The following is a 575,119-nucleotide window of genomic DNA, read 5'->3' on the forward strand; positions in this document are numbered from 1 at the left end:
CGAAGTCATCCTCATGGTTCGAAAAAATGGACAGATATCGCCCCAGTAATGCTTCTACTTGATACACTTGGGTGGGCGTGAGTTCGGACAGTTCAGCGCACATGTGTTCTAAGACGCAACAACCCTTTTGGATGTATTGAAGTTCGGCCGTCGGAGAGGTAGTGACCTTCACCGACCATGGGTCTTCCAGATTCACCGCCAACTGTATGTCCTGGGACGGTATGACTTCTTCAGGCATGCCCACTACCTGTGTGACTTCACTTCTGCGTGGGACGAGAATCTCCTGGTCTGTCAGATTTACGCAACACACCAGCACCGTCTCTTCTTGTACCATGACCAGAGTTCGGGCCACTAAGAGTCCTGCAGGCAGTTGTTGTACTACCAAAGGTTCCAATTGGACTTCCACCCCCTCCAGCAGGGCATGTGCTCAGATGGGCAGGGTTAGCAATGTCTGCCCTGGTGGTAAGGTGAGTTGCGTGGATGCCGACACAATCACTTTTCCTAGCGTTTCCCCTTGACTGGAGACTTCCTGCACCTAGGCTGTACGAATTAACTGTTGAAACACCTGCTGCTGTGAGGTGTGCGGACTCCACTGGTTTAAAGACAAGTGTGATGGCTCAACGCTCAGTAGTTTCCTGATCTCTTTCAGGATATTCATCCCCAATGTAACAATGTGACCGTGGCCAGCCTCTCCCTGGGTCAGCACAATACCCCTCCGTCCAAGATCCTTCCCACACAGGGAGACCTGCATCCATACCACCCCTGCAACCGGGATGGGCAGGTGATTTGCTGCCGTCAGCTTTACTACCGGGCCCCACTCAGGCCTGAGGGTTTCTGGAAAGTGCCAGCGGAAATACGCTTGCGGCATCGTGGTCACTTGGGACCCGGTATCCACCAGGCAACGCATGGCTCAGCCATCGATCTCGGCCCATACCAGCGGGCATGTGGACACCAGATTCGTTGGACTTTCACTACTCCTTCCTTTCCATTCTGGCTCCGGGCGATGTCCCCCAGGCTCGGAGCCCTCTAGTTTAAAGGTCAGCATGGCTGGGGGCTGGCCCGTCGCAGTCATTCCCTAGCCATATGTCTTATCTCCCCGCAGTTGTAACATGCGAAAGACCTTGGTTGTCGGGCCCTTCTGACCTCGTTACGTACATTCGCTTCACCCTGACTTCCGGCAATGCAATGGCCGGTTTCAACTTTCGCTTTCATTTGAGCCAGTTCCACTTTAATATTCAACAGTTTTCTTTGCATCTCTCCGTAACTTATCACTTGCAGTTCTTGCAAGGGAGAAGCTGGAAAATCTTCCAACGGCATCACAAGTCATGGGCAAAGTCTCTGGCTCTGCTACAGAGATACAAGAAGCACTGTCTCCCGACGGTGCTAATGGATTCTATCCTGCTTGACTTGGGTGTGCCAGTATGTGGAAACAGTCCTTTAGGCTGATTTTTCAGCCTAAAACATGGGCACGCTTACAGTCCGTGGCAACTTGCAGTCATACGGAGTAGTCTCTAGGCAGTTTATCCTCTATCACAGTCACAACAGGGATCTCCAAAAGTATGGGTTCAGACGGTAAATTAATAGCGTCAAAAGAAGTCTTTAGGTCAGCGCACTGAGGTTTCGTGACGTGGAGTTGCCAGGGTGAGCAGCGAAGAGGGAGTCAACTGTCTCTTGTCGCTTTCCCGCCAAGCCTGCCCCATTCCCGCGCTCAGGTCTCCTTATATACCCCGAGCCCCCTGCTGTCCAACAAAAGGTCTCTCCCTCCTAGAAGGAACCTCCCCCGCCAACAGTGGCGATAGTTCCAGCCTTAAAGGGCACTGGACATCTCTAGTAATGACAATCATGCAACACCAAGTGAGCTCTTACTGAGTGGCTTAAAGAGGGCTCCTGAGCTGGCAATTTCCACAATACTTAGCACATAAAATTCAGGACATTTGGACTCAGCACTCAGTAATGCCCCCAAAACATTTTTAGGTATGGTTGATTTTGCTAAGCCCTGCTCCTCTTTGAAATCCAGTTTACAGGACTGCCTCTGCAAAATCAGGGCAGTTGTCAAGTATCTAGTGTCTGATGGTCATTTTATTCTTACCCTATGCATATAGTTTGTTTTATGTAAAACAGTGGTGGCCAGTTGCATCTTCTCCCTCCGGCCTTCTGATCTTATTTACTCTGAAAAACGAATAAAAGACATCTTGATGGAAAAAAGACGCACTGCCATTAACCAACAGTGTCAGGTCAGCGCTGTTATACTGATTAAAATGATACCTTGGTTGATTAAATCCATCTTGTAGGTTTTTTTATTAATCTTTATTTTCAGTTTTGTGTTAATGATATTCCCGTGCTGCTTCATGTCAGTCTTGTCAGGCTGTATGGTCGCATCATGCAACCATGCAGACTGCCATCTAGATGTAGCCAGGGGTGGGATTCAAATTTTTAACAACAGGTTCTGTGTTTGTGTGTAGGAAAACCACACCCATTTGCCAAAATGTACCTAGTGTGCCCTCTGTGCGTCCCAATATGCTGTGCCCTGAAATGTGCCCTGAAATCAATGTCCCAAGTATGCCCTGGGCCTGTGCTGCGTGCCCCAAATTGATTATACAGTATACAGTTGTGAGCTGATATTAATATCATGGGAAGCTCCATGGGTGTTACCCACTTCCCAGACTATAAACATCTGCTCCCAGCCATTCACTTTCTCTCTGCTAGTTAAGAAAATTATGCAGGAGCCCATTCTATTTCTTTTCAGAAAAATAATCTTTTAATAATTAAATACATGTACAGTAAGCTGCACGCGCACTGTACTAATTATATATGTCACTGACATCTATATATCTAGCTATTCTATGTGTATATACTGTATGTAATCCATCCATTCTATCCTGCCGGGTCCTGCTGTGATTTTACTGTACGCGACTGCTGAATTGCCGGCTTTACATATCTACCGTATCTATCTCTATCTAGTCTATATGTGTTTTGAAGGAAAACTATGTGTAAATGACATAGAGAATTGCTGTATGTAAAAGCTCATGTCAAAATCGCATTGCAGTCGGATAGCAATCACACTGCATTTGGATGTAAATTAGATGCTAGGTGTGAAAAATCGGATTGTACTCGCATAAAAAATTAATGACACTTGCATTACACTCGTGCGACTCTCGGCAGAGAGAATCGGACCAATTTAACATACGTTTAGTGTGACTCCAGCCACAGAGTAAAAAAGAGAAGCACAGACACATTAGAGTTTCTGCTTTCTAGTCAAACTTGGTTTCACATCTACGCTGCTCAGTATTGCTGTCTAATGTCCTCCCCTCAGCTGCTGTTACCGAAAGAAAAAAGAGCAGGAATCCTTCAAGTTTCTGTGTTCTCTGTCAAAGCACCCCAAGAATACATATGTCCACACTGAGGGGACATGAGCCACCACATAATCGCCTCCACAAAGGAGTGAAGCCTCAAATAGTCAGGAAAGATTAGGCTGCACAAGTGCTCTTCTGCGCACACTGGTTATTGTATGTGCTTCTAGCCAGAACCAGCTCCACATGTCTGCCACACAACCAACGCTGTCTAACCTACCCCATGGAATAGGGAATGGTAGGACCAAATCCATGAGTACTTCCATACCACTAGTGTGTCGCCACCGTGAGCCAACCTGTGAAGGTTCCTCCATCAGTGTAGCATTACCTGGACTGTGCATAGTATTCCACCCAATAGCAAGTGTAAAGAACTGTGCTCCAGCCACCCTGAGAGGTCCTAAACTTGTTTGTTTCTTAAGAAGAAGACACCTCTATGTCATACACACAATATGCAGTGGACCCTATACTGTGAATTGCCTTTAAGAGAGAAACTGTCCCCTGTTTTCTCCTTCAGTAAAGTGTTACGTTTACAAGTTCACATGTGTGTCGGGCTGCCTGAAATTTCACCAACATCATGGGTGCTCCAACACCTGCACACAGACACCACCTCATAGTAACATCGTAACATAGTTAGTAAGGCCGAAAAAAGACATTAGTCCATCCAGTTCAGCCTATAAAATTCTGTCAGAATAAATCCCCAGATCTACGTCCTTCTAAAGAACCTAACAATAACTGTAAGATACAATATTGTTACGCTTCATTTTCCACCGTGAATACCATGGAGAAGAAGGTGTTTAATATATTAGCATTTTCCTCGTCATCTACAACCATACTTTCCTCACAATTTTTTAATGGGCCTACACTTTCACTTTTGATTCTGTTACTATTGATATAGGTGAAGAACAGCTTGGGATTAGTTTTACTCTCCTTAGCAATGTGTTTCTGTTTCCTTTTTGGCAGCTTTAATTATTTTTTTAGATAAAGAATTTTTCTCCTTATAGTTTTTTAGAGCTTCTGCGGTCCCATCCTGCTTTAGTAGTGTAAATGCTTTCTTTTTACTGTTAATTGCCCCTCTTACTACTTTGTTTAGCCACATTGGGTTTTTCCTATTTCTTGTCCTTTTATTCCCACAAGGTATAAACCGCTTACAGCGCCTATTAAGGATGTTCTCAAACATTTCCCATTTATTTTCTGTATTCTTATTTCTGAGGACATTGTCCCAGTCACCCAGATTAAGGGCATCTCTAAGCTGGTCAAACTTTGCCTTCCTAAAACTCAGTGTTTTTGTGACTCCCTGACATGTCCCCCTAGCGAAAGACAAGTGAAACTGTACAATATTGTGGTCGCTATTTCCTAGATGCCCCACAACCTGCAGATTTGTTATTCTGTCAGGTCTGTTAGATAGTATTAGATCTAAAAGTGCTGCTCCTCTGGTTGGATTCTGCACCAATTGTGAAAGATAATTATTCTTGGCTATTAGCAGAAACCTGTTGCCTTTATGGGTTTCGCAGGCTCTGTTTCCAAGTTAATATCCGGGTAGTTAGAGTCCCCCATAACAAGGACCTCATTATGGGTTGCAGCTTCATCTATCTGCCTTAGTAGTAAACTTTCCATGATTTCTGTTATATTTGGAGGTTTGTAACAGACCCCAAAGAGAATTTTGTTACTATTTTTCCCTCCATGTATTTCGACCCATATGGACTTGACATCCTCATTCCCTTCGCTAATATCTTCCCTTAAAGTGGACTTTAGACAAGACTTTACATAAAGACAAACCCCTTCGCGTCTCCGATTTTTACGATCCTTTCTAAACAGACTGTAACCCTGTAAGGTAACTGCCCGGTCATAGCTTTCATCTCACCATGTCTCGTTATTCCCACTATGTCATAGTTACCTGTAGATATTTCTGCTTCTAGTTCTTCCATCTTGCTTGTCAGGCTTCTGGCATTTGCGAGCATGCATTTTAGAGAATTTTGCTTTGTTCCAATCTCCTCCCTGTTGATTGTTTTAGAAATTTTCTTACCTCCCTTCTGAGTATGTTGTCTTGGATCTTCTTTGCCACACCTCATATCATTCATCAGTATAATATCTGGTTTCATGTTCGTGTCTAACGTTTTTCTTCCCATCCCCTCTTCTTCTAGTTTAACGCTCTCCTGATGAGTGTAGCGAGTCTACTGGAAGGATAGAAGAAAAAACTACCTGTGCATTCAGTTCCTTTACTTTCTTCCCCAACTCTTCAAAGTCCTTGCAGATTGTCGGTAGGTCCTTCCTTGCCGTGTCATTGGTGCCAACATGTATCAGAAGAAATGGGTGGACGTCCTTGGAACTCATGAGCTTTGGTATCCTATCGGTCACATCCTTGATCTTCGCACTTGGGAGGAGGCAGCATACTTCTCTTGCGGTTATATCCGGTCTGCAGATGGCTGCTTCTGTGCCTCTCAGTAGTGAGTCTCCCACCACTACTACTCTTCTTCCCTTCTTGTCTGTACTTTTTATTGTCACTTCTGGGTGTTGCTGTGTGCCCTTTTCTTCTTCGCTTGCTGGTAGTGCCTTATCCTTACGTGTCCCATCATCATCCTCCGCAAGGCCTTGGTATCGGTTTGTCAGTTGTGTGGTCGGTGATGTCTCTATGGTCTTCTTGCTTCTTTTGGTCACATGTTTCCACTCGTCTGCTTTTGGAGGTTCTCTGACACTTTCTTCACCTTCTGTGACCAGTAGAGATGCTTCTGTTCTGTCCAGGAAGTCTTCATTTTCTTTGATGAGATTCAAAGTTGCAATTCTTTTTTCCAGACCACGCACCTTTTCTTCTAAAAGGGCCACTAATCTAAACTTCTGGCAGGTGAAGTTGGATTCTTCTTCTGGGCGATCTGTGAACATGTAGCACATGTTGCAGCTCACCATGTAGGTTGTCACATCTGCCATGTTGCTCCTAGATCCTGCTGACTTGCTCCGTGTCTTCCTTCATGTGTAATCAACTCAATCAGGCAAGCTTTCTTGTAATAATGTTTTAGAGGCAAAAATTTGTGGGCCGTAATATGCAAATTATCTTCCTCAAGCTTCAATCCCTGGTTCGGCGATGCTTTCCAAACAGCTGGTCCCGGCTGTATCCAACAATCCTCTTGCTTAGGGAGACTTTTCGCTTTTCCCAGAAGGCACCTGGAATATGCAAATTATCTTCCTCAAGCTTCAATCCCTGGTTTGGCGATGCTTTCCAAGCAGCTGGTCCCGGCTGTATCCAACGATCCTCTTGCTTAGGGAGACTCTTTATTTTTCCCAGAAGGCACCTGGAATATGCAAATTATCTTCCTCAAGCTTCAATCCCTGGTTCGGCGATGATTTCCAAGCAGCTGGCCCGGCTGTATCCAACGATCCTCTTGCTTAGGGAGATTCTTCGCTTTTCCCAGAAGGCACCTGGAATATGCAAATTATCTTCCTCAAGCTTCTACAGGAGCGACCCCAGGAGGGTCTTATGGAGGGGGTATAAGTGCCACCTCTGTCTATTGACAATTGTTGTGAACACCAGGGAAGTATTTAGCAGTCCAGCGACCCACCTCAACTACCGTGACATTGATATCCACTGCCAGTGGAACTACATTTCCCACTGGCCCCTGAGCAACATCTGGCACCTCCCCCGTGGCTCAACGCAGAAGTCCTTACCTATCCATTGGATAAGCTACCTTGACCGCTGGAACCCACATTGATTGACAGGGGAATTTTTTTACTTTTTGTTACATAATGGAGCAGCCACCTGGAGGCCAGACTGCCTCTCCATCCATCTCTATGGGGCTGCTAGAAAAAGCCGAGCGCAGAGCTTGGCAGCAAAATAAGGAATGAATGGAGCAGAAGATGGGCATACGCACTGCCACTCCAATGGCGATAAAGGTTCCGTGTTCTGACTATCGGTGCGGGTCGTGCCCCTCCAATATAGGATATAGATACCATGTTGGAGGAAATATTATCCAGCAAAACAATTGTTCAGCCTTAATGAAAAATGACATCAACATGAAAATAAATGGTTTGTGGCGGCTGTGCACAATTTTGCAACTTTTCAGTAAGCAATGTGTGAAAAATATATTAGGAGCCCTAATGAAGCCAAATTTGCATTACAGCAGGTAACGTATGTCCCGTTTAGTCTTGTAAGTTGCACACATGCTAAATTCTCTCTGACAGAAACTGCAGAGCCGGCAAATGCCCTCCGGTGCTGACAAGACGATGAAAATGCTGAACTCACAGAGATGAACAATATGTCTCCGTAGCTGGGATACAAACAAGAGGAAAGAAAGTGGAAAGTACATGTAAAACTGAGTCAGAGAGAAGCTGAGAACCACTTACCGCCGTAGCCATAACAACTTCGCAGATTTACGCACTATTCCGCTCTGCTGATAAATTTAGGAACTTTGAGTAGTCGTCAGGGTCTTAATATAGAATTTAAATAATGTTTGTGGAAGGATTTTGAGGACAAATTGTCTAAGAAAAAAAAATGGAGAAATTCTCAACAGCAAAGTTCTTTAACTTTTAATGGCATCAGACTACTATTGTGTCCTCCCCTCTACTTGTTAGGGCACATATTGCACCGTCACGTTTTCCAATGCATAGTGAGTGACCAATGGTCAGTAAAATTCTTGCCCTATATATATATATATGGTTTTGATACATTTTTTTCCCCCTTTATCCCCTCAATTCACAGTTTTGGCCAAAACAATATGGACTGCTAGCTCACTTACAGCTACCTAGAGAAGTATAAGGAGGTGAGAAGGAAGGGGCAGAGTGAAAATGAGAGGCAGAGACCCAAAGACATGTATCAAAATATTAAATTATTTAACCCTTAAGGTAAACACCTAAAACAAAAAATGAAGCGCTAATATTTCTATTATTCGGTCGCAATAAAATATAATTCAATTAAAAGCAATCCAAGCGTCATATGTAGCATCAAAACAAAAAAAACTACAACTTGGCATTCAAAAAATAACCCTCATACAGTTGTCGCAGGTTGCGGGATGCAGTGACAGACAGAAGGCAGAGCAAGGGTTAACAAATTTAACAGTTTTACTTTAACAGGGGGTTAAATCCTCACAGGGAGATAAGTAGTTCAATGAGAAGTTCAATGTCAAGCAACAGGCAAAGTTAATGAGCAATAAACAAGATAATGGCAGTTCTTTAACCCCTTCACCCCCAAGGGTGGTTTGCACGTTCATGACCGGGCCAATTTTTACAATTCTGACCACTGTACCTTTATGAGGTCATAACTCTGGAACGCTTCCATGGATCCCGGTGATTCTGACATTGTTTTCTCGTGACATATTGTACTTCATGTTAGTGGTAAAATTTCATTCAAATAACTTACGTTTATTTGTGAAAAGAACGGAAATTTGGCAAAAATTTTGCAATTTTCCAACTTTGAATTTTTATGCCCTTAAATCACAGAGATACGGCACACAAAAAACTTGATAACTAACATTTCCCACATGTTTACTTTACATCAGCACAATTTTGGAACCAAAATTTTTTTTGTTAGGAAGTTATAAGGGTTAAAAGTTGACCAGCGATTTCTCATTTTAACAACACCATTTTATTTTTAGGACCACACCACATTTGAAGCCACTTTGAGGGGTCTATATGATAGAAAATACCCAAAAGTGACACCATTCTAAAAACTGAACCCCTTAAGGTGCTCAAAACCACATTCAAGAAGTTTATTAACCCATTAGGTGCGCCACAGGAATTTTTTTGAATATTTAAAAAGAAATGAACATCTAACTTTTTTTCACAAAAAAAATACTTCAGGTTCAATTTTTTTTATTTTACCAAGGGTAACAGGAGAAATTGGACTGCAAAAGTTATTGTGCAATTTGTCCTGAGTACGCTGATACCTGATTTGTGGGGGGGAACGACTGTTTCGGCGCATGGCAGAGCTCAGAATGGAAGGAGCTCCGTTTGACTTTTTCAATGCAAAATTGGCTGGAATTCAGATCGGACGCCATGTCACGTTTGGAGAGTCCCTGATGTACCTAAACAGTGAAAACCCCCTAAAAGTGACCCCATTTTGGAAACTAGACCCCCCAAGGAACTTATCTAGATATGTGGTGAGAACTTTGAACCCACAAGGGCTTTACAGAAGTTTATAACGTACAGCGGGACAATTAAAAAATCTTATTTTTTCCACAAAAATGATCTTTTCACCCCAATTTTTATTTTCCCAAGGGTAACAGGACCCTAAAAGTTATTGTGCAATTTGTCCTGAGTATGCTGATACCCCACATGTGGGGGTAAACCACTATTTGGGCGCATGGCAGAGCTCAGAAGGGAAGCAGCGCCATTTGACGTTTTTGGCTGGAATTGAGATCGGACATCATGTCGCGATTGGAAAACCTCTGATGCACCAAAACAGTGGAAACCCCCCACAAATGACACCATTTTGGAAACTAGACCCCCTAAGGAACTTATCTAGATGTGTGGTGAGAACTTTGAACCCCCAAGGGCTTCACAGAAGTTTATAACATAAAGCCGTACAATTAAAAAATCATATTTTTTCCACAAAAATGATCTTTTCACCCTCAATTCTTATTTTTCCAAGGGTAACAGCACCCTAAAAGTTATTGTGTAATTTGTCCTGAGTACGCTGATACCCCACATGTGGGGGTAAACCACTATTTGGGCGCATGGCAGAGCTTGGAAGGGAAGCAGCGCCATTTGACGTTTTTGGCTGGAATTGAGATCGGACACCATGTCGTGATTGGAAAACCCCTGATGTACCTAAACAGTGGAAACCCCCCACACATGACACCATTTTGTAAACTAGACCCCCCAAGGAACTTATCTAGATGTGTGGTGAGCACTTTGAACCCCCCAGTGCTTCACAGAAGTTTATAACGCCCGGGCGTGAAAATAAAAAATTTGTATTTTTTCCACAAACATGATCTTTTATTCACCATTTTTTTTATTTTCCCAAGGGTAACAGGAGAAATTGAACCCCAAAAGTTGTTGTCCAATTTGTCCTGAGTACGCTGACACCCCATATGTGGGAGAAAACTACTGTATGGACACACGACAGGGCTCGGAAGGGAAGTAGTGACGTTTTGGAATGCAGACATTGATGGAATGGTCTGCGGGTGTCATGTTGCCTTTGGAGAGCCCCTAATGTACCTAAACAGTGGAAACCCCCCACAAATGACCCCATTTTGAAAACTAGACCCCCTAAGGAACTTATCTAGATGTGAGGTGAGCACTTTGAACCCCCAAGGGCTTCACAGAAGTTTATAATGCCAGGGCATGAAAATAAAAAAATCGTATTTTTTCCACAAACATGATCAATTAGTCCCCAATTTTTTATTTTCCCAAGGGTAACAGGAGAAATTGAACCCCAAAAGTTGTTGTCCAATTTGTCCTGAGTACGCTGACACCCCATATGTGGGAGAAAACTATTGTATGGACACACGTCAGGGCTCGGAAGGGAAGTAGTGACGTTTTGGAATGCAGACATTGATGGAATGGTCCGCGGGTGTCATGTTGCCTTTGGAGAGCCCCTAATGTACCTAAACAGTGGAAACCCCCCACAAATGACCCCATTTTGAAAACTAGACCCCCTAAGGAACTTATCTAGATGTGAGGTGAGCACTTTGAACCCCCAAGGGCTTCACAGAAGTTTATAATGCCAGGGCATGAAAATAAAAAAATCGTATTCTTTCCACAAACATGATCAATTAGTCCCCAATTTTTTTATTTTCCCAAGGGTAAAAGGAGAAATTGAACCCCAAAAGTTGTTGTCCAATTTGTCCTGAGTACGCTGACACCCCATATGTGGGAGAAAACTATTGTATGGACACACGTCAGGGCTCGGAAGGGAAGTAGTGACGTTTTGGAATGCAGACATTGATGGAATGGTCCGCGGGTGTCATGTTGCCTTTGGAGAGCCCCTAATGTACCTAAACAGTGGAAACCCCCCACAAATGACCCCATTTTGAAAACTAGACCCCCTAAGGAACTTATCTAGATGTGAGGTGAGCACTTTGAACCCCCAAGGGCTTCACAGAAGTTTATAATGTCAGGGCATGAAAATAAAAAAATCGTATTCTTTCCACAAACATGATCAATTAGTCCCCAATTTTTTTATTTTCCCAAGGGTAAAAGGAGAAATTGAACCCCAAAAGTTGTTGTCCAATTTGTCCTGAGTACGCTGACACCCCATATGTGGGAGAAAACTACTGTATGGACACACGTCAGGGCTCGGAAGGGAAGTAGTGACGTTTTGGAATGCAGACTTTGATGGAATGGTCTGCGGGTGTCATGTTGCCTTTGGAAAGCCCCTAATGTACCTAAACAGTGGAAACACCCACAAATGACCCCATTTTGGAAACGAGAACCCCTAAGGAACTTATCTAGATGTGTGGTGAGCACTTTGAACCCCCAAGGGCTTCACAGAAGTTTATAATGCCCGGGCATGAAAATAAAAAAATCGTATTTTTTCCACAAACATGATCAATTAGTCCCCAATTTTTTCATTTTCCCAAGGGTAACAGGAGAAATTGGACCCCAAAAGTTGTTGTCCAATTTGTCATGAGTACGCTGACACCCCATATGTGGGAGAAAACTACTGTATGGACACACGTCGGGGCTCGGAAGGGAAGCAGTGACGTTTTGGAATGCAGACTTTGATGGAATGGTCTGCGGGTGTCATGTGCGTTTGGAGAGCCCCTGATGTACCTAAACTATTGAAACTCCCCACAAGTGACCCCATTTTGGACACTAGACCCCCCCACGGAACTTATCTAGATGTGTGGTGAGCACTTTGAGCCCCCAAGTGCTTCACAGAAGTTTATAACGCTCGGACGTGAAAATAAAAAAAATCATTTTTTTCCACAAAAATGATATTTTTGCCCCCAATTTTTTATTTTCCTAAGGGTAACAGGAGAAATTGGACCCCAAAAATTGTTTTGCAATTTGTCCTGAGTAGGCTGATACCCTACATGTGGGGGTAAAACACTGTTTGGGCGCATGGCAGAGCTTGGAAGGGAAGGAGCACCATATGACTTTTTCAACTCAGAATTGGCTGGAATTGAGATCAGACGCAATGTTGCATTTGGAGAGCCCCTGATGTGCCCAAACAGTGGAAACCCCCAATTCTAACTCCAACCCGAACCCCAACACACCCCTAACCCTAATCTCAGCCCTAACCCTAACCCTAGCCCTAACCCAAGCCCTAACCCTAGCCCTAATGGAAAAATGGAAATAAATACATTTTTTTTTATTTTATTATTTTTCCCTAACTAAGGGGGTGATAACGGGGGGTTTGATTTACTATTTATGGCAGTTTTTATGTTTGGCAGCTGTCGCACGCTAAAGGACGCTTTTTATTGTAAAAATAGTTTTTGCATCACCACATATTGAGAGCTATAATTTTTCCGTATTTTGACCCACCGAGTCATGTTAGGTCTTATTTTTTGCGGGACGAGTTGACGTTTTTATTGGTACCATTTTCGGGCATGTGACATTTTTTGATCGCTTTTTATTCCGATTTTTGGGACGCAGAATGAACAAAAACCAGCGTTTCATGAATTTCTTTTGGGGGGGTGCGTTTACACCGTTCCGCGTGCGGTAAAATTGATAAAGCGGTTTTATTCTTCGGGTCAGTACGGTTACAGCGATACCTCATTTAGGTCGTTTTTTTATATTTTGTCGGTTTTATGCAATGAAAACTATTTTATATAAAAAATAATTATTTTTGCATCGCTTTATTCTGCGAGCTATAACTTTTTTATTTTTTCACTGATGATGCTGTGTGGCAGCTCGTTTTTTGCGGGACAAGATGACGTTTTCAGCGGTACCATGGATATTTATATGCGTCTTTTTGATCGCGCGTTATTACACTTTTTGTTTGGCGGTATGATAATAAATCATTGTTTTTTGCTTCGTTTTTTATTTTTATTTTTTAAGGGGTTCGCTAAAGGGGTTAACTAATGGGACAGTTTTATAGGGCAGGTCGTTACGGACACGGCGATACCTAATATGTGTACTTTTATTGTTTTTTTTTTTATTATTTTCAAAAAATGAATTTATTGGGGAATATTTTTTTTTTTTTTTACTAATTTATTTGGCGATTTTTTTAAATTTATTTTTACATTTTTTAAATTTTTTTTTTACTTTATTACATAGTCCCAGGTGGGACATCACTGTCCTGTGACAGATCGCTGATCTGTCACATCACAGATCACTGTGACAGATCAGCGATCTGTCACAGGCAGTGCCGAAGGCTTCCTCATGCCTGCGCTTTGCAGGCACTGAGGAAGCCAGCTTCCTGCAGGCCCCCGAAAGCCCCCGTCGCCATCTTGGATTTGGGGGCCTGGAGGAAAGGAGCCCCCCGCAGCAGCGCTGCACATTGCGCTGCCGTGGGGGGCTCAGGGAAGCACGGAGGGAGCCCCCTCCCTGCCGAATCTTCCCTTTAACTCCCGGTACACCGCGATCGTGTTTGATCGCGGTGTGCAAGGGGTTAACGTGTCGGGGGCGGTCCGTGACCGCCCCTGACACATTGTGCCGGGTGTCAGCTGTGATAATCAGCTGACACCCGGCCGCGATCAGCGGCGCTCACCACGTGGGCGCCGCTGATCGCGATAGACGTACTATCCCGTCCACGGTCATACGGGCACGGGTACCGTGGACGGGATAGTACGTCGGATGTCAGGAAGGGGTTAAATCACTTGTGTCAGAGGCTTCCCAGTCCACAACTGAAGCTTTGAAGGCAGTGGCGCCAACAATGGCTGACGCGGTGCTGTTCAGAGGGGTCCTGCAAACAACGGTCCATCTTCTGGTGGCAGAGGTCGGTCTCCAGCACCTTTTGCTGAGCCTCTAGTCCATAAGTTGGTGTGGCCAAAGCAAACAGGGTCGCAGCACTGACAGAGTCCAACGTGGACTGGCAAGTGTGAACTGGCAAGGTAGGCCGCAAATGTCTGTCCAGTACTAGGCTTTCTCTATGCGGCTTGTGCGCTGTACTCACAGTCACGGAGCGCATGTGTCTCTCTCTGAGCAGCTGCCGTCACCTGAATGGCTGCTCTGCACGGCTCTGCTTGGTTTGCGCTGCTCTGCGTGTCTACCGATACCAATAAATCTCCCACTTAGTCTCTCACACAGCTGTCCCAGATCTGTGCTCTGCGGCCGGGAGCTTTTCCCAGCCAACTCTTGCTCGGAGTACTCTGACCAACACGGGTGCTGCTGCACGTCTATCAGTCTTGGGGAACACACCTCAGGATCCTGCACCCGCCCCCCGCTCCTCCGCGCAAGCATCACATTCTGCACAGCCAGGCACATTTGTGGCTGCTGGACAGGCTGAATACATGTGAGGAATGCCTGTTTGTTAGAAATTCCACACATGTATTCAGGTTGTCTGGCAGCCACAAAACATGCAGCTGCGTCGACAAACACTAAATCTCCAAGCACGCCAAAATACTCGGAGATCACCCGAGCATGCTCGGGAAAACCTGAGCAACGAGTATACTCGCTCATCACTTGTGAGACCTCATTTAGATGTCAGATTTTCAAGTATGAGTGTTTTGCATTTTACACGGATAGCTCTCCTATCTTTGATAGTCTACAGGGCCATTCACATGTCATGGAGACATGTCTGATTTCGATCCAAGAGTTGGATCAAAATCTGCAATACGAGTCATTGAAAAAAAATCGGACCGTACTTGGATTTCATCTGAGGGCGCTCCGATTTTCACAGACCGCTATAAAGGAATAGGTGGAGTCATTTTATTTTTATTTCTCCAAGTATGAGAAAAACGGATGACAATCGGACCACTCTATGATCAAAGTCTGACCAAAAATAATCAGTGCATTTTTCTCATCCGTGATAAAAACTGATTTCCGAATGAAACCTCCAAATTCTATTCTGCTCTAAAAGAGATAGGCGGGGGTGGGACCATGAATATTCATGAGGATCCAGTTTGGTGAAGAAATGCAGTCAAAGCCACACAACCAAAGAGCTTTTCCGTTTCAAAAATAAAATCCTTATTCTTGCTTTATAAAAAATTTATCTTATGGGAATTTGGTTTAGGAAATGATAACCCACAAACGGCATCATCCTGACTGATGAAAAATGTCTTCCAAAAGGCTTGAATTCATCATCTCTGACCGCTGGTGATATAACCGATCCTCTGGACTCTGTCATGTCTAAAGGAAAGCGTTGACTGACTATACAAATAAAATATGAAAGTCGGAAACATGCGTGCGATGGCTTAACTCTGAAAAACTAAGAGCAGATGAGAAAAGTCTGGTCATCTGTCAGCAACACGGACTGTGTTACACTGTATACAGAGAAGTAATGTTATCCAGTCCACCGCTATACATCACTGGGACATTTCTATGCAATTCACAGTTTATCAAATTTCACCACTGTAGCTATATACATACATGCCCCCTTCCTGTTACTGCATATCTGACACACTGAATGATTATTGGTTCTTAAAGAGAGCCCGTCAGCACATTTTTACATATGGAAGAAGTGATATGGTTGGATAGGTGCATAACCTCCGATAAAAACGATAGCTTTATTGCAGAGATCAGATGTGCCAGTCATAAGAAATCTAATGTATAAGCCATATGCAATTGAGGCTGGTACATTGGGTCAGTGGTGAGCACTGCAGCATTGCAGCGCTGGGGTCCTGGGTTCAAATTCCACCAAGGACAACATCTGCAAGGAGTTTGTATGTTCTCCCCATGTTTGCATGGGTGTCCTCCAGGTTCTCCGGTTTCCTCCTGCATTCCAAAGACCATACTGATATGGAATTTAGAATGTGAGCCCCATTGGAGACAGTGCCAATTATGTCTGTAAAAGCGCTGTGGAATTAATGGCGCTATATAAATTAGAAAATAAATAAGTGCACTGGAGGTGTGTCAGAGCACTTGGAAGAACCAGTTCAAGAGCAGTTCACAATGCAAAAATAGAGCTGCGAAGTGGTCAGCTTGGAGTGCGATAGTAGTTGAGGCATGGGCCAATCATTTTAATCCCAATGCTAGAGCGCTGGAAAATTTGTACCTACCGGCACAGCAAAGTTTCTACAAGGGCAATATGCCACAATCAAGGGAAATTAGAACATATAAGAAAAAATCTATTACGGTACTTTGAAAATATTTTTTAGGGTCTCTGACTTCATTTAAACAAAATTAGGGCCATTATGTACAAAAAATTATACTTAGTCTAATGGTAAATCTTTTCAATTTAATCTTCGAAAATGACTGCAGTAGTGCACCTGTGCCCTCTCAGCATGCTGACATGTATTCAACTTTTGCTAAATCTATTTTTTATCGGCAGATCTATGCTAGAACTCATATCTAGGAACATACTTGCAATATATTAGTCCAATGCACCACTCTGTTGTCCGTGCACAAATTGGTTCAACGCTCCACATGGTCGCAGCAACTTAGAGAAATCCAGGAACCAGGTCATCGGACGTCCTCCTTTTGGTAAATTTATTAGTACAGAAAAATCACCACGTTTCAGTCGTACAGGGCCTTCGTCAAGCCATAAAAAAGCATATCATTCTTTTTATGGCTTAATGAATGCCCTGTACGGTTGAAACGTGGTTGATTTTTCTGTACTAATAAAGTTAGCAAAAGGAGGACGTCCGGTGCCCTGGTTCCGGGATTTTTTCATATTTGAGACCTGCAGTATGGGAAACAGAAACACTAACAGTGAGCCCTGGGCTGTACTGTTATCTATACAGCGATTTTCTTTGCATAAAATCCTCAATAGAATCATTTTTCACAAACATAATATACTGATATATAGAGATTTATTTCTACATTGTAAATGGAAAGCAGAAAATGTACTAAATACTTTTTAAAAAATGTTATTAAACATGACAAAAGCTAAATAACATATATGCAAGCCCTGTAAACTGAATCATCTATACTTAATCATCTATACAGTACAGTAAATATATTATTTATAGTTATCGGGAAATGTCATAAATTAAAAAAAAAAGTTATGATTATAAATGCTGGAAGGCAGAAACAAAAAAATAAAGTACAACACCCTCATTTGCTGGAAATGAAAGGGTTAACGCAACTGCATACGGTTGCCTCCCTCCTCCTTCGGATACATTTTTCCATAGCAGTTTTGAGGGCAAAAAAATCACAAGAAAATATGTTTATGTCATGTAAAATATGTAAAAAAAAATATCATCCGTGTCATTGCGCTTGCATATTTTTGGTTGATGGAGGACTTTACGGAATAAGGGAGCCCCGGAACTGTGACCAAGGGCAGTGAACGTTGAGTAGGACTTCTCGCGGCACAGTCCCCTTCAATGTAGCCAGGAGAAAAATCCGACAACTGTCCACCATATCATCATATGGCTGCCAACATTAGTAATCTTTAAATTACTTTTAAACTACAAAATATATTAAGTTATCGACAACGGTACCTCCATAATTATAAAATTTCACACCCCATTAAAACAAAAATTTTCAAAAGGATTTTTTAAAACACCCCCATTAAAAAACCCAGACGGGGCATTGTGGACATTTTATAATGTCCATAACAAAAAATATAGCCATTACTCAATCGTGGCGAGATATCACCTCCTCCTGAACACATTTCTGTTGTTAATGATGACATCAGGCTGTATGCACAGGCGCAGTGATATCCGGGATGCTGAAGGTGGTGGGGAAAGTATTGACGATTGCCTGACATGCATCAGTAGTGAGTAAATAATGCTGGTGGGAATTGTCTCAGTACCCCCTGATGAAGCAATATGCGAAACACGCATCAAAATCCTTTTTTGGACCTTTGTCTGCACTGAAATTGTTAATGTTGTTAGACATAGATGTGAAAGGTATTGTTCCAGTATTGAATACTAAACAATTAGATTTTTTTTTTGCGCTCCTGACCACGTAGCCTCGTTATACACAGTCTTGTTGGTCGCCACCTGGTACGAGAAGAGTTAATATATTGCCACGCTCTCACCCTTCCTGCCAAAAAAAAACGTCAACCAATATTCTCTAGAAATAGTTTCTATTTTTGATGCTAATCAAGACACAGAGCAAATCTCATGGCCACATCCATTTATTCGTTTCTGGAAAGAAGATGCAGACCCGTTACCATGGAAACTGTTGCTCAGATTTCGATTTTTCTTTCTTTTTTTTTCATTTTTTTGTTCATTAAAGGAAACTACACCCTAAAGAGTAAGACATAGAAAAGGGTGAAAAAAAAAAAGATGTAATGGTTGATATTATGTAAGTATATTTAATAATTGAAAGAGAAGCTTCATCGCCTTGTAATGGAATGCAAAATACGTCTTTTGTATAAGCATCTATGTCGCTAAATTATTCATAGATATATGACCCCGGAGAGCAACTAGTGACAGCTCTGCAGCCATATGTTTGCTATCTGTGGTTTTAATGCAGCAGTTTTTGAGGGATATTAATTCCTCTAAGGCAGGAGAAGACTCATGGCCAGATTAGGTTTGGTGCCATGCACATGAAGAGAGGGGATACATGAAGTCACCATTGCATCGGTCTGTGCCTCCAAATGTACATATGCAAATATTTTTCTTGCAGAGAACCTTGACCATACTTAACAACATTGGAAACGTTGGATGTTTAAAAGAGGTTGTCCAGGCTTAGGGCTCAAATCTGCATTCACATAGTCACTGCAGACCTGTACCCCAAGATCAGACAACCCATTTAAGCTACATCCACAGCCCCACCTTTAGGCAACTCTTTTCCATAAATTCTGACCATTTTAAGCCACAGATATCTTGACATTGTTTCCAAAAATTTGAGTATGTCCTGGCAAATTTTGCACACGCCTCTGCAGTGTGTATGAGCATTTAGATGGGTTTTCCCATTTCAAAGATTATTCCGCCATGAGAGACAGAAAAATCTTATGTAGAAGAGCTGGAAAAAAACAAAACAAAGGCGCTATAGTGTCTTATCCAAGTGACAAGGACGCTAATCCTTTGTTCGCCACTTTTTGATTCGTTGAAATAAAAAGAAAATCTAAAAAACTGAGCTGGAACTCATCTTACCTTGGTCTAGGGCTACTTTTTGCCATCCCTACTCCTCTTTGAAACCGAAAAACCTATTTAAGTTGGTCATACACTAGAAAATTTGGACCATTTTTGTTTTCCATGACATGAATGAGTGAACTAGATGCTGACAGAAGGCATACAGCTTGATAAAAGTTGATCTGCCATGTTGCGTTTTTATAGACATTATCGGGTGATGAGTTGGAAAGTTGTTCACACCAAATCCACATTCATCTAAAGAAGCCCAGATTAGACAACAGATCATGGTAGAAACCAACTTGCGAAGTGTCATTTTAACTTATGTCAATGAGCAACTGTAATGTCAATGAGCAACCGCCACCAAACGTCCTTCAAAAATAACAAATCTGAGATCACCGATATACCGCTGGCTTTAGTCCAACCACCAAGTTAAAGGCTACATTGTTGTCCCTTGTAACTGATTTGTGGTGTCTTACAGACCACCTGGTAACTAAGTTGAGGATTGTGGATGCTCAATTTTCCAATACATGAGATTAAAAAAGGACCATAAGGCCTTAAAGCGGGAGTCACACATAGCAATCTCGCTAGCGATATCGCTGCTGAGTCACAACTTTTGTGACGTAACAGCGATCTCACCAGCGAGATTGCTGTGTGTGACAGCGATCAGCGAGCGGCCCCCCTGCCGGTATTGCTGATCGCTGTAAGAAACCTCTGGACATATTTTTCGTCGCTGGTCTCCCGCTGGCCAGCACGCATCGCTGCGTGTGACAGGCGGGAGACCAGCGATCAGCTGTAAAAAATAGAATTAAAATAAAAAATATTGTTATTCTCACCTACCGACGTCCCGCGCAGCATTACTCTCTCCACGCTCCGGTCCCAGTGATCCTTTGCACGAATGACCACGAGACTTCGCGCTCCCGCGAGACCGTGATGTCTCGTGGTCATTCTCGCAAAGGATTACTGGGACCGGAGCGTGGAGAGAGGCGGGATGGCTGCGCGGGACGTCGGAAGGTAAGAATAACAATATTTTTTATTTTAACTCTATTTTTTACAGGGATGGCAAGCGATGCCGGGCGCTCGGCATCACTGTGCTAATCGCTGGTGAAGCTGTCTGTGTGACAGCTCACCAGCGATCACATAGCGACTTACCAGCGATCCTGACACCTTGATATCGGTGTCGGTATCGCTGGCAAGTCGCTATGTGTGACTCCAGCTTTATTCAGATGTCAGTTTTTCTCACGTACGAGGAAAAACGAACCAATTCTTTTTATCAGAGTTTGGTCCAAGTGTCATCAGTTTTTCTCTTACATGGAAAAAAAAAAATCCTCCACTTCTCCTTTCTGACAATCAATGATAATTGGATGGCATCTGACTGTGGTCCCATTTTTTCAAGGACCCATAGACTTATATTCCCGATTTTCATATAAGCTTCAGTTCAAAATCAGACACGGCTCCTCTATTTACTACAGACCACACGGTCCAGGAAAAAAACAAGGACATGTGAGTTGTCCCATAAACTATCACAGGTAGGAGTGCTATCTGAGTAGTCCTGGCCGAGTGGTTAAGGCGATGGACTAGAAATTCATTGGGGTCTCACCGCGCAAGTCTTGACAGAATTTTATAGGCTGAACTGGATGGACTAATGTCTTTTTTTGGCCTTACTATGTTACTAACACTACAGAAGACACACATATGCAAAATGCTGAATAAGGCCTTACCATTAGTAAGGAGGAACTGTCACATAGTGACAAGAAACTGTGGGCACCTATCCAATCCCTTGAACAAAAGGCACCATAGGCTATCCCTATTCCCTGGATTACCCCAGATGGTGGAGACACCAGGAACTCATAGCATGCTATGCGCCTATCTTAATCCTTATTTATCCCTCCCTCACCAAAGGAGCTTTGAAGCCAAAGTGTATTGGAAAACACTAACCAGACAGCCAGAGGTAAACAGACAGGGATAAAAGAAAAGTACAAACATACAAATACACTCACAAATCAACAGAGTGGAAATCAAGGGAGTTGTAAAAGGGGTAATCCAAACGGGAGAGGATGAAGATAAACACACAATACCAAAACCATGCAGCTATCTCCTGTAAACTACACCAACCACCTGCTACTAATTCAGAACTCTCCTTCACCACCAAACCAGGAAGTTGAAAGTATTACTGGCAAATCCCAAGTGCCAGTGGCGAACATATATACACCAGAGGGGAGTGGCCAACACAGAACAGCTGAGACAATTCAGGATGGAGAGCTGCAAGAGATCGGCTGAACTGAATAACCCTTGAATTTACAGAGCAAGGAAAACCTGCACTGTTTAATAGGATGGGGAAGCAGTTCTAATCAGTGCAGGAGTACGTGTAATCAGACACTGCAATCTTCTGGCCCCTCTCTGTTGCAGTATCCTGTGACAGGAACTTTATGAAGAAGGCAATATTTTTGAGAAGAACAATATATGTGGAGCTTTTGGATCATTGTTACCAACTGGATTGCTTATTGGATGTTCAAAATGGTGACTGTGAGCTGAGATTTAAACCCTGACTGACACCTTCACCTTTTCTATGCATTAATTTTGATAAATATCCACCATTAAAAGCCTGGGAATACAGGCGATATGTCATGTGAGGCTAAGGAAACCTGACTAATAAAGTTGCACCGTCAGCTGCTATACAAATGGCATAGAAGAATTGTTTTAGCTATCAAAGTTTGTAACCTACATCTTTTTACAGCAAAAGTGCCACACTTGTCTACAGGTTGTGTGTGGTAATGCAGCTTAGCCATATTCACTTCGGTAAAGCCGAGGAACAATTCCAGATATGAACCATGACACTATTTCAGGAAGAAAGCAGCAGAGCTCCCACAATGTAGAATAGGATCAGTAAATATCCACCATAATCCACTATGACATAGAAGGTACTAATGGCACAAAGTGAGCCCATCTTTTCTAATGGTGATCCTGTGAGCTGGTGGCCCACGAAGGAGCCTTAGCTGTGGGTCACAAGGTTACGCTAAGTGAAAATGGAGCTCCAAGGAGGGTCAGTGTGTGCTAACCTAACCCTACTTATATTCAAGGCATTCCAGGTGGAATTGTAGTGTCTGTTACAAGAGCCTTCAACAGGGGCACTTGTTTTCTGATTGTTTCAAGCGAATTGTAGATTTAAATGTGGACAGACAAGAAAATGTGCAACTCAAAATCAGACACAAATTGTGTATCTGTAACATCTGTGCCAGTTCCTGTCCCTTTAGGTCATGCTTCTCCGCCTTTCTGTTTTATTCCTGGTACTTTTGGTGCAGCTGGATCAGTGAGCTATGGGGTTGTCTGGCTTTGATTACTCCTTTCTGAGAGCCCTAGGCTAGGCTACCTACTATTTAAACCCCTGGGCCTCTGATTTCCATTGCCAGTTATGGTAAATAGTTCTGCTACCTGGTTTTGCTCTAGTCCTTACTTGTGCGGTTTTCCTGATTCCTCCTGTTTTCTGACGTTGGGGTGTATTTTGAACATACTTTTTTAAAATTCTGTTTCTGACATGACGTCTTGGCTTTGACCATGCATGGCGACCCTTCCTGTCTGTGTATCTCTCCTCCAGACGGCAGCCCTTACCTGTAAGCAATCCAGGGGACCCCATTTTAGGACCAGATCCCTGTATCGGGGTTAAATAGTGAAGATGGGGGTTCCTCTGGAATCTGGCAGACCTAATGGCTTGTGCCAAGTACATCCAAGTCAGCCTTTTTGAGCGAGTGGCCTTTAACAGATGTTGACAATATAAAAATTCATACTGTGACCTTTTGTTCCAAAGTGAAGGTTTTTTTTTTAATACAAAAATGTATATCTAGCAATCAAGTTCATATAAGACAAAAGACAATTGTTTTTCAAGAAATGTGATTTTATGAAAATGTTTCAATTACAATTTAAAAAAAAAAATTGAATTAAATATTAGGTACAATGAAATTTCCATACACATGCCAAAAAAAAAAAGCAATCTGCAGCTGATGATGGTTTATATTACACACGATGAGAAGGAAGATGAATATTTGCTTTTTGCTACATCTTGAGCGACTTTGAACAATAAGCACTAATTACATATTCATGTAATATGTTCACGGATTTCTGCTCAGATTAACGTCTTCTTCAAAAACATTCTTTGGTACAATCTGAGAACAAGAATTTGGCAGATGACAGATCTGATGGAGTCAGCATCAGGCATCGCTTGTCCATCTACACATGTTATTAGGACAGATTCCAGCTGAATTTTACAAGACACTTTGAAAAGGCAGCGAGTTGTAAACAAACAGACGGCGTGAAGCATGTAAGCAATAGGAGATTCAAGCCTTTTGTTCAAGAATATTACCAGCTACAAAACAGCTTTTACAATGTTTTTTTTTAAATTGATTCAGGATGCATGGAGCTACCGCTCATCTTCTTGGACCAGAGACACTAGAAGATAGAGCTAATGGAAGGAGCCGATTAGATGAGTTAATCTCAGAGTCAACAAATGTCTATGACCAAATTAACAGGGTAGTCTGCCATTTTTGACATTTTTAGACAGAAAAGTGGGGTGTTTACACATGGTAGCCTCCTCTATGAACTCCACCATATGGATGTCACAGAGGTGGATGCTAACTTACTCTACGAGCCAAAATTAAGAACTGATATATAAAAAAAAAATGTCCAAAAATATTGGCCCAGACCACTTTTAGAAATACGCTCGACAATAATAAACACACTCACCTACTTGGTAACAAAGGTTATCGGTCGAAGAATGTCACAAAAGCGAATAAATTTTTTTTCTCCCTCTTGTACCTTAGCTTTGGTTCACAAGTCAAGTTGTCATTCGTTTGGAAAGGATCCAGTATAAAGAAAAAAAATAAAAATTGGGGCAAATGGAGTAAAAAAAAAATGAATGCACACTTTGGTGTTTGTTTCATATTCATTTTTGTTCCATTTGCAACCGATCCGTTTTTACTGGAGAAGGCTGGCAAAATTGCTTTGATGAATCACAGCTAATGTTTTATTGATCGAACTAAAAAAAAAAAAAAGGATAGCAGACAGAAAGGAGGCAAACAGAAGACAATTCAGGACATTTCCTTCTCTATTCAAATTGGATAAAATTGGAAAAATGTATAGATAAGAAAAAAACAAGTTAGGTCTAATCATCTGTTACCATCTGAAACACCTTGTAAAGAATGAGAAATTAACCCTCCATTTCTAATGGTTAACAAAAAAAGAAAAGAAAAATAAACTTTGATCTTACTAAATTGCCAGAACAATATAGGTGCCTGAAAGACAGATCTACAAAGACATACCATTGTATTCATTCTCACTGGGCTGTGGCAATGTAAGCAGAGACATAAAGGGTCTTCAGATGCCTTTGTTTCTGCAGTATAAGTTAACCAGAACGTTCATTCCAAAAAATGTTGGAGTAGATGGTTTTTTTTTTTTTGCTTTTTGCTTAAAACCAAAATTCCAAAGGGATAAACTTAGTTTACCTAAAAGGATTGTAACTCACATCATGCGGAGATCCTGAGAGTCTGGATGCTTTTGTACAACATGTTATGAAAACATTTTAAAAAATGTGGTCTCTTTCCATTTTACAATATCTGCCTGTTATTAACACATTTGTTAAATCAGACTTACAATGAGTTTTATGAGCAGAACCTATAATCGGTTAATCAGTTGCTTCACTTCAAGGAAAAAAATGAAGATATAATAGTGATTCTTCAGTACACAAATGTCTGACTCCATTCTCGTTCCTTAGATAAAATATGTTGAGGAATCCTATGGAGGAACTTAAAGGGACAATCCAGTTTAGACAACTTATTTTCAATTTGAAAGAGTGTTTTGGGCTTTGGAGGACCTTCTCCTGCAATGCCTAATTTTCCCTTCGGAGGCACTGTAGGAATACCTACTGTTTACAGCTAATTACTGGGCATCCCAACAGGGAAACACTTCACTTCTAGTCACTAGGGATTGCCTAAGGTGGAGTTGGTTTGTACCTCTACCTAAGCATGTTTCATCACTAAAAATAGGCATGCCCAACATTTTTGGGTCGAATCAAACAACAGTTGTAGGTAGAAGGCGGTAATGTTGACTTTTTCATATCAGTGTAATATGGAAAGCAGGCAGATAGGATAGCAAACCAGGACCAGCCAGCATGACTTCTCCCAAGAATTGCTACACCGCCTTGACTGTATATAGACTTGGGAATACAGCCTCGTTTTACATGATGCTGCATCTGCTCCATAGTAAAAGAACATCATTGGCATGATGCTGTCCTGGATAAAAGATTAGTGGCAATATGGTCACCTAATTCCTGATGACAGATTCCCTTTAATTTTTTTTTTCCGGATGGAGAAACCCTTTAAATCGTACTAAAACAAAAATAATATAGATATTTTTTTTCAAAGCTTGTTTTATATTGTTTCCTGACGCTCACATTAAAAAAATCTTGAACTATAAGTCCACCCAGAATGTAACACAACCATAAAAGTACCATAAAATGCCCAACTTTTCTTCATCAGTCTTAAAGAGCTGCGTAAATATTTTGTGACAAAAAAAAAAACAAAGAAAAAGGTTACCTAAAACAATGAGCCTGAGGAAAATGGTGACACAGTGATGATCAAATATTAACATCATAACACTTTGAGGAAAAAAAAAATCCTTAACGTTTACAGCAGCCGTTTTGAATGCAAGTTGTTCCAGCTCCGTAGAATTTCCTGGTGAGTCAAGGTCAGTGCAGGAGATCACCAGCTGAGGAATCATGTTTGGTCCATGGCAAGTTGCATTAGCAGATTAGTTACAGCAGATTTATGGATGTCCACAGAAATATCCATTAGTAAAGTTTGCAAGAAAACTGTCAATATTTTAGTGCTGTACCAGATAGAGATCTTGTAGTTTCCCTGGCATCACTGTCCCGAAGTGCAATTCACAGAAGTTATGAATTTCTCAATGCATAAAATTAAACATGTTCACGGTAAATGCTCTTGATTGCAATGAGGAAAATAGCAAAATTCACATTTACAGATATAATTCAAGTTCTCCTCTTTCTACAATGGTTGGGGCAAAAACCCATCAAATAATCCACAGTTCTCAAGAACAAGTCCAATCAGCAAAATACGTTCATATCGCTGGAATTGAAACTGGTATAACCTGGACTCATCTGTTGCAAAGCCGGCATTCGAGATTCCAAGGAGTTTTCAGGTTTGGGAGAGGTTACCTGACTCCTCTTTCTTAACATTTGTCCAATGCCCATCATAGGAAATCGACCTCGGCTCCTAACACAATTTGGGCTTCCCAAGTTGCTGGAAATGTTATTGTTACACGATGGGGAATGGGGAGAAGTTGGGGACATGGATTCAGAGCTAGACGGGCTACTTTTGTCTTCGTACGTGAAGGACGAAAGGGTGGAATGAGCTTTCACTGGGGTTGTGTTGTCAAACTGAAAGATGGGTGAAAGAGTTCTTTCACTGGAATGACGAGGGGAGAAAGACACCGGGGAACCTATGACTCGATACTGGTGAGATGGAGACAACTCTATTTGGTCTTCTCTGTTCACAGATTCGAAGGAACGTACAACGTTCAGATGAGGTTCCCTCATGCGGACGCCCATGTTCATGTTCACAGTCTCTTGTGAGTGGGAGTCTTGACGTCTCATGATCTTAGGCGTTCTTGGATCTGGACTTTGCATTTCCAAATATTCCAAAGAACAGGAAGTGACGCAGACTGGCTTGTTTAATCTGACTTCATGAAAGGGACTTAACCCACCAACGGATTCTGCAAAAGGGAAAAAAACATCAATTGTTTCAATCTGCAATGACTAACCGCTAGACATATATTCTCACCAACTACTGTCTCCTACGATGAGTAATGAGGAAATTAAAAAAGATAAAAATATAACTTGCTTGGAAAAGCAACCACATTGTGAATACTGCAGAGTGGTGGCTAGTGATGGGTGAGTAGCATTGCTGCTCAGGTCTCCCAGAGCATGCTCAGGTGATCTCCGAGTATTTTGCTCGGAGATCTAGTTTTCGTGGTCTCAGCTGCATGATTTGCGACTGCTAGACAAGCTGAATACATGTGGGAATTCCCTAACAAACAGGCATTCCACACATGTATTCAGGCTGTCTAGCAGCAGCAAATCATGCAGCTGCGTCGACAGAAACTAAATCTCCGAGCACGCCAAAATACTCCGAGACCACCTGAGCATGCTCGGGGAAACCCGAGCAACGAGTATACTCACTCATCACTAGTGGTGGCCATTTAATAACGCTTCACTCCTAAAGTCATGACCACTAAAGAATTTTCTCCAATCCATATTCTTACTAACAACATCCTTCCCATTAGATACAAATGTATGGTGATGTGTTAATTTCCTACATATGTGACAAGATGTTGTTTATTTATGCGTAGAAAACCAAGCATCAATGTGTCCACACGATGCAAAAAAGACCTTCAGCTCAGCATCACCGTAGGTGTTGCTTAGGAAACATTTGCTTTAAAGGGCCCCTGAGCCATTACTCTATGCTAATAATAACATACGGTATATACTCAACAGACAAGGAATTGCTTAATTATGTGGAGAGGCAAATAGGTTCTAGAAATCCATCCTTGTATCATTTTAATATTTATATCTCTAATTCCATAATAATTAAGAAAGTATTCTGGCTTTATAATGCAAAGTAAAAAATAAAAAAATATTTCTAGTTTTTCATATATTTGTGATTGGTACTCCGTATTTCTGATGCAGAACTCCAAAACAAAGGCATTGACATCTAGCCACATGATGAAAATTTATCTGAAGTCGCCACTAGAGTGCTAGTAGTTTACTTCATACTGTTTATCCACTTAAATCAATAAAAAAATCAGTATGTAGTAAACCGTGGGAAAGAAGAATCCCTTGATGAGGACCTTTCTGTGTCTTTTTTTTATTATTTAAAATGAGTACCTTCCTGCAATTGGCACCGATTTTGGGACAGTTTTTCTTGTTCATTTATGACCCTCCGTTCCAAAGCTATGCTCTCCGGAATAAAGGTGGAAATTTTCCCTTCCATCGATTGAGTACATAGCACAGATCTTTTCCAGGGGCGTGGCTGTGTTCTGATTGGCCAGAATCAGAAAAGAAAATACAAATGTCCACAGAGAAGTTCTAAGGTACATGCCCAGTTAGTTGAAGAGAAAATTTGCCAACGGAGGGGCATAGAGGAAAAAGAAAAACTGTTCCAGAATCAGAGGAGCAGTGGTAATTGGAGGAGGTAGTCAATTTAAATTAAAAAAAATCAGTGAAATATCCCCTTTAAAGCAGTTGATTGCCTTAAAAATTCATTTTTTTTTTGTTTTCAAGGGACCCCCTAATAGATCATTTTCCAGTTAGGGTTCGCAATTTTCAGTTCTCCTGCAGCAATACCACAGGGGGCATGGAGCATTGCACAATTTCTAATAAAATGTATGAGCTGGCAATGTTGTATGTATATGCTGTGTTCCTTAGACAGACATCAATTTAGCGCTTTAAAACTCATAACTTACCCCGTTCAGACTTTGAGGACTTTCTCTCCTTGAGAGGAGGCTTGGAGCCATGGCCCTGAGTCATGACACTTGGAGCCTGCCTGTGGGAAGGGGAGCATTTTTCTATTTTCTTCTGACCACAACGCTGTTCTGATCGCTTTTCTGAATCCTTGGGTTTCCTTTCCTGGAAATAATGGAAAGAACATAAGATTATTGAAAGAGAAGTCTTCATGAAAGAAGAAAAGAAACTCAAAATTTTTCTCGCACTAAAGATCGAGAATGTAAACATTTTGCTATATTTACTAGCATTTTTTTTACTTTATAATTGGAGCTGTGGGGGGGACAACATGACTGCCATTCGAGTTGCACAGCAATTGCACCGTAGATTTTTCTTAAGACCTGAGGGCAAGTGTGGATGTATGACATATTGTATATACTGTACACTCACTGGCCACTTTATTAGGTACACCATGCTAGTAACGGGTTGGACCCCCTTTTGCCTTCAGAACTGCCTCAATTCTTCGTGGCAGAGATTCAACAAGGTGCTGGAAGCATTCCTCAGAGATTTTGGACCATATTGACATGATGGCATCACACAGTTGGCGCAGATTTGTCGGCTGCACATCCCTGATGCGAATCTCCCGTTCCACCACATCCCAAAGATGCTCTATTGGATTGAGATCTGGTGACTGAGGAGGCCATTTGAGTACAGTGAACTCATTGTCATGTTCAAGAAACCAATCTGAGATGATTCGAGCTTTATGACATGGCGCATTATCCTGCTGAAAGTAGCCATCAGATGTTGGGTACATTGTGGTCATAAAGGGATGGACATGGTCAGCAACAATACTCAGGTAGGCTGTGGCGTTGCAACGATGCTCAATTGGTACCAAGGGGCCCAAAGAGTGCCAAGAAAAAATTCCCCACACCATGACACCACCACCACCAGCCTGAACCGTTGATACAAGGATGGATGGATCCATGCTTTCATGTTGTTTACGCCAAATTCTGACCCTACCATCCGAATGTCGCAGCAGAAATCGAGACTCATCAGACCAGGCAACGTTTTTCCAATCTTCTACTGTCCAATTTCGATGAGCTTGTGCAAATTGTAGCCTCAGTTTCCTGTTCTTAGCTGAGAGGAGTGGTACCCAGTGTGGTCTTCTGCTGCTGTAGCCCATCTGCCTCAAAGTTCGACGCACTGTGCGTTCAGAGATGCTCTTCTGCCTACCTTGGTTGTAACGGGTGGCAATTTGAGTCACTGTTGCCTTTCTATCAGCTCGAACCAGTATGCCCATTCTCCTCTGACCTCTGGCATCAACAAGGCATTTCCGGCCACAGAACTGCCGCTCACTGGATTTTTTTTCTTTTTCGGACCATTCTCTGTAAACCCTAGAGATGGTTGTGCGTGAAAATCCCAGTAGATCAGCAGTTTCTGAAATACTCAGACCAGCCCTTCTGGCACCAACAATCATGCCACGTTCAAAGGCACTCAAATCACCTTTCTTCCCCATACTGATGCTCGGTTTGAACTGCAGGAGATTGTCTTGACCATGTCTACATGCCTAAATGCACTGAGTTGCCGCCATGTGATTGGCTGATTAGAAATTAAGTCTTAACACACAGTTGGACAGGTGTACCTAATAAAGTGGCCAGTGAGTGTATGTGTGTGTGTGTGTGTGTGTGTGTGTGTGTGTGTGTGTGTATATATATATATATATATATATATATATATATATATATACAGTGCCTACAAGTAGTATTCAACCCCCTGCAGATTTAGCAGGTTTACACATTCGGAATTAACTTGGCATTGTGACATTTGGACTGTAGATCAGCCTGGAAGTGTGAAATGCACTGCAGCAAAAAAGAATGTTATTTCTTTGTTTAATTTTTTTTTAAATTGTGAAAAGTTTATTCAGAGGGTCATTTATTATTCAACCCCTCAAACCACCAGAATTCTGTTTGGTTCCCCTAAAGTATTAGGGAGTATTTCAGGCACAAACAACAATGAGCTTCACATGTTTGGATTAATTATCTCTTTTTCCAGCCTTTTCTGACTATTTAAGACCCTCCCCAAACTTGTGAACAGCACTCATACATGGTCAACATGGGAAAGACAAAGGAGCATTCCAAGGCCATCAGAGACAAGATCGTGGAGGGTCACAAGGCTGGCAAGGGGTACAAAACCCTTTCCAAGGAGTTGGGCCTACCTGTCTCCACTGTTGGGAGCATCATCCGGAAGTGGAAGGCTTATGGAACTACTGTTAGCCTTCCACGGCCTGGACAGCCTTTGAAAGTTTCCTCCCGTGCCGAGGCCAGGCTTGTCCGAAGAGTCAAGGCTAACCCAAGGACAACAAGGAAGGAGCTCCGGGAAGATCTCATGGCAGTGGGGACATTGGTTTCAGTCAATACCATAAGTAACGTACTCCACCGCAATGGTCTCCGTTCCAGACGAGCCCGTAAGGTCCCTTTACTTTCAAAGCGTCATGTCAAGGCTCGTCTACAGTTTGCTCATGATCACTTGGAGGACTCTAAGACAGACTGGTTCAAGGTTCTCTGGTCTGATGAGACCAAGATCGAGGTCTTTGGTGCCAACCACACACGTGACGTTTGGAGACTGGATGGCACTGCATACGACCCCAAGAATACCATCCCTACAGTCAAGCATGGTGGTGGCAGCATCATGCTGTGGGGCTGTTTCTCAGCCAAGGGGCCTGGCCATCTGGTCCGCATCCATGGGAAGATGGATAGCACGGCCTACCTGGAGATTTTGGCCAAGAACCTCCGCTCCTCCATCAATGATCTTAAGATGGGTCGTCATTTCATCTTTCAACAAGACAACGACCCAAAGCACACAGCCAAGAAAACCAAGGCCTGGTTCAAGAGGCAAAAAATCAAGGTGTTGGAGTGGCCTAGTCAGTCTCCTGACCTTAAACCCAATTGAAAACTTGTGGAAGAAGCTCAAGATTAAAGTCCACATGAGACACCCAAAGAACCTAGATAACTTGGAGAAGATCTGCATGGAGGAGTGGGCCAAGATAACTCCAGAGACCTGTGCCGGCCTGATCAGGTCTTATAAAAGACGATTATTAGCTATAATTGCAAACAAGGGTTATTCCACAAAATATTAAACCTAGGGGTTGAATAATAATTGACCCACACTTGTATGTTTAAAATTTATTAAAATTTAACTGAGCAACATAACTTTTTGGTTTGTAAGATTTATGCATCTGTTAATAAATCCTGCTCTTGTGTGAAGTTTGAAGGCTCTAACTTATTTGCATCTTATCAAACCTGCTAAATCTGCAGGGGGTTGAATACTACTTGTAGGCACTGTATATATATATATATATAGAGAGAGAGAGAGAGAGAGAAAGAGAGAGAGAGTTAGTGAATACAGAAGCTCAGTGTAACTGTTTATTGTTTTTTTATAATGTCTGTGTTATATGTTTTTTAATGAGTTTGGAAGAAAGAATATGCTGCACAATGGTGGCGTCACTCACAGAGGAGATTGTTTACCAAAGTGATCGAAGACGATGACTCGGCGACTCGTAATTACCGGTAATTTTTTCTATTTTCTACAGGGGGCGCACATTCTTTGGGTAAGTCAATCTTGCAAATCCTAACATAGCTAAGAACGTAACACCTCTCTTTTGACAGCTACCTGGAATTTCTCTGTTTCTGAGATCTGACTTTGTAGCACTCAGCAAAAAGCTTTTAATAATATGTAACGTCAAGAATCTTTACGTTTGTGCGTCTTCCTTAGAAATCTGCCTTTTCATGTGTTAGCTGTTTATTCCATTGAACTTAAAGTTCAAAGAACTCTAGACAATGCCCCATTAGAAGAGACTAGTAGAACTGGAAATCACTTCATTTTCATGGTCTGCTGACATTCTTAGTCCTTATACAAACAGGTGTAGCTATAAGGGGTACAGAGGTAGCAGTTTCTGCTGCCTGAGGGACTTCAAGGAAAGTCATGAGAATTGTAAATGACAATGGAGTCTTCTATCAAATGTGCAAACCAAGGGGCAGGAGTCAGCAGAGTGGTGTAGAGATTCAATAGAAATTCAGTATTAGTTTCAGGCAAATTTGCTCTATTCGGGCCAGCAGATGTGATTCAGTCCGATTAACAAAAAAAAAAACATTTAAGCTCTGAGATCTCTCCAGATCACAAAGCACAATAAAAGTAGGGGAGAAAGGAGGTTAAAATAATAAAATATTATACTCATCTGCACTAGGCCTGCTCCTTCCCAATTATGCTTTCACCACTCCCTCCAGTCTTTTGACCTTCCGGTGCTGACTAGGCCCCACATGGCCTCATACGCCAGACTGGTCAGGGAGCTGCGGCGGTAGGACAGGACAGTGCCGGGCCTTGGAGAAGCGAGTATAATATGAATAGGGCCTAAGTCTACATTTTGATGTGCATGCCCTCTAAATTTTAAATAGTAGCAGAATATGTTGGTGCTATATGAATTATATAAAGTTGTGAATCTAGCAATCTGGTAATGTAATTTTTCTGAAATGGGTAAATTGTTCCCCCGAGTGCAGGGTTAATGGTTTGCAGACTGAGGAAGGCCAGGATGTGCAGTTTCCTTGTATCACATGAAGCAGTCACATCCTTCACTTTCATTCCTTTAGAAAGCAGAGCCCTAGGAGGAGTTTCCGATCCCTCTTTCCCTTTTCAGCGAGCAGGAAGTGACTTTTCTGAGACACGCTCCATCTGGCAGGGCCCAGGACACAAAGCAACACTTCCCTATTGTATTACATCCTGAGCCAGCATGGAAACCACTGAACCATGTCTTGTTGGGGTGGGTCTACCCTTTCTAAATAATTATGGCGGTAATACTAGACCTCTACAAAAAGGTGTTTCCTCATCTGTTCCCAATCATGGACCGATACATCCATCATCTTTTGAACTTTCATTTTGTTTTCCTACGAGCATTTCTCTCTAGCAATAATATCCTTTATCATATAGCACCAGCATATTCCGCAGGGCTTCACAAATGTAGGAAGCTGCAAATACTGTACATTTAAACTTTTCTGTTCCCTATTTTGCTGTATATATGATACTAGAATTATTTTATTGTTTTCCCAATATGGAGTAAGAATCCTCACTTTTGAGGCTGGACATATATATTTTCTAAGCCAAACCTTATGAATTTGATAGGACCGGCTGATCATATTGTGTAGTATTCACAGGAACGTGTACGAGGATGGATTGACTCTCCTTCAACTGCAAATGCTTTTGGAGAGATTGGTCAGGCATGTTGGGTTTCAACATGCCTGATCCTTTAGCTTTCTTAGAAGACTGTCCTATCCCCAATAGGATCCGAAAAAAAAAGAATGTGCATGTGTATGGGAATTTGGGAAGAATTAGATGTTGGCTAACCAAGAATTTGTTGGGAAGCCATTTTTGATGTATTGGCACCTACACAGTGGCGTACCGCTAAGAACGTACCTATTTGCTATGGGTCTGCTCTGTGAGTCAGGGGGAGCTTAGTGCCTATTCCGTTTCCTGGACTTATATGGGGGCTATTATGCTGTTTGGAGGGTTATTGTACTGTTTGGTGGGCTGTGTGTGGGCCATTATACAGTGTGGAGGGATGTCCTATTGTGTGGGGGTCTCATTCTGTGTTCTTTTGTGACCCCTCCCCCCAAATAAGTATTTTTTGTTTTTTGGGGGGAGGTAGCAATTAGGACGTCTATGGAGCACCATGATTTCTATGTACCCCCCTGCACCTACAACAAATCTACGAGGCCTAGTAGACAGTAACCCACTATCAGCAGTTTAGTTTTTAATCGGCACAGACCCTGTGTAGCCCTGGAAGCATTGGGTGCCTGATGTGATCGTCTAGACGCTTATCTGCATTCCCTACTTCTAAAGGCCCCGTTACACATAACGATGTCCCAGCGATCCCACCAACGATCCGACATGGATGGGATCGCTGGGACATCATTAGGCTGATCACTGGTGAGCTGTCACATAGACAGCCCCTCCAGTGATAAGGACTAGCAAGCAAGCTGGTATCCAACGTAAACATCGGGTTTCTAAGAGACGCGCAGCTCTTAGAAACCCGACGTTTACCTTGGAAACCAGCTTCACACTTGTATACATCGTAAACAGCGGGTTTCTAAGAGCCGCGCGGCTCTTAGAAACCCGATGTTTACGTTGGATACCAGCATGCAGCGTCACTGATCGCTGGCTTCCGCTGCTACACGAGGCGATGCGCGCTGGCCAGCGGGAGACAAGCGATGAAAAAACGGCCCAGGACGATCCAGCACGATCAGCGATACCCGGCAGGGGGGCCGGTCGCTGCTGAATGTCACACATAGCGATATCGCTGGAGAGATCGCTGATGTGTCACAAAATCAGCGATCTCGCCAGCGATATCGTTGTGTGTAACGGGGCCTTAAGACAACATGCACATTAGGTTTTGCCATAAACTTCAAAATCCTACATTTTCTTCAGAAGTTAAATTGTAAAATAAACAAATGACCAAATTGGGCCAAATGGACAGTTCCCATTTGGGACCCCCTCTATAATCTAACATGGCACCACACAATGGCCATTTCGCTCCCAATCTTTCCCCAGTCATGGGTGTTGGAAGCTTGCCCCATCATGGACCAATGGCCATGCTACTTTCTGATGGGGAATTATCTAGTTTTCACAAGCTTTTTAAAATAGGAAGGTGGGTGTCATAGATGAACCAATCAGAGAGCATGTTTGATTTCTCTGATGCAGTTTCTACAATGAAAGTTGAATGCTAATTGTGGCTGGTACGGGCAGCAAAGTTCTTCCTGCCTGATACTGCATGAGGCCAAGTGATGGCATTCAGTAGGATGGTACAACATTTTGTATGCTGTCTCTTTATAGACATGGCTTATTTATTGTGATTTACTTTGCATTATGGAAAAGAGAAGGCGAGGAGGATTCTGGAACTCACCTCTAAGGAGTTCTTATTTGACTTGTATCTGTCCAGTGGATGCATCTGGTTCTTGTGGCAAACGTTGTCATTAATGTCAGGTTTCTAGCATGAGAAAAAACAGATGTTAATTACAGAGTTCTGCACATTCTGAAGATAACAGGACCATTGTAATAATCACGGCTTGTAAATCATCCACTCTGTAATCCCCAATCTCCTTGAGAGAAACCCCCTGCCCTCCCTTAAAACGCGGAGACAGATAGCAAGTCAAGCTTACCCTCATAGTGATCAAGTAGCGCTCCAATTTCCGGTTTAGCAGGAAGTAAACAGCAAGGGTATGACACGCGCGATTGGAGAGGATGACGTTGATGACATCACTGTGCTTATAACCGAGCTTCTCCGACATGTGACGGATCACGCTCTGACTCAAGTCTTCAAGATGGATCCTGGAGGGTGGAAAGACACTGGTCATTAGTGGATGCCCCTAGGATGAATTTACGAAGCTGGCGGTAGAATCAACAATTTTTGTTGGTAGACGTCAATATTTTCAACCGTTGTGTCTACATGTTAGCCTTGGTTCATGTATTACCCTTACTTATTTTTCTATTCCTTCAATATTTTGGAAATCGGCATCAAAAAAAAAAAAAAAAAAAAGGTTGTTTGGACTTTTGGCCAGTGAAAGCTGCAGGTTAATGATCAGCTCAGTATATATTTACACATGCTGGTTTTTGAAGGGTAAGGCCAGACGAAGCAGCTGGGTCAGGACTGTAGTGGAGCCATGACAAATAGCACCAAAGCAAAACGGAGTTAAGTGACGGTGTTTGGTGAGTATTTAACAAAAATTACCTTATTTTGGAGCGGGAAAAGTCATTTATTCCTCCAAAAATCAAGCAGCAACTACATCTGTAAAAGAAGCAGCTGTCGTGCTACAAATCAGTCACCCAACAGCAGCACTTAAATTTTTGTTGTGGTTTCGCGGCCATGACCTTGTAGATTGTGAGCCTTTACGCGCAGGGTCCTCTCTCCTCCTGTACCAGTCGTGACTTGTATTGCTTAAGGTTATTGTACTTGTTTTTTATTATGTATACCCCTCCTCACATGTAAAGCTCCATGGAATAACTGGTGCTATAATAATAAAATAAATAATGACCTGGTTGATCACTCTAGTCTTACCCTAATGTTTTTGTGGAGGTTTTTAGTATTTATGCTACCAATTTTTCATTAATGCAATTTTACCTTTTATCGCTATAAAACAAAACTACAAAACTGTGATGAATATATTTTGCAGAGTAGAGCTTATGCCAAATGAATATAGAGGGGTCAGGATGCCGGGTTGGTAAACCAGGCACACATTAGCCAAATATTTTTTTTTTTTTTTTTTTTTTTTCCGCTAGGTCAAATTCACATGTTGTAGTTAATATATAGTTGCACATATTTTGCAAAACTGATCTAATCTAGTGGAGAAAACTGGAATATGAAACGACGTCTGAATACTCTCTCTGAGGGTGTATCTACATGGAGTTTTTAATGCTGATTTTCAAGCAGATCCGCTTAAAAATCCACTCCAAAGAGTATTCAAAATTTATTTTGGAATGCTTTTTGATGTGAAGTTTGAAGAGCATTAACTTCAGAATCCACATCGAAACCCCGAGGTGAATATACCCTAGGCTATGTTCACATGTCCAGTTACAACGGATCCAGCAGCAATCAGCTATCAAAAAAGTTGTGCAGACACCATTTTTTGTCTGGCTAAAAAAAAAAAAAAAAAAATTTAAACTGGATCTGATCTTTTAACATTGAGCGTATGAAAAACAGATCCATTAAATAGCCATCAGTTTTCTTCCTTTTGAAACGGATCCAGTAAGCAAAGAATGAATCCTTTTCAAATTGTTGAAATACAGATTGCTATTTAATGGATCTGTTTTCCATAAACTCAGTGTTAAAAATACAAATCCCAGTTGAAATCAGTTTTTTTAGCAGGACTAAAAAAAAAGTCATTTCTGCACAACTTCTTTGCTAACGGGCTGCTGCTAGTTCTGTGCTAACTGATGAATACCGGACATGTGAAATTAGCCTAAGAGGGTTAAGAAGGGGCAGACTGCTCATCACATATTGATTTCAGTGGAACACCCACACAGACTGATTAATTGTATACTCAATTAATTTATTAGTATGTTAGAATATATGAAATGTAATGAAACTAAGAGAACACCCATGTAGATGGTGCCGTAGGCAGGGTTTAACCCAATGACCCAATGCATCCAGCCGGCCAGTCGCTCTCTCCAGATGACACAATTGATAAGATGGGATCCTTGTGAAAACACCCCCCCAGCCATGGGACCACTGAATAATTAAAAGGGACCTTCATGTAGTAGTGGTCATTTTTAACTGGAGACTTGACTGGTAATGATGTCTCCTCGTTAACTGCCTCAGGGGGTTTGTAGGACTTCTCATGACCTACTGCTCCCTCATTAGTCTAATAATCTCCTTAAGTAGCAGATGTTTTCCTAACGGGTACCAGGTGTGTTATTCAACACTTCTCCATACTGGACTTTGCATGGGTTGTCCATGTTAAAGAAAATTTCCAAATTGCTAAATCCCCTGTAAATAATGTCTTATTCTAATAAAATGTGGCTAGATGACCAAAACCCTTTTCTAAATGTCCTAATAGGGAACATGGAGAGGAGATCCCCCTTGCTCAGGACCTCCTGCAATGTTTTAACACTGAATCATCGGTCTTGGCAGCACTTTGTCCTGTGTAAACCGGATGTGTGCTGCCGAGAACAATGACAGCCTATGGGCACCAATTGATCTATCACAGATTGCTCTGTGCACATGGGAAGAGATGACGGCGTTTCTAAACAGACCATTAAATGACCGCCGAATAGCAAACATGTAGCCGATTGCTTAACGCCACTAGTTGGCAAGTGTAAACGCACCCTTAAAGCTTCGATAAATATGGAGCAGGCGATACTATTCACTGCTGGGGTCTTGGTTTTAGGAGCAAATGCTGTTTCAGTACTTTCAGTGAAGCCCAGTTATCACCCCCTCAAAAATAAATTAATGTAACTGTTGCTATTAATTGACTGATAAATGGCACTGGAAAGGCCATAAGTGTTTAATAAGCTTCAATATTATAAAACATTGCTTTCACTGGAAAAAAACATTTTTGAGGAATTAAGGGCTTCTGCTAATCCCATCTGAGCCACAATTAAAGGAGTAGCAGCCTGAAGTCCTGCCAGATTTACTTGTATGAATTTAGAAACTAAAACCGAGCTAGAGCTACTTGCCCATCGTGCCATGTCGGGAAGATAAGTGGATGTCATACACCTCAAATGCCATTTAACAGAGGTTATAAAAATATAGATAGGAAAAAAATACAATGTACTTCAACCTTGATGTTCCTAACAGACAGATTCTTGGAAAGACTCTTATATGTCAGTCATCCATAATATTCCTACCTCTGGATTCATTTTCTTTTTGTAGCAGTCAGAGCTTTTTTTTTATTTTATTGTTTTTCTGATAATTTTGGATCAAAGGCGGACTTAGGAGCTTATAACATACTGGTTTTCTCATGGATATAATCACAAAATCTACCAGCACAGAATTTTAGATCCATTTTTGATTAACAATTTGGTGAATCTACCTGTTTGGGTATGTGTGAACTCCTTTTCCATGATAGTTGTCATTTAGCCATCGATTTGCCAGTGCTTGCTGGATGTTTGGTCTTTTTAATGGATCTGGTTCCAGCAGGGACTGAAGGAAATTAACAGCAGCTGAAAAACAAAAAATTAAAAATATAACACCTACTCCCTATAACTGAATGATCCTACAGATTTTTTTTCTAATCATTGTAGAAACTTTAATAAGACAAAAGGGTACTCTCCACCTTGGTGTTGATTCATCTCAACAATTCCTTTACCCGGTGCCCTATTAGATCAGAGGTGTGGTCCTTAACTCAGGACAAGAAGTAGAACCCTTCCACTGACAAGTTACATCAACTGCTTTTCATTTGAAGCTGACAAGTGATCAGGTCAAAAGTGGACAGTATTTGCTTTTAATTTATTCATGCTGGTCCACTGAGTATTGCCCTTTTTGTTTTTTTGAAAATCCGACATATATTTAGAGAGTTATGGGCATTTATATTTAGTGCTCATTTTTATGGAGGTGCTTATTTGGCAAGTGTCTACAGCAGCCTAAACACACGCCCCCAGAGAATCATGTGAGCCACCCTCCCCCTAGTAAAGATGACAAAAAAATAGCACTAAATATAAAAGCATATATCTATGGAGATGTATGGCAAATTTTTTTAAAAAAGGGGAGGGGGGATTATTTAGGGGATCAGTGTGTAAAATAAGAGCAAAAATTGGCCACTTTTGACCTGATGACATGTCTCCTTTAAATATAGTTACATGTAAAGCTACATTTTTCCTGTAGTGGCTTATGCAGTGAAATTGAACAGTTGACAGATGCCTGTAGCAGTCAGCTAATCACCACCTCATCTCTAATAATAAGAGCTGTCTGGAATGAGACACCCCTTTAACATGCAAAACATGGTTTTAATTTTTGAACTACAGAGGCTTATTCCAAAATGTTGAATAAAATAAGTAAATTAATTCCATTTTTTTAAAAAATATTTTTTGTAATTTTTGGCCATGTGACATAAATTACAAAACCGAATAGCGGAATATTCAGAAACGTTCTATACGTGCATGGAGAGTGTTAATTTGAAAATCTATCCCAAAAGTCTTGGCTCGATATCTAGCAGCTTTACAGAACAGGCACTGCTGGCATTTTTACCAAACATACCCGATTTCATCCAGATTATTTTTTTCCCTTTTTGCAGATATGGAAAAATGTTATAGCAATTGGCCTGAAAAGTCATCTTTAGCCACAGAAAGTGAGAGGCAACTTGTAAGGGCCTCGCGGTGCTATGAATTGCCTTGGAAATTTGGTGACTACTTACCAGAGGAGAGGTGGGAGGGCAATGGATTCATGGCTTTGTCTACCATCTTCTGATACAAAGCCCGCAAGCTAAATGGTTCCACGGTGAATGGCAAGGTGCCCGTCAACATGGCGTACATATTAACTCCACTTGAAAAACAAAAATGGAGCCAGACAGGTGAGTATTGGGTTTGAGAGATAACCTATATACACATAATTTATGAGCCAACTTTGGCACGAATACTAAAGTGTCAGAAACGGTTTGAAATAAATGCTATTGTGTAATTATAACTTTGGCCTCAGTATACAAAAACAATGTATCTCAAGACAGAATTCGTAAGAAAATGGTCATGAATAGGTTAGCATCGGAGCTGTATACTAAAAACTGTATCAATAGTGACAGATGACAAAGTATGTAGTCTGATCCTGCACTCCTACTCAATCTCATCCTTTACCCACTTCTTCATAACATCCATGCAATACGTGATCAAAATGGTAAATGAATAAAAGAAGGAAATGTAACGGTCGGACCAGACTACATAGCATTTGTTTGTAGTCTGTGACTATGTAGACATGTAGGTCTGCACAGGAGCTATAAACTTAAAATGGAAGTTTCTTGGAATAGGATGAATTGTAAACAGAATGTGTGAATGTTACTAAGGTGTATTCATGAAAAGATGTCCAACCTTTATGGTTAAAATTGGCCACACATTTTTAAATGATGGCAAAGTAAAAGGTTGAAGGGGTTGTCCAGGGAAAACAAGTTATTGTCCTTCGGCAGGATGGGTGATAACTTGTTGATCGATGGGTGTCCAACCTATTGGCAGAACAGGAAACTTGGAGTGTCAGCGCACATGCTCCACCTGCGCTCCATTCATTTCCTAATGGGCTGTTGAGCGTTACACTCAGCTCTTTTCAGCAGTCCCATAGAGAATAAATGGGACAGAGGTTGGGTGTCCAACATGCGGCATCATTTTGAAACAAGGATAAAAGTTCCCCGATTTGCTGATTGGTGCCTGTTCCAGAAATTGGACACCCATCGATCAGCAAGTTATCACGCGGAAAGGTGACTTTTTTTTTTCCCACCGGACAGCCCCTTTAAGGACTAGCAATCAAAATGTTGACCCTATAAGAAAAATGACATCTAAAAAGAAGACTGAGAATACCAATCCTAATATATTTAGTTTCTTTAGACAGCTCTTAAAAAATCCTAAAACCAGCATAAATCGCTCAAGAGGAACGTTGGACATTTCCTCTGTTCTACTGTCCTGTAGAACGAGAGGTTTGTATTTTAACCATGTAGAAGGACAATCAAGACATGAGGATGTAATAAGTCTCCCCCTACCATTAATAACATACTGATCTGTCTAATTACCTGGTGGCAACAGTCACAGTACAACCAGTCCCCCATTTGGTGGCCATGTATGCCTCTGTTTTGTATGTTGTCTCCACAAACAGCAAACCACAAAAAACAAAGCAGACATTTTGTGTTATTGCTTGTCATTCGTGGGGAAGCTGGAGCCGGTCGGCTGGTAACTCATTAAGATCATTGAGTTTTGCATGTAGTAATGGAAAGCTAATGTCTGGTGAAGGTCATCCATACCAGACAAAGGTCAACCGCACTGGCAAAAGTCTGCTTATCTACATTCCAATGTATGTGTTAAGAGGGGAGTCAGAAATGGTAATGTTGTATGGCAGGTCTTTTTATCATGTCTCAGGGGCAGCAAAGTACCGTTTAAGGTACGCAAAGGCTTTCTATCAACTATAGTTGCTACATAAATCCAAAACCAATAAACACAAAAAAAACTACATTTCATCAGAAGAGAGAGAGTTGTATTCCAAACTTTGCTTAAATTAGAATCATAATAATAATAAAAAAAAAACATAAAAAAATTAAAAAATAAATACTTACATTGACCAGACATCCACCTTGGGTCCATATTTCTTCCTTGCCAAGAGTTCGGGAGCAGCATAGGCAGGACTTCCACACTGTGTACTGAACGGATCTGTGTAGCCCAGGATCCCAGCACAGTTGCTCAATCCAAAATCTGCAATGAAACATATACAGATAAAAACGGGTAAAGATGGAAGCAAATTTTTAGACTATGTCTATTTTTTCCATCCATTCTCTATAACTATAGAGGCCGACATTACTTGGAGCTCAAATTTCTCCTTGAACTCTTAGTATCTTTGATATCCCAACATTTTTTTGGGTCAAAATTTTTCAAGATGTTCCAAAAATTCTTAATTTTTCATAATTTTTGCCTAGAATAATCAGTTACTTGAATATTACTGTATAGCATGTGCATTTAACAGGACAGCACTCCAAAAGCCAATATTATGGGGGAGGGGGTGTTAGTAGCCAATTAAAAGGAACTTAAAAAAAAAAAAAAATACCGTAACCAAAAAGTTGTATTTTAGGCCACTTTGTTCTTGCAATTTGTTCTACTTTTACAATAGAATTACTTGAAATCAACATCAATATCTTGCTATTGACGGATTACCAGATGCTCAGTGGCGTAACTTGAAGATCATGGGCCCCCAATGCAAAAGCTTCATTGGGGCCCCCAATTATTTTAATAGTATTGTTTTTTTCATGAAGGCCAAAAGGGACTTTTTAGACCCCTGCACCTATTGTAGTTACGTCCCTGCAGATACTCCAGATTATTGACCACTCAGAAAAGTATATGGAACTCATGTCAGGAGTTGGATTGTGGGACATTCTGGATAAGTAGATTCTGGATAAATGGAATTTTACTATAAACTGGATTTCTGAAGCTCTTTTCATTTGGAACAATTCAACAATTTCATGATAAAAAATTATCCCATGTGCTAATTTGTCAGGCGCGACCTTCATTTGACGAATTAATGACGGGGCGCAGCATACTGCAGAGTCAGCAGAGAAGTTTGGCAGGACTGGGAGGAAGAGGAGAACAATAGCAACAGAGACTCCATTGAGACATCCTGCAATCTCTGCTTGGACAGATCAAGAGTAAAGTAAGGAATACAATGTTAATGGGAGACTCATTAAAAAACAATGTACAAACCGATGAGCTTGATGTCGTTGTTCTCGTCTAGTAACAGATTTTCAATCTTCAAGTCTCTGCATGGAAAGACGACAATTAATGAGTGTGAAGAGTCCTGGGAAGCAGCGGTCACGCAGGGGTTAATGTCAGATTACAAGGCATTATTATCAAGGCCGAAATTATTCTCTAGGTCAAGGGACAAATAATTGGCCATCAACGCGGCAGCCAGTCCTGATATCCCACAGACAAAATGCAAGATCACTGGATTGTCTGCTTTGGATCAGTTGATTATCGTGAGCCGTCAACCCAACAGCAAGTGTTCTATTCCTCTGCAGCGCCACCGCAGGAGAAATGAAGCGTTACATGATGCCCATTAAAATCAATAGAGCAATTCATGTAATGATGGAGAGAAAGATTTGCGGATGTCCCAAATTGAGGATCCTTCTTTATTAATTTGAGCATTCCCTTATAGAAATCCTGCCTAATAACAATAATGTAGCAGAGTCTGGATAAGCTGGATGGGAAAGCGGTGAAAAGTTTTTCTAAAAAAAAAAAAAATCACTATAACTAAGAAATGTCCAAATAATATTTTGAAACTTTTTGCCACTTTTAGTTTGCATATTTTTGGTTTCTTTTTTTTTTAATTTTTTTTTTCAAATCTCTGCTTGCAGTCACAGAAAATGTTCTGGTTTACTTCCAGAGGCTGAAATCCAGCTGTCTTGATAAAATGGAGATACAATTGTTTGCAGTCAGTCTAAAGGGGGTTTTACACTAAGCGATATCGCTAGCAATATCGCTAAAACGTCACTGGTTTTGTGACGTTATAGCGATATTGCTAGCGATATCGCTATGTGTGATACTTACCAGCGACCGGCTCCCCCGCTGTCCATCGCTGATCGCGCGAGAATGTCCGGCTCCATTTCTCGTCGGGCGCTTCCTGCTGAGACTTCCTGCTGTGACGTCCAGCGACGCGTGGAGGCGGGCGGGAGGACGCAGGATCGCTGTGTGTGAATGGTAAGTATCGTGCGCTGCGTCGCTGCTGCATCGCTGTGAGATCTTTCTGTATGAAAGCTCACTAGCGATCATTTAGCGATGCACCAGCGATCCTGACCGGGTCGGATCGCTGGTTGGATCGCTGGTGCATCGCTAAATGTAAAAGGGCCTTAAGCAATCCTCTGTTAGGCTATGTTGACATGTTTGGTAGACTAGTGATCACTTTTTCGTCTGTTTTTTTAAATATTTTTTTTAACATTGAAGTCTATAGAAAATGGATCCGTTAATTAGCCATTCATCTGTAACTAATCCGTTTTTGCATTTTTTTTTATTACTGGATGCAATAAGTAAAAAAAAATAGTCCGTTACAAATGAAAGAAAAAATGGTTGGCTGATTAACGGAACCATTTTCCACGGATCAAAAAGCGTTTTCACTGTCTCTCGATTGGAGGTTGCATCTATCAGACATATTTCGGAGAAAAACTATAAATACCTAATTGCAAATTCTTGTACCCAAGAAATGTGAAGATTAAATACAAAAGTAAATCCATAAATACGAGCAAAGGGAGAAAAAAAAAGTGCAAGCTTGATGGTGTATGAATAAAAGATGGTTTTGTAGAGCGAGGAGCCACAGGGGCACGTAAGCCCTGTACACGTGATGATCTGCAGCCCACAGGCAGCATCACATGTAATAGGAAGTGACAAATGCATTCTATTCTGTGCAATTACTGTCTGATTGCAGAAGCTTCCCCTCTGCAGCCAACGAGCGCTGCTCACTTTCAGTGAAATGTATTACACAAGGTGGCTAGCAATACAAGACTTTATTCTCGGGCATGAATGTGAAAGTGCCCCCTTAGATTACTAAATAGCTGCATAGCAAAAATTAAAATAAATAAATAGATTAATTAATGGTTTTGTGTTAAATGCATTTTTGCTGTTTTTTTCCCATATCACGATGGAGAGCTTGCAATTTTCACACGGACCACTGGGGCTTTTTTTAAACTCTAACTTCCTGTTGTATCAGGAAATTCACACGTACATTAGCAACAGTGAACAGTGTCCCACCCTATCTTTTCTACTGAGGCTTCTAATGAGCGTGTGAAAATACCATTGTGAATGGAGGGGGAGCCATCAGTTTTGACATCAGTTTTTGTGATTGGTGGACCTCATGTTATTAGCTGTGTATAGAGGTGTTATCCGTCAATATAACCCTGCCTGTGATAAGGAAAGGGCTGTAAACTGTTTATGAAAGTACAGGAACTATTAGTCTAAAATAGTCTGATGGGCCAGTGTGAAAATTGCAAGGTGACTCATTTTGTTTTTTAATAAGGAAAATAATGCCAAGAATATTTAAAAAAATAAAAAAAAGTGCATGTAATACAAAGATTTGATTGAAACAAGAGCTCATTTTCTGATGACACATTCCTTTTAAAGAGGCACTTTCACCAATGTTTCTATCCTCACAGTGCAGTCATCATATTATATAGCACTGTGTACTTACAATTGCCAATTTTGCCTTTCTACTCAGATAATTCTTCTCTCTTCTCTGCTCTGTGTAGAAACAGGAAGTCTCTTGTCCCTGCATTTACCATCACCTGACCCAGCTGCTCCGCTCCACTCCATGGCATAGACTTTTGCAGTGACTCATGCAGGGAAAATTGACCTCTTGTTTCTACATACAGCTTAGAAGCATTCAGCTCGTCAGTTCTTAATCATTGGAAGAGAGAAGAATTATCTGAGTAGAAAAGCAAAATGAGCAATTGTAAGTACACAGCGCTATATAATGTGATGACTGCAATATATTAAGAGGAAAAAAGTTTTGATGGGAGGAGGAGGCCTTTTTAAACACACGCTTGGATATGATTTTTCACGAAATGACGACTGGCGGAGGTTCATTTACTGCATTTACTAGCGATTCTTATTTTAGAGAGTTACGCTATTTGGTAAAATAGAAAGCGGCTCAGCAAATTGCGGGCCATGATTGTTCCTTTCTACAGCTCCTTTTGAATTCAGAGATGCGTTGAGAACGAGCAGAGAATTTCCTGTCCCCCCATAATATAATGTCACAAAACCCCGTCTGCGTGACCTATTTATAACTTCTATCCTCTACATAAAGGAGCCAGGTAAATCCTTGTCTTGTCGTGACTGCAATCCCATTGTATTTATAGCCCTCCTGTCTTTCATATATTTCTTCCAGCAGAAAAATTTATGAATAATGGAAACTTCACACAAAGTTGTGATCTTTCTGCTAACAATACGGGTGACTCATTCATTCAGAGAATTCTACGCGGTGGAGCCAGCAAACGTTTCCGACAACTAAAATTGTCCTGTACCATGTTTAATAGTGCTGTTGCAAATAAATGGCCTGTTTTCTGGAAGTAATCTCCTTTTATCATGGTAAATAATGGCATAGACAAGAGCAATTATCTTCCTTTGTATCCATCTATAAATAGAGCTGAGTCTTGATGGAGAGTAAACGTCATCACGTAAAGCAGTCATAACGTAAATCTTCTGACCTTCATGTCCTAACTACTCATATTGTTATTAATGGAGAAGCTCTGACCTGTAATGAACAGAATTGCAAAGCTATGGCTACCATGTAATAATGTAATCTAGAGTCAAAGGCACAAAACAGCTTCATATTTAGGTCAAAGACCCCCGTACACATCAGATTTTAGTTGATGACAGTAAATGACTTCAACTTTACGAAAGAACACTGGCAATGTCATCGAATGCATACACAATTAGTCGCTCAACCTGACCAAACATGCTCAATAATACCCGACAACAAATTATCTTTCTGAGAATATTGTGTCAAAGAAAGATCCATCTTCCTGTGAACTAGGGGCGGCACGGAGGCTCAGTGGTTAACACTGCAGCATTGCAGCGCTGGGGTCCTGGGTTCATATTCCACCAAGGACAACATCTGTAAGGAATTTGTATGTTCTCCCCGTGTTTGCGTGGGTTTCCTCCGCGTTCTCCAGTTTCCTCCCACATTCCAAAGACATACTGATAGGGAATTTAGATTGTGAACCCCATTGGGGACAGTGCCAATAATGTCTGTAAAGCGCTGTGGAATTAGACAGTGTACCCTTAGCATGTTGTCTATCTTACTGTACATGACTATCATTTTCTAGACCATAGAAAAAACTGCCCCCAAAAAGCCTTCATTGCACTTTCTAGATACTTTGTTTCTTCAGAGCTTTTTTTTAAGCGTTAATACATTAGATTAGTACAAGACAGATATCATTTTCATTGATGTTCTATGATCCATATAGCCATGTTACTTTCATTAACATTTTTTAAATTAAAACGTTTCATAAAATTATTCTATCAGGTTGCCTTTGAGCAAGCTCATACATAACATAAAATTCTAGGGTTGTGGACTTCACAGCAAAGATCTGAATTGGAACACATTGCCCAATTAGGTTGACAAAGGCCCTTTCGGCTGTCTAACCACTTAGATACATTGGTGGCTGTCTACCATGACATCTAAGGGGTTAAGCTGATACAAATCAGACCTAAAGGCCCCATTACACATAACGATGTCCCAGCGATCCCACCAACGATCCGACATGGATGAGATCGCTGGGACATCGTTAGGCTGATCGCTGGTGAGCTGTCACATAGACAGCCCCTCCAGCGATCAGGACAAGCGAGCAAGCTGGTTTCCAATGTAAACAGCGGTTATCTAAGAGCCGCGTGGCTCTTAGATATCCACTGTTTACATTGGAAACCAGTGTCACTGATCACTGGTCTCTCGCTGCCACACGCAGCGATGCGCGCTGGCCAGCGGGAGACCAACGATAAAAAAACGGCTCAGGACGATGGAGCGCGATCAGCGATACCCGGCAGGGGGGCCGGTCGCTGATCCCCGTCACACACAGCGATATCGCTGGCGAGATTGCTGTGGCATCACAAAATCAGCGATCTCGCTGTGTGTGACGGGGCCTTAACTCCAGTGGGTGTCTGGTGTGAAAAAGGGCTGGCTCTGGCTGGTATTGAGTGGATTCAGCTAACGGTCCTTCCATCTTCTGCCATACAGACACAGTGGATGTCAGTGGGTGCCAGAAAGGAGATAGGGTTGTTCGAAACCATAACCAACCAGTTTTCGAGCACCATAGCAGCTGCATCATCTGCCACCATTGGTGGTACACCACTGCCTTTATGTAATTTAATTAACATGATAAATGAGAGAAGCCATTTTGAATTTATAGACACCTAGGCTGATATGTGCTAAAGGCCTATAATGGTAAAGACAAACAATGGTACACAAACTGGCTAAGCCTACAATTTGGAAACATTAACTGTTTAATCTCCAACCTCAGTTACTTTACTGTTGGGAACAAAAATACAACATGGATGTCATCAAAACTTGTATTCACCTGTGAACAACTCCAGCGCGGTGCAGATGTTCAACAGCTTGAATCAGCTGCCGGATGTATTTTCTTGCTTCATGCTCTTCCAGTCTTTTTTGCTCATAAATTTTATGCATGAGGTTTCCACCACAACAAAGCTCCATAACCAAATAATAACTGTTCTCCGTCTCCAGTATGTCGAGCAGCTGCGTAATGTTGGGGTGTCGAATCATCTGTTGAATCTGACCTTCTCGACGCAAATTCTTGGTAACATAAGTGTCCTTCTTGGCTTTCTTCTTATCAATGACTTTCACGGCCACCTGGTCAATAAAAAAGATTAGTTTATTAATGGTGGCAGTTACACATTTCAAAAATTAAAGAGACCTCTCTAAATCACAAGATCATTTTGGTTCCACAACCCAGACTATTTGTTAGAGTCTACAACCAAAATGATCTTGTGATTTAGAGAGGGTCTCTTTAAATTTTGGTCCTGTTTGGTGCACATTCAGGTAATATAGGAAGACATTATTTTCAAACTGTATGGCTAGGGTGTAGAAGAACTGAAAAGATCAGCTCTCATTCTGGAAGTCCCAACAAGTCCACTGAAAGTAGTGGATGGTCTACTGACTTCATGTGGATGTCCAATGTGGGGAAGCAAGCACTGAGCAGGTTCCCTTTTCATCAATTGATCTTGAGGACTTCCGAGAAGCAAAGAGGTTGTTCAAACAGGCTAGATTATGGACAAATTATAGGCACATTATTTTTAGCTTCTTAAACCAGATCATTAAGAAAACAGTTTATGTCAAAACTACAAAGATATCCAGTTGTTGCTTTAATGGTTTATGCTGAGCTTTTGTTTCATCTGCAGGTATAAAATCCCCAGAGATGTTACACAAGTTTTCTACCAACGTTTTTTTCCTAAGAGGCAATTACAAGGCAACTTACTTCTTTTTGATTCTTTACTGGAGCACTTTAAAAGACTGAAATGCTCAGGGATGCATGCGTGAAGCCTGCGAGTAAAAATATTTAAAACCTATCTATCATCAGTCAAGTAAAATGGGGTAATGACAAGACAAAGAGAGAGAGGGGGGAGGGGGAGAGAAAGAAAGAGTAAGAAAGACAGCGAGAAGAGAAACCTTAGCTTCTCTCGGTTGGTTATGGAATTTTGTAGTCATAACTTTATTCTTAGGAAATAATCTCTTTCTACATTTGCTACATTATATGGTAGGGTTGGCCAAGTACCTACATCACATCCCATGAAGTATTGTGCCACCACGTGTAGGGCAAACTAGTGCTATGATCACAGGGGCTCTCGTAAAATGAATATTCGCTCCATTGAAGAAAGCACTGGATCTTGTGCGGGGTTACTAAAATTTGATACGACAGGAAAAAAACCCTAAAATATAGTTAGGTTGCTCCACTGTTGGTCAGGTCAGGTTTTCTGGTCAAGACACAGTCCATAAAAATAATCCTGAAATAATCCATCACATATAAGATGATGAAAGTATTGGTGCAGTACATTGTCACTATATAGCGGCACACTAATTGAAGTCACTCCATATATACTGTAAGGGCACTGTGTGGCACCATGTAGGTTCCATGCACACAAGTTGGAACATGTGCCATTGGGTTCCTCCAGAGATTACAGCTGATTATTGGAGTTCATCTCCGAGTTCCTCCAGAGATTACAGCTGATTATTGGAGTTCATCTCTGAGTTCCTCCAGAGATTACAGCTGATTGTTGGAGGATATCTCTGGGTTCCCCCAGACATTACAGCTGGTTGCTGGAAGTCATCTCTGGTTTCCCCCAGAGATTACAGCTGGTTGCTGGAAGTCATCTCTGGGTTCCCCCAGACATTACAGCTGGTTGCTGGCCGTCATCTCCGGGGTACTCCGAAAGTCAGAGTAGATTGCTGGAAGTCATGAGATAGAATCAATCCAATCAGTTTATCACTAGTGGATTCTTCTAAGAAAAAGCACACCTCCTGCCTGTTGACCAGCCATGAAGCATCATTCATATGATGTTGAAGTAGGTCAAACACACTGACATGATGAGAAATGGACAACTATCCGATGTGTATGGGGTAGAGTTGAGCAAAAAGATTCTCAGGACCCTAGAGCAGAGTACTTCAAACCTCTTATTAACTGCAGCAGCTCCGGTGCTTTTTCTGATTAGTAGGCCTACGCTATTTTATGCATTCATGGAGCCATGATGTAATGACATCACAAGGTGAACTAATCAGAAGAGGTAGGAAGTTCGTAGGCAGTAGGAAGTTTACAGTTCTCTGATCCGGCATCAATGGACTGTCGATGTGGCCACTGCACCAGGGAGCTGCAGATCTTTTTTTACCCATCTCTGGTATCGGGACATCCTGAGCCTTTCGTTTTCATGGGACATAAAAGTCTCTGCCAGGAGGTGTCTGGCAGTAGCTTTCCCCCTTTTCTCCACTGAAAGCACAAGAACGCCCGGCCAAGAGGCGATAAGCCACTGACAAATGTCGAGTGGCGATTTCTTCCCTCTCCCCAGTAAAAACACTATGTTTGGCCAAATTCTTGTGTATGGCCTATAGGCCACATTTATGTCCAAATTGCTGTAAAAACAATTGAGATTTTCTATTCTGGAGAATTTGTTGCTCAGATGTAAAAATAATGCAGCAGAAAGAGGCCCCTAATTTAATAAAAATCCTTATTGTTTGAAAATATTATTTCACTGCCTTTTGTGTCCTGGAGCATATTGATCTTGTGACCGACCGTGACATTTGACTGACAAAATTATTTACTTTCTGTGTGTCTCATAAAAAAAAGATAATGATGTTCTTAATCTGTGCTCTATGAGCCCAAAGGCATTAGAGACCACCAACGATACATAAAATGCTGATTGTTTTAATTAACAATACGGCAGCAGCAGGTGATAATATTATTTTATCGTGGAAGCAATGATGGCAAATTACACGGGGCTCCAATAAATCAGCAAGTCCTCCATATCCTCCAAGGCGTCATGTGGGTTTTATTAATAATTTAGTGTTTGTGTTAAATGAACTGAGTCGGTCAAAAGATATGAATCCAGCAGAGTTATTACTTCACTGTGAACAGATTTTTAATAATTTATCGGTATTTGCTTTTAGCCTCTCAATGACCCTCAATGCAAATGTTCAGGAAGTGAAAGTGCAAATTCTAGGAAGAAATGTTAAAATCCCGCAAATGAGACATAATTACTAATGGTAGAGTCATCACATACTAACGATGACAACGAGATATAGGATCTTCTGCTGAATAGGTTTTACCCCTGAACCCATAAACAGCGTCCACCCATTTTATAAGTATATTAGAGGGGGAGGAAATAGGGGGGCAGGGAGGTGCACAAACTTTAATTGTGATGACCTGGTCTGCAGATTATTATCACTTTGAAACAGATTTTAATATTTTACAATTTACAGCCTTATAGCCTTATCATAGTCCAGAGCTGCATTCATAATTCTATAGCTGATATTCAAAACAATCAGTAGGCAGATACATCATTAACAGCTCAAATGAGCTTCCGTAATTATATCTAAAATTACCAGTGGGTAGAACTATGGAGCCTGCAGGGATTTTTGGTAGATTTCAGCTCTGATGCTTGGAGAGTAGTGAAGTGAATGCAGCGCTGGAGTATAATGCAGGATGCAGCTAAGGATCAGTGCAAAAACATAATGCAATGTATGTACACAGTGACTGCACCAGCAGAATAGTGAGTGCAGCTCTGGAGTATAATACAGGATGTAACTCAGCATCAGTAATGTATTTACACAGTGACTGCACCAGCAGTATAGTGAGTGCAGCTCTGGAGTATAATACAGGATGTAACTCAGGACCAGTAATGTATTTACACAGTGACTGCACCAGCAGAATAGTGAGTGCAGCTCTGGAGTATAATACAGGATGTAACTCAGGATCAGTAATGTATGTACACAGTGACTGCACCAGCAGAATAGTGAGTGCAGCTCTGGAGTATAATACAGGATGTAACTCAGGACCAGTAATGTATTTACACAGTGACTGCACCAGAAGAATAGTGAGTGCAGCTCTGGGGTATAATACAGGATGTAACTCAGGATCAGTAATGTAATGCATGTACACAGTGACTGCACCAGCAGAATAGTGAGTACAGCTCTGGGGTATAATACAGGATGTAACTCAGGATCAGTAATGTATGTACACAGTGAATGCACCAGCAGAATAGTGAGTGCAGCTCTGACGGATAATACAAGAGGTAACTCAGGATCAGTACAAGATCAGTAATGTAATGGATATACACAGTGAGTGCACAAGCAGAATAGTGAGTGCAGCTCTGGAGTATAATACAGGATGTAACTCAGAATCAGTAAAGTAATGTATGTACACAGTGACTGCACCAGCAGAATAGTGAGTGCAGCTCTGGAGTATAATACAGAATGTAACTCAGGATCAGTAATGTAATGTATGTACACAGTGACTGCACCAGCAGAATAGTGAGTGCAGCTCTGGGGTATAATACAGGATGTAACTTAGGATCAGTAATGTATGCACACAGTGACTGCACCAGCAGAATAGTGAGTGCAGCTCTGGAGTATAATACAGGATGTAACTCAGGATCAGTAATGTAATGTACAGTATGTACACAGTGACTGCACCAGCAGAATAGTGAGTGCAGCTCTGGGGTATAATACAGGATGTAACTCAGGATCAGTACAGGATATGTAATGTATGTACACAGTGACTGCACCAGCAGAATAGTGAGTGCAGCTCTGGGGTATAATACAGGATGTACTTTAGGATCAGTACAGGATAAGCAATCTAATGTATGTACATAGTGACTCCACCAGCAGAATAGTGAATGCAGCTCTTGAGTATAATACAGGATGTAACTCAGTATAAGTAATGTATGTGTGCAGTGATCAGCAGAATAGTGATGCAGCTCTGGGGTATAATATAAGGGGTAACAGGATCAGTAATGTATGTACACAGTGACTGCACCAGCAGAATCGTGAGTGCAGCTCTGGAGTATAATACAGGATGTAACTCAGGATCAGTAATGTAATGTGTGTACACAGTGACTGCATCAGCAGAATCGTGAGTGCAGCTCTGGAGTATAATACAGTAACTCAGGATCAGCACAGGATAAGTTACGGTATTTACACAGTGACTCCACCAGCAGAATAGTGAGTGCAGCTCTGGAGAATAATACAGTAACTCAGGATCAGCACAGGAAAAGTTACGGTATTTGCACAGTGAATGCACCAGCAAAATAATAAGTGCAGCTATGGAGTGCAATTTAGGATTAGGACAAGATACGTTACAAAGTATTTTTTTTCTAATTCCTACAAATTGTTCTTCATAATAGGCTGTGTGCACACGTTGCGGATTCTGCTGCATTTCCGCAGCGGTTTTGGCCCTGCGGAAACGCAGCAGTTCCGCTGACATGGTACAGTACAACGAAAGCCTATGGGTTTTCAAAAACGCTGTGCTCACGCTGCGTTTTTTTCCATGCGGTTTTGCTGCGGTTTACAAACCGCAGCATGTCAATTGTTTGGGCGGTTTCCGCAGCGGTTTCACACCTTTAACATAGTAGAGGTGTGAAACCGCAGGGCAAAACCGCAGGAAAACCTGCGTTTCGGCGCGGAAAAACCCGCAGCGGAATCCGCAACGTGTGCACATAGACTAAATGAAATAAATGTTATTAAACTGTCAAAAAACTCTGTTTAAAAAAGATTTATTAAGATTAATGAAATTTTCAACCTTCCAAGAAAGTCACAATACAAAAGATATCGCATATGTGTTCCTTAAAGGAGAGAACATTCTCAAAATACTGTGTTCTGGCTTTGAACCTGGGCAGGATACATAAGTGGAATAAGTTATCATGTGCACTACACATAATTCACGCTGTTAAACAGGTTTCAAAATAGCTACAGGCCTCATTTTTGGATACCAAGTTCAAACAAGATCAGGGTCCAAATCAAGGTTAAGATTTGCATCACAGAAGTAAGTTTACATGTTTGACAGTGATTGACAAGAACATCAGATTTATAAAATAACACTATGTGCAACATATGAAAATATACAAAAAAGAATAAAAGCCTCAAAACGCTATTCCCGGAGATAAGTGTGCTAAAGAAAAAAACTCTGACCATCACTACAAGCTTTAATTTGTTCATATCTAATATATAAAGCTCAATGTGTGTGTGTATGTATGTATGTGTGTATGTATGTGTGTATGTATGTATGTCCGGGATTGGCATCCGCACCGTCGCAGCTACAGCCACAAAATTTGGCACAGTCACACATCTGGACCCCGAGAGTGTCCTAGGCTATGTTGTGAGGCGAAATTTTAACCCACCGCGTTCCAATTCACCAAACAATTTTGCCCCTATCTACATAATCAGGAAAAAGTGAAAGGAAAAGTGTTGGAGGCAAATTTACAGCAGCCAGATGTAAACAAGGGGGACTAAAAGAATGAGAGCGATGGCGCTAAAGAGTATATACCGTACAGTTGCTAAGGTGGGGCCCTGACATGAGATGGGCCACACACGGGGATATGAACACACACACAAAATGCGCCACACACTACCACCCTCAGCACACATTTCACCACACATACACCAACCTCGCCACATAAAAGTCGAAACACAAAAGTCACCACTCAAAACTCGCCACGCTGTCCCAGAGCTGTTTAAAAGATGAAAAATGAGCTGTGATTGGTCGCTATCAGCAACAGTTTTCTTTGTAGACAGTTGTGGTAACTGAGGCCTATTATTCTTATCTTCTATGGTGTTATCGTCCTTCTGTAAAGCTGGAAATAACACAATTTATTACCGTGCCAACACAGACCACCCTCTGACACAGACTGCAGGGGGAGCCCAGTATCACACAGGATAGGATTAGAAACACAGCTCAGCAGTCAGTATCACACAGGAAAGGATTAAGGGGGCTTTACACATAGCGATATCGCTAGCACCGATTTTGTGACGCAGCAGCGATATTGCTAGCGATATCGCTACATGTGATACTTACCTCCGACCGGCTCCCCCGCTGTCTATCGCTGATCGCGCGAGATCGGCCTGGTCCATTTCTCATCGGCTGCTTCCTGCAGGCGCCGACGAGCGACACATGGACTCGGGTGGAGGACATCCTCATCACCGCGTCTGAAAGGTAAGTAACGACCACTGCTGCGTGACTACGTCGCTGGTGAGATCTGCCTGTTTGGCAGCTCACTAGCGAACATTTAGCGATGCACCAGCGATCCTGACCAGGTCACATCGTGGTCGGGATCGCTGGTGCATCGCTAAATGTAAAGGGGGCTTTAGACACATGGCTCAGCAGTCAGTATCACACAGGATAGGATTAGATACACAGCTCAGCAGTCAGTATTACACAGGATAGGATTAGATACACTGCTCAGCAGACAGTATCACACAGGATAGGATTAGATACACGGCTCAGCAGTCAGTATTACACAGGATAGGATTAGATACACTGCTCAGCAGACAGTATCACACAGGATAGGATTAGACACACAGTTCAGCAGTCAGTATCACACAGAATAGTTTTAGATACACGGCTCAGCAGACAGTATCACACAGAATAGGATTAGATACGCAGCTCAACACAGTATCACACAGAATAGTATTAGATACACGGCTCAGCAGACAGTATCACACAGAATAGGATTAGATACACGGCTCAGCAGACAGTATCACACAGGATAGGATTAGATGCACGGTTTTTATGTGCAATATAATCATTATAATTTGCTATAACTAATCACAGTTGGTTACTATGCCCAGGCAACGCCGGGCTCTTCAGCTAGTATGATCATATAAATGTTTTGCGTTAAGATTTTTTTTGAAGGATGTCGTCTATGTATTGTAAAAGGCATGGCATGTGAAAACACTAGTTATTGTTGTTCATTTCCTCATAAGTGATGTTCTACTAACCTAGGTAAGATATAGAAGAGAATCACAGCTCTTTAGTAAGGGCCGACTTCCAAACTGCTACATTCAATCACTTCCCAGGAACAGGTGAGGAGGTGAGAAGTAGGTTAGCTGTCCAAAACCATTACTTTCTCACGTAGCTGCTAGTTTTCACAAAAAGCTATGTGTTTTCCTAAGGGGAATCTGTCACACGGTTTAACCAATATGAAGCACTGCCACCACCATTAAGCCTTCTTTAACAGTAAACTATATCTGTCCCCAATCCCCTCTGCAAGGCACCAAAAAGGCCTTTGATTACACGCACAGTCCCCACTGTCCTGTCCGATGGGCGCATGGGTCTTGATCCAGTGTCTCATCTCTTCAAATGATCGCTGTCCTCCTTCATGTAGATGACGCGTTCTACATTATCCACACCGTGTCCGCTAAGGAGGCATACGTCTCTATGGCTTGTCGAGGGCAGAACAACGTAGGGCTTTACCTACGGGTCATCGGCACTCTTCGACCTTTTGCCAATGCATGCGTACTACAGTTCTGTGCTCTGTCCACCGCAGGACTAAGAGAAGTGCGACTGTCGGAATGAATTGGCGAATCAAGACCAGAGTGAGTATAATTAAAGGTCGTTTTTATGCATTGCAGAGGGGATTGGGGATATATACATCATACTAGAATGTTGTAAAAGAGGCCTTAACGGTGGTCGCGTTACTTTATATTGGGAAAATATGATGACAGGTTCCCTTTAACAAATGGAATCAAAATGGCATAAAAAGGGTCAATATAAAAATACAAGTAACTGAAGATGTATATGTAATACATATAATGTAGGGATTCACGCTCTCAGGTAGGCATTAGATAGCGTTCAAAAACAGCCGCTACCTTGCATAAAAGGTTTCACGGTAAATAAACAGCTCATTTAGCAGGCACATATGTCAGTGCGGGCTCACCCGAGAGGTTAGTCGTTTCTCCTGCAGAAAACTTTATACAAAGAAGAGGGACAGTCATACCAGTCTTGGTATCCCCTTCAGCCTGAGTTCCAGCATCTTCCAGTGCCAAACATTAAACGCTGGGCACAGTTCACACTGAACCAGCTGCAGCATCCACACGGTTCTCTTCAGCTCCAACACACAGACTGCTCAGCTTTCCTAGCTTACCCATGCAGTCTACATTTAGAGAGAGACCCTGGCATGTCTCTCTCTCAGTCCCAGCTACTGTATAGCTCAGATTTTGGTTGGTCACTCACCAGGAGCACACTCGACTCTGCTCAACATCCAGCACAATGAAACCTAGTGAACACAGGCCTTGGTTTTTAGTCAAGGATAGTCAGATGCATCTAATCAAGAACTGAAGTGCTAGGATTTAATTATTTCCCACCTGGCATTACTACAATATATAAATCTATAGAACAAAAAAACAAAGCGTGGATCTGAACAGCTGTCTGCAATGGAACGTGCATTGTGCTGTCCGTGAGCTGTGACTGAGCTATAATACCAGCCATAGTCCATTAACAAAAGTGGTGCGGTTTGAAAAATATGCATGTTTACCACCTTGGGAGAACATTTAACTCCCAGACACAACAAAATCAACAGTAGGTGAGCCAGAAGGACCGTAGATAATAGATCATTAACTATCAAAAATCGGTAGATTCGTCCAATCTTATGTGTATGCCAACTTATCAAAACTAAAGGCACCTATTCCCATTATTGTATGCTTGTCTATATATAATTTCCATTGATTTATTTTTTTATTCTTTTTCAAAATAGATAAGGTAATCCAAGCCCAATTATATAAAATCGTATAGAAGTAAAACCTGGGAAACCAGCTGGCTGTTAAATGCTGACTTCAATTAAAACTGAACTTTACGATCCCGGAATGCGGAGAAAAACTAGTCACACAGCAAATTCACTGCACGATCTGGAACCAAATAGCAGCTAGCTCAAATGAAACACTGAGCGGATGAGGTGAGGACCACACTTATATATCCAAGCCTGTCACATCACATATGCATCGCCTGGTGTGGTGTGAAACATTATCTTGCTGTAAAGTTCTGAAGCAAAAAAGCTTATTCGCCAGACTCCTACAGTGAGACACTCTGCAGGGAGCAAGCAGCACTGCGTTCCTTCTACCATGCCGGGACATCCAGCAAAATGCGGCGTGCCAACCTAGAACTGAACTGTCATAAGTTGCAAAGTTTGCAAATCTTATAATAATATTTATAGAGAAAGTTGTTTCCCTCAGGGTAAAGAAAGCGAATACCAAGGAAATTACATGGAGACTACTGGATCAGAGAAATATACATCTGGGATGTTTCCAATATTGCAAAGTCCACAGAACGGCAGACTAAGGAGGCCCCATACACATGGTTGTATTATTGCTTCGTATGAACACATAATCCACAACCCATAATTCTTTCAGTATCTTAATATGCCTCCAATTTAAATATTTCTGGAAATTTTGGATATGCCAGGTTCCATTAGATGCCGTATTATATGGAAAAGCTGCCCTAGAAACATTTTCAGATGAAGATACCATATAATTATACAGCTCTACGGTGCATAAACGGGAAGACTTCTTTTCATACATACTCAATGCATGAGAACTGATGGACAACATGGAGGAGTCAGTAATATCACTTATGGGTTGACTATATCATGAAATAGTTTGCAATGAGCGCTTCCATCTAAAACCAAAAACTATCTAGCATTTTCTTTTGACAAATGTTCTATTCAAACGAGCCTCTGTTTTTTTTGGAAACACGGCCAATGTGATTTCTAGCACAAGGGTTCACACTCAGCTTCCAAAGGTTATCAGTATGGCAAACCTGCCTAGAGATGAGAAAGTATCACTTCATATTAAAGTAGATTAAGAAAATACCTAGAAAAATGACACAAAAGGCAAAACTTAAAGAAATTAATGACAAGAGGATCATAGTTTTACATCTGGGACAGTGTACATATGGAAGATTATGACTTCACATGGCACAAACATGCATGATATAACATTCACTGGGTTAGTGAATGACTCAGTTTGAGGATTAAATCCGCTGACCTCTTGCTGCGTAGTTGGTTCCCCTGTCTGCTAAGCTATTGCCTTTTCATCCCTATCCAAATGCTGATGGTTCCAATTGTTTTTGCTCCCCTTCTTGGTCTGCACCTCTCCAGGTGTTTTACATTTTCCAGGTTTTATATGTTCACCCTGCACTGCACTTCCTTGCTGGCTATACCTCTAAGTGGATTTGGGTTTAGGAGTTTCAGTCCTTCATCTAAGGGATACCTTGCATGGTAAACAAAAGCTGAATTCCTACAATAAGTCTGTTCACTTTTGTTCCCAGTTTCTCTTCCTTTCGCCTCTTTAGATTTCTGGGAGGTTATACTTTTTCCGTTTATTTTTGGCTTTCCTTAGCATTCCTTTTCTACCCTATACGAACTTGCTTTTATTTTCTCACGCTCAGTTTTCATATCTTCCTGCACATTTTCCTCTCCTCTTGTTCACAATGTGTTGTAGCCTACTGTCTGGTTCCTCAGAAAGTACAAAAAAAAACCCTTGATGGCCTTTTAGGAAGCCAGATCCAAGGTAGTGTTTTTGAATTGTGTGGCTAGGATCTTTCTAGTCTGTAAAGGGATGAGTTGAGTGTGGGTGCGTTGTCTCCCTGTAGTAGGTCTTCCTTTTTTTCCCTTACCCATGAATAATTATGTGTTACGTTCATAACAGTTAGTGGAAGAAACCAAAAGGAGTAGTAATTGCTTCTGTATTTTGGTGCCTGAAAGGGTCCAAATATCCTCCGTGTGGTTTTAATGAAGGAAGCCCAGACATGGTGTCCTTTATTCTATCAAGTAGATCAGTTGTGCCCCATAGACATTAAGCTACGGTTGTCCAAACCCACCAACATCAGCAGAATCGTCCAAAAGTCTAATGCAGGGGTCCCTAACCTGTGCCTTGTGATTCTTTAATTTGTGGATCGTGGCTGTCTGCCAGCTTGATGCATTAGCACTATGTCTATGAAGAGGGGGACTCTACATGGAGACTGTAGCGCCAAACCATGCAAACATGAAAAATGAATAATGAATTGCATTACTGCATTAGAAGTATGAAAAATTGGGAAAGTTTAGCGCATAAAATGGCCAAGTTATGTGTACCTGGAAGCCAAAGTTAAGGCATTTCTCGTTTTCCAGGTCCCTCTTCTATGCCAATCCTCACTAAGACTGTAGTCTCCATCTGAATGGGAACCTATGAAAAATCCTCTGTTAATACTGAAGTCTATATCTCTGTGGAGGGGAAATGGCCCTGGTTTGATTAAAAACGCCTGCAGCTAACAGGTGGAGTGCTCAGTCAGAAGGTAAATGAATACAAATTTCAAAAACTGACCGTCACATCCAAACATAAGCATAGTGTGAACAGGTGCTTAACCTAGAGTCAACAACTCATATACATTCAAGCAAAAAAGGAAGCACACTGTAGCGCCATAACATGCAAACATGAAAAATGAATAATGAATTGCATTACTGCATTAGAAGTATGAAAAATTGGGAAAGTTTAGCGCATAAAATGGCCAAGTTATCAAACCAGGGCAATTTCCCCTCCAAAGAGATATAGACTTCAGTCCTAACAGAGGATTTTGCATAGGTTCCCATTCAGATGGAGACTACAGTCTTAGTGAGGATTGTCATAGAATAGGACCTGGAAAATGAGAAATGCCTTAACGTTGGCTTCCAGGTACACATAACTTTGCCATTTTATCCGCTAAACTTTCTCAATTTTTCATACTTCTAATGCAGTAATGCAATTCATTATTCATGTTTGCATGGTTTGGCGCTACAGTGTGCTTCCTTTTTTGCTTGAATGTATATGAGTTGGTGACGCTAGGTTAAGTACCTGTTCACACTATGCTTATGTTTGGATGAGACAGTCAGTTTTTGAAATTTGTCTACATGGAGACTGGCATACTGGCTTTGGGGTATTTTTGGAGATAGGATGATACCGCCAGTCGGAGAAGGTGCTTGAAGCTGGATGTGACAGTGTGGTGGGAGCGCTTGATGCATAAATACAGAGACAGGTAACATGACAACCACTGGATGTAAGTACCCTGCCTATAAGGGAGGGTGGCACAAGGTCTTGGTGTGAAGGAGAAACTTTTTCTGATATTATACTGGTTACAGGGGCTTTCTGTGTCGTTACTGTGAAGGGGGGCAGGAGAAGGATGTTATGACGAGGATGAAAAGTCTGGATGTGACTCGCTTCTCTCTCTCAGAGCTGAATATGACTTTCCAGGTAAGAAACGGTTGGGACCACTGGTCTATTGTATGGGGGCTACCTAACAAAACCTGACAGACACCGTTGGAGGAATGAAGGATCCAGACGTGGATTTTTTAAAGATACTTTTGTTCTGCGTATTACACGTATTACATGATTTTCAAAGGGATTATCAAAAATATTAACAACCTTGACCAGCTAGAGAAATTCCACACCATAAATAAGCATGTTCAGCTGATGTACATGAGCATTTTAGGGATGTGAATGAGGAACCATTAGAGAATGGGCCAACTTGAAATCCAAATTAAATCACTTTCTTTTGACGGAAGACTAGGCGGACCATTGAAGGAAACCACCGGGAAAATATTTTGTGATGGTATTTCAATTCTTTTATCAAGGCCACTAATATTCCACTTTCCTTAGCATCAGAAATAAATAATATATATATTTTATACTGCCATTTTGGGTTATGAAAAATTTGAAATAAATACTTTCCGAGTGAAAACTGTATCTCTCCCATCTGTAATATAACATTTAGTTTTTGGGAGATTTTCCATACATTCCCATGCAGTCAGATAGAGTCCCTGAAAAATCTGTCTTTTGTATGGAACGGAAAGCAGCAACCTGATAGCCCCTAATAATGAGAGGGTTTCAGCTACGAGGGAAACTCAATCCGAAAGAAAAACAAACCGCCAAGAGTTTACCGAGTTATTTCCCTCTGTTAGCAATTTGAAATAGTCTGGTTTCCTCACACATTGAAATGCATTTTTCAGATTAAAATAGCAGGGAGGGATTCTAATAGAAAAATTATGTCAACTTTATCGAGGGTGGATTTTTCATATCGGAGCCCAAACAGGAAATCAGTAAAGTTATACACATTTAAGGATCTCAAACATCCTCCCAACCTGATGGCATGATGGCAAGTAACAACACTCTTTCAGTAAATGCAAAAAAATTGCATTTATTTAAGACCTAGAAGAAGAGCCCCCAAATAGGACCATTATCCATCTCTTTATACCAAGTTTTTGGATAAGCCACCATAAAAGGTAGCGGGTGGGCTATAAGACATGTAAAAGCTCTTGGGCACCCAGTGAAAAATAGCTGTGTCTTAAGATCAACTGATATCACTCCCCCCCTATAACTATCGGTGAGATATCAGCACCTTTAGCTTAGATTGCCATGCTCCTCTATCTAAAGGGACAGTGCACAATATATCCTAGGACACAGGTCACAGGGGGGATAGTGGGATTGGCCTGAAAAAAACATTTTTTCACCTATGGGGCAAAGTTGAACCAGGACAACGTTGAACCATCAAGGGTGAGATCCATTTTTCGGTAAATACCTTCTTGCTTTTATCTATCCTCCCTTGACATTCACTTTTAAGGGGCATCATACACTTTCTTTGTCATGCCTTTTCATCATGAATAATGATTTTAAATTCTAAGAATAAAATACAGGCCTGACCTAATGCTAGTCTGTGCGGGATAAAGAGGCAGTCAGCTCTTCATTTAGTTTTCTAATGCCAAGAAATAGAAAAATAAATTGGTCAGTAATGTGGAAACAACTTACGTGGATTTGTGCTCAAATTAAGGCATTTTTTTTGGTCCATGTGCCCAAAACTGTAACCTTTGTGAGAGTGGACATGGGAAATTTTCTTTGGGGCCTGCATAGGAAAAATAATTTGTGGTATACAATACATTTGTTTAGTTTGCGAACCAGATGGATGCATGTGAAGAGCAGTCAGCTCTTAGGGCCCCGTCACACATAGCGACTCACCAGCGATCCCAACAACGATATCACCTTGTCAGGATCGCTGGTGAGCTGTCAGGGAGCTGATGCAGGGAGCTGGTAACTAAGGTACACATCCGGTTTCTAAGGGGCGCGCAGCACTTAGAAACCGGATGTGTACCTTGGTTACCAGCTCCCTGCATCAGCGCGCTGGTAACTAAGATACACATCGGGTTTCTAAGTGGTGCGCGCACCAGCTCCTGCTCGCTGGTCTCCCGCCTGTCACACGCAATGATGCGTTCTGACCAGCGGGAGACCAGCGACCCGAAAAATGTCCAGACATTTCAACAGCGATCAGCGATACACGGCAGGGGGGCCGGTCACTGATAGCTGTTGCGTCACAAAACTAGTGACTCAGCAGCGATCTCGCTAGCGAGATCGCTGTGTGTGACGGGGGCTTTACATACATCGGCTACATGTGTGATCACAAGGAGCCACTCACATCTCTAAGGGCCCCGTTACACTCTTCAATGTCCCAGCGATCCCACCAACGATCCGACGTGGATGGGATCACTGGGACATAGTTAGCTGATCGTTGGCGAGCTGTCACAGAGGCAGACTCACCAGCGATCAGGACCAGCGAGCACGCTGGTATCCAGGGTAAACAGCGGGTAACTAAGCGCCGTGCGGTGCTTAGTTACCCGCTGTTTACCCTGGATACCCGATCAGGACCAGAGATCACGCTGGTATCCAGGGTAAACAGCGGGTATCTAAGCTCCACGCGGCACTTAGTTACCCGATGTTTACCCTGGACACCAGCTCCTAGCGTCTGCTGTATGGCGCTGGGTGCCCGCTGATCGTTGGTCTCTCGCTGTTACATGCAGCGATGTGTGCTGCCCAGCGGGAGACCAATGATAGATTTATGGCCCAGACATTAGGCAACGATTAACGGTCAGCCAACTGATCGTTGATCGTTGCTACGTGTCACACACAACGATGTTGTTTCAACATCGCTGCAACGTCACCAAAGTGGTGAAGTTGCAACAATATCGTTCACAATATCGTTTTGTGGAACGGGGACGTTAGTTGCATATGTGACTGGTCTGATAAGTTCAGGGCTACTCTGATCTTAGGCTAATAGTAAATTCACGTCCATATATTTTGAGTCCGTGTGCACAACAGACCATACACAGACTGACGTTAGTTGCTTATGGAGATAATCAAGTCCACAATTTGAATACGTGACTAGTGCACAGAGCTCAGCCCTTGTATGAACTTTAGCCCAAGTCATAATATATCAAATAATGTGACAGGAGAGGGGAAAATACTAGAAATGAACTCAAAACTTGTCAAGACTTGAAACCTTGTTATGCTTTTCATGTAGATGCAACACGGAGAGCTGACAGATTGAGGAAGACAATATGACAGGCGAAGCACTTCTAAGGGATCCATTCACACTGTCCAAATGAACGACGACCAGCAACATGTTTGCCAGTTGGTGGTCATTTTACAGTCTGCTACAGAAGACACCCCAAGTTCAAATGTGCACTGAACGATCAGAAATAGATGGGTCAGGGTGGCCATTGTCTTCAGCATCACAGGACCTGTTTACACAGGATGGTGTGCTGCCGAGAACGATGATCTTTTGTGCAGCACAAAAGATTATTTTCACCAACAAACTATTGTTTTGTTCACTCGTCAGGTGATCGGCAGACGCTTTAGGCTGCAGGAAACTTCCATTCACAATAATCTTGAAGTGTAAATGGACCTTTGGTGTGCTGTTCTACTGAAAATAAGGCTACGTTTCCATGACAAGTTTTTGATGCTGCACATTTTGGTTTCTCTCTCACCCATGACAGCACCACGGAGAGAGGGGATCCGCCCTTCAGGGACAGGAACCTACAGATAAAAAGGGCGGTACCTCTCCTCCGCCTTCAGTTGGGTTCCTGTCCCTGACGGAGGGACCCACAGGACGGTACCTTTCGTGTGTCCAGAATCCGGGGCCGGCCTGACCGGTAATGGCAGCGGGGAGGCCCCTGCCTCGGGAGGGTGCGGTGCCCGAAGCCGCCACTGCTGGGGCCGATGCAGGCTGCTGGGTGAGCGGGCGGGAGTGACGCCGGAGCCGCCGCTCCGGAGAGGAAGTCGGGGCTCGCGGGAACCCGGTAAACATGCTGGCGGCGCCGGGGTACAGAGGTGTACCAAGATGGCGGCCGCCCCGGAAGTAGAAGCCGGCTTCCGGGTCCCCAGAACCGGCGCATGCGCAGGAGCGCTCTCCCGGGGACCGCGGTGCAGGATGGGAGCGGTGACGCCAGCCGGGAAATTTTAAAATGGTGGCTGCACAAGCGCTCCAGGCTGGTGGCGATCCTGAAGGGGATAGTGACCAGCAACAGGAGCAGCAAGCCAGGCAGCAGCTTTAGCAGCAGCAGCACCACCACAATCATCGTCAAAAGAACGCAGTACAGATGGTCGTTCCAGTAGTCACTCCACGCAGCATAGCACGTCAGCTGCAAGGAGCAAATCGCCACCAGGAGAGCAGCCTATTCAGACCTGACTCCATCTCCCGAATCGATACCTGCAGCCGCATACCTTTGGGTGAGTGATCTTCGTGAATGTTCACCATTGTATTTAAAGTTCCATTTCCCTTACTAGGGAAAGAAGGGGAAAAAGAAAAGGGAGTGCCCCACTTGTGCTAGTCCCCTACCTATTTCTTGAGAGGAAAAAAAAAACAAAAAACGGAGCCATGTACAAAAGAAATCCTCTGTTAGGAAACTCCGGATTTGGCCTCTGACCTAAAAGCTGCAATTAAATTGGAGGTCAGAGTGCCCTTACATCCCTTAAGCATAGGGACAAATCAAAAAAGAAAGACACAATGGTGACTTCCCAGTCGGATTCCTCGACATCGGGAGAAATCACGTCAAAACCCTCAGATTCCAGTTCCTCATCCTCAGACGAGGAAACAGAGGGGCGTCACTGCTTCCCCCTAGACGAGGTAGACAGGCTAGTGAAAGCCGTAACGTCTACCATGGGGGTGCTGGACCCTAGGCCTGATAAAACAGTCCAGGACATAATGTTTGGGGGACTGGGCCAGAAAAGGCGCGGAGAGTGTTCCTGCTAAATGAAAATGTGCGGGGTCTAATCAAAAAGAATGGGATAAACCGGACAGGAAAAACACCACGGTCCCTTCCCTTAAAAGGAAATATCCCTGTGAGGAAGAGGGCCCGAAGCTCGATGTAGCTGTCGCAAAGGCCTCAAAAAAAAAAAAAAAAAGTTTGCCCTCCCCTTTGAGGACATGGGCACCCTCAGGGGTCCCCTAGATAAAAAGGCAGATACCTTTCTTAAAGGTGCATGGGAGTCAGCTGGAGGTAACCTCAGGCCAGCCATAGCGGCAACATGTACTTCAAGAACCCTAATTATTTGGGTGGACCAACTAGGAAAGGCCACCGGCCATTCTAGGCCGAGCGTGACCGCATTCGTCAGGTGGCGGCCACTAAGCAGCTTGAGCCTTGGCCGGAACCCAAATGGGAGACCAGCCCCAAAACTAAGAGAAGGGACGCCAAGGGATAAAATCCTAGACTCTATCCCAGTAATAAGGGGAGCGGCTGCCTTCCTAGCGGACTCATCGGCAGACTCAGTCTGGTTATCGTCCAAAGCAGCAGCACTCTCAAATGCAGCTAAGAGGCCCTTTCGGGACAGAAAGTTTCTTTAGCGGAGACCACCGAGAGAGCAAAAGTGGGCTGACAAGAGAAGAGATAGAGGGTTCCTCCTCGGCAACTTGTCCTGAGACAAAAAGCCCTCTAGGTGACAGTTTTCTCAGGGTGGGGGGAAGGTTAACCCCTTTTTCTCCCAGCCTGGAAAAGAATCTCAAACAACCCATAGATAGTAAACCCCTAATCCAGGAGGGCCTAAGGATAAACTTTCTCTCCCTCCCGCCTCAAAAGTATGTAATGACTCTGCTAAGATCCAGTATGCAAGAGCAGGAAGCCCTAGGAAACGAAGTCCTAAGCCTGGTAGAAAAAGGAGCCCTCCAGGAGGTTCCCCTGCAGGGAAGGGGCAAGGGGTTTTACTCCCCTCTTTTTCCTGGTGACCAAGCCAGGCGGCAGGTTTCGGACAATTATAAATTTAAAAAAAAAAAAAAAAATTTTAAAACTTCAAAATGGAGTCAATCAGGTCCACCACCAAAATCCTGTTCCCGAACTGCTTCATCTCGGTGTTAGATCTCAGCGACGCCTATTATCACGTCCCCATTCACAAAAACTCCAGGAAATATCCCAGGTTAGCTGTCTCGATAAAGGGCGAGATAAGAGAACTCCAGTATAGAGCCTTGCCATTCGGAATATCTGTGGCTCCACGGGTATTTACCAAAATAGTGTCAGAGATGATGGCCCATATAAGGGAGCAAGACATAATAATAATAATAATCCCGTATCTGGGCTATTTTTTAATAGCAACCAGCTCGGCTCAAAAACGCTGGGAACAGAGGGACAGAGTGATGGACACTCTGCAAGGCCTGGGCTGGCTCCTGAATCTAAAAAAATCAAGATCGGCGCCCAGCAGAGTACAGGAATTCTTGGGTCTAACACTGGACTCAAACATTCAAGAGTGCCGCCTCCCAGACCGCAAGAAGGAGAAAATCGCTCAAATTGTAACAAGAGCCATCCAAAATCCCTCCATGACATTAAGAAAAGCGATGTCACGACTAGGTTCTCTCTCCGCCTGCCTGCCAGCAGTCCAATGGGCTCAGTTACACACGAGAGATCTACAGTGGGATGTACTAGCCAACTAGTCTGCAGTAGGGGGACACCTAGAGGGTCGTATTACCCCAAATTCAAAAACTACTCATTCCCTAACATGGTGGAAAAGCCAAGACAACCCTTCCAAAGGGATCCCCTGGGTAAAAAAAATAACACACATAGTTACCACAGATGCCAGTCCCACGGGGCGGGGAGCACACATGAACAACGAAGTGGCCCAGGGTACGTGGGGAGTTCAAGAATTAGAAGCCTCCTCGAACCAGTAAGAACTCTTAACAGTGGGCTACGCATTAAACACACTTCTTACCCCTGCTCCGGGGTCATCATGTCCGCATATTTTCGGACAATCGAGTCACAATAGCATATATAAATCATCAGGGGGGGAACCAGGTCCCGAACCCTAATGGACACATTCTCCAGAGTCCTCAAATTAGCAGAGGCAAACCTGCTATCTCTGTCACCACTACACATCCGGGGCATGGAGAATCAAAGGGCAGACTTTCTGAGTCGCACCCAATTATGACAAGGGGAATGGGTCCTAAAGCGGTCTGTTTTTCGGCAGATTGTAAAAATGTGGGGGGACCCGGGCATAGATCTGTTCGCCGACTTCAGAAACAAAAAGTGGAAACTTTCTGCTCCATAGACCCCAGAGGGAATCCTCTAGCTCTGGACGCCTTCATGCTCCCATGGACATGGGGCCTAACATATGCCTTTCCCCCGATCATGCTGATCCCAGCAGTGCTAAGAAAAGTCAGGGAGGATGGGGCAAGAATGATTTTAATAGCCCCCTTCAGGCCCAAAAGAACCTGGTTCTCCTGGCAAAGAATATTCTCTCTAACCGACCCATGGATCCTCCCAGATCTCCTTGACCTGCTATCGCAGGGGCCAGTGTTACACCCTCAGGCAGGGAGATTCCATTTAACAGCATGGAATTTGAGAGGGCACTGATGAGAGACAGAGGGTTTTCAGAGAACCTGATAACCACATTACAAAAAAAAAAGTAGGGAACAGGTTACGATGAGAGCCTACGGGAGAACGTGGAAAAAAGAAAAATTTCTTATCCACTTCTGGGGTAAAGGTTCAGGATGAGGTTCACATTGACAAAATCCTAGAACTTCTACAAAAGGGCCTAGAACAGGGTCTAGCGGTCAACACATTAAAGGTACAAGTAGCGGCCTTGGGCACCTTTATAACCATAATGTGGTAGGTAATCCTTGGGTGACAGATTATTAAGGCCGTATCCAGATCCAGGCCGATAGCTAATCAAAGATTACCATCATGGGATCTAAATCTTGTACTATCCATGCTAACAGGCCCCCCATTCGAACCTATTCACTCAGCATCCCTAAGAATCCTGTCGTTAAAAACAGTGCTTCCCTTGGCGCTAACATCAGCTCGCAGAGTGAGCGATATGCAAGCTTTATCAGTAGGGCCACCTTTCACAAAGATTCTAGATGATAGGGTCATTTTAAAGCCTGACCTGGCATATCTACCGAAAGTGTCATCACACTTCCATAAGTCCCAAGAGGTAGTCCTTCCTACATTCTGCCCAAATCCTAAAAAGAAGGGAGAAGACAAATTCCACACCTTAGACGTGAGGAGGTGCCTAGTGCAGTATCTAGAGGCCACCAAGAAATATAGGAAGGAAGGCTCTCTCTTTGTGTGTTTTCAGGGACCTCGGAAGGGACTCAAAGCATCTAAGAGTACCCTGGCAAGGTGCATAAGGGATGAGATTGCCCTGGCATATTCATCCAGTGAAAATACCATCCCGGAAGGGTTGAGAGCCCATTCCACAGGAGTGATGGTGACCTCATGGGCTGAAAGATCTGAGGTATCAATAGAACAAATCTGTAAGGCGGCCACCTGGTCATCACCTTCGACCTTTTTCAGGCACTATAGATTACATCTAGCCTCTACGTCTGACCTGACCTTCGGGAGTAGGGTCCTTCAGGCGGTGGTCCCTCCCTAAGCTACCAATCTCTGTAATTCTCTCCGTGGTGCTGTCATGGGTGAGAGAGAATAGCTTAGTTACTCACCGATAACGGTGTTTCTCGGAACCCATGACAGCACCCGCTTATTCCCCTCCCCTTCACGAGTATGGTGGGCACGTTTTACTGTTAGTAGAGTGTTTCCGTTTAGGCATGGTGCTTCTGATAATAAGCAATATTATAATGTTGTGCATATATTTCTGTTGTCTAACTAACCTGGAGACCCTCTGATGCTCTGTAACCAACTGAAGGCGGAGGAGAGGTACCGCCCTTTTTATCTGTAGGTTCCTGTCCCTGAAGGGCGGATCCCCTCTCTCCGTGGTGCTGTCATGGGTTCCGAGAAACACCGTTATCGGTGAGTAACTAAGCTATTTTCTTACGTAGCGTAAACTGACCTGCGGTGCTTCTTGAAAATACACAACATATCAATTTCTCTTGAAGATACACTCAGTTATACGTGCGGATTTTCCTCATAGAATTGCATTAGTTGCAAAAACTTCACAGGTAAAAAAAACAGGATTCATTCTTAACGCGTTTCTGCAGTATCAAAAACACACTGAACGTAGCCTAAAGGGGACCTGTCACCTCCGAAGATGCTATATACCTGCAGATATACGGGTAAATTGGAGGTAAATAACGTGAAAATCCTATTTAGCTGGCTTACTGGAGAAGCAGCTGCAGGGAGAAAATGAAGCTTTATTCTACCTGCAGCCGCTTGCCTCTAGTCATTGGGTCGGTTCACTGAACCACCACCCGCTAGATGGTGAGTACATTGTAGTGACTCCCCAGAAAAATGATTAGCAGTGTGCTCTTCAGTGTATGTGTGCAGATCTTGCTATCAATCCATATGCCGGGGAGTGATTACAGATTGCCCTTATATCTACAGGTAAATAGCGTTTCTGGACATAAATGAGGTGTAATGAATAAGGATATCTGGAGTATTGAAACTGGCTATCAAAGGATTCTCCATTTGGCCCTGACTGACACTGTAATGAGCCCCAAAAAAATCCAGCGGAAGACAACCTCATGAAGAGCAATCACTTTTCACCAGGGTGTACTCTTTATGGGATTATCCACAAACACCATATTACGGTTTCTAGATTAACCATTCTGTATGTACTGTGAATCCTAGTATTTGGGGAATATTGGATCATGAGCATACAATCGCCAGATGGACAGTTGAGAAGTTAAGGATCTACGATAATACACAGGCACATGCGACTCCTGACCTGACTACAACCTCCTTGGCAGCAGGATTTGGTCACTTTCGAGCCTTCGCTAATCCCTAGCGTGTCTGGTACAGAAAGGCTCAGTAATGTCATTTCAGTGTCTGTAAGATTTACGAAACTGCCGCACCACGTCCTTTAATATTTTTCTTTCAGTGCACTGGGAAAATGGGTCCCGAATAAATGAGCTGCGGGTATTCAGAACGTATTCTTAGCCATGTATTAATCTCATTTAATCACTTGATTATTTTTAGAAATCCATTATAAAAAGGTCCAATTCTGCATAATCTGCATTACAAACACTCATTATAAAGTACAGAGGAGCACAGAGAGCAGTGTGAGTGGGTGGCTTGTCTATATGGACTTCTAATTGAACATATAAATGAAGCTCTCTAATAAGAATGAAGAGCGGAGCGTCATGTGTGTATATTTCCTCGGTGCACTATTTATAACGGGACCTTGGTCTGAACAAATAGTTCTTGCTTCTAAACCGTCATGATTTAATAGCTTGGATATAAGTTGATGACCCAATCACATCTCATTTTAAGTCTCAATCTCAAGTATAGTAACACCCCTCTAAGAACTTGTCATTCTGGATTACTCAACCACAAACCAAGTTCGAAACTTGTTTGGCACCAGTCGATCCACTAAAAAAAAAAAAAAAATACACGATTGTGAGGATTTCTGTCTTTGGTTGTCCAATATTAAGGTGCCAGGGAATAAGGAGTTATCCAAAGCCACTTTGCAAACCTCCTTTCCCCCCCATGAGAACAGGAAAAGAACCTCTCAATTTGATTTCGAAAGCAAGGTTCAGAAATCAGTGGACTTCCACCAATCCTCACGTTATCATCCATCTTTTGATAGGGCGATAACTTGTAATGTTGGATATAAAACGTTTAAAGAGCAATCAGCAAAGAAACAGCATCCAGCCTTAGCTAATCTTAAAATATTCAGCTGATCTTCCGAATTTATGCCATAGTATTGCCATTTGAACAGTTTCAGGTTTGCAAGTCCAATGGCCCCATGGTCGTTTTTGGAAGATTCAGTATTTAATATCCAATAATTACTCTTGTTAATAAGTAGCAGGCTATCCATTTCTGAGTTGGCTTTTTATGGTGGCTCAGTGGTTAGCACTGTTGTTTTGCAGCCCTGGGTTCAAATCCCACAAAGGATCCCAGCATCTGCAAGTAGTTTGTATGTTCTCTCCGTGTTTGGTGGGTTTCCTCCTGGTTCTCTGGTTTCCTCCTACACTGATAGGGAATCTAGATTGTGAGCCCAAAATTGGTGCCATAAATCTGCACAAAAAAATTCTGTTGCATGTTAATGTGGTTGCAAAAACCTAATTGTATGAGATTAAACCTGACTGTATGAGAGTAAAAAACATAGTGTTATCATAGTGGTAACTGTTATGATCTATGTGATTATTGTTATGCTGTAATGTCTATCGTCTGTACAAGTCCCCTCTGAAATGTAAAGCGCAGCGGAATATGTCGGCGTAATAGAAATAAAAATTATTATTATTATTGGGTTGCTTTTTTTCCCCCTGAAACGTTGTAACTAGCATTGCATCACTGAATGGGCTGAACCGCAACACCAAACACAGCCCACATACAGAAGAGGCGCTATTTAAAAAAAAAAAAAAAGGAGAGCATCACGTACTTCTCCACTTTTTTAGTGCAGCCTTTAGCTTATTACATCACCAGATCGGTCTGGGAAAGCTATGTATTGTAGATCATGAAGTTGTAAATTACAAGAAACCAAAAGAAAATATGATCCTGGAAGGGCTACCTAAAACATATTAACGACAAAAGACAAAACTCAATTTTTTCACGTTTTAAAGTCTCAAATGCTTGAATCAATGTTTAAGTTTGTGGTCAAAAAGAGCGTTTCTTCAATCTCTTGGGGAGGAAAATAGGAATCTGCCAAGGAATGGCTGGAGATGTGTACATGCCCGGCCAGAGTAAACATGAGCTGTAGCCAGACGGTTGAGGATGCTGGAAATAATCATGTAGAAGATGATGAGGAAGCAATTCATCAAGAGGCTTATGAATAAATCTTTTCCGATGCCGGTTACCTGCCTCACGTTACATAAGCAGACTACAGATCTCCAGGTATACGTACACTCACTGGCCACTTTATTAGGTACACCATGCTAGTAACGGGTTGGACCCCCTTTTGCCTTCAGAACTGCCTCAATTCTTCGTGGCATAGATTCAACAAGGTGCTGGAAGCATTCCTCAGAGATTTTGGACCATATTGACATGATGGCATCACACAGTTGGCGCAGATTTGTCGGCTGCACATCCCTGATGCGAATCTCCCGTTCCACCACATCCCAAAGATGCTCTATTGGATTGAGATCTGGTGACTGAGGAGGCCATTTGAGTACAGTGAACTCATTGTCATGTTCAAGAAACCAATCTGAGATGATTCGAGCTTTATGACATGGCGCATTATCCTGCTGAAAGTAGCCATCAGATGTTGGGTACATTGTGGTCATAAAGGGATGGACATGGTCAGCAACAATACTCTGGTAGGCTGTGGCGTTGCAACGATGCTCAATTGGTACCAAGGGGCCCAAAGAGTTCCAAGAAAAAATTCCCCACACCATGACACCACCACCACCAGCCTGAACCGTTGATACAAGGCAGGATGGATCCATGCTTTCATGTTGTTTACGCCAAATTCTGACCCTACCATCCGAATGTCGCAGCAGAAATCGAGACTCATCAGACCAGGCAACGTTTTTCCAATCTTCTACTGTCCAATTTCGATGAGCTTGTGCAAATTGTAGCCTCAGTTTCCTGTTCTTAGCTGAGAGGAGTGGTACCCAGTGTGGTCTTCTGCTGCTGTAGCCCATCTGCCTCAAAGTTCGACGCACTGTGCGTTCAGAGATGCTCTTCTGCCTACCTTGGTTGTAACGGGTGGCAATTTGAGTCACTGTTGCCTTTCTATCAGCTCGAATCAGTCTGCCCATTCTCCTCTGACCTCTGGCATCAACAAGGCATTTCCGGCCACAGAACTGCCGCTCACTGGATTTTTTTTCTTTTTCGGACCATTCTCTGTAAACCCTAGAGATGGTTGTGCGTGAAAATCCCAGTAGATCAGCAGTTTCTGAAATACTCAGACCAGCCCTTCTGGCACCAACAATCATGCCACGTTCAAAGGCACTCAAATCACCTTTCTTCCCCATACTGATGCTCGGTTTGAACTGCAGGAGATTGTCTTGACCATGTCTACATGCCTAAATGCACTGAGTTGCCGCCATGTGATTGGCTGATTAGAAATTAAGTCTTAACACACAGTTGGACAGGTGTACCTAATAAAGTGGCCAGTGAGTGTATATGCAACGTGTCAGCTACCGGGACCTCATGCCAAGTGCTAGCAGAGTGTTCTCATGATGAGTCGTCGTTACATAACCCTTCCAGTGCATGCATAAAATTCCAACATGGGGTCAATATTTGGGTGTGCCCTAGAAGTAATGAGAGCAGAGGAAGCCAACGCATTTGAAAAACTATAGCGAGGCACGCAAGACCTCATACCGCTTTTACAGTCCGCATTCTCAAAAATAACAACATGTCAAGCCACAAATATCTTTCACAGCGTGTGGAATAAATTACCACCCTTCCAAAGTGGAAATGTATACTAATATATGGATTTTAGCTCTTCAGTGTATACAACCATGAACATATCGCAAGTCATCCTCATGGAATAAATCTTGGCCTTTAGATTTTTTTTATAGAGGTTATCCTCTATAAATTTTGCAATGGAAAATAAGAAAACTAAAGAACATACTGTGCGCTGATCATCAAGGATGGTTTTGCAAACTTTGTGTTTTTTGCAAGACACTGATGAATTGTGTCGTCTATCTTGCTACAGACAAAAAAAAAAGATTAAAAAAACACACAGGTAGACACAACACCGCACGGGCGGACATACTGTTGCAACCTGGGCAGCGGCACAGGGAACCCAAGAGGTACGGGGTTTATTACAACTTTGGGTGTGCAGTCAATACATAATATGGTGAATGGAAATTAAAGAAGAGCTTTAAAAATCGGAAAAGAATGTATGTCGGCACGTAAAAAAAAATAAAAAATGAAACTAACGGGCAGATAATTCAGAGATGTAGCCTGGCTGGTTGCATGGGCCGTGGATGCTGGTTGAAGGACCCTAGCTACAGAAGAGGCAAAGTTTAGTGCTCCTGGACCCCAAGAGCCTGCAAGAGGACAGAAACCATTCTGCCGCAGGTTTTAATAATGGTACATGGGGGGCACTTGCAGATTTTGCACTGGGTCTTCAAGTTATGCCATGGACTGCAACAAAATCACTAGGAGTTCACCAAGGCTCTTAGTTATAGGACAAGGGAAACATACCATATTACATAGAAAAGGGAGAAATCCAGCCGTTTTTCAGATTAAAAAAAATGCAAAAAATTTATTCCAACTGAGATAAAACAGACAAACCCGATGCCACATAATATATGTCATCCTACGCGTTTTGGACAAATTCCTAGTCCATGAGGAAGGACTGATCTAGTCTGAAGCGCATAGACATTACGCACATATTTTTGTAGTACTGGACTTGTCTCATTTTATCTTAATTGAAATAAGATTTTTGCTTATTTTTATCTGAAAAATGTCTCCCTTTTCTATGTTGCCTTTTACCACATCGAGCAGGAGGGTTTTTTTTTATATATACATATATGTGCTGAGGATTGTTACCAAGTACAATCCAGGTGAGCAGGATCATATTTTTTGTTCCAATATACAATATTAATGTGGGTAATGAAAATGCTGCTTACGGTGGCTCAGTGGTTAGCACTGTAGCCTTGCAGTGCTGGGGTCCTGGGTTCAAATCCCACCAAGGACAACATCTGCAAGGAGTTTGTATGTTCTCCTCGTGTTTGCGTGGGTTTCCTCCGGGTACTCCGGTTTCCTCCCACATTCCAAAGACATACTAATAGGGAATTTAGATTGTGAGCTCCATTGAGGACAGTGCCAATAATGTCTGTAAAGTCCTGCGGAATTAATGGCGCTATATAAATTAGTAAAATAAATAAGTAAAATAAATAAATAAAATACTGTATGCCATTTTGCATGAAAGGGAGTAAACTTTCCATTACAGATATACATTGTGCCGTGACTTCATCAGGAACCTAAAGTACAAGAGATAACCAGGATGTCGGTATTCAAGCACCAGCCTAGGAAGCTTGTAATGCCAAGGTCTGGCAGCCATGAAGTACCATCGTAGATGTTGAATCTATTTGCGTATGATATTGCTAGATTTTAATGGCCCAACACCCTACTTGCAAGCTACCAAATATGGCTTCCTAGATCCTTTCAAGATGTGCTTGTAAAGATTAAGATTTGAGATGGGTGCAACTCAACAGGTAGTGGGACTCATCTCCATTCAAGTGAATGTCATTTTACTTGTCAAATGGGTGGGCTTGAAGATCCCCTTTAAGAAGTAAGCAGTACTGAAGCACCTTGCTTGCCTCAGCATCACCGGGAGTAACTCTTGCCAGAAGGAAAAATGTAACGCTCGTAGACAAAAGGCAGAGAACATTTATATTTAGCTACAAATCAAACAGAATATTCTCTCTGTATTATCTGCACATCCAACTCTATATTCTGGGAATTCAGAGGAGATTATAAGAGATGTAGAGGCTTATTGATCGTCATTGCTTCCAGGAGATGATGAGACGCTCTCTGTCTATGATGATGGGTATGAGACAAGTTGTCTAGAACTAACAGTTAATAAGTAATACGGCCCTTTCACAAGAATGTAAAATTCCCCAGGTTGGAGTCTATTATTACTCACCCAATGAAACTCCAGTATCGGCCGACTATTTATAGAAACCATTAAAATAAAAAAGTGCCCAAAAGACGATTCAGCCCAGATTCGTGCAACCTGGGACATAGAAAGAACATTGGCAGGAAAAGAACATATTGGAACGCTGGATCATCACGGTTAAACAAAATCTGTAATGGTAAATCAGGTATGCGCTATACTGCCTAATGGAAAGGATAAAGGTGGACAAATAGAGATTTAGTCCTCCTGACCGATTCACGGAATATAAACAAAAGCTGACAATCACAAAGTCTACGTAATGGCTGCAAGACCCAGATCCAACCCAATGAAGCCTACACATGGGAGAAGGTCTGGAGGTCTTAAACTGCTCATACACCTTTTAGCTGATGGCCGAGCTCAATAAGCAGACAACTAACTCCCGATTGCTTCATATACATGAATGTTCAGATGCATTGAGCATGCATAAGAAGTCAAGTCAGCAGAACTAAAAGATCGCTGTTTCGGGAGGTTCCCAAATACATCAGATGGTTATCTCCGAAGTCGCTTTATATTTTTGGGAGCTTCAAACCTCTGCACTTTAGCCTATATTTATGAGACAGATATTTCATTAATTAAAAAGAGTTGTCCAGGTTTGCCATTAAAGTCTGGGCAGGACTCTCTGGTGCTGACTGAGAGCAGGGGACTTGTGTGACCACAAGCGTGCAAGATTCATATTCCCGGCCACATTCCGACTAGACTTGAGCAACTATGCTCAACTCACTTGAATTGAGAAAGGTTGCGCACATACAGTCATATGTTAAAGTTTGGGCACCCCTATTAATGTTAACCTTTTTTCTTTATAACAATTTTGAGTTTTTGCAACAGCTATTTCAGTTTCATATATCTAATAACTGATGGACTCAGTTATATTTCTGGATTCAAATGAGGTTTATTGTACTAACAGGAAATGTGCAATCTGCATTTAAACAAAATTTGACCGGTGCAAAAGTATGGGCACCCTTATCATTTTCTTGATTTGAACACTCCTAACTACTTTTTACTGACTTCCTGAAGCACTAAATTGGTTTTGTAACCTCATTGAGCTTTGAACTTCATAGCCAGGTGTATCAAATCATGAGAAAAGGTATTTAAGGTGGCCACTTGCAAGTAGTTCTCCTATTTGATTCTCCTATGAAGAGTGGCATCATGGGCTCCTCAAAACAACTCTCAAATGATCTGAAAACAAAGATTATTCAGCATAGCTTTTCATGTGAAGGATACAAAAAGTTGTCTCAGAGATGTAACCTGTCAGTTTCCACTGTGAGGAACATAGAAAGGAAATGGAAGAACACAGGTACAGTTCTTGTTAAGCCCAGAAGTGGCAGGCCAAGAAAAATATCAGAAAGGCAGAGAAGAAAAATGGTGAGAACAGTCAAGGACAATCCACAGACCACCTCCAAAGACCTGCAGCATCATCTTGCTGCAGATGGTGTCACTGTGCATCGGTCAACAATACAGCGCACTTTGCACAAGGAGAAGCTGTATGGGAGAGTGATGGGAAAGAAGCCGTTTCTGCAAGCACGCCACAAACAGAGTCGCCTTAGGTATGCAAAAGCACATTTGGACAAGCCAGTTACATTTTGGAAGAAGGTCCTGTGGACTGCTGAAACAAAGATTGAGATGTTTGGTCATACAAAAAGGCGTTATGCATGGAGGCTAAAAACACAGCATTCCAAGAAAAACACTTGCTACCCACAGTAAAATTTGGTGGAGGTTCCATCATGCTTTGGGGCTGTGTGGCCAATGCCGGCACCGGGAATCTTGTTAGAGTTGAGGGTCGCATGGATTCAACTCAGTATCAGCAGATTCTTGACAATAATGTGCAAGAATCAGTGACGAAGTTGAAGTTACGCAGGGAATGGATATTTCAGCAAGACAATGATCCAAAACACCGCTCCAAATCTACTCAGGCATTCATGCAGAGGAACAATTACAATGTTCTGGAATGGCCATCCCAGTCCCCAGACCTGAATATAATTGAACATCTGTGGGATGATTTGAAGCGGGCTGTCCATGCTCGGCGACCATCAAACTTAACTGAACTGCAATTGTTTTGTCAACAGGAATGGTCACAAATACCTTCATCCAGGACCCAGGAACTCATTAATAGCTATAGGAAGCAACTAGAGGTTGTTATTTTTGCAAAAGGAGGATCTACGAAATATTAATGTCACTTTTATGTTGAGGTGCCCATACTTTTGCACCGGTCAAATTTTGTTTAAATGCAGATTGCACATTTTCTGTTAGTACAATAAACCTCATTTGAATCCAGAAATATAACTGAGTCCATCAGTTATTAGATATATGAAACTGAAATAGCTGTTGCAAAAACCAAAATTGTTATAAATAAAAAAGGTTAACATTAATAGGGGTGCCCAAACTTTAACATATGACTGTATAGTTGGAAAGTGCCAGAAGTATGCATATCACATACTTACATGATCAACCATTATTGCCGTCGGCATCGGAGAATCCTGTCAATGCGCGAAAGGCAACGATTCTGAAGTCAAAAGTCACATGGAATGACTGCAAATTTTTATGACAAACCTAGGCAACCCTTTCAAGTATGTCGCTGAGACAATTTAGATTTTGCCTAAGAGTAGCATTACATATCTAAAGCTGAACGGCAGATGGGTATTACTCTCAAACCCCCCATAAATATGAGCATTTGCCCTTGCCCGAGCGAGCGTCCATGTCTTTTCAAAGAGGAGAACAAAAGATCAGAAGAATTGGGCATTGAAATGCCAACTGCTTGACCCATCTGACATCATCTATCAGGCGAGAGATAAGAGAGCCCTCATATATTCATCAAAATCAGCAGTTTCAGCCAACTTGAATCTAAGGTTCATGGGGGCTTACGGGATTCCTCCACATTATTTTTTGAAGCTTGTAATTATGCACCTTATACAAGCCACAATTGTGTAACATTGTTTTTTCATGTTATTTTTTTTTTTTTTTTAAATAAGCCAATGGCAAAATGCCTGAAATAAAACTCCAAGACCAAATCCTAGATGTGGGGAAAAGAGGCAAAGACCCCACAAAACTTCTACCAAACATTTGAATAAAACACAAAAATAACAAACTGTAATGAATTTACTATTTGTTTCTTGACGTACAACCTTCCTTTGTTTCTTCACAAAGAATTGACAAAAACAAACATATGAAACCACCCTAAAGTCATAGGGTATTTGTAGAGATATCTTAGCTATGGTGGGCACCATTCTTCCATGAAAAATCCAACAATTGCACTATTGTTGGATCCATTACGCCAAATTAAAAGGTCTACCAAAGAAAATAACCAATGGTGGATAGTTGTGTTCTGAAACATATATCGTTTCAAAATCATTTAGTCCAATTACAGTACAAATTTTCATACTGATCATTTATCTATTATGTGTCTATGGACAATATCGAAAGGTAAAAAATGTATAGACGAGAATTGTCAGTAAACTGTTGGCCAAACCCAGTACAGTTCCGGATCGTCACGACTCCGTGTTCCTTTGAAATGTTAAGAAGATGATTACATCTTGCTCTCCATCCTATAGGTTCTTGAACTTGTGACCCATATTAAAGCATTATCCTGGGCTTCTCTAAAAAGGAAATAATGGGCAGACTGGAGTGCGCACCAGATTTAAGTCTTCCCAGGTGCGGGATTACTTGCAAGGTGAGTGCGGCAGCCAGGGGATCTGTAATGCTTCAGCAAATAACAAAGGCTGAAAGGTTTAAAGGCATTTGAGCTTTAAAGCGACATGTTGGAGCCCGGCCATAGGATGCTCACACATTAAAGCTTTACATAAGGGAGCTTGACAAAGGCAAGAACCTTGTAAAATTGATGGATAGAAGGCTTATAAAAGCAGATCTCCGCTGTAATCTTATATAATATATTACACTGGATTCTAGGTATTGTAAAATGTATCAGCAAAACTGGATGATCTCTGCAGCAGAAGGGATGTCAAGGCTGAACGTATATACAACTGGGAGCAACTGAAAACCTTCACGTGATGGCGTGCTCAAGATGGGGGTTAGTTTTAGTGGGATTTTAGCACATTAGGGTCGCAGTTGGATGTTTCATTTGGAAGCATCCTCTATATGGTTAAAGGAAACGTGACAAGAATGCAAGTTATTATATATCCACAGGATAGGTGATAAGTTGGTGAACAATGAGGGTCCAACCGCTGAGTCCCCCACCAAGCCCAATAACAGGACTTTGGAGTACCCCAAGTTTAATAGCGTGACCGTCCACCATTCTTATAGCTGCTCCATTCAATCTTTATGGGACTACAAGATCTCTTTTAGTCCCAAAGGCAATGAATGGAGTATTAGGACCATCGCTCTATTAAACTGGGACACTCCAAAACCCTATTATTGGGATTGGTGGGAGTCTCAGCAGTCAGACTACGAGGAAATGAAGTGGTTGTCCAGGCTTGGGGTTCAAGTCTGCAATCACTTGTGCTTGCACTGTGATCGTTGTCAAGATTCTCCGAATACTTGCGGTCACATGCTCGCCAGCTCCCGGAGGTCAGAGAATACTTACAGCATGCAGTGCAGACAATGTGAGCCCCAACCTGGTAACCTCATGGATATGAGATGTGTGGTTATGGAGAACAAATCTCTTAAATACAATCCTAAATGTAGCCTAAAACTGAACCAGGCAGGCAGAGGATGCGCCATATAAACCACAATGTGAAAGATGGGGCAAACTTGATAGACGACACATTTCTTTTCCTTCTTTATACACCCTATTGGTTGGCTTTAGGCCACCATACACAGACTAAAGTCAGGCAATATCGGCACGATTGGTTCGGCAGTCTATTGTGCATAAGGACCTCCCGAAAGAAGGATCCTCCACGTTGGATTTCAAATGGACGATGCTTTTGTTTTCCGGAAGATATTCTGCTACAGAAGTCTAGCGGCAGCTCTCATAGAGAACAAATGAGCAGAGAAATCCAGGTTAGGTGGGATGTGGGATAGCTGACTGTTGGCCGAATGATCATTTAGTCGACAGCTATCTAATGTGCTTGGGGGCTTTATTAAAGACCAATAATTGGAATCACAACTTAGGTTCAATTTTGGTACTTTTTAAGTCATGCCCACATTTCACAACGCAGAATTGTCTAGTGAGGAGCAAGAAGTGTTGAAAACATCCAGTATCTCTTTAGCAAGTAATATGGACCAGACATTTTTTTTTTTTTTTTTTTACATATATCTTTAGTAAATCTCTGCCAATGTACCCCTGCCTGTGAAAATACATCACATCTGTGGAAGGACTAGAAAAGGCTTTCACAGTCTATGACTGATCTCAACAGAAGGACCTAATTTTTTACTATATTTATATGACTATATTCTAAGTAAGAGCATTTCTCAGACATTTATTCACAATTTAATCTTTCTGGAGATCCCAATTAAAAAGTTTTATTCTGAAAATTTAAAGTCATCACTTATCTGCATGGTAGATAACCATGGGCCACCCAACAATCATGAGAATAGGGTTCTGAAATGCCCCATGGGAATGAATGGTGGAGCACTCATTCTCTATGGGACTACTGAAAAAGCTGACCTCTGTACTGTTTTATCTCAGAGTCCTATAGAGTGAACGGAGTGGTGTTGAGCATTCTCCATTCGAGGCATTGGTGGGGTCCAAGTGGTTGGATCGCCACTGATTTTTAAGTGATATTTTTTCATCTTTTTTTTTTGCTTTCCAACATCTGCTCAGACCCCATAAACATTCCCTGATGTGCCCCATCGGATCATTCAATTCACAGGAAACACAGAAACAAGGGAATGAACTCACAGAAAGATCAAGACCCCAGAACAGCACACAACTCTCATAACCTGAATCTGCAGCCTTTCCGTGATCCCAAAAATTCCCCCGAGGCCAGAAACCTGAGCTGCAATAGCAGGTATTGCTAGCACTCTTTCTTGCGCTTTTAGCAAAAATGATAGCAACAAGGAGGTTTGTATTATCTGGTTTTTTTATGCTTTTTTTTTCTGAGGGGTCATGTTTAAGAAGAATTAGAATTACCGTACTGGTGGGAAAAGCATTGCCCTATTTAATTTCCTTATGCATAAAAACAGTTGGAGGCTTTTTTTGTTTGTTTCCTATTTCAATATTTTTTCACATAGATGTTGTATTAAATATGTATGAGCACAAATAGCTTTCAGAAGTCACAGGCAACACTTATAAAAGTGAGGGCATCTGAAAGAGGTGATTGTTACGGGACAGCGAGGGGCACTGAGCGAAGGTCTCCAATGCCTGGATCTAAGTGTGCAAAAAATGGAAAGAACATTCCAAAACCCAAAATCCACAGGTTTAGATTTTACTAAATATTGAGATTTCCCTGTGCATTCCCACTTGAGGAAAGTCAGATTACCAGTAGGTGTACTCCCTAGTACCATTACCAGAATAGGTTTACCATTTTAGTCAGCTACTCAATGGAAAGGAGAAGGAAGCCATCATAGAACTCTGTTTCCCACACCTGCTATCCCCTATATGTCCTCAGAAAGGGCTCCATTTAAATAATTAATTAAATTAGGGAATTATTAGTAATGACAATTATCAAAAATTCAATGGAAGAGTTCACAAAAGGTGAAGACGTTCTGACTTTAATTCCAGCATCAAATTGGTAATGGATGCAAATGATGGTTGGGACACACCCAATGGAAGATGAAGGGGCGAATAATCATAAAGTTGTTACAGCTTTAAAGGCATTGTCTGCAAATGCTGGATATGGTGGATCCTTGGCTCATTTGGATGTTTTTTTTCCTTTTTAACTAGGCTACGTAATTACGCACTGTTTTACCATCTTTTGCTATACCAGGTGTGCAGTGGAAAAGGTCCCGCAAGAGCTGCTATGACAGCTGGAGGCACTTCCCCTTCCAAGGGGACCACCTATAGCTACCCGTAAAGTAAAACCAGGCGTCAACATCTAGTACTGGCTGAAGGCTAGGAGAGAACTAATAGCAGAATTTGTCCACCGATATGTCTATCTCATCTATTTATTTAGGGGCGGAATGTTGGCTCAGTGGTTAGCAGGCTACCCATTCTGAGATGGCCTTTTACGACGGCTCAGTGGTTAGCACTGGTACTTTGAAGCGCTGGGGTCCTGGGTTCAAATTCCACCAAGGACAACATCTGCAAGGAGTGTGTATGTTCTCCCCCTGTTTGCGTGGGTTTCCTCCCACACTCCAAAGACATACTGATAGGGAATGTAGATTGTGAGCCCCAATGGGGACAGTGATGAGGCCTGTAAAGCTGCAGAATATGATGGTGCTATATAAGCAATGCATGATAATAATAATTATTGAGCCAAAGTTTACCAAGTCTTTAGAAAATGTTTTTTTTACACTTAATTCACCACGAGACAGATGGGAACCCAGTACACATTTTTGGTGGAAGGTTTCCTGTGAATGCACAATCATTCATCGGGGCGACACGGTGGCTCAGTGTTTAGCACTGCAGCCTTGCAGCGCTGGGGTCCTGGGTTCAAATCCCACCAAGGACAACGTCTGCAAGGAGTTTGTAAGTTCTCCCCGTGTTTGCGTGGGTTTCCTCCGGGTACATTCCAAAGACATACTAATAGGGAATATAGATTGTGATCCCCACCGGGGACAGTGTCAGTAATGTCTGAAAAGCGCTGTGGAATTAATGGGCGCTATATAAGTGAGTAAAATAATAAATAAAATAAATTCTCAATAAAAGCCTATGAGCTGCATAGGAACACACAGAGTCATCAGGTGGTTTTGATGGTAAAGCACTGGTAGACCAGGTCACCAAATGCTTGGATGATGGACTCATTTTGATTCATATGCAATGACCCTTGGAGGAACATGCTGGGAAGAAAGCCAATTAGGACAGTGGTCCTTCCTGTACAGGCACATAGAGAATCAATTTGGATGAGAAGTGCAGTCTCCGTACAGTGCTCTGATATATGTTGACACCATAGTATATTGTACACATGGGTCATTTCGCATGTACATTAATTAATGCTGCAAATCAGTCAACCGTTTTCTGGGTGGGATGGGACCTTTAACCCCCTTCCCCCATTATTAACCTGCCTGTTATTTCAACAAGCCAACACCAAACAGAGGTTAAATCCGTTCACACGTTCAGTATTTGGTCAGTGTTTTACATCAGTATTTGTAATCAGAGGAAAAATAGAATAGAAACACTTCACCACTTCTGTATTATCACCCACTCCTGGTTTTGGCTTACAAATACTGATGTAAAATACTGACCAAATACTGACCGTGTGAACGTGACCAGAGGGTAATAAATCCCCCCCCCCCATGCACCTGGTCATCTACACTGTACTTTTCTCAACCTTGAATGACACCAATTTGGAGAACAGTGATTGGTATTTCACACAATTCAGAGTGACAAAGACAGAGACATGTCCGAGTCACAGATCAAACTTTCCAAGGTAAGTCACAGACGACTTTTTGCTAGGAGAAGCTTGAGAAACCTCCATCATTTTTTTTTGTTTGCATATCAGAAAAACTGATGAAACTGTGATGGTAAAAACAAGGAGCAAATGCGTCGGAGTTTGATCAGAGTTTTATTAGTTGTTCTCGGATGAAAGAAAAATGACGGTTTCTCAACCATTGGGTGAATTCAGACAATATAATAATAATAAATTTTACTTCTATAGCGCCGACATATTCCGCAGCACTTTACATTTCGGAGGGGATTTGTACAGACAATAGACATTACAGCATAACAATAATCACATAGATTATAACAAATACCAAGACAACCATTCACAACGGTCCAAGATCGGACCGCTAATGGACGGACTGGCTGTGAGTCTCCTGACCCGAGCGTGACAGCGCCATGTATTTTTAGGAGACTGTCACACTCGGGTCGGGGGAGCCGCGGCCAGGCAGTGTGTTGAGGTTCCATTTAAGACTGATTTACACGGACATGGACATCTGAATGTGCCCTTCTCATATAAAGCAGTCTGTGACAACCGGATTTTTTCATTGATCCGAGATTCGGATCAAAACTGGATACGTCTTTGTGATGACTACTCAGTCTGCAGAAATACACTGACATGAACAGCCCCATAGACTATATTACGTACGATCTTTATAACACATGGACAGAGTTTATATGCGAAGAAGTGACGTCTAAATGAGCCTTTATTTGTATAAAATATCAGATGTGGGAATTTAAAAGTCTAATTTCCAAACAACTTCACTAAAAGATATATAAAATCATATGGAACATGAATAATAGCTACATACAGTGCAAGTAGGACACCCGTACACATATATATTCATATACGGTATATTGGTGTAAGTGCTCTGTATATGGTATATATTATACTATGTATACCATATGCTGAGCACTCACACTGGTATATATATAACTTGTAGAACACAAACTTAAATAAATAATGCATAATAAAAAAATATTCCTGTAGCCTAGAGTACATGAATACATACATGCACAGCATGGGCTACAATAACTTTAGTTTTACAAGTTACTTTACATATACATGCACATATTTGCCTATGCAACGTGGAAACAATACAATTGAACATACACAATAAGCAACTAAAATAGATACAATTCAAAATAATAATAATAGGTAATTAATATAGTAAACAAAAGTCTCCATCCCTATACCCCCAGCCCACTTACCCTTTCTCCAGTGACCACATGTAACCCTTCTCTGACTTTGGCAAAAGACCCCTCTCCGAGTTTCCTCCCGATCAGGTAGTTGCCCACTCTCTTGGTGTGCTGGAAATTGCGTAGGGTGTCCCTGGACACGTTGCTCACACAGGCTGGTAGGAAGGAGTCTTCAAGTTGGACTGGGGGCTTTTCCCCAAGCAAAAACCTTGGAGGAGAGTCACTGATGCCATCTCCAGCTGCAGCTGGCATCCTGGAAGGAAAGAGAAGGGTCCACAGGTCAGATCAGATCCAAATGTAAAGTAAACTCAACAATCCTGCTATAGAGTGGTGGTCAATAGTCTCGAAAGTCCTAGTAGATCCACCATGTGTTCATGTAAGGTCTATTGTGCATTGTAAGGGCTACGGTGCATGGTACAGATGAGTGTGCCCAGGTAGTCTCAGCTGGCACTGCTCTCTGTTTTATCAATGGAGAGTAAAAAAAAATAAATCCACAATCAGAGTGGGTGGTTGCACATGATCCTTGCCTGATAGTCACAGCAGCTCTGGTAATGAATGCACAGCTCTGGAGTAAGGGGAAGGGAGGCAGAGAAGGCAGGACAGAGGTGCACTGACTGAGGGCTCCCTGTCTAAAGAGCCTCATTCACTCAGAATGTGCAGTAATTTAATCCCATCACAGGCGGCAGGAGCAGATGTGATCTAAGCTCAGCAACTCTGAACAAACCCCTTTCAAATCCTATCCCCCTCCTCCTCCAGTGACTGCAGCCAGCCAAAAGCCTCTGTTTCCTTCACACACTCCTTTTAGTCACTTCTTTATTTTTAAGGGGGAGGGTGGTGCAAAGCTTGGACTCCTATAAATAAAACCCAGCGGTCAATCACGGCCTAAGAAGCAAACCAAAAACTGGAAAACCTTGAATACAGATCTGACTTTAAAAGAACCAAAAAGTATCTTTTTTTTTTAATTAGAATTCCATAGAGGGACGAGTAAAAAATGACAATGTTTCCCCTCTTGGAATAAACCTAATGTTCCAAGAGGACGAAAAAAGAAAAAAAAAAAGTCAACTGGGATCGTAATACAAGTGGTAGTCATTTCGGTGGATAAATAAAAATAAAGTGTGCCCGCAAATTCCAACCACTTGTAGGGCTGCGGCTGCTGGGCGATGGTGTGATTTACCAGCTAATTGTACACAGGCTTATTTTTATAGGCCCCTGTCTACAAATATCTACCACCGCCTGTGTGATAGTTTTATGGCTGTGTCCGCAACGTGGGAGCGAGTAAGAGACTTGTGCGGTATTGGGGACTGCATTAAAAGCCATTAGATCCTGAACAGATTTATAAATATCCGTCTATATATACAGAATTACGAGGGATTATAAAAAAAGAATTGACTAAAAAATGCTTTTATTCTTTGGGTCGTTTATTTTTTAAGATCAGCATCCACGTTTCAGATGCAGTTCAGTAAGGAGTCAAATTTAGCACCTTCTAAACGAAAAGTTGACAAGAGGATTTTTCTTTTTATTTAAGAACGTTTCTTTGAGGACACATAAAAATGATATCTATGCCAGTTCTTTGGCCATTACCATAACTCAAGTCTGAATCTGCCAGAATAAAGAATTATTTGTGTAATTACACCTCCAAAATTGAGTGGAGACACCCCGACTCAAGACTTTTTATGGTTCTTAGACGTCAAGAGGAAACTTAAGCTGGCTATAGACATGAGAGAGCTGTCAGGAGAGTGTCCATTTGACATACGACTGTCTCTCACTATTCCCACATACACGAGAGCTCAACTTGCCCAACCGGGAGAGAGAAGAAAGAGGTGTCTGATGGTGGCTGATCTCCACTGAAAACAAAAGCATTGAACATTAAAATTCCAAGAGCCTGATCCTTCTCTTCCGACATCATCTGTCAAGGGACAGTCTGGTGGCCTCCTTACACATCAGATGAACGGCCGGTCATCCAAAGTACATGTGGACCTTAGCACTGTTACAAGATTCATTTCTCTGCTAATTGGTCAACCTAACAATGGACAGGTATAAAAACAATCTAAATTTTAGCTCTTTAATCAGCACTTTTGGACGATATTAAAGTGGTCATCTAATTACGGAAAAACATTCAGATTGGAGCTACTTTTGCATTCACTGGAAGGTGGGCACCTTTGTCAAAGCAAGGACCCTCTTTATTGTATCAATGTATATACCTACAGGACACAAGAACCTGGGTTCTTAAGCGTTAAGCTATCCAAACACATTTAATCGGTTTTCCGATCCTGTCAGTTTTTGGTGGGATCGAATGATGACATCATTTGTGAGAGCCTCTCAAGAGTCCTTCTAATGGTAAAAGTTGGGGTAAAGAAAGTATTGGAAACTTTTTTCTTCATCATGGAATCTTAACATTTTTTTTAAAAAATCTGAAATTCAAGCTCCAAAGTTCTTTAGAAAAACAAGAGTTTGAAAAAATGGAAGGTCCTGTTTTGGTGGCAAGAGGCCTTTGACTGCAACACATTCTAGGTCCATAGCTGTCCATCTTGTATGCTTATACAAGTAGTTATCATAGTCCTACCTCTCAGAAGAGGCGCTGAGATTAATTCGGATCTTCTGACTATTCTGTTCAAATATGTGTAGCCTCTTATATGAGGCTAAATAGTGCTTGTCCAAAAAAGTTGGCTTCCATTTATAGATGATTGTAATACATTATGGTAATTATGAAGATGACTCCTGTTAGTGGTTTGCTAGCATTATCCATTCATTCATTTATACACGTGACGTAGGGGTAGGACATGCAGAGGTGGTAGTCTTATCTGAGCTTTGGTGCTTGAAGGACCCCAAAGGCCAGTCAGCCATATAAGAAGACACCAGTCTTATAAATGGCACATGGTTGGTTGGGATGAGTCACAGATATTTCGGCAGGAACATTCGACTGAACATTGTATATGGGGGAACAAGTCAGGGAACATAGGATTGGAATATAATCACTCAATCCTTTTGTTTGTTAGGGAAAAAAAACATAACCAAATGTTCCTGGCAGTGGCTCACTGATAAGGAACTCAGGAGCACTTGGTCAAACAAAGAGTTTCTGTGTATGGGGGAGTTGGGAGAGATAGCTATCAGTGGAATGACTAGCCACTGGCTAACCACTATCACTAGATATGGCCATACATTAGCGTATAGGTAGCTTAAATCAGCCTACAGTGACCCCATCCTCAGGCAAATTTGCCAAATTGGGTGTGTCAGAGAAAACTGGGTGACAAGTGACAACCAATGATAAAACTCTAATGTTAGCTATGTTGGTTGTCACCTAGCTTTCCGAGAAAAATTTATGACCAATTTACAGCTGGAAAATAAGAATAGACAACAATGAAGGGTGAAGGCTGAAATACCAAAGTGATAGACGGTGTGTGCAAGGAGTCTGCTGCTCCCTACAGTCCAAAATTGTAAGAGCCTCCGTTCTAGCTTTGCCATTTCTTGCATTTCAGTTTCATCCATTTGGTGATTTACATGACTTTGCATTATGCTGATGATATGCCCTAGACAATGGCTGGATGGTGCCATACACAATGGCTGGATGGGGCCCTAGACAATGGTTGGATGGTGCCCTACACAATGACTGAATGGTGCTCTACACAATGGCCGGATAGTGCCCTACACAATGATTGGATGGTGCCCTACACAATGTCTGGATGGTGCCCTACACAATGGCCGGATAGTGCCCTACACAATGGCTCGATGGTGCCCTACACAATGGCTGGATGGCGCCCTACACAAGGGCTGGATAGTTCCCCACACAATGGCTTGATGGGATCCTACACAATGGATCAATGTTGTTGCCTCTGCCTTGGATGATAATAAAGACTGTACATATGTAAATTTAACATTTGATTAACTTAACAAAGCTGCACAGCTACCAGTTTTGTTATGTCACTATTAACTTTGAACCTTTTTTGGACGTAGACTGTATTTTATAGCCAATTTTCAATAGAATCCTCTGTCTGGTGGAACAATCATCTGGGCGCAAAGCTTGGATTTTGACCTTTCCAATCTATAAACAAATATGAGATTACTACAGAGCTGTGGTTATAGCTGTCAGATGAGCAGTCGCTCGGCTGACCACTAGCTCATCGATGGCCAGCTTTAGCCATAAGGGCAAGGTACAAAAACCAAGAACTGGCATGAAGATATAGTCATGTGAAACTAACATGAGATCTGCGCAGATGTCTGGAAATTAAAAGGAACGAGTCAACTCAATTACAGTCGTAGTAGAGGGCGCGTTTTACTTTGTTGGACCTGGCTGGCGTTACATTGACAGCCCATTGATTTCCCTTCCTCCCGGGTGGCAAAGCAGGTTACAGCTGATCAGTCGGGGTCAAGGATGCCCTAATCAGTTTATTGACACTTCAGTCAAAGGTAAGTGCAGATGACCCTATAAAGGGGTTGTCTAATGAGGTAAGCAACACAGCGAATCAGGAGAACTATACTACATTTCTAATTGGAGGTATTTGCTAATATTATTATTACTACATCTACTACATATTGGGAGAGGATCTCGGAGATGGGAATACCCCTTTAAGTAAAAAAAAAAAAAAGCCATAGCCTTTAATGGGAGCAATTCTAGTTAAACCAATATTTTTTTTAATAAATTAATGGGGAATTACTGTTGGAGCAGATCCAAATGTGAAGTGTCACGTTACCTGAACGCTAAGGAGTAACACCACTAGTGAGACATAAATGCCTCATACCTCAGCCATTAAAGAATTCCTTATACACCCTTCGTCCGCATTATGTATCGTGTCAGGTTGTTTGCAGGAGATGACACCGGTATAAGCTGTTCCTTCTTTAAGAACTGAACATTGCAATAACTAATTCAATATCAGATTATATAAAGGGTCCCGTTAAAAGATATACCTCCAGGCTGCCCGATCCGTGAACCGTATCCTCCTCCCGAGCTCATACAGGCATCACTTACAATTAAAGGATATGACGATTACCATTAGAAAAAAACCAAAAGCTGCCTTGTAAAAACAGTAGGACGCGGGGACACGTTGAGTGAATCGCTGGAAGGGAGTGGAGTTTCACGCTGGCATGAAATTCTAAAAAAAACACACCCATCACATCATAAACGGAGAACATATGAGCTAATGTACAGCCCTGTACTGGGACCTTCTAGGTTCCCTGTATGGTTAGTCAGGGATCAGAGATACATCTGGTTTACAAGAAGTGAAAAGCAGCGCACAGGGCTGTAACCACGTAAGGTCGTCAAGGTTTTGATGTATGGTCGCGATGCAGATGTTGGACAACTGAATCCCCACGCTTCAATAACATAAGAAAACATGATGGAAAACAGGGCATCTGGATGCAACATGCAAGTTTCCTGATTTGCATCACTGCTCTTTTAAAGGGACTCGGACCCCATCATTTAGGCCTACTTCCTTTGAACTTGCCTTGTGTGTGTAGTAAGGGAGGGCACTGTACCACGCCCTAATTAAAGGACTGTTCTTAATGTGCTTCTCATTATTAAAGCTTCTATTTTTCATTGTATTACCTCCTACTTGCTTTCTCCTCCTCAGTCTTTTTAAGCAATAAAATATCTGAGTGCGTTTGAGTTCAGTTTTCAAATTCTGCCTCTCTGCAGCCACCACAGGAGCGAGCTCACTACACACTATTCATCCATTGATCTCAATAATAAAACAGTTTACAGTAAACTCTTAAGCTCCCCCTAGTGGACTGTAAAATGTAAAGAGTACTTGTTATCATATCAAAAGTGCCCAGATTTTGCTTACTTCACTCCAGCCACTCCCCTTAGTATGATATACCATATATATTTTTTTAAATCTGCCATATAGGTCCAGGGATATGGGCTTTTTTTTAACAAAGGGGTGTGGCTTACAAGAATATCTGGGGGCATGTTGTTAGGTTGCACTGCATTGCACTCACAAAGCCACGCCCCTTGGCAAAGTTCATGACAATTAGCACTAAATGAAAAAACCCATATCTCTGGAACCGTATGGCGGATTTTTTACAAAACAGTAGAAATAAAAGAGCAAATACAGTTCATTTTTTTACCTAATGACAGGTGAAAAGTGCTCTGTAACAGAAAATGAAGATAGATTATAAAATTCTGAAAGGTGAACATTAAATTCAAGCTGATGGTCGACTACGACTACAATTAAATTTTTGTAAGGTCAACTACACTAGCGGACACAAACAGACGAGGCCCCATGTGCAAACACAATATATGGTATGGGCCATTTGCAGTCCAAGAGCTCCTAGAAATGCAAAATTCCACCTATTATAGAGGTAGAAGTGGCCCCCTTACCTCTTGGGACCCAGGTTGTACCAATGATATTTCATCCCCTGGTGTAATATGTTGCCTATTCTAATGCTCATGCCATACAGAAAGACATAACTGTTATTATCACTACTCGACGATTTACTGACAAAAAAAATAAAGGGCTGATAAACCAGGACAATATGGCCACCACTCCCACCTCCCCAAAATAAAAAAAAATAACATTTCATTGTTAGTTCAGGTGCCATTGAATGCTCTATGTACGATGCAGATAAATGGTATGAGTAACTATTGTCTATAGAAAATGTCATAACAGATGAAGAATTATGTTCCACGTTACAGTAATGGCTCAGCATTCCTCCTCTAGAAGCAATCCCATCAAGGGACTGGTCGTTAATGTGTTACAAGCCTGGGGTTTGGGGCCGGAGGTGGAATCCTTCCAAGAAGGTCAGCCAACCGGTTACTTTATATAATGTATATGGATTTCCTCATCTCAGGTAGGAGCACGCACACGGATGTTATCTTACTGCTATCCAATGATATTAATTGCATTTAATGGCAGCAGAAACATGCAAAGCTATTACATAAATCTTCCAGGGAGTATGACGAGTGTCAAGTTTTCCTTTCCACAGAACTTAAAAGAGCATGAAAATGCATCGAACCCACCTAATTACAACAAAAAAGGAAACGATGCATGTTACATTGACAGCGACTGACATTGCACTACCCTACAGCGGAAGCCTTTATACTGTACATTGAGTCTGACTGTCATCAGAAGAGTCAATCAGAAAAGTCAATCAATGAGCATTATCTGACCTGGGGCCGGGAATAGGCAGTACCTAGTGATGAGCGAAAGTGTTATCGGAGCATGATCGGGTATTATCCGAGCATCTCAGGCATGCTCATATATTATGTTCGAGTCCCTGCGGCTGCATATTTCGCAGCTGTTAGACAGCTGCAACACATGTGGGGATTGTCTAACAAACAGGCAATCCCCGCGTGTGTTGCAGCTGCCTAACAGCCGCGAATGATGCAGCCACGGGGACTCGAACATATTACTTGAGAACACCCGAGATACTCGGATAACACCTGAGCATGCTCAGATAACACAATACACAAGCACGCTCACTGATCACTAGCAGCAGCCTAAGGGTATGAGCACAAGACCACAAATTGTCAGTTTGGAAGCCAACTGGAGAATGGATAGTCACATCTTTTAGCAGCTGCATGGTTAAAAGAAATGACGAGAGACGGAACATGTGCACAACAAGTCATTTCAGTATTTTTGTTGGGTGCTTCTTCAGGTGGTTTCCATGAGGAATCTGCATGAAAAAACGTGGTGTGCACGTACTCTTTGGCCTCATTTATACGTCAGTTTTTCACATACAACTTCCATCCGTGGCTTTCACAGATACATATACATCTATGGTGCTATACACATGTCCATGGTCTTTTGCAGACTTTCTGCAAAATCGTTGCACATTTATAAGATTATCTCAGCACAGGAACATTTTTTTTTAAACACATCCAATTGTGGAAGTTATTATTATTGAAATATCTATTGATTAAAATGTAGATTAAAATTAACTTTGTTCGTGGGGAAAAAACCTTTAAGATTTATTTTGGTTGGGAATATGAACCTTCTGTATGAAACTTTTGAGACAGGTTTCAAGCATTAATATATTTCAAACATTGGAAATAAAAAATAAAATGATAAAATGCCACGTGTGTACGATTACGGCTCAGCCTCGTTACAGACACTTCGCTTGCACCTAGAAGAATGTGATCACAGATACAACAACACAATGGCTGGTGGGTGAGAACTCTGATTATCGTGGAATGTGTTATATACAACATCCCTTTCTAGTTCTTAAAGGTATAATAGATTAACTATGCTCGCTTTGATTTTCTTTCTATGGGAAATATATGCATAGCCATTTTCAAACATATACAGATATCATTATTAAATGGGATGCATGTAAAATCATTACAGTTAAAAGGGTTTCACTGAATAATGCAGGAGCGGACCTATCATTGGTGCAACCTATGCAGCCGCACAGGGGCCCAGGAGGTAAGGGGGCCACATCTACCTCCAAAGCAGGTGGAATTGTGTATTATGAGAAGCTATTGGACTGTACAGGACCCATACATTGTTCATGCACAGGGGCCTCTCCTGTTTGTGTCCGCCGCTGGAATAATGATTATTATTTACTGCTCAATCCTTTACTTTTTGCATCAATTCAAGATCTCTGCTTGCTTACCGAATAGGAAACGTTATATCTTGAATGACTGCAAGCAGAGATTGAAACCCGTCAGGAATTTATTAAAAAAATATATATATAATCCGCAGAACTTTACAATTCAGAGGAAAAAGTAATATCCCCCTTTAAAGAGGATTTGTCACAAAAGTCACATTTGCCCAGTGTTTGCTCTTATTCTTGTTGCCCCCCTGAGTATGCAGATTCGATTTTCTTTTAATAAATCTGCAGTTCGGTTCCAGAGTTATGGGCCTTTTTATTTAGTGCTAAGCTTCATGGTCCTTACCAAGGTAGCATGGCGGCTCACATGATTCCTTGGGGGAGGGGTGTCTTTAGGGTGTTCGGCATTATTACCTTGTGAGCCACACCCCCTTGTATGAAAAAAAACCCCTTAAAAAGCACCAAATAAAGAGGATCATACTTCCTAAACCATTTGGTGGATTTAAAGAAAAAGGAATATTCAGGAGAGCAATGGCAAGAAAATAAGAGCAAAACTAGTCATTTTTTACTTGGTGTAATGTTCTCTTTAAATACAGGGCTGAGGCAATACCCAGGGAGTTTCTCCATACACTTACTTTTTCAGTCATGTGCAACTGGGCAATCAGACAGTGGCCCAACAACTGAAATGACCCCAAGGTCAAGTACACCCCATGTTGAAACTATTATAGCTTGCACATCTATGGGCCCGTACTGTACTATTTGATGTAAAAGAGCATGGTGGACCTTCTGAAACCTATGAGGACACAGATTTTTAGGAGACCACCTCACATGGAAGGTAGGCAGTGGCGTAACTTGAAGCTCATGGGTCCAACTATGATGGGTCATTAATAGTAATGGTCTTACCATATGGGCCAAATGGATCATTTTGGGTCTCTGGGGCTTCAGGGCCACAAGTACAACTTCAACCAGTCCCTTTAGGTAAGGGATCCTGTTACAGATTTAACAGGCCCAGGAGCTTGAAGTTGCACCTCTGCTTGGAGGGGAGTATACAGAGACGAGTGTAGGTACTGTCCAATGGCCACTCTGGTGTGTCCTTACAGTCATGTGGTCCATCTTCTGACACCTATGAAGACACCGGTATTAGAAGAACACCTCACATGGTACGTAGGCAGTGGCTTAACGTGAAGCTCATGTGCCCATCAATGATTGGTCTTTTATAGCATTGGTCTTACAATATGGGCCAAATGGATCATTTTGGGCCTCTTGGCTTCAGGGCCTCAAGTACAACTGCAACCCATGGACCAACTATAGTGACGTCCCTTTAGGTAAGGGATCCTGTTACAGATTTAACTTTGGGGCCCAGGAGCTTGAAGTTGCACCTCTGCTTGGAGGGGAGTATACAGTGACGAGTGTAGGTACTGTGCAATGGCAACTCTGGTGTATCCTTAGAGTTGTGTGTATGTGTGGTCCACCTTCTGACACCTATGAAGACACCGGCATTAGAAGACCACCTCACGTGGTAGATAGGCAGTGGCGTAACCTGAAGCTCATGGGCCCATCTATGACTGGTCTTTTATAGTATTGGTCTTCCCATATGGGCAAAAAGGATCATTTTGGGCTCCAAGGCCTTGAGTACAACTCTTTAGTCATGTATAAGAGGTCATGACTTATTACCCCCTCAATCATTTTTGCGCCGTATGTCATGTGATATCACCATTCCCGGCTCATAAGTCCATGGTCGTGTCCCGTCTGCCCCTCCCTAGGTGATACTTGATAAACCAATTTGTTCCTTATGACACAATAATCCTACATTAAAATGCCAAGACAAATCCCGAAGCGCGAAAGATTACACAACGTTTCTGAAAACTACACCCCCGCATCTCACACAAAAGTAATCTCAAAGTATCAGTATTTGGTATTAAACAAGCCTCTAAACAATAAATCCTCAGACGATATAAACTCTTTAACGTGCTCAATGGGATGACACGGTGACTCAATGGGATTATTACACTGACATCCACCGTGAATATAGGGAGAACTTTCCGAGTGTAGTAAAAGACGTGTCCACCTCGTAAACACAAGATTTATCAAAACTGTCTCTGAGTGGAGTCCGATAATTTCCACAGACTCATTGACCTACATGGCCGACTGTGATCCGAATATCAAATCAGACTCGGGAATGCTTCAATTTTTTACTTGGACCAGCTCTGTCAAAGGAAAAAATTGGACTCGTGCGTAGCCTCACAGACTAAGATTGGTCCCAGTGAGATCCGATATTTTGTTGAATCACACTCGGCCCGAAAATATGGTCGTCTGTACGAGCCCTAAGGGAAGATCATTAACATTGTAGCCCTAGCAAATACCCTTAAAGAGGTTGTCCACTACTTTTACATTGATGAACTATACTTATGATAGGTCATCAATGTCACAATGTCAGATCGGCCAGGGTCCGGCACTTGGCACCCCCGCTGATCAGCTTTTATTGGTGCCAGTGATGGACGGAAGTACTTACTTGGGGAGCCGGCCATCTAATTGTAGTGACTGGGGCTTGTTACCGCACATCCGCCTCATTTTCAACTGAATAGTTAGGCAGATATGTAGTACCCCATGCCGACCCCTACAAGTAAATGGCAAATCTCCACAAGTAAGTACTTCCAGCCGCTGGTACTGATAACAGCTGATTGCCGGGGGTGCCAAGTGCCGGACCCCGGCTGATCAGATCTTGATGCCCTACCCCAAGGATAGGGCATCAATGTAAAAGTAGTGGACAATCTCTTAAAGCCGCGTTCATTTTGGATGCTTTTTTTGTGTCGATTTTCCAGTAAAGTAAAATTTTAGTTTTTAACACATTTTTGGAAAACCATGTCCAAAAAACACATTGGAAATGCAATGTGTAAACACTGTCAACTGTGCCTCTTTTTAGCACCACTTTGTGGGTATATTCTCCTTTAGATTAGTGCAAAATCCACCAAAAAATATACTTCTATAATCCTCGGTATAAAACCGGAGGTACGAGGAGGTACAGTCCGGTCCTACAAAGTTGTATTACAGCTGCATGCAGTCCGCAGCCCGTCTGTATGTATAAGGCCGATGTTCGGCCCATGCTTTCCTACTTTCCCACATTCCTTAATTACCAATCTATGTGAAACAGACTAATGAACGTGAATGAGTTCTTAATTTAGGTTTATTTGTCAGTTTCTAAAAGTGGAAAGCGAAGTGGTCTTAATTACACTTATAAGCTAATTTCAGGAAGCAAACCATAATAACATGCGGTGGACGGCTGTAATCTGATGCAGGATCATTACTGAACTGTTACCAGCTGTTACAACTATGGACGCCGGCAAGACGAGGACACGTTGCCTGTTATAAGAGGAATTGTCATTAGGTCAAAAGTGTTCAGTATTTGCTTTCTTGAATATTCTGGGTTTTGTTTTTTTTTTATTAATCCTCCATATGGTACCAGAGATATGGAACTATTTATTCAGTGCAAATTTTTATGGTCAGTTCCAAGTGGGTGGAGCTCACAGGATAATAAATCAGAATAATGAAAAATTTTGTGATCCATGCCCTCTTGTAAAAGATAAAAAATCCTAGCACTAGATAAAAAGGCGCTCCTGTGTTCTCTACGATAAAGCCACTGCCAGAATCTTTTGGCGGTGGCTACTGATGGGCGAACGTGCTGGGAGCATGCTCGAAAAATATGTTTGAGTCCCCGCAGCTGCATGTCTTACGGCTGCTTGGCAGCCAAAACACATGCAGGGATTATCTGTTTGTTAAGCAATTCTTGCATGTGTTGTGGCTGTCGAACAGCCCCGAGACATGCAGCCGCAGGGACTCAAACATATTCGAGCGCGGTGAAGTCCTTCAGTTGGCACCTAAGCATTATTAGAAAACACCTTATCCGAGCAAATTTGCTCATCACTAGCAGTGGCTTCTCTTGCCAGACCAAAAAGATCGTTTGTCCAAAATCAGACATGCCGGTAGCCTTATCCCCCCCGACATTATCTGTCTCTGACGAACTGTTACTGTGCAAAAATAAAACAACATTCACAATAAGTAAAAAAACATAAACATTCATGTTTTTATTTTAAGTTTATTATTAAGTTTATTATTATTTGGGCACATAGATGCTTTTATACAAAGGGAACTTGTCACATTGTGCATGAAGCCTGATTTCCCAGCAGCACGCTTCAGAGCAGGAGAAGCTGGTCAGATTAATGTATAGTTTTATGTGGAATTATTCAAGGGGTTGTCTGGGACTTTAACACTGATGAACCCCGCTGATCAGCTGTTCACAACGTCATCGGTGGCTGGAACTACTCCATTACGGCACTGCACAGCACAATTCCATCAACGCTCCAGTGGCCGTGGCTGGGTACTGAACATCTGCCCCTATTGATTTTTAATAGGAGGTGGATGTGCAGTACCAGCCGCGGCCACTATACAGTCGATGGAGCTGTGCAGTGCCGTAACGGAGTGGTTTCGGCTGACACCGACACCAGGAGCACTGAATAGCGGGGGCGCGGGGTGTTGCACATTGATGACCTATCCTGAGGATAGGTCATCAACTTCAAAGTCCTGGACAATCCCTTTCAGTATAACTCATGTTTATGGACTTAAATCCTTGCTAGTCTAGACACAAAAGTCTAATGAACGGGTCTACGCAGTGATTACCAGCTATCTCCGAAAGCACTTATTTAGATAAATCTATCAATGGTTGAGACCGCCCACTGGACTCCTAAACCGAGATTGACCAGAGACTTGAATAATATACAAGTTATACTGAATTTTCCCCTAAATATGTTTTTTATTCCTGCTTACATCCTTCTGTTCTATATACCATGGTGTCTACAGATTAGCTGGCTTGTGTAATGTCACAGGTTGCTTTATTGCTATAATGCAAATTTTGCTATATTGATGGGTAATACACAAATTCTTTAAACTGATCATCTGTAAAGAAGATTGTCAGAAAAATGGCATGTTGCAAATGCTGCTGTTCTGTTTTTCTCCTGTTGCTGGGCCTCTCTTTTACCGAGATATCCCCCCTCTTCCCTATTTGCAATTTTTTTTTTTACTAACTGGGTGTGGTTCACAAGAAGACTCCCACATAAAATAATTGATGACCATGCCCATTTGGAAAAAAAAAGACTAGATTCCTGTGCAGGTAATAGGAGGTCATCTCTGCAAGATGGAGATAACATGGCGCCGTGCTACTGGCAGCCCATTGCAGCAGCAGCTACTCTTTTGTTTCTGTATGTTGTCTGTTCTTTTGGACTTTCTACTGGCTTTGGTACCTTTATGGACTACCTGAACTACCCACATTTATTTGTTATGTAATGTTGGTATACTTGTGCAGATTTGTGTCCTAATATTTTATGTACTGCTGTTTGTATTACTGCTGTAATACCGTAATTTCCCCCAGGATCAATAAAGTGTATCGTTATCGTATCATACGTCAGGAGTAGAGAGGACCAGGAATAAAAGAAAAACATCACCGGATTCAGGAGATCAGCAGCATTAAACCCCCCCCCCCAAAAAAAAAACATCATTTCAAGGGCCTGGTCTTCTTTAAAGACCATGCTATCATAATTGCTGACGAGTGGGTTGAAGAAATCACTAGTGTTCTACTGTACATTGTCTTTTTGTGCATTAGATAAGGAACCGTGACAATACGGTGAAAAGTTTTGGAGGCAGGGGTGATTTTCTTGCAGAGGTTGATTATTTTTGATGCCTTTATGCCGCTCTTCAACTACACTGCCATCTAGAGTCGGAAGGAGCACACTACAAGATAACCGGTGAAAAAAATAATATCCTTTGTTCTTCTTGCTTTTTTATGTTCTTACAAACCCAGCCAATCTGTTCTGTTTGTTAATTTCAGTAGGAAACTGCAGGCAAGCCTCTTGTCGCTTCCAATCCTATAGCACTTTAGGAGAAGAATAAAAAACCTGTTAAGTAAAGAACACAGGAGCACGCACAATACAGAAGACACAAAGGGGATCTGTTTATGTTCTGCTACCCAGCGTGCAATGATTTCCTATTTACAGCCGATGAATAATATGCAGCTGTATGCGCACAAAGCGCCGAGATGGAATTTTTTGGAAAGTGCAAGTTCGTGTTCCTGGGCGTACCATGCACAAATTATAGTCACTTTCGTACTGCGCGATGTTAAATTACATGGCTATGGTGGTTATTTTGTCCAACCATTGATGTATTTTCACTCTGAAATAGTAGTGTACTTGTTGAGTCACCCACCGGTGATGAGGAGAGGAGGGAATCCCTGGGAAAGTGGTTGAATTGCTGAAAACAATGGCCCTTTCATGTCTCGAAAAACATTCTGCCGCACGTATTCAGATAGCCCGTGTTCTGGAACGAGCTGTACCAATGTGGATGACTCACTTGAAGAATTAGGAACAGAACTGATCAAATGCCTGCGGATAACCTAGCTAGCTGCCAGTAGTCTATCAAATTTCATCTCTGAGTTATTACATTATTTGGGGGAAAAAAATTTGACCATAGTTTGTCCGAAATTGTGAGTAGTAAATAGCGAGACCTCCAGCTGTAGGCACATGTTGAGTATGGGTGTTCTAGGCCACGTATTTGAGACTTATGATGTAATCACATCTGCACCGTGACATCACTTGTGAGATCATCAGTCAATGATCCATCTGATTCTGAAATGACAAGGGCTGCCTACTAAGCGTCACCCCCTTTGTAGGCTCCGCAGGGTACAGGGCTATCCCTTATTAACCAAATATGTCAAAGGTGCTAGCTGAAAGTTTTGCATTTTGAAAAGGTCTCTTGCTATACATGAACTATCTATATTAGTATCATTGGTAGAATTATATATGTCTGCATGATAAGGGCCCATTCACACGGGCGATTTTTCCACAAGCCTATTATTTTCATCAGACTCTGATCGGTGTTTGAGTGTCATCTGTTTTTCTCGTACGAGGGGAATTAAAAATTGTCTCCACCTTCTCTATTCTGACAGTCCGTGAAAATCAGACTGAAGTCATCCGAGTGTGGGCTGATTTTTTTCATGGACCTATTGACTTGCATTGCTGATTTTCATCCGACCTCTCGGTCCGCAAAAAATCACAGACATGTGAATGGCCGCATAGACTATCACAGGTACGAGTGCTATCCGGAAATCACTTGTACGTGAGTCTCCACCTATAGGGTCTGATTTATCATTTGCAGGTCCCTTTTCTTTATTTTTTTTTTTGTCTTGTTGCAAACGTTGATGTTGTTTGTGCCAAATTTTTCAAAATGGTGCACACGGTTCACAAATTTTGCCCAAAAGTAAAATATCAAAAAGTCACATGTTCTGCTAAAATGTCTCAAGAATAATTTCAAACATACAAAAAATATACTACATACAAAAAAAAAAATCACCCCAAGGAGGGGACTGAGGGTATGTATGTTCAAAAATTTCAGCCAAAAATATCTGGAAAACAGAAAGTACGACTACATTGGCGAACATAAAAAAAAAATGACGCTCAAACACATATAGAAGTAAGAAAAATGAGATTTGATTAAAATATGAAAAACTAGACAAAAAAAGGCAAATTCAATAAGGAATAGGGCCCTTGGTGCATCAGTTCTCTTCTTGAGATATGCCCCCTCTTCCCTATATGTAAATCTAGTCTTTTTTTTTTACCAAGTGGGTGTGGTTCACAAGAAGACTCCCACATAAAATAATTAATGACCACACCCCTTTGGATAAAAAGACTAGATTTCTGTACAGGGAGGAAAAGGCCACGTCTCAGGAATTGAGAGGCACAGGAACAAAAGAAAAACATCACCGGATATGTGCAACCACGATCTGTTATTGGTCATTTTGGACTGGACATTGGGCCCACTGCAATATTCACATGGTGTCAGTATGTGTACTGTAAAGCTATGTCTCTGGTCTCCGTGCTTGGCTGTCACTGGAAAACTAATAAAGGACAAGTGTCATTTCTTCTAGACCTGAAACTTCCTTCCCATTGAAGCTTAGGGCAGATTGGATCCAAGAATTCAGTTCCAAAAAGGAATGATTAAGGTTTTCCAAGGTTTGATGTACCATTATCATGAATGGAGCTGAGCTGCAATAGCATAGACGACCTGTGGACAGGTGTGGCGCTGTTTTCTTCATTGTAGGCATTAACACCAATTTCTATGAAACTTTGAGAACAAGGCATTGTCATCCGTCCTCATACTTCTATGGATAGATTAAGAATTGCTCCTCAATTATAAGGAAAAAGGAGATTTTTGTGTACTCACAGTAAAATCTTTCTCTTAGCCTTTAATTGGGGGACACAGAACCGTGGGTGTTATGCTGCTGTCCACTAGGAGGCGACACTATGCATAATCTGAAAAAGATTAACTTTGGCTCCTCCTCTGCATTATACACCCCTGGACGGCGTCAGCCTTCTCCAGTTTTGTGCCAAAGCATTAGGAGGAACGTAACCAAATAACATAACCATGCCTGTAAGAAGGCTACTATGTACGAGTTCAAAGAACAATATGAGAACTCAACCGTAAAACAACGGCCCATAAGGGCAACAGGGTGGGAGCTGTGTCCCCCAATTAAAGGCTAAGAGAAAGAGATTTTACGGTGAGTACACAAAAATCTCCTTTACTCTGTCGCCTTATTGGGGGACACAGAACCGTGGGACGTCCCAAAGCAGTCCCTGGGTGGGAAGCAATGGACGAATATTGTGCTAGCAGATCCCTAAATTTGGGGCACTGCCGCCTGCAGAACCAGTCTACCAAGGCTCGCATCCGCTGAGGACTGGGTATGAACACTGTAGTGTTTCGTAAACGTGTGTAGGCTGGTCCAAGTGGCCGCCTTACACACTTGTTGTGCCGAAGCCTGATGCCGAATGGCCCAGGAGGCCCCTACTGCCCTTGTAGAGTGTGCCGTGATACCGGCCGGAAGAGGGGAACTGTTAAGTCGGTAGGCCTCATGTATGGTGGACTTGATCCACCTGGCAAGGGTAGCCTTGGAAGCCGGCAGCCCCTTGCGACTACCTTCCGGAAGAATGAAGAGGGAATCAGACTTCCGGAAAGGTGCAGTCCTGGACACGTAAATCCGCAATGCTCTGACGAGGTCAAGCGTATGCAGAGCCTTCTCCACTCTATGAACCGGAACCGGGCAAAGGGATGGCAGTGAAATCTCCTCATTGAGGTGAAAGTTGGACACAACCTTCGGAAGGAAGGATGGTACCGTGCGGAGAACCACCTTGTCCTGGTGAAAAGCTAGGAAAGGCCATCTGCAGGAAAGTGCTGACAATTCCGACACTCTGCGTAACGAGGTGATCGCCACTAGAAAAACCACTTTCTGAGACAGAATGGAAAGTGGAACTCCTCTAAGAGGTTCGAAGGGTGGATCTTGCAATGCTGTCAGGACCAGATTGAGGTCCCACGTATCCAGCGGACGTTTGTAGGGAGGAACCAATCGGGAAACTCCCTGGATGAAAGTCCTGACTTGCGGTTTAATAGCAATGCGCTTTTGAAAAAGGACTGAAAGCGCCGACACCTGACTCTTAAGCGAGCTTAAGGATAGCTTGGCGTCTAGGCCCGATTGAAGAAAACCTAGTACCTTCGGGAGGGAATAAGGGAGTGGGACTTGTCCATGAGATTCGCACCAAGAAAAGAAAGCTCTCCAGGTACGATAATAGAGCTTGGGGGAGGCAGGCTTCCTTGCCCTGATCATAGTTGCAATGACTGCCGGTGAAAAACCTGCCTGGGTTAGAATCCAGGTTTCAAGGGCCATGCCGTCAAATTGAGAGCCCCTGAATTCTGGTGGAAGAACGGACCTTGGGACAGAAGGTCGTGACGGTCGGGTAGACGCCAGGGGACGTCTGCAGTAAGTTGAACGATGTCGGCGTACCATGTACGTCTGGGCCAGTCTGGCGCGATGAGGATGGTTGGAACTCCCTCTTGCTTGATCTTCCTCACGACCCTGGAGATTAGGGGGAGGGGTGGAAAAATGTACAGGAGTCGGAACTGGGACCAGTCCTGGACCAGGGCATCCGCTCCGAGTGACCGCGGGTCGTGTGTCCTGGCCATGAAATTGGGGACCTTGGTATTGAGATGGGATGCCATTAGGTCCACCTCCGGGGTTCCCCAACGTTGACAGATCTGGTAAAAAATCTCGGGATGGAGAGACCACTCCCCCGAGTCCATTCCTTGCCTGCTGAGGAAGTCGGCTTCCCAGTTTTCTACACCCGGAATGTGGACCGCAGAAAGTACCGACCTCGTGTCTTCTGCCCAGCGGAGGATATGCGCCACTTCTCTCATCGCCTGGGCGCTGCGGGTCCCGCCTTGGTGGTTCACGTATGCCACAGCCGTGGCATTGTCCGACTGTATCCGTATGTGCGAGGCTGCAAGCAAGTGATGAAAGGCTCTCAGTGCCAAGAGGATGGCCCTGATTTCCAGAATATTGATGGGCAATGTCACTTCCCTCGGTGACCACTTGCCTTGTGCCCTGTGATGTAGGTGCACCGCCCCCCAGCCTGTCAGGCTTGCATCGGTAGTCAGGATCTTCCATTGTCCTGAGAGAAAGGGCTTCCCTCGTGAAAGCGAGGTTGGTTTGAGCCACCAATGCAGGGACCTCCTGGTTGACGACGTCAACCTGAACTCCCTGTCGAGGGAGAAGGGATTCCTGTCCCAAGATCTGAGTATGGCTAGTTGAAGGACCCTGAGGTGAAACTGGGCAAATGGCACTGCCTCTATTGCTGCTGCCATCCGGCCGAGGACTCTCATGGCAAACCAGAGAGATCGAGGAGGACTGCGAAGGAGTGTACGAACTCCCAGACGGATGGCCAGTGTCTTGTCCTTGGGAAGGAGCACCAGGCCCCTGGAGGTGTCGAATAACATTCCCAGGAATGTTAGAGTCTGACTTGGGATAGTCGACGATTTCTGTAGGTTGACTAGCCATCCCAGGCGACTCAGTGTGTCTATTGTGATTGAGACACTGACCTCGCAGTCTTTGAAAGTGGGAGACTTGATGAGGAGGTCGTCCAGGTACGGGATGACTAGAATGCCTCTTGAGTGCAGAGCCACCATGACTTTGGTGAACGTTCTTGGAGCCGTGGCGAGTCCGAACGGAAGGGCGACAAACTGGTAGTGGTTTTGGTTGATCGCGAACCTGAGAAACCTTTGGTGGGCGGGGGCAATTGGTATGTGCAGATACGCATCCTGTATGTCTATGGAGGCAAGGTATTCTCCCTGCTCCATGGATGCAATGATGGACCGGAGGGACTCCATGCGGAAATGACGGACCCGTACGTAATTGTTGAGCTGTTTTAGGTCCAGTATGGGTCGGACGCTGCCTCCTTTCTTGGGGACTGCGAACAGATTTGAGTAGAACCCTCGGAATCTCTCGTTCGCGGGAACCGGCACCACAACTCCTGCTTGAAGGAGAGAGGAGACCGCTTGGTGGAAAGCACGAGCCTTGTCTGGTAGTGTTGGAGGAATAGAGAGGAAGAACCGGTTCGGTGGAGCGGAAGTGAACTCTATCTTGTATCCGGAAGACACTATTTCCCTGACCCACTTGTCTTCTGTAATAGGCAGCCAGACTTGCTGAAAGAGTAAAAGTCGGCCGCCTACTGGTGGGGTGTCTTCCGGAGTTCGTGAGTCATGATGAAGCGAAGTTCTGAGGTTTTCCTCCCTTGGGTTTCGCTTGGCCTGCTTTCGACTGCCAAGACCTGTCCGGTCGCTGCTGCGTCCGTGGGTTGTCCCTGCGTGGAGAGCGGTTACGGTTTTGCGCTGGGCGCGAAACGGACCAGCCCGTGGAATTCCGAAAGGATCGGAATCGTGTCTGGTTTCTTCATTTAAACGTGCGTTTCGGTTTTAGTTGAGGGAGAGAGGTACTCTTACCCCCAGTGGCATTGGCTATCATTGTGTCCAACTTTTCGCCGAAAAGTCTTCCAGTAAGATACGGAAGTCGCGTGATGGACTTCTTTGAGGCCGCATCCGCTTTCCATTCTCGCAGCCAGAGGATGCGTCGGATCGTGATGGCGTTTGATGCTATTCCAGCTACACCTCTTGCGGAATCCAGGGCTGCATGAATCATGTAGTCTGCTACCACTGCTATCTGGACGGCTTGGTTCGAGAGCTCAGGATTTGAAGCTTGAAGACCCTCCTGTAGTTTTTTTGGCCCAAGCCAGGATGGCCTTGGCCGCCCACACTGAAGCAAACGCAGGGCCCAGAGAGGCGCCTGCCGCTTCGAAAATAGAACGAGCCATGCGTTCTACTTGCCGGTCTGCTGCGTCCCTGAGAGTTGAGCTATCTGGCAGAGAGAGTAAGGTCTGCGCTGCTAGCCTCGAAACCGGGGGGTCCACTTCAGGTGGATCTGTCCATTGTTTGGTGTCTGTCTGTGGGAAGGGGTACTTTGCTTCCAAATATTTGCGATTAGCAAATTTTTTCTCAGGCTGCGCAAACTGTTTGGTAAGTATGTTCTCAAACTCATGGTGATTAGGGAAGACCTTAGGTGGTTTCTGAACACTTTCGAAGCAAATCCTATGTTCCGGGACTTCCGGGGCCGACTCTGGAATTTCTAGCACCCGATGGATGGCAGAGATTATGTCCTCAACTAGCGCTGTATTGCTAGGGGGAGAAGGTACCACGGACCTCTCCGTCTCGTTATCTGAGTCAGAGTCACAGATGCCCTCCGAATCCTGTGCCTCGCTAAGGTGATCCCTGGAGGGCGACCTGGGGCGGGGGTCTTCTGTGATGGGGGATCTCTGTGGTAAATTGCACTGTCTGTCTGTGACAGGAGACTGCCTAGGAGACCTGGAATGACGCTGTCTCTCCCTGGAGGGGGACGACCTTGTGCTATAGGATGACTCAGGTGATCGAGACCTGTGGGTCCGCTTACGTCTGTGAGAGTCGGAAGCAGCATGTTCCTGAGACAAGCTGTCCGTTTGCTGTGTAACGTCCATAGCCGGAGCCCGACTCTGCAGAGCTTGCAGCAATGTGGCAGTTAGGTTGTCTATGGACTGTGTCATAGACTGTGACATCTGAGTTGCCCATTCCGGCGTGGCCTGTGACACTGAAGCGTCAGTAGGGACTCCCTGGGGTTCTGACCCAGAGTTCTGGATGCAGTCCCGGCAGTGCGGATACGTGCTGCCACTAGGGAGCGTGGCTTTGCAGGCTGTGCAGAATGCATAGAAACATTCCTGCCTGGTTCTCTTCCTCGAGCCCGGCATAGTGCACAGAGGCTGGCTATAAGGGATCGTACAGGGGTGGCTACGCAGAGGGAACCCACAGATAGCCTTATAGGAAGTATAGATTCACAGCTGAGTATGAGAACCCAGCTGTGAGCTTACCCCACCGGTGTGCCCCTAGGTCCAGCGCCGACAGATCCCAGTTCTGTGCCCCCCCGGAGACTGCTGTGATGCTCCTCTCCTGGATCTCATCCAAAAAAAATGGCCACCGGGACTCTGAGGAGAGGGAGGAGGGGGCGGAGAGCTGAAAAGGGCGCGCTGGGCTGTGTAAAAACGCGCCCTTTCTGCCTCAATCCGCCCCTTCTATGACACTTCAGTGTGTCATTTTAGTCATCCGGGGGGCGGGCCGGGGGGCGGGGAAAAGGCGGCGGCTTCGGCTAGGCCGAAGCCGCGGTCTAAATTAGAGGCCTGATGCCCAGGAGGGCTCCAGAGCAGCGCGGTAGTCCGGGGGGGGGGCGGATTTGTACCAAACCCCCCCAGAATGGTCGACTGGATAGCGGTGGGGGTAGCGGTTCCTGTATGGGGGGCCCCCGGAGCGCTATGGAGCCGCTGCTGCTGCAGAGACAGGGACGCAGAAAAGCCCTGTCTCTGCTGTGCCATCCAGTCCGCACCCTCCCCCGGCCCCAACAGGATCCCTCAGCTGGTCTGGGGTCCCTGGAAGCTGCGGAATGCTGCCTGTACTCCGACCCTACCTGAGGCGTCTCAACCTAATGCCCCCTGCGGGGGATTAGGGAGGGTGCGTCTGTCACCGTCAGGGGGTCTTCATCCTCTCCTCAACCTCAACCCAGACCCCAAAGGGGTTGGGGAAGGAGGGGGGTCTCGACCTTGAACCAGGACCCGAGGGACTGGGGAGGGAGCGACATGGGGAATAGCCACCTCGACCTCAACCGGGTACCCCTAATGGGGGACCGAGGAGGGAGCCATGCCGGGAGTCTCGCTGGAGACCCGCTTTTCTTCATCTGTAGTCCTTTGGAAAAAAATCCAGGAAAAAGACGGAGTAAAAAAAATTCTTAGGTGTGCCTCCTGCGACACTAAGCAAAAACTGGAGAAGGCTGACGCCGTCCAGGGGTGTATACTGCAGAGGAGGAGCCAAAGTTAATCTTTTTCAGATTATGCATAGTGTCGCCTCCTAGTGGACAGCAGCATAACACCCACGGTTCTGTGTCCCCCAATAAGGCGACAGAGTAACTCAAATATCTCCTTTACATTATCTCAGACAGAGATAGTCACAGAAGTATCATCAGCCCTGATATCTGTTTGAAGGAAAATGTATTATTTTCACGCAGTTCCATTATCAGAATATCTGGATTTAAAAACTGTAACAGATTGATTTCCAAGACACCCTGGCAGAGTGAGGAACAATCTTTCTAATCCTTCTGGTTGCTTCCTTGCCATTGTGTTCTTGTACTTCTTAGAATCCAATGCCCGCACTCTTGGAGCAACCTGCTCTTTTATTTTTTTTATTGTGCCACCTAGTGGTCATTATATATTATGCTGTGTACAATTTTATTCTTTGGGTAATGCAATAGATTACATGGTTCTTACACATGTAATAAAATATATTTATTTATTGATAAAAATGTATTTCCTGCTAGTAATCTAACAACCAAATCTAATGAGATTTTAATGCCACTCGTTCCTAAAAAAAATAACAAAATAATTACTATTATTAAGTATATTGCAGTATGAAGCCCAGATTATAATAGACTGGTAAAAGGAACAAAAGGGCACAAGATGTAGACGAGCTGGCGGCTTACAAAGAATGGTTCATCCATCGTCTGTCTTATTTCTGCCAATTTGTTTGCCCTACAGTGATCTCCTGATGGACATTTTGCCAAGGACGGGTCATGGCCAACAATGCTTCGGTCATGCTTAGTCAGATCTGTAATTATGGGTATAAATACTGGGGTGTTGGATATTGGAACAGTTCTGCAGCAGATCAGGGGGTTCCCTCTCTGCTCAGGGGTGAAGTGCAGGCAGTGAAAATGTAAGAAAAGTAGTAAGGGTCAGAAAGAAGACCTGGGCTCACTACTACTCGGCAAAGGTTCATATTTTGGAGTGTGGCTCCATTCCATGTTTCGTTACGGGGCCACGTGGTTACTTTCTGCAATAAAGAACCCAGGTTGTTTCGAAGTCTAGCACACATTAAAGGGATTGTTCTAATTCACTAAAAGATGGCTGTTTTCTTTAAGTGAAAGCCCTATTGAAGTGAATGGGGCTGAGCTGCAATAGTACATGTAAACTACACTAACTGTAGACAGGCATGGAGCTGCTTTAGGAAGAAAAAAATATTTTTTTTTTAAACCATTTACTATCTATTAAAATAGTCTTTCCAAAATGTAATACCATGACTTAGGGTGCTTTCACACTGCATTTTGGCACAAATTCGTTGGACTTGTTGGGCCTTGTGTTCAAACTCCCCCGCAAAACAGGATTCGGGTGTGTGCTCTTTCAGGGCCATAGACTATGATGGTGCCGACAGAGTCAATGTGTCCTCTGACGCGCATCATTTTCAGACATATACGACTACTGGAGGCCTGGAGGAGGACACTCAGATGTAGTAGACTGTGTCCACCTCTGGTAGGCGTATACGCCTGAAAATATTGCAAGATCATGTTGGCACCATTACAGTCTATGGCCCTGTCGGCTCATATGCCAAAATTTCGTTTTGTGGGGGGTTCAGACGTAAGCCTCAACGGGGCCACTGAACGAAGGCTGTTGAGTTTCAAGTCAAGGGATCTGCAGCCGGTCCAGAAATCGCAGTCATCACTTGAAGGTCATGTTCAAATGTGTTCAGTATTTGGTCAGTATTTCTTATCAGTAGTTGGAAGCCAAAACCAGGAGTGGAACAATCAGGGGAGAAGTATAATAGAAACATGTCACCACTTCTGTATTTTTTACCCACTGCTGATTTTGGCTTACAAATACTGATGTAGAATACTGACCAAATACTGAAAGTGTGAACGTGGCTGAAGCGTGAATGGCGGACGTGTGAAACCAGGCTAAGCTGGTGCACTCTGATTACCGTATGTTACATAATGACTTATTGCTAGAGTCATTAGGTTTATTTCCATACAGCACATAGAGGGAGTACAGAAGCTCGTTGCTTTAGTAACAGCCGCAGGCATTTAGCAAGTGTTGTAGAGACAGCTGTACTGCCATGCACCGCAACGTGTCTGCAACCACGGAAAGTCAGGACAAAATGTGCCCTCACTGCTCTCGCTGTTACTCTTCTATTCATGGTTGGTCGATATGGGATTAGTAATTCTGTGCCTTTTTTCCTCCCCTTAGGAGTGTCCATTTACCACGCTTCACCTACCATAAAAATAACAAAATGCGGACAGAGAGCTCTCACAACTATCTCATACTAAGGGTTCACTTAACCCAAAATCTGAGGCAGAATTCAGACCCTTTGATGTTTAATCAATGGATTTTACATCTGAGATGAATCAGTAATCTGCCTTGTGCTCTTTCTCAATGATCCATGGACTTGGAGCTTCAGAGTCTTTTCTGACTGTTTCCAAAGCAGCACACTTTGTATCCTGAGGTTCTGTGCAGAAAATCGCTGATTTGAATTGTCTTATTGACTTTAGCAATTGGTGGACACAGATAGAAGAGGCCCCTGTGCAAGACAAACATAAGGTCCCTTTATAGCCCAATAGCTAATACAATTACACCTGCTTTAGAGGTAGATGTGGCTCCTTTTACCTTTTGGGCCCCTGTGCGGCTGCACAGGTTGCACCAGCGATATGTCCACTCCTGAGTTTAGCAGACCGGAGTTCGGTCCAACTTTTGTCCCATCAACAGCAATTGCATGTGAAAATTGCACATGTGAATATTGCTCGTCATAATTTTCTTTATGAGCCTGATCCTCCTCTCCTCCAACATTAGCAAGAGCAGGGGGACAAGACAAAGGGAAACAGAGAGAAAGATCCAGTCCTGTTGGATCTATGCTGCCCTGTAAAGGCAGCAAAATGCATCAGCAAGCAGCAGATCCCATCCAACATGGTGAAGGCTGCCGACATATAATGAACATCTATGGAAAGCTGACTCTATAGTAAGAGAACTAACCCCAAAGACCACAGCTTATAAAATGCAGTAGTAATAAAGTAATGATCATAGCGGCCAACAGAAGGAACACCATTACCTATAAACTTTCACTGATCACTCACATGATTGATAATTGATTATTTTGCAATGAGCAATAATGTACATAGTCTTTATAAGAGAAAACTTTAACATTAATTAGTACATTAATTAATATATACTGTATATATATATATATATATATATACGCACATACATATACACACACATACACACACACTAGCTGAAGAGCGCAGCGTTGCCCGAGCATAGTAACTAACTGCCGTCCCGCTCTATCCCTCCGCAGCTCTGCTCTCCACTCGTCATCCCGCTCTCTCCTTCCGCAGCCCCGCTCTCCACTCGCTGTCCCACATTCTCCCTCAGCAGCCCTGCTCTCCATCCACCGTCCCGCTCTCTCCCTCAGCAGCCCCGCTCTCTCCCTCAGCAGCCCCACTGTCTCTTTCCGCAGCCCAGCTCTCCATCCTCTGTCACGCTCTCTCCTTCCACAGCCGCACTCTCCAATCGCCGTCCCGCATTCTCCCTCCACAGCCTCGCTCTCTCCCTTAGCAGCCCCTGTCTCCACTGGCCGTCCTGCTCTCTCCCTGCACAGCCTCGCTTTCCACTCGCCGTCTCGCACTCTCCCTCCCCAGTCCCTGTCTCCACTGGCTGTCCCGTTCTCTCCCTCAGCAGCCCAGGTCTCCACCCGCATCCCGCTCTCTCCCTTAACAGCCCCACTCTCCACTCGCCATCATGCTCTCTCCCATCACAGCCCTGTTCTCCACCCGCCGTCCCGCTCTCTCCCTCTGCAGCCCTGCTCTCCATGCGCCATCCCGTTCTATCCCACCCCGCTCTGCATCCATGTCCCATTCTCCCTTCACAGCCCCGCTCTCTCCCTCCACAGCCCTGCTCTCCACGCGCCGTCCTGCTGAATCCCTCCTCAGTTCCGCTCTCCATCAGTGTCCCGCTCTCTCACTCGCAGCTCCGCTCTCCACCAGCGTCCTACATTTTCCCTCTGCAACCCCGCTCTTCACCTGCCAATGGGTGGGACTATGTGGAGTGGGCGTGGCTTGATACATACACACACACATACACTCAGCATATATATCAATCCATAATAATATAAATAAATAAAAATAGCCCTTTAGGAAAGACTCTGCTTCACTTTTATTTCTGCAATCTATTGTTCTCTGTTATCATCCCTTTCAGGTTGGCAAGTGGTATCGTTAAGGAGAAGTCTGGTGTAATCCCTGCCCCCGTGATCTGTACTTTACCTCATATATCTCCAGTGAAAAGAACCTCCGTGTCCATGCTCATCTTAGAGTTATTCCTCCATTAATGAATGCATTTTTTCATTATGCAAAAGATGCAAATATAAGCATAACATATATATATACATATATATATTGTATACATACAATAGCGCTCTGCCAGCTAACAGAAAAGCCAGCTGAAATGACAGCAATGTCTGCACAGCTCACATTTCTTGCTACTTCCATTATTACTATAATGGTTGATAATTATCACATTTGCAATGGAAGAACAGAAAAAAAATCTAAAAAGCGGCGATAGTACAAGTCAAGTCATAGTGCCTTAAAGGATGAAGCACAATGTCTCATTCAGTACACAGTGGGATCATGCCAAGCTGTCACCATGATAAACATTCCTATCACAAGGCTGGCAACGTGGCACATTGAGGCCATAGTACTATCACAGAGTAGAAAAGCTACAGGCTCAGGCCATTCCCTTTGTCTAGTAAACAGATGTTACTGTTCCCTTTCTTTATGTCATCTGATTGATAAACTGGATATTTAGACGAACGTAAAGTGATAATTTTATTGATGCCAAAAAAAAAAAGATAATGAGAACATTGTATTGCAAATATGTTCTCAAAAGAAGTTAGTGAAAACAGAGAACAATAGTAAGCGACTAAGCCCAGTGATAACAATAATAGTAATTGTTTCCAGTGCAAAACAATAACATAAGGACCGTACAGTATGGGAAATCTGCATCAGTGGGAAACACTGAAATCTTGCAGATGTAAATGTTTTTGCAAACAATGCAACAACTCAACATAGAGTATACAAAACTGTAATGTAGTGTGTTTATAAACACATATGTGTATGTTTTATATATATATATATATATATATATATATATATATATACACACACACACATACACATGATTTCATGTTATATCTATATACAACTTTATATATACAGTATATTTATATATATATATATATATATATATATATATACATACACACACACACGTGATTTCATGTTATATGGTAAATCCATATATAACTTTATATATACAGTATATTTATATATATATATATACACACACACACACACACACACACACAATTTCATGTTATATGGTAAATCTATATATAACTTTATATATACAGTATATATATATATATATATATATACACATACACACACACATACACGATTTCATGTTATATGGTAAATCTATATATAACTTTATATATACAGTATATATATATATATATATACACACACACACACACATGATTTCATGTTATATGGTAAATCCATATATAACTTTATATATACAGTATATATATATATATATATATATATATATATATATACACACACACACGTAGTATGCAATTGTGTAGACAGAGCTGTTTGCAAATATTTGAGAATAGAATGCTTATATACACGTACATATTGCAGGTATAGTTTATGTATGTATATATGTGGCTGTATCATGCATGTATATTTGTGAGTATGCATGTGGAGAGAAATAGAGAAAAATATATAGGATTTCACAGTATAGCGCTGTACTCACTGAGTTGTTTTCAAAAGCATTTACAAGTTATCCTGTTGCATTTGCAAAATATATATATGTAATGCATGTGTGTGTATATTATTAATGCATGCATGTGTGCGTGTATATATATATATATTCGTGCATGTAATACATGTGTGTGTCTATATATATATCATAAGTATGTATATTTATGTAGACGGATACATTTACCATTGCAATGCATAATACATAGCATACAGTATATTTATATAGTAGTATATTTATCTGCATTAATATATAAATCTGTGTATAAATATATATATGTATCAAGGTTGGAATTTGCTAGGTGTAGCGTAGATATAACAAAACTTTACTTGTTGCCATGGTCATCCTCTTCGAAGTTCCATTCCTCGTGTTCTTTCCCATTATTCTCATCGATACAGGGCGATCGCGGGGTAGTTAATACGACCATGGCTTCTCCGATGTGTCTTAGCCGAGCTGCATCAGATAATGCTCATCCCCTGCATCCAGGCTGCTTCAGATATAAGAAAATCAGACGCAGCCAGCGATACACACGACCGCTGATCGGCTTCTGGTTGGTTAAGAACAGTCACATTATCCACATAGATTTGCCTGATTAGCACGGTCCATGTTATAGATCAGGGAAACAGACATCGGTTTCTTGTTGCTTAGCGACAGCTGAATAGGAACATGGGACGCAGACAACAAAATAGTGGCGAGATGATGAACATCGTGATCATGCACAGCCGGGGACAATAAAAGCTCCGAGCCAACACAAAGCCCGTCACGATAAAATATAACGGCTCAACTCTTCATTAAATTGGGGGGGGGGGTAGGATATTGGTCTGGAATCTGGATGTCATGATGGCTCCCAGCAGATAAGGGGTGCTGTGATTTAATACAATAATACATATCAGACAGAAAACCGGCAATTCCAGTATTACATTTTGCACAAAGCATTGGAGATAATATGTAAATAAAAACCCCAGATATCTTGTGTATTGTTTGCCCCAGAGCAGGAACAAAGGGTCTAGGATGGCTGATAGTTTGTGCACTGAAGCAGAGAAGACGCTGATTTTACAGGATAACTGGCAGAAATGGAGCGTGAGGATCTCATCACCCAACACAAATGGATTATCGGGGAACTGCAGCTTCAGGTTCTGATGCACACGATCCATGAACATTGACAAGTGGGATCGCATCACTGTGCAAGAATAAAAATTATTTTTTTCTTTTTTTGCGGGAAGGGGGCTTCATTTATAAAAAGTGTCTAAAAAGAAAAACTGTCTTTGTTGTCCATAGCAAGCAATGAGAGCACAGGTTTCATTTCTTAAACTGCTCTGGGTATAATAAAAGCTGCTCTGTGATTGGTCCTTTGAAGGGTTTGCATCAAGTTTAGAAGTTATCCCCGATCTATAAGTCACTGTTCCACCCATCCATGTGTCTGGGATGCAGTTATTGACAGCTCAGCCATCCAGTCTTGTACAAGGGTGTGCTGAGTTGTCAATGTGTTGATTGACAGCCTGACTATCCAGTCTGACACTGGAAGGCGCTTGCTGTCTCTAAGTGTTCATTATCCCAGGTGATTGCCGTGCTACTTAACTGAGCTGTTTCTCCTAGACCTCTGCCAAACGTACATTCAGCTAAGTGTGGTTTTTCCTCTGTGCCTTGTGTTCTATATATTTGATCTTTCATTGCCTGACCTTGGACCTCATTCTCTCCATCTATCTGTTTAACCCTTTCTGCTCTGATCCGTTATTTTCCTTGTATTCTAACCTTGGAACGTTACCTGACTATGCTTTTGTCTCTTTCTTCTGTTTATAATGTACCCTCCTGGCTTCTGACATTGGACTCACGGCTTGGCCATGAGAAGTGACTGGCATCACACTATACACAGTTTTGATAAATCTGTTCTATTGTGTTTCTACGGGTTAATGTAATTTTGCGGTTATGACATCTAGTGGATTTTCATACCTTGTACAGTGGTGGTCAGTACTTGGTGGCCAGCAGTTCCCAGTGGAGCACAGTTTGTACGGCAGAGTCGTTTTCCATCTCCAGAATCACTGTAGCAAGTTTCTGTCTTCTGCAAAGTGTAAGCTCTTAGGGTCAGCGGGATTCTCTCGCTCTTTATCGCTCATGTAGAATTTAAGTTGTTATGATCATTGGTTTCCTCTCTCTCTCCTGTAGAGTGTAACCTCTTATGGTCAGTGGGGTCCTCTCTCTCTTCTGTAGAGTGTAAGCTCTTATGGTCTGCGGGGTCCTCTCCCTCTTCTGTAGAGTGTAAGCTATTGTGGTCAGTGGGGTCCTCTCTCTCTGCTGTAGAATGTAAGCTCTTATGGTCAGTGAAGTCCTTTCTCTCTTCCCAGTAGAGTGTAAGCTCCTATGAATCTGATCAGTGGGATCCTCTATCCTGTAGAGTGTTAGCTCTTGTAACGAGGTGGCCTGGGGTGGTAGTCCCAGCCGAGTCAACTAAGCCACAGTCAGTGTACACCCCGGCACCTCGCACAGAAATAGATAGGACAGGTGTGATCCTAAGTGATTTACCTCTCCTCAGTCGCTGAAACTCAGGCACACAAGATCCAGGGATGCAGTTAAAGTTCCAACAGGGATAACTTTTTATTGATGAATGAAGGAGGTATTAAAAGGATAGCAAAAATCTGGTTGCAAAAATTTCAATGACCTTCCGGCTCTCTCCCTAACAACTTCCTTGGCTGTATCCACAACAGCCATGGCAGCCAAAAGAGGCAGTAGTCCTTACGTCAGAATCTGGACGCTTGAAGTCCCTTCGGCAGGGTCCTTACAGAGTCCAGGGCCCATGTCGCAATCCTTAAGTCCAGGGCAACAGATTCTATTCCCCTCCTGGGGTCTGGCAATGCCCTTGGCTGTAGCTGCACACCTGCCCAGGGCAAAAGTGCCTGGGCTACTGACAGGGAGCAGGAGCTTCCTGCTCTCTTGAGGCTGCTGACCCAGCCCACAGTTAACTCTTCACTGTCCCTAAGCTCAATACAATACACAAGTTAAAGGGAAACTCACTCACTCAAGAATACCTTACAAGTCAATACACATATGGAAAACATTACAAACACAGCACATTAATATGCTAACATACAGGTGCATAACATTAATACAGACATTATTAAACGGGTACACCGTCTCCGCCACCTCCTTACACCCTTATGATCAATGAGGCCCTCTCCCCAGAAGAGTGTAAGCTCCTATCATTAAAAGTTGCTGTTTATCTCTTTTGCATCTCTGCGCCTTTTTAGAATAACATGTTGCAATGTACTTTAAAAAAGATTTAGGATTTTGCAGGTTAGTCTTCAACTGCTCAAAAAATAAATTACATACAATTTTGTTCTCCATAAGAGTTCTGGGGTACCTTTGTTCAAAAATTTACCAACATTTCAAGAAGTCGCAAATAGAAAATGAAAATAACATCCATATTATTGTAAAAGTCCAAAAACGGAGACGACTAAAAATAAACTAGTATAAAAATTTTGCCAAAGATAAGATGAATTTGGCACAAAAAATGCTTAAAATTCAAACTTTTATCCCCAAAAAAGTACAAAAAGAATGACGAATAGGGGCCTACAATGAGCTTGCTATGTTGGGTGTTATGATTAGGTAACCGAGGAGGATAGCAGGGGAATAGGATAGGCAACCAGATAACCAGAGAGGTTGGAAACTTAGCGGATTGCAGACACCTAAACTGACAACACAACTGGAATTAGTCGTGGGACGTACCTACGATGCGCTAGATGCCTCGGCACAGCCAAAGAATTAACTAAGCCTAAAGAGAGAAACTGCCCCGGAGTAGAACCCCAAAGGAATAGATAGCCCCCGAACATATATTGCCGGTGAGACAAGATGAGGCACAAAACACAGGCAGAAAATAGAGTAAGCAAATAATGGGGCTCAAACTGCCTAGATAGAACAGGACAGTAAGGCTAGGTGCACACGGTGCGGATTCTGCTGTGGAATTTTCCACGCAGATTTTGCTAATCTGCAGGTAAAATGACCTGCGTTTTACCTGCAGTTTTGGTGCGGATTTCCCCTGCAGTTTTCACCTGCAGATTTCTATAATGGAGCAGGTGGAAAACTGCAGCAAAACCGCACAAAAGAAGCGACATGCTGCTTCTTTTATTCCGCACCAAATCTGCGCGGAAAAATCTGCAGCATGTGCACAGCGTTTTTTGTTTTACATGGTACTGTACATCACGTGCAGTTCTGCTGCAGAACTGCACAGAATCTGCACCGTGTGCACAGGGCCGAAAGGATACTGTCTGCAATCACGCAGAACACCCCAAGAAAAAATCCAACACGTTTGATATGCAAAAATACTGAGGCCACACAACCTCTCCCCCACTAAATCAGAACTCTGGTGTGAACTGGACGCAAAACAAAAGATACTGATATAACAGCGGATCAGAAATACTGAAAAGACTGACATGAGCTGTGGCATATGGAACAGAGCTCAGCACAGGTCCCAGCAGGGAACAAGGCTGAACTCACACCAGCAAAGCAGAAATCGGAAAAAAGCAAAAAATGGATCAAACGCAAAAGATTAAAGCCGACAAATAACTTATCTGAAAGATGCAGGACAAAGAAGGAGGCAAGCAGACTTCCAAAATGCTCAGGAAGAAAACCAAATCAACCAAATCACCGGCAACAACTGAGGGAAGGTTGCTCACTTAAATCTCTCCAGTCTGTAACACCTGACCTACAATCATCCTCCTCAGGTGATTGACTTCTGTTAGCCAGACCAGCTCCATTACCAGCAGCAACCACCAGAGGGAGCCTAAACTCAGAAGCCAGGTCAAAAGTGTTCACAACAGTACCCTGTTGTGAGTTCATTTTCCCCTTCACCATTGAGGTCTGATGAACTCCCTCTTCTGGTGAAGGAAGGTAGTGAGGCTGATTACCAAGCACCTGAGCAGGATGATGATGACTGGGTGACGGGAATTGCTGACTGGATATAAGGCAGCCGACGCCCTTCTGCCTTGCTGGTGATTTCTCTGAGGGATTCTAGGAGACCAGTCTGATTCCTGCTCCTCAAAAGCTAAGTTTTCTGCTCTGCTTTTTGCATTTGTGTTATGGTTTTGTTTGCCTTGTTTTTCGGGATTTCTGCCATTCCCTGCTGGGGTGCGCTGAATTCCTTTTTGCTTTGTCTTCAGAAAATACCTTAGTACTGATATAGTCTTTTTGAAGCCTAGCGTCTTCAGGGCTTTTTTCCCTATCAGTCTGTTGGCTCTTGTTTTGATAAGGTTTTCGCGGATTGCAGACAGCAGCTTTTCTTTCCTGTCCTATTTAGTTAGCTTGGGCCCCATCATTTGCTCAGCCTATCTTTCTATCTGTGTTAGTGTTTTTTCATCTTGCTTCACCGTTATTATATGTTGGGGGCTGCCAATTGCTTTGGGGTCTGCTCTAGGGCAGTTTAGATTTCCCTTTCTGTCTTTAGGCTATTTAGTTCTCCGGCTGTAATCGAGGGGTCTAGGGCACCGTAGGAACCCCTCACGGCTACTGCTAGTTGTTGTTGATAGGTTCAGGGGTCTGCAATCCGATAGCTGCCAACTTCTCTGGTTTTCTAGACTTAGCTAGTATTTCTGTTTTTGCCTCCTACGGTGACTCTTTCATAACAGTACCCCCGATCCCTCACCCAAGCCACCAGGCCGATCAGGATGGGCCCGGTGAAAGGCGCGAACCAATCTCTTGGCATGAATGTCAAAAGCAGACACCCAAGAATTATCCTCCTGACCATAACCTTTCCACTTGACCAAGTACTGGAGTCCCCTTCTAGCCAGACGAGAATCCAATACCTTCTCTACTTCATACTCCAGATTACCCTTATCCAATACAGGATCAGGGGGCGCAGCCATGGGAACTACTGGCTCCATAAACCTTTTCAACAAAGATTTATGAAAGACGTTGTGAATCTTAAACGTTCCTGGAAGAGCCAAATGGAAAGAAACGGGATTAAGGATTTCCAAAATCTTATAAGGTCCAATGAACCTTGGCTTAAATTTTGGAGACGCAACTTTCGTAGGAATATTTTTTGAGGACAACCAAACCATGTCACCCACTTTAAACCGGGGACTAATAGTCCTATGCCGGTTGGCAAACCGTTGGGCCTTCTCCTGAGAGTGAGACAACTTATCCACTACTTGATCCCAAATCTGCTGCATTCTCTCTACCACAGAATCAACACTTGGACAGGCCGAAGCCTCCACCTGCCCTGAAGAAAACCAAGGATGAAACCGGAAGTTTCAGAAAAAAGGAGACATCAAAGTGGCAGAACTAGCACTATTAATTAGAGCAAATTCAGCCAAGGGCAAAAAAGAGACCCAGTCATCTTGATCAGCAGACACAAAACATCTCAAAAAGGTTTCCAAAGTCTGGTTTGCTCTCTCAGTCTGCCCATTGGTCTGAGGGTGAAACGCAGAAGAGAAGGACAACTGAATTTCCAGTTTAGAACAAAAAGCTCTCCAAAATCTGGAAACAAGCTGGACTCCTCTGTCAGACACAATGTTCTCCGGAATACCGTGCAAACGAACCACCAGTTGTAAAAACAAGGGCACGAACTCAGAAGAGGATGGCAACTTCGGCAGTGGTACAAGATGAACCATCTTGGAAAATCTATCAAAGATCACCCAGATAACAGTCATTCTCTGAGAGACAGGGAGGTCGGAAATAAAATCCATTGATATATGGGTCCATGGCCTCCTGGGCACCGGCAGTGGTACTAATAATCCACTAGAATGAGAACAAGGTTTGGACTGAGAACAAGTCCCACAGGACTGCACAAAATTCCTGACATCACGAGATAAAGCAGGCCACCAAAAAGACCAACTCACCAAATCTCTGGTACCAAAAATACCAGGATGACCAGCTAACGTGGAGCAATCAATTTCAGACATTACTCTTCTCCTCCACTGGTCGGGCACATACAATTTCCCCATAGGGCATCGTTCAGGTTTGTCCTCCTGAAATTCTTCCAGGGCAAGTCTCAAATCGGGTGAAATAGCAGAAAGAACCACACCCTCATTTAGAATGGTAGTAGGCTCAGTCACATCAAGAGAATCAGCAAAGAAACTCCTAGAGAGGGCATCCACCTTAATATTCTTAGTGCCCGGAAGAAAGGAGACCACAAAATTAAAACGCGTGAAAACAAGACCCACCTACCTGTCTAGGATTCACTCGCTTGGCTGATTCGAGATAGATCAAGTTCTTGTGGTTGGTGAGGACCACAACTTAATGTCTGGCCCCCTCCAAGCAATGTCTCCACTCTTCAAATGCCCACTTCATAGCTAACAATTCCCGATTCCCCACATCATAATTACGTTCCGATGTGGAAAATTTTCGAAGGCACAAGGATTCATCTTAGAGGTTACCGGATCTCTTTGAGACAAAATGGCTCCTGCACCAATCTCAGAAGCATCTATCTCCACCTGAAATGGGAGTGAAACATCAGGTTGCCGTAGAACAGGAGCAGAAGTGAACATCCGCTTAAGCTCCTGAAATGCCAAGACTGCCTCTGGAGACCAATTCACCACATCAGCGCCCTTTTTGGTCAAATCCGTCAGTGGTTTAACAATACCAGAAAAATCACTTATGAATTTATGGTAGAAATTAGCAAAACCCCAAAATTTCTGGAGAGCCTTCAAGCAAGTGGGCTGAACCCAATCATAAATGGCCTGGACCTTGACCGGGTCCATTTCAATAGCGGACGGGGACAAAATGAATCCCAAAAACGAAATTTTTTGTACGCCAAAGAGACATTTCAATCCCTTTACAGAGCATTTTCTCTCAAAATCCAGAACACAATTTGAACGTGTTCCACATGAAGATCCCAATCATTGGAAAAAAATCAAAATATCGTCCAAATAAACGATCAAAAACTTGTCCACAAAATCCCGGAAAATATCGTTCATGAAAGATTGGAAGACGGAAGGAGTATTAGTGAGCCCAAAAGGCATCACTAGGTAGTCAAAATGCCCCTCAGGAGTATTAAATGCTGTCTTCCATTCATCACCCTGCTTGATGTGAATAAGATTATACGCCCCCCTAAGGTCAAGCTTGGCAAACCAACTAGCACCTTTTACTCTGGAGAATAAATTGGAAATCAGGGGTAACGGATACTGATATTTAACAGTGATTTTATTAAGGAGACGATAGTCAATACATGGCCTCAATGAGCCATCTTTCTTGGCCACAAAGAAAAAGCCGGCACCTAAAGGTGAAGAGGACGGTCTGATATGACCCTTCTCCAATGACTCTTTTATATAAGATCGCATAGCATCATGTTCAGGTACAGATAAATTGAAGAGCCGACCCATGAGAAATTTACAACCGGGCACTAACTTGATCGCGCAATCATAACTCCTATGAGGAGGCAAGGACGCAGACTTACTCTTACTAAATACATCAGAGAAATCAGCCAAATAGTCAGGAACATCATGAGACGGGGGAGAGGTAGAGAAAACCGGAGTGTCACTAAGAACACATTGACAACCCCAATTAACCACAGACACAGATTTCCAATCCAGAACAGGATTATGGGTCTGCAATCAAGGAAAACCCAGTACAATAATATCATGTAAATTATGCAACACCAAAAATTTACAGTTCTCTTGGTGGTCCGAGGCTACCCGCATTATCACCTGGGTCCAAAACTGAGGTTTATTCTCCGCCAAAGAGGTAGCATCAATACCCCTTAAAGGAATAGGAGTCCGCAGGGGTACCATGGGAAAACCACAACGTTTGGCAAAGTCAAAATCCATCAGGTTCAGGGCTGCTCCCTGAATCAACAAAAGCCTTAGCAGAAAATGAAGATAAGGAGCAGATCAAGGAAACAGACAAAAGGAATTTAGGCTGTACATTGCCCAAAACAAATGAGTAAAATGTTTTTTCTGCGTAGGGCAGATGGAAAAAGTATGAGACGCGTCCCCACAAAAGAAACAACTTATGACGCCTTCTAAATTCTTGACGTTGAGCCCTAGAAAAAACCCTATCACACTGCATGGGCTCCAAAATTTGTTCGAAAGGCAACACTGCCTCTCGCATAGTTTTATGTTCACGTAAACGTCTGTCAATTCGAATGGCTAATGACATAGAGTCGTTGAGACCAGAGGGGACAGGAAATCCCACATCTTTTACGGTCTCTCTGCCAGACCTTTCCGAAAAAGAACTGCTAGGGCATCATCGTTCCATTTAGTAAGGACCGCCCACTTTCGGAATTTCTGACAATATAACTCTGCCGCTTCCTGACCCTGGTTCAATGCCAATAAAGTTCTCAGCTTGGTCAATAACATTAGGTTCATCATACAACAACCCCAGAGCCTGAAAAAACCACATTAGCCAGAACAGAATCCCCAGGTGTCAGGGAAAAAGACCAGTCCTGAGGGTCGTCGCGCAACAGGGAGATGACAATTTTAACCTGCTGCACCGAGTTCCCCGAGGAATTAGGTTTCAAGGCAAAAAACAATTTACAATTATTCTTAAAGTTCAAAAATTTAGACAGATCCCCAGAAAATAAATCAGGAATAGGGATTTTAGGTTATACAGCAGACAACTGAGCGAGATAAGCAAAAATTCTGCGAACTTCAGCAGCGAGCTGCTCAACACAATCAAACAATTGCTTAGTATCCATTAAAGAAAAAATCCTCCTACTGCCTCCAGAGAAAAAAAGGAAAAAATATATAAAAAATTCTGACACCCTTCTTTTTTTTTTTTGTACTATTCTTTCCTTCTTTAGAGTACCCTAGAATCTACAGTTAGGCCGGTGATTCTGCTATGATTAGGTAACTGAGGAGGATAGCAGGGGAATAGGCTAGGCAACCAGATAACCAGAGAGGTTGATAACTTAGCAGATTGCAGACCCCTAAACTGACAACACAACTAGAATTAGCTGTGGGACGTACCTACGATGCCCTAGACGCCTCGGCACAGCCAAAGAATTAACTAAGCCTAAAGAGAGAAAAGGGAAAACTAAACTGCCCCGGAGTAGAACCCCAAAGGAATAGATAGCCCCCGAACATATATTGCCGGTGAGACAAGATGAGGCACAAAACACAGGCAGAAAATAGAGTAAGCAAATGATGGGGCCCAAACTGTCTAGATAGAATATGACCGGAAAAGATACTGTCTGCAATCACGCAAAAAACCCTAAGAAAAAATCCAACACGTCTGATATGCAAAAATACTGAGGCCACACAACCTCTCCCCCACTAAATCAGAACTCTGGTGTGAACTGGACGCAAAACAAAAGATACTGATATAACAGGGGATTAGAAATACTGAAAACACTGACATGAGCTCTGGCATATGGAACAGAGTCCAGCACAGGTCACAGCAGGGAACAAGGCTGAACTCACACCAGCAAAGCAGAAATCAGAAAAAAGCAAACAATGGATCAAACGCAAAAGATTCAAGCCGACAAATAACTTATCTGAAAGATGCAGGACAAAGCAGGAGGCAAGCAGACTTCCAAAATGCTCAGGAAGAAGACCAAATCACCGGCAACAACTGAGGGAAGGTTGCTCACTTAAATCTCTCCAGTCTGTAACACCTGACCTACAATCATCCTCCTTAGGTGATTGACTTCTGTTAGCCAGACCAGCTCCATTACCAGCAGCAACCGCCAGAGGGAGCCCAAACTCAGAAGCCAGGTCAAAAGTATTCACAACAGTTGGGCCCCTCTCACACCTCAGTGCTTTGCATTAGTATTTGCAAACTAAAACAAGAAAGTAGTGCATTAAATGCTACCCTTTCCTCTCTGTAGGTCCCACTCCTGCTTTTGGCTCACCAATCTTGTTGCAAAATATTGACAGGAGAAGAAGCCATGCTGTGTTATCTTAGTTTTCTATAAATGAGGGTATGCAGTAAGAGCCCAAGCCCAATCCAGCAGTAGTTGCAGACAGCCACAATTTGATGGTCAGTTAAGACCACCTCTGAGACCAGATTTTCAGCCTCGCCAAATATTATTTATGCTTGCCATCTTCTTTGAGCAAACAACCGTTTTTAATTGACCATATTCCAATGCACAGAATGTTGGCCACTTGAGGTCCAATTTTGTCATTAGGGTAAAAGTTTAGCTAAATTATATATTTAGGGCACCAATATTGCTTACAATACCATACGAAATTCAGCTATGTGGCAAAAGTTTTGCTCTGATATACTGCATCCGATCAGCGGTCACTGATTAGCTCCAGTACTCATGTGATACCCCCGCCAGATGATAATCCCCTCGCACTGAGTACAGACCAGCAGTGCTGGTGTGGGAGGTGAGTATCACATTTTTTCACTTTTACGTGTCATTATAAAGATAGTAAACAAACTCTTTAAATAAGTAGTTCAAAATTAGGGCTCAAGTCTGCAGTTAACATAAAATTTCAAAAGCTTGGAATATCCCACTATCTACAGTATATCATCAAAATTTTCAGAGATTCTGGAGAATATACACAAGGGACAATGGTGGCGGTCAATATTCAATGCCTGCGAGCTATGGCAAGCGATAAATGCTACTGCGCATGCGCTGGCACCATATTGCTGAAGTAACTTTTTTTATTCTAAGTCAACAATATTATATGCATTATGTAAAATAGGGGGCAGGTCAGTGACCTGTCATAAGCCCATAAGGATGCATATGTAAGCAGAGCATCACATAAAGCCACAGCCTCATCCACAGGCCGCCCCAGACCACGAGAATCTCATTAACTGAAAATACAGATTAAACTACAACCACAAGACGGATTTCATCAACCAAGGTATCATTTTAATCAGAATAACGGCGCCAACCTGACACGGTCTGTAGGTTACTGAGCACAAACCTGCTGACAGGTTCCCTTTAAACTGTTCTGTGGTCAGATGAATCACAGTATGAATTTTTTTTATGAAAACCACTGACTTTGGGTCCCACACAATAAAAAGGAAACCACCGTGTTTGCTATCAGTAGACCGTTCAAAAGCCTGCATCTCTGATAGTATGAAGTTGCATTAGTGCCTATTGCTCCAGCCTTTAGGCAGATTCCCATGGCCCACAGTGTTTGGGCCAACGGCCCTGTTTTTCTGGCAGCTAACGCTGTGTGAACACACTTGAAGCATTAAGTACTGAAATTTGCTGCACCCACAACGCTGAATTATGGCATGACACTAGCGGCCAGGATCGGGATGTTCTTCGTGGGCGGAGATAGCATGCTCTGCACTCCCGCCACAGTCCTTATGATGTATGCAGCAGTCACAGAGTTTTCTATGTGATGTAGTATACAGTGCTGCCATAAGGGCATTACTGTCCTTACTCCGTATGGGGCCTGGTGAGCAGAAGGAAAAAGGAGAGCCCACCTTGTACTTCACCTCACCGGGGTCCAGGGTATCGTGTGTCGGAGCACCACCACTAGCAGCACATATCTCGGTGCAGGGAGGCTTGGAGCTCTCACGCCGTGCTGCTACAGGACTTCCTCCACCTCCTCTGTGACAAAATTATGAATTTTCAGTGGGAGAGGAGAGGAAATGATGAATTGGCATTGTGGGGGGCAGAGCAAATGATGAATTGGCATGGGGCAGAGCAAATGATGAATTGGCAGTGGAGGGCAGAGCAACTGACGAATTGGAAATAGTGGGCAGAGCAAATTAATTGGGAATAGGGGGCAGAGCAAATGATGAATTGGCAGTGGGATAGGGCAAATGATGAATTAAGGGTGTGGGACGGGGGAGAGCAAATGAATTGAAGGTGGGGGAGAGTAAATGATGATGAATAGAGGGTGGGGGTGGGAGAGCGAGACAACATGACAATGAATTGGGGAGGAGTGGGGCATGTAAATATAATGAATCGGGACAGCGGGAGGTACAGAATGGGGGCGTTGAGGATGATGGCGTGCGACTAGTAATGAATTGGGGGAAAGCACAGCAGTTAATTCATATATTTATTCGGTGGGGAAAGTGGGTATTTTTAGTTAGTGGGGACAAAGTGGTGGATTCCAATTTATATTTATAATGGTTGCATAATAACTAATTATGTTAATTATGGGCAAGGCTGCCACTAGGAATTTCGGGGCCCCATACTGGCAACATTTTCAGGGTCCCCTTGAGATTCTGCCCATGCTCCACCCCTCGAACTGTCCACAGCCCTACCGCTCTCTCTTGGAAAAACTCCACTTCTCACCAATCACACATTAACAGGTCCCATCACCAGATCACATATATAGCCAGCAGCTTTTGTTTTGGCCAAAAGGTTTTTTAAGTTGCCATCACGACAAGGTAGACTCTTTTGGCCGAGCTCTACTCTACTCTATCCTATTAATCATTTGCTAAAATATCCAAAACAATTTAGGTATATTTTTATTTTTCAATTTTTAAAATGACCAATAATATCACATACAAGGGACAAATACCACCGCACCATGACCAGACACCATATTACCACCACATAGAGACCTATAATACCACATACAAGGAACAAATACCGCCACACCATATCTAGACCACATATTACCACCACAGTGACCGAATAATATCACATACAAGGGTCAAATACCACCGCACCATGTTCAGATCACATATTACCACCACATGGTGACCAATAATACCACATACAAGGAACAAATACCACCACACCATGACCAGACCACATATTACCACCACATAGTGACCAAATAATAGCACATACACCAGTGGTCCCCAACCTTTTTTGCACCAGGGACCGGCTTGAACCAAGACCATTCTTCCATGGCCCGGCAGGGCGGGGATGGAGGTGTGACAGGGGCGGGGCTTTGGTCATAAGGGGGAGGGGCTATGGACACGGTTGTAGTTTAGCAGTGCATATTTATCATTTAATTATAACATTTTTAATGTGACTCAACTCACCATAGGTTTTGAATGAGTGGGAGCACCTGGCTTGTTTCTCTGTTTCAGTGGGAGCACTGGGCTACTTCTACTGATGACCGTCACTGCTAATGATGATTGGAACCTACAAGGAAATGGAGCATTGAGCACTTAAGAACAATTGTACTGGAGTACTGTACATGCTGATTATTTTCTAATCATCAGAAAATGTATGTGTGGTCCCCCCCGTCCAGCTCTGTGTGGCTCCCCCTGTTGTATGCATGGCTCCCCTGTCCCATCCTGTATACATGGCTCTGCTCCCACTCTCCCATCCTGTATACATGGCTCCGCTCCCATCCTCCCATCCTGTATGCATGGCTCTGCTCCCACTCTTCTATCCTGTATACATGGCTCCCCTGTCCCATCCTGTATGCATGGCTCCGCTCCCACTCTCCCGGCCTCCCTTGTATATATGGCTCCACTCCCACTCTCCCTCCCTTGTATATATGGCTCTGCTCCCACTCTCCCTCCCTTGTATATATGGCTCCGCTCCCACTCTCCCTCCCTTGTATATATGGCTCGGCTTCCACTCTCCCTCCCTTGTATATATGGCTCCGCTCCCACTCTCCCTCCCTTGTATATATGGCTCGGCTTCCACTCTCCCTCCCTTGTATGTATGGCTCCGCTCCCACTCTCCCTCCCTTATATATATGGCTCCGCTCCCATTCTCCCTCCCCTGTGTATATGGCTCCGCTCCCACTCTCCCTCCCTTGTATATATGGCTCCGTTCCCACTCTCCCTCCCCTGTATATATGGCTCCGCTCCCACTCTCCCTCCCTTGTATATATGGCTCGGCTTCCACTCTCCCTCCCTTGTATATATGGCTCCGCTCCCACTCTCCCTCCCTTATATATATGGCTCCGCTCCCATTCTCCCTCCCCTGTGTATATGGCTCCGCTCCCACTCTCCCTCCCTTGTATATATGGCTCCGTTCCCATTCTCCCTCCCCTGTGTATATGGCTCCGCTCCCACTCTCCCTCCCCTGTATATATGGCTCCGCTCCCACTCTCCCTCCCTAGTATATATGGCTCCGCTCCCATTCTCCCTCCCCTGTGTATATGGCTCCGTTCCCACTCTCCCTCCCCTGTATATATGGCTCCGCTCCCACTCTCCCTCCCTAGTATATATGGCTCCGCTCCCATTCTCCCTCCCCTGTGTATATGGCTCCGCTCCCACTCTCCCTCCCTTGTATATATGGCTCCGTTCCCATTCTCCCTCCCCTGTATATATGGCTCCGCTCCCACTCTCCCTCCCCTGTATATATGGCTCCGCTCCCACTCTCCCTCCCCTGTATACATGGCTCCGCTCCCACTCTCCCTCCCCTGTATATATGGCTCCGCTCCCACTCTCCCTCCCCTGTATATATGGCTCCGCTCCCACTCTCCCTCCCCTGTATATATGGCTCCGCTCCCACTCTCCCTCCCCTGTATATATGGCTCCGCTCCCACTCTCCCTCCCCTGTATATATGGCTCCGCTCCCACTCTCCCTCCCTTGTATATATGGCTCCGCTCCCACTCTCCCTCCCCTGTATATATGGCTCCGCTCCCACTCTCCCTCCCCTGTATATATGGCTCCGCTCCCACTCTCCCTCCCCTGTATATATGACTCTGCTCCCATTCTCCCTCCCCTGTGTATATGGCTCCGCTCCCATTCTCCCTCCCTTATGGCTCCGCTCGGCTCCCCCATCCTCCCCATCATACTTACCCTCACGTCGCTGAACTTCCTTCCCGTCGCTGCACGTCCCTGCATCTCGCGGCGCTTCAGCTTCTTCCTGTGCGGAGCGGTCACGTGATACCGCTCATTAAGGTCCATGAATATGGACGCCACGCCTATGGGAGATGAGTGGCGTCCATATTCATGACCATAAATGAGCGGTAGCACGTGACCGCTCAGCGCTGGATGAAGCCGCCGCTGGATGAAGCTGCCGCGGGATGCAGGGTGAGTATCAGCTGCTGCACCGCCCCCCGGCTCCCCTTGTGTCCGCGGACCGGCAAGGGCACTGCAACGGCCCGGTGCTGGGCCGCGGACCGGCGGTTGGGGACCCCTGACATACACTACTGTTCAAAAATTTAGGGTCACCCAGACAATTTTGTGTTTTCCATGAAAACTCATACTTTTATTACTTAAATAAGTTGCCAAATGAATTTAAAATCTAGTCCAGACATTGACAAGGTCCGAAAAAAATATTTTTATTTGAAATAATTTTCTCCTTCAAACTTTGCTTTCATCAAAGAATGCTCCCTTTGCAGCAAATACAGCATTGCAGACCTTTGGCATTCTAGCAGTTAATTTGCTGAGGTAATCGGGATTAATTTCACCCTATGCTTCCAGAAGCCCCTCCCACAAGTTGGTTTGGCTTGATGGGCACTTTTTGCGTACCATACGGTCAAGCTGCGCCCACAACAGCTCAATGGGGTTGAGATCTGGTGACTGTGCTGGCCATTCCATTACAGATAAAATACCAGCTGCCTGCTTCTTCCCTAAATAGTTCTTGCATAATTTGGAGGTGTGCTTTGCCCATATTAATCTTTTCCTTTTATTAGCCAGTCTCCGATATGGCTTTTTCTTTGCCACTGTGCCCTGAGGGCCAGCATCCCAGGGTCGCCTCTTCACTGTGGACATTGACACTAGAGTTTTGCGTGTACTATTTAATGAAGCTGCCAGTTGAGTACCTGTGAGGCGTCGAGTTCTCAAACTACAGACTCTAGTGTACTTGTCTTGTTGCTCAGTTGTGCAGTGGGGCCTCCCACTTCTCTTTCTACTCTGGTTAGAGCCTGTCTGTGCTCTCCTCTGAAGGGAGTAGTACACACCGTTGAAGGAAATCTTCAGTTTTTTGGCAATTTCTCGCATGGAGCAGCCTTCACTTCTAAGAACAAGAGTAGACTGTCGCGTTTCACATGAAAGTTCTTTTTTTTTGGCCATTTTGAGAGTTTAATGGAACCAACAAATGTAATGCTCCAGATTCTCAGCTAGCTCAAACGAAGTTCAGGTTTATAGCTTCTCTAATCAGCCAAACTGTTTTAAGCTGTGCAAACATACCGTATATACTCGAGTATAAGCCGACCCCCCCTAATTTTGCCACAAAAAACTGGGAAAACTTATTGACTCGTGTATAAGCCGAGGGTGCACAGTGAGTGGCCTCAGTTATCTGCAGTGTGTGGCCCCAGTTATCTGCACAGTGAGTGGCCCCAGTTATCTGCACACTGAGTGGCCCCAGTTATCTGCACACTGAGTGGCCCCAGTTATCTGCACACTGAGTGGCCCCAGTTATCTGCACACTGAGTGGCCCCAGTTATGAAGCACAGTGAGTGGCCCCAGCTTTGCTGCACAGTGAGTGGCCCCAGTTATCTGCACAGTGAGTGGCCCCAGCTTTTCTGCACAGTGAGTGGCCCCAGTTATCTGCACAGGTATTTTACATATTTCCCATAAGGGATGGTGGCAGTGCTCTAGAATCACTGCGTTGAGAAACACGTGATGGTGTCTCCGCAGTGTCGGATGTTGATCTCCATGAGTTCATTCATCCTCCTTTTTATAGTCTTTTTACTAGGCATTGCTCCTACCAGCCAGTTTCCTACTCCACACTGATGAGGGACAATACCCCGAAACAGCTGTATGTGGATGGATACCATGTTTTGGCATAGGTGGTTTCCTTCATTGGAGACTGCCCTTCCCGTGGTTGTTCCTTCCCGGGCAAAGACCTGGCTGGTCATTGCTTGCGTTGAGAAACACGTGATGGTGTCTCCGCGGCTTCTGTTTTGCATGTTTTACATATTTCCCATAAGGGATGGGGGCAGTGCTCTAGAATCACTGCGTTGAGAAACACGTGATGGTGTCTCCGCAGTGTCGGATGTTGATCTCCATGAGTTCATTCATCCTCCTTTTTATTATCTGCACAATGAGTGGCCCCAGCTTTTATGCACAGTGAGTGGCCCCAGCTTTTCTGCACAGTGAGTGGCTCCAGCTTTTCTGCACAGTGAGCGGCCCCAGCTTTTCTGCACAGTGAGCGGCCCCAGCTTTTCTGCACAGTGAGCGGCCCCAGCTTTTCTGCACAGTGAGTGGCCCCAGCTTTTCTGCACAGTGAGTGGCCCCAGCTTTTCTGCACAGTGAGTGGCCCCATCATGTTGCTGCTGCCGCTGCCTCCCTTACAAAAAAAAACCAAAAACCTGTATGCTCACCTCAGTCGCTGCCCCCTGCTCATCAGCGTTGCGCTCTGCAGTGACCGTGCAGGCAGAAAGCGCGATAGCGCCCTCTGACCTGAATGTCACTGCAGAGGACGCAAGACAGCAGAGCGCAGGGACAGGTGAATATGCCCCCCCCCCGTTCATACTCACCGGGTCCTGGCGCTTGTCTCTGCAGCTCCCCTGCTTGTTTGTTCCATGTTGTCGGCGCTGCTCTCTTCCTGGTTCAGCGGTCACGTGGTACCCGCTCATTAAATATTCGCATATTTAATGAGAGGGTAGCATTTGACAGCTGAAGCAGGAAGAGAGCAGCGCCGACAACATGGAACAAGCAGGGGAGCTGCAGAGAAGGGTGAGTATGATCTGACACCCCTGCTCCCCCTCCCCTGCCGATCCCCCCCGGTATATGACTCGTGTATAAGCCGAGAGGGGGACTTTCAGCCCAAAAAAATGGGCTGAAAATCTCGGCTTATACACGAGTATATACGGTATTTGCACAAGGGTTTTCAAGGGTATTCTAACCATCCATTAGCCTTCTTACACAGTTAGCAAACACAAAGTACCATAAGAACACTGGAGTGATGATTGTTGGAAATGGGTCTGTATACACCTATGAAGATATTGCAGATGTTTTCAGCTATAATAGTCATTTACCACATTAACAATGTATAGCGTGCATTTCTGAATCATTTAATGTTAGCTTCATTGCAAAAAAACTGTGCTTTGCTTTAAAAAATAAGGAAATTTCTAAGTGACCCTAAAATTTTGAACGGTAGTGTACAAGGAACAAATAATGCCACACCATGGCCGGACAACATATTACCACCACATAGTGACTGAATATTATTATTAATTTATATAGCGCCATTAATTCCATGGTGCTGTACATGAGAAGGGGGTTACATACAAAGTTATAGATATCGTTAACAGTAAACAAATTTACAATGACAGACTGGTGCAGAGGAGAAAGGACCATGTCATTGCGGACTTATATTCTACGGGGACAACAATACTGATCATTAAGAAAAAAAAACCACAATACTAATATCACCATAAGTGACATTGAAATTAGGCGTTCTTTATATACTTTCTGTTAGGAACGGCAGAACGCACTAAATAAAAATAATAATTAAGAGCGTTCGTCGCTCGGGGTCCACCGTGCAGTAGGTGATATAACCGCTGCTAATTGGTGGCAGGAGCAATATGGTGGTAATGCGCACAGGGTTAAACTTCACCCAGGTGCGCAGAGCAATCTCGGTTAAGTCACAGAGATGCAAAAATAAACACAAATACAAAGACTGAGCCTGTTGAGGACACAGTACTCAGTATAAATACACACACGGTATCCGGTCACAGGAGTAGCCCAAGACGGCGGCACTACGTCCGTCTAGACCTACCGTGTGTGCGGCGTCGCAGCTGCGGATGCTAAGGAGAGCTGCTACTGCAGCGCGGCGTGGACACTGCCGCTGAACGACAAAGCTATGACGCAAGCGCAATGTCGGAGGCTAGCAGCTGTGGATGTTGCAGCAGAGGAGCGCTGGCGCTGATTCTAACTCAATCCCTGACCACATACGTAATATCAGAGGAAAGGGGTTTCATAATGAGTCATTCACCAGAATCATACATCCGTCCTCATACACACAGCAGCAAGTAAGTCTATACTAGCGCATGGAGGAACAGCAATGCGCGCCTTTTATAGCAGCCGGGACCTTCTGCAAGCCTCCAGATCTGAGATGGACCAATGAGATCTGGAGCGGGACCTGAGCACATGACTCGATTTCCAATGGGAGATCGTCCCATGAGCATGCTCAGTAGGAGGACAGAAGGACAGCCTCAGGAGAGATTTGCTGCAAGGCAATGTCCTCTGCAATCTCTTCTGCAGTAGATAAAGAGCAGGAGAATGCAGAATGTGAGGATCTGGATCCCTGCGGAGTAAACGCAGAAATCCGACTCCTAACACCTAACACTTTCAGTGTGCAAGTAATACCGTGATCACCAGTAACATTATACACAGCTCTGTATACAGTAGCAGTGTACAGGTAATACAGTGATCAACAGTGACATAATACACACGAGAGCTGTATATATTGTACAGGTTATACTGTGATCAATGACATTATACACAGGAGCTCTGTATTAAGTGTCAGTGTAAAGTTAATACAATGATCACTGGTGACATTGTACACAGGACCGCTGTATATAGTATACAGTGTATAGTGTCACTGTACAGGCAACACACTGACTCACCAGTGACATCTCTAGGTGAAGTCCTTCATCTTTGCTTTTCATCTTCAACCAGCCAGGGCTCATCTGTGCAGGAATTAACACAGTTATCTAGAGCACCGCTTTCAGAACACAGTACTTAATTTTTTCCCAACTTCTAAACTACACCAGATGAAGAAAAAAAAGCGAAATAGTGTCGCTCTGCACAGTAACAGGACCGCCTCCCCCATTTAACCCCTTTACCCCCAAGGGTGGTTTGCATATTAATGACCAGGCCAATTTTTACAATTCTGACCACTGTCCCTTTATGAGGTAATAACTCTGGAAAGCGCTGATCGCTCCTGCCCGCGGCTGCGGCCTGCTCGCGGACACCAGCGGCCGCTGCTCCCTCACTCCAGCCCGCGGCTGTGGCCTGTCTCCCGCCGCCCGCAGCCGCTCTGCCCTCACCCGTGGTCGCAGCAAGTCCAGTGCCGTCGGTGGCCACCACTGTCCCGCTCCGATCCGCGGCAGGGGCCGAGCCTCTGCTTGCCACGGATTCCCCGTCGCAGCTGCTAGCTGCACAGGTGGCCTGCCACTCGCCACCTTGCACCGCTATCGCTTACCCCAGCCCGGGGGCCGTGGCCCACTCATCACTCCTCTGGGGCCGGAGGTGCCCCAGTGGCACAGGAGCGTCGGAACGCTCGAAGACTACGTCGACTCTTCAGCAGCTGGGCCCAGCGGCTGCTCCGCCGAAGAACCACCGTCCAGGACACCGAGGGACGTCAGGACGGCTAAGTTGACTATATAGTTAAGGAACCGTAGTCGGCCATACCGCGGCCCTATAGTGACCGGCTTTCGCCGGACGTAGTCGTGTTCTACTCTGGTTATGTTTGCTTGTATTGAGCCCCTGCGAGGGCATCCCTTGTTACCCCTTTTGTTGGTCAGGCTGTGACTGAGGATAGTTACCTCTAGGCCTATAAACGTTATTATAAAAAGCACCAAACCGTCTCGCGACTTGTCACTGCATCCTGCGTACCTGCAAGTACATCTACGATACCGGAAATATCAGGACGTGTGAAAGAGGCGTTATAGTGGGGTTTTATGCTTGGCAGCTGTTATATGCTAAAAGATACTTTTTGTTTACAAAATAGTTTTTGCCTCACTACAGAGTCATGCAAGGTCTTGTTTTTTGCGGGACGAGTTGACGTTTTTATTGGTACCATTTTCAGGCACATGACATTTTTTGATCACTTTTTATTACGATTTTTGGGAGGCAGAGTGAACAAAAATCGGCAATTCATGAATTTCTTTGGGGGGGAGGGGTGTTTATACCATTTCGCGTGTGGTAAAATTGATAAAGAGGTTTTATTCTTTGGGTTAGTACTATTACAGCGATACCTCATTTATATCTTTTTTTTATGTTTTGACGCTTGTATACAATAAAAACTATTTTATATAAAAAATAATTACTTTTGCATTGCTTTATTCTGAGAGCTATAACTTTTTCATTTTTCCGGTGATGGAGCTGTATGGCGGCTTGTTTTTTTGGGACAAGATAACGTTTTCATCGGTATCATGCTCATTTATATCCGTCTTTTTGATCGCGTGTTATTCAACTTTTTGTTCAGCGGTAGGATGATAAAGCATTATTTTTTCCCTTTTTTATGGGATTCACTAAATGGGTTAACTAGTGGGACAGTTTTATAGGTCAGGTCATTAAGGACGTGGCGATACCAAATATGTGTACTTTTATTGTTTAGATATTTTTTTCATTCAAATATTTACTTATTGATATAATAAATATTGATTTTTTTATTATTTTTTATTTTAAATATTTTTACAATTATTTTAAAAACATTTTTTTACTTTATTCTTACTTTTACACTTTGTCCAAGTATGGGACAATCATTTTGTGCAGGCTGATTACTTACATGGCATGCAGATGAAGCAGCATCTGCATGCCATATAAGCTGTTAGCGTTGCACTTTCTGCACACTGACCTGAGAGACTTCCTGATCATGAACTGCGCATAACAGGAAGTTTCTCAGCTCTGATAATCCGGTTGTCGTCATGACGACATAGGATTACCATAGCAGCGATCGGGACTAGAGTTGAGCGACTTTGGTCGGATCGGGTTTCGTGAAACCCGAATGAAACAAAATAAGTTTCAGATGAAACTCGTCCGACTAGAGCAAAAAAACTCGGAGTTTCGTCCGACTTTTATTTCCCATTGACTTGCATTGGGGTCGGGTTTCGGACGAAACTCCGACTTTGTTTTGCTCTAGTCGGACGAGTTTCATCTGAAACTTATTTTGTTTCATTCGGGTTTCACGAAACCCGATCCGACCAAAGTCGCTCAACTCTAATCGGGACCCCACGTCATGCCGCGTGGTCTCCGATCTAAAGGCAGAGGGGTTGTCAGCCTTCTGTCGGCACCGGCACGCTGTGATCTTGCTTGATTGCAGTGTTTCGGGGGTTAAAGTGCCGGGAGCGGTCTGTGACCGCTTCAGGCACTTAGTGCCGGGGGTCAGCTGTGAGAATCAGCTGACTCCCGGTTGTGATCGGCCGCACTCCCCCCGTGAGCGCGGCCGATCGCCATGACGTACTATACCATCCATGGTCTAATTGTGCCTGGGCACATGGATGGGATAGTACATCAGCTGGCAAAAAGGGGTTAAAACAGTAGCCTCAAAAAATAAAATTAATGCATCACTGCAGTAATAATATCCCTTAATTAGCCCTTATGGCATTAATATTCCCCATCCTGGCCCCGCGTGTGTCTCATTCCTGGCTCCAGCCATATGTTCTGCTATCCTATCCTCTTGATTATCCATTCTGCCCCCATGTGATAGAATCATAGAATCGAATCATAGAATCGTAGAGTTGGAAGGGACATCCTGGGCCATCTGGTCCAACCCCCTGCTCAAAGCTGGATTCGCTAAATCATCCCAGACAAATGTCTGTCCAGCCTCTGTTTGAAGACTTCTATTGAAGGAGATCTCACCACCTCTCATGGCAGCCTGTTCCACTCATTGATCACTCTGTCAAAAAGTTTTTTCTAATATCTTACCTGTGTCTCCTCCCATTCAGTTTCATCCCATTGCTTCTATTCTTTCCTTGTGCAAATGAGAATAAAGATGATCCTTCTACAATGTGACAGCCCTTGAGATATTTGTAGACAGCTATTAAGTCTCCTCTCGGTCTTCTCTTCTGCAAGCTAAACATTCCCAAATCCTGCAACATTTCCTCATAAGACAGGGTTTGCAGACCGGTCACCATTCTGGTCGCTCTTTTCTGAACTTGCTCCAGCTTGTTGATGCCTTTTTTAACCCCTTCCTGACATCCGACGTACTATCCTGTCCATGGGACCCGGGCCCCTATGCCCATGGACGGGATAGTACGTCTACCGCGATCAGCGGCGCCCACGTGGCGAGCGCCGCTGATCGCGGCCGGGTGTCAGCTGATTATCACGGACCGCCCCCGACACGTTAACCCCTTGCACACCGCGATCAAACATGATCGCGGTGTACCAGGGTTTAAAGGGAAGCATTGGCAGGGAGGGGGCTCCTTTCCTGCAAGCCCCCGAATCCAAGATGGCGACGGGGGCCTGCAGGAAGCTGGCTTCCTCAGTGCCTGCAAAGCGCAGGCATGAGGAAGCCTTGTGCACTGCCTGTGACAGATTGCTGATCTGTCACAGTGATCTGTGATATGACAGATCAGCGATCTGTCACAGAACAGTGATGTCCCACCTGGGACTATTTAATAAAGTAAAAAAAAAATAAAAATAAAGTGTTAAAATAATTTAAAAAAAATCGCCAAATAAATTACAAAAAAAAAAAAAAAAAATATTCCCCCAAATAAATCCATTTTTTGAAAATAAAAAAAAAAACAATAAAAGTACACATATTAGGTATCGCCACGTCCGTAATGACCCGCCGTATAAAACTGTCCCATTAGTTAACCCCTTTAGCGAACCCCTTAAAAAATAAAAAACGAAGCAAAAAATAATGATTTATTATCATACCGCCAAACAAAAAGTGTAATAACGCGCGATCAAAAAGACGCATATAAATATCCATGGTACCGCTGAAAACGTCATCTTGTCCCGCAAAAAACGAGCCGCCACATAGCATCATCAGCGAAAAAATAAAAAAGTTATAGCTCGCAGAATAAAGCGATGCAAAAATAATTATTTTTTATATAAAATAGTTTTCATTGCATAAAACCGACAAAACATAAAAAAAGACCTAAATGAGGTATCGCTGTAACCGTACTGACCCGAAGAATAAAACTGCTTTATCAATTTTACCGCACGCGGAACGGTGTAAACGCACCCCCCCCAAAAGAAATTCATGAAACGCTTGTTTTTGTTCATTCTGCGTCCCAAAAATCGGAATAAAAAGCAATCAAAAAATGTCACGTGCCCGAAAATGGTACCAATAAAAACGTCAACTCGTCCCGCAAAAAATAAGACCTCACATGACTCGGTGGGTCAAAATACGGAAAAATTATAGCTCTCAATATGTGGTGATGCAAAAACTATTTTTACAATAAAAATGCGTCTTTAGTATTTATTTCCATTTTTCCATTAGGGTTAGGGTAGGGTTAGGGTTAGGGCTAGGGTTAGGGCTGAGATTAGGGTTAGGGGTGTGTTGGGGTTCGGGTTGGAGTTAGAATTGGGGGTTTCCACTGTTTGGGCACATCAGGGGCTCTCCAAATGCAACATGGCGTCTGATTTCAATTCCAGCCAATTCTGAGTTGAAAAAGTCAAATGGTGCTCCTTCCCTTCCAAGCTCTGACATGCGCCCAAACAGTGTTTTACCCCCACATGTAAGGTATCAGCCTACTCAGGACAAATTGCAAAACAATTTTTGGGGTCCAATTTCTCCTGTTACCCTTAGGAAAATAAAAAATTGGGGGCAAAAATATCATTTTTGTGGAAAAAAATGATTTTTTTATTTTCACGTCCGAGCGTTATAAAATTCTGTGAAGCACTTGGGGGTTCAAAGTGCTCACCACACATCTAGATAAGTTCCGTGGGGGGTCTAGTGTCCAAAATGGGGTCACTTGTGGGGAGTTTCAATAGTTTAGGTACATCAGGGGCTCTCCAAATGCACATGACACCCGCAGACCATTCCATCAAAGTCTGCATTCCAAAACGTCACTACTTCCCATCCGAGCCCCGACGTGTGTCCATACAGTAGTTTTCTCCCACATATGGGGTGTCAGCGTACTCATGACAAATTGGACAACACTTTTGGGGTCCAATTTCTCCTGTTACCCTTGGGAAAATGAAAAAATTGGGGACTAATTGATCATGTTTGTGGAAAAAATACGATTTTTTTATTTTCATGCCCGGGCATTATAAACTTCTGTGAAGCCCTTGGGGGTTCAAAGTGCTCACCACACATCTAGATAAGTTCCTTAGGGGGTATAGTTTTCAAAATGGGGTCATTTGTGGGGGGTTTCCACTGTTTAGGTACATTAGGGGCTCTCCAAATGCACATGACACCCGCAGACCATTCCATCAAAGTCTGCATTCCAAAACGTCACTACTTCCCTTCCGAGCCCTGACGTGTGCCCATACAGTAGTTTTCTCCCACATATGGGGTATCAGCATACTCAGGACAAATTGGACAACAACTTTTGGGGTCCAATTTCTCCTGGTACCCTTGGGAAAATAAAAAAATGTTGACTAAAAGATCATGTTTGTGGAAAAAAATTCGAATTTTTTATTTTCACGCCCGGGCGTTATAAACTTCTGTGAAGCATTGGGGGGTTCAAAGTTTTCACAACACATCTAGATAAGTTCCTTGGGGGGTCTAGTTTACAAAATGGTGTCATTTGTGGGGGGTTTCCACTGTTTAGGTACATCAGGGGTTTTCCAATCGCGACATGGTGTCCGATCTCAATTCCAGCCAAATACGTCAAATGGCGCTGCTTCCCTTCCGAGCTCTGCCATGCGCCCAAATAGTGGTTTACCCCCACATGTGGGGTATCAGCGTACTCAGGACAAATTGCACAATAACTTTTAGGGTCCTGTTACCCTTGGAAAAATAAGAATTGAGGGTGAAAAGATTATTTTTGTGGAAAAAATATGATTTTTTAATTGTACGGCTTTATGTTATAAACTTCTGTGAAGCCCTTGGGGGTTCAAAGTTCTCACCACACATCTAGATAAGTTCCTTAGGGGGTCTAGTTTCCAAAATGGTGTCATTTGTGGGGGGTTTCCACTGTTTTGGTACATCAGGGGTTTTCCAATCGCGACATGGTGTCCGATCTCAATTCCAGCCAAAAATGTCAAATGGCGCTGCTTCCCTTCCGAGCTCTGCCATGCGCCCAAATAGTGGTTTACCCCCACATGTGGGGTATCAGCGTACTCAGGACAAATTGCACAATAACTTTTAGGGTCCTGTTACCCTTGGAAAAATAAGAATTGAGGGTGAAACGATCATTTTTGTGGAAAAAATATGATTTTTTATGTGTACGGCTTTATGTTATAAACTTCTGTGAAGCCCTTGGGGGTTCAAAGTTCTCACCACACATCTAGATAAGTTCCTTAGGGGTCTTGTTTCCAAAATGGTGTCATTTGTGGGGGGTTTCCACTGTTTTGGTACATCAGGGGTTTTCCAATCGCGACATGATGTCCGATCTCAATTCCAGCCAAAAACGTCAAATGGCGCTGCTTCCCTTCCGAGCTCTGCCATGCGCCCAAATAGTGGTTTACCCCCACATGTGGGGTATCAGCGTACTCAGGACAAATTGCACAATAACTTTTAGGGTCCTGTTACCCTTGGGAAAATAAAAATTGGGGTGAAAAGATCATTTTTGTGGAAAAAATATGATTTTTTAATTGTACTGCTGTACGTTATAAACTCCTGTAAAGCCCTTGTGGGTTCAAAGTTCTCACCACATATCTAGATAAGTTCCTTGGGGAGTCTAGTTTCCAAAATGGTGTCACTTGTAGGGGGTTTCCACTGTTTAGGTACATCAGGGACTCTCCAAACATGACATGGCGTCCGATCTGAATTCCAGACAATTTTGCACTGAAAAAGTCAAACGGCGCTCCTTCCATTCTGAGTTCTGCCATGCGCCGAAACAGTCGTTCCCCCCCACATATCAGGTATCAGCGTACTCAGGACAAATTGCACAATAACTTTTGCAGTCCAATTTCTCCTGTTACCCTTGGTAAAATAAAAAAAATTGAACCTGAAGTATTTTTTTTATGAAAAAAAGTTAGATGTTCATTTTTTTTTAAATACTCAAAAAAATTCCTGTGACGCATCTAAAGGGTTAATAAACTTCTTGAATGTGGTTTTGAGCACCTTAAGGGGTGCAGTTTTTAGAATGGTGTCACTTTTGGGTATTTTCTATCATATAGACCCCTCAAAGTGGCTTCAAATGTGATGTGGTCCGTAAAAATAAAATGGTGTTGCAAAAATGAGAAATCGCTGGTCAACTTTTAACCCTTATAACTTCCTAACAAAAAAAAATTTTGGTTCCAAAATTGTGCTGATGTAAAGTAAACATGTGGGAAATGTTAGTTATCAAGTTTTTTGGGTGCCATATCTCTGTGATTTAAGGGCATAAAAATTCAAATTTGGAAAATTGCAAAATTTTCAAAATTTTCGCCAAATTTCCGTTTTTCTCACAAATAAACGCAAGTTATTTGAATGAAATTTTACCACTAACATGAAGTACAATATGTCACGAGAAAACAATGTCAGAATCACCGGGATCCATGGAAGCGTTCCAGAGTTATGACCTCAAAGGTACAGTGGTCAGAATTGTAAAAATTGGCCCGGTCATGAACGTGCAAACCACCCTTGGGGGTGAAGGGGTTAAAATTTGGTGCCCAAAACTGGACACAGTATTCCAGATGAGGTGTGACCAAAGAGGAGTAGAGGAAAATAATGACTTCACGTGATCTAGATTGTATGCTTCTGTTTATACATCCTAGAATTGCATTTGCCTTTTTTGCAGCTGCATCACACTGTTGACTCATATTCAGTCTGTGATCTATTAGTATACCCAAGTCTTTTTCACATGTGCTGTTGCTCAGCCCTATTCCTCCCATTTTGTATATGCTTTTTTCATTTTTATTGCCAAGATGTAGTACTTTGCATTTTTCCCTGTTAAAAACCATTCTGTTAGTTGCTGCCCACTGCTCCAGTTTATTTATATCTTTTTGAATCCTTTGTCTCTCTTCTTTAGTATTAGCTATCCCTCCTAGCTTTGTGTCATCAGCAAATTTAATCAGTTTACCCTCAATTCCTTCATCTAAATCGTTGATAAAGATGTTGAACAATACAGGGCCCAGGACAGAGCCCTGTGGTACCCCACTTGAGACATTCTTCCAACTGGATGTGCAGCCATTTACGACCACTCTTTGGGTCCGATCACTGATGTCCCATCCTGCCCCATGATCCTGCCCCATCTGTCTTCATTGTATCCATCCTGCCCATGATCCTGCCCCATCTGTCTCCATCCTGCCCCATGTCTCCATTCTGCACCATGTTTCCATCCTGCCGTCGAAACATATTGTGGCTTGCCGTGTTGCGGTCCAGCGCCGACATCCACCCCAGGCATTTCAGTGAGGACTCGCCGACGAATAAAAATGACGTCATACACCGGCGACGTGCACACTGATGTCATCTGCCAACCTCCAATTGGCTGGCGGCTTTTAATTATTGCCGTGCAGTCCCGCACAGCAATAGAGTTTAACTGAACCTGCGCCTTGGACACAGGTTCAGTTGCTGCATCGGCAGAATCCTGCTGCTAAGACCCGCTGAGCAGAGGAGAGGGGGCCCGAAGCAGGTCCCCTCTGTTCATCAGGCCCCATACACCACTCAGGGCAGTAATGCCTGATGGCGGCCCTGATTTTGGGTGCACGTTTACATTCAGCTGTGTAGTGTAGAAGTTTGGAAGAAGTGGGGAATGTGCTCTGGAAATGGTGCTATAGATAACTGTTATTTTATGGAGCGATGAGTCCAGGCTGGAAGATGTGATGGCGTTCTGCACTGGATGAAAAAGAAAAGCAAAGATGAATTACTCGAATAGAGACGTCACTGGTGAGTCAGTGTGTTACCTGTACACTGACACTATATACAGCTCTGGCAAAAATTAAGAGACCACTGCACAGTTTTATAAAAATTAGCTTCTTGACATGTCTGACAGCCATTCCATTCCAGTGTCAGTTGAATTCCAAGCAGAGTACACCTCATTCTACTTAATGTGCTTCTGATTAGCTGATCACCTGAACCAAATCTTATTTATCAAAGGAAAGTATAAAAAACTCTGCTGTGGTGTTCACAATCCTCTTGCAATAGGTCAAAATAAGTGCTAGTAATATCCCAAAAGTAATAGGAATGAAAAAATAACTTTTAACCATACTAAAGGAGTTGAAAAGAAGTCTTGAGTGAGGAAAAGAAAGGCTCAATTCTGGCTTTACTAGCAGAGGGATACAGTGGGCATCATGTTGCCTCCATCCTCAAAATTTCTAAGACGGCAGTCCATTACAACAAGGTCAAGCAGCAAATATTGGGGACAACAAAGCTACACACCAGCAGAGGGCGAAAACGACTCTCCACTGACCAGGATATTCTTGGCGAAGGACGAATGAATCAAGCCGCATATAAGGTTATCCTGGAAAAACAGGGCATTCTTTCTGCTCAATGTTCCCCAACTCTGAGGACTGTTTTTTTCCAGCAGGACAATGCACCATGCCACACAGCTAGGTCAATCAATATGTGGATGAAGGACCACCACATCAAATCCCTGTCACGGCCAGCCCAATCTCCAGACCTGAACCCCATTGAAAACCTATGGAATGTAATCAACAGGAAGATGGATAGTCACCAGCCAGCAAAGAACTGTTTACATTTTTGTACCAGGAGTGGCATAAGGTCACCCAAAAGCAGTGTGAAAGACTGGTGGCAAGCAGGCCAAGACGCATGAAAGCTGTGATTAAAAATCATGGTTATTGCACAAAATATTGATTTCTGAACTCTTCCTCAGTTAAAAGATTAGTATTTTGTTTCTAAATTTTTATGAACTTGTTTTCTTAGCATTATTTGAGGTCTGCAAGCACTGTGTGAGGCTCTGAGCCATGTTCCTGTTCTGTTTGACTTTGCCCTTACTTTTGCCCTTATCAAAGATGGAGTAAGTAGCTTCACAAGGGGCCATCTTGTTCCTGTTTGACTTTGCCCTTACTTTTGCCCTTATCAAAGATGGAGTAAGTAGCTTCACAAGGGGCCATCTTGTTCCTGTTTGACTCTTCCTGTTTCCTGCCTGCTGTGTACAAAAGGGACTCAGCACATTATACCTGTGCTTGTGTATCTGGATCTTCACCTGCTGCCAAGCTTGGAGAACTCGCATTGTGCCTGCGTCTTCTATACCTCGGGATTCCCCGTTTGTTACTTACCTGCCGTCCTGCCTGACCGCCTCTCCTGTCCGGACCTGCTCTGCTTCATTCATCTCTGCGGCCTGCTCTCCGCTTGAAGCCTGGTCCAGGCTCAGGACTTTAGGACTGTGTGCTCCCGGACCTCAGACTCTCGCCAGTTGGTTCGTACAGACTCTACCTGTTGCCAGAACTTTTATCTGCTTACCGTGTAATACTGAAGCCTGCTTCCTGCACTACCCCTGAACTATCTTTGCATAGTACTGTGACCTGTTGCTACAATACAATACTGAACCTTTGAACATATACTGTGTCTGTCTTCTCTGACCCATGCTACCGAGTTCCATAGAACCTATAGTACCAATTTGACAGGATACACAAGCCAATAATATGGAGCTCGCTGGGTCAGATTCTGTGGAAGTACGCCTTAAAAAGATATGCACATTTATCTCAGGACTTCAAGGGGAGCTTCAGGCTACCAAAACAAAATTGTCGGCACTAGAGACTCAAGCTAACCATAATGCTACCATAGCCGATACGTCCATTCAGGCGTTAGCTACTCGTCTCTCAAAACTAGAGACTACAGTTTCAGCCCCAGCCGCAACCCCACCTTCGATTCCAGCTTTCCCTAAACTCCCGCCATTCAGGTTCGGTGGCGAAAGAGAGAAGTTCCGAGGGTTCATAAATCAGTGTCAGCTGTATTTTGCTGCGCATGCGGCTCAGTTTCCAACAGGACGAGACAAGGTGTTAGCTATGATAATGCTGTTAACCAAAAAGGCTCTTGCTTGGGCAAATCCCCTGATTGAAACTAATGATGTCTGTTTGAATTCTTTAAATGACTTTATTTCCGCAATGTGTCAGATGTTCGATGACCCCAACCGAAGTGCCACAGCAGAAACCGCATTGCTGGCCCTCCATCAGGGAAAGCGTCCTGTCGTAGAATACGCGATGGAATTTCGGAGGTGGGTGTTGGATACCACATGGTGCGACTCAGCAAAATACGCAGTGTTTAGGAGGGGGTTATCTGCCGCAATTAAAGACGAATTGGCTAGAGGCGAGTCACCCACTGCCCTGGGAGACTTCATAAACCATTGCATTCGTATTGATATTCGTCTTGCAGAACGCCGGCAAGAGAGATGGGCAGATGCTAACCGCAGTAATTTTTTAACCTTGCCGTCTCCCTCCAGGGAAGCTCAGAACAAGTCTTTCCTCCCGGTTGAGTCAGAACCTATGCAGGTCGATGCAGTCCGGAGAAGTCCTCCTGACCCACGCAAGGAGCACCGTTTTAGAGAAAATTTATGCTTCTATTGTGGAAAATCAGGTCACTATATTTCAAATTGTCCCGGTAAGAATCGCAAGACCACGGCTGCGGTAATAGAATGTGACTTTTCGGATGTATCTTCAGTAGTTTCCCACTCAAACCCTCCTAGGAAGGAAATAGTCGACTGGAATCACGACTTCTCCGACTGTACTTCAGAAATATTCTCACCGGTGAATGCAGCCATCTCATCAGTAAGTTCCACTACTTCGACCTTGGACGGCTCAAGGAAGGACTCGCACTGTTATATCCCCATCAAGATATGGACCCAGTCCCAGTGGATTACTAGTTTCGCTATGGTTGACTCAGGGGCCAGCGGCAATTTTATGGACATTACATTCGCTAAAAAACACAGTATATGTTCACAAAGGATGATTTCTCCGGTATTGATGGAAACTGTGGATGGTTCCCCACTGGTATCTGGGCCCATAGACCTTGAAACAACGTCACTGAAAGTCCGTATGGGGGCGGATCACTCAAAGACTGTCCTTCTTGTTAATTTCTTCCCCTCATTTTCCCATAATCCTAGGATTACCATGGCTACGACTGCAAAACCCTACTATCAATTGGGAGACGAAAGAAATACAGTTTCCAAGAAGACAGATATCATCTAAAGAACCAGCTTTAGTTGGGTCAGCATGCTCAGTTGACCTAAATCTACCAATAGAGTATCAGGATTTCATCGATGTATGTGACAAAAAAAATGCAGACAAATTACCTCCACATCGGCCGTACGATTGCCCCGTGGAACTGCTACCTGGTGCCGCGATTCCGTTCGGTAACATTTACCCTTTGGCTGGGCCAGAACTAAAAGCCCTCAAGGAGTATATCGATGAGAACCTAGCCAAGGGATTTATACGACCATCTTCCTCTCCAGCGGGTGCCCCAATCTTCTTCGTAAAAAAAAAAAAAGGATGGTTCACTCCGCCCATGTATTGATTACCGAGAACTCAACAAAATTACGATCAGGAACTCCTATCCACTTCCATTAATTCCTGAACTACTTGAAAGGGTGCGACACTCTAAAATCTTCACGAAATTAGATCTCCGTGGAGCATACAATCTAGTACAGATCCGCCCCGGTGACGAGTGGAAAACAGCCTTCCGGTCACGCTATGGGCATTTTGAGTACCTCGTCATGTCTTTTGGTCTCCGTAATGCGCCGGCTACATTTCAACACTTGGTGAATGACATTTTCAGAGACATACTCGATATTTTTGTTGTTGTTTATTTGGATGACATTTTGATCTTTTCCAGCAACATCGAGGAGCATCAGCAGCACGTGAGAGTAGTCTTGGATCGTCTACGGCAGAATCACTTGTATATCAAGTTGGAGAAATGCGAATTTCACAAGACGGAAATCCAATTCTTGGGGTATGTTATCTCTCCTCAGGGTCTCAGCATGGATGCCAGTAAAACTCAAGCCATTCAGGAGTGGCCAATTCCCAAGTCTGTGAAAGAAGTACAACGATTTATTGGATTCGCCAATTTTTACAGACGATTCATTAAAAATTTTTCGGAGATCGTCATACCCATCACCCAATTGACCCGGAAGAAGATACCATTTGTCTGGTCACCGCAAGCGCAGACAGCATTTTCCAAGTTAAAAGCTAAATTCACATCAGCACCGATCCTCGTACACCCGGATCCGGATCGAGCTTTCATAATGGAAGTAGACGCTTCCGACTGTGCGATAGGGGCCATACTCTCGCAAAGAACAGGTGAGAAAGATCTTTTACACCCTTGTGCCTTTCTTTCCCAGAAATTGTCGCCCGCAGAGAGAAATTACGATGTCGGGAATAAAGAGCTATTGGCCATTATAACCGCATTCAAGGAATGGAGGCATCTACTACAGGGAGCATCTCACCAGATTGTTGTATTTACAGATCATTGGAACCTCGAATTCATGAGATCGGCAAGGTGTCTAAAACCTAGACAGGCCCGATGGACTTTATTTCTTAATCAGTTTGACTTCATTGTTTCCTACAGGCCAGGCTCTCGTAATGGGAAGGCCGATGCACTATCTAGGATTCACTCAGGAAACGTAACTCCAGCATTACCTCCGAGGACTATACTCTCAGAAAGAAACTTCATAGGAGTGTTACACAATCAAGATCTATTAACAGGTATTAAGGAAGCCTACGCTGGAGACCCACTACTGATCCCCCCCAATCAGGTAAACCTAACCTTGAAAAACAGACTTTGGTTTCAGGGGCAACGCCTGTATATTCCGGAAACGGTCAGACTAAGTGTACTAAAATTAATGCATGACTCAAAGATCGCCGGTCATAGAGGAGTCCAGAAGACTCAGGAATTCTTGTCTCGCTTCTTTTGGTGGCCGACCTACCGGAGAGACGTTCAGCATTACGTCTCGTCATGTGAGGTATGTGCAAGATCAAAGGTTCCCCGCTCCTCACCTACGGGACTGTTACAACCCCTCCCTATTCCATCTCGCCCTTGGGGGTCTGTTTCAATGGATTTCATTGTAGAATTGCCTACTTCTAAGGGGAAAAACACTATCCTAGTAGTGGTCGACCGTTTGACCAAGGCTGCCCATTTCATTCCCTGTATCGGTCTTCCGACAGCCAAACAGACAGCGGACCTCATCGTACAAAATGTTTTTCGGCTACATGGAGTTCCTGACGAAGTGATATCAGATCGAGGGGTCCAATTTACCTCAAAATTTTGGCGAAGCTTCTGCGCCGCCCTGGACATCAAGGTAAATCTAACGGACAAACGGAACGGACTAATCAAACCTTGGAGCAGTATTTACGTTGCTACGTATGCCACTTGCAAGATGATTGGGTAAACTTACTCCCGATGGCCGAATTTACATATAACAACTCGCAGAGTGCCTCCACCAAGCAGTCTCCTTTCTTCGCCAATAAGGGGTATCATCCCAGCATCCTCCCTCGACTCCCGATAGACACGTCTGTACCCGCAGCAGCTGACCGAATTACGTGTTTACAACATAATTTAGAGTCTTTGAAACAAACGCTGGCTACAGCTCAAGAGAGATACAAGAGAGCTGCAGACAGGTTCCGTAAACCAGCACCAACATACAAGATAGGAGACATGGTCTGGCTTTCGACAAGAAATTTGAAATTAAGGATTCCGACATCTAAGTTGGGACAGAAATATGTTGGCCCATACAAAATCGACAACATAGTGAGTCCTGTAGCCTGTCGTCTTAAGTTGCCTACATCTTTGAAAATACACCCTGTTTTTCATGTCTCCTTGCTTAAACCGGTAGTACCGAATCCTTTTCCTGGACGTACACCTGTTCCACCTGGTCCGGTTCTCATTGACGGGCAAGAAGAATTTATCGTGGAAGGGATCATCGACTCTCGGATCCATAGGGGGAAACTTCAATACTTGGTGAAATGGCAGGGTTACCCATCGGAGGAGAATTCCTGGGAACCTCAGGAGAACATTCGAGCTCCCCGTCTGATCCAACGGTTCCACAGCCGATACCCCAATAAACCTGATCTAAGGTCGTCTGGAGGACATCCTTGAAGGAGGGAATAGTGTGAGGCTCTGAACCATGTTCCTGTTCTGTTTGACTTTGCCCTTACTTGTGCCCTTATCAAAGATGGAGTAAGTAGCTTCACAAGGGGCCATCTTGTTCCTGTTTGACTTTGCCCTTACTTTTGCCCTTATCAAAGATGGAGTAAGTAGCTTCACGAGGGGCCATCTTGTTCCTGTTTGACTCTTCCTGTTTCCTGCCTGCTGTGTACAAAAGGGACTCAGCACATTATACCTGTGCTTGTGTATCTGGATCTTCACCTGCTGCCAAGCTTGGAGAACTCGCATTGTGCCTGCGTCTTCTATACCTCGGGATTCCCCGTTTGTTACTTACCTGCCGTCCTGCCTGACCGCCTCTCCTGTCCGGACCTGCTCTGCTTCATTCATCTCTGCGGCCTGCTCTCCGCTTGAAGCCTGGTCCAGGCTCAGGACTTTAGGACTGTGTGCTCCCGGACCTCAGACTCTCGCCAGTTGGTTCGTACAGACTCTACCTGTTGCCAGAACTTATATCTGCTTACCGTGTAATACTGAAGCCTGCTTCCTGCAATACCCCTGAACTATCTTTGCATAGTACTGTGACCTGTTGCTACAATACAATACTGAACCTTTGAACATATACTGTGTCTGTCTTCTCTGACCCATGCTACCGAGTTCCATAGAACCTATAGTACCAATTTGACACACTGCCTTTTTTGCTATTTTGACCATTTCTCATTTTCTAAAAATAAATACAAAATGTAGTGTTTGGAAATTACTAAAAAAAATATACCTATAAAGAGAAAAAATCAGACACTGAAAATTTTGCAGTGGTCTCTTAATTTTTGCCAGAGCTGTATATAGAGCTCCTGTATATAACCTGTGTATTCTATGTAAAGTTTGCATCACATGTATACTTCCTGTAATTGTGTTAGCTGTGTGATCATCTGCCCAATACATACCCATGTCGTTTGTATTCTTTATAGTTTTACCGCATGTTCTATACTCTTCACCAATAAACAAGTTAGACTACAGAGGACAGTCTGCTTATTTTGGAAGATAGAAGGCGGTTTATGCTGTATGCTAGATTACACACCGTGTCAACGTGTATGAAGGCAGAACAAGGGTCATATAGATCTATTCCCTATTTTTTGATCACTGTGTGATTTTGATCAGCAAATTGGTTGCTTGTTTTTTTTTTTGTTTTTTTTGTTATGGTTTTAAATTTAATCAATAAAGCATATATCTTTTAGTAATTAGTTTTTTCTTTTTATGAGCCTTTCCATAACTATTTTTGATCATTCTATAATTAATTGTGTATGTCACTTATGATCACTGTATTACCTGTACACTATACACAGAGCTCCTGTGTATAATGTCACCGATGATCACTGTATTACCTGTACACTGACACTATATACAGAGCTCATGTGTATAATGTCACTGGTAATCATTGTATTACGTAATATAAGTATCGTTTTTTTTTTATTAATGATCAATATTGCAGTATTCAGTCATTATGTGGTGGTAGTATGTGATTTCGTTATGGTGTGGAGGTATTTGTCGCTATGTGGTATTATTCCGTCACTATGTGGTGGTAAAGTGATTTGGTCATGGTGTGGTGGCATTTGATCCTTATATGTGGTATTATTGATCATCTTTAAAAAAAAAAAAAAAAGTATGTTACTCATTCCCTTAAAGAAAAATAAAAGTATACCTAAAAACGAGTATTGGATATTTTAACAAAATGTTTAATAGGCAAGAGAGAGTAGGGCCCCCCCAAAAAAGGTTACCTTGTTATTGCAGCTTAAAAAAATCTTTTGGCCTAAACAAAAGCTGCTGATTATGTATGTGATATAGTGTTTGATGGGAACTGTAAACGTGTGACTGGGGAGGACGTGGTGCAGAAGTGGATCATTTCCAAGAGTGGGTGGTGGGACTGTGGAAGGTTTGCGGGGTGGAGGCGGAGCTGGGGTGGAACCTGGGAGGAGTTTCAAGGGGGCCCAAAAATGTTGCCAGTATGGGGCCCTGAAATTCCTGGTTGTAGCCTTGGATGTATAAACAGCAGTTGCAGTGTCTCCTATTTGATGTTTATACATCAGTCTCAGTGTCTCTTATGTGATGTACATCGAGTAGCCCCAGTGTATCCCATGTGATGTATACAGCAGTGTCAGTGTCTCCTATTCGAAGTACGTACAGCAGTCTTAGTGTCTTCTAAGAAATGTATACAGTATTAAAGTAGCTTATTCAATGTATATACAGCATTCTCAGTGTATCCTGTTATATATACAGTAGTCTCAGTCTATCCTAAGTGATGAATACAGCAGCCTCAGTGTATCCTATGTGATGTATATAGGAACCTCACCAAATCCTACGTGATGTATTCAGCAGCCTCAGTATCTCCTATGTGATGTAAACAGCAGCCTCAGTGTATCCTATGCAATGTATAACCAAACAATCTTAGTGTATTGTATGTGGTGTATATACAGAGGTTGCAGTTTCTCTTATGTGGTGTACAGGACAGTTGGTACAGAAAGTATTCAGACCCCTTTAAATTTTTCACTCTTTATTTCATTGCAGCCATTTGGTAAATACAAAAAAGTTCATTTTTCTCATTAATGTTCACTCTGCACTCTGCACCTGAAAAAAAGAAATGTAGAATTTTTTGCAAATTTATTAAAAAAGAAAAACTGAAAATTGAAAAAGAAAAACTGAAATATCATATGGTCATAAGTATTCAGACCCTTTGCCCAGACACGCATATTTAAGTCACATGCTGTCCATTTGCTTGTGATCCTCCTTGAGATGGTTCTACTCCTTCTTGGAGTCCAGCTGTGTTTAATTAAACTGATAGGACTTGATTTGTAAAGGCACACACCCCTGTCTATATATGACCTCACAGCTCACAGTGCATGTCAGAACAAATGATAATCATGAGGTCAAAGCAACTGGCCAAGGAGCTCAGAGACAGAATTGTGGCAAGCCACACATCTGGCCAAGGTTACAAAAGAATTTCTGCTGCACTCAAGGTTCCTAAGAGCACAGCGGCCTCCATAACCCTTAAATGGAAGGAGTTTGGGACCACCATAAGTCTTCCTAGACCTGGCCATCCAGCCAAACTGAGCAATCGTGGGAGAAGAGTCTTGGTGAGAGAAGTAAAGAAGAATCCCAAGATCACTGTGGCTGAGCTCCACAGATGCAGTAGTGAGATGGGAGAAAGCGCCACAAAGTCAACTATCACTGCAGCCCTCCACCAATCGGGCCTTTATGACAGAGTGGCCTGACAGAACCCTCTCCTGAGTGCAAGACATATGCAAATAAAGTCCGTGGAGCCTCATTTAAGAGTCTCAAACATGGGACTTGCCAGATCTTCCTCCAGGGAATCCTACTCCACACTGATGAGGGGCAACACCCCGAAACAGCTGTCTGTGGATGGATACCTGGCCTTGGTATTTCCCTTGTCATATCTGTAAACTCGTAAAGAGCTGGATATTGACTTAAAGGGCCACTTAATATGGTGGTAATGGTGGTTTCCGAAAGGAGCCACTCCTTGGCTGGGTCCTTCCCTGGAGGAAGATCTGGCTAGTCCCGTGTTTGAGACTCTTAAATGAGGTTCCATGGACCTTATTTGCATATTCGTATTTCCCAGGGAGCAATGCACCTAGGATTTCACTGATTGAGCGCCTTTGACGGCTGCCGCAGTGTTTTCTTTGACTGGTCTCCCTGAGGTCAGTGATTGTTTCGTAATGTCAGTGCAAGACATATGAAAGCCCGCATAGTTTGTTAAAAAACACATGAAGGACTCTCAGACTATGAGAAATAAGATTCTCTGGTCTGATGAAGATAGAACTTTTTGGTGATAATTCTAAGCGACATGTGTGGAGAAAACCAGGCACTGCTCATCACCTGCCAAATACAATCCCAACAGTGAAACGTGGTGATGGCAGCATCATGCTATGGGGGTGTTTTTCAGCTGCAGGGACAGAACGATTGGTTGCAATTGAAGGAAACATGAATGTGGCCAAGTACAGAGATATCCTGGATGAAAACCTCTTCCAGAGTGCTCTGGACCTGAGACTTGGCTGAAGGTTCACCTTCCAACAAGACAATGACCATAAGCCCATAGCTAAAATAACAAAGGAGTGGCTTCAGAACAACTCTGTGACCATTCTTCACTGGCCCAGCCAGAGCCCTGACCTAAACCCAATTGAGCATCTCTGGAGAGACCTGAAAATGGCTGTCCACCAATGTTCACCATCCAATTTGACGGAACTGGAGAGGATCTGCAAGGAAGAATGGCAGAGGATCCCCAAATCCAGGTGTGAAAAATTTGTTGCATCATTCCAAAGAAGACTCATGGCTGTACAAGCTCAAAAGGGTGCTTCTACTCAATACTGGGCAAAGGGTCTGAATACTTATGACCATGTGATATTTCAGTTTTTCTTTTTTAATAAATTTGCAAAAATTTCTACATTTGTTTTTTTCTGCCAACATGAGGCGCAGAGTGTACATTAATGAGAAAAAAATGAACTTTTTTGAATTTACCAAATGGCTGCAATGAAGCAAAAAGTGAAAAAGTTAAAGGGGTTTGAATACTTTCCGTACCCACTGTATATACTGTATGTAAAATATGTATCTGTGTCCAGAAAAACTTACTGCCGCAGACTGAAACAAACCTGAAAAAGCAAAGATTGTGAGTAGCAACATTGACAATAACACCTATTATCACAGCCGCAAAGAAAAGCAGTTCCAGCTATCACATAAAGGGTAAGTTAATTAAAAGGAAAGGAAACTGTCAGTAGGATAAACCCTCCAAAGTCGTCTATATGGACATGCAGACCACAGAATGTTGAATAAGATGATACCTAGATATCTGTGATCTGATGATTTTTTCCCAAGAAATCCACATTTTTATTAATATGTAAATGAGCTGTTAAGATTTATGGGCCGGATATAGATCTCCCTGAAAATCTGCCTCCAAAGCTTATTTTAAATTAAGGTGGTCATTACCAGTTTGAGACTTGTAATGACAGACAGTCCAAAATGTTTTTTTCTGCCCAAACTTCAGTTATTATGATATTAACTTTTTTTTATCCAGGCAACAAGATGTGCTTTCTAGCAGATGGAGTCTTTTCCTATTGTAAAGGAACACAGTCTCTACTTTTTATAAATACTTGTCATCCATCTGGTGAAAGCAAGAAGAATTATCACACTCTGTACAGTAAATCAATAATTACATTTCATTATCCAATGTTGTGTTCCTCTTTTCAGCTCATATTTCTGGTTTTGGGGGCGGGAGTGCTAAAAATTATGCTAGAAATATGACAAATTGCCAGTTCAATGGTTATATTGATTCAGACTATGAAGGCAGGTAATGCCGTATGCAGTATATTTTTTGGATGCCCAAGAAATACCATACTCCCATCATATGATACATTGAAGAGCAGCTGAACATGTACATAGATCGGTTGTACTGGTAACTCCTCAATTATGCTTAAAGGGGGTTTCTCAACTCATTAAATGAGTAAAATTGCAAAATGCTTTTGAGAACACCCGGCTTCAGAGGCGCAATGACGTGGATGAAAAAGCTGCACACATGCGAGATTTGCATTGGGCTGGCGATGACACCTACTCTTGCAAATCATGCTATCACTCCCACAGGGGACAAACAAAAGCCCCATGGACTAGTCAAAAGGCTAATTAGCCTTCAAAAAGCAAAGTTTATAAAGGCTTTTTTTTAACATGTCTTAGGTTTTAAATAGAGATGGCCGAACCTGAAAAGTAAAGTTCGGCGTCCATACCGAACACCTATGTTCGGGCAGGGACACCGAACATGGACTTCACCGGGAAGTCCATGTTATTGTCCGGGATCGGCCCCCCGAACACTGGGTGTTTGTCACGCTGTCATGTGCATGACAGCGCAGTAAACACTTCTGATCGGCGGTAAAATCATCACCGCCGGTAAGGCAGCTGCGGTTCCCACGCTGACAAATGAAAGCGTGAGCCAGCAACTGTGAACAGAGGTGTAAAGTTTACCTCTAGTCACTTGTGTCGGCTGATGGGACTACTGCTCCATCAGCCGACGACTGCTGTCGCTAATAACAGCGAGAGCAGGAGCTGCTGATGGGAGTATTCATCAGCCACTCTAAATACATTAAAAAAACGGCATAGGTTCCTCTGCATTTTTGATAACCAACCAGACAAAACTCACAATTGGGGGCTGCAACCCTCAGCTGTCAGCTTCAGCAAGCCTATTTATCAAGAATACCGGGATCCTCATTCCAATATATTTATTATTTAACCCCTTCCTGACATGAGACGTACTATCCCGTCCACGGTACCCGGGCCCGTATGACCGGGGACGGGATAGTACGTCTACCGCGATCAGCGGCGCCCACGTGGTGAGCGCCGCTGATCGCGGCCGGGTGTCAGCTGATTATCACAGCTGACACCCGGCACTACGTGTCAGGGGCGGTCACGGACCGCCCCCGACACGTTAACCCCTTGCACACCGCGATCAAACATGATCGCGGTGTACCGGGGTTAAAGGGAAGCATCGGCAGGGAGGGGGCTCCCTCCGTGCTTCCCTGAGCCCCCCACGGCAGCGCAATGTGCAGCGCTGCTGCGGGGGGCTCCTTTCCTCCAGGCCCCCGAATCCAAGATGGCGACGGGGGCCTTCGGGGGCCTGGGGAAGCTGGCTTCCTCAGTGCCTGCAAAGCGCAGGCATGAGGAAGCCTTGTGCACTGCCTGTGACAGATTGCTGATCTGTCACAGTGATCTGTGATGTGACAGATCAGCGATCTGTCACAGGACAGTGATGTCCCACCTGGGACTATGTAATAAAGTTAAAAAAAAATTAATAAAAAGTGTAAAAATAAATTTAAAAAAATCGCCAAATAAATTAGTAAAAAAAAAAAAAAAAATATTCCCCAATAAATTCATTTTGAAAATAATAAAAAAACAATAAAAGTACACATATTAGGTATCGCCGCGTCCGTAACGACCTGCCCTATAAAACTGTCCCATTAGTTAACCCCTTTAGCGAACCCCTTAAAAAATAAAAATAAAAAACGAAGCAAAAAATAATGATTTATTATCATACCGCCAAACAAAAAGTGCAATAACGCGCGATCAAAAAGACGCATATAAATATCCATGGTACCGCTGAAAACGTCATCTTGTCCCGCAAAAAACAAGCCGCCACACAGCATCATCAGCGAAAAAATAAAAAAGTTATAACTCGCAGAATAAAGCGATGCAAAAATAATTATTTTTTATATAAAATAGTTTTCATTGCATAAAACCGACAAAAACATAAAAAAACGACCTAAATGAGGTATCGCTGTAACCGTACTGACCCGAAGAATAAAACCGCTTTATCAATTTTACCGCACGCGGAACGGTGTAAACGCACCCCCCCCCAAAAGAAATTCATGAAACGCTGGTTTTTGTTCATTCTGCGTCCCAAAAATCGGAATAAAAAGCGATCAAAAAATTTCACGTGCCCGAAAATGGTACCAATAAAAACGTCAACTCGTCCCGCAAAAAATAAGACCTCACATGACTCGGTGGGTCAAAATAAGGAAAAATTATAGCTCTCAATATGTGGTGATGCAAAAACTATTTTTACAATAAAAAGCGTCTTTTAGCGTGCGACAGCCGCCAAACATAAAAACCGCCATAAATAGTAAATCAAACCCCCCGTTATCACCCCCTTAGTTAGGGAAAAATAATAAAATAAAAAAAATGTATTTATTTCCATTAGGGTTAGGGCTAGGGGTGTGTTGGGGTAGGGTTGGGGTAGGGTTAGGGCTAGGGTTAGGGTTAGGGCTAGGGTTAGGGGCGTGTTGGGGTTCGGGTTGGAGTTAGAATTGGGGGTTTCCACTGTTTGGGCACATCAGGGGCTCTCCAAATGCAACATGGCGTCTGATCTCAATTCCAGCCAATTCTGAGTTGAAAAAGTCAAATGGTGCTCCTTCCCTTCCAAGCTCTGCTATGCGCCCAAACAGTGTTTTACCCCCACATGTAGGGTAGCAGCCTACTCAGGACAAATTGCAAAACAATTTTTGGGGTCCAATTTCTCCTGTTACCCTTAGGAAAATAAAAAATTGGGGGCAAAAATATCATTTTTGTGGAAAAAAATGATTTTTTTATTTTCACATCCGAGTGTTATAAACTTCTGTGAAGCACTTGGGGGTTCAAAGTGCTCACCACACATCTAGATAAGTTCCGTGGGGGGTCTAGTGTCCAAAATGGGGTCACTTGTGGGGAGTTTCAATAGTTTAGGTACATCAGGGGCTCTCCAAACGCACATGACACCCGCAGACCATTCCATCAAAGTCTGCATTCCAAAACGTCACTGATTCCCTTCCGAGCCCCGACGTGTGTCCATACAGTAGTTTTCTCCCACATATGGGGTGTCAGCGTACTCAGGACAAATTGGACAACAACTTTTGGGGTCCAATTTCTCCTGGTACCCTTGGGAAAATAAAAAAATGGTGACTAAAAGATCATGTTTGTGGAAAAAATACGAATTTTTTATTTTCACGCCCGGGCGTTGTAAACTTCTGTGAAGCACTGGGGGGTCAAAGTGCTCACCTCACATATAGATAAGTTCCTTAGGGGGTCTAGTTTACAAAATGGTGTCATTTGTGGGGGGTTTCCACTATTTAGGTACATTAGGGGCTCTCCAAAGGCAACATGACACCCGCAGACCATTCCATCAAAGTCTGCATTCCAAAACGTCACTACTTCCCTTCCGAGCCCCGACGTGTGCCCATACAGTAGTTTTCTCCCACATATGGGGTAGCAGCGTACTCAGGACAAATTGGACAACAACTTTTGGGGTCCAATTTCTCCTGGTACCCTTGGGAAAATAAAAAAATGGTGACTAAAAGATCATGTTTGTGGAAAAAATACGAATTTTTTATTTTCACGCCCGGGCGTTGTAAACTTCTGTGAAGCACTGGGGGGTCAAAGTGCTCACCACACATCTAGATAAGTTCCTTGGGGGGTCTAGTTTACAAAATGGTGTCATTTGTGGGGGGTTTCCACTGTTTAGGTACATTAGGGGCTCTCCAAAGGCAACATGACACCCGCAGACCATTCCATCAAAGTCTGCATTCCAAAACGTCACTACTTCCCTTCCGAGCCCCGACGTGTGCCCATACAGTAGTTTTCTCCCACATATGGGGTAGCAGCGTACTCAGGACAAATTGGACAACAACTTTTGGGGTCCAATTTCTCCTGGTACCCTTGGGAAAATAAAAAAATGGTGACTAAAAGATCATGTTTGTGGAAAAAATACGAATTTTTTATTTTCACGCCCGGGCGTTGTAAACTTCTGTGAAGCACTGGGGGGGTCAAAGTGCTCACCACACATCTAGATAAGTTCCTTGGGGGGTCTAGTTTACAAAATGGTGTCATTTGTGGGGGGTTTCCACTGTTTAGGTACATTAGGGGCTCTCCAAAGGCAACATGACACCCGCAGACCATTCCATCAAAGTCTGCATTCCAAAACGTCACTACTTCCCTTCCGAGCCCCGACGTGTGCCCATACAGTAGTTTTCTCCCACATATGGGGTAGCAGCGTACTCAGGACAAATTGGACAACAACTTTTGGGGTCCAATTTCTCCTGGTACCCTTGGGAAAATAAAAAAATGGTGACTAAAAGATCATGTTTGTGGAAAAAATATGAATTTTTTATTTTCACGCCCGGGCGTTGTAAACTTCTGTGGAGCACTGGGGGGTCAAAGTGCTCACCACACATCTAGATAAGTTCCTTGGGGGGTCTAGTTTACAAAATGGTGTCATTTGTGGGGGGTTTCCACTGTTTAGGTACATTAGGGGCTCTCCAAAGGCAACATGACACCCGCAGACCATTCCATCAAAGTCTGCATTCCAAAACGTCACTACTTCCCTTCCGAGCCCCGACGTGTGCCCATACAGTAGTTTTCTCCCACATATGGGGTATCAGCATACTCAGGACAAATTGGACAACAACTTTTGGGGTCCAATTTCTCCTGGTACCCTTGGGAAAATAAAAAAATGGTGACTAAAAGATCATGTTTGTGGAAAAAATACAAATTTTTTATTTTCACGCCCGGGCGTTGTAAACTTCTGTGAAGCACTGGGGGGGTCAAAGTGCTCACCACACATCTAGATAAGTTCCTTAGGGGGTCTAGTTTCCAAAATGGTGTCATTTGTGGGGGGGTTCCACTGTTTTGGTACATCAGGAGTTTTCCAAACGCGACATGGTGTCCGATCTCAATTCCAGCCAAAAACGTCAAATGGCGCTGCTTCCCTTCCGAGCTCTGCCATGCGCCCAAATAGTGGTTTACCCCCACATGTGGGGTATCAGCGTACTCAGGACAAATTGCACAATAACTTTTAGGGTCCTGTTACCCTTGGAAAAATAAGAATTGAGGGTGAAAAGATCATTTTTGTGGAAAAAATATGATTTTTTAATTGTATGGCTTTATGTTATAAACTTCTGTGAAGCCCATGGGGGTTCAAAGTTCTCACCACACGTCTAGATAAGTTCCTTAGGGGGTCTAGTTTCCAAAATGGTGTCATTTGTGGGGGGTTTCCACTGTTTTGGTACATCAGGGGTTTTCCAAACGCGACATGGTGTCCGATCTCAATTCCAGCCAAAAACGTCAAATGGCGCTGCTTCCCTTCCGAGCTCTGCCATGCGCCCAAATAGTGGTTTACCCCCACATGTGGGGTATCAGCGTACTCAGGACAAATTGCACAATAACTTTTAGGGTCCTGCTACCCTTGGGAAAATAAAAATTGGGGTGAAAAGATCATTTTTGTGGAAAAAATATGATTTTTTAATTGTACCGCTGTACGTTATAAACTTCTGTAAAGCCCTTGTGGGTTCAAAGTTCTCACCACATATCTAGATAAGTTCCTTGGGGGGTCTAGTTTCCAAAATGGGGTCACTTGTAGGGGGTTTCCACTGTTTAGGTACATCAGGGACTCTCCAAACGTGACATGGCGTCCAATCTGAATTCCAGCCAATTTTGCATTGAAAAAGTCAAACGGCGCTCCTTCCATTCTGAGCTCTGCCATGCGCCGAAACAGTCGTTCCCCCCCACATATCAGGTATCTGCGTACTCAGGACAAATTGCACAATAACTTTTGCAGTTCAATTTCTCCTGTTACCCTTGGTAAAATAAAAAAAATTGAACCTGAAGTATTTTTTTTATGAAAAAAAGTTAGATGTTCATTTTTTTTTAAATATTCAAAAAAATTCCTGTGACGCACCTAAAGGGTTAATAAACTTCTTGAATGTGGTTTTGAGCACCTTAAGGGGTGCAGTTTTTAGAATGGTGTCACTTTTGGGTATTTTCTATCATATAGACCCCTCAAAGTGGCTTCAAATGTGATGTGGTCCTAAAAATAAAATGGTGTTGTAAAAATGAGAAATCGCTGGTCAACTTTTAACCCTTATAACTTCCTAACAAAAAAAAATTTTGGTTCCAAAATTGTGCTGATGTAAAGTAAACATGTGGGAAATGTTAGTTATCAAGTTTTTTGTGTGCCGTATCTCTGTGATTTAAGGGCATAAAAATTCAAAGTTGGAAAATTGCGAAATTTTCAAAATTTTCGCCAAATTTCCGTTTTTCTCACAAATAAACGCAAGTTATTTGAACGAAATGTTACCACAAACATGAAGTACAATATGTCACGAGAAAACAATGTCAGAATCACCGGTATCCATGGAAGCGTTCGAGAGTTATGACCTCATAAAGGTACAGTGGTCAGAATTGTAAAAATTGGCCCGGTCATGAACGTGCAAACCACCCTTGGGGGTGAAGGGGTTAAATAAATAATTAAAAAAGACGGCGTCCCTCCATTTTTGACAACCAGCCAAGCTAAAACAGACAGCTGGGACTGGAATTTTCAGGTTGGTAAGGGGCCATGGAAATTGACCCCCCCCAGCCTAAAAATAGCAGCCCCAGCCACCCACAAAAGGCGCATCTATTAGATGCGACAATTCTGGTGCTTTGTCTGGCTCTTCCCACTTGCCCTGTAGTGGTGGCAAGTGGGGTTCATATTTGTGGGGTTGATGTCACCTTTGAATTGTCCAGTGACATCAAGCCCATGGCTTAGTAATTGAGAGGCTTCTATAAGACACCTATCCATTACTAATCCTATAGTTAAAGTCTTTTAATTGAAAGAATGATACAGACTTAATAATTCTAAATAGAACCATACTCACGTCAACGCCCATTCTATTGAATCCCTCGTCTTCTGTTCCTTTCGCCTGTTTTCCAGTACACTATATGATAAAATTAATGGTGTTATTCAAAAGTACAACTCGTCCTGCAAAAAACAAGCCATCATACTGCCATAATGGTGGAAAAATAAAAATAGTTATGGCTCTGGGAAGAAGAGGAGCTAAAAAAAAAAAAAAAGCAAAAACCGAAAATCCTAAAGTGGTGAAGGGGTTAAACGCATTCCTAAAATGTAAACCTATTCTAAGCCAGTGTTGTATGCTCTTAGAAAGGTTTCAAAATGTGGAAACTGAATAAATCTTATTCTTCCCTGTCTTGGATTCTTTCCAGCCATTTCTAAAGAAAGGAGAAGGAATCAAAAGAACACCAGGGGTGTCATAACAAGCAGGTAACAGCAATCATTCTTTCAACTTAAAAATGTTCTGTTTTGTATGATTAAACAGAGAAATGTAGTATTATTCATGGGACAGACGCTTAAGGCAAAATGCAACATTTATTACGCCTTCAACAATTGCAAGTTGTCCTGGCTCAGAGGTAACATGACATAAACCAATACAGATGAAGGTGGATTGCTTCTACCAAAGAAAATGTTCGAAAGTTCCAGTTTTGACTAATCCACCAAGGATGTTACTCTTGCAGCAATGGTTTCTATTTTCTATTTTTCAAAGTATCCATTTTTATTCCAATCCCTTTTGTTGTGAAGATATGAACAATTGATTTAAAAGAGTTTTCCATGGACAAAAGTAAAGTTAATATGTAAAAAAATGGATTTAGAAATATGTTTTTTAATTCTTTAATTGGCAAATCATGTGTCACAATTCCACCCCTCAATGTGTCTGGAATACAGTTACTGATGGCACAGCCATCCATTCTGGTGCCTGGGTGTGCTGAGCTTTCAATATTTTGATTGACAACTCAGCAAACCAATCCGAGACTCGGAGGTGCGGGCTGTCTCCAGGTGTTCAGTGCCCCAGGTGATTGCTCAGCTACTTAGCTGGACTGTTAGTCCCAAATCTCTGCCAGACGTAGCTTGAGCTACTGTGCGGTTTGTCTTTGTGCCTAGTGTTTTGCTTGATGATCTTTTGTTGCCTGACCTTGGACCTCATTCTGACCATCAGTCTATATAATCCCTTTGTTATGATCCGCTTTCTTGCTGGTATTTTGACCTCAGACCTATCTGACTAAACCTTTGTCTCTTCCCTCTGTTTATGATGTACCCTCCTGGCTTTTGACCTTGGACTTCTTAATTATTCCGACTCATGGCTTGTCTGTGAGAAATGACAAAGCGTCACATCACATTTGTTTTGTCTAGGCACATAATATAGTACACTGACAGGAGCCTCTATACGGAGCACAAAGCAGGTTCTCTGACCAATTCAAATCCAAAATTGTATTAATATGCAGTGTAAAAACATTACATGGTCAAATGACTCTAGGATTTCTGTTGAATAGAGACGAGTGGATGTTCTCAAATTTAAATTCACCAAAATTTATATGCGGCAAATAAATTTACATTTAAATCTCAATACTGGAAAATTTGTAATTGCTTGGGAAATACACATGGGTGAGAGGAGAGAGAGGACCTCACTGACCACAAGACCTTATACATTACAGGACAGAGAGAGAAAGGACACTGCTGATCATAAGTGCTTACATTCTACATGAGAGAGAGAGAGACAGAAGATCTCACCGATTATAGAGAGAGAAAAAGAGAGACAGAGGACCCCACTGACCATAATAACTTAAACTCTACAGGAGAAAGAGGACTCCACTGACCAGAAGAGTTTACACTCTACAGGAGAGAGACAGGACATTGATGATCATAAGACCTTAGGGTGCTTTCACATTGCCGTTTGAAATCTCCTGTAAAACAGGGACAAATGGGGCCATAGACTGTAATGGTGACGGGAAAGAGAGACTGTGAGCTCTGCAGTGCACTTTTTCAGGAGTGTACGCCTAAAAGAGGCGGACACTCAGATGCAGTTTACTATGTATAGACTACAATTAGTCTATTGGCCCAGTCGGTGCATGCGTACGGACCCCGTTTAGTGGGGGAGGAAGGGTCGGATGTATGCCACGATGAGGACAGAGAACGCAATGTGAAAACACCTTTAGGATGTGTGCACACGCTGCGGATTCTGCTGCAGATCCGCAGCTGTTTTGGTCCTGCGGTGTATACCATTAAAGTCAATGGAAATTAAAAACAGCAGTGCAGACGGTGCGGATTTTTCAGCGCGGATTTACTGCGGTTTCAAAACTGCAGCATGTCAATTCTTTGTGCGAATTCCGCTGCGGTTTGGCACCTGTTCCATGACAGGTGTCAAACCGCAGGGGAAAACCGCAGACTAAACCGCAGAAAAACTGCAGGATTTACCTGCGGTTTTCATCAAATCCGCACAGAAAATTCCGCAGAGCAATTCGCAGAGTGTGCACACACCCTTACACTCTAGAAGAGAGAAAGAGGACCCCACTGATCATACAGCTTACACTCTATGGGAGAAAGAGATGGAGAGGACCCCACTGATCATAGAGCTTTCACTCTATTGGAGAGAGAACCCTACTGACCGTAAGAGCTTACACTCTACAGAAGAGAGAGAGGACCCCTCTGACCATAAGACCTTACACTCTACAGGAGAGAGGGAGATAGGACCCTGCTGATCATAAGAGCTTACATTCTACAGAAGAGAGAGAGGACCCCACTCACCATAAGAGCTTACAATCTACAGGAGAGAGAAAGGACCCCACTGATCATAAGAGCTTACATTCTACAGGAGAGAGGACCCTGCTGACCATGAGAGTTTATACTCTACAGAAGAGGACCCCGCTGACCACAAGAGCTTACACTCCACAGAAGAGAGATAGAACCCCACTGACCACAAAAGCTTACATTTTACAGGAGAGAGAGGACCTTGCTGACCACAAAAGCTTACTCTCTACAGAAGAGAGAGAAAGAGGACTCTGTTGACCATTTCAAAATGTTCAAATTGCATGAAACCACAAATTTCTGGAAATTCATCTCAAACTCAGTCAGGATTTGGAGCAAGCAACATGAATCAATTAACTCTTTTTGTCAGGTGTCCACAGTTCAGACTGGTGGAGTAATGGTGTAGGGAATGTTTTTTTGTAAACCCTGGCTTCTCTGATACCTTTTGATGGATGTTTGGACAGTAGAGCTTACCTAAACACTATGGCCGACCAAATTCATTCTTTCATGACAACAGTTTACCCTATGGCAGAAGAACAATGCACCCTATCACAAGGGTCATATAGTCATAGATTGCTTGCAAGGACATGGCAGCCAGTTTACCTCACTTCCCAGTGTTCACAGGCTGCAGATGCTATTTCTTTAGAACATCTCTAGGCCGTCAGTATCTCCATCTAATTTGCAGCAACTTTGTCCCTATGGGCCAATATACCTACTGAACAATTTCAACTACTAATGAAGACTATGCCCTGATGAATTGCTGTGTTCCTAAAGGCCAAAGGAGGCCAATTTGCTGCATGATGGGTATCTCTACTAAAGGGCCTATTCAGTGATATCTCATTTGTATAATAATGCTACCACTCTGACAAAAAAGCAGCCTCCAAGGTTGAGGGTATCTTTTCACAGCACAGCATGACTAATTACATAAAAATAATGTGCATAATATCTAAATGAAAGGGAAAAGGAAGGGGGAGACAAAATGGATTTCTCCGGGGACAAGGCAGAAAGTGGAAAAAGATCTAAAGAAACGTTTATTTTCCAATAGCTCTAGTGCGATTACACAGTTAGCGTTAATGCATGTGCTGCACTAATGTCGTTCTTTGCTTAATTATTTCTCTTACATGGTCTAATGTTTGCTAATCAAGCATTATGAAGAAAATGCATCATTCTCAAATCCACATCCTCAGGCAAAGTCAATACGACGTTATTTTACATATCCCTGAATGGCATTAATGTGAATGTACTTAAGCTCTTACTACATTTAACTGGAAAATAGAAAAGAGGAGCATTTGTAAGCAATGTACATTATATCCTGCAAGCTTTTCTATCATTACACTAAATGAGTGTACGGGTGTATTTACACCATCCGACCACGGCCATTAAATAACCATTGATTGGCTACATGTAAAATGGTTGTCAGTCGATTAAATGTGTTTTGTTTTTTAACACAGGCCGACCATACTTCCATACATATACAACGGTCATTAATACAATTATTGTAAGCACATAGAATATTATTGTTCTCGGCAGCTCATCACCTGTTTATACAAAAAAGATGTGCTGCAGAGAATGATTTTTAAGCATGCATTTTGCCCACTTCTCGGCTCCCTTGCATTTTTGCTCTATTTGTTTTTATCTTGGCTTTTGATTATTTTCTAGACAAAAAATTTATCTGGCACAGTTGTAATAGACTATGTTCACCCGCTCTGCAAGACAAAATTATGGCTGTTCACTACAGTAATATACTGACGAGCAAAAGGGTAGCAATGTTTTGAACCTTTGACTTTCAGGCTCCATATCTCACCATCCATTACCGCTTCGACCATGACGCTACTATCATTTTATAGACAATCATATGATTAGTTATCCAGATTCTTGTCATGTCACTGCAATGTTACCATTTTGCTTCTAAAAACCTACCTTTTAATTTTTATTATTTTGTAAATCCACCTTTGGCTTTCACCACTGCCTGAATCCTTCTGGGCTGCTCTCGATCAGATATAAACATGTGTCAACAGAAATCTGATCCCAGGTCTCTTCCACGCGTTCCCAAAGTTGGTGCATACTGGTCAACTCACTTGGGTATCTATACAGCTTTTTCTTCAACTCTACCCATGTGTTCGATTGGGTTGAGGTTTGGGGACGGTGGGGGCCAATCCAGCACCTCTACTTCATTGTCATTGAATAATTTCTTTGCCAATTTCAATGTATGCTTTGGGTCGTTTTCCTGCTGGAACACTATGACGTCCTTTTCAAACCCATTGTGCAAGACTGTACGAAGTAACTCTTCTTGTAGGATACTCACATACAGCTCAGCATTGTGACCACCATCGATTTTGGTCAAGTATATAATGCCTTTGGCCGTGAAACAACCCCAGATCATCAGGTTTTCTTCACCAAACTTGATAGTCCCTTCAATTTCTTGATCCAATAGCCCCTTTTCCCCTTGTTTCTTCCAGACCCATTTGCACCCATCAGATCCTAGTCCATTGACTTTCGTCTCATCGCACCAAATCACTTGATTCCATCCTTCTATTGTCCACTTTTCGTACTTTTTTGCACACTTGAGCCGATGCTTCTAATGATGATATAGAAGTCGAGGCTTCTTCACCTTTTTTTGGGCCACCATTCCAGACTTGTGTAACATATGTCACACTGTGCTTGCATGGATGTCTGTGATCACACTATAATAAAGCATTAGAGCTACTTCCACTGCCGTGTTTGTCGCATGAGAATTGATACCTTGTGATAAGCCGACTTGTTGACTCTGATATGTTGCCTGGACGTCCACCTCTTGGCTCTTGAATGGATGGACGAACTTTATTTTATATTCTTCCAATTGTGACGGCACTTACATGATGTTAAATACTTGCAAGTCAAATTTATGTATGAGATAGCAAAGATGATCGTCTATAAAATGAAGCATTAGTAGATGGTGACATATGGAACCTTAACCCCTTTCTGACATTGGATGTACTATTCCTTCCACATGCCCTGGGACTTACAGTAATGCCTATGGACGGAATAGTACGTCATAGGCTCTCCCCGTGAGTGTGGCTGATCGCGGCCGGGTGTCAGCTGATTCGCATAGAAGCGATAAGCCTGCACAAAATGAGTGTCCCATAGTGGGACAAAGTGTAAAAGTAAGAATGAAATAAAAAAAAAAAAAAATTGTAAAAATATTTTAGAAAAATAAATAAAAAAAGTATTTATTCTCTCATTAAATCAATATTTGAATAAAAAAATCTAAACAATAAAAGTACACATATTTAGCATTGCCGCGTCCGTAACTACCCGACCTATAAAACTGTCCCACTAGTTAACCCATTTAGGGAACACCATTAAAAAAAGGCAAAAAACCAATGCTTTATCATCATACCGCTGAACAAAAAGTGGAATAACACGCGATCAAAATGACAGATATAAATAAACATGGTACCGCTGAAAACAAGCCACCATATAGCTCCATTACCGTAAAAATAAAAAAAGTTATAGCCCTCAGAACAAAGAAATGCAAAAATAATTATTTTTTTCTATAAAAAATTTTATTGTATAAAAGCGTCAAAACATAAAGAAATGATATAAGTGCGGTATCGCTGTCATCGTACTGACCCAAAGAATAAAACTGCTTTATCAATTTTAGCACACACAGAACGGTATAAACGCCCCATGGAATAAAAAGCAATCAAAAAATGTCATGTGCCCAAAAATGGTACCAATTAACATGTTAACTCGTCCTGCGAAAAACAAGACCTCACATGACTGTAGGCCAAAATATGGAAAAATTATAGCTCTCAAAATGTGGTGATGCAAAAACTATTTTTTGTGGAAAGAAAAAGGGGGAGACAGGGCGCTTCTAATGCGTAGGTCTGTATGGAAAGTAGATGAGTGCACAGCAAATGTTAGGCTCACCTGATAGGGTTGTGAGAGTCACAACACCTATAATCACATAAAACAGCTGCAGCAGTCTGCACGAGGTCCAAGGACTTGGTACAAAGAGAAGGCTGGTAGTGCAATAAGAGACTGTGCTGCTGTGGTAGAATTCAAGATATCTTTATTGCCAATGCGTTTCCTGAGCCAGTCCCAACTCACTTCATCAGGGCATCAGTGCTCTGATGAAATGAGCTGGGACTGGTTCAGGAAACGCGTTGGCAATAAAGATATCTTGAATTCTACCACAGTAGCGCAGTCTCTAATTGCACTACCAGCCTTTTCTTTAAAAACTATTTTTTGCAATAAAAAGGGTCTTTTAGTGTGTAACAGCTGACAAACATAAAAACCCGCTATAAATAGTAAATCAAACCCCCCCTTTATTACCTCCTTAGTTATGGAAAAATAACAAAAAAAATGTATTTATTTCCATTATCCCATTAGGGTTAGGGTTGGGGCTAAAGTTAGGGTTGGGGCTAAAGTTAGGACTAGGGTTAGGGTTGGGATTAGGTTTAGGGGTGTGTTAGGGTTAGGTTTGTGGAAAGGGTTATGGTTATGGTTGAGATTAGGGTTAGGGGTGTGCTGGGGTTAGAACTGGGTGGTTTCCACTGTTTAGGCACATCAGGGACTCTCCAAACATGACATGCGTCTGAACTCAATACCAGCCAATTCTGTGTTGAAAAAGCCAAACGGTGCTCCTTCCCTTCCGAGCTCTGCCATGCGCCCAAACAGTGGTTTACCTGCATTTATGGGGCATCAGCGTACTCATGACAAATTGTACAGCAACTTTTGGGGTCCAGTTTCTCCTGTTACCCTTGGCAAAATTAAACAAATTGGATCTGAAGTAAATTTTTTGTGAAAAAAGTTAAATGTTCATTTTTTTTAAACATTCCATAAACTCCTGTGAAGCACCTGAAGGGTTAATAAACTTCTTGAATGTGGTTTTGAGCACCTTGAGGGGTGCAGTTATTAGAATGGTGTCACTTTTGGGTGTTTTCTATCATATAGACCCCTAAAAGTGACTTCAAATGTGATGTGGTCCCTAAAAAATATGGTGTTGTAAAAATGAGAAAGCGCTGGTCAACTTTTAACCCTTATAACTTCCTAACAAAAAACTATTTTGGTTCCAAAATTGTGCTCATATAAAGTAGTCATGTGGGAAATGTTACTTATTAAGTATTTTGTGTGACATATTTCTGTTTTAAGGGCATGAAAATCTAAAGTTGGAAAACTGCGAAATTTTCAAAATTTTTGCCAAATTTCCATTTTTTTCACAAATAAACGCAAGTCATATCAAAGAAATTTTACCACTATCATGAAGTACAATATGTCATGAGAAAACTATGTCAGAATCACCGGGATCCACGGAAGCGTTCCAGAGTTATTACCTCATAAAGGGACAGTTGTCAAAATTGTAAAACTTGGCCTGGTCATTAACATGCAAACCACCCTTGGGGGTAAAGGGGTTAAAGTCAAACGTTAAAAACATTGTTGTTATCCTTTTGCTCGTCAGTGTATGTTGAACTTTTAAATGAATGTCCACTTCTAAACACCAATTCTTATTTTAGGTTTGAAATTATGGGCAGATTCTTTCTATAAGTTTTAAGAGTATGTTCCCATGGGACTGATCCGCTGCCAAAATAACATGCTATCAGGAACTTAGCAAAATTTGGACCTGGGTCTTCACCTTCATGTTGGTCAGATGTACAGGCCCTTGTAGCATTCTAGATCCTATAAAGACACATGTCTTAACCCTCTATATAGCTATCTCCCTTACCCTGGCTCCCTCCTGTAATAATGTCCCATCCTAGTCCCCTTCCTGGGAAATGCCCTCAATCCTAGCCCCCTTCCTGTTAAAATGTCCCCATCCTGGGCCTCTTCTTAGTATAATATCCCCTATTCTGGTATAATGTCACCAATCCTGGTGTAATGTCCTCAATCCTGGTATAATGTCTCCCGTCCTTGGATCTTTCATGGTATAATGCCCCTAATACTGGGACACTTCCAGTAATAATGTCCTCCATCCTGGGCTCATTCTTGGTATAATGTCTCTCATCCTGGGTCCTTTCCATTAATAATGTGCTGCCATCCTGAGCCCCCTCCTGGAATTATGTCCCCTATTCTGGGCCCTTTCCAAGTATAATGTCCTCCATCCTTTCAAGTAGTAATGCCCGACATCCTGGTCCCCTTCATGGTATAATATCCTGGTATAATGTCCCCCATCATTGGCTCCTTCCTGGTATAGTGCCACTTATCTTGGACCCCTTCTTGGTATAATGTCTCTCATTCTGAGCCCTTTCCATTAATAACGTCCCCCATCCTGAGCCCCTTCCTGGTATTATGCACCCTATTGTGGGCCCATTCCAATAATAATGTCCCCCATCCTGGGTCCCCTTCTGGTATGTTTCCTGCTCTTTTCCAACACATTTAAAAGAAGAAGAAAAAAAGATTATTCTTACTTTCCTACACTCACACCTGCGCGGCATCCACTGATATAGCTGCTGCAGAAGCCAGCAACTGACGTCAGCTTGCCTGCCATAGCGCATGATGTCACTGCGATGCGTTGCCCATCAAGGGCACGCCGGCCGGTGTCAGCTGTCAGCCTCTGATTGGTCGGCAGTGTGTATTGCAGTGCAGAGAGCTGGTGAATCCCTGTGCCCAATACAATTTAGCTGAATGTGTATCCTCGGAAACACATCCGTCTACAATGGTCGCTGGTGTCAATGGGCCCCTTCTACCACTGCACTCCGGTGCGGCTGCACCGGCAGTATGTCTGCCCCTAGACTTAATCCATTATTAAAATGTACAAAATAAATTAATGTGCTGTGAATTTTTTATAAAGCGTGTGGATCATTTTTGTAAAATCTCATAAACAATGCTGATAATTTAATTTCTGCCTTCAATCTCTGGGTCATTGGAGTTAAATATTATGTCCGCCTTTACGCCAATAGAAAGAGCATAAGGGCTTATTGAATATGTACTTGAGAAGGAAAGCCTGTAGACTTTCTGCTTGCCAGAAAGCAGTGCCCTTCTGATGATTGACAGTTTGAAACAGTGGAATGCTTATGCCACTGGTCTGAACTGCATGGTGTCTGAAGCTGTAAGCAGAGGCAGTTTTGCCTCTGCAGCATCGGAGAAGCGCAGTGGCACTGAAGTTGGTTGGATCAAGGAAGCGATGACAAGATCTATAGCAAACAGCTCAAAAGCACTACACTTCTCGCCTAAAGCTGGTTTCACATTAGCGTTTTTAGCGCAGGGCATCGTGCACGTCCATGCGCCCCTATGTTTAACACAGCGGGCGCATAGTCTAGAGTTTGCATGCACACGTATGCGTTTTCGAGTGCATGCTTTTGTTGTAGTGTGCGCCTAGGCTCGCCTGACGCAACCTGTTGCATTTTTGGGTCCGTCCAACGACGTTAAAAACCGCATGCGCACGCTAGCGCACGGAATGCGCAAAAATAACACATTGCAGTCTATGGGAACGCAGACGTGTGGATGGGCATGCGCACGCCTGCTTTTGAGTTAACATGGCTACAAACTGGTTAAAACGCATGCGCCTTAGGCCGGTTTCACATTAGCGCTTTTTCAGCGCACGCACGGCCGGGGGTAGCTCCGCCCCCGAGCCGGCTCTCTGCCCGGCGTGCCTGCCCCTTGCTTGTAGCGCCGCCTACTAGCGGACAGCGGCGCCTGCGATCGGCGCACCCTATCTTTAGCATAGGGTGCGCAGATCGTGCGCAGGCCGTGCGCTAGTTGCGCTTTGACCTGCGCTGCGCACTTTTGACGGTGCGCCGTGCGCGCCAAAATCAAACTTTTCGGATTTTGGCGCGCACGGCGCACCGTCAAAAGTGCGCAGCGCAGGTCAAAGCGCAACTAGCGCATGGCCTGCGCACGATCTGCGCACCCTATGCTAAAGATAGGGTGCGCCGATCGCAGGCGCCGCTGTGCGCTAGGAGGCGGCGCTACAAGGAAGGGGCGGGCACGCCGGGCAGAGAGCCGGCTCGGGGGCGGAGCTACCCCCGGCCGTGCGTGCGCTGAAAAAGCGCTAATGTGAAACCGGCCTAAAAAACGCAAACGCATGCAAAACGCATGATGCGTTTTTTGTATGCGTTTCTATTGCGCACGACGTGCTGCACTAAAAAACACTACTGTGAAACTAGCCTAAGAAAAAAGCTACCACTTATAGATTGCAGAGGTCACCAGTAATCTAGGCAATGATCACTAAACTGTAAAACTAAAAATTCCTTTGTCCTTGAGAATGAAGAGGATTTTTAATAATTGGTAGATTTCAAAGCTCATTGTTTTTACAAGCACTTTGCAATTTTAACCATTCAGGAAGACAAGACAACCTTTTCAACTTATGGAAGGAGGTATAGATGTTTTATAGGTTCACCCAGGTCAGAAAAAATAGCAGCACTCAATGCAAAAAAAAGTGCTAACCTTTTATTAAACTATAAAATGCTGAGGCGGGCAGATAAAAAACCAAGTTGACTAAAGCCATTTCGCGTGAACACATACTTTCTCAAGGCCTCAATATTATCAATATTATCATTTCAGATCTCAGTTTGTATCTCCAGTGTGCTTCTAGGAACGTTTGGAGCAGACGCAGTGGCAAAGTTAAGAACTAAAGTAAAGGTGATCTGTTACGCGCATGCCCTTGTCCATTTGATTTTCTTGTGCTCCACGTCAGGCTGTGCAAGTAGCCCGGCGTGCTCCCATGTAATGAAATTCCTAGGCCTTTTCATGGCTCTCAAGACTCACGCCTGTGTCTTGTTTTTGTTCTAGGAGTTTCTCATAACTCATTTAGTTTTCTGTGAAGAGTTACAGTCCACAATCATCAGAACGTCTCCTATTTGTCTGTGGTTTCCAGTCCCTGTTGTGACACTGAGTCACTTCTCACGGACAAGCCGTGAGTCAGGATAGTCAAGGAGTCCCAGGTCAAAAGCCAGGAGGGTACGTCATAAACAGAAGGAAGAGACAAAGGCGTAGTTAGGTAAAGGTCTGAGGTCAAAATACCAGGAAGATAAAAGTTAGAGCAAAGGGGCTTAACAGACGAATAGTTAAAACGAGGTCCAAGGTCAAGCAACGAAAGATCAACTAACAGTACACAACGTACAGAGAGACAAACCACACAAAAGCTGAATGTACATCTGGCAGAGGTCTGGAACTCACAATTCAGTTACAGTGGGTACGGAAAGTATTCAGACCCCTTTAAATTTTTCACTCCTTGTTTCATTGCAGCCATTTGGTAAATTCAAAAAAGTTCAGTTTTTTGTCATTAATGTACACTCTGCACCCCATCTTGACTGAAAAAAACCCAGAAATGTTTTCTCCACACATATCGCTTAGAATTATCACCAAAAAGTTCAATCTTCGTCTCACCAGACCAGACAATCTTATTTCTCATAGTATTGGAGTCCTTAATGTGTTTTTAGCAAACTCTATGCAGGCTTTTATGTCTTGCACTGAGGAGAGGCTTCCATCGGGCCACTCTGCCATAAAAGCCCGACTGCAGTGATAGTTGACTTTGTGAAACTTTCTCCAATATCCCTACTGCATCTGTGGAGCTCAGCCACAGTGATATTGGGGTTCATCTTTACCTCTCTCACCAAGGTTCTTGTCCTACGATTTGTCAGTTTGGCTGGATGGCCAGGTCTAGGAAGACTTATGGTGGTCCCAAACATCTTCCAGTTAAGGATTATGGAGGTCACTGTGCTCTTAGGAACCTTGAGTATTGCAGAAATTCTTTTGTAACCTTGGCCAGATGTGTGCCTTGCCACAATTTTGTCTCTGAGCTCCTTTGGCCAGTTCCTTTGACCTCATGATTCTCATTTGGTCTGACATGCACTGTGAGCTGTGAGGTCTTATATAGACAGGTGTGTGCCTTTAGAAATCAAGTCCTATCAGTTTAATTAAACACAGCTGGACTCCAATGAAGGAGTAGAACCATCTCAAGGAGGATCACAAGGAAATGGACAGCATGTGACTTAAATATGAGTGTCTGAGCAAAGGGTCTCAATACTTATGACCATGTGATATTTCAGCTTTTCTTTTCTAATAAATTTGCAAAAATATCTACATTTGTTTTTTTTTATAGTCAAGATGGGTGCAGAGTATACATTAATGCGAAAAAAGAACTTTTTTGAATTTACCAAATGAATGCAATGAAGCAAAGAGTGAAAAATTTAAAGGGGCCTGAATACTTTCCGTACCCACTGTAAGTCGCCTGGCATTCACCTGGGATAATGAACACCTGGAGAAAGCCAGCACCTCTCAGTCACAGATTGGATGGTCGAGCTGTCAATCAAAACACCGACAGCTCAGCACACCCCTGCACTATACTGCATGACTAAGCTGTCACTGAAAGTACTGAGAGTTTCAGCACGCTCCTGTACCAGACTGGACAGCTGAGCCATCAGTAACTGCATCCCAGATACACTGACGGGTGGAATTGTGACACCTGATTTACTTCTCTCCGGTTTCTAGTAACTTTGCTACCTGTCAGTGGAGGACCTCACCTACTTCTCTTTGGTTTCCAGTAACCTTTCTACCTGTCAGTGGAGGACCTCACCCATTTCTCTGTGGTTTCCAGTAATCTTGATACATGTCAGTGGAGGGCCTCACCTACTTCTCTGTGGCTTCTAAGGTATTGTCACTCCAGAGTTCTGTCTGCTACCTGTTCCAGTTTGCTAGGACCTTTTCTATGTGCCCGTGTTATGGTGTTGAAAGAAAATAAAGGAGCACCTGAAAGAGGACCCTCTGGGTCACGACTCCAGAGCCCCCGAAGGCGAGTGCCCAGGTGAGGACCACCCCCTATACAGGGAGTGTTAGGGACAGACCTCCAGGGGATAGAGCCGCAACTGCCAGAACCAAAGGGACGACTGAGGCAATAGGAAGCAGGCACAGACATGGACGACAGGCAGGGACCCAGTGGGATACAGGACTGGAGAGCCGGAGGAGCACAGGACCGGAGGCTGTAACGGTAGAGAAGCACAAGATGTAGCACTGCAGATAACCGAGACGGAGAGGGGTAACGCAGGAGGCAGGACCGAGGAGGGAAAGCCCTAGGGAGACTGGGAGGGCAGAGTACAGGAGAGACAGACCGAGAACCAGCAGGCAGTGGAACAGGCAGAACCAAGGCGCTAGCAAGCACGGACAGAGGAAGAGAAGGGCCTGAGGGTGCAGAGAGCACTGCAGCAGACAGCGTCACCGCATAAGACAATCAGGCGTCTTACCTGAGCAGTCGCCGGGCATAAGTAGCGGTGGGTGCCGCCATGTTGGGGGTGGGCCAGCGCGTCACCTTAGCCAGGAGGCCGCGCGCTGTGTGCTCGTGCCCGACGCCGAGGGAGCCGGAGGCCGGGCGCAGGGAGGCGCCGAGAAGCAGGAGCGCGCTGGGCAGAGCGCGCAGAGAGGTAAATAGGAGGAGCGGGAGTCGGTGCCATGACAGTACCCCCCTCTTTACGCCCCCTCCTCCTAATGTTGGAAAGGAACCACCTCATGATGCGGGGAGCATCAATATTCTCCTGGGGTTCCCATGATCTTTCCTCGGGACCAAAGCCCTTCCAATCCACCAAAAACAAAGTCTTCCCTTTAACAGTCTTTCTAGCCAAAATATCCCGCACCTCAAATGTGTTATCCGCGCTACATGGTTGGGAGGTTTGAGAAGGTGCAGAATGAAAGTGGTTAAACACGGCTGGTTTAAGGAGAGATACATGGAAGGTGTTGGGAATCTTTAGAGAGGCGGGTAATTTTAACTTGTAGGCCACGTTGTTGATCCGGCTTACGACCTCAAAGGGACCAATGTAACGTGGACCTAACTTGTAAGAGGGAATTTTCAAACTGATATATCGAGAAGCTAACCAAACTTTATCCCCAGGGCGATACGGGGAAACATCTAGCTGTCTCCTGTCGGCATACCGTTTTATTCTGAGGCTGGCACTCTCAAGGGCCTTTTTGGTCTCCCTCCAAATCTGAGAGAAGTCTATGGACAAGGAATCTGCTGCCGGCACATCCGAGGTGGGGGACACGGGAAGAGGAATGCCGGGGTGTTGACCAAAAACCACAAAAAAAGGAGATTTTGAGGAGGCTTCACTTGGATGGTTGTTGTAGGCGAATTCTGCCCAAGGAAGGAGAGAGACCCAGTCGTCGTGATGAGCATTGGAAAAGTGCCGAAGGTAAGATGTTAAGGCTTGGTTGACTTGCTCGACTTGACCATTCGACTGAGGGTGATAGGCTGAGGAGAAATCCAATGTTATCTTCAGTAATCCGCAGAGAGCTCGCCAAAAACGGGAGGTAAATTGGACTCCTTGATCCGAGACAATATGTTGAGGAAAACCATGAAGGCGAAGAATGTGACGCAAAAACATCTTCGCCAATTCGGGAGTGGTAGGTAGACCTGGCAGAGCAATGAAGTGGGCCATTTTGGAAAATCGATCCACGACCACCAAAATCACAGTAAATCGAGACGAAGGAGGCAAGTTAGTGACGAAATCCTTGGCAATATGAGTCCATGGGGTTGCAGGTACTGGTAACGGATGCAGGAGTCCCACGGGAGCATGCCGGGGAACCTTGTTCTGGGCGCAAGAAGGACAGGAGACAATAAAGTCTTGAACATCCTTGCGAAGCGAAGGCCACCAGTAATGGCGGGAGACAAGCAAGAGAGTCTTGTTAATTCCGGCATGTCCAGAGAATCTTGAAGAGTGACTCCAGCGTAAGATTTTTAATCGATCTCCACTCCGAACAAAGGTCTTACCAGATGGTGGGGAGACCAGGCTTACAGGGGCTACAGTAAGGATCTTGGCAGGGTCAATGAGATGGTTTGGACCCTCCTCCTTGTCAACAGACAGGAAGGACCGTGAAAGAGCATCCGCCTTGATGTTCTTCTCCCCGGGTTGGAAGTGGAGCTCAAAGTCAAATCTCTCGAAAAACAATGACCATCTGGCCTGTCGAGGGTTGAGCCTCTGGGCGGACTGAAGATAGGCCAAATTCTTGTGATCCGTAAAAATGATGAATGGGTGGAGAGCACCCTCGAGAAGATGGCGCCATTCCTCAAGAGCCATCTTTATGGCTAAGAGTTCTCTATCTCCAATGGCATAGTTACGTTCGGGAGCGGAGAATCCACAAGTAAGAGTGCGGCCCGAGGAGGATTTCTGCAGGAGAACTGCTCCAGCTCCCACCGAGGATGCGTCCACCTCGAGGATGAATGGCCTGATGGCATCCGGGCGATGACGTACCGGAGACTTAGCGAATTCTTGCTTCAGGGTTGCGAAGGCGACTTCAGCTTCAGAGGGCCAATGATTGGAATCTGCCCCTTTGCGGACAAGAGCTGAGATGGGTTTAGTCAAGGAAGAAAAATGAGGGATAAATTGCCTATAATAATTGGCAAAACCCAAAAACCGCTGAATTGCCTTGACTCCGGAGGGACGCGGCCAATTGAGAACTGCTGAGACTTTCTCAGGGTCCATCTCGAGACCCGAGATCGAAACAATAAAACCAAGAAAAGGCAATGAAGTTTGCTCAAAGAGGCAGTTCTCCAACTTGGCAAATAGATGGTTTTCTCTGAGACGTAGGAGGACTTGGCGGAGGTCTCGGCGATGTGTGGCCAGATCAGGGGAGAAGAGCTAAGCGTTCCCAGCAATGCCTTGCGGCAAGGTCCTGTGATGACGTAGTCTCGCGTGACTCTAGCGGTCTCGCAAGATCGCTATAGTAACGCGAGACCAACGTCATCCCAGGTCTCGCACGGCATTACTGGGAACGCTGAGGCCCGGTATGGCAGAGCGGGACGTCGGAAGGTAAATATACCCCGATTTTTTTTATCATTTTTAACATTTTAGCTTTTACTATTGATACCGCATAGGCAGCCTCAATAGTAAAAAGCTGCTCACACTTGTCAAACACTATGTTTGACGAGTGTGACCAACCTGTCAATCACTTTCCAAGCGATGCTTCAAATCGCTTTGAAAGTGCTTGAGAAAATCGCGAACAGAATCGCGGTGAAATCGCGCGGAAAAAAACACGCGATTTCTGGGAAGGAGTCCGGTTTTCAGTGTGCGTTTTAACACGCAACGTGGGCACATAGCCTAAAGGAGATCTCGAAAGACATCATTAACGAGTTCTTGGAATACTGCCGGTGCATTGCAAAGCCCAAAGAGCATAACCAGATACTCGTAGTGTCCATCGCGCGTGTTAAACGCCATCTTCCACTCGTCCCCGGAGCGTATGCGAACCAGGTTAATGGCCCCTCGAAGATCAAGCTTGGTGAATACACGCGCCCCTTTCAAGCGATCAAAAAGTTCAGAGGTGAGTGGTAGTGGATATTTATTCTTCACCGTGATACGGTTTAAGCTACGATAGTTGATGCACGGGCGCAGAGACCCATCTTTCTTTTTTACGAAAAAGAAGCCTGCTCCTGCAGGGGACGAAGATTTCCGAATGAAGCCCCTGGCCAAGTTGTCCTGGATGTACTCAGACATGGCTTGGGTCTCTGCCGGAGAGAGAGGATAAATCCTACCACGGGGCGGAATGGTACCAGGAACAAGCTCGATGGGGCAGTCGTAGGGACGGTGTGGAGGAAGAGTCTCAGCCTCTTTTTTGTAAAAAACATCCAAAAAACCATGATACACCGATGGCAATCCCTGGGGAACAAGGGAAGGACGGGGGTCACCTACGGGACGCACCGACAGCAGACACCGAGCCCGACAAGACTCCCCCCAGCGCAAGACGTTGCCATTATGCCAATCTAAGGTGGGCTCGTGGAGCCGCAGCCAAGGAAGCCCAAGCAGGATAGGGTGAGAAATGCCTGCTAAGACGTAAAACGTAATCTTTTCCTTGTGCAGCGCCCCTACTCGCAATTCTACTTCGTGAGTAACTAGAGTAACCGTTTCTAGCAGGGGTCGACCATCTACGGAGGCGAGAACTTGCGGTTTTTTGCAAAGCCTTCACGGGAACAAAAAGCTTATTAACCTCGTCTAGCCTAATGAAATTCCCGGCGGCACCCGAGTCCAGATAGGCCACCAGGGAAGCCCGCTTCCCACCAACATGTAAGAGGACAGACAAAGTGAGGGGGAGAGAGGTATCATATACACCTAGTGAGGCCTCTCTTACCTGGCCTAGGCGAAGTTTTCCTGAAGTTGCGGACAGGTTCGGATGAGATGGGAGCCGCTACCGCAGTAGAAACATTGACCGTGGAGGCTCCTCTCCCTGCGACGCTGGTCAGAGAGCTTTAGGCGATCCACCTGCATAGGATCGGGTGCTGGAGGTGCAGGGAGACTCCTAGGTCGACGACTGGGTGGCCTGTGGACAGAAGAAAATGGACGAGAGTCACTTCTCTCCCTAGCACGCTCTTGAAAGCGGAGGTCAATTCGCGTAGCCAGCGAGATCAAATCCTCGAGAGCCGTTGGGGTGTCACGACCAGCGATCTCATCCTTTATATGACTAGAGCGGCCTCGCCAGGAGGCGCCCACCAAGGCCTCATTATTCCAACCTAAATCTGAGGAGAGAGTCCTGAACTGGATAGCATACTGGCCCACCGTTAAAGAACCCTGACATAGGTTAAATAAAGCCTCAGTGGTGGAGGCTAAACGGCCCGGTTCGTTGAAAACTCGACGAAACGTATCCAAAAAAACACAAAGCTGAGTAACTACTGGGTCATCACGTTCCCAGAGCGGATTGACCCAAGCCAAGGCGTCCCCCTCAAGATGAGAGATGATGAAGGCCACTTTGACTCGGTCAGTGGGATACTGCTGGGGCAGCAGTTCAAAATGGAGACGGCACTGATTTAAAAAACCTCGACATAACTTGGCGTCTCCGCTATATCGGGGTGGTTTGGCCAACCGCGGAGGAGGATGGGAACTAGCGGGTGGGGGAGCAGATGCGGACGAGTGCAGAGCGAGCAACCGCCCATCCACCGAGGCCATGTAGCTGAGGATATGCGACTGGGTGTCACGCTGCTGCGCCAATTCCTGTTGCAAGCCAGCCAACTGGGCGGCGTTTCCAGGGTCAGAGGACTGGAGAGCAGACAGGCGTGAGTCCATAGTTTTCATGAAGGACATCATGCGCGTCTGATTCTCCGGAAGGAAAACTAACTCCTTCTGCGCGGCCGAGGCTCCAGCGGGGTCCATGGCCTGATTGTGCTGTTACGGTGTTGAGAGAAAATAAAGGAGCACCTGAAAGTGGACCCTCTGGGTCACGACTCCAGAGACCCCGAAGGCGAGTGCCCAGGTGAGGACCACCCCCTATACAGGGAGTGTTAGGGACAGACCTCCAGGGGATAGAGCCGCAACTGCCGGAACCAAAGGGACGACTGAGGCAATAGGAAGCAGGCACAGACGTGGACGACAGGCAGGCCACCGGGCAAGGCAGGGACCCAGTGGGGTACAGGACCGGAGAGCCGGAGGAGCACAGGACCGGAGGCTGTAACGGTAGAAAGCACAAGATGTAGCACTGCAGATAACCGAGACGGAGAGGGGGAAAGCAGGAGGCAGGACCGAGGAGTGAAAGCCCTAGGGAGACTGGGAGGGCAGAGTACAGGAGTGACAGACCGAGAACCAGCAGGCAGTGGAACAGGCAGAACCAAGGTGGTAGCAAGCACGGACAGAGGAAGAGAAAGGGCCTGAGGGCGCAGAGAGCACTGCAGCAGACAGCGTCACCGCATAAGACAATCAGGCGTCTTACCTGAGCAGGCGCCGGGCATAAGTAGCGGTGGGCGCCGCCATGTTGGGGGCGGGGCCAGCGCGTCACCTTAGCCAGGAGGCCGCGCGCTGTGTGCTCGTACCCGACGCCGAGGGAGCCGGAGGCCGGGCGCGGGGAGGCGCCGAGAAGCAGGAGCGCACCGGGCAGAGCGCACAGAGAGGTAAATAGGAGGAGCGGGAGCCGGTGCCATGACAGCCCGCCTGCGGTTTTATGAACATTTTCCTGGCTATGTGCGTTTTCGATGGTACTAGACTTTCTTGTTACCTCCTGTTTGTCAACATTATTCTGTAACTCTCATATCTGTCTGAGGACTTCATTAACCCCCTTCATGACCCAGCCTATTTTGACCTTAATGACCTAGCCATTTTTTGCAATTCTGACCAGTGTCCCTTTATGAGGTAATAACTCTGGAACGCTTCAACGCATCCTAGCGATTCTAAGACTGTTTTTTGTGACATATTGGGCTTCATGTTAGTGGTAAATTTAGGTCGATAATTTTTGCGTTTATTTGTGAAAAAATCAGAAATTTGGCGAAAATTTTGAAAATTTCGCAATTTTCAAATTTTGAATTTTTATTCTGTTAAACCAGAGAGTTATGTGACACAAAATTACTAAATAGTAGAAAACACTGTGTGCACTACTGTAGTGGTGCCAAGTTAGGTTCCCAAACCATATATGTTAAAATGAAAACCTGGCACTCAACTTAATGCTTGGTGAGGCAGTTTATTGTAGTACCAGAAAACGTTTCGGTCGATATAGACCTTCATCAGTTACGTGCCAGTATGTTTGAAAGTAGCTTGAAGGAGGGCGCTTTTTATGTTATTCACTGATAACGCCAGTAATCAAATAGTCAGAATGCTGCTGTAACGCAGGATAATCTTAATAGTTGAAAATATCAGCGCAGCCTTGTCCTCCTGGACGTGGGTAAACACCACTTGGCCCTCCTGTCCGTCAAGGCCATAGACCCGCCCTTCCTCCACTTAAGCTCAGCTCGCCTCAGTCTCCACTGACAAGTGTTTACCCACAAAATTACTAAATAACATTTCCCACATATCTACTTTACATCAGCACAATTTTGAATACAAATTTTTTTTTGTTAGGAAGTTATAAGGGTTAAAAGTTGACCAGCGATTTCTCATTTTTACAACAAAATTTACAAAACCATTTTTTTTAGGGAGCACCTCACATTTGAAGTCACTTTAAGGGGTCTATATGGCAGAAAATACCCAAAAGTGACACCATTCTAAAAACTGCACCCCTCAAGCTACTCAAAACTACATTCTAGAAGATTATTAACCCTTCAGGTGCTTCACAGGAACCAAAGCAACGTGGAAGGAAAAAATGGACATTTTAATTTTTCAAACAAAAATGTTCTTTTAGCATCATTTTTTTCATTTTCACATGGGCAACAGGATAAAATGGATCCTAAAATTTGTTGGGCAATTTCTCCTGAGTACACCGATTCCTCATATGTGGTCATAAACCACTGTTTGGGCGCACGGCAGGGTTCAGAAGGGAAGGAGAGCCATTTTTTGAATGGAAAATATGCTGGAATATTTAGCGCTTGCCATGTTGCGTTTGGAGAGTCGCTGTGTGCCTAAACACTGGAGCTTCCCCACAAGTGACCCCATTTTGGAAACTAGACCCCCCCAAGGAACTTATCTAGATGCATAGTGATCACTTTGAACCCCCAGGTGCTTCACAAATTGATCCATAAAAAAAAAAGTACTTTTTTTTTTTCACAAAAATTTTATTTTAGCCTCAGTTTTTTCATTTTCACATGGGCAACAGGATAAAATGGATCCTAAAATTTGTTGGGCAATTTCTCCTGAGTGCACCGATACCTCATATGTGGTCATAAATCACTGTTGGGCGCACGGCAGGGCCCGGAAGGGAAGGAGCGCCATTTGACTTTTTGAATGAAAAATTAGCTCCAATCGTTATCGGACACCATGTCGCGTATGGAGAGCCCCTGTGTGTCTAAACAGTGAAAACCCCATACAAGTGACACCATTTTGGAAACTAGACCCCTTAAGGAACTTATCTAGATGTGTAGTGAGCACTTTGAACCCCCAAGTGCTTCACAAAAGTTTATAACGTAGAGCAGTGAAAATAAAAAAATCATTTTTTTTCCTCAAAAATGATTTTTTTAGCACGCTATTTTTTATTTTCACATGGCTAACATGAAATTGGACCACAAAAGTTGTTATCCAGTTTGTCCTGAGTACGCTGGTACCCCATATGTGGGGGGGAACCACTGTTTGGGCGCACGGCAGGGCTCAGAAGGGAAGGAGTGCCATTTGACTTTTTGAAATAAAAATTAGCTCCAATCGTTAGCGGACACCATGTCGTGTTTGGAGAGCCCCTGTGTGCCTAAACTTTGGAGCTCCCCCACAAATGACCCCATTTTGGAAACTAGACCCCCTAAGGAACTTATCTAGATGCATAGTGAGCACTTTGAACCCCCAGGTCCTTCACAGAAGTTTATAACGCAGAGCCGTGAAAATAAAAAATATTTTTTTTTCCTAAAAGAAATATTTTTTAGTCCACAATTTTTTATTTTCACAAGGGTAACAGGATAAATTGGACCCCAAAAGTTGTTGTCCAGTTTGTCCTGAGTACGCTGATACCCCATATGTGGGGGATGACCACTGTATGGGCACGCGTCGGGGCTCGGAAGGGAAGTAGTGACATTTTGAAATGCTGACTTTGATGGAATGGTCTGCGGGGGTCATGTTAAATTTGAAGAGCCCTTGATGTACCTAAACTGTGGAAACCCCCCACAAGTGACCCCATTTTGGAAACTAGACCCCCCAAGGAACTTGCCTAGATGTGTGGTGAGCACCTTAAACCCCCAAGTGCTTCACAGAAGAGTATAACGCAGAGCCGTGAAAATAAAAAATCATTTTTTTCCTCAAAAAATGATTTTTTAGCTCGCAATTTTTTATTTTCACAAGGGTAACAGGAGAAATTGGACCCCAAAAGTTGTTGTCCAGTTTGTCCTGAGTACGCTGATACCCCATATGTGGGGGATGACCACTGTATGGGCACGCGTCGGGGCTCGGAAGGGAAGTAGTGACATTTTGAAATGCTGACTTTGATGGAATGGTCTGCGGGGGTCATGTTAAATTTGAAGAGCCCTTGATGTACCTAAACTGTGGAAACCCCCCACAAGTGACCCCATTTTGGAAACTAGACCCCCCAAGGAACTTGCCTAGATGTGTGGTGAGCACCTTGAACCCCCAAGTGCTTCACAGAAGAGTATAACGCAGAGCCGTGAAAATAAAAAATCATTTTTTTCCTCAAAAAATGATTTTTTAGCTCGCAATTTTTTATTTTCACAAGGGTAACAGGAGAAATTGGACCCCAAAAGTTGTTGTCCAGTTTGTCCTGAGTACGCTGGTACCCCATATGTGGGGGGGAACCATTGTTTGGGCACACGTCAAGGCTCGGAATGGAAGTAGTGACGTTTTGAAATGCAGACTTTGATGGAATGGTCTGCGGTCGTCGTTACGTTTGCAGAGCCCGTGATGTGCCTAAACAGTGGAAACCCCCCACAAGTGACCCCAGTTTGGAAACTAGACCTTCCAAGGAACTTATCTAGATGTCTGGTGAGCACTTTGAACCCTCAATTGCTTAACAGAGGTTTATAACGCAGAGACGTGAAAATGAAAAAAATCATTTTTTTCCATAAAACTAATTTTTTAGCCCCCAATTTTTTATTTTCCCAAGGGTAACAGGAGAAATAAGTCCCCAAACGTTGTTGTGCAATTTTTCCAGAGTACACTGATACCCTATATATTGAGGTAAACCACTGTTAGGGCACATGTCGGGGCTTGGAAGGGAGGGAGCACAGTTTGACTTTTTGAACGCAAAATTGGCTGGAATCAATGTGGCACCATGTCGCGTTTGGAGACCCCCTGATGTGCCTAAACAGTGGAAACCCCTCAATTCTATCTCCAACCCTAACCCCAACACACCCCTAACCACAAACCTAACCCCAACACATCCCTAACCCTAACTATAACCCTAACCCTAATCCCAACCACAAGCCTAACCCTAATCCCAACCCTAACCCTAACACACCCCTAACCCTAATCTTAACCCTCATTCCAACCCTAACCCTAATTCCACCCTAACCCTAATTGCAACTCTAACCCTAATTCTACCCTAACCCTAATTGCAACCCTAACCCTAATGGAAAAATAAAAATATTTTATTTAATTAGTTGTGCCTACATATGGGGGTGATAAACCGGGGGTTTACTTACTTTTTACTTCATTTTGATCACTGTGAGAGTGATCAAAATGAATGAATGGAATCTGCAGCCGCAGATTCGAGCAGGCGCACTGTGCATGCCTCTGCCATTTTTCCAGATGGCGGCGCCCATGATCCGGGACCGCGGGACCCCGGGATCAACAGCGGCACTCGGAAGGTACCGAGAGGGGGTGAGGGGGATATCGGAAGCTGGCGGGGAGCGGAGGGGGAGCAGATGACAGGGGCGGCAGATCGCCGCTGTCATTCAGTGGCGGGGGGGCGATCGCCGGTGGGGGGTCGGATCGGTGTCTCCAGCCATGTCCGATGCTACTGCAGCATCGGCCATGGCTGGATTGTAATATTTCATCAATTTTCATTGATGAAATATTACTATCGCTCTGATTGGCTGTTTCACTTTTAACAGCCAATCAGAGTGATCGTAGCCACGCCCCCTGTGGTGATGTACAAAGCCCCCTGTATCTGCGGGTCGGGTGACCTTTTATTGACCCCGGTCACCCAACCCGCAGGGGGGCTTTGAAGTCATGACACAGCATATGCGTCATGGGTCGGATTGGCACCAACTTTCATGACGCATATGCTGTGTGACAGGTCGGGAAGGGGTTAACTCTGCTATTTTCCTGGGATCTCCTGGATGGCTTCCACCTGCCAATGGTTTTCAGTGTCCCGCCTGCTTACCTGTGGTTTCCAGGACATTATTCACACTTTTCATTTGCCTTCGTGTCTGCCTGCGGCTTTCAGGATGTGTCATGTCCACTTGCGGTGGACTTTATTTAAACTTTTAGTTTGTATTCAACGTATCTGTGTTCCTCATGCTCCATCTGGCTCCTGCAATGAAGCCCATGGCCCACCCGGACCGTGTGAGCCTGCTGTACATAACATGGTAAGACATGCTCTGCAGACTCCATAACTTCAGAGCTCCAAACCTCCCCTGCCCTAAACATCAAAACAAAAACTGCATCTGAAACTTCATGACATGTATTTACAAAGCAGAGCAGCTGCATGCAGCCTTATATCACCAAGCACAAAAGCCAAGTCGAATGGAGTGGTGTGAAGTTGCCACCATTAGACACTTCTGCATCTTGCATCTGATGGATGAGTCTGAGTTTGGCAAATGCCAGGAGAACGTTACCTGCCTGACTGCATTGCGCCAGATGTAAAGTTTGGTGGAGAAGAACCTCAGCCCATTAGTGCCAGTGAAGAGAAATTTTAATGCTTCTGCACAGTGGACATTTTGAACACTTATAGCCTCCAACTTGAGTGGTATGTAAGTATGGACATCTCTACTCAAAATTTCTATTATTGTGAACAGCTAAGCAAGTTGAAGATGAAATGATCTCTAAATGGCCTAAAATTAAACATAACAAATTTCCTGTGTATTTTAGGCAAATACCGTATTTTCCGCTTTGTAAGACGCACTTTTTTTCCCCAAAATTTGGGGGGAAAACAGGGGTGCGTCTTACAAAGCGGACATGCCTTACCTAGGCTGTGATCGGGGGCGTCCGGCGGTTGCTGGCCGCTGCTGCGGGTGTGTCCGGTGCCGCGTTGTGTGCCCGTCGATGCCCGGGGCTCTGCCAACATTGTGCGACAGGCCAGAGCCCCGGCATTTCCTCAGTTCCCTGTGTGCCGGTAAAAAGATGGCCGCCGGCGCGTGCGCAGATGGGATCTCGGGACCCAGTTCTCGAGAGATGAGATTTGAAATCTCATCTCTCGAGAGGTGGGTCCCGAGATCCCATCTGCGCACGCGCCGGCGGCCATTTTCCCTGGGTTCCCTGTGTGCGCGCGGTGGTGCCTGCAAAAAAATGGCCGCCGCGCGTGCGCAGATGGGATCTCGGGACCCAGCTCTCGAGAGATGAGATTTCAGATCTCATCTCTCGAGAACTGGTCCCGAGATCCCATCTGCGCACGCGCCGGCGGCCATTTTTTTTTTACCGGCACTTCAGCGCACATATACCGGGAACCAAGGAAATGCTGGGGCTCTGGTCTGTCAAACAATGTCGGCAGAGCCCCGGGCATCGATGGACACACAACGCCGCACCGGAGCACCTGCAGCACCGGCCTCCAACCGCCGGACAAGTGGAGAAACCTGACACCAGCACAAGACTCTGCAGCAGCAACAGCACACATCGGAGCCCCCCCTCATCCCTGAATGCGGCCTGCAGCATCACTCCACGCCTGCCTCCTCCAGCAGCGAGCCTGGGACCCCTCTACACCGCAGCCACCAACCCCGGTAAGCAATAAGATGCAAGGATTATAAGAGGCACCACCATTTTATTAAAAAATATTTTTTTCTTATTTTTCTCCTCAAAAATTGTGGTGCGTCTTATAATCCGGAGCGTCTTATAAAGCGAAAAATACGGTATATATATATATATGAGAACAAAAAGGAAAATCCAGCAAGAACTCAGCAAACCAGGGTTGGAGTAAAATGATGCTTTTCTTTATTTCTTCAACAAGGTTAAAAAGACGATATACATAGTCACAAAGTTACTGGTAAATTACTGGAGGGGAGATATGTGTCATTGCGCTTAATGGCGTCTGTGATATAAAGCCGGAATATTTTCCTCCAGCCCACTAAAGCGTTGTGAGGCTTACGCTAAAGTTGCATGAATGGGCTACTTTTATGTGGACATTCATAAAGCAATTGGGGAGAATGTCCACCTTACCTCCACCTGCAGAACCGGCAACGCCGTGTACTGACAGGACATGTGTGATTCTACAATATTGTCACATGCGTGAGGAGTCACATGGTCTGGGCTTAAATATCTGGGCTCCAGAGGCAGTCTGGGTGCTGAGTGTCTAGAGAGGAAGGACTCCAGGAAAGTGTTTGTGCACGTGGTGTTTGTTAAAGGATAATGCCAACCCTGAGCCCCACTAATGCAAGCAGGGGCCACCAGTAACATTGACTTTGGTGGGCCCACTTTTCACCTGCAAACAAATATTACACAACCCTTGTTCATAAATGTACCTATATCTTTATATATTAGTAAACTGGGTAGTTTGTGTAATGGATGATGAGATGCTGCTTTTTTTCTATACAGAGTGAATCAAGTGAATTATGGCAAGTACTGCCCATATAGTGGGGCTGGGGGCCCCAGATCTGCACAGAGGCCCACCGGGTGATTCCCCTGTTCCCCTATGGGCCAGTCCGAGCCTTAATGCAAGGATTGGATGTAGTGCCACCATTTTGTTTTGATGTTTTGCCAGTGGGCCGTGTTTATTGTTATGCATAACCCTTGGTTTATGCTGTTCTTAAACTAAACTAAGTGCATTTTTCAAACTACAATGTTCCTGTGTCTGTCTAACGTGTGCAGCTGAATGAGCCGATATACAACAGGTGGTTTTAGAAGTGCGGGCAAAATTCCCAGTGAACACATGTGATGGCCACAAGCCAGCATACATCAGGCAAGATGGAGGACCTGCTCAAACATCTGCTACAAGCACAGCAGCAACACTAACTACAACATCAGCAACAATTACAGCAGCAACAGATGGCGCAACAAGATACAAGTAAGCTGCTTATACAGCAAATGAAGCAGCAGCACCAGAAGCAGAGTGACTTGCTTGCAGAGGCGGTCCGTGGAAGGCCAGCAGCCCCTACCCCAAGTCCAGGTGACGACACGTATGTCTGGAAGGCGGTAAGACGAGCCATGCAAAAAATGACCCCGGGTGATGATGTGGAGGCATTTTTGATTGTGTTCGAGTGGGTGGCGGAGCGTGAGAAGCTACCACCAGAGCAGTGGGCGGAGTTGCTGGCCCCCTATCTGACTGGTGAGCTCCAGAAGGCCTATTATGATTTGGTATTACAGGATGCTCAGGAGTATGCCTAACTAAAAACCAAAATTTTGGCACACGTAGGAGTGACTATGTCTGTCAGAGCACAAAGTGTTCATCCATTGGGTGTACTATGGGTACACACCGCCTCGATCCCAAATGTTTCATCTGCTACACCTGCTGCAAAAGTGGTTGCAGCCGGAATCCTTCACTCCAGCCCAGATGGTCAAGCAGATTGTCATAGACAAGTTTGTGCACTCCCTTCCTAGGCCGGGGCAGACATGGGTTGCCCAAGGAGATCCCCGGAATGTGGACAAACTGGTGGGCCTAGTAGAACAGTCCCAGGTGGTCGAGAGATCCCTAAGGAAGCTATGGGGTAGTGTATCCCCATACTGGGGTACCGAGCGGGAACCTGACCCCAACAAAAGCGGGGTAGTAGAGCCAGAGTCCTAGATGCCAAGAGGTCACTGAGGGGTTGTCAAAGGCCAGGGGTGAAGACTTGCTGTGCTGGAGATATCGCGGTCTGGGTAATACAGTTGCACGTTGTTCTTTGACCTCCGAAAAGATAGACTGCAGCCTAGGAAGATGCTGCTCCTGCTATGCCTATACCGCCTACAGTGTGGACTATCAGCTCGGAGAGGGGCCGCAGGCATGTCCCGTGACAATAAACGGAGTACTGGTGTCAGGACTCTTGGACTCGAGGAGTTTGGTGACCCTGATAAGGGCCACACTTCCCAATCAGTTGATCCCAGGGAAACATGTAGGCGTCCGCTTTATCCACGGGGACACCAAGGACTATCCCTTTGCCAGAGTGATTATGAAAACTAACTGTTGAATTGCATGAGGTTGGGGTGGTTAAAGACTTGCTACACCCGGTGATAATAGGGCGGAACTTTAGCCTGTTCTGGGACTTACGGGGGAAGACGGGGATACCAAGTGTCTCAGACAGAAGCCAGCTCAACCCTGATGAAACCCCATCGCAGTCGGAGGTGGATGAGTTCCCCTTGTGTGTCCTGGCTGGTGACGAGGACGAGACGTTGACCAGTGAGGCCGAGATTCCTGAACTGGGGGTTTCTGGTGGAAATTTTGGGACTGATCAAATGTGGGATCTTGCCCTAAGAGGGGCATTGGAAAATGTGACAGTGCTAAATGGGGTTGGCCAAGAGCCGGGGGCTGACACTAGGTTTCCACATTTTTGCTTTAAATGGAGAGCTGCTATATCAGGTCATTAAGCTGAGAGAGGAAGTGGTAGAGCAGTTGTTAGTACCAGGTCCCTATAGGCATAGAATATTAGACCTGGCCCATTCCCATGTCTTGGGTGGACATCTGGGAGTACACAAACTACAAGAATGGGTCCTTAGGAGGTCTACTGGTCTAGGTGTCACAGAGAGATTGTTAACTACTGCTGGTCCTGTCTCACTTGTCAGCTTACTTCGCCCGTGTCCCATTTCTGAAGTCCACTAGTGCCGTTACCCTTTATAGAGGTTCCATTTGACCGGATTGCCATGGACTTTGTAGGGCCCCTGATTAAGTCCCCCAGAGGGCACCAATACATTAGTGGTGATGGACTATGCAACATTGTACCCGGAGGCGGTACCCCTTAGAAACTCCTCCGCCAGGAGCATAGCCCGAGAAATAACAGTAATTTTGACCAGGGGTGCTCAAACTTTTACATGCTACTGTATGTATGAACATTTTAGGAAAGGCGCTGCTCTTTTCCAGCATAACTGTGTCCCAGTACCCCTGCTCTTATTTTGTATATTTTTATACACAATGGACTAATAGAACACGTCACTATCCCTGAAGCATAGAGCAGAACCCTTTAAACTCTGTATCCATGTTTTGCAACTTTTGCATTCCTTCTGTCCTATGAAACACAATATTTCAGATAAATGTTTTGGTGACTTTAAAACACAAACAAAAACATTTTTGCTACATTCATCATGTAGCTCTCATGTAAAACATTTGTGCTCTCTTTTGTTGTACAGGTAAGAATGGCACTGAATACCTATTTCAAGTGGTAATATTGAGGGAGTTGCCTTTGTCTAGCAAAAATAAATTCTTTAATGACATTGTAGTAGTTGTATTATAACAATTAGTAGTAATCAAAGTCACACAGTACCAAACACCTAAATAAAACAAGCATGTATACACCCATCACAAGTATACAAAAGGAGATTTCAGCTACTGTACAGCCATTTAACAATAAAGACGTGACAATCCTGCCACCTCCTGGCCAGAGAAATCTATTCAAGCTAATTACGCTTGCAAAGTGCTAGTTTTTCCGCGGGAAAATCGCAGGAATTTAAAATGTGGTTTTCCTGCGAAATGGAATTCCCGCGGTAACTTCCGCAGGAATTCCGTAAAGTGTGCACATAGCCTAAGTCTAACAAATACATACTCTCCGGTTCCCGCTCAGAAATAGGTGAATCTCCGAATCGCACAGTGCATGCGCTGGGGGATTCAAAAGTCTGCAGTCAGTCAGCTGATGGGTCACGTGACTATTTAAAGGATGGTTTGAGTGGTTACCAAGCAACATCAGCTGACCAACCTAAAAGCATCTGCCAGCAACATACTGACAATAACTCTTGCTGGACCAAAAAGAAAAAGCAACATTTAAATATTAGCAGAACCAGAGCTGCCACCAATCCCATAATGAATCGTGACAGCACCCCCCTTTCAACGAATGGCCTCTGGACCCTTAAGACTGGACTTGACCAGAAATGATGTATGACAAGGACACATCAACTCACTAGTATATACCCCCGTAGTTACCTGATCCTCAAGGCCATGGCAAACGCAGTCCGGAGGTGCAACAAATCTCAAGAGCGATGACCTGTGGAACACAATATGTACATGCATTACTGAGGGGAAACTAGCTGGAAGGTCCGAAGGATGAGAACGGCTGACACCCTATATGGCCCGATCACCCTAGAACTCCAAGTCCCAGCTGTGTACTTCCACCTGATGTCTTTAGTGGACACCCACACATACTCATTCACACACAGGTCTGGACCCGAAACATTTATTACCACATGTACCTTTCCACAAGATGGACAGACAACAGAGGCGTCCTTCCCAGTGTCACCAAACTTTTACCCTCAGCATACTTAGATGGAACCATCACCCTCCCCTGACCACTCTTCCCGGGAGGACACCAAGACTCAGAGATTACCTGAGTTGAGGGTAGAGTCTTGCCCCTATTCCCTGGTAGCACCTTAGCTGCCTCCACCGGAGAAGAAGGGGTAGATTTAAGAAGGATGATAGAGATCCTAGCTCCCAGGTAAGTTTTAACAAAAATATAACCCCAACTGACTACTTCTCTGGACCACCAATCAATGATAGGATTGTGCTTTTTTTCAGCCAAGGCCTAAAACGATGGTAGTGGGTATACCCTCCAAGACGTAGCACGACAGGAACTCTTCATGAAGAGTCCCCTATATGCAAATTCACATTATGTACAACTTAGGTCAAACTTTTCTGGCTGAGAGAAATTTTGGATGCCGGTTGAGCCTGGGTATGAGCTGAGACCAAGACTCCAGACACAAGCTGATGCATACACAAACTGAAGCTGCTGCATCACCTGAGATCGCAACTCCGTAATCTCATTTGTGAGGGTCTGGATCAGGCGTGCAGAAGCCATAGGATCTCCGAAAAATGGTAGGGTCGGTAATAATGTCACGCTCGGACACGGGTAAGTCCGGTGGATGACATAGCATACAAAAACGACGGGATGGAAAAGGGTGAGGAAGGCCCTGTCAGTAGGGAGTGAGGGATGGGACACCTCCTGACACCAACCTGTGCCTGTCCCTAAGCTCACCTAATGCCCTATATGGGTCATTTTCCCTGCCGCCGTCATGTGCCTAGTCCATGATTGTCACCTCAATATACTCTGCACTGGCAGGCAAGGATGCTAGCCCCACCACTGCAGATTGTCATTTCGCCTGTGTTTTTACTAACACGGGACAAAGATAAAGGACTAAAGCTTCAGGCCCTGCTGCTAAGCTCCAAGTAGCAGACAATATGACACCAAGAATCTGAACTACCACAGAAGTAGCAGCTACACCACTAACACAAAAGAGCTCCTAACTCCAGGCTGGTCTGCAAAGAATAACTATTACCGACAGTCAGCTGATGGGTCATGTGACTATTTAAAGGAGGGTGGGAGTGGTTACCAACCAACATCAGCTGACCAGCCTAAAAGCAGCTGCCAGAAACATACTGACATTAACTCTTGCTTGACCAAAAGGAAAAAGCAACATTTAAATTACAGCAGAACCAGAGCTGCCATGACTCCCATAATAAATCGTGACACCACCTTTCTGACATTGGGTACTACATTGCAACCAAAAATACTTTGGTAATCTTCAGATTTCATAGTGCCTTACCCACAGTCAAGGCATCCAATGACATAAGCAGCAAAACAACTCCAAAACAACTTTGAAACTTCACCATATTTGACTGTAGGTACTGTGTTCTTTCCTTTGTAGGCCTCATTCTGCTTTACAGTAAAATCATTTTCTTGATCAAAAAGCTCTATCTTGGTCTCATCTGTCCATAAGTAGAGATGAGTTTTGGCGTGCACTCTGTCATTCAGTGAGGTGCTGGTGGACTGGGGTGTGTGACCCCAAGACCAAGGCTGAAGAAATTTCAATGCATACTCTTAATGGATAGTGATGAAAAGTTTTAATTCAACAATTGGGGTACAATGAAATACTTGGTGCACGTTATGACAAAATGTAACACAATTCGGAGTATCACCATCTATTAATAATAGAATGATACAGCTTATATAATAAACCAATCATATTTGACTCCGATACGACTTTTTAAGATGGTCGATTCCAATCATCAGAATGCTTGCGTTGTCATGCACCAGATGCAGACTTTGTCCACATGATATGGCAATGTCCCACTGTCCTACAGTACTGGAAAGAGGTGAAGCTATTCTTGTCATCACTGGTGCAAGCTCCTGTCCCTCTTGAGCCACTGGTCTGCTTGTTTGGGGTCACCATGTTGGGATATTTCTACGTGAAACGCTGTTCATGGCACGGAAAGTATTGGCACTACGGTGGATGGACAATTCATGTCCCTCTCTCAGAAACTGGATTCATCTAGTAAATACGATCGTTCCATACGAGCGCACATTGTATCAGAATAGGGGATGCCCGGGTAAATTTGAAAAGATCTGGGAGAAATGGAATTCTTCTCATCTTACATTGTAGGATGGAGACATTGCATGTGAGACACTATGGTGAAGGATAGTAGGCTGCAAATTGGTAAATAGTTGATGTAGTTGTAGTCTAGTTTAGGAATTTATAATCGATCTGCATTATCTAAGCGACATGATAGAGGCCTGTGAGATATAATTGATGTACATGTTTATAATATATAGGCCATTGTTTTTTGTATATGCTTGGGGGATTATGCATGTATTACTCGTATATTAATAAGAGTGTTTATGCTCTGTACAATGTTCATAACCACGAGCAAATATGTATGCTGTACATTACATCCTTTTCTTGTTTTGAGTTCAATAAACGAATTTAAAAAAAAAAAAAAGTAACAATGTTTCAACCCATATGGGTCTTTATCATAGTGTCATTGTCTAGAAGAGCGTAAAGGAAACCCTTTCAATGGGACAAATCATGGGAAATGACACTCCCCATCTTAAATCTTTAGATTTTGTCACGATCCCACCTGGCACCACCATTATGTCACGATCCCACTGCTGACACCAATATGTCACAGACCAGGGGATGTGACCTTTGGCCGCACATGGCTATCACAGGCACAGGGGGGCTTATCTTAGTTATCCCACCGCTGGCACCATGTGATAAACAGCAAGCTAGTCTTGCCCTAACAATTTACCGGAGGGGGATTTATTTTAGTTATCCCACCACTGCCGCAATATGTTACAAGCTGTCGGGATTTATGTATATCCCACTTTCCAGTTCCACTTTGGAACTTGCAGCTCTCCGGCGCCCCCCTTACCCTCAGGTCAGTCAGGGAACTACACCTGGGATAATTGGTCGCCGGACGGGCCGCTCACTGTGGACTGGCTGTTAGGTGCGCTTCAGCGAGGGAATTATAAATGCTCTGGCCGCAGCCACACAAAAGCTTATAAACCCCTTCCGTCGCTGCCAGCTTCACCCACCCAACCGGGCCCACACTTCGCTGCCACCAACTAACGATTCTCTTAATCAATAATTTAATTAATAGGGTCTGTAGCAAACCCCAAATTAGTAGCGTAATTACTTCAGGCACGTGTACATTCGTCACAGAGTAAGGAGGCGGAAATAATGAATATTATAGTTTATTCCCAAAAGATGGGCAGTGTTTACAGACAATAAAAAGGCTTTACAAAATGAGACAATTAAAATATGCACAATACCATTACAAATAAAAGGCATTTAAAAGCAGAGAGATACACTTACATATTGCTTAGATCATTTCAGGCAGAATCATGCTGGGGATGGAGCCAGAAATCGTAGTTCATGGATGAGGTCTTGTGGCACAGAGCTCCCAAGCAGCAACTCTCGGGGGGCTCAGTTGCAGACTTATAAGCAGGGCTGTGGAGTCGGAGTCGTGGAGTCGGAGTCGGTGCTCATTTTGGTGGAGTCGGAGTTGGAGTCGGTATAAAATGGACCGACTCCGAGTCCTAAAATATATAATAAATTGGGTACAGTAATTCAATGCAGGATGTGCTGAATATTTTTTCATAGGAATTTGGGAAAGTTATGAAATGTCCTATAAATGGCTGTTCTATTCCTGATCTAAGGCTACATTCACACACAGCGTTTTTCCTGTGTTTTTTGAGGATACGTTTTTCAGCTGCAAAAGCTGATCATCTATTTAAAAAACCGCATCACCTGAAAGGTTTTAGAGCTCATAGATAATGTTTTCAATAGCAAAAGCAGATTAGAAATCTGCTCTATCCATTTATCCATATCTGTCTATCCATATCGTATCTGTACCAAAAAGAATGAAAACCGGGTAGTACACCAATATATATTCTGTTCTATCTAAATATCTTGATTATGGGATCATAAAAATGATTAAATGTCTGAGGTTCACATTGTACTACAATACATTTTTCACTTAAATATAAGCAATATGTGTGGGAGTCGGAGTCGTGGAGTCGGAGTCGGTGTAAGGGAAATTGAGGAGTCGGAGTCGCAGGTTTGGCTTACCGACTCCACAGCCCTGCTTATAAGTCTGGGCTTGTGACATCACCAAAGGGGCTGGCTGGTGACGGTCCTCCCCTTTCTCAAAGTACAGATTTGGGTTCTGAAAACTTATAACCATCATATCTGGGCTTGAGAACCTAGTAGAATATCGTCAGAACCATCATTCATCTTATATTGAAATTAGTTTTGTAATGACATCAAACACTAGCTGTTTATTCCGCTCTGTTCAGGAGAACTGTTTCTCTGGTTCTGTTGATGTTAGAATTTCGCAAGAACCACTGTAGTGAAGCCCGATCTGCGCACGTCCAAATATGTAAGTTTCATATTTCTGTCACGAACGGGGTCCGAGGTACGGCCTCTTTAATATTTCCCACACATATCTACCCACATGATGAGGACAAAGGAAAATCCTCTCCTGGCTAATTAACATTCCTTGCAGTGAAGAGGTAGGGGGACAGGAAAGAGCTGGTGTAATGTTACAAGCTGTAATTGCAGACAGAGGCAGAGGTTGCAATTTCTGACAAGCTAAGGAAAGGAAGGGGGGGGATCAAACCCCTCACACTGACATAGCATAGTTCAGTGTGAAATACATTAGAAGATTCTGCAATGTGATAAATCCGGGGAATCTTAAGGCCCCTTTACATTTAGCGATGCACCAGCGATCCTGACCACGATACGACCAGGTCAGGATCGCTGGTGCATCGCTAAATGGTCACTAGTGAGCTGCCACACAGGCAGATCTCACCAGCGATGAAGCGATGCTCAGCGGTCGTACTTACCTTTCAGACGAAGCGATGACCGCCGTCTTCCGCCCGCGTCCATAGCTCGCTCGTCGGCACCAGCAGGAAGCTGGCGACGAGAAATGGAAGTGGACGATCTCGCGCGATCAGCGATAGCCAGCGGGGGAGCCGGACGGAGGTAAGTATCACATGTAGCGATATCGCTATTTGTAAAGCCCCCTTTACTTCATAATTTACATTACCATTACAGATTTCACAATGATCCATTTGACATTAAGTTTTCTGATGATATCCAGCGTCGATCTGTATCCTGAAAGATAAAAAGAAACTCACAAGTATGCAACAATAACTATAAAAGTTCTAAGTTCAGATTTTTAGTAAGTGGCCTGAAGTTCACAACAGTTGTATAATCCAAGTCCAATTGGAAACCCGTCTTCGGATTGGGGAAGCCGCAACATACAAACACTTCCACCAATACAACAATGCAATGAAAGTTCTGTGTCCTAACACAGCTGGAGTTGTGATGCCTTCTCTCAAGAAGCACTTGGCAATATAAGTTGAGCGAATACCAGTCTACACGACCGATGACCAGCTCGAGAAATGTCCAAAACGATGGGGCTTCAAGTTCAACTGTGGTATCACAGATGTGCATTGTGTAGGGATAGCTGGCCTGATATATCTGGTTCCACAGGCTCAAATGCACTGCTGCCATCAAGAAAACAGTGATCGTTGAGTAGAGAGCTTGGAGGCTAACTGATTTTTTATTTCTTTTATGAATATAAGAATTACATCAAATTAATTAAATGGGATCATGCTGCAGTGCAGGCCCCACCGCTGGCATCTGCCTGCAGAAGGGTTGTTTTCAAGCTATATTTATAATATTCATTATGTTAACAAGGGGGTAGAGGTCACTGATGGATCAGTGACCTGTCAGAAGCCATACCCATGAATACCTAATAATCAGAGCACCACATGAAGACCCCCCACTGCACAGGCCACTCTGGAGCACAAGCATATCATTAACTAAAAACGGAAAATAAAGATTAAACAACCACAAGTTGGATTCTATCACCCCAGGTATCATTTTAATCAGTATAACAGCACCAACCTGACACTGATTGTAGGTAAAGGACCCCGTCACACTAAGCGATCTCGGTAGCGAGATCGCTGCTGAGTCACAACTTTTGTGACGTAACAGCGATCTCACCAGCGAGATCGCTGTGTGTGACAGCGATCAGCGAGCGGCCCCCCTGCCGGTATCGCTGATCGCTGGAAGAAACCTCTGGACATTTCTTTGGTCGCTGGTCTCCCGCTGGCCAGCACGCATTGCTGTGTGTGACAGGCGGGAGACCAGCGATCAGGTGTAAAAAAAAAATAAAAAAAAATAAATAAAAAAAATATAGTTATTCTCACCTTCCGACGTCCCGTTCAGCCATCCCACCTCTCTCCTCGCTCTGGTCCCAGTGATCCTTTGCATGAATGACCGCGAGACTTTGTTATCCCTCGAGACCGTGACATCTCGCGGTCATTCTCGCAAAGGATCACTGGGACCGGAGCATGGAGAGAGGCGGGATGGCTGAACGGGACGTCGGAAGGTGAGAATAACTATATTTTTTATTTTGATTCTGTTTTTTACAGGGATGGCCAGCGATGCCGGGCGCTCGGCATCGCTGTGCTGATCGCCGGTGAAGCTGTCTGTGTGACAGCTCACCAGCGATCACATAGCGACTTACCAGCGATCCTGACACCTTGATATCGGTGTCGGGATCGATGGTAAGTCGCTTAGTGTGACGGGGTCTTTACTGTGCACTATCTTGCTGATAGGTTACCTTTAATCCCTTTACCCCCAAGGGTGGTTTGCATGTTAATGACCAGGCCAGTTTTTAGAATTCTGACCACTGTCCCTTGATGAGGTAATAATTCTGGAACACTTCCATGGATCCCGGTGATTCTGACATTGTTTTCTTGTGGCATATTGTACTTCATGATAGTGGTAAAATTTCTTTGATATGACTTGCGTGTTTGTGAAAAAAACAAATTTGGCGAAAATTTTGCAATTTTCCAACTTTGAATTTTCATGCCCTTTAAACACAGATATATATCACACAAAATACTTAATAACTAACATTTCCCACATGTCTACTTTACAACAGCACAATTTTAGAACCAATTTTTTTTGTTAGGAAGTTATAACGGTTAAAAGTTGACCAGCGATTTCTCATTTTTACAATACCATTTTTTTTAGGGACATCACATTTGAAGTCACTTTGAGTGGTCTATATGATAAAAAATACCCAAAAGTGAAGCCATTCTAAAAACTGCACCCCTCAGTGTGCTCAAAACCACATTCAACAAGTTTATTTCCCTTCAGTTGCTTCACAGGAATTTTTGGAATGTTTAACCTAATCCCAAGAGAGCCCCCCCCCAAAAAAAAAAATCACGGGGGGGGTCCCCCTATAATAGCCAGAAAGGCTATGCAGACAGCTGCGGGCTGATATTTATAGCCTAAGAAGGGACCACGGATATTGCCCCCCAGCTACAAACACAAGCCCGCAGCTGCCCCAGAAAAGGCGCATCTTTAAGATGCGCCAATTCCGGCACTTAGCCTCCCTGCGGTGGCATATGGGGTAATAAGGGGTGGCATACGGGTAAGCGGTGGCATATGGGGTAATAAGGGGCTTAATGTCACTTTTGTATTGTAAGGTAACATCAAGCCCGGTTCGTAATGGAGAGGTGTCAATAAGAGAGGTGTCAATAAGGTTCTTCTCTGAGGAAGAACCTGGTGTAAGGTTCGAAACGCGTCAGGCGTGGGGGTCTGTTTTCCCCTTTATGGTTTTATCATGAAATTATGTGAATAAAACTTATCGTGGATTTTATCAAGTCTCCAGTGCCGGATCTTCCTTCTCTCACCATGGATATTGGCCCCCCTAGCTACAAATACCAGCACACAGCCGCCCCAAAAATGGCGCATCTCTAATATGCGCCAATTTCGGCGCTTAGCCTCTCTCTTCCTACTGCCCTGTAGCGGTGGCATATAGGGTAATAAGGGGTTAATGTCACCTTTGTATTGTAAGGTGACATCAAGCCTGGTTAGTATTGGAGAGGCGTCAATAAGACGCCTCTCCATTACTATTCCTATCGTAGTGAAAGTTAAATAAAGACAGTTTTTAGAATAAAGTATTTTAATGAAATAAAACACAACACTGTTTTCCACCTTTATTGTACGCCTAATTCCCTGAAGCCATCGATCTACTGCAAAAACAGAAAATAATAAACCAATAGTATACTCACTGGTCCAACGTAGTCCATGTAACGAGTGTCCCACGACAATCTCCCGTGGAGTTCATTCACTCCGGTATTCTCACTTACGGCACTACAGCTGCGTGGTAAAATTGTCATGCAGCTCTAGTGCCGTGACAGCACGGAGCTGCAAAACTCCAGAGAACTCCAGCGGCTCAGTGATACACTGACAGCATAGCTCCTGGTAGTGAATCACCGGCGGACGTGGGAGATCGGCGTGGGACATTCGTTATTATTGGATTACGGCGGACCAGGGAGTATACTATTGGTTTATTATTTTTAAATTTTTTACAGGAGATTGATGGCTTCGGGGAATTAGATGTATATGGTGAGTACGTACTGTATGTTGTAGATACTATATGTTGTATGTACTGTATGTGATTATATGTTCTATATGTGATTATGTGTTTTGTTAACCATTGTACTCAGTCACCGAACGATGGGACTACTTTCCCATTATCATAGCCGGATAGGAGCAGCAGTCCCATCCAACAACTGAGTACAATCCCTGTCACACTGTCGTCGCATGGTGACAGACACAGACGCACACAGACACACAAAATTTACTAGATCAATTAGACGCCCAACATATATCTCCATGCAACGATAGGACTCCATGCTCATTCCAAGATGGTGACTCCTTCTTACGCGACAATAGACACACATAGTCCGCCCACACACTTCCTCATGGATATCACTTCCCTCTGCAGCGTTTTCGACACCCAAATCCGCAGATTTTTACATCTGCGGTTTTGCTGCGGATCTGCCTGACTCAATGGAAGTCAATGGGTGCAAAAACGCTGCAGATCCGCAAAAAGAATTGACATGCTGCGGAAAAAAAACGCGATTCCGCACAGATTTTTCCGCAGCATGTGCACATCAATTCTCAATTTCACATTGAATAACATTGGCTGTGCAATACACTGCGGATTTGATGCAATTCCGCGCGTCCAAAAACGCTGCGGAAACGCATCTAAACCCGCAAAGTGTGCCCATAGCCTAACGGCGCAAACAGACAATGGCTGTAGTTTACTTAGCAAAATCCTGCTGACTGGTTCACTTTAAGTCTCTTGTACTGTTTGCTCTTTGGTGAAATGATGTCTGTGATGACTCCTCAGACTCAAAATGCAGTGAAACCTTGCTTAGGACAAGAATCCATATAACTAGGATCCGATGTGTTTATAAAGTATTGCAGTGTATAAATCTGTGAAGTAATAGATCAAGCCAGAAACCATAGTGATACAGGAACAATATACTGCAGGTTTCTTTGACAACAAGAGATAGATGATTCACCATCTAACAAGTTAAATATAGCAACTCTAGGTTGTCTGTCCTTGCTTCTTTATTCAGGGAAATGTCAGTCACTTAGAACATAAAACTGTTGATAAAACTTCCACAGAGGAGAGAACATTTTTTCCTGTATAATTTTATTTTAATCGTGAAATGTTTAATCATGACAATGTCCTAGCGCTGCGAGAGGAGCAAGGACATGTTTTCTTGCAGAAAAATGACTGATCTCGCATGTATAGGTAGGCTGTCACCCAGGGTTCGGACGAGGGATAGGCAGGGTAGGCACTCGCCCAGGGCGCTACCTCCTGCCTCCCTGAGGGGGCACACTGTATATGAAAAATGACATTACCTAATGTCTGTGGTAGCTCAGCATCTTCCTCCGCCCGGCACTGGCACATAGAGCAGCAATGTCAGTTACGGACCCTGCTCACCCCTGACTGCGCACTGGCCATCACTCTCTCCCGGCACTCAATTGGATTTGTGTCTGTCAGACGCGAATATACCTGTTGTGAGCAGTGCCGTTGGCACAAGAGCTGTAACTCTAGCAGAACGCAGACCATGTCCGGTGTACACCCTGTTGGAGATAGTACATGCAGGGGATGTCAGATGGTGCGATGCAGTGAAGTCATTGCGCCATCCAACAACCACTGCTGTACATCATAGAAGAGGAGACTGAGCTGTGCTAATGCATTCCACGGTCTGACTACTCCAACTGTAAAGAACCCTTTCCTATTTAGCTGCCGGAATCACATTTTATCCACCCTTAATGAGTGCATCTTGTTGCTTAGTATGGTTCTTGGAAGGAATAAGTCATGTGCAAGTCCTCTGTACTGACCACACATATTAAGGCATTTTTTTTGTAAGCTAAACAAGGCCACCTTTTCCAACCTCTCATCATATCAGAGGACTTCATTCCCTTATAATAATCTAGTTGCCGGACTTTGAACTGACTCCAATTTCTGAAAATCCTTTTTAAAATTGATTCCAAAACTGGATCTCATATTCTAGATGTGGCCTCACCAGTGATTTACAAAGAGGTAACAATACGCTGGGATCGCAGGATTTTATCTCTTTTTATACACCCTAAAATCTTGTTTGCTTTTGCGGCTGCTGCTTGACCTTGAGTACTGCTGCTCAGCTTAGGCTACTTTCAGACTTCAGTTTTCTTGCATCAGGCGCGATGCGGCGAAAAGTGTAAAAACCGGATCCGACACCTGTTGCCACCGGGTCCGTTTTTTTCCCCGTAGAGCTTCATTATCGCCGCATTGCGCCGGATGCCTATGCGGCGTATCCGGTTTTTGCTGGATCCAGCAAAAATAGCCTGTCCGGCGTCTGGAAAAATCGTTGCATGTAACGTTTTTGTCTGCGGCTAAAAACCGGATGATGCCGGATCCGGCAACATCCGGTTTTTTGTATAATGGTAGCCTATGGGCGCCGGATCCGGTGGCATCCGTTTTTTGCCCGATTCCGGTGCCGGATCTGGTTTTTGCACTGAGCATGCTCAAAAAAGTATCACATTTTGAGAAAAACACCTGCCAATCTCCACCCCCCCCATAGGAAAGGTATAGGGCATTCATCACACTGCATGCAGAGGAGGAAGAGCTGACTGGATCCACACAGCCACTGGATCTGCCAGATAGCCACCAACCTACTGGATTTGCCAGCCAGACATCCACCACCCACCAACCAAATGGATTTGCCAGCCATCCACTATTGGACATCCATCGAGCAGGAGTTTGAGTGTGAGTTTCCACATTTTCTTGCAAGCATAGGTTTTCGTTTTGTCTGTCTGCATGTCCTTGATTCACACAATCCACTGCACCAATTGAAAACACGTCGACCGCCAAATTGAAATACCCAAGAGATGGCTATTTCAATATGGCACCCACTGCTGGTACCCCACCACTGCCACGGCTCCCCCCTCCTGCTGACTTGTCTCCATGATCCCCACTGGACCCCTCCACTGCAAAACCCCCAACAATGCCGTCACTGCTGGGCACCACGCTGGAGTCCCATGCTGTACCTGCTACTGCATGTGTGTGTATATATATATTTTACACACATATATATATATATATATATACACACACACACACATACACACACACGTACATTAATGTTGTTCTTACATTGTACTAGTGGTTTTACAAAGTTACAGCTGTGGTCATCAGTGTGGGGAGGGATTTTAATTATGAAGGGTGGAGCGATGTAGTTTGCGTGGTTGGGTGTGTGTAGTTATGTGTAAATACTGTAGGGGGAGGTACTGTATATACTTGTGTATACGCCAAGATGTTAAGCCCTTTTTTGGGGCTTAAAGTCCCCCTCTTGGCTTATACAGGGGTCATATACCTGTGGGTCGGAGGGGGAGCGGGGGTGTCACAGATCATACTTACCAGTCCTGCTGCCGTATCTGTAGCCTTGCTCGCTTCTCCACTGTCTCCCTTCCTGTCTTCAGCGGTAACATGGTTCCGCTCATTACCATTCCTGAATCTGTGCAATGTGAGTATAGCGATATCCACCTCTCCTGGGTCCATTGCTGCTCACTGCAGTCTCTGCTGCATCTTCTGTAAGTGGCGTTTAGTCAGCAGGGGGTGCGTTGACGTGATAAGTGCGCGCCGCCCCTCTGCTGGCTGTACAGTCACTGACACAAGAAGTGGCAGACAGCGGCGATGGACCCACAAGAGGTAATTTTTTTTTGGGGGGGGGGGCATCATATGGGGGCATATTCAAGTCGGCTTATACATGAGTATATACAGATTAAGTTGTTAGAAGTTTTTGCGATGGTTGGTTGTCCAAGCTGCATTTTATAGGGTGGTGAGAGTGGAATTCAAAATAATCTTATTTTTTACTATTTTTGTTCTTTTGTTTTATTTTAAAAATCATTGTTGCAAATATTAGCTACATTGTGCTTGTTTCATGCAGGAAGTTGCCCAGGCCACCACTGACAAAACCCTGTGTGAACCCATTGCAACCCATAATGTAAGTATTAAGGCCTGAAAGCTTTAAATATGGTTTGTGCTGTAGGTAACAATTATTTGCACTTACAGATTTTCAGCCAGACATGTCTTCTTCTGGGTGCCCTCCCTCACATCGCCACCGAAATGAGGTAATTTTTTTTTTTTTGCCAGAACATTCTTGGTACACATAACCCTATATATGCATTCTTGTTTAATAGGAAGCTGAACCTGAGGGTCTCTCAGAAAGAGACAGACGTAGCGGAGAAATGCCTGGAGTGGGCTCCCCGAGTATATCTTTGCATGCATTGCACTAAAAGATCTTCATACACATCACTGGACTCAAAAAACAGGTCAACATTACAGCATTTAATTTTCCCTTTCTTGTTTTTTTTTCCATTAAAGGCTTCTGATTCTGTGGCTCGTCAGAGTTCCTCAAAGTGCCTCCCAGAGTCGTCTGCAACCACGTCGGGGCGGTCGCCATAGAGTAAGTACATTTTTTTTGTTCTTTTGTAAGGTTTGTACTTAATGCTGTGATTGTTATGTCTACCTTTTTTTGTCTTTAAAACAGGCTTCAGAGCGTGCTCAGTGCTCACGATTCCAACAGTGAGGATGTGGCTATTGATGATGACCTCCTAATTGATATGGTGAGAGATCGTAAGCCGCTATGGAATATGGCGGACCGCTTCCATGCGGATGCTAGTGTTACTAGAAGACTCTGGGAGGAAGTGTGCCAGGCTGTGGTACTGAACTGGGAGGAACTCCATTCTCGGGCACAGAAAGAACAGCGTAAGTAATCACATTTCAGTAATGTTTCCGGATGTATTGTGCTTGATCCTAACCAGTCTGTGTTTTCACTTTTCAGGGGAAAGAGTTCAGTTGCAGTGGCGGTCAGTGCGGGATCGCTTCAAGAAGGAGTTCAACAAAGAGATGCAGGCTCCCAGCGGATCAGGAGGACGCAGGAGCCGCTATAAATATGTCCAGGCCCCGTCATTCCTCCGGTCAACTATGGTGACAAGAAGGTAAAGATTCCTACCTGAAGTTACTAAATAAAAAAAGTTAAAATGTGTAACTTTTTTTTGCAGCCAGGGGTAATCAATATCATGATATTAATGTCAATTTTATTTCTACTTTTTTCAACAGCACCTTCAGCAGCACGCGGGAGCCTGCATTGAACCCTTCTGGAGCGATCCCCCAGGAGGCCGTCACCGGGGACCACGACATACCCAACACCTCTGCAACCTCCCTGTTTTCCCTTGTGTGTGATCCCTCAGCCCCATCATCCTCTGCTGGAGCATCTGTGCAGGCTTCATTACATGAAGCTGCTGTTGATGAGGTAGGCTTTCCTTTTCCTCACCCCTCTGAAACAGCTGCCCTCAACAGAACACCTTTGAGTTCTGGGCGGCTGCATCACCGGGGTCAGGAAAGGCAGTTAGCTATGGAGTTTTTGCATCTACATGCATCCTTTCAACACGCTATGAAAGTCATGACCCAGCAAATGTCTGCTGGGTTCAATCTTGTTAGTCGAGGGGTGCTAGATTTAAACACGCGTGTTGAAAGGATGCATCTTGATGCAAATAAAGCGCCGCATCATTCATTTTTCAAAGCTGTAATTGAGCGCCTTGACAACCTACCTCCTGAACAGCAGCTGCATGTAATGCAAGCCTGCCAGGTGGCCTTAGCACAGGTGTCATCAGTAGCCCCTACAACCGGCCCAGTAGTTGCTCCAGGCCCGGTCCTTCCTACCCCTCCTGTACCATACCATTTTACCCAGTACCAACCTCCTGCCCCTTTCCAGTCTCCTTCCCCGTACCAGTTCCCTACTGCATCCGTGCCTCCACTCCCTTCCCAACCTACACTTCCTGCCCAATACATCCAGTCTCTTTCCGCATCCCAAATTCAACCGTCCTTAATCAACACCCACAGTTTTGTTTCCCCACAGTCTATTGTTTTCTCCACCCCTTCACCTTCTTTCTCCATTCCTATACCTTGTCCTTTGGTCTCTGACCCCTCACAAACTACATCCTCCCACACTAACGCCGCTGTTGAAGTGGTCCAAACTGACAGCCCCTCCAATACTATTTCCGCTACACATTACACAAATCTTTAATTTTTTTTTTTCTAAAAAAAGTTTGCTACCAAAAATATTCTGAAAAAAAAAAAAAAATTCAGCTAAAGTTGATAAAAAATAAATTTTTTGTTGGAGTCAATAAAATGTATGGTGTCATTAACTGTTGAATATTACATGTCTATGTATAAAACTGAATGTGTGTGTGACTATGTGAGTGTGTGTGAGTGTGCATGAGTATGTGTGTGTGTACAAGCACGTGTATGAGTAAACGTACGTGTGTGGCGGTGGGGGGAGGCCTGCTGGTTGGCAGTACTGTGGAAGGTCCTTGGATCACCAGCGGGTGCCACATTGGCATACCCATCACTGGGGTAGTATAATATGGCGGTCAGCGTAGTGCCGGTCAGGTACTATGTAAAGAATTGTTAAAAAAAGAGAAAATAATTGTTTTCATAAAGGGCCAAAGAGGTCAATAATATAGTAGAAATCACCAACCCCATCCTCCCTCCATAATACCGCTATATAGCCTCTATATTAGTTTCTAGACCCCACACTACATGAATTTGTAGAAAGTTTTAAAATAAATGAATCCTTTTTAGCTTTGAAAGAGCTTTATTGTCAGGAATTTCATAATTTATAATACTTTGAGTAAAAAAAAAAAAAAAAAAAAAAAAGGTACTAAAAGGATTTTGGATACGGTAAAGGTCCAAAACTTTCACAAAATGTAAGATAGCAAGGTACAATAACTTTACCCCAAAAAATTGAAAAGTAAAACAAGGTACAAAATTGGTTTTAAAATCTCATTCCAAAAGAACTCTCCCCCATCCTCCGTGCTCGTGTCAGTCGATAGTTGAACACTCTTTTTGTTGGTGTCAAGTCTCTGCTTGCATACAGCTTGAGCAGGTGTTCTGGCAGTTGAAACGCTTCATCACCTACGCAAACAAATGGCAGTGGTGGCCCAGAAGTTTGAGGTGGGAATTAGAATGTGTTTCTATACAAATTACGGCCCATTGCTGAAACTTTAACCCCTTTCCTACATTGGACGTAATATTCCGTCCATGTGACCTGGGCCCCAAGTCCCATGGATGGAATATTATGCCTAGCGCGATCAGCAGCGCCCACGTGGTGAGCGCCACTGATCGCGGCCGGGTGTCAGCTGATTATCACAGCTGACACCCGGCACAATGTGTCAGGGGCGGTCACGGCCCGCCCCCGACACATTAACCCCTTGCACACCGCGATCAAACACGGTGTACCGGGGGTTAAAGGGAAGCATCGGCAGGGAGGGGGCTCCCTCAGTGCTTCCCTGAGCCCCCCAAAGCAGCGCAATGTACAGCGCTGCTGCGGGGGTCTCTTTCCCTGCAGGTCCCCGGATCCAATATGGCGACGGGGACCTTCGGGGGCCTGCAGGGAGCTGGCTTCCTCAGTGCCTGCAAAGCGCAAGCATGAGGAAGTCTGCGTCTATGCCTGTGACAGATCGCTGATCTGTCACAGGACAGTGATGTCCCCCCTGGGACAATGTAATAACGTTAAAAAAAAAGTGTAAAAATAAATTAAAAAAAAAAAAATATTCCCAAATAAATTCATTTTTTGGTAAAAAAACAAAAAATAAAAGTACACATATTTGGTATCGCCGTGTCCGTAACGACCCACCCTATAAAACTGTCCCATTAGTTAACCCCTTAAGCGAACCCCTTAAAGAATAAAAAACGAAGCAAAAAATGATTTATCATACCGCCGAACAAAAAGTGCAATACCGCGCGATCAAAAAGACGCATATAAATATTCATGGTACCGCTGAAAACGTCATCTTGTCCCGCAAAAAACGAGCCGCCATACAGCATCATCAGCGAAAAAATAAAAAAGTAATAGCTCACAGAATAAAGCGATGCAAAAATAATTTATATAAAATTGTTTTCATTGCATAAAAGAGCCAAAACATAAAAAAAAAAAAAAAAAAAAAAAAAAAAAAAGACATAAATGAGGTATCACTATAACCGTACCGACCCGAAGAATAAAACCGCTTTATCAATTTTACCGCATGCAGAATGGTGTAAACGCACCCCCCAGAAATTCATGAAACGCTGATTTTTGTTCATTCTGCGTCCCAAAAATCGGAATAAAAAGCGATCAAAAGATGTCATGTGCCCAAAAATGGTACCAATAAAAACGTCAACTCGTCCCGCTAAAAATAAAACCTCACATGACTCGGTGGGTCAAAATATGGAAAAAATTATAGCACTCAAAATGCGGTGATGCAAAAACTATTTTTACAATAAAAAGCGTCTTTTAGCGTGTGACAGCTGCCAAATATAAAAACCGCCATAAATAGTAAATCAAACCCCCCCGTTATCACCACCTTAGTTAGGGAAAAAATAATAAAATTAAAAGAAAATGTATTTATTTCCATTTTCCCATTAGGGTTAGGGCTAGAGTTAGGACTGAGATTAGGGTTAGGGGTGTGTTGGGGTTAGGGTTGGAGTTATAATTGGGGGTTTCCACTGTTTGGGCACATCAGGTGCTCTCCAAATGCAACATGGCGTCTGATCTCAATTCCAGCCAATTCTGCGTTGAAAAAGTCAAATGGTGCTCCTTCCCTTCCAAGCTCTGCCATGCGCCCAAACAGTGGTTTACCCCCACATATGGGGTATCAGCCTAATCAGGACAGATTGCAAAACAACTTTTGGGGTCCAGTTTCTCCTGTTACCCTTAGGAAAATAAAAAATTGGGGGCAAAAATAACATTTTTGTGGAAAAAAAGAATTTTTTTATTTTCTCGCCCGGGGCGTTATAAACTTCTGTGAAGCACAGGGGGGTTCAAAGTGCTCACCACACATCTAGATAAGTTCCTTAGGGGGTCTAGTTTCCAAAATGGGGTCACATGTGGGGGGTTTCCACTGTTTTGGTACATAAGGGGTTTTCCAATCGCGACATGGTGTCCGATCTCAATTCCAGCCAAAAAAGTCAAATGGTGCTGCTTCCCTTCTGAGCTCTGCCATGCGCCCAAATAGTCGTTTACACCCACATATCAGCGTACTCAGGACAAATTGTACAATAACTTTTAGGGTCCTGTTACCCTTGGGAAAATAAAAATTGGGGGTGAAAAGATCATTTTTGTGGGAAAAATATGATTTTTTTTAATTGTACCGCTGTACGTTATAAACTTCTGTGAAGCTCTTGTGGGCTCAAAGTTCTCACCACACATCTAGATAGGTTCCTTGGGGGGGGTCTAGTTTCCAAAATGGGGTCACTTATGTGGGGTTTCCACTGTTTAGGTACATCAGAGGCTCTCCAAACGTGACATGGCGTCCGACCTGAATTCCAGCCAATTTTGCATTGAAAAAGTCAAACGGCGCTCCTTCCCTTCTGAGCTCTGCCATGCGCCGAAACAGTGGTTCCCCCCCACATATCAGGTAACCGCGTACTCAGGACAAACTGCACAATAACTTTTGCAGTGCAATTTCTCGTGTTACCCTTGGTAAAAATACAAAAAATTGAACCTGAAGTATTTTTTTTGTGAAAAAAAGTTAAATGTTCATTTTTTTTTAAATATTCAAAAAATTCCTGTGAAGCGCCTGAAGGGTTAATAAACTTCTTGAATGTGGTTTTGGGTTTTGAGCACCTTAAGGGGTGAAGTTTTTAGAATGGTGTCACTTTTGGGTATTTTCTATCATATAGCCCCTCAAAGTGGCTTCAAATGTGATGTGGTCCGTAAAAATAAAATGGTGTTGCAAAAATGAGAAATCGCTGGTCAACTTTTAACCCTTATAACTTCCTAACAAAAAATGTTGGTTCCAAAATTGTGCTGATGTAAAGTAAACATGTGGGAAATGTTACTTATTAAGTTTTTTGCGTGCCGTATCTCTGTGATTTAAGAGCATAAAAATTCAAAGTTGGAAAATTGCAAAATTTTAAAAATTTTCGCCAAATATCCGTTTTTTTTTCACAAATAAACGCAAGTTATTTGAACGAACATTTTATCACTAACATGAAGTACAATATGTCACAAGAAAACAATGTCAGAATCACCAGAATCCATGGAAGCGTTTCAGAGTTATTACCTCATAAAGGGACAGTAGTCAGAACTGTAAAAATTGGCCCGGGAGTTAAAGTGCAAACCACCCTTGGTAGTGAAGGGGTTAAAAACTTGTGAGTCATTGGAGCGTCCATAGGCCCCAATATCCACCGCAATAAATTTGTACTTGGCGTCTGCAATCGCCATCAGGACGATAGAGAAATATTTTTTAGAATTAAAAAAAATCAGATCCCGATCCAACTGGTTTTGTGATCCTGATGTGCTTGCCATCAACTGCACCCAGGCAATTTGGAAACTGACAGATACTGTAAAATTGATCAGCTATTTCGAGCCACCACTCTGTTGTGGGCTGTGGGATAAACTCTTCATGTAGACTGTCCCACAATGCGCGGCATGTGTACTTGATGATACCTGATAATGTTGAAATCCCAATCCTATACTGGTAATGTAGCGAGGAAAGTGATTCGCCTGTTGCAAGGAATCTGTGGGAAAAGTCAAAAACAATAATTAATGCAAAATAACAGCAACAACAGGAGGAGACACATTTTCCAGTATACTGAAGTCTGCTTTGGAGGAGAAACAATAAAAATTGGCTTACCGGAGAGTGACCATCAAACGCTCCGGTGGTGAGATGGAGAAGTGGCAGTAGGTGTCACGTCTCCGGATCAGTTCTCCAACCCTGTCCAGCAAAAAAAAAAATCAAAAGTTTCCACTTTCATCCTCGTATAAAGCAAAAACTTCTCTGGATTTCCTCGCAACGACAGATATAACGTTGCAAAGACTCCCAGTGTCATCCTCTGTGCGGTTATAGGGTGAATCCAGAAACGACGTCGGCGAAGACGCACGATACGCTGCCTTTGTCGCTCCTTTTCCATGACAACTGCTGCCAAAGAATTGGCCTCAAAAGCAAAATCAATGTAAGCCTGTGCGATGTTTCCAATAATAGCTTCCATCTTGCTCAAAAACACCAACCTCTCAACAGGGTGTAAAACCAAAGTATATATAGGTTTTCCTTTCAATACCAGTAGCCAATCGTGGCTTTTGGGTGTTTGATTTTCACAAGGCAGGAGAAAATGGACCACAAAAGTTGTTGTGCAATTTCTCTTGAGTACACCGATATCCCATATGTGGTCAAAAACTATTTTTAAGGCACAGTACAAATCTCAGAAGGGAAGAAGTGCCATATTGGGAGTTCAAGTTTTGCTGGACTGGTTTGAGATTGCCGTGTCACATTGGTTGAGCCACTAAGGAGCCAGAATAGCAAACCCCCTCAAAAGTGACCTCATTTTACAAACTACACCTCTCAATGAATTAATTTAGGGGTGCAGTGCTCATGTTGACATCACAGGTGTGTCACAGAATTTTATACCATTGGGCAGAAAAAAAAAACAAAAAAAAAAAAAAACATTTTTACCACCAAAATGTTGTTGTGGCCCCAGATTTTACATTTTCACATGAGGAAAAGGGTAAAAAATGGCACCAAAATTTGTCCCACAATTTCTGCTGAATGTAGGAAATACCCTAAATGTGGCTCTACTGTACTGCTTAGCCACATGGCGAGACTTGGGAGGGATGGAGCACTATTTGCCTCCTGGAGCGTAGAATGTCTTACAATAGTTTGCGGACTCCATATAGAGTCCCTAAGAGCTAGAAAAGCAGATTCCCCCTCAAGTGACCCCATTTTTGGAAATTGTACAGCTTGCAGAATTAGGCAGAGTTTCTTTTCAGAATGAGGCAGTAGAGTTTCTCTAAGCTCTGTCTAGCCTCTGTTGTCCTCTTCAGAAGCGCACAAAACAGTGGCGGACCGCGCCTCTATGCATGCCAAAAAATACAGACACCGTCGGATCATAGGCCAATCAGAATACAAAGTGCCTTCATCTGCCTTATTATAGGGGGTATCTTCTTTAGGGGGTTCTGTTTAAATTCAGAATTTCAGAGATTTACATGGAAACCCTGGTGTAAGCGCTCAGCACAGAGCAAAGGATAAATGTGAGCCGAGCTTTACTGTGATCTTTGGGAGACAGAGTGAACAAATCAAAAGCATGTTAAGAATTGGTTTTATTTATTTTATAAGTCGTTTCTCGTGCAATATAAGCGATTAGATGACTTTATTCTTTGAGTCAGTGCGATTACAGCGATACCAAATTTATATCGGGTTTTTTATGTTTAGCTGCTGTCACACACTAAATGACGATTTTTATTGCAAAATTTTGCATCCCCATATTTAGATAGCTATAATTTTTCCATATTTCTACTGACAGTCATGTGAGGACTTGTTGTTTGCGGGACGAGTTGACTTTTTTAGGCTATGTATGCACGTTGCGGATTTGCCTGGGGAAATTTCTGCATCTCTTGGCAAAAACGCAGTGGAAATTCCGTGCGTTTCTTGTGCAGATTGACATGCGGATTTGGATGTGGCTTTGTCTGCAGATTTGTTAGCTCATTAATGATGTACTACAGTAAAAAAATTCCTTTTCAAGTCCTACCTCCATTGTTGATATGTTTCAATCAAGATTGGCTCTATTTTTGATTCTCCACCTGCATACACTTCCTCCTTCTGATTTGCATTTTAAAAATCCGCTGCGGTTTTTCAGCCAAATCGGCATGAAAGCCACATCAAATCTGCAAACATTTTTACACCTGCGGATTTGTCGCGGATTTGAGCGCCTCAATGGAAGTCAATGGAGGAAAAACACTGCAGATCCGCACAAAGAATTGACATGCTGCGGAAAATAAAACGCTGCAAATCAGGATGGAATTTTCTGCATGTGCACACCAATTCTGGATTCCTATTCATTAACCTTGCATGAGCAATCATTTACGGATTTGTTGCAACTCTGCGCAGAAAAAAAAAGATCTGCAACAAATCCGCAATGTGTGCACATAGTCTTATGGTACAATTTTCAGGCACATAGCCTTTTTTGATCGCTTTTTATTCTGATTTTTGGAAGGAGAATCAAGAAAAACCAGCCATTCAAGAATTTTTTTTTTATGCTGTTCTGCGCGTGGTAAAATTGATAGGGCAGATTAATTCTTCGGGAAAGTATGATTACAGCAATACCACATTTATATAGTTTTTCTATTTTTTGGCCCTTTTACACAAAAACTTTTATGGAAAAATAATTATTTTTGCATCTCATTCTGAGTGCTATAACTTTATTCCGCTGACTGAGCTGTTTGGCGGGTTGTTTTTTTCGGGACAATATGACATTTTCAGAGATACCAGTTTTATTTACATTTGTCTTTTTGATCGCATTTTATTCAACTTTTCGTTCAGCCGTATGATGAGAAAGCATTTTTTTTGCCTTTATTTTTTTACTGTATTCACAGGCCAGTTTTATAGGTCGAATCATTTCGAACGCGGCAATACCAAATAGGTGTGCTTTTTTGTTTATTTTTACATAAATAAAAGGTACCGTATATATACTCGAGTACAAGATGATCCGAGTCGAGGAAACCAATTTTACCACAAAGAACTGGGAAAACATATTGACTCGAGTATAAGCATAGGGTGGGAAATGCAGCAGCTACTGGTAAAAGCGCCATACAAAATATGCCCCATATAATCCTCCATAAAGTTCAAGATGGGCCCCATAAGATGCTTATGTATACACAGCAATAGGTGGAATTAAAACATAACTTTTAGTCTGTTAAATAAAAGACCTAATAGATGTGTCACTCAAAGTGAATATTTTTATAAAAAATGCCAATTCAGTATAGTGTCCCTATAATAAGGGAAACCAACTAAAAGCATTACAAAGGATGTAAATTGTTGCCCAAAATAATCTGAAATATAGGCAACAATATATCTCCAGGATACAGCAATAATTCACAGTTTAATGTTAAAATGCCATAACCTAGTTTCACACATATGCTGAGAAAAGAAAACAAAAAAAAAACCGGATTACTTACCGGTAATACTCTTTTGTAGAGTCCACGACAGCACCCACTGAGAGAGGGGATCCGCCCCAGGAACAGGAAACCTACAGAGAGATAAATGGGGCGGTCCCCCTCGCTCCCTCAGTTTGTATTACCGAGAACAACGGAGGAACCGCCATACATGTTTTAGTCATTTTGCTTGGGCGATTCATTTATCTTACCCCTATGCAGTTTTAAGCTTACTAAGTTTAATCACATATCTAACTTAAATCATAATCTCCACCACCAAGGAGACCCATGTGTGAAAAAATTCTTACGGGAGGGAAGTGAGCGGGTGCTGTCGTGGACTCTACAAAAGAGTATTACCGGTAAGTAATCCGGTTTTTCCTCTTCGCCACGACAGCACCCACTGAGAGATTTTCAGAGATAATCACTTGGGCGGGCACACCGTGTTAAGGACTGATCTACCAAAAGTTAGATCCTCGGTAGAGGACAAATCTAGTCTATAGTGACTATAAAAGGTAGATGGAGAAGACCAGGTTGCAGCCTTACATATTTGTTCAATTGGGACGTTCGCCCTCTCGGCCCAGGAGGATGATATGGCTCTAGTAGAGTGCGCCTTAATCCCCAGTGGAGGGTCTTCTCCTTTTGTCAGATACGCCATTGTGATCGCATCTCTAATCCATCTGGATATCGTGCCTGATGTAACTGCAGACCCCTTCCTGCTGCCCTGGAATGAGACAAAAAGAGACCTACTCTGCCTCCAGGGACTGGTCCTATCAAGGTAGGCTAGCACAGCTCTCTTCACATCTAAGGTGTGATATTTCTCCTCGTCCTGTGTTGACGGGTTCTCATAGAATGAAGGTAGGCATATCTCTTGAAACCTATAAAATTTAGTTGCCCGTTTGGGCAGATAGGACGGGTCCGTCTTTAAAATGAGACTGTCTCGTGTTGTTGACAGGAACGGTGGGTCTACTGACAGAGCATGAAGATCACTCACTCTCCTGGCCGATACTAAGGCCACCAGCATAGCCGTTTTCAATGAGAGGCACTTTACTGATGCTGAGCTTATGGGCTCGAATGGTGCCTGAGTGAAGGCATCCAAAACTAAAGTAAGGTTCCACGCTGGAAGTCGAGGCACATGCACCGGTTCTGCTCGTTGACAGGCCGAGATAAACCGAGTCACCCATCTATTTGCTGCCACGTTATAGTTAAACAGGGCTCCTAGGGCTGACACGTGGACCTTAAGAGTGCTTACTGAGAGTCTAAGTTCTCGGCCTCTTTGTAGAAACTCTAGAATGGCCGTAATGGGTACTTTACCAGCTAGTTTTGTTGGGTGAAAGGCCAGGAACTTCCTCCACACCTTAGCATAAATTTTTGTCGTGGACTCCTTCCTGCTTTGTAGCAGGGTATTGATTAGGTTCCTTGAGAAACCCTTCTGCCTCAGTAGCTCCCTTTCAAATTCCAGGCCGCTAGGTGCAGGGCTTTGGCCTGTGGATGGTAGCAGGGTCCCTGCGAGAGAAGATTCTGGTGCAGCGGCAGGATCCACGGGTCGGTTACCGACATGGCTCTCAGCCATGAAAACCACGGTCTTTTTGGCCAAAACGGGGCTATCAAGATGACCCTCGCCCTCTCCTGTCTTATTTTCCTGACTACTGTTGGTAGAAGCACCATCGGAGGAAAGGCATAGGCTAGTTGGAATGCCCAGGGTGTTTGGAGGGCATCTAGAATATCTGGGTTGTCCGACCTGTAGAGAGAAGCGAACCTTTTTACGCGCCTGTTGGCTCTGGTTGCGAATAGGTCTATCTCCGGTCTGCCCCATTCTGACGCTATCATTTCGAACACGTCTCTGCTGAGGACCCACTCTCCCTGGTATAGGGCCTGGCGACTGAGATAGTCTGCTCGGGAGTTGTCCACTCCTCTTATATGGAGCGCTGACAAGGAGAGAAGATGGACCTCGGCCATCTCCAGAATCTTTCCCGCGATAGACATCAGTGGCATTGACCGCGTGCCTCCTTGCCGGTTTATATAGGCCACTGCGGTGGTATTGTCTGTCTGGATCCTTACGTGGGCGCCTCTCAACTGCGGAAGGAAGCGAGATATCGCATAAAAAAAAAATCGCTGTTAGCTCCTTTACATTAGAGGAGGCCTCTATTTCATTCTCCCGCCACCAGCCTTGTACCATGTGCTCCTCTAGGTGGGCTCCCCAACCTAAGGGGCTGGCATCTGTGGTGAGTATCTTGGAGGGAGTCACCCACCACTGTACTCCCTTCGATAGATTGGAAGGAATTAACCACCATTTTAGGGATTCAACCACCTCGGGCGATAGGGATATCTTCCCTTCCAGCCGCCCCTGCAGTCTGTCTCCTGCAGAATAGCCCACTGTAGTCCTCTAGAGTGGAACTGAGCCCATTGCACCGCTGGAATGCATGATATTAGTGACCCCAGCAAGGACATGCCCTGTCTCAATGATATTACGGGTCTTCCTGTAGCATTCTGTACTTTGTCAATCATGGCCATTACTTTGGCGTTTGGCAGAAAGCACTCCTCAGTTACGGAGTCTACCTGCAGGCCCAAAAACCTTTGACAGGTCACTGGCTCCAGTCTGGATTTCTCCCAGTTAATTAGCCAACCCAGTGTTTGTAGGGATGAAATAATCCTAGCTATTCTTGCTTCACACTGTGAAACAGAATTCCCCACTATGAGTAGGTCGTCTAAATAAGGGACAACTAGGGTGTCATTCAGCCTTACATATGACATTACTTCCAGCATTAACTTGGTAAATACCCGAGGAGCCATGGATAGCCCGAAAGGCATTGCCGCATCCGACCTCTGAACCAGACTGCTACCCGCAGGAACCTTTGGTGCCCTCGAAATATGGGGAGATGGTAGTAGGCGTCCTTTAGGTCCAAGACCGCCATATAACACCTGGGAAACAAAAGCTTTATTGCAGACTTAATCGACTCCATTTTAAACGACCTCAGTCTTAGGAAGGTATTAAGTTTCTTTAAATTTATTATAGTCCTGTAAGAACCATCTGGTTTTGGGACTAAGAATAGAGAATAAAAGCCCATCCCTGTTTCGTCGTCTGGGACCTCCACTAGGACCTGTTTAGATAGCAGTATCGCAATCTCCATCTCCAGTGCTTCCTGCTGAGAACGGGACTTCATAGAAGTCAATAAGAAGGAGTTCGGTGGATACCGAACGAATTCTAATTTTAGGCCTGATGATACAATACTTAGGGCCCACGGGTTTGATGTCACCTTCATCCATTGGCGGCTGAATCTTAATAGCCTGCCACCTACCGGTATAACGGTTTTATCGGGATCTGTCTCCTCTGAAGGGACGTTTCCCGAATAGGTTGCCTCTTTGCTTGGGGTCCTTATTTCCCCAGCGGTCCTGAGGTCTAAAGTCTTTCTTTTTACCGAACGGCGGCTTCCTGTAGGCCCTCCTGTTGAACGGAACATACGGGTTAGGGAACCCCTTTTTCCTCTCCCCCGCTTTTGTCAAAATCTCATCCAGCTCTGTACCAAACAGGTACTTACCCTGGCAGGGTATAGCACACAATCTAGTTTTTGTTTGTGTGTCTCCTTTCCATCCCTTCAACCATAAGGCCCGCCTGCCTGCATTGGTCAGTCCTGCCGCTCTAGCCGACAACCGGAGAGAATCCGCGGAGGAGTCAGAGAGGAAAGCCGCTGCTCCTTTAATGAGGGGCATAGAGGAAAGAAGCCTACTCCTAGCTACACCATTTTTAATATTGTCCTCCAAGTCGTTCAGCCACACCAACATAGATCTTGCCGTACATGTCGCTGCTATTGCGGGCTTAAAGGCTGCCGTACAAGCTTCCCAAGATCTTTTGAGGAATGTATCGGTCTTACGATCCGAAGAATCAGCCAAAGTTCCCGAATCCTCCACCGGCAAGGAGGATCTACGGGAGGTAGAGGCCACTGCCGCATCCACCTTGGGGGCGCTCGACCAGGCCGTTAACTCCTCATCGTCAAAGGGATACTTACGCTTTGACGTTAAGGGGAGGAAGGTCCTCTGACCTTGTTTCTCCCATTCCCTCTTAACTAGGTCTTTTACAGCTGAGACCACTGGGAATGCTCGGATCTTTTTACGAGAAATACCCGCAAACATAATGTCCTGAGGGGTCTTGGGGTCCTTACTCTCCGGCAACCCCATGGTATTTCGGACAGACTTTACAAGATTACTGACACTGTCCGTGGGGAAACACGTCTGATCCTCGTCCTCTGAGGAAAGGTATTCCTGGGACTTATCGGAATCTAGTTCTCCGGTATCTGACGGTGACCTGGACGCCAGCGAGACTCCTCCTTTAGGTGAACATATTTCTCTCATGGAGGAGTGACCCCCTAGACTACTGGAACCGCCTAAGGCCCGTAGTTCCTCTCTTATCATTGCCCGGATATCCTCCTTCTTTCGTGAGGATTCCTCCTGCAAGGCCTCCTCAACGCATGATTGGCATAATCTCTTTGGGTGGCCATCCGGGAGGGGCTGCGAACATAAGGCACACTCTCTATGTTTCGCCTTCTCTGTTCTTTTAGCCTAAAAGGGGTATGGACCAGAAAGAGAACCATCAATTATCTAACCTGACCAAAAAACACTCACCCGTGAATTTCGTCAGCAACTACCGGCTGCGGTGTCCGGGACCCAGGCTGAGGCGAGGCATGGGACGACTTCCTTTCCTTACGTTTCTTCTCTACCGGCTCATCTTGTCTGGAAGGCCCAATGGATTCCTTCCTAGAGCTGCCACTTCTTCTGGTGCTATTGGATCTTCTCGTAGCACTGCTCTGTCGACTACCAAGTGGGGATACCACTGGCTGACCTAATGGGAGTGAAGCTGAGTCATCTAAGGACGACATGACTGCGCACTGGCGCTGTGTCTGTGGCTTCCTTTTAAAGCCTTTGCTATAGCTGCTCCTCTTTTTTTTTTTTTTTTTTTTTTTTACCATTTTTTTTTTTTTCCAGTCCCTACTGCGCATGCGCGGGCGTTGTCCCGCGGTCTCTGCCTTCAGCCTGAACCCGGAAGTCCTCCTCCACTTCCGGGTTGCCTCTCCTGCACTGGGTCACCGCAAATAGTGATGCGGCCGGCGCATCGCGCGTCTGCGCCCCCTCTCCACGCACGGACTCCTCTCCTGTCCAGGTATGACTCCAGCAGCGCCGCTCAGCACACGCCGCACAAGCCCTTCTGCCACGGGGGGGGGCGCCGGCCTCAGTACGCCCGATGGCGTTCGTAATGCGTCCAACCCCGGGGGGGGGAGGGGGGGTATAGCCATCACCCCAGTGAGCTTTGGCACCACTTTCGCCTCCAGCCTCACCTGCATTACGCCAGCTCTGGGGGGGGGGGGGGGGGATACCCCTCTCCGCCCGACGCTGCCTCCGGACCTGGGGCCCCTGCTGCTCATATTATGCAGGCAGGCGGCTACCAGACCAGGTATCCTCTTCTGCAGGTTCCTTCCTAGGAACAGGGAACCAAACTGAGGGAGCGAGGGGGACCGCCCCATTTATCTCTCTGTAGGTTTCCTGTTCCTGGGGCGGATCCCCTCTCTGTGGGTGCTGTCGTGGCGAAGAGGAAAAAATTGGTTGCATGTATGAGCTAAAAGGTGAAACGTAAATAAATAAAGAACAGTCTCGCCACAAAAAAGTAGAGTCGGGAGTCATCAGAGAACCTGAATCCAACAGCGGTCCCTGGTAGATAACGATGGGAAGACAATACACTGTCAAATCCCTATGGGGCTAGCCGTAATCTATTCCCCAAAACTCCCACCCTAACAAGGGCAGTCCACAGCTCACCCTATAATACACATGCCCTGCACTTTCATCTCACAGGCAGAGAGGAAGCATGTCAGCCCCTGCTCTGAGCGGGAGCTTACAGGACAGTCTCTGGGTGACTCCGTGGCTATCTTTCGACCCAGGGTCATCATGGAGACCAACGGCACAATGCGATCATAATTATGTTGTGCCGATAGAAGCAGAGAGAGACATCTCTCCCTCTGCAATGCCCATCAATGTCGTAGTCACTGTTGACAGCTGCATCAGAGGGGGTAAAAGTCCGCGATTGGTGCTAGCACCGATTGTGTGCCTTGCTCCAGGGTGTCAGCCCTCATATAGAGCCAACACCTGCATTTGATCGAGGTGGCGTTCAGAGTGAGCCCGCATGATTGTCATGCAGTGTATATATGGCGATTTGCTTGAACGCAGTTCCCGCAGCATGATTTCCCCAGTAAAAATAATATTATGGGATATACGTAGATAATTTAGAGACCATAAATAATTAGTGAACAAAGGCTGAACTTGATGGAACGGAGTCTTTTTTCAACCAGCATTACCAGAAGAATCTGCAGAGGAAGTGAAATCCCTGAGAAGAACGGAATGGCGCTGGATCCCTAGTAGTAGATGAGTATATTACTATGCTCACAGTACACTACATTCACATATACACAGATTTAGAACAAATATTCATGGAAGGGCTCCTTTAAAGATGGTGACCATAGTTTATATTGGGAAAACCTGGTGATATTTAATGTGCACCTTTAGTAAGTTAGAATAAGAGAAGTGCTGCAAACTGCAACCCAGTGAGCAACTGACAGTGAGTCAAAAGTGGTTCAATTTTTTTTTTTATCTATGCCATTGACATCAACTTTGTGAAACAGAATCTGCTGTTTATAATAAGATATATTTGTTTCCTATTAATATAGTTTGACAGTGCATACTCCCTTTTGTCTCTATGTATCCATCTTCTATCATAACTCCTGCTTCATGTGATCAAACAACACAGTTGGGCAGATAAGTTTCACAATTCTATTAACACCTCTAAATTTCAGTGGGAAGTTTCTTATGTATCAATATTTAAATGCTTGTCTATGCATTAATAAACCAGAGACTCTGCTTAGTAGGCCACACTAAAGTTGTGCTGTTTGATTTCCAGAGAGCTTGTAAACACATCTTACCGTAATTAATATTTGGAGTTCAAAAGGAAATTGAATTAAATGAACTCTCTTCTCACTAGATTTTTAAATCTTTGCAAATAAGTTTATCTCTGACCCAAACACGTTCTCAGTGACAAGTTAAAATATGGCTGGGGTTACACAACAAAATCTTGTTGGATGTTGTATCGCAAGTTACAAGCGACTCATTTTCCATATATTTCAATGCACGTAACACAACACATGACAGTCACGTGCGCATGACATATATCATAAAATATGTCATTTATTATACCCTCACCCAGTGAAGTTTTAAGCAAAGGGCGTCGCTGGTCTTAGTCTGACACCTCCTCTCTCATTGCTATCTTTATCCTCCTGCCACGCTTCATGCGCAGTCACGCTTCGCCATGCCCTGCTGAGGGCAGATCGAAGTACTGTAATGTGCATGTGCCAGGAGAGGACAAAGGACGCCGATGACCCAGAAGTAAAGACGGCACATGAGCGCTCCTATACACTGCTCTTCCCTCAGTAGGGCAGAGCGAAGTATGCCTGCCCAGAAGCGTGAATGGGTGACCCTGTGTGGATAACGTAGGCCATGTCATCCATTTGAAGCAGGGCAGGATGACGGTGACTGTGGGAAGAGCGGAGGCGTCTGGACCAAACCGCACCATATGTAGGTATAGTAAATACCAGATGGGCAATGTCACGATGGGGGCAGGCTTTGCAGCACTGAGAATCCCCCCCCCCCCCCATGTGCTCACTCACCTATCCACTTTCTCTTTCTCCATGTGCTGACTTCTCCCGTCTGTGCTCTCTTCTTTGATCTGTGTACCCCATGTGCTATCCCCCTTGTCTGCTGTCTCTCTCCTTCCTGTTCTATGTTCTCCCTCATGTGCTGTCCCGTTTGAGCTGTCTCACCCCTGTGTCTGACCGTGTACAGAACATACCACAGCCCCTGGGCAGGAGAGGAAGCAAAAGATAATACTGACATTACAGCAGGGGATCGCAGAGGATACAATTTGTGAGGTAAAATATTGTTTAAAAACAGCCAGTGAAATATTTTTCCTCACAAAATGAATCCTCTGTGATCCCCTGCTGTAATGTCAGTATTGTCTTTTGCTTCCTCCCCTGCTCAGGAGATGTGGTATTCTCCATACATGGACAGACACAGACAATTATTAAAATAAACTTTCGTTCGTGGGAAAACCCCTTTACTGTGAACGTCTTCCTCTACCTGTAGACACGTCGCATATCTGCTGCCGGGATCAGCCGAATGATTCACTGCGCCTGCGCGGGATTCGTGTAGGCGCAGTGCTATGGTGTTCTGCTCGTAGTACCGTGCAAGAGGCTGCGTGTGTGTGTGCGAGTGGTGCTTACGGCGTATAGAGAGTGTGTGTGGTGCATACAGCGTATAGATTGTGTGTGTGGTGCTTACGGCGTATAGTGTGTGTGATGCGTATGGTGTATAGAGTGTGTGTGTGGTGCGACGGTGTTCCGCTGGTGGTATCGCGCAATAGGTTGGTACCAGCAGCAGTTTCCATATTGAGACACCCATCACTTGGGTGTCTCAATATGGCGGTCAGTAATATTCCTCAGCTTGGAATTCTGGGATACAGTGACATCTGGACAGAACAGGAAATGAAAACATTACAAGGCAATTATATAGATTATTTTTTGTGCCATACAAAGGAGATTGGGGACTTGCATACAGCATACTAGACTGCTGTAAAAGATGCCTTAAAAGTGGGGGCCATACTTTATGTTGGGAAAACATCGTGACAGGTTCCCTTTAAAAATTGTTATGCTTTTATTGTTATGGATCTGCAACACAGGACTAGGGTAGAAAGGGAAAAACTGACCCTGCACTGTGACTAGGCGGTACCCTACGATGGAGTGAGCGACCCATTCCTTGCGAATAGACCAACCGACGATCCTAGGTTAATCTCAAGCAAAGACCTATAGATGGGGGAAGGGGGGCCCTGAAAGATGTAAGGACTGGGCACAAAAACGGGTGACCTCCTAATAGAAAACAAAGACTAGCGGAACCAGAGGTCCCAGAACTGCACAAATTACACACACAGAAGGCACAGCAAAGCACCAAGCCAGAACTCAAGCGGATTAACACTGTTGTCCAGCAAGGACTGGGAGGCAGGTGCTGGGCACCCAAGACAAATCCAGCACCAGAGGAAAAAAGACCAGCAGCCAGAAAACCACAAGAAAATGGCAGATAGTTACAAACTAAACAGATTCTAACATTTATTTTCATCAGGGGTAAATAATATAATAAACTGCATAATAAATTAAACTGCAACATTAAATTAAACGTTTAATATAATCTGTACAAAATTGTTTTTTTAAGGGTTATTTAATGGTGGAACAGCACCATCTAGTGATCACTTGCACTTTGATTCTCTTACAAAGACAGGACAGTGTTTCTCATCTCCAGTCTTCATCTACCCCCAAAATATCATGCTATCAGGACTTTCTTATTACAGCACAAGTGATTTATCTTCGTCATTGCTGCAGATATTGCAACAGTTTTTCCATTTCTAAAGGATATCCTTAAATCATGACGTGTTGCAGGGTACCTGAGGACTGAAATTGAGAGACACTATGAGATAGATTTTGTAGCAAATTGGAAAATTTGCAAATAAAATACAGATATTCTGCATATATAATCATCTTCTCTTTATTGTCCTTTCAAAAAAATTGGAAATTTTTCTTAATCATGTTTAGGAACCGTCATAATATGCTTTTTCAAGAAATTCTGACTCTGCTACTTACTAAAGAGACTATAAGGCTATGTGCACACGCTGCGGTTCCGCTGCGGTTTTGGCCCTGCGGAACTGCAGCAGTTCCGCAGACATGGTACTTTACCATGTTAGCCTATGGGTTTTCAAAACCGCAGTGCTCACGCTGCGGATTTTCCGCGCGGTTTTTTTTCCGCAGCATGTCAATTATTTCTGCGGATTCTGCTGCGGTTTCAAACCTTTAACATAGTAGAGGTGTGAAACCGCAGGCCAAACCGCAGCAAAACTGCAGGTCACTTTACCTGCGGTTCCACGGGAAAAAACCCGCAGGTGAATCTGCAGTGTGTGCACATAGCCTTATTAGTGGTCAGCCTCCTTGTTAGTTTTGGTTTACAATAAGTAACATTTCTATGGATGCGTTTTTAATTCGTCAACAAGTTTTCAGGTATTCCTACCTCTTCATCAGGACAAACCACAATGATCTGTGGTTTGTCCTGATGAAGAGGTAGGAGTACTTCAATTAAAACCACATCTATACTTCATCTTGCCTCTCACCATACAGGGTGGGCCATTTATATGGATACACCAAAATAAAATGGGAATGGTTGGTGATGTCCACTTCTTATTTGTGACACATTAGTTTATGGCAGGGGGGAAACTTTAAGATGGGTGGTGACCATGGTGGCCATTTTGAAGTCGGCCATTTTGGATCCAACTTTATTTTTTCCAGTTGGTAGTGTCATGTGACATCAAATTGAGAATTTCACAAGAAAAGTAATGGTATGCTTGGTTTTAGGTCAAGAGTGGGAGAAGATGGTTGCATTGACAATCCAACACAATGGGCAGCACTTTGAACACATTTTATAAGTGGTCATAAACTTGTAAATAACTATGAAAGAATAAAGTTGCTTTAAAACCAAGCACACCATTGTTTTTCTTGTGAAATTCCCATTAAGTTTGATATGTCACATGACCCTCTTCCCATTGAAAAAGTTAAGTAGGATCCAAAATGGCCGACTTCAAAATGATTTTTCCGCAGCATGTGCACAATTCATATTTTCCCATTGAATAACACTGGCTGTGCGCTACACTGCAGATTTGATGCAATTCGGTGCGTCCAAAAAGCTGCAGAAACGCATATAAATCCGCAACATGTGCACATAGCCTCAGTCCTTCTATTTATTCCTTTCTATTTTATGCAATTGTATATATTGGATGGTTTTGTTCCCATTTTTTATCAAATTTGTATATATAAATATTTTTTTTTATAAACACTGCCTACCTTACCGGCTTAAAGGGAATCTGTCACCCCTTTTTTGAGATATCATATAATGATATCATTCAATTGTGTGTCACATAAGGATTCTCTTAGTACTTTTGCTTCCCCCTGACCCCGCACCTTTCATGCATAAATACCTTGTTTATATGGTTCAGATGTATGTAAACTGCCACGGTCCGGTCCGCTGGGCGGGGCTTATTCACCTGCTCCCCCCTCCTTGTCTTGCTCTAAGCATTTCTTCTTGTGTAGAGCAAGACAGGGAGGGGGGAGCAGATGAATAAGCCCCGCCCATCGGACCGTGGCAGTTTACATACATCTGAACCGATCTAAAAAAGGTATTCATGCATGAAAGGTGCGGGGTCAGGGGGGGAAGCAAAAGTACCAAGAGAATCCTTATGTGACACACAATTGAATGATATCATTATATGATATCTCAAAAAAGGGGTGACAAATTCCCTTTAAATATGTAAAATGCAATAGCTCTGTTCGGCTATGTGCACACGTATGCAGAAAATTTCTGCATAAAAACAGGACTCCTTCCCAGAAAACAGGTGGGGTTTTTTTCGCATTTTTTGTGCAAAAAACACACTTTTTATGCATTTTTTTCTGTGAGTCCCCAGGCACATAGAGAATAGCAAGAAGTGCGGAATTTTCCGCAAAATTAATGAGCATGCTGCGTTTTTTACCGCAAAGCGTTTTTTTTTGCGGAAAAAAAACATCAATATGCACAAAAAGTGCAAAATGCATTAAAATGAATGGGAAGCTTCTTTTAAGTGGATTTTTTGGTAAATCTGCGAAAAAAACGCAACGTGTGAACACAGCCTTACTCTTGCTCAGTAATCCACACTTCTAAAGCCATACTTGACCTGTATAAACAATGGTGGTGGTGGCAGCTAGTAGTTCTTTTCTTATTGTAGAGTTGGCAGTAACCGTACTGGGGTATATATAATCCATCAGCTGGCATTGGAGGTGTATATACACTACGCTCACTGTGAGTTACCCAGAAGAATATTTAGAATTGAGAGCTACCCAATAACCGACCAAGTAGTGGAAGCAGCAGAGGCCATGTCCATCACTCATAATTGCGGTCAAAGAGCCCCGGCACTTGTGGCAGTACTTTGCTCTGCCTTCAACAGTGCAGAGAAGTACGCATGCACAGGAGCGCGATGGCGGGAAGCCTGTATAGATGATGCAGCGATGCGTCATCCACATGAAGTAAGCAGGAGGGCGGCGATTATAAGATGGGAGGCGCCAGACCAAGACCTGCGACATCCATAGGACCAGGCCATCCTACACCCTGACGTAGCCGAGTGCGGTGAAACGCACGTCGGGGCCTCTGTGCGTCCCCCCACCCCCTATACAGGGCAACCATGTCTCAAGGTAATGTGCAGATCACTAGCTGGCTATTTGTTTGCTACACTGATTAAAATTTATGCGCACTTTAAATTTATTTACTGCCCTGTGGCTGCCAGCCTTATAATTGATAGAATATAGCCGATAATCATTTATGTAGTGTGACATTTGTTTCTTTTGTACTGTATTTTCTACCATTTGCAGTACTTAATTGTTTGGCTGATACTTCTATTTTCATCTTTTAATACCCTATTTATTGTTCAATTATGTGCTGTAATAAAATTTAATATTTTTTTCTAAAAAAGCCCCTACTTTTCTCTAGATTATTTGCTTTATTATTAGTATTGATTATATATCTATTTAATGTATTAGGACTCTGCACCCTTTGGTCCTAATTTTTTGTTAAGTTATGTTTTGGCCTAGGGGTTTTTTTGTCCCAGTTGGCCACAGTGACACTTTTGAATGTTTAGGTGAGTATAATAAAACTTATTTTTCAGTTGTTCCAGGTCAGGCTGGAGGCCCTGAAAGGTGATGGCCATGTCTTGTATCGGGGAAAACTGCTGACAGGTTTCCTTTAACCCCTTCACTACCAAGGGTGGTTTGTACGTTAACTCCCGGGCCAATTTTTACAATTCTGACCACTGTCCCTATATGAGGTAATAACTCTGAAACGCTTCCATGGATCCCGGTGATTCTGACACTGTTTTCTCGTGACATATTGTACTTCATGTTAGTGGCAAAATTTCATTCAAATAAAAAACGGAAATTTGGTGAAAATTTTTTAAATTTCGCAATATTCCAAATTTGAATTTTTATGCCCTTAAATCACAGAGATATGGCACACAAAAAACTTGATAAGTAACATTTTCCACATGTTTACTTTACATCAGCACAATTTTGGAACCAAAATTTTTTTTTTGTTAGGAAGTTATAAGGGTTAAAAATTGACCAGCGATTTCTCATTTTTGCAAAACCATTTTATTTTTACGGACCACATCACATTTGAAGCCACTTTGCGGGGTGTATATGATAGAATGGTGTCACTTATGGGTATTTTCTAAAAACTGCACCCCTTAAGGTGCTGAAAACCACATACAAGAAGTTTATTAACCCTTTAGGTGCGTCACAGGAATTTTTTGATTTAAAAAAAATAAACATTTAACTTTTTTTCACAAAAAAAATACTTCAGGTTCAATTTTTTTTTATTTTACCAAGGGTAACAGGAGAAATTGGACTGCAAAAGTTATTGTGCAATTTGTCTTGAGTACGCTGATACCCAATATGTGGGGGGGAAAATCACTGTTTCGGCGCATGGCAGAGCTCAGAAGGGAAGGAGCGCCGTTTGACTTTTTCAATGCAAAAGTGGCTGGAATTCAGATCGGACGCCATGTCGCGTTTGGAGAGCACCTGATGTGCCTAAACAGTGGAAACCCCCCATAAGTGACCCCATTTTGGAAACTAGACCCCCCAAGGAACTTATCTAGATATGTGGTGAGAACTTTGAACTCACATGGGCTTCACAGAAGTTTATAACGTACAGCGGTACAATTAAAAAAATCATATTTTTTCCACAAAAGTGATCTTTTCACCCCCAATTTTCATTTTACCAAGGGTAACAGGACCCTAAAAGTTATTGTGCAATTTGTCCTGAGTACGCTGATACCCCACATGTTGGGGTAAACCACTATTTGGGCGCAAGGCAGAGCTCGGAAGGGAAGGAGCGCCATTTGACGTTTTTGGCTGGAATTGAGATCGGACACCATGTCGCGATTGGAAAACCCCTGATGTACCAAAACAGTGGAAACCCCCCACAAATGACACCATTTTGGAAACTAGACCCCCTAAGGAACTTATCTAGATGTGTGGTGAGAACTTTGAACCCACCAGTGCTTCACAGAAGTTTATAATGCCTGGGCGTGAAAATAAAAAAAAAAATCGTATTTTTTCCACAAAAATGATCTTTTCACCCCCAATTTTCATTTTACCAAGGGTAACAGGACCCTAAAAGTTGTTGTCCAATTTGTCCTGAGTACGCTGACACCCCATATGTGGGAGAAAACTACTGTATGGGCACATGTCGTGGCTCGGAAGGGAAGTAGTGACATTTTGGAATGCAGACTTTGATGGAATGGTCTGCGGGTGTCATGTTGCTTTTGGAGAGCCCATGATGTACCTAAACAGTGGAAACTCCCCACAAATGACCCCATTTTGAAAACTAGACCCCCTAAGGAACTTAGATGTGTGGTGAGCAATTTGAACCCCCAAGGGCTTCACAGAAGTTTATAATGCCCGGGTATGAAAATAAAAAAATCATATTTTTTCCACAAACATGATCAATTAGTCCCCAATTTGTTTTATTTTCCCAAGGGTACCAGGAGAAACTGGACCCCAAAAGTTGTTGTCCAATTTGTCCTGAGTACGCTGATACCTCATATGTGGGAGAAAACTACTGTATGGTCACACGTCGGGACTCGGAAGGGAAGTAGTGACGTTTTGGAATGCAGACTTTGATGGAATGGTCTGCGGGTGTTGTGTGCGTTTGGAGATCCCCTGATGTACCTAAACTATTGAAACTCCCCACAAGTGACCCCATTTTGGAAACTAGACCCCCCCATGGAACTTATCTAGATGTGTGGTGAGCACTATGAACCCCCAAGTGCGTCACAGAAGTTTATAACGCCCGGGCGTGAAAATAAAAAAAAAAAATCATTTTTTTCCACAAATGATATTTTTGCCCCCAATTTTTTATTTTCCTAAGGGTAACAGGAGAAATTGGACCTGAAAAGTTGTTTTGCAATTTGTCCTGAGTTGGCTGATACCCCATATGTGGGGGTAAAACACTGTTTGGGCGCATGGCAGAGTTTGGAAGGAGCACCATTTGACTTTTTCAACACAGAATTGGCCGGAATTGAGATCAGACGCCATGTTGCATTTGGAGAGCACCTGATGTGCAGTGGAAACCCCTAATTCTAATTCCAACCCTAATCCCAACACACCCCTAACCCTAATCCTAATGGGAAAATGGAAATACATTTTCTTTTAATTTTATCATTTTTCCCTAACTAAGGGGGTGATAACGGGGGGTTTGATTTACTATTTACGGCGGTTTTTATGTTTGGCAGCTGTCACACGCTAAAAGACACTTTTTATTGTAGAAATAGTTTTTGCATCACCACATATTGAGAGCTATAATTTTTCCGTATTTTGACCCACCGAGTCATGTGAGGTCTTATTTTTTGCGGGACGAGTTGACGTTTTTATTGGTACCATTTTCGGGCACGTGACATTTTTTGATCGCCTTTTATTTTGTTTTTTGGGACGCAGAATTTACAAAAACCAGCGTTTCATGAATTTCTTTTGGGAGGTGCGTTTACGCCGTTCCGGGTGCGGTAAAATTTATAAGGCGGTTTTATTCTTCGGGTCAGTACGGTTACAGCGATACCTCATTTAGGTCTTTTTTTTAATGTTTTGTTGCTTTTATGCTATGAAAACTATTTTATATAAAAAATAATTATTTTTGCATCACTTTATTCTGCGAGCTATAACTTTTTTATTTTTTCGCTGATGATGCTGTGTGGTGGCTCGTTTTTTGCGGGACAAGATGACGTTTTCAGCGGTACCATGGATATTTATATGCTTCTTTTTGATCGCACGTTATTGCACTTTTTGTTCGGCAGTATGATAATAAATCATTGTTTTTTTATTTTTTAAAGGGTTCGCTTAAGGGTTTAACTATTGGGACAGTTTTATAGGGCGGGTTGTTACGGACGCGGCGATACCAAATATGTGTACTTTTATTGTTTGTTTTTTTATTTCCAAAAAATGAATTTATTGGGGAATATTTTTTTTTTTTTTTTTTAATTTATTTAGTGATTTTTTTAAAATTATTTTTACACTTTTTTTTTTTTACTTTATTACAATGTCCCAGGGGGGACATAACTGTCCTGTGACAGATCGCTGATCTGTCACATCACAGATCAGTGATCTGTCACAGGCAGTCCAGAAGGCTTCTTCATGCCTGCGCTTTGCAGGCACTGAGGAAGTCAGCTTCCTGCAGGCCCCCGCTGCCATATTGGATCCGGGGACCTGCAGGAAAGGAGCCCCCCCCGCAGCAGCGCTGCCGTGTGGGGCTCAGGGAAGCACGGAGGGAGCCCCCTCCCTGCCGATGCTTCCCTTTAACCCCCGGTACACCGCGATTGTGTTTGATCGCGGTGTGCAAGGGGTTAACGTGTCGGGGGCGACCCCCTGACACATTGTGCCGGGTGTCAGCTGTGATAATCAGCTGACACCCGGCCGCGATCAGCGGCGCTCACCACGTGGGCGCTGCTGATCGCTGTGACGTAATATTCCGTCCATGGTAATTAGGTCCAGGGTCACATGGATGAAATACTATGTCCATTGTAGGTAAGGGGTTAAGTGAAATAAGACATACGCAGTCCAAAGCATGGAACATTGGGATGGGTTTGTGTACTGTTCTAAATGTAGCAGACTGTGTTCTTGTGACCCTCTGAAAATACAGAAACCATCTGAAAAGCGAGGAAATGGTGATTCAAAGTTTCATACTTTGGACTCTTTTACTTAACTTGAACTTACGGCTAAATGCAGGGTGATTAAGCCGTAATTAAACCAGTGCTGGGGAGTTGGTAAGCCAAACCTCCGACTCCACAACTCCCTCATACCAGGGCTGAGGAGTCGGTAAGCCAAATCTGACTCCTCAATTTCCATGACACTGACTCCACAGCCCTGAATTAAGCAATGGACCTATTTACAAAATCGCCTATATAGTTCATGGGGTTCAAATTACCCCATACTTTTTGTATCCCAGCGTGTGCTAAATATAGCAAACGGAGTCTAAATTATAGCACAACTTTCTGACGGTCTCAAGTCTTTTCAGACGGGCACAAAAAAAAAAACACTTAATTCTTGCCCTCTCCGGAAAAGACACTGGCAAAAACAGAGCTCGAGCTCTGCCGAACGCAGCGCTAGACGCCAAACCCCTGTAAAGGCAAAATTGGCCGTACAGTTTATTACTCCCATTCATGCCTGTAAAGTGCAATTTTACAAGATTTGCGTTAAGAAAAAAGAAATCGTTTTGACAAATCCCGAACTACTTGCGTACGTTTTATAGCTAAATTATAAGGCGGTGTGCACACACTGAGTAATATTTCTTTTCAGGAAAATCGCAGATGAAAAAACACACTTTTTTCCCTACGTTTTTGACTGATTTGAGTGAAGTCAATGGTAAAAAAAACGAAGGACAAGACGCACAGAAAACTGACACGCAGCAGATTATTTTCTGCACCAAATCTTCAAGTCACACTTCAGGTTTCTCATTCATTTTGCTGGCAACAGGATTGCTTCAGGTTTATCTAAAAAAAAAAAAAAAAAAATCTACAAGGAAAAAAAAAAGATGCACCAAATCTGCCCTGTGTGCACACAGCCTGAAACTCCAGCTCTGAAAACCTCAGGCCTGTATGCTGAAAGCAAATTAATGTTTTCAAACCCATCAAAAATTGATAAATGGTTAAAATAAAAAAAAACAGTAGAGAGCCACAATGACAGGGCAAGAAAAAAAAGCGTGATTTACTTCTGTCAAAGTGGTCTGTTACAGCAAAACGTCGTGTGACGTAAAAACAAAGATTTATCAGGACGGTGGTTTCCGCTATTAGCAAGTAACCAATGACCACGTCGGCAATCATTGGATGCCACCTCACTAAACTTCCCCAGCTTGTCACAGGGACGCCCGGGGAACACCCGTCCTCACCTCACACAAACACCTGACTGACTCTCCCGTGTCCCGGCTGTCACTGACAGACAGTCTGACACCGTGACTGACCACACCATCTAGTCTCCTCAAAAGAGGCGGGAACCACCCCCCCTCGGGTCACGTGCTCCCCTCCTCCTCGCGGACACTGGAAGGCGGGAAGTGAGTCAGTGACGTCACGGGGCGTGCGGTCTGACTGACCGTGTGTGGGGTTTTTTTTTTTCCTTCTCTTTCTTCCCATCTTGCTTTGCGCGGCTGGAGGTCGGCCATCTTGTTCCGGTGGCGAGGCTGCGAATCCGTCTCCTTCCATCTTCCTTTACCTCATCTTGTTTTTTTTTTTTGTTTGTTTTTTTTTTAACCTCGTGTCCTCCTCGTTTTCGCCGTCATCCGTCGTTCCTCACCCGCTGGACATGTCGGCGCCGCTGACGCAGCAGCAGCCGTAGTAGCGGTTTCTGTCGCAGCAGCAGGATTCTGAGGCGAAGAAGAAAGCGTCTGCAGCCGCCGCCTGACCCCTCCTCTCCAGCGGCCTCTCCCCTCACGCGGGCAGCATGGACGCCGTGAACGCGTTCAACCAGGAGGTGAGGGTGTGCGGGAAAGTAGGGGATGGGGAGGAGGAGGCCTGCGGGGAGCGAGGGCGGACGTGTCCGCAGTGATCGGGCCTGTGGTGGGGTGCAGGGAAGATGGCGGGCTCTGGGGAGGGGGCAGAGTTCACGGGCGTAAAGCAGTGGTGTCCTTCACCTGACATCTCACTTTTCTTACTGTTAGTGGCAAGATCCGTTCTGCGCTGACCGAGCCCCTTAGGCTATGTGCACACGCTGCAGAATGTGGTGCGGATTTTGTAAAAAGACCTGCGGATTGCTCTGCGGTTCTTCATCTCCACAATGGAGGAGATGGCAAACCGCAGCGGAATCCGCAGAAAGAAGTGACATGTCAATTCTTTCTGCGGTTTCAAAACCGCGCGGAAAAATCCGCACCGTCTGCACTGCGGTTTTTTATTCCCATATGGAATAATGGTACTGTACACCGCAGCGTGTGCACACACCCTTAGGGTATGTGCGGAATTGGCAGGGTATGTCCGCTGCGTCCAAAGCGCCGCCGTCTACTGAATCCACAGTGGTGATCACTGAACCGTGCGGATTCACCGCGTCCAATATATGGTTTTGGTGCGGATATTTGATGCTGCAAAAAGATGCGTTCGGCGCGCCCCGCCGCATACCGCGAAAAGACGCAACCGTACGCAAACACACCCTAATGCATACAAACGCATGTCCCCGCGTACCCCATGTTAAGGATAGGTACGCAGGACGCATGCGGATGTATGCGCATCAAACGCAGTGGACTAAATCACAAATGTGATCCTAGCCCTACTGATCGTCTGCACCTACCCTCACATAGGTTTTCCAGTTACGTACTGTAAATTGTAGTGTCACTTTTAGTAACGCTGACAATGTTGGCCCATCAGACCAGTTCATTAGTTCATTTGTCTTAAAGAGAACCTGTCACCGGGTTATTACTGTAAAAACTGTATCCTCCACCCTTGTGCTGACTTTAAAGGGGTTGTCCACTACTCGAAAAACACCACCTTATACTAAATGTTCGGCCCCAATAAAATAATAATAATAAAGCCTATACTCTCCTCACATGACGGCTCCGTTCCTGCAGTGTCAGCATTCACTCTCCCCGGGGCTGTGATGCGGTGGAATGACACGTAATGCCCAGTGTTCAATCTGTGCCTGTGTCACTGCCTTCGGACTAAGTCTACTTTTACAGTTACCGCGTTTTTGCGGGCCTTTTTTAGCGGCCCCAATAGATTTCTATGGGACCGCAAATTAGGCCCACAAAAATTCCAGTGTGCCGTACGGCCGTGATAAAAGATCGAGCCTGCTCGATCTTCTTCACTGTGTACGGACACAGCCCCTATTGAAAATCAATGGGGTTGGAAAAACAAACGGCAGTTTGTTTTTGCGGTGCACGGTCACTTCCAGTTTTGCGGATCGCCGTTTTTTTCTTTCCAATACTACTTCCATAGTATTGGAAAAATGAAAAACGGCTATCCGCAAGTTTTTTGCGGTCCGTTATTGCGGCAGACTGTAAAAATTGCGGCGATGCAGCCCACAATAATGGGCCGCAAAAAATGCGGTAAGTGCAAAAGTAGCTTAACTGAACATGAAAAGGAAGTCCGCAGATCAGCTGCAGCCCTGGCATCCTCTTCAGTTTGTATGGAGAAAGTGATTCCAGCACTGATTGGGCACTGGCATCACATGTCACAATACCGCATCACAACCCCGGGGAGAGCGAGTGCCAACATCGCAAGAACATAGATGGCATGGGAGGTGAGTGTAGACTTTATTTTAGCGGAGCCGAATATTAAGAGAGAGTTGTCCTGGTAGTGGAATTCCTGCTGCCCCTCAGCTTAGAAAATGGCTTTCATAATTGTCTGGTGCCATATGTTTATTCGGACCTGTCCAAGGGGGTCTCTGGATTTTGCTCGGTGCCTCCTGTCGTCCATTCTCCGCCTCTCCTGCCTTGATTGACATGGTTAATGTCGTCTTCGTCATCCACAGTATGTTTCTCTTGCCTGCACATTCGGGAACGAGAGATGCGTTGGCACAACAGACGGTAGCCGCATCAATCAAATCAAGTCAGGAGAGTTGGCTATTGTAGGGACAATAGAGGCACCGAACACAGTCTGATGCCTGTCAGACCACGATTAGGACAATTGTAAAATGTATGCAGCTGGGATTTTATGAAAGTGTTGCAGGAATTCTTTGCTTTAAAGGGAACTTATTACCTGTGGAATGCTATTTGCCATAATATATAAGGTTAATCTGCAGGTAAATTACATTAGTGTGGCCACCTTACTGAAAGTGCGGCTGTCAGGGAAAAAATAACTTATTTCCTTCTGAGAGGAGTCAAGGGAGCAACTAGTGTCAGTGCTCACTATACTGTAAGCGGCGGTTGTAAGCACATCCCGGCTCCTAGACATCTCGCTCTCTGCACTGCAGAGTCTGCTGTTGCTGCTCTGGGCTCCCATCAGACTGAAAAAAGACTTTGGCTCCTAAGAGGAAATAAGTTTTGTTTTTTTTCTGGTAGCTGCACTTTCAGCTGTGAAAAAATGTGTCCCCGACCTGCGCAAATGTGGGCGCAGTGTATATCAGTAGGGGAGGCTGAGCGAAGTGATATTCACTCTTACTGCAGCTATATTATGGATGGGTGGACAGGCTTTTGCACATCTAGATATTTGTGAGCCACACTAGGGAAAATAATTCAGAGCTTCAAAAATTGTTATCGTACTGAATTTCAAATGTCTTTATTTTACTTAAGTAGCGCCATTAATATGAGGACTTTGCAGACCTCATAATCACTGTCCCCATTGGGGACTCACAATCTAAATTCCCTCTCAGTATGTCTTCGGCATGTGGAACTAAAGCAGAGAATGTGCGATAAACCACCCAACCACGGGGAGAACATACAAACTCCTTGCAGATTTGTTGTCCTTGGTGGGGTTTGAACCCAGAGTGCCAGCGATGCAAAGCAACAGTGCTAACCACTGAGCCACCATGCTGCACAATGGGTATTATCCATAAAGTGCTAAACTCATTTATCTAATTCTATGAGATGGGTCCATGGTCCTCAAGGGGGCTTTACACATAGCGATATCGCTAAAGCGTCACCGATTTTGTGGCGCTGCAGCGATATTGCTAGCGATATCTCTATGTGTAAAGCCCCCTTAAGGACCATGGACCCATCTCATAGAATTACTTCCCTCCGACCGGCTCCCCCGCTGGCTATCGCTGATCGCGCGAGAACGTCCTGGGCCGTTTCTCGGCGGCGGCTTCCTGCTGGCGCCGACGAGCGACGCGTGGACGTGGGCGGAGGACGTCATCATCGCCGCTTCTGACAGGTAACGACCGCTGCTGCGTCGCTGCTGAGATCTGCCTGTTTGGCAGCTCACTAGCGACCATTTAGCGATGCATCAGCGATCCTGACCAGGTCATATCGTGGTCGGGATCGCTGGTGCATCGCTAAATGTAACGGGGCCCTTACTCCTGTCCTCTCCTCAGTGTCAACCAGTCTTTACTTCTGTACCTGTCGTCCTTGGCCCAGCATTTTAGGTGCCTCTGGTTCTTTCTAGGCACTATGATGTCATGACATCACCAACAGTGACACTGAGAATTCTGGGTGCAGAAGTGAAGAGTGACTACTATGGAAGACTGGACAGTATCAGCTCAAATTAAATTGCTCACCTCTAAGGCTGTGTTCACACACAGTGGGTTTTTTTCACGGTTTTCCCACGGATTTACCAAAAAATCTGCTCAAAAAATCCTTAAAAGAAGCTTCCCGTTCATTTTAATGCATTTTGCACTTTTTGTGCATATTGATGCGTTTTTTTTCTGCGAAAAAAAAAAAAACGCTTCGAGGTAAAAAAAAAAAAAAACCCAAAACGCAGCATGCTCATTAATTTCGCGAAAAACTCCGCATTTCTAGCTAATTTCTTTGTGTCTGGAAAAAAACGCACGTTTTCTGGGAAGGAGTCCGGTCTTTATGCAGAAATTTTCTGCATACGTGTGCACATAGCCTAAATGTCAGATAATTTGCCTAGATCCATTTTCGTGGCATACATATGCACTCCTGGTTCCATGTGTTTCATTTGAGAGAGGGGAGTAAGCCGCTGCCATACATCTTTGTTGAAAACATGTCAACCCCTTCTTTCCCCTGATTTTCTGCCGTCAGCGGAGAGTCGGGAGGCCTCCATAGATATGTTCTAGCCGGACCATGCAGACATTTATCTAATACTAGAAATAGGCCCTATGGCATTGGGAGTGCCTTCATCGTGACATTACCGCCCCCCCCGCATCAGGCCTATTTCTAGTTATATTCATGCTAGATGTGGGCCCAATGCTGTCACATCGGGAGGGCAGTGACATCCAAAGATGGCGTTCGCGTGTGTATGTGTGCAAGTATGTGTCTGTATGTGCATGTGTGTATGTGTAAATGTATGCGCATGTATGTAGGTGTGTGTGCGTGAGTACATCGTGTTTGTGTATGCATGTGTGTGCGTACTTCTGCGAGTGTTTGCACATGCGTGTGTATGCACATTCGTGCATTCTTGCGTATGTGTGTATGCGGTGTGTATGTGCATGCTTGCATGTTTGTGCATCTGTATCTGCATGTGTGGGGACATTATACTGTGTGTATGTGTTTGTATGTTCGTGCTTGCATGTGTGTATGTGCGTGCATGTGTACGTGCAGACATTATACTGTGTGTATACGCATGTTTGTGAGTGTGTGTTTGTGTGTATGGGGATATTATACTGTGTGTATGCATGTATGTGCGTATATGCGTTTGGGTATGCTCAGGCCTGTATGTGCGTGATTACATGTGTGTGTATATGTGCAAGTATGTGGGGACATTATACTGTGTGTATGCGTGTTTGTGTGTATGTGCCTGTGGGAACATTATACTGTGTGTATGTGTTTGTGCGTGTGTGTATCTACATGTGTGTATGCACGGCGTCTGTGTTTCATTTTACTGTGTACGCATGTGCATATGTCTTTGTATATGCATGCTTGCATGTGTGTATGGGCGTGCACATGAATGTGTGTGGGGACATTACACTGTGTGTGCGCGCGTGTGTAGCTACATGTGTATATATGCGTGTCTGTATGCACGTGAGTGTTTGTGTGTGTATGTATGTGGGGACATAATACTCTGTATGTATGTATGTGTCTGTGCATGCGTGTGTTTGTGTGTAAGTGCGTGCCTGTGTAAGTGCGTGTGGGGACATTATACTGTGTGTATATATGTGAGTACATGTATGTATGTGAGTATGTGTACATTCATGTCTGTAGTGAGTGTGAGGGGTGTGTCCTGCAGCTGCCTGCCCACCCACCTCCGTGCAGTCACAACCAGCAGGAAAGACGGTGGTTTACTGCACTGCCTGTACTGGAGATGGGGTGCGGCGCCACTAGAGGGTGCCCGCATCCTGTACCGGCGTTGTTCCTGCGCCAGCGCCCAATCAGCGCTGGTGTTACTGTCCCCACCTTTGGAATTTTGAATAGGAAGAGGAAAGCTGGAGTCACACATAGCGACTTACCAGCGATCCCGACAACGATATCAACGTGTCAGGATCGCTGGTAAGTCGCTATGTGATCGCTGGTGAGCTGTCACACAGACAGCTTCACCAGCGATTAGCACAGCGATGCCGCGCTCGCGGCATCGCTGTATTCATTAGCGCTGATGCCATCCCTGTAAAAAAAATGAAATTATATTAAAAAATATTGTTATTCTCACCTTCCGACGTCCCGCACAGCCATCCTGCCTCTCTCCACGCTCCCGATCCCAGTGATCCTTTGCGAGAATGACCTCGAGAATGTCACGTTCTCGCGGGAGCACAACGCCTCGCGGTCATTCGTGCAAAGGATCACTGGGACCGGGAGCGTGGAGAGAGGCAGGATGGCTGCATGGGACGTCGGAAGGTGAGAATAACAATATTTTTTATTTTATAATTTTTTACAGCTGATCGCTGGTCTCCCGCTGGCCAGCACGCAAAAAAAGTCCAGAGGTTTCTTGCAGCGATCAGCGATCCCGGCAGGGGGGCCGGTCGCTGATCGCTGTCTCACACAGCGATCTCGCTGGTGAGATCGCTGTTGTGTCACAAAAGTTGTGACTGAGCAGCGATCTCACTAGCGAGATTGCTATGTGTGACTCCAGCTGAAGTCTGAGGTCAGCTGTAGACCTTCCTCTTCATGTTCTAATCATCCAAAGGCGGAGACAGTGACGCCAGCAACAACCGCATCGGAGCTCTGGCGAGAGTGAGTGCCCGCACCACGGCCACTGACACCGGAGGCTTTATTATTTTAACTAGGCAAGTTTGGCAAAGCCGTAACTGTACTTACACACATGTTCAGTTTGCCAGGTCACTTTTACTGCAGATAATAATCTTAAATAATCTTTATTTTTGTATAGCGCTAACAAATTCCGCAGCACTTTACAGTTTGCACACTTTATCATCACTGTCCCCGATGGGGGGGGTCACAATCTAAATTCCCTTTCAGTATGTCTTTGGAATGTGGGAGGAAACCCACACAAACACGGGGAGAACATACAAACTCCTTGCAGATGTTGTCCTTGGTGGGATTTGAACGCAGGACTCCAGCGCTGCAGTGCTAACCACTGAGCCACCGTGCTGCCCTGCAGATTAAATGCAATGAAAACAAAACCCCAAAACTGCCTAAATTTTGTGGGTCCCAAGACCCCTAATATGAGGCATACAGGTAGGACTAGTTTAACATTTGTATTATCTGTATGCCCATATTAATAGGTCATATAAGTCCCAGAGAGGTGACAGATTCTTTTTAAAAGTCATGCTGGATGACATCGCAAGCAGTATAAAGTTCACCATAGTTTCTCCAGACTTTTATGATTGTTTCTAGTGATCAGTTTGAGCCTGCAGTGTGAAGATAACGTAGCACCAATGGTGGATCTTTCATTTCTTGTGTATAAGCTGTATGGTGCTATCTGTAAGGGTCCTCCAACTCCTGGACCTTAAGCCTTCATAGAGTATGAAAGTCAAAAATATGTTCTCCAGCCGCCTTCTCTAAATGTCATGTTGTGGGGCTTTTGCAATGTACCACCTTGCGCAAAGAATATACCCCTCCTTCTGTTACTGCCCTCCTGCACACATCTGACTCTCCTCGTGTAACGGCCCGTGTCTTGGCATCTGTTCCATGCTCTTTAGGTTTTGCTTGGATACACGGCAAACTGTGATGCGTATATGTACCATCCTGGAGCTGGACTATTTGTACATCCTGAATGGGATGCAGGTTCTGACCCATGCTTTAGTAAGGGTATGTGCAGACAAATTGGTACTGGCAGAGCTTTGGACACAGCGCATGTTCGCTGCGTCCAAATCGCTGCTGTCTATTGAACGTTGTTTAATCCGCATGTGTTCACTGAACCATGCGGATTCACTGCGTCCAATGCATCCTATTAGTGAAATTCTACCGTCTCCGCAAGGGAATTTGACTTACTACAAATTCTGAAAAGAAGGGCTGTGGAGTCGGTAAGCCAAACCTGCGACTCCGACTCCTCAATTTCCCTTACACCGAAACTCCGACTCCAACATATATTGCTTATATTTAAGTGAAAAATTTATTGTAGTACAATGTGAACATCAGACTTTTAATCATTTTTATGATACAATAATCAAGATCTTTAGATAGAACATAATATATATTTATTGGAATACTTTAGAACACAAAAAACTGTAATAAAATGTAAATGTCATACACTATGTAATATCGATTACATATATACAGTACAGACCAAAAGTTTGGACACACCTCATTGAAAGAGTTTTCTTTATTTTCATGACTATGAAAATTGTAGATTCACTCTGAAGGCATCAAAACTATGAATTAACACATGTGGAATTATATAATTAACAAAAAAGTGTGAAACAACTGAAAATATGTCTTATATTCTAGGTTCTTCAAAGTAGCCACCTTTTTGCTTTGATTACTGCTTTGCACACTGTTGGCATTCTCTTGATGAGCTTCAAGAGTTAAGGGCCTGTCACACTAAGCGATATCTCTAGCAATATCACTATAACTTGTGACGTTATAGCGATATTGCTAGCGATATCGCTATGTCTGATACTTACCTACGACCCGCTCCCCCGCTGGTTATCGCTGATCGCGCGAGAACGTCCAGGACCGTTTCTCGTCGTCAGCTTCCTGCGGTGCTTCCTGTGGAGAGACGAGCGACGCATGGACGTGGGCGGGAGGACGTCCGGATCGCCTCGTCTGACAGGTAAGTAGCGACCCCCGACCCCTGCGATGTCGCTGGTGAGATCTGCCTGTGTGGCAGCTCACTAGCGACCACTTAGCGATGTACCAGCGATCCTGACCGCATCATATCGCTGGTCGGGATCGCTGGTGCATCGCTAAATGTGACAGTACCTTAAGTCACCCGAAATTGTCTTCCAACAGTCTTGAAGGAGTTCCCAGAGATGATTAGCACTTGTTGGCCCTTTTGCCTTCACTCTGCGGTCCAGCTCACCCCAAACCATCTCGATTGGGTTCAGGTCTTGTGACTGTGGAGGCCAGGTCATTTGGCGTAGCTCCCCCATCACTCTCCTTCTTGGTCAAATAGCCCTTAAACAGCCTGGAGGCGTGTTTGGGGTCATTGTCCTGTTTAAAAATAAATGATGGTCCAACTAAACGCAAATCGGATGGAATAGCATGCCGCTGCAAGATGCTGTGGTAGCCATGCTGGTTCAGTATGCCTTCAATTTTGAATAAATCCCCAACAGTGTCACCAGCAAAGCACCGCCACACCATCACACCACCTCCTCCATGCTTCACGTTGGGAACCAGGCATGTAGAGTCCATCCGTTCACCTTTTCTGTGTCGCACAAAGACACACGGTGGTTGGAACCAAAGATCTCAAATTTGGACTCATCAGACCCAAGCACAGATTTCCACTGGTCTAATGTCCATTCCCTGTGTTCTTTAGCCCAAACAAGTCTCTTCTGCTTGTTGCCTGTCCTTAGCAGTGGTTTTCTAGCAGCTATTTGACCATGAATGCCTGCTGCACAAAATCTCCTCTTAACAGTTGTTGTAGAGATGTGTCTGCTGCTAGAACTATGTGTGGCATTGACCTGGTCTCTAATCTGAGCTGCTTTTTAACCTGCGATTTCTGAGGCTGGTGACTTGGATGAACTTCTCCATAGCAGAGGTGACTCTTGGTCTTCCTTTCCTGGGGCGGTCTTCATGTGAGCCAGTTTCTTTGTAGCGCTTGATGGTTTTTCCACTGTACTTGGGGACACTTTCAAAGCTTTCCCAAATTTTCGGACTGACTGACCTTCATTTCTTAAAGTAATGATGGCCACTCGTTTTCTTAGCTGCTTTTTCTTGCCATAATACAAATTCTAACAGTCTATTCAGTAGGACTATCAGCTGTGTATTCACCAGACTTCTGCACAACACAAGAAATCACACTTATTAAACCTGACAGGGCACACCTGTAAAGTGAAAACCACTTCTGGTGACTACCTCTTGAAGCTCATCAAGAGAATGCCAAGAGTGTGCAAAGCAGTAATCAAAGCAAGAGGTGGCTACTTTGAAGAACCTAGAATATAAGACATACAGTATTTTCAGTTGTCTCGCACTTTTTTGCTAATTATATAATTCCACATGTGTTAATTCATAGTTTTGATGCCTCCAGAGTGAATCTACAATTTTCATAGTCATGAAAATAAAGAAAACTCTTTGAATGAGGTGTGCCCAAACTTTTGGTCTGTAGTGTGTATATGTGTGTGTGTATATATATATATATATATAACACTGACTTATCTCAGCTAAGACAAAGCTTAGATCCTCAGGCTACATTCACATCATGGGTGAAGCCAGGATCAAACCTAGGGGAGGGAGGCAGAACCTCATACTGCACATCTCAGCTGCTGCAGAGCCTCATACTGCACACCCCTACACTTGAAAATGAAGCCTGCACCTTAAGAGGATGTGGTGATGAATGCAGTCTATTTATTCCAACTATCAACTGATGTTGATGTGTTACTGAAGACGAGCAATGCCTGTCCTGGACGTCCTTTTGGGCAGCTATGAGGTGTACCTGACTGGTGCTAAAAAAGGGAGTGTTAGGGTACCGTTACACTTATCGATGCACCAGCAATCCCGACCACGATACGACCCGGTCAGGATCGCTGGTGCATCACTAAGTGGTCGCTAGTGAGTTGCCAAACAGGCAGATCTCACCAGTGACATAGCAGCGGTCGGGGGTCGCTACTTGTCAGACGAGGCGATCCTGACGTCCTCCCACACGCGTCGCTCGTCGCCACAGCAGGAAGCCCAGCAGGAAGTGGCCGACGAGAAACGGCCCAGGACGTTCTCCCGCTATCAGCGATAACCAGCGGGGGAGCCGGTCGGAGGTAAGTATCACACATAGCGATATCGCTAGCAATATCGCTGCTGCGTCACAAAACTAGTGACGTTATAGCGATATTGCTAGCGATATCGCTTAGTGTAACAGGCCCTTAAGTCTGTGTGCTACCCGGCTTTCATTCTTTTTGGTACAGATAAGATATGGATAGATCAGATTTCTAATCTGCTTTTGCTATTGAAAACATTATCTATGAGCTCAAAAACCTTTCAGGTGATGCGTTTTTTTTTAAAAAGCTGATCTGCTTTTGCAGCTGAAAACCGTATCCTCAAACGCTGTGTGTGAATGTAGCCTTAGATCAGGAATAGAACAGCCATTTATAGGCCATTTCATAACTTTCCCAAATTCCTGTGAAAAAATATTCAGCACATTCTGCATTGAACTACTGTAACCAATTTATTATATATTTTAGGAGTCGGTCCATTTTATACCGACTCCGGCTCCTCCAAAATGAGCACTGACTCCACAGCCCTGCTGAAAACACGCGCTGCATGTCCGCCTCTGCAGGTGAGTCGCATGCGTCTGTGGACGCATAGTAGGCGTGGGATTTCTTGGCTAAATGCAATTCTAGAGGAATCTGTTGGAAGAATGAGGGTAACTGTCTGTGGCCATTACCCGCAAAAGCAAGACTGCAAGAAGTTGTGTTACTGTTGCCCCCAGTTCCCCATGTTGTCAAATAAATTTTTATTTTAGCGAAGCAGTGGCAATTGATTCACAATCACTTGTACAATTACTGTCTGGAGTTATAGTAAGCGCTTGGCTCAGGTTTAGCATGCCTCCAAGGTGAGACTGCAGAGAATCTGCTTCCTAAATGTAGCAGTATATTTCTATTACATTATTAAAATATTGATTGCAAATGGCTCGATTACTGTTAGGGTATGTTTCCACCATACAGCCGCAGAGTCCAACCCGCAGCGGCCAGATGTTACAGCATAGTGAATGGGATTTCATGAAATCCCATCTCCACTACGCATGCAGGGATGCCTCCGTCTTCCCTGCGTAACCGGACATGTGGTGCGTCTTTCCAGACGGCACCATGTCTATTTATCTTGCGGAGATGCTCAGTCTCCGCAAGATAAAGTCACATACAATGTAATGGGACACAGTGATTTCGCACACTTCAATGAACACATGCGGAATCACCTGCGTTCAAAAGCAGTCAGCGCTTTGGACGGAGCAGACATGTGCTGCGTCCAAAGTGCTGCCAATTACTGACCGTGGAAACATACCCTTATAATGACCATGCGGTCTCTGCAAAACTTGCTGCCCACAACTGATTTTTATGTGGAATTAACAATTGTCACCCCACAAATTAGTGTTTAATATAAATGGTCACCCGTTATCTGCTATATAAGGTTCTCCAGGAGTCAAATAAAGCTGTAACCTGGAATTAACAACATATGCAATGCCTACATATTTTACTTACCGGGAGGCATACATGGATGTAAGAGGCAGTGTTTGTGAAGGCCTGGACAGCCAGCAGCAGCTCAGGCACACCTCACCTCCTAACATCCAGAATACAGTTTGGAGGCTGTTTAAAGGGAAACCTGTTGCAGGCACTTCACATACTTGGACTTCATTACCTCTCTATAGTTATTCTAATGGCCAATATTCCTGTACCTTTTTTATTTTTTTTAAATGAGCTTGATCATGTGGCTAGTCCCGCCTCCATAACTTAGCTATATATTTCATCCTCCTTTCTCCTAGATTCTGTTTTAAGTCCTGCGCGTGTACTGATTACTGACCTTTGTGCGGTTCTCTGCCCTCAGTCATATCCAGCCTCCCTACATCACTATGCATGCAGTAGGCAGGAAACAGTAAAACATCTGCCTTCAACATTTGTAATGACTATGTAATGAGACCAGAGAGGGTTGAGGGTCAGTAGCTGGTATGCAGGTGTGAGATTTTAATCACTGAGGTGAATGGGTCATCCAATAATTAATTAATCCAGGGAAGCGGCTGGAGGTATAAATGCACAGTGGATTCAAGTCATCAGCATACTCTGTGGGAATTGTTTTGGGACATAAAGAGGAAACAAGTTATTAGTAGGCAAATAATAAGTGTATAGGATTATTTCATAATATATAGTTAACTTTACTGTTCCTCAATACTAAAGCCTGTTACCAAATTCCTCTTCTCCATCTGTGTAAAAAGTAAGTTAAATGTGACATTTTCTTTGTCTAAACTGTTAATATGGATATACAGGATCTAGAATGCTGAAGGGGAAAAAAAAAAGTCATGTCTCATAGATTCCTTATAACTGATGTAAATGACCTCTGCTAGGCTATGAAGGGCTGGCCAGAAGATAATGCTGCCTTCAAACTTATTTTTCATGAAAGGGGAGTTACCAGTGTGATGTGTAATGGCCACTCTCTGGATACCTGACACATCAGCATTATCCTTTCAGTTTCCAGCTCAAAGGCAGACAGGACTGCAATATTGTTGCAATACAGCAGAGCTATGAGAGCTGCATAAAAATGTTTGCAAAAATACAAATTTTATTTCTCCTGTCCTGTTAGTTACTGTATACTCGAGTATAAGCCGAGGCACCTAATTTTGCCACGGAAAACTGGGTAAGCTTATTGACTCGAGTATAAGCTGAGTATGCTTTGTCCCCTCATCCCTGTCCTGGTATGCGTGGCTCCCCTGTCGCTGTCCTGGTATGCGTGGCTCCCCTGTCGCTGTCCTGGTATGCATGGGCTTCCCCCGTTTCGTAGTTGTATGCATAGCTCCCCCCTCCCCATTCTGGTATGCATGCTTGCTATTACAAAAAAAAAAAGCATCCTACTCGCCCTCTTCCAGTGTGCCCTCGCAGCGTCTCGCTGGTGCCGGCTTCCTGCTGAGCGATCACGAGGCACCGCTCATTAAGGTAATGAATATGCGCTCCATGCCTATGGGAGTGGAGATGCGTGCATATTCATTACCATAATGAGCGGTGTCACGTGATTGCTCAGCACAGGAAGAGCTTCCGCGCCAGGACCAACGGAAATGCAGCGACGGCGCGGAGGTGGGGTGAGTATGATGTATTCTGGAAGTCGGCAGTTGCAGCTGTCACTATGCGTGCTATTTAGCAGCGGCACAGGCTTTAACCACAGCCGCTGGCTCCTGCTGCTGCTCCGCCCCTCCCCCGTTGGCTTTCTGGACAATGACTCATGTATAAGCCAAGGGGGCGTTTTCAGCGCAAAAAAGTGGTGAAAAACTCTGCTTATACACAAGTACAGCACTTTTCTCACACTGGTAACTCCCATTACATGTAAAATGAGCTTGGAAGGGAGAGTATCTTCCATGTAACATCCTCCCCAGAGCCTGGAAGAGGTCATTTACATAGTGATAAGATGATTTCACAACACATCTGATATAAGGCATACAAAGATTACTTTTTTCAGCAGTTTATACCCTGTATACCCATATTAATAACTTGGATAGTTTAAATGCAATGATAGATACCCTTTTAACATTTTCCTCTCCTGCATTTAGCTATTTTTTGTCTGTGTCCCTTCTGTGTTTGGACTTCTCTTGCTTACCACCTCTGCTCCCCATGCCCTCCATAATGTCTATAAAGATGTTTCTGACCCATTCCCTGTCCTCTCAATTTCTAAAAATCCTCAGATAAGAAAAAAAATACAGTATGACCTCAGCATGGTCATGGTCTTCTCCAGCTGTAAACTGTGGAAGATTTCTACTGTAATTTATTCCACTTCCTGGCAGTGCTGTGTTGCTGAGTCAGTGTCATTTTGGTGGAGTTTTTGTAAAATAGACTCCTAAAATGATCTAATGTGGTGTACTTAATTATTTTTATTAAATGTCCAACTGGAGGTCTATATGTGGGGGAAACTAATGTACATAAGAAAAGTGTGCACAGCAAGTAAATTGTGCTCAGGTAGGTTCCCAAACCATAACTAATATATAGATAGAACCAGGCACTGAACTTAGTATTGAGGTTATAGGTGATTTTATGCAATCCCAAACAGTAGCATATACAAAACGTTTCGGTCCATACAAGAGACCTTCGTCAGTTGCTGTAGAGATGTACTGTACATAGATATATTACATATCATATATCAAGAAAGAGGGAAATCAAAAGAAAAGAAACAAAGTATTTACAAGTAAATATATTTTTTTATTTTTCATACATTTCCATATTGGCAATCCAGGGAGTCAAGATAGTGGTTGTTCGGAAGAAAATGTATCAAGGCACAATCAAGGTGGGTAGGAATAGACATGACATACCGTACTGAGAGTTGTGATACACGTATAATAGCCAACCACAGGATAGCAATGCGGTGAATGCCTATAATAGAGTAGGTGTGTCAAATAAAGTGCCCAAGAAAGTGGATATAGTGGAGACAATGGAGACCTACCAAAAGGCTATATTGTAGGCAGGTATATTTAGTAACAGGAGGGTGATGCAGCCTGTTAAAGAAAAAGTAATACCTTGGTGGGCCTGGTATAATAGGGGGAGCAACCGCCATGTAATATAAGTTAACTTTTTACCTTAGTTGTAGCTGCTGACACTGTGTCCACCGTTGGACTGAGAAAAATGAGGATGAATGAACTCATGGAGATCAACATCCAACACTGAGGAGACACCATCACATGTTTATCAACGCAGTGATTCTAGAGCAAAGCCCCCATCCCTTATGGGAAATATGTAAAAATATGCAAAACACAAGCCGCGGAGACACCATCACATGTTTCTCAACGCAAGCAATGTGGATGGATACCATGTTTTGGCATAGGTGGTTTCCTTCATTGGAGACTGCCCTTCCCATGGTTGTTCCTTCCCGGGGAAAGACCTGGGCTAGCCATTGCTTGCGTTGAGAAACATGTGATGGTGTCTCTGCGGCTTGTATTTTTGCACCGTTGGACTGAAGCGTATGCAAAAAGTTCCACTTGTGGAACGCACAGCCTTATTGCTGACGTCACTTCCGCTTCCCATACATAGCGGTGGAACGCAAGCCTGTAGCATGACACGCAGCTTACATCCAGCTCACCAGTTGGCTCCTGTACGCTGCCTAATCAGCACCCGCCCCCTCCACCTTTATTAACCGGCAGTTTTTGCATATGCTTCAGACCAACGGTAGACACCGTGTCAGCAGCTACAACTAAGGTAAAAATTTAACCCCCGGTTTATTTTACATGGTGGTTTTTCTTACATGGCGGTTGCTCCCCCTATTATACCAGGCCCACCAAGGTATTACTTTTTTTTTAACAGGCTGCATCACCCTCCTGTTACTAAATATACCTGACTACAATATAGCCTTTTGGTAGGTCTCCATTGTCTCCACTATATCCACTTTCTTGGCCACTTTATTTGACGTACCTACTCTATATTATAGGCATTCACCGCATTGCTATCCTGTGGTTGGCTATTATACGTGTATCACAACTCTCAGTTACGGTATGTCATCTCTATTCCTACCCACCTTGATTATGGCTTGATACATTTTCTTCCGAAAAACCACTATCTTGACTCACTGGATTGCCAATATGGAAATGTACTGTATGAAAAAAAAAATATATATATATTATTACTATTGTAAACACTTTCTTTTCTTTTGACTTCCCTCTTTCTTGATATGATATGTAATATATCTATGTATATCTCTAGAGCAACTGACGAAGGTCTCTTGTATAGATCGAGACGTTTTGTAATGCTGCTGTTAGGGATTGAATAAAATCACCTATAACCTCAATACTAAGTTGATTGCTGGGTTCTATCTTTGTATGTGGGGGGGACCAGGCAAAAACTGAGAACAAGGATGAATTCTCATTGCCACGCAATAAGAGAAAAAAATGGATCTACCTGTGGCAAAACATTTTTGTATGCCCGATCACAGCACCATAGACATGAAATTACTTGTATTGAAAGGTAATTTCAAATCTCTGAGAGACAGAAGGGTCTGGGAGTATAAACTCATGACAGCCTTGGACACAGAGCAGGAATGAATGTGTCGCATGGATTTATGACTTTTTACATCAATTATGGAATTTGCTCCTAAGACCTTGTGGGGGCATCACAACACAGAACCAGACCCCAATCAGAGGACTATAATACTTTCATACTCCTTATCTATAAACTGTTCCAATATTTATGGCCATAACTGTCTTATCACTCTCCCATAATGATCGTTCTACTTCACATCACTTGTCTTGTCTATTGCATTATTTCTGTTCTGTGTTGTGCATAAATATGTGGTTCTTCAGATTTTGTATTAGTCAATGCCTGATGAAGAGACCTGAGTAGTCTTGAAAGCTTGCAATTTACCATCTTTTCAGTTAGCCGTTAAAAGGTATCAACCTCTGAGGACTCTCACTTCTGAATATTTTTCTAAAATATAATTGGGTACAGTAGTTCAATGCAGTATGTGCTTAATATTTTTTCATAAGAATTTTGGAAAGCTATGAATTGTTTTCTCCTGATCTAAGGATCTAGGTTTTTAGTTGAGATTAATCTGTGCTGCACTTTATGTACATGCTCAGTAGTGAAGCTCCTCCAGTTCAGATCATGAGAAAAAAGCACGGGGAAGGAATGCCTGCACTCATCTCAGAACTGCTAAAGTGAACAGGAAATAGCTTGATTATTATATTATAATGGTGGTGAAAACCCTGATGTTACCATTTTACTACAATAAATTTGTCACTTAAACATGAGCCATGTATGAAGGAGTTGGTGGTTTGGCTTACTAACACCACAGCCCTGCTTTCTGGTGTAGATTATGTCGTCAGAAGCCCCACTCTCAAAGTCGAGGTTATAATCAAAAACGGTCGTTAAGGGAATTTGTCACCATGAGAACACAGTCCAATCTCCAGACATCATGTTACAAAGCAGGACTAGCTGAGTAGTTTGAAGGTCTTGTGAAAAAAAAGAGTATAACATGTTTAAAAAAAAAAAAGCCACTCCAGTGGTTTTTTTTTTATTGCAGCACCAGAGTAGTGCTTCTAATCAGTCCCTGCCCCTAGTCGTATACTTACCCTTCTATCACTGCTGCTTCCGTCCGCAGCAGTCTGTTGACCTGTTGTATTGCTCCACTGTTTCATGGTGCGAGTCTGAGGTTACTTTTCAATGCAGGTCTGAGACCCCCGTTCTGTCTCACTGAGAACTTTTGACTATTACTTCTGACTTCCAGTTAGTCTTAACTTACGGTTACAAGATGGTTAAATGGGACCGGATTAAAGGTGAAGACTACTGTAGGTAAGTATAACCTAAAATTAAAAGCAGTGCTGTGTGTGTAGTTAAAAAACTTGGTGGAGGGTTGCTTTAATAATTTAATCCTCTGCTCTTTCTAGGATGTTTGGTCCAGTGGGCAGTCCTATCAGTGACCGACAGCTATCTCTATGCACACATATACAAAAAAAAGTTGTCAGTCACTGATAGCACCGCCTAGCGGTCCAGAGAAAGCAGAGATTTGGATGATTAAAACAGGTTATACTAAATCTTTGTCGCTAAACTATGTATCAGTGTACATCACTGCCCTTGCTATGACATGGTCCCTTTATAAAAACAAAAAAAACCTTGATTTATAGAAAAAAATTCTCATGCAAGTTACATCTAATTTTTCTACGAACTCGGACTTAAATTGGTGAGATTGATCTGAAACTCTGATCAAAGTTAGAGAAGTCTGTGATTTTATGCTGATCGGTCTGCAAAATTCCAAGGACGTGAGCTACTTACAGAGTATAATAGATACGAGTTCTAGCTGTGAAAAACTGACATTACTGAGTTTCTACCGTATTTTTGTAGCGAAGAAAAACCCCACAGCGTCTTACAATTACAGCAAATTCGATGAGATTTATAGAAATCTCATGCTCACGGTGCTTTGTTTTTAAAACCTGCAACATGTCAGTTTCTCTTGTGGCTCCGCTAAGTTTTGTGTGTGGATTTTCCCACGTGGAGTTGTGTTCGAGACTGTTGAGAGTATAGTTGGTTGTAGTTGTATTTTACTGTGGGCAAACGTGCTGATTGAGAAGGGATTGTCCAAGTAGTGAACAACCCCTTTCATTAGGATGGGGGGATAAAATCAGCTGTTACATGCAGTCGGCATAAGTGATCCCTGTATGTTAAAGGGGTTGTCCACTACATTTTATAATGCCCCCATCAATCTAAACATTGTAAATACGGTAAGTCCTTTTGTAAATACATACTTCTGCCATATGTGTCACTGAGCAGCGCCGTCGCTGGCTGCTCAGTCCACATCACATGACTCCAGCTGCAGCCAACTCTGATAAGTTCCAGAATCTTTTGCATTACCCAGGCGTGACCCAGTTGCAGGCACCCCCTCCTCCTTCAATTTAACTGGGTTGTGGGCAAAGTTTCACCGCATGTCACAGCTCTGTATCCACCTCGCATTTACTCTGTCCTCTGCTTTGATTGGCTGCAAGCGCGTTCTGGATATTGAGCTGTGGCGTGCGGTGAAACTCTGCCCACAGCCCAGTCAATCGGGGTGGGTGCCTGCGACTGAGTCATGCCTGGGTGATGCAAAGGATTCTGGAACTTGGCATCAGCAGGAACTGCAGCCGGAGTCATGTGATGCTGACTGAGCGGTCAGTGATGGTGCCTCTCACAGGCGCATATGGCATCAGTAATCATTTACAAAAAGACTTTTCTCCTACGCCTCATTGGGGGACACAGAAACTGTGGGTGTTATGCTGCTTGCCACTAGGAGGATACTAAGTAAACCAGAAAAAAGTTAGCTCCTCCCCTGCAGTTTACACCCTCTCGCTGGCTGAGATTCTCCAGTTCTTACTTAGTGTCTATAGGAGGCACTTGGGACTTATTTACAAGGTTTATATCAGTGGGGGCATTATAAAATGTAGTGGACAACCTCTTTAAGCAATTGTCCTTCATGAGCTAATCCACATATACAGGTGCTTCTCACAAAATTAGAATATCATCAAAAAGTTAATTTATTTCAGTTCAATAAAAAAAAATGACTCAGTCATTACAAAAGAGTGATCTATTACAAGTGTTTATTTCTGTTAATGTTGATGATTATGGCTTACAGCCAACGAAAACCCAAAAGTCATTATCTCAGTAAATTAGAATAATCAACAAGAAATATCTGCAAAGGCTTCCTAAGCATTTAAAAAGGTCCCTTAAGGCCCCGTTACACACAACGATATTGTGAACGATATCGTTGCAACATCACCAGTTTGGTGACGTTACAGCGATGTCTGAATGACATCGTTGCGTGTGACACGTAGCAACGATCAGATATCAGTTGGCTGATCGTTAATCGTTGCCTAATGAACTGGGCCATAACTTTATCGTTGGTCCCCCGCTGGGCAGCACACATCACTGCATGCGACAGCGAGAGACCAACAATCAGCGAGCTCCCTGCGCCATACAGCAGACGCTGGGAGTTGGTATCCAGGGTAAACAGCGGGTAACTAAGCGTGGCGCTTAGTTACCCACTGTTTACCCTGGATACCAACGTGCACTTGGGTATCCAGGATAAACAGCGGGTAACTAAGCGCCGCTGGTGAGTCTGCCTATGTGTCAGCTCACCAGCGATCAGCTAACTATGTCCCAGCGATCCCATCCACGCCGGATTGTTGGTGGAATCGCTGGGACATTGAAGCGTGTAACGGGGCCCTTAGTCTGTTTCAGTAGGCTCCACAATCATGGGGTAGACTGCTGCCTTGACAGATGTTCAGAAGGCAGTCATTGACACACTCCACAAGGAGGGTAAGGCTGAGTTCACACGTGACGTTTTTTTTCGCATTTCTGCGGCGGTTTTAACCACTCGATTTTGCCACGAAAACGTGAAAAATAAGTGTCCCATGCATTCCTATGGGATTCCGCAATGCTGTGCTAATGCTGCGGTTTTTACCACGGCAGAATAGCTTCGCGGTAAAAAACGCAGCATGCTCATTAATTTCGCGGAATCGCGGCGATCCCGCACCCATAGGAATGCATTGTTCTGCTTACTTTCCGCATGTGGCTGTGCACACCATGCGAGAAGTAAGCAGAACATTTGCGGATGGTACCCACGGCCCGGAGGAGAGGAGACTGTCCTCCGGGCTTTGGGTACCATATCCCTGTAAAAAATAGAATTTAACATAAAGAATGTTATTCTCACCTTCCAACGTCCCGCGCAGCCTTCCCGCCTCTCTCCACGCTCCCGGTCCCAGTAAGCCTTTGCGAGTGATGACGTCCGTTCTCGTGGGATCGCGAAGTCTCGCGTTCATTCGCGCGACGTCATCGCGAATGACCGTGAGACGTCGCGAATCCGCGAGAACGGACGTCATTGCAGTAATTCGCGCAAAGGACTGCTGGGACCGGGAGCGTGGAGAGAGGCGGGACGTCGGAAGGTGAGAATAACTTTTTTTTTTTTTTTTTTACATGCTATCTTTTACTATTGAGGCTGCATAGGCGGCCTCAATAGTAAAAAGTTGGTCACACTCGTCAAACACTATGTTTGACGAGTGTGACCAACCTGTCACAGTTCTCCAAGCGATGCTCCAGATCGCTTGGAAAATGCTAGCAATTCTGCAAGCTAATTACGCTTGCAAAATGCTAGTTTTTCTGCGGGAAAATCGCGGAAATTTAAAATGCGATTTTCCCGCGGAATGGAATTACGGAATTCTCGCTGTAATTTCCGCGAGAGTTCTGATACGTGTGAACTTAGCCTAAGTCACAAAAGGTCATTGCTAAAGAAGCTGGCTGTTCACAGAGTGCTGTATCCAAGCATATTAATGAAAAGTTAAGTGGAAAGAAAGTGTGGTAGAAAAAGGTGCACAAGCAACCGGGATAACCGCAGCCTTGAAAGGATTAAGAAAAGGCCATTCAAAAATTTGGGGGAGATTCACAAGGAGTGGACTGCTGCTGGAGTCATTGCTTCTAGAGCCACCATACAAAGACATATCCAGGACATGGGCTACAAGTGTCGCATTCCATGTGTCAAGCCACTCATGACCAATAGACAACGACAGAAGCGTCTTACTTGGACCCAGGAGAAAAAGAACTGGACTGTTGCTCAGTGGTCCAAAGTGTTTTCAGATTAAAGGGAATCTGTCACCTCATTTTTGGCCTATGAGATGCGGCCACCACTGCCATCAGGGGCTTATCTACAGCATTCTGTAATACTGTAGATAAGCCCCTGATGTAAGCTGAAAGATAAGAAAAACGAGTTGGAATATACTCACCCTTGGGGGGGTCCAATCTGATGGGTGTCGGTCTGGTCCGGCTCCTCCCATCTTCTAGCATTGACGTCCTCTTCCTTGCTTCTGTTGCGGCTCCTGCGCAGGTGTACTATATCTGCCCTGTTGAAGGCAGAGTACTGCAGTGCACAGGCGCCGGGAAAGGTCAGAGAGGTCTGGCGCCTGCGCACTGCACACCCACCCCCGGGTGAGTATAATCTAAGGGCCCCGTCACACATAGCGACTCACCAGCGATCCCAACAACAATATCAACGTGTCAGGATCGCTGTGGAGTCGCTACATGATCGCTGGTGAGCGTCGCTGTGTACCTTAGTTACCAGCGCGCTGATGCACGGAGCTGGTAACTAAGGTACACATCGGGTTTCTAAGGGATGTGCGTCACTTAGAAACCCGATGTGTACCTTAGTTACCAGCTCCCTGCATCAGCGCGCTGGTAACTAAGGTACACATCGGGTTCTAAGCACAGCGCCGTGCTTAGAAACCCTGCGTTTACCTTAGTTACCAGCTGATCGCTGGTCTCCCGCCTGTCACACGCAGCGATGCGTGCTGGCCAGCGGGAGACCAGCGACCAAAAATATGTCCAGGGCTTTCCTTCAGTGAAACAGGCAGGGGGGCCGGTCGCTGATCGCTGTCACACACAGCGATCTCGCTGGTGAGATCGCTGTTGCGTCGCAAAAATTGTGGCTCAGCAGCGATCTCGCTAGCGAGATCGCTGTGTGTGACGGGGCCCTAACTCCTTTTTCTTATCTTTCAGGTTACATTGGAGGCTTACCTACAGCATTACAGAATACTGTAGATAAGCCCCTGATGGCGGTGGCCACATGTTATAGGCCAAAAATGAGGTGACAGGTTCCCTTTAAAGTAAACTTTTCATTTCATTTGGAAATCAAGGTCCCAGAGACTGGAGGGAAGAGTGGAGAGGCCACAATCCAAGCTACTTGAGGTCTAGTGTGAAGTTTCCACAAATGGTTTGAGGAGCCATGTCATCTGCTGGTGTAGGTCCACTGTGTTTTATCAAGACCAAAGTCAGCGCAGCTGTCTACCAGGAAATTTTAGAGAACTTCATGCTTCCCTCTGCCGACAAGCTTTTAGGAGATTATTAATTATTATAGCGTCATTTTTTTCCATGGCGCTTTACATGTGAGGAGTGGTATACATAATAAATACAAGTACAGTAATCTTAAACAATACAAATCACGAATGGTACAGGATGAGAGAGGACCCTGACCGTGAGGGCTCACAATCTACAAGGAGATGGAAATGTCATTCTCCAGCAGGACTTGGCACCTGTCCACACCGTCAAAAATACCAATACCTGGTTTAAAAACAACAGTATCACTGGGCTTGATTGGCAGCAAACTCGCCTGACCTTAACCCCATAGATTATGCGGTATTGTCAAGAGGAAGATAAGACACCAGACCCAACAACGCAGTTGAGCTGAATGCTGCTATCAAGGAAACCTGGGCTTCCAGAACACCTCAGCAGCGCCACAGACTGATCGCCTCCATGCCACGCCGCATTGATGCAAAAGGCTCCCCGACCAAGTATTAAGTGCATTTACTGAACATACATTTCAGTAGGCCAACGTTTCGGATTTTAAAATCATTTTTCAAGCTGGTGTTAAAGTATTCTAATGTACTGATATGACTTTTGGGTTTTCATTGGCTGTAAGCCATAATCATCAACACTAACAGAAATAAGCACTTGAAATAGATCACTCTGATTGTAATGACGCTATATAATGAGTTTCACTTTTTGTACTGAAGAATTGAAATAACTTTTTGATGATATTCTAATTTTGGGAGAAGCACCTGTAAATTCCACAAGGTACATGTCAGTTTAGTTTTCAGTAATCTTTCTTTTCTTTCCTTCTCCAATAATGTAGGTTGTGTTAATGACACCAAACTGTGTACTGGGGAGGATGGGTTTGGGGAGGCTCTGTCTTCTGTCACGGGTTTGAAGTTTGATATGTCGCCAGACTACGTGGATTGCCTAAGGCCTCATCTGTGTGTAACCCAACGAGAGAAACTAGACCATTTACAATGATCTAAGTGATAGCTATAAAACTTTACTAATTGACAAATTCCAGTTAAAAAAATTGTAAAATCTGGAAATGTATTAATGCAAAGAACAAGTGGTAGAAAAACCTGGCGGTAGTATACCATTGGTTATAGCATATTGCATACAGTTAAAGGGAACCTGTCAGCAGGATTGTGCACAGTAACCTATAGACAGCGTCAGGTCGGTGCCATTGTCAGGATTATAATGATACCTTGGTTGATGAAATCCTTCTTGTGGTTGTTGTGTAATCTCCATTTTCAGATTTGAGTTTAATGATATGCTCGTGCTCCGGGGCGGGGGCTGCATATGGGGGGGGGGTCTTCATGTGGTACCAAAGACATACTCATGAATATCTAATCGGAGCACCACATGAAGACCCCCTCCCTCAGACCACGAGCATATCGTTAACTGAAAACAGAAAATAAAGATTACACAACAACCACAGGACGGATTTAATCAACCAAAATATAATTTTAATCAGTATAACGGCGCCGACCTGGCTGTCTGTAGGATACTCTGCACAATCCTGACAGGTTCCCCTTAAAGGGAAGGTACCGTGTTTTTTCATAATTTAATGTAAAAAAGAAAATAGTATAGAAAGATATTGTCCCCTAAGCTTGACTCAGTGGTGTGTATGGATTTTTTTTTTTTTCTGTAGTAATGCAGCCACTGGGGGCTGCCATCTTACCTCTCTGGCTGCTGAACGACACTTTCCATGCTCATTTACGGCAGTCCCTGGGCATAAGACATAACGGTCGGCTCCCGACCCCTATCTCTATCATTGCAGCAGCATCAGGAGTGAACTGGCCACGCCTCTGTGGGCAGCTCAATTCACAGCTGTAGGTGTGGCCAGGCGCCATCTTATTAGAGCCCAGTGCTTTCCTATTACCTCCATTTACACTCTATTACAAGCACTGTTATCACTGAGGCTGTACTGTTCCAGCATAACGGCTTGGATATTCACTCTGCACATACCAGCTGCAGGAGGAGAGGAACCAGGACGAGCTGATGGAGACCGAGCTGCTCTTTCCAAAACACCTGACCAGCTGCAGCCCCTGCAAAACATAGGAGGAGCTGCTCCCTGCTGTTTCAAAACACTTGGCAATCTGCTGGACATCTAATCCTCTCCTGTGTGATACTGACTGCTGAGCCGTGTATCTAATCCTATCCTGTGTGATACTGACTGCAGAGGCGTGTATCTAATCCTATCCTGTGTGATACTGTGAGCTGAGCCGTGTATCTAATCCTCTCCTGTGTGATACTGCCTGCTGAGCTATGTATCTAATCCTCTCCTGTGTGATACTGATTGCTGAGCTGTGTATCTAATCCTCTCCTGTGTGATACTGCCTGCTGAGCCGTGTATCTAATCCTCTCCTGTGTGATACTGCCTGCTGAGCTATGTATCTAATCCTCTCCTGTGTGATACTGATTGCTGAGCCGTGTATCTAATCCTCTCCTGTGTAATACTGCCTGCTGAGCTGTGTATCTAATCCTATCCTGTGATACTGATTGCTGAGCTGTGTATCTAATCCTCTCCTGTGTGATACTGTGAGCTGAGCCGTGTATCTAATCCTATCCTGTGTGATACTGCCTGCTGAGCCGTGTATCTAATCCTATCCTGTGTGATACTGTCTGCTGAGCCGTGTATCTAATCCTATCCTGTGTGATACTGTCTGCTGAGCCGTGTATCTAATCCTATCCTGTGTGATACTGCCTGCTGAGCCGTGTATCTAATACTCTCCTGTGATACTGCCTGCTGAGCCGTGTATCTAATCCTCTTCTGTGTGATACTGATTGCTGAGCCGTGTATCTAATCCTCTCCTGTGATACTGATTGCTGAGCTGTGTATCTAATCCTATCCTGTGTGATACTGATTGCTGAGCTGTGTATCTAATCCTCTCCTGTGATACTGTGAGCTGAGCCGTGTATCTAATCCTCCTGTGTGATACTGCCTGCTGAGCCGTGTATCTAATCCTCTCCTGTGTTCTACTGACTGCTGAGCCGTGTGTCTAATCCTATCCCGTGTGATACTGCTCTCCTGAAATACTCTGTGCTGCTGTCACCCTGCTCCTCCACCATATATCTCCCTCTGTGACCTCCCCCAGAGACCAGCACACTGCTCTCCTGAAATACTCTGTGCTGCTGTCACCCTACTCCCAGAATCCTTGCTGCCTGCCATCCTCGGTGACCGAAGACCCCATTCCTCTCCTCAGATCCCGTCCTGGCGATGTGTGAAAGCGAGGCGACAGGGGCCTGATGTATGGTGGAAGGAGCAAGGCGACAGCAGCACACAGTGTTTCAGGAGAGCAGTGTGCTGGTTTATGGGGGGGCACCCTGTTCGGTGCCAGGGATTGTACATAGAGCGCGGTGTTTTATACACATGGATGGACCGTCTGCTTGTCTGCTCCACAGAAATCCAGGAAACATGTCTGCTGATTGATGGCCTGTCCTGATCCAGACTTTGCATGCAAAGACAGTCAGTAACTTTGCAGGCCCCATAAAAATGGCTGCTCACTGTGTTCCTAGATGTCATCCTCTCTTTTTCCCTTAGCAAACACCCAGAAGGGGAGGAGAGGAGTGACATCACCCCATGTCAGCAGACTCCGCCCATAATTACCAGGGCTGTGGAGTCGGTAAGCCACAGTTGCGACTCAGACTCCTGGATTTTATCAGGCTCCGACTCCTTCATAAATGGCCAATTCATAACAACAAATTTACTGTTGTAAAATATTAAACATCGTGCTTATTCAGTTTCTCACCATCATATAAGTAATCAGACCACTTAGAGCAAAAACTACATTTATTAGAATACAATTAGAATATAGCAAATAACTTTTATAAACTTTTCTAAACTGTAAGTAAATATGCAATAAACACTTTTATGCAGTTAATAAGAAGAAATCTATAAATTTGTCCTCAGAAAAAGTATTGCCTCTGTCAGATCCTCCTTCATGGATACCCTCAAATCTGATCTAATTATTTTGAGAGCCGAGAAAAACCTCTCTACACTAACTTGTGTTGGTGGCAAAGCAGTAACCACTCGGGCAACATCTCTGACAATGTCAGGATACAGAGGAATCGCTTGTTGCACTGTTATTTTTGATGAACGGTCACATTTCTCAATTTCTTTTAGTGCACATGAAAAATTCTGCTGAAATGTACTGGCTGTGTTCCTTGATGGGGATGACTCTTCTATGCGGGAAAGCTTTGCACGGTCCTTGTGATCCAAATATTTTTCGAAATTAAATTCTTCATCAGTTGATGATGAGGGTGAAGATGTGGCAGGACGACCAAATTCTTCTTGTTCCTCCTGACTGTTCTGCAACCCTTTCATCCTTACTGCTATTTCAAACAGAGCTTCTTTTCCTTTACTTAGCTGTTGATCATCTAGAAGAATCCGATGCATTGGGTCTACATAAACAGCTGCCAAAAGAATGTTATTTTGTAATAGTAGCTCCTCTATCCGTTTCATTGATGTAGCAATGCCACTTGCAATTAACCCTCCTCTTTGGGACAGGCGAAACATCAGGTTCTTCCACTCCTTTAAGAAAATACCTGGAGTTAAGTCCTCTGCTTGTAATTTTTTAGTCACTGTAAATGGGTGCTCTAGCAATTTTTCCAGCTCAGTCACCTGATTCCACTGACTTTCATTTAGCGTCAGTTGACGGTTAGCCATGTCTACAAGAAAGGTTTTCAGTTCAACCAAGCGCTGAATCATTAAGTAAGTACTGCCCCATCGTGTGGCTTGATCAATAATTGCCCCTTTTCCAGCACGTCTCTTCAATATTGAGTCAACTTTAGGGGTTCTGGCAGTAGCCAATTTTCTCACCTTGCCAATCAGTGCAGCAGCATGTCCTTCTTGCAGACTGTCTCTTATAGCCAGCTGTAGCGTATGCACAACACAGCGCATGTGATGAGTGAAAGAACATATTGACACAGTTTCAACAAGATCATCTAAACTATCATGTTGCTGTTCATCTGAAGCAACTTCAGTTTGCTCCTCAGTTACAATACTGTGTTCCTCTATTTCAAACATTTCTGTGTCTGTGGACCCAGAATGTTCTTCTAGCTGCTGGTCACCATCATTACTCTCATTCATTAGCTTAATAGTACTTATCATATTTGAAGCATTGTCAGTTACGAAAGAAAGAACTTGCTCTTTTTTAAGTTCATAGTCTTGCAGAACCTTTTCCACCAAGACCTGGAGAAACTCACTGGTGTGATGAGCTTTGGTGTCTTTTACTGCCAATGTCTTGGTAACTATTTCATTTTTGTCACAAACAAATCGGACATTGATGGCAAAATAGTTCACTCTGTGACGTGTGCAGGCATCCATTTTAAGAAACAGAAAGCGTCCCTTGAGAGTTTTTTTAAGTTCTTCCTTTTGTTTAAAAGCTTCTTCGATTACTAATTTTCTAATACTCTCTCTCTCCAGAGAAACACCAAGCTTGCGGGCCATTTCCCCATTCAGACACATAAAAGCTGGTCGTGAAAATAATGAAATAGGCACACTATCCTTTACAACAAGCTCTATGATCTGTTTTTTAAATGTATCTACTGTCATTGTCACAGTAACTTTGTCACTGACAAAATATCTTGCAACTGATGGCTGCAAAGTTCTCTGCTCCTTTGTTTGGCTGGAAGAGCTGGGCACTGGTTCATTGGTTTGGATGCAGTCTTTCTCATCCACTGCTTTCAGTACTTCTGGATGAAAGCGCTGTAAATGTCTCTTTAGATTAGAAGCTCTGGTAGGAGCATTTTTATCTTTGCCTGAATATGCACTCATCTTGGCTTCACAGCATTTGTTTTCGTCTGGATCATTTGTCATACACTGACAGACATGATGTTTTCTATCTTGAGTGATGGTGAAATGTTCAAATACATCTGATTTAATGTGATGCTTCTTTGACATTCTCAGGTTTTTAATTCTGCATTCACAATCCAAATGAGAATTGTTTTTCCTAAAAACAATTGTACAAAATTATTGCCAGGTCGTACAACTGATATAGTGGTCAGTAATACTGTTATTATTCCTCATGTACTGACAGTTAACTGATGCAAAGTTTGTTGAAAGGATAATACTTCTTACAGTCTTCCTCTTCTGAGTAGCAGGCAGCTGTGAGATGCTTGGAAGACGCACACCTAGTATGATCTAGTCTAGAGGAGGAGCTTTACTACTAAGAATTTGCAACACATTTTCACTTTCAGTTTCATACATTGTAAGTAGGGGGGTTGGGGCAGCATGAGGTTAACCAAGTATAAGATTAGATAAGGGCAGTGGAGAACACAAGAAGTAAGAAATGTCTATCTCCAGCAGAACTGCTTATCACTGTTGTTCATAGTTTGATAGAACATATATATTTGAGTAACATTTATAAAATTCATATGAAAGTTCAATTATGAAATATTCATACATTTTTTTTTTAAAGCTGGAGTCGGAGTCGGTACATTTCTACCGACTCAGACTCCAACCAAAACTAACTCTGACTCCGACTCCACAGCCCTGATAATTACTGCAGTGCAGTAATATGAGCTAGTTGTACACTAGATTTTTGTGCCAAATTTCAGTAGCTGCTCCCCCTAGTGTTAATAAGTGGAAATGCCAAACTTTTTAAAATAATTTTTCATATTTTACAAAATTAAAAACAAATGATATTTTTTAAGAAAATGTAAACATTAATTCTTCACATTTTTTCAATTGCTGAAAAAAAATTTTTTTGGATGGCACCTTCCCTTTAACAAGAATTACAGAAGCAGTAATGTCAGTCACTGCATTTATACGCAGACTCCCATAATGGTTAGTATAAGTCTGTCCTTTTTCCCCTCTGCAACTTGTGTTAACGTTTGTGCTATGGAGTGACACCATATAAGAAATTCAATTGAAGGGAACCTCATTATATTGTGTAACGTTATTACATTTGTTTAATATGAACATTAGGGGGCTACAGGTGGTAAATTCTATTACTCTGTCGCCTTATTGGGGGACACAGAACCGTGGGTGTTATGCTGCTGTCCACTAGGAGGCGACACTATGCATTATCTGAAAAAGATTAACTTTGGCTCCTCCTCTGCACTATACACCCCTGGACGGCGTCAGCCTTCTCCAGTTTTTGCTTAGTGTCGCAAGGAGGCACACCTTTTTTCTTTTTTTCCTTTCGTCGGAACAGATGAAGAAAAGTGGGTCTCCAGCGAGACTCCCGGCATGGCTCTTTCCTTGGCCCCCTTTTTAGGGGTGCCCAGTTGAAGTGGAGATGGCGGTTCCCCATGTCGCTCCTTCCCCAGTCCCTCAGGTACTGGTCCGAAGTTGAGACCCCCCCCCTCCTTCCCCAACCCCTTTCAGGGTCTGGGTTGAGGCAAGGATGAAGACCCCCTGACGGTGACAGACGCACCCTCCCTTATCCCCCGCAGGGGGCATTAGGTTGAGAAGCCGCAGGTAGGGTCGGAGTACAGACAGCATCTGCACCAGGGACCCCAGACCAGCTGTGGGATCCTGCTGGGGCCGGGGGAGGGTGCAGGCAGACGTGGCACAGCAGAGACAGGGCTTTCTGCGCCCCTGCCTCTGCAGCAGCAGTGGCTCCATGGCGCTCCAGGGACCCCCCCACACAGGAACCGCTAGCCCTGCTGCCCCCACCGCTAGCCAGTCGCCCATTCCGGGGGGGTCCGGTGCAAATCCGACCCCCTCCCGGACTACCGCGCCGCTCTGGAGCCCTCCTGGGCATCAGGCCTCTAATTTAGACCGCGGCTTCGGCCTAGCCGAAGCCGCTGCCTTTTCCCCGCCCCCGACCCGCCCCCACGGATGACGAAAATGACACTGCAGTGTCATAGAAGGGGCGGATCGAGGCAGGAAGGGCGCGCTTTTACATGGCCCAGCGCGCCCTTTTCCAGCTCTCCGCCCCCTTCCCTCTCCACCTCAGAATCCGGTGGCCATCTTGCTGCACCTGGAGGAAGGCAGCACAGAGTCTCCGGGGGGGCACAGGACGTGGGGCTTATCAGCGCTGGACCTAAGGGGAGCATCGGTGGGGTAAGATCACAGCTGGGTCCTTGGTACTCAGCTGTGAATTCCTATACCATATAGCGCTCTCCTACTCCTTTTTCCTCTGCGTAGATACCCCTGTAGGGCCTCTATTAATCAGCCTAGGTACTATGTCGGGCTCAAAGAAAAGAACCAGGCAAGACTGCTTTTATGTAGTCTGCACAGCCTGCAAGGTCACTCTCCCCAGCGGCAGCACGTATCTGCACTGCCGGGACTGTACCCAAAAAACCGGAGCAGAACCCCAAGAAGTCCCTACCAACGCTTCTGCGACCGCTACTGCGCCGGAATGGGCAACTCAGATGTCGCAGTCTATGACACAGTCTATAGATAGCCTGACTTCCACATTACTGCAGGCTCTGCAGGGTCATGTCTCAGCTATGAACGTTACTCAGCAAAGGGACGTCCGGTCTCATGATCAGGGCGCTTCCGACAGTTCGAGGCGTAAGCGGACCCACAGGTCGCGTTCAGCTGCGTCCTCACATAGCAATAGGTCTTCCCCCTCCAGGGAAAGACACAGTGGCCTCAGGTCACCGAGGCCGTCCCCTGATAGAGAAGGACAATGCGGATCTCCACAACGATCCCAGACCAAGGGAAACCTCCGCTCTAGTTCGCCCACTAGGGAGCTCCTTAGCGATGCGCAGGACTCAGAGGGCATATGTGACTCCAATTCAGATAACGAAACAGAGAACGCTTTGCTCCCTTGTCCTCCTAGCAATACTGCGATAGTTGAGGATATCGTCTCTTCCATCCTTCGGGTGCTGGACATTTCAGATCCAACCCCGGAAGCACCAGAACACAAGATTTCCTTTGAAAGTGTTCAGAAACCATCGAAGGTCTTCCCTAATCACCCGGAGCAGGTGCCTCCTTGGCTCCCGCATTTGCTTCAGTTTGGGCAGCCAAGGCCATCATGGCTTGGGCTGCTCTATTGCTAAAGGGCCTTCAAGCTTCAAATCCTCAGCTGGCGGACCAGGCGGTGCAAATTGCAGTGGTGGCAGATTACTTGGTCCTTGCAGCGTTGGACTCTGCGAGAGGAGTAGCGGGAATAGCATCAAACGCCATTACAATCCGGCGTATTCTCTGGCTAAGAGAATGGAAAGCGGATGCGGCCTCAAAAAAGTCCCTAACAAATCTCCTGTACTTCAGTGGCCGTCTTTTCGGTGAAAAGCTGGATACAATGATATCCAATGCTACCGGGGGCAAAAGTACTTCCCTCCCTCAACTAAGACCAAAACGCACGTTTAAAAGGCGTAATCAATCTCGTTTCCGATCCTTTCGGAATTCTTCGGGCTGGTCCGTCTCACGCCCAGCACAAAACCGTAATCGTTCCCCCCGCAGGGACAACACACGTGCAGCACAGAGGCCGGACAGGAACTGGCAATCAAAGGCAAGCCAGGCAAAACCTAAAGGAGGAAAACCTCAGACTTTTCCCTCGTCCTGACTCATGCCCTCTGGAAGACACCCCACTTGTAGGCGGACGACTGCTACTCTTTCAGCAGGTCTGGCTGCCTATTACAGAAGACAAGTGGGTCAAGGAAATAGTGTCTTCAGGATACAAAATCGAGTTTACTACCAGCCCACCGCACAGGTTTTTTCCCTCTGTCCCTCCAAAATCCCCGCTCAAAGCTCAGGCCTTCCGTCAAGCGGTTTCTTCCCTCCTGCGAGCAGGAGTCATAGTGCCAGTCCCAGCAGAAGAGCGCTTCCGAGGGTTCTATTCCAACCTGTTCGTGGTGCCCAAGAAGGGAGGCAGCGTCCGACCCATACTAGACCTCAAGCAACTCAACAAGTACGTTCGAGTTCGTCACTTCCGCATGGAATCCCTCCGGTCAATCGTTGCGTCTATGGAAAAAGGAGAATATCTTGCCTCCATAGACATACAGGACGCATACCTGCATATACCGATTGCTCCCGCCCATCAGAGGTTTCTCAGATTCGCAATCAACCAAGACCATTACCAGTTTGTGGCCCTCCCGTTCGGTCTGGCCACGACCCCCAGAACATTTACAAAGGTCATGGCAGCTACCATGGATGTTCTGCACTCCAGAGGCATAGTAGTCTTTCCATACCTGGACGACATTCTCATCAAGGCCCCCACCCTCAAGGACTGCGAGGTCAACGGCTCGATCACGATCGACACTCTGACGCGCCTGGGATGGTTAGTCAATTTACGGAAGTCCTCGACTACCCCGAGTCAGTCTCTGACCTTCCTGGGGATGCTATTCGACACCTCCAAGGGTCTGGTGATCCTCCCCAGGGACAAGGCACTGGCTCTCCGTCTGGGAGTTCACACACTCCTCCGCAAGTCCCCCAGATCTCTCCGGTATGCCATGAGAGTACTTGGAAGGATGGCAGCAGCAATGGAGGCAGTACCATTTGCCCAGTTTCACCTCAGACCCCTTCAACTGGCCATCCTAAAGTCCTGGGACAGGAATCCGTTCTCCCTCGACAGGGAGTTCCGGTTATCAGCAAACACCAGGAGGTCCCTGCACTGGTGGCTCAAGCCAACCTCGCTTGCAAGGGGAAAATCCTTTCTCTCCGGTCAATGGAAGGTTTTGACCACCGACGCAAGCCTTATGGGTTGGGGCGCGGTGCACTTACATCACAGAGCGCAAGGCAGGTGGTCACCAAGGGAATCGACCATGCCCATCAACATCCTGGAAATTCGGGCCATCTTCCTGGCGTTGCAAGCCTTCCATCACTTGCTGGCAGACTCTCATATCAGAGTACAGTCGGACAATGCCACGGCAGTGGCATACGTGAACCATCAAGGCGGCACCCGCAGCATCCAGGCGATGACCGAAGTAACGCGTATCCTACAATGGGCGGAGGATGCAAGGTCGGTACTCTCCGCGGTCCACATTCCGGGTGTGGACAACTGGGAAGCCGACTATCTCAGCCGACAAGGAATGGACTCGGGGGAATGGTCTCTCCATCCCGAAGTCTTCTGTCAGATCTGTCATCGTTGGGGGACCCCGGACGTGGATCTGATGGCATCCCATCTCAATGCCAAGGTTCCCAATTTCATGGCCAGGACGCGCGATTCGCGATCGCTCGGAGCAGATGCACTGGTTCAGGACTGGACCCAGTTCCAGCTTCTGTACATTTTTCCACCCCTCCCCCTGATCTCCAGAGTCCTGAGGAAGATCAAACAAGAGGGTGTTCCCACCATTCTGATCGCTCCAGACTGGCCCAGGCGTACATGGTACGCCGACGTCGTGCAACTCACAGCAGACGCTCCCTGGCGTCTCCCCACACGTCCCGACCTCCTGTCACAAGGCCCGTTCTTCCACCAGAACTCAGGGGCTCTCAATTTGACGGCGTGGCCATTGAGACCTGGGTTTTGACCCAAGCAGGTTTTTTTCACCGGACGTTAAAACCATGATCAGGGCTCGAAAGCCAACTTCAGCCAGGATTTACTATCGTACCTGGAAGGTTTTCTTCACATGGTGCGACTCTCGTGGGCAGATTCCACTTCCCTATTCTCTTCCAAAGGTCCTCGGGTTCCTTCAGTCAGGCCTGGACGCCGGGCTATCCCTGGGCTCGCTGAAGAGCCAGGTGTCAGCGCTTTCAGTGCTCTTTCAGAGGCGTATTGCTAACAAGCCGCAAGTGAAGACTTTTCTCCAAGGGGTTTCCCGATTGGTTCCCCCCTACAAACGTCCGTTGGAGACGTGGGACCTCAACCTGGTCTTGCAGCACTACAGTCACCTCCTTTTGAACCCCTTAGGGTGGTCTCACTCCGCTTTCTATCACAGAAAGTGGTTTTCCTGGTGGCAATCACCTCGCTACGCAGGGTGTCTGAACTTTCAGCTCTTTCCTACAGACAACCCTTCCTGGTTTTTCATCAGGACAAGGTGGTTCTCCGTACAGTACCATCCTTCCTTCTGAAGGTCGTGTCCAGCTTCCACCTCAATGAGGAAATATCACTACCGTCTCTTTGCCCGGCTCCCGTTCATAGGGTAGAGAAGGCTCTGCGTACGCTTGACCTTGTCAGGGCATTGCGTATTTACGTGTCTAGGACTGCTCCCTTCCGGAAGTCTGATTCACTTTTCCTTCTTCCAGAAGGCGTTCGCAAGGGCCTACCGGCTTCCAAAGCCACCCTTGCTAGGTGGATCAAGTCCACCATTCAAGAGGCTTACCGCCTCAACAATTCTCCCCTTCCGGCCGGTATCACGGCACACTCTACGCAGGCGGTAGGGGCCTCTTGGGCCATTCGGCATCAAGCCTCAGCACATCAAGTGTGTAAGGCCTCTTTCACACTTCCGTTTTTTACAATCAGTCACAATCCGCCAGGTTTTGGAAAAAACTGATCCGCAAATTTCTTTTGAGGATCCGTTTTTTTCCCCATTGAATTTCATTAGTGGCGGATCCTGACAGATTGCTGTCCGTTGCATCCGTTTTTGTGAGGATCCGCCGTGATGTTGCTGTCCGTTTCCATCCTCAAAGATTTTGAAACGGAGCTTGTAACGTTTTTTTTCCCAGCGGATCCTCCAGACACTGAATTAACCCGAAATTCTGTCTGGGTGCCGGACAAAAAAAAAATTCTCTCCTCTCTCTCTCTCTCTCTCTCTCTCTCTCTCTCTCTCTCTCTCTCTCTCTCTCTCTCTCTCTCTCTCTCTCTCTCTCTCTCTCTCTCTCTCTCTCTCTCTCTCTCAGCGTTTCCTTTAAACTTCCTCATTTTCAGGATCCGTCTGAAAACTGATCCTGTGCCATCCGTTCACATCAGTTAAGAACGGATCCGCTTTTCTAACTTTTTGGCGGATTTGAACTGATGCAAAAAACTGAAGTGTGAAAGAGGCCTTAGGCAGCCACTTGGACTAGCCTGCACACATTTACAAAACACTACAGAGTGCATACCCAGTCCTCAGCGGATGCGAGCTTGGGTAGACGGGTCCTGCAGGCGGCAGTACCCCAAGTCTAGGGGACTGTCAGCACAATATTCGTCCACTGCTTCCCACCCAGGGACTGCTTTAGGACGTCCCACGGTTCTGTGTCCCCCAATAAGGCGACAGAGTAAAGAAGATTTTTGTGTACTCACTGTAAAATCTTTCTCTTAGCCTTTAATTGGGGGACACAGCTCCCACCCTGTAGCCCTTGCGGGCCGTTGTTACGGTTGGGTTCTCATATTGTTGTTTGAGCCTGTTTATAGTAGCCTTGCTTTTTTTTACAGGCATGGTTATGTTTCTGGTATATTCCTCCTAATGCTTTTGCACAAAACTGGAGAAGGCTGACGCCGTCCAGGGGTGTATACTGCAGAGAAGGAGCCAAAGTTAATCTTTTTCAGATTATGCATAGTGTCGCCTCCTAGTGGACAGCAGCATAACACCCACGGTTCTGTGTCCCCCAATTAAGGGCTAAGAGAAAGAGATTTTACGGTGAGTACACAAAAATCTCCTTTTGATATTCACATAATATCTGATGACTTAAATGCACTTTCATTAGGATTAAGTCAGCCTCTGTTCTTTATCCCACTAACCAGCGCTGGTATGTATGTGAGTGTGTATATCTTCTGCCGTAAGCACTTTGAGAATATACATTGATCTGCCTAAGGCTGCCTGCCTGCGATCAGTATTACTAGTGTTCTGGACACAGCGTATTTTTGCTGCATTGTACAGTACAAACTCGAGATGGGATAAATAGAAATCCCATGCCCACACTGCTTTTTTTTAAATTGCGTAAAGTCACCTGCAGTGTGGGTTCTGGAGCCGCAGCATGTCAATTTCTCTTTCAGAAATGCTCAGTCTTCTGTGCAGAGTTTCCCTGTAGACTTGCACTTGATTTAATAAATCCGCAGTTTTTAACCCCTTTGCGACATGTGCCGTACTAGTACTGCGAATATCTCTTCTCTCCCTTTTGATGTGGGCTTCGGCGGTGAGCCCACATCTTTCCTGGGACATGTTAGCTGTTTTGAACAGCCGCGGGTGGAATCGTGATCCACCCCCGGCTATTAACCCGTTAAATACCGCTGTCAAACTCTGACAGCGGCATTTAACACGCGCTTCCGGCCATCGGGCTAGAAATCCGCCCACCGGCGACCCTCGTCACGTGATCGTGGAGACCTCTACTGTTGTCACTGCCGGTTTTCTATGAGCGCCGCCCGGTGGTCAGCAATTCTGCTACATACAGGTGATCTGATCATCGCCTTTATGTAGCAGAGCCATTCGGGTTCTGGCATTTTCTAGTCTCCTATGGAGACTATTAAAGCATGTCAAAAGTTAAAAAAAAAAAAATTAAATAGTTTAAAAAAAATACAAAAGTTCAAATCGTCCCCCTTTCGCCCCATTCAAAATAAAACAATGAAAAAACCACACACCTAATTGGTATCGCTGCGTTCCAGTAAAAAAAAGGATTAACCTTATCACTAAACTGCTTAGTGAAAAAAAAAAAATCAAAACACGAGAATTAAATTTTTTTTTTTTTTTTGGTCGCCGCAACATTGCATTAAAATGCAATAGCGGGCTATCAAAAGATCGTATCTGCACCAAAATGGTATTGTTAAAAGTCAACTTGACACACAAAAAATAATCCCTCACCCAACCCAAGAACACAAAAAAATGGAGACGCTACAGGTGTATTGGAAAATGGCTCGATTTTTTTTTTTTTTTTTTTTTTTTAAGCAAAGTTTGGAATTAATTTTCACCACTTGGATAAAAAAGAATTCATGCGGAAGTTCAACTGTTTAAAAGCGTGAGCAAAAAATGATCGTGGGAACGTGCCATTATATTTCCATCTTGCTTGCATTCAGCACTTTGTAGAAACATCAATATAACTTTGTTACAAGATGCTATTTATAAACGGCCAACCATCCGGTATGAATAGGGGCCTACATGCAAGGGAGACTGGGATTGAAAATATTAAATTACGTTACCCAAGCTTCTTGCTTCCTTTGAGGTGTCTGGCAGTGTTTTTTTCCCTTCTGTACATTAAGGCTATGTGCACACGGAGTTTTTTGGCTCTGCGGATTTTGTAGTAAAAACCGCAGATAAATCCTTGCCCTGCGGTTTTACACCTCATAATGGATGAGGTGTGAATCTGCAGCGTTTCTGCACTAAAGAATTGACATGCTGCGGATTGTAAACCGCAGCAAAACCACGCGGAAAAATCTACAGCATGTGCACTGCGTTTTCCAGTTTACCATTGAAAACAATGGTACTGTACAACGCACCTAAATCTGCTGCGGACCCGTAGCTGCAGAAACGCTGCGGATCCGCAGCAGAATCCGCACCGTGTGCACATACCCTAAAAGCACTTGCATCTCAATAAAGATTATTCCCAAAGGAGCATTGCAGGGCTTATAAGGGTGTGTGCACACTTGGGTGACCACAAAAAATCGATGTCGGAGTTTTGTTCGTCTGGACCCCACAAAACTATTCCCGATCAAACGACGTTAACCCGTGCCGCTCGTCGCTCAAAGTTTGAAAAAATCCAAATTGAGGTATTTTAAGATTTAGGTATTTTGCATAGTCTGTTAGACTATAAAGAATGTGACAACAACATTGCAGAAATAGCCCTGACCAAATTTTCGAACCATTTGTGGTATTTGAATGCAGAGTTGGTGGGATTATCGTTTTTTGATCCCACCATTACAGACAATGAAAAGTTGTTAATGGCTAATAAATTGCTCAGTAGCACAGATGAACCATCAGAGCACGCTAGGGTTGTAAATCCAAAAGTTAGGAAAGAAAAATTAAAAGAGGTAGGAAGTAACCGACTTTAACGACCTTCTGACAAAAGATGAAGAACAAAAGCAATATGTCCTGCAAGTTGTAAGCAAATGCCGAGCATTTTATTCTGACGTTTCAAAAACTACTTTAACAAAAGCTCTAGAATAGATTAGATAACTATGTAAAATTATCAACTCATGTAGGTTAGCGTGCTCTGATGGTTCATCTGTGCTACTGAGCAATTTATTAGCCATTAACAACTTTTCATTGTCTGTAATGGTGGGATCAAAAAACGATAATCCCACCAACTCTGCATTCAAATACCACAAATGGTTCGAAAATTTGGTCAGGGCTATTTCTGCAATGTTGTTGTCACATTCTTTATAGTCTAACAGACTATGCAAAATAAATACCTCAATTTGGATTTTTTTCAAACTTTGAGCGACGAGCGGCACAGGTTAACGTCGTTTGATCGAGCTCAAATTTTGGCTCTCTCAATATCTGGAAAGGGGAATCGTTTTGTGGGGTCCAGACGAACAAGATTCTGAAATTTTTTCCCCCCATATGAGATCCGGTCACCCTAGTGCACACGCTGCGGATTCTGATGCGATTCCGCAGCGGATTTGGCCGCTGCGGATCCGCAGCAGTTTTAAATGCGGTGTACAGTACCATGATATCCTATGGATATTAAAAAAACGCAGTGCAGACGGTGCGGATTTTTCCGCGGTTTCAAAACCGCAGAAAGAATTGACATGTCAATTCTTTCTGCGGATTCCGCTGCGGTTTGCCATCTCCATTGTGGAGATGAAAAACCGCAGGGCAAAACCGCAGGCCAATCAGCAGGTAAAACCGCAGGTCTTTTGACCTGCGGATTTTTCAAAATCCGCGCGGCCAAATCCGCAGAGCAATTCGCAGCGTGTGCACATACCCTAAGTCTGCTTAGTGCTCTTCACAAAGAGAAACTTTTCCCTTTTAGATCGTCTACTTGGGTGTGGTCACTGCTTTTCTAGGGCATATAGTTGACCATTAAAATGGGACCCTGTTCACATGGTCAGTTGACATCTCTAGTGAGCAAACATTTTTCCTATCCTCTGGATTAAGAGGGCTCTCTCTGCTCTCCTGAAATATCTTGGTGCATTTCTAAATTCTAGATAAAATAATTTAGAGGATGTTTTCTTATATCCATCTCATGCTGTCCTTTTTGAGCCTGTAAAAGTATGACTACATTGACAGCTTGGTGTTAATATTCAGCTTGTTACAAGGGTTGTCTAGGTCTGAAAAACTATAGGCTAATGCATAGCTCAAAGGTGCACAACATGCGGCCCGCAATGCCATTCTGTGCGGCTCCCAACCATACGGACAGAAAAATGCTAGTCTGACAGTGACTGTATGTAAGCTACACACAGGAGAGTACTGGCAGCAGCTGAGGCGCAGGGACTGGCAAGTTCTAATGGTGCCTTGTGTAGACATCTCTGGGTGCCTCATACAGGAGAATGGGGTCTCTTAACCCGCTTTGCGCTCAGAAAGAAGTATATGAATTAGACTGGTGGCATTCTTGCCTAGGGATCGCTCCAGTGTAATTTATCGGAGTTGTGAAATGAGCAAAAAACACCCAATCTTTTGTGCATAATCTGTTCTTCTTTAGAATCTTTTAAAGTTTTTTTTTTTTGCGAGGATTTAGAAGTGGATTTTTACTGCAAATCCGCATTAACAATGGCTTCAAATACTCTTTCCTAATAGTTTTACTGTGAGATGTATTAAATAACGTAAAATAAACATTAAAATCAGTCAAACTTATTTGACATGGGTTTTTTTTAACATTGATTTAAAAGCTGAATACATTTCTAAATGCTCGTGTGAACGTATCATGAGACTGCTGATTTTTGGAGTTGAGTCCAAGTGCTTGGTGTATAAACAGAGCTCCACAGATGCTGCCATATGCTGTGAGGATTTGTGCAGCTTGATGCAGGGAAGGGAAGAGGCGTGGGGGCGGTGGAGTGGGCAGGAGTGCAGCGATCACAGGATGGAGAGATGGGAGGGAATGGAATCATGGGAACTGTAGTTTTCAAGGGAAAGAAAAAAAGGTAGTTGCACACGGTTTTGGCACACAATTGCACGTAAAGATTAAAAAAAGGTCAGCGGTCTGATTTTATAATTTTTTTTCAGTCTATTTTCATTTTGTGATAACATAAATGTTTTCTTTCTAGCTCTTCGCTCTCATGGATATGAAGCCTCCAATTTCTCGAGCAAAAATGATTCTAATAACAAAAGCCGCAATTAAAGCCATTAAGGTGAGTTTATACTATGTGTCTAATAACTACTTAGTGACAGAGCCAATTTCGTACTAGATGACCAAGACCGTTTTTGCAATTCTGACCACTGTCACTTTATGAGGTGTTGTCTCTGGAACGCTTCAACGGATCCCACTGATTCTGAGATTGTTTTTTCATGACATATTGTGCTTCATGTTAGTGGTAAAATTTCTTCGATATAACTTGCAATTATTTAAGAAAAAAACGAAAAATTGGTCAAAATTTTGCAATTTTCAAACTTTTATATTTTTGTACACTTAAATCAGAGAGTGGTGTCACACAAAATAGTTAAAGGGAATCTGTCACCTCATTTTTAGCCTATGAGATGCGGCCACCGCCATCAGGGGCTTATCTACGGCATTCTGTAATAATGTAGATAAGCCCCCGATGTAACCTGAAAGATAAGAAAAACGAGTTAGATTATACTCACCGGGGGTCCGGCGCCTCCCATCTTCTAGCGATGACGTCCTCCTTACTACTGCCGCGGCTCCTGCGCAGGCGTACTTTATCTGCCCTATTGAGGGTAGAGCAGAGTACTGCAGTGCGCAGGCGTCGGGACAGGTAAGAGAGGTCCTGCGCATTGCATTTATTGTGCAATTTCTCCCAAGTATGCCCATACCCCATATGTGGGGGAAAAGCCACTGTTTGTCTGAGGTTCATCTGAATCCAATTTTTATGGAAATTCAGGCAGAGCTCCCCAAACGTGTTTTTTTTTCTTTTTTCTTTTTTACATGATCTGTCTCGCAGTGTTGCTTAAGTACCTTGGAAGCCAGATGCCTTTTGTGGCCCCAAGTCTGCCATTATTGTGTGACATCAATATTAGCATATTTATTCAAGTCCAGTAGCGAAAATTAAAAATCGCCCTACGCTAGTTTTCCCTCCCCAATCTATCATGAATGCAGCAGCCCGGATCAGATTTCTGTTCCAACTGCTATACTGATGCTGTCATTCTGTGCCAGTCTTTGCACTGGTTGCCCATCCGCTGCAGAATGCAATATAAACTTCATTCTTAGGGCCCTGTCTCACATAGCGACACACCAGCGATCCCGCCAACGATATTACCTTGTCAGGATCGCTGGTGTGTTGCTACATGATCGCTGGTGAGCTGCCAAACAGGCAGCTTCACCAGCGATCAGCACCAGCGACGTGGGTAACAAGCGATGCACGTCGCTTTGTATCCCACTGTGTACCTTAGTTACCAGCGCGCTGGTGCAGGGAGCTGGTAACCAAGGTACACATCGGGTTTCTAAGCGCTGTGCGCCGCTTAGAATCCCGATGTTTACCTTAGTTACCAGCGGCTGATCGCTGGTCTCCCGCCTGTCAAACGCAGCAATGCGTGCTGGCCAGCGGGAGACCAGCGATCAAAAAAAATGTCCTGGCCATTCCAGGACGATCAGCGATACCCGGCAGGGGGGCAGGTCGCTGAGAAGTGTCACACACAGCGATCTCGCTGGTGAGATCGCTGTTGCGTCACAAAACTTGTGACTCGGCAGCGATCTCGCTAGCGAGATTGCTATGTGTGACGGGGGCTTTAGACACAAAGCTCTCTACAGTTCTGCGCTACGCTACATCTCGTCTTATCGGTCTACCACCTTACCTGTACTCTTCGTTCCACTAATGACCTTAGACTAAAATTCAGTATAATTTGAAACTCCCACTTCTAGCTACAGTACTTCTCTCGTGCTGCATCAGTTTTGTGTAAAGCACTACCCCAGACAATTTGGTTAGTTCCCATTATCCACATTTTCAAGCGTGCCATCAAAATATTTCTTTATCTAGCCTATGATTTCACCTCACTATTATAACTATCGCCTGTTTTCTCTTCCATGCACTAAGTAACGTACTTATGCAGATTCTGGCTGGTGACCAGGTTATCTGAATACTTTATTTATTATACTGATGGCTGTACCTTAAACGACGAGCAATTTATTATTAGAATTACCCTTTTGCATTACCCCTATTTCCTCATAGATTGTAAACTTACGAGCAGGGTCCTCGCTGCTCTTGGTATACACTGAACTATGTTACTCCAATTTGTACGTGTCCCATCTGAATTGTAAAGTGCTATAGCAATGCACGGTCTAAAATGCAATTCTCATGAACTTCTTTTTATTTTTACTTTTTCAACAGCTTTATAAACACGTGGTCCAGATTGTAGAAAAGTTCATCAAAAAGGTGAAAAACCTCACTTTTTATTGACTGTGTGCGGTTTCCATCAAGTCTTTATTCTGAAAAATGTATATGTAGATTATAGAACTCAAAAAAAAAAAAAAAAAAAAATCGAACAGAAAGCAAAGGGGTATCTTCACAACTAAGTGTATAGTTGCATAATTGGGTGAAAATTGTCCAATGCCATGGTTGAAAATTGGTGAGCAGTTCTTAGTTTTGTCAGTGTGTCGGTCAAATGGCTGAAAAGGCTAAACAAGAATAGTCATTTTTCTGACCTCAATAAACCCTTCAGGTTTTCTGACAGATCTGCGCAGAAAAAGACGTCTGCAATGTGTGCACAGGCCCTTAGTTTTTGTCTAGTAAAGACCTTCGGTGGAGCTGCATTACTAGGATTCTCTAGGTCTCCCATAACTCCCATAAAATACGATCTGCCCTCCATGGAGTACTGATCAGAAGACCCAGACCCCGACCCCTGTTTATTCTAATCCTTAGGTGTTTAGAAAATTAAAGTCCCATCTCTGTCCTTTTAACCTGTTTTTATGGACATGCCCTGAAGAGCTCAGATGGAAATGCCCTTTTAAGCCTTGTTTTATTCATATGTATGACACATCATACATCCATCAAAAAAAAATTACCGCAAAAGAATGCATGTAAAACAATTTTTCAATTTGCAAACTAAAATTGCCATTTCTAATGATGAGGTCTTAAGAACAAGTGTTTTTTATTGATAGTCTGACCAATTTGCAAGTTAACCAGAAAAGGCTTGCTAATGCTGTTTTTATATGTGCCAAAATGCATTCTCTTGATGAACGGGAAATATTATTGCCTTGCTCGTTCTGACTCTGCTCTTCCTCCTGGTGTGATTTTGTTTTTGCTTTTCAGTGTAAACCGGAATATAAAGTACCAGGGTTATATGTCATTGACTCAATTGTTCGGCAATCTCGCCATCAGTTTGGAATTGACAAAGATGTATTTGGTCCAAGATTCACTAAGAACCTAACCGCAACGTTCCAGTGTTTGTATCTCTGTCCAACAGAAGACAAGGTAGTGCATGAACATCGTAACCTCTCTATGAAATGGGCCGAGCTGGGTTGATACTGCCGCTTCCGTAGACTCGTGTCACTGTGTAAATGGTCTCTTGATGTTTTCCTTTCTTTCATTGTTGCTTTTTTTGTGTGGAAAACATCCAGTGTCCGCTTGATAATTGACTCTGGTAAATTAACTGGTAACTTGGTAATTTGCCTTTTCTATGGGCTATTTCAAGTGTTATTGAAATGTGTGCAGCTAACACTCTCTCTTTTTCCACTTTTCTAGAGTAAAATTGTCCGTGTGTTAAACTTGTGGCAAAAAAATGGAGTATTTAAAATAGAGATAATTCAGCCATTGCTGGATATGGCAGCAGGGGCCGCACCTGCTGATCTTTTGGCTGATAGTTCTGCTAATGAAGAAGGTAGGTTCTTTGTGTGCTATATTGAGTGACCAGTGATACGATAGTTTATTGATCCCGAGGGAAGTAATAGTATTTTGTGCCACGTAACCAAGCCATTTGAAAAGTAAGCGTCACTTGTCCAAGCCAGGGCAGCCCTGTTGCTCGGATTGACCCACAGCACAAACAATACATGTATTGGCAGTCTGAAGGTCCGTTTTTAACGGATTGACCAGTTGCACTAAATGACCTTAAATTAATAAAAAATGTTCACAGATGGGTCGCAATAAACTAATCACTCTATAGTTCTCAGCAGCACGAGACTTGTTCACCTAAGACTGTGTGCTGCTCAAGAAATAACTTTGCCAGGTGAATGAGCTAATTCATCATGCAATCTGATATAGACTACAGATATGAATTAAACAAAAGTCTTACATTGTTTTAATTTTTTTTTCTGTAGGAGCTTCTCCTCCTCCTCCAGCATTACATTCAGATGCTCTTGACGAGTCCTTAAGCGATGTCCCTGCTATGTCTGTACCCCAGTTACCGAACTCGGATGCTATTGCTGCTGTAGCTCAGTTGTTTCAAAGCAGTCAAGGGCAGCAGGTACGTCACACCCATCCATTATACTTGCTTGTTACTTTTCCTTGCCTTTGTTTCCTATCATGTTCTTACTAGTGTAACAACAAAAATATATAGAAATTGATCTGATCTTAATTAAATCATTAAATAAAATTAGGATAATTACACAAAAAACACTAAAGATTTGTATAGGATTAATAATGCATGTAGAGAAGATTTAATTACAGTGTAAAGTTTTCCTTACCACCTAGGTTATGTATTATGTGCATATATCAGCATTACAGAAGGTTACTATGAAAACAAATAGCTGGCCTAATGTCCCTGTTTATCAGATACTATACTGTATGCACAAGTAATTGAATACTGAAGATGGAGTAGTGCAAGCAAAACAATCAGAAATCCAAAATAGTAGTCAGAATATCCATACAGACCCCGTGGTGGTGAAATACCTCAACACACGTTTCGCATAGCTTAGCCACAGGGTAAAATGTGGCCAAACCTGTATTCTGCTGATTCCTATTTTGGCAATGGTCTGCAAATAGTGTGATGGTATTACATATATCCCTCCTAGCTGCTTGTAATAGCTAGTATAAAACCTATAATGCTCTTCACATTACATGATTTGTGCTTTTTGTCAGATTCATTCCCATCTAGAGCATTGTCATTAAATGTTCACATGTCTATTCAGACACATTTCAGTAGGGTTGAGATTTTCATGGTTTGGCACCTCATCCCCCATATCAAAAGTAATTCTTTCAGGTACATGTAAACGCTCTGAATTTAGTGCAGCCATATGTGTGCATTTGAGCGCATCCATAACGTGAGTATTGTGATCTATCTTCTGGGCAGAATTAGAGTAAATTCATTAAGTAAATGTGTTGCTGCTGTCATACATTTACTGAAGATGTTGGTGCACGGTTCAGTGGTATTACATAGACTATGAAAAGTTATAGTGCTGAAGCTGTGGAAAATTGTTGGCATTTAGTAAAAACTTATTATTTTGATACCTTTTTACTATAAACTAGGGTCTACAAAACTACAAAAGGAGTTGTTCAGGACTATAGCCAAGGATAGGTCTTCAATATCAGAATGACAGAGGGGCAGATAATCCTGTCCTCATGGTCTTGTAGTCTACATGGTAATGGGGAAGGAGACTGTAGGTTGGGGGAAAGGGTTGCACTAGCGCCGGTGGTGTTGAGTTGGCAGCGGGGTCATTGCAGGCTGGCGGCTTTCTTGAAGAGATGGGTTTCCAAGTTCTATCTTAAATTTCCAAATGTGGGAGACAATTGGTCGTGTTGCGGCACAGAATTCCAGGGTATGGGGGATACTCGGGAGAAATCTGAGGTTATTGGGTGACTAACTTAAGAGAGCGAAAGAAAGGAGTAGGACTGGAGAGTACATGTAGGGAAGATGTAGAGATATTAGTTCAGAGATATATGGAGCAGACAGGATATGGATGGACTAGTACGTCCGTGTTGGTAGTTTGAACTGGATCCGTTACGGAATTGAAAGCCAATAGAGATTTGCAGAGCGGGGGAATAGTGAGAGGTGATATGGATTAATCGAGCAGCGGAGTTAAGATTTGGGGGCCATCACTTTACATCCCCCAAACTATCTGCCAACTAGTCCTGAATGTAAACTAAAGTGGAGCTGTGCTGTTCCAGCTCTGCATATTCTGTTCAGTGGCGTCTCCCAGGGACAACCCCTTCAACTTTGGATAGTTGGTTTTGCCATTTTTGAGATGTTTGCTATTTTCTGCATTTTTTTTTCTATTTATGTGTGTGTCTTACTAAAGCTTCAGCAGATTCTGCAGACTTTCCAGCAGCCTCCAAGACCACAGTCTCCAATTGTTGATGAAAATGTTTATGCCCAAGTACAAGCAATGGCATCTCAAATGCATCCATCGTCACATCAGACCGAGCGGAAAACTGCTTTTGACAAGGTGACATTTCTTGGGAGTATTGTACATCAGAACCGGCATCCGCACTTGTAAATAAATGTGTTAACAAAGTTTTTCTTTGTAGTTACTCGAAAGATTTGATTACGACGATGAGCCTGAAGCAGTCGATGAGACAAAGAAAGAGGCAGCCAGCCCCTCTGCTTCACCACCTCAGCCACCTTTGTAAGTAGAAATATGACCTTTCGTTAGAGGAGACAAACTTGTACAGTATCATGTAATAAATGTTTGGGCACCCCTGGTCAAAATTACTGTTACTGCGAACAGTTAAGCAGGTTGAAGATGAAATTATCCCAGAAAGAGCTAAAGTTAAAGATGACACATTTCCTTTGTATTTTGGGCAAAAAAAAAATATTGTAACTTTTTTTTACATTTTAAAAATTTCAAAAAGGTAAATAAGCCGATTGCAAAAGTTTGTTCACCCTTGGAAGCTTGTTTGACCAAGGTTTCAGACCTACCTTGGCCTGTTACGGTTATTGCTTGTTCACTATCAGTTTTAGGAAAGGCCAGGTGATGCAATTTTCGTTATAAAGACCCAGCCTCCTCTAACATTGTGCCAAAAAACATCAGCTATGGATTCTTCTAAGCCATCTGCCTAACACTCTGAAAATAATGGAGGCCCACAAAGCAGGTGAAGGCTATAAGAAGATGGCAAAGTGGATGAAAATCCCTCAAACGAGAAGTGGAAGACTCTTGGCTGGCTACAAAAAGCATTTACAAGCTGTGATACTAGGTACTAACCATACACAGTGCCTAAACTTTTGCATAGGCCCATTTTCCTTTTTGTGTAGTTTTTAAAATGTAAAAAATTACAATATTTTTGATTACAATACGAAGGAAATGTGTCATCTTAAACTTTAGCCCTTTTAGAAATAATTTCATCAACTTGCTTAACTGTTCACAACTGTTCATTTTGACCGGGGGTGCCCAAATTTTTACATGCCACTGTATGTCAGTGTAAATGGCATATGGAAAGGATTCATGAAATGTTTTCCCTGTGTGACTATTTATTTTAGTCACTTATATAGCGCCATTACCGTATTTTTCGGTCTTGCATTCCGAATTCAGCTTACTGGGGTGGAGATTACCAACACTGATGGAGCTGAGGTCACAGGGGGTTTTCGGTGGTCTGGCGATGATATGACTCCCATCTCACATTGGTGCGGCAGTGCTTGGTGTTAAGAGGGCTCCCTTCGACATTTTGTGAAAGCCTGGAGCCCCCACACATCCATTGCTGCGATGCTGTGACCCCCAGGAAAATGGCTGCCGGAAGCTACGCATGTGCAGATTGAGATCTCGACACCGAGATGTCGTTTCCTGAGATCTCAACTTGCGGGTGCGCGCCGCCTCTAGCAGCCTTTTTCCCGGAGGCCACAACATTGCAGCAATAGAAGTGCGAGGGCTCCGGGCTGTCACAAAATGTTAGCGGAGCCACAGAACCTGCCGCACCAGCCTGGGATGGGAGTGAGGTCATCGCCCTGCAGCTTCGGACCTCTGCAGAATTGCCTGACTCCTTCTGCTACCACACTATAAGACGCACCCCTGTTTTCTCCCCAAATTTGGGTGGGGGAAAGTGTCTTATAATCCGAAAAATATGGTAATTCCACCAGGGCTGTGGAGTCGGAGTTAGTTTTGGTTGCAGTCGGAGTCGGTAGAAATGTACCGACTCCAGCTTTAAAAAAAAAAAAAAATGTATTAATATTTCATAATTGAACTTTCATATGAATTTTATAAATGTTACTCAAATATATATGTTCTATCAAACTATGAACAGCAGTGATAAGCAGTTCTGCTGGAGATAGACATTTCTTACTTCTTGTGTGTCACTGTTCTCCACTGCCCTTATCTAATCTTATACTTGGTTAACCTCATGCTGCCCCAACCCCCCTACTTACAATGTATGAAACTGAAAGTGAAAATGTGTTGCAAATTCTTAGTAGTAAAGCTCCTCCTCTAGACTAGATCATACTAGGTGTGCGTCTTCCAAGCATCTCACAGCTGCCTGCTACTCAGAAGAGGAAGACTGTAAGAAGTATTATCCTTTCAACAAACTTTGCATCAGTTAACTGTGAGTACATGAGGAATAATAACAGTATTACTGACCACTATATCAGTTGTACGACCTGGCAATAATTTTGTACAATTGTTTTTAGGAAAAACAATTGTCATTTGGATTGTGAATGCAGAATTAAAAACCTGAGAATGTCAAAGAAGCAGCACATTAAATCAGCTGTATTTGAACATTTCACCATCACTCAAGATAGAAAACATTATGTCTGTCAGTGTATGACAAATGATCCAGACGAAAACAAATGCTGTGAAGCCAAGATGAGTGCATATTCAGGCAAAGATAAAAATGCTCCTACCAGAGCTTCTAATCTAAAGAGACATTTACAGCACTTTCATCCAGAAGTACTGAAAGCAGTGGATGAGAAAGACTGCATCCAAACCAATGAACCAGTGCCCAGCTCTTCCAGCCAAACAAAGGAGCAGAGAACTTTGCAGCCATCAGTTGCAAGATATTTTGTCAGTGACAAAGTTACTGTGACAATGACAGTAGATACATTTAAAAAACAGATCATAGAGCTTGTTGTAAAGGATAGTGTGCCTATTTCATTATTTTCACGACCAGCTTTTATGTATCTGAATGGGGAAATGGCCCGCAAGCTTGGTGTTTCTCTGGAGAGAGAGTATTAGAAAATTAGTAATCGAAGAAGCTTTTAAACAAAAGGAAGAACTTAAAAAAACTCAAGGGACGCTTTCTGTTTCTTAAAATGGATGCCTGCACACGTCAGAGTGAACTATTTTGCCATCAATGTCCGATTTGTTTGTGACAAAAATGAAATAGTTACCAAGACATTGGCAGTAAAAGACACCAAAGCTCATCACACCAGTGAGTTTCTCCAGGTCTTGGTGGAAAAGGTTCTGCAAGACTATGAACTTAAAAAAGAGCAAGTTCTTTCTTTCGTAACTGACAATGCTTCAAATATGATAAGTACTATTAAGCTAATGAATGAGAGTAATGATGGTGACCAGCAGCTAGAAGAACATTCTGGGTCCACAGACACAGAAATGTTTGAAATAGAGGAACACAGTGTTGTAACTGAGGAGCAAACTGAAGTTGCTTCAGATGAACAGCAACATGATAGTTTAGATGATCTTGTTGAAACTGTGTCAATATGTTCTTTCATTCATCACATGCGCTGTGTTGTGCATACGCTACAGCTGGCTATAAGAGACAGTCTACAAGAAGGACATGCTGCTGCACTGATTGGCAAGGTGAGAAAATTGGCTACTGTTGCCAGAACCCCTAAAGTTGACTCAATTTTGAAGAGACGTGCTGGAAAAGGGGCAATTATTGATCAAGCCACACGATGGGGCAGTACTTACTTAATGATTCAGAGCTTGGTTGAACTGAAAACCTTTCTTGTAGACATGGCTAACCCTCAACTGACGCTAAATGAAAGTCAGTGGAATCAGGTGACTGAGCTGGACAAATTGCTAGAGCACCCATTTACAGTGACTAAAAAATTACAAGCAGAGGACTTAACTCCAGGTATTTTCTTAAAGGAGTGGAAGAACCTGATGTTTCGCCTGTCCCAAAGAGGAGGGTTAATTGCAAGTGGCATTGCTACATCAATGAAACGGAGAGAGGAGCTACTATTACAAAATAACATTCTTTTGGCAGCTGTTTATGTAGACCCAATGCATCGGATTCTTCTAGATCAGTGGTCCCCAACCTTTTTTGCACCAGGGACCGGTTTCAAGCAAGACCATTCTTCCATGGCCCGGCAGGGCGGGGATGGAGGTGTGGCAGGGGCGGGGCTTTGGTCATAAGGGGGCGGGGCTATGGACACGGTTGTAGTGTAGCAGTGCATACTTATAATTAAATAACATTTATAATGTGACAACTCACCATAGGTTTTGAATGAGTGCTCCATCACCCCCTTCTCCCCATCATTGCCTTCACCCCATCACTCCCCTCTCCCCATCATTGCCTTCACCCCATCACTCCCCTCTCCCCATCATTGCCTTCACCCCATCACTCCCCTCTCCCCATCATTGCCTTCAGCCCATCACTCCCCTATCCCCATCATTGCCTTCACCCCATCACTCCCTTCTCCCCATCATTGACTTCACCCCATCACTCCCCTCTCCCCATCACTGCTGTCTCTCCATCACTTCCCTCATGGCCTTCTCCTCATGTCCCCATCTCCTCCAGGGCCAGGCTACACAAACACAGACCAACACACACACACACATATTATACGTACACACACACACACACATTATACATACACACAGACACCTCCTCTCACCTGCCCGCCGCCCGCGCTTCCTCGCTCTGACACAGCAGCGGCGCACTCCTCTCTGTGTCAGAGACAGGAAGCGCGGGCGGCGGGCAGGAAGCTGGACGGGTCCTTGCAACTCCGCTCCTGCTATTCCCTCTTGCAGGCAGCGGAGCTGCTTGGATCGCTCCCTGCCGCCGCTACACATGAGGGCCCCCGCTACGCCACTGACCGCCCCTGGCTCCCCTTTTGTCCGCGGACCGGCAAGGGCACTGCAGCGGCCCGGTGCTGGGCCGCGGACCGACGGTTGGGGACCCCTGTTCTAGATGATCAACAGCTAAGTAAAGGAAAAGAAGCTCTGTTTGAAATAGCAGTAAGGATGAAAGGGTTGCTGAACAGTCCGGAGGAACAAGAAGAATTTGGTCGTCCTGCCACATCTTCACCCTCATCATCAACTGATGAAGAATTTAATTTTGAAAAATATTTGGATCACAAGGAACGTGCAAAGCGTTCCCGCATAGAAGAAGAGTCATCCCCATCAAGGAACACAGCCAGTACATTTCAGCAGAATTTTTCATGTACACTAAAAGAAATTGAGAAATTTGACCGTTCATGAAAAATAACAGTGCAACAAGCGATTCCTCTGTATCCTGACATTGTCAGAGATGTTGCCCGAGTGGTTACTGCTTTGCCACCAACACAAGTTAGTGTAGAGAGGTTGTTCTCTGCTCTCAAAATAATTAGATCAGATTTGAGGGCATCCATGAAGGAGGATCTGACAGAGGCAATACTTTTTCTGAGGACAAATTTATAGATTTCTTCTTATTAACTGCATAAAAGTGTTTATTGCATATTTACTTACAGTTTAGAAAAGTTTATAAAATTTATTTGCTATATTCTAATTGTATTCTAATAAATGTAGTTTTTGCTCTAAGTGGTCTGATTACTTATATGATGGTGAGAAACTGAATAAGCACGATGTTTAATATTTTACAACAGTAAATTTGTTGTTATGAATTGGCCATTTATGAAGGAGTCGGAGCCTGATAAAATCCAGGAGTCTGAGTCGCAACTGTGGCTTACCGACTCCACAGCCCTGAATTCCACAGCACTTTAGACATTGGTACTGTCCCTGTTGGGGCTCACAACCTAAGCATGAGTTGCATGTGAGACTGCAGAGTTTCCATGGCACATAAGCTCCTTAATGTTCTGGTAACTAGATTTCATCTATGGGCTTTTGTACTATGTTCACGTTCTCGAGCAGCACCGATACATACAACTTTTGTACATGCAGGTAGTAAAGCTTTTATTCATAAGCTATTTGAAGTTGCTGATGTATCTTTTTATTCTGTTATTGCATTTCAGTCAGTTTCCTGGAGAGGTCATGCAGCCCCCTGTGTCATTTGCACAAATTCAAGGGCAAATGTCAAACATCGATCAGTATCAATCACAGATGATGGGAATGCCACAGGAACCTCTACTTAGTCAGGTATGTTCCATAACCCAGCAGTGTTGTGTTTGCGTGTGACAGTTAGGGTACGTGCACACGCTGCGGAATCCGCTGCGGATTAATCCGCACGGATTTTGCAAAAACCGCAGATAATCCGCAGGTCCAAAGACCTGCGGATTATCTGCGGTTTTGCCTGCGGTTTGGTCCTGCGGATTCACTATCTCCACAATGGTGGAGATAGGAACCCGCAGCGGTTTCTGCAGAAAGAATTGACATGCAATTCTTTCTGCGGATTCAAAACCGCAGCAAATCAGCGCGGTTTTTTCCGCAGCGTCGGCACAGCGTTTTTTTTTTCCCATTCAAATGAATGGTACTGTACACCGCAGCTAAAACTGCTGCGTGTCCGCAGCGGCCAAAACCGCTGCGGAAACCGCAGCGTGTGCACACATCCTTACACTGCAGATTTTTCGTCTACATTTTCTGGCTGAAGAATATGCATCATATTACAGTAACAGAATTGTTAATGGATTTTATGAAAGGGGTATTCTTAAGTTGTCTCTTCAGCAGTTAAGGGCAATGCAATTACCTTACAGTTTCCATACTTCTTGGTTTCTGGTAGGGTGGCCTCTCCTCTGATTGACAGCTAGCTTTGGTGAATACAAATGTAGTATTAGTAGAACTATAAAGCCCAGCACAAGTTCTCCATAACACTTTCGGTCATCAATGGTGTGCTTAGAGCCTAAACTGTTATCCCTGAATTTACAGAGATAACTGAGCATTTGAATAAGCACACAGCTCAATAGCCAGAGCAGAGTGTGGAGATTAGGAGATTTGCTCAGAAAGCTGCCAGGCTGGTGATTTATAACTGCATCTTTTCAGAAGGAGAGGAGGGAGGTAGCTATTGCACACTAGAGGCTGGGTCTCCATGAATACCACGTGTATGCAATAAAAGAGAAAATCTCTCATTGCAGGAGAATGATCTCCGTTCGCAAAAGCAAATCAATTGCAAACTTATTTTCATCTTAACTAAACCAATCTTAGAACTTGAGAACACACCTTTAAGTTGCAGATATTGTACGGATTTCACCCTTCAATACGTGGGGTGAAGTCCGCAGTAAATCCGTTTGTAACATAAGGATATTGATGTGAAGCCGAATCAATATCTGCAGTGGAAAATATGGCCTTTAACGTAACAGTTCTTTTTAAGTGTGAATTTTATCTTATTGCAGCTTACCTTTGCTTAGTTTATATATATTTTTTCACTTTATATAGACTTCAGTTCCACCAGCTGGGCAAATGCTTGGCTTTGGAATGATGCCAGCTCAGAATTACTCTACCATGGTTCCACCTGTAGTTTCCCAGCAGTCTCCTCAACCATTTATGCCAGATTTTTCATCTCAGAATGATGTACAGATGATGACCGATTCTCTGCCGGTAAATGTAATCGCTTTTTCCAGTATTGTCATTGTAACTAATAGGGGTTGTTCACTACATAAATGCCAAAGTGCCTAGAATAAAATAAAGATTTATACATACCGACCAGCGCCACTCCTGCGATGCTGATGTTTTTACCCCTGATACTTGTCACTTGACATTGGCTGTGAGACCACTGTAGGCAATTAACGACTGCTGATCGTTTCAGCTCATGTGGGACGTAACCATGTAACCGGACCCACCAGAAAGTCTTCAGTCGTGGGGGCAGCTTGAGTCCCTGCTCCGTGCATACTGAGCAGCAGCTGTAACCACACCCCAGCGCTGACTGACAGCGAGCTTTTAGTGTGGTGGCCACACGGCTTTAGAATGCTGTTAGCCTGCAGACTAACCCCACATCTGCAGGTTTTTCACATGACTGGGTTCCCTTTAAGCATTCATGAAGAAGTTGTCCAGTAATAGGCAACCCTTATAAGTTAGTCTTTCCCTGTGGATTTGAAGTTCTCACATAATGGTTTGTAAACCATCAAGAGCATTATACTTGTTCACTCCTCTGCACTGTAATTTAGCACAGGGAAAGTTTATCAGAACTGTATTGGTGGCCATCTTCATTCCACATGCTCATATTTTAGATATTAAATAGGTTATCCAATCCTTGGGTTCATACCTACAGTCACTCAGTGATTTCCAGAATTGTGACTCAAAACTCTGCACAGTCAGGATTCACCAGGAAGTGTGGGCGGTCATGTGACCATGAGTATGCAATTTCCATACTTCGGTCACAATAAGACTAGAAGTCTCCGGCCTCACTCAAGTCTAGTAGGCACGTGACCACATGTATGCAAATCTTATACTTGTCACAGGCCTTTCTCGCTTCTGGCACCAGAGAATCTTGACAGTGCGATGTGAGGATCTGCAAGTGTGCAGTTACATAGGATAACTGCAGACTTTATCCACAAGCCAGGACAACCACTTTAAAAGTGAACCTGACAGCTGTTTTCGGCAGCATGAATCAGACTGGTTCTCATTTCAGGCAGAAATGGCTTTCTATGAAGCCTACGTGTGTGTATAGGGAGAGACCTGTTACTCCAGGGTAATGGGCGGGGAGAAGCCGCTGTGTAACTGTTTTTGGACCAGTTAACTGTGCAACATTATCCCCTTTTAAATGCATGTTTTATTCTGAAACGCTGCAACAATTTAGAATGAAATTTACCTGACTGAAATGACACTTCCAGTATTGGATTCATGCCTCCCATAGTTCAGGCAGCATAAATTAGCTGTAAGGAGCACTTTTAACAAAACTCTGTATTTCACTTGGTTTTTATATGTATGCTTCTGCATTACATGACCCTCTTAGCATGTGTTATTAACTTGTATTCACAGGCAATGTTAAGCCACCTTTCTCCTACGCCTCATTGGGGGACACCGAGACCGTGGGTGTTATGCTGCTGTCCACTAGGAGGACACTAAGTAAACCAGAAAAAGTTAGCTCCTCCCCTGCAATATACACCCTCTCGCTGGCTGAGATTCTCCAGTTCTCGCTTAGTGTCTGTAGGAGGCACTTGGGTCTGGTTTCAGACCCCACCGTTTTTATTTTAGTTTTGAATTTTCCAGGGCTGTGGAGTCGGAGTCGGTGCTCATTTTGGTGGAGTCGGAGTTGGAGTCGGTATAAAATGGACCGACTCCGACTCCTAAAATATATAATAAATTGGGTACAGTAATTCAATGCAGGATGTGCTGAATATTTTTTCATAGGAGTTTGGGAAAGTTATGAAATGTCTTATAAATGGCTGTTATATTCCTGATCTAAGGCTACATTCACACACAGCGTTTTTCCTGTGTTTTTTGAGGATACGTTTTTCAGCTGCAAAAGCTGATCATCTTTTTAAAAAACTGGTGAAAGGTTTTTGAGCTCATAGATAATGTTTTCAATAGCAAAAGCAGATTAGAAATCTGCTCTATCTATATATCCATTTATCCATATCTGTGTCCATATCATATCTGTACCAAAAAGAATGAAAGCTGGGTAGTACACCAATATATATTCTGTTCTATCTAAATATCTTGATTATTGGATCATAAAAATGATTAAATGTCTGAGGTTCACATTGTACTACAATAAATTTTTCACTTAAATATAAGCAATATGTGTGGGAGTCGGAGTCGTGGAGTCGGAGTTGGAGTCGGTGTAAGGGAAATTGAGGAGTCGGAGTCGCAGGTTTGGCTTACCGACAGCCACAGCCCTGGAATTTTCTGTAAATTTTTATTTTTTAATTAACGGAGTGAAGGGGGCGACGGTTCCTTTCTACGGCCCGCTCTCCCCCGAACCAACAACAGGCAAGCACGTGGAGTAACCCTTCACGTATACTTTCCTGCGACAAATGGAGCTGATTCCTCTGACGATGGTTCCCTTATGGTCGGTACTCCACGGATACGAGGGCAAGCCCAACAGGACGTAGCACAGGAGTGCATGGAGCAGACCTGAACAGCGCTTTTTCGGATGCCCTGAATCAGCCCCAGAGCTCTCTGTCCCCCTACCTAGAGGGTGGATCGATTAAGCAATACCCCCCTGTAAAACCTCCTCCAGCTCTGCTACATCGCCTGGAGGATGAGACTGAAAGACCCTGGACAGCGACGACCTGACTGAGCACAGGAGTGGAGGTATGGGGTCGGGTCCTTGTCCCCGGGAGAAGCGCTGACTTAGCGTCAGTGGCGGTACACTGGCACCCGGTCGCGGGCCCGCCCGGCACATACCGCAGGGAGGGCAGAAATTTAGCTCCCGGCTTTTTCGGCCTGCTAGGCCGCAGTTTAAATAGCGCTGCTCTCGGCGCCTACCGCGGGTAGGCCAAAAATTTAGTCTCCGGCCTACTAGGCCGCAATTTGAATGGCGCCGCCCGCGCTATTGTCACCGCCCCCTCCTCTTGGCGCCTCTCATTCCAAATGAGACGCGCAATTCTAACCTCGGGGGCCATGTCTGTTACCTCAGCTGCAGTTAACCCTTTCAGGAGCAGCCGAATTCCGGGTGACGCCACAGGGCCACAGTGTTCCTCCCGGGGGACATAACACAGGACCGTGGGTAAGCTGCATCTGCCCTCAGATTAAAGCTTAACCCCTTCCCGGCACATTCCCTGCAGTCAGACTCTGCCGTTAACCCTTTCTGGAGCGCTATGCCTCACTCACAGGAGGCTAAACCGGCCGCTAAGGCCGGTTTCACATTTGCGCTTCAGGGCGCAGCAACGGCCTGCGCACGGCCGCCACTAAGCCCTGCCCCTGTCGCGCCTCCACCGGTAGCTCCGCCTCCGGGCGCATGACGCGTCATGCGTCCCCTATCTATCACTGAGGACGCAGGCCGTGCGCAGTATGCGTTTTTGCGGCACCTGCGTCCTTTTGACGGTGCGCCGACCAGTGCCAAGCGCAACCTCTTGCAATTTGGTTGCGCTCGGCGCGCCGCCAAACGCATACTGCGTACGGCCTGCGTCCTCAGTGATAAACATAAAGGACGCATGCAGCGCAATGCGCCCGGAGGCGGAGCTACCGGCGGAGGCGCGACAGGGGGCGGGGCTTAGCGGCGGCCCTGCGCAGGCCGTCGCTGTGCCCTGAAGCGCAAATGTGAAACCGGCCTTAGAAGCACACTGCGCGCTTCTGCCGTGTGTATTACCTGCAAGTCGGCCTTACCACAGCGAGCATGACTCTCCAGTGCTCAAGCTAATCCATTATGCACGGACCGCGACCCGGCCTGCACCCAAACCGCGCCCTGACCTGCGCTCCAACGCCCCTCGCAGCCGCTCCTGACGGGTCTCCTGCGTCGGGTACCACCGAGTGGGCTGCGCACCTGTCACGGTTGGTGGAGCCTCTGACCAAGGCTATATTCCCCCTCCGGGAGGACTGTCTCTGCCAATGCGGGCTCATGGCGCGTCCCCCTAGTCGCGTTCGCGCCTCAGCATCAGCGACTCTCGCCCTCTCCTGAGGTTCACAGCGAGCATAACTCTGATTTATATCTGTCACGTCAGCCCCTCAGAATCCCCCAACTGATCAAGAGTCGCTTGATTCTCTTATAGAATCAGTCAACAGGATTCTGAGGTTGAATGAGGAAAATATTCCCGCTCCAGCACTCCTCATTTAAGGAATAAGTGTGTGCGCTGGTTATTTACCAGCCGTCCTGTATCATAGGGATCAGCCATAAGTGGTTCACTGGGCAAAAATTTACTCTGGCTAAATACCCTTTTGATACAGACCTAATGAAGGATCGATTACAGATCTCTCCGGTGGACCCTCCTGTACCGCGTCTTGCTTCCACAACGCTCCTATCTGTTTCTGAGGGTTCCTCGGTCAGAAACCTCTCTGATGATCAAATCGACTACCTTGCCCGTTCAATTTTTTGGAAGCTTCAGGAGCAGCGTTTGTTCCATCCTTCGCCGCAGTTTAGGTCACTAAGGCATGGCCGCTTGGGCAGAAGTCCTGCTTACTGCCTTCCAGGGCACCAATCTTCCTCCGGAGACAACCTCTGTCGCCAGCCAGATGATTCACGCAGCGAACTTTGTAGTAGACGCTTCTTTTCAGGCCGCCAATTGCGCGGCTCATACTGCCGCTAATGCGATCTCCATTAGAAGAGCCCAGGGCTCTGCGGCTGGTGGGCGGATGCCATATCTAAAAGTTTGTTGCCTTCTCCCCCCTTTTCAAGCGGGTCATCTTTTTGGAGAGAGACTGGACCAGCTCATTTCTGATACTACCAATGGAGAAGACAGGTAAATTCCTTCCTCAACAAAGGGCTGTTCGGCTGTTTTTGCTCCAACAGCCGACGTGTTTCAATTTTTTCGCTACAATTTCAAGTTGGTCCTCTACCTTCTCTTTTGGATCAGGTCTGTCCCCGCACGGAGACAGAGGCTCCCAGATCTCATACAGATCTAACCGTTCTTGGAAACCCAGGCCTAGGGCTTCTGGATCTAGGGGAGCCAGATGTCATAGATCTATCTAATGACGACAAATGGGTCAGGAAGCTGGTATTCTTCGGATATAATATACAATTTCTTCCCCCCCCCTCCAACTTGAGTTTTCCTTTCCTCTTCTTCCAAGAAAAAGACGAGCCTTCCTTCGGGCTGTTCAGGCTCTTCTAAGGGACGGAGTCATCATTCCGGTCCCCCTTCACGAAGGGTTCAGGAGATTTTATTCAGTCCTTCTTTTGTGGTTCTAAAAGAGGACGGGTCCATGCGACCCATCTGTGGATCTCAATAGTTAATCACCTTGTCACGGTACAGCGATTCCAAATGGAAACTCTCCGATCAGTTGTCGCTTCCATGGAAATGGGACAGTTCCTAGCATCCATCGACGTCAAGAACGCTTGCCTTCACATTCCGATCTGCCCGTCCCTCCAGTAGTTCCTGCGTTTTGCAACTCACGAGGAACACTTCCAGTTCGTGGCCTTGCCCTTCAGACTTGCCACCGCTCCCAGGGTCTTTACCAAGGTCATGGCAACTTTCATGCCCATTCTTCACCCTCGGGGAGTTGCACTGTTACTGTATCTGGACGACCTGCTCATCAAGGGTCTGTCCCTTCCAGTCAGCAAGGAATCTGTGGATAACAGTAAATACTCTTTCCCGCCTAGGGCGGAAGATAGACTGCAAAAAGTCTCTCCCGGGACCGGCTCACACTTCCCGCGGATTCACCACTCTCCCTCCAGGAGAGACTCAAGCCTTACAATAAGCAGAGCGGCCTCTTTCTCGACCAGTTTCTATCTCCATTCGTTTCAGCATGAGAGTTCTCGGAAGGATGGTGGCAGCGATGGAAGCAGTTCCATTTGCACAGTTCCACCTCCGTCCCTTACAACATGCATTGCTGTTAGCTTGGGACGAGAACCCGTTCTCCCTGGACCGTCGGATTCCTCCGTCTCTGTGGGACAGGCAAGCCCTCAGGGAGTAGACACCGAGGTCCTCCCTGAATCAAGGGAGGTCTCTACCCACAGTAAGATGGTTGGTAGTAACCTCTGACGCATGTCTCCTCAGTTGGAGTGAGGTCACTTGTCACCTCACGGCACAAGGTCATTGGTCAACCCGAGAGTCACGGCTCCCCATTAACTTTGGGAGATAAGAACAATCAGATTAGCTCTAAGGAGTTTCCACCATCTCTTCGCTGGTCTCCCCATCAGCCACGGCTGTAGTGTATATCAACCGTCAGGAAGGTTTTCGGGGCAGAATGGTCATGCACGAAGTGAGTTTCATCTTCCATAGGGCCGAGGCCAACCATTTACCCATCTCGGCAATCCACATCACGGGCTTGGAAAATTAGAAGATAGATTTTCTCGGTCACCAAGGCATTGCCTCGGGGAGGTGGTCTCTTCATACGGAACTCTTTCAGCAGATTTGTCATCGTTGGAGGACTCCGGATGTGGATCTCATGGCCTCAAAACTAAACAACAAGATTCCTCGGTTCATTTTCCGATCGCGCGTTCCTTGCGCCATCGGTTCGGACACTCTAGTTCCGCCATATCTCCGGTTCCGGCTCCTGTTCATCTCCCCCCCCTTCCCTTGTTTATGAGGGTCATCAAGAGGATCAGAGCGGAGGTAGTGTCAGTGATCCTAGTCGCACCAGACTGGCCGCGCCGAGCATGGTATGCAGAACTAATACAACTAGTCGCCGACATCTCCTGGCAACTTTCATATCATATGGATCTACTCTCGCAGGGCCCGATTTACCATCAGAACTCCGGGGTCCTGTCTTTGACAACGTGGCCGTTGAATCCTGGTTTTTAGCTCAGGCTGGTTTCCCTCACGACGTGATTTCCACCATGATTAGTACCAGGAAGCCTGTGTCCATGCGCATCTATCACCGCACCTAGACAACCTTCCTTTTTTTGTGGTGCAAGGTTCATGGTCTATCACCTCCGGTATTTTCCTTTCTGACCATATTGGAATTCCTTCAATCCGGATTAATATCAGGCCTTGCGCTTAGCTCGCTCAACGGCCAAATTTCGGCCTTGTCAGTGCTTTTCCAACACAAATTGCCACCAAGCTTCAGCTCAAGATGTTCATTCAGGGAGTTTCCCATGTGGCGTCTCCTTATAGAAGACCATTTGACTCATGGGGCCTTAACCCAGTTCTCGGGGCCTTTCAGGAGATTCCTTCTCGAACTGCTGCAGGACGTGTCACTGACTGTCCCCTCTTGGAAGGTGGTCTCTCTTGTGGCAACTACGTCAATCAGACGAGTTTCGGAATTGGCAGCCCTTTCCTGCCATTCTCTGTTTCTGAATTTTCATCAGGGAAAGGTAGTTCTCAGGACGTTCCCGTCCTTCCTGGACAAGGTCCTCTCCTCTTTCCATCTCAACAGGGAAATTGTTTTGCCTTCCCTTTGTTCCGGCGCCAGTCCATCGAATTGAGAAGGCCCTCCACACCCTGGATGTGGTTAGGGCGCTGAGACGGTACATCTCGCGGATGACTCCTTTCCACAAGTCAGATGCCCTGTTCATACTTCCAGACGGGCATAGGAAGGGTCTAGCCAGGTTGATTCGCTTGGCGATTCAGGTATCCTACCGTGTCAGGAACGCGCCTGTCCCAGCGGGGATTAAGGCGCGCTCTACCCGGTTAGTGAGCGCTTCTTCAATCTTTCGGCACCAGGCCTCGGCAGAACAGGTCAGCAAGGCTGCGACTTCGTCCAGTCTGCATACTTTTACAAAAAGTTACCAAATTCATTCTCGGGCCTCTCCGCAAGGCTGCGACTTGGTCCAGCTTGCGTACCTTTACAAACATTGGCTAATTCATTCTCAGGCTTCTGTGGATGCAGCTCTCGGCAGACGCTGCATGCAATCGGCAGACGCTGCATGCAATCGGCAGTACCACGGTGTTCACTCAGTGGTACATGGGGTATTAGCATATGTATGCTCCCACCCAGGGACTGTTTTAGGATGTCTCACGGTCTCTGTGTCCCCCAATGAGGCGTAGGAGAAATAGGGATTTTTGTGTACTCACCGTAAAATCCTTTTCTCCAAGCTAATCATTGGGGGACACAGCACCCACCCTTTTTAGCCTATTGGCTCACTGTAGCATTCTTAGGCGTTGATATTGTTATGGTTGTTAACTCTTTATGCTCCTACTGCTTTTTTTCACTGAACTGGAGAATCTCAGCCAGCCAGCGAAAGGGTGTATACTGCAGGGTAGGAGCTAACTTTTTTTTTTTGGTTTACTTAGTGTCCTCCTAGTGGCCAGCAGCATAACACCCACGGTCTGTGTCCCCCAATGATTGGCTCGGAGAAAAGGATATTACGATGAGTACACAAAAATCCCTATTTTTTATCCAGTCAAAGCAACTCTCAAAATGGTTTTTTTTCTTAGGATATTGCCATGGAAGTAGAAGAGCCGAGTGCCCAAGAATCCAAACGTCATATGACAGATCGTCAGAAGTCTGGATCCAGGTACACGCCGCTGCACTGAGTGCTGAAATGGAAGCGATAACTTTTTGATTTATTTTATTGTTTGATTTATTTTTTAGCACCTGTAGTAAATTTTAAGTTGGTGCTTGTGTCTCTCCGTGAAGGATTGTTGCAAATTTGAGGCTGTATTACTGCAGGGATGGTAATTTGATCTGTTGGCTTCAGTTCTGGAATATAATGCCTCAAATCAGTCTCAATTGTATTTGGCAGTGGTACAAACCTCTTGTCTGTCTGTTGGAGGGACAAATCCTGCTTTCTGCCTTTTTATTAGGCAATTCCCAAGTTGTAAAATTATGGGGTCTACTAAATATGCCATAACTGCAAGATGGGAATACGCCTTTAACATCCTTTCCTTTTTTTTTATATTCTAATTAGTATTGTATTACAATTACAAACATTAGACCGATCACTTTTGACAGTGAGGGTGATCAATGAGTGGAACAGGCTGCCACGAGAGGTGGTGAGTTCTCCTTCAATGGAAGTCTTCAAACAGAGGTCGGCCAGACATCTGTCTGAGATAGTTTAGTCAATCCTGCATTGAGCAAGGGGGTTGGACATGATGACCCTGGAGGTCCCTTCCAACTCGATCTCCCTTTTACGTGCAGCGCTGTACAAAAGTGTTAATAGCTCTTAACATTGGCTATTTGTTTCTTTAAATTCAGCAGCAGGACAATTATCCCAATATGATGCCTCTGTGATGGTATTGCATGATGCATAAGTATCTGCTAGTAATTCTCAGCATTGACTGATTTAATAAGTTGTCATGTGTGTTGAACATCTGCAGGTGGATTAGACCTCCATCTGCGGCTGTTAGGCCGGAGTCACATTAGCGTAACACATCTGATGCAAGAGCATCGGATGCTAATGACACACTGCTCTTGCTCTGCTATGAGCAAGAGCAGAGTGTCAGTGCTCTGTGCTCCGATCCTCTCGCATCAGAGAATCAAACGACAGGTGTGGAGGAAACTGAGAAACTAATTTCTCCATCACCTCCGTTGCCGGTGTCTGCAAGAATCACACTGCACTCAGGGGTGATATCAGAGTGCAGTACGATGTTTCACATGCACCCACAGACTTGTATGGGTGCGTGTGATCCAAATCTCGGATGCAGTCGCACAATGCTGCGATTGTTTTCCCATGTCAGCCATTAGCCAGTTAAACCTTCCTGTCAGGGGTTTAATACACTCCTGCTAGAAGCACGTCATTCTGGCTAGGGGTTTACATAAAACCCCCTTGCCGATCATTACGATAGTCCTGTGAATGCCAGCTCGTGGCCGGCTATCATTAATTTTGTTATACATATTTTGTTATACATAGCAATGCTGAAGCACATGTGAATGATCATATGAAGGCGTTTTAAATTGATATTGTCTGTAGAAGAGCATGAACAGCACTACAGCAAGGGATACCCTGGACATTGAAAATTCATTTAATTTATGGTTTAACTGCTCTTGGATGTTTTTTTGTTTTTTTTTTTGTGTTGGTTTTTTTTTTTACTTTTCAAAAGCATAATGTATATCTAGCTTCAATAGTGAAGCATTAATGTTTGTAGAAGTGAACAGGACTTATATATTTTACCTCCAGATCACCTAAGAGGCGGCGATCTCGGTCTGGTTCCCGCTCTCGTCGTTCTAGGCACAGACGATCACGTTCTAGATCCCGTGACAGACGACGTCACTCCCCAAAATCTCGCTCTCAAGAAAAGCGTGACCGTGAAAAGGAACGAGAGCGTAGAGTGAAAGGTCTTCCCCCTATTAAATCTCAAGCTGTCAGTGGTGAGTGAGACGTTTAAGTGGCTTTGAATGTTCTATTCTCCAGTTCTCCCATACTTTCTTTACGGATTTACAGCCTCTGGCGTGTATCGCTTTGTTTAAGGCCTGTTTCACACTTCCGTTTTTGTGTCCGCCAAACGGATCCGTTTCCGTTTTTTTGACGAAAACTGATGCAAACGGATCCGTTTTTTTAAAAACGGATCCGTTTTTTTGACGGATCCGCGGTAACCGTAATGGAAGTCTATGGGACAAAAAAAACGGATCCTGCAAAAAATGGCGGATCCGTTTTTTTACGGAAAACAACGGATTTTGACGGATTTGAAAAAACGGAAGTGTGAAACAGGCCTAAGCATGGTGGCTTCTGTTTTCAGTGCTTTTTCTTCTCAGTGCTTTTTCTTCTCATGTTCTGTTTTCTTCAGTTTGCAGCACTACACTATGGGTCGGACAACTGGACAAAAGGACGACCCAGCAAGACGTTGGCAGCCTCCTTGAAGAGTTTGGGCCTATTGATTCGATTAATGTAAGTGTGTATGCACTTTAATTTTCCATAAAGGTAGCTTGCTTTACCTCTGGTACCGAAAGTGATATTTCAGTTTTGAGGCTTTGCGTTTTTAAAGAGTATACCATTTACAACAATAAAAGGGAGTGTTTGTTTTTTTGCAGATGATCCCCCCACGCGGCTGTGCTTACATAGTTATGGTGCATAGATTGGATGCATATCGTGCTTTACAAAAACTGAGCAGAGGAAATTACAAGGTTAATCAGAAGGCAATAAAGGTATGCAGCTCTGTCCAGTACAATGAAGACTATTTTTTTAAGCACATCTATTTATCAATATTATACTGTATTTTTCAGATTATAAGACGCATTTTTTCCCTCAAAATTGGGGGGAAAATAATGGTTCATCTTATAATCCGAATGTAGTTTACTGGAGAGGCAGCTACAGTGGAGTAAGGTCACAGAAGGCAGGGTCGCTGCTGCAGAAAGCTGGCGGCGGCAGGAGTGGGGCAATGCTGCTAGCCCCGGGCTGGGAGGAAGGATTGTTCAACTGTGCGAGGCTGCGGCGGGCCCCGGGTTTTTCCAGAAAATGTCTTGAGTCTCCGCACTTCCCATCCTTTTCATTGTGAAGATCTTCGGAAAATTGGCCGCCGTAGGTGGTGCATGCGCAGATTGTGAAAATAAATATATGGGGCTAACTTTTTTTTTTTTCTTTGTGCGAAATGTGTTTATTTCTTTATCGCCTTATTGGGGGACACAGATTACCATGGGTGTAAGCTGCTGCTGCTGCTAGGAAGCTGACACTATGCAAAACAAGAAAATTAGCTCCTCCCCGGCAGTATACACCCACCAACAGGCACCAAGTACCTCAGTTTGTGCTTAGTGTCTTTTTATGCAGGCGCGCGAGTTCCTCTTCCCATCGCTCACCTCTGGGGGGGGTTCAGCAGCGATTTTGCGGGCAGTGTATTTCCCGGTATCCTCCATATCTCCTGCGGCATTGCGGTCCCCGGGTGCGCTGTCGGCCATAGGGTCTCTGGTGGTAACCACGTCTTTTTTACTTTTGCTTTCACTTTGAAAGCTTCCTTCTTCCTGAGCGCACGCTCTTTTCGCGCCTTTATTATCCTATCACTGGGCTTCTTCCTCCTCAGCGCTGTCAGTCCCCTCTCTCAGCCCCACCCCCCCGCTGCTGTCTTCCAATCATGCGGTTCGGCCGCTAAGCCCCGCCTACCGCTATCATGATTCTGACTTCCTGGACATCGCTCTCTTCCTCTGCTCTCTGCATGGGGGACACAGCGGCGCCCGACTGCGCATCTGAACCTCGGTAGGCTCTGATGCTATTGTTCTGAGGCTCCAATTAGCTCCCCTCAGCAGTTCCCTCTCACATACGTGCGGATATACTGCCATACTTTTTTCACATATGCCCAACCCTGCAGGGGCTCTCTGTGCTAGACCCACACCTATTCACTACGCCTGCGCGCAGTGTAAAAAGAAGTGGGCGTCAGGTCATTCGTCTCACTTCTGCCCGTCCTGCAGCCCTTCCATTTTGTCTGCCCCTCAGGAGCACTCCGAAACACGAAATGAGAGCACTCCACCTCTTCCAGAGTGGGCCGTGGCAATGTCTCAGTCGGTCTCTGACCTGACTAAGGTTTCTCAGTCTCTGGTCCAGGTCTTAGAACGGATACTTCAGCTATCTACAGCCACCTATGCGCCGACCGCCTTTCACGGTGAGTCGCCCGTACCTGACCGCGACCTTCAGACAGACCGGGTAGAGGGTCTAGGAAGCGGGCTCTTTCAGGCTCTTCTGCCAGCTCACAAGGTCCTTCCGCTTCTCCCAGGCTATGTTCCTCATCTCCTTCATCGGTAGACGACCTTAGGTCAGACCATGATTCCCAATCAGGATCTGACTCAGAGGCAGACATGTCTAAAACTCGGGACATGGTTGATAGCCTTATAGCAGCTATTTTTCAAACCCTCAAAATAAAGGACGATAAGGCTCCTCTTCAGGAATGCTCCATATCCTTTAAGCGAGTAAAACCTCCCTCTCGAACCTTTCCTAATCACAAGGAGTTCGACACTTAGTTAGCAAGACACTGGGAACACCCTGAGAAATGTTTTTCAGGCCGCAAGTACTTGGATGTGCTATATCCCTTTGATGCGGACCTTCTCACAAAATGGTCCAAGGCTCCCGAAGTGGATCCACCAGTTTCCCGTCTCTCTTCTAAAACTGTTCTATCCCTTCTGGACGGGGCATCGCTTAAAGATCCAACGGACAGGCAAATAGAATCGCTGGCTAAGTCCATTTTTGAGGCATCCGGCACCTCCCTTTGTCCTATTTTCGCTTCCGCCTGGGTGGCAAAAGTCATTTCAGCTTGGGCAAAAATTCTTCGCAAGGGCATCTTAGCGGCCGCTCCGCAGGAAGAGCTAGCAGACCAAATTAATCATGCGGATAAATATCTTTTGGCCGCTTCCTTGGATGCGTCGGGTTGCGTAGCAAGAGCTACCATACGCCGTATCCTTTGGTTGAAATCATGGAATGCGGACACCACTTCTAAAAAGTCTCTCACTAACCTGGCATTTCACGGTTCTAGGCTCTTTGGCGCCAAGCTGGATCAGATAATCTCAGATGCCACTGGGGGCAAAAGTACCTCTCTCCCACAATCTCGGCCTAGACGATTTTTCAACAGAAAAGCTTCTCGGCCGTTTAGGTCCTTTCGCCCCTTCTCTTCCACAGAAGGGTCTTCCCAGCAAGACCGGTCCTCTGCTTCCAGGGAGCAGAGAAAACCATCATATAGGCCCGCTCCCACTGGAAATCTAGAGGCCAATCTTCCAGATCTTCAGGTTTCCGGTTCGGTAGATATCCTCCAAGTGACGGGTCACCCCCACCTGGAAATTCCTCCAGGGTGGCAGACAGACTTTCCTCTTTCACGGACGCTTGACTGTCTGTTGACGACGCTTGGGTCAGGGAAATCGTCATATCCAGATACAAAATCGAATTTTCTCCCCCTACCCCCCCCCTCCCAAACAGGCGCTTCTTCCAGTCGCGACCCCAAGACAGCAGTCCCAGATGCCAGGGTTCCTTCAGGCCGTCTCCTCCCTTCTTTCCGCCGGAGTAATTGTCCCCGTTCCTTCAAACGAACGGTTTTCAGGGTTCTACTCGAATCTCTTCGTAGTCCAAAAAAAAAAACGTCTCCCTTCGCAAATTTTGGACCTCAAGTTGCTGAACCGCTATGTGAGTTTCCTCCATTTCAAAATGGAGTCTCTGCGCTCGGTGATAGCCTCGATGGAACCCAGAGAGTTCCTCTGTTCTGTGGACATACAGGATGCCTATCTTCACATCCCTGTGTGTCGGCAACATCAGAGATATCTCCGCTTTGCGATCCAAGAGAACCACTATCAGTTCACGGCTCTTCCCTTCGGCCTAGCCTCCGCTCCCCGTGTCTTTACGAAGGTGATGGCAACAGTCATGGCTATTCTTCGCTCCAGGGGGATTGTCATCATCCCTTATCTGGACGATCTCTTGATCAAGGGTTCGTCCCGCCAGGACTGTCTTCAAAGTCTTCAGATAACCCTGGATACTCTCGGCCGCCTCGGATGGATTGTCAACAAAGAAGTCCATCCCGCACCCTACTCAGCGTCTGACATTTCTGGGCATGGAATTCGACACGAATCTAGCCCGAGTGTTTCTTGCGAGGGACAAATTTTCAGCCCTTTGCCAGGGGATCCGATCCCTAAAACGCTCAAGGCCCGTTGCCACTTGGTCCTGCATGAGAGTCCTGGGGAAGATGATAGTATCCATGGAAGCAGTGCCTTTCACACAATTTCACACTCGCCCTCTCCAACTGTTCCTCCTTTCAATCTGGGACACTTCTCTGGACCGTCCCATACTCCTTCCTCTCAGAGTAAGGCAATCTCTGACTTGGTGGACATTTCCGGCGTCAGCTCTCCAGGGAAGGTCTTTTCTTCCGCCTCAGTGGCAAGTCATCACTACTGATGCCAGTCTCCTAGGATGGGGGGCGGTTTTCCATCGGAAAACGGCCCAAGGGCGCTGGAACGCCCAGGAGGCTCTTCTTCCCATCCACCTTTTGGAAATCAGAGCAATCTTTCTTGCTCTCCTCCGCTGGCAGCCTCTCCTCATAGGCAAACCGCATTCAGTTGGACAACGCCACGGCCGTGGCGTACATAAACCACCAGGGCGGTACTCACAGCAGGCAGGTAATGTCAGAAGAGGCAAAGATACTGCGTTGGGCAGAGCGTCACGTTCCGGCGACCTCCAGCGTTCACATTCCAGGGTTGGAAAATTGGGCAGCCGACTTCCTAAAGGGCATGTCACACTAAGAGATATCGCTAGCAATATCGCTATAACTAGTGACGTTATAGCGATATTGCTAGCGATATCTCTGTGTCTGATACCTACGACCGGCTCCCCCGCTGGATATCTCTGATCGCGCGAGAACGTTCAGGACCGTTTCTCGTCGTCAGCTTCCTGTGGCGCTTCCTGCTGTGAGGACGAGCGACGCGTGGAGCCGGGCGGGAGGACGCAGGATCGCCTGGTGTGACAGGTAAGTAGTGATCCCCGTCCCCAGCGATGTCGCTAGTGAGATCTGCCTGTGTGGCAGCTCACTAGCGACCACTTAGCGATGTGCCAGCGATCCTGACCGCGTCATATCGCTGGTCGGGATCGCTGGTACATCGCTAAGTGTGACAGTACCTAAAGTCGCCAGGGCCTAGCTTCAGGCGAATGGTCCCTTCACCCCACAGTCTTCAATCAGATATGCCAGCGTTGGGGCACCCCGGACGTCGATCTCATGGCATCTCGGATGAACCACAAAGTTCCACTCTTCGTAGCCAGGTCCAGGGATCCGCTAGCCGTCGGTTGTGACGCCCTGGCAATTCCGTGGTCCCAGTTCCAACTGCCTTACCTGTTTCCTCCCCTTGCCCTGATCCCAAGGGTAGTCAAGAAAATAAAGTCAGAAGGCACCCCAGTAATTCTGCTGGCTCCGGACTGGCCAAGACGTCCTTGGTACGCGGAGCTGGTGAATATGCTCGCGGACGTTCCCTGGAGGCTTCCAGACTGTCCAGATCTTCTCTCTCAAGGCCCCCTTTACCACCAGAATTCTCAGTCTGAGTTTAACGGCATGGCCGTTGAGGCCGCGATTCTAAGGGAATCGGGCTTTTCCAACCGGGTCATTCAAACCATGATCAGAGCTAGTAAGCCAGCATCCTCTCGCATTTACCATAGGTACTGGAATGCCTTTTTCCGTTGGTGTGACGATAACGATGTTTTTCCTTTATCGTTCTCCATTCCATCCATTCTTGGTTTCCTCCAGTCCGGTTTAGATGCGGGCCTGTCCCTCAGTACCCTCAAAGGACAGGTATCTGCTCTGGCAATTTCTCTTCCAGAAGGATCTGGCCTTCTTACCGCAGGTGAAGACTTTTTTCTCCAAGGAGTCGCCCATGTGGCTCCTCCTCATCACTCTCCTATAGATCCGTGGGATCTCAATCTCGTTCTTGGCGCGCTCCAAAAGGCGCCGTTCGAACCTATCCAGGACATTCATCTGTCTCTTCTCTCGTGGAAGGTGGCTTTCCTAATCGCCATTACATCCATCAGAGTTTCTGAGCTGGCGGCTTTATCCTGTCGTTCCCCGTACCTAATCCTCCACCAGGATAAGGTCGTTCTCAGGCCAGTTCCTTCCTTCCTTCCAAAGGTGGTATCTCCTTTTCACATTAACGAAGATATCGTCCTTCCCTCGTTTTGTCCTGCACCTGCTCATCCTCGGGAAAAGTCGCTCCACAAACTGGATGTAGTGAGAGCCTTACGTGTCTACCTTGCCAGCACCGCTTCTTTACGCCAATCCGATTCCCTGCTTGTCATCTCTGAAGGTCGCCAGAAAGGGCTTCCGGCATTCAAATCCACAATTGCTCGCTGGATTCGTTCTACCATTCTGGAAGCCTACCAACTTTGGGAAAAGCGGCCCCCTCCGGGGGTGAGAGCCCACTTCACCCGGGCTGTAGGGGCTTCTTGGGCTGTGCGACACCAGGCTTCGGCCTTACAACTTTGCAGAGCCGCGACCTGGTCGTCTTTGCACACCTTTGCGAGGTTCTACAGGGTTCATACCCAGGCCTCGTCTGATGCAGCTTTTGGTAGGAAGGTTCTGCAGGCGGTGGTAGCACATCGGCCGACCTAAGCCCTTCCTTCTTTCGTTCCTTTATGGCTGTTCCCACCCTCGGGACTGCTTTGGAATGTCCCATGGTAATCTGTGTCCCCCAATAAGGCGATAAAGAGAGAGGGATTTTGGGTTCTTATCGTAAAATCTTTCTTGGTGCCTTCATTGGGGGGACACAGCACCCTCCCTGTTTAAGTTGTTCCGTGTTGGGTCTTCGAGTCCCTTGTTGGGTTGGTACATATGGTGAGTTTTTTTTGCTTCTCCTACTGCTTTCTCACCAACTGAGGTACTTGGTGCCTGTCGGTGGGTGTATACTGCCGGGCAGGAGCTAATTTTCTTGTTTTGCATAGTGTCAGCCTCCTAGCAGCAGCAGCATACACCCATGGTAATCTGTGTCCCCCAATAAAGGCTCCAAGAAAGATTTTACGGTAAGAACCCAAAATCCCTCTTTTTCACTGCTCAACATTATAAAATTCTGTGAAGTCCCTGGGGGTTCAAAATGCTCACCACACATCTAGATAAGTTCCTTGATGATCTAGTTTCCAAAATGGGGTCACTTGTGGTGGGGTTTACACAGTTCAGGCACATCAAACGCAACGTGGTGTCTGTTCTCAATTCCAGGCATTTTTGCGTTCCAAAAGTCAAATGGCGCGCTTTCCCTTCCGAGCCCTCCAATGTGCCCAGACAGTTTTCCATCGCATATGGAGGTATCTGTACTCAAAACAAATTGCTCAACGCATATTTCAGTCCTTTTTCTCTCGTTAACCTTGTGAAAATAAAAATTTAAGCCAAACCTTTTTTTTTTTGCTGGAATGATGTATTTTTTTCATTTTCAGTGCTCAACTTCATAAAATTCTGTAAAGCACCTGTGAGGTTAAGAGGCTTACCATACATCTAGATAAGTTTCTTGAGGGTCTAGTTTAAAAAATGGGGTCACGTGTGTATGTGTGTGTGTCTGTGGGGTGGTGGGGTTTTCCACTGTTTAGGCACATGAAGGGCTCTCCAAACGCAACATGGCGTCCGTTCTCTATTCCAGACAATTTTTCTCTCCAAACACATAGCTTTCCTGGTCTCAGGGTGCCATTCTGACATGCACAGAAATGGAAACATTTCACACCTTCTGAGTCCTTTGAAGGGAGACGCCAAACTGCAACCTAACAATTTCTATTTACTATGAGAAAGCAAGGTTACACAGAGTGTTTAGAGAAAACATAATATATTTATTGGTTAAGTAGCCATGGCCCAATCACAAACGAGGAATTCGAATATTAACATGAAAGGCGGGTCCAGAAAACTGATCTCCAGGTTAAATCTATAAATTAGGCCTTCACCCATATAAGGCTGTTCACAGACTGAGGGACAGCCAAGCTGATGTGAGCCATTTCATTTTCATCCCTCCCCCTCAGGGAGCATAATACCAGACTGCAAGGTTTAGATAATTCTGTAAATTTTCTCCCTTTTATTTTTATAACTGTTTTTTGCCTATTTGTATGTCACTTTTTATTTCCATATTTTTTTTTTATATCTTTTTATTGTAAGCACTGTACCTTTTCTATTAAAGCTTAAAACTTAATAGCCTTAGTGTATGATCCTGGTGATTGTCATATAGTAGTAGTAGTATTTCCGGGACTCATCGCCCATGTGTTTGGTGAGTGGTGGCAGCGTGTATGAGCGGGGTGTGATTTATGCTTCCAATGCAGCATAAGACAGAGGTCGAATGCTGGACTGAGTGAGAGTAGATAGATTGACCCGTGCTGAGAAACGGGTACGTGTCAGTGCTCCTTCCCTTCCAAGCCCTGTCATGCGCCCAAACAGTAGTTTTCCGCCACATATTGGGTATCTGCACACTCAAAAAAGTGCTCAAGTTTTGGGGTCCGTTTTCTCCTTTTAACCTTGTGAAAATACAAAATTTGGGGATAAATGAATGTTTTGTGGGGAATAACTGAATTTTAATTTCTTCCTTCCACATTGCTTTAATTTCTGTGAAACACCTGAAAGGTTAATAAACTTCTTGAATGTGGTTTTGAGCTCCTTGAGGGGTGCAGTTTTTAGAATGGTGTCCCTTTTAGGTATTTTCTGTCATATAGGCCACTCAGTCACTTTAAATGTGATGTGGTCCTATTGGTTTTGTAAACTTTGCTGCAAAATTTGCAGCAATCCATCTGCGGCTATTAACCCGTTAAATGCTGCTTTCAAACTCATCGCGGGTTACCGATGAGTTGGCATGACAACCAGAGGTCTCCTGGAGACCTCACTGGTTGTCACTGCTGGCTTGCTGTGAGCGCCGCCCGATGTTCGGTGCTCATAGCAAGTGAGGTATTCTGCTACATACAGGTGATGTGATCATCGCCTGTATGTAGCAGAGCCAATCAGGTTATGTCAGCTTCCAGTCTCCCATGGAGACTATTGAAATATGCCAAAAGTGCAAAAAAAAAAAGTTTTTAAAAATATTTAGCAAATAAGTTTAAATTGCCCCCCCTTTCGCCTCATTCAAAAACAAAATAATAAAAAATCAAACATTCACATATTTGGTATTGCTGCATTCAGAATCGCCCGATATATCAGTAGTAAAAATTAACCTGATTGCTAAACGGTATAGCGATAAACTCAAAGTGTCAGAATTATGCTTTTTTTGGTCGCCATGACATTGCATTAAAATGTAATAACGGGCAATCAAAAGATCTTATCTGCACCAAAATGGTATCAATAAAAACGTCAGCTCAGCACACAAAAAATAAGCCCTCACCCAACCCAAGATCACGAAAATGGAGACTGTATGGGTATTGGAAAATGGCACAATTTTTTTTTTCTTTTTAACAAACTTTTTTTTCACCACTTAAATAAAAAAGAACCTAGACATGTTTGGTGTTTATGAACTTGAAATGATCTGGAGAATAATAATGGCAGGTCAATTTTAGCATTTGGTGAATATGGTAAAAAAATTTAAAAAAAAATTGTGGAATTGCACTTTTTTTTTTGCAATTTTTTTTCCCGTTTTTGAGTACACGATAAGGTAAAGCCAATGGTGTCGTTTAAAAGTACAACTTATCCCGCAAAAAAACAAGCCATCACATGGCCATATTGATGGAAAAATAAAAAAAGCTATGGCTCTGGGAAGAAGGGTAGCAAAAAACAGACGCAAAAACGAAAATAGGCTCTGGGGTTAAGGGTACCGTTAAACTAAGCGACACACCAGTGATCCCGACAAAGTTACGACTCGGTCAGGATCGCTGGTTTGTCGCTAGTGAGCTGTCAAACAGGCAGATCTCTTCAACGACGCAGCAACGATACAGCGATCTGTATAATGACCTCGGCAGTCGTTGGGACCTTGTCACAGCAGCTATTCTGACGACTCCCGCCTGAGTTCTGAGTCGCCAACGAGGTCGCTCGTTGGCGTCAAACACAGCGATGCATGCTGCCCAGCGGGACACCAGCGATCAAAAAATGGTCCAGTTCATTCAAGCACGATCAGCGACATCACAGCAGGGGCCCGGTTGCTGCTATTTATTATTTATTGTTATAACGCCATTTATTCCATGGCGCTTTACATGTAAGGAGGGGTATACATAATAAAAACAAGTACAATAATGTTAAACAATATAAGTCATAACTGGTACCGGAGGAGAGAGGACCCTGCCCACGAAGGCTCACAATCTACAAGGGATGGGTGAGAATACAGTAGGCGAGGGTAGAGCTGGTCATGCAGCGGTTTGGTCGATCGGTGGTTACTGCAGGTTATAGGCTTGTCGGAAGAGGTCGGTCTTTAGGCTCTTTTTGATGTTTTCGATGGTAGGTGAGAGTCTGATATGTTGTGGTAGAGAGTTCCAGAGTAGGGGTGATGCGCGAGAGAAATCTTGTATGCGATTGTGGGAAGAGGAGATAAGAGGGGAGTAGAGCAGGAGATCTTGTGAGGATCGGAGGTTGCATGCAGGAAAGTACCGGGAGACGAGGTCACAGATGTATGGAGGAGACAGGTTGTGGATGGCTTTGTATGTCATGGTTAGGGTTTTGTACTGGAGTCTCTGGGCAATGGGGAGCCAGTGAAGGGATTGACAGAGGGGAGAAGCTGGGGAATAGCGGGGGGGACAGGTGGATTAGTCGTGCAGCAGAGTTTAGAATAGATTGGAGGGGTGCGAGAGTGTTCGAGGGGAGGCTACTGAGCAGGAGGTTGCAGTAGTCAAGGCGAGAGATGATGAGGGCATGGACTAGGGTTTTTGCAGATTCTTGGTTGAGGAATGAACGGATTTGTGAAATATTTTTGAGTTGAAGTCGGCAGGAAGTGGAAAGGGCTTGGATATGTGGTTTGAAGGAGAGATCAGCGTCAAGGATTACCCCGAGGCAGCGAGCTTGTGGGACTGGGGAGAGTGGGCAGCCATTTACTGTAATGGATAGGTTCGTTGGGGGGGTCACGTGAGATGGGGGAAAGATGATGAATTCTGTTTTGTCCATGTTAAGTTTCAGAAATCTAGCGGAGAAGAAGGATGAAATAGTGGACAGACATTGAGGGATTCTGGTTAGTAGGGAGGTGATATCTGGTCCAGAGATGTAGATGTGTGTGTCATCAGCATAGAGATGATACTGAAAGCCTTGAGATTCTATGAGCTGTCCCAGGCCAAAGGTGTAAATGGAGAAGAGCAGGGTTCCTAGGGCTGAACCTTGTGGGAATCCGACAGATAGGGGGCGAGGTGAGGAGGTGGTGTGTGAGTGGGAGACGCTGAATGTCCGGTCTGTTAGGTATGATGAGATCCAGGATAGGGCCAAGTCTGTGATGCCAAGGGATGAGAGGGTCTGTAATAATAGGGAATGGTCCACTGTGTCAAAGGCAGCAGACAGGTCCAGGAGGAGGAGGACAGAGTAGTGTCGCTTGCTCTTGGCGGTTAAGAGGTCATTGGTGACCTTAGTAAGGGCAGTTTCAGTGGAGTGGTGTGACCGGAAGCCAGATTGTAAGCGGTCGAAGAGGGAGCAAGAAGAGAGATGGGAGGACAGTTCAAGGTAGACGTGTTGTTCCAGTAGCTTGGAGGCATAGGGGAGAAGTGATATAGGGCGATAGCTAGATACAGAGGATGGCTCAAGAGAGGGCTTTTTGAGGATAGGTGTGATGTAGGCATGTTTAAAGCTTGAGGGGAAAACACCAGTTGTTAGTGATAGGTTGAAGAGATGGGTTAGGGTTGGGATGAAGACTGTGGTGAGGTTTGGGATGAAGTGGGATGGGATCGGGTCAAGTGCACAGGTGGTGAGATGTGATCTTGAGAGTAGAGTGGAGAGTCGATCTTCTGTAACGGTGGAGAAGTTGGTTTTGGAGGTGGAGGGCTGGGAAGTCGGGACGAGGGGCTCTGGGGGTTGTTGACCAAAACTGTCTCTGATGTTATCAATCTTCTGCTTGAAAATGAGGCAAAGTCTTCAGCTGAGATGAGTGGGGAGGGAGGAGGTGCTGGGGGGACGGAGGAATTGAAGGTGTTGAATAACTGTTTAGGGTTGTGAGACAGGGAGGATATGAGAGATGAGAAGTAGGTTTGTTTAGCTGTGGCGAGTGTGGTCTTGAAAGTAGTGAGGGACTGTTTGAATGAGATGAAGTGCTCGTTGGAGTGGGATCTTTTCCATCTGCGCTCAGCAGCCCTGGAAGCTCGCCTCAGTTCTTTGGTCAGGCTGGTGTGCCAGGGCTGTCTGTTGATTTTGCGAGCTTTGGTATGTGTAAGCAGATTCCAAAGCTACAGCTGTTGTGGTGTTATATAGAGCAGCAGCGTCACCTGCATTGTGTAAGGAACTTAGATCTGTGAGAGGGAGGAGGGATTCCGAGAATGAGTGTAGGTCAAGATTTCTGCGAGGGTGTGAAAGTTTGTGGGGTGGGGATTGTAGACATGGAGTGGAGAGGGAAGAGAATGTGAGAAGGTTGTGGTCAGAGAGAGGAAGAGGTGAGTTAGAGAGGTTAGATAGGGAGCAGAGGCGGGTGAAGATGAGGTCCAGTGTGTGGCCATCTTTGTGGGTGGCTGTAGAAGACCATTGAGTGAGGCCGAAGGAGGAAGTGAGAGAAGTTTAGTGGAAGCTGAGAGGGAAGTGTCAATGGGGATGTTGAAGTCGCCCATGATGATAGTAGGGATGGCCGCGGAAAGGAAATGAAGTAGCCAGGTGGTGAAGTGGTCAAAGAAGGTGGTGGCTGGCCCTGGGGGGCGGTAGATGACAGCCAGTTGGAGGGGGAGTAGATGCGCACAGAGTGCACCTCAAAGGAAGGGAGGGTAACAGAGGGTGGCAGTGGGATTGGGGTGAAGGAGCAGGTATCTGACAGGAGAAAACCAACGCCTCCGCCATGTTTGCTGCTGGGGCGGGGGGTGTGAGAAAGGTGGAAGCCACCATATGAAAATGCAGCAGGAGAGGCTGTGTCAGAAGGGGTGAGCCAGGTTTCGGTGATGGCGAGGAAGGAAAGTTTGGTAGTAACAAAAAGATCATGGATGTAGGAAAGCTTGTTGCAGCGTGGGCTGGGTGAATGGGTATAAGGTTGAAGTGGTTACGGAAGGTTGTGTCACATGTAGCGATATAGCTGTTGCGTCACAAAATCGGAGACGCAACAGCGATCTCGCTAACGATCTCGTTATGTGAGACGAGGCCTTAAGGCTTGCAGTGAAGTGGGGACATCCAGAAGTTGAATAAACCTCTGAGTAGTCTGACATTTCATAAAACTTATGGCATATGAAAGAAAAGTCTGGGAAATGTTAATTGTGGTGTTAAGGGTGCTGAGGCTCCTACTGTATAAAAATAGCTGCAGGGTTTTTTGCTCCTTCTCCTTTTTTTTCCTTTTGTCAACCTCGGATTTGTGTACAGATTAGTTAAATATTAAAGGAGTTGTCCAATGCAGAAAATACATTTTAATCAATAGACCTTTGAATAATAAGTCCCACAATTAGATGTATTACTAAAAAAAAGTTCCTGTGCTGAGAATTTTATAAATGTGCCCCTGCTGTGCACTCTGTAATGGCTGTCTGCCCATGTGAGATCGCTGCTGAGTCACAAGTTTTGTGACGCAACAGCGATCTCACCAGCGAGATCGCTGTGTGCGACACCTATCAGCGGGTATCGCTGATCGTTGTGGAAAGCCCTGGACATTTTTTTGATCGTTGGTCTCCTGCTGGCCAGCACACATCGCTGTGTGTGGCAGGCGGGAGATCAGCGAGCTGGAGCTGGTAACTAAGGTAAACAGCGGGTTTTTTAAGCGCAGCGCGGCGCTTAGAAACCTGCTGTGTACCTTAGTTACCAGTGCGCTGGTGCAGGGAGCTGATAACCAAGGTAAACAGCGGGTTTCTAAGTGCCGCGCGGCACCTTTCGTGTCTACCTCTTTCCTCATTGACTGTAAGCTTGCGAGCAGGGCCCTCATTCCTCTTGGTATTTGTTATAAGCTATGTGATTATTGTTATGCTGTAATGTCTATTGTCTGTACAAATCCCCTCTGAAATGTAATGTGCTGCGGAATATGTCGGCGCTATAGAAATAAAATGTATTATTATTACACAGCGACGAGTGCGCTCGTCGTCGCTGGTGCTGATCGCTGGTGAAAGCTGCCTGTTTGGCAGCTCACCAGCGATCATGTAGCGACATACCAACGATCCTGACAAGTTCATATCGTTGTCGGGATCGCTGGTGAGTCGCTCTGTGTGACTGGGCCCTAAGTCAATTTATGATGAGATTATGCAGATGAAAGGTTAGGGTCTCAACTCTGCTGCTTTCTGTAGTAACACTTTTCCCTGTTTTATCACAGGAGCGAATGTTTTTGCTGTGTCTTCAGGTCTCTGAAGTCAAAAAATCAAGTCGGTGATGTAGGAGCTACAGCGGCCACTGAGCTTTTCTCACTGACTTGATTTATGATGAGCTCACAAATCTGGTGACACCGGAGAAAGAGTTGCTCCTGTGATGAACAAGGCAGGGAAATGTTACCTCAGAAAGCAGCAGCTACGAGTCTCTGCTGTATTCTCTGTGCATAAATGGTATGAGCAGCCGACAGGAGCAGCTCCACATCGGGCACAGCCAATACAGTACACAGCAGCAGCTCATTTATAAGATTATCTCAGCACAGGGACTTTATTATTTTTATATTTATTTTAAAACACATCAAATTGTGGACATTATTCCAAGATCTATTAAATAAAATGTACTTTCTCCTACGCCTCATTGGGGGACACAGACAGTGGGGGTGTTATGCTGCTTGCCACTAGGAGGACACTAAGTAAACCAGAAAAAAGTTAGCTCCTCCCCTGCAGTATACACCTTTCATTTTTGTTTTTCTGTAAATTTAATTATTGGAGTGAAAGGGCGACAGTTCCTTTCTATGGCCCTCTCTCCCCTGAACCAACAACAGGCAAGCACACAAAGTATACCTCCCCGTACACTTTCATGTGATGAATGGGGTTGTTTGCTCTGACGATCGTTCCCCTTACGGTCGGTGCTCCACGGATACAAGGGCAAGCGCAACAGGACGAAGCACAGGAGTGCATGGAGAGGACTTGAGCAGCGCTTTTCGGATGCCCTGAATCAGCCCCAGAGCTCTCCATCCCCCTGCCACAGGGTGAATCGATTGAGCAATATCCCTTTAAGACCTCCTCCAGCTCTGCTACATCGCCCGGAGGATGAGACGCCTGCAAGACCCCGGACAGCGCGACCTGCCTGAGCACAGGAGTTGAGGTATGGGGTCGGGTCCTTGTCCCCGGGAGAAGCGCTGACTTGGCATCAGTGGCGGTACACTGGCGCCTGGTCGCGGACCAACCCGCCCGGCGCTTACCGCGGGGAGGCCAGAAATTTAGTCCCCAGCTTTTCTGGCATACTAGGCCGTGATTTGAATAGCGCCGCCCCCTCCTCGTCCCAGGCGCCTACTGCGGGTAGGCCAAAAATTCAGTCCCCGGCTTTACCAGCCGACTAGGCTGCAATTTGAATAGCGCCGCCCGCGCCAACGTCGCCGCCCCCTCCTCTTGGCGCCTCATTCCTTACGAGACGTGCAATTCCAATCTCAGGGGCCATGTCTTTTACCTCAGCTGCCGTTAACCCTTTCAGGAGCGCTATAGGCCTGCTCTGGACAGCCGGATACCGGGTGACACCACAGGGCCACCGCTTTTCTCCCAGAGGACACAGCACAGGACTGTGGGTAAGCTGCATCTGCCCTCAGATTAAAGCTTAACCCCTTCCCGGCACATTCCCTGCAGCTGCAGCAGACTCTGCCGTTAACCCTTTCAGGAGCGCTATGTCTCAATCTAAGGAGGCTAAACAGGCTACTAAGAAACACACTGCGTTTTTTACCGTGTGTACCACTTGCAAGTCTGCCTTACCCAGTGCATAGACTAATCCGTTATGCACGGACTGCGACCCGTCCTGTGCCCCGGCCTACACTCCCAACGCCCTACGCCGCCGCTGCTGACAGGCCTCCTGCGTTTAGTACCCCTGAGTTGGCTGCGTCCCTGTCACGGTCGGTGGAGTCTCTGACCCAGGCTATATTCTCCCTCCGGGAGGACTCTTTAAGTCAGAAAGCGTCCTTACCTCCCTAGGAGGGCTCTGGCGTCGGCCGGGAACCGTCCACCAGCAGGGGCCGTGCTCGTTCAAGGGATGGTCAGGTCTCTAGAAAGCGGACCCATGACGCGTCCCCTAGTCACGTTCGCGCCTCAGCATCGGCGACTCCTGTCTCTCGCTCTCCCTCTCCTGAGGTTCACAGCGAGCACGACTCTGAATTCGAATCTGACATGTCAGCCCCTCAGAATCCCCCAACTGATCAAGAGTCGCTTGATTCTCTTTTAGAATCAGTCAACAGGATTCTGAAGTTAAATGAGGAAAATATTCCCGCACCAGCATACCCAATGACTTTTTGCGGTATCCGGTGGACACTGACAAAGTTGGCGGTCGCCTAATTTCCTTCAGCCACACCTAGCTCGCAGCCGTCCACGACAAGTGGGTCAGGGAGCTGGTGTCCTCCGGATACAAGACAGAATATTCTTCTCCCCCCTCCAACTCGGTTTTTCCTTTCCTCTCCCCCCAAGAAAAAGACGAGCCTTCCTTCAGGCTGTTCAGGCACTCCTAATGGATGGAGTCATCATTCTGGTCCCTCATCAAGAGAGGTTCAGGGGATTTTATTCAAACCTTTTTGTGGTTCCAAAAAAGGATGGGACGATGCAACCCATTCTGGATCTCAAACTGTTAAATCAGTTTGTCAAGGTACGGCGATTCTGAATGGAATGTCTCCGATCAGTTGTCGCTTCCATGGAAAAAGGAGAGTTCCTAGCATCCATCGACATCAAGGACGCTTCCCTTCACATTCCGATCTGCCCGTTCCACCAGCAGTTCCTGTGTTTTGCAATTCACGAGGAACACTTCCAGTTCGTTGCCTTACCCTTCGGACTCGCCACCGTCCCCAGGGTCTTTACCAAGGTCATGGTGGCTGTCATGGCCATTCTCCACTCGCGGGGAGTGGTGGTGTTACCGTATCTGGACGACCTGCTCATCAAGGGTCCGTCCCTTCCAGCCTGCGAGGAATCCGTGGATATAACAATAAATATACTTTCTCGCCTGGAGTGGAGATAACTTCGAAAAGTCTTTCCCAAAACCGGCTCAGCAGATTTCCTTTTTAGGAATGATCTTGGACACTTCCCGCGGGTTGGTCATTCTCCCTCCAGAAAAGACTCAAGCCTTACAACAGGCAGCGCGGACTCTTTCCCGACCGGTTTCTCACACCATTCATTTCAGCATGAGAGTACTCGGAAAGATGGTGGCAGCGATGGAAGCCGTTCCATTTGCGCAGTTCCACCTCCGTCCCTTACAACATGCGTTGCTGTTAGCTTGGGACAAGAACCCGTTCTCCCTGGACCGTCGGATCCTTCTGTCCCTGCAGGTCAGGCAAGTCCTCAGGTGGTGGACATTGAGGTCCTCCCTGAATCTGAATCAAGTGAGGTCTTTTCTCCCAGTAAGATGGTTGGTAGTAACCACCGACGCAAATCTTCTCGGCTGGGGTGCTGTCTTATGTCACCACACGGCACAGGGTCGTTGGTCAACCCGATAGTCACATCTCCCTATCAACATTTTGGAGATACAAGCGTTTAGATTTGCTCTACGAAGTTTCCACCATCTCCTCGCAGGCCACCCCATCAGGAGCCAATCTGACAACGCCACGGCTGTAGCGTGTATCAAGCGCCAGGGTGGTACGTGGAGCGGGATGGCCAAGCACGTAGTGAGTCACATCCTTCATTGGGCCGAGACCAACCCTTCGCCCATCTCGGCAATCCACATCCCGGGCGTAGAAAATTGGGTTGCAGATTTTCTCAGTCGCCAGGGCCTTGCCTCGGGAGAGTGGTCTCCATCCGGAAGGCTTTCAGCAGATTTGTCATCGTTGGGGGACTCAAGATGTGAATCTCATGGCCTCAAGACTAAACAAGGTTCCTCGGTTCATTGCCCGATCGTGCGAACCATGCGCCATCGGAGCGGACGCCCTAGTAGTTCTGCCATGGCACCGGTTCCGGCTCCCGTACATCTCCCCCTGCGCTTGGTCCGAGGGTCAACAAGAAGATCAGAGCGGAGGAAGTACCATTGATCCTAGTCGTGCCAGATTCGCCGCGCCGTGCATGGTATGCAGAACTAATACAACTAGTCGCCGACGTCTCCTGGCAACTTCCAGATAGCATGGATCTACTCTCGCAGGGCCCGATTTACCACCAGAACTCTGGGGCCCTGTCTTGGACGGCGTGGCTGTTGAATCCTGGATTTTAGCACAGGCTGGATTCTCTCACGACGTGATTTCCACCATGAATAGTGCTAGGAAGCCTGTGTCCATGCGCATCTATCACCGCACCTGGAAAACCTTCTTTTCGTGGTGCAAGGATCATGGTTGATCACTTCTGGTGTTTTCCTTTCCAGCCATATTGGAATTCCTTCAATCCGGATTAAAATGATGTCTCGCGCTTAGCTCGCTCAAGGGCCAAATTTCGGCCTTGTCACCAATCTTCAGGTCAAGACGTTCATTCAGGGAGCTTCCCATGTGGCGCCTCCTTATAGAAGGCCATTGGAATCATGGGACCTTAATGTCGTTCTCAGGGCCTTACAGGAGGCTCCTTTCGAACCGCTGCAGGACGTGTCACTGACCGACCTCTCTGGGAAGGTGGTCTTTCTAGTGGCAATTACATCAATCAGATGAGTTTCGGAATTGGCAGCCCTGTCTTGCCGTTCTCCGTTCCTGAATTTTCATCAGGGAAAGGTAGTTCTCAGGACGTCCCCGTCCTTCCTGCCCAAGGTCGTCTCCTCTTTCCATCTCAACGAGGAAATTGTTTTGCCTTCCTTTTGTCCGGCGCCAGTCCATCGCATTGAGAAGGCCCTCCACACCCTGGATGTGGTTGGGGCGCTGAGACGGTACATCTCGCGGACGGCTCCCTTCCACAAGTCAGATGCCCTGTTCATACTTCCAGAGGGGCATAGGAAGGGTCTAGCCGTGCCAAAAGCAACGCTAGCCAGGTGGATTCGCTTGGCGATTCAGGAGTCCTACCGTGTCAGGACCGTGCCTGTCCCAGGGGGGGGATTAAGGCGCACTCTACCCGGTCGGGCGCCTCTTGGGCCATTCAGCACCATGCCTCACCAGAAAAGGTCCGCAAGGCTGCGACTTGGTCCAGCCTGCATACCTTTAAAAACATTGCCTAATTCATTCTCAGGCCTCTGCGGATGCAGCTCTTGGCAGATGCATCCTGCAATCGGCAGTACCACAGTGTTAAGCCGGTGGTACATGGGGTATTAGCAGTTGTATGCTCCCCACCCAGGGACTGCTTTAGGACATCCCACTGTCTGTGTCCCCCAAAGAGGCGTAGGAGAAATAGGGATTTTTGTGTACTCACCGTAAAATCCCTTTCTCCGAGCCAATCATTGGGGGACACAGCACCCACCCTGTTTAGCCTTTTGGCTCACTGTAGCATTCTTAGGTTTTGACATAGTTATGGTTATTGTTGACTGTTTATGCTCCTACTGCTTTTTTCACCGAACTGGAGAAATCTCATCCAGCGAGAGGGTGTATACTGCAGGGGAGGAGCTAACTTTTTTTTCTGGTTTACTTAGTGTCCTCCTAGTGGCCAGCAGCCTAACACCCACTGTCTCTGTGTCCCCCAATGATTGGCTCGGAGAAAATGATTTTACGGTGAGTACATAAAGATCCATATTTTGTTTGTGGGAAAACCACTTTAAATTCCAACTGTACACAATCCTGGAAGGGACAGATCAGTAGGACAAATTTGATCTCTTTAACTTATCGATCTGTATGGGCACATGGTTCTCCCATCAATCAAAGCTAATTACATGTCAGTTTTATGAAGGTAATAATAATTTTAATAGGCTCCGAAATAATAAAGCACATTCATATCTTATTACTGAATAATTGCGCTTAGTTTATTATTGCAAAAATTAGTGTTTGTGTCCTGCAGATGAATTACAATACAGATATTTTCTGGTATGTGGCAATGTTTCATGCCTTTTTGCCACAGAATGATTAAGAATGTATGGACAGAAGAAATTATCACTGCCGAATTTGTATTTTAGATTGCATGGGCTTTGAACAAAGGCATTAAAGCGGACTATAAGCAATACTGGGATGTTGAAATAGGGGTCACCTACATACCATGGAGTAAAGTGAAACCTGACGACCTGGAGACACTGTGCGAAGGAGGCATGTTGGACAGCGACACGCTCTCTGCAGGTACGTGACATTTATCGCTGAATATTTCTGGTTGGTTACTCATTGACTGTTAAACTAATTTGTCTTTTTTTTTTTTCAGAATGGAAACCTTTTACTAAAAAAAAAACAACGGAGAGTACAGATGTGCCTCATAATGGGGCAACAGAAAGTGGACAGGCTGAAAATACTTCATCTATACCTCAACCTGTACAACCTTTATCTATGCTGTCTCTCCCGATTCGTCATCCAATGCCAGTCATGGTGAGTGTTAATGCCAGCTACTAGTTTGTACAGAGTTTGCAGCCACGTTTTGTAACTTCTGCTCGGGAGTTTGGCTTCATGTTCTAGAAAAACGGCTTAGGAATTAGTGATCACTCCCCACGTCGTGACCATTATAGTTATACGACTTTGTGTCACAATAAGGTTTTGTATATACCAGTGTTTGTGGTGGTTTTTGTACTTAATGCATTTTTCTTCTTCTCTTGCATGAACAGCCAGTTCCTCAGCCAATGCCATCTGTCCCACCTCTTCCCACAATACCCTCCATTCCGACTCTGCAGCCTAGTACTACTTTACCTTCTATCCAAGGTTTACCACCACCTCCTCAAGGGTTGCCTCCACCCCCGCAAGGGTTGCCTTTATTGCCACCATTACAAGGAATGCCTATGCCTCAAGTAATGCCTTTGCCAGGTTTCCCAGGACCTATAAACATACCACCCCCAGGTTTTGCTCCTGGTGTTCCTCCACCTCCATTTATGAGGCCTGGATTTAATCCAATGCAGTTGCCACCAGGTAAGAACTTCTGTGGGTTTGGCTAATTCTTTGTGAATAGTGAGGTAGCAGTTAGTGGTAAAATAAAACTTAGAGAACCTGTTGCCTCATTTTTTTGCATATAATATGTGGCTACCACCATTAGGGGCTTTTCTACAGCATTCTATAATGCTGTAGATAAGCCCCTGAAGTAACCTGAAAGATAAGAAAAACAAGTTAGATTATACTCACCTGGGGGGGGTGGTCCGGTCCGATGGGTGTCACGGGTCCGGCGCCTCCCATCTTCATGCGACACCGTCCTCTTCCTGGCGTAGCTCCAGTGCAGGCGTACTGATTTGCCCTGTTGAGGGCAGAGTAAAGTTCTGCAGTGCGTAGGCGCCGGGCCTCTCTGACCTTTCCCGGCGCCTGCGCACTGCAGTACTTTGCTCTGCCCTCAACAGGGCAGAGAATTACGCCTGCGCAGGAGTCGCGACAGAAGCAAGGAGGAGGATGTCATCGCATGAAGATGGGAGGCCCCGGACTTGTGACATCGGACCGGACCGCCCCCGGGTGAGTATAATTTAACTTGTTTTTCTTATCTTTCAGGTTACATCGGGGGCTTATCTACAGCATTACAGAATGCTGTAGATAAGCCCCTAATGGGGGTGGCCGCAGCTTATATGCGAAAAATGAGGTGACAGGTTCCCTTTAACTTTCAATCAAAAGAAGCAAATAAAACCATGAACCAATATACTCCGACTGGACGTGCAGAGTATAGTGCAATATATAAGCAGCAAATAATTAGCGTATGTCATTAGTACTGACCAATATATACGACGGAGTCCTGACAGCATGCAGTTGATAACACCATGCGGACAATATATCAGCACACCTGAACATACATGTCAGATAACAATGTGTCATAGATCCATTGCTTTTTTTTAATACAGTGAGCTGTATTTATTTTATTTGTTGTATTATATTGTGTTTATTTTTTACTATATTTTATTTGTAGTATTTTATTAATATTATAGCGCCATTTATTCCATGCTGCTTTACGTGTGAAAAGGGGTATACATAATAAAAACAAGTACAATAATCTTGAACAAAACATGCCACTGACTGGTACAGGAGAAGAGAAGACCCTGCCTGCGAGGGCTCGGCCTACAAGGGATGGGTGAGGATACAGTAGGTGCTTTTCGTGCAGCGGTTTGGTGGAACGCGAGGGTTACTGCATATCAGGAAAAGTTTTTTGAAAGGGGACAAAAGACAGAGGCCATTTAAGAGTTCCAATTTTTTGAGGGAGGTATCATAATGAAGAAAATTGTACCAAATTTTTTTATAAACCTGTTGGGATACTTGAACCTGCGACATCTTGATTGCTTATGCTATACAATATTGTAGCATTGAAGTCTATTTTTTTTTTTTTTAAATTACCGGTCTCCTGTGAAGTCCAGCCACAGTCACACATCTGACTCCTAGGTTTAGAAAAATGTCAAAAGATAAAAATACAAAACCAAAATATCAATTTTCAAACTGGACATGATGTCTAATATTAGACTCGTTTCCTATTCTGTACAAATAACCTTTTCAGCAGTTTCATAGCCATCACATACAAGGATGAAGGCTCCTATTCACATTAGACAAGTAGGATGATTCTGCTAATATCAGTGTAAACTAACAGAAGAAAGCTTTGGCCTTTTGAATTTCATTGGCTGATCGTTTTTGTCCTCCCCGTGAGTAAGGCCCCCGTCACACATAGCGACGCACCATCGATCCCTACAACGATATGACCTTGTCAGGATCGCTGGTGTGTCGCTACATGATCGCTAGTGAGCTGCCAAACAGGCAGATCTCACCAGCGATGAGGACCAGCGACGACGCGGGTAACAAGCGAAGGCGTCGCTTAGTTACAAGCTGTGTACCTTAGATACCAGCGCTGCATGCGTCATGCTCCCCTATCTTTAACATGGGGGACGCATGGTCTTGCGTTTGCACACGTCTGTATGCGTTTTCATGCGCATACGTTTTTTAGTCGTGTACGCCTTTGCACTCCAGACGCAACATGTTGCATTTTTGGGTGCGCCGAAATTTGTCAAAAAACCGCATGCGCACGCTTGCTCACGGAATGCGACAAAAAAACGCATTACAGTCTATGGTAACGCAGGCGTTTTGATGACCATGCTTTTTTGTCATAAAAATGTGTAGACACTGGGTTTAAACAATAAAGAACGAATGCGCCTAAAAAACGCAAACGCATGCAAAAACGCATGATGCGTTTTTTGCATGCGTTACTATTGCGCATGATGCGCTGCGCACAAAAGCGCTAATGTGAAACCACCCTTAGTAACCCGCAGTTTGCCTTGGATACCAGGCTCCAGCTCCCTGATTGCTGGTCTCCTGCCTGCCACTCGAAGCGATGCGTGCTGGCCAGCGGGAGACCAACGATCAAAAAAATGTCCAGGGCTTTCGAGCACGATCAGCGATACCCGGTGGGGGGGCCAGTCGCTGATAGGTGTCACACACAGCGATATCGTTGGTGAGATTGCTGTTGCGAACTTGTGACTCAGCAGTGATCTCGCTGTGTGTGACGGGGACTTAAGTGGCTGACAGTAATCTGGCAGCGTAACGCCCATAAATCACGCAGGAGCATGTGTGTATGGAGGAGAAGGGCTTGCAGCCCAATGATATTTTGGTCAACAATGGTGTGTGTGACTCCTAGCAATTACTGATAATGCCTCTATATACAGTAGATAACAGGATCCACCATTCACAATAGGTGATGTCACAGCTCACCTCCTCCTCCTGTGCAATGATTGATATCACCTCTATATACAGTAGATAACACAGGATCCACCATTCACAATAGATGTGACGGCTTGCCTCCTCCTGTGCAATGACGGATATCGGATCACACAGTATCCACTAGTCACAATAGGTGATGTTACAGCTCACCCCCTTCCCCTTCATAATGACTTGTGCCCAGATTATATCATGAGCCAAAAACACTTTAAGTCAATCTGTTAGTCATTTGTTACCTATCTCAATGTGGCTGCTAACAAGAAAGTATGATTCTAAAATTAGGTTTAGTGTTCATTGTGAAAATTGTACTTTATTTTTTAATATGGTATAAAGCACAGGTCAGAGTATGCCCACATATAGGATTCCTCCCTGCACAGTGACCTCTGCACAGGTCAGAGTATACCCGCATACAGGATTCCTCCCTGCACAGTGACCTCTGCACAGGTCAGAGTATACCCGCATACAGGATTCCTCCCTGCACAGTGACCTCTGAACAGGTCAGAGTATGCCCGCATACAGGATTGTAATAGTGAATCGCGTACAATGTGAATCTCATACGTTTCCCTTTAATGTACACACAGGCATACAGGTTTCATTCCTGTAATGTAGAGCATTCACCCAGATGTAAGATTAATGCCAGGACATAAGATATACAGGGGTTGGACAAAATAATAAACACCTGGAAACATCAACAAAAGTTAGTTTAATATGGTGTAGGTCCACCTTTTGCGGCGATTACAGCCTCAATTCTCCAAGGTATGGATTCATACAAGGTGTGAATTGTTTCCAAAGGAATTGTAGCCCATTCTTCAGTTAAAACACCCTCCAGTTCTTTAAGCGACGATGGCGGCGGAAATCGACGTCTAACTTGAATCTCTAAAATCGTCCATAAATGCTCAATAATTTTGAGGTCTGGGGATTGTGGGGGCCAGATGAGATGCTCAATTTCATTACAATGTTCCTCGTGCCATGCTTTAACGATTCTACCTGTATGAATTGGTGCATTATCATCCTGAAAGATGGCGTTCCCCTCCGGGAACAGTGCTTGAACCATAAGATGCACTTGGTCTCCCAAAATGCTTAAATCTCGGCTGTTAATTCTTCCATGAAGGGATATCATTGGCCCGGCGGATCTCCACGAAATAGCACCCCAGATCATCACAGAACCTCCGCCATGTTTTACGGTTGGGAGAAGGCAGTCTGGATGGAATGCTTCTTTCGGCTGTCTCCCAATGTACACTCGGCTGGAAGTCGGAAATAGGGTAAACGATGATTCGTCTGAGAATATCACATGTTTCCACTTCTCGAGGGACCAATTCTGGAGGTTTCTACACCACTCTAAACGCTTGGAAACATTTGTCATTGAGAGCAGCGGTTTTCGAATTGCAGCTCTTCCGTGGAATCCAGATTTGTGCAGCTCCCAACAAAGTTTTCGTGGAAACTGGGTTCTGTAGGTGTTCATTGAGCTCAGCAGTGATTTTCGGAGCCGTGGCCTTGCGATCCTCTCTCACAATTCGCTTTAGAGTCCAACGGTCTCTCTGTCAACTTCGACTTTCGGCCGGACCTGTGCTTTGCTGTGGACGTGTTTCCTTCTCTTTCAAACGCAGTCATTACTTTGGAGACAGTACCTCTTGACACGCCAAGCATTCGGGCACTTTCTGTTACACTAGCGCCTGCCATACGAGCACCAACAATTTGGCCTCTTTGAAAATCCGAGCGATCTGCCACTGGTATCAGGTTCTCATCAATGTTCTTACAATTCTGCAAAACAAACAGTTAATTTACATACACATATCACATAACATAAATAATCAACTACAAAACATTACCATATGTCATGGTTTGCATGTTTATAACATCTTCGAAGATTATGATGCCAAAACGTTAGGTGTTTCCATTATTTTGTCCAACCCCTGTTTGCTGCAGAGAAAAAATTCTATTTAACATAGCCTAAATTGTTTTCATGTAAAATGTGTTCTTGCTGTGTAACCACATGTACTAGACATTTGGCGGAAAAAAATCTGCAATGTTAGAGACCTGTATCTGCCAGCAGGGCAGACTTGTCATAGAACTGCAGCCACCATGTCCAGTTCTGCATGAATGAAGCATGTAGTGACCTGTCTTTGCTACTTTCTGTGGTGATTGTCAGTAGCTATAATGTCTCCTTACTGATCTGTTTTACTAAAACTTTACCAGAAATAACAATTGTGACCTCTTCTTAGAGTGCAGCATTTTGCTGTTCTGCCATTATTTCTCTTGAATATTTATGAATGAGTTAAGTGTCTTCAAGTAGTACCTGTCCTGGTAGACTGTTGCTGTGCAGTCAGTGCTGCTTGTACCCCTTTGGGCTTATACTCGCATGCGAGAAACTCGGATGAGTCTCGCACGTCAATACCCGGCACTGCCGCTGGCACTCGGATCGGAACGTTCAGCTGCATAGAAATGCATGCAGCCGCACACTCCAGCCCGAGTGCCAGCAGCAGTGCTGGGTATTGACGTGCGAGACTCATCCGAGTTTCTCGCATGTAAGTATGAACCCTTTGACAAGAAGGAATGACAATACCCAATTGTCAATCTTATAGATATTTAAGTTGAATAACAATTGCACAGCTCAGTCCTAAAAAAAAAATGCTGTAAGTATTTACTAACACTTAAGTCAAGATAGATCTTCCTTAAAGGGGTCGTCTGATAAATGTAATTAAAAAAAATACACATTTATATTAAAAAAATTTTATTTAGCAAAAATGAATGTTTTATCTTTTGCACTCTGAGGATTTTAAAGATGGCAGCTTCAATCAGTTAAGACCATTCCTAGATTTCAGAGGACACGCAGTAGGAAGAACATTTGCTCGAGATAGAAGTCATGTCTGAGCAGCGTCCAGTCAGGCATCATGAATGCACCTTCCTCTATTCAGTCAACCTGAGGACACTGGAGCTGAACTAAAGGAGATGATAAACACCTTTCTTTAGCTGAGAACTTTCATCTCAGTCAGCCTGACTGTTTTAGTGCGTCTGTCTTGTGCATCACGCAGCCTGTCCTGCTGCTGCCTTCTGAAATCTAGGATGGGCTGCAGTGAGATGGATGGCAGTCACTTTTTTTTTTTTTTTAAATCCTGACAGTGCACTAGATGAAGCATACCTTTTTAATATATTAAGGTATTTACAAAAATGTTTATTTAAATGTGTGTAACTTATTTTTATTACATTTCTCGGAGAACACCTTTTTTTAAATGGTTATTCTCTTTAAAAAAAACGTATCAATAAGGAATTTCTGGTTTCTGAAGTTTGTCCGCTTGCACCCCCCAGTGTGTCCACTCCATTTATTGTTTAGGGACTGGTAAGTACCGTATTTTTCACACTATAAGATGCAGCAGACCATGAGACGCACCTCAAATTTTCAGAAGGAAAATAGGGGGGAAAAATTAATGTGTCAAATGGGGGTCTGTCTTACAGTCCTAATTCAGCTTACGGGGGGGGGGGGGGGGATCAGCAGCGCTAGTGGGGTCACTGGAGATGTTTGGTGGTCTGACGATATGACTCCCATCTCAGGCTGGTGTGACAGTTGCGGTGGCCTCTGGGAAATCCCAGGCAGATTCGGCGGTGGTGCTCGGGGCTCCGCCGGCATCTTGTGAAAGCCCAGAGGCCCCGCATATCCATTACTATGATGCGGTGGCCTCTGGGAAATCCCATCCCATGCTGGTGCGGTAGGTTTGGCTGTGGTGCGGGGGGCTCTGCCGGCATCTTGTGAAAGCTCGGAAGCCCCTCATATCCATTGCTGCGATGCAGTGGCCTCCAGGAAAATGGCCGCCGAGGGCGTTGCATGCTCAGATTGAGATCTCAGCACCACCGCCGAACCTGCTGCACCAGCCTGGGAAGGGAGTATGATCATCGCCCGGCAGCGTCGGACCGGGACTGCCACAGAATCACCTGACTCCTGCCACAGTATTTGTAAGTATATTCCGACTATAAGATGCATCCCCATTTTCCACCAAAAATTTTTTGGGAAAAAAATGCATCTAATAGTCCGAAAAATAAGGTATAAACTCTTGTTAGGTTTGTTGGTCCCATAAACAATGAATGGGGTGGAGGCTGCTTATGCGCTCCTCCGCTCCATTCAGAATGGGGCTGCAGAGCCTTGTTCTCAAGGTTGTAGAGCCCTGATCACAAGAAGCCCCTACAATCTAGTGTCTAACAAGTTATGCCCTTTCCGATTCCTCACATCCATTACAGACTATTGCATGGGGATTGTATGATGGGGAGCCAACTAAAGGCAAAGATGTATGCATAGACAATGAGAGGATGAGGTTCCCTGATTTAAGCAAATAAAGTTATTTAACATTCTATGAACTAGGACTAGTGAAAGACAACTTCTTAGTAGGTGTCAAATTAGGAAATTTCCAGTCTACTACATAGTTAAATGATTGTGAAGATTTGTCATTTCCTCTGTCTTCTGCAAATGACTGAAAGATGTGGAGCTTAAAAAAAAAAAAAAAAAAAAAATCAATAAAAGTACACTTAAATAATCTGAACAGGGTGTCTCTCCAAATGAGCAAAGCTAAAACCATTCAGAATCCCTTCAATACCAGGATAAGACTATATTCACATGTCCATTTGGAATGGCTCCAGTAGAAAGAGAAAAGTGTTGCAAATAAACATGAAACTGACACCAGTTATTCCTTTTTCTACATGTGTTTCAAAGCTTAAACATTAGTTCTTGTTTAATTCTTTTAAGTTTTTTTTTTTTTTTGTTCCATTCCGAGACAAACTTTTTTTTTTTTTACAAATACCCCCACCCCGTAGAGGTTTTTCTAGTTTCCTGGGTATGCACTGTGCTTAGAGAACCTGTCAGGTCCCCCGTGACCCCAAAACCACTAGAAGTTGTATCTGCAAATGGAAGTACCTTGCCTAACAGTCCCTGTACTCCATCACACACCAACAGATTTTTCTAAAGTTCGTTTATGATGTGTAAATGAGGTATTTGACTAGTCCATGGGGCGTTGGTGTCCCCAGACTAGTCGGCTCACTCGTATGTTATTACCCCCTATGGGTGTCATCGCCAGCGTTATACATACCATGCGCATAAACACAACATCTTTCCCTCACTGTATTGATCCTCTGAAGCTGGGCGTACGTATTTTCAGAGGATCACTGCAGTGAGGGAAAGAAGCCAATCTCATGCACGAGGTGTGTATAGCGCTGGCAATGACACCAGCGCTTGTAAGACATGTTTTCACGTTCACAGGGGTGTGATAACATGCTAAGTGGGACAATTAGTCTGTGGACACCAACACCCCATCGACTGGTCAAAGGCTTTAATTAAATATCATAAACGGACTTCAGAAACACTATTTCTAAAGATGTGTGTGTGTAATGTAATAAAGGGACTGTTAGGTAGGGTGTTTACCTATGAAGACACAACTGCTGGTGGTTCTAGGGGCATAAGGTACCTGACAGGTTCTTTTTGAAGGGGTTTTCCTATCGTTTTATATTGGGGTAGGTCATCAATAGCTGATCGATGGTGGAGCAGCTCCTTGCCAATGAGCTGGTGCCGACAGCGACTGGATGTTCTGTTGACAAAGCTGAGCACATTCAGCCGCTGCCAGGAACAGCTGACCGGCGGAGGTGCTGGATGTCACATCCTCACCGATTTGATATCGATGACCTCTCCAAAGGATATGCAATGAATATAAAAGACCCTGACAACCCCTTTAAAAGTGAGTCTATTAGTTCCATTTTGTTCACATACACTTTAATGTTTATCAAAATAAATAAAACAATACTGTCTTTTTTTTGTGTGATTTTTTTTTCAAACACTGTATCTGCCCTCCAGGCTTTCTACCTCCTCTGGGGATGCCCCCTCCCATGGCTCCGGTATCTCTTCCTCCACCTATATCTGGATTAGGCATGCCACCAACCTGTAAGTGACTTACTTTCTGGAACTTTGTGGTTTATATTTGTGCTACAATTAGTTAAATGGCGGCTCATAGATGATTAATTCTAACGTGTACAGGGCCTAGGCAATGTTATTTTATATAATTGGGGAAGATGAGCTCTCCAATGTGGGACCCCAGTGTTATCAGAATCCCCTTAAAATGATAGATTTACACACATTATTCTATATCTTGTATTACACACATGCACTTTGTTTCATTTGTTTTAATAACTATGTAAAATGCCTGCAGACTCGTAAGCTAGAACAGAACATATAGCGTTATTTTTAGTGGTTTTGCTTAACTTTCTATGAATGGCGTGTCTCATATCGGAAGCTTTGTGAATAACACTTGGTTTCTTAGCTGCAGCAGGTCCTTCATCAAATGATTCAGACATATCACAAGGACATCCTATGTCCCTTGGATCTGGACGAGAAAATATCGAATCTGATGATAATGGAAATGGATTTGGGCCCGCTCCTCAAGGAGGGCCAAATAATGCTCCTGGGCCAATGAACCCACAACACGGTAAGGCTTTCTTCAATACATTTTTAGAAGTATTTTCTTGTTCTTTTAATTGGAGGTTTGTTTTATATTGTTCAGTTCAGGGTCTTGGTGTAAACTCATTTTTAGAGACTGTTAAGTGTCCTTTCATATCGCGATAACTACGTCCTTTGTTCTTCACAAGGACACATTGGCTGTTCATGTAGTTTATGAAGGGGGGGAAATAGTTTACTTTTTGAGTATTTCTCTGCTTAAAAAAAAAAAAGCTTGATTTTGGAAACTCGTGCATAAGAGTTTAATAAAATATCAGTACTATACAAATGTGGTGTGGACAGACTAAGATAGCTGTTAGGTTCTTTCTGGAAAAATATGACTATAGGAAATTTTTGTAAGACTACTTCCTGTGTGAAAGGTTTAGGAATACACTATGGAGTCGATGCATCGAACCTGACGATGCTCACACTCGCTCTATGCCAGTCTTGCTGCAGCACACAGTGAAAAATTAAGAGGTGAATTGTGACACTTAATTCTGCATATCTTCTGTTGTGCGCCTCTGTGCACTGTGCCAAAAATGCTACTCCAGTCAAGAACTGGAGTAGAATTTTTAAAATGCAAAACACCAGCATTTTTTTTATTAATTTGACAGGGGTTGTAACTGCGCCTCCGTCTTTGCCCGTTTTGGTGAAGCGAACTCAAAACTGATTCGAAAACATCAAAATTACTATTCAGTGCCTTGATAAGTGCATACATCCGTATGCACCAAAGGCAAAGTGAACTAGAAATCCTTAAGAATAAAGGTTATTAATTTTACATAACATGCAAAATATAAAAGCATAAGTGTCTCACAACAGACAGACATGTCAACAGACTGGATCAAAGGAGTGTGTGACATCAAGTTTAAAATATAGTTGTGATGATGCATAGATGTTCAGAGGTTATCATACATGCATATGATATATGTAAAGTGTTGCAGAATATGATAGTGCTGTATAAGCAAAGCATAATAAATACAATATAATTTAACACCAGTGTGTAGGGTAATAGTAGAGAAGTTACTCAATGATAACTGCAATAATAGATGGTATAATGGCTGATACCAAGTTGCTTAGGTCACAGATTGAAGTTTGGTTCCTTGTCCCTTACACCAGAAGTGCGTTTCTTTCTGCTATCACAAATTGGTTACAGGGGTTAGTCCTGCTCCACTCCTGCATCAAGAGGTGAGCGGGACAGGTGACGGCAAGTCAACTGGTGCCTCCCTGAATGCAAAGTATCATGTACCCATCCTGTACTAACGCAGTCATTGTCCCACTCGCCTCTCCACGCAGAAATGAGCAGAGGACTAATCCTTTAAAGAATGAGCCATTCTAAAGGTTATCGACTTCAATGAAGAACAGATATCGCAAGGTAACAGACAATGAGAAATTTTAGGAAAGTTTAGCAACCAAATGTTAAGCTGCTGAAAGCAATTGAGTTGGCAGGATAGAGATCTGCTTAGTATGAAGCTCTTCTACCTATAATTCACGAACAAAATCTTGGCACAAAAGCGTCATTCACAGGTTCCAGTAATGACAATCACACCCACTTTCTCTAATATTTACATATGTTTATTGGGGTTTTCTTCTGCTTTGTCATTCAGTTCAACAGAAACTTATTTATTTTTAGAATTACTTGGTGTTGTATATTGCGGCTTTAATGATTTAGAGCCTGAACTGTTGTTTTTACATGCTGTAAATGATCCCATCAAGAGTTCTGACATTTGTTCATAGTGTGACGCCACTTGGAGCCTAGAGTGTATAGCAATGTGCACATTCACCTAATGAGCCAGAGTACTAGTGGTCACAGTGGTCAGCCACTAACCCCACTGCCTCGTCTCTAGGTCTCTGAATAGTGATCGCTTGTTCACTGCAGAGCAGTCTATAAGAGGACAAGAAATGAGTAGAGGTCTGTACAATGGCATGGTAGGAGAGCTGAGGAGACTCCTGCTGGAGTGCTAGGAAAAGGGTAATTTTAGCTGCCAGAGGGGGGAGGAGACACTCTCCTGACTCTATTAGCAGTTGTAGTGGAAGCACATGGAGGGTATTTTTCTTGTTCTTCAGGACCTCTGTATGAAGATGACTTACTGGAAAACATTTTATGGAATCTGCAAAACCTACTCTTCAACATAGTGCTTGGAAACGCACCATCTACAGTTTGTGATTACTTTGACAACCAATTTCACTAGTAGTTATAGGACAAGCCACATTGCCTTTACATCTAGTTTTTGTTTTGTTTTCAAAAGACCTAATCTCCACACTTGCTTTTACCTATGAGCAGTGACAAGGGTACTTTTTACACCCTCTATAGCGAATTGTATGTGCTGCTTAAAAGATTTCAATTAAGGTCCAGTCCTGTGGGTAATGTAGGCATATTTTCTTGTCAGCTTTTAAGGGTATGTGCACATGTTGCGGATTTCTGTTCGGAATTTTCTGCGTGGAATCTGCATCTCTTGGCCGAATCCGCAGGTCAAAATCTGCACATTTTTTTATACGGGTTTCCTGCGGATTTGGCACGCGGTTTTACACCTGCGGATTCCTATAATGGAACGGGTGTAAAAACACTGCGGAGTCCGCACAAAGAATTGACATGCTGCGGGGAAAAACCGCTGCACTTCCGCGCGGATTTTTCCGCAGCGTGTGCACAGCAAATCTTTCCCCCATAGAATAACATTTGTACTGTAAATCACTTGCGGATCTGCAGCGGCAAATCCGCAACGTGTGCACATACCCTTATTTTTAACCTGTTTTTATCTGATTTTTTTTTTTTTTTTAACACATTTAGGCTAAGTTCACAATTGCGTACCGGGGCTCTGCGGACGGCTGCGTTCTTCCACCCTGAAGTTCCGCCCACTTCCACACTACTTCCGTTTAGGTCCGCCTACTTCTGCAAGCGTCCTGCTTACCTATCTTTAACATTGGGTCCGCATGACATGCGGATGCGTCGTTTTGACGCGCTCAGTGACCACGGGAACACGACTTGTTGCATTCCCATGCGGTCGGTAGGCGCGTCAAAACGACGCATCTGCATGTCCTGCGGACCCAATGTTAAAGATAGGAACGTAGGATGCATGCAGAAGTAGGCGGACCTAAACAGAAGTGAGCGGAGCTTCAGGGAGGAAGTATGCAGCCGTCCGCAGAGCTCCGGTACGCAAATGTGAACTTAGCCTTACACGGTGATTGGTTTTGTTAAATCAAGACATTTGTGAATTTTTGTTTTCGTAGGTTTTTTTGGTCTTTAAACCAGTTTTTGAAAATCTATACATATTTGATACGGTGGAAATAGTCTTTCCATACACATATAGACTGTTAAAAGAAAATGCTATGTAAAAGCCAATAAATTATCAAGTATTACCAAAGTTTTAATATTCAGGTTTTACACAGATGTATTGACGTATCGCACATACGACACTTCCCTAATTTAACTTTTCTAATCCATCTCTTACTTTGACCCAGAGTAAGCCACAAATCCATTTAGGAAAGATTCATTGTAGCCCAAAAGCATTGATTTTTGTAGCAACCTTCATCTGCTGCACCATAACCAGAATGCATATTCACTGCATTTTAATGGAATCAGTCAGCACGATTTCACCCCCCCACCCCTGAACTATTTACCTGCACATATAGCTCTTTCAAAGACAAGTTCAACAATACCTTTACATGGCTACTCCCTTCCTCAGTTACTGAGAAATCATCATTTGCATTGATATGCAAACGAGGCTTATTAACTACTTGTAGAAATGAAGCCTCTGTCACACCAGCTTTATTCCCTGCCCACCGACTCCTGCTTGACTGATGGCTTTCACCTGACCACACAGCATAGAGGTCACAAGCAGGAGGCAGTCAGTTGAGGAGGCAGAGGTGCTGGACGAAGAATAGAGCTGGAGTGGCAGGCTTCAGATATGTAATTGAGGCTGAAGAACTACTTGTAGATCTGAAGCCTCTGTCGCTTCAGCTTTACTCCCTGCCCAGCACTACAGACTCCTGCTTGACTGATAGCCTCTATACTGTGTGACTTCAGGTGAAAGCCATCAGTCAAGCAGAAGGTGGTGACACTGGGCAAGGAATAAAGCTGGAGTGACAGGCTTCAGTTGTACAAGTTGTTCTTCAGCCTCATTTGCATATCTGAAGCCTCTGTCACTCCAGCTGTATTCCTCATCCAGTGCCACCGCCTCTATGCTGTATGACTTCAAGTGAAAGAGCCATCAGTCAAGCAGGAGGCGGTGGCGCTGGGCAGGGAATAGAGCTGGAGTGTCAGAGGATTCAGATCTACCAGTACTTCCTCAGCCTAATTTGAATATCAATGCAAACGTTGATTTCTCAGTAACAGAGGAACAAACTTGCCACGTAAAGATATTGCTGGAATTGTCTTTGTAAGAGCTACATGAGTGTATGAATTGGGATGTGAAATCCTGCTGACAGTTTTTGATATTTTGATGATTTATAATTTTTTCAGGCAGAACTGATAATTTTAAATATTGTGGATCAGAACAGAGTTCACATGTTTTTAGCGGGTTGAAATAATCCAAATAAAGGATTATGTAAACGATGACTTGCTTTCTGCCATCTTGCAAGTGCTTGTGCGTAAAGGAAAAGTCTAATTGATATATACCAGAAACGTGCCGTTTCCTTTTACCTAATGAAGAAAATGCCAGGAGGCTTGTCTACATGTAAAATAAATGAATCCTGTTTCCTATGATATTGCCTCTTCTCGAGAGGTAGGCTTTGTCCACGTAGTTTACATCTAACCTCCTCCACAGTCAGTTTTTCTATCTAGGGCATTTGTACAGCTGCAAGGGGATGCTCTATGTCCTGAAGGACCTTGCCTTGACAGAATGGTAATTTCCACATTGTCTTTACACCTTACACTGAAGTCGGAGGGGATATACGTAGGGGTGGGGAATATTTTATAACCATTTGATATTGCTGGACATAGCTGTTGTACATTTCTAAACCACTGAGCACATTTAACATTCAGTCTTCACATTTTTTCAATTTTTTTGTGATTTTTTTTTTTTTTTTTTTTTCCCCCCCCATCCATGCCTATTTTATTTTTGATATTTACAATGAGAGCGGGCAAATTTATAAAATCGGTTATTTAAAACAAATTGTTCATTGTATGAAGAACAGTCATAGGCACCACATACACAATCAGTATTTGTGACATACCTCAAAATGAGCATCTGTGCAATGGACAACATCCTTCTACCGCCTACAGCGTTCGTATGTGAAGGAAGAGGATGCACGGCGCTCCATTGCTGTGGTTCTGCTCCCACGGAGTCACGCTGACCCAGGGTTACTTGAGTGCCAGCATAATCGTCAATATATGAACTCTTGAGACCTTGGTCTCCGTGGGTGTCATCTGTTCAGACAGTATTATACGTTCGTGAGAACATAGGCTGTACGCTCCTGAGAGGAAAGGTAAGATTATCCTTAGCGAGTTCATTGCATGTTACAGACCCCAGTCCATTATCTACCAATAATAGCAAACCATTTTAGTTTATGACATCATATAACACGTAAGGATTAATCTTTACAAGCAGGGTACACATTGCATATTCCTTTGGACATTTCGTTATATTTCAGGGAAGCATGCAAGGGGGTGATGTCTCACTACTAATTATACAGGTCAGGATAATTTTGCCATATAAACGTGGCTGAAGGGGGGGGGGTGAGTTCAGTGACTAGTTCTGACATTACCTACATGGCGCCCACTGGTGGTCAGTGTGAATTTGTGCATAATGACCTGAGCGCTAGTGGTCACACATGCTCAATGATGGGGTTTACTGAAGAGTAGCGCATAGAAATGGCTTACTACCTGCTTATCAGGAAAGGAGCACAGCTTTCTGCATAACTTGGTAGTAAAGCAGAGAAGACTCCTGCACTAGAACTAAGAAAGGACCAATTTGTCAGCTGCCAGAGGGTGTTGGAGACCCTCAGCTTTGAGGAAAGCATGAAAGCAAAACATATGAAATTTTTTTAATTCTAGAAACCCTGCTAATTGCGTTTAAAATGGGTGTTAAAAGTATTTAAGGAATGAAAAAGATGGATGCAGTACAGTAATTTGTTGCATTCCCTGTATATTTGTAGTGCATTACACACATGAGAATCAGGATTTAATATGGGACAAAACTGATTGTAGTAAAAGCACAAATACAGTTAGTGCTTCCCTCCGTACGGCACCGGTGTCTGTGCTTTTTTCCTTTCTACATTTAAATATTTCACCTTTACAGTTTTTCTACATTTATATTTTACATAGCTTGGGACAATAAGATTATTACTGTTGAGGATGTAACTTTATACCATGTAATGTATTGATTTTCTAAATAAAAGTTGGTTCTAAGTTTGTGTGTTGTGTAATGATTCTTGGTTATGATCGGTTTGGAACAAAATGTCATTTTTTTACACGAGACGACTTGCCTTAAAGTGAGGACAGTGTCAATCAGTATACACTTATTTTTGCATTTGCATGGCATCCATTTGGAAATGACATGCATTAGATCAGCGTTTCCCAAACTCCAGTCCTCACAGCCACGAACAAGTCGCATTTTCAGGATTCACATGATACAGATGAGAATTCCTGATGTCTTGAGGACTCTTCTATCATTTGTGAAATGCTAAGGAGATTCTGAAACCATGACCTGTTGGTGGTCGTGACTAGAGTTGAGCGAATGTTTAGAATCGGTTGCCGAATATGAATTTGCCATATTGGTACCTTAATCGTGAGGAATTTGTTTTGACGAACAATTCCGAACATTAGTTAATTTCAACTCCCATTGATTTCAATGACGTTCGGCTGTGTTCCATGAATATTGCAAAAACAACTTTCGCCACCAAACGTAATCGGAACCGAATTTTGTAAAAATTCTCTCAGCTCTAGCCGTGAGGACTGGAGTTTATGAAATACTGTATTGTATTAATGCCGGGATGGGGAACCTCGGAACCGGTCTTCTTGCTCTGTGAAGCCTGCACTGTTCACTACCGAAGGCTGAGATGCACGCACTGTAATTACTTCCTGACACCAATCCCAGAGTCAGGACGTACCTTGTGGGCACTATTATCATGCAATTTGTACGGCCCCAAAAGATGGTATAAATATCCACAAGGCCCTTAGCATGAAAAGATTCCCCACCCCTGGATTAAAGGGTTATTTTCATCTTTATAGATGTTTGTCGGATAATTTGCAGCGTTCTTGATATTAATCTCTTGTTTAGAGCTCGTTGCCTTTGATACCGACCACTGCAGCCATCTAATGTATTCATATTGCACTGAAGATGGCCGGGATAGAGAACTGCGAGCTTAAGCGATCCCGACTAACACAAAGTAGTGTTTACGAGCTCAATAGAAAAGTGCTTGTATGCACTGTGTGCATGGTCGGCTACTGCTGCTAGACTACAGTCGTGGTCGGTCACCTAGGCAATAAGTTGCTATGCAAAAGAAAAGTGTTAAAATCTCAAGGAGTGCTGATTTTTACACACCGTCCAGCATTCTTTATAGATGGGGAAAAGACAGGACACCACCTCTCCTCCTAATTTTCACTATTTTCTGTTGATAGAACATGTTAAGGTTGGTAAGTACAATGTTAGTATATTGTAAATCATAAAATTTCTGACTTGTGGAATGTTTTGACATTAATAAAAGGTTAATATGCAAAGCTGCGGCCTTTACATGCCATTCAGGTTATATGGAAAGCTGAATGACTATCACTCATGTCCACCAGTTCACCACTCGCAGAAGTTGTCACTTAGAAGTAAAACATGAAATATGATATTAAGCAGAACAAAACAATTCACTTGCACATGTTTTTCACACACATTGGGTTTAATCTATGTGAACACTGGTTGTTAAAACCATGGAATCCCTAAAAGAAAAGTCCATCAAATTACCACCATTCTAATGGGAGCGCGTCACGATCATGTGGGTGGATAGACTGCCCCAAATCCTTCAGCACTACATAGAGGATTTCGTTTGGGACACAATGGCTTAATTCATACTTGTTATGTTAGAGTTCCATTCAGAAAGTGGTTTTTCAGGACTTCAAAATTGATGGTTTGTCATTAGGATAGGTGTTTCACAGTCACCCCTTAGATGGGTTGTCCATTTCTTCAATATTTATGTCCTGTCTTTAGGATGGTTCATCAATATATATTTCATGGGTGCCTGACCCCCACCAATCTTTCATATTGATGACCTGTCCATAGTATTCGTGTTCTGAGAATTGGACCCCTCACTGATCTGATAATAAAGGTGGTGGTTCGTTTATTTTTTTTTATATTTAAATGTATATAAAATATCTAGATAATACAATTAGGAAAGTGTCCTGATATTCACACTGGTCCAGGCGGATCCACACCTATCGTGGTGTGAACACAGGATTGTGTTGGCAATGTGTAAAGAGGTTGGCAAAATTGGAGCTGTCCAGACTGGATCAGATATCGGGTGATCAGGGTACTTCTGTTAATTGAAATACCCCTTTAATATACTTCAATCTCCAACATACTATTCCAATATGCCAAAACTGTAATACGATTAGCAAATACGTCCAATTAGAAATGTAGTGTAGTTCTTCTGATAAGCTATGTCACTTACCCCATGTGCAGGGCATTTCAGTAGCTTAAATGCCCATGATTATGACCACTAACAACTGTCACTGACTGGTTGTAACCATGGATACTTAAGCTACTGCAGTGCCCTGCGCATGGGGTAGGCGACATGACTTATCTAAAGAACTACACTACATTTCTAATTGGAGGTATTTGTTAATATTATTATTACACCTACTACATATTGGGATAAGATCTTGGGAGATGGGAATACCCATTTTAGTTTTTATTTTGCACACTTTTTTTTCTTCAAACAGGACAACCCCTTTATGAAATGGTCGCCACCTTTCTACTGTTGCATATTAAATTGCCATTGTAGCCACTATCAAGTGTAGTATAATTTCATTGCCAAAACTGATTTGTTCATTTTCTTTTTATATATTTATATTTGTATTCGATTATGACCGCCTGTTGTAAAGACTAATCTGTGTATAGTTGAACGCCAGACCATTGCAGGATGTCTTCGTCCTAACTTCACAAGTGTGATGCTGCCCCGGCTCGGTCACAGGTCGTCCTGACTGTACAGTGCCTCTAAACCGCACACATGATAAATGTCCAGCAACTTTCTTACTATTTTTATCAGTCATTCATTTGAAGGGCTTGTTGGGTACCGTGTTGATTTTTACTATGGGTTGAAGAACTAACAGACAGGTGGTTGGTAACTACCACCAGTCAAGATGATGTCGGCATCACACCCCATCAGTAGAGCATCTCTTTTCCGGGCTGCCCTGTTGACATGAAGTCGTATCGCTGGCTGGAGCTGTACATGACTGCTCAGAGCTGCTGTCGGGTAGAACAGGCAAGTAGTTAGTTAATAATGATCTTTATTTTTATATAGCGCTAACATATTCCGCAGCGCTTTACAGTTTGCACACATTATCATCACTGTCCCCGATGGGGCTCACAATCTAAATTCCCTATCAGTCTGTCTTTGGAGTGTGGGAGGAAACCGGAGTGCCCGGAGGAAATCCACGCAAACACGGGGAGAACATACAAACTCCTTGCAGATATTGTCCTTGGTGGGATTTGAACCCAGGACTCCAGCGCTGCAAGGCTGCAGTGCTAACCACTGAGCCACTGTGCTGCCTGTTCTTAGGCCCATAGTAAAAAAAAATGCAATTTTTTCATAATTAGAGGCGTATTTCCATCTCCTAGATCATATCTCAATACGTAGTAGGTGTAATAAATAGCAAATCCCTCCTATTAGAAATGTAGTATAGTTCTTCTGATTTGCTATGTTGCTTTCCCCATGTGCAGGGCTTTGCAGCAGTTTAGGTATCCATGGTTATGGCCACTAAGAAGAATTAACTAGCTGTCAGTGTGAGTAGTCGTAACCGTGGATACCTATGCTACTGCAATGCCCAGCACATGAGGTAAGTGACATAGCTAATCAGAAGAACTATACTACATTTCTAATGAGAGCTGAGTTACAATGAACAAAAACAATTGTTGGAGAAATCTTGGGTTACAGCTCCGGTCTCTGTAACGGCCACTGGTTTGTGTTATGGTTATCAGGTTAGACATGGCTGTGCTCACTCAGAAAGGTCACAGTAACACATCTTCCCCACTTTGACGTACATTCATGCAATTCACTGTGGTTGCCAAAGACAAGTCAGGTCTTCATAAAGCTGGCAGAAGGAGGATAGGGAGAACATCAAAGAAAACACCGGGAGGATTGAAATGTGGAAAAATTGAACCAGTACATGCAGTATAAGGATATGCATTTGTCAAATTGTCCTAGAAAGGGCAAGTACACATTAGGTACAGGTCTTGGGAGGTGGATTTTCTTTTATTTTACAATGACCTATTGTATAATTTACAGCTTGCATTTGTGTTTTCGAAAACTGTTAAACATTACAGCATTGAATGTCATGTTGTCTTATAAGACTGCCATGCACCGTACTGTTTGGTAGAAGCCAATGTGGCCATGCATTTAGATTACATTTTGGAAGAATTACTTGCAATTTGTCAAGCTGTTCCCCATTTATTAATCTACCAGGAACATGTCAATATATCTGATTGTGACTTTTTCCCATTTTTTTTTTTACGTTGCGACTGCTATAATGTGCAAATTATGTTGGGCTGTGTCACAGGGATCAGAAGAACAACCAATGCAAGCATTTAGAAGGCATATATGCTAGGAAATATGTGTTTATTTTTTTTACTTAACCGGATTTATTGGGGCTTTAAAAGTGACCTGTTAAACTTGGCTTTCTCCCATCCAGCTTTATTAGCTTTGGAGCACCCATGGTCTTTTCAATCAACTGATAGATGAGGGAGGGAGTGGTGGTGCCAGGAGTCTGACATCCACAGTCTAATATTGAAGTAATATTGACTTAGGCTAGTTTCACATTAGCGTTTTTTTGCGCAGCGCATCGTGCGCATGAAAAACGCAAAACGTGCATTTTTTTAGCGTCATGCGTACGCAGCATTGCTTGCGTTTTTGCATGCGTTTGCGCTTTTAGGTGTGACATTTTTTCCATTGTCTAGACCACATTCCAGACTTGTTTACCTCAAAAACGCATGTGTAAAAAAACGCAAGCGTGCACAAGACCATGCCCACGCATGCGTTCCCATAGACTTCAATGTGTTGTTTTTGCGCATTCCGTGCGCAAGTGTTTTTTTTGACGAGACAGAGTGGACCAAAAAGTGCAACATGTTGCGTTTGGCGCGCCTGGCGCGAAAGACAAAAGTCCGCATGCTCACGAAAGCGCAAGTGTGCGCAAGACCATGTGCATGTCATGTTAAACATAGGTGCCCAGTGCGCATGCGCACGTTGCGCTGCGCACAAAAGCGCTAATGTGAAACCAGCATTACATTATCTAATACAGGATACGTCATCAATATGAGAGACCCAGAAAACACACAATGTTTCTTCTTGGAAAATTCCTTATAATATTCCTCCTGGAAGTAAATTCACCTTGTGGCTACTTAAAAAAAATATATATATATATATATATATATTTATTGCACCTGTAACCACCGAAGACTTTGCATCTTGTGCTGGTTTGTGCATTGGGTGTCCAGACAGAAGGCCTCTCCATCTAGCAGAAAATCTTGGTTCCTTAAATACTTTGACATGGTTTCTTTCACTAATACAGTTAACACAAATTTTTGGGCAGGCATAAGCTAGGTTGTTGGCTAAGGAAGTAAAACACATGAACACAAACTTGTAACCGTAGTGGACAAAATTGACCAATTCTAAGTATACTTTGATGGCACAATAATTTTTTATTTAAATAAATACCATAAATGTATAATTGGAAAGCTAATGTTGTAGAGTATAATGCAATGAAATTTGATGTAGAACAGCAGTTACAGGGAATCTGTTAGCTGTAAGAGGTAGGAACAGAGATCCTGATACCAGCGATACGTCACTTAGTTTACATAGGTTGGAAAAAGAAGACCTAGGTCCATCAAGTTCAACCTATCTCCACCAATTTGGGTGCAGCAGTTGTGATAGAATCCGTTTTCTCTGTTACTGATTTAGCAGAGCTTTGAATGCTGAGCTCTGTATAACCCGCCCACACCAGTGATTGGCAGCTTGCTTTCTGTAACCCCACCCACCCCACTGGCATCTTTCTGGGTACTTTGTAAAGTGTGACCACTCTGCTAATCATTGCTGGGGGAGTGGCTAGACTAGCAGGCTTAAGGCACATGTCCTGTAGTGATGATCTCCTGCTGATAAAATACTAATTGTATTGAAATGACAAAACAGCCTAGTTAGTGACACATTCCTGTAATTGGGGTCTCTGCTCCTATATTCAGCCCTAAGATTACATAGCAAAAAGACTGCTGTCAAATTCACTTTAATGATAAGTCTGGTTTTATAGTGACTCCTTTCACCCTCCTTCTACCTGCAAAATTATTATTTTACATTGCTTCCTCTGGGGCCAGTTAATTACACATTTGTTTTAACTATCTTTTCAATAATTGGTGTTCTAAGCGGTCAAATGTCAAAGTATATTTTCATAGTTTTTTTTCCACAATTTTGGCTACGAGTGTATCTGGTAAAGACTTGCTGATGGTCTCATCATTTTAAACATTAAATATACCCACCAAGGTGGGCACAAAGTGTAGCAAAAGAAAAAGTAATCTATCGGGGAGAAAATGGTCAGTGGATTGTGACGTTTACATGGATAAACGCCAGAAATGCTTCATTGAAATTCACTGCTGGATTCAACCAATGAGAATGTTATCAAGTGATGCCCTCTGCTTACCACCCCTGGTAAGTAGGAAAATAATGTACGACAGTGATCAATGGAATGTGAATTTCCAATTGCAGGGAAAAGGAAATATTGTGTTTTTTTTTTTTTGTTTTTTTTTTGGTTTTGTTTTTATTGTACCCTTAGGATTTTTACTAACAGTGTTACATTGAGGTCTGTACACAACCATTATAAAAGGGTGTCCCATCACCAGGGAATAGCTGCCAATGGGAAGAGCATAAATACAATTTTATAATGGCAGCACGGATACATGAATGATGATACACGGATTTGCAGATGCTTATCATTGAGGACACAATAAATCTGAAGTCACACATAGCGACTTACCAGCGATCCCGACAACGATATCAATTTGTCAGGATCGCTGGTAAGTCGCTATGTGATCGCTGGTGAGCTGTCACACAGACAGCTTCACCAGCGATCAGCACGCCGAGGTGAGGAGCGAGCCCGGGAGCAGCGGACAAGTGTGCCTGCTGTTCCAGTCCTCCAGCAGAGGGCACGCCTGCATCCCTGGCCTCTCCTGGTGGCGTCCTGCTGCCTCCTGGTCCCCAGCGTGCAGCGGCGGCAATTAAGGTACACACTCCGCGGGTTCCTGGTCCCCGAGTCCCTTGGATACCCGATGTGTACGTTAGTTACCAGCTGATCGCTGGTCTCCCGCCTGTCACACGCAGCGATGCGTGCTGGCCAGCGGGAGATCAGCGACGAAAAAAATGTTCAGAGGTTTCTTGCAGCGATCAGCGATACCGGCAGGGGGGCCGGTCGCTGATTGCTGTCACACACAGCGATCTCGCTGGTGAGATCGCTGTTGTGTCACAAAACTTGTGACTCGGCAGTGATCTCGCTAGCGAGATCGCTATGTGTGACGGGGCCCTTATACTGATACTCTAATCTATTGGTTAGACAAACAAAAAAGTAAATGGCAAGTTTAAAAGGAGTTCTGAGACCTGTGTGTGAATATACAGTGGCTTGTGAAGTATTCAACCCCCTTGGCATTTTTCGGGTTTGCATTGATCCGTGTAAAGAACGTGCCTACAACGGAACATTTGTTTTTTATTGTGAAGCAAACAACAAAATAGGACAAAATAACTGACAACTTCAGTGTGTCTATTTACCTCCCTAAAGTCAGTACTTTGTAGAGCCTCGTTTTAAGTATCTTGGAACTTTCCACATCTTGCCACTGAGATTTTTGCCCATTCCTCAAGGCAAAACTGCTCCAGCTCCTACAAGTTAGTGATTTCTAGTGATGAGGGATCCTGCTGGAATAAGGTGTTATAAGAGCTCGCTCGTGTGTTGAGTTTCTTTGGCGTACTATGTCTCTTTGGCTGCTTGTCTAGTGGCTGTTTGACAGCCACAACACATGCAGCCATGGCAAATCGAATATAGTGTTCAAGCACGCTGAAGATACTCTATTAACACAAGTGTGCTCGTAGAACACCTTATCTGAGCACGCTCGCTCATCTCTAATTGTTTCACTGGTGCACAGCAATCTTCAAGTCTGCCCACAGATTCTCAATTGGATAACTGGGATGTTACTAGGCCACTCCAAAACATTTATGCTTTTCCCCTTAAATTACTTGAGTGTTGCTTTAGCAGTACTCTTTGGGTCAGTGTATTGTTGGAAGGTGAAACTCTGTGCAAACTTCTCGATTCGGACCATTTTCCTTGTCCCTACTGCCGAAAAACATGCCACCACAGTTTCATTGTGTGGATGGTATTCTTGGGGTGATGAGCTGTGCTGGTTTGGCATAACATTTATCTTGGTGGCCCAAAAGTTCAGTTTTGGTCTCCTCTGACCACACCCCCCTTCATACATTTGGGGAGACTCCCGCATGTCTTTTGGCAAACTGTTGATGAGCCTTACAATTTTTGTGTGTAAGTAAAGGATTTTTCTGGCCACTCTTCCATGAAGACCACCTCTATGACTCATATGGCTTATTGTGGTCGTATGGACAGATGCTGCAGTCTCTGCTTGGGAATTGCATCTCCTTCAGGGTTACCTTTGGTCTCTGTGTTGCCTCTCTGATTAATGTACTCCTTGCCCAAACTGAGTGTTTTGGTGGGCGACCCTCTCGGCAGGTTTGTCGTACCATGTTCTTTCCATTTGATAATGGATTTGATGGTGCTCCGGGTGATCATCAGAGATTGGTATATGTTGTTATAACCCAATCCTGACTTGTTCTGCTCAACAACTTTGTCCCTGACTTGTTTGGAGATCTCTTTGGTCTTCATAGTGTTTGATTAGTGCAGCCTCTTGTTAATGGTTAAAGGTAAACTGTATATACTGACAGCCATGTGACACTTAGATTGCACACAGGGGGACATGCTGTCATGAAGCATGGTACTTATAAAGGTAATTGCTTGTGCTAGAAACTTTTTAGGGGCTGCACAGCAAAAGGAGTGAATACATACTGTATGCACATGCCAATTATTTTTTTTTATTTAGGGTTATATTTTTCTTATGTTGCTTCATCAACTTAGACTATTGCTGATGCATCACACACATTTCGGATTATAACAATATTTAAACACAAGTTGTAATACAGCAAAATAGGTAAAGTCAAGGGGGTGAATAGTTTCGCAGCCACTGTAAGCAAATTTTTTTTAACATGCTTTGTATTTGTACAGCCAAAGCTGGTTTGAAAGCAATTACATCAGTGTGGTCCTATGTATTTGTCCTTTTTTTATATTTAATACTTTTGATGTTGCAAGCCTTCTCCACTACATAACTTAGGGCATTGGTAATGCATTTTCTTAAATGGCATAAATGTTTAATAACTCAAATGCATTCAAGAAATCTTTGTTTTTCCCCATCTCAAATATAAACTGAACCCAACACCTGTTGGTAGGATTTTGCTAAGTAAACTACAGACACTGTCATGTTGGCAGTGTTACACTGATTAAAATGATACCTAGGGTGAAGAAATCTATCTTGTTGTTCTTGTGTAATCAATGTTAGAAATTTTTAGTTAATGATATGCCCGTGCTCCGGGGCAAGACTGTAAGCAGAGTCTTATTCTCCTGCTTTAAGCCCAGTAGCCAAGGAGAGACCTTCCCACATAACTCCCGAAGCACAAACATGTTCCTCATCAGAGAGAGACTGCTTCTGGGTGGCTTGTGGGCAGGTCTGATCTTGGTCTTTCCTTGGTTTCTCTGGCGTAGATCAGAAAGATAACTCTTTAGAGTCTGGAGCACGAGCATATCATTAACTGAAAACTTCTAACATTGATTACACAAGAACCACAAGACTGATTTCTTCACCCCCAGGTATCATTTTAATTTGTTGAACACTACCAACCTGACAATGCCTGTAGTTGGCAAAATCATCCTGACAGGTTCTGTTTCAATGTTGCCATACTTGCCTGAACACTCAGCTAATCACTGTTCCTTCTGTCATTCCTGTACTAATGCATTCCTTGCTGAGTGTCGCAAGAATCATAGAGTTGTAGTTGGAAGGGACCTCCTGGGCCATCTAGTCCAACCCACTGCTCAAAGCAGGATTCGCTAAATCATCCCATACAGATGTCTGTCCAGCCTCTGTTTGAAGACTTCTATTGAAGGAGAACTCGCCCACCTCTCGTGGCAGCCTGTTCCACTCATTGATCACTCTAACTGTCAAAAAGTTTTTTCTAATATCTAGTCTGTCTCCTCCCATTCACTTTCATCCCATTGCTTCTAGTCTTTCCTTGTGCAAATGAGAATAAAGATGATCCTTCTACAATGTGACAGCCCTTGAGATATTTGTGGACCGCTATTAAGTCTCCTCTCAGTCTTCTCTTTTGCAAGCTAAACATTCCCAAATCCTGCAACCTTTCCTCATAAGACAGGGTTTGCAGACCGGTCACCATTCTGGTTGCTCTTTTCTGAACTTGCTCCAGTTTGTTGATGTCTTTTTTAAAATATGGCGCCCAAAACTGGACACAGTATTCCAAATGAGGTCTGACCAAAGAGGAGTAGAGGGCAATAATGACTTCACGTGATCTATACTGTATGCTTCTGTTAATACATCCTAGAATTGCATTTGCCTTTTTTGCTGCTGCATCACACTGTTGACTCATATTCAGTCTGTGATCTATTAGTATACCCAAGTCTTTTTCACATATGCTGTCACTTAGCCCTATTCCTCCCATTCTGTATATGCTTTTTTCATTTTTATTGCCCAGATGTAGTACTTTGCATTTTTCCCTGTTAAAAACCATTCTATTAGTTGCTGCCCACTGCTCCAGTTTATTTATATCTTTTTGAATCCTCTCTCTCTTCTATAGTATTAGCTATCCCTCCTAGCTTTGTGTCATCAGCAAATTTAATCAGTTTACCCTCAATTCCTTCATCTAAATCGTTGATAAAGATGTTGAACAATACGGGGCCCAGGACAGAGCCCTGTGTTACCCCACTTGAGACATTCTTCCAACTGGATGTGCAGCCATTTACGACCACTCTTTGGGTCCGATCACTAAGCCAGTTATGAGTCCATCTAACAGTTGCCTTGTCCATTCCATACTTACCCAATTTTTCAATAAGGATTGTGTGAGATACTTTGTCAAATGCTTTGCTGAAGTCAAGATATACTGTATCTACAGCATTTCCCTGATCCACCCAATCAGTGTTTCTGTTTAATAATTTGTTCAAAGATCTTTCCTGGTATAGAAGTCACTCACTGGCCTATAGTTGCCTGGGTCCACCTTCCCCTTTTTGAAGATAGGAACAACATTTGCTCTTCTCCAGTCTTCTGGGACTTCTCCTGTTCTCCAAAAATTTTCCAAGATTATGGAGAGGGGTTCAAAAATTTCTTCGGCTATCTCCTTCAGTACTCTGGGGTGTAATTCATCTGGACCTGGAGACTTGAATTCATTTAGTTTAGCTAAGTGTTTCCTCACTATCTTTGTCTATAGATATCCTGGATTCTTCTATTCCCTTAATAGGACAGTGAAGAAGTTGTTACATTTCCTTTCTGAGAGAAAACGGATGCAAAATAGGAATTTAAAAGTTCGACCTTCTCAACATCCTGTCTTACCATTTCATCATTTTCATCCTGTAAAAATACTATAGCATCTTTGACTTTTTTTTTTTTTTTACTTTTGACATATCCCCAAAATCCTTTATGCTTTTGACATCTCTTGCAAGCCTCAATTCATTGTCAGCTTTAGATAATCTGATTTGTGCCCTGCAGGTTCTGCAGGCAGCATTATAATCTTCTTTAGATATGCCTCCCTCTTTCCATTTTATAAATATTACTCCTTTTTAGCATGTGCTTAAGTTCTGTGTTCATCCATCCTGGTTTCCTTAAATGCTTCCTATTATTCCTTCTTTTTGAAATTGTTAACAATTGTGCTTTGAGAATTTCATTTTTCAAGATTTCTCATCCTTCCTGGACATTTTTGTCCTTAAGGATATCCAGCCATTTGATCCCTCCAATTCTCTTTCTGAGTCCCTTAAAATCTGCCTTTCTGAAATCTAACCTTGATGTCTGAGTCTTCACAGGTCTTCCACCTCTAGTTATCCAAAATTCTAAAATAGCATGGTCGCTACCTCCTAGGGTCCCAGCCACTTTTACCTCCTCAACCATTTCCTCCCTGTTTATCAGGATTAGATCCAAGGTAGCAAATCCCCTTGTTTTCTCCCCTACCTTTTGGAAGATAAAGTTGTCCGCAAGAGAGGATAAGAATTTCCTTGACCCGATAGTTTTGCCTGAGAGAGATTCCCAACAAATGTCTGGATAGTTGAAATCTCCCATGACAACTATGTCATATTTTTTGGAGAACTTGGCCATTTGATGCATAAAGAGTTCATCCATATCTTCAGCTTGCACCGGCGGCCTGTAGTAAATGCCTACAATGGTGTCCTTTCCATTGTTCTGTTCTTGTATTCTTACCCAAACAGTTTCCACAGAACTCCCAGTCTCTGAAGCTTGGATCTCTGTGCAGATATACGTGTTTCTAACATACAATGCGACACCCTCCTCCTCGTTTATCAAGTCTGTTTCTAGCAAATAAGTTGTATCCTTCTAGCCTTGTATTCCAATCATGTGTATTGTCCCACCAAGTTTCAGTGATTCCAATGACATCATATTTCTTTTCCTGTGTTAGTAGTTCCAATTCTACTTGTTTGTTGCCCATGCTTTGTGCATTAGTATAGAAACATTTTAGTTTGTGATTGGTTTCTCTTTCTCCAATATTTTTATTTAGATTTTTTTGTCTTTGTTCTTTCCTCCCACTTCTAATAGCAGAAATCTCAATAGCATTTGTCAGGTGTATGGCTTTTTCTGGCCTTTTGCTTCCCTTCCCTTGTTCTAGTTTAAAGCTCTCCTGATGTGTAGCAAGGTGACTTCCAAATACATGTTTTCCAGTCTTCGTAAGGTGCACCCCATCTCTAGCAAGTAGTCCATCGTATAGGTAATTCACTCCGTGATCCAGAAATCCAAAACCTTGCTGACGGCACCATCGACGTAGCCAGTTGTTCACCTGCAGAATCTTATTCCACTTCCTTGTTCCATGGCCATCCACTGGGAGGATGGAAGAGAAGACCACCTGCGCTCCCAGCTCTTTCACTTTCTTACCTAAGTTTTCAAAGTCACTGCAGATGGTTCGCAGGTCGTTTCTTGCTGTGTCATTTGAGAAGAAGGCGATAAGCCCTGACAGCATCTTATTTTAAAGCAAATATCCAGTAGATGTTGCTTGGACAGGCACTTAATTGATACACTTGACTATTCTAAATAATAGGACAGGTGCACAAGACGTTCACAATCAGGAAAAATAACTATCAATAGCTGTCTAAAGGAGTATTCCCATCTGCAAGATCTATCCCAATATGTACTTAATAATGTCATAAAGGCAAATGCCTCCAATTAGAAATGTAGCATCGTTCTGATTCACTTATTTCATTTACCCCATGTGCCAGGGCATTGAAGTAACTTAAGTATCCATGGTTACAACCACTAGCAACTAACTGTCACTATGAGTGGTTGTAACCATGGATATATACCACTCATATAGTGGGTTAGTTGCTACTGGTTGTAACCATGGATACCTACGCTACTGCAATGGCCTGCACATGGGGTAAGTGACATAGTGAATCAGAAGAACTATACTACATTTCTAATTGGAGGGATTTGCTAATATATTACACCTACTACATGGTGATATGGGATCTTGGAGATCGGAATACCCCTTTAAGTATATATCCATCTTAAATTAGATTTTGGACTTAGTTTACACCTGCTCCTTCCCTGAGCATTCAGGGTGGTGGGTTTCCCCTCCTTTTAAGTCTGTCATACTATTCCATAGGTGGTTTTTGTAGTCTTTATTGAGGGGCCTTTTCTCACAGAAAACTTAATTTTATGTTCTTTATCACTTAATGAAAAGGACCATATTTCTAGATTAATATACAGACTATCATAAAAGTCAATTATGTTGCACACCATTCTTGAGCACAATATTAAGATTATTTGCCGTTTTGCACATTTTTCGCTGCTTTTAAAGTGAGATGGAAAAGATGGTGAAATTAACTATGAAAATAAGCTCTAACCTAGATTCCCACGTAGAAGGTCACTTAAAAAGTGGAAAAAATTGCTCCAGACGGTAATATTACAGTTGATAAACTGCAACACAAGCAAAACAGACTTCTAAAATTTTTCTCACAACTGATTTCCCCACAATGTCTTAGTGACCGCGTCACACAAAAAGGAAACCTCAGAATTTATCCTTGACTTGTAGGCTTGTAAACCTAAATTAATATATACGAGTAACGGAGCATGTTGCAGCTTTCAGAAAAAAGGGGTCAGTACTGATGGATCCCCATCATTTTTTATTTTTTTAAGGTAGAGACAGTCTTTAAGGACTAAAGGGACCTGTCAGCAGGATTGTGCACTGTAACCTTCAGACAGTGTCATGTTGGCTCCGTTATACTGATTAAAATGATACCTTGGTTGACGAAATCCGTGTTGTGGTTGTTTCAGCTTTATTTTCAGTTTTCAGTAAATGACCGGGGTGGCCTGGAAGGGGGGGAGGGTCATGTGGTGCTCAGATTTAGGTATTCATCAGGATGGCTTCTGACAGTATCTCTTGAGGAAAGGGAGAATCCTCCTTTTGCACGCAGGCCCCAGCGTTGGCCCCTGCGCTGCAGCATAATCGCATATATAATATGAATGTAATCGTTTTCTTTCATGTTATCCATTAATTCCCCCCAAAAAATCTGAAAATGGCGCCGGCCTCGCCTGCGCAGTATCATCTATCAGATTGCCGATAGCTGCTACTGCGCAGGTGCGGCCGGCGCCATTTTCAAACTTTTTTGTTATGGATAATATGAAAAGGAGTACATGCACATATATGCGATCATGCTGCCGCACAGGCACAACCGCCGGCGGCTGCATGCAAAATGGGATTTTTGTTTTCCCAAGATACATATATAATATTCATTATGTAAACTGTGAGGCAGGTCAGTGAGGGATCAGTGACCTGTCAGCAGGCTGCACTATGAATACCTCTTCAGAGCACCACATGAAGACCCCCACCACAGGCCGCCCCGGAGCACGAGCATATCATTAACTGAAAATAAAGATTAAACAACCACAAGATGGATTTAATCAACCGATATCCTCGTAATCAGCATAACGGCGCCAACCTGCATTATAGGTTACTGTGCACAATCCTGCTGAGAGTTCCCTTTTACAGGGAATCTGTTACTAGGACCCATCTTCTTAAGGCATCTGTATGGACATGTGTGAAGCAGAGGAAGCTAAATAAAATTATATCTTGATATATGCGATCCAATGCCTTATTCCTGAGAAACCCACGTTTTTAATTTATGTAAATGAGCAGACTCTGGGCAGGACATAGATCTGCATGAGACTGCACCTCCACAGCTTATTTTCATTAAATGGGGACGTTAACGGTGAGACATGTGACAGAACAGTAGAAATTTCACTTGTCTCATAACCTGCAAGAGACTCTGCATCCTGAGCATATTTTAAATTAAAGGGGGGGCATTACCAGGGAGACGTGACCGAACAGTAGAACTGAGACTTATCTCATAGCGAACACATTAGTAGCTACAGCTCTATTGTCCCTGGGGTAGATACAGGTGTCCAGCCCATAGCATGGAACAGCTCATTTACATATTTAAAAAACAAACATGACTTTCTATGGATCCTACTGGCAGATTCCCATTTACACCATAATTTGAAGGTGCTTTTATTTTTTTTTGCTTTGAGACTCCCACACTTCATACCTAACCCTCCATTTCCGGTGTGACCATACTGTTCTTGTTCTCTTAGCATATTTTACACTTTAAGAGGACGGCTATTTTAATAAATACTTGCATTACCCATGAATTGCTCAGACAAACACCCAGTTGCCAATTTATTCATAATGATCTAGGAGGAATAACAAGAATACAGGACAAAGTATTTCTGGAACGTGCCCCCCCCCCCCCCCCCTTCTCGACCAACAGTTATTGAACGGAAATCTATTGTGTTAAAAGTTTTATCTACAGGCCGGATGTTATAGAGCAGGAGGAGGTGATCAGATGGGAAAAAGTTTTATTAAAACCTGCATTTTATTCAGGAGTCCAGTGGTTGTTGCTTCTCACTGTCTTTCATCTGTCCATGCGGAGAGCTGTCAATCACTGATAGGGCCGCCCACTGGACTCCTACTTTTATACACAAGGCACTTCAAAGTTACACGGAATCTTTTCCAAAAACCCTACATATCCTTTTGCACAGCTTCTCTCTATGGTGCTGTAGCTGCACATACATGCTTGGGAAATGGATGTAGCATCACAAATCAGTGCAATCTGTCAAGTAAAACGGGAGAACAGAAAAGTGAAAATGTGCTGAAGATGAAGTGGAACAGAGACGTGCTCAGTATCCATGGGTAATTTACATTTTTGCATAATCAAATGGTCATTGGTCATAAACATTAGGATTTCTAAGGGTCACTGGTTTTCATACTGAAGTTTTGTTTTCAGAGGTTCTTCGACTAAGAGCTTTTCATCCCAGTGCCTCATCTGATTGTCGACCAAACTGCACTTTTAGGAATATTTAACTCGCCAGCAATACAACAGATTCTGATCCAATGCCATCTTTATTGGGGGTTTTTTGGATTTCTTCTGCTATAATTGCTTAGCGCAACATCCCGTTAGTGCACTGTATCTGTGATTTGACCCTTGTTCATTCATCTATATGGTTGATCAGTATTCCATCAGTAATTGGAAGCAAAAACCAGGAGTGACCCCAGAGCACAGAACTGATGTGAATCTTTCAATTAGAACTTTTCTTTGCAGCTTCCACTCCTGTTTTTTTCCTGCAAATACTGATGAAATGCTGACCAAAGGCAAAAAAAAAAGTCCATAAATTTGGGGGGGGGGGGGTAAGATGATGTGAAAAATAGAAAAAAAACAATGTTCACATGGACTAATATTAGGCCAATACTTGGTAATGTTCAGCAGCCACATGGTCATAGACATCATAAAAGACAATGACGTCTACAGGAGAACTTTTCTACAGACATACACTAATCTGCACAAAGGTTCTGATGAAGGGAAGGAGAGGAGGTGTGCTTTGCCGTAACCTTTTCTAAATTGTGCATCCTTTGTTATATACTATACATAGAGCTGTGATGTAATCTGCTGTCATAACACTTCTATATACAGTAGATGCTTGTAAAATTTTGGGTTAAAATTACATTTTCATTTTACACTTTTGATATCGCTATATTAGGTTTTTGTTAATTTTCTATGACGCCCTCTAAGTTGATGCCTGACCAACCCGAGTTTGGTTTGAGACCAGTCGACAAGCTTTTTTGCATGTAGGTGTCCTGAATTTGCCCAGATGTCGGGTGCAATGAAGCAGGTTGGCTTTTATACATTTTGGATCCTTTGTGGTCACAGAGGATGATCTCTTGCCAGAGCTATTTGACAGATGCTTATTAGTGATTAGCGAATGTGCTGGGATAAGGTGTTATACTCCATGCTCGGGTGCCAACAGAGTGTCTTCGGCGTTCTCGAATAATATTTTCGAGTTCCCGCGGCTGCATGTCTCACGGCTGTTCGACAGCCACAACACATGCAGGGATTGCCTGCTTGTTACGCAATGGTTAGGCTAGGTTCACATTGGGTTAATGCAGTCCACTCAGCGCATAGCATTGGCGGACTGCGTTAACGCTACTCCTGATTTGTGATCGCGTTATGCGATCACGCTAGCGCAGATTCATCTGCGCTAGCAGTGACGGACCCTCTGACGTTGCAGACCGCGTCCGAGGGTCCGTCACAGAATGACGGCACATCGCTAACGCATGCCGATTATGGCATGCGTTAGCGATGCGCTCGTCTATAGTAGTCTATGGGTGCGTTAGTGGCATTAACGCTATGTAACGGCTATGCGAACCCAGCCTTAGTCAACTCGCCACATTACAAACCATTGCATGCTCTGCCAAATACGCATGTTATAGGGAGTTGGGAGAAATCGCTGTCCTCTGAGTGTTTAGTCAATAGCCATCTCTTTCTGTTGTGGGACATCCAAAAGGAAGTTCTGGCTCCTATTTGTGACACCGATTCATCCCAATTTTACATGAATAGAAAGTGTCACCAAAACCTGATTAGTGTAGTTGTGCAATGGAGGATCTGATATCTAGTCATAGATGCAGCAAGAAAATTAACAGGTATGAAATGAACTTATTAGAATCAGCATGCATAAAAAATGTAAAAATCTGCACGGTAGGTCAAGTTACATGCAGAAACTATCTGCATGCACGTAGACGGTACTGTATTATTACACTGCCAAATGTCTGCATATATGCAGTGAGTTCATAGTTTTTCTGACCATATGCAATGTTGTATATGTAAATCCTGCATGGCTTCAAATAATGAAGTGATCTGTTGGCAATAGTGAATCCATTGATGTATCACCTTTTATTATTTTGGGAATAGCCCTATATAAAAATGCAGTCTTGTAATGTATTAATTTGTACCATTATAGCTCATTTTTAAATCTGACCCCTTTTAAAGACCCTCTCGGCCCAGTATATCCTCCAGTTGGGTATTGCAACCATACTGCTGTTGTCTGTGCTCCTGGTCAGTCATGTGCAGTCTCAGCTGGTTTCCTGCTTACATCATGTTGCCCTTCGTATGACACAGACGTAGAGCTTCTACTAGTAGAATACACTCTATGTTCCTGTACGGGTCTCTTTTTGACCTTTTATCTTCAGCCATCTACATCAGTATAAAGCAAACTAAGGTATCTATCCTTTAGATATGAAGATCCAACAATTAGCGCATCATAAATTGTTCCAGGTACATTAAAAATGTTACATTAAGGAGAAAAAGACACTTTTTGGACATAGAACTAGCCTTAGGCATAGTGCGAGTAGTGTTACTGACCTGATTTAAATAGAGAAACCATCTAAAAACGAGACACATCCAATTGATTGGGTAAATACGAAAACCAGTAAGAGTGGAACTGTTGACTGAAACATAAAGCATCACCCAAGTTTATTAAGTGACACAATGTATAGGAGCAGATGTAGAAATAAAGTGAATTAATGGAGATTATCTTAGTGGGGCAAGTCAGGAGCACAAAGGAGAGGGGCTCTGCAGCACTGAGAAGAAGCATGGTGCTGCTGCTGCAAAATGAAGTCTTAGCAGTGTAAGAACAAACAGCCAATCATCTATATGAAACTGCACGGAAGACCTTGTAGAGATGATAAAAAACACAAAGGTACAAGAAATAAATGTTATCTTGGGCTTAGTCTCTATTAACGATAAGTATGTTTTTTAAAGCGCAGTAGCCTTAGGAGATCACTGCATAAGTGTTACGATTACTAAGAGTTGGAAAGATCTGTTCTCCAATCTCAACGTCAAAACAAAGTCTTTTGAAGAGTTAATGGGAATATATTGTGTTTCATTTGCTAGATAGAAGCCTGTGAGAAATAATTTGCTTTTTAAAAATGTAGCTATTTCCTACCTCAAACCATCCCATTGGTGGCCAAATTGAAAGTTTGATGGTCCAGAAAACATATTACGGTTTAAGGAAGATGGCATAAAAAAATGTGGATTTCAAAGATGGGAGTGTGCAAACTCTTGGCCCATAGACAATATGGCAGTCATATATTAAGATTTGGGTGTGGGGGATTTTTTTCTTTACAAAAGAGATTATATATGATATATATTTTTTATTTTATAATTTTTGCATACTTGTGAAAAGAAAATGCAGGGTATGATTGGATGCACAAATTTGAGCTGTATTTTAGGGCTGGAGCGATTAAAATTTGATTTTTAGGTGCCAGTGTGGTGGAGTTTTTTTTTTTTTGGTCAGGCCAAATAAGAACTCCCATAAATATCAATGGAAAAAAACAAAAAGTGGTGTGCTGACATTAGTTCCGACACATAGGAGGAGAGGCAATCTGTTCATCCATCAAAGTTGTGGATATACATATACGGCAAATTGGCTGTACATTACTGTAAATTTGTGGCTCAAACCCAAGACCCTGAGATTAAGAGTCTCATGCTCTACCGACTGAGCTAGCCGGGCTTCTGTCACCAGTAGGTTGTGTTGAACATGGTTACCAGCCAACATGGTAACAATGGCCGACGACAGAGCAGAAGGAATGAAAACGTGGATAAAACAACTTGCTGCGTTTGAAGACCCAAGAAGATATGAAGTGAGATATGACTTTGAAATCTATTGAGCTATAAAACCTAAATATCCATTTACATTCATATGAAGCCTCGAGTTGGTTCTCATCATAGATGGAAATGGGTTTTTGTACAAGGTCATGGTCTTGTGACACACTAACTGCGAATATTTGGATGCAGACATGGACTAAGAGTATGCTTGACCTGCCTTTAAAACTGATTTTTCTTAACATCGTTCTGTATAAGAACAGCGATCCACTTATTTGTCAATGGCGTAGCCTCACTAAAGCTCTTTCACTCAGTTTTGACAGCCAAAGGTAAACCACACTGACCAGATAAGAGGGAACGGGTGTAGAAACCAAGCTCTGGGACTCAACTCCCTGGCACTAAAAAGTTACTATATGTTTTTTAGCTACCGTATCTGAAGCTTATTAGCCTCCCACTGCCCAACCACTGTGGTGTTGACAGAGCAATGGCACATCTGAATCTTGCTTTTCCTATGCTGTGGAGATGTGACTTGCAGCTGTTCCCTGTGCCGCTAAAGCGGACATGGTTGATGGAGGGCAGGATCTCCAGCTCCACTAGAGGAAAGAGCACCAAGTAGAGTGACTGTACATAAATGTGTAGTCATTTTTTGGCGCTAAAATGGAGGGTTACTTTAAGGACTACAGCACTGCCGTCAAGAGCTTTACCCAGAAAAACTACTACTGGCTTCTACTGTAAATTAATGGCTAGGAAAATTCTGCACTGCATATGACTGACATTTGAAGATAAATGGCATACAGTTATATCACATGGGGATTCAGCGGTGCTTGAAAGCCTTTACATTTGGCTGATATATCCCCAAAATACAGTCAAATAATTGATATTGGTTTAATATTTAAAGCGTAATGAAAATGGAAAAAGATGGGTTAATAGTAAACTGTTTCTATTGGTTTTGTTAAAAGGAGAACAAATGTGAAGCCCCTAGAGATCACACATTGATATTCTATGAACGTGACATGCAGTTGCTAGATGATTCCTTTTATGTAGTTGGCATCCAAAATGAGTCATCAAATTCCCTACAATCAAATCGTAGGAGAAATGTCACAAAACTGATCTAGCAACACATTTTACTGAAGATGTAATGTGGTCAAGATCTGTTTTATCCGGTTTGAAATAATGAGACAACATAGCATTTAATTTGGTAACATTTAATTCATACCCTTTTTCTATATTCGTAAACTATTTGCTGAGACATAAACCTTGGATTCCTAAGGCGCACAAGGCCTTCAAAAATGGACAATAAACAAATGTAGAAAGGAAAGTGACATTATTCCCATGTTCAGTTGCATTTGGACTGCAATAAAATCAATGTAAACACAATTTGGCAATAAGTCATAGAAATCCACAATGATACGCAAGTTTCTGGCATCTGAAATCATATAGGCTTGGGACTCCCAGTACAGAAAACACTAGCCGAGTCATGCGCCCATTATAGCTCTAACTGAGCAAAACTTAACAGAAGAAAGGCCGAAGAAAGTGAAAAGCAGGTAAGCACTTCCAGTAGTAGGAACTATTTGGAGGTATATCTTACAGGTGACTTAACTTGATAAAATTGCGTCCGTCCTAGTCACGTGATGACAGAATGCAGTCCGAAATAAAACCGCTCCCAAGACTTGTCTCAACTGACAGAGGAGCTGTATCGTAAGCACACTTATCGATGCCGTAGAAAAAAAATCTCAGGTGACTGAGCTCAAAGGGGTTTTTTTTTTCTCTCCTTCCTCAGTCCTTCGTGCTCAGTCAGTTGAGGAGAAGATTAATTCTACTGTCTCAACCCTTCTCAGTCAGTTCACCAGTATGTGTGCCTACCATACAGTTCCTCTGGCAATTGAGAGGTGTCTCTGGAGCAGTGTTTCTTCAGGCTGCAGCCCATCCTCAATCATAATTCAAACAGTAGCCTGTCCAAGTTAAGTGACTGGGACCGTATTACATGCTTGGAGAACTCCTTCTATGAAGAACCAATCACCCTGAACTTAAGTGGATCTACTCCTGAAATGTCTGTTTATAGCAAATAATTGTGTTCGTTATATCAATTCTGGAGCATTTTCTGAATAATTGTGTTATGCCATTTCTGTTCCACTTAATTTAGGAATAATTGAAAGTGGAGGGTTACCAGATGAATGTGCCTGCATGCACAGCCTGACATGGTACAATGAGTGCTAAAAAAATGTAGGCTGTGTAGGTACACACCAGTTTGATAAAAAGTATGGTAACGACCAGTTTTGGGTTTAGGTCCCTTGTCGGAACCCCAGGCATAGTACAGGACACAGTTATGAAAAAGATGTGCGAGAATTGTTATATTACGAGTGCAATTATTTACTAAAGAGGTCTTTTATTTTATTTTTACTAGTTCGTCCTGGCCATGTTAAAAATCAGCTGGTAGTCACCCTCCCCCAGATCGGCTGCTCTGGTGATTGTGTATAGGCGGCAGCGATGATGTCGCTGAGCTCAGCTGTACTGTAGATGGCATGAGTTTTCTGATCCCATTTACGGCATTGCTGCTGCCTGTACACAATGACCAGAGCTGCAGAGCCAGAGAAGAGGAGTACCAGCTGATTTTATGGTGATTACCAGTGATCAGCGAGCGTGCTGGGATAAGGTGTTATCCGCCATGCTCGAGTGCTAACAGTCTTCGGCGTGCTCGAATAATATGTTTGAGTCCCCGCGGCTGCATGTCTAACAAACAAGAAATCCCTCCATGTATTGTGGCTGTCAACATGCAGCTGTGGGGACTCGAACATATCCTTCGAGCATGCAGAAGACACACCCGAGCATGGCGGATAACACCTTATCCCAGCACGTTCGCTCATTACTAGTCCCAGGACAATTTTTAGTAAAAAAAAAAAATTGAAAGGGGGAAGCCTCATATAGCGCAATACTTTTTCCATTCAAAAAGCTGTCAACGTCATGTAGCATAACACAAAATGAATTTATTTTAAGGGTTTTCGTGTTTTCACAGATTGACATTTTATAGGTTGGGCTGTATAAATGACAACACTAAATTTACTTTTTTTTTTAATAAATCCATGGCACTACACATACACTGCTTATATAGAAATACAGCTTCTCACAATAACTTGTGTTTTTAGTACATGATATATTTTCATTTAGCTGGTTTGGGTGTTACTGGAAGCCCCGAATAATAACACACAAGCTGCAGAATTATTCTTCTCATTGAACCATACGGTGATCTACACTTGGCAGAGTACCAGTTAGTACCGCGGTGCCACATTCAGACTGAACTGTACCCATCGTATGCAGTGAAACCGAAGACTATTTTCATATTACATTTGACCCCACATTCCAGACTGTTGGGGGCTTCTATTTTATTTATTTATATAGCACCATTGATTCCATGGTGCTGTACATGAGAAGGGGTTACATACAAATTACAGATATCACAGTAAACAAACTAACAATGACAGACTGATACAGAGGGGAGAGAGGACCCTGCCGTATCGGGCTTACATGCTACAGGATGGTGGGGAAGGAGACAGTAGGTTGGTGGGTTGCAGCAGTTCCGGTGTTGGTTGAGGTGATATCACCGGTAGTGGTGAGAGAGAGAAGGAGGTAGCGGGGTCATTGCAGGCTGTAGGCTTTCTGTCTGAAGCCCTGGAATATAGTATTCAGTTGGAACCGCCAACGAGTCTCCAGGTACTCGATCTGGCTTCTATTGTGGTGTCGGCAGCTTTCTATAAGGTGCACACAAAAAGCGTAGTAGACCATGGTTTAGTGTCTCCACCTATGTAGACCTAGTCCCAAGTGACTCGGCCACATATATATTTTTAAAGGCTCAGCTGGAGATTCAGTTTCTAGATTTCCACGGACTCCCACCTTTTGGGAAAATGGAGGAGGAGATTTTGCATGTACTCAAATGGTTGTCTCCGGAATTGAATACAGAAGTGGCCTGGCATTGCGCAGCTCTCATAGACTACAATGGAGAGCGCCACAAGGATATATGGATACCTTTCCATATAGTCTACTTTCTCTAGAGCCAAACATGGCTCCAGGCTTTTAGGTGCTCTCGTTATGGCTACACTGGACCATTCATATTTGCCTGTGCTACTCCTCTTTCATGTGGAATCCACATGTAAGCAAATTGGGTGCTGCACAGAATAGCGTCACAGGTTGGGCCCCCTGATCTAGAAGAAAGACAAGTACTCCAGGAATTGGGAACCTTCTAGGGCCATACGGCTGTTGCATGTGGAAGAACTTATCAAGGATTGATAATCCTGTGTAGGATATTGTGCTTTCTCTTTTTTTTTTTTTTCTCTTTTTGTTTGAGAATTTGACACCAGGTTTTTACTACCTTTTCTCAGCGCATCATGATGTAGGGGCAGAGACCCTGATTTCTGCAACAAATTTCGCTTACTGATCTGCATGCTGTCATTTTGATAAAATGACAGTTTAATCTGCAAGAAATCTAGCAGTGCTCTGACTGCTGAGCTCTCTAACCCAGCCCACACCACTGATTTTTTAACTTTCTGCCTATGCACACAAAGCTCCCAAGCAGTCATGGGGAAGGGGATATACAGTGTTCAGAAATGTGGAGTCACCTGACAGCATAGATGAAAAAAGTTTGTGGTCACTTTCCAAACAGAAATGGCTTGTAGTTCGGAGCAATAAAAAGCTTTTTTTTTGTTTGTTTTTGTTTCCAGAAAGCACATAAGTGCTAAATTACAGCAGCTTCCAAAAGCAGCAGAATAGTGTCATGTTAAAGTGGTCTTCCCATCTCCCAAGGTCCTATTCCAATATGTAGTAGGTGTAATGATGATATTAGCAAATACTTCCAATTAGAAATGTACAGTTCTCCTGATTCGCTATGTTGCTTACCTCTTGTGCAGGGCATTGTAGTAGCTTAGGTATCCATGGTTACGACCAGGGCTGTGGAGTCAGTAAGCCAAACCTCTGACTCCTGAAATTCCCCACTACTGAGCATGTCCATAAAGTGCAGCACAGATGCATCTTGGATAAAACCTGAGACCCTTAGATCAGGAACAGAACAGACATTTATAGGACATTTCAGAACTTTCCCAAATTTGTGAAAACATTTACATCACACCCTGCACTGAACGACTGAACCTAATTTATAGAATTTAAAAGTCGGTCCGTTTTGTATCAACTCTGCCAAAATGAACCACGATTCTGACTCCACAGCCTTGGCTATGACCACAAATATGAACTGTCACTATGTGACTGGTTGTCACCATGGATACGTAAGCTACTGAAATACCCTGCACATGGGGTAAGTGACATAACTAATCAGAAGAACTACACTACATTTCTAATTGGAGGTATTTGCTAATATTATTATACATACTAGGATCTTGGAGATGGGAATAATCGTTTAACTGAGGCATGGACATTACTGGACAGGAGCGGATTACAGGCATTTTACAAAGTGCCAGTGCCACCTCATCTGGATTATGCAGTTCAGTTTTGGGTACCAGTTCATAGAGTGGAGTCCAGAAAGTTAAAAAGAAAAAAAAAAACTACAAAGAGCTTCAAACAGAGGAGATGATCAATTTGTACAAGTACATAAATGACCCTCACCAAAAGCTTGGTAAAAAATTGTTTCATATAAACGCCCCACTCATCCCCAAAAGACAAGGGGGCACTCCCTCAATCTGTGGGGGGGGGGGGAGTTCAATCTCCGAAAAAGACAAGGCTTCTTTACCATAAACTGTTAATCCATGGAATAGTCTTTCTGGATGATCACAGCGGGAAATGTCGATAGCTTCAAAACGGACTAAGTTGCTAGTTTAGAAGAAAAGAAAATTAAGTATGCGAAATTATTATTTGAATGTTAATCCAGGCAATTGATACTCAGACTCGGGAGTGAAAAACTTGTTCATTTATGGCAGTCGAGATCATGCATTAGACGCTTTAATACAAAACATAGGGTCAGGGTCTGACTAATGGCGCCAACGTTCAGGTGTTGTTTCCTGCAACATTAGGAATTTAGAGTCTAAAAAAGCCCCAGTGCCCGGTGTGAAAATTGAAAGTTTTCTATTTCTTTTGTATATATATATATATATATATATATATATATATATATATATATATATATATATATATATATATATTTTACTTGTAACAGAAAAACTTGATTTAAACAATAGGTCATTTTCTTACAGCTTCTCTTTCATGAGAAACGTTTACCCCTAAGACGTTCGTTCAGCTAAGGGGAGATGTTTGAAGCGAACTATTAAGTAATCACATTTGAGATGCCCTCTGTTATGGGAAGGGTACAATTTGAGTCAGTTGTATGGCACGAAAACAAAATTCTTTTATCTACAGCTGGCTTCGTAGATCATGTGTAACAAATCAGAATGTATTGGTTGCTTGGTTCCATTCATGGTCCATGGAAGAAGGCATGGTTTCTGCTCCGACTAGGAAGAGATGAAGCATGCTGAGTTTTCTCGTGCATATTTCTAAAGGACTCGAATCTGTAATGTAATGCTTGTCTGTAATGGTCTGCCCCTGGTTTTTCCCGGTCATTATGGTATCATTGTCCTATTCTGAGTAGAATCTTCAGAAGTGTCAGTTTCCATCTACGTGTAAGAATTACACCAACCTCCCATCTGTGTGCCATTACATAACATGGAGCTGGAGAGCTTCCACCCCTCTTCCTAAACACCACCCACACCTGTTAGATCATTTTTGAGTCATGTTCATCCCTCTGGAGGTCAACATTTGGACATGGCAGTGGTAAGAATCGCAGGCCCTGTATTAGCAGAGTAGAGTTATTGGTAACTTGTAGATGGTTTTTATTCCCAGAGGTATTTGGATAAAAAAAAGTCAAAACCAAAATTTCACTGTTATGGACTAAGCGAGAAAAAAAAATGGCACAAATGGAAAAATAGATTGCACAACACTAGATCAACATTTTATATGTACGTATCCAACTAGCCCTACACAATGTGTAGTCAGTGTGTGAGTTCTGACAATTTGTAAGATTTTCCATAGCTGACAACACTAGCTTAAAGCCAACTACAATTTGTGTATTCTTGCTGTGCAGTGCCACAAATCTCTATCCCTTACGTTGATCTCTTGAAGGTCTTATTCAGGTAAGTTGATGGTAATAGTCACCCCAAATAATGGACGAGGCGCACATCAATGGTCGCTGTGCACTGAGCAAACAGCAAATGATAATTGGTTCGTTTATCATTGATCGCCATTTTTCTGATGACATATGATCGTTTATGGACAGTACATCCACTCATGTAAATTTGTAATGATATTCTCAAGACGATGGAAACAAAGACCTCCAAAAAATAAATGATTTATTACATATAAATGCAAGTCCAAAGGAATCACGATCAGCGCTTCTAAGTTGTAAGGATTGACAATGGGGCCCATAGATATAGCATGGCTACTCTAATCCTACATGTAAAAAGGTGATTATTATATTTCAATCTCAGAATGGGCAGCACAGAGAAGTTACAACTATAAATGTAATTTTTTTAATTTATTTTTTTTTTCTCGATCACATACTGCAGAGGAAAACTGCAACCGCCCTGTATTGTTGTCATTTCACTGTTATCTGCGCAATTTTGCAGAGATATGGACGTTTCACCTGCAAGACCGTGTACCCCCCATCGACGTGGCCTCATGGTATTGCAGGTGAAAGAGGTTTCCTTGAAAGATTGTGATTGTGCAGGGTAGAGAACGAAGCGATTGCCACTTGGGTTCTAATTTGGTTCTTTTGTGACTTTCAAGTGTAATTTAATGACCGGTAGTAAAAGGAGACAGTCTTTGTACATTTACGGCTTTCTTTTACTTTTGATATACAATTTTGTTAAGATACTGACATGCAACATATGTTTTTAATGCTGACAAAGTACGAATAAGTAATTGAATTAAGCCTGCAAGATCCATGCCTAAAAACAGGACTGGAGAAATTCAGTAGCCAGAGACAGAAAAGAATAGTAAAACCACTTCCATGGTTCTTGTTTTATGTCAATGTACTGTCTACATGGAAAGCTGCCAATCAGTGGTGTGGGCGGGGTTATACAGAGCTCAGCATTCTGAGCACCGCTATATCTGCAGCTGAAAAAGGATTCTATCAAAACTTACTGCCCCCAAATCATGCTGCTCTCAGATTGCATGGCAAAAACTTGCTGACAATTCAATATATATACGACATATAGGTCATGTATGTCCCTGCATTCCATGCAGGCTCTTGCGCTGAGACCGCATGTTTTCCTGCACATGCCAGTTGATTTCACCAGCTGACATGTGCCCCTAATAGCCACAGGTGGAATCTCTATACACCCGCAGCTGTTAACATATTAAATGCTGCTGTCAATCTCCCGACTGCAGCATTTAACATGGCCGCGCCATAAGCGCGTCACTAATCCTGCATATCCACGCCCATGTCACATGGCCAATGGGTTGTCAAGACAACCCGGGGTCTGCAGAAGACCCCTGTAGTTGTCATGGCCAATTTGCTATGGGAACCGCCCTATGGACGGTGCTCATAGCAGCTGATCATTTTAGCTACACACAGCACGGCTGAAGCCCTGCTACATGTAGCACAGGCAGTCAGATGATCGCAGCTTTTCCCGTTTTCCAGTACACGATATGGTAAAACCAATGGTGTCGTTCAAAAGTACAACTCGTCCAACAAAAAACAAGACCTCACATGTTGATCAAAAAATAAAAAAGTTATGGCTCTGGGAAGAAGGAGAGCAAAAAAGCGTAAAGCCAAAAACTGAAAACCCCAAGGTTGGGAAGGACTTAATTAGCGTTATATTCAATATTGTGATAACTGAACTATTTTAAAAGATAAGTGTGAGAAAGCTACCTACTGTTAATCAATTTTTTTTTTTGATATTTTTGCAGAAATGTGATAACATTTATATGAAAAATACTCTAAAATATTTATATTTTTATTCTGACCAGTTACCCTATTAAGTGGACGCTTTTTTTGTTCTGTATCATCACAGACAGGATTACAGTGAAAAATAATAAATACCTCTAGATTGATTACTCAGAATCCACAAAGCTCACCTCCTCCCTCTCCCTGCCCTGGTCACAGCTCATTCTTAGAAAGCTCTTTATACAAGTCCTGACTATTGCTGCCTATCAGCCAAGTAGCTGCTGTAAAGAACTTGATCCTGAAGTCCTCACTATGAATGTAACACCACCACTTCACCAGACCAGTGGTCGCACATGCTCACTGATGCTACATTTACCCAGGTGACTGTGAAACTACTATTCTTTTGTATCGGTGGAGACCCCAAGGTTAGTGGGGTTTATGGGACGATCCATTCAAGAGCTGGAACTGTTGTTTTTTTGTTTTGTTTTTTTGCCAGTTACTCTCACAATAGATTCAATTACTTATTTGTAGACAAAAACTCATTTATAACAAGAGTATGTGTATAAGGGCGCAGTCAGACGGACGTATAACTCTGACGGCAGTGCACGGAGTGGCTGGTAGGTCTCCAGACCCGAGCATGGCAGCTACATAGAAATACATGAAGCTGTCACGCTCGGGTCAGGAGAGCCGCCAGCCAGTTGGTCCACTGCAGTACAATTTATACAACCATCTGACTGCGCCCTATGGCTTCACGGTCCATGTATGGGGTCTCCTAATCCCAGCTAACAATCGATTACGTTGGAGGCTGATCGTTTGCATCAGGAGACGCACAGCCGGTCCAAAAAATATGTGATTAGGATACAGTGAAATTCGGATGTGTGGAGCTGGCGGAACGTTCACATTTGGTGTTCCTTTCCCCTTGTATAACATTACGACTTACAAACAGATGATCCAGTGTCAATTTCTTACGACTGTGTGAAATGAAAACCATTGGGTAATCACGCTGTGTCACATGGATCAGACAACCCTGGGCAGATGAATAAAATATTTGTTCCCAGCACAAATACTGTGTCTAGTGCAAACTACACGCCGCTCTGCCGCTTAACTAGATTCAAGAAATAATTATGCTACATCTATCTGTAAAGACCTTGTATTCACATCTAAGCCCTGTTTCACACTTCCGTTTTTTCAAATCCGTCAAAATCCGTTGGTTTCCGTAAAAAAACGGATCCGCCATTTTTTTGCAGGATCCGTTTTTTTTGTCCCATAGACTTCCATTAGTGGTTACCGCGGATCCGTCAAAAAAACGGATCCGTTTTTTTAAAAACGGATCCGTTTGCATCAGTTTCCGTCAAAAAACGGAAACGGATCCGTTTGGCGGACACAAAAACGGAAGTGTGAAACAGGCCTAACGCACACACTAAAGGAGCCAGGAACATAAGGAAACTTGGGCAATTTTTTCATTTTGATCAGTTGTTTTTTGTTTGTTTTTTTAACACAACCCCGTTCTTTCAACACCCATAACTGTTTTTTTTTTTACCCCTCTTCCTCCAAGACCCACATTTTGCTTTTACTCTTCTTACACCATGAGCCATAACTTTTTTTTTTTACCCCCCTTCTTCCAAGAGGCATAACTTTCCCCCCACCCCTCCTTCCAAGAGGCATAACTTTTTTTAACCCATCTTCCGCCAAGAGACCTTTTTTATTTTAATCCCTCCCCCTTCTTTACATCGACATTAGCCAAAAAATTAGGAAAAAAAAACAATGGATAATCAAAAAGTACTTCTTGCGATCACCATGACTAACAATAAGGGATGAGAGAATAGCTTTGGATAAGTCCTTATTCGAATAGCTATAGCGCTTCCCGAATAGCAGCCTCAGGAACTCAGATACCCGGAGCGCTCTCGATAATCAGCAGCTCGGCGCCGCAGCTGCATGTATCGCGGCTGTGTGACAATCACAACAAACATGCTCTCCATGCGTGTGTTGTGACTGTCACGCAGCAATTTCATTTCAGATAAGCTCTTCGAAGCTATTTGATCAACCCTACTAACAATCCGAGCTGTAAAACTATCTCATTATTTACCATCTACAATAAAGGCAGCCATATTAAAAAAAATACTTTTGTGCTCTTACCGTCACCCAAATATGGAATTAAAAAAAAAGTCAAGAAGTAATATGTGGCCAACGAAACACAAGCTATCCCAACCATAATTTCGACAATCGAAGAATTTGGACATCTTACTGGTTTTAAAATAAATTATAATAAGTCAGAAGCATTAGCGATATTCAGGGCGGGCAGAATAACAGAGCTGGTTTCCCTTTCAGTGGAACAGTGAGTCTATTGGATATCTAGGCATTAGACTCCCAGCAGATCCACATAAATTGTATTGCCTTAATTATAGACCCATTATTAATAAGGTTACTAGTCTCAACTCCTGGAAACATTTCATCTTGTCTTTCACCGGGAAATGTCACTTAATTAAAATAATTTTTCCTAAATTTATTATATTTATTTCAAATATTTCCACTTCTATTATCCAAATCAGACATTAACCTATTGAATAGGACACTTTGACAGTTTATATGGGGAATGGGGGCCGTTCACGCATTGGGTTATGTAAGTTACAACTTCCAAGATCTGAGGGGGGCATTAACTTCCCTGATATTGCTAGATATAACTTAGCAACTAACTTGCGATATGTAATAGACTGGATGCGGGGAACATCCCACTTCACCAATACTCACCCAGAGGGGCAGATTTATCCAAATATATCTTTAATGGCTTTGTTACATCTGACTAATGAACTCCCTGATGAAATTAGAGATCATCCGATACTTTGGCAAACTATTTTGTCCTGGAGAAGAGGAAGGGAATTGTGTAATTTGGGAGGTAGATTGTCACCATTCCAGCCTTTTCTAGGTAACCCACTATTTTTGAAAGGTAAACCACCTAAAATCTATGAAATTATGGCACAACAAAAGTGTGTTTTGGGGGTGGATCTATTAGACTATAGTTTCTCTGCAATCACTTTTGACGAGGCGGTATCCGGAGGACGACCGTTCTTATTCCTGCAGGCACGTAGTCTGATTCTTGGGTTTGTGGCTAACAGAGAGAATAGGTGCTAAATTGGACACTCTTCTCAGAACGGGTATGTCTCATTTGGTGTCACCTAGCACCATTTATTCCACTCTGCGAAAGGAACAGTCTTGGGATGCTAAAACCTCGGGTTCGGCGAGATGGATAAAGGATATGGAGGGATTGGATGTTGGAGATATATTAGAAGCTACTGAGACACAAAGGAAAGTTATTCCATATAATAGTTATACTGATGGCCATATTATTATTACATAGAGCTTATATTACCCCGTACGTCCAATCCAGAATGTCTCCTACAAATTCTTATCAGTGTTAAATGTGGTTTACATAATACTGACATCTATCATCATATGTGGGGTTGCCCCAAAATTCAAAAGTTATGGCATGATGTTCACTCTGAGTTACAACAATTGAGTGGTTTTGAGTTCCCTCTTACCCCGCAATGGGCTATTTTTAATATTCTAGAGGAGACCCCAAGAGTATTACCAAAGCACACCAAGGCCATGTTAGTGATTTGGGCCTCAGCAGTAAGAAAAAGCGTATTACATCAATGGTTAAACTCAAATGTTCTGTCGAAATCATTAATATTGACAAAAATTCATTTTCTGTTTAAAATGGACTGGTTGGAAACCTTGACTAACAAAGAAAAGTTAACAGAGAAGTTTTTCACTAGATGGTCGTGTCTTATTCCCTCCTTGGATACAGAGTCTAGGAACAGACTTAGGAAACAATTCGAGAGCACCAGATGGTACTTGCTACAAAGCATTGGAGGACACGCACCAATTTAAGGAACCTTTTTAAATGATGACATTTGCAGGCGGGGGTGGGATTATGGATTAATGTCATGAACATACTGTAATTGTTTGTACCCCTTTTCCTTGTTAAATTAATAAAAACAGTTTAAAATAAAAAAGTAATATGTAACCCATGGTGATACCACTGAAATACTAATGCATTCTTTAAAAAGACAAAAAACTCCCGTGACTTGGAAAAAACTTACTGCTCCCACAATATGACCATACAAATACAAGTATTGTACTTTTCTGTTGAGCAAAAGTAGTAAAATTGAAAAACCTATAAATTTGAAATTGCCTGAATTGTGCTAACCTGTAAAGTTCTGTAACTTGTAACAAAAGTTGGGATAAGTGACAATGGTTTATATTTACAAATAACCTTTATAAGGATATCACTGTACCGGCCTCCGTCAACTCTGAGGTCAATATCAGAAAATTACAATTTGCTTTACTTTTATTCAAGTCTAGTTATGGAATCCTGATAAGGATACTGGGAATTAACACAGAATCTTGAGATTTCAGGCTTGTTACTTGCCCCAGAAAACTAAGATGTGTTCAGTGTTGATCAGAAAAGTTCCTGGAGTCATCCTGTGGAGCGGATTGTTTGGAACTGGAGATCTATTCATACACAAATTATTTAAGAGCTGCCATTGTTCTAAGCGTAACTTTAGAAAAAAAAAAATTTATTTTAGGTTTTTTATGAAAGCAATAAAATCAGTCAGATGAATCATGAGCAGATTAAAGCGCACAGGCCCCCTGCATTGCAGACACTTTTGTTTTAATCTGAAAGTCTACCATGAAAGTCTGAACTCACTCAATCCCTTCTATGTGGGAGACAAATCTGTTCAACCAAACGTGCATTTACACAATTGCTGGTTATTTAATATCCTGTTTACACAGGCCGAGCCGGCTTCAGACGTGCACTGAACATTCTGTAATTGATCTGCTGTTCTCGGTACACACAGGACCGTACGTTGCTGCAAAAGATGACCTCATGAAAGATCATTTCACCCAAAGAATTAGTGTTTTGCTCATTCATCAGCTGTTCGGCAGCCTGTTTCGACTGTATGATTATGAAGCAAGTGTTCCTAGGGGAGGTCGTTCACCAAAGTACAGCAGTGTAAATAAGGGAAGATGCCCTCCTCAACCAATGAGATGTTTAGAGATCATCTTTGAAATGGGGTTACTAGTTCTCTATGCATTTATGAACTTTTTTGCAAGGATTTCTGGAGTATTTAGCTTCTAGGTTTATAAATATGATAGGAAAGCCTTATATTGGCCAAAAAGATGTCCGGTACTTGTTCGCTTGTCCAATATTTGTTCTCGCTAGCCCAAGAACACATGAAATTGAAGCAGCTTATTTAGTCCAAGGACAAAGAATTGGGCATAACTAACATAGACAATCATGCGTTATCTCATTGTCGGGACTTTCTGATGGCCTTCATATACTTCAGATTTTTGGCCAATGCATCAACTTACAGTTGTGGCCAAAGGTATTGACACCCCTGCAATTCTGTCAGATAATACTCAGTTTCTTCCTGAAAATGATTGCAAACACAAATTCTTTGGTATTATTATCTTCATTTAATTTGTCTTAAATGACAAAGCCAAATTGGATATAATTCCACACCAAACATAAAAAAGAGGGTGGACAAAAGTATTGGCACTGTTCAAAAAATCATGTGATGCTTCTCTAATTTGTGTAATTAACAGCACCTGTAACTTACCTGTGGCACCTAACAAGTGTTGGCAATAACTAAATCACACTTGCAGCCAGTTGACATGGATTAAAGTTGACTCAACCTCTGTCCTGTGTCCTTGTGTGTACCACATTGAGCATGGAGAAAAGAAGACCAAAGAACTGAGGACTTGAGAAACCAAATTGTGAGGAAGCATGAGCAATCTCAAGGCTACAAGTCCATCTCCAAAGACCTGAATGTTCCTGTGTCTACCGTGCGCAGTGTCATAAAGAAGTTTCAAGCCCATGGCACTGTGGCTAACCTCCCTAGATGTGGACGGAAAAGAAAAATTGACAAGAGATTTCAACGCAAGATTGTGCGGATGTTGGATAAAGAACCTCGACTAACATCCAAACAAGTTCAAGCTGCCCTGCAGTCCGAGGGTACAACAGTGTCAACCCGTACTATCCGTCGGCGTCTGAATGAAAAGGGACTGTATGGTAGGAGACCCAGGAAGACCACTTCTTACCCCGAGACATAAAAAAGCCAGGCTGGAGTTTGCCAAAACTTAGCTGAAAAAGCCTAAAACGTTTTGGAAGAATGTTCTCTGGTCAGATGAGACAAAAGTAGAGCTTTTTGGGCAAAGGCATCAACATAGAGTTTACAGGAGAAAAAAGGCATTCAAAGAAAAAAAACACGGTCCCTACAGTCAAACACGGCGGAGGTTCCCTGATGTTTTGGGGTTGCTTTGCTGGCACTGGACTGCTTGACCGTGTGCATGGCATTATGAAGTCTGAAGACTGCCAACAAATTTTGCAGCATAATGTAGGGCCCAGTGTGAGAAAGCTGGGTCTCCCTCAGAGGTCATGGGTCTTCCAGTAGGACAATGACCCAAAATACACTTCAAAAAGCACTAGAAAATGGTTTGAGAGAAAGCACTGAAGACTTCTGAGGTGGCCAGCAATGAGTCCAGACCTGAATCCCATAGAACACCTGTGGAGAGATCTAAAAATGGCAGTTTGGAGAAGGCACCCTTCAAATATCAGGGACCTGGAGCAGTTTGCCAAAGAAGAATGGTCTAAAATTCCAGCAGAGCATTGTAAGAAACTCACTGATGGTTACCGGAAGCGGTTGGTCGCAGTTATTTTGGCTAAAGGTTGTGCAACCAAGTATTAGGCTGGGGGTGCCAATACTTTTGTCTGGCCCATTTTTGGAGTTGTGTGTGAAATGATCAATGTTTTGCTTTTTGCTTCATTCTCTTTTGTGTTTTTTCATTTAAGACAAATTAAATGAAGATAATAATACCAAAGAATTTGTGTTTGCAATCATTTTCAGGAAGAAACTGAGTGTTATCTGACAGAACTGCAGGGGTGTCAATACTTTTGGCCACAACTGTAATTCTATTGTTTAGCTTTAACGAGGCTTCCCTGAGGAAGCCATGTAATGTGAAACAGCTTCAGGCTATGTGATTGAATGGTCTAAAATATGGATGAGACAGTCTTGCTCTTTTTGGCTATATATCATGTTAAGTAAAATGGACATGTAAATTGTAGTTATATTCCTGGTTTTATACATCGTACCTTTTTTATTATTATTTTGTGAGCCCATAATTGATGGCCCTTTTGGTTCCCTTCTGATTTTATGTAATTTGGTCTGTCTTTGACTACAATTACAGTGGGGAAAAAAAGTATTTAGTCAGTCAGCAATAGTGCAAGTTCCACCACTTAAAAAGATGAGAGGCGTCTGTAATTTACATCATATGTAGACCTCAACTATGGGAGACAAACTGAGAAAAAAAAATCCAGAAAATCACAGTTTTTTTTTCATTTTATTTGCATATTATGATGGAAAATAAGTATTTGGTCAGAAACAAGCAATCAAGATTTCTGGCTCTCACAGACCTGTAACTTCTTCTTTAAGAGTCTCCTCTTTCTTCCACTCATTACCTGTAGTAATGGCACCTGTTTAAACTTGTTATCAGTATAAAAAGACACCTGTGCACACCCTCAAACAGTCTGACTCCAAACTCCACTATGGTGAAGACCAAAGAGCTGTCAAAGGACACCAGAAACAAAATTGTAGCCCTGCACCAGGCTGGGAAGACTGAATCTGCAATAGCCAACCGGCTTGGAGTGAAGAAATCAACTGTGGGAGCAATAATTAGAAAATGGAAGACATACAAGACCACTGATAATCTCCCTCGATCTGGTGCTCCACGCAAAATCCAACCCCGTGGGGTCAGAATGATCACAAGAACGGTGAGCAAAAATCCCAGAACCACGCGGGGGGACCTAGTGAATGAACTGCAGAGAGCTGGGACCAATGTAACAAGGCCTACCATAAGTAACACACTACGCCACCATGCACTCAGATCCTGCAGTGCCAGACGTGTCCCACTGCTTAAGCCTGTACATGTCCGGGCCCGTCTGAAGTTTGCTAGAGAGCATTTGGATGATCCAGAGGAGTTTTGGGAGAATGTCCTATGGTCTGATGAAACCAAACTGGAACTGTTTGGTAGAAACACAACTTGTCGTGTTTGGAGGAAAAAGAATACTGAGTTGCATCCATCAAACACCATACCTACTGTAAAGCATGGTGGTGGAAACATCATGCTTTGGGGCTGTTTCTCTGCAAAGGGGCCAGGACGACTGATCCGGGTACATGAAAGAATGAATGGGGCCATGTATCGTGAGATTTTGAGTGCAAACCTCCTTCCATCAGCAAGGGCATTGAAGATGAAACATGGCTGGGTCTTTCAACATGACAATGATCCAAAGCACACCGCCAGGGCAACGAAGGAGTGGCTTCGTAAGAAGCATTTCAAGGTCCTGGAGTGGCCTAGCCAGTCTCCAGATCTCAACCCTATAGAAAACCTTTGGAGGGAGTTGAAAGTCTGTGTTGCCAAGCGAAAAGCCAAAAACATCACTGCTCTAGAGGAGATCTGCATGGAGGAAAGGGCCAACATACCAACAACAGTGTGTGGCAACCTTGTGAAGACTTACAGAAAACGTTTGACCTCTGTCATTGCCAAAAAAGGATATATCACAAAGTATTGAGATGAAATTTTGTTTCTGACCAAATACTTATTTTCCACCATAATATGCAAATAAAATGAAAAAAAAAAAAACAATGTGATTTTCTGGATTTTTTTTTCTCAGTTTGTCTCCCATAGTTGAGGTCTACCTATGATGTAAATTACAGACGCCTCTCATCTTTTTAAGTGGTGGAACTTGCACTATTGCTGACTGACTAAATACTTTTTTTCCCCACTGTATATGTGGAACTTTACTTTTTATAGGTAACATCTACTAAGCAGATATTCATGTTTCTCCTGTATCAATTACTCAGTTTTGTCTTCTTGCGTAATGGTGATTAAATATTGTTTGAGCCTTGGACAATGATTTGATTGTAATACGTGGGTCACTATGTGAGTTTTTTTCACGGTAGAGCTCCTTTGCTTGTCATGTGCGATTGGGTCTCTTTTTGGCTTTAACAATCTTCATGCCATAATCTTCATCTATATAATTTATAGAAATGTAACTTTGTAAATACTCTATAATTGTAGCAGAACTTTGTAATTCTACACCAGAGCTGCATTCACTCCTAACTACTTGGCACTATTCCCATAATTCAGTAAGAGCGTTCTCCCTCTTAATGAGGTCACTTTACTATTCCTAATGGAAACCCTACACTTCTACTAGCAAGATCTGCCGATATCGAACCAATATGGAATATTGGGAGGATTTCCATTATGATGCTTGTCCAATTGTGAATGCAGCTTTCTGCTTAAATATAAGTGGTAAATCAGGATCCGTAGCAGACCGATATTATAATGTATTTGCAAAGTAACCCAATTTGTCATGTAGCAAAGACAGGAAAGTTTCCATTTTGCGGTGGTGGTGGCGGTACACCAGCCTAGGCAATATGACAGTCTGACCAACCGAACTTCATCTAAGGTTACAAAAATATCTGACAATGTGCCATACTTGAGATAGGATGGTCTTACTTGTAAACGTTGAACAATATGGCACAGCATCACGTTCTGGTATTTGCACTGTCTCATAATTAAGTTATTGATTGAATTGTTAGGTTAGGATAACATTCAGATGAAATTTTTGATCAAATTTTTTCAGCATTTGTCTGGGTTTTGCAGTGGGTTTTTTCAGCTTTCTATTGTTCATTTATCTTACAAATTTCCTTATCAGCCAAGATATAACTATAGCGCTATTACCCAAAGGAATGCATTTTACTATTGTCAAAAATAGTTTTTAAATTTTCCAATAATGGTCTTTTTTTTTTTATTGCAGGTGCTTCACAGAGTGAACCTCCACAGGAACCCCAGAGAGTTACTACACCAGGCATGAACCAGGGTCCTCCTGGTCCACCCCAAGGGCCTCCTGGTCCACCCCAAGGGCCACACCACGGGCCTCCCGGGCCACCCCAAGGGCCTCCTGGTCCACCTCCCGGGTCACATCAAGGGCCTCCTGGGCCACATCAAGGGCCTCCCGGGCCACATCAAGGGCCTCCCGGGCCACACCAAGGGCCTCCAGGGCCGCACCAAGGGCCTCCAGGGCTGCACCAAGGGCCTCCCGGGCCACACCAAGGGCCTCCAAACCCATCCCAAGGTCCACCACAGGGACCTCCACAAAGTACTTCAGGTGTATCACAAGGATCATCCCAAGGTTCCCCAATTCAGTCCCAGGCTCCTCAAACTGGTCCACCCCAGGGTCCTTCGACAGGGCCTCCACCCGGACCTGTATTACACAGTCCATCAACAGGTCTTCTGGGAGCTAGACCAGGGCTTATACCACTACAAAGGCCACCTGGAGTACCAACACACCACATGCAAAGATTTCCTGGAATGCCAAGACCAGGGATGCCTCACATGGCTCAAAGAGGTCCTCCTCTTGGGCAGGGTGGTTTTGGAATGCCACCACCACATGGGATGAGAGGTCCTTTCCCACCTCCAGGACACTTTGGAAGGCAGGGAGGACGTGGGGGGCCAGAAGAAGGCAGGCCATTTAGAAATGATAGACGTGGATTTAATCCTGACAGACATGGGTTTCATCCTGATAGAGGCGAGAGGCATGGATTTAATCCTGATAGAAATGAAAGAATTAGATTTCAGCCAGAGGCTGAGGATGGATTTGATCCTGAGATGGAGGAGGGCCCTGGGTTTAATCCAGATATGGATGAGGATCAAGTTTTCAATCCTGAAATAGAAGAAGAGAGGGAGTTCCAGCCAGACAGACCAGGGTTTAACCCCGATAGGCAGGGTTTCCATCCCGACAGGTCAGGTTTTCATCCCGAACGACAAGGCTTTAATCCAGAGCGACCAGGTTTCCATTCAGATAGAAATGACCGTCCAGATAGAAATGAGCGTCCAGGATTTCATCCTGACAGAGAAAGAGAGAGATTTGGTAGAAGGCCATTTGGGAACCGTAATGAGGAACGAGAACATTTTGGTAGCCGATTTGATGATCGGGATCATGAGCGACCAGGACGTGGTAGAAGAAACTGGGGCAGAGGAAGTCCTGATCGTGATAGACATAGGGAAAGTGAGGAGAGAAATAGATGGCCAGCAGGCCGTGAACGGAGTGAGCCCAGAAGAGTACTACTTGATTTCCCTGACGGTCGAAAGCCAAGTATAAATGAAAACCATGAGCCTGTAAAGGTTAAACTTGAAAATCCAGAGAAAAAGAAAGATGAACCTAAAGAGCAGAAACCTACTGAGGAGAAGCCCTCTACTACACCGCCATCATCTGATCCAGCAAAAAAGGAATCTGGATCGACATAAGCTGCACGCTAGGACTTATCTAGGGGTGTGGGGGATACATTTTGTTGTGTAGAGCTTCACAGTTGTACAATATGCTGTAAAATATTTGCTTCTGCTGTATCCTATCCTGTAATAGTTTCTCGAGAACTGTAAACTAATTGGCTTTCCTTCTACTTAAATAGTTACGAAAAACTCCAACATATGTTATTAAAAAAATCAAGCCTCCTAAGTTTTGCTGAAACTTTTTAAATATCATCTTTAAAAAGTTTACAGATTTTTTTTTTTTTATTTTAATGGGAGAAGCACCTATTAGCCCCTGAAAACATTAGGGTGTGTTTTTAATAAACTATATTTTCGTAACAAATTTTGTGTGATTCTTAGATTTGGATAGAGAGAAAGAACTAGCGTTATTCTATAGGACAAAAAGACCACCTTTACCAACACTGTAACTAAAGTCTGGTCTTGCTTTCAACCTTTCAGTTCACAGGTGTTTTTTTTCCTTTTGGCTACATATTTAATTTTGGAATAAAAGAATTCAAGCCAAAGACTGATTTGAACCTGATGGGTAGGGTTTGATTAGGAAATGGCAAAGCTTTATTCCAGAAAGACCATTTTTCAATTCAGTTAGACATGATCGTCCAGAATTTCTTCCTAATGCAAAAGAGAGAAGTTTGGTAGGACGTCACTTGGGAACCGCAAGGAGGATGAATGAGAACATTTTGGTAGCATATTTAACCCCTTTCCTACATTAGACATACTATTCCGTCCATGTGACCTGGGACTTAATTCCCAAGGACAGAATAGTACGTCATAGCGATCAGGGGCGCCCCCCATGGGGAGCGCCGCTGATCGCGGCCGGGTGTCGGCTTCTTATCACAGCTGACACCCGGCACTGTCAGGGGCGGTCACGGACCGGCCCCGGCACGTTATCCCCTGGCACACCGCGATCAAACATCGCGGTGTAGCGGGGGAAAGGGAGAGAAGCGCAGGGAGGGGGCTCCCTCCGTGCTTCCCTGAGACCCCTGGAGCAGTGCGATGTGCAGCGCTGCTGCGGGGGCCTCCTTCCCTGCAGGTCACCGGATCCAATATGGCGGCGGGGGCCTGCAGGGAGCTGGCTTCCTCACTGCCAGCTGAGCGCAGGCATAAGGAAGTCTGTGCAGCGCCTGTGTCAGATCGCATAACATGACAGTTATGTCCCCCCTGGGACAGTGTAGTAAAGTTAAAAAAAAAAAAAAAGTGTAAAAATCGCTAAATAAATTAAAAAAAATATTCCCTAATAAATTAATTTTTTGAAAATAAAAAAAACCAAAACAATAAAAGAAAACATATTGGTATCGCCGCGTCCGTAACGACCCACCCTATAAAACTGTCCCACTAGTTAACCCCTTTATTGAACCCCTTAAAAAATAAACGAATCAGAAAACAATGCTTTATCATCATACCGCCGAACAAAAAGGTGCAATAACGCGCGATCAAAAAGATATAAATAACCATGGTACCGCTGAAAACGAGCCGCCACACAGCATCATCAGCGAGAAAAAAAAAAGATAGCTCGCAGAATAAAGCGATGCAAAAATAAATTATTTTTTATATAAAATTGTTTTCATTGCATAAAAGCGCCAAAACATAAATAAAAAAACGACATAAATGAGGTATCGCTGTAACCGTACTGACCCGAAGAATAAAACCGCTTTATCAATTTTACCACACGCGGAACGGTGTAAACGCACCCCCCAAAAGAAATTCATGAAACTCTGGTTTTTGTTCATTCTGCGTCCCAAAAATCGGAATAAAAAGCGATCAAAAAAGTCACGTGCCCGAATATGGTACCAATAAAAACGTCAACTCGTCCCGCAAAAAATAAGACCTCACATGACTCGGTGGGTCAAAATATGGAAAAATTATAGCTCTCAGAATGTGGTGATGCAAAAACTATTTTTACAATAAAGAGAGTTTTAGTGTGTGACAGCTGCCAAACATAAAAACCGCCATAAATAGTAAATCAAACCCCCCGTTATCACCCCCTTAGTTAGGGAAAAATAATATTAAAAAAATGTATTTATTTCCATTTTCCCATTAGGGTTAGGGGTGTGTTGGGGTTAGGGTTGGAGTTAGATCCCCAAGGTTTCCACTGTTTTGGCATATCAGGGGCTTTCCAAACACGACATGGCATCCGATCTCAATTCCAGCCAAAAAAGTCAAGTGGTGCTGCTTCCCTTCCGAGCTCTGCCATGCGCCCAAATAGTGGTTTACCCCCACATATTGGGTATCAGTGTACTCAGGACAAATTGCACAATAACTTTTGGGGTCCTGTTACACTTGGGAAAATAAAATTCGGGGGTGAAAAGATCATTTTTGTGGAAAAAAATATGATTTTTTTAATTGTTCGGCTGTACGATATAAACTTCTATGAAGCCCTTGGGGGTTCAAAGTGCTCACCACATATCTACATAATTTCCTTGGGGGGTCTAGTTTCCAAAATGGGGTCACTTGTGGGGGGTTTCCACTGTTTAGGCACATCAGGAGCTCTCCAAACGTGACATGGCATCGGATCTGAATTCCAGCCAATTTTGCAGTGAAAAGGTCAAACGGCGCTCCTTCCCTTTTGAGCTCTGCCATGCGCCCAAACAGTGGTTCCCCCCCCCCCCCACATATCAGGTATCAGCATACTCAGGACAAATTGCACAATAACTTTTGCAGTCCAATTTCTCCTGTTACCCTTGGTAAAATGAAAAAATTGAACTTGAAGTAATTTTTTTTGTGAAAAAAAGGTTCATTTTTTTAAGCATTCAAAAAATTCCTGTGAAGCATCTGAAGGGTTAATAAACTTCTTGAATGTGGTTTTGAGCACCTTGAGGGTGCAGTTTTTAGAATGGTGTCACTTTTGGGTCACTTTTGGGTATTTTCTATCATATAGACCCCTCACAGTGACTTCAAATGTGATGTGGTCCCTAAAAAAAATGGTGGTGTAAAAATGAGAAATCGCTGGTCAACTTTTAACCTTATAACTTCCTAACAAAAAAAAAATTGCTTCCAAAATTGTGCTGATGTAAAGTAAACGTGGAAAATGTTACTTATTAAGTATTTTGTGTAACATAACTCTGGCTTAAGGGCATAAAAATTCAAAGTTTGAAAATTGCAAAATTTTCAAAATTTTCGCCATATTTCTGTTTTTTTCATAAATAAACGCAAGTTATAGCGAAGAAATTTTACTACTAAAGTGAAGTACAATACGTCACGAGAAAACAGGCTCAGAATCGCCTAGATCCATTGAAGCGCTCGAGTTATTACCTCATAAAGGGACAGTGGTCAGAATTGTAAAAATTGGCCCGGGAGTTAACGTGCAAACCACCCTTGATAGTAAGGGGGTAAAACGGTTGAAAACCTTATGGATTTGCTTTTAATAAGCTATTTTCATGCCAAGTTTTGTGAGATTGTTAGTTTTGGGTAAAAAAAAAATAGTAGCTTTTACCTAAAATACAAAAATGTTAGGTATTGTATAGTGCTGAGTGAACGTGCTGGGATAAGGCGTTATATGAGTATGCTTGGGTGCTAACAGAGTGTCTTCGGCGTGCTGGAAAAATATGTTCGAGTCCCTGCGGCTGCATGTCTCGCGGCTGTTCCAACAGTCGAAACATGCCTAACAAACAGACAATCCCTGCATGTGTTGTTTAAATCTCCCCCTTTTTGCCCCATTCAAAATAAAACCATTAAAAAAAATCACACATACACATATTTGGTATCGTCGCGTTCAGAATTGCCCGATCTATCAATGAAAAAAAGGATTAGTCCGATTGCTAAACGGCGCAGTTGGTAAAAAAAATTGAAATGCCAGAATTACTGGGTTTTTGGGTTGCCACGATATTGCATTAAAATGCAATAACGGGCGACTAAAAGATCGTATCTGCACATAAATGGTATCCTTAAAAAGGTCAGCTCGGCATGGAAAAAAATAAGCCCTCACCCGAGATCACGAAAAATGGAGACGCTACCGGTGTCAGAAAATGGTGCAATTTTTTTTTTTTTCTTTTTTTAAGCAAACTTTGGAAATTTTCTTCACCACTTAGATAAAAAATGGTGTCTATGAACTCATAATGACCTGGAGACTCATAATGGCAGGACAGTTTTAGCATTTAGAGAACCAAACAAAAAAACAAGTGTGAGATTGCACTTTTTTTTGCAATTTCACCGCACTTGGAATTATTTTTTCCCGTTTTCGAGTACACGACCTGCTAAAACCAATGGTGTCGTTCAAAAGTTCAACTCGGCCCGCAAAAAAACAAGCCCTCTCACAGCCATATTGACAGAAAAATAAAAAAGTTATGGCTCTGGAAAGAAGGGGAGCGAAAAACGCAAAACCGAAAAAAGCTCCGGTCGTTAAGGGGTTAAGAGCTGCTGTTTCAGGAAACACCACATGTATATAAGGCTGGTTTCACACTAGCGTTTTTTAGCACACGCATCGTGCGCATGCGCCCTGATCCCCTATCTTTAACATGGGGGCGCATGGTCTAGCGTTTGCGTTTTCGTGCGCATGCTTTTTTTTGTAGTGTGCGCCCAGGCGTGCCGGACACACCCTGTTGCATTTGTAAAAAAAAAAAAAAACGCATGAGCACGGAATGCGCAAAAAAAATCACATTACAGTCTATGGGAACGCTGGCGTGAGCATAAAATCAGAAGCGTTTTAAGAGGTAACATGGCTACAAACTGGTTAAAACGCATGCGCAAAAAAAGCAAACGCATACAAAACGCATGATGCGTTTTTTGCATGCGTTTCTAGTGCGCACGAAGCGCAGCGCTAAAAAACGCTAATGTGAAAGTGGCCTTAGCCACAATAAACAGACTCTGCCAAACTTCATTCTTTTGTATTGAAGCATCTAATGAGCGTCTGCCAAGTTCATTGTGAAGAGAGGGAGCAGGATCAGCTTATTGTGAATGCTGAATCTTGTGTTACCAGCTTGTTAATAGAGATCTTAATTGTTGCTTTAATGTCTTTGATGATGAGGAGACTTTACTGAAAACGCTCCCAGAAAAAAAAAAACAGGAAGTATGAGTCTAAAATAGCCAAGTGTGAAAATTGGAAGAACTTTTATTTTAAATGATAATGATATCAAAAAAAAAATTGACACAAGTTTTTTGTGTTTATATGTACTTTACGAGAGATTGTTTTCTGATAACGGCTTGCCTTAAAGAAATCATTTTTTTTTTTTAAAAAGCACAAAATTTACGATTCATTAAGACTGATCGGCTGAATTCATTAAGAGGCACATTTCGCTTAATAAATTCTGCCTATCTTCTCTGGTGCGTTTCTTGCCAGAAATGCCAAAAGGCGCCAAATTTTAGTGTAACTGCACGGTGTGCAAAAACCTGTTGCTTTTTAAAGTTTTTACCCCAGTTTTCTGATGTAAAAGCATTTAGATTGGCCCTAAAGTGTTTCACCATTAAAGATATTTGGAATTAAAATATTAAAGATAAAAAAAAAAAGCAATTGTCATAACCACATCTTTACCTGATCTATAGATTATCTATTTAACTTGTTGAACAGCATAAAAACGATATATATTTTTTCCCCTCCTGCCCCTCCCGAAGAGGAATAAAAACAAATTGTTATACCTCGAAATTTTACCAACGGAGATGTTCCTTTTTGCCACAACAAAACCTCAAAGCCCCTCATACAAAGGTCAAGTAAAAAAAGGGATGCTGTTAAGAGTACGGTAACCCAACAAAATAATATACAGGGGCTTCTCACTAAATTAGAATATCATCAAAAAGTTAATTTATTTCAGTTCTTCAATACAAAAAGTGAAACTCCTATATTCTATAGAGTCATTACAGAGTGATTTATTTCATGTGTTTATTTCTCCCTCACCCATGACAGCACCACGGAGAGAGGGGGTCCGCCCATCAAGGACAGGAACCTACAGACAAAAGAGCGGCACCTCTCCTCCGCCCCCAGTTGGGTTCCTGTCCTTGACGGGTGAACCACGGCAGCAAGAGCGCAGCGCTTACCGGGAGTTGAAGATCCGGGACCGCCCCGTCCGCGGTCAGACAGCGGGAAGGCCCCTGTCGCGGCGGGGTCGGTTGCCGAAGCCGCCACCGCTGCAGCTGAGGGGCTGTCCAGGGTGAGCGGGCGGGGAGGACCGGGCCGCCGCTCCGGGAGGAGTAGGGGCCGAGGGACGCCGGATAGGGGCAGCGCTGGGTACACAGGTGTACCAAGATGGCGCTGCCCCGGAAGTAGAATGAGGAACTTCCGGGTCCCCGCGGTCGGCACATGCGCAGTACGCACTCCCCGGGGGAAGAGCGGTGCAGGCCGGGAAGACAGGTGACGCCAGGGCGGCTTATTCAAATTGGGAACGCTAAAGCAGCCTCAGAGCTGGAAGCGTTCAGGCGCGATGGATAGCGACCAGCTACAGCAGCCTAAGCAGCAGCAGCAGCAGCAACAAAGGCAGCATCACCAGCGCCGCCAAAAGGATAAAGACGGACGGGGGAGCAGGTCCAGCAGCCACTCCACGCAACAGTCTACTGCAAGGAGCAAGTCACCTGCCGTGGATCGCCCAGTGAGGGATTTGGATCCACTTCCAGAACCGGTACCTGCAACCGCGCATGAGGGGTAAGTGGATCTTCGTGAATGTTCCCCATTGTAATAGACTTCTTTCCCTTATCAGGGAAAGAAGAAAGAAAAGACCAAGAACAGGGAATGCCCCACCTGTGGGAAACCATTACCAACGCCCTGGGAGAAAAAATTGTGTGACTCCTGTATACAGGAGGTCCTCGGCGGTGAAACCCCGGATCATGCCGCAGACCTAAGGGCGGTAATCCGCGCAGAAATTCAGAGTGCCCTTTCATCCAGAAAACGGGAAAGGAAGGGAAGGAAGGGGGACGTGGTGATAGAGTCCCAATCTGACAGCTTATCGTCAGGGGAAGTCACCTCCCATACTGTAAATACCGACTCGTCATCCTCCGATGAGGAGACGGAAGGTCGTCATTGTTTCCCCCTGGACGAAGTGGATGCCTTAGTAAAGGCGGTAAGATCCACTATGGGGGTGGAAGAACCCCGGACTGATAGATCAGTCCAGGACATTATGTTCGGGGGACTGAGTAAAAAAAAACGGAAGGTATTTCCGTTAAATAAGAACGTCCAAGGCCTCATAGATAAAGAATGGGAAAAACCGGATAGGAAAAGCTCCACAGTTCCTTCCATCAAAAGGAAGTACCCATTTGAGGAGGAAGCATCCACATCATGGGATAAGGCCCCCAAACTAGATGTGGCGATAGCCAAAGCTTCAAGAAAGTTTGCACTCCCCTTTGAAGATATGGGTACCCTGAAAGACCCGTTGGATAAAAAAGCGGATACCCTACTTAAGGGCACCTGGGAATCAGCAGGGGGAAACATCAGGCCGGCGGTAGCGGCAACCTGTACCTCCAGAGCTCTTATGGTATGGATAGACCAATTGGAGAGACAGATAAGGGAAGGGGTTCCCAGAGATAAAATCCTGGAATCCATGCCAATGATAAGAGGGGCGGCAGCCTACCTGGCCGACTCTTCGGCTGATTCGATAAGATTGTCATCTAAAACAGCAGCCTTGTCGAATGCAGCTAGACGAGCTTTATGATTAAAATGTTGGCCTGGGGATCTCCAGACAAAAATAAAATTATGCGCCATTCCCTGTGAAGGAAAATTCCTCTTCGGGGAAACCTTGGATGACATCCTCGAAAAGGCGGGTGACAAAAAGAAAGGCTTCCCAAACTTAGGACCTGTGACCGCCACAGGCTTTAAACGGTCCTTTCGGAACAGAAAGTTCTTCCAGAGGAGACCCCCGAGAGACCAAAAATGGGAAGACAGAAGAAGGGACAGGGGGTTCATCTTCGGTAACTCGTCCCGGGATAAAAAACCCGCCAAGTGACTGTGGGCCCAGGGTGGGAGGGAGACTAAGATTTTTCCTCCCAGCCTGGGAGAAAATATCCAACAATCCCTGGCTGATAAATCTTGTAAGATCGGGATTAAGGATAAACTTTTATTCTCTCCCGCCGCAAAAATACATAATTACCCCGATAAGGTCGTCAAAAAACGAACAGGACGCCCTCGAAAGGGAGGTTCTGAGTATGTTGGACAAAAAAGTCCTACAGGAGGTTCCCCCACAGGAGAGAGGCAGGGGGTTCTACTCGCCTCTCTTCCTGGTAACCAAACCAGACGGCACCTTCCGCACCATCATAAATTTAAAAAAACTGAATTGCTATATCAAGAACGAAAAATCCAAGATGGAATCGATCAAATCGACCATCAAAATTCTCTTTCCGCAATGTTTTATGGTGGTCCTAGACCTCAGCGATGCCTACTACCATGTCCCTATTCACAAAGAATCCAGGCAATACCTCAGGCTAGCAGTCTCGATAGCAGGAGAAATAAGAGAATTCCAATACAAGGCCCTGCCATTTGGGATCTCAGTGGCTCCACGAGTCTTTACGAAATTGGTGGCAGAGATGATGGCTCACATAAGAGAACAGGATGTTCTGATAGTGCCTTATTTGGACGACTTTTTAATAGCGAGCAACTCAGGCCAGAAATGCACAGAACAGAGGGACCGAGTGATGAGCACTCTAAAAAACCTCGGGTGGCTTCTGAACCTGAAAAAGTCAAGGCTGGAACCAAAGAGAGTCCAGGAGTTCCTAGGCCTGACACTGGATTCAAACATCCAAGTATGTTACTTGCCAGATCACAAAAGGGACAGAATTATTCATATAGTACAAAAAGCGAGGCAAAACCCCTCTATGACACTAAGACGAGCAATGTCCCTGTTAGGGTCCCTCTCTGCATGCTTGCCGGCGGTCCAGTGGGCACAAATACATATGAGGGATCTGCAATGGGATATCCTGACCAACCAGCGGACCTTAGGAGACCGCTTGGAACATCATATTACGCTAGGTTCAAAAACTATTCTTTCCCTAGCCTGGTGGGAGGACAAAAACAACTTGTCCAAAGGGATCCCCTGGGAGGCCAAAATCACACATGTAATTACCACCGACGCCAGTCCTGTGGGTTGGGGAGCACACATGGGCATCAGCGTGGCTCAAGGGGGATGGAGAAGTCAAGAACTAAAAGCCTCCTCGAATCAAAAAGAACTGCTAGCAGTAAATTATGCCTTGAGTCACTTTTTGCCAGCATTAAAAGGCCATCATGTCCGGATATTCTCGGACAACCGAGTAACAGTGGCCTATATAAACCACCAGGGGGGAACCAGGTCCAGAACGTTAATGGAGGCATCCTTCGAGATATTCGGGTTGGCAGAGAAAAACTTACTGTCCCTATCGGCGCTACATATACGGGGAGTAGAGAACCAAACGGCAGACTTTCTGAGCCGTACCCAACTACATCAGGGGGAGTGGACTCTGAATCAGTCCGTTTTTCAGAAGATTGTGGAAATGTGGGGAACCCCAGACATAGACTTATTTGCAGACCACAAAAACAAAAAAGTGGAAATATTCTGTTCTCTGAATCCCAAAGGGAATCCTCACACCCTGGACGCATTTATGCTCCCATGGACACGGGGTTTACTGTATGCCTTCCCACCGACCATTCTCCTTCCGGCGGTGATAAGGAAAGTCAGGGAAGAGGGGGCTCGGGTAATACTTATAGCCCCTTTCTGGCCAAAAAGAACATGGTTTTCATGGCTCAGAATAATGTCAGTAACCGACCCCTGGGTTCTACCAGATCTCCCCGACCTTCTATCACAGGGCCCTGTGCTACACCCCCAAGCAGTGAACCTCCATTTAACAGCATGGAATTTGAAAGGTCACTGCTGAGGGGGAAAGGATTTTCAGAAAATCTAATTTCCACGTTACAAAAAAGTAGAAAACCAGTTACAATCAAAGCCTATGGTAGAACCTGGAGAAAATTCCTATCCAGTTCGGGGGCAAAGGTTCAGGATGGAATACAAATGGATAAAATCCTGGAATTCCTCCAAAGAGGGTTAGAACAGGGACTAGCGACTAACACACTGAGGGTACAGGTAGCGGCCCTGGGCGCCCTCTATAATCAGGAGGTAGCAAGCGACCCTTGGGTGGCACGGTTTATGAGGGCCGCAGCCAGGTCTAGACCAATAGCTACCCAGAAAGTACCATCATGGGATCTGAACTTAGTGTTGTCAGCCCTAACAGGACCCCCATTCGAGCCTATTCAGTCAGCTCCACTAAAGACCCTATCATTAAAAACGATACTGCTAGTGGCCCTAACATCGGCCCGCAGAGTAAGTGACATTCAAGCCTTATCGGCAATACCCCCATTCATTAAAATTATGGAGGATAGAATTATATTGAAACCTGACCCTGCATATTTGCCCAAGGTAGCAACACACTTCCATAGATCACAGGAGGTAGTCCTTCCTTCCTTCTGCCCAAACCCTACGAATAGAGGAGAGGAGAAATTTCACACATTAGATGTGAAGAGGTGCTTAGTGCATTACCTAGAGGCCACCAAGGGATGTAGGAAGGAAGGATCTCTCTTTGTGTGTTTCCAGGGACCTCGTAAGGGGCTCGGGGCGTCCAAAAGTACCCTGGCAAGATGGATAAGAGACGCGATTGCCCTGGCATACTCATGCAGCGGGAATACCATCCCGGAGGGTCTAAAAGCCCACTCTACAAGAGCAATGGCGACCTCATGGGCAGAAAGATCAGAGGTATCGATAGAACAGATCTGTAAGGCGGCCACCTGGTCAACACCTTCTACCTTTTTCAAACACTATCGCCTAGATCTAGCCTCTGCGTCTGACCTGACCTTCGGGAGAAGGATCCTTCAGGCGGTGGTCCCTCCCTAAGCTACCAATCTCTGAAATTCTCTCCGTGGTGCTGTCATGGGTGAGGGAGAATAGCTTAGTTACTCACCGATAACGGTGTTTCTCGGAACCCATGACAGCACCCGCTTAATTCCCCCCCTTTTTTCACGTGTGCGGTGAGCACGATTTAATGTGTGTAGAGTGTGTTCTTAGTCACGAGGTTTCTCTATAAGTATGCAAATTATAATGTTATGTATATACTTTTGTTATTAACTAACCGGGAGACCCTCTGATGCTCTGTAACCAACTGGGGGCGGAGGAGAGGTGCCGCTCTTTTGTCTGTAGGTTCCTGTCCTTGATGGGCGGACCCCCTCTCTCCGTGGTGCTGTCATGGGTTCCGAGAAACACCGTTATCGGTGAGTAACTAAGCTATTCTGTTAGTGATTATGGCTTACAGCCAATGAAAACCCAAAAGTCATTATCTCAGTAAATTAGAATACTTTATAACACAAGCTTGAAAAATTATTTTAAAATCCGAAATGTTGGCCTCCTGAAATGTATGACCAGTAAATGCACTCAATACTTGGTCGGGGCTCCTTTTGCATCAATTACTTCATCAATGCGGCGTGGCATGGAGGCGATCAGTTGGCACTGCTGAGGGGTTATGGAAGCCCAGGTTGCTTTTATAGCAGCCTTCAGCTCGTCTGCATTGTTGGGTCTGGTGTCTCTCATCTTCCTCTTGACAATACTCCATAGATTCTCTGTGGGGTTAAGGTCAGGTGAGTTTGCTGGCCAATCATGCACAGTGATACTGCTGTTGTAAACCAGATATTGGTACTTTTGGCAGTGTGGACAGTTGCCAAGTCCTGCCGGAGAATGACATTTCCATCTCCAAATAGTTTGACGGCAGAGGGAAGCATGAAGTGCTCTAAAATTTCCTGGTAGACTGCTGCGCTGACTTTGGTCTTGATAAAACACAGTGGACCTACACCAGCAGATGACATGGCTCCTCAAACCATCACTGATTGTGGAAACTTCACACCAGACCGCCAGCAGCTTGGATTCTGGCCTCTCCACTCTTCCTCCAGACTCTGGGACCTAGATTCCCAAATGAAATGCAAAATTTACTTTCATCTGAAAACACCTTGGACCACTGACAACAGTCCAGTCCTTTTTCTCCTTGGCCCAAGTAAGACGCTTCTGGCGTTGTCTATTGGTCATATGTGGCTTGACACAAGGAATGCGACACTTGTAGCCCATGTCCTGGATACGTCTGTGGTGGCTCTTGAAGCAATGACTCCAGCAGCAGTCCACTCCTTATGATTTTCCCCAAAATTTTTGAATATTTTCTTAAAATTCCTTTCAAGGCTGCGGTTATCCCGGTTGCTTGTGCACCTTTTTCTACCACACTTTCTTTCCACTCAACTTTCCATTAAAGGGAATCTGTCACCCTTTTTTTGGACTGAGCTGCTGGCATCAACATCAGGGGCTTATCTACAGCATTACAGTACCTGAAAGATAAGAAAAAAGTTAGGGCCCCGTCACACATAGCGACTCACCAGTGATCCCGACAACAATATCAACTTGTCAGGATCGCTGGTGAGTCGCTACATGATCGCTGGTGAGCTGTCAGACACTGTGTACTTTAGTTACCAGCGCGCTGATGTAGGGAGCTGGTAACTAAGGTAGACATCGGGTTTCTAAGGGACGTGCGTTACTTAGAAACCCGATGGTTACCAGCTCCCTGCATCAGCACGCTGGTAACTAAGGTACACATCGGGTTTCTAAGCACCGCTCAGTGCTTAGAAACCCTGCGTTTACCCTAGTTACCAGCGCGCTGATTGCTGGTCTCCGGCCTGTCACACGCAGTGATGCATGCTGGCCAGCGGGAGACCAGCGATCAAAAAAATGTCCTGGCTATTCCAGGATGATCAGCGATAACTGGCAGGGGGGCCGGTCGCTGGTCAGTGTCACACACAGCGATCTCACTGGTGAGAACGCTGTTGCGTCACAAAACTTGTGACACGCTAGCGAGATCGCTATGTGTGATGGGGCTTTAGATTATACTCACCCCGGCGTCTGGTCCGGCGCCTCCCATCTTCATATGATGCCGTCCTCTCCTTCCCTTCCTGTCGTGGCTCCGGCGCAGGTGCACTGCTCTGCCCTGTTGAGGGCAGAGCAGAATACTGCGGTGCGCAGGCGCCGGACCTCTCCTGGCGCCTGCAGGACTCTGCTCTGCCCTCAACAGAGCAGTGCGCCTGCGCCAGAACCACGACAGGAAGGGAAAAGGACGGCATAGTATGAAGATGGGAGGCGCCGGACTGGAAGGCGACACCCATCAAACCGGACCGGACGCCGGGGTGAGTATAATCTAAAGGCCCCGTTACACACAGCGATCTCGCTGGCGAGATAGCTGATTTTGTGACACATCAGCGAGATCGCTGTGTGTGACATCCAGCAGCTACCGGCCCCCTGCTGGGTATCGCTGATCATGCTGGATCGTCCTGGGCCGTTTTTTCATCGCTGGTCTCCCACTGGCCAGCGCGCATCGCTGCATGTGGCAGCAGGAGCCAGCGATGAGTGACACTGCACGCTGGTATCCAACGTAAACATCGGGTTTCTACTCCAGTCTGCGCCGCTCTGCCTCCACCTCCCGCCCTGCAAGTGCACGCTGGTATCTAGGGTAAACATTGGGTTTCTAAGAGCCTCGAGCCTTAGAAATCCGATGTTTATGTTGGATACCAGCGTGCTCGCTGGTCCTGATCGCTGGAGGGGCTGTCTAAAATGTCCCAGCGATCCCATCCATGTCGGATCGCTGGGACATCGTTATGTGTAAAGGGGCCTTAAATCTTTTTTCTTATCTTTCAGGTTACATCGGGGGCTTATATAACAGCATTGCAGAATGCTGTAGATAAGCCCCTGATGTTGATGTCGGCAGCTCATAGTCCATTAAAAGGGTGACAGATTCCTTTTAATATTCCTGGATACAGCACTCTGTGAACAGCCAGCTTCTTTAGCAATGACCATTTGTGGCTTACCCTCCTTGTGGAGTGTGTCAGTGACAAGTGTCAAGTCAGCAGTCTTCCCCATGATTGTGGAGCCTACTGAAACAGACTAAGGGACCTTTATAAACGCTTAGGAAGCCTTTACAGGTGTTTTTTGTTAATTATTCTGATTTACTGAGATAATGACTTTTGGGTTTTCATTGGCTGTAAGCCATAATCATCAACATTACCAGAAATAAACATGTGACATAGATCACTCTGGGTGTAATGACTGTTTGTATTGAAGAACTGAAATAAATTACATTTTTGATGATATTCTAATTTTGTGAGAAGCTCCTGTATATGTGCGCTATAAATAGTGCCTTAAATTAAAAACAAACCTTTGTCCTACAAGAAAACAAACCTTCGCACACTCCTACCAATGCGTTATCAGAAAAACAAGTCATTTTCTCATTGAAGCTGGAGGAAAAAAAACACAAAATTTGATTAAGGGGTTAAACAAATATTGTTCTTGGAAACAGCTGAAATACAAGTGTTCAAAAGGTTGTATAAAACTTCGCTATGGCCCCTCCAGTTCAACATCTGCAGGAGTTTCTTTATAATTTTTTTTTCTTGTGGCATTAGTTGGTATGTTTGGTGCCATATTAATCAAAATTGCACACACATGTGATTCATGAATTTGGCGCAAACTCAAAAAAGTTATTTTTGTCTTAAATTATTTTTTAACTGTTGGTACCAAAAGTCACATCTTGCACCAAATTTTGTTGCACTCAAAAACACATGGTGAGACAGTGGCTTGGTGCAGAGTTGCACCAAACTTTGCATCTTTTTTTTAAAAGTTGCAATTGATGAATTGGACTAAAACATCCGGTAGTGCTAAACTCCATCCACAACGTGGAAGAAAAACACAAATGAGCGAATATAAAGTAGACCTCCAAGAAGGCACAATTAGACTGAGTTGGATGCAAACAACCAGGCACAAAGGCCATCGATGCTGTGTTTTCGTGTTCATCCGTAAGAGTACTGTCTGATTATTTTGGCACAATAATTGCACAAACCTTTTGTTTTTTTTTAATTATTATTTCTAACCACCTGGATGACATCATTGTGTATATACCGGTTTATGTCACAGATCGTTCAGTAATTTAGTCCAAGAAATAATCTTTTTCTCACAGTTTATCCTTTCTTTAGAAGAATTGAGTTCTTATATAGTCATAAAACACCTTGCCTAAAAATGAGCTTAGAAAATTAGATGAATTTTTATAATTTGTGGATTTCATGTGAAATAATAAATCAATCAGCAAAACTACTTTAGTGTGAGGTGTCATTCATATTCTGCCGATTTTAGAACTGTTGTTGGTAGAGGTGACCGAATCGCCGGCTCGCGGTCCAGCAGTCAGTATTCCAAGACAGCTGGAGGAGATTCCTATGAACCGCCTCCTACCTGCCGGCATCACTGGCTCTTTAGCATGATCGGCCTAGAATGATATTCTGAAGGCGGCGTTAGGAGGCGATTTGCAGTGATCATAGAATGCTGACCTGGGCGCTGGACCAGGGTCCTGCAAATTTATGCTCATCTGTAGGTATCCGCATGGGACAGGACAAGGCCACTGGAGCACACAATGCTTTTTATAACTTCTCTACACCATATAATTTAGGGGCTACACGGCGACGTGTCACGCAACCCAAAACCATTTGTGCAACTCGCTGTTGCGATTTTAGAACTGCAATTTTGTTCTAAATAAAACGTACATGACTCAGTGCAACAGGTGCCGACACCCTAGACATTCATTACATCCAGTATTGCAGTGTATAACACGTCATGTACCCTCAAGATTAGGCTAGTTTCATTATTTGCAGGTGCATCAGATGCTCGCCGAGAAGCTCCGCCCCTGCCACACCTCCGGTCAGCTCCGCCTATAGGCACATGCCGCTGCGTGCAGCCTGCCTGCGTACCCCATCTTTTGCATTGGGTACGCAGTTCGTGCGCAAGTATGCTTTTGCTACCGCATGCGTCGTTTTGACGGTGCGGCGACCTACGCCAAAGACGTGTTGCATTTTGGTGCGGTCGGCGCACCGTCAAAACGACGCATGCGGTGGCAAAAGCATACATGCACATGGCCTACATACCCAATGCTGAAGATAGGGTACGCAGGCCGCATGCAGCAGCATGTGCTGATCGGAGGCGCAGCAGGGGGCAAAGCTTCACAGCGAGCGTCCGCTGTGCCTCCAAACGTAAATGTGAAACTAGCCTTCGAGGTGAGGTTTCTGAACTTAGTATTTAATGACCTTCAGCTCAAGCTATGGCGACTTGCTGGATCAATGATCTGTAGGAATATCAATCTTGTGCAACCCCTAAATAGGTCCACCAGGGTCTTCACCATTATCTTGATACTACATTGCCAGTCTTCTGCTTTGCCTTTTTCCTTCTATTTTTCTCGCCATGATGTCCTTCTCCAGTGATTGCTCTCTTTGAATTATATTTCTGAACTATTAACTCAGAATTCCCTAATATAGCGTCTAAATTGGATTTCTTAACTAGACAAATGGGAACAAAAATTGCAGTTTTAACAGGATAGAAATATGTCAACAGCTGCAGAACAGAGATTTGATTTTTTTTTTGATCAAATAGATTTTTATTAATCAGAATTCAAAATACAGAATATACAGTAAATCTTCCACAAACAATAGATTTACAAATTGAACATCCCTGTTCCCCCCCCTCCCACCCCCCCATGTAGAGAACTTATATAACTCTTTTCTCCATAAGATTTCTCTTACACCGTAATTTACCATTAGTCATCCTTTTTACCCATATTGTCAATGAAACCATACAAAACAGAAATGTTCCTATGTCCGGGTATTAATGGTCTATCCACAACACCAGCATTGTAAAATATAGCACATTCCCATCAGTTACCTGTACCGTATTGTAACCAGGGATTCCACAATCTCTCATAGGTTTTAGAATTGCCTCTTTTAGCATATATCCTTTCCTCCAGCCAGATGATACAAGACACCTGTTTCACAAACTCTCTCCCAGAAGGTGGTTCTTTCCTGATCCAGTTCCTCGCAATCAGCTTCCTTGCTGAATATAGTAGTCTGGCTATAGCAAGCTTTGCACTATTAACTATTTCAATTTCCTCCACATATCCCAGTATGCAGACCAGTGGGTTTTTGGGTATAACACTTCCGTAAGCCCCTTCTATTCTGTTAATGACATTAAACCAGAACGCAGATAGCCTGGGACAAGTCCACATCATATGAAGGATTCCGGCATCAGACCCCCCACATCTTGGACAGTCAGAGTTGTCCCTCAGCCCCATTTTAAATATCAGAAGGGGGGTACGGTACACACGATGGATCACATAAAGATGGGACAACCTAGCTGGTTCACTCATAGTGAGTTTGGGGACATATTCTAGGACGCTGTCCCATACCTCGTCAGTCATCACCCCAATCTTTCCCATTTGGATCTTGCTTTAAGTGGGAACCCCATTAAATGTGTATACAATATATCTTTGTAGGTGTTAGAAACTACCCCTTTCGTAAGTCCAGCACCACCACATGTATAGTCCAACACTATGTCAGATTGTATCTGCAGGTTTCTGGAAAGTTTTTGAGCCGTAATGGCATGCCGTACCTGACAGTAGTGGTACCATTCAGAATCCGGCAACTGAAACTCACTCTATAATTGCACAAACAGTCTCAGCTCCCCGTTATCCATAATTTGAGACATTAATGTCAGCCCCCTACATTTCCAGCCTTCCAGTCTCCCAAGTTTCCGAATCTCTGGGAGGTTACTATTATCCCATATAACTGTGAATCTAGTCAACCCGGTCACCCCTCTCACCCTCTTTAGTCTGTTCCACAGGTCTTGTAAGAGTCACAGAGTGGGACACCAGTCTCCCATTACACCCATCTTCCCATCCTCTAGGCCAAGAATCAACGGGCTTCTATTTAGTACTTATTCCAGCACTCCTCTGACGCCTGCCTTCTCTTGATTAGACCACCCTCTGAGATGTTGACTTTGGGCAGCGAAAAAATACAGTTCCGGATTTGGTAGTGCCAGTCCCCCCTCATCCTTTGGTCTTTGCAAGGTTTCAAGCCTTATTCTAGGTTGTTTCTTACCCCATACCAAGGCCCTAAACAGTGAATTCACCACCCCAAACCTTTTCTGCGGTATCCAGATTGGGGAGATGTGTAATATATATATAAAAGCTTGGGCATTAAAACCATTTTAAGTAGATTAATCCTTCCCACCACCGACAAGTGTAATTTGTTCCAAGTATCCACCTTAGTTCTTAGAATTGCCAGTAGAGGTACTAGATTAGTATTAAGGTACTCAGTCACCGGTAGGGAAACCTGTATCCCCAAATATTTAAACATTTCCACACATTGTAGTTTATTGGCCCCTATGTCTTCCTGAGTCCATACCACCTCCTTGCCCACTTTAAATAGGCTTGATTTAGACCAATTTATGGTCAGTCCTGAAATCTCACCAAACCCCTCAATGGTCTGCACAGCATGATCCAATGAAGCCGAGGGGTCCCCTAGGAATAACAAAAGGTCATCCGGATACAGGGCCACCTTTTCCTCCAAATCGCCATATTGAAACCCCTTTATTGCCTTGTTGCGTCTAATAGCAGCCGCCAATGGCTCTATTGCAATAGCGAACAGGAGCGGCGACAGTGGACAGCCTTGCCTCGTTCCTCTATGCAGCTGTATTCCTGCAGACATTACCCCATTAATCTTAACTCTAGCTGTGGGTTGAGTATACAATAGCTGAATCCACGCTGTAAATTGAGGACCAAAGCCCATACTATGCAGCACTCGCCACAGGTATGACCATTCTACAGAGTCAAAGGCTTTATGGGCATCAAGTGAGGCTATCACCCTCCCACCTGGGTTATCGACTGGCAGCTGCAGATTGAGATATAGTCTCCGTATATTGGCTGCTGTTGATCTGTTGGGCATAAACCCTGATTGATCCATATGGATCAATGTATCAACACCACCAGTTAGTCGGTTCGCCAGCACTTTAGCCAGTATTTTCACATCAGCTGTCAGCAAGGATATTGGCCTGTATGAGTCTGGAATTCCTGGATTTTTACCGTCCTTAGGAATCACCACTATCACCGCCTCCCGCATAGACGCAGGCAAAATCCCTTCTTTCATAGCCCCCTCAAACACTATTAATAGCTTGGGTAGCAGAATTTCTTCTAGGTGTTTGTATATTTCCGTAGGAAGACCGTCTGCTCCCGGGGCCCTCTCATTAGTCATGCCATGCAGAGCCATCTCCTCTACTGTGATAGGAGACTCCAACTTATCCCTATCTTCCATAGATAGTGTCGGAAGCAGTGTTCGCTCCTAGAAATGCCTCTGCCTCCCATTCTACTCAATGAATAGAGGTTCTGGTAAAAACCTGCGAAGACCTCCAGAATTTCGGGCGTCTCAGTAACCCTTGTCCCCTTTGCAGTATCCATACTATGTATAAATGAGCTGCCTCTCTGGGCTGCAGCTATAATCGACAATAGATGACCAACTTTTTCCCCTTCTTCGTAGAATCTAATCTTCTGAAAAGCCTGCTTCTTAGTTGCTTTATCTAGTAGTAACCTATTGACCCTTTCATGTGCCTGCCTAAGTGTCAGTTGAGTGTCGGGTGTAGCGTGCTGTGCCATTTCTATTTCCGCCCTAGTTAGGGCTTCCAGACTATCCACCTCATCTCACTTAGTTTGTGTCTTTCTCCTACATATATCCCTGTATAGAATTCCCCAGAGATATGCCTTCATGGCGTCCCATACCACCAGAGGATGAGCACTATCATCATTATGGACAAAAAATGCCCCAATCTCCCGCATGATGCCCTGCATATTTATATGTTGTATCCAGGCCGGATGTAACTTCCACTCTCCCCTTATCCCCCCTCTCAAACGCTCCCGTTTAATGGACACAAGGATGGGACTGTGGTCCGAGATCACTCTCGCTAAGTATTGCACATCCCCCACCACTGCATTCATCAACTCATTAGCTAATGCCATGTCGATGCGAGATAGGGAATTATAAGAAGCTGAATAGCAGGAGAAGCACTGTTTCCCATCATTTCTTACCCTCCAAAAGTCCATCAAACCCATTTCCCGAACTAAATTGCCAAATGGGGTTATAGTGTCACTCAATACTCCCAATGGCCTCCTATTCATGTCCCAATAAGAGTCTATTACATTAGAATTCCCAAGTCTCCCTCAGCTTAGTACTCGAGTAGGGAGGTGGAATATAAATAGCGGCAATGCACATAAGGTGGCCAAATAATTTACATTTGATGACTACACACTGCCCATCCGGGTCAATATGCACCTCTATTTCCTCATATTGTATTGAAGTATGAATTAGCACAGATACCCCCCTTGCGTAGCTAGAAAAAGTAGAGTGATAGGCCCTCTGTATCCATCGCCTATTCAAGAGTCTCGTTGTGTCCGGTAAAAGATGAATCTCCAGGAGGCATACCACCGATGGGCCCTGGTCTTGTATATATTTGAATATAGCTGCCCTCTTAGTTTTGTCAGATAAACCCCTAAGGCCGGGGTCACACTAACCGGCGCAAAATACGGTCCGTAGTTTACAGGCGTAATACGGATGAATGAACCCTAAATAGTGCTCCGTAGGTCATCCGTAAGCAAGGTGTGGTTGCGTATTTTGCGCATGTCTGCATCCGTATGTAATCCGTATGGCATCCGTATGCAATCCGTATGGCGAGATTTTCTCGCTGCCTTGCAAAATGGACATATAATGGAGCCCTATGACAGGGTTTATAACAGAAACGAAATAATATAGACACATAAAATGTGTGTGTGTATATATATATATATATATATACCCACAAGTCATTGAGATAAACATATATATATATATATATATATTTATATTTCACAGAGTTCTTCATAGCAGAATAGCCGCTAATTAAATTGCTGGCTTCTATCAAATCCTTCCCCAACCCGACATGAAATGACACATGGTTTACATTTAGTAAAGCATTTAATTTCATTTTTTAATTCGTTGTTAAAAAATGCGTGGGCTTCCCTTTGCCCTATATTGGTGGCGAGTGGGTTAATCTAACAAAGGGTTAATGTCACCTTACAATCGAATGGTGACATTAACCCTTTGTTAGATTAACCCACTCACCACCAATATAGGGCAAAGGGAATCCCACGCATTTTTTAACAACAAATTAACCCCTTAAAATAACAACTACAACTCCCAAATTTTGCACACAAGCCCTCATCTAATTATTAGTCAGGGACATATAAAAAAAAACATGAAATGAAATGGTTTACTGAATGTAAGTCATGTGTCATTTCATGTCGGGTTGGGGAAGGATTTGATAGATGCCGGCAATTTAATTAGCGGCTATTCTGCTATGAAGAACTCTGTGAAATACAGTCATTTGTTAAAGTTTGGGCACCCCTATTAATGTTAACCTTTTTCTTTATAACAATTTTGTTTTTTGCAACAGCTATTTCAGTTTCATATATCTAATAACTGATGGACTCAGTTATATTTCTGGATTCAAATGAGGTTTATTGTACTAACATCAAATCATGAGAAAAGGTATTTAAGGTGGCCACTTGCAAGTAGTTCTCCTATGAAGAGTGGCATCATGGGCTCCTCAAAACAACGCTCAAATGATCTGAAAACAAAGATTATTCAACATAGCTTTTTAGGGAAAGGCTACAAAAAGTTGTCTGAGATTTAACCTGTCAGTTTCCACTGTGAGGAACATAGTAAGGAAATGGAAGAACACAGGTACAGTTCGTGTTAAGCCCAGAAGTTGCAGGCCAAGAAAAATATCAGAAAGGCAGAGAAGAATGGTGAGAACAGTCAAGGACAATCCACAGACCACCTCCAAAGACCTGCAGCATCATCTTGCTGCAGATGGTGTCACTGTGCATCGGTCAACAATGCAGCGCACTTTGCACAAGGAGAAGCTGTATGGGAGAGTGATGTAAAAGAAGCCGTTTCTGCAAGCACGCCACAAACAGAGTCGCCTGAGGTATGCAAAAGCACATTTGGACAAGCCAGTTACATTTTGGAAGAAGGTCCTGTGGACTGATTAAACAAAGATTGAGTTGTTTGGTCATACAAAAAGGCGTTATGCATGGAGGCTAAAAAACACAGCATTCCAAGAAAAACACTTGCTACGCACAGTAAAATTTGGTGGAGGTTCCATCATGCTTTGGGGCTGTGTGGCCAATGCCGGCACAGGGAATCTTGTTAAAGTTGAGGGTCGCATGGATTCAACTCAGTATCAGCAGATTCTTGACAATAATGTGCAAGAATCAGTGACGAAGTTGAAGTTACGCAGGGGATGGATATTTCAGCAAGACAATGATCCAAAACACCGCTCCAAATCTACTCAGGCATTCATGCAGAGGAACAATTACAATGTTCTGGAATGGCCATCCCAGTCCCCAGACCTGAATATCATTGAACATCTGTGGGATGATTTGAAGCGGGCTGTCCATGCTCGGCGACCATCAAACTTAACTGAACTGGAATTGTTTTGTAAACAAGAATGGTCACAAATACCTTCATCCAGGAACTCATTAATAGCTACAGGTAGCGACTAGAGGCTGTTATTTTTGCAAAAGGAGGATCTACGAAATATGTTTTCTGGAGCAAGTTCAGAAAAGAGCAACCAGAATGGTGACCGGTCTGCAAACCCTGTCTTATGAGGAAAGGTTGCAGGATTTGGGATTGTTTAGTTTGCAAAAGAGAAGACTGAGAGGAGACTTAATAGCTGTCTACAAATATCTCAAGGGCTGTCACATTGTAGAAGGATCATCTTTATTCTCATTTGCACAAGGAAAGACTAGAAGCAATGGGATGAAACTGAATGGGAGGAGACACAGATTAGATATTAGAAAAAACTTTTTGACAGTTAGAGTGATCAATGAGTGGAACAAGCTGCCACGAGAAGTGGTGAGTTCTCCTTCAATGGATGTCTTCAAACAGAGGCTGGACAGACATCTGACTGGGATGATTTAGCGAATCCTGCTTTGAGCAGGGGGTTGGACCAGATGGCCCAGGAGGTCCCTTCCAACTCTACGATTCTATGATTAATGTCACTTTTATGTTGAGGTGCCCATACTTTTGCACCGGTCAAATTTTGTTTAAATGCAGATTGCACATTTTCTGTTAGTACAATAAACCTCATTTGAATCCAGAAATATAACTGAGTCCATCAGTTATTAGATATATGAAACTGAAATAGCTGTTGCAAAAACCAAAATTGTTATAAAGAAAAAAGGTTAACATTAATAGGGGTGCCCAAACTTTAATATATGACTGTATAAATATGTTTGTCACAATGACATGTATATATATATGTATTCTATGTGTCTATAGCTATTCTTTCATTTCTTTATTAAACCTGAGTGTGAGCTTACTGTATCGCGCACTGAATTGCCAGCTTTTCTAAAAGACACCGGGTGCGTATTTCTCGCAGGTCACATGTGTGGTCCGTGTGTAATCCGTATTTTTTGCGCACCCATAGAGTTGCATTGGCGTATTACGGGTGTAGTACGCTGACAATCACAGCATGCTGCGATTGGCACGGACCGTAGAATACGGCCGAGAAATATACAGCTGTTGGGAGCAACCCCATAGAGAATCATTTGCCCGTGTGTAATGCGTGCTTTTAGCGCCTCTCACTCGTCCGTATTCCTCGCTAGTCTGACCCCGGCCTAACATTCCAACTTAGTACCTTAATTTTCCCCTCCTCCATAGTGTTGATAACTGGAATTATTAATCGGTGTAGTTTTCCCCCTTGCTGTCTGAACCCATCCCTCCTCCCTCAGCTCCATCTTGTGAGCAGAGTACATCTCCCCTTCCTGCATCTTTCTGTCTCCGGCGGGTCATGGCTCCAGATTGCAGCTGCAGGTAGTCTCCCCCCTTATCTATCTGATCGTCTGGCCGAGGATATCAGTGGTGTCAGCGGGGCTGCAAATTACTCCAGGCACCAGAGGGAGAAAAAGACCCTGCTTCCTTTCACATTGCCAGGCCACGCCCCCACATTTGATTTTTTTGACCATTGCGTGTTGTCGCAACTCATGACTTTTCCATGTTATAGTACCTATTGTTATGCAAATTACCTCAACCAGTTAAGGCGGGATCTCGCTTTACTGCACAAAGTGTATTGCAACAGGTCCAAGCGGCGTTGTATGGGCAAATAAAGTAACCAGTTCTAGTATTCCCCATAGTAATGTTCATGCCACGTCTTTTTGCGCTGATGATACTCTGCTTCAGATCAAGCCAAGATGGATATGAAAATGAATCAAGCTCACCCAAAACAAGACTGTTCTAGGCCTCAGGACAGAGGAAGAATCCACTACTACCCAGCAGGCTAACAAGTAAATCCAAGAAAGTCCTCCACCTATTGGTTTAAACTAAAACAGGATTTTATTCCCAGCAAAGTTAAAAAAAAAAGACACCTGATACATCCCTACACATTTCAGACTACAACCCAGCTGATACATTGTTCTGTTCACAGGTGCTTACTAGACCCTTTTTTGCATCAATTTTCCTTTTGCCCCCTTCCACATCAGTGGCAGATCTTGCATTGTGCTGGAAATGAAAGGCCCAGATATAAGCCAGAAGAGCAGTTTTGCACACATGTAAAGAGGTGTTAAAAAGTGTTTGCCCCTAGTCATGTTTTCACCATTTGTGGATAATGGCTCTCACTGGTTTGCTGGCATCCTAAACTAGGTATTACTATATCCTCTTCCAAACTGACAGATCTTACTATCTTTTGTTCCAGAATTTCTTTAGATTGCAGCACGTCTGGCTTTTTAGGATCTTTTGGTCTACTTCACTTTTTCAGGCAGGTCCTATTTAAGTGATTTCTTGATTAAGAACAGGTGTGGCAGTAATTAGGCCTGGGTGTGACTAGGGAATTTGAACTCCACATCCCAAAGATATGATAAACCACAGCTAAAACATAAGAGGGAAGGGGCAATCACTTTCACACAGGAGCACTATCAGTTGGGATTTCTTTTTACTCTTAATAAAGCCCTTCACTTAAAAACAGCACCTTGTGTTATCTTTGTCTAACATTTAATGATCTGAAATATTTAAGTGCTACAATCATGCAAAAAGAATATAAAATCAGGGTGCACTCACTCACTGAAATACAATGACTTAGTTTTAAAAGCAGTTAACATTGTGCTTTAATTTTTGGGGGGCAATAATGGACTTTTCTTATGGAAGAGTTACAGGTATTTTTTTTTTCATGGGTCCCAGACTGAAGTCTGGTTTCCTGCTGCAGTAGCATGGTGTTGACTGGGCTGCAGTGGTGCCACCCTATAACTCATGCATCTGCTGCTCCCCAGAGATCTAGCCATCATTAATGTTTACGTTTTACAAAACTTCTACAGCACAGGGTCCTAGTACAGCTGAGCACCACTGATCCAGCATAGTTGGTTAAGTTACTGTTAGTAGAAATAAAGCCAGGAATCCCAGGTCCAAGTTGACAACAAGCAGCCAGAGACAGCTGCTGTTTTCATCATTCCTTGCTATGGTCAGACCAGCAGCAGTATATATGATATTCCTGTCACTACAGCTGGACTCCCATGTAATGTAAGGATTAGAAATTCTGGCAGATCTTCAAAGTAAGTACATCAGCCACATACAGTGCCTACAAGTAGTATTCAACCCCCTGCAGATTTAGCAGGTTTACACATTCGGAATTAACTTGGCATTGTGACATTTGGACTGTAGATCAGCCTGGAAGTGTGAAATGCACTGCATCAAAAAAGAATGTTATTTCTTTGTTTAATTTTTTTTAAATTGTGAAAAGTTTATTCAGAGGGTCATTTATTATTCAACCCCTCAAACCACCAGAATTCTGTTTGGTTCCCCTAAAGTATTAAGTATTTCAGGCACAAAGAACAATGAGCTTCACATGTTTGGATTAATTATCTCTTTTTCCAGCCTTTTCTGACTATTTAAGACCCTCCCCAAACTTGTGAACAGCACTCATACATGGTCAACATGGGAAAGACAAAGGAGCATTCCAAGGCCATCAGAGACAAGATCGTGGAGGGTCAAAAGGCTGGCAAGGGGTACAAAACCCTTTCCAAGGAGTTGGGCCTACCTGTCTCCACTGTTGGGAGCATCATCCGGAAGTGGAAGGCTTATGGAACTACTGTTAGCCTTCCATGGCCTGGACAGCCTTTGAAAGTTTCCTCCCGTGCCGAGGCCAGGCTTGTCTGATGAGTCAAGGCTAACCCAAGGACAACAAGGAAGGAGCTCCGGGAAGATCTCATGGCAGTGGGGACATTGGTTTCAGTCAATACCATAAGTAACGTGCTCCACCGCAATGGTCTCCGTTCCAGACGAGCCCGTAAGGTACCTTTACTTTCAAAGCGTCATGTCAAGGCTCGTCTACAGTTTGCTCATGATCACTTGGAGGACTCTGAGACAGACTGGTTCAAGGTTCTCTGATCTGATGAGACCAAGATCGAGATCTTTGGTGCCAACCACACACGTGATGTTTGGAGACTGGATGGCACTGCATACAACCCCAAGAATACCATCCCTACAGTCAAGCATGGTGGTGGCAGCATCATGCTGTGGGGCTGTTTCTCAGCCAAGGGGCCTGGCCATCTGGTCTGCATCCATGGGAAGATGGATAGCATGGCCTACCTGGAGATTTTGGCCAAGAACCTCCGCTCCTCCATCAAGGATCTTAAGATGGGTCGTCATTTCATCTTCCAACAAGACAACGACCCAAAGCACACAGCCAAGAAAACCAAGGCCTGGTTCAAGAGGCAAAAAATCAAGGTGTTGGAGTGGCCTAGTCTGTCTCCTGACCTTAACCCAATTGAAAACTTGTGGAAGGAGCTCAAGATTAAAGTCCACATGAGACACCCAAAGAACCTAGATAACTTGGAGAAGATCTGCATGGAGGAGTGGGCCAAGATAACTCCAGAGACCTGTGCCAGCCTGATCAGGTCTTATAAAAGACGATTAGCTGTAATTGCAAACAAGGGTTATTCCACAAAATATTAAACCTAGGGGTTGAATAATAATTGACCCACACTTGTATGTTTAAAATTTATTAAAATTTAACTGAGCAACATAACTTTTTGGTTTGTAAGATTTATGCATCTGTTAATAAATCCTGCTCTTGTGTGAAGTTTGAAGGCTCTAACTTATTTGCATCTTATCAAACATGCTAAATCTGCAGGGGGTTGAATACTACTTGTAGGCACTGTACATAAGGAGAGTGGCACATTTCACCTTGTTGCATGAGTGTGAAATTCTCAACCAAAATCTTCAGTATAAATTGATATATTGTGGCCCTCAAAGCAGCAATTCCAGTCAATTTACCCCACATGTACACTCCACAGCATGTGCATAAAGTTTCCTCCTATCTCATGCACATAACCCCTTTAAAAGGGGTTGTTAGGATTCTCCATGAGCATGTGATCTTAGGTATGCGATACTTCCAGCAACATTCCAGCTAGACTTGTCTGGTCTCACTCAATTAACTTCTATTGAGTGAGGCAGTGCATGTCTAGTCAGCACATGACCACATGTATGCAATTTGCATACCTGCTGTCACACAGTCCAGTATCTCCAGCACTAGGCATACGCTGTGCGGATTCATGAGTAGAGTTGAGCAAATTTTTCAAAATTCAGTTCCGATTGTGATCAGCGGCTAATATTGCTTTTGCAATATTTGCCAAACGCATCCAAGTGTCATTTGAGTCAATGGGACTAGAAATGACTGTTCAGAACCGATCAAACAAATTTGGTACAAATAGGAAAACAATATGGGAAGTTCAGATTCTGTGACAGATTTCAAATATTTACTCAACTCTATTCATGAGGCTCCAGTACTGGTCCAGTGACTGCAATTTAGCAATTTCCATACATGTGATCTGCTCAAGTCTAATTGGAATGTGGCTGGAATTATGCAAATTGCATACCTAAGGTTACATGATCCTGGAGGAGAATCCCAACTGTGCACTGAATTTTGGCCTGAGCAAGAGATGGAAAACACAGACTCAGAAGCAAATTGTCATGAGCATTTCTTCCACATAATGGAAACACTTCCACATTTATTTCAATTAAGAAGCCACTGGAATTATTTCAAAGTTTTATATAAAATGATTCAACATCACAGCCGCTTCCAGCACAGAAGAACTATGCTGCAGATGTATAGGAGGAGTTTCCTGGATAGTGTGTGGCCAATCTTTCGTCTTCCTGTTACTGACAGATTCCAATGACTCCACAGGCCAGACGACCACCGGCATTGCCAGTCACCAGACTCTCCTGATCACCACCTTTCCCCAAGTCATCTTTTTTTTCATGGACCTGAAGAGGTAAGGAGGAGGGGGTAGGGTGGAAGGAAAAAAAGAAAAAAAAAAAAAGCATTAAACCAGAATTCAAACTATTACATATAAAATACTTTTATCTGATTGCCTAAAGAGGGTGGCCCAGTGCTGACAAGTTAGTTGGTGGTCACTGACGAATTGTGAAGGATCCACATCATTCTACCCCGTCTGACATCAGGGTTACATCAGCGGGATAACGCGGTGAGGTCTCCCAACTTATACCAATGTGACATTCTGCACCCCCTGAGGACACACAAGGTCAGCTTGGCAGTTTTACACAGACTGTCCACACAAGCCCTGGGAGGCACAGGGAGTAAGATGCAGTAACAGACTCCCCCCACAACCCCAAACAGGCCCCTTTCACTAGAACCAGAAACCAAACCTTGTTTATATAGCACCATTGGTTCCATGGTGCTGTACATGAGAAGATGTTACATACAAATTACAGATATTACTTACAGTAAACAAAACTAACAATCAGACTGATCTAGAGGGGAGAGGACCCTGCCCTTTCAGGCTTACATGCTACAGGATGGTGGGGAAGGAGACAGTAGGTTGGTGGGTTGCAGCAGTTCTGGTGTTGGTTGATGTGATATCACTGGTAGTGGTGAGAGAGAAGGAGGTAGCAGGGGTCATTGCAGGCTTGGGTTTTCAGGTTCTATCTGAAGGATCCAAATGTGGTTGATAGTCGGACTTGTTGGGGCAAAGAATTCCAGAGAATAGGGGCAATTCGGGAGAAGTCTTGGAGGCGGTTGGGTGAGGAGCGAATAAGTGTGGAGGAGAAAAGGAGGTCTTGGGAGGACCGGAGATTACGTGAGGGAAGCTATTGGGAGATTAGTTCAGAGACATATGGGGGAGACAGGTTATAGATGGCCTTGTAGGTCAGTATTAGTAATTTGAACTAGATATGCTGAGTGAATGGGAACCAGTGAAGAGATTTGCAGAGGGGAGAAGCAGAGGAGTAGCGAGGAGAGAGATGAATTAGTTGGGCAGCAGAGTTAAGGATGGACTGGAGAGGTGCAAGGGTTTTAGGGAGACCACAGAAAAGGATGTTGCAGTAGTTGAGGCAGGAGATAATGAGGGCATGCACAAGCATTTTAGTAGGTTGAGGAAAGGATGGATTCTGGAAATATTTGTGCTGGAGGTGACAGCAGGTAGAAAGTTTGGATGTGTGGTTTGAAGAACAGGGCAGAGTCAAAGGTTACTCCGAGGCAGCGGACTTCTGATACTGGGGAAAGTGATGTCATTACTTGTTATAGCTTGGTCAGGTAAGGAAGATCTGTGAGATGGAGGAAAGATGATGAGTTCAGATTTGTCCACATTGAGCATGAGGAAGCGAGAGGAGAAGGAGGATATGGCTGATACACTCTGGGATTCTGAACAGCAGAGAGGCGATGTCTGGGCCAGAGAGGTAGAGCCGAGTGTCATCAGCATAAAGGTGGTACTGGAATCTGTGGGACTTTATGAGTTGCCCCAGACCAAGTGTATAGATTAAGAGAAGGGGTCCTGAAACAGAGGGTGGGATGAGGAGGTGGTGTGGGAGATGCTGAATGTGCAGTTGGAAAGGTATGAGGAGATCCAGGATAGGGCAAGGCCTTTGATGTTGGAGGAGGGGGATCTGTAGTAGGAGGCAGCGGTCAACTGTGTCGAATGCAGAGGACAGGTCTAGAAGCAGGAGTATAGAGTATTGTCCATTTGATTTGGCTGTAAGTAGGTAGTTAGTAATTTTGGTCAGGGCTGTCTTAGTGGAGTGATGGGGGCAGAAACCAGATTGTAGATTGTCAAAGAGCAAGTTAGGGCCCAGTTACACACTGGCGAGATTGCTGATTTTGTGACACATCAGCAATCTCTCCAGCGAGATCGCCGTGGGTGACATCCAGCAGCGACCAGGCCCCCTGACAGGCATCGCCGTTTGTGCTGGGCCGTTTTCATTGCTGGTCTCCTGCTGACCAGCACGCATTGCTGAGTGTGGCAGCAGGAGCCAGTGATGAGCGATGCTGCATGCTGGTTTCCAAGGTAAACATCAGGTTTCTAAGAGCCGCGTGGCTCTTAGAAATCCGATGTTTACCCTAGATACCAGCATGCACTGCAGGGCGGGAGGTGGAGGCAGAGCGGCACACAGACCGGAGTAGCTCTGCTATCTGCTACTCTGGTCTGTGTGCTGCTCTGCCTCCACCTCCCACCCTGCAGTGCACACTGGTATCTAGGGTAAACATCAGGTTTCCAAGAGCCCCATGGCTCTTAGAAACCTGATGTTTACCTTGGAAACCAGCTTGCTTGCTGGTCCTGATCACTGGAGGGGCTGTCTATGTGACAACTCACCAGTGATCAGCCTAACATGTCCCAGCAATCCCATCCATGTCGGATCGTAGGTGGGATTGCTGGGACATCGTTATGTGTAACTGGGGCTTTAGATGATAGGTGAGAGGAAAGTTCAGTGTGGACATGCTGTTCCAGGAATTTGGAAGCGAATGGCAGCAACGATATTGGTCGATAGCTGGACATAGCGGTTGGGTGGAGGGTTGGCTTTTTAAGGACAGGTGTAATTTTGGCATGTTTGAAAGCAGAAGGGAAGGTACCAGATGTTAGTGATAGGTTGAAGAGGTGGGTTAGGGATGGGATTAGTGTGGTGGTGAGGTTGGAGAGGAGGTGGGATGGGGTCAAGTGCACAGGTTGTGAGGTGTGATTTGAAGAGATGATTAAGCTCCCCTTCAGTGATGTTGGAGAGTGAGGTTATGGGGTCTGGTATACAAAGGGGTTGTGGTGGTTGAGTGATGAAGACTTGCCTTGTTTGCCACACACTCCAAAATAAGATTGACCAAAGTCCTCAGCAGAGATGAGGGAGGTTGGAGGAGGGAGTTAAACATTGAATAACTGTTTGCGATTGTAAGACAGGGAAGATGAGGGTTGTGAAGGAGGCCTGTTTAGCAGAGGTGAGGGCAGATTTGAAATAGTGTTGCCTGTTTGAATGTGGTGACGTAATCTTGTGAATTTGTTTTCTTCCAGCACCGCTGTGCAATCCTGTACACTTGCCGGAGCTTTTTAGTGGCGTTATTATGCCAGGGTTGTCTGTTGATACGTTGCATTCTGCCATGAATGAGGGGGGCAACTGCGTCAATAGCTGAAGTGTGGCATTGTAGAAAGTAGTGGCACAGTGTCATGGAGTAAGGATATGGATGCCAGTGGTAGAATAGAGTCAGAGCACGTGGGTGTCTAGGTGTGCAAGGTTTCTGTGTGGGTGCGTGTTGCAGTACATGGGTGCCAGGTGAGGACAGGGATGAGAAAGTGAGTGGATGGTGGTCAGAGAGGGAGAGGGGAGGTGGTGAAGTTAGAAAGAGCAGAGATGGGTGAAGACCAGGTCTAGTGTGTGGGTGGCTGAGGAGGACCACTGTGCAAATCTAAAGGATGAAGTAAGGGACAGGAGTTTGGAGGCTGCTGACTGAAGGGTATCAGTGGGGATGTTAAAGTCACACAAGATGATAGTGGGGGGTGTCAGTTGAAAGAAATTGGTCAATGAAGGCAGTGGTCAGGCCTGGAGGTCGGTATATGACGGCCACTTGGAGGTTGTAGGGAGAGTAGATGCAGACAGAGTGGACTTCAAAAGAGGGGAAGATTAGGGAGAGAAGAGGTGGGATTGGGTTGAAGGTGCAGTTGGAAGAAAGTTAAATGAAAGGCCTGGTTTGCAGGGGCTGCCACATGAGAGGCTTGTGTGACTTTGTCACACGATGTGTCACGACCTCCCAGAGAAAAAGCAATAGGAAATACTGCACAAGAGCATTTAACCCTCTGGGCCACTCCTCCTGCCCTCTGGGGTGAACCTAAATCCCCTCCCCTGGAGAGAATCTTCCAAAACCTAGGAAAGATCATAACTCCTTTCCAGGCAGTCCTAGGGCAGCAGTTCTGGCACTGTTGGATCTGACCAGGCCCCTGCTACTCAGACCTAGTGGCTGTTTTATGCATCTCCCTTCCTGTGCATGTTAGAATGACTTGAGACCCAGATAGGCGCTTGCCCTGGTCTGGGGATCTCAGAAGTGTAAATGATGTACACCCAGGACATATAGCCTCTCCATAACTCCTTTATGAAATCCGAACTGGCTGAACCAAAAAAACCCCTCAGGCCACAAGGCTTGTGTGAAGCTGGCCAGGTGTCGTGTTACCACTGAAGGTCAAGTCAAGGTCTGATGTGGGTTCAGGAGTTGAGCTTACATCAGTTACAACTACATGCTGCTGTCAGTTACTAACCACAGCGAGCAGCCTGGGTGAACAGACAAGGGGCACACCTCTTCCCTGCCATATAATCATAAGGTGCAGATCTGTGTGATCACACCAGAGCTGTGCTTTGAGCAATCTTTGGCATTTCAGGATAAACCCTATGAGTCTAGTTAGCTAGTAAGGGACCAAAAAATTTTTTTTTTTTTTTTTTTAATTAGATTTAAGTAGGTCAGTTTCCAATGACATCCCTTTTGTTAACACTCACCACTACTGTGCGACCAATGACGTTATTTACTCCATCCAGTGAAATAATCTTATCTTTGATCTCAATATCTGCATTGCCGTCTTTGGAGGTTATGTTCCCAAGATCGCCAACGTGCCTGAGGGAAACAATTTTAGACAAAAGGGCACGTAAGGATGAACAGCAATAATCTCAATTCATCCTCTGCTGTAACTTACATAATGTCCTACACCCCATCTTTCACTTAGATAGGAACCAGATGTGCAGAGTTGGTGAATGGTACAGTGGTTATGGCTGGGTAAACCACAAAATGGACCAGTATCATTTCTCTGTACTCCACACTGCCCTTGTGTGGAGTATTGACCACTGATTACTGGCAGAAGTTTGCCGATTCCACTGCCACCGGCCTTGGCCCACAGAGGCATTTTAAAAATAGCGGACAACCCCTTCAACAGAAAAGTAAAAATAAACTATGCTCATGTTATTTTGCATGGGTAAGTTGCTGATGTTGACATGTAGAACAGGAGGAATTTTCATGGTCAGGCCAGACCTCCCTGGTAATATCTGACAGACCTGAGCCTCCATGTTGGTTCTTTCAAGGAGTAAAGCTGCAGCACCTGTGACCCAAGGCTGGTATAGCAATTACCCATGATTGGATTTAATAAAGTTCTGTATAGTTAATCAGAGTAAGACCCCAGTAATGCAGTGTATAGGTCCCAGCAGTTACCTCACTTCGTCTCCTGGTGCTCCATGTGTCTTGCCATGTGGGTTGAAGTGTGGCCCAGCACTGATACAGCCTGCAGAGACAGTACATGTTCTAGGTTGCATTAAAGTGCCAGGATAAGTGTTGGATGGTAGAAGTCAGGGGTTTAATTTAATATTGCAGACTGAATGGCTCCATACAAAAATTAAATGGGTGTGCACATCATCTGGTCACTAGAAGAGCACTGCATCCCCCAAGGCATCAGCAGTGTCCATGCAGCTGGTCTAACCAGGGAGAGCAGAGCACTGAACAGAGCCTGTAGGTGGCATGCACCACTTACCTAGGTAACCAGCCACTCAAGACTAGGGTGGCCGGGAACCTAGGAGACCAGCCGTAAGCTACAGTTTTTCAAAAAGATGACTAAGGCCAGGTTCACATAGCATTGACAGGCTGTGTTAATGCTATAGCAAAACACGATATGCGTTATGCTATACCGCTAGTGCTGAAGCTTCATCAGCGCTAGCAGTGACGGAGCTTCAGACGCTGCAGCCCGCGTCCGAGGCTCCGCCAGTGAATAACGGCACGTTGAACGCATGCTGCTTTACGGCATGCAATGCGCTACATTATGGGGGTCTATGGTGGTGTTAACAGACTGCGTTACACCGCGGTGTAACAGTCTGTCAGCGGACTGCCTAAAATGCAGTGTGACCCTGGCCTAAAGGCAAATTGCAAAGTGTTACTTTGTTTACAAGCATTTATAAACAGCCATTGTCCACTGAATCAAAGCAAAATCTAGCCAAAAGTGGTGTTTGGTATTGTAGCTCAGGGGTTTGTGGCACAGGAGCCCCACCAGCAATACACATCACTTAGGGCAATGATGGCAAACCTTTCTGAGAGTGCCCAAACTGCAACCTAAAACCCAATTTATGATGAAGTGGCAACACGTGCCAAATGCCCCATCATGATCCCCTTCATGCAGAAATATGCCCATTCCACCACCTCCATCATTCAACTCCGAGGCCATGCTGCTCAATGTGTGAGAAGCAGGAAGCTGCAGCTCCGGATCAGTGAGGCGAGGCTGCATGCCAGCTGAGAGGGCTCTGCGTGCCCTCTAGCACATGTACCATAGGTTCGCCATCACTGCCTTAGGGTATGTGCACACATTGCGGATTTTTCTGTGCAGATTTGGCTGAATCCACAGGTAAAATGACCTGCGTTTTATGTGCGGATTCCTATAATGAGAAGGCTGGTAGTGCAATAAGAGACTGCGCTGCTGTGGTACATGCCCTGATGAAGTGAGCTGGGACTGGCTCAGGAAACACGTTGGCAATAAAGATACCTTGAATTCTACCACAGCAGCGCAGTCTTATTGCACTACCAGCCTTCTCTTTGTACCAAGTCCTTGGACCTTGTGCAGACTGCTGCAGCCGTTTTATGTGATTATAGGTATTGTGACTCTCACAACCCTATCAGGTGAGCCTAACACTTGCTGTGCACTCATCTACTTTCCATACAGACCTACGCATTGGAAGCGCCCTGTCTCCCCCTTTTCTTTTCACAGGATTCCTATAATGGAAGAGGTGTAAGGGTGTGTGCACACGTTACAGATTCTGCTGTGGATTTTTCTGCGCAGATTTGTCCAAATACGCAGGTAAATCTGCAGGTCAAAAGTCCTGCGGTTTATCTGCGGATTTAGTGCGGTTTGACATCTGTCATGGAGCAGGTGCCAAACAGTTGCGGAATCCGCACAGAGAATTGACATGCTGCAGTTTTGAAACTGCTGAAAAATCCGCAACGTGTGCACTAAGTTTTTCTTTTTACATAAACTAAAGTGGCACAGTACAACGCAGCAGAAACTGCTGCAGATCTGCAGGGTCAAATCCGCTGTGGATCTGCAGCAGAATCCACATGTGCACACACCCCAACACCACTGCAGTTTCCACACAGAAAATTGACATGCTGTGGAAAATAAACCGCAGCAAATCTGCATGGAATTTTCTGCAGCATGTGCACAGCAGATTTGGTTTTCCATAGGGTTACATGGTACTGTACACCACATGGAGATCTGCTGCAGATCCACAACATGTGCACATACCCTTATGCTGCCTTCACATGTCTGCTTCCACTACATGTGGTTTCCTTTTCACCAAAGATGACACAATGGCCCATTATAGCTCATGGTACTATGCACGTCATTGTTTATATAACGGCGCAATAGACTAATGTGGTTCACTCAGTCAGCACGTGTGCTCTGCCGTGCATCATTTTTGGGAGTGCACACCCACAGGAGGGAGACGCTCAGACACAGTCTACTACATCTGACTGTCTCTCCAGTAGACTTCAATTTCTACATTATGCACTAGGTCCCAGACTCCAGTTCAGCTTCTTCTGTATAGTATTTCCACCCAATTAGTGGGTGTCTTAAAGGTCAGACCCTCAGCAATTGTGAGAAAAAAAATGCAGTGCTTGTTTACCACAGTATCCCTTAATCTGAACCTGGACCTATTTGACTGGGGCTACACTGCAGCTCCCTGCCGGTGGCCAGAGCACAATGCCTCGACCTGCATCAGAGCAGGTTTTATACCCTCAGAGCATAGGAGTTCTAGGGTTTTTATTTAGAGTTCACTTATCTTCTAAGTGCAGTAAATGAAGGCAATAGCATGAGTGAAGGCCAATTAAAGAGAGGTTTCTCTCACTCACCATTAGTGTTATCTCCAAAAGCATGGACATGGAAGCCATGCAGCCCATCTGTCAGACCAGTAATGGAGCCTGTTACGATCACTTCACCGCCGTTCTGCTAGAAAAAAAAAAAAAAAAAAAACACTTTACAAGATGTTATACCACTTTAGTCTCAAACTACAGCCTGGAATACAAAAAGCTGCTAGGACCCACAGATTCAGTTCCTTCAGCAAACTGGTCCAGATGGCAAATTACAGTGCGAGTCAGGGGCTCAGTCACAGCCAGGTTGCCACCAACTCATTGATGATTACATAAGCATCGGGCAGATCTTCCCATCAGGATCAGTGCAGTTGTGAAAAGCCCCATTTCGAATAAACCTTCTTCCTGATGCTGTTGAAACTTTGCAGCTCAAAGTCTTAAGGGCCTTTTACACATAGCGAGATCGCTAGAGATATCGCTAAAGCGTCCGTTTGGGACCCAGAGACTGCCACTATTCACACTAGGTAGGTTTTAACAGTTAGTGTAGTTACTGTCTCAAATGGGTACACCTTGCCATGGTGGGACAGCTTTATACTTTTTTAATCAAAATAGTGTTTACCAAGTACCCTGTTATTTAATGCACTTGCTTTTTTTTTTTTTTTTACTTATTTTCATTAGGGTATATACACATTGTTTTTTCCTTTGGTTTAGCCCATTTTTGGGGGCTGAAAGTGCCCCCTCTTGGCCTATATCATTAAAGTCATGAATACGCACATATTCATGACTAATGAGCGGTACCACTTGACCGCTGGAAGATCTGCGGCGTCAACGCCATGGGAGAAGCAGGGGCTGCAGAGACGCGCCAGGAGGGGGAAGAGTATGACGGGGCTCTCCTCTCCTTTTTATTTAATTTCCCCCCCACCATTGACTTTCATATTCTTACATATCCATCATCCACTTTCTTCCTGCTATGTTTTGTCACCCTGCTGTTCCTTTAATTTACTAATAAAACTAAGTTATTGGTCCAATAAAAAATATATACACATACAGTATATACACACACTCATTTAGGTTGCACTATTCTTTAGGTTTTTCTACACCCTGTTTTTAGCAATGGTGGTCATATTTTGGCAATCCCTTTTAGCCTGTTGTGTCTAACAGTAAAGTGCAACTTCAGTGCAGTGTTGCTTTAAAAGTGAAAAGAGCAAGTGGGTAGAAATCCCATGTGCACATTATGTACAAAGGTTACACAAGGACCAGATCATAAACCAGCAAAACTAGCCACGGGCTAAAGAGGATGAGATCAAATACCCTGCAGCCTCAGATAGTCACACCGACAGCATGAACTTATTTTGCACCTTTGACCTCATTTTTTCAAACTTAAAGTTCAAAGACCAGCATTTGAGGATGTGCATAGTCCAGAGGCCCTACCAGGGTGCAATCCTCTTCAGTAATAACATTAAGCGATGCCCACCCATCTGAGGTTCACTTATGACCCCCAAAGTCAGGGCTGTGGAGTCAGTACGCCAAACCTGCGACTCAGACTCCACAGCCCTGCCCAAAGCAACATTCTCTTCCATGAATACATTGCTGCCAGAATTTATAGAGCTGAGACCAAATATACCTGCAGAAATTTATATAAACCCTGCTGGGAAATACAGGACAAAGGTTGGGTCTACATGATCATACTTTCAGCAGCCAAATTTCATTTAATTTTAATAAAAGTTCAGTTCACACAAAGCTGCAGGTTTATCAATATACTCCATATCAATTTCTGACATTTTTTACGTCTGCTTGCTTGCATGCAATAGAGACCTTTATGGCTCATTTCCAGTGAATTACAAACCTATCCCGTCAAGTGAAGGGGCAGACAACGAGACTGAATTTGGCATTGGTTTTACGATCGATCGGAGCACCAAGTCTGGAACCTCCACGATGCCGAGGGGGCCACAAAATTCATTTTGCACTGTAGCCGCTATGGGGAGAAATTCATCAAGACCAAAATGTTTAACCAGTTCATGACCAAGTACTTTTTTGGAGGGGGGTGTCATCATACAAACTTATGTGGCTCTGAAAAATTCTCAGATAGTAAAATAATTTGTTCTTTTACAATAGCAGGGGCTTTGTTTTTGCATTTTAGATTTGCTTCTGCTGTTACCAATAAAAAAATTAAATGATTGTCTTTTTGCTTCATTTTCAACTGCAAAGGACTCAAAGACAATTAAGTGTCCCCCTTTCAGTAGAAGTAGTTTTTATATATTGGGATGGAACTGAAAACAGCAGTTAATCTTAGGGTATGTGCACACGCTGTGGTTTTGCTGCGGTTTTGGCCCTGCAGAACTGCAGCATTTCCACAGACATGGTACTTTACCATGTTAGCCTATGGGTTTTAAAAACCGCAGAGCTCACGCTGCGGTTTTTTACCTGCGGAAAAGCTGCGTTTTTTTCCGCAGCATGTCAATTGTTTGTGGATTCTGCTGCGGTTTGCCACCTATTCCATTGTCCAAGGGCCAAACCGCAGGGCACTTTACCTGCGGTTTTACCTGCGGTTCTGCAGGAAAAAACCTGCAGGTGAATCTGCAGTGTGTGCACATACCCTAAGAAATAAAATGCCATTTGTGTTTTACAGTGTGTCACCTCCCCCACCCATAATGTTTTAAGACCCTTGGGGGCATTTGAACACATTTGCTTTATTAGAGATTTTCCCTGTAACTAGAGCTGGTATATTAGTTGCAGTTACAGAGCAGAAAAAAAAAAAAAAAACTAACGTATCTTCTCTGCAAAGAAGTGTCAAGTGGTTTTCATAGGACCCATCAGATACAGATAGGTTGAATTTTATGATTTATTCACTGCAGGGCTGGGATTCTCAGGCATAAGAGCCACAGATAACCACTGCGCATGCCCGAGATTACCAGTCCTGTAGTGTGAATAAATCATGAGACTGCAGGCGGGATCTCAGGCCCGCGTGATATCAAAGGCTGAGACGTTATCTGACAGCACAGGCACGTCGGGCAGCGCCAACTGCGCATGCCCCCTAAAATAGATTCTGGTGCCTGCGCTGTACTTTCAAAAGGAAACTAATGAGGCGGCGCCAGATCCAAAATGAATGATGGATGAAAGGCATCTGGCAGAGGGGCAAAGTCCGGCACCCCTGTCAAATATCAGGTATTTCAGAACAACTTTATAAACGCTTATTTCTGCAGTGGAAGGGATGCTAAGTAAAAGCCATCTTGACAGAATGCAGCATTAGTGCTGCACAAGGTGGCTCTTTTACTTAAAAGTGCCTGGAGGGGGTGACAGGTGGCCTTTAATTGTTACTTGGAGGTTTAATTCTCCAGCAGGTCAATTCTACTGTTTTTTGAGGCACATTTCACCCAGTGGGAAAGACCTGTGCCAAAAAAGCAGAAAAAAAAAAATGTGGCAGAATACAAGTTTGCCTCTGCGTTTTTCCTCCCAAGTGATGCAAAAATGGTGCAGAAATTTCTGCATCAAATACTTAACACGTGTCTATAGGCGGTGCAGAAGTAGTTAATATGCCGTTCTTAGTCAAGGGTCTGCTAGGGTAAGATGCGCTAAATTCATTAAAAGGCGCCTTATGAGTCTGGTGCATCTCACCGGCCGGGCACTAGACACTTGCAGCAGTTCTGTGGCATAAATTGCCGTGATTTTGCTGAGGCGAAAGAGACAGACTTTCAAGCTGCACTTGGCTTCCAAAAAAAAAGAAAAAAAAAGTTATTGGAAAAACTAGCACGTCACAAGATGTTTGTGTGACTACACGATGTACAAAAAGCTTTGCTCCTTTTCTAGTCCAGTTCTCTTGATAAGTGTCTCAAGATCCTCTGCAGGTCATCCCCAATTCATAGGGTTATACATGTCATAAATGCAGTAAGATTTTACCGAAATTTGTGACTTTAAGCTAGATCCTGTGCTTAACGCCAATATAAAAGCGTGCATTGGCCCATTAAACGCCCAATGGAGCATGTATACAAATATGAAGGAGAGATGTGGGTGCTGCATAACCAAGAAGGTAGTCTTCCATGCACCACAATGTGGTCAGACCACCAGTTCTGGTTTTTACATGAACATACCCAGTGTTAGTCACATGCCCAGTTTACAGAGTCACGTCCTTCACATGACAGCAAGCAGAGGTCTTACTAAGTGCAGGAATTTGCCCCAGTACATCTGACGTAAATACACAGTGGCGCTGCTGCTGGGCGCAGTAGTACTTCCCGCCTCTGCAGGCATTGTGCCCACTGTGTGCCAAGGGAGGATTTGCTCCTGTAGAGGCATTAGCCTGGGTGTTACGCAAGCAGCAGCCATGGAGGAGGTTATGTAAGTGCACAGGAGGCCAGGGATCAGCCCTGCAGAAGTGGGAGAACTACAACGCCCAGCAGAGTGACAGGATTTGCTGGAAGCTGTGTTCAGCATCTGCAGAAGCAGCAGACTACTGGTGTAAGAGGCGCAAAGCTAGGCCGCACCCTGCTGAACACGCAGCCTGGGACTTGTAGTGCCACACCACCTGCAAAATACGACAACTGCACCCCATCCGTGCATCGTATGCCTGCACACAGCCCAGCAGCGCCCTCAGTACTGAGCATGCGCCAGGCCGGTTACCGTGAGTCAGCATAAACGGGGCCCAGCACATACACTGCACCGGAGAGGAGACAAAGAAAAAATACAAAGCGGCTTGCCTGTTCAAAGTGCACGACGCCGGTCACATCCCCGGTGCCTTTCAGGACGCAAACTGCTTTATTCACCATGTCTGCACACTTACACGCTCACACTGACTGCCCGGGTACAGCGCTGTGTACGGACTTATATAGCGGCAGCGATGCCCTTTGACCAATGGTAGAGGCGTTCCCGTGTCGCGCCTCTTTTTTACTGACCAATCAGAGACTGATTTTTAGGCGCACGTGACACCTGTGGGCCGCTTCTGTCACTGAGCGGGCGGGAAAACTGGCGTCCTGTCAGACGATCACATGGTGATACATGGTGGCGGCCTCACAGCTCCGTGCATTGCCATAGTGGGGGGAAAAGATGACAACTGAGGGGGGTTTTATAACGTGTTGTGGTTATAAATGGAGTTGATTTTGATTAAAAAAAAGCGTTTCAAGTGGAAACAGCTTCAGGAGGGAAAAGCTGATTTTTATTTTTTAAAGGAAATGTCAGAGTTTTGGAAGAATTTTTTTTCTTTCCTGAAGCATTTCTTGGCAGCCTTTGGCCGTGCGCACACGCAGGCTATTTTTTAATGGAAATTGAGCAGAACCTCGAAGTTTTCCGGTTTTGCATTATGTGGAGTTTCCGCTCGGTGCTATGTTCACACAGAGTTTATTTGTTACTAATTTTTGGAGTGGAAACTGCAAAACTACTCAAAACATTGAAAAAAAGAAATATAAAAGACTGTGCACACGGTTCGTTTCTGCTCCAAAAACTCCTCTAAAAATTACTTCTGCACAAAGTCTATTACCGGCTGTCAATCAAGTTTCTAAAGCAGAAACCGCTTCAGCAAAGCTGGTGTTTTTTATTATTTTGTCATGAAACCTGTAAGGCTATGTGCACACGGTGCGGATTCACCTGCAGATTTTTATCTGCAGAACCGCAGCTAAAACCGCAGGTAAAATACCTGCGGTTTTGCATCTCCACAATGGAGGAGATGACAAACCGCAGCAGAATCCGCAGAAAGAATTGACATGTCAATTGTTTCTGCGGTTTCAAAACTGCAGCTTTTCTGCAGTTAAAAATCCACAGCATGTGCACAGCAGAATGTAAACCCCATAGGATAACATGCTACTGTACACAGTCTGCAGAACTGCTGCGGTCAAAACCGCAGCGGAACTGCAGCGTGTGCACATAGCCCAAGACTGTGTGCACACGGTGCGGATTCTGCTGTGGAATTTTCCGTGCAGATTTTGCTAAATCCGCAGGTAAAATGACCTGCTTTTTACCTGCAGATTTAGTGCAGTTTTTGGCAGATTTCCCCTGCAGTTTTAGGCCCTGTGCACACGGTGCAGATTCTGTGCAGTTCTGCAGCAGATTTGGCCCTGCAGAACTGCACGTGATGTACAGTACCATTTAAGGCTATGTAAAACAAAAAAACGCTGTGCACATGCTGCAGATTTTTCCACGCAGATTTGGTGCGGAATAAAAGAAGCAGCATGTTGCTTCTTTTGTGCGGTTTTGCTGCAGTTTTCCACCTGCTCCATTATAGAAATCTGCAGGTGAAATCCGCACAAAAACTGCAGGTAAAACGCAGTTCATTTTACCTGCAGATTTAGCAAAATCTGCGTGTAAAATTCCACAGCAGAACCCGCACTGTGTGCACACAGCCTTACACCTGCGGATTTCTATAATGGAGCAGATGTAAAACTGCAGCAGAACTGCACAAAAGAAGCGACATGCTGCAGTTTTAAATCTGCATGGAAAAATCTGCAGCATGTGCACAGCGTTTTTTGTTTTACATAGCCTTAAATGGTACTGTGCATCACTTGCAGTTCTGCAGGGCCAAGTCTGCTGCAGAACTGCAGAAGAATCCGCAGCGTGTGTGCACACGATGCAGATTTGCAGCGGATCCGCAGCGGATTTTACTACGCAGAAATGTTGCATATCCGCATTGTGATGTACAGTCGCCTTAAAATCAATGAAAAAAAAAACCCGCTGTGCAGACGCTGCGGATTTTTCCGCGCGGTTTTCCTGCGGTACAAAATCCGCAGCATGTTACTTCTTTTGTGCAGTTTTCCATCTCCCCTGTCACCAAATCCGCAGGGGGAAAACCGCACAAAAACCGCAAGAAAACCGCATGAAAAATGGAAGAAATCCGCAGGAAAAATGCAGGTCATTTGACCTGCGGATTTCTTCCATTCTGCGCGGAAAAATCCCCAGGGCAAAAAAGTCCATCTGCACTCAGCCTAAGGGTGTCCTAATTCCATCAGCAAGGTTTACTTAAGCAAAGCCAGTTCAGGTACAAATGGCGTTCGTTCTCTTGAAGTAGCTCCACTGGCAGTTTTCCCAGCATTGTCCTCCACCAGAGAGGGTTTATGTCTGTGCCTTCTCCATGGCTACATACACTAAAGGAGCACCGTGTACACATTAAGGGCTCATACTCAATTGCGACAGACTCGCACGATTCTCGTGCAAGTCTCTCGCATGAAAACCTGGCACTGCCGCCGGCACACGGACCGGAGTGTGCGGCTGCATAGAAATACATGTAGCCGCACGCTCCGGCGGCAGTGCCAGGTCTTCATGCGAGAGACTTCCACGAGAATCGTGCGAGTCTGTCGCAATTGAGTATGAGCCCTAAGTCCCCTTCACACATCCGTGTTTCCGATACGTGTGGTGACCATTTTCACAGGTACCGGAGACACGTGTGGTTGACAAGATCTCAACCTGAGCATGCGCCACCCCGGTGGCCATTTTCCCAGAGGCCACCACATCGCAGTAATGGATATGTGGGGGGCGGCTCCGGGCTTTCACAAAATGCCAGCGGAGCGCCCGCACCACAGAGCACCGCAGACATTTTCACCCACAGCGGCGCACATCGGAACACCCCCTCATCCCAGCCTGCGGCCTTCAGCAACGCGCCACCGTTTAATTATTCATTTCTCCCATTTCTTTTTCTTTATTCTATTTCTATTTTTATTTTATTATCATTTTTCACTTTTCCTTTCAGCACTGTCATATTATCATATTATATTATGTATTCCCTTTTCTTATCTTCCTTACCTATGTACCTGTCAGGACCTTCCGGTCACCTGACTGTATTCCACCAATGACACTTGTTCGTTAGGATTTTCTGTTTACCTCGCAGGACCTTCTGGTCACCTGACTCATGCCCACCAATGATGGAGGGCCAGGAGGAACGCGCGCTGACGTCAGCGTCCCAGGGATCTCAGGCTGCCGCATCCACGTCCCCTGTGATCGCGATGTTCATTCGCGGCTGCGGGGACCACGTGGGGTGGAGGGGTGGGATCTCCTGATGGCGGCGCGCATCACCTCATTCTGTTCCCTCTCTCATTGACTCCCCACTTGATAAATACCTACCTATTCCTGGATGACGTCACCCCCTGACGAAGGCAGACACCGAAACGCGCTTCGGGGTCGGGCGCATCATAGGAATCCCTCACCACCAATACCAAGTACTTATCGGGCACTTATTTTGCATATACTGCTTTGTTCTTGGCGCAATTCTCTCAAGATAGACATCTAAAGCGGCCATTGTGCCTTTACCTTATATGCCTATATATGCATTTTTTAATATGTATCGTCTTATCTTTGCCATAGCACATTCTCAATCGGCGTTTAAAGTGGCCATTGTGCCTCTATTCTTTATGCCTGTATATGCACTTTTCTAGCATGTATTGCCTCATCTTTGGAGTAACATACTCTAAATAGGCGTTTAAAGCGGCCATTGGGCCTTTATATTACATGCTTGTATATGCATTTATTATGGTACTTTTTTTTGCACTCTATATACTGAATATTACATTTTAGCCCCCTTTTTCTGGCAGTGACACGTCACAAAATGCTTGTATATTTTATTTTTGATCTATAAATTGTTTTTGCATTTGCACTTTAATCATTGCACCTATATATTTTTGAGAATTGTTTTTTTTACACCTGGTTATTGCTTCATACATATTCCCAAGCACTTTGGCACTTTATAGGTACATTTGCACATTTTTGCATTGCTTGATCTCTTTTTGATTACAATTATGTATTATATTCATATGCTTTATTGTGGTGTTATACGGATTCCTAGTTTTTGCCCTTTCCGTTTGGTATGTGTTTCCCACCATTTTCTGTATGTTATTAATTTTGTGAATAAAATATCTATTTTATTTTTATTATTGGACGTCTGTTTCTCGGATTTTTCGCTGTTGTATGGTACATACATATTCTAGAATACCTGATGCTTTAGAATCGGGCCACCATCTAGTGTATTATAAGAGGCACCACCATTTTATTAAAAAAAAGGTTTTTTTTCCTATTTTTCTTCTCAAAATTTGGGATGCGACTTAAAAATCCGCAAAATACGATATATACCACAAGAGATCAGACAATTGCAGCTTCACATCCCCTAAGGAGATTAACAAGTACAGTGAAAAGTAAAAAAAAAAAAAACTTTTAAAAACATATGGAAAAAATCAAAACTTAAAAGTTCAAACCAACCCTCTTTCCACCTATTAAAAATAATAAAAAAAAATGCACATACAGTGGGGAAATAAGTATTGGATACACAGCAGATTTTCCAAGTTTTCCAACCTACAAAGAATGGAGAGGTGTGTAATATTTATCGTAGGTACACTTTACCTGTGAGAGACAGAATCTTAAAAAAATCCAGAAAATCACATTGTATGATTTTTACATCATTAATTAGCATTTTATTGCATGAAATAAGTATTTGACACAATAGAAAAACAGAACTTAATATTTGGTACAGAAACCCTTGTTTGCAATTACAGAGGTCAGACGTTTCCTGTAGTTCTTGACCAAGTTTGCACACACTGCAGCAGGGATTTTGGGTTTCGGTAGACAAAAACATGAGGGGCGTTCCAGCTGATAAAATTTCTTGCTTTATTGAAAAAATTAAAATAGTACAGCGGCTTACTCCTCAAGAGTAAGTTTGGGTTTGGGTTTCGGGGCTGTCACTGGGCAACATTGAGATTCAGCTCCCTCCAAAGATTTTCTATTGGGTTCTGGTCTGGAGACTGGCTAGGTGACTCCAGGACCTTGAAATGCTTCTTACAGAGATAACTCCTTAGTTTTCCTGGCTGTGCGTTTCGGGTCATTGCATGCTGGAAGACCCAGCCATGACCCATCTTCAATGCTCTTACTGTGAAAAGGAGGTTGTTGGCTAAAATCTCAAGATACCTGTCCCCATCCATCCTCCCTTCAATATAGTGCAGTCGTCCTGTCTCCTTTGCAGAAAACGTTTGGGACGGTGTTCTTGGGGTTGTACTCATCCTTCTTCTTCCTCCAAATACGGTGAGTTAGTTGATACCAAAAAGTTCTATTTTGGCCTAATATCACTTTCTCCCATGTCTCCTCTGTATCATCCAAATGGTCATTGGTGAACTTCAAACGGGTCTGGGCATGTGCTGGAGAGAGCAAGGGGGACCTGGCGTGCCTTAAAAATTTTAATCCATGACGATGTAGTGTGCTACTAACTTTAATGTGGTCCCAGCTATCTTCAGGTCATTGACCAGGTCCTCCCATGTAGTTCTGGGTTATTCTTGACTTTCTCAGAATCATCCTTACCCCATAAGGCAAGACCTTGCATGGAGCCCTAGACCGAGGTAAATTGACATTCATCTTGTGTTTTTTCCATTTTCTAAGGCCGGTTTCACATTTGCAGTTGTGTCCGCAGCGTTTCATCCGCATGCGTCCTGTTTGCATATCTAAAACATGGTGGATACAGGGACATGCGTTTGCATGCGTTCGCCTGCTGATGCTTACGCATGTGTCGTTTCACAGTGTGTGGCGGGGTGCGACTAATGTACCATGTTGCATTTTTTGAGGCGTCAAATTTCCGCCGCCATACGCCTGCGGACACTTGCGGATGGAGTGCGTCAAAACAACACATTACAGTCTATGAGAACGCATAAGTGCGAATGGACATGCGTATGACTGCGATTGATTATGCATGCGTTTTCTGAGTAAACAAGGCCAGGAACTGGTTCAAGCCACCCCCCATACAAAGATATATAAAAAAGAGGGTGTGGGCACTTGAAGTCCAGTAGTCTCCAGCGTCTGGAAGCAATCTGAATCTCTGGGAAGACTCTGCAATACAAAATGTGAGTACACAAGCTAATGTCTGTCTGTCTGTTTTTCTCCCTGCAGTCTGTAATCATTTTTGTCTCTTTAATGCAGCCTTCATCACCATCACCATGGCATCAAGTGCTGAATACACCCAGCGTCGGACTGGAGTACCTTGGGCCCACCAGAGAAAAATCATTCTTGGGGCCCACCATGCAGTTACATACAGGGTCGGACTGAGGCACCGGGACACCGTGTGTAATATATATATATGCACAGCTCACCAGACTCCAGGCCTTTAGCTCTCCTAGACTCCAATTACCAGTACAGAACCCAACACTGTAGAATGTAATGTAATTCTACAGCACAGGCTCCAGTACTGATATGGAAATAAAGAAGAGAGCAGGACACAAGACTAATGCAGAGTTACGCCTCATTCACACTTTTGTATTTTGGTCGCCATTTAGCATTGGGATTTGTAAGACAAAACTCAGAGCTGAAGCCACACAGAATAATAGAAAGATTCACATTTATTCTTAATGCAGCTCAGGAACTAAGGCTTTGCTCACACGAGCGTATAACACGGCTTAGAGCTATGTGATGTTGTATCGGATGGCACTCGGCCCAGTGTTATACTATGAGGCAGTGCCCATGTGCAATTATTAAAACAATGGCAGCATGGTGCAAGTGTATCCGATATTCGGATGACATGAGATTATACATGGGCAGCATGTTTAGGACACTGGCAGCTGATTAACTCTGAAACGCTGGAGCATTTCAGAGAGAGACGTACTTCAAAATCCGCCAGGGTCCGAGCAGTACTGGAGACTGGTCGGACAGGCAGGTCTCGGTGATTTCTCCCCACCCGCTGCCCTAGTCACAAGTCTCTCCTTGCATGTGTCACTGGTAACAGGCTGGATGAAGCCGCTGGGTACATCCCTGACCGACAAGTCCTCTGTGTGGCTCGGTGTCCGGCAGCTAATAAACTATGCCTTTCTTTGAAAAGCTGCACCTTTAGAAGAGCGTATGAATAATTGTTCAAGTTTCATCCAGAAAACTCAGACAATTTTTTTCATCCATGTGGCATCCGTGTGTAATCTGTTTTCATACAACTACAATAAAACATGTACATCCACTTATTGTATATTGCTATTCATCATGTGTACTGCTAAAGACAGAGCTGTACTTATCAAATGCTTATTTTAATAACCAGGGGTGAAAAACTTACAAAAAAGGATTATGCAATCATTCTGACCTGGATATCCTAATACTAAGTATACCAGCCTCATCAAGTCTAAAATAAAATTAATTAATTTTGTATTGTCATTTTTCTTTTCAATGTTCCTCTATCTTTAGGAATACATTATACACATTACCTGGCGCCACCAACAGATGACTCCGTTCTCCTTCCCGCTTCAGTGGTAGCTGGGCTGCAATAACAATGGCCACTAGTCAGCACACGCAGGTGGGCTATTCTGGCTTGTGCAGTCAGCCACAAGCAGGAGCTGCAAAAAGCTAATCAATGGAGATGCTGGGTGTGGGGCCACCATTGATCCAATACTGATGACTAGAGTTGAGCGACTTTGGTCGGATCGGGTTTCGTGAAACCCGAATGAAACAAAATAAGTTTCAGATGAAACTCGTCCGACTAGAGCAAAACAAAGTCGGAGTTTTGTCCGACTTTTATTTCCCATTGACTTGCATTGGGGTCGGGTTTCGGACGAAACTCCGACTTTGTTTTGCTCTAGTCGGACGAGTTTCATCTGAAACTTATTTTGTTTCATTCGGGTTTCACGAAACCCGATCCGACCAAAGTCGCTCAACTCTACTGATGACCTATTATAAGGAGAAAAATCATGGGAATGAATCATAGATCAGGTACAATGGTATATATTTATCAAGGCAATTGTGCTTTCAGTAACCTGAGTCAAGGTGGTGACAAGTTTAACATTTTTATATCTGGGATGTCACTTTCTTTTTCTAGTATTAAAAATGACAAAGGATAATACATTTTTAGTAAAGAGCCTCAACCTGCGTATCTCAGAAAGGAAACCAATTTCTGTCAGTGACTAAGGATAATTATCTGTCACAACTTGTGCAGGGCCCAACTAGAGGGACGGCCCTTCTGGACTTAATTTTAAGCAACAGGCCAGATAGAATAACAGAAGTACGAGTCGATGGGCACCTAGGGAACAGTGACCACAATATAATACAATTCCACTTGTCCTTCAGTAAGGTGCCATGGAAGGGGGTTAAGAAAACGCTGAATTTCAGGAAAGCAAAGTTTGATCAGCTTAGAGAGGACCTTCGCCGAATTGATTGGGACAATGTCCTCAAAAATAGGAGCACAGAAAATAAATGGGAAATATTTATATCAGTTTTACACACCCACTGCGAGCTAGCCATACCGTACAGAAATAAAAGGGCTGGGAACAGGAGAACACCAATGTGGCTAAATAAGGATGTAAAAAGGGCAATAAATAACAAGAACAAGGCATTTAAGAAGCTAAAACAAGAAGGCAATGAAGAAGCATTAAAAAGTTATAGAGAAAAAAATAAAATGTGTAAAAAAAAAACAAATACATTTAGCAAAAGTGGAAACTGGGAGACTCATTGCTAAGGAAAGTAAAACAAACCCCAAACTATTCTTTAATTATATAAACAGTAAAATGATTGTAATTGATGGTGTCGGCCCTTTAAAGAACAATGAGGGTGAAATCACAGAGAGCGATGTGGGAAAAGCAAATGTTTTAAATACTTTTTTCTCAACAGTGTTCACACAGGAAAAGGATTTGCCTGGGGAAATGCAGAGTGATAATGTAAACTCCCCATTAAGTATTACCTGCCTAACCCAGGAAGAAGTGCAGAACCGCCTTAGTAAGATTAAAATTGACAAATCACCAGGCCCTGATGGCATTCACCCTCGGGTATTAAGGGAGTTAAGTAATGTGACAGACAGGCCTCTATTCCTTATATTTAAAGACTCTATAGAAACAGGGTCTGTTCCTTTTGATTGGCGGCAAGCAAATGTGGTAGCAATATTCAAAAAGGGGTGTAAAAGGGAACCTGGAAACTATAGGCCGGTAAGCTTAACATCTGTTGTGGGTAAAATTTTTGAAGGGTTTCTAAGGGATACCATTATGGAATATATCAATGTTAATAAAAGTTTAACTCCATATCAACATGGATTTATGAAGGATCGCTCCTGTCAAACTAACCTGATCAGCTTCTATGAGGATGTAAGTTCTCAAATGGACCAAGGAGAATCATTAGATGTCATTTATCTCGACTTCTCTAAAGCATTTGACACTGTCCCACATAAAAGATTGGTAAGTAAGGTGAGAAAGCTTGGGCTAGGGGAAAATGTGTGTAGATGGGTAGGTAGCTGGCTTAGTGATAGAAAACAAAGAGTGGTTATTAATGGGGCATACTCAGATTGGGCCAGGGTTACTAGTGGGGTACCACATGGTTCTGTATTGGGCCCCCTACTATTTAATATATTTATTAATGATCTAGTGGATGGCTTACACAGTAAAATATCAGTATTTGCAGATGATACAAAACTATGTAAGGTAGTTAACACAAAGGAGGACAGTTTGCAACTACAGACAGATTTGAGTAAATTGGAGAATTGCGGTGAAAAATGGCAAATGAGGTTTAACACAGATAAGTGTAAGGTTATGCACATGGGAAGGAGAAACAGATGCTATAATTACTTACTAAATGGGAAACTGCTGGGGAAATCAGACATGGAAAAAGACTTAGGCATCTTAGTCAATAAGAAGCTAAATTGGAGTGCCCAGTGTCAGGCAGCTGCCACCAAAGCAAATAGGGTCATGGGATGCATTAGAAGAGGTCTGGGGACACGAGATGAAAGCATAATTCTCCCTCTGTACAAATCACTCGTCAGACCACACCTGGAGTACTGTGTGCAATTTTGGACGCCGATGCTCAAGAAGGGCATTACTGAACTTGAAAGGGTTCAAAGGCGGGCTACTAAAATGATAAATGGAGTTGGTTCACTACAATACCCAGAAAGGTTATCAAAATTAGGTCTATTTACTCTAGAAAAGAGAAGACTTAGGGGAGACTTAATATATATATGTACAAGTATATCAGAGGGCAATACAGAGATCTCTCCAATGAACTGTTTGTACCAAGGACTGTGACAAGAACAAGGGGGCATGCTCTTCATTTGGAGGAAAGACAATTTCTGCACCAGCATAGAAGAGGGTTCTTCACTGTAAGAGCAGTGAGGCTCTGGAATTCTCTTCCTGAGGAAGTGGTGATGGCCAACTCACTGAATGAATTTAAGAAAGGAATGGATGCTTTTCTTGTGAGTAACAGTATAGAAGGTTACGAATAACAGAATATTATAGATAGATGGTTGACCAAGCTTAGGGCAAGGAATTTTTTTCCCTATGGAGAAAATTGGCTTTTACTCTGTGGGTTTTTTGCCTTCCCCGGGATCAACAATGCAGAACAGCTGCACTAAAAATAAGCTGAACTAGATGGACATAAGGTCTTCCTTCAGCCTTCAAAACTATGTTACTATGTTATGTTACATCAATGAGATGAGATTTTTCTGGACAATAGGTTTAAAAAAAAAATGCTTCATAAAGTGCCCACAATTTTCTCCCACCAATTACATAGCCCACCGCCACCTCCGCTCCCATCAGTCACAACACAGACAACCGCCACCCACTTCCATCAATAACGCAAACCACCGCCAACCTCTAGTCACAATGAAGATCACCGCCAACCACTCTCCCATCAGACACAATGCAGACCACAGGACTCTTTTGCATCAGTCATAATGCAGACCACCACCACCCTCTAGTCACCACGCAGACCACCGCCACCCCTTCTCGCATCAGTCTCAACACCGACCACAGGACTCTTTCGCATCTATCATAATGAAGACCACTGCCACCCTCTAGCCACAATGCAGACCACCTCCACCCCCTCTTCCAGTCACCACATCCACGCAGCTCCCTGCCGTCCACATTCTCCCATCAATAGCGCAGACCCCTGCCACCCTCACCCATCATTAATACCGCAGACACCACCTTACTATCCTCACCAGCCACAGGGCAGATTACCACAATTCTCTAACAACCACAATATTGACAACCGCCACCAGTCACCATAATGAAGATCTCTACCACAAGTCCATCAACCACGAACAGTGCTGGCAGCTGGCTGCCATCACCCCTCAGCCATGCCCTGCTTACAGCCCATCACAAAGCAAACCCTTGGAAGACATCGATCCCCCTCCTTTCTCTATAAAACTACCGGTCCAGACTGCTGAGGTATCTGTGGCAGCCGCTCCGCCATGTGCACCGCACAGACCGGGCCGGACAGCGAGTCACTACTCACGGCGGAGATTCCTGGCTTATTAATGTGGATATAGCATTGCCGCCATGACGACGCCTTGCCTGTCACTGTATGTGGGGGCCCCGTGTCCGTCCGTCACTGTATATGGGGGCCCCGTATCCGTCTGTCACTGTATATGGGGTCCCGTGTCCGTCCGTCACTATATGGGGGTCCCGTGTCCGTCTGTCACTGTATATGGGGGCCCCGTGTACGTTCGTCACTGTATATGTGTAAAACCACCGTCGGGGGTAGCCCCATCAGCCGCTGCAGTACTCACTGTGCTGGAGGTTTCTTCATTCCTGGTATGTTGCTCACTCCTCCTGGTATTCAAAGGACTGGAGTCAGAGGCCGGAATAAACTTAAACAGTTCAACTTTATTTTCCTCAGGACACAGCACATCCAATAAGCCTTTAGGACTCTCAACACGGTATCAGCAATGCATCTTCTACAGCAGCACTTAGCTTCTTCAGCTACACCAGAGTGGACAATGTGGCGCCCCCAGGAGTATGATCGCAACAGTGGCTTTGCCTTCCTCCAGGGGAGGGTAATGCCAGGCTTGGAGGCAATGATGGGTCTCTCTCGCAGTCAATCCATACATGCAACAATCCATACATGCAACACAGTTCCACTCCTGGCCTGCAGGGGGAGCTCTGAACCAAGATTAAGGTGAGGAGTGTTCTCTGAGGGCCAGGAGAAAGAGCGTTTAGATAGTCTGCTGAGGGTGAAGTGTGCAGACGTGTGGAAAGAAGCTGGGGGTTGAGCTAGGAAGGAGAGCTCCCTCAGCTGAGAGCGCACGAACTGGAGCCTGGTCTCCACGGCTATACGGATACTAAAGGTCCTACAGCAGTAACCAGAGGAGTAGGAGGCTGTAAATGCCCTACTCCCATCTAAGACTTGAGGCACAACAGCAGCTTGGATAGAGAGCTAGGACTAGAGAGGAGTCCCTGAGAGAGGCTACAGCTGTCTGCCGTGCAAGTACGGTTCTTGGGAACATCTGACAGGAGAAACTTCAGAGTAACTTAGTACTGGAGTGCTTCATTCAAACAAGCGTTAGGAAGGAGACTGCACAGCCCGTCTGTGAGAGAGAATCCCTGAGCTGCTTCCAGACTAGCCTGCTCCAATACCATCTGTAATCAGGACCCTGAACTACAGTTATCAAGTAAAGGTACAGAAATTGCACCCCGCTGTGTCTTGTCTGCTTCCTACCTTTCCGGCACTGCTACATCCCCGTGCCAACCACATCTACACTGCCCTGGGACTATAGCTTCACCTGTGGGGAGCTACTACATCCTTGATGCACCATAACATCAGTCCCAGCGGATCTGTCTGCAGCGTTGGCTTAACATCTCTCTTGCCGAACACCACAGGTGGCGTCACAAACTATTCCATTACACCATTACATCTCCCCATTACTTGGGCGCCCAGGGCCACGGACCGGGTCACTGCTGCTGTGACACATCCCACTGACACCAGCCCGGTACCGAGTACCCCACAGCCCTAGGAGGGCGACCCAATTTTGGAGTCACAAACAGGATTAAGGAGCCCGGTATCCCCGGGTCCTGTGTGCCATAGACTGTGTTTGTGCAAAATGATTGTGTTTGTGAAATTGGCGCCAATTGCCACCATTACCGCGCTGCTTGTCGCACGCGGGAAGAAAGAGGCGGGACTTCGTGGGCGGAGCCTGCCGTAGAGCGCGAAGAAGCGAAGTGCCGCACGGGAAGAGAGGACAGCGCGTGAGAGGAGGAGAAGCTGAGGCCTACAGCCCAGAGCGTCGGGCATGTGAACCCCGGCCCTGGCTAACGTTAACGAGGGGGGGAGAAGATGTCCGCGCCAAAAGGTGCTGCAGCGGCAGGCGCCGTTGCTAACCCCGCGGTACCGCCAGGAGGAGCGCCCTCCACAGCGGTCCCCATAATGCCGCTATCCATGCCCTACATCCCGGGAGCGGCCTGGCTACCGCAGTACTCGGGTGAGTCGCATACCCTGAGTGAATTTAAAGAGAGACTGTGCAGTTTGTTTAAAGTATACCCTCTGTCTGAGAACGAGAAAGTGAATATCCTGATTGGACAGCTAACGGGTGCATCACAGAGAGAGGTGAAAGCCTGGCAGGACACTGATAAAGAGACTGTTGCAAAGATCCTGGCCAACCTGAGGAGCACCTTTGACACTCGCCCTGCAGCTGAAATCAAGATGAGGTTCTTTGGCTGTAAACAGAAGGCGCAGGACAGTATCAGGGACTATGCTCTCAACCTGCAGGAGGCGCTACGAGCAGTTAAGCAAGTTGATCCCGACAGTGTAAAGGAAGAAGATAAACTGTTAAAGGAGCAGTTCATTGAAGGACTCCTATCTAGTACCCACAGAGGACAGTTGCGTATTATAACCCTGCAAAACTCTGATCTGAACTTTGCTGATTTTAAGGACAGGGCTATTCGAGTCCTGCAGGAGTCCACTGACAGCCGTCCAGCGCCCCCTAGGCGCCCAGCGATCACCTACCATCAGGAAGCAACATCTTTTCCTTCCATTCCTGTGGAGGCTGATGCACAGACTCTGGATAAAGATCCAACTGAGGAGCTGCATCTTCATGTCCAGGAGCTGACCAAAAAGGATGGCTGCACTTACCAAAACCGTGCAGTCCCTACAAGTGTCCTCCAAAGAAAAGATCCAGCTTGCTTCCAGTCCAGAGGATGTCCCGTGGCACAGGAGGAGGAGAACCCCGCCACTTCGAGGAAGGAACAATGATCGCTATGACCAGGACGGACGTCCCATCTGTCGTCGCTGCTACAAGGTAGGTCATCTTGCCAGGTACTGTCCTTTAAACGAGCAACCCCTGGGGCAGAGGGCCAACCCCCAGGAGATGGATCCCCAGGCCCAAAGAACTGGAGAGCCAAGTAAGTGGGAGGGAGACCAATCCTTCCTGTGGTGATTGACGGCATCCCCATGAACGCTTTGCTGGACACTGGCTCCCAGGTGACCACTATGCCGTACATTCTGTACAAGAGATATTGGGCTGATTCAGAACTTACCTGTGGCCCAACTGATGAACTGACAGTAGTTGCTAGTAATGGTCAGTCTTTACCGCAGATAGGATGTAAAGAAATTACTGTCAAAGTGGGGCGGGTAACATAGTAACATAGTTATTAAGGTTGAAGGGAGACTTTAAGTCCATCTAGTTCAACCCATATCCTATCCTAACTTGCCCTAACATGTAGAGCTAAAGTCTCAAGGTTTAATAGTTGTTGATATTCATCAACATGAATGTACTCCCATGATGACTCTTGGTACAAATGTAATTGAAAACTGTCTGTCCGAGGTTTTTGTCTTGTTGCAACAGGTGGCTGAGACTGCTGGTTCCGGAGAACAACGAGTCCTGCAGAAGGAGATCCGAGCCCTGATGCAAAGGCAACAGGTAGAACTCTCTGGTGGAGAGATTGGCAGCGTCAGAGTGAGTGATGCTTTTCCCATTGCAATACCCCCCAGATGTGAAATGTTGGTTTGGTGTCAGGCAGCTATAGGTCTTAGAGGGAGAGATTACCAGGCGTTGGTAGAACCAGTATACTCCGAGAGCAGGCCCAGTGTCCTGACAGCCAGAGGGGTGGTTGATGTACGAAAGGGGAGAGTACCTGTACGCCTTTTGAATTGTGGGGAAGAGGTAGCCACAATACCTCGGTACGCCACAGTTGCTAAGCTACTAACTGTTAATAACAACTCTTTGCAGGCAGCAGAACCCTTGGTCTCATCCGATCAGGTGGAGGACAATGGCTCTGTGAAGCAGCCAGATGAGTGGCGTCAGCAACTGCAGGTGGGAACTGACTCTACACCTTCATACCAGAAAAATGGGGTTTACAGAGTGACACAAGAGTATGAGCGGGTATTCAGCAAACACCCACTAGATTTTGGGCAGGCAAAAGGGGTCCAACATCATATCCCCACGGGAGACCATCCACCCATAAAAGAGAGGTACAGACCTATACCCCCTGCACAGTACCAATGTGCTAAGAGTATGTTGAGGAAGATGAAGGAGGCAGGGGTCATCAGAGACAGTTGTAGCCCCTGGGCAGCTCCAATAGTGTTTGTAAAGAAAAAGGATGGTACCATGAGAATGTGTGTTGATTACAGGAAAATTAACAGCATTACACATAAAGATGCCTACCCATTACCTAGAATTGAGAAATAATTAGCTGTACTTAAAACTGCTAATTACTTTTCCACCTTGGATCTCACTAGTGGGTATTGGCAGGTTCCCGTGGCAGAGGCAGACAAGGAGAAAACCGCATTTACCACTCCATTGGGTCTCTGTGAATTCAATTATATGCCATTTGGGCTCTGCACTGCTCCAGGAACATTTCAATGGCTGATGGAGTGCTGCCTGGGACACATGAACTTTGAGACGGTCCTGTTGTATCTGGATGATGTCATTGTTTTCTCCAAAACCTATGCAGATCATCTGGAGCACCTGGCTGAAGTGTTTGAAGCTTTGTTCAATTTTGGCCTGAAGGTGAAGCCCTCCAAGTGCCACCTCCTGAAGCCCAAGGTGCAGTACCTCAGTCATGTGGTCAGTGCAGAAGGTGTGGCACCAGATCCTGATAAGGTCACGGTCATCCGGGACTGGCCGAAGCCCAGCAACCTTCATGAAGTACGCCAATTCCTTGGACTGGTAGGCTACTACCGAAGATTTATCAAAGGCTTTACCGAAATAGCCACCCCTATGCAAAACCTTCTGGTGAGGCAGTCCAAGAAGACCAAACAGAAAAATTCCACATTCGAATGGACTGAAGAGTTGGAGAGATCCTTCACCAGATTGAAGATGGCTCTCACCGGTGATGAAGTTCTGGCCTACCCAGATTATGACAAACCCTTTGTGCTGTACATGGATGCCAGCAACGTGGGACTAGGAGCCATACTGTCGCAGGTACAGAATTGAAAGGAAAGAGCGATCTCCTACGCCAGCAGGAAGCTGCGCCCCACTGAAAGGAACCCTGATAATTACAGTTCTTTCAAGCTGGAGTTCCTTGCCATAGTCTGGGCTGTCACCGAGAGGTTAAAACATTACCTAGCCTCTGCCAAGTTCACTATCTTCACGGACAACAACCCGTTGACGCATTTGGATACTGCAAAACTAGGTGCACTGAAACAGCGATGGATGGCCCGGCTATCGAACTTTGAGTTTACCATCAAGTACCGGGCAGTGCACAAGAATGCCAATGCTGATGTGCTGTCCAGAATGCCTAACCTACCAGATGCAGGAGAAGATCCTGAGGCTCTTGAAGAGATAGAGCTACCTCCCTTCCACCGGCCACTTGCGGCCCAGCGTGCTCAAGGAGTGAGAAACAGACGGTCTGGCTTGAAGGAGGTCACCCTGAACCCATTGCTCCATCATGATTGGGCAGAAACGCAGGATAGTGACCCTGCAGTCCGCCTGGTGAAGGAGCTGCTGACACGAGCTGACTCACGTCCGGAGTCGGATGCTCCTGAAGAAACTCAGCAGTTGTGGAAGGAGAGAGGCCGGCTGTTCATTTATGAAGGGAAGCTCTGTCGGAGGAGTATCAATGCCCGCACTCATGAGCTGGTTTGGCAGGTGATAGTCCCAAGGAGAGAGGCATCAATGGTCCTGGAAGCATACCACAATGGAGCTGGACACTTCGGATGGAAGAAGTTGGAAGTATTGCTCCGAGAGAGGTTCTACTGGGCTGGTATGAGGAAAGCCATTGAGAGGTGGTGCCGGGAGTGTGGAAAATGTAACCTGCGCAGAAAGGATCGAGACAGCCAGAGAGCTCCTCTACAGCCAATCATCACCAAGCAGCATCTTGAGTTGGTAGCCCTGGACCATGTGAAGCTGGTTCCAAGCCGGTCAGGCTACATCTATGCACTTACCATTGTGGACCACTACTCAAGATTCCTGGTAGTTGTGCCTGTCAAAGATCAAACTGCCAGGACAGCAGCCAGAGCATTCCAACAGCACTTCTGTAGACCACATGGGTATCCTGAAAGAGTGCTGACAGATCAAGGTCCAGCTTTCGAGGCAGAAGTGTTCCAAGAATTCTGTAATCTGTATGGTTGTAAGAAGATCCGGACAACACCGTATCACCCACAGACCAATGGCATGTGCGAAAAGATGAACCAGGTAGTGATTGATCTCCTGAAGACTTTGCCCTTGGAGGAGAGGAATCTGTGGCCAGAGAAGTTGCCCGATCTGGTGGACCTCTACAACCATATCCCAGTGAACTCCACCAACTGTACCCCAGCCTATTTAATGAGAGCCAGACCTGGTAAACTGCCTATTGACTTAGACATGGGAGTCTTGACGCCTGAAGTAGCGTCCCCAGATGCTGATTGGGACACGGAGAGGCAGCAACAGTACCGGAGAGTTCAAGAGTGCGTGGAAAGGAGTCTGGCTCAGGCAAGGCAAAAGCAGGAGAAGCTTTACAATCAAAATGCACCTGCCATTCCTTTGTTGCCGGGGGAGCAAGTCTTGAAGAGAAAGAGAAGATTGCACAAGTTGGATGATCAGTGGGAAGCTGAACCTTATACAATTCTGCCCTCGAAATTTGATAATACTAAGGTATGCCTTGTGAGTAAAGATGGGGGAGAGACCTCAGCAGCGGTATCAAGAGATCATTTGAAGTTGTGTCCTGACCAGTTAGAATCATAGAATCATAGAATCATAGAATCGTAGAGTTGGAAGGGACCTCCTGGGCCATCTGGTCCAACCCCCTGCTCAAAGCAGGATTCGCTAAATCATCCCAGTCAGATGTCTGTCCAGCCTCTGTTTGAAGACTTCCATTGAAGGAGAACTCACCACTTCTCGTGGCAGCCTGTTCCACTCATTGATCACTCTAACTGTCAAAAAGTTTTTTCTAATATCTAATCTGTGTCTCCTCCCATTCAGTTTCATCCCATTGCTTCTAGTCTTTCCTTGTGCAAATGAGAATAAAGTTGATCCTTCTACAATGTGACAGCCCTTTAGATATTTGTAGACCGCTATTAAGTCTCCTCTCAGTCTTCTCTTTTGCAAACTAAACATTCCCAAATCCTGCAACCTTTCCTCATAAGACAGGGTTTGCAGACCGGTCACCATTCTGGTCGCTCTTTTCTGAACTTGCTCCAGTTTGTTGATGTCTTTTTTAAAATGTGGTGCCCAAAACTGGACACAATATTCCAGATGAGGTCTGACCAAAGAGGAGTAGAGGGAAATAATGACTTCACGTGATCTAGACTGTATGCTTCTGTTAATACATCCTAGAATTGCATTTGCCTTTTTTGCTGCTGCATCACACTGTTGACTCATATTCAGTCTGTGATCTATTAGTATACCCAAGTCTTTTTCACATGTGCTGTCACTTAGCCCTATTCCTCCCATTCTATATATGCTTTTTCCATTTTTATTGCCCAGATGTAGTACTTTGCATTTCTCCCTGTTAAAAACCATTCTGTTAGTTGCTGCCCACTTCTCCAGTTTATTTAAATCTTTTTGAATCCTCTCTCTCTCTTCTCTAGTATTAGCTATCCCTCCTAGCTTTGAGTCATCAGCAAATTTAATCAGTTTACCCTCAATTCCTTCATCTAAATCGTTGATAAAGATGTTGAACAATACAGGGCCCAGGACAGAGCCCTGTGGTACCCCACTTGAGACATTCTTCCAACTGGATGTGCAGCCATTTACGACCACTCTTTGGGTCCGATCACTAAGCCAGTTATGAATCCACCTAACAGTTGCCTTGTCCATTCCATACTTAATCATTTTTTCAATAAGGATTGTATGAGAGACTTTGTCAAATGCTTTGCTGAAGTCAAGATATACTATATCTACAGCATTTCCTTGATCTACCCAATCAGTGATACCATCATAGAAGGAAATTAAGTTAGTCTGACATGACTTATTAGTTACAAACCCATGCTGACTCTGTTTAATCACTTCATTCTTATCCAGGTATTGACATACATGTTGTTTAATAATTTGTTCAAAGATCTTTCCTGGTATAGAAGTCAGACTCACCGGCCTATAGTTACCTGGGTCCACCTTCTTCCCCTTTTTGAAGATAGGAACAACATTTGCTCTTCTCCAGTCTTCTGGCACTTCTCCTGTTCTCCAAGAATTTTCAAAGATTATAGAGAGGGGTTCAAAAATTTCTTCTGCTATCTCCTTCAGTACTCTGGGGTGTAATTCATCTGGACCTGGAGACTTGAATTCATTTAGGCTAGCTAAGTGTTTCCTCACTATCTTTCTGTTTATAGATATCCTGGATTCTTCTATTCCCTTAATAGGACAGTGAATAACAGTTGATGTTACATTTCCTTTCTGAGAGAAAACAGATGCAAAATAGGAATTTAAAAGTTCAGCCTTCTCAACATCCTGTCTTACCATTTCATCATTTTCATCCTGTAAAAATCCTATAGCATCTTTGACTTTTCTTTTACTTTTGACATATCCCCAAAATCCTTTATTATTGCTTTTGACATCTCTTGCAAGCCTCAATTCATTTTCAGCTTTAGCTAATCTGATTTGTGCCCTGCAGGTTCTGCAGACAGCATTATATTCTTCTTTAGATATGCCTCCCTCCCTCAGTTGAAAGAAAGAAGAGAAGAACCAGATAACATCCAGCCCATAGTGGAAGAAGAGAAGGTCAGCACAGTGTTTGGGGAGTTCCCTGCGAATTGGACTAAAGTGAATGATGCTATAGTGGTGCCAGTGTTGCTGTTTCCCCAATTGGTAGCACAGGAAGATATGACTCAAGAGAATCAGGAAAATCAGGTAGCAGATGCCACACCAGCAGTGGAGCCAGAGAACCCTGCCAGTGGTGAGCCTGTTGTACCCATGGCGAGTCTAAGAGTCGGTAGGAGAATGCTACCCAGTTTGCCCACACTAGAGTTACTTTGTCTACCCGCACCACACAAGGTATACCACCCCTTAGATATCGCATATAGCAAAGTTAATGTAAATGTTGAAATTTTGTAAATATGTAACTGTGTTTCAAGCTTTTGTGCCTACAGGTAACCTGTAAGAGTTTCCTTTGGAGTTTGTTTTATGGACACTGAACCGCAGGACTTGTGTGTGGTCAAAAACTTTATTTGTAAATAATTTACCATTTGCTCAGGAATGGACCATGGACATTGATGCTGGACTTATCATCATAGGACCATTTTTGAAGCACTTGGTTTTTGTAACTTTTTCACTTTTAAATCTTGTACAATTGTTATTATTGTAATTGTTCATATGTTTTTCATGTTTTGTTCAGCCCAGGAGTGCTGACTTGCACTAGGGGGGAATGTGGTGCCCCCAGGAGTATGGTCGCCACAGTGGCTTTGCCTTCCTCCAGGGGAGGGTAATGCCAGGCTTGGAGGCAATGATGGGTCTCTCTCGCAGTCAATCCATACATGCAACACAGTTCCACTCCTGGCCAGCAGGGGGAGCTCTGAACCAAGATTAAGGTGAGGAGTGTTCTCTGAGGGCCAGGAGGAAGAGAGCTCAAATAGTCTGCGGAGGGTGAAGTGTGCAGACGTATGGAAAGAAGCTGGAGGTTGAGCTAGGAAGGAGAGCTCCCTCAACTGAGAGCGCACGAACTGGAACCTGGTCTCCACGGCTGTACAGATACTAAAGGTCCTACAGCAGATACCAGAGGAGTAGGAGGCTGTAAATGCCCTACTAAGACTTGAGGCACAACAGCAGCTTGGATAGAGAGCCAGGACTAGAGAGGAGTCCCCGAGAGAGGCTACAGCTGTCTGCCGTGCAAGTACGGTTCTTGGGAACATCTGACAGGAGGAACTTCAGAGTAACTTAGTACTGGAGTGCTTCATTCAAAAAAGCGTTAGGAAGAAGACTGCACAGCCCATCTGTGAGAGAGAATCCCTGAGTTGCTTCCAGGCTAGCCTGCTCCAATACCATCTGTAATCAGGACCCTGGACTGCAGTTATCAAGTAAAGGTACAGTAATTGCACCCCGCTGTGTCTTGTCTGCTTCCTACCTTTCCGGCACTGCTACATCCCCATGCCAACCACATCTACACTGCCCTGGGACTATAGCTTCACCTGTGGGGAGCTACTACATCCTTGCTGCACCATACCATCAGTCCCAGCGGATCTGTCTGCAGCGTCGGCTTAACATCTCTCTTGCCGAACACCACAGGTGGCGTCACAAACTATTCCGTTACACCATTACATCTCCCCATTACTTGGGCGCCCAGGGCCACGGACCGGGTCACTGCTGCTGTGACACATCCCAATGACATCGGCCCGGTACCGAGTACCCCACAGCCCTGGGAGGGCGACCCAACAACAAAATGACAATGGAATGAGGAGCCCGGTGAAAATGGCACTTCGACCTCTCTTCCTGCGACCGACTTCAGCCCATGAAGGTACCCGTCTACTAGGTCGTCCACCCCCTTTTGGTTGTCCTGTCTGTGCAGTTGCTGGTGGCCCACTCGACTACCTGATCAGCTCCCACACTCTGGCTGTCATCTCCACAGGGACTTTTCCACTGACCTCCGTGTCTCAACAGCTCCCAGATCCAGGCTGACTTCTTCCACAGTGACTCATCCACTGTTTGGTAGAAACCAAACTCGTCATTTTTGGAGGAGGCAGAATGCTGAGTTGTATCCAAAGAACACCATACCTACTGTGAAGCATGGGGATGGCAACATTATGCTTTGGGGCTGTTTCTCTGCATAGGGACCAGGATGACTGATTCGTGTACATGAAAAAATGAATGGGACCATGTATCGTGAGATTTTGAGTGCAAACATCCTTTCATTCAGCAAGGTCAATGAAGATGAAACATGGATGGGTCTTTCAGCATGATAATGAGCCCAAACACACCACCAGGGCAATGGAGGAGTAGCTTCGTAAGAAGCATATGAAGGTCCTGGAGTGGCCTAGCCAGTCTCCAGATCTCAATGCCATAGAAAATCTTTGGAGGGAGTTGAAAGTCCGTGTTGCCCAGCGAAAGGCCCAAAACATCACTGCTCTAGAGGAGATCTGCATGGAGGAATGGGCCAACATACCACCAACAGTGTGTACCAACCTTGTGAAAACTTACAGAAAACGTTTGACCTCTGCCATTGCCAACAAAGGATATATAACAAAATATTGAGATGAACTTTTGTTAATGACCAAATACTTATTTTCCACCATAATTTGCAAAATAAATCTTGCCAAATCAGACACGGTAATTTTCTGGATTTGTTTTCTCATTTTGACTCTCATAGTTGTGGTCTACCTATGATGTCAATTACAGGCCTCCCTCATCCTTTTAAGTGGGAGAACTTGCGCAATTGGTGGCTGACAAAGTACTCTTTTTCCCACTCTATAATATTTTATTGAAAATTTATATTAAAAAAATTAAAATTCAAAAACAAAGGGATTTTCCTAAACGTAGCAGCAGGGTGTGGGCTGTTAGTAGCGGAAAGGATCTTTGCAGCAGCAAGGTATAATATGAAAAAATCACAAAAGTGACTAAAGGGAAGAAATATTCCTTATAAATGATAAAGTGCAACATGCTCCAATGTCAAGGAATGCTATCTTCCAAAAGCAAAGTGACTATATTCAAGATAGAATCATAGAATCGTAGAGTTGGAAGGGACCTCCTGGGCCATCTGGTCCAACCCCCTGCTCAAAGCAGGATTCGCTAACTCATCCCAGACAGATGTCTGTCCAGCCTCTGTTTGAAGACTTCCATTGAAGGAGAACTCTCCACCTCTCGTGGCAGCCTGTTCCACTCATTGATCACTCTAACTGTCAAAAAGTTTTTTCTAATATCTAATCTGTGTCTCCTCCCATTCAGTTTCATCCCATTGTTTCTAGTCTTTCCTTGTGCAAATGAGAATAAAGATGATCCTTCTACAATGTGACATCCCTTGAGATATTTGTAGACAGCTATTAAGTCTCCTCTCGGTCTTCTCTTTTGCAAGCTAAACATTCCCAAATCATGCAACCTTTCCTCATAAGACAGGGTTTGCAGACTGGTCACCATTCTGGTCGCTCTTTTCTGAACTTGCTCCAGTTTGTTGATGTACTTTTTAAAATGTGTCGCACAAAACTGGACACAGTATTCCAGATGAGGTCTGACCAAAGAGGAGTAGAGGGCAATAATGAGTTCACGTGATCTAGACTGTATGCTTCTGTTAATACATCCTAGAATTGCATTTGCCTTTTTTGCAGCTGCATCACACTGTTGACTCATATTCAGTCTGTGATCTATTAGGATACCCAAGTCTTTTTCATATGTGCTGTTGCTTAGCCCTATTCCTCCCATTTTGTATATGCTTTTTTCATTTTTATTGCCAAGATGTAGTACTTTGCATTGTTCCCTGTTAAAAACCATTGTTAGTTGCTGCCCACTGCTCCAGTTTATTTATATCTTTTTGAATCCTCTCTCTCTTCTCTAGTATTAGCTATCCCTCCTAGCTTTGTGTCATCAGCAAATTTAATCAGTTTACCCTCAATTCCTTCATCTAAATCGTTGATAAAGATGTTGAACAATACAGGGCCCAGGACAGAGCCCTGTGGTACCCCACTTGATACATTCTTCCAACTGGATGTGCAGCCATTTACGACCACTCTTTGGGTCCGATCACTAAGCCAGTTATGAATCCACCTAACAGTTGCCTTGTCCATTCCATACCTAGTCATTTTTTCAATAAGGATTGTGTGAGATACTTTGTCAAATGCTTTGCTGAAGTCAAGATATACTATATCTACAGCATTTCCCTGATCCACCCAATCAGTGATTCCATCATAGAAGGAAATTAAGTTAGTCTGACATGACTTATTAGTTACAAACCCATGCTGACTCTGTTTAATCACTTCATTCTTATCCAGGTACTGACATACATGTTCTTTAATAATTTGTTCAAAGATCTTTCCTGGTATAGAAGTCAGACTCACTGGCCTATAGTTGCCTGGGTCCACCTTCCCCTTTTTGAAGATAGGAACAACATTTGCTCTTCTCAAGTCTTCTGGGACTTCTCCTGTTCTCCAAGAATTTTCAAAGATTATGGAGAGGGGTTCAAAAATTTCTTCTGCTATCTCCTTCAGTACTCTGGGGTGTAATTCATCTGGACCTGGAGACTTGAATTCATTTAGGTTATCTAAGTGTTTCCTCACTATCTATCTGTTTATAGATATCCTGGATTCTTCTATTCCCTTGATATGACAGTGAAGAACAGTTGATGTTACATTTCCTTTTTGAGAGAAATCAGATGCAAAATAGTAATTTAAAAGTTCGGCCTTCTCAACATCCTGTCTTACCATTTCATCATTTTCATCCTGTAAAATCCTATAGCATCTTAGACTTTTCTTTACTTCTGACATATCCCCAAAATCCTTTATTATTGCTTTTGACGTCTCTTGCAAGCCTCAATTCATTGTCAGCTTTAGAAAATCTGATTTGTGCCCTGCAGGTTCTGCAGACAGCATTATAATCTTCTTTAGATATGCCTCCCTCTTTCCATTTTATAAACATTTCTTTCTTCCTTTTTAGCATGTGCTTAAGTTCTGTGTTCATCCATCCTGGTTTCCTTAAATGCTTCCTATTCTTCCCTCTTTTCGGAATTGTTAACAATTGTGCTTTGAGAATTTCATTTTTCAAGATTTCCCATCCCTCCTAGACATTTTTGTCTTTAACCCCTTTCTGCCATCAGACGTACTATCCCGTCCATGGGACCCGGCCCCTATGCCCATGGACGGGATTGTACGTCTAGTGCGATCGGCAGCGCCCACGTGGTGAGAGCGCCGCTGATCGCGGCCGGGTGTTAGCTGATTATCACAGCTGACACCCGGCACTGTGTCAGAGGCGATGACAGACCGCCCCCGACACGTTAACCCCTTGCACACCGCGATCAAACATGATCGCGGTGTATCGGGGGTTAAAGGGAAGCATCGGCAGGGAGGGGGCTCCCTCCGTGCTTCCCTGAGCCCCCCACCGCGGTGCAATGTGCAGCGCTGCTGCGGGGGGCTCTTTCCCTGCCAGCCCCCGGATCCAGTATAGTGACGGGGACCTTCGGGGGCCTGCAGGGAGCTGGCTTCCTCAGTGCCTGCAAAGCGCAGGCATGAGGAAGCCTGCACACTGCCTGTGACAGATTGCTGATCTGTCACAGTGATCTGTGATGTGACAGATCAGCGATCTGTCACAGGACAGTGATGTGCCCCCTGGGACAACCTAATAAAGTTAAAAAAAAGTGTAAAAATAATTTTTAAAAAATCACTAAATAAATTTAAAAAAAAAAAAAAATTCCCTAATAAATTCATTTTTTGGAAATAATAAAAAAAACTATCAAAGTACACATATTTGGTATCGCCGCGTCCGTACTGACCTGCCCTATAAAACTGTCCCATTAGTTAACCCCTTTAGCGAACCCCTTAAAATATAAAAATAAAAAACGAAGCAAAAAATAATGATTTATTATCATACCGCCAAACAAAAAGTGCAATAACGCGCGATCAAAAAGACGCATATAAAAATCCATGGTACCGCTCAAAACATCATCTTGTCCCGCAAAAAACGAGCCATCACATAGCATCATCAGAAAAAAAATTAAAAAGTTATAGGTCGCGGAATAAAGCGATGCAAAAATAATTGTTTTTTATATAAAATTGTTTATATTGTATAAAAGCGCCAAAACATAAAAAAATTACATAAATGAGGTATCGCTGTAACCATACCGATCCGAAGAATAAAACTGCTTTATCAATTTTACCGCACGCGGAACGGTGTAAACGCACCCCCCAAAAGAAATTCATGAAAAGTTGTTTTTTGTTCATTCTGCATCCCATAAATCGGAATAAAAAGCGATCAAAAAAGTCACGTGCCCGAAAATGGTACCAATAAAACGTCAACTCGTCCCGCAAAAAATAAGACCTCACATGGCTCAGTGGGTCAAAATACGGAAAAATTATAGCTCTCAATATGTGGTGATGCAAAAACTATTTTTACAATTAAAAGCGTCTTTTAGCGTGTGACAGCTGCCAAAAATAAAAACCGCCATAAATAGTAAATCAAACCCCCCGTTATCACCCCTTAGTTAGGCAAAAATAATAAAATTAAAAAAATGTATTTATTTCCATTTTCCCATTAGGGTTAGGGCTAGGGCTAGGGGTGTGTTGGGGTTAGGGTTGGAGTTAGAATAGGGGGGTTCCACTGTTTGGGCACATCAGGTGCTCTCCAAACGCAACATGGCGTCTGATCTCAATTCCAGCCAATTCTGCGTTGAAAAAGTCAAATGGTGCTCCTTCCCTTCCAAGCACTGCCATACGCCCAAACAGTGTTTTACCCCCACATATGGGGTATCAGCCTACTCAGGACAAATTGCAAAACAACTTTTGGGGTCCAACTTCTCCTGTTACCCTTAGGAAAATAAAAAAATGGGGGCAAAAACATCATTTTTGTGGGAAAAAATATGATTTTTTTATTTTCACGCCCGGGCGTTATAAACTTCTGTGAAGCACTGGGGGAGTTCAAAGTGCTCACCACACATCTAGATAAGTTCCTTAGGGGGTCTAGTTTCCAAAATGGTGTCATTTGTGGGGGGTTTTCACTGTTTAGGTAGATTAGGGGCTCTCCAAAGGCAACATGACACCCGCAGACCCATCAAAGTCTGCATTCCAAAACGTCAATACTTCCCTTCCGAGTCCCGACGTGTGCCCATACAGTAGTTTTCTCCCACATATGGGGTATCAGTGTACTCAGGACAAATTGTACAACAACTTTTGGGGTCCATTTTCTCCTGGTACCCTTGGGAAAATAAAAAAATGGGGACTAAATGATCATGTTTGTGGAAAAAATTCGATTTTTTTATTTTCACGCCCGGGTGTTATAAACTTCTGTGAAGCACTGGGGGAGTTCAAAGTGCTCACCACACATCTAGATAAGTTCCTTAGGGGGTCTAGTTTCCAAAATGGGGTCACTTGTGGGGGGATTCCACTGTTTAGGTACATCAGGGGCTTTCCAAACGCGACATGGTGTCCAATCTCAATTCCAGCCAAAAAAGTCAAATGGCGCTGCTTCTCTTCCGAGCTCTGCCATGCGCCAAAATAGTGGTTTACCCCCACATATGGGGTTTCAGCGTCCTCAGGACAAATTGCACAATAACTTTTAGGGTCCTGTTACCCTTGGGAAAGTAAGAATTGAGGGTGAAAAGATAATTTTTGTGGAAAAAATATGATTTTATAATTGTACGGCTGTACGTTATAAACTTCTGTGAAGCCCTTGGGGGTTCAAAGTTCTCACCAAACATCTAGATAAGTTCCTTGGGGGGTCTAGTTTCCAAAATGGTGTCATTTGTGGGGGGTTTCCACTGTTTTGGTACATCAGGGGATTTCCAAACATGACATGGTTTCCGATCTCAATTCCAGCCAAAAAAGTCAAATGGCGCTGCTTCCCTTCCGAGCTCTGCCATGCTCCCAAATAGTCGTTTACACCCACATATTGGGTATCATCGTACTCAGGACAAATTGCACAATAACTTTTAGGGTCCTGTTACCCTAGGGAAAATAAAAATTGGGGGTGAAAAGATCATTTTTGTGGAAAAATATGATTTTTTAATTGTACCGCTGTACGTTATAAACTTCTGTGAAGCCCTTGTGGGTTCAAAGTTCTCACCACATATCTAGATAAGTTCCTTGGGTGGTCTAGTTTCCAAAATGGGGTCACTTGTGGGGGGTTTCCACTGTTTAGGTACATCAGGAGCTCTCCAAACGTGACATGGCGTCCGATCAGAATTCCAGCCAATTTTGCAATGAAAAAGTCAAAAGGCGCTCCTTCTCTTCTGAGCTCTGCCATGCGCCAAACAGTGGTTCCCCCCCACATATCAGGTATCAGCGTACTCAGGACAAATTGCACAATTACTTTTCCAGTCCAATTTCTCCTTTTACCCTTGGCAAAATAAAAAAAATTGAACCTGAAATATTTGGTTTGTGAAAAAAAGTTAAATGTTCATATTTTTTTAAATATTCAAAAAATTCCTGTGAAGCACCTGAAGGGTTAATAAACTTCTTGAATCTGGTTTTGAGCACCTTGAGGGGTGAAGTTTTTAGAATGGTGTCACTTTTGGATATTTTCTATCATATAGACCCCTCAAAGTGACTTCAAATGTGATGTGGTCCGTAAAAATAAAATGGTGTTGTAAAAATGAGAAATCGCTGGTCAAGTTTTAACCCTTATAACTTCCTAACAAAAAAAAATTTTGGTTCCAAAATTGTGCTGATGTAAAGTATACATGTGGGAAATGTTACTTATTAAGTTTTTTGTGTGCCGTATCTCTGTGATTTAAGGGCATAAAAATTCAAAGTTGGAAAATTGCGAAATTTTCAAAATTTTGCCAAATTTCCATTTTTTTCACAAATAAACGCAAGTTATATGAATGAAATTTTATCACTAACATGAAGTACAATATGTCACAAGAAAACATTGTCAGAATCACCGGGATCCATGGAAGCGTTTCAGAGTTATTACCTCATAAAGAGACAGTGGTCAGAATTGCAAAAATTGGCCCGGTCATGAATGTGCAAACCACCCTTGGGGGTGAAGGGGTAAAGGATATCCCGCCACTGGATCCCTCCAATTCTCTTTCTGAGTCCCTTAAAATCTTCCTTTCTGAAATCTAACCTTGATGTCTGAGTATTCACAGGTCTTCCTCCTCTTGCTATCCAAAATTCTAAAATAGCATGGTCGCTACCTCCTAGGGTCCCAGCCACTTTTACCTCCTCAACCATTTCCTCCCTGTTTATAAGGATTAGATCCAAGGTAGCAGTTCCCCTTGTTTTCTCCCTTACCTTTTGGAAGATAAAGTTGTCAGCAAGAGAGGATAAGAATTTCCTTGACCTGTTAGTTTTGCCTGAGAGAGATTCCCAACAAATGTCTGGATAGTTGAAATCTCCCATGACCACTATGTCATATTTTTTGGAGAACTTGGCCATTTGATGCATAAAGAGTTCATCCATATCTTCAGCTTGCACAGGCGGCCTGTAGTAAATGCCTACAATGGTGTTCTTTCCCTTGTTCTGTCCTTGTATTCTTACCCAAACAGTTTCCACAGAACTCCCAGTCTCTGAAGCTTCAATCTCTGTGCAGATATGCGCGTTTCTAACATACAATGCGACACCTCCTCCTCGTTTATCAAGTCTGTTTCTTGCAAATAAGTTGTATCCTTCTAGCCTTGTATTCCAATCATGTGTATTGTCCCACCAAGTTTCAGTGATTCCAATGACATCATATTTCTTCTCCTGTGTTAGTAGTTCCAGTTCTCCTTGTTTGTTGCCCATGCTTTGTGCATTAGTATAGAAACATTTTAGTTTGTGATTGGATTCTCCAATATCTTTATTACTTAGATTTTTTTTATCTTTGTTCTTTTCTCCCACTTCTAATACCAGAATTCTCAATTGCATTTGTCAGATGTATGGCTTTTTCTGGCCTTTTGCTTCCCTTCCCTCATTGTTCTAGTTTAAAGCTCTCCTGATGAGTGCAGCAAGGCGGCTTCCAAATACATGTTTTCCAGTCTTCGTAAGGTGCACCCCATCTCTAGCAAGTAGTCCATCGTATAGGTAATTCACTCCGTGATCCAGAAATCCAAATCCTTGCTGACAGCACCATCGACGTAGCCAGTTGTTCACCTGCAGAATCTTATTCCACCTCCTTGTTCCATGGCCATCCACTGGGAGGATGGAAGAGAAGACCACCTGCGCTCCCAGTTCTTTCACTTTCTTGCCTAAGTTTTCAAAGTCACTGCAGATGGTTTCCAGGTCGTTTCTTGCTGTATCATTTGTCCCCACACGTATTAGCAGGAATGGGTAGTCATCTGTAGGTCTGAAGAGTCCTAATATCCTGTCAGACACATCTTTAATTTTTGCACCTGGAAGACAGCACATTTCTCTTGAAGTTATATCCGGTCTGCAGATAGCGGCCTCTGTTCCTCTCAACAGGGACTCCCCCATGACCACCACTCTCCGTTTCTTCTTCACAACATTTTTCTTTCTCCATCCAGGAGGATTCTGAAGGCGTACAAGGTTGCTGTTTGTGGGCAAAGTCTTATCCTGATGTATTTCTTCATCGTTCTCCTCTGTAAGAGCCTGGTACTGGTTCCTGAGCAGTATGGGTGTCGCCCCCAGGAGTATGGCCGCCATAGTGGCTTTGCCTTCCTCCAGGGAGGGTAAATGCCAGGCTTGGAAGCAGTGAAGGGTCTCTCTCGCAGTTAACCTATACATGCAACACAGTTCCACTCCAGGCCAGCAGGGGGGACTCTGAACCGGATTTGAAGGGAGGAGTGCTCTCTGAGGGCCAAGAGGAAGGAGTGGTCAGTTATTGTGAGGAGGTCCACGTGTGCAGACGTGTGGAGAGAAGCTGGAGGTTGAGCTGAGGAAAGAGAGCTCCCTCACAGCGAGAGCGCATGAACTGGAGCCTGGTCTCCACGGTTGTACGGATACTAACGGTCCTGCAACAGACACCAGAGGAGTAGGAGGCTGTAAATGCCCTACCCCCATCTAAGACTCGGAGGCACAACAGCACGGAGTGAGCCAAGAGAGGAATAGCGGCTACAGCTGTCTGCCATACGAGGAGTGCTAGTAGAAGAGAATTAGGAGGAACTTCAGTGTAACTCAGTACTAGGAGTACTTCACTCAAATAAACGCTAAGAAGAAGACTGCACAGCCCATCTGCTGAGAGAGAATCCCTGAGCTGCTTCCAGGCTAGCCTGCTCCAGTACCATCTGTAATCAGGACCCTGGACTGCATTTATCAAGTAAAGGTACAGAAATTACACCCCGCTGTGTCTTTGTCTGCTTCCTACCCTTCCGGCACTGCTACATCCCCGTGCCAACCAAATCTACACTGCCCTGGGACTACAGCTTCACCTGTGGGGAGCTTTTACATCTTTGCTGCACCATACCATCAGTCCCAGCAGATCTGCATGCAGCGTTGGCTTAACATCTCACTTGCCGAACACCACAGGTGGCATCACAAACTATTCCATTAACTACATTCCACCATTCAATTTCCCCTGTTAATTGGGCGCCCAGGGCCACGGACCGGGTCACCGCTGCTGTGACACATCCCGCTGACACTGGCCCGGTACCGAGTACCCCACAGCCCTGGGAGGGCGGCCCAACTTGGCGTCACAAACAGGATTACGGAGCCCGGTACCGCCCAGGTCCTGTGTGCCATAGACTGTGTTTGTGTAAAAGACTGTGTGTGAAATTGCCACCATTGCCGCGCTGCTTGGCGCGCGCGGGAAGAAATAGGGGCAGGCCTTAGTGGGCGGAGCCTGCCGCAGAGCGCGAAGAAGTGAAGTGCCGCGCGGGAAGAGAGGACAGCGCATGAGAAGGGGAGGAGCTGAGGCCTAGAGCCCGGAGCATCGGGCCTGAGAAGCGGCCGCTGGGAAGCTCACACAACTCCCGGCCCTGGCTAACGTTAACTAGGGGGGAAGAGAATGTCTGAGGAGTATCAATGCCCGCTCTCATGAGCTGGTTTGGCAGGTGATAGTCCCAAAGAGAGAGGCATCAATGGTCCTGGAAGCATACCACAATGGAGCTGGACACTTCGGATGGAAGAAGTTGGAAGCATTGCTCCGGGAGAGGTTCTACTGGGCTGGTATGAGGAAAGCCATTGAGAGGTGGTGCCGGGAGTGTGGACAATGTAACCTGCGCAGAAAGGATCGAAACAGCCAGAGAGCTCCTCTACAACCAATAATAACCAAGCAGCCACTCGAGTTGGTTGCCCTGGACCATGTGAAGTTGGTTCCAAGCCGGTCAGGCTACATCTATGCTCTTACGATTGTGGACCACTACTCAAGATTCCTGGTAGTTGTGCCTGTCAAAGATCAAACAGCCAGGACAGCAGCCAGAGCATTCCAACAGCACTTCTGTAGACCACATGGATATCCTGAGCGAGTGCTTACAGATCAAGGTCCCGCCTTTGAGGCAGAAGTGTTCCAGGAATTCTGTAACTTGTATGGTTGTAATAAGATCCGGACAACACAGTATCACCCACAGATCAATGGCATGTGTGAGAAGATGAACCAGGTAGTGATTGACTGAAGACCTTGCCTTTGGAGGAGAGGAATCTGTGGCCAGAAAAGTTGCCAGATCTGGTAGACCTCTACAACATCCCTGTGAAATGTGTGCAAACTGTAAAGCGCTGCAGAATATGTTAGCGCTATATAAAAATAAAGATTATAAGATTATAATTCCACCAACTGCACTCCAGCCTACCTAATGAGAGCAAGGCCTGGTAAACTGCCTATTGATTTGGACATGGGAGTCCTGACACCTGAAGTAACATCACCAGATGCTGACTGGGATACAGAGGGGCAGCAACAGTACAGAAGAGTACAAGAATGTGTGGAAAAGAGTTTAGCTCAGGCAAGACAAAAACAAGAAACGAACTATAATCAGCATGCACCTGCAGTTCCCTTGTCACCAGGAGAACTGTTATGATTGAGTCACCATAGGAGGCAGACCCAAAAATTTTAACAATTCTTTCCTGCTATTGAGTACTCTAGTATCTGCGGTATGGCGGGTGATTCTGTTATGATTGAGTCACCGTAGGAGGCAGACACAAAAATAGAAGCTACGTCCAGAAAACCAGAGAAGTTGGCAACTATCAGATTGCAGACCCCTGAACCTATCAACACAACTAGCAGTAGCCGTGGGGGGTTCCTACGATGCCCTAGACCCCTCAATCACAGCCGGAGCGCTAAATAGCCTAAAGACAGAAAAGGAAATCTAAACTGCCCCAGAGCAGACCCCAAAGTAAAAGGCAGCCCCCAACATATAATGACGGTGAAGCAAGATGAAAAAACACTCACACAGATAGAAAGATAGGCTGAGCAAACGATGGGGCCCAAGCTAGCTAAACAGAACAGGAAAGGAATGTTGCTGTCTGCAATCTGCCAAAACCCTATCAAAGACATAAGCCAACAAGCTGATATGAAAAAGACCCTGAAGCAGCTAGGCTTCAAAAACTAAATCAGCACTCAGGTATTTTCAGAAGACAGAGCTAAAGGAATTCAGCACACCCCAGCAGGGAATGGCAGAAATCCAGAAAAACAAAGCAAAACAAAGTCTAAGCACAAATGCAAAAGGCCGAGCAGAAAACTTAGCTTTAGAGGAGCAGGAATTCAGACTGGTCTCCAAGGATCCCACAGAGAAATCACCCGCAGGGCAGAAGGGCGTCGGCAGCCTTATATCCAGTCAGTAACTCCACTCAGCCAGTCATCATCATCAGACTCAGGTGTTTGATAATCAGGCTCGCTACCTTTCTTTACCAGAAAAGGGAGTTCCTCGGGCCTCAGTAGTGAAGGGGAAAATGAACTCACAACAGTACCTCCCCCTTGAGGAGGGGTCACCGAACACTCAACCACGCCACCAGGGCGATCAGGGTGAGCCCGATGAAAGGCACGCACCAATCTTTTGGCATGAATATCAGAGGCAGAGACCCAGGAATTATCCTCCTGACCATAACCCTTCCACTTAACCAAATACTGGAGTCTCCGTCTAGCCAGACGGGAATCCAGTACTTTCTCTACCTCATATTCCATGCTACCTTCAACCAATACAGGGTCTGGAGGTGCCATCCCCGGAACAACAGGTTCAACAAACCTCTTCAACAAAGATTTATGGAACACATTATGGATTTTAAATGTGACAGGAAGAGCCAAACGAAAAGAGACCGGATTAATAATCTCCAAAATCTTGTAAGGCCCAATAAATCTAGGCTTAAACTTAGGAGAAGCCACCTTCACAGCAATATTTTTTGATGATAACCACACCATATCACCAACCTTAAACTGGGGACCAATGGTCCTATGTCGGTTGGAAAACCGCTGGGCCTTTTCCTGGGAGAGAGATAACTTATCCACCACTTGGTCCCAGATCTGGTGCATTCTCTCCACCACAGTGTCAACACCTGGGCAGGCAGAGGGCTCCACCTGCCCTGAAGAAAATCGTGGATGAAACCCAAAGTTACAAAAAAAAGGTGACATCAAAGTGGCAGAACTAGCTCTATTATTTAAAGCAAATTCGGCCAAGGGCAAAAATGAAACCCAATCATCCTGATCAGCAGAAATAAAACATCTCAAATACGACTCCAAGGTCTGGTTTGTTCTCTCTGTCTGCCCATTGGTCTGAGGGTAAAAAGCAGAGGAGAAGGACAACTGAATTCCCAGCTTGGAACAGAAAGTTCTCCAAAATCTAGACACAAACTGGACTCCTCTGTCAGATACAATGTTCTCAGGAATCCCGTGCAAGCGAACCACCTGTTGTAAAAACAGGGGCACCAACTCAGAGGAAGACGGCAACTTAGGGAGTGGTACAAGATGAACCATCTTAGAGAACCTATCACAAATCACCCAAATAACAGTCATCCTTTGAGAGACAGGCATATCAGAGATGAAATCCATTGAAATATGGGTCCATGGCCTCTTGGGGACAGGCAAAGGCATCAACAACCCACTAGAGCAAGAACACGATTTAGACCGGGAGCACGTCCCACAGGACTGCACAAAATTCCTGACATCACAAGACAAGGAGGGCCACCAAAAAGACCGACTCACCAGATCTCTAGTACCAAAAATACCTGGATGACCAGCCAAAGCAGAGCAATGAACTTCAGATATCACTCTCTTCTTCCACTGGTCAGGAACATACAACTTTCCACTGGGGCAACGCTCAGGTTTGTCCTCCTGTAACTCTTGCAGAGCAAGTCTCAAATCGGGCGAGATGGCAGAAAGAACTACCCCTTCGCCTAAGATGGTGGCAGGCTTGGTCACCACAGGAGAATCAGCAAAGAAGCTCCTAGAGAGGGCTTCTGCCTTGACATTCTTAGTTCCAGGAAGAAAAGAAACCACAAAATCAAAACATGTAAAAAACAAGGCCCACCTAGCCTGTCTAGGGTTCAAGCGCTTAGCCGACTCTAGGTAAATCAAATTCTTGTGGTCAGTGAGGACCACGACTTGATGCTTAGCTCCCTCCAACCAATGCCTCCACTCCTCAAATGCCCATTTCATGGCCAACAGTTCCCGATTCCCCACATCATAGTTACGTTCAGATGGAGAGAACTTTCGGGAAAAGAAAGCACAGGGATTCATTTTAGATGTTACAGGATCCTTTTGGGACAAAACAGCTCCTGCACCAATCTCAGAAGCATCCACCTCTACCTGGAACAGAAGTGAGACATCAGGTTGCCGCAAAACCGGGGCGGAGGTGAATCTTCGCTTCAGCTCCTGAAAGGAAGAAACAGCCTCCGGAGACCAATTTAACACATCAGCACCCTTCTTAGTCAAATCAGTCAATGGCTTGGCAATACTAGAAAATTTTGCTATAAATTTCCGATAAAAATTAGCAAAACCCAAAAACTTCTGGAGGGCCTTCAAAGAAGTGGGCTGAACCCAATCGTAAATGGCCTGTACCTTGGCCGGGTCCATTTCAATAGTTGAAGGGGACAAAATAAATCCCAAAAAAGAAATCCTCTGTACTCCAAAAAGGCATTTAGATCCTTTGACATACAGGGAATTCTCCCTCAAGATCCGGAACACAGTCCGAATATGTTCCACATGAGAATCCCAATCCTTGGAGAAGATCAAAATATCATCCAGATAGATGATCAAAAATTTATCGACAAAATCTCGGAAAATATCGTTCATGAAGCACTGGAAGACAGAAGGGGCATTAGTGAGCCCAAAAGGCATCACCAGGTACTCAAAATGTCCCTCCAGAGTATTAAACGCCATCTTCCATTCATCCCCATGCTTAAAGCGAATAAGATTATACGCCCCCTGAGGTCAAGCTTGGTAAACCAGCAAGCACCTTTAACTCTGGAGAATAGATCAGAAATCAGGGGTAACGGATACTGATATTTAACAGTAATTTTGTAGAGGGCACGATAATCAATACAAGGTCTTAATGATCCATCCTTTTTGGCTACAAAAAAAAAAACGGCACCTAAGGGTGACGAGGATGGTCTAATATGACCCTTCTCCAACGCCTCCTTAATATAGGATCGCATAGCCTCGTGCTCGGGTACAGATAGATTGAAGAGCCGACCCTTGGGAAATTTACACCCCGGGCTCAGTTCAATTGCACAGTCATAACTCCTATGAGGAGGCAGAGACGCAGACTCATTCTCACTAAATACATCATAAAAGTCCGCCAAATAATCAGGAACATCATGCGACTGAGGAGAGGTGGAAAACACCGGAGCCTCACTAAAGGCACACCGACAACCCCAACTCACCACAGACACAGATTTCCAATCCAAAACTGGATTATGAATTTGTAACCAGGGAAACCCCAGAACAATAGTATCATGCAGATTATGCAACACCAAAAATCTGCAATTTTCTTGATGGTCTGGGGCAACCCGCATTACCACCTGGGTCCAAAACTGAGGTTTATTTTTAGCCAAAGGAGTAGCATCAATCCCCCTCAAAGGGATAGGCGTCTGCAGAGGTGTCATCGGAAATCCACAACGTTTAGCAAAATCCAAGTCCATTAGGTTTAGGGCTGCTCCCGAATCCACAAAAGCCTTGGCGGAAAATGTGGACAGGGAGCAGATCAGAGTAATAGACAGAAGAAACTTAGGTTGAACACCACCAGCAGAAAACGTGTGTGCAAAGCGTTTCTCTCGTTTAGGACAGACAGAAATAATATGCGAGGCATCTTCACAGAAAAAACACAACTTATTACGCCTTCTGAACTCCTGACGCTGCTCTCTGGAAAAAACTCTATCACATTGCATAGGTTCAGACATTTGTTCAACAGGTGGCAACACCTCTCGTGCAGCTTTGCGTTCGCGCAAACGCCGATCAACCTGAATGGCTAATGACATAGAATCGTCAAGACCAGAGGGAGCAGGAAATCCCACCATAGTATCTTTTACGGCTTCTGACAACCCCTTCCGAAAGAGAGCAGCCAAGGCATTATCATTCCAGGTAGTAAGTACTGCCCACTTTCAGAATTTTTGACAGTACAATTCTGCAGAATCACGACCCTGGTTCAATGCCAGCAGGGTCTTTTCAGCCTGATCAATGGCATTAGGTTCGTCATACAACAACCCCAAGGCCTGAAAAAATGCGTTCACATTAGTCAGAATAGGATCATCTGGTTTCAAAGAAAACGCCCAGTCCTGGGGATCGCCACGCAGCAAAGAGATGACAATTTTAACCTGCTGCGCGGAGCTCCCTGACGAGTTAGGCTTCAAGGCAAAAAATAATTTACAATTATTTTTGAAATTCAAAAATTTAGACCGATCCCCAAAAAATACATCAGGTGTAGGAATCTTTGGTTCAGCAGCATGTGAATGAGCAAGGTAGGTGGAAATTTCCCGCACTTCCGCAGCGAGCTGCTCCACATGATCAGACAATTGCTTTATCTCCATTGAGAGAAAAAAAAAAAATTCCCCCTACGGCCTCAGAGATATAGAGGAAAAAATATACACACTTTTTTTTTTTTTTAACAAGTCTTTCCTGCTATTGAGTACCCTAGTATCTGCGGTATGGCGGGTGATTCTGTTATGATTGAGTCACCGTAGGAGGCAGACACAAAAATAGAAGCTACGTCCAGAAAACCAGAGAAGTTGGCAACTATCAGATTGCAGACCCCTGAACCTATCAACACAACTAGCAGTAGCCGTGGGGGGTTCCTACGATGCCCTAGACCCCTCGATCACAGCCGGAGCGCTAAATAGCCTAAAGACAGAAAAGGAAATCTAAACTGCCCCAGAGCAGACCCCAAAGTAAAAGGCAGCCCCCAACATATAATGACGGTGAAGCAAGATGAAAAAACACTCACACGGATAGAAAGATAGGCTGAGCAAACGATGGGGCCCAAGCTAGCTAAACAGAACAGGAAAGGAAGGTTGCTGTCTGCAATCTGCCAAAACCCTATCAAAGACATAAGCCAACAAGCTGATATGAAAAAGACCCTGAAGCAGCTAGGCTTCAAAAACTAAATCAGCACTCAGGTATTTTCAGAAGACAGAGCTAAAGGAATTCAGCACACCCCAGCAGGGAATGGCAGAAATCCAGAAAAACAAAGGACAAATGCAAAAGGCCGAGCAGAAAACTTAGCTTTAGAGGAGCAGGAATTCAGACTGGTCTCCCACAGAGAAATCACCCGCAGGGCAGAAGGGCGTCGGCAGCCTTATATCCAGTCAGTAACTCCACTCAGCCAGTCATCATCATCAGACTCAGGTGTTTGATAATCAGGCTCACTACCTTTCTTTACCAGAAGAGGGAGTTCCTCGGGCCTCAGTAGTGAAGGGGAAAATGAACTCACAACAGAGAACAAGTCCTCAAGAGGAAAAGGAGGATGCATAAATTGGATGACCAATGGGAAGCTGAACCCTATACCATTCTACCCTCAAACTTTGACAATACCAAGGTGTGCCTTATTAGTAAAGATGCAGGAGAAACCTCAGCAGCAATATCCAGGGATTATTTGAAATTGTGCCCTGACCAGTTAAGAGAAAGAATGGAAGAACAAAATAACATCCATTCGTTATATGTTATTCATGTTTTCTTTTATCAGCCCCGGAGTGCTGACTTGCACTAGGGGGGAATGTGGCGCCCCCAGGAGTATGGCCGCCACAGTGGCTTTGCCTTCCTCCAGGGAGGGTAATGCCAGGCTTGGAAGCAGTGAAGGGTCTCTCCCGCAGTTAACCTATACATGCAACACAGTTCCACTCCAGCCCAGCAGGGGGGACTCTGAACCGGATTTGAAGGGAGGAGTGCTCTCTGAGGGCCAAGAGGAAGGAGTGGTCAGTTAGTGTGAGGAGGTCCACATGTGCAGACGTGTGGAGAGAAGCTGGAGGTTGAGCTGAGGAAAGATAGCTCCCTCACAGCGAGAGCGCATGAACTGGAGCCTGGTCTCCACGGTTGTACGGATACTAATGGTCCTGCAACAGACACCAGAGGAGTAGGAGGCTGTAAATGCCCTACCCCCATCTAAGACTCGGAGGCACAACAGCACGGAGTGAGCCAAGAGAGGAATAGCGGCTACAGCTGTCTGCCATACGAGGAGTGCTAGTAGAAGAGAATTAGGAGGAACTTCAGTGTAACTCAGTACTAGGAGTACTTCACTCAAATAAGTGCTAAGAAGGAGACTGCACAGCCCATCTGCTGAGAGAGAATCCCTGAGCTGCTTCAAGGCTAGCCTGCTCCAGGACCATCTGTAATCAGGACCCTGGACTGCATTTATCAAGTAAAGGTACAGAAATTGCACCCCGCTGTGTCTTTGTCTGCTTCCTACCCTTCCGGCACTGCTACATCCCCATTCCAACCACATCTACACTGCCCTGGGACTACAGCTTCACCTGTGGGGAGCTTTTACATCTTTGCTGCACCATACCATCAGTCCCAGCGGATCTGCATGCAGCGTCGGCTTAACATCTCACTTGCCGAACACCACGGGTGGCGTCACGAACTATTCATTTAATCAACTACCTTCCACCATTTCAATTCCCCCATTACTTGGGCGCCCAGGGCCATGGACCGGGTCACCGCTGCTGTGACACATCCCGCTGACACCGGCCCTGTACCGAGTACCCCACGGCCCTGGGAGGGCGACCCATAGACACTGCCACACGTACACCCATTTCAATGATTGGGTCTATGCACATGTCAGCGTGGTTTCATGGAACGTGTGTACGTGTGCCTTGTTTTTGGGAGTTTACGACAGCATTTGAGAATGTTGTACAAAACCATGAATGGTGTTGTCCGCATCTTATAGCGGCCATGATTTGTAATAATCTTTTTTTTTCATTTTCAGATTTTTGGCCACAGGAGAGAGCTATACATCCCTACACCTCCAATTTAGAGTTGGTAAATCCACCATCTCTCAAATTGTGAGGTGCACATGTAACGTGATCTGGCAGAAGTTGCAGCCCATGGTGATGCCTTCCCCAACCGAGGAGACTTGGCTGCAGGTTGCAGCAGGCTTTCAGTCTGTGGCCAATTTCCCAAACTGTGTAGGTGCAGTTGATGGTAAACATGTAAGAGTGCAGAAGCCACCACTATCAGGATCACGCTTCTTTAATTATAAGAAGTATTTCTCAGTGGTCCTGATGGCGGTGGCTGATGCAAATTACAAATTTGTTGTCATCGACGTTGGTGCCTATGGTAGTACTGGGGATTATCGGGTGTTGCGAACTTCACAGATTGGTCAGCAAATTCTTCGAGATGGCGGAACGCTCCCAGCGCCAAGACCTTTGCCGGGTTCCACACATCCAGTGCCCTTTGTGATGGTATCGGATGAGGCATTTCCCTTAATGATCACCCTGCTGCGCCCATACCCACGGAGGGGACTGAATGCCCAGCGGAGGATTTTTAATTATCGGCTGAGTCGTGCACGCAGATATGTGGAATGCACCTTCGGGATCCTGTGTAGTCAGTGGAGGATTTGGATACTGACACCGTTGATGCTGTGATTAAGGCATGCTGTGTACTCCACAACTATGCTCGTGAGTACAGCACTGACATAGATGTGGAGTACCAGCAGCTAGTATTTAATCCAGTGACCAACGTCTGTCAGGGAAGGCCATCCAACAACAGTGTGTGTGTGAGAGAAGTCTTTACTGAATACTTCATGAGTCCTGAAGGCGCCGTGCACTGGCAATACTCCTGTGTCGGTGAAGAGCAGCGGACCAGCAGAGGAGGGAAGAAAACTGATCCGAAGATAAAGACAACTTATACAAATTATATGCTCTTTATCAAAAAAAAAGGATGGTATATACCCCTTATGTTATTGTTAAAAAATAATACTAAAAAAATTTGAAAATATAACTTTATTAGAAAAACAATAAAGACTTTCTGACCAACATATATATATATATATATATATATATATATATATATATATATATATATATATATATTCCCTTGCTGGAATGTTACCAATTGTTTGGAGTTCTTCATACATTTTTTATATGAATTAATGGATAAATAAAGAAGAAGATTTTATAATTCTGGTGAACTTTCATGTTTTTGCTGGATCCCAATTCTCTTATATTTCCTATATATATATATATATATATATATATATATATATATTTTTTTTTTTAACATATATAATGTTTTACAAAAAATGAATAGGTGCAACAAACAAGACTGTTGCCTTTTAAGAAGGAATATGGGCACACAAACAGGTGATAGCAGGTCTGGTGTTGGCAACGCTGAAATTTAGAACTTTATGGAACAGTTTATCATCATGTACCTGCCTTATTGCTTCACGTTGGCCTTTAAACTAATTTAACATTATGTATTCTGGGCTGTAACCCATGTGTTCAGAGTTAACATCACCGTAGTACGAATAGTTAATTGGAGGCCGCTGATAGCGTTGGTCATCACGCTGTTGTGGTGGTGGTGGTGGTGGTGGCAGGGGTGGTTGTGGAGGCGGCAATGGTGGTGGTGGAGGCCTTGCCCGCACACTCTGTGTGGCCCCCATAACAATGTCTGGTAATGAGGCGATCGGGGAAGGGTCCTCGAATGCAGACAGTATAGCATTCACAGTTGTCATGAACTTTGTCTGCCTTTCCGGTGACAGTAACCGAGCCTTGCTGGCTATGCTGGCACCAAAGAAATCTAAGTGATCTTCCCTTGAAGATTTGGTGATGAGATCGATGGTGTCATTTACCCATTTAGTTGCCTCATCCATTTTTTTTTTTGGGTTTGCTTTTTTTGGGCTGTGGCTCGGTTAATGCCACCGGATTGGCAGCTCTTTCAGTGTTTGGGGTGGGAGTGTTTTGGGGCAAAGAAGAAGATGCCGTCCCTGAAAATGACGCAGCCGACGCAACACCAGAAGTAGATGGAGATTCAGGTCCACACAATGACCCATCCAAGGAATCGGCGGATCCTGCGGGCTCTTGGCAGGCATCTTCATCAGGAGGCGAAATGTTTCCATCAGTGCTGTGATAAAAAAAGAAAACCAAGTCTTCAGTAATGATTCAAATTTTAGGCATCATTACTACATTAAAATTATATCTAACAAATCACCTCCTCAAAGTCCTGCTGGTTAGCAAAAAACTCAAATCGTCATAGAGACTGAAGTGGATTTTGGACGGAGATGAACCACTTTTCCCAATCTTGGTTTGTATTTTTTTGGAATCTATCGCGCTCAGATCTCTAACGTTGCTTCACATCTTTTGCTAAAATAAAAAATCACAACACATTATGATCCTTGCAATACGTTTTAAAATGAATAGGAACATACCAAAAATTACTTACTAATTTTCTGCTGCAGGGCACTGGTGTACCCATCAAAATCAGGATAAAGCTGACGGCAGATTCTGGTCCAACACATATCTTTTGTATATTTATCTTTGTAGGCCTCATCGGCCGGGTCCCAGATCGCTGGCATGTCCCTTATCTATAATGGATAACAATATGTTATTAACATCTTCATATTTAGTTTGTTAGCATACAGAAAATGAAATTTAAAAATGTCAACTGTGCAGGCCGTAAGTACGCCGACCGCCATATCTAAATAACCCAGTGATGGTACCAGGACACCCACCTCCGTCACAGCTGGCAGGAAAGACTGCCCCCCCCACCGCTGGACCTGCCGCCGATACCCCCCCGCCGCCTGTACTCACATACACACACACTCTCACATACACACACACACACGTACACACACTTCCCTCCCGATGCGATAGCATCGGGCACACCTCTAGTTTATATATATACATATATATATAGAGACACACATATCTCTATATGTTATTTATACACAGCTCTGAAAAATAAAGGGAACACAAATAACATCCAATATGTAAATGAATGAAATATTCTAATTGAATATTTTGTTTGGTACAAGGTTGATTGTGCTGTCAACGTAATCACATAAAAATCAGCAATGGATATCCAATTTTTGAACCAATGGAGGCCTGGATTTGGAGACACCTAAAAAATTAAACTTGAAAAAAGGAAAAATGAGGCTTAGTATTGTGCGTGGCCTCCATATGCCTGTATGACCTCACAACAATGCCTGGCCATGCTCCTGATGATGTTGCGGATGTTCTCCTGAGGGATCTCCTCTCAGACATGGACTACAGCATCCGTAAACTCCTGGACAGTCTGTGGCACGACATGACACGTGGATGGAGCAAGACATGATATCCCATATGTGGTCAATCGGATTCTGGGGAACGGACGGGCCAGTTCATTGCTTTAATGCCTTCATCTAGCAGGAACTGCTGACGCTCCAGCCACATGAGGTCAGGCATTGAGGAACCTAGGGCCAACCACACCAGCATATGGTCTCACAATTCGTCTGAGGATCTCATCTTGGTACCTACTGGCAGTCAGGCTACCTCTGGCAAGCACCTGGAGGGCTGTGTGGCCCTACCAAGAAAATCCACCCCACACCATTAATGACCCACTGCCAAACATGTCATGCTTAATGATGCTGCAGGCAGCAGATCGCTCTGTATGGTGTCTTCAGACTCTGTCACGTCTGTCACATGTGCTGAGTGTGAACCTGCTGCCTGCGACATCCTTCAGCATGACCGTTTTGGCAGTGGGTCAGTAATAATGGTGTGGGGTGGTATTTATTTTGAGGGACAGGCGTTGTAGTGAGGTCATACAGGCACGTGGAGGCCACACACAATACTAAGCCTCATTTTCAATTGATCCCACTTTCATTTGGGGTGTCTCTCCAAATACAGGCCTCCATTGGTTTAAAAATTTGATTTCAATTGATGCTTTTTCTGCTGACAGCTGCGGTCTCATATTCATAGCCTGTGAAGCTTAACCCCTTCCGAGGCTATAAAAATCAGCCCCCAGTCACTGGATTTCCCTGTCTGGACTTGAACAAAATGGTGTGTGCTCCCGCCATTTTGTTCAAGTCCAGACAGGGAAATCCAGCAACTGTGTGCTGTTTTTTTGTATCCTGGGAAGGGGTTAATCTTCCCAGGCTATGAATATCTTCCCGCAGCTGTCTGTAGAGTCTTTGATGGCTAATAGAATATGGGGCCCTCCCCCCAAAAAAAAAAATGACATGGGGTCCCCCTATATTTTTTAGCCAGAAAGGCTATGCTGACAGCTGCGGGCTGATATTCATAGCCGAGGAATGGGCCATGGATATTGCCCCCCCCCCCCCGGCTACAAATATCAGCACGCAGCCGCCCCAGAAATGGCACATCTATAAGATGTGCCAATTCCGGCACTTAGCCCCTCTCTTCCCACTCCCGCACAGCGGCGGGATGTGGGGTAATAAAGGGTTAATGTCACCTTTGATTGACAGGTGACATTAAGCCAGGTTAATGGAGAGGCATCAATAAGACGCCGATCCATTATTAATCCTATACTGAAATAGTTAAAAAAACACACAAAATTATCTGAATTTTACCATACTTACCAATACACCACCATCACCTGTAAAAAAAATAAAATAAAAAACCACCAAAATGCCACCTATCCGACGTAATCCATTTTATATCGAGTGTCCCACGACGATCGATAGTGGAGGACAGTCACATCAAGAGATGTGACTGCTCTCCACGGGTTAAAAGTCACACTGACAGGAAAAAGTTCCTGCAGTGTGACTGCGCATGCGTGAAAGTTTACCGGAGTTCAATGAACTCCGGGACTCTCACTTTACGGCAATTCAGACAGGTCAATTACCGCAAAGTGAGATCCCGGAGTTCATTGAACCGCGGGAAACTACCGGCGACCAGCGAACACTGCAGGAGCAATTTAACTCTTGCAGTGCATCACTGGAGGACATCGTGGGACACTACAAAGCGGCGGACCAGGGTTTTTTTGTTTTTTTTTATTTATTTGCAGGTGAGCGAGGGAAGGCTTCGGGCGCAAGGTGTATGTGGTATGTTATACATGTTGTGTGTTGTATGTACTGTTTGTTACGTGTATGTAATGTGTGTTTTTTTCTTTTAACCCATTGTGGTCATTCGCCTGACGATGGGACAACTATATTTGGATGGGAGAGTTGTCCCATCCGACGAATGACCGCAATCTGTCACTACAGACACACAGACTGACGCACAGACACAGACTGACACACACAGACATTACCTACCAAATCAATCATACGCCTCACATCCATCCCCATATGACGGTACGGATCCATTTTCTTAACACACAGCACATACACTTCCTCCTTCCTGTGACATGATTTCCCTTTCCTGCGGTTTTTGCAACCCCAAACTGCACCAAATCAGCAGCAAAACCGCAGATCGTTTTTAGATCTGCGGTTTTGCTGCGGATTTGCCTGATATAATGGGAGTCTATGGGTGCAGAACCGCAGAAAAGAAGTGAAATGCTGCGGAAAATAAAATGCTACGCTTCTGTGCGTTTTTTTCCGCAGCATGTGCACAGCAACTCTGCGGTTCCCATAGACTAACATTGTAGGTTCACTACACTGCGGATTTGATGCAATTCCGCGCGGTAAAAACCGCGGCGGAACCGCAATTAAATCCTCAATGTCTGCACAGGGCCTAAGAACTCTTCACCTTCCTTAATGATCTTCAATGCAGCTAACCTCTCTTCGAGATTTTGCAACTTTTCCTCCAACAGGGACACAAGCTTGCATTTGTGGCATGTGAAGTTTGGCTTTTCCACTGGTAAGTCTGTGAACATGTAGCAAGAAATGCAGCTCACCAAATGGCTCCTGGCCTCTTCCATTTTGTTATTGTTAAAGCGATGAAAAATGAGCCAAATATCGGTGCGCAGTTTACCGATTTCCTCTTTTCAGCTGCAACGGCCAAAATCCAGTGATCGTTGAGCTCGCAGAGACTCTTCGCTTATCCCAGAAGGCACTCGGAATATGCAAATGATCTCCTCAGGACTCTTCCCCTGATTAAAGTGCTTATATGCATATACAGAAGGCGTCCACATAAATCAAGATTTAAGTTAACTTACATCAGTGTAAATTTCTACAGCAAACACACCACACCCAGGGCCTCGACAGCGCCGTTTCACCTATGTGCCTTCTTGCACATGCCCCTAAAGTATTACATTTTATTATATTCATGCTTATGCCTCTATATAAGTGGGTTTTTGCAGTGGTGTAACTACAAAGTTATGGGCCTCGGTGCAAACTTTCAAATGGGCCCCCCCCCATGCCAAAATACACGCACATCTCCGCTCCGTCCACCTTGTAGACACACGGCGCCACTTCGTACACCTCGTACACACACGGCTGCTACATCCTCACTGTAAACTCCTCCTGACCCCACACATAAACTTTACCTCATCCAGCACCATGACAACTAGCATAGCAGAGTCCTGCAGACACGGAGGATCCTGTGACCCCCTGACTCCTCCCCTCCTGTGATCTCATCACAGTTCCTCTGCACACAATGGAGAAAACAGCCTAGCGACGGGCTGCTGTCAGTGCGGTGGGTCTCTGCGAGAGGGCGAGGATGGGGTTATTTCATAGAATCATAGAATCATAGAATCGTAGAGTTGGAAGGGACCTCCTGGGCCATCTGGTCCAACCCCCTGCTCAAAGCAGGATTCGCTAAATCATCACAGTCAGATGTCTGTCCAGCCTCTGTTTGAAGACTTCCATTGAAGGAGAACTCACCACTTCTCGTGGCAGCCTGTTCCACTCATTGATCACTCTAACTGTCAAAAAGTTTTTTCTAATATCTAATCTGTGTCTCTTCCCATTCAGTTTCATCCCATTGCTTCTAGTCTTTCCTTGTGCAAATGAGAATAAAGTTGATCCTTCTACAATGTGACAGCCCTTTAGATATTTGTAGACAGCTATTAAGTCTCCTCTCAGTCTTCTCTTTTGCAAACTAAACATTCCCAAATCCTGCAACCTTTCCTCATAAGACAGGGTTTGCAGACCGGTCACCATTCTGGTCGCTCTTTTCTGAACTTGCTCCAGTTTGTTGATGTCTTTTTTAAAATGTGGTGCCCAAAACTGGACACAATATTCCAGATGAGGTCTGACCAAAGAGGAGTAGAGGGAAATAATGACTTCACGTGATCTAGACTGTATGCTTCTGTTAATACATCCTAGAATTGCATTTGCCTTTTTTGCTGCTGCATCACACTGTTGACTCATATTCAGTCTGTGATCTATTAGTATACCCAAGTCTTTTTCACATGTGCTGTCACTTAGCCCTATTCCTCCCATTCTATATATGCTTTTTTCATTTTTATTGCCCAGATGTAGTACTTTGCATTTCTCCCTGTTAAAAACCATTCTGTTAGTTGCTGCCCACTTCTCCAGTTTATTTAAATCTTTTTGAATCCTCTCTCTCTCTTCTCTAGTATTAGCTATCCCTCCTAGCTTTGTGTCATCAGCAAATTTAATCAGTTTACCCTCAATTCCTTCATCTAAATCGTTGATAAAGATGTTGAACAATACAGGGCCCAGGACAGAGCCCTGTGGTACCCCACTTGAGACATTCTTCTGGGGGGGCGTGGCGGCTCAGTGCAGTGCAGGAAGGATAGACTGGGGGCGTCGAAAATGGGACTGTCCCGCGAGAATCCGGATGGTTGGGAGATATGCTTGCCGGGCCCCTGACTCTCTCGGGCCCGGTGGCAGGGGCGACTGCTGCGACCATGGTAGTCACACCCCTGGGTTTGTGTATATTACGTGTTTCAGGGTGTTGCCCCTCATCAGTGCAAAGTATGCAATCTGATTTGACTAGGTCAGAGGCTTAAGACTGGGATCTAAGGAGTAACATTTGTCCTTGTGGAAAGTGACAAGCCAGGCCTGGCATGTCAGATGGAGGAGACTTATATGCCATAAATGCTTCTCTGGGAAATTAATTATGCAAATTGTCTCTTCAGGGAGAAAGAGAACTAGAACTCTAGTGCAACCTGTTGGAAGCAGTTATCCTAATAGTCACTATTGAACCTTTAATGGGCCTTGCCAGATGACTTAGGATAGTTTATTTTGCATGCGTCATCTTTTGTGTGCCTGGTTCCCTGTTTAAATCCTGTGCAACACTGAAACATGTTGGTGTTTAACACCAACACAGCTTATAAGACTATTCATCTACTCATTGTGAACTAGGACTGTGTTTCCTGATTCACATTTTCAAGCTTTTAGTATATTGCTGAAGCTGGTGTCTGCTTTTATCAGTTGAATTCGGGAAACAGCTGACATTACTATGGCTAGCACAAAGAAGAAAACTACGGTGAAGTCCTCCCAATCTGACCAGCTGTGTTCATCAGATAGTGATTCTAATGCTGGGGATCCCCATGAACAAGTGACTATTGCTGCTGATAAATCCTTCACTCCAACTAGTGTGTGACGAACGAGAGATGAGGGGATGCTGATATCCCACTGTCATCAAGAATCTGTGACGGAGCTTACACTGGCGCCCCCCTTACCCTCAGGTCAGTCAGGGAACTGCACCTAGGATAAGTAGTCGTCGGAGAGGCTGCCCTGTTACGTATTGGTTATCGATTCGCTCTGCAGTGAGGGCGGCAGGGCTGCCACTAGGAATTTTGGGGCCCCATACTGGCAAAATTTTTTGGGCCCCCTTGAGACTCCACCCAGGCTCCTCCCCAGCCCCGCCCTCCACCCCTCAAACTGTCCACAGCCCCACCGCTCTCTCTTAGAAAAATTCCACTTCTCACCAATCACACATTAACAGTTCCCATCTCCAGATCACACACAGCAGCTCTTGTTATGACCAAAAGATTTTTTAAATCTGCCACCACTAGGTAGACTCTTTTGGCTGAGCCCTATTCTATTCTAACCTATTAAACATTTGCTAAAATATCCAATACAATTTAGGTGTATTTTTTTATTTATTTTTAAATTTTTAAAATGACCAATAATATCACATCCAAAGGGACAAATACCACCACACCATGCCCAGACACCATATTACCACCACATGGTGACCAATAATACCACATACAGGGAACAAATACAGCCATACCATGTCCAGGCCACATATTACCACCAGTGACAGAATAATAGCACATACAAGGGACAAATACCACCGCACCATGACCAGACCACATATTAACAGCACATGGTGACTGAATACTACAATACTGATCATTAATAAAAAAAATATTACTATCACCATAAGTGCCATTATACACAGGAGATCTGTACTTAGTATGTAGTGTTTGTACAGGTAATACAGTGATCACCAGTGTGACATCGGCGGTTATGCCCGCCGATGCCCCTTTTGCTGCGGCGGCCGCTGCGGCATCCCCTCACCTGCGCGCTCCCGCCCGGCCACGCGCCCGCCGTCAATTCCTCTTCACGTCGGCTCCTGCTTCCCGCCCCCTGGTTCGCGCTCGCCGCCGTCTTCCCTCTCTCTCCCATGGTGGGCGGCGCTGAGGGGCGGGCTTGGTCTCCCCTGCGATGGGCGGCGCCGAAGGGCGGGTTTGGGTGACGCACATCCTGGGGTTGCTGTACTTCAGGCGTCCTCGCAGTTAGGAGGATGCCTGATGATCGTGTAGTTTTCCTGCACCCTCTGGCCCCTACAGTTCTACTGTAGCTATCCGCGTTCCGCCTGACACTCCCTGTCGCTCCCTTTCTCCTGCTTCCTTCCCTCCCAGCCTGCCTGCGCACTGTCTTCCATCCCCGGTGCCGTCCTCCGCCTTCAGCCCGCCTAGGTCTTCCCACGTGCCTGCCTTCCGTATTGGTTCTGTCCTGTTCCTCTGGTCCCTGCTCGTTCTTCGTACCATTGCCTTCCCTCTCCTTCTGTCCGTGGAGCCGTCCCTCTTGGTTCCGGCTGTCGCGCCTCCGTCCTCTGTGGTCCTGCCCCAAACGATCCCTGTATAGGGGTCGGTCTTCACCTGGTGTGCTCGACCCTGGGGCTCCGGATCCGCGATCCAGAGGGTCCACTCTCTAACTTAGGTACCCCTAGCATTACAGTATCATCAGGCCATGGACCCCGCCGGTGCCGCGGCTGCCACTCAAAAGGAACTGCTCTTCCTTAGAGAAAATCAGAACCGTATCATGTCATTCATGAAGTCCATGGACACCCGGCTCTCCGCTCTTCAGACTGCAGACCCAGCACACGCACCCCTCTTAGTCAGTCTCCAGCAGGAGCTCGCACAACAGCGCGATGCTCAGTCTCACATTTTGGGGTATATGGCCTCGGTGGATGATAGGCTGCTTTCTTTGCAGTCCTCTACGGCCGCTTCCACCCTAGCCCGGGACACCGTCTCTTCTCCCCCCCCCCGTCTCGGTAAACCGCCCAGGTACTGTGGGGACCCAAAATTGTGTAGGGGATTTTTAAATCAGTGCAGGTTGCACTTTGATCTTTCACCCCAACAGTACCCTACGGACCGTGCTAAAGTGGCCTTTATAATCTCCCACCTTGAAGGGGAGGCGTTGGCTTGGGTGAATCCATTATGGGAGAGGGATGACCCGGTGGTGACCAACATCCAGTGTTTTTTGGAGACATTTCGTAAGGTTTTTGATGAACCTGGACGCCTTGCTTCCTCCACTGAGGCCCTTTTTAACCTCAGCCAGGGGTCCCTTACGGTAGGGCAATACGCCATCCGTTTTCGGACCTTGTCCTCGGAGCTGGGGTGGAATAATGAAGCCCTGGTTGGTGCGTTTTGGAGAGGACTTTCTGGTAAAATCAAAGACGAGTTGGCCGGGCGTGACCTCCCTACCACCCTGGAGGATCTCATCTCCTTGGCTACTCGTATTGACCTGCGTTTTCAGGAGCGCGCCCGAGAGTCGGCTAGGGAGAGGAGGTCCTTTAGGTTATACCAAGCTCCTATTCCGCGCACTGTTGCCCCCCCTAGTAACACCGCCCCTGAACCCATGCAAGTTGATCGCATCAAGCTGTCTGAACAACGGCGTAGGGAGAGAATGACCAAGGGACTCTGTCTCTATTGTGGAGGGGCCAATCACTTCATACGCACTTGTCCTGAGAGACCGGGAAACGCATCCGCCTAGGCCAGGTAGGAGAGGGCCCCCTAGGTGATTCTACCCCCTCTCTTCCACTTACTGTTTCAGCTCTACTTATTTCAGGTCGGGGGCGTAGCTCTGTGGAGGCGTATGTGGACTCGGGCGCGGCAGGCAACTTCATCCACCAGGAGGAGGTTGACAGACTCCAGATTCCCGTGGTCGTCCTAAGTAATCCTCGAGCAATCACCTCCGTTGACGGCAAACCTCTTCCTGGGCTCATCACCACGGTAACCTCAGAAGTAAACCTGCAAGTTGGCGCTCTCCACTCAGAAAGGATTGCCTTTTATGTCCTGCCTCAGTTGTCCCACGCCATTCTTTTGGGGCTACCTTGGCTCAGGCGGCATGAGCCTGTTATCGATTGGCGTTCCGGAGAGATCCTGCGCTGGGGGCACGCCTGCCATGCAAGCTGTTTACGTACCCTGGTCCGTCCCCAGCCTCAGCGCAAGCCTACAGACCTCCCTGGCCTTCCTGTGCCATATCACGCCTATGCTGATGTTTTCTGCAAAAAAGAGGCGGATTCCCTGCCACCGCACCGGCCTTATGACTGCCCCATCGACCTGATTCCTGGAGCGGTCCCTCCCAGAGGTAGAACATACCCTCTCTCTCCAGCCGAGACCACTGCCATGACGGAATATATCCACGAAAATCTCTCCAAGGGGTTTATCCGAAAGTCCTCCTCTCCTGCAGGCGCAGGTTTTTTCTTCGTCCGGAAGAAAGATGGATCACTGCGGCCTTGCATTGATTACCGGGGCCTGAACAAAATCACCATCAAGAATCGTTACCCTCTTCCGTTGATTCCGGAGCTTTTTGACCGGTTGAGAGGAGCCCGGATCTTCACGAAGTTAGACCTGCGGGGAGCCTACAATTTGGTCCGAATCCGTGCTGGGGACGAGTGGAAGACGGCCTTCAATACTCGTGACGGGCATTATGAATATCTAGTCATGCCATTCGGCCTTTGCAATGCCCCCGCTGTGTTCCAAGAATTTATCAATGAGGTATTCCGGGATCTACTCTATTCTTGTGTTGTCATCTACCTGGACGACATCCTCGTTTTCTCCCCCGATCTGCCTTCTCATCGCAGGAGTGTACGCTTGGTCTTGCATCGTCTCCGAGAGAACCAACTCTACGCCAAGATCGAGAAATGCCTTTTTGAGCAGTCGTCACTACCCTTCTTGGGATATGTCGTTTCCGACTCCGGTCTAAGCATGGATCCCGAAAAACTCGGTGCGGTACTCAAGTGGCCTCGTCCTGTGGGGATTAAGGCCATCCAGCGGTTTCTTGGGTTCGCAAACTATTACCGTCAGTTTGTGCCTCACTTTTCCACGGTTACCAAACCCATCACGGACCTGACCCGTAAAGGAACGAACCCCAACAGCTGGTCTCCTGAAGCGGAAAAAGCTTTCCAAACTCTGAAACGTTCTTTTGCCTCAGCACCCATTTTGCATCGGCCCATGGCCAGCAGACCCTTTGTCCTGGAAGTGGATGCCTCCTCCACTGGAGCGGGGGCGGTCTTGTCCCAGCAGGCTTCGTCCGGACGGCTGGTTCCATGCGGTTTCTTCTCTAAAGTCTTTTCACCGGCGGAGTGCAACTACTCCATTGGAGACCGTGAATTACTGGCCATTAAGATGGCCTTGACTGAATGGCGGTATCTACTCGAAGGAGCTGTACATCCCTTTACCATCCTCACAGACCACAAAAACCTGGCCTATCTGCAATCCGCCCAAAGGCTCAATGCCCGGCAAGCCAGGTGGGCCCTGTTTTTTCCCGCTTTGACTTCCAACTTCACTTCCGACCGGGTGATAGGAACATCAAGGCCGATGCCCTTTCCAGGTCGTTGCAGTCTTCAGAGAGGGACGAAATCCCATCCTGTATCATCGAGCCTTCCAGGATGATCACCGTGGCTCCTGTGAATTTTGCTACCCCTCCGCCCGGTAAGACCTTCGTCCCTCCAGGCAAACGTATAGAGGTGTTGTGCTGGGGACATTCCTCCAAAATTGCTGGACACGTTGGGACCAAGAAGACTCTCTTCCTGCTTTCCCGGTATTATTGGTGGCCCACGCTTCGCCAGGATGTGATGGACTACGTGGCCTCTTGCACAATCTGTGCCCAGAATAAGGTGGCTAGGACTTTGCCCGCCGGTCTTCTTCACCCTTTGCCAGTTCCTGAAGCCCCCTGGCAACAGATCGCCATGGACTTTGTGACCGATTTGCCCCGCTCGGCCGGATATACCACCATCTTAGTCGTGGCAGATCGCTTTTCTAAGATGGCCCATTTTATTCCCTTATCGGGACTACCGTCCGCTCCGAAGTTGGCTGAGATCTTCATCCACCAGGTCTTCAGGCTGCATGGTCTTCCTCAGCGGATTCTGTCGGATCGGGGGGTCCAGTTCACCTCCCGCTTCTGGAGGGCACTCTGCCGGCTTATGGGTACATCTCTCGACTTTTCCTCCGCATATCATCCTCAGACCAACGGGCAAGTGGAACGAATTAATCAGGGGTTAACCACCTTCCTACGTCACTTCACCAACGCTCATCAAGACGACTGGGTTGCGCTTTTACCTTGGGCTGAATTCTCGCACAATAATCATCCCAGTGAATCTACCACCAGGTCACCTTTTTTTGTGGTAACCGGTCAAAACCCAAGTATTCCGTTGCCTTTTTCTACCTCTACCAAGGTACCCGCAGCCGATTCTCTTGCTAAAGAATTCTCGCAGATTTGGAGAGAGACCAGGGATGCGCTCAAAAGTGCCAACGACCGAATCAAGAAGCATGCAGACAAGAGACGGAAGGACGTACCCCCGTACCATCCTGGTGACAAGGTCTGGCTTTCAACTCGACATATCCGTCTGAGAGTTCCCTCTTACAAGCTGAGTCCTCGGTACATTGGACCGTTTGAGGTGATTGGACGTATTAATGCCGTGGCTTACAAACTGAGGTTGCCTGCTTCGCTCCGGGTGCCCAACGCTTTCCATGTCTCGCTCCTGAAACCCGTAGTCCTGAATCGGTTCCAACCGGTTTCCATCGTCCCTCCTTCTCCTGCCATCTCTGATAACGTCTTCGAGGTCAAGGACATCTTGGCTATGAAAAAAGCCCGGGGTAAGACCCTTTTTCTTATCGATTGGGTGGGTTTTGGTCCCGAGGAGAGGTCCTGGGAGCCTCGGGAGAATATCAACGCCCCTCGCATTCTAAAAAAGTTTTTGGCCAATCTCGCAAAGGGACGCCGTAAGGGGAGGGGTACTGTGACATCGGCGGTTATGCCCGCCGATGCCCCTTTTGCTGCGGCGGCCGCTGCGGCATCCCCTCACCTGCGCGCTCCCGCCCGGCCACGCGCCCGCCGTCAATTCCTCTTCACGTCGGCTCCTGCTTCCCGCCCCCTGGTTCGCGCTCGCCGCCGTCTTCCCTCTCTCTCCCATGGTGGGCGGCGCTGAGGGGCGGGCTTGGTCTCCCCTGCGATGGGCGGCGCCGAAGGGCGGGTTTGGGTGACGCACATCCTGGGGTTGCTGTACTTCAGGCGTCCTCGCAGTTAGGAGGACGCCTGATGATCGTGTAGTTTTCCTGCACCCTCTGGCCCCTACAGTTCTACTGTAGCTATCCGCGTTCCGCCTGACACTCCCTGTCGCTCCCTTTCTCCTGCTTCCTTCCCTCCCAGCCTGCCTGCGCACTGTCTTCCATCCCCGGTGCCGTCCTCCGCCTTCAGCCCGCCTAGGTCTTCCCACGTGCCTGCCTTCCGTATTGGTTCTGTCCTGTTCCTCTGGTCCCTGCTCGTTCTTCGTACCATTGCCTTCCCTCTCCTTCTGTCCGTGGAGCCGTCCCTCTTGGTTCCGGCTGTCGCGCCTCCGTCCTCTGTGGTCCTGCCCCAAACGATCCCTGTATAGGGGTCGGTCTTCACCTGGTGTGCTCGACCCTGGGGCTCCGGATCCGCGATCCAGAGGGTCCACTCTCTAACTTAGGTACCCCTAGCATTACAACCAGTGACATTATACACAGGAACTCTGTATATAGTGTCAGTGTACAGGTAATACAGTGATCACTGGTGACATTGTACAAAGGCACTCTGTATATAGTGTCATTGTACAGGTAACACAAACTCACCAGTGATGTCTCTAGGTGAAGTCCTTCATCTTTGCTTTTCATCTTTCATCCAGCACAGATCGCCATCACGTCTTCCAGCCAGGGCTCGTCTCTGGAGGAAATAACACAGTTATCTAGAGCTCCACTTGCAGAACACATTACTTAATTTTTTTCCCAACTTCTACACTACACCAGATGAAGAAGAAAAAAAGGCGACATAGTGTCGCTCTGCACAGTAACAGAACCTCCCCTCATTTAAAACAGTATCCTCAAAAAAATAAAATAAATACATCACTGCAGTAATAATATCCCTTAATTAGCCCCTATGGTAATAATATCCCCCATCCTGGCTCCAGCCATATTTTCTCTCATCCTGCCCTCATGAGTATCCATTCTGCCCCCACATGATCTCCAGATCCTGCCCCATCTGTCTACATCGTATCCATCCTGCCCCATGATCCTGCACCATGTGTCTCCCATCCTGTACCCTGTGTCTCACATTCTGCCCCCTCCTGTGTCTCACTGTCACATTCTGCCCCCTCCTGTGTCTCTCTGTCACATTCTGCCCCCGTGCCTCACATTCTGTCCCCTCCTGTGTTTCACTGTCACATTCCGCACCCTCCTGTGTCTCACTGTCACATTCTGCCCCCTCTTGTGTCTTACTGTCACATTATGCCCCCATGTCCATTCTGACCCCGTGTCTCACATTCTGCCCCATGGGCATTCTGCCCCCTTCTGTGTCTCACTGTCACATTCTGCCCCCTCCTGTGTCTCACTGTAACATTCTGCCCCATGTCTCACATTCTGCCCCCTCCTGTGTCTCACTGTCACATTCTGCCCCCTCCTGTGTCTCTCTGTCACATTCTGCCCCCGTGCCTCACATTCTGTCCCCTCCTGAGTTTCACTGTCACATTCTGCACCCTCCTGTGTCTCACTGTCACATTCTGCCCCTCTCTTGTGTCTTACTGTCACATTATGCCCCCATGTCCATTCTGACCCCGTGTCTCACATTCTGCCCCCATGGGCATTCTGCCCCCTTCTGTGTCTCACTGTCACATTCTGCCCCCTCCTGTGTCTCACTGTAACATTCTGCCCCATGTCTCACATTCTGCCCCCTCCTGTGTCTCACTGTCACATTCTGCCCCCTCCTGTGTCTCACTGTCACATTCTGCCCCCGTGTCTCACATTCTGCCCCCTCCTGTGTCTCAATGTCCCATTGTGCCCCCCCTGTGTCTTACTGTCACATTCTGCCCCCTCCTGTGTCTCACTGTCACATTCTGCCCCCATGTCTCACATTCTGCCCCCTCCTGTGTCTCAATGTCCCATTGTGCCCCCCCTGTGTCTTACTGTCACATTCTGCCCCCATGTCTGCATTCTGCCCTCACGTTCTGCATTCTGCCCTCATGTCTCACATTCTGCCCTCATGTCTCACATTCTGCCCCATGTCCTTTCTGCCCCATGTCTCACTGTCACATTCAGCCCCCTCCTGTGTCTCACTGTCATATTCTGCCTGCCCCCATGTCTTGGATTCTGCGCCCATGTCTGCATTCTGCCCCCATCATGTGTGCATTCTGCACCCATGTCTGTATTCTGCCCCCATCATGTGTGCATTCTGCACCCATGTCTGCATTCTGCCATGTCTTGCATTCTGTCCCCATGTCTGCATTCTGCCCCCATGTCTTGCATTCTGTCCCCATGTCTGCATTCTGCCCCCATGTCTTGCATTTTGCCCCATGTCTGCATTCTGCCTCCATGTCTTGCATTCTACCCCCATGTCTTGCATTTTGCCCCGTGTCTACATATTTGGCCCTGTGTGTCTCTAATCCTGCCCCCTGTCTCCATATTTGCCCCGTGTGTCTCCAATCCTGCGCCCTGTCTCCATATTTGCCCCTGTGTGTCTCCAATCCTGCCCCCTGTCTCCACATTTGCCCCTGTGTGACTCCAATCCTGCCCCGTCTCCACATTTGCCCCTGTGTGACTCCAATCCTGCCCCCTGTCTCCATATTTGCCCCTGTGTGACTCCAATCCTGCCCCCTGTCTCCACATTTGCCCCGTGTGACTCCAATCCTGCCCCCTGTCTCCACATTTGCCCCTGTGTGACTTCAATCCTGCCCCCTGTCTCCACATTTGCCCCTGTGTGACTTCAATCCTGCCCCGTCTCCACATTTGCCCCTGTGTGACTCCAATCCTGCCCCCTGTCTCCATATTTGCCCCTGTGTGACTCCAATCCTGCCCCCTGTCTCCACATTTGCCCCTGTGTGACTCCAATCCTGCCCCCTGTCTCCACATTTGCCCCTGTGTGACTTCAATCCTGCCCCATGTCTCCACATTTGCCCCTGTGTGACTTCAATCCTGCCCTGTCTCCACATTTGCCCCTGTGTGACTCCAATCCTGCCCCCTGTCTCCACATTTGCCCCTGTGTGACTACAATCCTGCCCGCTGTCTCCATATTTGCCCCTGTGTGTCTCCAATCCTGCCCCGTCTCCATATTTGCCCCTGTGTGACTCCAATCCTGCCCCCTGTCTCCATATTTGCCCCTGTGTCTCCAATCCTGCCCCCTGTCTCCATATTTGCTGTGTGACTACAATCCTGCCCGCTGTCTCCATATTTGCCCGTGTGTCTCCAATCCTGCCCCTGTCTCCATATTTGCCCCTGTGTGACTACAATCCTGCCCGCTGTCTCCATATTTGCCCCTGTGTGTCTCCAATCCTGCCCCCTGTCTCCACATTTGCCCCTGTGTGACTTCAATCCTGCCCCGTCTCCACATTTGCCCGTGTGACTCCAATCCTGCCCCCTGTCTCCACATTTGCCCCGTGTGACTACAATCCTGCCCGCTGTCTCCATATTTGCCCGTGTGTCTCCAATCCTGCCCCGTCTCCATATTTGCCCCTGTGTGACTCCAATCCTGCCCCATCTCCATATTTGCCCCTGTGTCTCCAATCCTGCCCCCTGTCTCCATATTTGCCCCTGTGTGACTACAATCCTGCCCGCTGTCTCCATATTTGCCCCTGTGTGACTCCAATCCTGCCCCCTGTCTCCATATTTGCCCCTGTGTCTCCAATCCTGCCCTCTGTCTCCATATTTGCCCCTGTGTGACTACAATCCTGCCTGCTGTCTCCATATTTGCCCCTGTGTCTCCAATCCTGCCCCCTGTCTCCATATTTGCCCCTGTGTGACTCCAATCCTGCCCCCTGTCTCCATATTTGCCCCTGTGTGACTACAATCCTGCCCCCTGTCTCCATATTTGCCTCTGTGTGACTCCAATCCTGCCCCCTGTCTCCATATTTGCCCCTGTGTGTCTCCAATCCTGCCCCCTGTCTCCATATTTGCACCTGTGTCTCCAATCCTGCCCCCTGTCTCCATATTTGCCCCTGTGTGTCTCCAATCCTGCCCCCTGTCTCCATATTTGCCCCTGTGTGACTCCAATCCTGCCCCCTGTCTCCATATTTGCCCGTGTCTCCAATCCTGCCCGCTGTCTCCATATTTGCCCCTGTGTGACTACAATCCTGCCCGCTGTCTCCATATTTGCCCCTGTGTCTCCAATCCTGCCCCCTGTCTCCATATTTGCCCCTGTGTGACTCCAATCCTGCCCCCTGTCTCCATATTTGCCCCTGTGTCTCCAATCCTGCCCCCTGTCTCCACATTTGCCCCTGTGTGACTCCAATCCTGCCCCCTGTCTCCATATTTGCCCCTGTGTGTCTCCAATCCTGCCCCCTGTCTCCATATTTGCCCCTGTGTGTCTCCAATCCTGCCCCCGTGTCTCCATTCTGCCAGGGATACATATTGCCCCTTTCAAAAATAAAAACTTTCTTACCTGACCTCGCTCCTGCGCTGAAGATGGAGCTGCTGCTGTGTGAGCTGAAAGGACCTGTGGTGACGTCATCGTCATGTGATCAGGGGGCAGAGCTGATCAATGCTGAAGGCCTGTGATAATGATGACGTCACCACAGGTCCTTCAGCTCTTCTCTATCTTTCGGATGTCGGGCGCTGTGGCGGCTCTGCTGATGTGTGGGCTGCAGGCCCGATCGCAGCGCACACTTGGGGCCTGCCTGGCGCCCCTATGACGCACAGCACTTGGGGCCCGATGACTGGCAGCACAGGAGCGGGGCCCCTGATCTGCGGGCCCCCTTCTGTACTGATGTTCATCGGGCCCCATACAGCAGTAAGGGTTGTCATGCCCTGATGGCGGCCCTGGAGGGCGGTATATATATCACCAATCCGAGGCCGGGAATATATATATAAACCTCTGGTTCGTCACTCCCGAGATCCCGCAATAACACCAGAACGGTATGCTGCCACCAGTTCCTCGTTAGATATAAGCCCGGTCCGTTAACATGCTTATATCGGGTCAGAAACCAACCACAGGTAGCGTATAAGGACTAGTCAGACTCACGAACCAGGGCTGTGGAGTCGGAGTCGGAGTCGTGGAGTCGGAGTCGGAGTCGGTGCTCATTTTCGTGGAGTCGGAGTCGGAGTTGGAGTCGGTATAAAATGGACCGACTCCGACTCCTAAAATATTTAATAAATTGGGTACAGTAATTAAATGCAGGATGTGCTGAATATTTTTTAATAGGAGTTTGGGAAAGTTATGAAATATCCTATAAATGGCTGTTCTATTCCTGATCTAAGGCTACATTCACACACAGCGTTTTTCCTGTGTTTTTTGAGGATACGTTTTTCCGCTGCAAAAGCTGATCATCTTTTTAAAAAACCGCATCACCTGAAAGGTTTTTGAGCTCATAGATAATGTTTTCAATAGCAAAAGCAGATTAGAAATCTGCTCTATCTATCCATTTATCCATATCTGTCTATCCATATCGTATCTGTACCAAAAAGAATGAAAACCGGGTAGTACACCAATATATATTCTGTTCTATCTAAATATCTTGATTATTGGATCATAAAAATGATTAAATGTCTGAGGTTCACATTGTACTACAATAAATTTTTCACTTAAATATAAGCAATATGTGTGGGAGTCGGAGTCGGAGTCGTGGAGTCGGAGTCGGAGTTGGAGTCGGAGTCGGTGTAAGGGAAATTGAGGAGTCGGAGTCGGAGTCGCAGGTTTGGCTTACCGACTCCACAGCCCTGTCACGAACGTGGGAAATCGGGATTCGAGATAAAAGAGCAGCCCAAAATTAATTGATATTTTAATTGCCAAAAGTCACACTGGATAATACAAATACAGTGTGTCCGTAAAGTCATGGTGCACTTTTGACCAGTCACTGGAAAGCAACAAAAGACGATAGAAATGTGAAATCTGCTGCAAATAAAAGAAAAACTCTCCCAGTTTCATACCTATTCAGTGCAGTTTGATGTGGGCTCCATTTGTTGCCCTACGCACATCCAAACAATAGGTAAGGATGTCTGGTGTAACAGAGAGAATAACGTCTGTGATTCTCTGTTTTAAGTGATAAATTTCGTTGATACATTCAATGTACACGTTGCTTCACATAACCCCAAACTGGGAGGGTTTTCCTTTTATTTGGTGCAGATTTCACATTTCTATCGTCTTTGTTGCTTTCCTGTGACTGGTCAAAAGTGCACCATGACTTTACGGACACGCTATATATACAGAATAATATACAGATATTACAGCCAGAAGTACATATAAAGGTAGAGTACAGGTATGGGACTGCAGTTAGCTGTATGTGTTAAGTTACCATTCCTTATAGCATATTAGCCCGGGGAAGCACTCGAGTCCACAGATACTTTCTTAGTTTCTGGTCTGTCTCCACACATGACGTGACGCAGCTTCCATGGCAGAACAAAGACACTGGCTAAAGCAGTAGCGTAGCTACCGGGGGGGGGGGGGGGCAGAGGGGGCGGTGGCCCCGGGCCTTATGCTCTGAGGGGGCCTACCCGGAGCTACGCTACTTTAACTGTATCGGCGTGCGCAGAGTGCCGAAAGAGTTACATTCTGCAGCAGAGCAGGGAGAATCGATCTCCCTACTCTGCCGTCCGGCCACTATTGGCCCCTGAGCAGGCGTGGGAAGCCCGGTGCCAGCAGTGGGCCCCCACCTGTCGTCGATCGCAGGTTCAACTGTATCGGCATCGGCGGCAGTGCCGGGTATTGAGGTGCAAGACTCGTGCGAGTCTCTAGGAAGTGTGGCCCCGGCCTTAAACGCAATAAAAAAGTGGAAAAAAATTGCGTGGACTCCCGCACAATTTTCAAGTCTAGAGTGGGAAAGCCGACGGCTGGGGGCCGATATTTGTAGCCTGGGAAGGGGGTAATACCCATTAATCTTTCCAGGCTATGAATATCAGTCCGCAGCTGTCTGCGTAGCCTTTCCTGGCTATTAAAATAGAGGGCCCCCCAAAAAAAAAACTTACGTGGGGTCTCCCTATAATTAATAGCCAGAAAGGCTATGTTATTCATAGCCTATGAAGGGGCCATGTATATTGCCCCCCCGGCTACAAACACCAGCCCGCAGCCGCCCCAGAAATGGCGTAGCTCTAAGATGAGCCAATTCCGGCTCTTGGCCTCTCTCCTGTCACTGCCTTGTAGTGGTGGCATATGGAGTTATAAGGGTTAATGTGACCTTTGATTGTAAGGTAACATTAAGCCCGGTTAATAACGGAGAGGTGTCAGTAAGACGCCTACCCATTATTAATCCTATAGTATGAAAGGGTTAAAAAAAATACACAGCCAGAAAAAAAGGATTTTAATGAAACACAACACAGTTTTGCCATTTTATTATGCTCCTAATCCAAGCAAAGCCATCGATCTCCTGAAAAGAAAAACAAACCAACCGTATACTCCCTGATCCTATGTAGTCCATATACAAGTGCCCCACGACGAGTCCAGCTCTGCTACATCTGGATGCATGACATCCAGATATAGCAGAGCTTGTAGATGACCACCGGAGATGTCTCTGGCGATCACCTACACTCTAACTCTCACGGTCGGCTGACCATGAGAACTAGCCTAGTGAGACCGGAGATAAACCCCGGTCACGTACACGGCAGTTCTCACAATAATAATAATAATAATAATAATAATAATAATAAATTTTATTTCTATAGCGCCGACCTATTCCGCAGCACTTTACATTTCAGAGGGGATTTTTACAGACAATAGACATTACAGCATAACAATAATCACATAGATCATAACAGATACCAAGAGGAATGAGGGCCCTGCTCGCAAGCTTACAGTATATGAGGAAAGAAGTAGACACGAAAGGTGGATGGTAACAGTTGCCCTGATTGTATGGACCAGCCATAATGTTAAGTGTGTAACAGTACAGACACAGAGGGCTAATGGATGCATAAAGCATGTGGGAACATGATGCGGGGAACCTGGTTATGGTAAAACTTTTGGCTGTGCCACACAGGGATAGATTAGGTTAATGTGTTGAGGCGATGAATAAATGCGTTTTCAGGGTACGCTTAAAATTGTGGGGATTGGGGACTAATCATATTGACCTGGGAAGTGCATTCCAAAGAATTGGCGCAGCACGTGTAATGTCTTGGAGACGGGAGTGGGAGGTTCTGACTATTGAGGATGCTAACCTCAGGTCATCAGCAGAATGGAGGGAGCGGGTAGGGTGGTATACTGAAACAAGGGAGGAGATGTAGGGTGGTGCTGAGCGATGGAGGGCTTTGTGGGTGAGGGTAATAAGTTTATACTGAATTCTGGAGTGGATGGGTAGCCAGTGTAATGACTGGCACAAGGTAGAGGCATCGGTGTAACGATTGGTGAGGAATATGATCCTGGCTGCAGCATTCAAGACAGATTGGAGAGGGGGGAGTTTGGTAAGAGGGAGACCGATTAGAAAAGAGTTACAATAGTCGAGACGAGAATGAATAAGAGAAACAGTAAGAGATTTTGCAGAGTCAAAAGTAAGAAAAGGTCGAATTCTAGAAATGTTTTTGAGGTGCAGATGACAAGAGCGAGCCAGTGATCGAATATGGGGGGCAAAGGAAAGCTCGGAGTCAAGTATGACCCCAAGACAGCGGGCATGTTGCTGGGAAGTAATAGTGGAACCACACACAGAAATGGCAATGTCTGGTATAGGTACATTAGTAGAGGGAGGAAATACAAGGAGTTCAGTCTTTGACAGGTTCAGTTTCAGATATAGTGAGGACATGATGTTAGACACAACGTTTAGACAATCGCCGGTGTTTTCTAGAAAGGCTGGTGTGATGTCAGGTGAAGAAGCGTATAATTGGGTGTCATCAGCATAGAGATGGTACTGGAAACCAAATCTACTGATTGTTTGACCAATAGGGGCAGTGTACAAGGAGAAGAGGAGGGGGCCTAGAACCGATCCTTTAGGAACCCTAACAGCAAGGGGAAGGTGAGAGGAGGAGGAACCGGCTAAAGATACAATAAAAGAAAAGGTCAGAGAGATAGGAGGAGAACCAGGAGAGAACGGTGTCTGTTATGATCGAGTCACCGTAGGAGGCAAAAACAGAAATGCTAGCTAAGTCCTGAAAACCAGAGAAGTTGGCAACTATCAGATTGCAGACCCCTGAACCTATCAACACAACTAGCAGTAGCCGTGGGGGGTTCCTACGATGACCTAGACCCCTCGATCACAGCCGGAGAGATACATAGGCCTAAAGAAGGAAAGGGGAAATCTAACTGCCCCAGAGCAGACCCCAAAGCAATAGGCAGCCCCCCACATATAATGACGGTGAAGCAAGATGAAAACACTTACACAGACAGAAAGACAGGCTGAGCAAAGAAGGGGCCCCAAAACTACCTAGATAGGAACGGATAGGAAGGCTGCTGTCTGCAATCTGCCAAAACCCTATCAGAGACAAAAGCCAACAAGCTGATATAAAAATGGCCCTGAAGCAACTAAGCTTCAAAAACTAAATCAGCACTCAGGTACATTCAGAAGACAGAGCTCACGGAACACTGCACACTCCAGCAGGGAGTGGCAGAATCCAAAAAGCAAGAAAAACAAAAACAGATCTTATATGCAAAAAGGCAAAACAGAAAACTTAGCTTTAGGAGAGCAGGAATCAGACTGGAGTCCAAGAGTCACAGAGAAATCACCCGCAGGGCAGAAAGGGAGTAGGCTGCCTTAAATCCAGTCAGTGACTCCACTCAGCCAATCGTCCTCATCAGTCCCAGGTGTCTGATAATCAGGCTCACTACCTTCCTTCACTAGAATAGGGAGTTTACCAGGCCTCAGTGACGGAGGGGAAAATGAACTCACAACAGTACCCCCCCTTTAGGACGGGTCACCGAACCCTCAACAACGCTACCAGGGCGATCAGGGTGAGCCCGATGAAAGGCACGCACCAATCTTTTGGCATGAATATCAGAGGCAGAGACCCAGGAATTATCCTCCTGACCATAACCCTTCCACTTAACCAAATACTGGAGTCTCCGTCTAGCCAGACGGGAATCCAGAATTTTCTCTACCTCATATTCCAAGTTACCTTCAACCAATACAGGGTCCGGAGGTGCCACCTCAGGCACAACTGGCTCAACAAACCTCTTCAACAAGGACTTATGGAACACATTATGGATCTTAAATGTGACAGGAAGAGCCAAACGAAAAGAGACCGGATTAATCATCTCCAAAATCTTGTAAGGTCCAATAAATCTAGGCTTAAACTTAGGAGAAGCCACCTTCATAGCAATATTTTTTGATGAACACCACACCATATCACCAATCTTAAACTGGGGACCAATGGTCCTATGTCGATTGGAAAACCGCTGGGCCTTTTCCTGGGAGAGAGATAACTTATCCAACACTTGGTCCCAGATCTGGTGCATTCTCTCCACCACAGTGTCAACACCTGGGCAGGCAGAAGGCTCCACCGGCCCTGAAGAAAATCGAGGGTGAAAACCAAAGTTACAAAAAAAGGTGACATCAAAGTGGCAGAACTAGCTCTATTATTTAAAGCAAATTCGGCCAAGGGCAAAAATGAAACCCAATCATCCTGATCAGCGGACATAAAACATCTCAAATACGACTCCAAGGTCTGGTTTGTTCTCTCTGTCTGCCCATTGGTCTGAGGGTGAAAAGCAGAGGAGAAGGACAATTGAATTCCCAACTTGGAACAGAATGTTCTCCAAAATTTAGAAACAAATTGAACTCCTCTGTCAGATACAATGTTCTCAGGAATCCTGTGCAAGCGAACCACCTGTTGCAAAAACAGAGGCACCAACTCAGAGGAAGATGGCAACTTAGGGAGTGGTACAAGATGAACCATCTTAGAGAACCTATCACAAATCACCCAAATAACAGTCATTCTTTGAGAGACAGGCATATCAGAGATGAAATCCATTGAAATATGGGTCCATGGCCTCCTGGGGACCGGCAAAGGCATCAACAACCCACTAGAGCGAGAACAAGATTTAGACCGGGAGCAAGTCCCACAGGACTGCACAAAATTCCTGACATCATGAGACAAGGTGGGCCACCAAAAAGAGCGACTCACCAGATCTCTAGTACCAAAAATACCTGGATGACCAGCCAATGCAGAGCAATGAACTTCAGACATCACTGTCTTCTTCCACTGGTTAGGAACATACAACTTTCCACTGGGGCAACGCTCAGGTTTGTCCTCCTGTAACTCTTGCAGAGCAAGTCTCAAATCGGGCGAGATGGCAGAAAGAACTACCCCTTCGCCTAAGATGGTGGCAGGCTTGGTCACCACAGGAGAATCAGCAAAGAAACTCCTAGAGAGGGCGTCTGCCTTGACATTCTTAGTTCCAGGAAGGAACGAGACCACAAAATCAAAACGTGTAAAAAACAAGGCCCACCTAGCCTGTCTAGGGTTCAAGCGTTTAGCCGACTCTAGGTAAATCAAATTTTTGTGGTCAGTGAGGACCACAACTTGATGTTTGGCTCCCTCCAACCAATGTCTCCACTCCTCAAATGCCCATTTCATGGCCAACAGTTCCCGATTCCCCACATCATAGTTACGTTCAGATGAAGAGAACTTACGGGAAAAGAAAGCACAGGGATTCATTTTAGATGTTACCGGATCCTTTTGGGACAACACCGCTCCTGCACCAATCTCAGAAGTATCCACCTCTACCTGGAACGGGAGTGAGACATCAGGTTGCCGCAGAACTGGGGCGGAGGTAAATCTACGCTTCAGCTCCTGAAAGGAGGCAACCGCCTCCGGAGACCAATTTAACACATCCGCACCCTTCCTGGTCAGGTCAGTCAATGGTTTGGCAATACTAAAAAATTTTGCTATAAATTTCCGATAAAAATTAGCAAAACCCAAAAACTTCTGGAGGGCCTTCAAAGAAGTGGGCTGAACCCAATCATAAATGGCCTGTACCTTGGCCGGGTCCATTTCAATAGTTGACGGAGACAAAATAAATCCCAAAAAAGAAATTCTCTGTACTCCAAAAAGGCATTTTGATCCTTTGACATACAGAGAATTCTCTCTCAAGATCCGGAACACAGTCCGAACATGTTCCACATGAGAATCCCAATCCTTGGAGAAGATCAAAATATCATCCAGATAGATAATCAAAAATTTATCGACAAAGTCTCGGAAAATATCGTTCATGAAGCACTGGAAGACAGAAGGGGCATTAGTGAGCCCAAAAGGCATCAACAGGTACTCAAAATGTCCCTCCGGAGTATTAAACGCCGTCTTCCATTCATCCCCCTGCTTAATGCGGATAAGATTATACGCCCCCCTGAGGTCAAGCTTGGTAAACCAGCAAGCACCTCTAACTCTAGAGAATAGATCCGAAATCAGGGGTAACGGATACTGATATTTAATAGTAATTTTATTGAGGGCACGATAATCAATACAAGGTCTTAAAGAACCATCCTTCTTGGCCACAAAAAAAAACCTGGCACCTAAGGGTGAAGAGGATGGTCTAATATGACCCTTCTCCAACGCCTCCTTAATATAGGACCGCATGGCCTCGTGCTCGGGTACAGATAAATTGAAGAGCCGACCCTTAGGAAATTTACACCCCGGGTTTAGTTCAATTGCACAGTCATAACTCCTATGAGGAGGCAAGGACGCAGACTCATTCTCACTAAATACATCATAGTAGTCCGCCAAATAGTCAGGAACATCATGCGACTGAGGAGAGGTGGAAAAAACCGGAGCCTCACTAAAGGTACACCGGCAACCCCAACTCACCACAGACACAGACTTCCAATCCAAAACTGGATTATGAATCTGCAACCAGGGACACCCCAGAACAACGGCATCATGCAGACCATGCAACACCAAAAATCTGCAATTTTCTTGGTGGTCTGGGGCGACCCGCATGACCAATTGGGTCCAAAACTGAGGTTTATTTTTTGCCAGAGGGGTAGCATCAATCCCCCTCAAAGGGATAGGTGTCTGCAGAGGTGTCAACGGAAATCCACAACGTTTAGCAATATCCAAGTCCATTAGATTTAGCGCTGCTCCTGAATCCACAAAAGCCTTGGCGGAAAATGTGGACAAGGAACAGATCAGAGTAATCGCCAAAAGAAACTTAGGCTGAACCCCACCAACAGAAAACGTGTGTGCAAAGCATTTCTCACGTTTAGGACAAACAGAAATGACATGTGAGGCATCTCCACAGAAAAAACACAGCTTATTATGCCTTCTGAATTCCTGACGTTGCGCCTTAGACAAAACTCTATCACATTGCATAGGTTCAGACGTCTGTTCAACCGGTGGCAACACCTCTCGTGTAATCCTGCGTTCACGTAAACGCCGATCAACCTGAATGGCTAAAGACATAGAATCGTCCAGACCAGAGGGAACAGGAAATCCCACCATAGTATCTTTTACGGCTTCTGACAAACCCTTCCGAAAGAGAGCAGCCAAGGAACTATCATTCCAGGTAATAAGGACCGCCCACTTTCGGAACTTTTGACAGTACAACTCTGCAGATTCTCGACCCTGGTTCAATGCTAACAGGGTCTTTTCAGCCTGATCAATAGCATTAGGTTCGTCGTACAGCAACCCCAAGGCTTGAAAAAATGCGTTCACATTAGTCAGAATAGGGTCATCTGGTTTCAAAGAAAACGCCCAATCCTGGGGATCGCCGCACAGCAAAGAGATGACAATTTTAACCTGCTGCGCGGGGCTCCCTGACGAGTTAGGCTTCAAAGCAAAAAATAATTTACAATTATTTTTGAAACTCAAAAATTTAGATCGATCCCCAAAAAATACATCAGGTGTGGGGATCTTTGGTTCAACAGCATGTGAATGAGCAAGGTAGGCGGAAATTCCTCGCACTTCAGCAGCGAGCTGCTCCACACGATCAGACACTTGCTTTATCTCCATTGAGAGAAAAAAAAAATTCCCCCTATGGCCTCAGAGATATAGAGGAAAGAATATACACTTTTTTTTTTTTTTTTTTTAAACACAATTCATTCCTGCTATTGAGTACCCCAGGATCTGCGGTTAGGCGGGTGATTCTGTTATGATCGAGTCACCGTAGGAGGCAAAAACAGAAATGCTAGCTAAGTCCTGAAAACCAGAGAAGTTGGCAACTATCAGATTGCAGACCCCTGAACCTATCAACACAACTAGCAGTAGCCGTGGGGGGTTCCTACGATGACCTAGACCCCTCGATCACAGCCGGAGAGATACATAGGCCTAAAGAAGGAAAGGGGAAATCTAACTGCCCCAGAGCAGACCCCAAAGCAATAGGCAGCCCCCCACATATAATGACGGTGAAGCAAGATGAAAACACTTACACAGACAGAAAGACAGGCTGAGCAAAGAAGGGGCCCAAAAACTACCTATATAGGAACGGATAGGAAGGCTGCTGTCTGCAATCTGCCAAAACCCTATCAGAGACAAAAGCCAACAAGCTGATATAAAAATGGCCCTGAAGCAACTAAGCTTCAAAAACTAAATCAGCACTCAGGTACATTCAGAAGACAGAGCTCACGGAACACTGCACACTCCAGCAGGGAGTGGCAGAATCCAAAAAGCAAGAAAAACAAAAACAGATCTTATATGCAAAAAGGCAAAACAGAAAACTTAGCTTTAGGAGAGCAGGAATCAGACTGGAGTCCAAGAGTCACAGAGAAATCACCCGCAGGGCAGAAAGGGCGTAGGCTGCCTTAAATCCAGTCAGTGACTCCACTCAGCCAATCGTCCTCATCAGTCCCAGGTGTCTGATAATCAGGCTCACTACCTTCCTTCACTAGAATAGGGAGTTCACCAGGCCTCAGTGACGGAGGGGAAAATGAACTCACAACAGGTGTCCTTGAGGCCAATGGAACGGAGCATAGTGAGGAGGAGCTGATGATCCACAGTGTCGAATGCTGCAGAGAGATCCAAGAGAATTAGCATGGAGTAATGACCATTTGATTTAGCTGTTAGTAGATCATTAGAGACTTTAGTGAGGGCAGTTTCAGTAGAGTGTAAAGAGAGGAAACCGGATTGGAGAGGGTCGAGAAGAGAGCTATCAAAGAGATAGCGGATAAGACGGGAGTGGACCAGGCGTTCCAGGAGTTTAGAGATGAAGGGAAGATTAGAGACAGGTCTATAGTTAGCGGCACAGTTTTGGTCGAGGGATGGTTTTTTTAAGTAGTGGATGTATGCTTAAATGAGGAGGGAAAGATACCAGAAGAGAGAGAGAGAGGTTAAATATTTTAGTTAGGTGAGGGGTGACAGCAGAGGAAAGGGACTGGAGGAGATGTGACGGAAATGGGTCACTGGTGCAAGTGGTTGAGCGAGAAGATACAAGGAGCCTGCTTACTTCTTCTTCTGTGACTGGTTCAAAATCAGAGAGTGAGCTAGATGCAGTGGGGGAGGGAGGACAGTGCATGGTATGAGGTGATTGGGAGATAATTTCCTGGCGAATCTGGTCAATTTTTTCTTTGAAGTAATTGGCCAGATCGTCAGCTCGGAGCTCCGTGGTTGGGGCGTGTACTCTTGGGTTGAGTAGAGAATGAAAAGTGTCAAAGAGACGTTTCGGGTTATTGGACAGTGAGGTGATGAGGGTGTTGAAATAGGTTTGTTTGGAGAGGTGAAGGGCAGTGTTGTTTGTTCTAAGCATAAACTTATAATGAATGAAATCTTCGTGTAGATTGGATTTTCTCCACAGATGTTCGGCACACCTGGAGCACCGCTGCAGTAAACGTGTTTGCAGGGTGTGCCAGGGTTGTCGCCGTCTGTGTTGTGGTGTTCTATTTAAAGGGGGTGCAAATTCATCCAGGGCACTTTGAAGTGTTTCATTGTAATGCTTCAATGCAGAATCACGACATGAGAGGGAGGAGATAGGGGCCAATGATGACTGCTAGTTCTTCATAAGTTTCTGGGTATTAATGGCCTGTATGTTTCTATAAGTATGGACAGTGGGGGTGACCTGAGCAGCCTGGCAGTTCTTGATAGAGAAAGAAAGAAGATTGTGGTCAGAGAGCGGGAGAGGGGAGTTTGCAAAATCATCCACTGCACAAAGCCGAGAGAAGACCGAGTCGAGGGAGTTTCCGTCTTCATGCGTTGGAGAATTAGTAAGCTGCGAAAGGCCAAACGAGGAGGTTAGAGATAAAAGGTGAGTAGCAAATGGGGAGAGGGGAAGAGCAATGGGGATGTTGAAATCTCCCATGATGAGCGTAGGGATGTCACAGGAGAGAAAATGTGGAAGCCAAGTGGCAAAATGATCCAGGAACTGATGGGAGGGGCTGGCAGGACGATACACTACCGCCACTCGCATGGAGAAGGGGGTGTAGAGTCTTACGGCATGGACCTCAAAAGAAGGGAAGACTAGTGAAGGTAGTTGAGGGACAACCTAAAAGGTACATTTTGGTGATAGGAGCAGACCAACGCCTCCACCTGCTCTATTGTCTGATCTTAGGGTATGAGAGAAGTGTAGTCCCCCGTATGAAAGAGCAGCAGCAGCAGTAGTGTCTGACTGCTGGATCCAGGATTCAGTAAGAGCCAGGAGGTTAAGAGAATTAGAAAGGAAAAAGTCATGAGTGAAGGAAAGTTTGTTACACACTGAGCGAGAATTCCAAACTGCACAATTTACTGAGACAGATGGCATGCAGGGAATATTAATAAGATTAGAGGGGTTTCTGAGTGTAGCTGTTGGGGGGTTTGACTTTCTATAACATGGGGGACCAGGGTTGGGAGCAATGTCTCCTGCGACTAGGAGGAGGATAGAAAGAGTGAGCAGATGGTTAACTGATTTGTGAGAGTGTCTCTTATGTTGAATGGTGGGACTGACTGGATCTGTGCAATTTAACAATGTGAAAAGAGTGAGAGTGCTATACATAGGAGAGGAAAGGAGCGAGGGGCCGATATGGATGGAGTGCAGATAGTTAATGCCAGGGCGGTGGATGTGTGTGAATGCAGCGGCCAGGATATAAATTTATAAATTACACAAATGCATATGGTATATATTTGTTGTACTCCAAATGTACAGGGAGTAGAAGTATATAAATGTCTTACCTGTCTCCTGCCCTGTCTAACTGCCATGTTATAACTGCCAGTACTTTGATACATGTACTTCGATTACATGTGCATAAATGCTCCCCCAAGCTATGTCTGAATATATAGGAGGCTAAGGCTTAGATTTTTTTTTTGTGCTCTCTCTCTTCTCATTAATCAATCAACTAAATGAGCCAAGCCAGTAAGTCAAGTTATCGCGATAACTGCAGTGGACGGGGACTTCCAGCCGGAGGGCAGGTAAGAACGTCATTTTATTAGTAGACGTGTAGTAAGCTGCATTTATGCAGTTACTACGCATGTGACTAATCATTAGAGGTGGTTTTACCGCCTCTAATGATAGTCTATGGGAAATTTACGCTGCGGCGACGGAGCATCGCCTCATTGTAAACAGACATGCTGCTTTCTGAAAGACGTGCCGCATGTCTGTTTACGCAGGGCCGCCGGAGGAGTCTTTTAATGCATAGTGGAGACGGGATTTCATGAAATCCCTTCCTCTATGCTGTAACATCTGGACGCTGTGCGTTTAACGCTGCGGCTTAACGCAGCTTCAAACTTGCAGCGGCTTAACGAAGCGTCAAACTCGCAGCGCTTCCTGACCGTGGAAACACACCCTAAAACCTGCACTCTGGCACCCCCGCTCACCAATGGCTGGCCCTTCTATCCCTGTGTCGCCCTGTATGGGAGGGGGGGAAAAAGAGGGTATATACAATCCACCTAAGAGGATACAAATATGACCAAAGATTGGTCTTGTTTGTATTTCAAATCTATATCCTTGTCACAGGAATTTACCATGGACATGGAGTGTTTTTGCATTCAATTGAAGTGCATTAGTGCTAGATCATTGGGCAATAAAATGAATGCCCATAGTGGAGGAAGGGGGACAAATTTTGTTTATCTGTGCCCTACCTGACAGCATGGGTTGGCACCCTAAGTTGGTAACAAGATTGGCGTCCCCACTCCGGATGGCTGACCCTCCTCTCCCTAAAGATGTCAACAACGGCTACATGGGTCACCAGGGGTAGATTTACTGGGCAGTGAAGGAGGGAGATAAGAATTAGGACTCGAGGTAAGGGGTGTGTAGCATTCATATATGGTAACAGATATCACATTGATACAAAAATACAAAACATATTATTGCACCATGCCAAATGCAGAGCAAAATATGAAACCGAGAGCTCTGGAAGAACCTCTCATGGAAAATTCACAATATGAGAGTCAAAACTGTAAAAGAATGTTCACAGATGCTTGCATCAAAAACATAAGACTAAGAACTCTGAGGAACACTCAATGCGTTTCCCCTTTCAAAGGTTCATCAGGAGTGAATAGGATGATAAAGAGACTACTTAGCTGGTAGATATTCCAATTCACCCAATGTGGTACCAGGGTTTGGGGGTCATGCACTTGAGGAGCAGACCCTCCCGATGGTGTACATGTCAACTGTTCAGGAAAGGTGCATCTGTTTATATGTGGCGCCCCTGAGGGTTCAGTCGCCACAGAGGTACTGCACCTCCTCCTGAGGTGTGGTACCCCACTATCCAGGTAAGGTGGAGACACCTGACCACACTCCAACACTCACACCCCACACAACATAGTAGTGTAGCAAAGCACCTTGGTGGCTCCCTGCTTGGAACACGAAGAGTGCTGGGAGGTGGGTGGAGCTTAGACTGCACAAGAGAGCGGGAGAATATTAGGAAAAGGGTCAGTCTGTGAGAGAAGATCCCCTGACAGGGATGGAGTGAAGGAAGTGCTGCAGCAGACTCCTGTGACCTGGAGCTGCTGGCACAGGAAAGAGCCATAGAAAGCCTGATTCTTCAGAAGGAAGATAGTTTAGTACGGAAAGTAAGGAGAAGAAGAGAACTAAGTACTAGGGTCAGAGCAGAGCCCTTCCTCAAGTTCGAAGCGCATGGCTGGGGTTCGGTCCCCGAGGTTGTATGGATACTGATGTTCCTGCAGCAGACATCGGAGGAATAGAAGTTGTCACCACTTTATATCCACCTAAGACTGGGGGGCACAACAGCAACGTGAGTGAGCCGGGACTTGATAGCAAGGAGTCCCCGAAGCAGGCTACAGATGTCTGCCGTACAAGTAGAGTTCTAAGTAACATCAAGAAGGAGGAACTTGAGTTTAATACGCAACTACAAGTACTTCAGATTAGGCGCTAGTGTGGAGATGTTCAGAGAAGGCACATGTTGGAGGAGTGCTGGAAAGGTGTACTTTGCCTTGCCTGGGAAGTTGGCTAAGCCCCTCACCTGGAGGACACGGCACCGAAGTGGGCACCTGTATGCGCAACAGACTGTGAGTAAAGCTTTGGAACTACATGCCCTTGTGTCCTCCACTTATTCTTGCGCCTTACACCCAGCTCTGCTGCATCTGCTTCTTTACACCATCTCCCCACTTGCCAACCTCATCTACACTGCCCTGGGACTACAGCTCCACCTGTGGGGAGCTTCAACATCATTGCTGCACCACACCATCTGTCCCAGAGAAGCATCTCAACAACTTTATTCCCATCACTCTACCCCTTTTACATTGACTGCCTGAGGCCACAGACCGGGTCACTGCCACTGTGACATCTCCCATTGCAATCAACATGCCCGGCACCGAGTACCCCACGGCCTCTGGGGGTGAGTCAATTTTGGCGTCACGAACAGGATGACGAAGCCCGGTACCACCGGGTCCTGTGTGCTGAAGATTTATTAGACTTAAGATTGCTGAAAATGTGCAAAACAACCAAAATGATAGACTGTAAAATGGACTCTCAAAATGGCCACCGGCGCGGTAAAGAAGGGCGTGACAACATGGGTGGCCCTAAAAAAAGAGCACGAACTGTCCTGGGCCTCCCCTGCCTGAACTTCTATGCAACAGCAACATGGCCCACCCCCAGAAGGGTTCGTATACTGGCTTGGTATGGAGGCAGAGGAAGAAGACGCCGCCCCAGGAAGGAGGAGCAAAACCCTGTGGCGGGAAAGGAGCCCAGAGAGAAGCGAGAACACCAGGATGCCATGATGGAAGAAGGATGGAGGCCTGAGGAGTGCGCGGAAGCTGAGCTTGTCTTCCCCGGCGCACTAGTCGAAGGCTCTAACCCTGCTTCCACGATGGACCGCCAGAAACTAGAAGGAGAAATCTCTATGCTGAACTGCAGTCTGCGGCTGAAGCAGGAAGCGCTGCGGACCTTGGATCGGCAGCACACCCAGGAGGGGCCTGCAGAAATGGTACCTCCACCACCGGTACCCGCCGCCGCTGCACCAGTTCCACCCCAGGCAGCACCTGTGAAACCCGCGGCCGCTGCTATGCCAACAGCAGTGCCTGTTACCACTGCCATGCTGCTGCAGCCGCTGGGCGCTGCCTGCCAGGAGTTACCTGAGGACCCAGGAGCTGAATGTGAGGCAGAGACTGTGAGCTTGCCTGGACCTGGCGCGGCCGCGCAGGTCCCACCGGAGGCCTCAGCAGTTCCTGAACCAGCTCCAGCAACCACCGCTGCCACCGGCTGCCGTCCAGTGCCTACACCGGAGCCGAAACATCACCGGGAAACGTCAGGTACGTCCGCCACCCCTGCAACCGGGTTGACCCCTGAGTTTCCGTCCACCGCGTGCAACAGGCCGGTACTTTGCATGGAACAAATGGAGGAGTTGTGTTCTCAATTCCAAGACGGTAAGCTGACTGCGATGGAGAAGTGGAAATCGTCCCTGCTGAAAAGAGCAAAGCTGGAGCAGACGCGTCCCATCCGGCGGCTTCTGATCTCGGCAGAGGAGCCTGAGCAGCTGATGGGTGTTACCATGCATCATGGAATTCCCCTACCAGAGATTCGTTATCCTCGCATTTCAACATGCAAGCGACAAAACCACTAAGTACATTTCTAACTGAACTGTTAGCCAGGAGGGTATTGGCACCGTTGTGCCCCATCGTTTATCTTGTTGCCAGTTTTTTGCCTAGTTTTTGGCATCAGTTTTCCCCTTTTTATACAGAACTGCCATGATCATGAACTGGAAATGATTCACAAACTTTGTTGTAAATAGTTTGCGCCTCTTAAGGTGCTCTCTCTTGGTTTTACACAAATCTTCAAACAAGGACTATCTCAGACCTGGAGTTCTGCTCCAGCCCCAAAGACACTGCAAGAAATCCCGGCTGGGAGCGGTGTCCAGCCCTTGCAAGAATTATTGCTGTCTTACTGTGAAGTATTTTATAATGTGCCTTTTGAAAATGTTGGTAGCAATGTTTAGCTGCAGTATTAGAAATGGATGTTTTGCAGAAAGTAGTTTAGAAGTAATCTTTAATAAAAATGTGAGGTTTTGAATAAAAATTTGAATCCAGGTGACGAACCAAGAGTCAGCGGTTGTCACCTATGGGTCTAGAAGAACCAGCAGAATGTGAAAATGTGAATGATAACGGAAAATATGTTGCAGCAGGGATAGTAGGCCCTGAACTGGTAGTGAACTTCTTAGCAACGGTTACTGCCAATAGCACTTTAAATTAGGTAAAATGTTAAATTATAGGTAGTCTGTTTACTTGTTCTGCAACGTTTAAGAATCAGTGCCTCCCATATTGGGAAGTTTAGTTTAAAAATTGTTCACCTTTTAAAATGCATTTTAAAAATTTTGTATGCTTCTTATGTAACACCTTTGTTTCACTTGCAGCCCGCGGACGTGCTGTGTTTAACGGGGGGGGTATACGGCGCCCCTGAGGGTTCAGTCGCAACAGAGGTACTACACCTCCTCCTGAGGTGTGGTACCCCACTATCCAGGTAAGGTGGAGACACCTGACCACACTCCAACACTCACACCCCACACAACATAGTAGTGTAGCAGAGCACCTTTGGTGGCTCCCTGCTTGGAACACGAAGAGGGCTGGGAGGTGGGTGGAGCTTAGACAGCTCAAGAGAGCGGGAGAATATTAGGAAAAGGGTCAGTCTGTGAGAGAAGATCCCCTGACAGGGATGGAGTGAAGGAAGTGCTGCAGCAGACTCCTGTGACCTGGAGCTGCTGGCACAGGAAAGAGCCATAGAAAGCCTGATTCTTCAGAAGGAAGATAGTTCTCTTCTTCTCCTTATGGTCCGTACTAAACTAAGGACTAGTGTCAGAGCAGAGCCCTTCCTCAAGTTCGAAGCGCATGGCTGGGGTCCGGTCCCCGAGGTTGTATGGATACTGATGTTCCTGCAGTAGACACCGGGGGAATAGAAGTTGTCACCACTTTATTCCCACCTAAGACTTGGGGGCACAACAGCAATGTGGGTGAGCCAGGACATGATAGCAAGGAGTCCCCGAAGCAGGCTACAGCTGTCTGCCGTACAAGTAGATTTCTATGTAACATCAAGAAGGAGGAACTTGAGTTTAATACGCAACTACAAGTACTTCAGATTAGGCGCTAGTGTGGAGACGTTCAGAGAAGGCACATGTTGGAGGAGTGCTGGAAAGGTGTACTTTGCCTTGCCTGGGAAGTTGGCTAAGCCCCTCACCTGGAGGACACGGCACCGAAGTGGGCACCTGTGTGCGCAACAGACTGTTAGTAAAGCTTTGGAACTACATGCCCTTGTGTCCTCCACTTATTCTTGCGCCTTACACCCGGCTCTGGTACATCTGCTTCTTTACACCATCCGCAACATGTCAATTTCTCTTGCGGGGTTCGCTGAGTTTTATGTGCAGATTTTTCCCATAGACGTGCATTAGATGTGGAACATCCACAGGTATAAAACACATGAGTTTAGTTTGTTTCTGCAATGGAAAAACATTAAAAACGCATGTAATCCCCACTGTATCAAAGTGTTATCAAAGCCAAATACTAGGCTGTATAAAAAACACATCAGGTTTAGTTACAACATAGAATCATAGAATGGTAGTGTTGGTAGGGACCTCGTGAGTCATCTGGTCCAACCCCCTGCTCAAACCTGGATTCACTAAATCATCCCAGACAGATGTCTGTCCAGCCTCTGTTTGAAGACTTCCATTGAAAGAGAACTCACTACCTCTCATGGCAGCCTGTTCCACTCATTGATCACCCTAACTGTCAAAAAGTTTTTTTCTAATATCTAATCTGTGTCTCCTCCCATTCAGTTTCATCCCATTGCTTCTAGTCTTTTCTTGTGCAAATGAGAATAAAAATGATCCTTCTACAATGTGACAGCCCTTGAGATATTTGTAGACAGCTATTAAGTCTCTCAGTCTTCTTTTTTGCAATCTAAACATTCCCAAATCCTGTAACTGTTCCTCATAGGACATGGTTTGCAGATCGACCACCATTCTGGTTGCTCTTCTCTGAACTTGCTCCGGTTAGTTGATGTCTTTTTTAAAATGTGGTGCCCAAAACTGGACACAGTATTCCAGATGAGGTCTGACCAAAGAGGAGTAGAGGGCAATAATGACTTCATGTGATCTAGACTGTATGCTTCTGTTAATACATCCTAGAATTGCATTTTCCTTTTTTGCTGCTGCATCACACTGTAGACTCATATTCAATCTGTGATCTATTAGTATACCCAAGTCTTTTTCACATGTGTTGTTGCTTAGTCCTATTCCTCCCATTCTGTATATGTTTTTTCATTTTAATTGCCCAGATGTAGTACTTTGCATTTTTCCCTGTTAAAAACCATTCTGTTAGTTGCTGCCCACTGCTCCAGTTTATTGATATCTTTTTGAATCCTCTCTCTCTCTTCTCTAGTATTAGCTATCCCTCCTAGCTTTGTGTCATCAGCAAATTTAATCAGTTTACCCTCAATTCCTTCAATTCTTCATCTAAATCATTGATAAAGATGTTGAACAATACAGGGCCCAGGACAGAGCCCTGTGGTACCCCACTTGAGACATGCTTCCAACTGGATGTGCAGCCATTTACAACCAATTTTTGGGTCCGATCACTAAGCCAGTTATGAATTCACTTAACAGTTGCCTTGTCCATTCCATACTTAGTCATTTTTCAATAAGGATTGTGCAAGATACTTTGTCAAATGCTTTGCTGAAGACAAAATATACCATACCTATAACATTTCCCTGATCCACCCAGTTAGTGATTCTGTCATAGAAGGAAATTAAGTTAGTCTGACATGACTTATTAGATGCAAACCCATGCTGACTCTGTTTAATCACTTCATTCTTATCCAGGTACTGACATACATGTTGTTTAATAATTTGTTCAAAGATCTTTCCTGGTATAGAAGTCAGACTCACCGGCCTATAGTTCCCTGGGTCCACCTTCTTCCCTATTTGAAGACAGGAACAACATTTCCTCTTCTCCAGTCTTCTGGAACTCCTCCTGTTCTCCAAGAATTTTCAGAGATTATGGAGAGGGGTTCAAAACTTTCTTCTGCTATCTCCTTCAGTACTCTGGGATGTAATTTATCTGGACCTGGAGACTTGAATTCATTTAGGTTAGCTAAGTGTTTCCTCACTATCTTTCTGTTTATAGATATCCTGGATTCTTCTATTCCCTTAATAGGACAGTGAAGATCAGTTGATGTTACATTTCCTTTCTGAGAGAAAACAGATGCAAAATAGGAATTTAAAAGTTCTGCCTTCTCAACATCCTATCTTACCGTTTCATCATTTTCATCCTGTAAAAATCCTATAACATCATTGACTTTTCTTTTATTTTTGACATATCCCCAAAATCTTTTTTTATTGCTTTTGACATCTCTTGCAAGCCTCAATTCATTGTGAGCTTTAGATAATCTGATGCTGTTCTGCAGACAGCATGATATTCTTCTTTAAATATGCCTCCCTCTTTCCATTTGATAAACATTTCTTTCTTCCTTTTTAGCATGTGCTTAAGTTCTGTGTTCATCCATCCTGGTTTCCTTAAATGCTTCCTATTCTTCCTTCTTTTTGGAATTGTTTCATGACGTAAAAAAAGACGTGATAAAAACGCTTGTAAAATAAAACACTCACAAAAACGCATGTAAAAAACTGCAAGAAACCTAATTTGCGTAGTAGGTGCAGGAATGGCACAGAAATTTTGCAAAATCAAAAACTCACCAAAAGCTCATTGTGGGTACATAGCCTTGGAGCAGTGTGATACATAGGTCCCACCCAAACTAAGCTGCTTAAAAGTTCATACATTGGAGGTCAAGACATTTGTGTAAACATTAACTGAATAAGTCAAAATTCTGCACCTCATAGTGAGCAAAGCTTAGCTTTTTGAAGGTGATCTGATGATAAGTTACATGGTGCAAGTTCAAAAGGTAAAAAAAAAATAAAATTTTTTATTTAATCCTTTTACATTAGCGGCATACCAAATTTCACCTGTGAGCCAAGCAATAAATCAAGGTTTTCCGGTATTTTACTTCTTTTATTTCAGTTCTTTTGATATGCCACCTTATCATTGAGCACAGCCCAGGCTTAAAAGCCTCATTCCTCAACTCTGTAAATCACAATGAGTCAATTATAAAATGTAAATTCAGATGCAGTACCAAATTCTGGGCTGCCCTGGCCTTTTATTCTGAAATATTCCATATGTGATGTGCACGAAAATGTCATTTATTTACCGTTTCTGTGAAATCGTCATTGATGCTCAGATTGAGCTGATGTTACGACACAAACAATAATGTTTTAAAAAACAGTTTTTTCCACATAAATAATAAAAAAAAAACAATTGGTATCTCTGGAAATCTTATAGACTTGGATAATCATGGTCATTTTTCACATACAATGAGTGTTGTAAACAACAAAACCCCAAAAAACAATGGCAAAATTACATTTCTTTTTTCACTGTTACATTCCACCTGGAATTTTCCCCTTTTTCCGGTACTTTATGTGTCATTCAAAACTACAGCTCATTTCGCAAAAAAAAAAAACTAGCCTTTAAATGTGTTCGTTTATGGAGAAACAAGAAAAAGTTATGGTTATAGAAAGAAGGGGAAGAAAATGCAAAAATGAAAAATCGCCCGGTCCTTGACAGGTTAAGGGTCTGCGATTTTTTTTAAAAATTTGTTACAGAAATTTAAATTCCCAGGTTTAATCTCCAAAGAAATAAAGTATATAGCAAGTTCAAGTGACTTAAGATTAAAAAATAAACAAAAAAAATAAAAAAAAGTAAAATTCTAAATCAGCTCATCCCCTTTTTTCCAATAGAAAAATAGAGGAAAAAAATAAAATAAACATATTTAGTATCACGGCATCTGTAAAAGTCATATCTGTCTACCTCAGCCTGCAGAAAAGAAAAAACACCCAGCGCAATTGCCGGGAAAAATGAAACAATTACAGACGGCACAAACTAAACAAAATTCCAAATTTTTCTTTACTACTTGTCCTCCAGAGCAAAAGAGATGCATTTTTTGAAACTATTCTCCACTTTGGCTGAACAACAGATCCTTTATGTAACACAAAATTAGCTAATAGGTTGTATTAAAACAGGTTTTGTAAACTAGACGGCACCAATAAGGATTGTTCTTTATCGAATTATGTTTTTGTATTAAAGGCAAAATATACATTTAGAAAATGAAATAACACTTTATAATATCACCTGTAAATAAAAAAAAAATGTCTCGGTAATTTGCCCCCAATTATTATGAATTTTATGATACTTTGTTTTGCACATATTGCAGTTATTGTATTCAACCACTAGGGGTCAGCGTGCACAAGCCTTAATATAACTATAATAAAATGGGAAGAAAAGTAAAGTAATAAAGTGATGGCAAAGTGAGATGTTTACTGAGATTAATATATGAAAATAATGAATAATTCATACCCTCAATCGATCTTGGAAAATTTTAAATCCTTTGGAATATTGCTTTGTACAAAAGTCCAAATTAATTTTGGGTTGCAACTTCTGAGTTTTTGCTTAACCCCTTCATGACCAAGCCAGTTTCCGTTTTTTTTTTCGTTTTCTTATATATATATATATATATATATATATATACAGCTCTGTTTGTCTGATTTTTCTCTTTATAGGTATATTTTTGAGTAAAATATAAATTGTTCTTTTAGTCTACAAACTTCTGACAACATGTCACCGAATTTCCAAGCAATAAATTTAGGTTTTTTTTTATGAAAGGAGAAATGGTCAAAATTTAAAAAAAAACAAAAAACAGTGCTTTCAGACGACAAATAATGCAAAGAAAACAAGTTCATATTCATTTAGAAACAACAATACTAATGTTTTAACTCAGGAAGAGTTCAGAAATCAATATTTTGTGGAATAACCATGATTGTTAATCACAGCTTTCATGCGTCTTGGCTGCTTTCCACCAGTCTCTAACACTGCTTCTGGTGCAAAAATGTCAGCAGTTCTTCTTTGTTTGATGGCTTGTGACTTTCCATCATCCTCTTGATTACATTCCAGAGGTTTTCAATGGGGTTCAGGTCTGGAGAATGGGCTGCCCATGACAGGGTTTTGATGTGGTGGTCTCTTATTTTTTGCCAGAGCTGTGTGTATATATGTATATATATATAAACTGCTCAAAAAAATAAAGGGAACACTCAAATATATCTATATATATATATATATATATATATATATATATATATATATATATATATATATATATATCATACAGCTCTGGCAAAAACATTTTCTCTTTATAGATATATTTTTGAGTAAAATTTAAATTGTTCTTTTATTCTATAAACTAAACTACTGATAACGTCTCTGAATTTCCCAGCAATACATTTTGTATTTATTTTCTGAAAATGAGAAATGGTCAGAATACAAAAAAATGCAGAGCTTGCAGACCTCAAATAATGCTAAGAAAACAAGTTAATAATCATTTAGAAACAACAATACTAATGTTTTAACTCAGGAAGAGTTCAGAAATCAATATTTTGTGGAATAACCATGATTTTTAATCACAGCTTTCATGCGTCAGTCAGTGGAGAGTCGTTTTCGTCCTCTGCCGGTCTGTAGCTTTGTTGTCCCTAATGTCTGCTGCTTGACCTCATTGTAATGGGCGGCACGGTGGCTCAGTGGTTAGCGCTGCAGCCTTGCAGCGGTGGAGTCCTGGGCTCGAATCCCACCAAGGACAACATCTGCAAGGAGTTTGTATGTTCTCCCCGTGTTTGCGTGGGTTTCCTCCGGGTACTCCGGTTTCCTCCCACATTCTAAAGACATACTAATAGGGAATTTAGATTGTGAGCCCCATCGGGGACAGTGATGATGTGTTGCAAAAAACTGTAAAGCGCTGCGGAATATGTTAGCGCTATATAAAAATAAAGATTATTATTATTATTATTATTATTAATGGACTGCCTTCTTTGAAATTTTAAGGATGCAGGTGGCAACATGACGCTCACTGTATCCCTCTGCTAGAAAAGCCAGAATTGAGTCCTTCTTTTCCTCACTCAAGACTTTTCTTTTCAACTTCTTTGGCATGGTTAAAGGTTATTGTTTCATTCCCATTACTTTTGGGATATTACTAGCACTTGTTTTGCCATCCAGCTTGTCCTATTGCAAGAGGATTGTGAACACCAGGGCTGCCACTAGGAATTTCGGGGCCCCACACTTGCAAAATTTATGGGGCCCCCTTTGAGACTCCGCCCAGGCTCCACCCTCTGTTCCGCCTCCACCCTAGCTCCTCCACCACGCAAACCTTCCAAAATCCCTCCTCCCTTTCACTTCTAAGCTACTGGATTATCCTGATCACTGCTGCCTTATGTTATCATTGGGCATTTGGTTTTCCAGCAGGTCAGGATCATCCAGTAGCTTATATATACATTGCTATTGGGGAGTCGAAGGGGGAGGGGGAAAGAATCATTATGCAATCATTCCTTCCCCCTCCCCTTTGACTCCCCAATAGCAATGTATATATACGGTAAGTACAATCACATACTGAAATAGTAAACAAACTTTTATACAGTAATAATTCCAAAACTCTTTAGGGTATGTTCCCACCGTCAGTAAACGCTACGATAAAGTAGACCCCTTAAGGAACTTATTTAGATGTGTGGTGAGCACTTTGAACTCCCAAGTGTTTATAATGTGTTTATAATGTAGAGCCATAAAGATAAAAAATCTTTTTTTGTTTTATTTTCCCAAGTGTAACATGAGAAATTGGACCCTAACACTTGTGCAATTTGTCCTGAGTAGGCTGATACCCCATATAAGACTACAGGCTGAGCTGCAGGTGGAGACAGTCAACATGCTGGTACTGGGCAGCACAGTCTGTGCTAAATAAAAGGATAGGACTACGGGCTGAGCTGCAGGTGGAGACAGTCAACATGTTGATACTGGCCACAGCACAGTCTGTGCTGACTAAAAGGATAGGACTACGGGCTGAGCTGCAGGTGGAGACAGTCAACAATGTGCCTACTAATCATGGACGCTCTAGATTTGTCCCCCTGGGCCCTGGCTCACCCCATCATCAGCCGGGCCCCCTGGCTCCTCCCATCATCAGCTGGGCCCCTGGCTCCCCGATGATCAGCTGCCGGGCCCCTGGCTCCCCCATGATCAGCCGCCGGGCCTCTGGCTCCCCCATGATCAGCCGCCGGGCCCCTGGCTCCCCCATGAACAAAAGCCGGGCACTGCCCTGGGCCGTGGCTCCCCCATGAACTAAAGCTGGGCCCTGCCCTGGGCCCTGGCTCCCCCATGAGCAAAAGTCGGGCACTGACTGGCTCCCTCATGATCAGCTGACAGCCGGGCCCCCAGACTCTTCATGATCAGCCGCTGCAGCTGGGCCTCGACAGACAGACATAAAAAGAATACTTACCTACCTGCTCGCTCGCCGACCACTGCACCATGAGACCAACATCTTCTCTCTTCTTCCACCGGTGCAGCCGCTCCCAGTCCCACGCCGTCAGTGACACCACGTGGCATGCGCACACCGCTCTCTTTCTTCCTCAGGAATGAGGAAGTGAAGAGCAGCGTGTGATGTCACGTGAGCTGAAGGCGGCGCTGGACCATGGTGCACTGGGGAAAGTGGGAGGGAGGGAGGAGGAGGGGCCCCAGGCGCTGCACCGATATCACTAGAAAACGGAGAAGAAGCCAGGGGGCAGCAGGGCATGCTGAGGGGGGGCCCAGGGCCGGGCCGCTGAACAAATTGTAGGGGGGGCCCTAGTCACCAGGGCCCCATACACCTGTAAGGGCTGTCATGCCCTGATGGCGGCCCTGGTGAACACCACAGCAGGGTTCTTTATACTCTCTTCATTAAATAAGATTTGGTTCAGGTGATCACCTAATCAGAAGCACAGTAAGTAGAATGAGGTGTACTCTGGTTGGAATTCAACTGACACTGGAATGGAATGGCTGTCAGATATGGAGAAGCTGATTTTTATAAAACTGCGCAGCTGTCTCTTAATTTTTGCCAGAGCTGTGTATATATATATATATATATATATATATATATATATATATAAATCCAACAATGTAGACCAGCTCACTCCTGTGAACCACCTGGAACCTCAGCTGACCTGGTTAACTCCGTTGTGCCTGGATCTGGATGTAGGAGTCCATCCATACAAATGTGAACAACGACAAAGCAAAGTCCAGCAATAACGTGAGCAATCCAGGATGCTGTTAAAAATTTTTTCTTTTTATTCATAAATCCATTAAAATACAATGGTCCAAGCAGTTCAAAACAGCAATAACGCAGGAAAGTCGTGCAGATAGGACTACGCGTTTCAGCGGTAGAACCCGCCTTCTTCACGGTCCAGAATCTAATCTGCTTTCCAAACATGGAACCTTATATACATCCCACTCCCATCAGGGTAATTATAAACATATGTGAGAGACTTAAAAACATGAGCTATAAAAGCAGATCAAACATATAAACTATCCACATATTGATCAGTATACAACACGCATGAAGATTATAAGGAAAGAATTCAACATATTGGAGAAAAGTAGATTAGGAATGTCCAATAACCTGACCATAAGATTTAAGGCCCTGTGCACACAGTGCAGACTCCGTGCAGTTCCGCAGCAGATTTGGCCCTGCAGAACCGCAGCAGAAAAGCAACAGAACTGCACGTGATGCACAGTACCATTTAAGGCTATGTAAAACAAAAAAGGCTGTGCACATGCTGCAGATTTTCCTGCACAGATCTGGTGCAGAATAAAAGAAGCAGCATATCGCTTCTCCTGTGCGGCTCTGCTGCAGCTCTCCACCTGCTCCATTATAGAAATCTGCAGGCGGAAACTGCAGGGGAAATCCGCACAAAAACTGCACCAAATCTGCGACAAATCTGCAGGCAAAACGCAGATCATCTTGCCCAAAGATTTAGCAAAATCTACGCGGAAAATTCCACAGCAGAATCGGCACCGTGTGCACATAGCCCCAGTGGTACAAAAACATAGAATAATAATATTAACCAGCATTATATAATACAAATATATCAATAGTGCATAATGATATCCAGGCGGTTATTAAAGCCCTGTGGCATGCGAGTCCCCAACTCAAATATCCACCTACTTTCTCTTGCAAGCACTTTTTTATGAAAATCTCCCCCTCTCAATGGTTTTTTTACATGCTCTATGCCCATAAAGGAGAAACCACGTAAATCCCCATTATGTTTTTTTGAAAAATGTCGGGATACTACTGATGCACCAACCATAGGCAAATTACTAGCGTCTGATAGGTGTTTGCGGATTCTAGTTTTAAGGGGGTTCATCGTGCAACCTACATATTGCATACGGCATATATTGCAATTAATTAGATACACTACATTCTCCGTATTACAGTTTATAAAAGAACAAACATTAAACTGTTTTTTATGGGAGATAGATGTAAATGTTTTAGATTTATTAGCAAAACCGCAGCACTTACAGATATTGGCACCGCATTTAAAAAATCCTGTCGTTTTTAACCAATTGCTAGGGGAAATTTTATCCGGATCTTTGAACATGCTGGGTGATAATAATGTAGCTAAAGTCGGGGCTCTTCTTGCCACAAAGGCAATATCATTATTTTCCACAATATTTTTCAAAATATCATTCTGAGATAACAAGGGAAGATATTTTTTGATGATTTTAACAATAGAATTAAACTGAGGACTATAATTGGTACTGAAAACCACCCTAGATTTTTTAGAGTCAAACTGTCTTTTTTTCTCAGTAGATTCCAACAGCTTAACCCTATCCATGCCTGCTACCATTTTCCTGGCTCTGTCCAAGGACCAATTAGGATACCCCCTTTTTTTTAAATTATTACAGGTCATTTCAATTCCTTCCTCCAATTTGTCACTAGATGTAGTATTCCTTTTTAGTCTAATAAGCTCCCCCACAGGAATATTCTGAAGGACATGTTTGGGGTGATTAGAGGAAGCCATTAAAATACTATTGCATGCAATGGATTTTTTATAGGGAGATATCAGAACCCCATCATTGTCCAGATCTGCGGTCAGTTTCAAACGTTACGATGCATCACATATTATTTGTCCAGATACAGTAATTATGAGGATTCCATTCAGAGGTTTATTGTTTCCTCAATTCAATTTCTTTTAAGCCACAACTATTTTGTGTTTGATGAGAGATATTTCCTCCAGACACAGGGTGTGAGCATGGGCGCCAAGTTTTCACCTTCCCTAGCTAACCTGGTTATGTCTGTGTGGGAAGAAAATTATATCTTTAATATTGATAACCCATACAAGGATAATATTGTTTGGCTGGGGAGATTTATTGATGATCTGATATTTGTCTGGAGGGGTAGTCTCTCGTCTGCAAAAAGTTTCTTTTCTTATTTGGATTTGAATGATTTCAATCTAAAATTTACTAGTAGTGGTCATGAGGTATCATTTAACTTCTTGGATTTGAAACTGACCGCAGATCTGGACAATGATGGGGTTCTGATATCTCCCTATAAAAAATATAGTCCTCAGTTTAATTCTATTGTTAAAATCATCAAAAAATATCTCCCCTTGTTATCTCAGAATGATATTTTGAAAAATATTGTGGAAAATAATGATATTGCCTTTGTGGCAAGAAGAGCCCCGACTTTAGCTACATTATTATCACCCAGCATGTTCAAAGATCCGGATAAAATTTCCCCTAGCAATTGGTTAAAAACGACAGGATTTTTTAAATGCGGTGCCAATATCTGTAAGTGCTGCGGTTTTGCTAATAAATCTAAAACATTTACATCTATCTCCAATAAAAAACAGTTTAATGTTTGTTCTTTTATAAACTGTAATACGGAGAATGTAGTGTATCTAATTAATTGCAATATATGCCGTATGCAATATGTAGGTTGCACGATGAACCCCCTTAAAACTAGAATCCGCAAACACCTATCAGACGCTAGTAATTTGCCTATGGTTGGTGCATCAGTAGTATCCCGACATTTTTCAAAAAAACATAATGGGGATTTACGTGGTTTCTCCTTTATGGGCATAGAGCATGTAAAAAAACCATTGAGAGGGGGAGATTTTCATAAAAAAGTGCTTGCAAGAGAAAGTAGGTGGATATTTGAGTTGGGGACTCGCATGCCACAGGGCTTTAATAACCGCCTGGATATCATTATGCACTATTGATATATTTGTATTATATAATGCTGGTTAATATTATTGTTCTATGTTTTTGTACCACTGGGGCTATGTGCACACGGTGCCGATTCTGCTGTGGAATTTTCCGCGTAGATTTTGCTAAATCTTTAGGTAAGATGATCTGCGTTTTGCCTGCAGATTTGTCGCAGATTTGGTGCAGATTTTGTGCGGATTTCCCCTGCAGTTTCCGCCTGCAGATTTCTATAATGGAGCAGGTGGAGAGCTGCAGCAGAGTCGCACAGGAGAAGCGATATGCTGCTTCTTTTATTCTGCACCAGATCTGCGCAGAAAAATCTGCAGCATGTGCACAGCCTTTTTTGTTTCACATAGCCTTAAATGGTACTGTGCATCACGTGCAGTTCTGTTGCTTTTCTGCTGCGGTTCTGCACGGAGTCTGCACTGTGTGCACAGGGCCTTAAATCTTATGGTCAGGTTATTGGACATTCCTAATGTACTTTTCTCCAATATGTTGAATTCTTTCCTTATAATCTTCATGCGTGTTGTATACTGATCAATATGTGGATAGTTTATATGTTTGATCTGCTTTTATAGCTCATGTTTTTAAGTCTCTCACATATGTTTATAATTACCCTGATGGGAGTGGGATGTATATAGGGTTCCATGTTTGGAAAGCAGATTAGATTCTGGACCGTGAAGAAGGCGGGTTCTACCGCTGAAACGCGTAGTCCTATCTGCACGACTTTCCAGCGTTATTGCTGTTTTGAACTGCTTGGACCATTGCATTTTAATGGATTTATGAATAAAAAGAAAAATTTTTTTAACAGCATCCTGGATTGCTCACGTTATTGCTGGACTTTGCTTTGTCGTTGTTCATATATATATATATATACACACACACACACACACACACAAACACACACACACACACACACACACACACACACTGGGCCATTTATATGGATACACCTAAATAAAATGGGAATGGTTGGTGATATCAACTTCTAGCCACTGTCTTTCAATTCCCAGCTCCCCGCTCTAGGTGACGTCACCTAGACCACGCCCCCTCCACACTCTGACACTGGTGGCGGCGTCTCTCGGCCGGCTCACGCCGCATGCATCAAGGTCTTGACGAGGGCAGGTGGGTTCCATCAGGGGAGGACGCTCTCGGTCCCCAGCCTCCCTCTTTATGGTGCAATTATTCCATTCTATGTGTCGGTGTGATCCGGTTTGAACCGGTGTGATCACCGGTGTACAGCTTACGTCACATTTTTTGCTCCAGTGCCCAGGATTCCTCCGCCGCCTAAGCACCGCTTTATCCAAAGGTAGGCAGGTTTTTATTCACCTACTGCGCTTTCTACCCTCCTTTTAGTCATTATTCTCTGTTATTTGTATAGCAGCAACTTCAGCGCGGTGCACTACTTGTTATATTCCACAGATATCAACTTCTTGTTTGTGGCACATTAGTATATGGGAGGGGGAAAAACCTTTCAAGATGGGTAGTGACCATGGCGGCCATTTTGAAGTCGCTCATTTTGGATCCAAATTTATTTTTTTCAATGGGAGGAGGGTCATGTGACACATTAAACTTATTGAGAATTTCACAAAAAAACAATGGTGTGCTTGGTTTCAACGTAACTTTATTCTTTCATGAGTTATTGACAAGTTTCTCTTTGTTTACAGCCATAGACATGTCGCAGAGGGTAACACGTGAGGAGCGGATAGAAATTGTGTTGATGTCTGGTGAACGCAGTACCCGGGTCATTGCAGCAGATTTCAATGCAGGACACACTACCCAAGAAAACTGTCACCATTCCCATTTTATTTAGGTGTATCCATATAAATGGCCAACCCAAAAAAGTCTGCCTCATCACTGAACATAAAGTTCTGTGTAAACTGAGGGTCCTGTTCCAATTTTTGTTTTGCCCATTCTGCAAATTCAGCGCGCTGATCTGGGTCACCTGCCATTCCCATTTTATTTAGGTGTCTCCATATAAATGGCCCACCCTGTATATATATAATTTTCTGAGACCCATAACGTTTTCATTTTTATGGATCTGGGGCTGTGTAAGGACTTATTTTTGGCGACCTGAACTGATGTTTTTAGTTATACCATTTTGAGGACGATATGATGTTTTGATCGCCTGTAATTGCATTTTATTGTGATGACAACAGCCAAAAAAATGTAATTCTGTCGATTTTTTTTGAATTTTTATCGTTTTGGGTTTTTTTTTAAAAGCATTTTTCACTTTTTTCTGTACTTTTTAGTCCCCTTTGGGGGACTTAAATCGGCGATTATCTGATTCCTTAGGCTACCTTTTACATTTGCTGGTTTTTTTTGTAAAAACGGGCCTTTTCTGCGGGCCGTATTGCCGTGATTTTTGCGGTCCCCTGCAAAAACGGGCAGCCAGAAACCTTCTCGGATTGCCGTTTTTCCCTGTTATAACAAATAGCAGGGGAAAAAAATGGCGATCCGCAAATGCAGTGTACCGTAAAAACAACTTAATGATTTAAATGGAGGCTGTGTCCGTGAGCCATGAAAAATATCGAGCAAGATCGATCGATATTTTTTCACGGCCTTACGGGACACAGCGCACCGGTTTATTTTTGCGGGACGTTTTTGCAGCCCCATAGAAATCTATTGGGGCCGCAAAAACAGCCCACAAAAACACGGTAAGTGTAAAAGCAGCCTTATACTATAGCAGTGCTTCAGCCTGTGTACAAGCCTTAATTCCGCATGTTAACCTCGTTATTAGGCCGTTTTAATTTTTTCCTCTCCAGACCGCGCTGCTTAGGCCTGTTTCACACTTCCGTTTTTTCAAATCCGTCAAAATCCGTTGTTTTCCGTAAAAAAACGGATCCGCCATTTTTTGCAGGATCCGTTTTTTTTGTCCCATAGACTTCCATTACGGTTACCGCGGATCCGTCAAAAAAACGGATCCGTTTTTAAAAAAACGGATCCGTTTGCATCAGTTTCCGTCAAAAAAACGGAAACGGATCCGTTTGGCGGACACAAAAACGGAAGTGTGAAACAGGCCTAAGAGGGGACACGACCACAAACTTTGTCTCAGGACATGTTTTGCTCCGTTTGAGGAGTCTGTTTCTTACTTTTAGTTACTTTTAATTTTAGTTGTTTTTACTTTATTATCATTCAAGAATTGCTGCAATTAAAATGATCGTTTCAAGCACGGACTCTCCGGAGAGTTTGTGGTTATAAACTGGAGCCAATAAGGACCATCAGAGCCTAAATGGAGGAACAGCAGCCCAAATCTGCAGCGAGAGAAGAAGTGGAGGTCAGACCACATCACACTCCCGGGGGCGCACAACTACCTTATTAACCAACCTCAAATTTATCATCTCTGTATGTGATTAGGAGTAGATTCATTGACTCTGTCTATTACTGTATTGGGTTTACGCCGGTCTCACCTATCAGGTTTCCTGATGTTTACGCTATCCATTATTTTTTGCAGATAGATCGCATTACAGATTACAATGGATGTGCATTTTTCTCATGTCCCTTTTTTTTTGGGGGGGGGCGGCACCGATTGTCTGCAAAAAGAAGTAAAAACAAGAGGCAAAGAAACACGTCCGGCCTTGAACTGTGTTGCGGATCGAACTTGTCAATGCAAGTCAATAGACCCGTAAAATAAGAAAAAAAATAAATAAAAAAAAAGAATAGCACACAGATCTCAGGAGAAGAAGCTAAGAATTTTTTTCTTTCTTCGTAACGGATGCAACAAGGCTTGCTAAAACAGAGCAAAAACGGATCCAGCAAATCGAGAAAAAAAAGGACAATTTTTCACACATGAGAAAAAATAGATAATGCATGAAAGCGGCCAAAGGCTAAACCGCAATATTATATACAGTTGAAGAACAAGGATGGGATCAGATATCTCCCACATTTCTCATCTTCCTCCTCAGTAACCTAAGACATGGGATTAGGATATTACAAGGGTTGTCCGAACATCTACCATTAATGACCTATCCAAGAGACAGGTCATCAATATGAGATCCGAGAGTGTCGAACACATGGCACCCAATTCCCACCAATCAGCTGTTATTAGCTATTCGACAAGAGACTAGGATATGATCTGAAGTTTTCGGCATTGGCCGCTACACATTTGAGCGTAGCTGTACAGTTCACTCTAGTGTGTACGTTTGCTCTCCACTGCGGCTAATAACAGCTGACTGGTGGGGGTGCCGGGCACCAGACAACCCCTTTAAGGTTTTCTGTCAGTCTCAAAAATTTAGGTGCTCAGAGTCAAGCAAAGGGTGTGTTATCACTGAGGCAAGCGAAGAACTTCGTTTCAGACTGTTAACTTAAAGGTGCCCACACATACTAGAGAGCCATCTACAGACAGCTAACGCTTTACACATGAATGCTCAGCTCATTAAAACATTCATTTATTTTCAATGGGGATGGAAGAATCAGCTGTTATTAGGCATTTTTGAAAGCGTAACAGCTTGTAAATGTGTTTTCTAGCCATTCTGTGAGATTCCTGGGTCGTCTTGCATCCTCTGCTATTTTGAGGTCTAGTCACATATTTTCAATGATGTTCAGATCAGGGGACAGTGAGGGCTATTGTAAAACCTACAGCTTACACCTTTTGAGGTATTCTATTGTGGATTTTGATGTTTATTTAAGATAATTATTCATGGGTAGAAGCCATCCTATTTTTACCTTCAGCTTTTTTTACAGATGGTGTTATGTTTGTATCAAGAATTTGTTGAAATTTTATTGAATTCATTCTTCCTTTAACTATGAAATGTTCCCCGTGCCATTGTCTGCAACACAATCTCAAAGCATGATTAATCCACCCTCATGCTTAATGGCTGGCAAGATGTTCTTTTCCTGAAATTTTATGCCCTTTTTTTCTCCACACATACCTTTGATCTTTGTGGCCAAAGAGTTTTATTTTAACCTCATCGATCCACAGGACTTGTTTCCAAAATGCATCAAGCTGGTTAAGATGATCTCTTACATACTTCAGACCCTGAATTTTATGGTGAGGACGCAGGAGAGGTTTTCTTCTGATGACTCTTATATGAAGACCATATTTGTGCAGGTGTCTCTGAACAGTAGAACAATGTACCAAAACTCCAGAGTCTACTAAATATTTCTGACGGTGTTTTGCAGTCAAGCGCAGATTCTGATTTGCATCTCTATGAAGCCTACGATTAGCTCTCACTGAAATGTTGCTTGGACTTCCAGACCTTATCTTGTCCTCCACTATTCCTGTTAACTTCCATTTCTTAATTACATTTCAAACTGAGGAAAGGGCAACCTGAAAATGCTTTTGCCATTTTCTTATAGCCTTCTCTTGCTTTGTGAGCCTCCACCATTTTCATTTTCAGAGTGCTAAGCAGCTGCTTAGAAGAACCCATTGCTGCTGTTTTTTGGAACAAGGTTAGAGTAGGCTGGATTTTTATAAAGCTGGAAAATTTGCATCAGCTGACCTTTCCTACGATGATAGTGAACAAGTCATAACCCGACCTTTCCTACGATGATAGTGAACAAGTCAAAACCCGAACAGGCTAAGTAAGGTCTGAAACCTTGGTCAAAATTATCTGAGCAAACAAATCTCCAAGAGTGCTCAAACTTTGTATCAACACATTTTCCTTTTTGTAATTTTTAAAATGAAAAAAAAAAAAATGACACTACATATATATTTATTTTTTTTGCCTAAAATACAAAGGAAATGCGTAATCTGTACCTTAGCCCTTTAAAGATCATTTCTTCTTCAACTTGCTTAACTGTTCGCAATAACAGTATTTCTGACGAGGGGTGCCCAAACTTTTCCATGCCACTGTAGGTTATTTGTGAATTTTATTTTTACATGCGGTTTTGATTCTGCGGATTTGCCTCTTTTTGATATGTCATATTTTAACCAAAGCTGCATTGTTTTTGATACTTCCTGTTATTTGGCTTTGACTATGGAAAATAATGGGCTTCTAATGTAGCAGATGATTTTTGTACCCGATCTGCTCTTAGGCTAATTGATGAGGGTCTTATTATTCATGTCTAGTGTTGATCATTCCGATACCGCAAGTATCGGGTATCGGCCGATACTTGCTGTATCGGAATTCCGATACCGACTTCCGATATTTTTTCAATATCGGAATTCGGCATCGGAATCGGAAGTTCAGTTGATTGACGGCCTGACGTCATCATGATGCGCGGTGTGTGCGCATCATGATGCGCTGTCATTTCGGGCCTTCCGGGGGTCTCTGCCGGCCTGCCGGGGGGCTGTGCCGGCCTGCCGGGGGGCTGTGTGGACTGCCCGGGGTCTGTACCGGCCTGCCGGGGGGCTGTGCCGGCCTGCCGGTGGTCTGTGCACCCTGTGGGGGTCTGTACCGGCCTGCCGGGGGGCTGTGCCGGCCTGCCGGGGGGCTGTGCTGATGTCCGGGGGTCTGTGCAAGCATCGTCCGATGGGACTACAAGTCCCATCGGGCGATGCCTGCTACCATGACAGTGATTGACACATTAGCCAATGATGGGACAGTAGTAGTCCCATCATCCGGCTAATGTGTTAAATGTTAAAAAAAAAATAAAAAAAATACTACATACATACTACATGCATGCTACATACATACTACATGCTACATACATACTACATACATGCTACATACATGCTACATACATACTACATGCATGCTACATACATACTACATGCTACATACATACTACATGCATGCTACATACATACTACATATATACTACATACATACTACATACATGCTACATACATACTGCATGCTACATACATACTACATACATACTACATACATACTACATGCATGCTACATACATACTACATATATACTACATGCATGCTACATACATACTACATGCTACATACATACTACATATATACTACATACATACTACATGCATGCTACATACATACTACATGCATGCTACATACATACTACATACATACTGCATGCTACATACATACTACATACATACTACATACATACTACATGCATACTACATACATACTACATGCTACATACATACTACATATATACTACATACATACTACATGCATGCTACATACATACTACATATATACTACATGCATGCTACATACATACTACATGCTACATACATACTACATGCTACATACATACTACATATATACTACATACATACTACATGCATGCTACATACATACTACATGCATGCTACATACATACTACATACATACTGCATGCTACATACATACTACATACATACTACATACATACTACATGCATGCTACATACATACTACATGCTACATACATACTACATATATACTACATACATACTACATGCATGCTACATACATACTACATATATACTACATGCATGCTACATACATACTACATGCTACATACATACTACATATATACTACATACATACTACATGCATGCTACATACATACTACATGCATGCTACATACATACTACATACATACTGCATGCTACATACATACTACATACATACTACATACATACTACATGCATACTACATACATACTACATGCATGCTACATACATACTACATATATACTACATGCATGCTACATACATACTACATGCTACATACATACTACATATATACTACATACATACTACATGCATGCTACATACATACTACATACATACTACATACATGCTACATACATACTGCATGCTACATACATACTACATACATACTACATACATACTACATACATACTACATGCATGCTACATACATGCTACATGCATGCTACATACATACTACATGCTACATACATACCACATACATACTACATACATACTACATACATACTACATGCTACATACATACTACATATATACTACATGCATGCTACATACATACTACATGCTACATACATACCACATACATACTACATACATACTACATACATACTACATGCTACATACATACTACATATATACTACATGCATGCTACATACATACTACATGCTACATACATACCACATACATACTACATACATGCTACATATATACTACATGCATGCTACATACATACTACATATATACTACATGCATGCTACATACATACTACATGCTACATGCATGCTACATACATACTACATGCTACATACATACCACATATATACTACATACATACAATACATTCATACAATACATACATAGACATACAGTACATATAACATAGAGTAACATACTTACCAATACTTGTCACATTGTTCCCCGAAGCCATTGTCTTTTCCGGAATAAATATTAACATAACAAACCACAAAAATACTCACCCACGATCCGAAGCAGTCCACGAGTGTGTCCCACGACGATCTTGGGTAGAGAACTGCAGCATCAGATGATGCTGCCGTTCTCTACGGGCTGCAGGAATCCAATGACGGAAGGTAGGTATCCTTCCGCACTGTATTCCTCCGCCACTTAAAAAAAAAAAGTCCCTAGTCTCACTTTATGCCATTGCTGCGTGGGAATTTCCCACACAGCAATGGCATAAAGTGAGACTAGGGACTTTTTTTTTTTTTAAGTGGCGGAGGAATACAGTGCGGAAGGATACCTACCTTCCGTCATTGGATTCCTGCAGCCCGTAGAGAACGGCAGCAACAGCTGATGCTGCAGTTCTCTACCCAAGATCGTCGTGGGACACACTCGTGGACTGCTTCGGATCGTGGGTGAGTATTTTTGTGGTTTGTTATGTTAATATTTATTCCGGAAAAGACAATGGCTTCGGGGAACAATGTGACAAGTATTGGTAAGTATGTTACTCTATGTTATATGTACTGTATGTCTATGTATGTATTGTATGAATGTATGGTATGTATGTAGCATGTAGTATGTATGTAGTATGTATGTAGCATGCATGTAGCATGCAGTATGTATGTAGCATGCATGTAGTATATATGTAGTATGTATGTGGTATGTATGTAGCATGTAGTATGTATGTAGCATGCATGTAGTATGTATGTAGCATGCATGTAGTATATATGTAGTATGTATGTAGCATGTAGTATGTAGCATGCATGTAGTATATATGTAGTATGTATGTAGCATGTAGTATGTATGTAGCATGCATGTAGTATATATGTAGTATGTATGTAGCATGTAGTATGTATGTAGCATGCATGTAGTATGTATGTAGCATGCATGTAGTATATATGTAGTATATATGTAGTATGTATGTAGCATGCATGTAGTATATATGTGTTATGTATGTGGTATGTATGTAGCATGCATGTAGCATGCATGTAGTATGTATGTAGTATATATGTAGTATGTATGTAGCATGTAGTATGTATGTAGTATGTATGTAGCATGCATGTAGCATGCAGTATGTATGTAGCATGCATGTAGTATATATGTAGTATGTATGTAGCATGTAGTATGTAGCATGCATGTAGTATATATGTAGTATGTAGCATGTAGTATGTATGTAGCATGCATGTAGTATATATGTGTTATGTATGTAGCATGTAGCATGCATGTAGCATGCATGTAGTATGTATGTAGTATATATGTGGTATGTATGTAGCATGCAGTATGTATGTAGCATGCATGTAGTATATATGTAGTATGTTGCATGTAGTATTTATGTAGTATGAATGTAGCATGTATGTAGTATGTAGTATGAATGTAGCATGTATGTAGTATGCATGTAGTATGTATGTAGCATGTAATTTTTATTTTTTTATTTTTTTTTTACATTTAACACATTAGCCGGATGATGGGACTACTACTGTCCCATCATTGGCTAATGTGTCAATCACTGTCATGGTAGCAGGCATCGCCCGATGGGACTTGTAGTCCCATCGGACGATGCCTGCACAGACCCCCGGAGCCTGCACAGACCACCGGCAGGCCGGCACAGCCCCCCGGCAGGCCGGCACAGCCCCCCGGAGCCTGCACAGACCACCGGCAGGCCGGCACAGCCCCCCGGAGCCTGCACAGACCCCCTGGCAGGCCGGCACAGCCCCCCGAAAGGCCCGTACAGACCCCAGAGAGGCTGTACAAGGGCAGGAAAGGGTTTTTCTTATTCCGATACCGGAAGTCCCATAGACTTGAATGGGACTTCCGGTATCGGAATCGGCGATACCGATACTTTTTTTAAAGATCGGCCGATACCATCCGATACGATACTTTGAAGTATCGGACGGTATCGCTCAACTCTATTCATGTCCCATCCTGTAGTGAGAAGAGTGAAGAAAAAGATTCCATTGTAATTATTTATTATATTTATCACAAATCGGTAAGAAATATGCAGGGAGACTCAGAAGACAGTTAATATGTTTGAAGAACGTAATAAATGATCTCCTAGACAGAAATTCCACTGATGTTACCTAATCTGGTTATTGGTTATTCTATATGTCCTGGTGCAGGTGTACGAGGTCACATTACATACAAGCACACACTGCTCCAAAGTCATCTAAGGTCAGAATGTCAATTACAACCACATGTAATATGCAGGGATGGAAATAGGAATGCAGCAAAGATAAATCTCATACAGGGGCCCTCCAAAGAGGCATTATTTTGAGGGTCCATCCTTCATCTGTACAGAACATGTGGACGCCTATGAATAAGATCTAAGGAGTTATGTGTAAGTATCAGAAAAAGACCTTAGTGACCAATGATTGACTCTGGTCACCTCCAAATGGGGTTGCTTTCTGTGTCAGAGCCTGGGCTTATCTGAGGATATTCTTGGCATCCAGTCTAACCCTTATAACATCTAATATTGAGCTATTTTTTAGTCCTATTACCAAAATAACAAATTATTCACAGGTTAGGGGTTAACTTGCTGATCGCTAGGGTTCCTATAAATGGGAGGTCTTCGGTAAGGAAGGGGGACCTCAAACTGGCCCTGGAACCATAACTATCCTTGTCCCTGCGGTACTCTGGAAGGTAGAGAGGACAGAGTCTCTGACTTTGCTATGCTCCTGTTAACCCCGATCTGTCCCCTCACCCAGCCCATGAGGTATGGGACAGAAATGTAAGGTAAACAAGACACAAAGACAAAACAGGGATAACAGAAAACCTCTATCATATAAAAGCACTAACTAACAATAGGGAGGAGGATAGGGACATGGAGGAATAAACTAAATAGGAGCAGGGACGAGGAGATAAATGTACACGTACTACAGCAAACCGTAGAACAATACTACAACCACTTAGCTTTAGCACAGGAAGACAAATCTTTCACCGGCTGGGACAAGAAGGTCTGATCATTTTAAATAGGAAGAGGACTTGACCAGATGAGAAGCAGCTGAAATGGAGCTGCATGTTTCTAACCAGCATATAATGGGTTGTTAACCTCTTCCACACCAGAACCTAATTTCATTTAATATAGGGCACAAATCACACCATCTCTAAGGAAGACCTACGATTCATTACCAGATGTGACCATCTAACTTCAGATCTTCCAGGAGGACATGACACCCTTGTTACACTAGAACCCTGAAAAGGGGGCTCTACGGCCCAATTTTCAATAGAGGACTGGTATGCATGCTCATCGTTTCATCCATTTATTATCTATGATACTATAGAAAACCAAGTACAGGTTTCGTCCCAAAAAAAGTCGAGCATGCACACCTCCGCTCCATTCATCAAGCTATAATCTTGGGATTCCAGAGCACAAATCTCGGGATTACTGAGGAGTTCATATCAGCAAGTGATCCCTTATCCAGTAGATGGGGAATAACCAATTATTTTAAGAACAATTCTTTAATTTACTAAAGTACAAAAATTACCAGCTTTAATGTATAAAGTTGGATATCAAAAAAGGAAGAAAATGTAATCACATCCTCTAGTAGTTTATAAAGTGTGAAAGTAAAAGTTTCTGTGTATGAATGGTTTCTATCAGTGGAAGTGTGGTGAGAGCGAGTCCAGGCATCCTGCCAGAGAAACAAAGGGATTGTAAGGAAACTTCCGCTCCTCCGCCAGCCAAACAGCTGTATTCCCCTGACTATGACATAATAATGCACTGTATGTGTCAGTCCGGGCGGTAACACCAAACATTCCTGTTCTATGTTCCTGAATTATATTTTAATAATGGTTCCAATGGGACTCACCCTGGAGATGGGTTTTGATTGAAAAAACATTATTTATTTTCATTGATTTTTTTTTTACAAGAATCCAGATTGGGGATCGGTTTGGCATTTGGATGTGCACAATGTCGATCCAATCAATGCTATAAGCACCATATGTACCGATGTGTGATGCCCTTTTTTATTATTATTACTATTATTATTATTATACATTTTTATAGCGCCATTTATTCCATGGCGCTGTATATGTGGAAGAGGAAAATGTAGACAAATACAATAAACATGAGCAAAACAAGGTACACACAAGTACAGAAGGAGAGAGGACCCTGCCCGTGAGGGCTCACAGTCTACAGGGGATGGGTGAGGATACGCTAGGAGAGGGTAGAACTGGTTGTGCGGTTGTTCAGTAGACTGAGGATCACTGCAGGTTATAGGCTTGACGGAAGAGGTGGGTCTTCAGGTTCTTTCTGAAGGTTTCCGTGGTAGGCGAAAGTCTGCTGTGTTGGGGTAGAGAGTTTCAGAGTATGGGGGAAGCACGGGAGAAGTCTTGTATGCGATTGTCGGAAGAAGAGATAAGAGGGGAGTAGAGAAGGAGATCTTGAGTGAGGATCGAAGCTTGTGTGTAGCTAAGTACCGAGAGATCATGTCACAGATGTATGGAGGAAACAGGTTGTGAATGGCTTTGTATGTCATAGATAGGGTTTTAAACTGGAGCCTCTGGACGATAGGAAGCCTTGGCATAGAGGAGAGGCTGGAGAATAGCAGGGAGACAGGTGGATTAGTCGGGCAGCAGAGTGTAGAATGGATTGGAGTAGTGCCAGAGTGCTAGAGGAGAGGCCAGAGAGTAGGAGGTTGCAGTAGTCGAGGCGGTAGATGATAAGGGCGTGCCCTAGTGTTTTTGTGGTTTCATGGTCAAGGAATGCATGGATCCGGGAAATATTTTTGAGTTTGAGTCGGCAGGAGGAGGCGAGGGCTTGGATATGTGGCTTGAAAGAGAGGGCAGAGTCGAGGATCACCCCGAGGCAAAGAGCATGCGGGACTGGGGAAAGTGAGCAGCCATTGACATTGATGGCTAGGCCTGGTGGAGGGGTCGAGTGAGATGGGGGAAAGATGATAAATTCTGTTTTGTCCATGTTCAGTTTTAGAATGCGAGCAGAAAAGAAAGCTGAAATAGCAGACAGACGTTGTGGGATTTTGGTCAGTAAGGAGGTGAGGTCAGGTCCAGATAGGTAGATCTGCGTACATCGGCATAGAGATGATATTGCAAACCGTGGGATTCTATGAGCTGTCCCAGGCCGAAGGTATAGATGGTGAAGAGTAGGGGTCCTAGAATTGAGCCTTGGGGAACACTGACAGACTGGGGCAAGGTGAGGAGGTGGTGTGGGAGAGGGAGACACTGAATGTTCGGTCTGTTAGCTATGACGAGATCCAGGAAAGGGCCAAGACTGTGATGCCAAGAGATGAGAGAATCTGTAGCAGGAGGGAATGGTCCACAGTGTTGAAGGCAGAAGACAGGTCCAGGAGGAGGACAGAGTAGCGTTGCTTGCTTTTGGCGGTTAGTAGGTCGTTGGTGACTTTAGTTAGGGCAGCTTCTGTTGAGTGATGCAGTCGGAAGCCAGATTGTAACCGATCAAAGAGGGAGCAGTAGGAGAGGTGGGAGGACAGTTCAAGATGGACATGCTGTTCCAGTAGTTTTGAGGCATAAGGGAGAAGAGATATTGGGTGATAGATAGACACAGAGGATGGGTCGAGGAAGGGCTTTTTGAGGATGGGTGTGATTGAGGCATGTTTGAAGGATGAGGGGAAGATACAATTTGAAAGTGAGAGGTTGAAGAGGTGTGTAAGAGTTGGGATGAAGACTGTGGCGAAGTTAGGGATGAGGTGGGACGGGAGGCGGTCAAGCAAGCAAGTGGTGAGGTGTGATCTTGACAGGAGGGTGGAGAGCTGGTCTTCTGACATGGTGGAGAAGCTGGTTTTGGAGGAACAGGGCTGAGCAGCTAAGAGGGGCATTGGGGTCTACGGGCCAAAGCTTTTTCTGATCGTATCGATCTTCTGCTTAAAGAAAGAGGCAAAGTCTTCAGCAGTAATGAGAGGAGAGGGAGGAGGTGCTGGGGGTCAGAGTAGAGAATTGAAAGTATTGAAAAGCTGTTTAGGGTTGTGAGACAGGGAGGATAGTTGAGATGAGAAGTAAGTTTTAGCACTCTTCGCAAGACCTCTTTCTTTTGCACTATGATATGTATGGAATTGGAGGCCTGTGGAGGTGACACTATGACTCCATAGAGGTTTATGGGCTTTGTATTATGGTTCTATATAACTCTGAGGTGGTATAAATCATGATAGTACTGAATGCATGAGGTCGTAACACTGAACGGTTCTCATGTGCTACATATAATGGTAAAGTGTGAGAACAGGAGATTGCGGAGTATAATAGGTTTAGATAGTACATTTTTAATTAGTAAATCTCATTTAAAATGACAGTTTATAGACAATGTTAAAAAAGACAAAGACAAGCAAACAAATGGCCGCCAAGAGTCAATCAAAGATCACAGATAATAATATTAAATCTTCATATGTGGTACTCACAGGTACGCAGGATGCAGTGACGAGGCGCAAGACGGTTTAGTGCTTTTAGTATTAACATTTAGGCTAAGTGCACACGTTGCAGAAAATTTCTGCTCAAAAACCTTACTCCCTTCCCAGAAACCGCACCTTTTTTGTCTTCGCGTTTTTCACGCGTTTTTTGCGCGGTTTTGATGCGTTTTTTTCCGCAGCGTTTTCAAAACGCATTGAACAAGCCAGAAACGCAGAAAAATCCGCAAAATTAATGAGCATGCTGCGTTTTTTACCACGATGCGTTTTTTTCGCGGTAAAAAACGCATCAATATGCACAAAAAGTGCAAAATGCATAGAAATTAATGGGAAGCTTAGTTTTAGCGGTTTTATAGACAAAACCGCGTTAAAAACCGCTAAAAAAACGCTGTGTGTGATCACAGCCTTATAGGCCTAGAGGTAACTGTCCTCAGTTGTAGCCTAACCAACCAAAGGGGTAACAAGAATTGCCCTCGCAGGGGCTCTATACAAGAAAACACAAATGGTGTACAACACGACTAAGTCCGGCACGAGCCGGTCACTATAGGGCCGCGGTATGGCCGACTACGGGTCCTTAATTATATAGTCAACTTAGCCGTCCAGATGTCCCTCGCCATTCGGGATGGTAGTCTTTCGGCGTAGTAGTTGCCGCGCCAAGTTGCTGAAGCGTTGACGAAGTCTTCGAGCGCTCCGGCGCTCCGATGACACTGGAGCACCACAGGCCCCGGAGGAGTCCTTGGACGGATGGGCCGCAGCCCCCGGACTGGGGCAAGCGGCAGCGATGTGGGGTGGCGAGGGACAGGCCACCTGCGCAGCTACCAGCTGCGACGGGGAATCCGCAGCGAGCAACGGTCCCGCCCTTGCCGCGGACCGGAGCGGGACAGTGGTGGCAGCCGTCGGCACTGGACTTGCCGCGGCCACGGGTAGGAGCAGGGCGGCTGCGGGTGGTGGGAGACAGGCCGCAGTCGTGGGCTGGAGCGAGGCAGCAACGGCCGCTAGCGACCGCGGGGGCCGGAGCGAGGCGGCAACAGCCGCGAGCGACCGCGGGCAGGCCGCAGCCGCGGGCAGAGGCGAAGCAGCAGCGGCCACGAGCTGAGGTAAGGCGGCAGCGGCCGTGGGCAGAAGCATGGCAGCGGCTCTCGGACGGTCATCTGGGCGCTGTCCCTCTGATGTCCTCGAGGAACGTCTCTCCTGGCTCTGATAAGTCGCTCTGGTTCCCAGTCGCTCCCACGGTCTCCTGCTGCTTCTGTCCCAGTCTGCTGACTCATGGTGACTAGCGTTCCCCGCCCCTTTTATACTGGCTCCTCCCCAGCCCATCTGTCCATCTCAACGGTCCGTCCCTGAACTCTGTCCCCCAGGAACAGTTCCTCCGGAACCTAGGTGACGGTCCCCTTGGTTCCAACCCAGACACTTTGCGGGGGCCCTTCTTCCCACACTCCCCCGTCCTGTATGCTCACCAGTCCTCGGGCGAGGGTTTTAGTAGACTCGGGTCAGCCTTTCGAGACGGCAGTCCTTGTCGCCATACGAACTGGTCCTGTTCGTAACGTTCAGGGGGTTTGCCAGCTGTTGATCGCTCGGAGCGTCGAAGCTCGGGTATGACGGAGTCTTCTGGGGTGGTTGATGGTGGTAGGATAGTCGATTCTGGTGGGATGCCCGGGTCCACTGTGGTGTTACTACTTGGGTGACCCGCGGAAGCAGTTGGGGGGTCCTCTTCATCGTCTAGGTCCCAGACGCGGGGGGTCAGGGACCTGCGGGATCGGTTCGGGTTGTAGGGGATCAGTGGACGCACAAGGCCGTAACATGTTACGGTGGACAACACGAGTGAGAGGTGCATCGTTCCCTTCGGATTGTATTTCATACACAGGCCCGTCAGGGCTTACTCGGCGCAACACTCGGTATGGGTTCTCCTCTCACCGTGGTTCTAACTTGTTTTGGGGGCGTTGATCTAGCACAAGTACCCGATCCCCAGTTTGGAAGTCAATCGGTGGAGGCAGCGTTCCCCCCGGGTGTTCTATATCCTGGAGCTTTGTAAGGACAATTCGGTGGAGGGTCTGCAGCCGGTGCCGGTGGCTTCGGACCCACGAGGACTCTCCGGTCCAGGGCTGGGGTTCCTCCGGGTCTAACTCCACTTCCGTGATTCCTTTTCCTTCCCGTCCGAACAGCAATGAGTAGGGGGTGTAACCAGTCACTGCGGGTGGTATGGTGTAGTCCGAGACTTATCGATACCATAGAGATGATGTAGTTCTTCCATGACTCTTCCTAGGAAGCACGCTCCTTGGTCCGAGTGTATTCGTTGCGGGCAGCCGTACACTTGGATAAAGTTTTTACAAATTGCGTAGGCGGCCGACTCCGCTGTTTGGTCTCGGGTGGGGGTGACCACAGCGAACTTGGTGAAATGATCCACCATAATGAGACAATGTTCATACCCCTGGTAGGCCGGACGTTTGGTCAGATAGTCCACCGTGAGGAGCTCAAGGGGAGCTGATGTTACAATTGTCTGCACCGGGGCTCGTTGCGCGGGAGGTTTAGCGAGCTCGCACGGGCGGCAGGTTCGGCAAACTTCTTCTACAGCAGCGTGTAAGCGTGGATGGTACACTATCTGCTGCAACCATTGCCAAGTCTTTTGAGCACCGAAGTGAGCCCCCTTTTCGTGGGCTTCCCGAGCCAGTTGGCTGAGGTGGGCTCCGGGCACGATCACCTGCCATATGGTAGCAGACGTTGTTCGTGACACGGCTTTCCGATATAAAAGTCCCTTTTTGATGACTAGCTTTTCCCACTGACGCAACATCAGCAGCATATCCTGGGTCATAGTCTGTCGCTGTGAGCCAGTGGGCAGTTTGCCGGTGGCCACCCATCGACGTAGGAGTCCAATCTCTCCATCTTCCTGTTACTGTTGGATCCACTGGTCGCGCGGCTGTTCCAGCATTCTCCCTAAGGGTTCCGAATGAGGCGCTTCTTGTGCATTGGCTGTAAGTGCGGCGGTGGTGAGGGCGAACTGCGTCTCTTCTCCTTCTAATTTGTCGTCTCGATTCTTCCCTGGGGTGGTGTGTCGGATTCTGGAGAGTGCGTCAGCGTGCACGTTTTCAGCCCCTCTTTTATAGATGATCCTGTAGTTGAACTTGGCCATCCGAGCCACCCACCGCTGATCCAGAGCCCCCAGTTTGGCATTCTCCAAATGGGCTTGTGGGTTGTTGTCAGTCCGCACTACCAACTCGGAGCCCGCCAGGTACTCTGCGAACCGCTCCGTCATTGCCCACACTACCATGAGGAGCTCGAGCTTAAAGGAGCTGTAATTGTCCGGGTTGCATTCGGAGTCGTGCAGCGACCGGCTGCCGTAGGCGATCACTTTCTCTTGGCCGTCCTGCACCTGTGACAACACAGCTCCTAGTCCCTGGAGGCTCCCGTCGGTATGCAGGATGAACGGTTGCGAGAAATCCGCAATATCGAGGCGTTCGAGAGGGCGGCTTTGAGATCTTGGAATGCATCCTCCTGTGGTTGCTGCCACTTGACCTTCCGGCTACTCGCCCCGGCTGGAGTCCCCTTCAGCAGGTCCTGCAGGGCTCAGGCTCAGCATGCGAAATTCTTTACGAACTGACGGTAGTAGCCGGCCAACCCCAGAAAGGCCCGCACGTCTTTCACCGTCTCCGGGGTAGGCCACCCCTGAATGGCAGCAACCTTTTCCAGGGACGGTCTGACACCTTCCACCGAGACGGTATGCCCCAGATATTCGATTTGGGTGCAGAACAGGTGGCATTTATGGGGCTTTACCTTCAACCCGTACTTCTGCAGCCGGCCGAGCACCTGCCCCAACCGCCGCAGGTGGTCCTCGAGCGTGGCAGAATAGATGATAATATCGTCCAAGTATATCATTGTGGCTTCAAAGTTGAGGTCTCCCAGACACCGCTCCATCAACCGCTGGAAGGTTCCTGTGGCGTTGGCCAGTCTGAACGGCATCCGATTAAACTCAAACAGTCCCATGGGAAGGACAAATGCCGTCTTGGCTCTGTCTTCCTCCGACATCGGCATCTGCCAGTACCCACTGGCCAGGTCCAGAGTCGAAAAGTATGTCGCGTTCCCCAAGGCGGACAGAGACTCTTCTATGTGGGGCAGTGGATACGAGTCCATGATGGTGCAAGCGTTCAACTTTCGGTAATCCACACAAAACCGCAGAGTGCCATCTTTTTTACGAACCAGTACAATGGGGGCCGCCCAGGGGCTCTGGCTTTCTCGTATGACCCCCTTCCAAAGCATTTGAGCTAATAGGGTTTTCACTTCCTGGTATAGCTGCGGTGGTATTTGCCGATATCGCTCCCGGATGGGGGCCGCTCCGGCCGTGGGAATCCCGTGCGTGATGGCCGTGGTACACCTGAAGTCATCCTCATGGCTTGGGAAGACACCGTAATATTGTCCGAGAAGTGTCTCCACCTGGAGAAGATGGGCTGGCGCTAGGCCGGAGAGTTCAGCCCGCATTCTCTCCAGGATAGCTCGACCTTTCTCCTGGGTCGAGGATATGGCAGTCTGTAGAGTTCATACCGTTACTGCCCAAGGATCTTCGGGTTGCACCTTCAACTGGTCCGCGGGGTCCGGCAGCATCTCTTCCAAGGGCCTCACTAGTTTGGCCATTTCAGCCCGGGGCGTCAAGGCGATATCTTGGTCTTCCAGGTAGACACAACGCACCAGGACGGTCCCCTCCTGCACTGTGGTCAGGGAGCGGGCTACCAGTATGCCAGGGTGCAGGCGCTCCGAGTAGTATGGTTCCACCTGCACCTCCACACCCTCCAGTGGCATCGGGACGCGGATCGGCAGGGCAACCACCGTCTGCCCTGGAGGAAGCACGAGCGGGGGAGCCAGCGGAGCGATAACCTTGCCCAGCGCCTCACCCACCTGGCACTCCTGGAGCACTCGCACCTCCCGCACCAACCGCTGGAAGACCTGCCCTTGGGCCGTGCGAAAACCCCACTGGCTCAGGGTCTCCTGCGTGGGGTCGTTGAGGAGTAGATTGCCGAACTCCCGCAGTATGTTCATGCCCAAGATAACTGGATGGTAGTCGTTAGTTTCTCCTTGGGTTAGAACCACTCCCCGGCGGCCGAGAGATTTCCCACACAGCGTCATCTGGAGCCACCCCACTCGGCAACAGGCACCGGCAGTTGGTTTGCGGATACTAGTCGTATCATGGACCCCCACTGGGGTCTTGCCGCTTCCGGGAAGTGCTGCCGGAAGTTGCAGGCATGGTCGTTACTTGTGACCCCGTATCCACTAGGCACTGTACAGCACAACCCTCGACTTCAGCCAACACTATTGGGCACTTAGTGACAAGATCTTCGGGACTTCCACCACCCCTTGTTGTGGCTTCTGGCTCCGAGTGGCGTCCCCCATGCCCGGAGCCCTGTAGTTTAATGTCCGCCGGGGTGGGTATCTCCCACGCCGCGGACACTCTCGTGCGAAGTGGCCCAGTTCTCCACACTCATTACACCGGGGCAGTGAGGCCCGACCACCCCGGGTATTGCGAGGCCCCTAAGGCCCGGGATGGTTGCCAGGCCGGCCGGGCGCGGGCTCCGTTCTCTTCTTCACTTCAGCCAGCTCGCCCCGGATACTCTTCAACTCTTGTCTCATTTCTTCAATCCACTGAGGCTCTCCGACAACGCTTACGGAAGCCTCCATGCTCCGGGCCTTCCCCACGGGAACCGTCATCCCCTGCTCCTGTTCTCGCACCCGGGCCTGACTCCCCACTTCAGAGAAGGCTATGCGTGGGTTCATTCGGATCTGCTCCCGCAATGCCTGCTTGATTAACGAGTCCCGGAGTCCGGTCACTAACAGGTCACGCAGGGTAATGTCGATGGGCCCTACCCCTATTCCGTCCTTCCGCTCTATGGCTGTGTATAGCTCCTGGAGAGCGTTCATGTACTGGGTGATGGTCTCTCCCTCCCCCTGCATCCGACTAAACAACCGGGTCCTCAACTCTCCCACGTTTGTTGGATCCCCGTGGGTTTCTTCCAGAATCTGCAAGACCCTGGCAAAGGTATTGCGGTGCCCCGGGGGTCTCAACATCACTGACTTCCGGGCTTCCCCTTCTAGCACCATGAGGGCCACCTCGGCCTCTAAATCGGGGGTCATCGGATACATGCGGAAAAGGCCCCACATACGCTCTGTCCAGCTCCACAACAGCGTATCGGAGCCAAAAAACCGGGGCAAATTACTTAGCATAGCCCCCAGAGAGAGGCTGGAGTGGGGGCCCCCATTATCAGCAGCACCCGCGGCCCCACTTTCGTCGGGCGCACCGCCGTCTGCGCTCGGAGACTGCATCCTGCCGACTACGCCAAATGTGGTACTCGCAGGTACGCAGGACGCAGTGACGAGGCACGAGACAGTTTAGTGCTTTTAGTATTAACGTTTATAGGTCTAGAGGTAACTGTCCTCAGTTGTAGCCTAACCAACCGAAGGGGTAACAAGAATTGCCCTCGCAGGGGCTCTATACAAGCAAACAAAACGGGGTAGAATACGACTAAGTCCGGCACAAGCCGGTTGCTATAGGGCCGCGGTATGGCCAACTACGGGTCCTTAATTATATAGTCAACTTAGCCGTCCAGATGTCCCTCGCCATTCGGGATGGTGGTCTTTCGGCGTAGCAGTCGCTGGGCCCAGTTGCTGAAGCGTTGACGAAGTCTTCGAGCGCACCAGCGGTCCGATGACACAGGAGCACCACAGGCCCCCCGGAGGAGTCCCTGGATGGATGGGCCGCAGCCCCCGGACCGGGGCAAGCGGCAGCAATGTGGGGTGGCGAGGGGCAGGCCACCTGCGCAGCTACCAGCTGCGACGGGGAATCCGCGGCGAGCAACGGCCCTGCCCTTGCTGCAGACCGGAGCGGGACAGTGGTGGCCACCGTCGGCATTGGACTTGCCGCGGCCACGGGTGGGAGCAGGGCGGCCGCGGGTGGCGGGAGACAGGCCGCAGCCACGGGCTGGAGCGAGGCGACAACGGCCGCGAGCGACCGCGGGCAGGCCGCAGCCGTGGACCGGAGCGAGGCGGAAACAGCCACGAGCGACCGTGGGCAGGCCGCGGGCAGAGGCAAGGCGGCAGCGGCCGCGAGCTGAGGTAAGGCGGCAGCGGCCGCGGGCAGAAGCGGGGCAGCGGCTCTCGGACGGTCGCCTGGGCACCGTCCCTCTGATGTCCTCGAGGAACGTCTCTCCTGGCTCTGATAAGTTGCTCTGGTTCCCAGTCGCTCCTACGGTCTCCTGCTGCTTCTGTCCCAGTCTGCTGACTCACGGTGACTAGCGTTCCCCGCCCCTTTTATACTGGCTCCTCCCCCAGCTCATCTGTCCATCTCAACGATCTGTCCCTGAACTCTGTCCCCCGGGAACAGTTTCCCCCGGAACCTAGGTGACGGTCCCCTTGGTTCCGGCCCGGACACTCGGCGGGGGCCCTTCTTCCCACACATACATAAAGTGTGCTTACAGGCAAGGGCACAGACGAAACCAAGCACTATCATATGTTAGTCTCAGGCCAGGTGAATATATGAGTATGTATATACACAGTTGGCAGAGGTATCTCTTACCTGTGTGGGAGAAGGACTCAGGCTGTCAAGAGAACTGGATAAGATGGACCCGAACACACGTTTCACATATTTGTCACTTTCTCAAAGGGATACAAAAGTAATATAAGGAGTATGCTAATACATTTCGTTAGTATATATGTTGGTACATTGGTCACGATATTAGTGCACCTGTACATTCATTTAATGCTATAGGAGTGCTGGCCTTGTCCGTAATTTTTTTGTATTGGGGAATGTGGCTACCACAGTGCATGCAGCTTTACCCTCCCACCTTTTACAGAAATGTTTTAATGAAAACTGAGCCAGATCCTTCAAGGCACAGAGAGAGGCAGGTCAGGAGAGCTAAGGTCCATCCATGCGGTATACCTTTGTCGTTGGTGAATGGCTTATACACTTTGGTTAACTGCACATGCTGCACGTGCCTCTGCAATTTTCATTTTAAGCTAAATCAATACCCTATCTTTAACTAGTCCTCTATATGTGACCATAGAGAAATATTTCTCCTAACGAAGCCAAGTAGTGTTCCAAGACAATATAGTACACTTTCATTTCCCCCACACACAGTATGAAGCCCCATAGTGACCTCTTCACTAGGTTGTCCCTGCAGTGCCCTCTCATCCATTAGGCCACACATTACATACCCCTACATACAGTATGATGTCCCACAAACAGAGTATAATTCCCCCAGTGCCCACCACACAGTATGAGTCCCCCAATGCCCACCACACAGTGAGTCCCACAATGCCCGCCACACAGAATAATTACCCCAGTGCCCACCATACAGTATGAGAACCCCAGTGCTCATCACACAGTATAATTCCCCCAGTGCCCACCACACAGTATAAGTGCCCTAATGCCCACGACGCAGTATAATTCCCTCAGTGCCCACCACACAGTATGAGTGCCCCAATGCCCACCACAAAGTATGAGTGCCCCATTGCCCACCACACAGTATAATTCACCCAGTGCCCACCACACAGTATGAGTGCCCCAATGCCCACCACAGTATAATTCCCCCATTGCCCACCACACAGTATGAGTGCCCCAATGCCTGCCACACAGTATAATTTCCCCAGAGCCCACCACACAGTATAATTTCTCCAGTGCCCACCACATAGTATGAATCCCTCACTGCCCATCACACAGTATAATTCCCCCAGTGCACACCACACAGTACAATTCCTCCAGTGCCCACCACACAGTATAATTTCCTCAGTGCCCACCACACAGTATGAGTCCCCCAGTGCCCACCACACAGTATAATTCCCCCATTGCCCACCACACAGTATGAGTGCCCCAATGCCCACCAGACAGTATAATTTAACCAGAGCCCACCACACAATATAATTTCCCCTGTGCCCACCACACAGTATGAATCCCCGAGTGCCCTTCACACAGTATAATTCCCTCAGTGCCCACAACACAGTATGAGTCCCCCAATGCCCACCACACAGTATGAGTCCCCCAATGCTCACCACACAGTATAATTCCAACAGTGCCCACCATACAGTATGAGAACCCCAGTGTCCACCATACAGTAGTTGCCACCCCAATGCTTCACAGTAGGTATGGTGTTGGCTGGCAAAAGTAGAACTGTTTGGTAGAAGCAAAACTCGTGTTTGGAGGAGACAGAATGCTGAGTTGCATCCCAAGAACACTGTACACACAGTATAATTCCCCCAGTGCCCACCACACAGTATAATTCCCCAAGTGCCCACCACACAGTATAATTCCCCCAGTGCCCACCATACAGTTTAATTCCCCCAGTGCCCACCACACAGTATAATTCCTCAGTGCCCACCACACAGTATAATTCCCCCAGTGCCCAACCCACAGTATAATTCTCCCAGTCCCTCCCACACCCACACATGGTGTAAAGCCCCTACAGCCCCCAGTATAGATGAAAATCTTTCAATCAATAGTAAGAATGGGTCAATATAGATAAACACAGCACTCATACAGTATGAAGTATTGGTGCTCAAGTAGGGTATCCAGCCCATCTTATCCGCAGAGAGAAAACTTGGCACTCAAAAATTTTTTTGCAGTAAAAGATTCCATTTATTAACATCCAGGTGACAATTATGTTAAACGTTTACGGTCCCAGATTGGACCTTCATCAGAACTGGTTCAGAGAATGGTTCTATATTCCGTCTTGTGTAATGACACCTGAGTGCTCATCCACAGCGACGGAGGTCGCACTCCACATATGCGCTGCTGCACACAGATCCCAGGACAACATCCAGGCATCTTGTCTCATTGAGGTGTCATTACATGAAGGTCCAATCTGGGACCAAAAACGTTTAACATAATTGTCACCTGGATGTTAATAAATGGAATCTTTTACTGCAAAAAAAGTGCCACGTTTTCTTTCTGCGAATAGTAAGAATGGGGTTAGACTGAGCTCATCACTGAGAATACTAGCAGAGCTGCTGAAGATAAAACACAGATTTTATCAGAACAACGTGATCAGTAAGTGACCCAACCAGCATCTTTGCCCATATTTTTAGTTGCAATATTTGGTAAGGCCTCATTCGCACGTCTGTGTTGCATGTACGTGTTGTATCCATATTTTTTCACGGATGCAATGCGTACCCATTATAATCTATGGTGCTATTCACACGTCTGTGTTTTTTCATGGACCGAGTGTCTATAGAAAAACACACGGAGATAGATCTGTTTTTTGTTCTGGCGGCACAGATGACAAGGACCAATAAAAATCTATGAGTCTATGAAAAACACATACAGCACAGGGATTAACAGTGCAAAGCATAAGAGAAGTTTGTAAAGTATTTATTCATCCATCTCTGGAAAACACTGATGACTGATGGGTAAAACGGACACACGGATCCACAACACAGATGACACCAGTACTATTATTTCACGTGCCTGCTTAAACACAGATGTGTGACTGAGGCCTTAGGATAGGGCGAGCATATAATCAGGTCATGTATGCAAATCACACTATGATCAAAGTTTGATCAGATTGTGATGGCAGTGGATCCGATTCTCTTGGATGAGGAGAACATGGAGGAAAAAAAATTGCCATCTTCTCAATCATGTCAAAATCAGATGGCACTCAGATGTCCTCCTGGTGCAGTCCGATGGTTTCCATGGACTCATTAATTTGTATGGCGAAGTGTGATCTGAATATCAGATGCAAGGAAATATATCGGACATGTGCGCGTCCGCATAGACTAACACTGGTCAGAGTGCGATCCTATGTTGTGCGGATCACACTCGGACCATCAATACAATCATGTGCACAAGCCCATACAATACTAGCACAGTGGACAAGTTTTAACAAATCCCATCAGCATGCTGTGCAGGCGTTTTTGTTTTGGGTCAAATCTGCTCAAAATTTATTTTTTTATTTCATTTTTTTAAATCAGCAGTAAATAGTATGAAATCTGCAGCAAAATGAATCTTAAAAAGATGCCGTGTACACAGGGGCATCTCAGTGATCGCCACTGCGATTGGGCTTGAGGAGTGAGGGGCCTGCCGACGCTAGCAAATACTTCAGCTGGATGTGCACACAGCGGGCCCATGTGCCACAATACACGCTGCCGGCCAATCAAAGGCCAGCAGCTGAAAGCGGCATGTTCGTGACCGGGGGCACATGGCAGTGACATCATGTACTCCTGTGGCTTGCACACTGAAGTCAGCTGCTGGCTTCAGAAGAGGGCGCAATGTGGCGGGGGAACAGATGGGAGATGAGTTGTTTTTTTTTAATAATTGAGTACACGGTGCCTGTGACCATACTACTACATGGATGACTATTGGCTGTGCATTATACTGTATGCATGACTATAGGCTGTGCATTACACTACATTCATGACTATGGGCTGTGCATTATACTGTATGGAGGACTATGGGCTGTGCATTATACTACATGTATGACTATGGGCTGTGCATTATATTACATGTATGTGTAACGCCGCTGTGTTTGTTCTCTGCATATCTCTGCTTTAACCCTTTGCTCCTTTCCCTCTAATGAACCGGAATGCTGTTGTCAGTTACCTGTGTGGATGCTGCTCAGTTCCAGGCTCCGCTGCGTAGCCGTAAATGCGTGTGTGACCACCCGCTTGTGCAGTCCCTGGCTGCCGCTGTGGAAAGCTATCTGCGGGTTGCAAGGTCCTCTGCAGTTGTGCACGACTTACCACGTGTGTTCAGGCTTGCAGCTCCTGCCAGGTGTCCTTTGCAATGCTGATTTGTGTCTGGCTGTGCTTAGGGTGCGCACGGCCACACCTCTCCTGCTTTTATGAGGAATGGGTGTGTGCTAGAATTGCTGTTCCAGCCTATCACAGTGAGGCAGCTCTTATATAAAGTTTTCCTGCCCTGTGGGGCATTGCCAGAGCTTCCCATCAAGTTTCTGAGTCTTGCTATGTCTGGTGTTCAGCACCTGTCCTGCCTGCCTGCAGTTCTAGGTGAGCTGATGCCTATCTTCTGCCTGCTCTGGGGGTGGAGTACCCAGATCCATTTGTTCAGTCTGTTATCAACTTTGGGACAGCTGATGTCTAAGTTCCTGGACTTATCCTGTTTATGTGTTGGTACCAATGTCCTTGTTCTGATTCCTGCTGTGTTATGAAGTCCTAGTCCTGATTCCTGCTGTGTTATAGAATCATAGAATTGTAGCGTTGGAAGGGACCTCCTGTGACATCTGGTCCAACCCCCTGCTCAAAGCAGGATTCCCTAATCATCCCAGACAGATGTCTGTCCAGCCTCTGTTTGAAGACTTCCATTGAAGAAGAACTCACCACTTCCCGTGGCAGCCTGTTCCACTCATAGATCACTCTAACTGTCAAAAAGTTTTTTTTTTAATATCTAATCTGTGGCTCCTCCCATTCAGTTTCATCCCATTGCTTCTAGTCTTTCCTTGTGCAAATGAGAATAAATATGATCCTTCTACAATGTGACAGCCCTTGGGATATTTGCAGACAGCTATTAAGTCTCCTCTCAGTCTTCTCTTTTGCAAGCTAAACATTCCCAAATCATGCAACCTTTCCTCATAAGACAGGGTTTGCAGACCGGTCACCATTCTGGTTGCTCTTTTCTGAACTTGCTCCAGTTTGTTGATGTCTTTTTTAAAATGTGGCTTCCAAAACTGGACACAGTATTCCATATGAGGTCTGACCAAAGAGGAGTAGAGGGCAATAATGACTTCATGTGATCTAGACTGTATGCTTCTGTTAATACATCCTAGAATTGCATTTGCCTTTTTGCTGCTGTATCACACTGTTGACTTATATTCAGTCTGTGATCTATTAGTATACCCAAGTCTTTTTCACATGTGCTGTTGCTTAGCCCTATTCCTCCCATTCTGTATATGCTTTTTTCATTTTTATTGCCCAGATGGGTAAGCACGCTGCGTCCGCGATCGTAACAGTATGACTATGGGCTGAGGCCTGAGAGAGAGGACATCTTAGTATGCCCGTGCTAGATGACCCTGGACTGCGTCAACCCGTGATGACCTCTTGCTTTGCCTGTCAACCTGAGATGTGTTTCCTTCGTGATGTGCATATTCCGGAAACTGGCGTTTACATATCTTTTGCTTTATTTCAGTAAACTTTGTTTCTTCATACATGAAGTTGTGTGGTGTCTTTTAGTCCTGCATATGGCCATCTTGTCCACAAGCTCAGCTGCCACAGACCCCGGTCGCTACCCTTCCCTAGTCTGGGTAGGCCCAGGTCCCCCCTGTGGTCCAGTGGGTCCACATTCCACGATCACCTGGGACGCATACCCCGTCGTTGTTATAGTTCGACAACATGGGAGCGTTGGCTGGGTAAGCCACGCTGCATCCGTGATCGTAACAGTATGACTATGTGCTGTGCATTTTACTAAATGGAGGACTATGGAGTGTGCATTATACTGTATGGGGGACTATGAGGGGTGCATATTGCTCTAGTGAGGACTATGGGCTGTGCATTACAATATGCTATATTGAGGACTATGGGGAGTACATTATACTTCTGCAACGGGACCATGACATTTGTTTTTGCCCCTGGAGAGTATAATGGATTATTTTTTTTCTATTCAGTAAAGAACAGCGACAGAACTGGGGACATTTACCAGGATGAGGAATATATATACCAAGATGGGGCCCAGCATAAGGGATATTGTCATGCTGGGTAGTAATAATAATAATAATAATTTTATTTCTATAGCGCCAACATTTTCCGCAGCACTTTACAGACAATAGACATTACAGCATACCAATAAACACATAGATCAAAACAGATACCAAGAGGAATGAGGGCCCTGGCGAGGGCCCTCGCAAGCTTACAGTCTATAGAGGATAAGTGCACAACAACGGGAAGAGGGAAGGGGGAACCCAAACACTAGAGAAGAGGGAAGTGGAGACCCCTAGGCAGATATAGAATCACAGAATGTTAGAGTTGGAAGGTACCTCAAGGGTCATCGTGTCCAACCTCCTGCTCAATGCAGGATTCACTAAACCATCTCAGACAGATATCTGTCCAGCCTCTGTTTGAAGGCATCCATTGAAGGAGAACTTGCCACCTCTTGTGGCAGCCTGTTCCACTCATTGATCTCCCTCACTGTCAAATAGTTTTTCTAATATCTACTCTGTATCTTCTCCCTTTCAGTTTCATTCCATTGCTTCTCGTGTTTCCATGTGCAAACGAGAGAAGGATGATCCCAAAGTGACCCTGTCTACCCTAAATGTCCCTATATAGGTTCTGCACCTATCACCGAGCAGGAACCTAATTCCAGCATGACCCTAGCGATAGGCCCTACATAAAGAAGGGACGTGGTAAGCACTAGTCAGTCCCACACTAAAAATAAAGATAGAGAGGGAAGATGGATGGGAGAAAACACTTAACTTGACAAGACAACCGAGATGTCATGCCAGCAATCCTCCAAGGGTCCTCAGGAAAAGACGCCAGCCGACTGCTAGAACTTCCATTAAGACTGAGGCAAGTATGAGCTAACACCCACACCATGCTGCAGCAATTGAATGTATTTAATCCTTCAGCACAGGTGTGTGATTAGCAGCAGAAGATGGAGGTAAGGTAACTGTTGGGTCCTAGAGGGGGAAGGATATTGCTCCCTAATGGAGATGCAAAAATCAAGAAGGTGCTTGAGCTAAACGCAAAGACCTTCTACAGCCGGCTCCAGGATGACTGTCTGTCACACCTGACACACCCGTGACAGATATATACCATGATGGGGATATGTATACCTGGATTGGGCCAGGATGAGAGACATAAATACCCGGACAGAGGACACACATATATATATCAGAAGCTCGGTCCAAGTCTTGCATCGGGGCTCATCAAACTCTAGTTACGCCACTGCATGTGCACATAGCGTTAGGCGGCTCCATAGCTGTGAAACTACACTTTCTAGCATACCCGGTATGAGGACGTGCTGGGAGGGTTAATTTCAGATGAGATAATTGCATCCTCTACCTGTATAATGCAGTTCTGTGTATATCATCATCAGACATAAAATCCATGTTGCAGCTCTCCGGTGCTGACATATGTAAGTGGTAATTGCATTATTTCAGTGCTGGCACATGCTAATATGATTCCAGACGGGAGGGGTCATTTACTATGTCGGTGAGAAGCCTGATGCAATTAACAAGTTTGAATTTTTAATTTAACGAGTAATTGCTCTTCCGTCTGGGCCGCACAGGATTCATCTTTGCTTTTTATGAAACAGTTGGACCAATGTGACAGGAACAATTAAAACCCGAACTACTGATCATCTGCCACGCACCAGTGAATTAAAGCTTACAGACTCTTGTTCGCTCCAAAAATCTGAAGGTTCTGTTCAGAAATTGTTCCCTTTATTTCAAGACCGTTCTTGTGAGAATTATCACAGCTTGGATATTCTGTCTTTGGGTTTGTGCACATGATGTCTTTTCCAGGAGGATTTCGCCTGGAACCTACCTGAAGAAGCACCACTAAGGAAATCTCGGCTGCTCAGCTACCAGAATAAGGATGTCATGTGCACATACCAGACTAGTCTTTTAAAATTTGGTTCATACTGGAGTCATGGCTTTGGACATATGTCATGCATTGACAATATCTTGTATGGACGTGTTTCTAATTTGTCCATTATTTCTAGCTAAGGGCAGAGTCAGACAGATGTATAAATTGGAGCAAACTCGGAATGCAGTGCATGGACTGGCCGGCGGTTCTCCCCACCCGAGCGTGACAGCTGCATAGAAATACATGAAACTGTCACGCTTGGGTAGGCAGAGCCGCCGGCCAGTCCATGCACTGCGTTCCGATCTTGCTCAGATTTATACGGCTGTCTGGCTGCACCCTAGATGTGGTGTTTAAGGATGTGTCCACTCTGAGGTTTAATTTTTTCCCGAGGAGTTTTTGGAGCGGAAACTCTTCAACTGTCCAATCAAGACTCATGTTTTTTAATGCCTCCTGTGTTTTTTGGAGAGTTTCTGCTCCAAAAACTCCTGAAAAAAAACACTCAGTGTGAACACACCCTAAGGACATGTGCACAAGATGTCTTTCAGATGCTCGTGTACCCAGTGTTTTTTTTTTTTTCAAACCAGAAGTCGCTTCAGGAAAAAGCTGGCAGTGTCTTATACCTCTTAGGTCATATTGCGGGGGGGGTTGTGGTCCTGTTTTTTTTTTACTTGTACGTATAAAATAGAAAGCGACATCAAGGTGGAAGTCGCTTAAAGAATGGTCGGGTCACTTCTTTTAACTGCTTTGCGTTTTTACAAACGTGAAGCAGTTAAAAGAATCTCGAAAGACTGAACATTCGCACAGAAAGTCGTTTTCATACTGCTGAGCATAAGTTCTTTTTAACATTTACTAGCTGAAGAGCCCGGCGCTGCCCAGGCATAGTATCTAACTGTGGTTAGTTATAGCAAATTATAATTATCCTCCATCCCATAGCCCCGTGCCCATATACCCATCATACATATCCTCCATCCCATAGGCCCGTGCCCATATACCCATCATACATATCCTCCATCCCATAGTCGAGTGATCATATACCCATCATACATCCTCCATCCCATAGTCCCATGCCCATATACCCATCACACATCCTCCATCCCATAGTCCCATGCCCATATACCCATCACACATCCTCCATCCCATAGTCCCATGCCCATATACCCATCATACATATTCGCCATCCCATAGTCGAGTGCTCATATACCCATCACACATCCTCCATCCAATAGTTCCGTGCCCTAATACCCATCATACATATCCATGATCCCATAGGCCCGTGCCCATATACCCATCATACATATCCTCCATCCCATAGATGAGTGCCCATATACCCATCACACATCCTCAATCCCACAGTCCCATGCCCATATACCCATCACACATCCTCCGTCCCATAGTCCCATGCCCATATACCCATCACACATCCTCCATCCCATAGTCCCATGCCCATATACCCATCACACATCCTCCATCCCATAGTCCAGTGCCCATATACCCATCACACTTCCTCCATCCTATAGTCCCATAGGCAACCATTATGACATCATAATGAGGGGCGGGGCTTGATACACACACACTTTTTCTCCATTATGTAGATAGGGGCAACATTGTTTGGTGAATTGGAACGCGCGGGGTTAAAATTTCACCTCACAACATAGCCTAGGACGCTCTCGGGGTCCAGACGTGTGACTGTGCCAAATTTTGTGGCTCTAGCTGCGACGGTGCGGATGCCAATCCCGGACATACACACATACACACATACATACATACATACATACATACATACACACACTTTAGCTTTATATATTAGACTATAGGTTATGGACTGTCCCCAATTGAAAAAGGCACTATGTGCCCACAAGTAATGTGGTGCGCGGCAGTAGCCATGGGCAAGGTACTCGTTTCTTATGCCCCAGCACATTACATGATAGTGGGGGTTTTGGCTGGGTGTGTGGACTTGTGTTATGGGGGTGCAGGGGGTTTGATATATTACGTTTGTTAATGCCTCTGCCTTTCTCTTTCATCCCAATGCCGTATGTTATTAGTGTATAGTTAAAAGACTCAAAAACCGTGCACACTATAAATAAGGTATATTTTACATATAAGACAATGCCTATTTTATGTTATCTAAGGTGCAACATGGAAATAATAAAGAGCATGTCGGCAAAAATGAATAATAAAGAAAAATAATCAAATTTGCAACTCTAAAATTGGTTAAAATAATATATCTTTATTAATACAAAAAATAAGGCTAGGGTTAGAGAAACAAATGCTCAGGGGACAAGAAAGGACGCAATACGATGGGAACAGCTGACGAAGGCAAGTGCCGAAATGCGCGTCAGGGTGGGCGTATCCCTGGGACAGCTCGTGGGTCTTCATCACCACCTTTCTAGTGGGTACTTACCCCTTTGTCTGCACATGCCACTTGTTATATTTACTGCCTTTTCATTTATTTTTTGCACTAGCGTTGAATATCACAGGCAGTACTATATATATATATATATATATATATATTCTTTTTTGGAACCTTAGATATATGATATCAAATGTCACAGGCAGCACTTTTGCATTTGAACTTTAGATTTATGATATCAATTTTTTGGTGGTTATGTATTGATATATCAATCATTTTATTCAGTATAGATTCTTTTTTAGGGGATTCTTGTTACACTGACACTTTATTTATTTGTTTCCCTTATTGTTATTCTATTCCATCAATTATCAAATTTTACATGTCACATCTTTTTTATGAAGACCTACTCATCATTATTATTACTATTATTATTATTATTATAATCATCATATGTATTTTCAGCTGTAATTGGTTACACAAAAAAAATTTTTTTCAGCTGTTCCCATCGTATTGCGTCCTTTCTTGTCCCCTGAGCATTTGTTTCTCCTAACCCTACCCTTATTTTTTGTATTAATAAACATATATTATGTTAACCAATTTTTGTGTTGCAAATTCAGTTATTTTTCTTTGTTATTAGTGTATATTTGTAATATATGAAGGTACTGCTACACGACTTAGTGCATTACCGCTCTTATACAATGGTACTGCTACACTGTTATGTGTATTACCATGTCCTACTGAATGTATGTATGCATAATGTTATGTTTTTCTAATTCTGCTATGTATAGTGTACAGGGTAAGTGCAGTGTTCATGATTGGCCACTAGATGGGGGGCATTTTAGTGTACAGAGCTTTCAGCTAGTGTATAGTATAGTAGCAGTAGGAAACCAGTTAGTCAATAGTTAACTAGGAGGGGCTTGCTGCAGGGTAAGAAGGAGCTTTTCCTGAAGTGTAGGAATTCGGGCCAGGGTGCCCTTCTGTGAGCACAGGCCTAAGGGCCCAGGGTTAATACCCAATACGCTTGCATGAGCTTAAGTGCCTAGGAGTAACGTAGCAGCTCCATAACGTTCAAGCTAGAACCCCAGACATCCACAGCACCAGACAAGGACAGCAGCAGGTTAGTACAGCAGGAGACACAGTGGACTAGGAACAAAGACTTGAGACAGAAGTAGTGACAACGTGGGGAAACAGGTGGCTCCAGAATGTGGCAACTTATCACTTGGGCTGATGCCCTCAGATCCAGGGCGAAACGGCTGAGGTAACTTCCAGAAACAGCGAGTGTGACCAAGGAGGATGCTGTGTCATCGAAAAGGACAGTACCAAAGGGCAGGTCACTCGCCATGTAACAGGTGAATGTTTACCCATCAGTAGAGCTGAACAGGGAAGATGCTGAGGACTCGTCTGGGATGGTCCGACCCGGGTACATGCTGTGCAACCATGAAAGAAGTGCAGGGAAAGAGAAGGAACAATACAGTGTGAAGCCTGTTGTTAATGTTTTGAAGACTATGGATGTGCTTTGTAGAGAACCCAGTAAAGATATTCTTGTTAAAGTTGAAATGGACTGTGTCTCAGTTAATGCAAAATTACCCGGAAAGGGTCCCCTGCGGTATAGGGAAGATCCTGAAGGAGCCGGACCTGAAGCCACAGGTATGCTGACTAGTGGACATTGTTTTTCTGTGAGGGGAGGCCAGGACACTAATGCCCAGGTGTCCTCGGCCATGACTACGGTCCTGGCTGAACCTTACAGGGGCACTGCGCCCTTGCAGGCTGCATGATCCCGGTGACATCGGCTGGACAGGACCAGGTGTTGTATAGTTCAATCAAGGAGACCATCAGTCCAAAATAAACTGTCTTTTACTAAACAGCAACTTGGTGGGAACTATGTACAGCAGATAGCTGGTGCAATACTTCACGAACGTTTCCTTTAACCCCTTTAACCCCAAGAGTGGTTTGCATATTAATAACTAAGCCAATTTTTACATTTCTGACCACTGTCCCTTTATGAGGTAATAACTCTTGAACGTTTCCATGGATCCTGGTGACATATTGTACTTCATGATAGGGGTAAAATTTCTGTGAAATTACTTGTGTTTATTTGTGGAAAAAAAAGGGAAATTTGGCAAAAATGTTGAAAATTTTGCAATTTTCCAACTTTGAATTTCCATGTCCTTAAACCACAGAGATATGGCACACATAAGTAACATTTCCCACATGTCTACTTTAGATCAGCACAATTTTGTAACCAATTTTTTTTGTTAGGAAGGGTTAAAATTTGACCAGCGATTTCTCATTTTTACAACAAAATTTACAAAACCATTTTTTTTTAAGGACCACATCACGTTTGAAGTCACTTTGAGGGGTCTATATGATAGAAAATACCCAAAAGTGACACCATTCTAAAAACTGCACCCCTCAAGGTGCTCAAAACCACATTCAAAAAGTTTATTAACCCTTCAGGTGCTTCACAGGAATTTTTGAATGTTTTTAAAAAAATGAACATTTAACTTTTTTTCACAAAAAATTTACTTCAGATCCAATTTGTTTTATTTTACCAAGGGTAACAGGAGAAATTGAACTCCAAAAGTTGCATAAATCGTCCTGAGTATGCTGATACTCCATATATGCAGGTAAAGCACTGTTTCGGCGCATGGCAGAGCTTGGAAGGGAAGGAGCGCCGTTTGACTTTTTCGTTTGACTTTTCAATGCAAAATTGGCTGGAATTGAGATCGGACGCCATGTCGCGTTTGCAGAGCCCCTGATGTGCCTGAACAGTGGAAACCCCAGAATTCTATCTTCAACCCTAACCCCAACACACCCCTAACCCTAATCCCAACCCTAACCATAACCCTAACCACAAACCTAACCCTAACACACCCCTAACCCTAATCCCAACCCTAACCCTTACTTTAGCCCCAACCCTAACCCTAATGAGAAAATGAAAATAAATACTTTTTTATTTTATTATTTTTCCCTAACTAAGGGGGTGGTAAAGGGAGGTTTGATTTACCTCTCCAAACAAACTTATTTCAACACCCTCATCACCTCACTGTCCAATAACCTGAAACGTCTCTTTGACACTTTTCATTCTCTACTCAACCCAAGAGTACAGGCCCCAAACAGGGAGCTCCGAGCTTACGATCTGGCCAATTACTTCAAAGAAAAAATTCGCCAGATCCGACAGGAAATTATCTCCCAATCACCTCATACCATGCACTGTCCTCCCTCCCCCACTGCATCTAGCTCACACTCTGATTTTGAACCAGTCACAGAAGAAGAAGTAAGCAGGCTCCTTGCATCTTCTCACCCAACCACTTGCACCAGTGACCCATTTCCGTCACATCTCCTCCAGTCCCTTTCCCCTGCTGTCACCCCTCACCTAACTAAAATATTTAACCTCTCTCTCTCTTCTGGTATCTTTCCCTCCTCATTTAAGCATGCCATCATACATCCACTACTTAAAAAACCATCCCTCGACCAAATCTGTGCCGCTAACTATAGACCTGTCTCTAATCTTCCCTTCATCTCTAAACTCCTGGAACGCCTGGTCCACTCCCGTCTTATCTGCTATCTCTTTGATAACACTCTTCTCGACCCACTCCAATCCGGTTTCCGCTCTTTACACTCTACTGAAACTGCCCTCACTAAAGTCTCTAATGATCTACTAACAGCTAAATCAAATGGTCATTACTCCATGCTAATTCTCTTGGATCTCTCTGCAGCATTCAACACTGTGGATCATCAGCTCCTCCTCACTATGCTCCATTCCATTGGCCTCAAGGACACCGTTCTCTCCTGGTTTTCCTCCTATCTCTCTGACAGCTCCTTTACTGTATCTTTTGCTGGTTCCTCCTCCTCTCATCTTCCCCTTACTCTTGGAGTTCCTCAAGGATCGGTTCTAGACCCCCTCCTCTTTTCCTTGTACATTGCCCCTATTGGTCAAACAATCAGTAGATTTGTTTTCCAGTACCAACTCTATGCTGATGACACCCAATTATACGCTTCTTCTCCTGACATCACGCCAGCCTTTCTAGAAAACACCGGCGATTGTCTAAACGCTGTGTCTAACATCATGTCCTCACTATATCTGAAACTGAACCCGTCAAAGACTGAACTCCTTGTGTTTCCTCCCTCTTCTAATGTACCTATACCCGACATTGCCATTTCTGTGTGTGGTTCCACTATTACTCCCCAACAAAATGCCCGCTGGCTTGGGGTCATACTTGACTCCGAGGTTTCCTTTGCCCCCCACATTCAATCACTGGCTCGCTCTTGTCATCTGCACCTCAAAAACAGTTCTAGAATTTTCTTACTTTTGACTCCGCAAAAACTCTTACTGTTTCTCTTATTCATTCTCGTCTCGACTATTGTAACTCTCTTCTAATCGGTCTCCCTCTTACCAAACTCTCCCCTCTCCAATCTGTCTTGAATGCTGCAGCCAGGATCATATTCCTCACCAATCGTTACACCGATGCCTCTACCTTGTGCCAGTCATTACACTGGCTACCCATCCACTCCAGAATTCAGTATAAACTTATTACCCTCACCCACAAAGCCCTCCATGGCTCAGCACCACCCTACATCTCCTCCCTTGTTTCAGTATACCACCCTACCCGCGCCCTCCGTTCTGCTGATGACCTGAGGTTAGCATCCTCAATAATCAGAACCTCCCACTCCCGTCTCCAAAACTTTACACGTGCTGAGCCAATTCTTTGGAATGCATTTCCCAGGTCAATACGATTAGTCCCCAATCCCCACAATTTTAAGCGTGCCCTGAAAACGCATTTATTCAGACTGGCCTACCGCCTCAACACATTAACCTAATCTATCCCTGGGTGGCACAGTCAAAAGTTTTACCATAACCAGGTTCCCCGCATCATGTTCCCACATGCTTTATGCATCCATTAGCCCTCTGTGTCTGTACTGTTACACACTTAACATTATGGCTGGTCCATACAATCAGGGCAACTGTTACCACCCACCTTTCGTGTCTACCTCTTTCCTCATAGACTGTAAGCTTGCGAGCAGGGCCCTCATTCCTCTTGGTATCTGTTATAATCTATGTGATTATTGTTATGCTGTAATGTCTATTGTCTGTACAAATCCCCTCTGAAATGTAAAGTGCTGCGGAATATGTCGGCGCTATAGAAATAAAATTATTATAATTATTTACTATTTATAGCAGGTTTTTATAGCAGGTTTTTATGTTTGGCAGCTGTCACACACTAAAAGATGCTTTTTATTGCAAAAAAATAGTTTTTGCATCACTAAATTTTGTGAGTTATAATTGTTCAAAATTTTGGCTCACAGAGTAATGTGAGGTCTTGATTTTTGCAGGACGAGTTAATGTTATTATTTGTACCATTTTCGGGCACGTGACATTTTTTGATCGCTTTTTATTCCGATTTTTGGAAGGCAGAATGAACAAAAAACAGCAATTCAGTAATTTCTTTTGGGGGGCCTTTATACTGATCCGCGTGTGGTAAAATTGATAAAGCAGTTTTATTCTTCGGGTCAGTACGATGACAGCAATACCTCATTTATATAATTTTTTATGTTTTGGAGCTTTTATATAATAAAAACTATTTTACATAAAAAATATTTATTTTGCATCGCTTTATTCTGAGAGCTATAACCTTTTTATTTTTCCGCTGATGATGCTGTATGGTGGCTTGTTTTTTTGTGGGACAAGATGACGTTTTCAGCGGTATCATGATTATTTATATCTGTCTTTTTGATTGCATGTTATTCAACTTTTTGTTCAGCGGTATGATGATAAAGCGTTGCTTTTTTGCCTTTTTTTAATGGTGTTCACTAAAGGGGTTAACTAGTAGGACAGTTTTATAGGTCGGGTCGTTACGGACGCGGCGATACGAAATATGTCTACTTTTATTGTTTAGATTTTTTTAATTTAAATATTGATCTAATGATGGAATAAATATCTATTCTATTATTTCTAAACAATGCTTTTCGGGGATTAATTTGTATCTCAGTTCAAACTGCACCCACACACAAATGATACACTATTTGAAAGGTAAACTTTCCCCCTTCAGCAATAAAATAGCCAAACAAACCACACATCCACGATTTGATCACAAAATACAGTTTAAGCATTAATTTTCATAAACCTGCAGTAAGGAAAAATGACCTGCAGGTGGCACCACAGTACCCCAAAGCACACCACCAACACATTTGTAAACATGCACTGCCTTTTCGCTGATTACTTCGCCCAACACACACATGATACACCATTTGAAAGGTAAACTTGCCCCCTTCAGCAAGAAAACAACCAAACAAACCACACATTCATGATTTTATCACTAAATACAGTTTAAGCGTTAATTTCCATAAACCTGCAGAAAGACATAATGACCTGCAGGTGGCACCTCAATCGGAAGAGAAGACATTTTTTGGCCTTTACTTATCAAAACAATTTATTGTATCACCAGTCTACATATAGAAATACCTGTCTGTGTTCATTATCTTATGAAATACATTTAGATTTAACCAGCTTGCTTTTTCTGAAATTGCCTGCGCCCCCACGGCGACCAATGTGCGAAAATTTTGCACGGGCCAAGCTAGTTTATTCTTTATTATTATTTTTTAAAATATTTTTACTATTATTTAAAACTTTTTTTTATTTAATTCTTACTTTTCCACCTTGTCCCACTATGGGACACTCATTTTGTGCAGCCTGATCGCCTCTATAGCACGCAGAGCTGCATGGATTTCTCACTAACCTGAGAGACTTCCTGATATACACTGCGCATGACAGGGAGTCTCTCAGCTTTGGAGACCCAGATGTCATCATGACGACATTGGGTTACCATGGCAGCGATCGGGACCCCGCGTCATGTTGCGGGGTCTCCGATCCAAAGGCAGAGGGGCTGTCACAACTGACAGCCCCTCTGCCTGCTCCCGGAATGCAGCGATCGTGTGGGGGTTAATGTGCCGGGAGCGGTCCGTGACTGCTCCTGGCACTTAGTACCTGGTGTCGGCCGATTGTGTATGACGTACTATTCCGTCCATGGGCATTAAGGCCAAGGGCACATGGACGGGAGGGTACGTCATATGTCAGAAAGGGGTTAAAGCAGTTGTCCACTACTTGGACACTTTCTTCTCAAACCTCTCTCTTGCCTCTATAAAATAATAAAACATATACTCACCTCTCGTGCTGTTCCTGCGGTGTTGGCACTCGCTCTCTCCGGGGCTCTCATGCGGTGTTGTGTCACGTGACGCCAGCACCCAGTACTCAGTCAGCGCTGGCGTTACTGTCTCCAGTTGATCTCTGACTTCCTCTTCATGTTCAAAACATCCAAAGGCGGAGACAGTGACACCAGCATTGATTGGGAGTCGGCGTCATGTGTCACAACACCGCACAAGAGCCCCGGGGAGAGTGAGTGCATGAAGCATCTTCAACATCTTCACATACATTCTTCCTTTTCTTCTCAGAATGACTTGGTTCTGCCTCACTTAATCCTATATCTTCACCACTACCCGGCTCAGTACTACAGTCCAGTTAGCAAGAGTCCTATTCTCATCCCGCGGTCCCGCATCCTCTTCCCTCTTAAAGGAACTAGTTTGCCAATATGCTTCTGACACCTTGGAACTCTCGCCCAGGGCACTATCTTCGTCTCATGTTGACTGTCCCGTCCTGGCCATTACCTGAGTTATATACTCGGGGCCATACTGCTAAGCATCCTGCCGCAAGACCCGTCTCCAGTGCATCACATCGTGCTTCGGTCACTTCTCTCTTTCCCTCTCTCTACTCAGTATCATGATTTCAACTGCCTTGGTCTCCACACATGTGAGGGACACCCACGTCATGTGGCTCTGCTGACTAGTCAGAGCATAGGTCTTCTTCTACTGCACGCTGGGCCCTATCTAAGTTCCTGACAGGAAACTATCTATGTCCCTTCACCTTATCCCCTCCCACTCTGGGCTAGTCCGAAACATTAACCCAAACTGAGAAAAAAATTTTTCCATCAGAGGAAAACTGGTAAAACTCTGAACAAACTGATGAAACTTGAGAGACTCTCTAATTACAATCTCTGAAGAAACTTGGTCTGTTTTCTTCATATGTAAAAAACAAAACAATGTCTGAAGAAGGCCATATAGATACTACAAAATGCAGCTATCGTCCATGGTCACACATAGCACAAATGCTACATCTAGACACGTTTTCTGCAGATGTCAGCACAAAAAAACCCACCCACAATATTAATCTTCTCTGATTAGTTTTTCTGCTTTATTTATGTGTTTTTACCCTTTATTTTGCAGCGGTTTTAGTGCATATTTTTTAGCACAAAAAACTTTTATTCTAAGGCTGGAGTCACACACAACGAATAAAAAAATCGGTCCCATTTTAACGGTCCGAAATCGCACAAAAGTATCTTAACCAGTGATCCGTTTTTTATGCGATTTTTCTTCATCGATGCCATTTTAATCGCATGTATGGATCCTTTTGACATCCGTCTGGCGAGATTTTCTCGCTGGATAGCAAAATGGACAAATAATGGAGCCCAATGACAGGTTCCCCCACACATAGAATTAATAGATCTAGACACATTAAATAAATATATATATTTATATATATTTCATACATGTCATAGAGACACATTTATATATATTTATAATTCATACAGTTCTTAATTGCAGAATAGCCGCTGAAACATTTGCCGGCTTTTGTATAATCATTCTCCTGCCCGACATGAAATGACACATGGTTTACATATAGTTAACCATTTCATTTCATGGTTTTTTTTTAATGTCTATCACTATTAATTATATGAGGGCTAGTGGGTAAAATTTTGGAGTTGGAGGGGTTCATTTAAGGGGTTAATTTGTTGTATTAAATTGCGGGGACTCCCTGCAGCCTCAGTGACGTCAACGGGAGTCCCCGCAATTTAATACAACGAATTAACCCCTTAAATGAACCCCTACAACTCCAAAATTTTACCCACTAGCCCTCATATAATTAATAGTGATAGACATTAAAAAAAACATGAAATGAAATGGTTAACTATATGTAAACCATGTGTCATTTCATGTCGGCCAGGAGAATGTTATACAAAAGCCGGCAAATGTTTCAGCGGCCATTCTGCAATTAAGAACTGTATGAATTATAAATATATATAAATGTGTCTCTATGACATGTATGAAATATATATATATATTTATTTAATGTGTCAAGATCTATTAATTCGTTTCTTTATTTAACCGGTCATTGTGATTTTACTGTATTTTGGATAAAAAAATGCCGGCTTTTGGTGCGATTTTATCGCAAGTCACATATCTGGTCCGTTTTTAGTCCCATTTTTTCTCACCCCCATTGACTTGCATTCTCAAATCCGATCCGAAAATTGGTGACAATCGCAGCATGCTGCGATTGTCTCGGTCCGAGGATTGGATCCGATCAAAAATCGCACGATGTGAGCAGCACCATAGAATAACATTGGGACGAATGCAATGCGATTTTTTATCGCATTGCATTCGTCCGTTTTAATCGCCAGCGTGACCCCGGCCTGAATTTCAAAACGGATCTGCTTTGTTTTTCTACATGCGTTGAGAAAAATTGCACCAAAAAACCCCACTTTAAACGCACAGCAGACAGGACTTTTTCTGAAATCACATTCACATTGTTCGGACAGTTAAGGACGGCACATTTTCTGTACAAAAAAACGCAATATTTCCGCTGCGTATGAACACGGCCTTAAAGGAGATAAACAAAGAAGGAAGCCTCGTCCATCCGTCACTTTCAGAAAATTCAGATGTCATTACAGATCCAGATCATTTTAATTTGTTTTGTGTGGATTGTGAAGATAAACCTGATATGATGAATGTGCCGGCCGGCGGCGCTCGTCACCCACAATGGTGGCCGATGATGAAATATAATCAGCAGTTTAATGTCATTACTGTAACGAGCAGCCTGGGAGAAATGATCCCAACCGAAATGATCCATCGCATATCAATCACTTGCGGTATTAATTAGACTCCATCGCTGACACTGTTTGTACGAACGGTCCAATATATCATCACACGTCCACGGTGCCCAATAAGGAAAAATCCTGTTATTTCCCTCATCCACCGAGTCTATAATAAAGCGAAGTTATTGTATATATTACAGATATGGGGCGGCGACGCGCGTCCTGCGGGGGGAGATTAGATTAGCCTCTCTACACCTGCGTCCACGCTTAATTTAATCAGACAGCCAGAGTCGGATTCGCATACCTTAATAAACTCAATAGAGCAGGGTCTTCCTCCACCGTGTTCATGGAGGCCGACAGCTCAGATCAGCTTTGATTCACATCAGCACAATGGTCTGATTTGACGGACGCAGCAGAGCTGAGTTTGTAATATAGGACCAGTCATCCAGGGGGGGTTTTAAACCACCGTGACATAAATGGTGAATTTGTCAGCCAGTCTCCTGATAATAACAAGCAAATTTTTCAAAAAAGTTTGCACAGGTGGCGTAAAAATGCCAAAAGTGGCAACATCTTTGCTCACCTTCACGTTACGCAAAAAAAATTGCACGCTGATGACATCCGTGTGCTGTACATGTTTTTCACGGACCCATAGACCTATATTGGCCCTTTTTATCTGTGCTGCTGAAAAAAAAAGCGGACATGTGAACAGCACCATAGACGTGTTGAATCCGTGAACAAAAACTGTACATGCAACACGGAGGTCTGAATGAGGCCTTATACACTTGACTAAATAGAGCCCAAGATGTATTGTCTTTTAGCAATATTTTGATTTATGTATTAAACAGCAGCGAGACACTTAGGCCGGGATCACACATGCGAGAAACTCGGACGGGTCTTACATCTTAATACCCGGCACTGCCGCCGGCACTCGGGAGAGGAGCGTTGAGCTGCATAGAAATATATACAGCCGCATGCTCCGGTCCCGAGTGCCAGCAGCAGTGCCGGGTATTGATGCACGAGACTCGTCCAAGTTTCTCGCACGTGTGATCCCGGCCTTATAAAGAGATCCAGTGGACATTACATTTGTTATGGTGGATTTAAGAGAGGGTTAATTTAGGGCAATGTTCACACAATAGATATTTTGACTGCAAAACTCTGTAACTGAATTTGTGGCAGAATTCTGAAGCTGAATCTTAGATTTCTCTTGTGTACATACTGCTATATGTGAATGATACAGATCCGCAGGCAGCATAGCCCTATTTTTAATGGGGTGCATCTGTGTGGCTACCCCGCTCCGTTATTCATCTCCAGAAGTGATGAGTCCAAATCCATATGTGGTAAAAATGACAATATTTGGACGATGAGGCTGATTATTAAAATTAATCGGAGGCAAAAGATACTAAAACTGCATCAAAATCTGTGAGCAAATCTGTTGTGTGAACATACTCTTCAGGTGTCCATACGTCTTCCATAGCTGTTGCTGGAATAGTTGTATCTTCCCATTCAGACTAGTGATGTAATCATGGATTAAAAACACATGTGACATGCACACATATGAACAAGTCGGTAGGACACTGTTCATACCACCCACTGACTCAAACACAGAGAGCACAGAATGACAATTGTGCAGAAATATCCTGCAGTAAAACATATAACAGTAGTCAGCAAGTGCTGATCAAAAGATGATAACAAATACAGGGTATTTAGTCGATACGTTTTTTCCGTGCCTATGCATGATTTGAGAGACCCCACCCCTCTCTTGTGTGACATGCACATAAAGAGCTGGCTTACACCACGTGCCCATACTAGGAGGCGCCTGTCTTCATCCTGTTCATTTAGACACGGTTCACATGTTCAGGTTTTAAATACATTAGATAGGGACTGCTTCAATAGGAGTTACCTTGACGCGGTGGATCAGCTTGGTATACATTTTTTTGCAAAAAAAGTATCGACTAAATACCCTGTATTTGTTATCTTTTTATCAGCACTTGCTGACTACTGGTATATGTTTTACTGCAGGATATTTCTGCACAATTGTCATTCTGTGCTCTCTGTTTGTGTTTTAGTGATGTAATCATGTAACTGTGCTGTTGTCCAACCTGTCAATCATTGGGAAGCATACTGTCCCTCCCACCCCCCAACCAGCAGGATGCCGGGAGGCTGAGGAGCTGTGCACTCCTGGAGAACAAGGATGAGAACAACCTTCTATGTTAAGCTCCAATAATTAGTCTTACAATTCCAACAAAGCGGATGGGATTTAAAGAAATCTCATGCCCCCTGTGCTTGTTTTTTTCACGCAGCGTAAAGTCACCTTTGGCGTGTATTTGAAATCCACAACATATTAATTTTTCTATGCTGAGTATTTTTCTATGCTGAGTATTAATTGCATTATAGGCGGAAATTCTGCATTCACGCATTTGTGATGTTAGTGCGTTTCCGGTGTAGAAACGTGCTTAAAAAAAAACCCATGAAATCCGTACATGACAGTCGTGGCCACATAATGTGGGATGTTCGGAGACCTTGTGCCTGTTCCAAATGAAATTGTAAAATCCAAGTATGCGCAAAGGCAAGAGAACCATGCTGACTTGGTATCAGAGCAGAACTCTGTTTATTACATCAGCGGTCAGTGTTTATATAGTTTTTCACTTGGCATACATTGTAACAATAGAAACCACTGGAGTCATAGGCGGAGGAGGACATGACTTGGGGATGGGTGGACCTTTACTCCTGCAGCTTTTTTGGTATAGCGGTGTAGATTTTAAGCAAGAGTGATGTTGCTTTCAGAGTAAGAAGCCCAGTATGTCTGTGCCTGGTGGGTGACTGTGAGGAGTGTGGGGCTTATATAGAACAGGAAATCTGTGTCTCTCCCTCTTTCTTACACAGGATGAACAGGAGGAAGCATTTCCCGCTCCTGTTTATAATCATTGTCCTAAAACGTTTTAATTATTGCTCGTATGATGAATGCTTTATTGTATTTTTTAAATTACCATTGTATATTTTGTTCCAGCTTCAATTTTATCATGGCTATAAAGAGTTAACAGCGTTAACCTTCTAAGCCCAAGGGGAGGGCCATCCTTCAGCCATGGTTCCCTAGAGGTTTCCTCCACAGGGGGTTTTTCCTCTCCTGAGCGCTGTAGGATGACTCTTTGTGAGTCGGAGGTTTGCCCAGTTAGTCCCCTTAATGCTTTCACAGGGACTTCTAGTTTATAAGTTTACTAAAGTGATTTATTAAAAAAAAAAAAAAAGTGTCAAATGTGAATTTATAACCCGTCACGGCTTTGCGGTTTAGGATTCAGGTGGAAGTTGCAGGCAAGCTAAGGTGGACTCATTTTAACTAATAGAGGATGTAAAACCTCATGGTGGTGAACAGGCTCGGCTTTGGTGGCCAGCCTCAAGGACGTTGTAATGGTAACGTCAATCAGGGGCGGGCACAGTGGTTAAGCACAGGAGTGAGGATAATAGGGTCATTGGTGCCCTGAAAGTTTACTGGCTCTGCTTGAAAGCCTGTCCTGGTTCTGTATGTCAGACAGCTGGGGATATCACAGGACTTGTGAATCCCAATGTCCTAGCACTTCACCTGACTCCTGCTGTGATTGTTTTAATGCTGTGATTTAAATAAAGCTGTGGCCATTTTGACAACCAAAATAATGTGTTGTGTATTTATTCTAGTGCCTAGGTTTACTGTAGTTATGGTGGTTTTAAGAGGGAGTAGGGGTCCATCCCATATCCACAAGTCAATAATTGGCTCAGCTTATCCCTACATATGTGCTGGCATTAGCATACAAACATATTATTGACTAAAGTTAATATCATCTACACCAGTGTTTCCCAAACGCCGGTCCTCACGGACCCCCACAGGTCATGCACAGGTGAGATAATTCCTGATGTCTTGATGATACTTCCACCACCTGGGCAATACTATGGAAATCCTGAAAACATGACCTGTGGGGTCCTTGAGGACTGGAGTTTGGAAAACACTGATCTGCACCCTAGGTGTGCGTATCACATCTTTATTTCACTTTCCTATGTGCTATCTTTAAGTCCCATTAGACCATATGTGTCAAACTCTGGCCCGTGGGCCAAATCTAACCCACAGGGTGATTATATTTTGCCCACGACACCAGAACCGCCATCCCTATGTGGGGCCTTTATTCTATATGGAGGACTATGTGGCAACAGTATTCTGCATAGAAGGCAATGTGGGGGCCATAATTCTATAAGGAGGACTATGTGGGGACCATTATTCTGTATCAAGGACAATGTGGGGCCCATTATTCTGAATGGAGAACTATGTGGGACCCATTATACTGTTTGGAAGACAATGTGGGGCCTATAATTTTGTATGGAGCAATATGTGGGGCACATTATTCTGTATGGAGGACAATGTGGGGCCTATTATTTTGTATGGAGGACTATGTGGGGCCTATTATTTTGTATGGAGGACTATGTGGGGCCTATTATTCTGTATGGAGGACTATGTGGGGCCTATTATTCTGTATGGAGGACTATGTGGGGCCTATTATTCTGTATGGAGGACTATGTGGAGGCAAATTATTCTGTATGGAGGACTATGTGGGGCCTATTATTCTGTATGGAGGACTATGTGGGGCCAATTATTCTGTATTGAGGACTATGTGGGGCTCATTGTTCTTTATGGAGGACTTTGTGGGGCCCATTATACTGTATACTGGTTGGTCTGTGACTTTGTCCAAATGTTTCATTTTGGCCCTCTGTGTGTTTGAGTTTGACATCCCTGCGTTAGACAAAGAAATTTCTGAAACTCCTTATATAAAAATATACATAGACTCCATTTTGAAAAGCAAGGAGATGTACATAGAATAACCAAAACGGAGTCAAGATAGCTAAATAGGTCAATAAAGTTTTGTCAAAGCCAAATACCAAGACGTAACAAAAGCCACAGCATGAAAAACGTGATAAGAACACAATGGAAAAAAAACACAAATAACCTAGTAGGTGCAAAAATTCTGCAACATCACGAACTCACCAAAAGCTCATAGTGGGAGCTTAGCCTTAAATCGATTCAAGCCTTTCTCTTATCGACGCCAATATAAGCTATGAGAGAGTTATAAATCTGAATTATTTAGCACATAGGGCCGAGGTAAACTAGTTTTTCTTCAGAACTCAATAAATTTGTACTCATAAAATTCCCATAAATCACGTAGAGTTTAAATACCTGGGAGACACTTATGTTAGGCCTGTTTCACACTTACGTTTATCAAGTCAGTTGGCAGCCGCCAAAAAGGCGGAGAACGGATCCGTGGCCGATGAAACACCAACGGGAGCTACCAGACCGTTGGTGCGCCGGAATCCGCTGATATGGGAATGTTAAAGGAACCGCGTTGAAAAAAAAAATAAAAATACCGCCGATGTAGCGGGATCCGGGAGCCGAGAGCAGGTATCTCGCGGGATCGGGGAGCGGGCATCTCGCTGGATCCGGGAGCCGAGAGCGGGCATCTAGTGGGATCCGGGAGCGGGCATCTCGCGCGATGAGAGAGATTTGCTCCAGCAGTCAGAAGAGGATTTAGGGTTAAATCTCCAGCAAGTGGGAAATATGCGGATCCGGCCACACAAAAAAGTTGCATTGTCCGTCCAGTGATGTCAGCGGCCGCCAAAATTTTGGCGGATCCGCAGAAATACGGATGCAACGGATGACCGTCAGTCAAAATCCGCCGTTAATGCAAGTCAATAGGGAAAAAAACGGATCCGCCAAAAAAAATGGCGGATCCGTTTTTTAGGCAAAACGGCGGATTTTGACTGATTGTGACAAACGGATGTGTGAAACAGGCCTAACTTGACAATCTGCAATCTCTGCGCTCATAATACAACCTGTGTAGGAATGTGCCCAGGAGGTATCTGCATGTCAGGAGAGGCAGCTGAAAAAATAAAAATGGAAACGTCTCTCACCTGAATGTGATGGATTTATACCCTTCTTTCTTCTTCAGACATGTGTATACATAGAGGTAGTAGAGTGACAGGGAGCAGCAGAGGTGTTTTCCTCAACCCCTTTCCTACATTAGACGTACTATTCCGTCCATGTGACCTGGGACCTAAGTCCCAAGGACGGAATTGTACGTCTAGCGCGATCAGCAGCGCTCACGGGGGGGAGCACAGCTGATCGCAGCAGGGTGTCAGCTGATTATCACAGCTGAGTGGCACTATGTGTCTGGGGCGGTCACGGACCTCCCCCGACACATTAACCCCCGGCACACTGCGATCAAACATGATCGTAGTGTAGCGGCGGCATAGGAGAGAAGCGCGCAGGGAGGGGGCTCCCTCTGTGCTTCCCTGAGACCCCTGGAGCAGCATGATGTGCTGCGCTGCTCCGGGGGCCTCCTTTCCTGCAGGTCCCTGGATCCAATATGACGGCGAGGACCTTCGGGGGGCCTGCAGGGAGCCGGCTTCCTCACTGCCTGCAAAGCGCCGGCATGAGGAAGCCTCCAGCAGTGCCTGTGACAGATCGCTGATCTGTCACAGCGATCTGTCACATGATCAGTGATGTCCCCCCTGGGACAATGTAATAAAGTTAAAAAAAAAAAAATGTAAAAATAATTTATAAAAAAAAAAAAAAAATCGCTAAATAAATTAAAAAAATAAAAATATTCCCTAATAAATTCATTTTTAAAAAAAAATAAATAAATAAAAGTACACATATTTGGAATTGCTGCGTCCGTAACGACCCGCTCTATAAAACTGTCCCATTAGTTATCCCCTTTATTGAACCTCTTGAAAAGTAAAAATAAAAAACAAAGCAAAAAATAATGCTTTATCATCATACCGCCGAACAAAAAGTGTAATAATGCGCGATCAAAAAGACGGATATAAATAGCCATGATACCTCTGAAAACGTCATCTTGTCCCGCAAAAAACGAGCCAACACACAGCATCATCAGCGAAAAATTCAAAAAGTTATAGCTCGCAGAATAAAGCGATGCAAAAATAATTATTTTTTATATAAAATTGCCTTCATTGCATAAAAGCGCCAAAACATAAAAAAAGACATAAATGAGGTATCACTGTAACCGTACTGACCCGAAGAATAAAACCGCCTTACTTATCAATTTTACCGCAGGCGGAACGGTGTAAACGCCAGGGCTGTGGAGTCGGTAAGCCAAACCTGCGACTCCGACTCCTCAATTTCCCTTACACCGACTCCGACTCCAACTCCGAATCCGACTCCACGACTCCGACTCCCACACATATTGCTTATATTTAAGTGAAAAATTTATTGTAGTACAATGTGAACCTCAGACATTTAATCATTTTTATGATCCAATAATCAAGATATTTAGATAGAACAGAATATATATTGGTGTACTTCCCGGTTTTCATTCTTTTTGGTACAGATACGATATGGATAGACAGATATGGATAAATGGATATATAGATAGAGCAGATTTCTAATCTGCTTTTGCTATTGAAAACATTATCTATGAGCTCAAAAACCTTTCAGGTGATGCAGTTTTTTAAAAAGATGATCAGCTTTTGCAGCTGAAAAACGTATCCTCAAAAAACACAGGAAAAACGCTGTGCGTGAATGTAGCCTTAGATCAGGAATAGAACAGTCATTTATAGGACATTTCATAACTTTCCCAAACTCCTATAAAAAAATATTCAGCACATCCTGCATTGAATTACTGTACCCAATTTATTATATATTTTAGGAGTCGAGTCGGTCCATTTTATACCGACTCCAACTCCGACTCCACCAAAATGAGCACCGACTCCGACTCCACGACTCCGACTCCACAGCCCTGGTAAACGCACCCCCCAAAAGAAATTCACGAAATGCTGGTTTTTGTTCATTCTGCATCCCAAAAATCGGAATAAAAAGCGATCAAAAAATGTCACATGCCCGAAAAGGGTACCAATAAAAACGTCAACTCGCCCCGCAAAAAATAAGACCTCACATGACTCTATGGGTCAAAATATGGAAAAATTATAGCTCTCAAAATGAGGTGATGCAAAAACTATTTTTACAATAAAAAGCGTCTTTTAGAACATAACAGGTGCGAAACATAAAAACCCGCTATAAATAGCAAATCAAACCCCCCGTTATCACCCCCTTAGTTAGAGAAAAAAAAAATGTATTTATTTCCATTTTCCCATTAGGGCTAGGGCTAGGGTTAGGGCTAGGGCTTATGGCTAGGGTTAGGGGTGTGTTGGGGTTAGGGTTGGAGTTAGAATTGGGGGGTTTCCACTGTTTTGGCACATCAGGGGCGCTCCAAACGCGACATGGCGTCCGATCTCAATTCCAGCCAAAAAAGTCAAATGGCGCTGCTTCCCTTCCGAGTTCTGCCATGCGCCCAAATAGTGGTTTGCCCCCATATATGGGGTATCAGCGTACTCAGGACAAATTGCACAATAACTTTTAGGGTCCTGTTACTCTTGGGAAAATAAAAATTGGGGGTGAAAAGATCATTTTTGTGGAAAAAATATGATTTTTTAATTGTATGGCTGTATGTTATAAACTTCTGTGAAGTCCTTGGGGTTCAAAGTTCTCACCACATATCTAGATAAGTTCCTTGGGGTGTCTAGTTTCCAAAATGGGGTCACTTGTGGGGGGTTTCCACTGTTTAGGCACATCAGGAGCTCTCCAAACTTGACATGGCATCCGATCTGAATTCCAGCCAAATTTGCAGTGAAAAAGTCAAACGGCGCTCCTTCCCTTCTGAGCTCTGCCATGCGCCGAAACAGTGGTCCCCCCCACATATCAGGGATTGGCGTACTAAAGACAAATTGCACAATTTTTCCAGTCCAATTTCTCCTGTTACCATTGGTAAAATAAAAAAATTGAACCTGAAGTAATTGTTTTGTGAAAAAAAGGTAAATGTTCATTTATTTTAAAACATTCAAAAAATTCCTGTGAAGCACCTGAAGGGTTAATAAACTTCTTGAATGTGGTTTTGAGCACCTTGAGGGGTGCGGTTTTTAAAATGGTGTCACTTTTGGGTGTTTTCTATCATATAGACCCCTCAAAGTGGCTTCAAATGTGATGTGGTCCCTAAAAATAAAATGGTGTTGCAAAAATGAGAAATTGCTGGTCAACTTTTAACCCTTATAAGGCTACTTTCACACTTGCGTTTTTTTGCGCTGCGTGCGCAGTGCAAACGAGCATAAAAGCGCATCATGCGTTTTTAAAGCGTTTTCTTGCGCATGGTTTTTACCCAAAAACGCATGCGTTTTTAAATGCTGACGTGCGCATGACCAGTGCTCCCATAGACTTTAATGTGTTTTTGGGTGAATTCCATGAGCATGCGTTTTTTTTGAGACAGGTCGGGCGGACCAAAAATGCAACAGGTTGGGCGCACACTATAAAAAATCGCATGCGCATACAAACGCGTACAAATGCATGACAATGTGCACCATTAAAGATGGGGGGAAACCGCATGCGCATGTATGAGCAAAAACGGAGCGCAAAAAAACGCAAGTGTGAAACCAACCTAACTTCCTAACGAAAAAAATTTTGGTTACAAAATTGCGCTGATGTAAACTAAACATGTGGGAAATGTTACTTATTAAGTTTTTTGTGTGCCGTATCTCTGCGATTTAAGGGCATAAAAATTCAAAGTTGGAAAATTGCAAAATTTTTGCCAAATTTCCATTTTTTTCACAAATGAACGCAAGTCATATCAATGACATTTTACCACTAACATGAAGTACAATATGTCACGAGAAAACAATGTCAGAATCACAGGGATCCATGGAAGCGTTCCAGAGTTATGACCTCATAAAGGGACAGTGGTCAGAATTGTAAAAATTGGCCCGGTCATGAATGTGCAAACCACCCTTGGGGGTTAAGGGGTTAACAGATAGTGTATATTACACGTTTGCAATAATGTTGTTTTATTTGCTCCAATGAGTCTAAAATAAAAAATTAAAAGAGTTGCCCCTTTCAGAAAACTTTTACCTGCTGGCTCAGTTTGTTGTAAAAAAGAAAAAAAAAAAAAAATCCCCCAAAACACTATTTCTTCCTCCCCAAGGTCCAGCGCTATGCCTGTAATGCTGCTCCAGTGACATCACATCGACAGCGATGCAGTCAATCACTGAGCTCAGCGGCTATGCACGAATTGCTGAGCTTAGTGATCGACTGCAGTCCTGGTGACATGACGCCACCAATGCAGCCAAAAACCAGAGACCGAAGCAGCGATGGAGAAACAGCACCGGACCCAGGGAGGGTGAGATAAGTGTGGTTTATTTTTTAACAACAAACTTAACCGGCAAGCAAACATTTTCTGAAAGTGGGCACACCCCTGTTAAGCATATTTGATAAGAGCCTCAATGGTAACTCTCTTTTTTTACAGCTTCATTTCAGACCTATGTGTCTCTACGGATATGGATTAACACCAAACCTTGTGTAGTCTAATCCTGAAGTTGTATTTCCTTCCATCTGTCCCCTACACATCAAGGATATGATGGCGGGGTCAGACCACACAGGGTTTGGAGTCTGCATCCATGAAGACACATAGATCTGCACATGTTTTCATTTAAAAGCTCATTTTGTTTGTGTACAAGTCACATGTAGATTTGCATGTCATGTTATGTTCCTTCAGCTTTTGTATTGAAGTATTGCTTTTAGGAGAGAATATTGATGAATAGAAAGATAATCTATGTATTTATCCTCTGTGGCGGCCCTTCTGTCACGCTGGGTGAGGGGGAAACAAGGTGCACACCAATGGGGAAAGGGAGGGGAAGCCCAAACACTACAGAAGGCTGGAGTGGAAACCCCTAGGCAGATCTATCAACACCCTGTCTTACCTGACGTCCCTAAATAGGTTCCACACCTATCGCCGATCAAGAACCTAATCCCTTCCTGAAACTTGGGGTAGGCCCTGGATAGGGAGGGGGCAGGGTTAGCGCTAGTCAGCCCCCACTACAACTAAAGACAGAGAGGGTAGACAAACGAGGGGATATAACTAGCTTGAGAAGAACACCGATATATCACGCCAGCAATCCACCAAGAATACTCCAAGAAGACACTAACAGACTGCCAGTACTTGCAACCAGACAGACGGAAATTGAGCTAACACCAGCAACTTGCTGAAGATGCTGAAGGTATTTAAGCCTTTAGCAAGGGTGTGCTAATTAGCAGCAGAAGGTGGAGGTAACTGTTGGGTCCTAGAGGGAGAAGGATATCACTCCATAACAGAAATGCAAAAATCAAGAAGGTGCTTGTAGAGCTAATCACAATGACCTTCTACAGCTGGATCCAGGATGACTGTCTATCACACCTGAGACACCCGTGACTGTTGTGAGTTCATTTTCCCCTTAACCATTGAGGTCTGATGAACTCCCTCTTCTGGTGAAGGAAGGTAGTGAGGCTGATTACCAAGCACCTGAGCAGGATGATGACTGGGTGACTGGAATTGCTGACTGGATATAAGGCAGCCGACGCCCTTCTGCCTTGCTGGTGATTTCTCAGAGGGATTCTAGGAGACCAGTCTGATTCCTGCTCCTCAAAAGCTAAGTTTTCTGCTCTGCTTTTTGCATTTGTGTTTTGGTTTTGTTTTGCCTTGTTTTTCTGGATTTCTGCCATCCCCTGCTGGGGTGAGCTGAATTCCTTTTTGCTCTGTCTTCAGAAAATACTTGAGTACTGATATAGTCTTTTTGAAGCCTAGCGTCTTCAGGGCTTTTTTCCCTATCAGTCTGTTGGCTCTTGTTTTGATAGGGTTTTGGCGGATTGCAGACAGCAGCTTTTCTATCCTGTCCTATTTAGTTAGCTTGGGCCCCATCATTTGCTCAGCCTATCTTTCCATCTGTGTGTTTTTTCATCTTGCTTCACCGTCATTATATGTTGGGGGCTGCCTATTGCTTTGGGGTCTGCTCTGGGGCAGTTTAGATTTCCCTTTCTGTCTTTAGGCTATTTAGTTCTCCGGCTGTGATCGAGGGGTCTAGGGCACCGTAGGAACCCCCCACGGCTACTGCTAGTTGTTGTGGATAGGTTCAGGGGTCTGCAATCCGATAACTGCCAACTTCTCTGGTTTTCTGGACTTAGCTAGTATTTCTGTTTTTGCCTCCTACGGTGACTCATTCATAACACGTGACACCTTGTTTCTCTGATTCGCTCCTCTTGACGGCAGCCCTTTCGTGAAAACATTCTAGTGACCCCATCGTAAGACCAGATCCCTGTACGGGGGTTAAAGGATGAATATTCCAGAAGGAGTGGCTTGTGCCATGTCTGTCTCAGGTAGCCTTTTTGAGTCTGTGGCCTCTTACAGACATGACACCTGAATACTCAGGCGGGGTCAATTGACTCAAGTGAGTGACATCCGAGAAGTGCAATGGATTGCTGCAGCAAATTGACGTGCAAATGTGTCGAGGGACCTGACGAAAGCAGAAAGAAGCTCGGCGCTGGATCAAGGAGAGGTGAATAACACCAGCCATGTGTCTTTGTTTACAGGGCTGTAACATCCTGTCAACACATGACCGCTGCAGCCAGTCACTAGGCTTAGCACTGATTCAGAGGTACAGAGCGCCAGATCGCTGGACCCAGCGGATGGCTGCAGCAGTCACATATTGCAGATGGGATGTAAGTGCTCCAGCCCTGTAGACAAAGGCAAATGGAAAGCATGGCAGAGGTGGCACTGGAATAAGAGGGGCTTCAACAGGTAAGCAATGCCTATTTTGTTATTTTAGAGCATTGTCTGTAGTTTTCTGTGGGAATAGACAATTTCTTTAACTGATATTATAAGCCTAGCCTAATAAGAAAAATGGAGTTGGTCATCTCACCTTTGCAATGGACATGCCCAAATCGGAAATGGTCTAATGTAGGAACAGAAATCCAGAAAACTAAGACAGACCGGCACCATATAACTTCTAAAACTTCACTTTTATATTCGATCCGGGGGGAAAAGGATCAAAGCAGAATATCAGTCACACAGAAAACTCACTTGGCTGATGTCCTAATGTTAATACTCATTTTATAAAATAGGTGCACTGTACTAAACTAATACTGTAAATATAAACTAGAAGTTTGCTAAAACTTACCAATGTCAATTAATTGAACGTTGTTTCGAGCTGCCCCCAACCTCAACGGCCTGGAAAGAAGCCGATCCAGAAGTCTGCCCTTGCATGCTGACTGCTCTCGCTCACTGTGCCCCCATTGTTTGCAAGGTAGTGCAGTAAATTGGAGGCATGTGTGGATGGCTGTCTCTTACCATGTCCTGCTATGAGCAGAGAACCTGACAGCTTTGACATTACAGAGGCTGTTTGTTACAATGGTCTGAGAAGCTGCCACAATTCTCAACAACACAGCTTGTGTGCCGCCAGCTTGCCGTCTTCTGAAACTTTCCAGAAGTTGCCCCACTGTAATGCTTCTTTATTTCTACTGGACTGCTGGGGCCACCTACATTCATCTATCCAAAAACTCTGGTTATCTACTTATATTATTAACCTTTTCCAGTTCAAGAGCATTATTGATGGATTCAAACATTTATCTATTTATCAACAGCTGCATGTAAAAGTTTGGGCACCGCTGGTCAAAATTACTGTTATTGTGAACAGTTAAAAAAGTTGAAGATGAAATTATCTCTAAAAGGCCTAAAGTTAAAGAGGACACATTTCCTTTGTATTTTAGGCAAAAAAAATGTATTTCATCCATTCAAAATTCTTCCAGTTCTGTGAGATTCCTGGGTCATCTTGCATCCTCTGCTATTTTGAGGTCTAGCCACAGATTATCAATGATGTTCAGACCAGGGGACTCTGAGGGTCATTATAAAACCTTCAGCTTGCGCCTTTTGAAGTTATTTATTGTGGATTTTGACGTGTGTTTAGGATCATTATCCATTTGTAGAAGCCATCCTCTTTTCACCTTCAGCTTTTTTACAGATGGTGTTATGTTTGCATCAAGAATTTGTTGAAATTTCATTGAATCCATTCTTTGCTCTACCCTTGAAATGTTCCCTGTGCCATTGGCTGCAACACAACCCCAAAGCATAAATGATCCTCCTCCATGCATCATGGTTGGTGAGATCTTCTTTTTCTGAAGTGCTGTGCCTTTTTTTCTCCACACATACCTTTGATCATTGTGGCCAAAGATTTCTATTTTAACCTCATTAGTCCACAGGACTTGTTTCCAAAATGCATCAGGCTTGTTTAGATGTTCTGACGCAGAAATTTGTGGTGAGAACACAGGAGAGGTTTTCTTCTGACGACCCTTCCATCAATGCCATATTTGTGCAGGTGTCTCTGAACAGTAGGACAATGTACCACAACTCCAGAGTCTGCTAAATCTTTCTGAAGGTCTTTTACAGTCAAGTAGGGTTTCTGATGTGTTTTGTCATGATCCATGCTGGATCAGGACTGATAAAAAGCACAGGTAACCTTTTTTTTTCCTTAAGCTGTGCTTAAGTTTGGTTTTTGCCCCAGGTGGCCATTAGGATTATTGCACTGTGGTGTCATTTGTTGTAAGTTTGCCCCCGGTGGTGGTGAGCATCATAGCACTCTTGTTTCTTTAGTTAAGAGCACATGATTATAATGCAGGTGTGATTGCTCTGGCTCTGCTATAAAAGAGTCACAGGTGTTGCAATCAGTGTTGGTGATAGTGTTCATTTCAACCATCCTTGGTGGAGGAAGGAGCGGAAGAGCGTTCCTTGCAGCACTGTCTTAGCCCTGGTGTGGAAGGAGTCATAGGGGATTTCCTTGTAACTCTGAAAGCTTGGTGGCAGCGATTCAGGAGGAGAGCTGCATTCTGGTCGTGGACTCTGTTGCCAGGAGCAAGTGCAACAGAGTAAAGCTAAGTGGTGTTTCCCTGTTTGTGTTTTTCCTTAGTGTGTATTAGTACAGCGGTGGGGCCAGTGCCTGCACCACCCAGCTCCCTAGCAAGGGATAGGTGTAGGGTGTGCTAGGGCGACAGGTTTCTGATCGGCGCCCGGTGTGGAACCGGCATAGGGAAACGTTAGGGACACTGACTCAGGGGAGTGCAGGAGGTCTCCACGTCCCCTTTCCCTATCGCAGCCACCGTTGTAACTGTTTCCCCTTTCCCCGTGTCTTGTTGTTTTAGTTAACGGCATGCGGGCCGTGCCACATAGGACAGTCTCACGTTCCGCGTCTTGTTGTTTACAGTTACCGGCCTGCGGGTCGCATCACGCAGAACGGGTCATCGTGACATGCTTCTCTAGCAATCTTATGTGCAGCTCTAGCTGAAATTTTGCTTGGTCTTCCAGACCTTATCATGACCTCCTGTTAAATGTAATTTCTTATTCACATTTTGAACTGATAAGCAACTTGAAAACGCTTTGCTATCTTCTTATAGCTTTCTCTTGCTTTGTGGGCCTCCACAATGTTCATTTTCAGAGTGCTAGGCAGCTGTTTAGAAGAACCCATGGCTGATGTTTTTTTGGCACAAGGTTAGAGGAGGTTGGGTTTTTATAAACCTGGGAAATTTACATCACCTGGCCTTTCCTAACGATGATCGTGAACAAGCCATCAACCTTACAGGCCAAATAAAGGTCTGAAACCTTGGTCAAAATTATCTGAGCATACAAATCTCCAAGGATGCCCGAACTTTTGCATCGGACCATTTTTTTTCATGTAATTTATAAAATGTAAAAAGAGTCTTCCAGCTATATGAATTCTAAAGAAAGTACATCCAAGCCTTCAATGAATGAATCAAACTCTGTCTCACGGGTGGAACCATAAGGTGATAACCATGGAGTTTCCTTTTGTCAGTAGATTCTGAATTCTTCTACTCACCTGCTTTCCCAGATTGATGGAGAACACAGAGCGGAGTTAGGACAGTCCAAAACTTGTCCTGTGGGAACCTAGTTGCGCCACTATGTATTAAGCAGGCCATACAGCCATTTGATGCTTTTTTTTGCAAGTATCAAACTGGAAATAAATTGACATTGAAATTGGTTTGGTGAACATACACAACCACTGTTTCATTCAAATGGTGGTCTCCAGAGCCCCCTTCTTGGATTCAGTAGTCAGACACCCTTGATCAGCAACTTATCACCTACCCTATTGGATATTTTTTCTTTCAGTGGTCCAACTCCATAAAGGGCCACATTTTGCATCATTGCCTGCACATCATCAGTATTTTGCACTTTTTGATTTCTAGGTCTTTCATTTTTGCATCACTAAATACCAGTCTGGGTCGTATCTCGGAAGTGTCCTTATCGTGAACATTTCTATATACAGTGTTTATTTGGTAATCAGGCTCTCCCAAAGCTTGTTTGCATTTCCTCCGATAAATGATAACGACATTGATGTGATAAATGGTAACTGTATGTGACTGCGGCCCATCCTGTCATGAACATATGTAAGGGGGATGGCACAGATTCCGATCTGACCGTCTCTCCTCAGGGGGGCTTAGAGTTAGGATAGATGCCGTCGCTATCAATTAACGCTAATAACATGTTTTCTGCATTCAGCGAGTAACGGCCGCACCGTCCGGCTGACTGATGGGACAACCTTCCTGTTGTGACAAAAACAATTAACGTGACGAATGTTTGATGTGATGGAAGAAAGAAGGAAGAAAGAAGGATTCCTGTAGTTTGGCTCCATGGTTTCCCATGTTGTTTATTACATTCCCTCTGATTGAGACAGAAAAAAAATCATTTGGACTAGATAAATACATTTGTTTTGGATCATTCTGAAGTTCTCCTCTGGTCGCCTATTACAGTGTCAATATAGATATTACTACCTAAAAAGATGTGTTAGTTTGTAAGTTCATCAGTTCTACAACCAGGATCTTAATCAACAGATCAGTAGTAATCTATAAAGGATACAAATAAGAGAATGTTCACACTGCGTCTTTTCCTGGTGGTCAAAAACATCCGTTTTTAAAGCTGAAGATGCTCCAGGAATCGTTCCTGGGCTCAGGCTTATTCTTGGTGTTTTGTAAGCCTGAGGTGCTGTTTTTTTATTAAGTTGTTTTGGTTGTTTCCAAAAGTTGTAGAAGCTTGTTGATGGTTTTTTTCTGCTGGCGTTTTTGGATAATGTTTTTCCCTGTGTTTTTTGGTCATGTTTTTATTGGCAATTTACTAAATCCATTGAGCAATTATTAAAACACCAGTATTTTGAAGGGGAAAACAAGTACAACTCTAAAGGCTCTTCTTCACCTTCTTTTTTTTTTTAACCTTCTCTTTGACTTTTTATTGTATAGTATGTAGTGACTTCCTGGCAAAAAAAAACATTTCAAGTATGGTGAGGTCACTTTTTGGAGCTTTTGAAAGCTTGAAGGTTTTGAAAAAAAATGCTCAAAAGACTGAACGTATGAACAGCAAGTTGAGAGATTTTTTTTTAGCTTTTTTTAGTGCTTTTCTGACATTTTTGTAAGCGTAGCCACTCAAAAAACACATGAAAACTACGTAGTATTAGCATAGGCCGTGCCACCAGAGAAACAAATTATTACACAGATCTCATAGAAATCAGTGGAGGATAAGTCTGGAGTTCAGCCTGTCCGAAAACAACTCAGGCTGCCCATGTGCCCTATTAGAAGACCCCCTCTAAAAGGAGTGGGACCCATTGCGAACCTATGACAGTCATCCAAGCTCCATATTTTCTTTTCGAGACTACACCTTCCCAGATAACTGTATGTTCACAAAAAGATTTTTTTCACCCAGATTTTGACACTTATTGAAGAAGACTGTCCACAAACTGCTTCCAATTGTGTTGCCATTTATACAACTGAAAAATATTGCCTCTTTGATTTTGAAAAAAAAAGGTTTAAAAAGCAACATATTAGTTCCTGGAAACTGTTATCGGAAGCCATTGAATGGAGCTAATTTGTTTGCAAATCAATGTGAGAAATTGTAGGGTCAGTCTCAGATTTCTCCCTTGAATTCTGCTGTAAATACATGCCAGATGTTTCTGATTAAAGCCTCATTGACACTGGCTGATATTCAGATTCTATGATCCATCATTCCTGATCATTGCGTAATGGGTTGAGCGACCGTTCGAGGTGTCCCAAAAACTCTCAGTCATCGTGGATGAAATCGTTTAGGCGAGCGGAAAAAAAATTCTCGGCCAACTTTCAAAAAATTGTAGAATTGAAATGGAGATTGTTCAACAATTTCCCCATCAACATGGATGAGTAGAAATTGAAATTCTAAATAGGGTTGCCTGTCTGTGGGACAGGAATAACATGCATGATCGCTATTCAACCATTTCAATCCCAATTCTCGTCCTGTACAATTACTTCTCTAGCATTGTTTCCCAGTTGTCAGTTACGCTATCTGCTTGTGTAATCAAACCCTTAGAGGGGATCGGTCAGAGCGAACGGACAGTATATACTAAGCACATAGCCTTGTAGAGGAAATAGAAAAAAAATGCACTTTTTGTGTTCTAAAAGCTGCCTCCGTTCTGCAAAAATTTGATTTAAATTTTGAATCAAATATATCAACTAGTTTGCTTGCTGCACCCATGGTGAGGCCAAGAGGCTTCAGTGCACCGTTCTGCCCACTGGCTTTGCATGCCCTCGTCTTCCTCACTGGTGATCGACATAGTGACCACTGCCTGGCAGAAAAAGCTCCTTCAAGGAAGTGCTGTCAATCACCAGTGTGGAGGTTTGGGACATACAAAACCAGATGGCAGAACGGTGCACTGAGCCCTTTGGCTACACCAATGGTGCACTGAGCCTTTTGGCTACACCAATGGGGAACAGCCTTTTGGACACACCAATGGGGCACTGGGCACAATAATTTGTATATTGCAATAACCTTCAGTCAAGAACACTACAAAGGTGTGATTTTACTAAGCTATATCTGCTACAAGGCTATGTGCGTAGCTTATACTTTTAGCATTGGCTAACAGAGTCTCTTTAAATAACTTCCGCGTGATCACAGCCTAATTGTGCTGCTCATGACTGTGATATACAGTAATGATAAAAGTCTTTATCTCCTTCACTTACTGTATCCCAGTATATGCTCACTTCATAGTAGAGTGTCAATCTTCATTAATAAAACCATATACAGACAAAAAACAAAGGCAGCACACCCTGAACTTTTGTCTGTATATGGAGGTTTGGTCATTGCCTTGGAGGCACGGCACCCAGGAACACTATCTGCCTGTGCTGCTTTTCGTTTTCTTTTCTTCATTAATAAAACCAGCTACCAACATAATGATTTTACCGCCCATAGTAGTCAGTAAAGGTAATCATTAGTGGTAATCAATATGGTGGCAAAAAATTAGTCTGACAGATTGCACCACTTATACATCAATCGACTGAGAACAATTCAATGGTGAAAATCATTTTAATTAGTAAAATATTACAACAATATTATATCGACAATTCTTAGGTAATGAAAACATCAAATGACTTTGGATCTTTAAAGAGGACCTTTGAGCATCTTAAACTGACACATCATTGAAAAAAGGCTGCAGAGCTGAATAAAACATATTTGTTATTTTTCCTCTCAATTTTCTGGGGCGTGTACTTCTTCCCCTCCATGAGGTTGACCAATCATGAGCAGACAGCAACACACAAAGAACACACCCCCTACAAAAGGGAAGAGCAGGTCTACTCCTGTGTGAGACTAAGTGTAGTATTTTTTCCTCATTCCTTACTTGTCTGTCACTATCCCCTGTGTGTTACCTGTAGTGGCTAGGCTAGCGTCCTACAACGGCCATTGCACTAGCCAAGGCAGTGTTAGGTGACAGCGAGGGACGAGGTATTCTGATGGAGGCGGGGGGAAGACCTTCATAGGGCGTTAGGTGAATGCATGGACAGGCTTGGGTTGGGGCTCAGGTGGTGACCATCCCTCACTACTCTCCCCTATTCCATCGCTGTTGTGTGTGTTGTGCCGTTAGCTGACCGACCATCCGTTGGGTCGTGTCGTACCGTGACAGTCACCTCGTGACACTATGACTGTTAAAGAGGCACACAGAGGGCAATATTACTTTCTAGAGGGCAAACGTGGGCACCGTTTTATAGGGCACTAATATATTCTGGAGGGTTGTTTTACCATTTAGAGGGCACACAGCAGCGGCTCAGCATTGGGGTATCAGCAGGATGAGGCATTTTTTCCTAGTTGGGAATAAATGAGGCACAGGAAATGTGAAAAGTCAAACGTGTCTTTGTTGCAATCTCTACAGACGAGTCGTGGCTGGAGAAGTTGTCATGTCGGTCTGGGCCAGATGGAAAAGACGGGGAAAGTGAGTGACTCCATCAGAAAGAATATCAGCAGTAAGTCACTATTTGTTACTGTAATCTCTTACATGTTCTGCAGCACTGGTATCTACCACTATATGTCACCATATGTCGGTAATATCAGTGTTGGTCTTTGTTTCTTTTCCTGTGTGGTGCTGTCTGCTTATGATTGGTCAGCCTTATGCAGGGGATGAAGTACACGGATCACGGTAGTAACCTTTTTCATCTCCAAAGCCCAAAGATTTTGGACATACATGTCATTAATTTTTTCCATTGACAATGTACATTATAAAACCGAATGGTGCGTTTTACAGTTTTCTAAATACACATCACCCTTACATAATGTATGTACAGAGCAAAGCCACGTCACATAGTGTTAAATTTAACACACGCTTTTACACCCTGCACAGTCCTATTCTGCACAGTGAGGACTTGGAAAAGTCTCCCCCCTCCATTGTTATGTAATGTATGAGTGTGGAGGTGCACGAAACAGATGTTTTTCCAAACAGCGAGGATGGAAATCTGCAGGCCGTGGGCAGAAATAATTGGGGTGATGAGAATATTCAGTACTTCAACTGGCGTGTAGGTGGAAGGATATGATTGTGTGTTTTCAGCAGCAGCAGATGCTCCGCTCGTAATATCCTACCTTTTATATATATAGGTTTGGAAGCTTTAGAAAACGCAAATATTGAGCTGCGCAGTTTATTATATGGTATCACTTAATCACAACTTGTAGCGGTACACGGTGGGTGGAATGGTAACGCGACGCATTATTCCTGGAAATTCCAGAACAACCTGTCAATCAGATGTATTTATTTTATAAGCCATTTCCCACTGAAGTAATGGCTCACACTTATGGCTTTGTGTAGTACATAGATTTGTAATATGTCACCCATAGATATTTAGGTGTCCGCATCGTGCCTCTGGGATCAGAATGTCACAACGTTTATTAGATCGCAGGTCCTCTTTTAGGATCAGTTTGCCGTTTCCCTTGGATTTTCTTTCATTAGGCAGTGAAATGGTTGTGGACCATTTCTCTTCTGTCTTTTTAAACCCACTGCTAGTTTCATTCCTTGCCGGTTATAGTTCATCTATACTGACCTCTTTGAAGGAGCCAGTCTCTGGATAAGCTGTGTTTGTTCCTGTTGCAGCAGTGAAGTTTCCCATTGGAGAAGTTGAGGAGTGTTAAGGGCCTGTCACACTAAGAGATATCGCTAGCAATATCGCTATAACTAGTGACGTTATAGCGATATTGCTAGCGATATCTCTGTGTCTGATACTTACCTACGACCGGCTCCCCCGCTGGTTATAGCTGATCGCGCGAGAACGTTCAGGACTGTTTCTCGTCGTCAGCTTCCTGCAGCGCTTCCTGCTGTGAAGACGAGCGACGCGTGGAGCCGGGCGGGAGGACGCAGGATCGCCTGGTGTGACAGGTAAGTAGCGATCCCCGTCCCCTGCGATGTCGCTGGTAAGATCTGCCTGTTTGGCAGCTCACTAGCGACAACTTAGCGATGTACCAGTGATCCTGACCGCGTCATATCGCTGGTCGGGATCGCTGGTACATCGCTAAGTGTGACAGTATCTTTACTGTATTTGTTGTCTTTTCCCACTATTTGTCTTATCTCCCTCGTGTGGTCTTAGTGCCCCGTTACACGCCTCAATGTCCCAGTGATCCCACCAATGATCCGGCGTGGATGGGATCGCTGGGACATAGCTGATCGCTGGTGAGTTGTCACATAGACAGACTCACCAGCGATCAGGACCAGCGAGCACGCTGGTATCCAGGGTAAACAGCGGGTAACTAAGCACCGCTGTTTACCCTGGATACCAGCTCCCAGCATCTGCTGTATGGCGCTGGGAACTCACTGATCGTTGGTCTCTCGCTGTTACACGCAGTGATGTGTGCTGCCCAGCGGGAGACCAACGATAGATTTATGGCCCAGACCATTAGGCAACGATTAACGATCAGCCAACTGATCGTTGATCGTTGCTACGTGTCACACGCAACCATGTTGTTTCGACATCGCTGAAACGTCACCAAACTGGTGACATTGCAACGATATTGTCACAATATCGTTGTGTGTAGCGGGGCCTTTACTGTAGTAGTGGGACTAGTGTCTTGCTGGCCTGCGCACTAGACAGGGTAAGTTCAGGGCTAGTGAGGGCTTAAGCTGGAGTCACACATAGCAACTTACCAGCGATCCCGACAACGATATCAATATGTCAAGATCGCTGGTGAATCGCTATGTGATCGCTGGTGAGCTGTCAAACAGACAGCTTCACCAGCGATTAGCACAGCGACGCCGCACACGCAGCATCACTGTGTTTTTTAGTGCTGATGCCATATTCATGTCAAAAATAGAATTAAAATAAAAAATATTGTTATTTTCACCTTCCGACGTCCCGCGCAGCATTCCCGCCTCTCTCCACGCTCCGGTCCCAGTAATCCTTTGCGAGAATTACCGCGATGACGTCCGTTCTCGCGGGATCACGAAGTCTCGCGGTCATTCTTGCAAAGGATTACTGGGACCAGGAGCATGGAGAGAGGCGGGAATGCTGCGCGGGACGTCGGAAGGTGAAAATAACAATATTTTTAATTTTTTTATTATTTTACTGCTGATCACTGGTCTCCCGCCTGTCACACGCAGCGATGCGTGCTGGCCAGCGGGAGATCAGCGACGAAAAAAATGTCCAGAGGTTTCTTGCAGCGATCAGCGATACCGGCAGGGGGGTCGGTCGCTGATCGCTGTCACACACAGCGATCTCGCTGGTGAGATCACTGTTGTGTCACAAAAGTTGTGACTCAGCAGCAATCTCGCTAGCGAGATCGCTATGTGTGACGGGGCCTTTAGGCAAGTGATCATGCACTGGGGGGGAAAACCACGCAGGGAGTGTAGGAATCAGACTTTAATGTTAGGAGGTGACCCCTCTCCATATCGCCAGAGTTTCCTTGTATATCTTCCCTGGTGTTGCGTCACCACACGCTGGGGGTCCTTTAAGCCCCAGCATGACAGCGTGCTTACAATTTCCAATACATCAATATGGAGTTTTTCCCATATAAAAAAAAAAATTGACCCGGTGTGTTCCATTAGACGCAATACTGGGAAAGATAAAATGTCTTGTGCTCCAAACTACAGGACAGTAAGAAGTCTGTGTGCAGGACAGGTCCATTCGTGTCTTTGTTTGATGAATGGAAGATGAAAAGGAAAAAAAAAAAAAAAGGGTTATGGTGTGCGCGCTGTCGATCAGACTGCACGAACCATCAAAAACGAGGAGCAAGAACAATATTTTATTGAAAAACATCTTCAGTATCATTGTGTCATCTCCTCTTGACGATTCCTGCACCCGTTTTTTTTCATCTTTGTTCCATTGTAGTCTTTTTTGGACTGAGCTGCAGTCTGGACTATTCCTATACAGGTCATTCTCAGAGTTGTGCCTGTCCCTTGCACCACTCATTCAGGTCAGCTCAAAATTGCTTGTGGTTACTTATTTTTGCACCAGATATTTTTACGCCCATATTTTTTTATCGTAGTTTGCTTGATAAATGAAGACTTGGGCCAGTTTCACGCATCATTGTTTTGCGATACATGTGCTGTTATTTATACAGCTCGATCATGGACCCATTGTAATGTTTAGGAGTTTTCAAATATCCCAAAAATCCCCAAAAAACGGAGCTATATCTTATATGGATCCATGTTACAGATCAAACTCACCAAGGCAAGTCAGCGGCTAGTGAAAAAAAAAGGATAGCAGACGAATGTCATCCGAGCACTGTCCATACTTTACCGTTTAAGGCCTTTTTCAGATGTCCGCGATCATCCGGTTAATTTCGGATCACAATGTATGGACTGGCCACACATCTCCTGAACCGAGCGGGACGGCCTGATTGAAATATATGAAGCGCTCGGATCGGGAGACGCTCGGCCAATCCGTGCATTGTGATCTGAGATCGGATCGATGATCGTGGACATCTGAAGGAGGCGTAATGGGTAGAGGAGGCAAAGAGGTTTTCCTTTCTTTCTTCATACGTGAAAAGGATTGAAAAACGTAACACACGGACCAAAAATGAGTCCAACACACTGCAAAAAAAAAAAAAAAGAGTGGGAGGAAAAAAAAGGACTAGGGAAACGTCTATTCTGGTGTTACATATGCATATAATTAAGGGGGATGTCACAACCTAGAAAGTTATTATCATCCACTGCTGGTACCAACATTAATTCTGAGAATTTGCTCCATTTCAGTGAAGCGATGTCTCCTTTGCAGAGAGCTGGCCCTGGCGCAGGTCAGTAAAGCTAACTTGATTATGAGCTGAAAAAATTGAAAAATGGAAAACCCCTTTAATTACTTGTGCATAATTCATTGAGTTTGATGCCCAAAGAGGGAAAATGACTGTGAATGCCCAGGATTGGAGAAGCAGTCATTGTGATATTGGCGCAGTCACTCAAGACAAAGGGGATATTTTGGCACTTTGACAACAGGCTGAGCGCTTGTCTTGCTGTGGACGACCCACTGGGCACTTATGACCTAATTAACATAACAGATTAAAAAGTAGTTTTCTCAGTAAGTTGGGCTTTATTTTTAAGGGGGAAATCGACTCCCTTTGAACAAAAGGTTCAAAAACTTACAGTACCCTTCCATCACCTGCCAACATCTGTCACATATATCAGTGCAGTGCGGTTCGTAAAACGACGCGATTCAGGCAAAGTCGCCTAAGTCCTTTTCTTTTACTTTGAATTTTCTCCAAGCCAAGCAAAAATAGCGAGGAAACCAAAACCGACTTAATCAGCAAAAGTGTCGGCTTCTTACAGACGACCCAGATGATGGATGTCAGTCTGCGGCTAATAAAGGAATCAGCCAAAGGATAAACGTCCAGAACAACCGGTGCTCCCTCCGCTTGTCATGTCGCTGGATTCATGCTTTCTCCAAGGAATAAAGAATTTAGAGAACAAACCAAGCAGAAAACAAAGGAACAAAATACTTGTAGTGACAGCGCGATGCACCAAGGTAATGAATGTCACGTCCCAGGCAGGAAAAGCTTGTCCTTCACAACGGGTCCCACGTCAAATCACACACTGGGTGGCTACATACTGCCACGATCATTTACTAAAGTCATTTTTGGAGAGCCTAAGATTTAAGATCCCATGTAATACGTCATTTCCACTGCGGTGGTGTAGAGTAACGCAACTCTACCGATTGCAGCTGATCAATGACGGACCCAACAGCGCAATAAATTATCATCATCTCATTATTGGTGGATCCTTATATATATATATATATATATATATATATATATATATATATATACACACACACACTTCTCACAAAATTAGAATATCATCAAAAAGTTACCGTATTTTTCGCTTTATAAGACGCTCCGGATTATAAGACGCACCACAAATTTTGAGGAGAAAAATAACAATGGTGGTGTCTCTTATAATCCTTGCATCTTATTGCTTACCGGGGTTGGTGGCTACGGTGTAGCAGGGTCCCAGGCCCGCTGCTGGAGGAGGCAGGCGTGGAGTGATGCCTCAGGCCGCATTCAGGGATGAGGGGGGGCTCCGATGTGTGCCGTTGCTGCGGGGGTCTTATGCTGCTGCAGGGTTCTGTGCTGCTGCCGGGTTTCTCCAGGTGTCCGGCGGTTGCTGGCCGGTGCTGCGGGTGTCTCCGGTGCTGAGCGGTGTTGCGTGTGTGCCTGGTGCTGCCCGGGGCTCTGCCGACATTGTGCGACAGACCAGAGCCCCGGCATTTCCACGGTTCCCCGATGTGTGCGGTGGTGCCGGTAAAAAATGGCCGCCGGCGCTTGCGCAGATGGGATCTCGGGACCCAGCTCTCGAGAGATGAGATCTTAGCCCTGAAATCTCATCTCTCGAGAGCTGGGTCCCGAGATCCCATCTGCGCAAGTGCCGGCGGCCATGTTTTACCGGCACCACCGTACACACAGGGGAACCGATGATGGAAATCTGCAGGCCGTGGGCAGAAATGATTGGGGCTTTTTCTGTTTTTGCAGCTTAAGGATGGCTTGTTTCACCTGCATGGTGAGCTCCTTTGACCGCATGTTTCCTTCACAGCAAAACCTTCCAAATGCAAGAACCACACCTCAAATCAACTCCAGGCCTTTTATCTGCTTAATTGAGAATGACATAACGAAGGGATTGCCCACACCTGTCCATGAAATAGCCTTGGAGTCAACTGTTCAATTACTTTTCGGCCCTTTAGAAACAGGGTGGCACATGTTAAGGGGCTGAAACTCCTAAACCCTTCATCCAATTTTAATGTGGATACCCTCAAATGAAAGCTGAAAGTCTGAACTTCAACTGCATCTGAAGTGTTTTGTTTAAAATTCATTGTGGTAATGTCTAGAACCAAAATTAGAAAAATGTTGTCTCTGTCCAAATATATATGGACCTGTGTTCAGTAAATGCACTCAGTACTTGGTCGGGGATCCTTTTGCATCAATTACTGCGGCGTGTCATGGAGGAGATCAGCCTGTGGCACTGCTGAGGGGTTATAGACGCCCAGGTTGCTTTTATAGCAGCCTTCAGCTCATCTGCATTGTTGGGGCTGGTGTCTCATCTTCCTCTTGACCAGGGGTCCTCAAACTTTTTAAACAGGGGGCCAGTTCACGGTCCCTCGGACCATTGGAAGGCCGAAATATAGTTTAAAAAAAAAAACTATGAACAAATTCCTATGCACACTGCACATATCTTATTTTGAAGTAAAAAAAAAAAAAAAACAGGAACAAATATAATTTTTAAAATAAAGAACAAGTAAAGTTAAATCAACAAACTTACCAATATTTCAATGGGAACTATGGGCCTGCTTTTGGCTAATGACATGGTCAATGTTCGGTTTCATATTTGTCACTTCTAGTCATAACAAGTGAAGCAATTTTTCTCTTTCTTGATATTATGTATACAGCGCTATAAAAACAATATACCAGCAATAAAATTGCCCACACAGAGACATACAGACTGCACTGCCCATCAATGCAGCCTTGCCAGGCCATATCATTTCAGCCTCACCAGTGCCCATATTGGTGGAACTCCGCTTTTATCTCAAGCTCAGACTGGTGTGGTACGAGAGTCTCCCATAGGCAGCACAGGTCTCCAATAGGCAGCATTGGTCCCTAATAGGCAGGTAAATGTCCCAATAGGCATCATATGTCCCCAATGGGCAGCACAGGTCCCCAATAGGCTAGTAAACGTCCCCAATAGAAAGCACAGGTCTCCAATAAGCAGCATTGGCCCCTAATAGGCAGGTATATGTCCCAATAGGCAGCATAGGTCTTCAATAGGCAGCATTGGCCCCTAATAGACAGGTATATGTCCCAATAGGCATCATATGTCCCCAATGGGCAGCACAGGTCCCCAATAGGCTAGTAAACGTCCCCAATAGAAAGCACAGGTCTCCAATAAGCAGCATTGGCCCCTAATAGGCAGGTATATGTCCCAATAGGCAGCACAGGTCTTCAATA

General features: G+C 44.4%; 4 protein-coding genes across 12 annotated transcripts; 1 reads left to right on the forward strand and 3 right to left on the reverse strand.

Moving 5' to 3' along the window:
• Positions 1-23,216: 23,216 nt before the first annotated feature.
• Positions 23,217-234,736, reverse strand: HUNK (hormonally up-regulated Neu-associated kinase). Of its 7 annotated transcripts, none has more exons than XM_073584557.1 (14): positions 234,698-234,736; positions 199,324-199,391; positions 193,927-193,987; positions 163,766-163,825; positions 87,476-87,716; positions 49,127-49,419; positions 43,770-43,825; positions 42,635-42,770; positions 40,745-40,872; positions 39,425-39,554; positions 36,056-36,224; positions 35,800-35,883; positions 28,874-29,036; positions 23,217-27,124 (listed from the first exon to the last, which is right to left on the reverse strand). In XM_073584557.1, the coding sequence occupies exons 3-14, from the start codon at positions 193,941-193,943 to the stop codon at positions 26,457-26,459; spliced, it is 2,145 nt and encodes a 714-aa protein (XP_073440658.1). In that variant the 5' UTR covers positions 193,944-193,987; positions 199,324-199,391; positions 234,698-234,736; the 3' UTR covers positions 23,217-26,456. The 7 variants fall into 7 exon arrangements, with proteins under 7 accessions (XP_073440658.1, XP_073440659.1, XP_073440662.1 ...); XM_073584558.1 differs by lacking the exon at positions 234,698-234,736 and adding an exon at positions 213,140-213,190; XM_073584561.1 differs by lacking the exon at positions 163,766-163,825.
• On the reverse strand, positions 219,477-222,063 carry LOC141097413 (uncharacterized). The gene is made up of 2 exons (XM_073584552.1): positions 221,257-222,063; positions 219,477-221,170 (listed from the first exon to the last, which is right to left on the reverse strand). The coding sequence occupies exons 1-2, from the start codon at positions 221,605-221,607 to the stop codon at positions 219,926-219,928; spliced, it is 1,596 nt and encodes a 531-aa protein (XP_073440653.1). The 5' UTR covers positions 221,608-222,063; the 3' UTR covers positions 219,477-219,925.
• Positions 234,737-234,861: 125 nt separating the features above from the next.
• On the forward strand, positions 234,862-376,763 carry SCAF4 (SR-related CTD associated factor 4). Of its 2 annotated transcripts, none has more exons than XM_073584554.1 (20): positions 234,862-235,275; positions 275,784-275,867; positions 278,019-278,063; positions 278,940-279,101; positions 279,372-279,507; positions 279,944-280,089; positions 281,870-282,007; positions 282,090-282,187; positions 287,677-287,800; positions 289,034-289,195; positions 297,514-297,593; positions 299,196-299,386; positions 299,803-299,903; positions 300,047-300,160; positions 319,579-319,735; positions 319,815-319,975; positions 320,209-320,506; positions 329,097-329,183; positions 329,560-329,724; positions 374,931-376,763. In XM_073584554.1, the coding sequence occupies exons 1-20, from the start codon at positions 235,246-235,248 to the stop codon at positions 376,418-376,420; spliced, it is 3,969 nt and encodes a 1,322-aa protein (XP_073440655.1). In that variant the 5' UTR covers positions 234,862-235,245; the 3' UTR covers positions 376,421-376,763. The 2 variants fall into 2 exon arrangements, with proteins under 2 accessions (XP_073440655.1, XP_073440654.1); XM_073584553.1 differs by having other exon boundaries at positions 234,863-235,275; positions 281,861-282,007.
• Positions 376,764-404,247: 27,484 nt separating this feature from the next.
• On the reverse strand, positions 404,248-417,230 carry SOD1 (superoxide dismutase 1). Of its 2 annotated transcripts, none has more exons than XM_073584564.1 (5): positions 417,072-417,230; positions 412,423-412,516; positions 409,747-409,816; positions 409,044-409,158; positions 404,248-404,546 (listed from the first exon to the last, which is right to left on the reverse strand). In XM_073584564.1, exons 1-5 carry the CDS (start codon positions 417,138-417,140, stop codon positions 404,439-404,441), a joined length of 456 nt encoding a protein of 151 aa, XP_073440665.1. In that variant the 5' UTR covers positions 417,141-417,230; the 3' UTR covers positions 404,248-404,438. The 2 variants fall into 2 exon arrangements, with proteins under 2 accessions (XP_073440665.1, XP_073440664.1); XM_073584563.1 differs by having other exon boundaries at positions 412,423-412,519; positions 417,072-417,229.
• Between the last annotated feature and the right edge of the window lie 157,889 nt (positions 417,231-575,119).

The sequence above is a fragment of the Dendrobates tinctorius genome, unplaced genomic scaffold, assembly GCF_039654945.1.
Source record: "Dendrobates tinctorius isolate UK_male_01 unplaced genomic scaffold, ASM3965494v1 ptg000084l, whole genome shotgun sequence".
NCBI lineage: Eukaryota > Metazoa > Chordata > Amphibia > Anura > Dendrobatidae > Dendrobates > Dendrobates tinctorius.

Excerpts from the sequence above, each read along its gene's own strand:
- HUNK (XM_073584555.1), bottom strand. The coding sequence starts at position 88,106 with ATGAGGCTCTTTAGACAGGGAGCCCTCAGTCAGTGCACCTCTGTCCTG. Across the intron at positions 43,826-49,126 it reads CGCGCTGGAGTTGTTCACAG|AGACTTGAAGATTGAAAATC; the intron begins GTGAATACAAGT and ends CTTTCCATGCAG. Across the intron at positions 40,873-42,634 it reads AAGGTGGATGTCTGGTCAAT|TGGAGTTAATATGTACGCCA; the intron begins GTAAGTATTTAT and ends TTGTTTTTCAAG.
- LOC141097413 (XM_073584552.1), bottom strand. The coding sequence starts at position 221,607 with ATGCGCAGTAGGGACTGGAAAAAAAAAAAAATGGTAAAAAAAAAAAAA. Across the intron at positions 221,171-221,256 it reads GGTCCCGGACACCGCAGCCG|GCTAAAAGAACAGAGAAGGC; the intron begins GTAGTTGCTGAC and ends TACCCCTTTTAG.
- SCAF4 (XM_073584553.1), top strand. The coding sequence starts at position 235,246 with ATGGACGCCGTGAACGCGTTCAACCAGGAG. Across the intron at positions 235,276-275,783 it reads TGAACGCGTTCAACCAGGAG|CTCTTCGCTCTCATGGATAT; the intron begins GTGAGGGTGTGC and ends TTTTCTTTCTAG. Across the intron at positions 279,508-279,943 it reads TAGTTCTGCTAATGAAGAAG|GAGCTTCTCCTCCTCCTCCA; the intron begins GTAGGTTCTTTG and ends TTTTTTCTGTAG.
- SOD1 (XM_073584563.1), bottom strand. The coding sequence starts at position 417,140 with ATGGTGAATAAAGCAGTTTGCGTCCTGAAAGGCACCGGGGATGTGACC. Across the intron at positions 412,520-417,071 it reads GCGTCGTGCACTTTGAACAG|CAGAACGGCGGTGAAGTGAT; the intron begins GCAAGCCGCTTT and ends TTTTTTTTCTAG. Across the intron at positions 409,159-409,746 it reads GCACCAGGAGACGAAGTGAG|GCACGTTGGCGATCTTGGGA; the intron begins GTAACTGCTGGG and ends TGTTTCCCTCAG.